Here is a 576,716-nt window from a genome sequence, read left to right as displayed (position 1 = left end):
GTGGGGTCAATATGGAGTTGAATCTCTAGCAAATGCTACTATGTATTTATCAGCATCACATATTTTGGGGGTATTTGTGTGGCCAGTCCATTTAGGTATGTATGTATGTAGGTATGTGTGTAGGTATGTATGGAGCAAATAAATCATAGGCAACCATGAAATTTATGGTTTGTTATGGTTTTCTAATGTCTGAGGAGATTTCTGGTCTAGTAAAATGCATATATATAAGTTCCCTTGCAACCCTGTAATGGTGTTTATTTCTTTTCCTAAGATTTCTTATATCAAATATTCTTCTTGAAATCATTCGCCACCAGTTGGTTTTAAAAAGTCAGGAAGATAATTTATGACACATGAGACTCAAAAGTCTCCATTTTTTTGTTGTTGCTATTCAATGGTTCCTAATTTCCTACAGAATAAATTTCTAACCTTTATCTGGGTATAAAGGGAATGCCTTTCAATACCCGGCATGAAACTCTTTCCACCTTGCATCCTGGAGCACCTCTTTCTTGCCTCCTCCTTAACTTCTTTGTCATCTTCCTGTTTCCTGGTGCCCATAATTCTAACTGAGTGATTTTTGGGGGGGAACATGTCATGCACTTTTATGCCTCTGAGAATTTCTTCATGATATTTGCATCAGATTTTACTTTAAATTTTTTTTTCTTTCCCTTGCCTGCTTGGAGAATTCATACTCATCCTTCAGGACCCAACACAAACAATACCTTTATAAAGTCGTTAAGTTAATTGTTCAATATTTCTTTGTTTGAATGTTTGCCTTATCAACTAGTGAGCTCTGCAAGGGTGAGATATAAACTTATTCACCAAGTTCCTTCCCAGCACTTATGCTTATTGTATTGGGGTGGAAAGAGGAAGAGGAAACAGACATCTGTCTTCTTATATGACTGCCTGCTATGGCATCACTTTTCCTATTTGTTATTACCACAGGTACAAACTGTTGCCTAAGGATACAGGGTGTGTGGCTGGTGGCCTCAACAGGCCCCACGGCTCAGGCACTCAGACCCAAGCTGGTCCCTCAGGTATGGTTAGCCCTTGAGATATTCTGCCTCATCTTCTTTCTGACCCCTGCTGGTGATCTCATCCTCAAGCTCTTTCCTCTGGGGCTGAGCTCTGCTTTGTATTGCATTGGTCCATGACCAGCCAGGAGGCTCAAGTGTCATCTACTCTTCATGGCCCAAATGTGTGCGATGAAGATTGGTACTCCATGTAGCTTCCTTCTTGGCTTATCTCCTCGGCCCTCTCTCCCCACTACAAATAAATAAATTCTGTTTATTCTCGTAATAACTTTAGGTGGTATATACTATTGCTATCTGATTTGGTTTGGGTGTGTCCCCATCCAAATCTCATCTTGAATTGTAGCTCCCATAATCCCCACATATTGTTGTGGGAGGGACCAGATGGGAGGGAATTGAATCATGTGGGCAGGATTTTTCCATGCTGCTCTCACGATACTGAATAAGTCTCATGAGATCTGATGGTTTTATAAAGGGCAGTTCTCCTGCACATGCTCTCCTGCCTGTTGCCATGTAAGACATGCCTTTTGCTCCTCCTTCACCTTCTGCCATGATTGTGAGGCCTCCCAGCCATATGGAACTGCGAGTCCATTAAACCTCTTTTTCTTTATAAATTACCCAGTTTTGAGCATTTCTGCATAGTAGTGTAAGAATGGACTAATACACTATCCCAGTTTTACAGATGAGGAAACTGAGATACAGAAGACATAAAATCAAAAGTGGCAGGATTAAAACCCAAGCAATCTGGCACCAGATTTAATGCTCTTAACCCAGTGTACCGTAAAGACTTTTATGTTAAATCTCATGCTTAAGTTAGCATATAAACTAATATTTGTTTACTGCCTACAGCATAACAGTTAGTTTATATTATATATGTACGTATTCCTTGAATCACTGAATCATTATAATGGTGGAGCCATGATACAAGTCCTAATTTTATGACTCTAAAGTAAATGATCTTTTTACTAAACACAACTGTTTTTGTAGTTCAGATGCCAAAAGTAGTTTTTGAAGATTTATTTTTAACAAAAGGGTAACTATTCTTCACTTTACAAAAGTATTCATAACAAAATTAGCTATAGAGAGGATGAGTAATTTTAGGTCCTGAACGATTTTGCTGTGCACTGATCTTTTGTCTTCCGTTTTATCAGCCCATATTACTAAATGCCTGACTTCAGAAAAAAAACGTAAACAAAAGACAGAGATTGGAAGCATCAGAATTTTATTCCAGTGACTCAATCCCCATTGTGTGAAGTAGACCAGAATGAATAAATTGAACTTACTCAGCACCTCAATTATTAAATGTATCCACAGAAATTCATTCTGTCAAGTTAACTGTGGAGGTTGTTGTTGCTATTGCAGGTATGAACATTTATCTTTTTGTGCTCTGTCATCATATCTGGTTTTTGCTTTCTAAACAGAACACCAAATTAACCCATTAAAGAAAATCACTGATTTTCTGATTCCCACAGAACATTTGATTTATGTAAAGCAGCATGTGTTTAATCATTTACTTTAATCATGTTTCTCACTCAACAAAAGTTATCAAAATAAAAAGGTGTAGCATTAAGTCACTGTAATTGTTTCTGATAGACTACAGTGTTAGTACCTAAATGAAGAGATGTTATTCTATGTTTTTGTTTTTTGTGTTTGTGAGGCCCTTCTTTTTTATTATTTTCTCTTAAATATGTATTAGGTTACAATGTTAGTAGACACTAAAATATTTCTTTTTGTTTTATGGCTGGATACTATTTTCTTCAGACTAAATGGTTTTCCTGGGAACTCTGACTCTGGCCACAAGATCAAGACTGACAAATTTCCTTTCTCTGTTTATGGAGGGAGACTTCACAACATTCACTGAAAGAGGAGCAAAGGACCTGGTTTTTGCCATGACTGGCTTTGGCCCCGTGAATGAATGTTTTTCTGGCATTGGAAAGCGGATAGCAAAGAGAGCAGAACCACAAATGGGCTATGAGGAAATGTGTTCAATGAAGAAAACAAAATCTCTGACAAGATCCAACATAGGACAACATCTCAGCATCTTCTGTGATTTGTGAACCCAAGTAAAGCACTTCTTAGAGTTATCTGGCACATTCGCAACTAATAGCTTTCTGTGAATAAATACTGTGGCAACCACGTTAACTGTACAAAAACAAATTGCTTATTTCTTATATCCATGCTGGAAGATTATCTGGCTGACCTTATCAGCTGTGATGTCAGGAATGTCAGCCAGTTATCCTGTGGTGCATTCAGCTGGGTCATTGTACCCCATCAGTGAGGCAATTGCAAAGTTCCATCTGGACAGAGGTAGAAAAAATTATATTCACTTTGAGTTTTGGATTTTTTTCTCTTAATTTTCAAAGATAAAGACAATTGCTTTTGGCTTTTAAGAGACACATCTGGTATGCCTTGGGCTGGATGCCAGATATTTCTGCTGTTGAGTTTTTATAACATTATATAGGCCTCAATATTTTAGAACTAGTATACATTTGATAAAAGTGACTTTTCTAAAGTTTTAGGGAGAATCTTTTGCTTAGGTGCAGCTGAGTATTTTTAGTTCAGTACTACAGATGGCATACCAAATTTAAGAGGAGTTGAGTGACTGCTTCAAGGTTGCACAGCTAGTTCTTGGTAGATCTGGAAAAGGACCAACATCTCTTGGCCCTTTGTCAGATATTCTTTCTTTGATTTCACACTGTTTTTAAAGATGCTTAATACATTTTAAATTAAAATGGTTATTTGAATCTGCTTAAACTAGACAATACTAATTGTCAAACATCCATTACCTGCTTTTTCTCTAGTAACAGATTGGTGCAAAAAGAATTGCGGTTTTTGCCATTACTTTTAATGGCATTAATTACTTTTAATGGCAAAAACCTTAGTTCCTTTTGCACCAGCCTAATAATAAAACCCCTAATTTTAACTTGGCACGTGGCCAACCAGAATAGAAACTACATGTTCCTGCTTTGCTTTCAGTAGCATTAGCTGAAGTAATCTTCAATGGGGATAGGAAAAATGAGGTGCACAACTGCCTGGTTGCACTCTTATAGGAAAGGCATAACCCTCCATTTCCCTTTTATCTTTTCCACTCACTAGAGTAGTGATCTGGTCATAATTCATTCTGGACCATGTTGACAGGGCAATATACTGGAGATTGTAGAGAAGAAGTCAGAAGGGACTTGGATCCCTGATACTATGGAACTGTCTTGCAGCCCTAGTTTGCTTATGTCTAGACTTTTATGCAAGAGAAAAAATAAACATTTCTTTGTTTTAACTACTGATACTTAGATCTTAGCTACAGCAACTGAACACACAATGCTATTTAATAATTTGCAAATGTTATACTGCCAGTTGATATTTTATAACTACCAAATTTAAGTGCAGTAAATGGGCATTATGCTTGTTTAAATGTCTGGCAATCTTGGAATTATACCATTACCATCATATGTTGCATGAGATGGTTTTCCATTCCATTTAGAGTCCGTACAATAACTCATACAATGTGTCACTACTGCTGTCTCTTCTCAGCGGGCTTCAACCATACTTATTTCTTTGCCGTTCCTAAACATTCCAGATATACTCAGTGTTCCTTCCTCAGGGTAAATGTTGTTTTGTTGGTGGTGTGGTTTGTTTTTTTTTTAATTCCTCTGCAGCAAATCTCTGCCTAGCATTCTGCATGTAGTATTGTGCTTCCACAATTTTAGAATTTTGCTCAGTTGTTATCTTTTCATTAAGTCCTTTCCTGATGACATCAATAAATTTCATTCTCCACTGCTTGGAACTTGTATATCCTTTGCATTTGTAGGTTTTCTCCATATTATTTATTTCCCTTTTATTCCTTCTCATTGAAATAAAAGCTCTGTGGGAGTGGAGATTTTGCCATTGCTGTGCTCTCACAACACTGTCTGCCAACGAAAAGTCACTACATAAATATCTATTGAATGGATGCATGGATCAACAATTGAGTGCTTTAATAGATGTGAGTGATGTTATGATCTATTAAGGGGGTTTATATTAAGCTGATAACTGACTTTATTTTCTGAAATATCCATAAAAGGAATATGTTGGCTCCTCTAGAGGTAAAACCTCTTCCAGTGAAGCTATAACTGATAAAAATTTCACACTGGTATGCACACCTCATTCATTCACAAACATAGTTGGATATCGCAACAGATTACTAATCTCTGATTTTGAATTAACTAGCAAAATCTAAAAATTTCAAGGGTTTTAGGAAACAGTTTTATAAAACATACTCTGCAATGTGTTTTACTATTTTATTTCTGATCTTTATTTTCCCAAAGTAAAAAATTCTGTGCTTTATTGGCCTTGGAAATATAAATAAATGAAGAATAGATAATCTTTTTTTGTAATGCCATTAACCAAATGCTAAACTAGTATGGTGGGAATGGACTTACTATACTATATTTCTTTTCTATAAATGTCACATTACTTTTATAAGTCAGATTATATTCAGCACAGAGTCTTGAGTTACGAGGTTAGACCAGAAATCTGCTATCAGGCATATTTAGGATCTGTTCCTCCATTTGAAAACTCTGAGCTTACATAGATCTGGGAAACCAGGGATAGGGCTCATTCTTAGCCCATGGGACTTGGAATCCATACCATTGCATCTCTGGCTACAACAGCAGCTCCATCATTGGTTCTCTGTTGGGTCTGCTGCTCTGCGTGGGCTGGTGCTATCCTTCATAGTCATGCTCTCTGCTGACACATGCCCAACATTATGACATTAAGTTTCCCATCAGCACTGATTGCCTTTTCCCCTACAAACCTTTGTTTTTACTCCTAGTGGAAACTTCCTAAATTCTATCCTCTTTCTTAAATGTAAGAAGTTACCTTTCTTCCAACATAATGCATAAACTCTGTGTGAGCCAGAAAGTGCTATTCACCCCAACTAATAGTGTTGAAAAACTAAAACTATTTCAGTTCTGATTAGGACAGATGTTTAAGGAGTTTAAGAAGACTTTTTTGTTTTGAGGCTGAGCCTTGCTCTGTCACCCAGGCTGGAGTGCAATGGCATGATCTCGGCTCACTGCAACCTCCGCCTCCTGGGTTCAAGCGATTCTCCTGCCTCAGCCTCCCAAGTAGCTGGGACTACAGGCACGTGCCACCATGCCTGGCTAATTTTTGTATTTTTAGCAGAGACGAGGTTTCACCATGTTAGCTAGGATGATCATGATCTGCCAGCCTCAGCCTCCCAAGGTGCTAGGATTACAGGCATGAGCCACCACACCCGGCCAAGAAGACTTTTAAGAAAACATTTTAGTCTAGGTAAAAATTGTGAAAGATCTTGAAATGGGCAAACAAGACTATTAGGCATTCTATCTAGTGCACCTTTCTCAGCACGTTTGCTTGTTGTTTTCTTGGAGAGCGATTGTCAGAAAATTGATAATAATGCATGTGATTTTTGCCCACAGAAATACAAATGAAATATGTTAGGTGGAATGCCATTGATTATTATATTGTCTTATATATAGTGATCAATTTTGTATCTATTTGAAAATTTATTTCAGAATTCCTGATTACTTATATGTGGAAACACTTTAAATTCTTTTCTGAGGGAGTTGTAACATCTTACTTGTTTCCTCATTTACTAGTGAGTTAAATATAATCTTTGACATGCATTAATTTTATATTTGTATGAGAACCATGGTTTTATCTCTTCTGGAAAATTCATCTTTTACATTAGAGACACCATGATGGACTCTACTTCTTATGAAGGGACTATAGAAAGCATGTATTTTAAATGCTTGCCTTCTACAAGCATTTCATCCTTTCTTAGTGTACCAGAGTACCTTAAAACAGAACAGAACAAAATAAACATTAACAACAAAGAAGGACATGAGTTAGTCCTATTTTTCTTTTTCATCCAGCATTATCAACTTTTTGTGTCAAAGTTATAAGCTTGAATAATGCTCATTTGAAAAGTTGAATTAAGATATCCTATAAATATATGATATTCATAAGAACAGAACCTCTTTATTTTGTTGAACCATTGCCACGTATTAAGAAAAGTTTAGAAATGATCAACATATTAATGGAAGAAAAAGACCAGCACAGTTGAATAAAACATTTTAAAATCTATAATTAAGATTATGTTAAAACAAAATGTGTGTATGGAACCAAAAAAGAGGTTGAAAGCCAAAGCCATCCTAAATAAAAGGAACAAATCAAGAGGCATCACATTACTTGATTTCAAATTATACTATAAGGCTGCAGTAACCAAAAATAGCATGGTACTGGTACAAAAACAAACACATAGACCAATGCTACAGAATGAAGAACCCAGAAGTAAAGCCACACACCTACAGCCATCAGATCTTCAACAAAGTTGACAAAAATAAGGAATATGGAAAGGACTCACTGTTTAGAAAATGGTGATGTGATAGCTGGGTTATCCTTATGGAGAATAATAAAACTGGACCCTTTCCTTACACCACTTACAGAATTAACTCAAGATGGGTTAAAGGTTTACATGTGAGACCTAACATTGTTAAACTACAGGAATCCTAGAAGAAAACCTGGGGAATACTCTTCTGGACGTCGATCTTGGGAAATAATTTATGATTAAATCCTCAAAAGCAATTGCAACAAAACCAAAAATTGACAGGTGCGACATATAAACTAAAGAGCTTCTGCACAACAAAAGAAACTATCAACAGACTAAACAGACAACTTACAGAATGGGAGAACATATTCATGAAGTATGCATCCAACAAAGGTCTAAGAACAAGAATCTATAAAGAAGTTAAAAAATTTAATAAGCAAAAACCAAATAACCCCATTACAAAGTGGGTAAAAGACGCAAACTTTTCAAAAGAAGACATACAAATGGTCAAAAAACATGAAAATACTCAGCATCACTAATCATTCAGAGAAATGCAAATCAAAACCACAATGAGATACCTTCCCACAGCAGTCAGAATGGCTATTATTAAAAAGTCAAAAATCACAGATGCTGGCAAAGCTGTGGAGGAAAGGGAACACTTATATGCTGTTGATAGGAATGTAAATTATTAGTTCAGACACCATGGAGGGCAGTTTGGAGTTTTCTCAAAGAATTTAAAACTGAACTACCTTAAACACAGCAATCCCATTACTAGATATATACCTAAAGGAAAATAAATCATTCTACACAAAAGACACATACACTCATATGTTCATCACAGCACTAATTACAATTACAAAGACAGAGAATCAACCTAGATGCCCATCAACGGTGGATTGGATAAAGAAAATGTGGTACATATGTAACATGGAATACTACCTAGCCATAAAAAGAACAAAATCATGTCCTTTGCAGCAACATAGATGCAGCTGAAGGCTGTCATCCTAAGCAAATTAATCCAAGAACAGAAAACCCTCAGTATCACACAATATACCTATGAAACAAAACTGCACATGTACCATGAATCTAAAATAAATTTGAAATTATAAAAATAAATAAGATAAAGCGAAATGTGTGAAATTTCTTTCAAGATCTGGACTAAATTTTTCTTTTGTATATAAAAGTTAATATATTGAGAATATTCTTTTTTAAAAGGAATATTCTTAAGTATATTATTGTAAATATGATTTCAAGAGATATACTCACACTTTTAGGAATAGAATGGTGATTGGCATCCTAGAGAAATCCCTATATATTGATATGCTTGCATGCAAAAACCTTGTTAATTAAATCGCACATTATCCTTACCTAATCATGTAATATGTTTCCAAAGCCAAGACAAAGCGCTGGTTTAACTCTAATAGAAATTAGGATTGACAAATTGATCTAGTTTTTGAGAGATATTATCCCAATCATTTATTTTCCAACTACCTTCCTGAAATTACTTTATGATAGAGAAGGTTTAAGGTGGTTTTTTTTCCACTGCTGTTATTTAAGAGGTCTGTTAGTGAGCAATAAAACTGATAACATTTTAAATATTTCACCTTTATTTGTTTTTTTTTTTTTCCTGATCCTCAGTTTGGAAATTCTCTGTTGATTACTAAAATAGATACAATTAAAATATTGAGAGGTTGCGAGAATAAAAACAAAAATATGTATAAATAAAAGTACTAATAATCCAGAGCTTACAAATTTATTTTATGATCAAAAGTTGGCCAAAGATAGGGTAGAAAACCGCGTTTAATGATTTCATTGAGAGGGAAAAAGGAGAGGGAAATCACACATTCAAAATAACTCTTGTAATAAGCAGCATGATTAAGAGAAGAATTTCCAAATTCATCAAATTATATTAAAATTTCAGTATCTATCCAGCATAACTATTTGACAGTTTCAGTAGTTTAAAAACTCAGAAGTTAATTAAAATTGGCTGAGATCTGAACATTGTCACATACTTTTAGAACTAGATAAACAAAGGGTAATACATTGGAAGAGCAGTAGGAGTAATTAACATGCTTGAGGACTTGATTTTGGGGAAAAATTAAAATGGAATAAATATAACTTAGCAAATCTTACAGGAAAACATCTTTTACTCAGGTATATGAATTTATATGACTGTACATTTTTAAAAGCCACCATATAAGTAAGAATTATTAATCTGTTAAGAAATATATATCTGTTGAGTAAAGGAGTAACAGTCAATTGGAATAAACTATTAGGAGATAGATTATACGGTGTATTTTCTGAAAAAAATAGTTTTTAAAAAGCTTTTGAAAACATTTATTAGCATTTGTGCTAATAAAGTTGAATGGTAATACAAATAAGTTAATATTGACCACCTGTTGAAGGTTTACTGAATACCTGACATCAAGCCAAGTAATTTTTCATGTTGCACCTCATTTAATCTTCACAATATCCCTAGAAATGGCACTGAATTTCTGTTTCCTTCAATTATGCTAATGTAAACATTCTGCCTTATACTGCAGCAGCTTGTCTGATCTGCTATTCTTTTATCCTTCATCTCTCTCTCCATGTGAGTATCTTGTATTGTATTACACTACTGGGTAGAAGACAATTCAGCCTAAGGATAAAACCACTGTTTTTCTTTAAAACATCGATTGCACTTTAATCATAATAACTTTTACTACTTTTTGAGTACATTCTATACACTAGCACTGTGGTAAGCCTTTTCCATACATGTTATTTAAGCCTCATGATAACTCGATGTGGTAGATATTATTACTACCCCCTCACACCCCCGGTTTTCTGACTGGAATGTATAGGCTCACACACATTATATAAATCAGGGATGTCCAGTCTTTTGGCTTCCTTAGGCTACATTGGAAGAGGAATTGTCTTGGGCCACACATAAAATACACTAACACTAACAATAGCTGATGATAAAAAAAAATCTCAAAAAATCTCATAATGTTTTTAAAAGATTTACAAATTTTTGTTGGGCTGCATTCAAAGCCATTCTGGGCCACATGTAGCCCACAGGCCTTGGGTTGGACAAGCTTGATATAAATCATCTAATACCACAAAGCCAGTGGGTGGCAGATCTGGGTTTATAATTCTCTTTGACTGCAAAACTTGTTCTCTTAGTTTTTATAGTACACTACCTTCCTGGAAATTGGTATTTCATGTTACTCCAATTTTACACACACACACACACACACACACACACACACACACACTTGAAGTAAAATTTACAGAGAATGCACAGACCTTAAGTGTACAATTCAACAACTTTTAATAAATATTTGTTTATTTATTTATTTATTATTTATTTATTTTGAGATGGAGTCCCCCCAGGCTGGAGTGCAGTGGTGAGATGTCAGCTCATTGCAACCTCCGCCTCCCGGGTTCAAGTGATTCTCCTGCCTCAGCCTCCTGAGTAGCTGGGATTACACGCACGCGCCACCATGCCTGGCTAATTTTTGTATTTTTAGTAGAGACGGGATTTCACCATGTTGACCAGGCTGGTCTCAAACTTCTGACCACAGGTGATTTGCCTGCCTCAGTCTCCCAAAGTGCTGGGATTACAGGTATGAGCCACCATGCCCGGCCTTAATAAATATTTATATGTGTGTAGTCACTACACAGGCTAGCTATAGAACATATAAATCACCTGAGAGTACTTGCTTATTCTCTTTCCAGTCAATCCCCGAATAGGCAGAGACTGTTCTAATTTTTATTACCTTGGAGTAATTTTCCTTCTCTTGAACTTCATGAAGTAAAATAATACTGTATATATTCTTTTATGACTGCCCTCTTTGACTCAAAATATGTTTTTAAGATTGATTCAAGTTGTGTGTATGAGTGGTGTATTTTTTCCATATTACATTGCATATATTTTAATTTTTATATAAGTATTTTCTGATTCTAATGCTATTGTAAATGAAATGTTTTTTAAATCTTATTCTCTATTTTTTGCTGCTACTATATAAAAATACAACTGAATTGTGTATATTGAGAATATATACTTCAAAATTTTAAAATTCACTTATTCTTGTTATGAGCTGAATTTTGTCACCCCCAAATTCATGTGTTGAGGTCCTAACACCCAGTACTTCAGAATGAGATTGTATTTGGAGACAAGGCCTTTAAATAGGTGATTAAGTTAAATTGAGGCCGTAAGGCTAGGCCCTAATCCAGTCTGATTAGTGGGCTTGTAAAATGTGAAAATTTAGGCCGGGCACGGTGGCTCGCGCCTGTAATCCCAACACTTTGGGAGGCCAAGGTGGGCAGATCACAAGGTCAGGAGTTCAAGACCAGCCTGGCCAACATGGTGAAACCCCGTCTCTACTAAAAATACAAAAATTAGCCAGGTGTGGTGGTGTGTGCCTGTAATCCCAGCTACTCGGGAGGTTCAGGCAGGAGAATTGCTTGCACCTGGAAGGTGGGGGTTGCAGTGAGCTGACATTATGCCACTGCTCTCTAGCCTGGGCAACAAGAGTGAAACTCCGTCTCAAAAAAAAAGAAAAAAAAGAAAATTTAGACACACAAATACCAGGGACTCAGAAGAAAGACTACCTAGAAGGTGGCCATCTGCAAGCTGAGGAGAGAGGGCTCAGGAGAAACCAAACCTGCTGTGAATTGATCTTGGACTTCTAGGCTCCAGAACGGTGAGGAAATAAGCTTCTGTTGCCAACCGCTTCTTTGTTATGGCAGCTCTAGCAAATTAATACAGTTCTTGTATTTCCTTAGCACTTTCTATATAAACACTTATGCCCCCAACAAATATAGAATCTTTTACTTTTTTTACTTTTTCCTTTATAATTTCCATGTCTTTTTTTTTTTTTACTGCATTTGTATTAGCTAGTTATGCCTTAATAATGATAAAAGTAGTAAAATAATAACCAATATTCCCTTGTTCCCAAACTTAGGAAGAAAGTGTGTCAATTTCACATTAACATTTTATATTATATTAATACTAGCTTGTAGGTTTCTCATGGATACCATTTATCAATAATGGATGCCCCCATTATTCCTAGGTTTCTGAGTTTGTTTTTGTTTTTTAAATTAAGCACAGATACTGAATTTTGTTAAATGTTTTATCTGAAACTGTAATAATTATTTAGTTTTCTTCTCTATATTTTGTTAAGTAGTAAATTACATAGATTTTCAAATATTAAACAAACCTGTATTTCCAGGATACACCTTGACACAATTTTTTATGTATTGCTAAATTTTATTTGCTAATAACGTATTAACGATTTTTGTTTCTATAATCATGAGAGATTTTTGGCTTTGATTTTCTTTTATAGGTAATAGTTCAGCCAGGTTTTGGCATAAAGATTACGTTAGCCTCAGAAAATAAGCTGAGAGGAGTTCTCTGTGTTTTCTGAAGGATTTCCTGTAAGATTGACATAATTTCTTTGTGAAATACTTGATAGAATTTTGCATTGAAATCATCTGTAGTGAGACTTCAAAGAAAAAAATCCATCTTCTTTGGATAGCTATACTGCTATTCACATTCTTAATTTCCATGTGTCAGTTTTGATAAGTTGTGTTTTTCTTCAGTTTTTTTCATCTCATCCGTGATGTTGAATTTTCTGTCATTTGATTATTCAATATATTTATTTATATCATTTTAATGGTTTTACTATCTGTAGTGGCATCTCCTTTGAATTCCTTACTTGTTAATTTTTCTCTCTCTTGATTTCTGGATGTCTAGTTATTTTTGTTTTCCATTTAATTAATTTCTATTTTTGTTTTCATTATTTCCTTTTGCCAACTTACTTTGCCTACAGTTAGTTCTTTTTCTAATTTTCTAAAGTGATAAGTAAATGTTTAGGCCTTTCTTATTTTCTAGTATAAGTTTTTTAAAGCTTTGAATTTCCTTCTGAGCACTTAATTTTATAAATTTTGATCTACTATATTTTATTATCAATTGTCATCAAATCAGAAATATGTTCTAAAGTCCTTTGTGTTTTCTTCTTAAATCTATGTAATTTCAAATAGACTGTCTTATTTATTTATATTTGAGACTTTAAAATATGTTACTAATTCTAAAAATTAACTTTGTTTTTGATTTACAATTCTGATGTGAATTAATTTTAAACATTTTGCAATTTAAGATTTATTTTATTGCGCATATATGGCATATTCCACTAAACATTTCATGTATACTTTAAAGATGATTTTTCTACCTTTGTTGGGTGAAATGTCCCATGAATGTTGATTAGGATGAGTAGTAGGATGAGATTGTTGTTGAAATATTCTATGAACTTATTAATAGTTGGTCCAGCATGTTCACCAATTACTAAGAAAGAAGTGTTAAAAACTTCAGCTATGATTGTGGATTCATCCACTTTTCCCTTTATTTCTATTGTTTTTTGCTTCTTGTGATTTGAAGCTTTGCTGTTATGTTTATACACATTTAGGATTGTTATATCTCCTTAATGAGTTTACTCTTTTATCATCATAAAAAGTTTCTGTTAGTTTCTGGCAATATTCCTCGTCCCCGCTTACTTTGTCTTATATTAGTAATATAACCACTTCGTTTTTCTTATATTAGTATTTACGTGGCATATCTTTTTCTTCTTTTTCTTTCAAGCCTATTCTTTATATTTAAAGTACCTTCCTTATGGAAAGCAAATTTTACTTTCCTTACCAACTTAAACAATCTCTTCCTTTTAATTGGAGTGTTTAGTAATTTACCTTTAGTCTAATTAATGACTCACTTTGAATTGTCTATCATTATGCTGTTTGTTTTCTACTTATCCCACCTATTGTTTTGTTTCTCTGTACTTTTTCCCGTCTTCTTAAAAATGAGTTTAATAGTCCAGTTTAATATTCCACTTTATTTTCTCCATTGACTTTTTAACTATATGACTTTGTGTTATTTTTAGAGGCTGCTGTAGGGATTAAATATGTGTTCCTAACTCAACATAGATTACTTAAAGTTAATTATTGTGCTACTTTACCCTTCTTTTTGCTATTGTTTTCATGTAATTTATATTTACATACATTATAAATTCCGTGATATAACGTTATACTTTTTTTTCTTTTTTGGTTTTCTTTTTTGAGACGGAGTCTCACTGTGCCGCCAGGTTGGAGTGCAGTGACGCTGCAACCTCCACCTCCCGGGTTCAAGAGATTCTCCTGCCTCAGCCTCCTGAGTAGCTGGGACTACAGGCGCGCACAACCACGCCCAGCTACTTTTTGTAATTTTGGTAGAGACGGGGTTTCACCATGTTAGCCAGGATGGTCTCAACCTCTTGACCTTGTGATCCACCCACCTCGGCCTCCCAAAGTGCTGGGATTACAGGCATGAGTCACTGCACGTGGCCACTTTTTTTTTCTTTAAACAGTGATATCTTTTAAATGAATTAAGAGAGAATTTTCATTTTTATATTTACTCACATATTTAGCATTATCAGTGCTGTTTCTGTAGACCCATATTTCATCTCATATATTTATCTTTAGCTGTTATACTTCTTTTTTATAATACAGATCTGAGGGTGACAAATTCTCTCAGTTACACTTACCTGAAAATGACTTTATTTTTCCCTAATTTTTGAATTATATTTTTGATGGAAAAGTAATTCTGGGTTGACATATTTTATAGAACTTAAGAGATGTTCTCTCATCTTTTGGCCTTCATTGTTTCTGGTAAGAAGCCAGATCCCATTCATATCTTTACTCTGTGTGTAATTTATTTTTTTATGTCTGGCCGTTTTCAAGATTTTGTCTTTATCTTTGGTTTTCAGCAGTATGACAATAATATGCTTAGGTGTGGGGTTTTTTTTATATTAATCCTGCTTAGTTTATGAATTTGCAAGTTGACATTGTCACAAAATGTGGGACATTTTTGGACTTTTCTTTGAATATGTTTTTACCCCCTTTTTCCCACTGTTTCTTTTAGGACTTTATATATTTTAGACTGGATATTGCTCCACAGGTCACTGAGAATCTAATCTTTATTATTCAATCCTTTATTTTTCAGTTCTTCAAAACAAATTATTTCTATTAATCATTCTTTGACCAGTTCTCCTTCCTCTCCAATCTGCTTTTATTCCCAGCACGGAAAATTTTGATATAGGTAATTTTTTATTCTAGAATTTTAATTTAGTTTTTAAAATATTTTCAATTAGTATGCTAAGATTTTCTAATTTTTATTCATTATAAGCATATATTTTTGTTTACTACATTGAGCCTATTTTTAATAGCTACTTTAAATTTCTTGTCTGGTAATTTCAACTCTTAGTCATATTTTGTCTATTTCTACTAAGTGCTTTCTGTGTATGTGTGTGTGCTTGTGATCATTGGTAACATTTTTCTACTTCTTTGATTATCTGCTAAATTTTTTCTGAAAATTCTGATTTATTGTAGAAACTACTAATTCTGTTATTTTCCTCTGAAGAGTGTTACCTTTATTCTGTCAGAGTCAAATTATTTGCTAATTACGTTAAACTCATGGAGTCTTGTTTTTGTGCTTTGTTAGGGCAGGTCTGTGGCAAACCTGAGGTACTTACTAGGGCCTTTTTAACCTGGAAAGATTTATACTCCAAATTTTTATGCAGTAGGAAACCTGTGTAATCTCTGCTCAATTCATATAGCCTTCCAACTGTTTTCTTCTAGAGTTCTTCAAGTCCTCCCTGTTTGCCATTGTGAAGCCTTGAGATTGATGTGAACGAGATCTGAGTCACATATAGTTACAACTTCTTATTCTCAGATTATAGATTAACTCGCTTTCTTATTTTCCTTGTTCTGTTCAATGACTAGAGAGAATTAAATGACATGAGAGACAAAAACCTCCTGCCTTTTAAATTAATTACCCTTGTTATAAATTAACTTCCCTTTGTTGTTCCTGCTTTGCTTAGACAATATGTTGGAAAACCTATGACTGTTATACCCTGTGTTAAAAAAATTGTGAAATGACCTCTTTCCCAAAAGAAACACTGCCTATCACCAATCAAAATGCTTCAACTATGTATTAAACTTAGATGAAACTCCCGTCTCTCCCTGTATAAATGAAACTTTAACTTCCCTCCTTGGGAATGCTGACTCTATTCCTCTGAAGTTTCTTTTGGAAACTGGAGTTTCCTGGTGGGCCATCCTTAAATTTTTCACTTGAGTAATATCTTCACATTAGATTCTGACTCTTTTGATTACTTTAGGCTGATACCACTCAGTAGTCAGCAAAGAATGTGAGAGGGTAGATGACAATTTTGGGCCTTCCATTGTGTGTCCCTTCTATGCAAGATTTCTCTCCTTGGTATCTCCCTATTATTGTAGCCTAGACTACTTAAACTTCGCAAGCCACAAAACAAAACAAAATAATGTAATGTAAAATAAAAACTACAATTTTTTATGTTCTATTTGCCAATCCTGTATGCACTTTGTAGTATCATTAGAAGGAGGCCATTTAAATGTTAGTTCTACCTTGTGTGTGTCCTTTTCTTCAAGGACCAAATCCCTTTCAGTTCTGCTTATTGTCGCTCTCAGTGTGTTCAACTTCTTTTTCTTTTTACATTTGTTCAGATATTGTAATTATCTTCAGGAGGGCTATTCTGCTAACAAGAAGCCACAGTAATACATTTAGACTAACTGCCTTAACACTTGTACTTTTCAATGATTTATGCTAGTATCTCATCTCGTTGGTTTTGCTTGTTTTGTTGTTTTCAATCTTTCCCTTTGCTCACCTACTCTAAAGCACAATCCTCAGGTCTACCGTGCTGCTAAGGATTGGTATCTTTAATTGCCTGACCATAGGGCCAACAACTTCACCTCTCATGTTTTTGCATTCAAGGTCTTGCTCACCACAGTGTATAAAAGACTAGAGGGAACACTGGCCAAGCATGGATGCTCTTGGCTTTCAGCATCTCGCTGAGGTTCTTCCTTCTGTTTTATTTCTCTTTCTCTCTTTACCTGTAACCCAAACCCCTGGGATTACTGAACTATTTTTTTTACTACAGTGTTTTTTTTTTCTTTTTTCAACTTTTATTTTAGAATCAAGGGTACATATGCAGGTTTATTACAAAGACATATTTATGATGCTGAGGTTTAGAATATGAATGAATCTGTCACCCCTAGAGCATAGTACCCGATTGATAGTTTTTTCCAACCCTTACCTCCTCTTTTCTCTCCTACCTCTTGTATTCCCCAGTGTCTATTGTTCCCATTGTATGGCCATGTGTACCTAATGTTTAGCTCCCACTTATAAGTGAGAATATGCAGTATTTAGTTTACTGTTTCTGTGTCAGTTTGCTTAGGATGATGGTTTCCAGCTGCATCTATATTGCTGCAAAGGACACAATTTTGTTCTTTCTATGACTGTGTAGTATTCCATCATGTATATGTACCACATTTTCTTCATCAATTCACTATTGATGGGCACTGTGTTTGAATCCATGTCTTTGCTATTGTGAATAGTGCTGTGAACATACTTGTACATGTGTCTTTTTGGTGGAACAATTTATTTTCCTTTGGGTATGTAACCAGTAATGGGATGGCCAGGAGGAATGGTAGTTCAACTCTTAGTTTTTTGAGAAATCTACAAACTGCTTTTTACAGTACTGAATTAATTTACATTCCCACCAACAGCGTATGAGGGTTCCCTTTTGTCTGCAGCCTTGCCAACATCTGTAATTTTTTGCCTTTTTCACAAAAGCCATCTTGACTGGTATGAGATGGTATCTCATTGTGGTTTTATTTTGTATTTCTCTGATGATTAGTGATGCAGAGCATTTTTTCATATGTTTGTTGGATGCTTCTATGTCTCTCTTGAGAAGTGTGTCTTCCTTTGCCAACTTTATCATATTTTGTAAAATTTTTTAATTTTAATTTTTGGGTACATAGTAGATGTATATATTTATGGGGTGCATGAGATATTTTGATACAGCCATGCAGTGCATAATAATCACATCATGTAAAATGGAGTCTGCATCTCCTCAAGTATTTATCCTTTGTGTTACAATCTAATTTTACTGTTTTAATTATTTTAAAATGTGCAATTAAATTATCATTGAGTATAGTCACTCTGTTGTGCTATCAAATACTAGTCTTATTCATTCTTTCTAAGTATTCTTTTTTTACCCATTAACTACCCTTATCTCACCGCATCCTCCCACTACGCTTCAATGGCATTGTTTTTGGCCTGTTGAATTGTTTAAGTTCCTTAAGGATTCTGGATATTAGTCCTTTGTTTTATGCATACTTTGTGAATATTTTCTCCCATTGTGTAGGTTGTCTGTTTACTCCGTTGGTAGTTTTTCTTTCTGTGCAGAAGCTCTTTAGTTTAATTACATCACACTTGTCAATTTTTGTTTGTGTTGCAATTGTTTTTGGGGACTTAGCCATAAATTATTTCCCAAGGCCAATGTCCAGAAGAGTATTTTCCGGGTTTTCTTCTAGGATTCTTATAGTTTGAGGTCTTACATTTAAGTCTGTAATCTATCTTGAATTAATTTATGTATATGGTGATAAGTAGAGGTCCAGTTTCATTCTTCTGCATACAAGTAGACAGTTATCCCGGCACCATTTATTGAATAGGGATTCCTTTCCTCATTGCTTATTTTTGTCAGCGTTGTAAAGATCAGATGGTTGTAAGCGTGCAGCCTTATTTCTGGGTTCTTTATTCTGTTTCTTTGGTCTATGTGTCTGTTTTTTGTACCAGCACCATGCTGTTTTGGTTAGTGTAGTGTTGGTACTACAGTGATTGTAAGTCCACGCACCAAAAAGGAAATTGTCCATCTAAGAATCAGAGTTACCTTTCTGTTTCTGTCTTTAAACATTCTTTTTTCAGTTGATGAGTAATGGACAAAATATTTATGGATAGTGTATAAAAGTCATGATTTGTATGATAAGCAGCTAAAATATTTTTGTTCCAATAAAAAAAGCAGACAAAATCTTTCAATATTTCTATTTTTCTGTCCTAATCATTCCAGAGAATGTTGGTTTGGGTTGAAATTGTTTTCAAAATTCATTTAACATGCAGCTTCATGTAAAAGCAAAAAAAAAAAAAAAAAAAAAGAAAAAAAAAGGGCTTTTTTAAAATCTTTATCAAAACAGAAAGTAAGAGAGCTAATCTAAGCACATAAAAAACAAAGTTTTAGTTTTATTGATCTTTTGTATTTTTTCTTCATTTCATTTTTATTTATTTCTGCTCTGATCATGAGTACTTTTTTCTTCTACTAATTTTGGTTTTGGTTTCTCTTGCTTTTCTAGTTCTTTATGATGTATCATTAGGTTGTTTATTTGAAATTTTTCTTCTCTTTTGATGTAGGCAGTTTTAGTTCTAAGCTTCCCTCTTAGGATGGGAACATAAATAACAGAAACGTATCCCATAGGTTTTGTTATGCTATGTTTCTGTTATTATTTGTTTCAAGACATTTTTAAATTTCTTCTTAATTTTTTCACTGATACACTGGTCATCCAGGAGCATATTGTTTAATTTCCATGTGTTTGCATACTTTCCAAAATTCCTCTTGTTATAGATTTATAGTTTTATTCCACTGTGGTCAGAGAAGATGCTTGATATTATTTCAAATTTTAAATGTTTTTTTGACTTGTTTTGTGACCTAACATATGATATATACTTGAGAATAATCCATGTGCTGAGGAGAAGAATGTGTATTCCACAGTCATTGGGTGAAATATTCTGTAAATATCTATTATGTCCATTTGTTCTATAGTGAAGAGTAAGTCTCATATTTCTTTGTTGATTTTCTGACTGGAGGATCTGTCCAATCCTGAATGTGTGGTGAAGTGTGTGGTCTCTAGTTATTATGTTTTGGAGTTTATCTCTCTCATTAGCTCTAATAATATTTACTTTATATATTTGGGTGCTTCAGTCTTGGGCGTATATATGTATTTACAATTGTCATATACTCTTGCTCAATTGATCCCTTTATCATTATATAGTGACTTTCTTTGTATCTTCTTATGGGTATTTTATTGAAATATATTTTGTCTGATGTAAATATAGTGACTCTTGCTCTTTTTTGGTTTCTGTTGGTATGGAATATCTTTTTTCCATTCCTTTATTTTCACTCTATGTGTGTCTTTATATATGAAGTGAGTTTCTTGTAGGCAACAAGTCACTGGGTCTTGTTTTTTTTTAGTCCATCAGCCACTCTATGTACTTTGGTTGGAGAGCTTAGTCCATTTACAGTGAATGTTATTACTGATAAGGACTTACTCCTGCCATTTTCTTGTTTTATATGGTTTTGAGGTCTCCATGAGGCTTAAAACACTATCTTATAAACCATTCTTTTTAGCAGATGATAATTTAACCCTTTGCATAAACAAGCAAACAAGCAAAAATAAAACCAATAAAAAAGTACACTTTAATGTCATTCTCCTGATTTTTAACCTTTTGTTGTTTCTATTTATATCTTATTGCACTATGTTTTGAAAAGTTATTGTAGTTATTAGTTTTAATTAGTTTATTGTTTAGTCATTCTACTTCAGATAAGAGTGGTTTACATGCCACAGTTAGAATGTCATAATATTCTGTGGTTTTCCTGTGTCCTTACTATTACCAGTGAGTTTTCTATCTTCAGATGATTTCTTATTGCTCATTAATTATCCTTTTCTTTCTGATTGAAGTACTCCCTTTAGCATTTTTTGTAGGACAGGTCTGGTGTTGATGAAGTCCTTCGGCTTTTTTTTGTCTAGAAAAGTCTTTGTTTCTCCTTAATGTTTGAAGGAAATTTTCACTGGATATACCATTCCAGGGTAAAAGTTTTTTTTTTTTTTCCTTCAGCAGTTTAAATATATCGTGCCACTTTCTCCTAGTCTGTAAGGTTTCCACTGAAAAGTCTACTGCCAGACATACTGGAGCTCCATTTTTTGTTATTTGTTTCTTTTCTCTTGCTGCTTTTAGGATCCTTTCTTTGTCCTTGACCTTTGGGGGTTTGCTTATTAAATGCCTTTATGTAGTCTTCCTTGGGTTAAATCTGCTTGGTGTTCTGTAACTTTCTTGTATTCAGATATTGATGTCTTTCTCTAGATTTGGGAAGTTCTCTGTTACTATCCCTTTGAATAAACTTTCTACCTCATCTTTTTCTCTACCTCATCTTTAAGGCCAATAACTCTTAGATTTGCCCTTTTGAGGCTATTTTCCAGGCCTTGTAGGTGTCCTTTATTCTTTTGTTTCCTCTGACTATGTATTTTCTAATAGCCTGTTTTCAAGCTCACTAGTTATTTCTTCTGCTTGATCAATTCTGCTATTAAAAGACTGATGTGTTTTTCATTATGTCAATTGCATTTTTCAACTCCAGAATTTCTGCTAAATTCTTTTTAATTATTTCAGTCTGTTAAATTTATTTGATAGAATTCTGAACTCCTTCTCTGTTATCTTGAATTACTTTGCATTTCCTCAAAACAGCTATTTTGAATTGTCTGTCTGAAAGGTCACATGTCTCTGTTTCTCCATGATTGGTCCATGGTGCCTTATTTAGTTCATTTAGTAAGGTCATGTTTTCTTGGATGGTGTTGACACTTACAGGTATTCACTGGTTTCTGGGCATTAAAGAGTTAGGCATTTACTGTAGTCTTCACAGTCCGGGCTTACTTGTACCCATCCTTCTTGGGAAGGCTTTCCAGGTATTTAAAAGGACTTGGGTGTTGTGATCTAAGCCATATCTGTATTAGGGGACACCCCAAGCCAATTAACACTGTGGTTCTTGCAGACTCATAGAGGTACTGCCTTGGTAGTTTTGGACAAGACACCAAAATTCTCTGCATTGCCACGCAGAGATTTTTGTTCTCTTCCCTTATTTTCTCCCAAACAAATGGAGTCTTGCTCTCTATGCTGATCCACCTGGACCACCACTACTGAGATGACACTGGGTCAGTCCTGAAGCCATTGCAGCACTGGGTCTTCCCCAAGGCCTACAGTAATCACAAACTTGCTACTGCCTATGTTTGCTCAAGGCCCTAAGGCTGTACAATTATCCAGTGGCAAAGGCAGATAGGCTTATGTCCTTCTGTTCAAGGCAGTAAGTTCTCCTAGATCCCAGCTGGATCTAGAGATGCTGTCCAGGAGCTAGGGACTGGAGTCAAAAACCTTAGAAATCTATCTGGTATTCTATTTTACTGTTGCTGAGCTTGCTCTCAAACTATGAGATCCAGTCCTTCCCACTCTTCCCTCCCCTTTTCATAGGCAGGGGAACCTCATCCCTTGGCTATTACTACCACAGGTGCATGGGGAGTATTGCCAGGCTTCCACCAGTGTTCACTTAAGGCCCATGGGCTCGTCAATCAGCTTGTGGTTAATGTTGCCAGGCCTGGGACTCACCCTTTAGAGTGATGGGCTCCCTTCTGGCCCAGTGCAGGTCCAGAAATGCCATCCCAGAGCCAAGACGTGGAATCAGGGACCCCAGGAGTCCACCTGGTTCTCTACTTCCCTGTGGTCAAGCTGCTAATTAAGGTACAAGATGAAGTCCCCTTACTTTTTTCTCTGCTTTTTTCAAGCACATGGAATCTCTTGTAATAGCCATCAGAACTAGGAATGTACTGAGTCTTAACTGAAACCATCACATGTTAGAGTCTCACCCAAGGCCCCCAGCCTACTACCTGGGTATTGCTGCTGGTTATTCAGGGTCCAGGATCTCCTTAGTTAGCAGGTGATAGATCCTGCGAGAACTAGGTCCTTCCCTTCAAGGTAGCAGGTTCCCTTTTTGTTCAGTGTGTCTAGAAAGATTGTCCAGGAGCTAAGATCAGGAATGGGGGCCTCATGACTTTGTCCAGTGCCTTAGCTTTCTGTTGGCTGAGCTGGTATCCAAAATGCAAGACAAAAGGCCCCTTTACTCTTCCTCTTCTCTCCTGAAGGGGTCAGAAGGGGTCTCTTTTGGAGCCATGAACTGTGCAGTCTGGGGTTGGGAGAGGGGTGGTGCAAGCACTCCCTTAGCTGCCCCAGCTTGTGTCTCAGTAGGCCATGTGCCTTCCAAGTTCACCGGCTCTCATCCCGACACAGCACCAGAACTCACCAAAAAGTTGCAGTTCTTGTGTCCTAGACTGCCCTTCATGTTTACTGATGGCCTCAGAGCACTCCAGCCAGTGGTGGCAACTTGCTAAAACTCAAGTTCTGACCGCTGGGATAGGTGATTCCCCTCCAGCTGGGGCTGTTCCAGATGCTCCCTCCATGGGCAAGCATCAACTACATATAGTTTGGTTCTGCTTTCCACTGTGACAAGGTAGTACTGAGTTCAATGCAGAGTCTCATAATCACTGTGTTCTCCCTCCCCAATTGCACAGATTCTCTGCACCATGCAGCCACTGCTGGGAGATAGGGGATGGGTGGCCTGAGCAATTCGAGACTGTTTTTCTTTCCATTTTCAGTGCCTCTTTTAGTAAGTTAAAACCAGGTGTTATGAGTGCTCAGTTAAATTTTGGTTCTTATGAAGGTGCTGTCTTTTGTGTAGATAGTTGTTGAATTCAGTGTTCCTATTGGTGGGGGGACAATTGGTGCAGCCTTCTATTCCACCATCTTGCTCCTCTCCCTCCATATATTCTTTTTAACATAATATGCTCATACTTTTTTTTTTCTTGTCACTCTATTTTTTATAGTCATCCTTTTAATGGATGCACTAAAAGTGAGCTTACCACAGTTGACTTGTTTATTAACCTTTAAAATATTTTCTAAATTTTTACTATTATATATTATGTCATCCATATAGCCTTCGGTTTCATTTTTCTTGTCTTTAAAAGTGAATGATAGCTATGTCACAAATTACAGTGAGGAGTAAATAAAACAATCTGTATTAAATCTTTAGTATTCTATCTGAAACAACTTTGACTAAAACAAAATGTCAGTTTCCTTTATCTTTTGAGACAAATCCATAGGACACAGATGCCTTGCTACAGATAAGTGGATACACATCGTTCACAAAATAAGAAAGCAGGAAATGGTGGATTTTGTAGTGCGTGGAGCAGGCCACACACTAAGAAACTGGAAAAGACTTGCTGTGAATATTAAATTGTAATTAACATAAAAACCATATGAATTTTGGCATTAGGTATTTGCTTGTTTGGGTTTGGGGAAGATAGACAGTTTGTTTTCTTTATGCCTTGACTCCGTTTCTGTACAAACAGTCTTTTTTCTGCTATAATCCCATGATAGAAGTTTCGACTTAGAAGTTAGCTGTGACTCTTTGCTCACAGATGAAATGCCCATGTTTTATAAACTCAAATTGTCATTTAAAGTAAATGTCGGAATTTACATACACCCCCTCCCTTGGAGATTTCAGAAGCAAAGTGACATATTAAAGAACCGGGGTTCAGGAATCAGGAGTTCAGTATCTGGTCTAGTGCTGTCACTAACATGTGCAGAATAAAGGCTAGTTACTGGGGGCTGTTTCCCTCATTTATAAATAAGTTTTAAAAATTATTTCATCTTTGAGATTCAATGACCAGAAATACATACAGGAAACAAACATTTTAAACATTTTATTTTAATTTAAATATCATCTAGCTGAGCAAATATTTACTTTTAAAAGAAAGTAGTATGGGGACTACTTCATAGACAGAACATCTCTCACACGGAGAGACTGATAGATTGAAATTTAAAACTGCAATTATTTTTACAAAGTGAGTGACAGTGAAAAATAAAATATTTTTATTGTATCTCCTAATGATCTAGATTCCTGTCTCCATGTTGTTGTAGCCCCATGGGCTCCAAAAAATATGCATTTATTCAGACATTTAAAAAAGAAAAGTTTGGGCCAGGTGCGGTGGCTCACGCCTGTAATCCCAGCACTTTGGGAGGCTGAGGAGGGTGGATCACGAGGTCAGGAGATCGAGATCATCCTGGCTAACACGGTGAAACCCTGTCTCTACTAAACATACAAAAAATTAGCCAGGTGTGGTGGCACCCACCTGTAGTCCCAGCTACTTGGGAGGCTGAGACAGGAGAATCGCTTGAACCAGGGAGGTGGAGGTTACAGTGAGCCGAGATTGCACCACTGCACTCCAGCCTGGGGACAGAGCAAGACTCCATCTCAAAAAAAAAAAAAAAGGGAAAAAAAGAAAAGTTTTACCGAGTCTAACTTGCAATTGAAAACTAAGAGTCTTGGCCGGGCATGGTGGCTCACTCCTGTAATCCCAGCACTTTGGGAGGCCGAGGTGGGTGGATCACAAGGTCAAGAGATCAAGACCATCCTGGCCAACATGGTGAAACCCCGTCTCTACTAAAAATACAACAATTAGCTGGGCGTGGTGGCACTTGCCTGTAGTCCCAGCTACTCAGGAGGCTGAGGCAGGAGAATCACTTGAACCAGGGAGGCGGAGGTTGCAGTGAGCTGAGATCGCGCCACTGCACTCCCGCCTGGCAACAGAGTGAGACTCCGTCTCAAAAAAAAAAAAAAAAAAACACTAAGAATCTTGACATATCATGTATCAATCATTTTAAGCCACTTCAGTGGGGGTACTTCTAACCAAATGACTCTATCAGTGATAAAAATATCATAGTTTATGCCAGATTAATTAGTGATAACAATATATGTAACTCTTTCAGACTTATATTCAACTAATCAATATAACAATAACAATAAGAGCTTGAATCTGAATTTTCTGAAAAAACTCATAATTACAACTCTGAAGACCCAGTTTTAAAACTCTCAGCAATAAAATGAGAATAAAGGTGCCTCTATTAGAGGGAATACAAGTAAATTTCACTGAAGTTTTCTCTAACACTAATGGAAGAACTAAGAGCTGGGAAGATAGAGCCAAATTCACTTAACTGAGAAAGCCTCAAGAGATAGGTGCACTTTCTTCATAGCTACATGAGTGGAAGACTAAATGGACTGTTCTATAGCAAATATCTGTGCTACGTAAAAGAAAACCTGTAGAAATTGAAAACCCAAGTGTTGAAGTCAAGAGCTATAAGTAAAGATTGGGATGTCCATTGTGTTTAAGTATATAGTGGGAAAGAACAAGCACATAAGAATGTAAGAAATGCTATGCTGGACTATTGTCTGTGAATTCCATAAGAAATGGAAGTTGACATACTCCATTACCTAGAAATAAAACACATTTTCAGATAAAACAGCCATTTTTCACAAGGTCACAAAAGCTCAGCCAGCAAGAAAGCCAAAGAGGAATGAAACAAATGGGCTTACATAGAACATTTTAGGCTGATTAGTTATTCATATCATTTTCAGTACATAGACTAGTTAGCAGGCAAAGATTGGACTAAATGATAAGGGACCTTAATGATAAGTGAAAAAAAAAGATGCAAGCAAAAAGAACATGTGCATCAATTCCATTACCCTTGCCTACATTAGAAAACGCAACTGGAATGCAAGCAGTGCTAGTCATGGTGGCCATTACTTGTTTAGGATACTCTTATAGCTGGTGTAGTAGCAAATGCTTCCTCCTACTCTGTTAAACATACATTTTGCCCATGTATGCTGGAGTCTGTAAGCTGGGGGTGTGATTAAAATCATGTTGTAAACACTCTATCAAAATTCAAACCCATCATTCTTTTTCATGTGTTGAATGAGAATCTTCATTCTTGTTTTCACATACATAATTGTTTTTCTATTAATTATACTCAATAAAGTCTTTACCGCATTTCTGGGAAATAGGAAAGAGATGTACAAACAGTAATTAAAACAAACTTAAGGGAATAAGAACATTATTCTAGCTATTAGTTGCCCCAGAAAAGGTTTGTCTAACAAGATTGTCAGGTATTTTGAAGGTAATAGTAATGCATTATAGCCGTGTAGTTATAATGGAGGACTGGTTCTCATCACTGCCTTATCAGCCATGTACACAGACTGTGGCTTTCACAGTTCTAGTAGGACATCCTTCTCCTGAGGATCCAAAGATCCAAGCCTTTGCAGGCGGGTGTGGATAAAAGGCCTTAAATCTACATCTGATGGCTAGATGCCTTAGAATGGTGACACACAATTCTCATCTCAGTGTTGACCCATGGTGTGCAGACATTGGTTTAGTTACCCGTGGATCCCTGCCCTGGTGATGCATCTATCCCGATTCTGCTTCTGTCTTTATGGTCAGGTCAGGTGCACCTCTGGAGTTGCCCCTACTTCCAGGAGTTCATGCTTTCATAGTCTCTTTCCTGCACCCAGCCCAGGTGATCTTATTCTCCAGAAATAACCAGAGCCCACTTGTTATTCTTGGAAAATTCAGCCTCTGATTGTTCTTGAGAGGTGAAGAAGAGGCTCACCAAGTTGGATGAATTGTGTTAGGTCCACATTTTCCAGACGTTTGAGAATTAAAACTTCATTTTGAAGACCAAGATAATTTCAAGAAACTGCAACATAAAAGCAGTCATACTGCTGACATTCATTGGCTTCTGAGAATTAGTACCTGTGTCTCTTGAATTTGTTTTTTGATCAGTCATTGCAATATCTACATACTTTGGGAAAATACTTGTTTACTGTAAGAAAGACAGTCTAACATCATAAATGAAGGCTTTGGAACTGTGCTGCCTGGATTTAAATATGGATATGACTCTGCCACTCATTAGTTGTGTGGCCTTTGGCAAGCTAACCAAGAATTTCATGCCTCAGTTTCTTTATCTGAAAAATGAACACAACAATGGTACTTACCTTGTAAGTTTGCACTAAGAATTAAGTAAATTATTATATATAAAGTGCTTAGAACAAAGTAAGTGCTTAGAAGTTACTTTCTCAGTATATGTGAGAAATTATTATTATATATGGGGCATATATTGGGTCTAAGAAAACAATATCCCAGAAAGAAGCCCTCAGCAGCAGCCTCAGAAGAAAAGTATTTCTCTGACCTTCTCCAGCCCACCTGTCTCTTAGTCCCATTCTCTCCTAAGGCTATCCATGGAAACTAGAATCCCTTTTCCTCAAGGCATGTCATAGAAACTAGAATCCCTTTTTCCCCAAACCAGCAATAAAACTTAAAAATATTACTCTTTCCTGGCTGGGCACAGTGGCTCATGCCTGTAATCCCAGCACTTTGGGAGGCTGAGGCAGGCGGATCACCTGAGGTCAGCAGTTCGAGATCAGCCTGGCGAACATGACAAAACCCCATCTCTACTAAAAATACAAAAATTAGCTGGGTGTCGTAGCAGTTGCCTGTAATCCCAGCTACTCGGGAGGCTGAGCCAGGAGAATCGCTTGAACCTGGGAGGTGGAGGTTGCAGTAAACTGAGATCATGCTGTTGCACTCCAGCCTGGGTGACAAGAATGAAACTCCGTCTCAAAAACAAAACAAAACAAAACAAAACAAAAAACACAAAAAATTACTCTTTTCTTCCACCTTTCTATGTAAAAACTGCCCATAAGGAAAATATCTGAGCTACCTTGTTTGACTGTAGGTCATAAGACCCCATTCCAGAGTGGGTCCTAACCCTAACCTTAACCCAGGAAAAACAATGGATGCTCAGAGAGGCCAAGAAGAATCTAGACAGACAGGCATTGCTGGTTTTCCCTACCCAGTCTATTAGCTTTACATCACAACCTTTTTGTCCAATCACATTTCTATACAGCTTTCCATGTTTTGTTGAACCTAAGCATAAAAATGGACAATTTCCCCTGTCTATTTGGGTTTTCATCCTGAAAGCTCCCATGAATACATGTTAAATAAATTTGTATGCCTTTTATCCAACTAATCTGCTTTTTACAACTTGATTTTCCAGTGAACCTTCAGAGAACCAAGGGGAACTTCCCTCCTTCACCCCTATGCATACATGCTGTTTATTGAGCCTACAAAGCTTGTGTATAGCACAGCCTCTCTAAGTTTTTAAGGACAAGCAGTTTTGAGATTCTATTAAATGACATAACAGATCTGGTGGCATATGGCCACCACCTCTAAGATATGTGCCAAACTGAGAGATCTGTTTGATCCCACGTGTTTAAGATGGAAGAATTAATAAATTGGCTCTTGTCATGTGTAAGAGACAGAATATTTTCAACGAAGACAATTAGGAGAAGGCAAACTATAATTTGAAGGATCATGAAAGATCAGTATTAATCTGTTGATCTGCATGTAGAAAATCCCCGGTGCCTTTAGCCAGGTTAATCACGTGTCCCTGGGCTTCATTTCCAACCATGAACAAATTACATCCTTGTCTCTTCTGTGGCTGACAGGCAATTTTAGTGATAAATAAAGTTGAAGGCTTTCAAAGTAAAGTTTGAATTACTTTGCATATATTTACACACATAAAGCAACATTTGGCAATTTAGGATTTGTCAGGATAAAAGACATTTAATAAATTTATCACCACCTAGTTGTTCCAGAGGCAAACACTAATTTTGATGCAATTAATCTAAGCATTCGAGGAGTGAATTAATGAATTTCTGAATAACTTACTATGGCTTGCTGCCACCTTTGCAAATCTTATATCCTTTCATGTTGACGTCCCTTTCTCTCATTTAATTTCTTGTACCTCTCCTAAATTTTGGGGACCCAAACAAATAGTTAAAGGGAGATGGAGAAAGGAATTTCTCACTTTCCTAAATGCAAATATACATGAAAAAGAAGAACAAAATGTTTTGATGGTGACATTTTTTAAATAATTTACCTGATCCCTAATATATGATAATAAATCACTTTCATGAATTGATCGAGAAAAAAGGTTGCCTCTTCTCCTCTACTTTTTTTTTTTATTATTATACTTTAAGTTCTGAGATCCATGTACAGAAAGTGAAAGTTTGTTACATAGATATACATGCGCCATGGTGGTTTGCTGCACCCATCAACCTGTCATCTACATTAGCTATTTCTCCTAATGCTCTCCCTCCCCTACCCCCCAGCCGCCTGACAGGCCCCCATGTGGGTTCCCGGGCAACATGGCTGAATAGGATCAGCTCTAGTCTGCAGCTCCCAGTGAGATCAATGTAGAAGGTGGGTGATTTCTGCATCTTCTCCTCTACTTTATAGACCAAATATACTTCAGAATATTCAATAGAAAGTATGGATAAAAACATTCTGGAATAACAGAGTTGTGAGGAGGGGACAGTAGTATAGCACAGCTGTCTTAACAGATTGAATTTGGCAATGTTCCTCTGCATAGCTTGCCAGTAAGTGAATAAATGTGGCTAGCTTTAAATAGAGATTGTTAGAAGAGGCTAAGTTATCAAAACAGGACAGTTTAGTCTGTTCTGGAAGACCAAGCAGGAGACTATCATTGAAGTATGTAGTGATAACCTTAGGCAAGTTTAGATTTTTATTTAACCAGCAATCTACCTTGAGGGCTCACCCTCTGTTGTTTGTAGACCCTCAGCTGGTTTGCAAAATGCAAGGTCAAACAGTAAGTCATTATTGGACTTGAAATGATGATTTGGGTAGTTTCAAGGGCCTACTAGTCCAGTGTGCCACGAGAAGAAGTTTTCTCCTTCAGTGATGGCATAGCTATATGGGAGGCTAGGACAAGCACAAAGCAAACAGATACCTCTCTGGCTTGGGTCTTTCCTGTCCCTGTAACACAGTCACTGTAGGCTAGCACCCAGCCTCTCAAGTGGTCAAGACAGGGAAAGCAGAGGTCAGGGACTGCTTATGAGGTGACAGAACCTACAGACTTTGACTCCTGAGATAACCAGTTTCTTCTTGTTAGCTTTTTTTTTTTTTTTGCTTTTTTTTTTTTGACTCAGTTTCACTCTGTTGCCCAGGCTGGGGTGCAGTGGTATGATTTGGCTCACTGCAACCTCCACCTCCCGGGTTCAAGTGATTCTCCTGCCTCAGTCTCCTGAGTAGCTGGGATTACAGGTGCATGCCACCATGGCCAGCTAATTTTTGTATTTTTAGTAGAGACGGGGTTTCACCATGTTGGCCAGGCTGGTCTCAAACTCCTGACCTCAAGTCATCTCTCTGCTTCGGCCTCCCAAAGTGCTGAGATTACAGTCCTGAGCCAGTGTGCCTGTTTTTTGTTTTGTTTTGTTTTGTTTGTTTTGTTTCTCATATGGAGATGGGGAGGGTGTTGGGAAGAGAAGGGCTGACATTCAAAATGGCCTTTAGCCAGTTACGTACTTGTCATTCCAAGAAGGGTATGAACTTCCTTCTGTTTTGTTTTTTTAACTTTTGTGTTAAGTTCAAAGGTACATACATGTGCAGGTTTATTATATAGGTAAATTGCATGTGAATTTGCTTCTTCTGACACTGTTGTCAATGCCTTTCAGCCAAAGGTCACCAGGAACACACCTGTCACTCAAGAGTTGGGTTTATTCGACTTACTGCAGCAGGGAGAACATGCGCTATGGGGAACCGTGGAGTGTCTCAGTAAGAGAGGACTCCTTGCAGAATTTTGGCTTCTGTTAGGTGCTTTGGGGAAGGATTCTAGGAAGCAGGGTTGGCTCTGGACGGGATGCCATTAGAAAGCAGGGGTAACTCTACGTGTGCATCTTAGCAATTCTTACCTAGAAAACTAAAAAGAATGAAGCAAGTCTGTTTGGTAAGAAGCAGCAGTTATTCACATTAGCCAGGATGAACAGATGTTTTATCATTTTTTTTAAGGTTGGAAATGTGTATGTTGTATCTGTCATCAGACAAAATAGTTCAGTGGTCTTGTTTTGCGAAGAAACAAGACCATCAGTGAAACAGAGTGGTCTTATCTCACGTTGGAGTTGTGTGAAATTGTTTATATTCAACATGAGAATACCGTGGCGTAGCCACAAGTGCTAGTCCAACTCCTTGTACATCAAAGCCCAGTGAATAGCACTGGCCAGCTCCTGGCTGTCACCAGCTATTGTTCTCTTTTTCTACTAAGCCCATCCTTCAGGAAATATGAAAATTCTGAGATTAGTTGTTGCCATTAAAATATTGGCTGGTTTCATTCTTGAGCATAAAAGATATTTGGGAGTTAAAATTTCATATAATTTAAGGGACTAGGATTGTGGAGAAACAACGTATTTTTCTAATAGAACTTTAACTCAGACCAAGAATTCATTTTCTCAGGCACAATTTTCCATTTCCTAGGAAGAGGCGCAGGACACACATATAAAACTGTTAAAGCTCTTAACCAATTTTGTGAGTATGTCTCTGTATAGCTATATAGATCTATGTGTCAATGATTAATGCAGGCATTGATTACCATTGCAATTAGGTGAGAATAATCAGTTACCCTGTACAATGGTCTCAAGTTTGAACATTTCTTTACTTAATTGACCTGAGACACTCTTTAGTTTAAGGAGATTTCTCTAAAAGTCACAGTTACCACATTGTAGAGGTAAGATAAGTTAGAATATGGGCTCTAGAAAAAGAAATAGGGCACCAAAATTTGAGAGTTCTAGTGTCTGAACTTTACCATTAAAACATTGTATGACCATGGACAAGTCACCTCACATCTTTACCTCATATTCTTTCTTTTTAAACAAAAAGCTTGACATAGAGCGATGGTTTAAAAATCTTTCAGGCTTAGAATTATTTATTTGAACAAAAATTTCCGGAGAGTATAAATGGACAAACAGAAGAAACTTAAGTAAAAATCTGGCAGCAGCTGGGGCATTAAGGATTTGAATAAAGCTCATGTGGCCTCATTCTTGTCTTCTGGGCGACTGTCAAACATTGAGGAATTTTTGTACTCAAAACAGTTGACAACCTCTGATTTGAATAATTTCTCTAAGGTCTCCCATATCACAAGCATTCTGTGAATCCATGATTCTCTCTGGGAATAGAAACATGGACTAGACTTTGAGAGGAATAATTTAGAGAGGGTTAATTGTGTCTTATGATTTCTGCTTATATCAACTGGCCGATCATCTGTTTATGCTGAGGTTAAAACAATAACAATAACTAGTGCAGTTGATTTTCCTAGTTGCTTTTAGAAACATAACCCAGAAAACAGGTTCTAATTCTAAAGTCTTATAAGAGAATGAAAAAGATGGGGTTAGACAGTATTTAATCCAAATCACATTATTAGTATCTTTTTGGTGAAAACAATGTCACGTTTTGTGACTATTGGTTTCTCCTAGCTTCATGGCAACTTGATGCACATGAGAATATAGCCCCTGCAGTATGGCATGTCCTTTCATTAGATTTTTAAAAACAATTTATTTTTGAATAATTATAGAATTACAGAGGAGTTGCAAAGATAATATATCCTTCACACCATTTTGTTTCTTCTCCTAATGTTAATATCTTACATAGCCATGGTAAAGTTTATCAAAACTAGGAAATTAACAGTGATACGTGCTAATTACTAAATTACAGACTTTACTTGGCTTTCGTAATTTATCCACTAATGTCCTTATTTTGTTCCAGGGTCCAGTCCAGGATCCAACATTGCATTTAGTCGCATATCTCCTGAGGCTCCTCTAATCTGTGACAGTTCCTCTGGCTTTCCTTGTCTTTCATTACCTTGACATTTTTAAGAGTACTGGACAATATTTTGTAGAATATTACTTGATTTAGATTTGTCTGATATATTCTTATGATTAGGTTGAAGTTATGAATTCTTAGCATGGCTATCACTTCTCAGCACATTATATCAGGGATACATGATATGGATATATGTTATTACTGGTGATGTTACTCTTGATCACTTGGTTAAATGCCATCTACCAATTTTATTTATCAATCTTTTGGAGGTCCCATGGTTTTTGGGAAATCCAGAGTTATGTTTCCACCACCAAAATAATGTACAGAATTATTCGGTCACTCCCAAATTTTTCTCATACTGCTCCTTTGTCCCCTGGCTTTTCCTTCCACTCTCTCTAGCAACCATTGAGCTGTCAGTCATCCTTTTCCAGAATGTCACTTACAAAGACTCGTATAATATGTAGATGTTTTGTCTGACTTATTTCACTTAAAAAGGCATTTTAGATTCATCTGTGTTATTGTATGAATCAGTTGTTTGTTCATTTTTTATTGTTCCATTTTTATTTATTAACAAATACAAGTAATAAATATAGATTTTGTCTTATAACTTTGAAGTAGAAGTCAGATGGAAGTGAAAACAAATGGAAAGAGTGGTTGGTATATATTGTCATGTACATATCTTTCCTTACGGCTATTGTTTGACATTTTTAATAATGCAAAAATTATTCTTGGAATAACTATCAACTGAGGACAGGCTGAACTTAATTTTATGGAGAATTTAAAATGTACCATATGCATTATCAAATAGAGTCTTTGTTGTACTTTTCTTATAGAAAGAAAGATGCTCAGTAATGTCTGTTAATAATTACCATATGCCAGCAAAAACTCTTGACTAAATGTAAAGTGTATATCTTGCCATTGCCTAAGGGAGGGGAGGCGTCAAACTCGGTATACCACCTACAGTCTCCTTGTTTAATTCATCAGAGTTGTTTAATTCACCAGAGTTCCCACTTCCTAGTTATTGAGCCTCATATAAGTGATGTTATTCCTATGAAGCAGTCTAAGAAAATGACCCATATTAATGTACAAAAGATGCAGCAGAGCTGAATATACCTTGCAATCAAATAGAGTTTAGGGGTTGGGCACAGTGGCGCACGCCTATAATCCCAGCACTTTGGGAGGATGAGGCAGGTGGATTGCCTAAGTCCAAGAGTTCAAGACCAACTTGGACAACATGGCAAAATCCCATCTCTACAAAAAATACAAAAATTAGCCAGGCATGGTGGGGCATGTCTGTAGTCCCAGCTACTCAGGCAGCTGAGGTGGGAGGATCACTTGAGTGCCGGATGCGGAGGTTGCTGTGAGCTGAGATGGCATCACTGTACTCCAGCCTGGGTGACAGAGGGAGACCCTGTCTCAAATAAATAAATAAATATGAGCTGAGATTGCATCACTTCACTCCAGCGTGGGTGACAGAGGGAGACCCTGTCTCGAATAAATAAATAAGTAAATGAATAAACTAAAATAGAATTTAGTAAATAATCAATGTTAAAATGAAATGATCATCTAAGCATAGAGTGAAATTGGAGAAAGCTTATGTTTTGTAAATACTATTTTTCTAAAAAGTCTTAGTAATTCTGTTTTTTTGTTACTTTTACTACTGATAATCTTAGGGGGCTGACAACACTTTCTTATAAGGTATAAGCTATGAAATATCTTATCAATAACCCCTGTATTAGTGTTCTATGATAATATGTGTTAACTTGATAGACGAGGGGCCATTACAGTCTATCACTGCAGTGATCCATACATTGAAGACTCCCTAAGTACATGTTGACACAATACTGCAGCAGTGATCCATGAATTAAATATGCTTCGGATCCGAGTCATTAAAAGTTTAATGGGAAAAATGTACCAATTCCACTGAAAAATACCAGTTTTGACTCTGTGATCAATTCTTCCATAAACACATTTTCAATGTCTCCCAGTAATGAATATTCTTTCTGAACCAACCCTGCTTATTGTTATATGACTTCCTCAACATTCAAAATCCCATTTTGTATTGACTATTTGAAACTCCTTGAGTGTCACAGCAGAGGTCTATAGAATAATTGCAAAATAGCATTCACACAAATGTAATTCTTTTGTGAATAATGGAAAGCACTGTTTTATCCTTTTTAAGGGCTGAGCATAAAAACTACTCAATAGACTTAAAATGAAAGAAAATTAAAATTTTATTTGGGTCATTATTCAGTCCATCCTTCATTATAAATACATTCATGAAGTTATCGTCATGGCAGAGAGAGCATGAGAAATGTGACAATGTTCCCTTGTACTTAGCATTTACTCTTTTTATTCCATCTCTTTTATTCTACATATATTAAATTTTTCTTAGTATATATTATGCAAGATCGTAATATAGTTTCCCAAATATTTACAATAGGGTTGTTTATGTATTAGACTGAAACATTCTTTACTCCACTGGACACATACTAGATCTTGCTTCTGAAGAGAAAGGATGTTAATTACAAGGACAGGAAACTGATGAAAAATAAAAAGAATGAAAGTTTAAGAAGGCTTAAAGGAATATTCTAAAAATAATTAAGGAAGATATTACTCTGAAACGGGATGTAAGTTGAGAGAATAGGTAGAAGAACAGGAGAGAGTAGAAGAGATTTAGACAAGACAAAAATGTTCTCAATGGTCTCACTTTAATCAGAAAACCAAGGATTGAGTTATTTTGCCATTACATGAATGTAGAAGTGGAGACCTGAAGAAAGAAGAAAATAAAAGCAAGTTAGATGGAGCTCCTCCTATTGTTAGGAGCTTTATAGTCTCTTCACACCAGAATGTCTCTTCTCCAGTGTTTCCCCAAGGCAGCTTGTCACCTAGTACTATCCCTCAGCTCTTTTTCATGCTGTAACTCTCTAATCCTTGAGTTCTTGAAAACAAAATAAAAAACAAACAAATGCTTTCTCCTACTTTTAATACTTAAAGTAATGATCATTGTATTTTTCCATTTGCCTTTGTATCTCTTTTTTTTTTTGACCTTGTAGCTTTTTCTGTCGCTTTTGGTCCTTCCTTTATCTTCACTTGGTCAGAAACATAATATTCAGAACATTCTGTGAGTGTTTGTTCAGGTGTGTGATGTGCCAGAGAACCGACTACACCTATATCAATTTGTGGATGCCACGGATGATTCTACTGTTGTAGCTGATGGGGCTGGTCTGCCTTGCTTCCCTCAGTGCTAAGCAGCATACAAAGCTGTAGTAGGAATCAAAACTGGAATGTGCATGTGTGATGGGTAGGACTAAGAGCAGATTCAGAGAGCAAAGGCATTGATACTGCTGGGTCCATGAGCTCAGAGATGTGCGTGCTGCTCTTAGCAGGGGCGTTACACTCCCACAGGTAAGGGTGAGAGACAAGGAGCCAGAAGCCTGGAACAAGGAAGGGAAAGAAGAGTGACAAGGCTAGTAAGAAGTGAAATAAATGCATTGAATCAATGAAAACCATCCCTTAACTACAGTTTTCCAGTGACTGTGCCATGTGCTTTTACATACATTATCACATTCATTTCTCACAACCTTGTGAGGTTTACATGAGTGTCTTGGGTATGAAATTGTCAATTTAGGTAGCTTTAGCAACTGAAGCTTCAAAATTCAGTGGTTACCTGAGACTAACTGTGAGCAGTGATGATTGAGAATGGGCCCAGGAAATTCTCAGCAATGATTAGAATAGGAGATATTCACTAGGGAAGAGGACAGGACAGATACAGAGAAATGTGGACTATACCACATGTGTTAAATACTGTACTATCATTAAATTATGTGCTTTAAATATTAAAATATAGCTTAAAAAAGACCAAGCTACCTCCTCCTATTGGTCTAAATACATAGTGAAACTAATATTGCTTTGTTTACCTAGATTGACTGCTGCTACTACTACTACTATTACTACTACTACTATCCAAGATGGCCTTAGGTTCCCCACAGCATGCCTAAACTTTGGACAGATTTCTTTCTGATTATAGGCCCCCACCTCCCTTTCCTTAGAACATTTACTTTAGAAAACTAATAATTGCAAATTCTTTGTCTGTCCCTTTGAGATATAAATCTTCTTCTAGCCTCTCGCCAATTGTCCAACCCAGGAATATCTTTTTCAAGGACCTGGGAGCCATCCCTTTGAAATGTCATCAATAATAGTGCCCTTCTCTCCCAGTCCTTGTGGGAGGGTAGGAGCCTAATTTTGATAAGTGCTAACTAGCAAATATATATGGCCTAATCACATTGACCAATCTACCCCGCTAAAGTTCTTCAGTAGTTTTCCACTGGCTCATCTCAGTACTTAAAATCCCTTCTGCCTTTTGATCAAGTTTGAGTTCAGTTTCTCTCCCTATTGCTGTAGTCTCAACTCCTATTGCAATAAACTTGCATAAAATCTTCCTTGTCTTTTTAACTTCATCGGGTATAATTTTGTTTTGACATTACTAACCATGGGTGAGTGTCCATTTGAAAAGCTAAGTATGCAGCATTCTTTATCAAAATATAAACTTCAGCAAAATAATTGGCCATTGATCTGTAATAATTTGAATGTAATACTCTCTAGAGATATAAGGATGGTTCAGATGACCCTTGAGGTCACTAAATATTGATGTTTGAAATTTAACCTCACATGTGGTAAAAGAAATACCATTTACTGTGGAAATAAGCACTGTTTTAGATAATTGTAAAATATATTTCAGGAAAAAAATGTGGGTAAATACCATCAGGTAAAGTTTAATACTGCACGCGTGCACACACACACACATGCACACACACACACACACACACACACACACACACACACACACGCACACCCCTTGATTTCCTCCTAAAGGAATTTTATATATGTTATAGGAATATAATACAATCGGGAAATACAGCTAAAGAAATAAATTGGTAACAAAATAAAAATAAGAATGCAAAAATACAATAGATCTGGTAGTTTATGGAAACCATACCACAGAGCCTACGGTATTACTAAACGGGCATCCCAACTTGGCCCTGAGTTTTCAAGTAACAAACCCAGAAAGAGAATAATGATCAGTTGTAAGATCTCCAGTATCTAGAACAAGAGAAAAGCAAACAAATAGGATAATTTGCTTTAGAGTAACCCAGAATATTTAAATCTGGAAGAAATTTAAACTAACTAATGTGGTTAGCATTAAACCATACTATCAGGTGAAGTTGAATAGCACACATACACACACATACACCCATATATACAAGGTGTAGTATAGTAGGCAAGCTATAAACTACAATCTAAACTAAATGCAGACATATATTTTGTAAGATTACTTCCTTATGTCTCAATATAAAGTTGATGGAAAAATTCCAAATTTCATTTTTGTAAAAACAATCATATAAAGGACATCTAGTTCCTAGCACATGGTTCTCTGAGAGTCTTGTCTAATCTGAAATTTAGCCTACCTAGAAAAGTAAATTAAATATAAATCTTTAAGGATAAGAATTTCAACAAGCTGAAGTTTTGATGACAATTGGGCTGTAAAGAGAGTAAGGTCATATTCTTGGGCAAATTTCCATGAGTTCTACATTTAAGACAATTATATATGAATCAAGATGAACAGAAACTGTATCTTAAATCATTACGACAACAAAGAAAAACTACTCGCTGTATCATAATGATTATACATGTTATTTTCAAAAACTTAGAAAATAAAACACAAAATAAAAATCATCCATGATTCCATCTCTAATGGAAGAACTGAAAATATAGAGATTAAAAGTATTGCTGATATTTTGGGTACGTGCTTAAAATATAAAATGCTCACACTGTTTTGAGAGACAGGACAGCATAGTTCTGAAGGGTTAGACTCCAAGAGTTAAAATGTTAAATTACTTTACCCCTTGTATGATCTTGGGTAAATTATCTCAACTTTTAAATCTACTTTTGTTCGTTTGTATTTGTATTGCTATTCACCTCCAAATTCACTCTTCAACATATGCTTTGTGATTATGGGCTTCCTGTAAGCATTTTTCCTTTAAAGTGAGCACATTGTTAAGCTTTCTCATTAAAGGGTACTGTGGGAGCACCGTAGGAACAAGAGGGTCTCCTGCAGGTGCTGATGGCTGAAATGTGGGTAGGGTGGTGTGGCTGGGATGACATCCAGTGGAGCTCTGCCACAACCACAGGCCCAGAGTGCATGGATCCACAGACACCTTGAAGTCTCAGTCTGGACTGATGATAACCTTTCCATGACCCTAAATAGAGAAACCAGTGCTCTAAAGACCTTCTGCTGGCACAGCTGCCCTGATTCCTTCTGCAGGTACCAGAGTGGTCCCTGAGGCCCAGAGGATCCCTTCTGGATGCTGATCCCTCTGCCAGACCAACATGTCTGGCCTGGGGCCTGGAAAATCCCCACCTCCTCTGCTTGCCCTGGTTACTGATGGCCTGTTCCCCACTTGCACTCTGGAAGGCTACATTGTACTGACCCAGTTGTGCAGATCAGCTTTAGTATGGAAAAAACAACTTTCCACTCTTTAGCAGGCTAAATTATAACTCCTCTAGCAAGATCTGAACCCCAGCTGTATTAGTCAGGGTTCTCTAGAGGGACAGAACTAATAGGATAAATGTATATAAAAAGGGGAGTTGATTAAGGAGTGAGTATTAACTCACACGATCACAAGGTCCCACAATAGGCCATCTGCAAGCTGAGGAGCAAGGAAACCAGTCCGAGTCTCAAAGCTGAAGAACTTGGAGTCCAGTGTTTGAGGGCAGGAAGCATCCAGCATGGGATAGATATGTAGGCTGGGAGGCTAAGCCAGTCTGATCTCTCCATGTTCTTCTGCCTGCTTTTATTCTGGGCGTGCTGGCAGCTGATTAGATTGTGCCCACCCAGATTAAGGGTGGGTCTGCCTTTCCCAGTGCACTGACTCAACTCTTAATCTCCTTTGGCAACACCTTCACTGACACATCCAGGATCAATACTTTGCATCCTTCCATCCAGTCAAGGTGACACTCAGTATGAACCATCACACCAGCCTTGGGAAGGAAGCCCCCTACCAAATTTGTCTTTCCTGTGGTACTTACTTTCCATCTTGGGGTACCATAGAGAGTTTTCTCAAATGTTGTAGTTATTCTTTTATCATAGTTTTATTATTCTTTATATTAAACTTCTGTAGTCTAACCCAATGTGTGGTGTCTATCTCCTGTTTGAATCTACACTAATACAGTCATTAGATGGTACAAATTAAAATCAGAGAGATACGACTACATATATATGCACTTGAATGTCTAAAGTTTTATGTATATGTGTATATAAAATCTCTCCATATATATGTACATATATATACATACTTGTACATATATGTATGTCCATATATATGTATATATATAGAGAGAAAGACAGAGAGAGAGGGAGAGCTGGATAATGTTAGTGAGGGTGTAGGGCACCTGGAAATCTGATTCATTGTTGTTGGGAGTATACAATATTTTCTTATAAAACTAAATATACACTTATTCTATGATTCATTGGTTTCATTCCAAGAGAAATCAAAAGATATATGCACAGAAAGGCTTATATAGGAATGTTATTTGGAACTGTATTCATAAAAATCCAAAGCTGAAAATGTTTATTAATACATTAATGAATAAACAGATTATGGTGTATTCATATGATGCGGTAGTATTTAGTGATAAAAATGAAAAAAAAAACGTGCAACAACATGGATGAATCTTAAAAAATACTGTGTGAAAGAAGCTTTAAGTAAAATGTTCATACTATATAATTACATTTTTATGATGTTATAGAGCAGGTAAACTAATCTTTGGTGGAAACAAATTTCAGAGTGGTTGTCTCTTGGAGGTCTAGGGGTAGGAACTAAGTGGGATGGGGCATGAGGAAACTTTCTTGGGTGAGGTAGTATTCAACCTCTTGATATGTTACATTAAGTACTAAGAGTGAATATTTTAAAAATGGGGGTTTAGGTTATACAGGTTATGCATGTGTCAAAATTAATTTAATGGCACAGTATAGCAGGTACATTTAACCTAAAAAATGTAAACTAATTATATAAAAGTGTTTAGGTAGGAAGCATACTGATGTCTGAAACTTATTTGGAAATTCATTAAAATATAGGTAAATTGATGCCTGTATAGAGGGATATAGGTGAATAGATCTATAATAAGACAAAAAAGGAAAAGTATTTATTTTGGATTCTTTACTGGTTGGGATACAGAAGTTTACTGAATCTTTTTTAAAGTTTACTGTGTTGTTTTTTTTTTTTTAATTTATGAAAGACTACTTGGAAGAAAAACTGCAGATCAAAACCAACTTAGTTTTTTTTTTAATCACTTAAAACCATTTAGACTATTCCCTGGTTTGCTATGATATTGAAGTTTCAGTTTTGTATGAATGTTGAGCGTCTGTTTTTAGCTCCTGCAGCCTCACTCATAATGCGGGTAGTTTTCCAGTGCTAAAGACTGAGGGAAACTGTCTGGCTTGAATTTCTATTATAGTGCTTGTCTTTTCTTGCATCTTATTATTGTCTATGTGCTGGCCTAGAGGGTCTTTGATGTGATGAAGGTGGTTGTGCTTTTTTGACGTTATGTATTTGTATCCTATAACCCTTAAGGACTTCACCTGACTTGAAACCATACCACACGGAACTAATGTATAGGTAGTTTTTACTGATTGGCTTTTCATTTCATACATGTGCATAATGATTTCTCAATGGTAGGATCCATCTTCTATTTATTTTGCATTCTCCACCCAAAGAACATTGTACAGTGCCATACACACAGGGGATACTTAAATGAAAATAATGTATATTATTTTGGTGTTTAAAACCTTTTGAACCATTTAGGTAAGGCTTAGAATTTAGCATTTGGCTCACTAGAACAAGGATTATATAGTTTCAGTCAACTACACAATCTTTAATTTTAAAAAATCTATATTGTAGAATGTTCCAAATATTTTTCACATAAGGTATTGATTTCATTTTATAGAGGAAAAAAAGTATCAACAGCAACTTAAGCCCACTGGATGGATTTAAGGTTCTCCTACATTCCCAACACGTCTATCATAAAGACGCCAATGAAAGGTTATAACCCAGATGGAAACAAGACTCCAAATGCCAGTAAACCAAAGACAACTTGAGATCAGGTGAGATTATGGGTCTTAATTAATCATGGGAAAAAGAAAAGCATATTCAGGTTTGTAGCCCCAAAGTAATGAAATTCCCTTTAAAACTATGTCTACTTTTAAAATTTTTAGGGGAAATGCTTAAAATAAAAAATGGCAGACATTATTATATAGAAATATAAGTTCTGAATCAACCTAAGACATACTTTCTACCTTCTATATAAACTATTCAGAACCAAATCTCTTATAAAAGGGATACCTTTTTATCAATAAATAAAAATGACAATTAAATATTATACATTTCTTTGGAAATCCATAGGCCATGGAGTTATTAGCTCAACTGTCACTGGAAGACCCTAAAAACATGCCTAAAGTACAAATCAAAAATACACCAGGACACTTACCAAGAGCTGCCATGTTATTATTGCAAGCAACAAGAACTTAGAAGGCCAAGATTAGCTATCTTCAGGAAGGTTTTCCAGAAGTAATCAGTTCTGTCCTCAGAGTTGTAGACATTATTGTTGCGATTTAGGAGGCTGGCTATAAGGCAACAGGAAATGATCAATGGAGAAGGTAATTGTTGAAAATGCTATAACGTGTCATGTGATGAAAATATGTTGAAAATTAATTCAAGAAATCTAGAAAATGGTGGTGGGAGCAGCTGGGAGAAATAAAAACTTCTCAATAGTTAATATTTTCCTAAATATATTTTCTAAGAGAGATAGCAGTCTATCTCTAGAAACTCAAAGGCACCCATATGTTTTTTACTCAGCTTGAATGCAATAAAACATTCATTGAGACTATAAACATACTGACCAGAAAAAATTAAAATTACTAATTTGATTTCTCAGATACCATAATACTGGTGGGGAGGTAACCTTGGTAGGAAATATAAACATTAAGGTCCACTTCTATGTTTTACTGCTAGTTTTAAATTAATCAAATTTTTAGCCCTAAACAGCATAAATGTGTACATTTTATGTCTATAACCTAAAATTTAGATGACCCTTGGATCAAAGCATACACATTTTCAGAGTTGTAGGATATTGCAACTGAGTTATATCTGGCATTTACACAATTATCCAATGTTTGTTATTTCTGAGCTTCTCAAACACATCAGTAACACAAGTATCTGTTTGTTATGTTTTTCAGCATCATATTTATTTCAATTCCAAGTCATTCAACAGAACATATGTCTGCACCTAAAACCTTTTATGAGTGTGTATAAAAATACACCATTATAGACCAATGTAACTTTAATTTTCTTGCCAAATAAATGTATCCTTACCAAATATTTCAAATATTTTCCATCATTGCAGAAACTCTGCAGTAAAATTTTTGTTAATGAGCATAACCGTAACTTTTAATTAAAAATACTAGTCAGTTGAGAGAGCATAATGGGGCATTCTTACCCCAAAGCCTTCTCCTGTAAAATATAACGGACAATAGAGTTTGTTAGTTTTCTGCTTTTATAAATTGTAGTAGTCTTGTGTGGCAATGGGAAGATGATGCTATCTGCTATCTATTAATATTTACACATCTGCTTATTTACTTTTAACACATCAATCATAAGCCAGGGGCTAGAGTTAAGTAGATTTTTATTTTCAGACTCTTGCTTGATCCATGACCTGTCTGCTGGTTAAGAGGCTGTAATGAAGGCTATTTAGCCCACATTGCTTCTGGAAATAGGTTTAGCACTCCATAAATCCTATGTTTTACTTTATTTACACCATTCACACATGCAACCTTTATCCTGTTCATCTACTTGGAGTCTAATTTAATTTACTGATGAATGTGCATTACTCACTCAACCATAAAGTGGACTTGATTCAACTATAACTATTGTAAGCTAATTGTTCTCTGTTGGATTTAAAGCTGATAATGATGTACAGTGACAGGTTTAACAAATTTTCAATTACCACATTCAATTACTTTGGGTGCATCCCACATATCAGTGAGCCAAACACTTAATTCATTTAAAGTTTTAATAAGGAATATGGGATGAGATGATTAATTAGGGAGACTCCCAGGACAGGTCTTGCACTTTTGATGTTATTAAACAACTCCCTCTATTTTGCTTTACATGTTGATTTTAGAATCTAGCCTGTCTTGTAGAAAATGTAATGCTTACTTGCCACATGTTCCTATCTGGAAAACAGATTATCCAGCATGCTGAGATTGCATTAATATATATGTCAGTAAATTAATATTTGTGGCTTAAGAATTATTAAATGTTATTTTGAAAGATCAGTGATAGTATGAAGGTCAGTTATTTATCGTATAACTGATTCATTTCTAAGTCTATATTTATTGATTATATCCATTACAAAGAACAAGGATCTAAAGAGGTTAATACGAAAATTGACTTATACTGTTTTACTCTTTGAGTTAGTGGAAGAGTTAGTAAAAGATAATTTTAAGGTATGCCCATAGATAAAGACAAGTTCATTTTGTTCCTATAAATGTAATTAAATATTTTGTGAATTTTTACACTTAAGATGGCAATTTGAGGCACTCTCGTTGTTTTTTGTTTGTTTGTTTGAAACAGTCTTGCTCTGTTGCCCAGGCTGGAGTGCAGTGGCGCAATCTTGGCTCCCTGCAACCTCTGCCTCCTAGGTTCAAGCGATTCTCCTGCCTCAGCCTCACCAGTAGCTGGGATCACAGGTGTGTGCAACCACGCCTGGATAGTTTTTGTATTTTTAGTATAGACGGGGTTTCACCATGTTAGCCAGGCTGATCTCAAACTCCTGACTTCAGGTGATCTGCCCGCCTCGGCCTCCCAAAGTGCTGAGATTACAGGCATGAGCCACCGTGCCCAGCCAGAACTCTGTAATATAATAACACATATTTTGACCAATAGAGGCTGCAGGCAATAGTGAAAAAAATAATTAGAGGCTGGAGTCCTGGAAATTTAGTCTTTCTCCTGTGGTTTTCTTAATGTGAACTTTATGCTACTCATATAACTTCTTTATGGTTTAATGTAACTCACTAGAAAAAGTGATAATAAGAGGCTAAAATTCATTCAGTTAGGATATACTATGCACTAGCCATTATTTAAATATTAGCTCATTTGATTATTTTGACAACCCTTATGGGGATAATTATCTTCATCATGGAGATAAAGAAACTCAGGATCAGGCTTTTTGAATACTCTGCTCAATACCACAAGTCCTCTATGTGACAAAGGTAGAATTCAAACTCAGATTTATTGAATTATTCAGCTTAGGATTTCCTCACTGTTACACCTTACAGCTCTATACTTCCTAAGTGTCCTGAGAGGGCAATTAACCTAATAGAGGTGTTGTAGTGGGAACTGGTTGAAAGGAAGAACAGATGGGAGCAATAATTGGCTTTCTTTCACTCTTCCTTATTTCCTGCATTTTTGTTTGCTCCTCTGAAGGAGTAGTTCTGAAGGAACTACTTTTTACTAACATAGAATGGTTTTTGCTAAATTTCCGTTAGTAATTATAGTAGTATTCTATTGCTGCTGTAACAAATTGCCACAAGATTAATGCCTAAAACAACCTACATTTAGTATCCTACAGTTTTGTAGGTTAGAAGTCTGATACAGGTCCTGTTTGGATAAAATAGAAGTGTCAGCAGGGTGGAGTTTTTCTCTGGAGCATCTAGAAGAACCTGTTTGGTTGCTTCTTCCAACTCCTAGAGGCTGCACACACTCCTTGGCTGATGGCCCCTTCCTCCAAATTCAAAGCCAGCAATGTCACATCCCTCCAAGTCTGCTTTCATCATCACATCTCTTTCTCTTACCACAGCCAGGGAAAGACTGTTTTTAAAGACTCATGTGATTAAGTTGATTGATAGCCACAATATAATCTGTGTGCCACCCACAGGATAATATCTCCATCTGAAAGTCCTTGACCCTAATTACATCTGCAAAATCCAATTTGCCATATAAGATAACATAGTCAGAGGTGTAAGCGATTAGTGTGTGGACATCTTTCAAGGAAGGATATTATTCGGCCAACCACAGTGATAAAGATGCATCAATAATTTCATCAGTATGAAGCTTCACAAAATAGGGCCAGACAGGGTGGCTGATGTCTGTAATTCCAGCACTTTGGGAGGCCGAGGTGGGTGGATCACCCGAGATCAGGAGTTCCAGACCAGTGTGGCCAACATGGTGAAATCCCATCTCTACTAAAAATACAAAAATTAGCCAGGCATGGTGGTGCATGCCTGTAATCCCAGCTACTTGGGAAGCTTGAGGCAGGAGAATCACTTGAACACGGGAGGCTGAGGTTGCAGTGAGCTGAAATTGTGCCACTGCACTCCAACCTGGGCTACATGAACAAAACTCTATCTCAAAAAAAAAAAAAAAAAAAGTTTTACAAAATAAAGAGGATACTAGATTTTGAGAAGGATTTTTTTTTCTCTTCTGATGATTTCCTAGTGTTTTTTATGCTACCCTCACCTCTTCCTGGCAAATATTGGGAAGAGTAATTATGACAATCCAAACCTGTTTACAATAGTGACCAACAGAATGATCTCTCATTTTTTTTTCCCTGGACAAGTTTCCTTAAGGAAACAAAGTCTAAGAGAAGAACCAGTGAAATAATATGCAATTAGAGTATTTAATTCAATGTACTGATCATGACTAAATCAATGGCATCAATTATAAGCACACTCAGTATCTGGAATCTCATCGGCATGTACACTTAATTAAGCTCTTTTATATTATACCATAAATCTTATTTTTGATCTCATATTTAAATGGTCTCACTTTTAATCTGATTCAGAAAGCCCCTGAAGACTTCTGAGTTTTTCCTCCAATAAGAGCCTGGTTTAACCAGGTTCTATCATTAAGGGTTAGTCAATTTGCCTGAGAGTTTCCCTCATTATAAATCACTGCCATGAAATGAAGAACCTACTACCAAGTTTACTAGGAGAGGTGAATGTGCAGCTCACTCTTAAAACTTTAGTTCTATTTGGTCAGATTCCATTTCATTTTGTAGAAGCAAAAATGTAAATTATTTTGTAGCTCTCCTGCCTCTTTCTCCTTATTTGCTCTGTTTTTCCTCAAGGACTTTTTAACCTGCATATACTTTCCTAAATTTCTTAACTTGACTCATTTAACTCCTATAATTTGATTCTCTTCATTCAGTTGAACAGATCTCATCCAATCAATTCTACTATACACCTATTCCTGAAGGAGTTTCTGAAATAATTGTTGTTTTTCTTGCCCTAAATTTTTTTTTGCCTACAATGAACTAATTGCCATACATATTATGGACTTATCAGAAATCGAAAGACTCCATTATGCAATAGTTTTGATAATTGTTTTTGAAAATTATCATCATGCCAAGCGTCAGGTTCCAGTCCAAGCTAAGGTCTGAGGGGAGTGAGTGGGTGAGTGGTGAGTAACTGTAAAAACACTTGAGGAATCGTAGGCAGTTTTGACATGGCTTATTCTCTCTCTGGGTGCAAGCCTGGGTGTGAGCCATAGGTACAGTGGCAGCAGGGTAATTATACCTTTTGCAGACAATAGTGGCTCTGAGCCGAGTATGAGCTTGCGTGAGTGGTTTCCTAATGTGCCTTACATGGAGTGATTACATAATATGTGGGGGTGGTGTGCCTGCGCTCCAAACCCACTGAGTCACACTTCACCAAAAGGCCACCTCAGTCTACTCCTGACTAAAGCGCAGCCATTTCCGTTACAAGTATATTCTGTCAAAATATTACTATAGTTTGCTCCCTTACTATACCTTAATCAAGCCATAAATTAACCATTATGTCATTTCTTTAATTTTGATTAAGGTAATCTTGTTAATCATGGAAAGGCTTTTTGTTTCTTTCAAAATCAAAGCTACCCATTACAAACATTCTTTCGCATTTTTTTCTTTTGTTTTGCAAATAGTGTATTTTTTGCAAGCAGTTTGTGTGTGTATGTATACATGAAAAATCTTATCATTTTGTAGGTAATAATCTCCCTTGGCAATCTAGGTGTGTTAATCATCATCTAGGAGTGCTAGTGATCATTATTTTTCTTAAATTTCTTCATAACTTTTCAGTTACAGTTTTCAGAGATGCTTCTGCAGCTTAGCTTATAACTATACCAGAAGCAATGTCTTTTAGGCCTGTATTTGGATATTTTATAACTTTGTGGTATTTGTATTTTCACTGCTGCTATTATTTTTCACCATGATGTAAACACCTGGAAAAAGCAACCTTGAATAAATTGTTTAGATGATGTGCTAAATCCTCAAGAAATTAAAATACTGTTTTCTCAATGGTATACTCAATGAGAGTTTAAAATGCAGGTGCTTGAAGAAATGTTAAGGTACAACTAATCATAATCTCAGACATTTATTTTATGTCATTTCATTTTGAGACAGGATCCTCACTCTGTCACCCAGGCTGGAGTACAGTGGTGTCATCTCAGCTCACTGCAGCCTCAACCTCCCAGGCTCAAATGACTCTTCCACTTCAGCCTCCTAAGTAGTTGGGAGTACAGGTGCACCTCACCACGCTCAGCTAACTTTGGTATTTTTTGAAGAGATGGGGTTTTGTCATGTTGCCCAACCTGGTCTTGAACTCCTGGGCTCAAGTGACCCACCTGCTTCTGCTTCCCACAGTGGTGGGATTACAAACACGGGCCACCTCACCTGGCTCAGACTCATTTTAAATAAACACTCCAGTTAATATTTAGTAATAATTATAAAATTATAATAAAATTATAGCTTTGGTAGACAGAATTCTAAGATGAGCCTCACAATTCATACTCCCTGATAGGAATCCCCTTCCATTGAGTGCAGGGGAGAACTCTGACTATAATGGAATATCACCATGATTAAGTTACCTTGAATGGCAAAGGTGAAGACATTTAGCAGATGTAAGTAAGGTCCCTAATCAGCTAGTTTAAATTGATCAAAAGATCCTGTGAGTATCTGACACAATGAGGTGAGCTCTTTTAAAAAATAATTTGGCTGGGCGCGGTGGCTGATGCCTGTAATCCCAGCACTTTGGGAGGCTGAGGTGGGTGGATCACGAGGTCAGGAGATCAAGACCATCCTGGCTAACATGATGAAGCCCCGTCTCTACTAAAAATACAAAAAATACAAAAAAATTAGCTGGGCATGGTGGCACATACCTGCAATCCCATCCAACTGGGAGGCTGAGGCAGGAGAATCGCTTGAACCTGAGAGGCAGAGGTTGCAGTGAGCAGAGATCGCACCACTGCACTCCAGCCTGGGTGACAGAACGAGACTCTGTCTCAAAAATAACAATAATAAACAATTTAGGGCCGGGCGTGGTGGCTCACACCTGTAATCTTAGTACTTTGGGAGGCCGAGGTGGGCAGATCACCTGAGGTCAGGAGTTCATGACCAGCCTGGCCAAGATGGCAAAACCCTGTCTCTACTAAAAATACAAAAATTGGCTGGGCATGGTGGCGGGCGTGTAATCCCAGCTACTTGGGAGGCTAAGGCAGGAGAATCACTTGAACCCTGGAGGCAGATGTTGCAATGAGCAGAGATCACACCACTGCACTCCAGCCTGGGTGACAAAGCTCCCCACCAAAAAAAAATAAAAGATAAAAACAATTTAGAAGTCAGAGATGGAAGAAGGTAGGTAGAAGAAAGCAGCGGTAGATGCACTCTTGCTGGCTTTGAAGAACAAACCTCCATGCCACAGAAGAGCCATTTGGCAGAGAATGGGGTAACACCTCCAGTTGCTAGGGACCTCGGTCTCCCAAGTGCAAGGGACTGAATTCTGCCAACAACTGGTAAACCAGGAAGAAACCCTGAGCCCCAGATGAGATTGCAGCCCCAGCTAATACCGTAATTTCCTCTGGGAAGACCCTGAGCAAAGGACCCAGCAATCCCAAGCCCAGGGTACTGACACATGGAACCTGTGGGATAATAACACTGTGTTGTTTTCAGCCACTAAATTTGTGGTGATTTGTTACATGCCAAGAGAAAACTAATACTTTAGCTAATATTTATTTAGCTCTTTCTAAATGCCATGCTCTGTGCTATGAGTGTTACACAGATAATTTTATTTAATACTCAAGCCACTCTATGAAGCAGGTTCTATTATTTTAAAAATTTTACAGGTGAGAAAATTAAGCCTTAGTGAGGTTAAAACACCTGATTGCAGGTCACAGAGCTGATTGATGAAGGAATTAGGATTTGAACTTGTGCTTTAATCACTTCACTAGACTATGTTCTTAATGCAAAACATTCCACCGAATAATGTAAGTCAATTTTGTTCTGATTGCCACCTGTTCAGATACTGTCTTTTTCTTGTGCATATCCAGGAAATGTGACAAAATACTAAAGAATAAACAGCCTTTGATGAAATCTATTTTTTCTAGTTGATTTCTCAAAAAGACCTTTATATGAATACTTCACCATTTATAGAAGAAAGTCTTCAGAAAAGAAATCCTTTTAAAAAAGTTATTTAATTGCTATTTTACCTAGAAGAACAATCTATTTCCATCTATCAGGTAGTAATGAAGTCATTATCTTGCACTCTTCTTTAATTAGCATCAATCCTGATTAGTCAGAATAAATTAGGCTCTTTGTCTTTTTCCATAGTTGTGATTCTTCTGGTACAGGAGCCATTCAATTATGTGTTATCACTTACAAAAGATGTCAGTATAATTAGCGTATTTCAAATTTTACTTTTAAGAATATTTCAATGTTAAAATACAAGGTTGTTTTGTTTATCCCCCTTAAAATGTGGGAAATAATCAAGTAACATTCTCTAGAATAATTTTTATATTAAAAATAAAATGCACAAGGTTAAATAAATCTTGGGGATTTTATTAGCCATTCCTCATCCTAATATTTAATGAAACCATTATGTAATGAACATAATGGTAAAAATATCTGAGGTACAATTAACTGTTACTACAAATTGAGGTGAGGAGTTCCACAGAAGGACACATAATTATTCTAAGTAGAATATAGAAGAGAATTTTGAAAATTCAAATTGACAGATTGGCATACTTATATGAAAACCAATCACCATCTTTTTTTTTTTTTTTTTTTTTTTTTTTTTTTTTTTTTTTGAGACAGAGTCTCGCTCTGTCACCCAGGCTGGAGTGCAGTGGCAAGATCTTGGCTCACTCCAACCTCTACCTCCCGGGTTCAGGCAATTTTCCCGCCTCAGCCCCCCAAGTAACTGAGATTACTTATATGCACCACCATGCCCAGCTAATTTTTGTATTTTTATAATAGTAGAGATGGGGTTTCACCATGTTGGCCAGGCTGGTCTTGAATTCCTGACCTCAAGTGATCCACCTGCTTTGGCCTCCCGAAGTGCTGGGATTACAGGTGTAAGCCACTGCGGCCGGCCCTAATCACCATCATTAAAACATTACTTTCCATTATTTTGTAGAGTTGTATACATGCATTGAGATAGCCTGTCTTTTGTTTACTTATGATAAAAGTGATCCCTTTCTAATATGATCTTTAAAAACTGAATGATGTAAATAAAACTTTAATTTTTTTTTGATGGGATGGGAGTAAGTAAACAGGTCCTTCATTACGTAAGTAATTGGCCCTGAAATGGAAATAATTATTGGCTGAAGTAGGTTAAGAACACGAAGCATTATGCCCCTCTAGCCCTATTGTTATTTCCTGGGTCAAGGCTGAATCTGCTAATATATCAGTTTGAACAAAAATGAGAAATTGTGCTGTATCTAACCTTGTTTGAAGAGAAAACTGTATTCTCTACGCATATCTAGGAAATCATTTTAAGATCAGAGATCCTGGGGCTGGAAGAATTTATAGACCTATAAGGCAGAAGTCAGGGTAAAAATAAAAGTTAGTTTGCTGCCTTGGGCAGCATTTACAAGTTACACTTCTGAGTATGGCTGCAGCTTTCTTCCTGCATGTTGCTTTTCCATTATCATCAGTTCAGCCTCTCTGCAGTGACTTTTTTACCCATAACCAACCACATTTCTTATTTTGGTAATAACTACAGAAATAGACCTGAAATTATTTTCCTCTAGGAATTCTAGGCTGAGCTATTTTCAGTGGCATTTATTTGGTATTTTTAAGGTTAACTGATCATGTTTGGAACATAAATGAAAACAGAATAGTATGCCTTTCTTGAGCTAGTAATGTCACAGATCATAGACTTTGCCCAGAAGAAACCATGTTCTTTATTTGCAACTAAAATGACCTTTATTGGGATTTTTTGCTCTGTTTCCAGTATTTGACACAGCCATCTGACAAAAAACTTACTGTTTGGGTATAGCAACGTTACAAAATATAAAGCAATTTTAAATGTAGAGTCTCTTTTGCTCTAATTTAATAGAGACAATTTAGAGATAAAATCAGGGAGGGGAAGAAAAGCATGGCTTTGTGTGTTTTGCATTCTTCTCTTAATTATTCTTCTATTAACATGGAAGAGAAAAAATCAAGACTATTGTAGAAATTTAAATAGCAAGAGTAAAACAGGCCACATAAAGACATTTGTTTTTTTAAAAAATAATTTCAACTTTTAGTTTAGATTCAGGGAATACATGTTGAGGTTTGTTACATGGGAATATTGCATGATGCTGAGGTTTGGGGTAGGAATGGTCCTATCATGCAGGTAGTAAGCATAATACCCAGTAGATAGTTTTTCAGCTCTTGCCGTTATCCCTCTCATCACTCTCTCCTTCCTCCAGTAGTTACAGTGTCTTATCGTTCCCATCTTTATGTCCATGTGTGCTCAATGTTCAGCTTCCACTTATAAGTGAGGACATGCAGTATTTGGTTTTCTGTTTCTATAAATTCACTTAGGATAATGGCCTCCAGCTCTATCTGTGTTGCTGGAAAGGACATAAATTTTTTCTTTTTTATGGCCGTGTAGTATTCCATGGTGTATATATACTACATTCTCTATCTAATCCACTGTTGATGGGCACCTGGGTTGATTCCACATTTTTGCTACTGTGAATAGCATTGTGATGAACATACAAGTGCATGTGTCTTTTTTGTAGAATGATTTATTTTCTTTTGGGTATATACCCTGTAATGAGATCACTGGGTGAAATGTTTGTTGAATTCTTAGTTCTTTGAGAAACCTCCAAATTGCTCTCCATAGTGGCTGAACTAATTTACATTACCACCAACAGTGTATAAGCATTCCTTTTTCTCTGTAACTTCGCCAGAATCTATTATTTTTGAATTTTTTAATTAGTCATTTTGACTGGTATGAGGTGGTATCTCATGTGGTTTTGATTTGCATTTCTCTGATGATTAGCAATGCTGAGCATTTTTCATATGTTTGTTGGCTGCTTGCAGACAAGTCTTGTAATTACAAAGTCTTGTAATACAGTATCAAGCTTGAATTGCTATTTTATCTTTGATAAGCAACTCAGTAATAATTTTTGGAATTTAGAAATTTAGTTATATTAAATGCAACCAAGATTTGTTGAATACATGCTTCTTTTTTGTGTACTAGGTGATGGCAGTTCAAATGGGCATATAAGAAGTTATATATGGCACACATATTTAAAGTTTTCAGAATAATTTTGGAACTAATCAGAGGAAACCCAAGAGAAAATTTCAGTTATTTAAGCAATATTTTCCAAACAACTAAGACTAGTTCCTGCAAGACTGTGCAATGCCTCTATGCCTAGCATGATGTCTAGCATGGCATTCAGTACATATTTGTTCATTTGAAACAAGCTTATTTAAAAGAGCATGGATCTTTTCTTCTCAATCTTTGTAACCCTAGCACCTAATACAACACCCGAGGCATCAACTAATAATGAATCCTGACTAAGTATTTATTTTGGAAGAAGTAAATCTGAACATGTCTTCTAAATTCTACTTTAATTTTGAGCATAATGTGTTATTTTTCAGTTTTATTTTGCATCTCTCTAAATTAACAAGGTGTGTTAAAAAATGTCCAGGTGGCAGGAATTAGAAAACGTGTTAATCTTAGAAGGAGAGACTGCTAATGGAGAAATCTTATGAGCTCATAAATCAATGCTTTATGAAAGTGTGTGAGCACCATGTGCACTGGAATAACTTGCATTGCTGTTTAAAGTGAAGATACTTTGGCCCACTCTGGGACTATTGAATTGGAATATATAAAGATAGGGCTCATGAACCAGTGGCTTTTCAAGGTGTGGTGTGCAGATAAGCAGCATTAACAATACCTAGGACCTTGCTGAAAATGCACAGTCTTAGGTCCTACTGCAGAGCTGCTGAATCAGAATCTGTATTTTAACAAGATCCCAGGGGATTTAAATGCACTTTAGAATTTGAAAATCATTGCATTGATGTTTCAGAGCTATCACTACCATCTTAAATTATAAATTGACTCACATATGCAAGGATCCATTTGTCAGTTTCTAGTATTACGACACACTTTCACTCTGCTATTTTCTGCTGAAATGGTGAAAGAGTACTTATTTTTCACACCTGCTCTCATAAGCATATTATGAGATTATACTACAACTGTCTTTCTCGCTAGACTGTGAGTTCCAAGTCAACAACAACAGAATCTTTTCATCTTTTTACCTCAAACATTTAATGTTTACAAAGAGTAAGTACTTAATTAGTGCTGAATGAATAACTGAAAACCACTCTTAGATTGGGGGAGACACACATGTCAAAATAGGGAGAAAAGTAAGAATATGTTTAACGAGTTAATAGCTGCAATTCTGATTTTTGCCTTGTTTCCTGTTGATGCATAAATTGACTATAATGGACAAGTAACAATGGTTTTTTGAGTGTATGATAAAATGGTCTAACCACATTACTAACCATCAACTTTTCCAGGTTCAGATATCACAAATTAGCTCTGACTCTATTTCCAGCCTCACAGAGATAACTTACCATTACATTTAGCTAGTTCTTGCTTTTCTGTGCCTCACAAATCATAATCCTCAGCCCCTTACTTCAATCGCCATAATTCTGTCTCAGTAACCATGAATATGTGAGGCAGAGCTCAAGGTGGTAAGCAGGCATAGGCTGGGGGAAGCATAGGATCAACAAAGCTCTGCTGTTTAGAGGCCTTCTCTCTTTAATTTTTTTTATAGACTCGAGACACTAGGAGTCCCCAGTGTCTATTATTTCCCTCTGTATGTTAATGTGTACCCACTGTTTAGCTGCAATTTATAAGTGAGAAGATGCAGTATTTGATTTTCTGTTCCTGCATTAATTTGCTTAGAATAATGGCCTCCAGCTCCTTTGTGTTGCTCCAAAAAAACATGATTTCATTCTTTTTTATGGCTATATACTATTCCATGATGTGTATATAAGACATTTTCTTTATTCAGTCATCTTTTCATGGACACTTATGTTGATTCCATGGCTCTGCTGTTGGGAATAGTGCTGCAATACACATATAAATGTAGATGTCTTTTTGACATAATGATTTCCTTTCCTTTGAGTAGATACCCAGTAGTGGGGATTGCTGGATTGAATGGTAGTTCTATTTTTAGTTATTTAAGAATCTCCATACTGTTTTCCATAGAGGTTGTGCTAATTTACATTCCCACCAACAGTGTGTAAGTATTCCCTTTTCTCCACATCCTTGATGATATGGTTTGGATGTTTGTCCCTTTCAAATCTCATGCTGAAATGTAATCCCCAATGATTGGAGGTGCAGCCTGGTGGAAGGTGTTTGGGTCATGGGGGTGGATCACACATGAATGGCTTGATGCTGTCCTCATGGTAGTGACTGAGTTCTCACTCTATGAATTCACTCAAAACCTGGCTGTATGAAAGAACCTGAACTTCTGCTTTTGCCTCTTGCTCCCTCTCTGGCCATGGGACTTGCTGGCTCCCCTTTGCTTTCTGCCGTGATTAGAAGCTTCCTGAGACCCTCACCAGAAGCAGATGCTGGCACCATGCTTCCTTTACAGCCTGCAGAACTGTGAGCCCAAATAACACTCTTTTCTCTATAAATTACTCAGCTTCACATATTCATTTATAGCAGTGCAAACAGACTGACACATTTGCCAACATCAGTTGTTTTGACTTTTTAATGGCACTCATTCTGATTGGTGTGAGACGGTATCTCATTTTCATTTTAATTTGTATTTCTCTGATTCATGATGTTGAGCAGTTTTTCAGATGCTTTTTGGCCACTTGTATGTGTTCTTTTTATTTCTAAATGTTTATACGTATATAGTAGATGAATATATTTATGGAGTACATGAGACATTTTGATACAGGCATACAATGTGTAATAATCACAACAGGGTTAATGGGGTATTCATCACCTCAAGCATTTATCATTACTTTGTGTTACACAATTATACTCTTTAGTTATTTTAAAATATACAATAAATTATTGACTGTAATCTTCATGGTGTTATCAAATACTCTTGTATTTATTCTATCTATATTTTTGTATGCATTTCTATTGTTCAATAGAAACAATAGCTTTTAGCTCCCACACATGAGTGAAAACATGCAAAGTTTGCCTTGATGTGTCTGGCTTATTTCACTTAAAGTCCTCCAGTTCCATACATGTTGTTGCAAATGACAGGATCTCATTCTTTCTTATGGGTGGATGATACTCCATTGTATATATGTACCATATTTTCTTTATCCATTCATCCGTTGAGGGACACAGGTTGCTTCCAAATCTTGGCTATTCTGAATAGTACTAAAATAAACATGGAAGTGTAGATATTTCTTTAACATACTTATTTTCTTTCATTAGGGTATATACCTAGCAGTGGGATCAATAGATCATATGATAGTTCTGTTTTTAGTTAACTGAGGAACAGCCATACTGTTCTTCATGAATGCTGTGCTAATTTACATTCCCACCAACAGTGTATAAGGGTTTCCTTTTCTCCACATCTTCACCAGCATTAGTTATTTCCTGTCTTGAATAAAAGTCCACTTAACTAGTGTGAGATGTCTCATTGCAGTTTTGATTTGCACTTCTCTGATGATCAATGATGAGTACCTTATCATTTACCTATTTGCCATTTGAATGTCTTCTTTTGAGAAATATCTATTCAGTTCTTGCCATTTTAAAGTCAGATTAGACGTTTCCTATAGAGTTATTTGAACTTCTTATATATTAGATTGACAGTTTGCAAATATTTTCTCCCATTCTGTGGGTTGTCTCTTTGCTGATTGTTTCCTTTTCTACGCAAGAAGCTTTTTAACTTGATGTGATCCCATTTGTCCATTTTTGCTTTGGTTGCATATGCTTGTGGGGTATTAATCAAGAAACCTTTGCCAAGATCAGTGTCTTGGAGAGTTTCCCCAATGTTTCATTTTAGTAATTTCATAGTTTGAGGTCTTAGATTTAAGTATTTAATCTATTTTTATTTGATTTTTGTATAGTTATTGTGTATGGTGAGAGATAGGAGTCTAGAGTCATTCTTCTGTATATAGGTATCCAGGTTTCCTTGCATCATTTGTTGAAGAGACTGTCCTTTCCCCAATGAATATTCTTGGCACCTTTGTTAAAAATGAGTTCACTGTAGATGTATGGACCTATTTCTGGGTTCTGTATTCTGTTTTATTGGTCTGTCTGTTTTTATGCCAGTGCCATGCTGTTTTGATTACTATAGCTCTGTAGTATACTTTGGAGTCACGTAATGTGATTCCTCCAGTTTTCTTCTTTTTGCCCAGGATGGTTTTGACTATTCTGGGTCTTTTGTGTTCCATATAAATTTTAGAATCCTTTTTTCTGTTTATGTGAAGAATGTTATCAGTATTTTGATAGTGATTACGTTTAATCTCCAGATTGCTTTGGATAGTGTGGGTATTTTAGTAATATTGATCCTACCAACCCATGAAAATGGAATATCTTTTCCTTTGTTGTGTCCTCTTACATTTCTTGCATCAGTGTTTTATAATTTTCATTGTAGAGATCTTTCACTTCTTTGATTGTCTTCCTAGGTATTTAATTTCATTCATAGTTGTTGTAAATGGGATTGCTTTCTTGACTTCTTTTTTAAATTGTTTGCTGTTGGCATATAGAAATGCTACTGATTTTTACATGTTGCTATTGTGGTATCCCACAACTTTACTTAATTTCTTTGTTAGTTCAAATAGTTTTTTTGGTGGAGTCTTTAGGTTTCTCCAAATATAAGATTATGTAATCTGCAAACAGGGATACCTTTACTACTTCCTTTCCAGTTTGGATGCCCTTTATTTTTTTCTCTCGTCTGATTACTCTAGCTAGGACTTCCAGTACTGTGTTGAATAACAGTGGTAAAAGTGGGCATCCTTGTCATGTTCCAAATCTTAGAGGAAAGGCTTTCAGTTTTTGCTGATTCAGTATGATACTAGCTATGAATCTTTTGTATATGGTTTTTATTGTGTTGAGGAATGTTCCTTCTATACAGTTTTTTTGAGAGTTTTTGTCAAGAAGGGATGCTAAATTGTATCAAATCCTTTTTCAGCATCAATTGAAATATTATATGGTTTTTGTCCTTCAATCTGTGATATGATATATCACATTGATTGATTTGTGTAGGTTGAACCATGCTTGCATCCCTGGGATGAATCCCAATAGGACGTGATGAATGATCTTTTTAATGTGTTATTGAATTTTGTTTGCTAGTATTTTGTCAAAATTTTTGCATTGATAACTATCAAAGATATTGGCCTATAGTTATATTTTTTGATATGTATTTGTCTGGTTTTGAAAATACCAGGGTAAAATACCAGGGTAATACTGCTTTCATAAATGAGTTTGGAAATATTTCCTACTCCTGTATTTTTCAGAATAGTTTGAGTAGTGTTGGTATTAGTTCTTTAACTGGTAAAATTTAGCAATGAAACCATTAGGTTCAAGGCTTTTCTTTGCTGGGAGACTTTTTAATTTTTGTTATGCCTTCAATCTTATTGCTTGTTATTGTTTTGTTCAGTTTTTGGATTTCTTTATATTTCAATCTTGGTAAGTTGTATGTGTCTTGGAATTTATTCATTTATTCTAGGTTTTCCAATTTATTGGCATATAGTTTCTCATAGTAGTCTCTAATACTTTGAACTACTGTGGTGTCAGTTGTAATGTCTCCTTTTTTTGTCTCTGATTTTATTTATCTGGTCCTTCTCTCTCTTTTTCTTAGTCTGGCTAAAGTTTAGTCAATGTTGTTTATCTTTTCAAAAAATGAACTTTTTTCATTTTTTGATCTTTTATATATTTTTTGCTTCAATTTCATTCATTTCTGTTCTGATCTTTATTATTTCTTTTCATATAATAATTCGGGGTTTATTTGCTCTTCATTTTTTAGTTCTTTAAGGTGCATTGGGAAGTTATTTGAAGTTTTTCTGCTTTTTCTATGTAGGCAGTTATTGCTATAAACTTTCCTCTTAGTAGTGCTTTTTCACTGTATCCCATAGGTTTTAGAATGTTGTGTTTCCATTATAATTTGTTTTCAGAAAATTTTAAATTTTCTTCTTAATTTATTTATTGACCCCTTATCATTTAGGAGCCCATGTTCAATTTTCATCCATTTGTATAGTTTGCAAATTTCATCTTGCTACTGATTTCTAGTTTTATTCCATTGTGGTTAGAGAAGATACTTGATCTAATTTAAATTCTTTTGAATTTTATAAGACTTGTTTTGTGGTCTAACATATGGTCTATCCTTGAGAATGATCCATGTGCTAAGGAGAAGAAAGTGTATTCTGCAATCATTGAGTGAAATGTTCTGTAAATATCTATTAGTTTCATTTGCTCTATAGTGCCTTTAATCTATTGACTACTAGGAAATAGACTATAACCAATAGTCTATAGTCTATTGACTCCTCTTTTTATAGTTTTTGTTTTGAAGTCTATTTTGTCTGATATAGGTATAGCTACTCCTGCTCTTTTTTGTTTTCTGTTTGCATGGAATATCTTCTTGAATCCTTTCGTTTTCAGTCTATGTGTGTCTTTATAGGTGAAGTGTGTTTCTTGTATATAACAGATCATTATTGTTGCTGTTTTTAATCCAGGTTCTCTATTAGTTTTGATTGGAGAGTTTAGTCCATTTACATTCAATGTTACTATGGATAAGCAATGACCTACTCCTGACGTTTTGTTTTTTGTTTTCTGGTGTTTTGTGGTCTTCTCTTCCTTTCTTCCTTTTTCTTGTCTTCCTTTTTATAATGGCGATTTTCTCTGGTGGTATGTTTTAATTCCTGGCTTTTTATTTTTTGTGTATCTGTTGTAGGATTTCTTATTTGGGGTTACCATGAGGTTTGCAAATAACATATTATAACCCATTACTTTAAACCAATGCCAACTTAACATTGGCTGCAAAAATGTATGTCTTCTTTGGAGAAATGTCTGCTCATGTCCTTTGCCTACTTTCTATTTGTGTTATTTGTTTTTTTCTTGTTGAGTTGTTTAAGTTTGTTGTAGACTCTGGATATTAGTCCTTTCTCAGATGTAAAATTTGCCAATATTTTCTCCCATTCTGTCAGTTGTCTGTTTATTGATTATTTTGCTGTTCGGAAAGCCTTTAGTTTAATCAAGTCTCATTTGTCCAGTTCTATTTTTGTTGCAGTTGCTTTTGAGATCTTAGTTATAAATTCTTTGCCTAGGCCAATGTCCTAAATAATTTTTTCTAGATTTTCTTTCCATAGTTTCAGATCTTACATTTAAATCTTTAATCCATCTTGAGTTAAATTTTTTTCTATGGTGAGAGATAGGAGTTCAGTTCTTTACATATGGTTACATATGGCTATCGAGTTTTCCCAGCACCATTTATTGAACAGGGTCACCTTTCCTGAATTTCAGCCTCCAGGCCATGTTCCAAATAACCACCATAAATCTGAGTTCGGGATAATTGACTTCTTTTATATTGTTTTGTGCCTACATCTATCAGTTAATCTTTCCAATGCTCTTGTTTACATTATATTACATATACCACCCCAGATAAATTGTGTATATTGAAATATCAAATACAGTCAATTCTCATTATTTGCAGTGCTCATGTTCTATAAAGTTACCACAAATGCTGAATTAGTGAGTGCTAAAGCATTAGTTCTAGGGGAAATCTAGGGTTAGGTTCCTGGGAGCTTATGTTCACATTTTCCTCAACCAATCAATACATAACCTTATTTTATGTGTCTTTCTGTTTAAAGATGCCTTACTTAATATATATTGTTGATTCATTAACATTGAATTCATAGCCAAGAGCACGAAAACTCACACCTGAACTAAGTTTATCTAGCACAGATACTTTTCTGTGAAGCACATTACAGCCTTGTGCTTAGTAACACTAGGCAGTACTTTGGCACTACACCTGAGAACCATTTTAAATAGCAAAACACCAATAAACAGCACAAAAATTCCAAAAGCATGGCATTAAATAGGCCCTCAAAAGGAAACTTGTTTAGACTATGAGACCTGAAATAAGAAGGGAGAGGTTGCCTTCAGCTGGGAATGTGCATGCCAGGTGCTCAAATTGCTGCTTTGCACATGTCCAGGAATGACCACATAAATGTTGTACTCATTTGGGGGTTACCAATACATTTTAGTAGTAGACAAAATATATGCAATCTGAAAATAATGAGGATTGACTCTACTGTTTTGAGTGTTCAGGCACTTTCCTGAGTGTTTAATAAAATATCTACACAGAGATAAACATTGAATTAATGAAATGATGTCCATCTTTTGCTTGGATAGAAAAGTCTTTAAAATAGGCCTATGATTGTCAAGTCAGTATTAGGTGTTAGAAGTTTGTATATATAAATATAAAGAATTTTGTAAAAACACAAAATTATCAGGCCGTCCTCCAAGTAAGTATAACTAAAGTTTGTTGGGTCCTAATTCAATTTGTGCAGGCACCATACTAAGAATTTTATGTATACTGTCTCCTTTATGCAGTCTCAGTATGGTAAATTAATATATTCAAGTGCATACCTCTATTAAGTGTCAAATTAGAATACAAAATTCCTGGCCTTTCTAAATTGTTATTCTTAATTAACAGGCATGGCTGTGTCCACAATTAAAAAAATGACTTTTAATAGCTTTTGTTAGTTTTTTTTTTTTTTTTTTTTTTGAGACAGGGTCTCACTCTGTCATGCAGGCTGGAGTGCAGTGGTGCAATCACAGCTCACTGCAGCCTCAACTTCCCAGGCTCAATGGATCCCCCCACCCCAACCTCCTGCCCCCACCCCATCGAGTAGCTGGGACTATAGGCACATACCACCACATCTGGCTAATTTTTGTATTTTTTGTAGAGACGGGGTTTTACCATGCTGCTGCACACTGGTCTTGAACTCCTGGGCTCTAGTGATCCACCTGCTCAGCTTCCCAAAGTAATGGGAATACAGGTATGCGCCATCATGCCCCACCCATTAATTTTTATATTATAACCTTTAATATTATTTTCCATAAGCATATTTTAAATTCTTCTTGTAATTTTGTGCATATTTGTTTTATATTTATTTTCAGTGTTGACTTTCTTTTGTTATCTGTATATAATTAGTATTTAAGATTAGGAGAAGATGATTTAATGGTAGTTATAAAAATAAGCTCTACTGTATAGACATAAACTCTAGTCCTTGTGTGGTTGGCAAGTATTTTCAATATCTGAAGATACTAGATTTAAAGCAATTTGGAGTTACAGGGCTTGTGACAGATTGTCTTTTCCAAAGACGAGCACAACATCTCTCATCTGCATTGAGCTGTTATAACTCTTCCATCAAGAGGTAAAGTTTACTTTGCCACCTACTTGAATCTGAGACAGCAGCCCCAGACTGCTTTGACCAATACAGTATGCAGAACTGATACTGCCAGTAACAGGCACAGCCCTTAACTGGCCTGGAAACTTGTACTTCCTCCCTGTTGGAAGCTAACCACCATTTAATAAGTGTGACTACTCCCACCCAAGCCCATGTGGAGAGGGCTTGGAGGCTGAGAGGCTGTGCTAGAAACAGAAAGCCCAGGGAAAACAAAAGTGCCAGACCTGCAAATGAAGAAGCCAAGTTGGAAGCCAATCTTTCAGCACCAGCTGACCCCAGTTAATAGCAGATGGATTAGAGATGAACCCCCCACCTGAGTACTTCCTGACTTCCTAACATATAAAAATGTGAGCCCAATAAAATAGTAGAGATTTTATGCCACGACATTTTGAGGTAGTTTTAAATGTAGTAATCAAGAATCAGAATAGGGTCAACAGAGCATATATACCTGCCCTGCTAAAAGGCTTTATTCTTTTAAAACATTTGACTGGACAATGAGAGCCCATTTTCCCAATGAATTTGCTGTAGGGTAACTGTAGGGTTTGCTACTCCTGCTCTGGAACAACAGGAAACTGAATTCACATCCCATATCTACCATTTACTTTGTGACTGGACAAGTTACTCAACATCTTGAAGCCTTACTTTCCTTTCCAATCAAATGGGGTTACAGTGAGAATTTAATGGTTTAATGAATAAAAAGCATTACCAGCTATCAATTTTAATCATTTTTTAATTATATTTTTAGATATAGTGATTTATTTTCTTGGCTAGAAAAAATGAAATTGTATTGCTTCTTGGTTTAAAATAATTGCTGACATTTTTACTATTATACTAACCTGTCAGTGACAATGAGAATATCAGCTAGAGAAAGAGAGGAGGTGTTTTTTCCTTTTGCTTGGTTTACAAAGTCATGTTATTCAATCACTGGTTTCTATATCTATTTTTCATTATATATTTATTTACTATAGAATGCATACCTGCTCAACATATCCTTAAATATAAGATGTTAACATATGTCTATATTTCCACATATGTACAAATGATGAATTTAATAACTTTTGCATGGTTGATAGCACATAAAGCTTAAATTACTTTTTGTGTCTTTTAACAATTGCTTAACTGTTAAAGATAATGAGGTTTATAATTGCAGTCATTGTCTTTCTCTAATTGTACTTTCACAAATTAGCCTTCAGACCAAATCTATTTGAAGCTACTCTTCTACTTTTACTCTTCCCAATTTAGTCTCTGAATCTCCCCTACCCCTCTCTCATTCTTTCTTCTTCGTTTCTTCCTCTCTCCACGTACACATATATGCGTATGCACATATATGTCTATGCGCATACATGCAAACACACACATATTTACGTTTGACTTCTCAGTATTTGGTCTTTGGGTTAGGAATCCTACTTACAGCAGTCCACTGAGATACTAAATTCCTTTTATTTCAGTTCCTTATGACCATTTGTCTGTCTAAGCTTTGATAAAATATGGCAGGGTTCAGGATTATTGGCAGTCTTTTCTTCAGTGAACCCTAAAACTGGAACTTCATAAAAGTTTCACATCAGGAGAAACATGTAGAGTAGATATGAGCAGAAATAAGATTAGCAACTGCTTTGAAAATCAGATTGTTCTTATTTCTCTGCTATATGTGGAGTTCTCTTACTTGTATGCCCAGGAAGTCTTAATTTCCTCTGGCATCTGCCAGCCTGTTTCACCACATCATGCTAATTCATCCCACTGAAAAAGTTATAAAACGCAGGAAGCTTAAATAAGCCCAGGAACTGCGTTCATCACTCTTTTTAAAAAATGAAACACAGAATATGTTTGCTTTATTTACAGTATTGGCTTCAGGCAAATCAAATTTATGTGAAATATTATTGCACCGAAAGGATGTAATGTGCATTTCTTGCATGATACTAAATTTATCTTTAGGAAACAAAGACAAGTGAAGCAGCAAACTTGCCGAACAATCTCTGCCACACCATATGCACTTCGTGAGTTAAAAAGTTATGTTTTTATCCTAATTATTTATACTATAAATTCTGGTATTGCATCTAAATTCTATTAATTTTCAAAAAGTTTCATTTCATTAATTAGCTTATGGTAGGACAAAGGGGTTTCACTGTATCTACAGATGAGACTTCATTCCTTGTCTAGACTGGCTGGTGAAAACCTGGCTCCATCCCAGCCTAGGGGCAGTGACCCAGGTATAAACTCTGGGTCCAGCATCCTAAGTATAAATCCTGCTCTGTCCCTCAATTATTGAGTAAGTTCAGGGTAAAATGAACAATGCCAAGCACAAAGAGGGCTATAAAGAGGTATAAGACATAATCCTTGCCCTCATGGACTTTCGGGCTAGATTTTTGATCAGTAGATCTTAAGAGCGTGAAATATAAGCTTGTACACCTCCCAGAGCATTACTCATGTGAGGTGGAATGGAACATGCTGAAGGACACATAATCCATGTTTTAAACTGAAGAGGACCCATATAGTTAGCTAAGCTTTTAGAAGAACAGGTTGAGCATCCCTAATCGGAAAATCTAAAATCAGAAATCCTCCAAAATCTGAAAGTATTTGAGCACCAACATGATAAAAATGGAAAATTCCACATGTGACCTTATGTAATGAGTTTCAGTCAAAATGCAGGCATACAACCCACAGTTTATTCAGCATTCCCAGGAGAAAAAAGACCCTCCCAGCCTGTTTTCCTATTCAATACCTCACCTATGTTGCTTCTCAGTAGCTGATCTTGGAACATTAATGATACCAAAGGGGAGTGTTTTAGGTGCAGATCAAGATAGCAACTAAAACTTATGATAATTAACTTAGGAACTTAAATCAGTGAGTGAATTTCCAGGGACAGTGAGAACACTAATTCTCTGTGATTTTAAAATGTCTCCATTTGTTATATTCTCTGATTTTTCTTCCCGTATTTTTATGAGCAAAGCTTATATCAACCCTATAAAAATGTTATACTAGTATAAGGAAGAGTAACAGAAAGGTACAGTCTGGAAAAGTGAACCCTGGTTCATTGACTGATAAGCCAGAGGAACTCAGGACCTAATAGGCTGCAGGAGAGCATCAAAATAGGACATCAACTAGATTGCCCCTGCCCCCTCAAAGGTATACAAGTGAGTACAAGGGCCACTTTATTTGGTTCAGCATTATAAGAATTAGAAGGGTGAGGTTCCATGAACCCCCGTTTGTTATGTAATGAAGATGATTAACTTTCTGGCTTGCTGAGTAAAATGGTACTCATAATAGAATCAAAACCTTTCCTGAAGGTAAGACATGCTATATTTATTGCTTCCTCCTTGTCTATAAGCCAGAACATTCTCTCACTATTGTAATACAAGCTAATAAGAGCCAAATAAATCTCTGATCCTTTGGCTCACTCTGCCATTAAACACAAGCCATTGTAAAGTCATGAAAATTACCTGAGAAGGATGTGGAAAAACTGTTTTTTTCAGAAAAGACCAACCACAGTGATTAAAGGGATGAAAAAGATGACCTGCTTGAAAACTCTAAAGAACCCAGTATTATTTGAAAGAAGAGGAAGCTGAATGGTAACTTAATAACTATCTTCAGATTTCAACAGGACTACTACTTCTGTTTTATCCATTTCTATAGAGTTTGAAACTACTAAGGAATTATTCTGAAATCTTTCTGTAACTAGCATATTTGACTCATTTTATACTAATTATTATAACTTTTTTCCATTTAAAAAGTCTGAACTTGTATTTGGCATTCTTCCATTTGAAAGAATAAGTATTAGGAAGAGATAATCAAATAGTATTACTCTCTTTTTCTTCTTCTTATATATGAAAAGATGGTATTGTTTTTCTTGGCATAAACAACCTTTGACTTGTTCTTGCCATTTATCAGACTCAAAAATCTGTGGATTGAAGTCTTCTGTTACTTAGCTCCAGCTATGCTGTGAGTTATTATTGCCAAGCCTTAATAATATTGACAAAAAAGGGGGAAATAAACATGTTAGAAGTTAAATTGCATTCCTTGTTACTTTATAAACTGAAATAACAAGACTTGGAGTCATTATCTTGTAGATTTCTGGATAAAATTAATATGTAGGGCCTTTAACTTGTTTTGAATCTCTTAATGAACATTTTCTATGTGAGAAGTATTGTTTAGTGCTAGGTTTTTGGGTAAAAGAGAAAAAAAGAGAAAGAGTAAGACAGGATATCAGAGCTCAAGATGCTTCTAATCTGGTGGTAAAGATAATTTAATGAATTAGAGGTCGGTAAGCAACACCTAATCATATACATGTGTAGTACCTCAAGGGAAACACAAATCCTGCTTGGGCAAGAACACTGAGATAGATGTCTAAACAGGATTTCTTGTTTTTAACTCTCAAGTTTCACAATAACATAGCTCAGTTCGTTTTAGTGCCCCCGTCTACTCTCAAACTCCATCCCCGACATATTTTCATCAGACTATTCTTTCTTTCTCTTTGTTGAGTTGGTTTTTGCTTTGTTGTTCTTATATCTGAGTTTCTCCTTACTTATAAATTTTTTTTACAACTTTTCACCTGCCAAAGCCTCAATTTTATCTCGTTTCTGCTAATTGCATTCTTTTATTTCCTGCTTTTATGAGCCACTCTCCTATAAAATTTCTCAATTTAAATTCCAGAGAAGGAACTTCTGATTATCCCCACTTAGCTTCATACCGTATTATGTCATAGGTCCCAAGCCAATGCTTGGGTCAGAAGCCAATATGCATTCAATTTAGACTTACTCATTATGGCTTCTCCTGCAACAGGAACTGTGGTCCTGGCAGTTTCCTCTGGAATGAGATAAGGCATAGCAAGTATCGTAATGTGCTGTTAAATTTTGAAGAAAGTATGGAATTTGAAAAATTGAAAAGAAAAAGATAAGGATTGAAGGAACATTTGGAGACAACCCAGATATGCTGATGAACACAGTGAGGATAGGGCTTGGAGAGATCTACTTTATCTAGGGAGAAAGCATGCTCAGTAGTGGAAACACTTCTGGTTAGGCAGGGTGAGAACAGGAACTAGCAGCTCTCTAAAGCAAGCCAAGACTTTAGACTGATTGTTCTTGAGTCCATAACTTAACAAACAATAGTTAAGGGAATTTAGTTGTCCTATGTGCCTATTAAATAACTGGATAGGGGTTTTAAAATCATTTTTTAAAAAAGCAATTAAAAATACCTTTCATTTTGATTAGTAAGGGAATTTTTTAAAGAGAAACTCAGGACATATTTGACTGTAGGAAGAGATTATACTCCTTTCACTTAGAAAAATACATAACACTGGAGGAGCTAGATGTGATAAACCAGGAAATAGAAAAAGTGCCATTGTAAGTATAGACAGATATCGGGGGAAATTCAGCCAGATATTGGGCAAAATTCACCCCCGATATTTCATGTAGGTTCTTTTCTATTTTCCCTAAGCATCAGCCGGTTTGAGAAATAAAGGGACAGAGTATAACAGAGAGAAATTTTAAAGCCAGGTGTCTGGGGGAGACATCACATGTTAGTAGGTTCCGTGATGCCCCACAAGCTGTAAAACCAGCAAGTTTTCATTAGGGATTTTCAAAAGAGGAGAGAGTGTACGAATAGGGTGTGGGTCACAGAGATCACGTACTTCACAAGGTAATAGAATATCACAAGGCAAATGGAGGCAGGGCGAGATCACAGGACCACAGGACCGGGGCGAAATTAAAATTGCTAAGGAACTTTCAGGCACCATTGTCATTGATAACATCTGTCAGGAGACAGGGTTTGAGAGCAACCGGTCTGACCAAAACTTATTAGGCGGGAATTTCCTCGTCCTAATAAGCCTGGGAGCGCTATGGGAGACTGGGGCTTATTTCATCCCTACAGCTCGACCATAGAAGATGGCCACACCCAAGGGGGCCATTTTAGAGGCCCACCCTCAGGGGCGCATTCTCTTTCTCAGGGATGTTCCTTGCTGATAAAAAGAATTCAGTAATATTTCTCCCATTTGTTTCTGAAAGGAGAAATATGGCTTTGTTCCACCCGGCTCACTGGCGGTCAGAATTTAAGGTTATCTCTCTTATTCCCTGAACATTGCTGTTATCCTGTTCTTTTTTCAAGGTGCCCAGATTTCATATTGTCCAAACACACATGCTCTACAATTTGTGCAGTTAACGCAATTATCACAGGGTCCTGAGGCGACATATATCCTCCTCAGCTGACAGGATTAAGAGATTAAAGTAAAGACAGCCATAGGAAATCATAAGGGTATTGATTGGGGAAGTGATAAGTGTCCATGAAATCTTCACAATTTATGTTTAGAGATTGCAGTAAAGACAGACATAAGAAATTATAAAAGTATTAATTTGGGGAACTAATAAATGTCCATGAAATCTTCACAATCCATGTTCTTCTGCCATGGCTTCAGCTGGTCCCTCCATTCGGGGTCCCTGACTTCCCGCAACAGACAGAGATATTTATATTTCAGCCTGACCCTAATCCTAACCCAAATTCTAATTCTAAAAGAGATCACATTTAAAATATATCTTTATTTTGGAAGAATTGCAAAGCTAAACTTTTCTAAAATCCTAGTCTTTAGCGAGACAATGTTATTTTGAGTTAAGTCAAAAATTTTGCACACACACATGCACACATGCATGCTGTGGCTGTCTTGTGGCTTTTCCTTGAAATGGGTATGTGATTATATTATTTTCCCCCTCCCTTTAGAAAGACATAACACATGTCATTGGTCATTATTTTGCCACATGGTGACCCTAGTTTAAAGTTTTGTTCTATGTTCATGTTAAAGGAGAAAAAATGATAAATGACAATGTAATCAAGAAATTGAATATAAACTTGCCGATTCGTCTAATTACAGAGTTTAGTGCTGTGGGTTCCAATTTGTCTCTTCCTAGACAGTTGCTTTGTATCCATGAATGAATGAATTCGTAGTATTGAAAACCTGCTCCCAGTGCTATGTAATTTATCAAATAATATGTGTGAGTATAAGATATAACTGCTGCCCACAAAAACTCATAATTTATTTGAGGACACAAAACTCATATACATAAAATAATTCATGAATGAGACATATTCACATGTTATATGCAGGCAGGTCCTGCTTTTACTGTGCTTGTGGAAATCCAATTTTAAAATATATTATTTTAAGATAAATTCTCACCTGGGAGTATGTTGTATTCTAACACTATTATCTTTGTCTTTTGGGGCATATTTGGCTTACATACAAGTCAAAGAATACTAGTTTAAAAAGTTGTTAAATTCAAATTTACCCAACATATATTATCTATTATATGTTATGCATTCTTTTTTATATGTTATCACAAACTACAATTTCAGCACTGTCCATGTTCTTCGTTTTTTAGATAAGAAATGGCTCGGAAAAGTTAGGTAATATGGCCAAATTTACACATCTACTAAGTGTCAATGCTGAGATGTGAAAGTCAGTTTTTCTCAGTCAAACTTTAAGAGTCTCCTTACTGTCTATGTGAATGTTTGTGTCCCCTCAAAATTTGTATGTTGAGACACAATCCCCAATGCAATGATGTTAAGAGGTGAGGTTAGGAGGTGATTAGATCAGGAGGGTGGAGCTCTCATGAGTGGGATTATTGCTGTTATAAAAGAGGCCTGAGGGAGCTTGTTCACCCCTTCTTCCATCTGAGGACACATAGAAGGTGCCATACATGAGGAACAGGCCCTCACCAGAGACTGAATCTGATGGGGCCTTGATCTTGGACTTCCCAGCTTCCAGAAGTGCGGGCAATAAATTTCTGTTTATAGATTATCCAGTCTTAGGAATTTTGTTGTGTCAGCCCAAACAAACTAAGATAAAAATCCTTTAACCTTCATCCAATGATTGTGTGGTAAGTTATTGAGGATTGATTAAAGCTCTTTACTAGGCATTGCCAATGCTTAAAGCTCTAAAATACAAAACAGAGAGACATGGATACTACTTATGCAGAGATCATAAATTCTATTGTTTATATGATTAGACTCTACGACTGTTCTACTTAAATGCTAATTGAGGAATGCAACACCAGGTAAGGAAAAGGTCTGAGAGGGTTTGGTTAGTATGGGTTAGCATCAGGAGGAAGATTTCATGGGGGAATTTGACTAATTTCTTAAAAGTTTAATAATAGCAACCATATAAATAAATATCTTTGCTTTTACTTCTTTCTTTCTCCCCTCCCTCTCCTTTTCTTCCTTTCTGTCTTCTATTTGCTGCATAACTACTATATGTCATAGAATATTTGATGACATTTTCAAGTGTAAATAGCTTTCATCTATATTATCTCATGTTATCCTTGTAACAATCTTTTAGGTTAAATACAGAAGTATTAGCTTCTCTTGCTGATGAGAAAATCTGTAAACATTGTTTTCCAAGTTTTTGCCCTACATACAAATATAGGACCTCAACCCCATATAACATAAGTTCCGTCAAGAGTTGCTAAAGTCCCTAAGCAGTATCTTGTATGTGTTTATAAACCAGTCTGGAGCTAGCTGATTTTCCAGGTTCTAGCAGGGTTTCTTCTGACCAGTACTTCGTTTGCCATGTCACATTTACTGGGTACTACCACTCAAGAATGCCTTTGCTGTCACTTCCACTGGTCTCATACCACTAGCACACTATGCCTTCAGTTTTTAGTCACATGCCAATTTCTTTTATTTTTAATTTTATTTATTTATTTATTTATTGTTTACTTTAAGTTTGGGGATACATGTGCTAAATGTCAAGTTTGTTACATAGGTATACATGTGCCATGGTGGTTTGCTGCACCTATCAACCTGTCATCTAAGTTGTCACATGCCAATTTCAAGATTTAAGATAGGAGTTCACCAGGAGCTTAGGTAAGAAAAAACACTAGTACTTGGCTTTGCCTCCTTTATTCTTAAGACTTCGTTATTCAGTCAAACTCCTGCTAGACTTCCTTTCCCTAGGAATGGTTTTTCCTGCTTGCCTTTTGCAAGCAGGTTCTTTGCTTTTTCTGAATCCTAGTGGTGGTAGATCAAGGTGGAACCTATGAGTAAGAGGTAGGTCAAGAACTAAACTTTTTGAATTCCAGAACCAAAAATACTGAATGAAAAAAAATTAATTAAGAGTTCTTTTTCATTCTAAAATAGGTTTTTTACAAGGCTAAACAGTGGGAACAATTTTGAGAAAGGCACAGAGATGTACAAAAGCTTAATTTATAAGAAACACTAGAGTTCCCATATGCTGTGAAAGGTTGCTGCTGAGTAAGGAAATGTGTAGATGTTTGAATGCCAGACAAAGAAATTTCCAAATCTCCTTTCAATTTCCTTTTAATAGCCCATTAAACTTTTCATGCCATGTTTTCATGCCATGGTTTGTTTGTTTATTTATTGAGAGTCTCACTCTGTCGGCCAGGCTGGAGGGCAGTGGCACTATCTTGGCTCACTGCAACCTCTGTCTCCCGGGCTCAAGTAATTCTCCTGCCTCAGCCTCCCAAGTAGCTGGATTACAGGCATGGGCCACCATGCCTAATTTTTGCATTTTTAGTAGAGACGGGGTTTCACCATGTTGGCCAGGCTGGTCTCGAACTCTTGACCTCAGGTAATCCGCCCGCTTTGGCCTCCCAAAGTATTGGGATTACAGGTGTAAGCCACTGCGCCTCGCTGCCATGGTTTATTTGTAGACCCTTATGATATACAGCTTATAATTTCTACTTATTTCCCATGATTTCAATCACTTCATGCTTATAAATACAAAGAGTTTTCTGTATTAAATTTTTAAGATGAATTTCATTGATTAATATTATTTAGGACATAGAAAAAAACACAACTTAAATTCAGTGTTTATAATAAAACAAGTTGGTTTATGCATAATGTATTCCTATCTTCTAGCAAGCATCTGCTGCACTAGGAACCCCAACACTGGCTTTTTCTGCAAAGAAAAAAAGTAACAAAAAGAAAATATTTACAGCTATTTTCAGATCCAAATTCAAAATTTTAGCTTGGACTAGGACTCAGTGGGACTTCATTAGAATTGCTGTAGAGAATTGGAAAACTGAAAAGAGTTTCTGCATTCCCTGTGCAGCAGCAGGTCTGCAGAATTCAGAATAATCCCCCTGGGAGGCATTAAGCAACAAGTCATGATTTCTCACTTTCCTGTTTCATTTGTTTGAGAGGGTAGTTTTCCTTTTGTGAGAGAGGGTAAAAATGAAGTTATTAGTTTTGGTTTTTGCTCTCCTGCAGTATCATGTCAAGCTTACTTACGTCTGAAGTTTTCAGCTGTTCCTCTATCTGGTGGATTAAAAAATGTGCCCTTTATAAATACGATTAGTATGGAGAATTGATACATTAACAGTTAGCTTTATAAATTGACAGATTTCTAAATTAACCTATGGTCCACAAATCAAGTTCTATCACTATTTCCTGCCACCAAAATCAGTGATGAAGCCTCTTCCACACTAAATGAAGAGTGGCGAGGGACAGAATTCCACTTGTCTTCCTTTTGCTGCACTAACTACACCAGGCAAAGCCTTCTTAAAACCCTGATTTTTCTAGATACATGTTTCTTAGATAAGTTACATGTTTCTTAGATAATCTGTAATATATTTGACTACTAATGTAGTAGTTTTTAAAAATATTGGTAGAACAACCTGATATTACTTTAAAAATAAAACAGAAAATAGTAGTGGCTAATGATTCCTTTTTTTTTCTTTCCAACATTTTTATGATTCCAAAAATTTTCTGTTGTTTTTATAGGATCAAAGATTTTTTTAGGTAAAAGTAGAAGATTTTTTGTGGTGTGAGATTTGAGGAGCATGCACCAGGTTCATCTTCTCAAGAACAGTGTCTTGCCCATCCCTGAGAACTGACACTCCCCACTTAGAGATGCATTTCCTTTGTGAATTAAGGAGGGCATGCTGAAGAACTGGAAGTAGCAACTTTATTCCCTCAAAGAGGGAAGAGGCTCTCCAGGGTGTCTCAATACCTTTATATTATTAGGTTTCACTTAATACCTTTATATTATTAGGTATCCACAGGTTATCCTGGCCTTCATTGTGCAGCATTGCATGAGACACTTTAGTTTCCATGCTTAGCTGTTAGCTGCTTCAGGCAGGGAACGAGGATGCTGTTGATGAAAGATGAAAGATATAAGGAAGGGAAATTAAATGGCCCCTAAATTACAAGAAGGGTGATAATATTACAGGCTAAGGTTAAGACTGTGTACCAAGACATTTAACGCAGTAGGTTAAGAAGGCAGAGTAATAAAGAGACAACCTTGGCAAGTGCCACCACAAACCCAGGAAGCCAGGACTCCTGCAGTGGGTCTCCATGTGGTGAAGAGTCCCACTCTTCTGTCTTCTGACTGTGCTCCTCTTCTAGGTAGGAGGATTTTCTGGGTCTAAGGGGATGTTTCCACCCAGAACCCTCCTTCTAAACTATGCCCCAGCAATCCCAGAAACCATCACTTCATGTCCAGTGCCTACATGAACCTCTTCCCCATATCCATCCTTCCAGTTATACCCATGCATGTTCCTCTAGATCCAAGCAGGATTTCCATTTGTACTCTTGCCCAGGCCTGGAAAATGTTAGGACAGCCTGACCATGCTTGTTCGTAATACACATTAATCTGGAACTGGTCCTGTGTAAGTCTGGAGGTTACCAGAGAATGAAGGAGAATGAAGTCTAATTAGTTCTTTGCTTATGTTCTTAGGGCTTAGGCTGTTTAGGCCTGGATTTGCTCAAGAAAATTCACACACATAAAGATCAATGATGTGTATATGGAGATCTGAAAAGCTGAGTTTTACAACTTTGGAATCAGGTTGTCTTGTTACATGGGTTTTAGGGGAGAAAAGTGGAAGGAGAACCATCCCTGCACATCAGAGCGCCAGTAATGAATAAATTATTAGTTAAAAGAGATAGCAGGGTTGAGAAGAGATTTGACATGGAAGGGCTATATTGGACATGCTTATAGTCAGAGAGAAGTGGTGAGTGACAAGGGAAGGGAAAATTTGCTTTAGTATATACTGACATTATTAAAACAAGTACTTTGAGTTTATTGAATAATGAACGTTCCTCTTTATATAGCAAATAATTTATCATTACTTTTTTTGGTAGCGTGTAGAGTTTTCCTATAATGTTTTACTATCCATATACTATTATATATTCTATATAATAAAGTTCAATTTACAGACTCCTCAGTGTAGGACTACTAATACTAATCCATCTAGTGTTGATGACTCATTGTTTTGATGAAGGCACCTGTACATCTGGAGAATATTATGGATGGAATTTTGTCTACCAAAATTCATATATTCGAGGGCTAACCCCTAATGTATTGGTATTTGAAGGTAACTACCTTTGTGAGGTAGTTAGGTTTAGATAAGCTCATGAGGGTGGGAGCCTCATGATGACATTATTACCCTTAGAAGAAGGAAGCTTGGTCTCTCCCTCACTCTCTCTGCCATGTGTGAACACAGAAGGAAGGCGACTATCTGCAAGTTAGGAAGAGGGACCTCACAAGAAACTGACCAGGCTGGCACCCTCATCTTTGACTTCCAGCCTCCAGAACCATGAGAATATAAACGTCTGTTGTTTAAGCCACCAAGTCCATGGTCTTTTGTTATAGCAGACTAAGACAAATATACAGACATAGAGTTGATAATTTGGGGCATAAGAATGAGTATATGCTGAAGCCCTGTAGGGCTTGTCCTGCAACTTATTTAAAATGGCCCTGGAAGTCACATTTTTTCTTTGACTACTAAAGGAAGCATATGTAACTCCACAGTGGAACACAGTAACATATTTGCTTTTCTGTAAAATTAATTTGAAAGTCTGTGGATCTAGCATTTTTCTTTCTGGTGATGCTTGGTCCCAAGAAAACCATATTCTCTCCTACTATGATCAGTGTTCTCTGACTGGACACCATTCAGAACACTAGTTCTAATTTATGTGCTAGTGACCCAGCAAGCCACAGACTTGCATATTCACTTGAGCACATTTATTTATCTTGTATGCAAGGTTAATGGAGAGCAAGGAAGTTAGTCCTTGCTATTTCAAGAACATGTACATGAACAACTTGGAAGTAGCTTATTTCAAATCGCACACATTGGTCTCAATCAAAATAACTGTTTACAGTTTATCAGATGTGGCATGAGATCCATTGCCAGTTGGTTGAGCAAAGTCCAGGCATAAACAATGGTAAAAATTGTGTCTTTTTTGATAAGATTAAAAACTATGATAAATGGTTGAATAAAAAATCAATGTGGGATAACTTTTATTATGATGGCTTGCATTCTTATCCATATGTTAAATCAGTGTTGTCATATTAAGAAGAGAAAAAATGATTTTAAAATAATTCTCAGCATGTGTAGTTGATTAGAAGTAGATTTCCATGACCGGGCGCTGTGGCTCACGCCTGTAATCCCAGCACTTTGGGAGGCTGAGGCGGGCGGATCACAAGATCAGGAAATCGAAACCATCCTGGCTAACACGGTGAAACCCCGTCTCTACTAAAAATACAAAAAATTAGCCAGGTGTGGTGGCGGGCGCCTGTAGTCCCAGCTACTCGGGAGGCTGAGACAGGAGAATGGCGTGAACCCAGGAGGCGGAGCTTGCAGTGAGCCTAGATCGCGCCCCTGCACTACAGCCTGGGGGACAGAGCAAGACTCTGTCTCAAGAAAAAAAAAGAAGTAGATTTCCATTTTTCAAACACTAGAGTGGGCTATGTGTTCTGAAATGGAATGGAAATATGGAGGAAATGATGTGATCAGAGTTCTTGATGCTCCACTCTTCTGGGGAAGGTGAGCTCAGGGAAGCCTAGTGTTAGGCAGTGAGCGTATGAGTAGGGAAGAGTCATGCTAGCTCACTAGTTCCGGTTCCTCTCGGGGAAAGCAGCTGCTATCATTCAGAGCTGCGTCTAGCCTTTGCCTGCATCGCAATATAGAAAAACTTCTTAAAATATATAGGGTCATAACTTTCAGTCAGAACGAAATAGTGTACCCATTTTTCCCTGTTCTTCCCTGTTAAGCACAACTATAAAGCAGAAGAAACACCTAACAATGCTGTTAGCTATTGATCATTGATCAGGAAGCCCTTGAAACTACTGCCCCAGTCTTTCAATAGGTTTTACCATCCAGCATTGACTATTTCAGACTTGACTGTATCTATTGCTTGGGACACATTTGTATTGACACTGAGTATAACAGCAGGTAAAATTTCAGAAAAATTTAAATAGGTCTCTTTTTTTCTTCCCTATCTTTCTGTCTTCTCTCTTTTTATTCATTCTCATTTCATGATGTCCAAGTTATATAACACTGATGCTACTGAGGAGAAAGCCTAAAGATTACTACTGTCTTTATTAGAATGGAGAGGATCCATTACCTTCATATGGTACCAGTCACCATACTTTTTTTTTTTTTTTGAGACAGAGTCTCGCTCTGTCTCCCAGGCTGGAGTGCAGTGGCGCTATCTCGGCTCACTGCAAGCTCCGCCTCCGGAGTTCACGCCATTCTCCTGCCTCAGCCTCCCAGTAGCTGGGACTACAGGCGCCCGCCACCACGCCCGGCTAATTTTTTGTATTTTTAGTAGAGACTGGGTTTCACCGTGTAAGCCAGGATGGTCTCGATTTCCTGACCTCGTGGTCCGCCCGCCTCAGCCTCCCAAAGTGCTGGGATTACAGGCTTGAGCCACCGCGCCAGGCCCACCATACATTTTTGAAGCACAATTAATCAGGCATTATAGATTTCTGTCATCAGACTAGCCCAAAGATGTAGATGTTGTCCTCCTATGAGCCCAAGGTAGTGTTGCTCTGTGGAGGTCTGTCAGTTCCTCTATGCCTCTCCTCCCTATAAAATGAACGGAGTCAGATTCATTTAAGTGGCCTTGTTAGGGTACCGGTTGGAAAATCTCATATATTCCTTAGGTGCTAGGCACATAGTAAGTGCTCAATCACTGTCAGCAATAATAATAGGTATCATTACAGTTAATGGAGGATCGCAATTCTTTTCTGTATGTCTGCAAAATTTTATGAGTGATACTAAATTCCTTTAAATGTGTTGAATGGCAAATATGGCTGTGCAGAGCTTGACAATTTACTTTCTCAGCAGAGATGTATCTTGATATTTTGGTTGTGCTTTCTATGATGGCCAATTGTATAAAGGACCAACTTTTCTGTAGATTCATGTCCTGACCTTTAATTGAGGTATCATTTTATTTATTTTTGTCTCCCATCTTAAGTGCCTTGTTCCAGAATAATGTCATTTTTAGGGTCAATCTGCTATGATGATAAATACCTAAGAATCTTATGGATGTCTCTCTGTGAGAAATCTCTCCTTCTTTGAATAATATAATAATAATAAATATCATTTTTATATCAAGGTCATCAAAATGTGACAAGAGAAAGATTATCCAATATTTCATAATTCAACTTGTGGTACGTTAAAATGATAGGAATCCAAAATAAATCTAATGGAATAAAACTTTGAAAAATTTATGTTTTTAAAGCAAGTCCTTGAATGCTGTTTTAATGCATCTTCATTAGATTGATAGGATCTAGACTTCTTTGCAAACAGACTTTATCACAGGCACATGCAATTCATCATTGCTGTTGTCCTCATTAATCTCTTTTCTTTTCTCTGAAATAATACTTCCTGCTTCAACTCATACATTTAGAAAACAATGAAGTGATATCTTCTCAAGTTGACCTATGTGTCTTAAATGTGTTTAAGGTATTTTAAAGTCTTTGTCACTTACCTGTCTTTTGAATGTGGGCAATATGAATACTTTTTTCTAACAGGATAGAATATATATTCTTAGCTGCTCTTCCTTTTGAAGGACTGTTTATTATTTGATTTAAAAAACAAAAGAAAGAGAAAAAATAAAGGAAAGAAAGTAACTGAAATATTCCATCAAAAGAGTAACATTCCAATGTTAGTCAAAAGAGTAGCTCAAAAGTTACTCAAAAGAGTAACATTGTTAAAATAAGGAAAGAAGAAAGTAGTGAGAGGAGGAAGAAAGGAAGAATGGGAGAAGGAGAAATAAAACTTCATTGAAATAGAGCATTAAAATACAATATTAATGGGAAAGAAAAGGAAAGTACCATTTTTTAAATATCCTGATGGAACAGGTGTGGAAGATTACCCAAGGATGAATCATTCATTAATTTTTTTTTATTGAGAGTCATATTAGCTCTTCGAAACTATTTTCAGTATGTTACATTTGAGGCTGAGAAGAAAAAATTATTTTCTTTCTAACTTTTGTTAATTTCTACAAGCACATAATAATTAACAAGGTCTTTATATTTATTTATAGGTGGTGAATAGTCAAATTATGTGAATGCTAATTTACATATGAAGATGATCCTTAATATAATTAAGAGAATATATCAAGATTTTTGAATTACGATTAGACATAGAAAGCTTTGTTACTTTCAGTTTTAAAAAATCTATTCCCAAAATAAATTTATGTTACTAATTTAGACAAAAGGGAAATGTGTTCAGTATACAAAAATTTCCCACAAATTGTAAAGAATAAGCTACTAAATGTAAAAATAAACACAAATTGGTAATTTAGAGAAAAATAATTGCAAATAAACTAGTCAAAACTCACAAATAGGCAACAGTGCTGTTGCCATTTTCACTCTTACGCAAAAATTATAGAAATTATTGTATCCATTGCTGGGGGATGTAGGAGAAGGTTTCCATTATATGTTATTTGTGAGACTATGAGTCAGCACAAAGTTTTTTGGGAAAAAATTTGGCTTTCTTTAATACATTAAATAAATTAATTTAAGTTATTTAAAATTTATACTGTCATATCCCCTCGTCCAACAATACCACTTTTGGGGCTCTAACCTAAAGAAATAAAAGAGGGATATATAAGGATATGAGAGATATATAAAGATATTTATTTAAGTAATTTCTTTTTGTAAGGATATGAGGGAGATGTATAAAGATATTTCTTTAAGTAATTTCTTTTTGAGACAGAGTCTGTCTTTGTCACCCAGGCTGGAGTGCAGTGGTGCAGTCATGGCTCACTGCAACCTCTGTTTCCAGGGCTTGAGTGATTTATCCTTCCTCACCCTCCCAAAGGGCTGGGATTACAGAGCTGAGCTACCCTGCCTGGCCAGTAATTTTTGATGTTAACAAATAAAGCTGAAAATGCCTGAATATCCATCAGGAAATAGTTCACTAATGAATATATTCTATACTGTCTCTGTTTCTCTCATCTCTCTCTACCTCTCTATCTGTACCTACATCTTTACCTCTATCACTATCTATATAATAACCAGAAAGGGAAGCCATGATATTTAAAAGCACAAAAACAAGTAGTGGTAACTATGTAATGGTATTACCCAATTTTTGTTGAAACCAAATCCGTATGCTTGTGCGAACATAGAGAATGATGTAGACATATACATCCCATGCTGTAAATATTACCTTCGGTAGAGTGGACTGAAGAAAAGTATAGGTGGTGGCTGCTAAGTTTTTTCCTCCCACATTGCTGTATTAACGAATTTGTTAAATCAAGTATGATTAACTTTCTAATTAATTAAAAAACTAACAAAGCTTAACAATTAAAGCCTTCTACATTCACATTTTCCTTTCTTTGGATTTATATTTGTACCTTAGTCTGCTGTGCAGATGCTGTCTAATAACTATGTAAGTCAGCATCCTGGAATAGATTCATCTTTAATTCTTTCAGTAAAAGACTGGCCACTTGGAAGTTCTTTTCTTTTGAAACTTTTGCAGTCTATGTGTTTCTGTAATAAATTCAGTCTGTGAGAGTGATTCTCAATATAGCATGAAAAGAACATATAGGAATTACCTGGGGAATTTCAGCTTACACATACATTTGATACTTAACCAACCTAACCCATATGCATGAATACTATGGTGAGCCACTGCTACTAATGTGAGTGTGTTTCATTTCTTAGTATGCTGATTTGGGAAAAGTTTGGGAGTCAGTGATCCATAAAATGCTTTTGCAGAGCACTCAAAGTCTGAGATGCTGAATTCTCTTCAGCAGAATAGCTTCATTCACTCCAAACATAAAATCATTAATTTGAAAGAAAAGAATAATTTAATTCTTATTGCTATCTTAAGGCTGAATATCATCACAGACGTTTAGATCGAAGAAAACTCTTCATTTTACAAAAGGGCAAACTGAAGTCAAGAGGATGAAGTGACTTGATCAATATCTTACAAGTTAATGGTTAGCTGGGGTCCATGATGTAACTCTAGTGGTTCCCAGGACTTCCTGGAGAGGTGAGAAAGATTGCTTTTACCTGAAGAGGATGCCCAATCCAAGCCTGAAGAAGAGCGCTGGAGGCATGCAGAGTGCTCTTTTGTAGTTGTATCTTTAATGTCCTCTTTTTTAACGGAGACTTTTAACATACTTTTGGAAGGGATATTCTTGCTAAACTGAGCTTTCTTCATTACCTTCCAACCTGATGTTACTGGAATTTATGAGCCACAGGCAGTGTGGCATAGACAGTATCACTGTTATCCAGCCAAGTATTCTGTCCTCAGGATGATCTGTACCATTTCCAGTATGTGAGCTCCTTCTCAAGAATCAGTAATCCACCTGGAAGCTGCTCGCTCCTCCTACCTGTGCCTTTTGAGCACATATCCTTGGGTCAGGACTTAAGTCCCAGGAGAAGTATATTCCAAATGCTATTCCCTGTGCTGTGGAGGGTTCTGTGAACTGGAATGATTTAGACTGCAGCAGGAAAGGGAGATAAAACTCTGAGACAGTCGGTGTTGACTCCAGTCTTGTATTCAGCTAAAGACATTCTTCACTGTGGAGACCAATGCATTTGAACTTGACTTTTGACTATCAGCTTTCCTGTATTAAACCTCATGGACATATAGAGATAGCAATTTTCAGTTTATTTTCGATAGCTTTTACCTGGCCAATGAGGTTGGGTTAGGTTAGTGGTTACTAACAGACAGCCAGAGAAGTGCCCCAGAGCTGTGGATAGCAGAGTGAACTTGCGGCCAAAGTGTTGGCTAGCAGAGTGTTGATGGAGCCAAAGGTCAGCCTCTAAACACAATCTCTTCTGGGATTGTGGGTCTGAGCCTGGTAGTGTGCCATTTGATGTCTGCTGTTGAATGAGATAGGGGCATGGTAAACAACAGGGAATTAGAGGTACAAAGTCAAGCAAGACCATATAGAAGGGCAGATACTAGAAATTTAAAAATAAGAGGATCAGAAGAAATCTTAGAATAGGGCAGAAGCCACTTTATGTATGTCTATGGTAACTGGGTGGAGGTATTTATTGCATACAAGGGAGTAGTGATGTTAGAAACACTAACAGAGTCCTTTCACCCTCATCATCTCATTCTGCTTCTCACAGTAACCTGTTAAGACAGGGAAGGAACTGAAGCTCAGAGAGGTTGGGTGACTTGTCTAAGGTTGCCCAGATAAACAGAAAACACAAAATTGAAAACCCAAGACTTCTGATTTTACACCAACTCCTCAGTCTGGAGTTTTTGTTTTGGTGATAAGCCCCTCTTTTCCACTGAAAGTTATCTTTGTTATTAATAAAAAATGCCTTAACTGTATCAATTTTTAAAATCTTTCTTTGTGAGGGGATTTTAGGAAACATACCTCAGTATGTGTCAGGCCTATCACCTTCCTGAGACTGGCTGGCTCTGCAATAAGTTAGAAAGTATGATTGTAAATATCTGTGAGCATTTTATAGCAGATATCACACTGCTTATATTCTGTACAGAATAACATATTTTAAAGAGTGCATGAAACAAATCAGTTTATTTCCACTAAAGATTATGCCTTCATATCTCTTTTCTTTATACTATCTTGACCAGTATTTTCCCATGTATATATCATAATGTCTCTGGCTTTTCAGTTTTTGTCTAAATATTCATTCAATCGTAGGTAAAATATTCAGTTTTAGGTCCAAATTTCCGGGACTCTGAGTGGACTTGAACCTTTAGATTCTCAGAGTTCTATCAATATAATGCCTTAAAGAACTGCAGGGAGTTCAAACTTTGTGTGAATTTACATAGGTGTTACTACATCCATTCCCTATGTCTGGTAATAATAGTTATGAATCGCTGCTAATATTTATTGAGCATTTTTACCTATATCAGACAACTATGCAAATGTTTTAATATTTTATCTCACTTAATCTTCACAACTATGCCATAGCGTATTTTTGTCCATTTTCATATAAATACACTGAGCCTCAGAGAACTGAGGTAACTCTCTCAGGGGAGACAGCAGTTGGCCAAACAGGATTTGAATCAGGTCTGCTAAACACTGGAACCCATGTGCCAGCATGCATGGTGAAAAGATAAGAAAAAAGGGAGGAAAAACAGAATATTTAATATTATAAAAACCTACATAACAACACAGAAAGGTACTTTAACATGGAGAGAGATTTTTTAAATGCAAGTCTCATTTTATTCCATTTTCAAGAACAGAATAAAGCAAAAGAACATATGCAGTGGTTCCTTACAATGTTATCCTGCAGTAAGCTTTAATGATTCCTCTTTGCATTAATGTGGACAACTAGTCTGGGCTCTCTGGCTCTGGAGATACAGTTTTATATTATTTTTTTTGTTTAAAGTGATTTTTATCCTTTAGGTGGATAAAAGTTTGGCTCTAGGTGAACCGAAGTGATTTGTAAAATAGCAAAGGGCTGTGCAACATGCCAAAACAGTAAGAGAATTGTCTATGCATGTAAGAAGCTGGTGGCTGTGGGTGAAAATAAAATAGTGGCTAGATCAGCTGTTGATGTGTGAACTTGTAAGGAAGACTATTAGGTCTGGGAATTCCAATTTATGCTTCCAGCTTTTCTTTGAATATTGAGGAAGGAAGTAAATGAATACATACTGAGAGTTTTCTGGGCCACATGTTATTCTAGATAATTTTGACAAAAGTTTCTAGTTTGCTGCACCCAGAAAACCTTTTGTGAATCACCTTACTATCCCCATTTTACCAAAGAGAAATGCAAAATTCTGTAGCTAAAATATGACAGAACCAGAAGTTCAATGTATGTCCTTCTGACTTCAAAATTTAAAATTATTAGCCATGTAAATTTCTGTGGATTCATAATCTGACTGTCTCTCAATTTATTTTCTGTTCACCCTTCTAGTTGCCATTCTGAGAATCTGAGCGACTTCAGATGAAAAGAAGTTTTATGAAACATTTCTACAAAATTTCTTGGCTAAGGTGTTATACATAGAAAACTACACATATGTCTATTGATTTTGTTTTTGAATTGATAAAACCCAAAGCAAAGCTCAATAATGGCTGTCTCCATGTTTTAAACTGCTAGCAAGACACTCAGACCCACAGAAAGCACAATATCAGTGTTAGTTAAATTGAACTAAACACAAAATCTCTACCTCATAACAACCAGTAGTCAATCTATTTGATATAAGAAAATATTTAAGAATCCCTATGTGATCTGAATTACAATTTTTACTTCCATTTTGAATTCCAGTTCATCTAACAGATTCCTTCCACTCTGAAGTTCCCTTAGTTCCACATTCCTCATGCTATTCCTTTGTTCAGAAATCTACAAAGGCTGTCTTTTGCCTGTCTCATATATAAACACTTTTTCTTAGCTTTCAAAGTCTTTAATAATCTAACCTACCATAACCAGCCAGCTTAAGAGTAGACACGCAGGGGGGAATATTTGAGTGTGAATAGAAGGAAAGAGAAACAATAGAATACTTTTGTGAAACGCAGGGGGGAATATTTGAGCATGAATAGAAGGAAAGAGAAACAGTAGAATACTTTTGTGAAAATTTTGTGGCTTTAAAATGCTTGGCGTGAGTCATGTGTAATTGTTTCTAACTCCCCGAGTGATACGTCTGTGCCTTGTTAGTCTGTAAGAAAAACATGAATTTTCTGACCAACTCTTACTTACTTTCTCTATCTCCCTTCATGTACTTAGTCACTCTGTGTGGACATCCTGGCTGATCTCCATTAGTGGAAATATTCATGTCTACCTCCAAATTGTTTTGTCCTTAGACATTTTTCTGACTCATGTCTCTGATATTCTTCAGTCAACACATTTGGACTACTTGGGCTATGAACAAGGATATGAAGAATGGAACTGCCATAAACTCAAGTACAATATAATTAACAAAAATGAAATGGAGAGATAACATTACAGTGAGGGTAAGGTGCTGTCTACTCAGGAAACATAAAGCCCAAATTTGATTCAGAATTTATATTAACTCCTAGAGTTTCTTTGAATTAAGAATGTCGGTTCTGAAACAAAATTATTGGGTCCAAGTGAGCATTTCCAAATATAGGTCAGAGAAATGATAGGTGAGACTGGAGACTGATTCTTCTTTCTGATACTTTGTTGTTGTTGTTACCAAATTACTATCGTTTAGTCAACAAGCCTACACTGGAAGTCCAAGGTACTTTCCATACAATTGCAATCTAGTATTCATATAGTAAAATTTTAGATGAAGGCAAATAAAGGAACACTACTGCATGAATCTACAGCTCCGTTGGTTGGCAGCATGAAGTTAAACTAGCAAAACAGCCTTTAATTCACTACCATCCTAACATGATGTTTTTTTCCATCCATTCTGGCTCTTTGTGCTGTGGATTATGGAGAGATATCATAGCCATGGCACGTGGGCTCCTCTCACTTCTTTTCTGATTACCTTTGAAGGTCTTAGTTGTGTGTGGAAGTCATCTATTAAGTCACCCAGGTTTGGTTAGCTTTAGGCTTTAGCATTTTTCCCCTACACCATTTGACCATTACTATGGTATCTCCAAGTCTCCAAGATTCAATAGAGATTTCCTTGTTGAAAATTGGTATTGTTGATCATTTATCTCCCAGAATTTCTGCTTTCACATAATTCTTGACTTTTTGTAAACTCTCCCGTGTCATTAAAAATATGTTTTTTTCTGAGTATTTTAGAATTTTAGTTAGGGGAGTCTTTCATAATTCCTAGACCACCCACCCTGCTGGACACAGAAGCCAGGTTCCCCTTATGCTTCAGTTCGTGAAGAATGATTATTTTGGACCAAAGTCTATCTAAGAACATTTCAAAAAAGTGATTAAGAACTGGCACCCTTAAAATTTAGGTGTTCTTAATGAACATTTAGGTGTTGGCTAGAACACCCAAATTTTAATAATGACTTCATAAAATGGCTCTTTTAACTTGAGAATTGTTCTCTTTAAGCTTTAGTTTCCTCATTTGTAAAATGGGAATAATAGTAACATTACCTGCTTCATATGATTATTGTAAAGACTAGATATGTATAATGAAAAATGTGAGTGGGAAATAAAGCGGGTTTAAAGATGGTGGTTGATATTATATTTTATTTATCTCCAACGGCAGCACCACTACCTTTTGCTCCTAATGCTAGAAACAGGCAGACTTCCTAAAGCAAAGGAGGCTTTGTTTTGCTGCTTCTTTCACCATGTATTGGAAATTACTTAAAAGGAACATTACTTAAAAGGAAACAAAAGTTAAAAAAAAAAAAAAGAAAAACAGCAGCTAACATTTACTGAATATTAGTTGTGCATCAAAATGCTAGTTATTTTACATTAAATATTGTTAAGTCCTCACAACATTTCTCTAAAGCATATTTTATCTTTCCCCATTATAGATAAAGAAACTGAGACTCAGGCAGGTTAAGTAATTTGTTCAGAGTAACACAGTTAGAAGTAAATAGAGACAATTTGACTTTTGAGGTTGTACTCCTAATTAATATGCTAGAACTGCAATGTCAAGGGTCAAAGTCAAGGGTCACATAAAGAATTTGTGTGAATACTCATATTAGAATGTTCTTACTCTTTGATATTCACTCCTCCTTCACCAATATTATGGCTGGCAGAATCCTACTGGTATTTGAAATTGCCTTGCCTCTCTGAAGTTTTTCCAAAGGCGAACAGAATTAAATATCTCCTGTTTGCTCTCATAGCACACTGCAAAAGCTTTATGGAAGCACACATCACTATGTTTACTTATTCCTCCCTTTTTCTCTATCCTATGACCTTCCTGAGTACAGAAAGTACTGTACTGTACTGAGTACAGAAAGTACACACCTACTTGATTATTATTATTGTTATTGCTGTTATTGTTATTATTTTGATCACTGGAGATGCACACAATACTTGCTGTTTCGGACTGGCTCAGTATCTGATTTTGAAATGGATGATCTATTTCAAAGTTATTTTTCACACAATTAAATACTTTACAAAAATCCAAGAACTTCTGACTTCTAATTCTTCACAATTGACTATGGATTTTTGAAATTTGTTTGCTTCTACGTATACCCAATTCTGCTGTATATTGGCAGCCTTTCAAGGTTTGGGAACAAAACCTTGTCTATTTGTGTTACACTGGTCCCCAGATCACCATAGGTTCCCAATAAATCTTCATTCTAATCAGCTTTTGAAAATGGGGCTTCAAGCTTTACTGCAGTCAGTTATGTAGATGGCTGTAACCAGGGCCTTCTCTTTAGGTACAACCACCTTTCCAGAATTGCTTTTCTTTCCTCAGCTCCATTTACAAGGCTGCAGCTTTCCAGAACCATATGTTGCAGCTGAATTGTGCTTTCCCCTAGTAGTAGGATATCAATTTTTTTTAACACCATGTTATTTACTAGTCCCTTGGTTATACAAGAGAACTAGGAATCTCACATGTTAGCAATTGTAGCTCCAGTAGCTAAAGATTTACTACAGGCAAGCACACGTTTACAACATGGTTTACAGATCTCATCTCTTAACTTCCTGCAGAAGTACATCTGGGCCTGAATCTTAAGCATGCTCCGGAGCTGGACAGTCATTACCGTGTGTGTGTTTTGGTCTGGATGAGTAGATAATACAAGAGAATGATACTTTTAAATTTAGCTATGTCTTTAATATTGTTATTGGTGTTACATGTCTGTGATCATTTCCCCACTGGCAAACTAAGCCTTCATTACAAAATCCAGTCATGCAATTTGCATGCTTTAGAGATAAGGTTAAGGCTCTGTCAGAGCACTTAACCACAGGTGTAAAAATGTTGTGATTAAAAAGAGACTGCACATTTAAGTAGGAGTAATTAGAAGTGAATTCTTAATTGCAGAGTTACACAAGCATTTATGCTTTGCTTTGCTATCCTAAGCCTTTGAAAGGTGCTATATAAATGCAAATTGCTTCTCACATCATTCATGCCATGTATTCATGACATTGAAAATGTGCACTTATACTGAACTAAGCTTAATAATAAAATACTAAATATGAAATATCTATTAAATAGAGCTATACTTCCATCATCCAATAAGCATATTTCTGTATTTTCCATTTTAAACATGTACCTATGCTGATGAGATGCAAGTTCTCTCTGATTAAGAGAATAAAGAAACTCTTCAGACTGATTCAACTATAAAACTATAAACAGTTTTTTAAAATATTATTATTGTAGCTTAATAGTGTTTCAATTAGACAGTTTCTGAATGTGAACCACCACTAGTTTTAGTACATTCATTGCCTGTTGGCAATTTAAAGAACACCTTCTTCCAACACTCACAGAGATTCTAACTTATGTATTTTCAGAATGTTCTGTTCCTATAGATATTTCAACCTTCATTTTGACCTCTCAACACAATCTCCACATAAAAAGTTTGGATTGTGAGCTGGGCGCAGTGGCTGACGCTTGTAATCCCAGCACTTTGGAAGGCTGAGGTGGGCAGATCACCTGAAGTCAGGAGTTTGAGACCAGCCTGGCCAACATGGTGAAACCTTGTCTCTGCTAAAAATACAAAAATTAGCTAGACATGGTGGTGCATGCCTGTAATCCCAGCTACTGGGGAAGCTGAGGCAGGAGAATCACTTGAGTCTAGGAGACAGAGGTTGCAGTGAGCCAGGATCGTGCCACTGAACTCCAGCCTAGGTGACAGAGTGAGACTCCAGCTCAAAAAAATAAAAAGAAGTTTGGGTTGTGGACTATGGAAAGTAATTTTTATGAAGACCAAGATTTAAAACTCATAGAAAATATTAGGGTCTAATCTTCATGTATTAGTCCATTTTCATACTGCTATAAAGAACTGCCTAAAATGGGGTAATTTTTAAAGGAAAGAGGTTTAATTGACTCACAGTTCCACATGGCTGGGAAGAACTCAGGAAACTTACAATCATGGCAGAAGGCAAAGGGGAAGCAGGTACTTTCTTCGCAAGGTAGCAGTAGAGAGTGTGTGTGAAGGAGGAATTGTCAAACACATATAAAACCATCAGATCTGGTGAGAACTCACTATCACAAGAACATCATGGGGGAAACCACATCCATGATTCAATCACTGACCACTGGGTCCCTTGCTCAATACGGGGAGATTACGGGAATTATAATTCAAGATAAGATTTGGGTGGGGACACAGCCAAACCATATCACCTCACAAATATATGCCAGAAAATGGCAAACATTATGTCCGCTTATGAACCCATGTTCTATGTATTTGTAAACAAAAAGAAATTATTTTAAGATGGTACTACTCGATCGTGTGTGTGTCATTACGTCATTTGACAAGCTGGTTAAAGTACGGATTCTGATTGAAGAGGCTTGAAGTGGAGCCCAAGATTTTGCATTTCTAATAATCTTTCTTGTGGTGCATAAGCTATTCCCTCCAGACCACACTTACAGTAGTAAGGTTTTAGGGCAGGGGTCTGCAAACGTTTTCTGTAAAGATCCAGATATTCTAAGCTTTGTGGGTCATAGGATTTCTGTCAGATCTAGTCAATTCTGTCATTGTAGCACAAAAACAGTCATAGTTAATACATAAATAAATAAGTATGACTGTATTCTGATCAAACTATGTTTACCAAAACAGGATGAAAGTGAATTTGGCTCCTGAGCTGTAATTTGCTAACACCTGCTTTAGGGAACTATGCATGTTCTTGTAATCAACTAATCTATACTCAAAACTTGTATCTCCTCAAAATTAATATGGCAGAGATTAAATTCTTGAATGATCAATGACTGTCAGCCTCTGGAATCTCTAAATATAAATTTATATAGGCCCAATTTACATTTATCGTACTTCCTTCCTTTTCTCCCTGGTGTCTTCATTTTCTTCCCTCTCCCTTGTTAATTTTTCAACATCAAATATTCCACATCCTCAAATGAAGCCACATAATTAATCAAGCAGGTAATGTTGGAAATCAAAGCTGAAATATATTATTAGATTATCCGTATCCAGTTCTTTACCCTTTCTGGGTCAAGATCAAGTTCCCCCTTCTGGACAGATGTTTTTATTTTTCCAATTATCTAGCATCAGTTCTAGAGTTCACTTGAAATCCAGAGGTGATATTTCATTTAATCGATCAGGTAGGTTCACGTTCTCTACACCAGACTGGGCAGTCACAGTACCGATGTGTAAAGTGCTTTTTACTTTATTTCTGCTTTTCAGGGAAAATAAAATTAAGGAATATGCCAAATTGTGTTTTGAATATTTAACATTGGTAACTCTTAGGAATGTTAATATCACCACACAATACTAGGCAATCACTATGGCATTTTTATTAATTTGACTACTAAACAGTCAGTAATTTTGAAAGAATTTATATATTTTTTTTCTTGAAATACAAGATATGTCAGGTAAAGTGTTAACACAAATAATGGGTTAAAACTGAATTAGATAAACTGTAGCCTCAGAGTCAAATACATCTCACCTGCTTTGTGTGTGTAGCCAGCAAGCTAAGTATGTTTCTTACTTTAAATTTTGGCAAAAAAATCAAAAGATGAATAATGTTTTGTGACATGAAAATAATATAAAATTGGAATTTCAGATTCCATAAATTTTTATGGAATTTTATTAGACTATAGCCACATTTATTCATTTTTGTGTCATCTGTATCATCTATGGCTACTTTGCCCTACAATGGCATAATTGATTAGTTACAACAGAGATTATTTGACTCTCAAAGCCTAAAATATTTACTATCCGTCTAGTGACAGAAAAAACATTAGCAAACTCTAGGCTAGAACATAAATGTCCCATGATTTATATCTATGGACTTTGCTAAAACTGGATCATGCCTAACATTGATTAATTAGTTAAAATAAAGCAGTTAAGAAGATTGAACTCCAAGGAAGTGGTATCTGGAGGAAATAATCAAAGAAATTGATTAGAATATCTGCATCTTGTCTAGTTCACAATATAACAACAATTTTTATAAAAATAAACACTTAATGCATGCTAACAGTGCTAAGTGCTTTGTGGGCCTTATGGTCCCTGTTACAACTAGTCAGCTGGAATCATTTCATGACCCTCATTGCCATTTGGAATAGACACTATTGTTATCTTCATTTTGGATACAAGTAGTTGAGACATAGGTTAAATAATCTGTCCAGTGTCATCTAACCCACACATAGCAAAGTCAAAATTTGAACAATTTGATCCTTGAGATCAAAGTTTTAACTATATAACTCATCAAGAGCTTGCAAGGATAGTATCAATTTTCTGATATTTTCAATGTGTAGATGATTAGGTAATCTGTATGTGGGGAACTATCCATTTGCTCATGATCTTTTGATCTTGATAGCAGCAGGAGGCAAACGCCTAGGCAGATGGGACAGGTGCCTGGTGAAATCCAGCCTTCAAACCAAAGAGAGCCTGAAGCCTGAAAACCAAGCTACAAGTCTTAGATAAATCCATGGACTTAAAGAGAGGGTTGAGAAACTGTCTTCACATTTGGCGTGCTTTCCTCTGATTGATCCTCACCTTTCACCTATTTTACATATACCTACTCTTCCCTAATTGTTTTTTTATTTTTTACTTTTATTTTATTTTATTTTATGAGACAGAGTCTCACTCTGTCACCCAGGCTGGAGTGCAGTGGCACGATCTCGGCTCACTGCAAGCTCTGCCTCCCAGGTTCACGCCATTCTCCTCCCTCAGCCTCTCAAGTAGCTGGGACTACAGGCACCCACCACCACGCCTGGCTAAATTTTTTTTGAATTTTTAGCAGAGATGGGGTTTTACTGTGTTAGCCAGGATATTCTTGATCTCCTGACTGTGTGATCCGCCCACCTCAGCCTCCCAAAGTGCTGGGGTTACAGGCGTGAGCCACCACACCAAGACCTTAATTGTTTTTTTAGACTGTCATGCCCACCTTTGAGTGGCTCTTTTGTTTTGAGCTTTTTTGCATACTCACAAACCAATCAGCATGCACTCCCCCATTCTAAGCCCATAAAAGCCCAGAACTCAGGCACACTTTGGGGACTGCCCCACCTTTGGACTGAAGCTACATGACTTTGGGTGGGGGCTGCCCTCTCTGGGTCCCCTCTCTGGTGAGAGCTGTCGCTCAATAAAACTCTGTCCTGCTCACCCTTCAGTTGTCAGCGTAACCTCATTCTTCTTAGACATGGGACAGGAACTTGGGACCTGCCGAATGCGGGTACAGAAAAGCTGTAATTCTGTGGCCCTCTGCCCTCTGCTGGCACCCACCCAGTGGCCAACCCACGTGACCCCAGTGGTGGGGCCAGGCCAGCCCCAGAGCCACAGCCTCGAGTGGGGCAATGGGACTGAAAAGACTGTTAACACACCCGTTTGTTAGGCTACGGGCAGTGGGACTAAAAGAGCTCTTAGCATGCTGTAATAACACTTTTGCGGCTGGCATACCTGTTCAATGCCACCATGTTCCTCTCATCCAGATGCCAGCACCCAAGGTGGAGGCAGGTTGCAGTACGCTTGGCCCAGCTGCAGGCTGAGCACGGATCCCACAGCGAGCGCGGGATCCAGGCCAAAGTGCAAGCTAGGAGCTCCCACCACTGGGCCGAGTGGGAGGGGTGCCTCCTGCAGTGATCCCAGGGCTGAGAGAGGCCCCGGGCAGGGGTGTGTCAGGCCATGGAGATCTCTGGCTGGCAAAGCAGCACCAAAAAATCCTGCATCAGTCTTCTGGCCTGAATGCCAATTTGTGACAGAATGGAACTCCTGTAGATTATTATTTCACTGAGGTTTACACCTCTTTTAAAATTAATTTTCATATTTCCCTCAGGATTTGATTTACTATGAAACAACACGAAGCCAGGTGGGTTGAAGTTTATTAGGAAAAAATGGAAGCTTGGGGAATCTGAGGAATATTTTCAAAGTACAGAAAACAGCAGTACTGTGAAAGTCTTTATAGAGCAGAAATGATTTAGGACGGGGCCTCCAAAAAGGGGAACTTTGCATAGCATAGAAGTTGTGACTTTTTCTTTACCTGGTGGTCTCATTACAATTCTTAAAGGCTGATAACCTTTACTTAAATACATTTTTTGCAATGACACATTTATGCATATATGCAGCAGGTGAGCAGAGGGCATAGTCAGGGCTTTCATTACTAAAATTAGATGCATCACCAGCTTTTTCCTCTACTAAAAATTTAGCTAGCACAGAGAACAATAGGTCATGTGCATAAAGCAATTAGTGATATCAACACCTGGACAATCACCGAAATTCAGGGGAGGATACCTTAGCATGGGAGATTTATTTACCCTGGACTTACTGTACTGTCTTAGGGTGAGTACATTCTCCTGGTAGTAAACATGGTCTCCATACAATCCCACTGGTGGAGTTAAAATCTACTGGGGTAGATGTGTGGTTAATTGTAGACTAAAAAGTTTCTTTGTTGTTGTTTTAAGTTAGGAAAATAATGAGAGTGCTTTGAATTCTCTGTGCATTTCTTTTTTCCCTTATTGCATCATAGACCTCCACTGCTGACCTTCAGGCTGGTCTATTTAAAGAAACCTTTGCCCCGATGATTTTGGAGGTGGTCTCTTGAGTGAGTAATTGGGCATTCAGTTGGAAGCTTTATTTGAGATTGGGCTAATAGGTTAATTCTGTATTCAGAAATGCATCTCATAGTGTAGACAACGATTTTTCTTAAAACAGCAAGTTGTCATGCCAATTCTCATTTTGCAAACATTTTGCTTTCTTCTGATGGCAGGCACTTTTGGTAAACAGATCATATTATTTAACTCTATCTGCTTCTGCATTCACAGCAGAAATACAGTTTCTCCTCTAAAAAGAAACTTAAATATTATATTTATAATTCATATGAAGGCTGTGGTAGCTAGCATGAAGTACTTATGGTTATATTCAGATGATAAAAATATCTAATGAATGTCTAGTTGAGAGCTAGCTCATTACCATTGGCCTTGAGTGCAACATCATTTAAATTCAAACAGTACTGCCCTCTGCTATGAAAAATTGCCCAAAGGGTGAAGAATTGTCTCCAGTGCTATTCATTGATGTACATTAAACCTTGGTGAAGAACAGATTTCCACTGACAGTTATGAAAGGGAAAACCAGAGTGCTTTTTGGAAAACTATTTATTTCAATGAATAATTTCCAAATAATTTCATTAGATAATTGAGGCTTTTCAAATACAAATTTACAGATAATTAGGACAGAAAGACGAATAGTGACATTTAGTAATGCCTTACCATGAAAACAGCCTTGGCTGCCTCTCTAAAAATGAACATATAATTATTAAAGCCTCTTCATCTTATTTTGTTATTTATTACAGGTCATGGTCTATTAAGTTTCCTGCAACCTGATGAAAATGTGAATTTTGACTTAGCAGTACTGTGAATAACAGAAATCTATTTATCTATCTGGTTTGGTTTTATTAACCTAAGGAAGACACACACACAAACACACACACACACACAACACACAGAGGCACACACACATATACACTCACCCTTTCCCCGCAATTTCCCTTAGCAGGGGAAAAACAATAAAACAAAAAAACCGAAGAAAGAAAGAAAGTGGAGAATACCGGGAAGGGAAAAAATAAAATAATTTCCCTGCCTCTATGTTTCTTTTTATGTTTGTTTGTTTGAATTTCGTAAATATTAATAAATATTTGTGTCAAATGATATCTGAGTTCTTTGGCAGGAAGCATACATTTCTTAGAGAATGTTAGAAAGTAGGATTTGAAGGTATAGGTTACGAAAACTATATTTTTCTCCTTTTTAAAATAATAAAAGAATGTTTTTGTTGCTGATTCAATTTGTAATTATGAACATTTATCATTACCTCATTTGTTTATCATAATTGTGCCTTCTCTTTAAAATGAAATAGTGACAGTAGTATTTACCCTGTTTACCTCATGGAATATTGATAGGATGAAATAAAAAAACTATTTAAATGCATCAGCATTATTTCAATTTGTTTGAAAACTACCCCAAAATATTTAAAATAAACCAAATATTTTAATTTTCTTGAATATCCAGAACTGCTTTTTTTAATTAATTGAAGGAGAAAGTAATACTAACCAAATTCTGTTCAGTTTAGTTAGGCAGTTTTTCCTGATCCTCTCTCAAAGAAAATAATGCAAGTGCAAGAAAACCGTTACCCACATTTAAGTTCAATTGAAGAAAAATAGGTAAATTTCCTTGATGTTAAGACTGTTGTTTAGCTATTGACATATTTGTCACCATGTCCCTGCATGCCTTTGAATTTCAGTACCATCCAAATAAACTAAATTTACTGTCTTCCTTCAATGTTTTGCCTTAATGCATTTGAAATATCTACTATTAGACCATTTTACTTAGATGATCCCTTATTTATTGCTACCCAGGTTTCTGATTTTCCTTCTCAGCTTGCTCCTTTTTTTTTCCTAATTAGATAATCACACTTCTCTTTCTTTATAAATTTTCATTTCCTGAAAAGCCAGACCATCCTTATACAATCACACCATCTTCTCCCCAGATAGCTCTAAAATAAAGCCTATTGCAGCCAAATCAGTATCTTGGATAAGCTCAGTTACTTCTTCCATTTGATAAAGCTGATTTTCCACTTTGAAATATAGTGCACTGCAAATAACCTGAAGTGAGAAATAAAATGATGTAAGGTAAAATGAGGTGACATAAATACAATGATCTACACACAAAATGTGGCTTTCTATTGTTGTAAGATTTCAGAAATCCTACAAAGATGATCAGACACTTTGGTTTAATTATTTCCTCTTATACCATTAAAGGCAAATTTGACGTTTGTATTTTCTAAACCACATTATTACTTGAACATTAGCAAGTTCACTTCCTTCCTTCCTTCCTTCCTTCCTTCCTTCCTTCCTTCCAGCCCTCTGTCCTTCTCTGGAATAAGAACTAACCTGAACAACAGTAACAACAATACAAACAGCTATGAAGATTATGTATAGCTGGAGGCTACAAGCAGGTAAGGTGTGAAGGGATATAAAAATTAAAATAACCTATTTATTATTTTTATTTTCAAAAATCAATTTATTTAGTGAGTTTGTGTTATTAAATGATGAAAAAAATTACAATGAAGGGCTAAGGGCTTTCTACTTAGCTTTAGTTTAATAGTTTCAGTTTTCATTTTCAAATGAAGTGTTAGTACTTCATTTAATCTATAACAACCATGGAATGTGGTATCATTAACATCAGTTGAAAAAGTAAACTAAGTTTAATTCATGGTAATTCATGAGACGAATTCATTGACCAGAGGAGGTCAAAGAGTCATGGTTCTTAAAATGAATGTTGTAGTCCTCTGCCTTTCGATAACCTTACTATGATCATTTTTATGTAAGAGGCAACTAAGCCGTAAGTGGGTAAAAAGCATAGATTTGCTCAATTTCTAACCTGTTTTTTTCATGATACATGCATCATCCTAAACTATTCCTCAAATTTATCATTTAATCTCTGCTTTAACAATTTAGTGAGCTGAGGAAATTATAATACCATTTAAAAATAGCATAATCATTAGAAATATCTTCTTTATGTTGACCTAAAATTAACTTCCCTCCTATCCCTGGTGATGCCACTCATATTGCCAAAACTAGATGGTGACCAAACCTGTCAGATTGTTTTTTAAAGATGCTGAGGAGCAGATTTCTCATGGGGAGCACCTTCTGATACATTTTAATACGTTTCTTACAGGTATGTACATATACAGTTAATCCTTGAACATGGGTTTGAAGTGCATGGGTTATACGCAGATTTTAAGAAATAAATGTATTAGAAAATATTTTGGAGATTTATGACAATTTACGAACACAGATGAACTGCATATCCTAGAAATATTGAAAAAATTTAGGAAAAATGCACTTCACAAATGCATAAAATATATGTAGGTACTAGCCTATTGTATCACTTACTACCATAAAAATATATACAAATCAATTATAGAAAGTTAATATTTATTAAAACTTATGCACACAAACACTTAAGGACCAAGTAGAGAGAAATGTAAGCAAATGTAAATATGCAATATTAAATCATAGCTGCATAAAATGAGCTGCCATACACAGTGTATTACTGTCATACTTTTGTAGCCATATACTGTTGCTATCTTGGTGAGCTCCAGTGTTGCAAATTGTATAGTCCATTTTCATACTGTTATGAAGAAATACCTGAGACTGGGTAATTTAGAAAGAAAAAGAGGTTTAGGCTGGGTGTGGTGGCTCATGCCTGTAATCTCAGCACTATGGGAGGCCGAGGCAGGTGGGTCACCTGAGGTCAGGAGTTCAAGACCAGCCTGGCCAACATGGTAAAACCCCATCTCTAGTAAAAATACAAAAAAATTAGCCAGGTGTCATGGTGGGCGCCTGTAACCCTAGCTGCTCGGGAGGCTGAGGCATGAGAATCACTTGCACCTGGGAGGTGGAGGTTGCTGGGAGCCGAGATCGTGCCACTGCACTCGAGCCTGGGCAGCAGAGTGAAACTCCGTCTCAAAAAAAAAAGAAAAAAAAAAAGAAAGAAAAGGAAAAGAGGTTTAATGGGCTCACAGTTCTGCATGGCTGGGGAGGTCTCACAATCATGGCGGAAGGTAAAAGAGAAGCAAAGGTATGTCTTAAGTGGCGGCAGGCAAGAGTGTGTGTGTAGGGGCATTGCTCTTTATAAAACCACCAGATCTAGTGAGACTTATTCACTATCATGAGAACAGCATAGGAAAAATCCATCTCCATTATTCAATTACCTCCCTCAAGGTCCTTCCCATGACACACATTATTTTGGGTGGGCACACAGCCAAACCATATCACAAATATTCACTTAAAATGCTGTGTGAAGCTAATCATCTGCATGTGAGAAGTTCATCTTTCCAGTAAATTGTGTATGGCTGTAAAAAGTGATCTCTTGTAGTTCTCCATTTTCATCATGTTTAGTGCAATGCTGTAAACCTTGAATAATACCATGGGATCCATACGTCTTGCTACTAGTGATGCTGGAAGTTCTCTGAAGAAGGAGACAAAAGTCATGACATTACAAGAAAAAGTCAAATTGCTTGATACATACTATGGATTGAGGTCTGCAGCTGTGTTTGGCTGCCATTTCAATATAAATAAATCCAGCTTAAGGACCATTATTTAAGAAAAGAAAATTTGTGAATCCATTGCTGCAGCTATGCTAGCAGGAGCAAAACCTTTGCACTTTTTGAAAAATAATTTTTTATCTTCTATTATAATTGCAGATTTCACGTAAGTACAAGATTGCGTAGAAAAAGCATACTGATAGATTCTGCTAGGATTTGAGAAAAACCTAACATTATATGACAACTTAAATGAAAAGAGAAGTGAAAAATCTAAAGCTGAATAATTTAATGGCAGCAAAGGAAGGTTTGATAATTTTAGAAAGAGATTTTGCTTTTAAAATGTCAAGGTAGCAGGAGAAGCAGCATCTGCTGATGAAGAGGCAGCAAGTGAGTTCCCAGATGCAATTAAGAATAACATGGAGAAGGAAGGATATTTTCCTGAAGAGGTTTTTAGTACAGATAAAACTATCCTAATCTGGAAAAAAAAATCTACAAAGTGCACTTATTAGTAAGAAAGAGATGTGAGCTCAAGAATTAAGGCAGGGAGGGATAGGCTAACTACTGTTTTGTGTAAATGCAGTTGGTTTTATGATAAGCCTGCCTTTATCTATAAAGCTGCTAGCCCATGAGGCTTAAAGGGAAAAGATAAACACTGGCTGCCAGGCTTTTTATTGTACAACAAGAAGGCCTGGACAACAAAGCCCTTTTTCTGGATTTGCTCTATCTGTGCTTCATCCCTGAATCCAGAAAGTACCTTGCCAATAAGGAACTGCCCTTTAAAGGTTTTTTTTTTTTGTACATTGGACAATGCCCCTGACCACCCAGAACCACATGAATTCAACAACATAGGCATTGAAGTGGTCTACTTGCCACCCAACACAATGTCTTTGATTCTGCCTCTAGATCAGAGGTTATAAGGACTTTCAAGGCTCATTAAACATGATATCCTATGGAAAGGATTGCCAGTTCTACAAAAGAGAACCTCAATAGAGAGAAAATCATGAAAGTTGGGAAGAATTATCCTATTGAAGATGCTGTCATTGTTATAGAAAAAGCCTGGAAAGCCATCAGGCCCAAAACAGCTTCCTGCTGGAGAAAACTGTGTCCAGATTTTGTGCATGACTTGACAGGATTTGCGTACAGCCAATCAAGGAAATCATGAAAAAGACTGTGGATATGGCAAAATAGTGAGCAGTGAAGGGGTTCAAGATACAGATGTTGGGGACATTCGAGAGCTAATAGAGACCACACCAGAGGAATTAGCAGAAGACAACTTGGTGGAGATGAGTACTTCAAAACCAGTGCTAGACAATGAGAAAAATGAAGAAGCAGCAATGCAAGAAAACTAACTGACATCAGACAACCTGGCAGAACAGTTCTGATTATTTAAGCCTGCTTTTGATTTTTTTATGACAGGGACCCTTCATGCACCCATGGGTGCAGAAAAAAGTAAATGGTGGAAGAATTGGTACTGTATAGAAACATTTTAAATGCAGAGAAATGAAAAACACAAAACATCAGAAATTATGACGTATTTCCGTAAAGTTACACCGAGTGTGCCTGCTCTTTTGCCTCCCTTCCACCTCCTCCACCTCTTCTGCCTTTGCCATCCCTCAGACAGCAAGACCAAACTCTACTCTTCCTCCTCCTCAGCCTGTTCAATGTGAAGACAACAAAGATGAAGACCTTTATAATGAACCACATCCACTTGATGAATAGTAAATGTAGTTTCTCTTCCTTATGGTTTTCTTTACAATGTTTTCTTTTCTCTAGCTTACCTTATTGTAGAATGTGCTATATAATACATATAAAATACAAAATATGTATTAATCAACAGTTTGTGTCATCTGTAAGGCTTTTGGGCAATAGTAGGCTATTAGTGGTGAAGTTTTTGTGGTGTGAAAGTTATATGTGAATTTTCACTTGCAGTGAGGTTTGGCACCCATACCTCCTATGTTGTTCACAGGTCAATTGTGTATCACAAGTAATACTAGTTAGAAGTATTCAAATGAAAGTATTGCTGCTTGTATTATCACTAAGATTTGGGTACTTATCACTGCCAATAACTTTCACTTCATTTATAATAGTAACATTGGAAAGGAGGCGCTCTCAAATACTTGACGTCCTTCTTCTTTGCTATTTTATCTATTAATTGTTTTTTAATTGTCTTTAAGCTTTCCCTCATTGATCCCTCTCAGAGGTATATCTCTATAACCTAATTGCCCAATATATTCCACATGTAGCTATGTAAATTTATATTCAAATTAATTAAAACTAAAGTTAAATTATAAATTCAGTTTCTCAGTCATACTGATTACACTTCAAGTCCTCCATGGCCACATGTGGCTAGTGACTACCATATGGGATAGTGAAGATTTAGAACAGTTTCATCATTGCAGAAAGTTCTATTGGACACCACTGTTTTAGAGTCTAGCACAGTTTTTGGAAAAATAAGTAAATATCCACTGAATTAGTTTATTAGAAAGCAGAAATCCCATTTATTTCGCCTTCATCAGGGAAAGTGGATTTTAAGATCCAATATAGGAATATGTGTACTTCCAGGGGTTTTGCAGCTGTTGTTTTTCTGTGTTTGCTTTTGTGAGAGGAGGCTTAATGGCATTCTTTCCCCCTATAATCTACTTTATAGACCAAAAATGCAGCTAAGAATGATCATATTCTAAGAACGAAATCTCACGATTCCTTAACATTGATAGATACTCGTGGCATGGTAGTAGTAGTGAGACCTCCAATAAATTATATTTCTCACTGAAGTATATTGAAATAACTCAGTAATAAAAGGATCTGAAGTTTCAATTTCATCATGACAACATTTTTGATGAAATGAAGGAAAAGCTTTGAATTAAGTATGCATATTTAAGATAATAGCAAAGTGGTTACAGAAAAAATAATTGTTATAGAAATATGTTTTTGATGAAATATTCTTTCTTTAACTCTCTCTCATTCTAGAAGTTTTTCATTAAATTCTCCAAAGCAAAAGATCCAATTTAAAGCCTGTCATTTCATCTCTGGTTCACAATGCCTTCCTTAGACATAATACAATTCTCTAATACAAAATATTGTGCACTGGTCATAGATGTCAAAATAATATAATTTATTGTTTTCTTGTCATTGATGAAATCCACTCAGACGTTTCTGTTCACTATATAGATCTGTTTTGGGGGGCAGTTACAATATTAACAAGGAGAAGAAAGTGCTAAAATTCTTTCAACATGGTGCTTGTAGTTTCAACTAAACTGAAAGCAACATCTTATTAAGCCACAGACTAAAGGGGACATAACTGAAGCATGACAAGCTAGAGAAAAGAAAACCACAACCATTAATCTTTCTCTCAGTGTTATTTTATCTAAGGGAATATCTAATCTAGCAGAAATGTTAAAGTCATAGACAATTGATAGAAAAGAGCTCTGAAGTCATGTAGCCAAAATTTGTCATTGGTTAGAAAAGCAAAATAAAGCCACCAGAGATATTCCTAAATCTCAGCAGCTCAAGTGTGAATGCTTCTTACTTATATGGATGCTAGAAAAAAGGTACTTTTGAAATGCTTTCTTGTATCAACAAATATTTATTGAGAATTTATTAGTGTTCCGCCATTGAGGAGTTTTATTCAAAGTGGAGACAGACATAGTTTCAAGGGACATTTAAGTTCAGATAATTATGTTGGTTCTCTCTGTCTCAGAGACACACTCTTTGGCATCTGCTTTTATCAAAGATAACAGGATTGTGGATGACTTAAAAGGGTGATTACTTCATCTTATTTAATTGACACTTTATAAAGTAACACTCATCAGACTTCAACAATAACACACAGTATTTCCTTCATAATTGCTTTAACCACTTGACAAAAATTAGATAATTAGCTCATTGTTATTGTTACTTTTCCATAGGAATCTGTTTAAGATGAAATTACAAAAATTTACCTGAGCAGTTTTTCCTTACTACCTTTGTGTTTACTCCAAAAGAAACTGAAGAAAAACAATCAGATGGAAAGGTGACTTTAGGAAAAATAGGTGAGGACAATGCTAACATTTTCTTAAGGGGCCTATTTGCAAAACTGGTTTGTATATTTCTACCGAATACGTATTGGAAAGAAATTATTCATGCAAAACCAAACCATTACCAACAGAGCAATCTGACAAAATCAGCTTATTCTTAGATATCTGCAAATTGTTTTCATTTTGAATTTTCTTTCAAACCAATCTAGGATAACTGGCTATTGCTAGCATGACCATGTAATGCAGGAAAAGGCGGAAGCAAGTTTTGACAAAGAAATGCATGCGGTGCTAATACATCCTCAACTTAAAAAATTCTATTCCTTTAATGTGTTGCACTTTCACAGCGCAATTTGAACTAATCTTTCCTCCACATTGTCTTTAATACCCTTTCATTCCTCTTTATTTATACTGTGGCTACACAGTGGAGCAATTTGTCACAAAAGACTACTTCTAATAACTTATTAACTCCCTTCTTTGACTCCAGAACTCTGACATAAAGACTTATTGCCTATATTTAAATTCCAGCTCAGAAATGGGCTACCTTGGGGATCTTTGGAAAAAATTTGAATCTATCTTAGCTTTATGTTCTCCCCTGTAAAAGGGGATAATTATAATATAAGTCTTTAAGGATATATAAAGATGAACCTATCCATGTTGGTCTTCTAGCACAGTGCCTATTATGCAGTAAGTGCTGATTAAATTTTAGGTATTAGTATTAGGCATCTCACAATCCCATATTACTTCTCATACCTAGATTAATTTTTATACAGCATTCTATGCATTAACACCTAAAATAAAAACCTTTTAAGATTTTACCTCTTCCCATAACATAAGGTACTTTTTCCTTAGACTTGTATTAGAAGTCCCTATGGGCTAGAATGTCCCTATAGTCTAAAATGACCTAGAGTCCAACAGTTTTCCATGGAAATATCATGGAAATTTTTTTCTCTTAAGGTCTATTTTAGCCAGATGGATCTGTTCAATGTTCCTAAACCGATCCCCTGTAATCCTCTATAATGTGCCTTATAGAGTCTACCTTCCTTTATTCACACAATTACCCACACCTAAATTTTTTTTTTTCTCTGCAAGTCTGAATCCCATTCATTTTCAAGGGTCGGTTCTAGACAAATTGTTCTATGAAACAATGACTACCCACCCCCTCTCCTTAAAATCTGTAGCGCTTCTGGCCGGGCACGGTGGCTCATGCCTGTAATCCCAGCACTTTGGGAGGCTGAGGCGGGTGAATCATGAGGTCAGGAGATCAAGACTATCCTGGCCAACATGGTGAAACCCCGTCTCTACTAAAAATACAAAAAAATTAGCCGCCGCCGCGGCGGGCGCCTGTAGTCCCAGCTACTCGGAAGGCTGAGGCAGGACAATTGCTTGAACCCGGGAGACAGAGGCTGGAGTGAGCCGAGATCGCAGCACTGCACTCCAGCCTCGGTGACAGAGTGAGACTCCGTCTCAAAAAAAAAAAAAAATAATCTATAGTGTTTCTATTGCCTTTCTCTTCATTTGTCATATGTCATTTATTATTGCTGTCTGGCTTTTTCTTTGTTGGTCATTAATCCCAAGATAGTTTGGAAGCTCCTAGAAATGATGGACCATATTTCTCTGTATACACGTACAACCTGGCACAATACTAGGTACAGAATCAGACTCAAATGTTGACCAACGTATTGTTCCTAATATACAATGATCCGTGTAGTGTGTACATTCCACTTAATCTTGGTGAAGTGATGAGTGAATTCTTCTGAAAGCAGTGCAGATATGTGTCAGAATAAAAAAGCAAGGGCACTAAATCATTCAAGAACTGATAATGAAAGCTCTGGAAAAAATGTTTTATGTTTTATTAAAGAGATAGTAATCTTTTTTATGAATACTGTTTTAGGTATTATTGCTGCAACTTTATTTGGAACCAGGCAGATGCTGATGATCTAAGATGATGATAATCTTCACGATAAATGCAATCATTATAAATGTTAGAAACTTGCTGAATATATGTACACATAGGAGAGAGATTTAAATGGTTCTTCCTTCTTTATGTTCTTCTGATAATAAATACGTATAAAACAACATACGCTAAAGTTAATATTTGATTATTGGAAGGGCATTTTGAAATAAAACCCACATTCTCAAAGAAGTTAGATAAGGGAGATCTCAAAGAATATTTTTAGATCTATCTGTTAAAGGAAAAAATATTGAAAAACCTTCTGGAAGATTATGGATTATTTATTTTTTCTTTCATTTTTTTAGAAGAGTCGAACACAGCTGTACTTTCTATATATTTGGGAAATTTCTATACGTTTGGGAAATTGGAGATCTAATAAATGTTGACTACTACACAGCGGCTAGCCTAGTGCTGTGTACTCTAGATCTTAAATTCTTCCAATTGACATACTATTTCATTTCTTTATATATGTATGCAAAAATAATTAATTATAGTGATGATAATTTTCAAACATCTGAAGTAAGTCTCCCTTCCCCACATTAGCCAGTAAAAGAGTGAAGGAGAAAACAGAATATGTTACTGAAATATATGTTTGTTCTACATCAGCAAAAATGGTTAGAAATTAGGAGGTATCTATCAGCTTTGTTCCAGACTTACTTCACGTTATCGTGTTAAAACCGTTGAAATTGAAAATAATTTTTCACATTTTCAAGAAATTTTTCCATTTCAATAGCTTTAAACATGAATCATTCAAATGTTTGGCTAATTACTGTCTGCATTGATGACATATATGTTATTTCATTTGGCATAAAATAATTTTCATTGCTTTACAAATACTGAAAATTCAAGAAATTACCACACCCATTATAGGTGTTTTTCTAACAATTAATTATCTTGATATAACTCAAGTTCTAATTTTATTTTCATTTTAAATTTTACAAAATAGTGATTGCTATTCTCATTAGGTTGTGCTCTTTAAAAATTTAATTTCAATGTTGGCTATCGACTATTTTCCCAAATCATTTTCCCTGTTTAGGGTTTGAGATTTTTGTTTTATAAAATATTATTTATCTTGTGTTCCATTGTTGATTAACTTTAAACTTTCAAAATATATAATATGGCCAGGTGCGGTGGCTCACGTCTGTAATCCTAGCACTTTGGGAGGCCGAGGCAGGCGGATCACCTGAGGTCAGGAGTCCGAGACCAGCCTGGCCAATGTGGTGAAACCCCATCTCCACTAAAAATACAAAAATTAGCTGGGCATGGTGGCGAGCATCTGTAATCCCAGCTACTTGGGAGGCTGAGGCAGGAGAATGGTGTGAACCCGGGAGGCAGAGCTTGCAGTGAGCCAAGATCACGCCATTGTACTCCAGCCTGGGTCACAGAGCGAGACTCCGTCTCAAAAAAAAAAAAGCGTCATATGGAGACTATATTAAAAATATATCATAATTAGCTAATATAGTGCCAACATAATGTTAAATTAACTAATTTAAATTATAAACAAATAAATGCTTAGACACAGAAATTTCCCAACTAAGAACTTATCCTACAGATGCAGTCACAGAGGTATGAAAAGATACATGATCAAAGGTATAGCCAAACAATATTGAGTATTGTTTCTAATATCAAAACTGGAAATACATCTAAGCGACTCATGAAACAAATTGAGAAACTAACATACATTAGACTATTGTGCAGTTACTTAGAAGAATGAGTCAGCATTATATGTACAAATAAAATATAGTAAGATTATATGTAAATAGTAAAATCAGGAAACATTGCAGAACAGGATATATTTTTTGATCTAGTGTGTTCATATATGTTTATATATATTTATATATAATGTATATATATTTATATATAATGTATATATATTTATATATAATTTATATATAATTATATATATTTATATATACAATTTATATATATTTATATATAATTTATTTATATATTTATAAATAATTTATATAATTTATATATTTATATAATTTATTTATATATTTATAAATAAATTATATAAATTATTTATATATTTATATTATTATATATTTATATATAATTTATTTATATATATCATTTATGTGTATTTATATATAATTTATATATATTTATATATAATTGATATATATTTATATATAAACACAACCATAAATTATATATATATATACATATATAAAAACTCATAGACTCTGTCTGAAAGGATCAGCCAAAATGATTAATAATAAATTTATCTTTTAGTTTATCCAAATCACTTTTGAGGATAGGAATTGGGCAGCCTAAGCTTGGGAGTGGGCTAGATTTTTATCTTTAATTTCTTCTATAACATTTTAATATTTTGTTATGATAATAAATTAATTTTATAAGTCAACAACACAACATGATTTAACACCTGTCACTTTTTATAGGTGTTGAGATGTCCGATAGATATGAAATAAGCATCTCCACCTCAATAAATAAAAAGACAGGAATTCGACTCTAGGATTTTTATCAGTTTGTAAGAATAAAAGATGAATGCATTAAGGATGTGAATTTGTTGTATTTACCACTTACAGAAAAATTATGGTCAGCACTTTTTGACATTTTCATAAGAGGACTGTAAAACTCCAATTTCATAAATTTAGAATGACATTTGAAAGTATATCTTTCTGTGTAATTGTGTGGCTTTGTTGTCCTACTGTCAGTTATGATTGACACTTAATAATTAGGTGTGGAGATATAAAAGATGCTGAATTTTTTTAAAGTAGCTTGGATACTGATGGAAATTGTCAATTCTCTTAGAATGCTTGAGCAGAACATCAAGATCACAAGGTTTTTCCAGTTTCTCTGAGTAAGAGAAGAGGTCTCTGTGTTACAAAGGCAATTTATTAAAAAGTAAGAATACCAAATCTATGTGAGTATACATTAAAACACATTCTGCCCAACACATTGGTTATGCTCCTAATGGTTAGCATTTAGAAGCAAAATCTCTTCATTTTAATAAAACCATATGACCCTATTCCATTTGTAAAAATTCCTTATTAATGCTGGATATATTACTTTATAATGTTAAAAGGTATCCATAGTATATAGCAAATAGGGTTTCATCAATCTAAAAAGACTGAAATCAGAATATAACCTTAAATGGAAATGTAGAAAATAACCAATTTCTTTTTTAAGGCACTTAAGCACATTAAGTTAATGATCTCAAAAATTCTAGAACATAAGCCAAGATATATTTGACATATCTGGGGGCAGTTCTGTGACATGATTATGTGGAGAATTCTATTGCTAGGTTCTATTTTTTCCATCCAAAAATATTTTTTTACCGCTTGAAATGGTGAAAAAAATCATTTTTGGGAGGAGCCATCTATAAAAAACTCTCCCACTGTATTATTATTTTAAGATCTTTGTTAACTTAATTTTCTTCAAATCTTTGGTCAAAGTTTTTCAAGAAAACCACCCTTTTGCTCATTCTCAATACCTTGCAATTTTTGTTGGCTTTCAAATGCCACAGAAAATATTTTGATTATTACTTGTGTGTTGTCGTGACAGCCTTATATTTATATATTTCAGGTTTTCTCATTTCTCATTTCCTTTATTACTGCATTAAGTAGATATGACCTCATATCACTATTTCATCTGATTTTAATATCTCCCCTAAGGTCTTCTAACATCCTGTCTAAATAATCAGTAGGAAAAATTTTTTTAGAAATTATCTAAGTGTTTAAAAATCAAATATTTTTAATAGCATTTGAAACATTTTTTATAACATGTAAAACTGATTATGGTGATATTTTTCTGTTAAGTTCAAATCAGGCCTTAGATACATGTTTTTGTTAATCATTATTTATTTGGAAATTGGAAAAGATAAATCACATTGCCTACGAGATACATTGCATACTTATTTCATATAAGAAAGTTAAAATTGGTGGAATTAGGGAAGGAGAAAGAAAAATGAATTAACAAATTATGTGTCTTTTACTGGGTACTGGTTTGGAAATAAGAATGGTATCTGAAAACAGAAGTAACATGAAATTTAATTCAATACTGCAAGAACATGATGTTAGTTTTTAAAACTTTTTTCCCCTTACTCCTTTATATCAAAATGACTGTTTATTAGTCTTCCTTCCACCATATTCCAAATTTGAAAATTAGGTTAATAAGCTTTAATGTGTGTTTTTAATGGAAAAATTTTTAAGATCTTATACTGTCCTGGAAAACATTTTACTTCTGTAGCAAACCAGAAGAATGAAATAATGACATATAGAATGCTATAATGGAAACAATGTTTATGAGGGTTGTTGAGAAGTTTAGATTATGATGTAGCTATGCAACCAGTTGGACATCATTTCAGACATGTCCCTATCCATTTCTGAGCCTTTATTTCATTTGCAAAAGGTGACTAAATTGAATGAGAAAGCCCCTTCCAGCCCTAAGATACTATGTCTCTAATACCAAGTTCCCTTTGGAGTCAATATGATGGTTAGTATATTGTCGCAGCAACTCATGTAGTTCTTATATGTAGTAAGACTCAACTTTATCTGTGGATTGATCATTGTTGATATTGATTATTGATTATTATGAGTGGGAGTTTTATTCATTAATCAACAAATATTTAATGAGTACCTACTAAAACTCTAGTCTCTGAGCTATGGGAAGTTGTTGAATGAAGAACATATGTTCATGTAACTTAGAATCATCTCACAATTATAATGAAGGATAAAACTTCACATATCACATTAAATTCAGAAAAATATATAGTAATAAGTTAGGTACAATATGTTTGAATTAAAACATATTACTACAATAAATCACTTTTTTTTCTTTTTGAGACGGAGTCTCGCTCTGTTGCCCAGGCTGGAGTGTAATGGCGCGATCTCGGCTCACTGCAACCTCTGCCTCCCAGGTTCAAGCAATTCTCCTGCCTCAGCTTCCTGAGTAGCTGGGATTGCAGGAGGCTGCCACCAAGCCTGGCTAATTTTTTGTATTTTTAGTAGAGATGGGGTTTCACCATGTTTGTCAGGCTGGTCTCGAACTTCTTACCTCATGATCCACCTGCCTCAGCCTCCCAAAGTGCTGGGATTACAGGCATGAGCCACAGTGCCAGGCCAATAAATCACTTTTATGTATTAAAACATTTCAATTTTCACAATAACACTGAGGCAGTTATAAAAGATGCACACACACAAACTGCTCTGCCCATTTAAAGTATGACGTAGGTGGTCTCAGAGAAGGAAAGATCTGCAGCGGAGCCAGACTGCAGTACAAACCTCTCTGCTTCTTGGGCCTTATACTGTTTTGGAGATCCTGTGGTAGGAAAACACATATGGAGCATTTGGTACATCTCAGTAGAAGAAACATAATGTAGTTTATTCTGGAGCAATGCTTTACAGAGAATTATATGCCTTTTGAACAGTTTCTCCTTTTTGTCACTGGACACTGGTAAAAATAGAGTAGTTCACTGTGGTTCATCAAATGACCATGTGGTCAGAGTTTTCCTCAGAAGCTAGATCCAGAATTAAGATAAGTAGGCCCATCAGGAATCTATTGTAATATGGAAGTAGAGTATCTGTCATAATGCATAAGCAATGCCAGAAAACATGATTTAAGCTTGTATCTTAAGCAGATGACTTAGATACCCCCTCTATCTCTCCCCGAACCACTCACTTCACCTCCACCCCCACCACCATGTCATTCGCTTTTGTATCAGAACCTCTTATTCTGCTTTCATTTATGGCCACATAGGAATTTGGAGGAGGAATAAAGCAAAGCTTTATTTACAAATATGTTGTCTTGTTAGTCAAGCCAAAAATAGACCATGATTATGCTACTGTCTCACTCAAGGGGTGGGGGAGGTGGGAGGGTGAGGCATCAAAAATCCAATGGTGAGGGAAAGTTGATGGGCAAGCTGCATTTGGTATACCTATTCATCCATTTTATGAGGAAAGAGAAGCAATCCAAAGCAAGAATACATAGAGATTCATGAGCAGGAATAAATGGCTTGGCTAGAAGGCCAGGGCCTGAAAGAAGAAAAAAATGGAAGATAGGGGACATTGTAATGGAATAGAGGCACACAGATGTACCTTGCATAGTGGACATAAAATGTCAGCATTTTTATATTGCATGCTAATGTCACCAAAAAGCTGTCATTATGAAAGAGGCATTAAACAGCTGAAGAGACAAAATGACCCAGCCAATTAATGTCAGCCAGCCTCTGTCATTGGCCACTCCAGTGCTTGCACAAAGGGCACAAAAAAGAAATAGCCATTTGAGAGGGATGGGAGCTCTGCGTGGAGTCAAGAATATGGGCTCAAACTCATCAAGACTTATCTATCTACTGCCACTACTGACCCTTCAACCTGTCAGCAACACAGACAAATAATCTATCCCTAATGCAGCAGCATCCTCAAGAAAACCAACCAGACATTTTGTGGTAAGTTGACTACATTTGACCCCCTTTACCCTCCAATGTCAACAATTCATTTTCCCAATAATTGGTATATTTTCTGGGTATAAGTTTGCCTTTTCTGACTGCAGGATGTCAACCTGCACCACTAACCAAGGGTTTACAAAGTGATTCACTGAAATAGGATCTCACTCAATATCACGTCAGATGAAGACACCTACTTTGCAGAAATAGAGTGTGGGAGTGGGCACATGACCATGCAATCCTTTGGCCACACTCCACACTATACCACCCGGAAGCTATCGGCATGATAGAGCAACAAAATGGACTGGTGAAGGTAAACTGAGGTGCTAGCTTGGAGATGATTCCTTACAAAGACGGGGCACCACTTTCCAGGATGCGATATACACATAACATCAAGAGTTGGCAAACTTTCTGTAAAGAGTGAGATAAAAATTATTTTAGGTTTTCAGGCCATATGATCTCTGTGGCAGCTACTCAACTCTGCAATTGTAGTGTGAAAACAGCTTTAAATAATATATAAATGAATGGTTATAACTGTGTTCCAGTAAAACTTTGTTTATATAAACAGGAAATAGGATGGATTTGGCCTATTTGCCATAGTTTGCCAATCTCAACATGAGTAGATAGATGGCCTTTACATAGTTTCCTGTCCCTAATAGGTGGAATACATGAGTTCGAGAATCGAGGGATTGAAGCAAGGGTAGCCATCTTTAATATCACTTCTATTTGTGTTTCTGTCTGCACACATTTTTTATCACTCCTAGTTGTGCTTTATGGAAATTTTGTGCTTTCTGTGTACACAATCCTGATTTGCAGATTTTTTAATTTTTTTAATTTTTTTTTTTTTTTTTTTTTGAGACAGAGGTTCACTCTATCACCAGGCTGGAGTGCAGTGATGCAATTTCGGCTCACTCCAACCTCCACCTCCTGGGTTTAAGCAATTCTCCTGTCTCAGCCTCCTTAGTAGCTGGGACTACAGGTACACGCCACCATGCCCAGCTAATTTTTGTATTTTTAGTAGAGATGGGGCTTCACCATGTTGGCCAGTATGGTCTCGGTCTCTTGACCTTGTGATCCACCCGCCTCGGCCTCCCAAAGTGCTGGGATTACAGGCGTGAGCCACCGCGCCTGGCTCTGTTTTGCAGATTTAAAACTCCTGATACCCAAAGGGAGAACACTTTTACCATGGACATAGCAAAAGTCCTATTGCATATAAACTGTGGTTTTCTCCTGGTCACCTTGAACTCCTTTGGATAAGGGACAAGCAGTAAACACAAAGAGTCACAATCCTGGCAGGAAATGGACTCTGATCATCAGGGGGAAGTAAGGCTGATGTCTTCCATTTATGAAACAGAATTCTGTGTTTGGCTCCCAAGCGATCCACTTGCATGGACAAGAACAGCAGCCACAGTCTTGGAGGCACATGGTGACCACAGACCGAAGACCAGCTGAGGTGCTAATTGAAGATTAGGAAAATCTAGAAAAATACACTGGTTTGATTTTTTTCTGCCTGGATAAAGAAGAGAGATGCTGAGGATTAATTACAGCCCTAAGATCAGCTACAGTTGCATGGGCTTAATTCATCCCATAAATCTTCTTCCTATAAGTCAAAGCCAGTTAAAATGAAAAAGCTCATCGTAACTATAACCCTTGTCATTCCAAGTCAGAACATATGTAAAGGAATAGAACTGAGCAGTACAATGGATGAAATATAGTGGATGCTGTTATGTATTGCCTGGCTTCTCCTTTAGAAATGAGGCATTATTTTCTATAGCTTCTGGGAGCAATACTATCTGACAGACTTCAGCTTTTGATTCTTTCTGTAAATTGCCTTGGGTTGGAAAGAGCTCTTTTGTCCAAGATCACATTTCCTTCTAACAAACAGCTTGCATCCAGTGACTGGTCAATGCAAGAACATAAAGGTCTGGCATCCTCAGTGCAGGCAAAACAAATTTGAAGGGGCCCTCCATGTTGGCTGTGGACTTTGTTAGATCTGCATGCAGCACAATTTTCTTCATTGTCCAATAACGCTTCTTTACCTTCCTGCCTTACTTCCCTTCCCTTCCATAGGTTTTGATCCCAGGAGTTCTCCCTAATAAATATCCTGCCTAATGATCTCCAATCTCCAATTTTACAACCATGTATTCCAAGGGAATCCTACCTGCAGTAGAAAAATTTAAGAATTAAAGTGGTTTAGCCAAACCACTTTATCCAACATCACCAAATATTATAGTTTATTAATGCCCACTAAGCCCCCAAAACCATTTGATTCAAATCTGAAAAAAGAAAGGACAAGAGTCACCTCTTGACTCTCAGAGACCTCCCCTCTTGAATCTACTGGTCAGACCTTTTCAATAGAGCTCTCTGGTGAACTACCTGTTAACAGTACTCTCCCAAGAGTGGTAGTTACCATTTCGTGCAAACAAAGCTCATATGTGGAACTGTTAAAGTGGAGAGCTCTTTTGGAGGCTGACTTACTTGATTACAACTCTACTGATGGCTCCTGGTTGTACTGAGTACACCAAGGTTTAAAAGTCCCTTCAAATGAAGAAACTGGATAAGGGATATATAGGATCTCTCTTATTATTTTTTTACAACTGTAAGTGAATCTACAATCATCTCAAAATAAAAAGTTTAATAAGAAAAGTTTACTAAAAGAGGCCTCTGTACCCACCCTGCAACAGGATAATGTACTACTACTTCTGTGATCGGTCTTCTGTGTCGAATGGTGAGTATCCATCATGCATTCAGATTGAAGGCTCCTGGGTTTATTCCATGGCTTTGATTGTCTTCCAGTTTTACCTTGAGGACAGTCAGAGACCTCTTCTGCAAGAGAACTAGCTCAGATAATCAATTGCTTTCTAGTCATGTTTCTAGAAATTCCGTATTTGCCCATAAAGTATTGGGGCATATTATGCCAGTAAGTAAGAGGTTCTAGAGGTGCTCATATTGACCCATTTTTAATTTCTGCTCAAACCAATGTTCTATTTAACAATTTGTATGAATGAGACGTGTTTTGAAAACATATGCTGCGTTTAAGGGTTGTGATATCTTAAGACATCATATAGAATTTTAGATTGAGTGACCTCTTGAAGTAGTGTTTTGGAAAATGGAAAAGATATTACTGAACAAAACGGAAAATTTATTAAAAAACAGCTTGTAAAGAATATACTCACAATCAAATAAAATAAGCTGCAAAATACGAAGTAGAAAAAAATTCTCGTCGATCCACATCAGGTTTAAGCCACCTCAATTCTGTAGTCTGTTTGTGCCACATGTAGCCTTGTGTTCAGGCAGGAAATAAGTAGGGTCATCGGCGTATCAGGGACGGTCTAGGCATAATGTAACTTAATGCTGACTTAGAGCCCATTGCAGGCACCTGAGCACAGTGGAGGGCTTTAAAGACTGGTAGTGCAGCCCACAGCCTCCGAAGAGCATTTCTTTGGAAGAATTGCAGTTTGCCCATGATATTTACTTAACATCCCTTTCAGGCTTAGTACTGAGGTTGATTGTTTGCATTTAAAATCTGGTTAAGCCACTGGAGCCATGGTTGCTAGGAAACCAGCACTTATTTGGAGACTGCTTTGCCATCTCCCTTCTAGTCACACCTCTAATTAGGAAGAGCCAACAGGTTGCAAAGTTTGTACTCACTCTTTTTCCTCTGAAAGATCACCAAGTCTAAAAATCACTCTTCCAGCGCATTCCATTTTTCTATAATAAAATCTGTTTGTGTAATACATTCCTTTGTGGTTTTTATTAAATTGTCTTCATTAAATAGGCCTTTACCTATCCCATTTCACTTATTTTCTAAATGATCTCAATGCGGACTTCCATTGTCAACAGAGCCGTTCCAGTCCCCAACCCCTGCTACCAGAGGAAAGTGTTCATTTATGAAAAAAACCAAAGGGTTAACATTTACAGTTGCTCGTATAAATAAGAGACCTATAAAGAAAGCTCATTAGTTAAATAAATCACAAGGATATTCTTTGTGCTGCTGTTCTCACACTGACAAAATTTTACATCACCGGGGCAAGTATTTACTATTTCCAGTCTGAGGCTTTACATACTTTCTTTGTTGCCATTTCTTCTTTTTACCTCCGGTCTAAAATAACATTATTTTCTCAAGTTGTTGGGCTGTGACACTACCAATTTCCTGAAATGGTGGGAACATGATCTTCCAATTCAATATACTTAAAAGGTTGGGCAGAGCTTAATAGCCTGAGAAAATAATATCAGAAAATTATGTGTTCCGTCACTTATACCAGTCATGCAGATTACAGAATCTCGGATTAGCATTTATCCAAGGCATAGAAGAAGGACATTATAAAAATATTTCATATATTTCACATCTCTTTTTTATTAACTTGCTGCCTTTTCAAGAAAAAATATGTGGAAATATGTTGTGAGGCCACTTCTGCATGTGCCGTGTGACAGGAGAGCCAGGCAGTTTGCTAGTGTTTCAGGTGATCAGAGCAGAGTTCATTTATCTAATTAGTATTTTTTGGCACCTAATAGGAGCTTTGTTAGTGGCAAAGGGTAAAAAGAAATAAGAATTAAGTTTTCTTTGCTAAAGGAATTTTTACTTCATTTAAAGGAGAATAAATATCTGCACACAGAAGCATGCAAAAACCTAAGAATATATTTATCGAAGGCAAGGACTGATTATTTGTACCCCAACGCTATTTAAGAAACTATGCAATCACAGTGCTCACCCTGGTCTGCCATATATTGTACAATCACAATCGAATATGATTGTTTGGTCAGTCACATGAATAATAACAATAAGCATTATCTCCCTCAAATATTCACCTTAAGAGCCTATATGCTATACGTGTCTTCCTATGATATCAACATCACTTAAAATATTTCTGAATACTTTCTTGAAAATGGCTTTCAAAGTCTGTCACTCACTTTTTGAATATGCTTTATCATATATAGAGACTTTGAAGTTGGATTTGGGCTTCAGAAACCATCAAATGTCATTTAAAAATGAGTCTGGTGCATATTATGGGTAATTTTTGAATATGGTTTTATTTCAAAACTGAGATGTGATTCTAAAGTAATGAGATGCTATAGAATTTTCTTCTATGTCCTGGAAAGCAATCTCTTCTATGAAAAAGAATAACAAAGATATTATTGGCAACATGGTTTCAATAAGTACGTGATCTCCAACGAGTGAACACTTTTATTCCTGTGTGTATCTGGCTTTTTCTGGCCAATTGTATTTCATCTCCTTATAAACTTAGTAAATTATAAAATGATAGTATCTTTTACTTTGTTTTGGCTATTAGGAAGCTCATAGTCAAATTCAAAACTTATATTTTTAAAAATCCCAGTACATTTTTGGGTAACTTTGCCTTGAGTCTGATTTTCTGTTTACCTTATTTTTCCCTTTCACCTGCCCTTATGATGTTTCTATCCTATTGCACTGTATATATTTCATGTACTATTTCAAATGTGTTAGGAAAAAGAACTGGGTATAAATACATGTACTCTTCTAAACTTCAATTTTTTCTTTATAGACACGTCATAATAATGAATAATTTATTCAGAGTTTTATATTTTTATTTTAAGCAAACAACAGAGAAGAAAGGATAATTGAGAGATTGTTCAGTGAAAGATCAGTGAAAAATGATCTTGTACATTTCATGAAATTTGACTTAATAGTAAATAGACTTTAAAATTTCTTTGCCCTTTATAACAGATTGACTTGAAATCTTACATAATATCAAACAACAGCAAACATTGGTTTGCTAGATTCTAGGGATTGGCAGTGAACAAACAAGAGATATTAGGTTGGTGCAAATGTAACTGCAGTTTTTCCAATTAAAAGTAATTGACACCTGAGGTCAGGAGTTCAAGACCAGCCTGGCCAACATGGCGAAACTATATATAGCTAGGCATGCTAGCAGGCGCCTGTAATCCCAGCTACCTGGGAGGCTGAGGTGGGAGAATTGCTTGAACCCAGGAGGCAGAGGCTGCAGTGAGCCGAGATTGAGCCACTGCACTCTAGCCTGGGTGACAGAGCAAAACTCCGTCTCAAAAAAAAAAAAAATAATTGAGAAATTACTGAATTTTCGGAAACATGAAAGTGTCCTGGAAGTCATGAGCACTATTCCATCTACTTTATGAGTGAGACGTGATTTTTCAATGTGAGAAAATATATAGCTACCTTGTCTCACACACACACCTGTAATTACATGTGCAGGCTATCGTCAGCCAATTTGGCATAAAGGGATAATTCTTAGCCTCTTTGAGTTTTAATCAATTATTGATTTCAACACTTGAATTAGTGAAGCGACTTGATGTTCATGGCAACGTGTAGTGATGATGCAGTATTTGCAAATGATGTATTTCTAGTAAGTTGCTTTGACACTCGGAAAACAGATCTAAATTTAAATCAATAGTCAAGATGCATTTTCATCTTACTTAAAAAAATAGTGTTATATGTTGGCATTATTAAACACTCAAATGCCCAAAACATGTTAAGTTCTGTGTGAAACGTTTTCAGCAACTAGCACAGCTACCCTGCCACCCTAGAACCTTAGGTATTAAGATAGCTGATTACAGATGATGGCATGAGAATAAATCCCTATTACTCTGTATGTTACCCATAGTGTTGAACATCACGGACTTTGGAGTCAGATAGATCTGGATTCATTATTTAACAAATTATAAATTTCTTTGTTGTCCAATTTATTTACAGTAAATGGGGATAATTACACTTACATTGTATGTTTGTTTTGAAAATTATGCATATTTAAATTGCTTAGCTCAGTAGACCAATAAATATTAACTAATAGTAAGTAATTATAACAGTAGAAGTAGTAATAAAAATAGTAGAGATAATATTAGAGTAATTACTCAAGAAACAATTGAGGATTACATATTACATATTAAAATGCAAATATTAAACAATATTTCTATATGCAAATCTATTAATCCTATAGTCCTATAAGGCATAATAAGGAGTTTGCCTTGTAGCTTCAGATTATGAGGCGTATGTGCACAGGGAAGTGAAATAGAACAGCAGTGGAGATGAGGGCTTGTGTTTTTTGGTGACTTTAATTCTACCACCATTTCTGAGATATAAACAAACTGCTTGAGACCACCCCAACTCGCTCCCTCCCCTGATAATGTCTCCACTTCCCTACCCTGATCTCCTTACTAGCTTAAAAAAAAAAAATTGGCTCTGGACAAGAAAATGTAATTTGAGAAACACAGAGGTAGATAATGTGGGAGTGGGAATGCTTACCCATATTTCTTTTACTTCTCTTTCTGGGCAAATAAGAGGATAAACATAATTTATTCTTGCATCTAATCTTGTCCATGCAGCCAATTTCTGACAGCCAAAGGCTGTCAGTAGAAGTGGTTTTTGTCACTTACAGGCCATAGCGTTGAATTGGTAGGATGAGGCCTCCAACAGTCTGTTCTTGTTTATTGATCAAGGAAGCTCAGTGTTGCAGATGATGCAGCTACAGGATGGTGAAGCTCCTAACTGCAAGTAGGGAGAGATTATGCTGGACATATAGCAGAATCTGTCTATACAATAATCATTGCTGTGGAAAACCACAAGATTATTTTTTGTTACCACACCTAGCATATTTTGATTAATACATGTGGGTAGAAAAGATTTTGATTCACTGTGTCTGTCTCTCTCTCTCTCCATCTCAGTTATTATTCTTAGTGTTTTTAAGTATTAATATGTCAATAAATACCAAGCTGATACAAAAGGAGCTTAGTTTTCTGCTTTACAAAGGTAAAGGGAGATAACTGCAAAAAATAAATTTATGAAAACTCTATATTCTTCTCCTTCCATTAAATTCAAGGTTCTCCATGCAGCATGCTTTTATGCTTTTATAACAGTAAATATAGAGTTATAATCTGTTTTCATAGACAATTTAGTGCTCTCCTATTAGGAAATGTCCATTTTGACATGAGTTTCTTCAACCAGCAGGAAAAGTCCTGAGGGACTTGAAATATAAGGTCTCCCAACTACCGCAAACTAGAAAATCAACAAATAAAAGAGAGATAGACATTCCCCACCTTTGAAAAAAGAGGTGATCTAGTTCATATTTCAAAAGTATTTTGTCTGATGCAAAATCTATCTGTGAGGCTTCCTGTCTCTTTTTGTTTCATGTCCAAGAAGTCTGAAAATAAACTCTGCAAGGAAACTTGAGAGAAGTCCACTTCAGTATATTTATAAAGACCCTGACCTACCCGAAGTCCTCTAATTATAAAAATTTGTGTAATTTTTTGAAGCTCGAAAAGGCAGAATACTAGAGGGTGGAAGAATTTACAAGAGATAAGAACCCAGATGCAATGATACATGACCAGTGTATGACATTGTTTTTGTACCATTTCACCATAAAGATGGCAGATAGGTCTGTTTCACAGATTTAGCAAATGTTAAATCAATATCATTTCCTCCAATTAGCTATCATTTTACTGCAACTAGACTAACGCATAAAACTAGGCTCTTACTCTTACTTAAGAGATTGTGCAGTAAGGAAGGCAGAGCAGGCAGAATTTTGAAATGTCACATATTGGAGATTTCCTTTCCTGTTATGTCTGTAAGAAGGCTGCAGTTTTTTTTTTTTTTTTTTTTTTTAAACCTAAGCTAATGTGAAAAATTTCTACCACATGACTTTATGTGTCAGTGGGTGGACCAATCCAATGAAGGCTCTGTCCTCTGGACCAATGCCTAGAGGTGCCACAATCCACATTAGCCTTAACCACAATTCCCAGCCCTCCTACAACTACCAGAGTCCTCCATGATCCTGACCCCCTGACACTCTCTGCGTTCTCTTCCAGTCATTGATCAGATCAACGATAGGGAATCTCTCATAGAGAGATCCAATGAAAACCCTTGTATTTCTAAATATTTCTAATACGTATGTGGCAGGGAAGCCTGCATAATGGGAAAATGAGGAAGAGGACAGGTTGTGCATAACTAAGAGCTATTTGCAATGATAAAACAACCGACGCTCGTGTGTGTGCATATACAAGTGTGCATGTGTGTCTGCTCTGTAATCCTGAGTTGTTGGTGATTTACCCATGAGATAGCTCATGTACCTAAAAATACAAGATATGAATGAGGGATGTCTAAATTAAAATAAACAAAATAAAAACACACCTAAAGTAATTACCTTTATATGAGGAAAAAATTGCTTAGCGTCCATATTATTTTTCATATAGCTGGAGTGTTGTTATCCCGAGAAGTGATGCTGAAAATGTAGATAAGCAAGGAAGCAAATAAAATCATATTTGTGCAGAGTAGGAGCATCAGGACTACAATCATTTGCCCAGAAGTTTCCCGGCTGTGAATATCTCCCAGTGCTTAATTTTCTCTCAATGGATCACAGATCTCATAGCAGCAAATTAGGCAAGAAGAGGATCTGAGATATGTCAGCCATTCCATGGTCTGTTAAAAGTCTTTGTGTTTTCCTTTTATTTCAATACTAGAGTGTTGCTGCTAGTTTCTTATCTACGGAATAACCCCAGAACCCCTAGTAATTGCTCAACAGGTATTTATCAAAAAAATTGTTTCAAGTTGTTCCCCCGTGTTCTTAGTGAATGACAGGTATTTGTGAACAACTGTTCAGGGGTACAGCCCAAGACTATGAAGACTGACATACGAAACTGATGCTAAGATACTAACACTGAGATATAAAAACTGAATCCATGATTTGCTATCATGACTAAAAAATCTCAGCCAACATGATGCCATCCAGGGGAAACACTCCGCTTTTTGCTGTTACCACTGCCAGATATGCCCAATGAGTTCCTGGCCCTGAGATCTCAAATGAGACTTCTTCGATATACCTCCTAATGTTCCCAAACCCTGATTTGAGTAAGACCCCTAACATGGAGTCGTATGTTCATATAAACTGGTATAATCACAGGAGATCAAAGGGTCCTATTTTGCAGCTGAATTTCAAAATGAGCTGGATAATTTTATGACCAGCAATAAAACTGGTAGTTATGAGAGCTAAAATATAAAAAGCTAATCAGGTCTCATGTTTCAGGACATAAACTTGTCACCGTGTACATTAACAAGATTTTTCCCCCTTAAATGGTAATGTAGTATGTTGCAGAGGATTTTCACTTTTTAGTCATCTGTGCCATATGCCTTTTTCCTGGGCAATTCAATTGAATATGCATTTATTAGGTGTCTAATGTGCACAAAGCACCATCATAGGCAAGATTTCCACTGGGTAAAGGCACTTGCAAAATAGAATCTGGCATAATGTAGTTGCAGGGGAAGATGTGTGTAACCAGAGCCTATGTCCATGGTTTTGGGGTATCAAGAGTCACAAAATTCCCAGGGGTTTGAGTTACAAAAAGGCATGTCATATTTCTTAGGACAACTATAAAAGAGATATTATGACTAACAGTTAGCTATTTTCTTTTTTTTTTTTGAGATGCAGTTTTGCTTTTCTTGACCAGGCTGGATGTGCAATGGCACGATCTTGGCTTACTGCAAACTTTGCAAACAAGAATCACTTGTTCAAGTGATTCTCCTGCCTCAGACTCCCTAGTAGCTGGGATTACAGGTGCCCACCGCCACACTAGTTTTTTGTATTTTTAGTAGAGAAGGGGTTTCACTATGTTGTTCAGGCTGGTCTCAAATGCTGTTTTCAAATATTAACACCCTTATCCAAGGTTGAGATGCGGGGCATCCATGCAACCCCTGGGGAGGGTTCTCAGTAACAATCCTAAATGTCAAGGAATTTCTAAGGGACCATTCTTCTAAGAGCAGAAGAATATTAGAAAAAGCCCAGTTTCCCTTAGCCTGGTATGAGTTTCTTATTTAGGGGAGCTTTAAACCTCAAAAAGCAAATGCATTTTGGGGGATTTTTTCAAAAATCTATAATCTCTTATAGACAAGTCCATCTCTGTGAAACCTTATATTTGGAGGAAAGTTTTTTTCCATTTCTGGCAGAGGAGCTGTGATTCTTGATGGGAGTTCATCAGACATACTAGAGAGCGGGGACAAAAGGGGATGCTAGGAGACTCAGGGCAGTGGGGAAGAGAAGAGAAATAACATATCTGCAAGGTCAAATTCGAGATGCTGAAGGGGAGCTTAGTGAGGAATATCATTGCAGGTGTCTGGTTTCAAGTTTTTCCTGCTACTTGGTGGGAGACAGGAAATTGTGGGCAATTCCATTTTCACTGTGGCGGCAAAGTCACAGGGAAGAAATCTTTGTAGACTGGGATATGAAACTAGGAAGCCTAGAGGAGTGGGATGGGGGTATTTATATAGCTAGTACAGCCTAGGTTTCTCCGATAAAGAAAAACTAATACATGGAGCAGAATAAAATAGGTGCTATATAATAGAGGAGCAAAGGATGTGGAATATCAGAAAAATAAGCAATGAAGCCTGAATGGAGGGGTAAGGGAAAGCTTTCAGAGAACATAATATTTTAACAGAAATTTAGATAATAAGTAGGAATTTTCCAGTATAAGTTGCTAGAATAAGCAACAAAAGAAAACAGGCTAGCTGTTCCTGTTGTTCAGCAAAGAGTTGATACTACAGTGAAATAGAACTATAGTTTCTTTGTTGAAAAAAATGAGACTGTAAATTTAATCTCAGGTTTGTAATTTCTTCAGTAGACAATGGTGAATCTTTAAAGAGAGGATGACGGTGACCTGAAGTATTCTTAAAGACATAATTTTGTAAGCACTGTGGAGGTTGGCATTGAGAGTGAAGAGACAAGAAACAGAATTCCCACTCCTGGAAAATTATTTCTGATCTCTGTGCTTAATTAGAGAAGGGGTTCAGCACCAGCTCTTGGTTTTGACATTCACTTATCCCAGGAAGCCTTCCTAATTCTCAGGTGTGGATTAGGACAAAATTATAATTATCAAGGTATTTGTCCCTATCTGCCTTGGACTATCCACTCCATTAAAACATTTAACATGTCTGCCTTATTCACCATTCTCTATTTTCTTTCTCATTCCTGGCCCTTGCTGGATATTTGGTCCGTATTTATTAGATAAATAAGTAAAGAGATGTGTGAATATTTTGAATAAATCAGTTGGAAAAAAAAGGCGTAAGAAAAATGCCTATAAGAATGAAAACACCAGAAACGTGGAAAATAGTATCCAAAGGATTGGAGATATGTAAGATGTGGAAAGGGAGGGATTAATTTAAAGATGCCTCCCATGTGTCTATCCTGGGTTTTGAGATAGGATAGTAGGATAGTGATGCTACCTGAATTATCCAGTTAGAGTTTGGTTACCTTTCATATAGTATCTCCTCCCTCTACAAACAGGGTTCTGGTTGAACTGTTTGAAGAGTCCTTATTTGTTACAGGAATGTGACCATAGTCTACCCATATAAATACCCTCCAGGCCAATTCCTGAGATGGGAAGGTATGAATAAGATCCTGGTGCCAACTGAACAGGGTCTGATACTCTTCTTGAAAGTGATTCCTTACTGATATGTTTTGGCTCTGTGTTGCCACCCAAATCTCATATTGAACTGTAATCCCCACATGTTGAGGGAGGTCCTGGTGGGAGGTGATTGGATCATAAGGGTTGTTTTCCCCATGCTGTTCTCATGATAGTGAGTGAGTTCTCATGAGATCTGATGGTTTTATAAGTGGCAGTTTCCCTGCGCTCTCTCCCTCTCCTGCTGCCTTGTGAAGAAGGTACCAGCTTCCCCTTTGCCTTCCACCATGATTGTACATTTCCTGAGGCCTTCCCACCCATGTGGAACTGTGAGTCAATTAAACCTCTTTTGTTTATAAATTACCCAGTCTCAGGTAGTGTGAAAATGGACTAATACGCTTACCATCAAGCAATTCTGATGGAAAATGCAGACAGAATTTGGGACATTTAGATTGGATTGTGTAGACAAGTGGCTGCCCAGAAAAAGTGTCAGTGGACCCTTTCCATGTATTCAAAAAACATACGTGAGAAAGATGGAATTTTTTATTGAATAATTTTCTAGGATAAAATGGTTCAGGTCTATGAAGTTTATAATATTAGCACTATAGTAATAAAATAAGCCACATAGATTTTCATTCCACAGAATGAGAGTGGCTATACTATACTCAGTTCAATATAATTAATTAGGTGCCTTGGCTGGAAGTTAAATCTTTCATATAAAGGTATCCATTTTAAAGCAGATGCATTAAATGAATCACTATATAATGAAATATGTGTTAATATGTTTATTATAATCAAAACCCATTGTTTCTAGAAAGAAGAAAAATAAAATTCTAAGTCTTGTTTTTTTAAAAAGTTAATTTTCATTGAAAAAACATCTGCTTAATTCAGTAGCCAAATATCAGAATCAAAAAAATAAAATTCTCAGAGCTGTGATTCAAAACTTGAAATAATTAAATTCTTAATTTAGAATGGAATTATAACTGATCATATTTTTCCACACATTTATCTAACAGAATTTTGTATTTGGATGATTTCATCTTGTGTATCCAACCACTTGGCAATTTAGCCATTGAATATGCACCTGCTTCTCAGATTGGCAAGGCAACAATTTACTGTGAAGAATCAGTTGTTTTGAATGGCTAATTGGTTACAGGTGCAATGAATTAACCATCTGCCTTAGAGATCGACTAAACTAAGAGGGAAGGAAAATCCCTTTCCTTTCTGTCACTTTGGGAGCTCATCAATACTAGATTCTAGTGAGATGTGATTCTGACTTGGAATTTGTCTATCCCCTGGTGGGTAGAGTGAGGTGAGCGAAAGGAGAAGAAATTTTGTTCAGTGGTTAATCAGAAGAATATTATAGAGTTATGATTAAGATGCTGGTTTATTAATTTTTAGCAATAATCTAGCTATTAAATTAGACAAACATTTCAAAGTAAAAAAAAAAATTGGAAGATATCTAAAAGAGCACAGAAACCCCACAGGTAGGTTTACACGAGCACATTTGATGTAGTCTTGGTTTAGGTTCAGGTTTTCTAGCATTTCTTTCCTGAATTAAATCTAATTTTTAAAATTTTCTGAAGAATTATGGCATTAATCTATTAATGTGTCACAATACTGAAAATCAAACCTCCTTTTTTCCTTTTAAAGGCTAGTCAAATAAAGCAGTGGGAGTGGAAAAGGATCAAAGAAATCTGTAACCGGTTATGATCAATTAGTTGTAAACACCACTGCACGAGGACCAGCCCAAAGCTGCTACTTAACCAAGTGACTTTCTGATTGCTCAACTGTGGTGAGTCAAAACATTCCTAAATGGGCAAAAGCCATTTTTTTTTTTTTCTGGATTGTTGCAATCTCCTGGCTCCAAGAGGCTAAAGTGAAGCTCTTGTTAACTAGGAGATGCAATCTGGATTGGATGACCAGGTGGAAAATGATGTTAGGTTAATTTAGTCTGAATACACTTCTTTGTCTTTAGGTCAACACTTCATTTTTCTCTCCCATATGTAACTGAACCTACATTTTATATGTTGTTTAGTTTATGAAGCCAAACTTTTAATGAACCTTAAATATTTAAGAGCTCCAGCTGACTTAACATGTTTTCATATTCTAAGCAATATATTCTCACCTGTAGTAAAAGTCACCTGTCTGATTCACAGACTCCTGTAATGTGTTCTGATTAGAGCTTTTTCTATAAGCGCCTCTGCCTGCACACATTTATCTTAAATAATTGGCAAAATGAAAATTATTTTTTCTCACGAAGTGGAGTGGAACCTGTCAAAGGGCAGGCACTCAGAAACACAATTTCCCATCCAGTTGGTATTGTGAAATACCCTGAAGTTCAGTTGAGTTAGTTAAATCAATATTTTTGCCCTGTTTAATTATTTTTTAGCAAAACACAATTATTTGTGCCTATGTGGTTGCCTTGTTAAAACCACATGAACTGATGCCATCATTGATAACAATAAACTAGCCAAGTTGGAAGGACTCCTCTCTGCGTCATTTTAGATATTGAAAATATGTGAGAATGAATAAATATTTGGGGCATAATTTCTTTCTTTTTTTTTTTTTTGAGACGGAGTCTTGCTCTATCGCCCAGGCTGAAGTGCAGTGGCACTATCTCAGCTCACTGCAACCTCCGCCTCCCGGGTTCAAGCAATTCTCTGCCTCAGCCTCCCTAGTAGCTGGGATTACAGGTGCCTGCCACCACGCCCAGCTAATTTTTGTATTTAGTAGTATTTTAGTATTCACTATCTTTGCCAGGCTGGTCTTGAACTCCTCCTGACCTCGTGATTTACCCGCCTCAGCCTCCCAAAATGCTGGGATTACAGGCTGGGGCATAATTTCTTAACGCCTAAAATGTACTTCATTTATTTTATGAAATATCCTACAATAAAAACAAAATTCTTTGTGAGAATCCTATTTTCAAGATTCCAGTTAAGGATTAGATTGTGGAGTTTTAAAAAATAATTTCCTACTAAATAGTTGGAATTTGACTACATGAAGTACAGTGTCATTCCAGTTTTCTGGACCTAGTTGAATTTTCATAAAATGTCTTTCAATAGAATGTCATTTCAATTTCTTATTCACATTTAGAAAACGAATTACACTTATGGATTTTAGATTCTCTTCGAATATATATAAAATTTTTTGCAATGAAAGTCTTTGTACAACAAAATATTTCTGATAAAAGCTCATTCATTTCAAACATCATTCAATAAAACAGTATTCCATCAGATCAAAACATTTAGGTCTAGCATTTCTTATGATCATTGTAAACAGTCATGGTTGCATAAATCTAAAATATTGCTTTAGAAATAATTTGAGGCCTTAATTCACACTACAGAAATAATGTTTTCTCACTTTAATATATACGTTTCTGTTTGTATCCCATCCCATGCAAAAGGTGCAGATAGCAACATTGTTTCCTACTTGTTCTTGAATGCATACAAATATTCATATTGATTTTCTCCAAACAAAATGGAGGTCCTTCATAGTTTATCTCCACTATATTCCCTCCTTTTGTTCCTCTTTTAGTGATGCTTATTCTTCAGTGTTAATTGTTGTTGATGAAAATCCTCGTGTTACAGAAGTAGTGTCTATAAAGATTACTAATGGTAGAGTTGAGAATTATATATTTTATATCAATATATATTTATTAAAAATATAAATATATAATTCATATTAAGTGAATTCATATAAATATACTAGAATATTTATATAAGTATATTGATATAAAATATACAATTCACATTAAATGAATTCACAGAAATATATATTCAATGTGAATTTTATATTTTACATCATATATATTTACATGACATCTAAGCTATCATCAGATTTGGAAGTTATTTTAGAAATCCTCATCCAGACTACAATTGTTTTAAATATTTTATAGCAGGAGGACTCCTTCAAACGGAAATGTAAGGTACAATAAAAAAATGCACCACTGCGCCAGTTGATGCTGGGATAAACTTCCCAAATTCATATTTTGTGGCTTCTCTTTTGTGTTCTGAGAAATCTTAACATTATGAGTAAAAGGGTACGGGAACTACTGTTCTTTTCCAAGGACATATTTTCCCTGCTAGGAGACTGAGGCATAGAGAAATTATTTGGCTTATATAAGGGGAGCCAGTGAGTTAGAATCAGAAGGAAAACTAAGCTCTCTTGAACTCTAATCTATTTTTTTCACTGTTAAAATATAAATTTAAACATCTGAATTATCCAAATGGCTTATCTGTATTGATTAAAATGCCCTGGATCACTTATTACTTCATTTGATCTAGCTTGTATAGATGAAGATGCTGTGTCAACCCCTTTCTACACGCCCACCTGTCTGAGCTCAGGATAACCTTAAATCCCAGTACCTAGGACTTTCAATCTCTTAGACAGTTGATTATGCCAAATGTTTAGCACAGAGCCACTAGTTGGCTCCAGGCTATTGATGATTTCATTAAATCTTTCCCAATCTATTTATTTACACAGTTTCCACTGAGAAAAATGCATTGAAATGAAACATCTCATTTCCAGTACTGTCCTGAGGCAAAAAGAGACAATGATACGTATCTCCAATTTAGACTGGATGAAACTAGCCACATTTCAAATAAAGAAGTCACATTGTAAGTGTAAAACGACGTTAACCTTAAAGGAGACATTTCCGCCCTGTATAACTATGCACAGCTTCAACTAATGGTATATGAACTGTGTCTACAAACCAAAGGACATTTTTCTAAAGAAACTTTAAATATAGAAAATTAACTCAAACCTTACCTTAGAGCTTCCTCCTCTATTGTCTTTTCCTGTAGTGGTAGTCTCTGTGGCACTTACAGGTGGTAAACAAATAAAAAAGTGTCTTATTGAATTAACTTGATTGCCATATTGATCAGTTTTATGTGTTTTTATTCTTAAGCATAACAATAAAAGAAAATGATTAAGCAATGTTTTGCTTAAAAAAAAAAGATTTCATGGCAGAGAAGCAATTGAGTCCAGTTAAGAGACAGTTAAGAACATTTTTCAGTTTGGAGCTTTTGTTTTGTGATGAGAACTTTGCCAGTTAGTCACAAATGAACTTGAGCACATTTTCTTGAGCGTGATGGCTGAACAGATGAGCCACACACACTTTATAGTGAGTTTTACTGCACTGAGTCTTTACCTACTATTCCTAGTAGTTACACATATTAAATTATTAATAACTGATCAACATTTTAAAAGAAGGTTTCAAAAGAAATGTAATTAGATTTTATAGTTGAGTTTTAGCTAATGTGTGATTCCACAAAAGTTCAGGTGCCGAGATTACATTTCAATTTATACTTGCCATCTGCTAGAATATTCCCCTCTGTCTACAGCATCCTGACCAGATCTCCAAATTTTGAAATCTGTTTTCATTATTCAAGACTCATTGTACATTTCAAATACCAGGTTGATTTCTTAGTCTCCATGTTCTCCATGTCTGCTTATGACTTTACAGAAAAAATGTTATTTACTATGCATATTAATATTGAGATTCTTTACTATGCTGTATCTTTTTTTTTTTTTTTTTTTTTTTGAGATGGAGTCTCACTATGTTGCCCAGGCTGGAGTGCAGTGGCGCCATCTCGGCTCACTGCAAGCTTCGCCTCCTGGGTTCATGCCATTCTCCTACCTCAGCCTCCTGAGTAGCTGGGATTCTAATCTCCGCCACCACGCCTGGCCAATTTTTTGTATTTTTAGTAGAGACAGGGTTTCACTTTGTTAGCCAGGATGGGAGCTCGTAATCCGCCCACCTCGGCCTCCCAAAGCTGGGATTACAGGCGTGAGCCACTGTGCCTGGCCTACTATGCTGTATTCTTATAGTTAACAGCATGCTCTTTGATAATATCTCATTGGAAATATTTATGCTCTGAAACATTATTTTTTGAATTGTTAAATATAAATCATTTATACAGCAATACTTTATGGGAGAAGCATATGCTGAATTTTAATGGTGTTTACTTTGCAATCCAAAATTGTGAATACATACATGTAAAACTATGAAATTGCTAATTAAATATTTCCATCTATCATAAGATGGGTATGTAAGACTGTGTCTCCTGTCTTTTTTTTCTATTTATGTATCCATATATCTAAAAATTATTTAACTATAAGGTAAATGATGTTATCAAATCCTTGCATAGTATCCATGTATACAGTACAAAGACTGAGGTTAGGGAGTATCTGTTCCAGTTACCAGATGGCTTCAGTAGGAATCAGAATGAGAATCAACCAGGAAGCAGCTTAATTCCACCATAGACTCAAGAATCAGATTTTCTAGGAATGAGTAATGACCTTTTGCATTTTGAATTAACTGTCCAGGTGACTCTGACAGTGATGTTGATCTAGAGAGATTTTCTACAAGAAAAGACATGTCCACATTTTTCCTCTTTGAAAATCATTTCTGGTTATGGATTTTTAACATAAACTTCTAAGGTTTGAATGAAGATAACTGAATTGACTTTGTTTCTCTCTGCTTGCTTACTTTTTGGGATAGGTCATTAATAACATTGGCAGCATTTCCTACAGAAGGACCATCTCACACCCCTCCAGTAAATGGCTTAATGCCAAGCTGTGTTTTTGCTATAAAGCATGTAAGATTTCAGTATAATGCTAGCCTTTGAGATGACTCATGTGACATTTTGATTTTTTGAATTTAGATTCCATATAAAAGTGCTGTATTTCAATATTTCTCTATTTTAATGTATATTTTTCTTAATTTTGTAAAATATACAGTATATCATAGAATTATAAGATAAAAATGGATTTAAGGGGTAAAAATCTTGCTTATTATACGTGCACTCTCAATATTAATAGCAGTTTACCTAAAATATGAAAATGTTAGAAATCTAGGAAATCAACCAAACAAACCTTGAGAATTTCTTCTGATTTTAAGAGACTATATGTATATATAATCCATATTCTTATGTGCCTTTTTTCCCTCTAGCATTTCTTTTCTCCTTTGTTGTGAGAAGAAAATAAAGAAAATGTTTCCCTTGAATGCTCTTCCTGATACAACTCATTTTTTTCCCCTGTACTTTGTATCATGAAACTCAGTGCCTTCCAGAATATTGGCTTCATAGCTAGTTCTTCCATAGGGAGATTCTGAATCTTCAAAATGTGTAGATGTGAGGAAAGGTCATTACCTTCATGATGTTCCCATCATATGGCTCACTATGGAAAATTTCAAGAATAATTTCCACTTCCTGATGTTACTCGCATGCTCTGTTGCTACAAAAGAACAGATAGCACTAAAGATATCTATCAAATGGCAACATTGATATTATTCGGTTAGTGCAAAAGTAATTGCAATTTTTGCCATTAAAAATCATGGTGAAAACCATGATTACTTTTGCACCACTGTAATACTAAAGACCAAAGTCTTCTTTAAATTAATGCCATCGCATAACGTAACAAATACAGAATCTAAATTCAGAACATTAGTTTTCCTATCCTTAATGTCAGTTAGGAATTGTGTGGATTTTAGTCTCAGTTTCTTTCTTACAGAGAAAAATTTTGGCTAAGAGTATAGACTCCATTAGCAGAATAAATTTAAATCCTGGGCTTGTCACTTGGTAGTTCTGTGACTTTGGAAACATAACTTTTTTGTTCCTCTCTTTCTCTGTGTATAAAATGAATTCCTCCCTCATAGAGATGTCATGAGAAATATAGTATTTAATATGAGTAAAAATTCTACAACAGTGCTTGATATAGTATGCATTAAAAAAGTTATCAGTATTCAGTTTATCCTAAAATGTAGAACTTTATAATTTACTCCTTGGCAAATGAATATAGCAAAGAAAATGGCCGGGGTAGCAGAGACAGCTTTGGCACCCAGACCCAAGCCTGGAAAAGTCTAGATACATAAGTCTGCCTGGCTGCCTGGCTGCTCTGTTGATGTATTGAAGAGAAGAAGTGCTTGCATTAATAAAAGTCTGCTTTCCCAAAGATTTTTAATGGCAATGGCCACATGAACATGCCCATCATGTGGTCTTAGAGGAACCTAGCCCAAAGACAGTGACTTAGTGGGAAGGTGGGCTCAACAGTTTGTCTGGAGTAGACTGCTCAAAAACAGAGTGGTGAGAGAATATTTACAAGACTAGTTGGAGGGTACATTGCCTGAATAAAGAAAAATGGACCTCATTTCAAGGCAGTTTAAAAAATAATCAATTTTGAATATTTTCTAAAGCTAGCCATAAATACCTGCCAAGCTGAAAGACAAGAGTCAGAGTACATTAATGATGGTCAAGTGTCACCTCTCCTGACCTTTACAACTCCTTCCTTCTCCTCTCTTCTTTTCTCACCCCCGGCCCCAAGCACCCAGCAGCAGCTTAATTAGTGGAGTGGCATCGTAGAAGAGAGAGTCAAGGAAACGGAGAAGCCACCCACATCCCTCTTGTGCCACAGAAGCATTTTCAAGGCTAAAGTAGGTCAGAACTGGAAGTTTTTCATCATACATAGAATGACATTTTAATGATTGAAATGGCACTTTTTGTTTTTTACAACTAAAGTGATTGGAGCACTTCACTTCCTTTTACAGCATAACCAAGAATTTTCAGTATCTGTTCACTTACTCTCTTTTTAGAGTTCTAGATCAGCCAAGCTTTTATTTTATTTTATTTTTTTAGGTGATGTCTTGCTCTGCTGCCAGGCTGGAGTGCAGTGGTGCGATCTCAGCTCACCTCAACCTCCACCTCCTGGGTTCAAGCAATTCTCCTGCCTCAGCCTCCCCAGTAGGTAGGTCTACAGGCACATGCCACCACGCCCAGCTAATTTTTGTATTTTTGGTAGAGACAGGGTTTCACCATGTTGGCCAGGATGGTCTTGATTTCTAGACCTTGTGATCCGCCCGCCTTGGCCTCCCAAAGTGCTGGGATTACAGGCATGCACCACTGTGCCTGGCCAGCAGCCAAGCTTTTACCCACATCATGCTACAAAATTGCTCTTACCAAGGTCACAAATGACTTCCAAACATTCACAGATCTGGTGGTCTCATCTTGGTATCTTATTTTATCCAAAGCCAGCATATGATACACCACATTCCTCCTTGAATTCTTTCTTCACTGGACTCTCAGAACACAATCTCTTTTGGTTTTCTTCCTACAGCATTAGCTATTTCTTCCTAATCTCTGTAGTTTTCCCAAATTCCTTATCTCTAAGTTCTGAAGTGCTTCAGGGTTTGAGTCTTACACTTGTCTTCTCTAACTGTACTCACTTCTTAAGAGTTTATCCAGTCCCAATACTTTAAATTTAATTTATAACTACTATTGACACCTAGACTCTCCTAGACCACTCCTCTGGACTCCACCTGGATGTTTATACTCTGTATTCAGCTTATTCACTTGGATGATCATTGCTTCTTAAACTTTACATGACCAGAACTGAACTCTTGATTGTGATCTACTCACTAAACCTGTTTCTTTCTTGGTCTTCTTCCATCTCAGACTATAGTAACAGCAATTCTTCAGGAGTTCAGGTCAGGATAGCCTAAAGGTCATTCTTGATGTTTTTCTCTGACATCTCACATCAAGTTTATTAGGAAATCATGCAGGCTTTACCTGCAAGTAATATCAAGAATCTATATCTCAGCATAGACCCCATTGATGTGCTCATCTAAGTCACAATTATTTCTCCCCTGCATTAATTTAAAAGACTCCTAATTGTCCTCTCCTTATTTAAATTCTTATCTCCTACTGTCTACTTTTCAACACAGTAGCCAGGATGATCCTTTTAAAATACATCATATCATGTCAGCCCTTTACTCAAAATCCTACAAATGCTTCCCTCTTCTTTCACAGTAATGTCCAAAATTTTTAACATAACCTTTAAAGCCCTCCATGATCCTGATGCTGTTTTGACATCATTTTTCTCCACTCAAGCAGCTCCAGCTTCCCTGACCTCCTCTGTAACACACCACACCTGTTCCAGGAGACTTGCACTTGCAGATCCCTCTGTCCTGAAAGTTTTTCACCCACTCACATATTCTCAGGGTTCCTCACTAACTCACTCCTTCAAGTCCCAGACATCACTTTTCAAAGACATCTTCCTAGACCAGTCCATTTAAAATAGATCTATATACGGCCGGGTGTGGTGGCTTATGCCTGTAATCCCAGCACTTTGGGATGCCGAGGCAGGTGGATCACGAGGTCAGGAGATCGAGACCATTCTGGCTAACACAGTGAAACCCTCTCTCCACTAAAAATACAAAAACTTAGCTGGGCATGATGGCGGGTGCCTGTAGTCCCAGCTACTTGGGAGGCTGAGGCAGGAGAATGGCGTGAACACAGGAGGCAGAAGTTGCAGTGAGCCGAGATGGCGCCACTGCACTCCAGCCTGGGCAACAGAGCAAGACTCCATCTCAAAAAAAAAAAAATAGATCTATATACAACTCATTTTTTATCTTCACTACTGTAGAGCACCTGTTACCACCTTACCTATTATAAAGCATTTTTGTTATTATTTGTTTGTACTTCATGCTTTGTTTCCTGATGTGTCACCTACACCTGGCAGATAAAAGGTGCTCAAGAGATATTAAAATGAATGAACTAATGAGAGTAATTGGAACAATCATGGGATCTGTCAGAGAGATCATCCAAGAGGAAAGGAAGAACAGGCTCCACAAAGTTAGTTTGAAAGGGCACTAAGTAGAAGTGGGAAAAAATAAAGTTCTGTCCTGCAATATTCTTTGTACTCTAGCTCTTTCAGCTTAATGGATACGTATATATTAAATAGCTATTTAAAATCAGAATATTGCAAATTGCAATTAGTTTGATAGTTAAGATGCATGTATTTGCCTTTACCTTTTTTCTTTTCTTTTCTTTTTTTTTGTTAGAGAGAGTCTCACTCTGTCGCCAGGCTGGAGTGCAGTGGTGCGATCTCGGCTCACTGCAACCTCTGCCTCATGGGTTCAAGTGATTCTCCTGCCTCAGCCTCCCTAGTAGCTGGGACTACAGGTGTGTGCCACCACGCCCAGCTAATTTTTGTATTTTTAGTAGAGATGAGGTTTCAGCACGTTGGTCAGGATGGTCTTAATCTCTTGATCTCCTGATCGCCCACCACAGCATCCCAAAGTGCTGGAATTACAAGTGTGAGCCACCACGCCCGGCCCAGCTTTTACTCTTAAATAGAATAAATATTGACTTTATCTGTACTATTTGTTCCTCTATTTGTACTCTCTGAATGTTTTGTGTTTTCCTTTATTAGTAGTTGGATATTATTGTAATTATATGTTGACATGTCTCCTGTGGCAGACTGCCACGGTTACTACTTGAGACTGTCACTACCACAGTTACTACTGTTACTACTTGAGACCGCCGTTACGAGACTGAAGGAAGAGAGACGAACGCAGAAATAAAACCTTAAGACAATAGAAACTTTTAAATAAAGGGTCCAGGGAAGGAGAAGAGGGCTCCCTGATTCTAGTGAGCAAAGGCAGCAGCCCTGAGCTTCTACATCCCTTCCTATTTATTGGGTAGAAAGAGCAGGGAACAGGAAGTAACGATTGGTCAGCTGCTTAATTGACCACAGGTTCATATTATTGCTAACAGGCTTCAGCTGTGCCTAATCACAAGAAACACTTGTGCCTGGTTTGTGACTGCCCTCAGCATCCCTTCTGGGCAGCAGACGCAGTTTGTCAACATTCTGCTTTTATGAGAACAGTTTGCTGTTTACTCATATAGCCTCCAGTGATATACTGAGTTGATCACGACCCTCACTCTTTTGGCCTGCAACAGTCTCCTCCAGGTTTGTTTGTGTTTTTTTGTTTTGTTTTTTTATCTTAAATAATCTCAGCACCTAACTCAGTACGTGACATATAATAGGTACTAAAAAATGTTTATCAAATTTGTTTTTAATATTTGATTCAGTAATTCCTTTATAATTATATTATAATATTTATAATACATAATAATTTATAATTATAATATATTTATAAATATATACACTACAGTGGTGTTCACAGGATATGTGGGCCAGGGATTTTATGTCCAAGCAAGTTGTTCTTCAAATGTAAAGTCTACAAATATAGAATTTCAATGCAAAATTCTGGGAATATTGTTTTCATAAGCTCTCTGTGAGAAAAGTTCTAGAGTGCCCTAGTGAATCAAGGATATTTTAGCAAAAACAAAACAAACAAAAACACACACACACACACACAAAACTAGTAGTAAGCATTGAATACATTTAATTGCAAATCTAAGCAAAAAAAAGTGAAGCTAAAAGATTAAAAAATGGAATGTAAGTTTTAAGTGCTCTGAGATGTAGAAATGATATAAATACTAATAGTAATTGAGGAAAAGGGAGAACATACATTCAAAGTAGAATAAACTCACTGATTACCTACCAGTAAGGATTGGGTTAAAGAATGTCACTTAAACAAAGTGGTGTAAGTTTTAGCACATTTAAGAGAACAAAGGTAATCATCCAGTAAGAAAGACAATTATATGACAAAGGAGATGAGAGAATGGAAGGAAAGAGGATTGGAGCTAACTGTATTGTTCTCCATAAGAAATAGCAAAGAGATGTCATCTAAAGCAAGAAAGTCTAAGGGTGTTGTATCCAAGTATAAGTATAAAGTTAACCACTAAAAAAATGCAAAACTTTCAAAATTTCAGTGGAACTGCAAAAGGAGACAAACAGGCCATACAGATACGCACACACATGCACACACACACATATATATACATATATGCATACAAACATGTATAAGTTATATATGTAACTTCACATATACATATTCACATAAATATATAGATATGCATAAATGTTATATTTTGCATGCTCTCTGTTATATAACAAAATCTGAAAGACTGCCATATATCTTTTTCAATAAATACAAGTGGACTTAACTATTAAAAGATTGTTAATGTGGGTTAAAAAGCAAAATCAACTTTCTGCTTTAGAAGTGATATCCCTAAAGCAAATAGTTTCAGAATGGTTAAACATAAATAGAAGATGATGGCCCAGGTATGTCAGGCAAATACAAACTAAATAAAATAATGGATAGTGATCTCAATCTCAATGTAGAGAGCAAATAAGAATACATATTTATATTTGTTTGTGTTTATACAAAGAAAGCCTGGGATTTTATAATAGAAACTAATAAAATAGTTTACCTTGGGGGATGGTAGTTGTGACGCTTAATTTTGTGTGTTTTACTAGTTATTTGGGTATCCCTTACGGATGCCCATGTAACTGATAAAACCTCATTTTGGGGTTTGTCTGTGAAATGTTTCCAATAAAGTTTAGCATTTGAATCAGTAGACTGAGTAAAGATGGCCTTCATCATTGTGAATGAGCATCACCCATAATCTGTTGAGAGCCCATGTAGAATAAAAAGGTAGAAGAAGGACAAATTTACTCTTCCTGCTTGAATCAAAACATCCATGTTCTTTTGCCCTTAGACACATTGGTTATTTTGGTTCTCAGGCAGTCAGACTCTGATGGAATTATACCACTTGCTTTCTTGGTTCTTCAGATTGCGGAACACAAATTGTTGGACTTCTCAACTTCCATAATCACACAAGCCAATTCTCATAACAAATCTCATACACACACACACACACACACACACACACACACACACACACATCTATGCTATTCTGTTTTACTAGAGAAATACAATATAATGGTGATGGGGAAACAATAAATGCTCCCTGATGTGAGAACAAGATTTCTTAGAAGTATACATTTTTGTGTAGTTTTTTTGTTTTGTTTTTTTTTTTGAGATCGAGTCTCGCTCTGTCACCAGGCTGGAGTGCAGTGGTGCGATATCGGCTCACTGCAACCTCCACAAGTGAGGTTCAAGCTATTCTCCTGCCTCAGCCTCCTGAGTAGCTGGGACTACAGGAATGCGCCACATGCCCAGCTATTTTTTTTTGTATTTTTAGTAGAGACGGGGTTTCACCATGTTAGCCAGGATGGTCTCAATCTCCTGACCTCGTGATCCACCCGCCTCAGCCCCCCAAGGCGCTGGGATTGCAGGCGTGGGCCACTGTGCCCAGCCATTTTTGTGTCGTTTTTAGTTTTGAAACATAAATATCATTTCAAAAAATAAAATGCACACAAAACAGTTGTAATCAACTCAGAAATTTCTTATTAAAGTGGCTCAAATTTTAGTCCATCATGTTAAAATCATGAAGATTAAGAAATATTGATTCTCGAAGTATATATCTTTAATAGTCTACGTTCTGTTAACATATTTGGGCAGCAACCTGGCCAAGACAGAGTAAGGAAACGTATAATAATGTGCTGTACGAATAGTAGTCAGTCTTTAAATTTTGCAAGGTACTTTCACATATATCCTCTCATTATGTTATATATTTATTTGTTTTTTTGAATAAATAAAAAATAATAAAGTAGACTTTCTTTCTTTTTAGTAAAAAAAAAAAATGGAGTCTTAGAAAAGTAAAGGAAGTTTCTTCCCAATGTGGAAGTGGCAGAGGAGATAGGAAATAGGAAAATACAATTCATTTTGGTTTCTAATTCAGGAATTTTTACCATAGTTTGCAGTTAATTTGAAAATATGAACCTTGGGTCACTCATTCTTATGATCAGGAATTCTACAATAAGTCATTTTCTTGAGAGAAAAGATTGTAGTATAGTTAACTGCAGTCCAGAATTAGGTTGAATAACACCCCAGTGTGCCTATGAGCAAATAATAATGAAAGAATAGGAGTTTCCATATGGGACGGGTTAGATTTGAACCAACAGTATGCACACGAGTCAGGTCAATAATAGGTTCACCAGCTGTAACAACCATCAGGCACTTAATCAAGTCTGAGTATTTTCCCTGCTGATTTTCTTCAGTTGTAAAAGACTTCCAGATGAAGTTCCAAATAAACCATGACTGGTGCATTTCCATTGCTAGCTTTCCCAGAAAGTATGTGGGGAAGATCATCACTTTAGTGACAGGAAATCATAAAATCATATAATTAAGATTTTTATACTCAATGCTTGTTCCTTTCCTTGAATGTACAAATGACTACTTTTATATTTTCAAGATATGTGTTAAAATCACTAGATACATTTTACAATTTTAGTTATTCATACTAAAATAATATACATATATCTTTTACTTAGGTTTTAATATTTTAACACGTTAAATTTCTCTTGTTTTTCTCTCCTTAAATACCTTATCAATCATTTTCATTTCTTCATCTAACCACTGGAGAAATAAAAAAAAAATCATTCAAGTTCTTTTGGCTGTTATTTAAATTAATGCCATTCATCCTTAATCAGTATTGGATATAATTATAGGAATTCAACAAGAACAAATACTATCAAGAGCTCAACAAAATCAATATACTCTCAGGAACTTGGACCTAAACACTGAATTTATTTGCAGCATACATCTATGGATAAACAAAATAAAGACTCTACCTTTACCTTTATGAAGCTTTCAATATTTTAGAAGGAAAAAAAGACAGAGTATGTTGTTGCTGGTGGAGGGTCTTGACTGCAAGTTGTCCAGGTTCTTGATGTTTTGAACAAAGAATTGGATAAAATATACAGCAAAGCAAGGAAAGAACGAAACAATCAAAGCAGAGATTTATTGAAAATGAAAGTACACTCTGAAGGGTGGGAGCTGGCAGGAGCAGCCACTCAAGGGCCCTGGTTACAGATCTTCTGGGATCCAAATACCCTCTAGAGGTTTTCCATTGGCCACTTGTTGTACACCCAATGCAAATGAAGTAATGGCCTGCAATCAGTCTGATTGGTTGCTTTCCACAACCAAATCAATTCAACCAGTCAATCCTTGCTTTTACTTGCTTTATATTAAGTCTTGTGTTAGATGGGGCATATGTTGTATCTACCTACATTCCATTAGTTAAAGGAAATCACATGAGCAAGCATAACACTGGGTGGGGAAGTACAGTTTGGCTACTCTAGTGTAATACGACAAAATCATGCACAAGGGATGTGTATGTATAGTTTTAAAACAGATAGTGAGTGAAGAATATAAACCAATTATTGCAACAAATTGGATACATATTTTATAGATAATACTGAATTAGATATGAGGAATGAGAGTGAGTCATATAAATGGTGATTCCACATTTTGGCATAAACAACTGAGTAGATGCAAGAGCAAATTACTGGTAGAAGGAGACTGCAGTAAAAGCAAGTTAGGGATGAGAAAAAGATGACTATTTCAGGTTTGGATATGTCAAAAAATAGACAAATGATACAGAACTAGGTAACTGAGTACTTAAGTTTTGAGAGAAAAATGATTAGGACTAGATTCATGGTTTTGGGGTGTCTCAATGACGTCTAAAAGGATGATATCACCTCAGAACACAATCCAGAGCAAGAAGAGAGCCAAGGCCTGAATTCCAAGAGACTGAAGCAGTAAGAGGCTGCAAAGAAGTTTCTGGAAAAGGCAACTGATAGGGTAAAGCCAGTGAAGTGAGAAAAAGAAGGAAAAAAAGGAGCCAAGGAAAAAGAGATTTTCAAGATGGAGGTAATAATTGGTAGTATTGAATTTTACTAAAATATCTGATGAGGACTGAAGAAGAGTGTATGTTGAGTTTAGCAACATAAAAGTTATTTCTGATTTCAGCAAAAGCATTTTCTTGTAACTGCTGGTGAAACTGGTGAAAGAAAAGCAAGATTGGTGTAGGTTGAAGAGTAAATTTTCTCCTGCAGTGTTCATTGGCTTAAGGAAGGTAGAAAGAAGAAAGATAATTGAAGGGTCATCCAGAGTTGGCATTTTACTCAGATCAGTGAAGTAGAAGAAAGTGGCAAGGAAATTGAAGTTATTTTCAAGGCCAATTTTATAATGATGAACTTTGTTATCCAAGCTAAATAAGGAAAGTTAAAAAATGAAAAGAATGATGGCCAATAAAACGTGCTAGAGTTATTGAATTGGAAGATGAACCATGGTAATGGTGATAATGGAGTAAGTGAGCTTGAAGGATAAGAAATGGTAATCAGAATACAGATTTTATGTGATTTGTGATTTCAGAGGTGGTAAAGATTCTAGTATTAACAGTAGATAGCTGAGATAGAGCAAAAAAATATTTTTGAAAGAGATGGGTCAAGAATCTCCCCTTCCCTTTTCCCTGTTGCTAGTTTTATGTGAATGAGGGAGAGCAGAATTGTAGAAATCTACAATAAGAAAAATGAAAATAAAAACTTGCACCCCATCCCTGCCCCCTTAGGTATGTGCCATGTGAGAGAGTAAATGCCTAATAAAGAGAGACTTCAGGGGAAGATATGTGCTCAGGAGGCAGGAACTCAAGCAGGAGGCTTAAAGGGTCAGGAAACGATTTCAGAGGACTCAGATTTTTGATCAGCTGAAAAGATGTATGGAGCAATATGAAAATACTTTGACAAACAAATGACCAGAGACACTTACAGATTCAGTTTTAACCAACTTAAACAGAGATGTAAGATATCATTGTTTTATTTATGTTTTCCACTTTTAAAATACATATTGTAAAAATAGCATATTTCAAGGTACGTAGAAAATAATAATCATGATTTTCATGTTATTAATACACTTTATTTTCACATGCATATTTCCTTCCTTATTAGATTTTTGTAATAAGTCAAATAATACAGAGATGTATAATGGGAAATTTAATAATCATTCCTTATGCCTCTTAATCCTAACACTTTATGATAACTAATGCTGACCATTTGAATATTATTCTATTATTTCTTTATGCCTATATATGTATGCTTATCTATATGGTTATTTATATTGTTGATGCTTTCTTTTCCATGTGAACTTGCTTTATTCGCTTCATTTCTCAAAACATCATTCTAAGTCTAAAATGTTGATCCATCTTTTTGTTTGTGATAGCTGCATAATGATAATGTAATTTGTGCAAAAAATAATTCAACCAGTACACTGCTGAAAAAGAAAGTGGTGAAAGTGGGCATCCTTGTCTAGTTCCAGATCTTAGAGAAAAAGCTTTTAACTTTTCCCCATTCAGTATAATGTTAGCTGTGGATTTGTCATATATGGCTTTTATTATGTTGAGGTGCATTTCTTGTACACGTAATTTGTTGAGGATTTTAATCATAAAGGGGTGTTAAATTATCAAATGTTTTTCCTATGTCTATTGAATTGATTATATGGTTTTTATCCTTGTTCTGTTAATATGATATAAAGTTTATTGATTTGCATATGTTAAACCATTCTTATAAGCCTGGGATTAATCTCATTTGGTCATGGTGGATTATCATTTTAATGTGCTGTTGAATTCAGTTTGCTAGTATTTTTCTGAGAATATTTCATCTATGTTCATCAGGGATATTAGTCTGTAGTTTTCTTTATTTGTTGTGTTCTTGTATGGTTTTGGTATCAGGATAGTGCTAGCCTCAAAGAATAAGTGTGGGATAATTCCATCCTCTTCACTTTTTTCAGAGTGGTTTGAGAAGAATTGGTATTAGTTTTTTAAATGTTTGATGTAATTCGGTATTGATGTAATCAAGTCCTGGGTTTTTTTTTTTTTTTTTTGAGGGGAATTTTTATTACTGATTCAATCTCATTACTCTTTGTTGGTCTGTTCAGGTTTTCTGTTTCTTTATGATTCAACTTTGATAGGTTGTATGTGTTCAGGAATATACCCATTTCTTGTAGGTTTTCAAATTTGTTAGCATATAGTTGTTCATAATCACCTCTAAAGATCCTTTATATTTGTGTGATATTAGTTGAAATATTTCCTTTTTCACCCTGATTTCATTTATTTGGGTCTCACCTTCTTTTCCTTAGTTTACCTAAATGTTGGTCAATTTTGTTTATCTTTTTAAAAAACCACCTCTTCATTTCATTGGTCTTCTAAATTATTTTTAGTCTCTATCTCATTTCTGTTACATTCTTCATTATTATTTTTTCTTCTGCTAATTTTGGGCTTAGTTGCTCATGTTTTATAGTTCCTGGAGATGCAACATTAAGTAGTATAATTAAGATCTATCTACTTTTTTGATGTAGATATCTATTACTATGAACTTCCCTCTTAAAACTACTTTTGCTCTATACCACAGGTTTTGGTATGTTGTGTTTCTGTTTTCATTTGTCTTGAGAAATTTTTTTTTTTTTTACTTCAAAAAAATACATTTTAATTTATTTCAGCTTAAATTTTATGTTTTTTTTTATTATACTTTAAGTTTTAGGGTACATGTGCACATTGTGCAGGTTAGTTACATATGTATACATGTGCCAAGCTGGTGCGCTGCACCCACTAACTCGTCATCTAGCATTAGGTATATCTCCCGATGCTATCCCTCCCCCCTCCCCCCACCCCACAACAGTCCCCAGAGTGTGATATTCCCTTTCCTGTGTCCACGTGATCTCATTGTTCAATTCCCACCTATGAGTGAGAATATGCAGTGTTTGGTTTTTTGTTCTTGCGATAGTTTACTGAGAATGATGATTTCCAATTTCATCCATGTCCCTACAAAGGACATGAACTCATCATTTTTTATGGCTGCATAGTATTCCATGGTGTATATGTGCCACATTTTCTTGATCCAGTCTATCATTGTTGGACATTTGGGTTGGTTCCAAGTCTTTGCTATTGTGAATAATGCCACAATAAACATACATGTGCATGTGTCTTTATAGCAGCATGATTTATAGTCCTTTGGGTATATACCCAGTAATGGGATGGCTGGGTCAAATGGTATTTCTAGTTCTAGATCCCTGAGGAATCGCCACACTGACTTCCACAATGGTTGAACTAGTCTACAGTCCCACCAACAGTGTAAAAGTCTTCCTATTTCTCCACATCCTCTCCAGCACCTGTTGTTTCCTGACTTTTTAATGATTGCCATTCTAACTGCTGTGAGATGGTATCTCATTGTGGTTTTGATTTGCATTTCTCTGATGGCCAGTGATGATGACCATTTTTTCATGTGTTTTTTTGGCTGCATAAATGTCTTCTTTTGAGAAGTGTCTGTTCATGTCCTTCGCCCACTTTTTGATGGGGTTGTTTGTTTTTTTCTTGTAAATTTGTTTGAGTTCATTGTAGATTCTGGATATGAGCCCTTTGTCAGATGAATAGGTTGCGAAAATTTTCTCCCATTTTGTAGGTTGCCTGTTCACTCTGATGGTAGTTTCTTTTGCTGTGCAGAAGCTCTTTAGTTTAATTAGATCCCATGTGTCAATTTTGTCTCTTGTTGCCATTGCTTTTGGTGTTTTAGACATGAAGTCCTTGCCCATGCCTATGTCCTGAATGGTAATGCCTAGGTTTTCTTCTAGGGTTTTTATGGTTTTAGGTCTAACATTTAAGTCTTTAATCCATCTTGAATTGATTTTTGTATAAGGTGTAAGGAAGGGATCCAGTTTCAGCTTTCTACATATGGCTAGCCAGTTTTCCCAGCACCATTTATTAAATAGGGAATCCTTTCCCCATTGCTTGTTTTTCTCAGGTTTGTCAAAGATCAGATAGTTGTAGATATGCGGCGTTATTTCTGAGGGCTCTGTTCTGTTCCATTGATCTATATCTCTGTTTTGGTACCAGTACCATGCTGTTTTGGTTACTGTAGCCTTGTAGTATAGTTTGAAGTCAGGTAGTGTGATGCCTCCAGCTTTGTTCTTTTGGCTTAGGATTGACTTGGCAATGCAGGCTCTTTTTTGGTTCCATATGAAGTTTAAAGTAGTTTTTTCCAACTGTGTGAAGAAAGTCATTGGTAGCTTGATGGGGATGGCATTGAATCTGTAAATTACCTTGGGCAGTATGGCCATTTTCATGATATTGATTCTTCCTACCCATGAGCATGGAATGTTCTTCCATTTGTTTGTATCCTCTTTTATTTCCTTGAGCAGTGGTTTGTAGTTCTCCTTGAAGAGGTCTTTCACATCCCTTGTAAGTTGGATTCCTAGGTATTTTATTCTCTTTGAAGCAATTGTGAATGGGAGTTCACTCATGATTTGGCTCTCTGTTTGTCTGTTGTTGGTGTATAAGAATGCTTGTGATTTTTGTACATTGATTTTGTATTCTGAGACTTTGCTGAAGTTGCTTATCAGCTTAAGGAGATTTTGGGTTGAGACAATGGGGTTTTCTAGATATACAATCATGTCGTCTGCAAACAGGGACAATTTGACTTCCTCTTTTCCTAATTGAATACCCTTTATTTCCTTCTCCTGCCTAATTGCCCTGGCCAGAACTTCCAACACTATGTTGAATAGGAGTGGTGAGAGAGGGCATCCCTCTCTTGTGCCAGTTTTCAAAGGGAATGCTTCCAGTTTTTGCCCATTCAGTATGATATTGGCTGTGGGTTTGTCATAGATAGCTCTTATTATTTTGAAATACGTCCCATCAATACCTAATTTATTGAGAGTTTTTAGCATGAAAGGTTGTTGAATTTTGTCAAAGGCTTTTTCTGCATCTATTGAGATAATCATGTGGTTTTTGTCTTTGGCTCTGTTTATATGTTGGATTACATTTATTGATTTGCGTATATTGAACCAGCCTTGCATCCCAGGGATGAAGCCCACTTAGTCATGGTGGATAAGCTTTTTGATGTGCTGCTGGATTCGTTTTGCCAGTATTTTATTGAGGATTTTTGCATCAATGTTCATCAAGGATATTGGTCTAAAATTCTCTTTTTTTGTTGTGTCTCTTCCTGGCTTTGGTATCAGAATGATGCTGGCCTCATAAAATGAGTTAGGGAGGATTCCCTCTTTTTCTATTGATTGGAATAATTTCAGAAGGAATGGTACCAGTTCCTCCTTGTACCTCTGGTAGAATTCGGCTGTGAATCCATCTGGTCCTGGACTCTTTTTGGTTGGTAAGCTATTGATTATTGCCACAATTTCAGCTCCTGTTATTGTTCTATTCAGAGATTCAACTTCTTCCTGGTTTAGTCTTGGGAGAGTGTATGTGTCCAGGAATTTATCCATTTCTTCTAGATTTTCTAGTTTATTTGCATAGAGGTGTTTGTAGTATTCTCTGATGGTAGTTTGTATTTCTGTGGGATCGGTGGTGATATCCCCTTTATCATTTTTTATTGCATCTATTTGATTCTTCTCTCTTTTTTTCTTTATTAGTCTTGCTAGCAGTCTATCAGTTTTGTTGATCCTTTCAAAAAACCTGCTCCTGGATTCATTAATTTTTTGAAGGGTTTTTTGTGTCTCTATTTCCTTCAGTTCTGCTCTGATTTTAGTTATTTCTTGCCTTCTGCTAGCTTTTGAATGTGTTTGCTCTTGCTTTTCTAGTTCTTTTAATTGTGATGTTAGAGTGTCAATTTTGGATCTTTCCTGCTTTCTCTTATGGGCATTTAGTGCTATAAATTTCCCTCTACACACTGCTTTGAATGCGTCCCAGAGATTCTGGTATGTTGTGTCTTTGTTCTCGTTGGTTTCAAAGAACATCTTTATTTCTGCCTTCATTTCATTATGTACCCAGTAGTCATTCAGGAGCAGGTTGTTCAGTTTCCATGTAGTTGAGCAGTTTTGAGTGAGATTCTTAATCCTGAGTTCTAGTTTGATTGCACTGTGGTCTGAGAGATAGTTTGTTATAATTTCTGTTCTTTTACATTTGCTGAGGAGAGCTTTACTTCCCAGTATGTGGTCAATTTTGGAATAGGTGTGGTGTGGTGCTGAAAAAAATGTATATTCTGTTGATTTGGGGTGGAGAGTTCTGTAGATGTCTATTAGATCCGCTTGGTGCAGAGCTGAGTTCAATTCCTGGGTATCCTTGTTAACTTTCTGTCTCGTTGATCTGTCTAATGTTGACAGTGGTGTGTTAAAGTCTCCCATTATTAATGTGTGGGAGTCTAAGTCTCTTTGTAGGTCACTCAGGACTTGCTTTATGAATCTGGGTGCTCCTGTATTGGGTGCATATATATTTAGGATAGTTAGCTCTTCTTGTTGAATTGATCCCTTTACCATTATGTAATGGCCTTCTTTGTCTCTTTTGATCTTTGTTGGTTTAAAGTCTGTTTTATCAGAGACTAGGATTGCAACCCCTGCCTTTTTTTTGTTTTCCATTGGCTTGGTAGATCTTCCTCCATTCTTTTATTTTGAGCCTATGTGTGTCTCTGCCCGTGAGATGGGTTTCCTGAATACAGCACACTGATGGGTCTTGACTCTTTATCCAATTTGCCAGTCTGTGTCTTTTAATTGGAGCATTTAGTCCATTTACATTTAAAGTTAATATTGTTATGTGTGAATTTGATCCTGTCATTATGATGTTAGCTGGTTATTTTGCTCATTAGTTGATGCAGTTTCTTCCTAGTCTCGATGGTCTTTACATTTTGGCATGATTTTGCAGCGGCTGGTACCGGTTGTTCCTTTCCATGTTTAGTGCTTCCTTCAGGAGCTCTTGTAAGGCAGGCCTGGTGGTGACAAAATCTCTCAGCATTTGCTTGTCTGTAAAGTATTTTATTTCTCCTTCACTTACGAAGCTTAGTTTGGCTGGATATGAAATTCTGTGTTGAAAATTCTTTTCTTTAAGAATGTTGAATATTGGCCCCCACTCTCTTCTGGCTTGTAGGGTTTCTGCCGAGAGATCCGCTGTTAGTCTGATGGGCTTCCCTTTGAGGGTAACCCGACCTTTCTCTCTGGCTGCCCTTAACATTTTTTCCTTCATTTCAACTTTGGTGAATCTGACAATTATGTGTCTTGGAGTTGCTCTTCTAGAGGAGTATCTTTGTGGTGTTCTCTGTATTTCCTGAATCTGAACGTTGGCCTGCCTTGCTAGATTGGGGAAGTTCTCCTGGATAATATCCTGCAGAGTGTTTTCCAACTTGGTTCCATTCTCCCCATCCCTTTCAGGTACACCAATCAGACGTAGATTTGGTCTTTTCACATAGTCCCATATTTCTTTGAGGCTTTGCTCATTTCTTTTTATTCTTTTTTCTCTAAACTTCCCTTCTCGCTTCATTTCATTCATTTCATCTTCCATCACTGCTACCCTTTCTTCCAGTTGATCACATCAGCTCCTGAGGCTTCTGCATTCTTCACGTAGTTCTCGAGCCTTGGTTTTCAGCTCCATCAGCTCCTTTAAGCACTTCTCTGTATTGGTTATTCTAGTTATACATTCTTCTAAATTTTTTTCAAAGTTTTCAACTTCTTTGCCTTTGGTTTGAATGTCCTCCCGTAGCTCAGAGTAATTTGATCGTCTGAAGCCTTCTTCTCTCAGCTCGTCAAAGTCATTCTCCATCCAGCTTTGTTCCGTTGCTGGTGAGGAACTGCATTCCTTTGGAGGAGGAGAGGCGCTCTGCTTTTTAGAGTTTCCAGTTTTTCTGTTCTGTTTTTTCCCCATCTTTGTGGTTTTATCTACTTTTGGTCTTTGATGATGGTGATGTACAGATGGGTTTTTGGTGTGGATGTCCTTTCTGTTTGTTAGTTTTCCTTCTAACAGACAGGACCCTCAGCTGCAGGTCTGTTGGAATACCCTGCCGTGTGAGGTGTCAGTGTGCCCCTGCTGGGGGGCGCCTCCCAGTTAGGCTGCCCGGGGGTCAGGGATCAGGGACCCACTTGAGGAGGCAGTCTGCCCATTCTCAGATCTCCAGCTGCGTGCTGGGAGAACCACTGCTCTCTTCAAAGCTGTCAGACAGGGACATTTAAGTCTGCAGAGGTTACTGCTGTCTTTTTGTTTGTCTGTGCCCTGCCCCCAGAGGTGGAGCCTACAGAGGCAGGCAGGCCTCCTTGAGCTGTGGTGGTCTCCACCCAGTTCAAGCTTCCTGGCTGCTTTGTTTACCTAATCAAGCCTGGGCAATGGCGGGCACCCCTCCCCCAGCCTCACTGCTGCCTTGCAGTCTGATCTCAGACTGCTGTGCTAGCAATCAGTGAGACTCCGTGGTCGTAGGACCCTCGGAGCCAGGTGCAGGATATAATCTCATGGTGCGCTGTTTTTTAAGCCCGTTGGAAAAGTGCAGTATTCGGGTGGGAGTGACCCGATTTTCCAGGTGCCGTCCGTCACCCCTTTCTTTGACTCAGAAAGGGAACTCCCTGACCCCTTGCGCTTCCCAAGTGAGGCAATGCCTCGCCCTGCTTCGGCTCGCACACGGTGCACGCACCCACTGACCTGCGCCCACTGTCTGGCACTCCCTAGTGAGATGAACCCAGTACCTCAGATGGAAATGCAGAAATCACCCATCTTCTGTGTCGCTCACGCTGGGAGCTGTAGACCGGAGCTGTTCCTATTTGGCCATCTTGGCTCCTCCCCCCGAGAAATTTTTTTAATTTTATTCATTGACCCATTGGTTTTTAAGGATCATATTGTTTAATTTTCATGTATTTGTATAGTTCTCAAAATTCCACCTATTAGTGATTTCTACTTTTATTCCGTCGTGGTAATAAAAAAAAACTTGCTATAATTTTGATTTTTTAAAAATTTTTTAATACTTATTTTGTAGCCTAACTAATGATCTATCCTACAGAATGTTCCATGTCCTGTTAAGAGTGTATATTCTGCAACCATTAGATGAAATGCCTTGTAAATATCTTTCAGGTCCATTTGATCTTGAACCTGGTTTAGTTCTGATGCTTCTTGGTTGATTTTCTTCCTAGGTGAAACAACCCTTATTGAAAGTGGGTTGTTCAGCTCCACTGCTATTATTGTATTGCAGTTGATCTCTCCCTTTAGGTCTTTTAATATTTCCTTTATATGTTTAGGTTGAGCTCTGATGTTAGGTGTATATATATTTCTACCTTAGTAAATATTCTTGCTGTGTTTACCCCTTTATCATCATATAATGACTTTCTTTGTCTCTTTTTGCAGTTTTTGCTAATGAAGTCTATTTTATCTGGTATAAGTATAGCCACTCCTGCCCCTTATTGATTTCCATTTGCATGGAATATATTTTTCCATCCCTTCACCTTCAGTCTATGTATGTCCCTACAGGTGAAGTGAGTCTCTTATAGGTAGCCGATAATTAAGTCATTTTTAAAATCCATTCAGTCACTCTGTCTTTTAATTGGATAATTTAATCCATTTACATTCAACATAACTATTAATAAGCAAGGACACATGTTGTCATTTTCTTATGTTTTTGCTCATTGTTTTGTAGATCATTTCTCCCTTTTTTCCTTAGTGTCTTCCTTTGTGGTTAGGTGATTTTCTCTAGTAGTATGTTTTGATTCTTTGGCAATCCATAGAGTCAATGCAATCCTTATCAAAATACCAGTGACACTCTTCACAGAAATAGAAAAAAAATCCTAAAATTTGTATGAAACCACAAAAGTCAATGAATAGCCAAAGCAATCTTGAACAAAAAGAATAAAACTGGAGGCATCCCACAACCTAACTTCAAAATGTATTACAAAGGTATAGAAATCAAGACAGCAAAGTACTGACATGAGAACAGACACTATACCAATGGACCAGAATAGAGAATTCAGAAATAATTTCATGCATTTACAGCCAACTTATTTTTTTTTACAAAATTGCCAAGAACACACATTGGAGAAAGGATGGTGTTTTCAGCTAGGAAACGGAATATCCACATGAAGAAGAGTTAAACTAGTCCCCTATCTCTTACCATATATAAAAATCAACTCAAAATGGAGTAAATACTTATGAGTAAGACCCCAAGCTATATAAATAAAAAGAAAACTTAGGGAAAATGCTTCAGGACATTGGTCTGAGCAAGAATTTTTTGGATAGAGCCTCAAAAGCACAGGCAACAAAAGCAAAATTAGGCAAATGGAATTGCATCAAACAAAAAAGCTCTGCACAGTGAAGGAAACTCCTAACAGACTGAAGAGACAACCTATAGAATGAGACAAAATGTTTGCAAACTATATAACTCACAAAGGTTAACATCCAGAATATATAAGAAACTCAATAGCAATAATAATAATAAGCAGAACGAAGTGGCAAAAGAAGACATTTCTCAAAAGAAGACATACAAATTGACAAAAGATAAATTAAAAAATGCCTCAGCATCACTAATCATAAGGAAAATTCTAATCAAAATCACTGAGATAGCATCTCACCCCAGTTAGAATGGCTAGTCTCAAAAAGACAAAAAATAATAAATGCTGGTAAAGATGTGGAGAAAGGAAAACTTGTGTACACTGTTGGTAGGAATATAAATTAGTATAGTCCTTAGGAACAACAGTGTGCCTGTTCCTCAAAAAATTGAAAATAGAACTAGCATATGATCCCACAATCCCACTAGTGGGTATATGCTGAAAAGAAATGAAATCAGCATGTCAAAGAAATGTTTGTACTTTCATGTTTATTGCAGCAATATTCGCAATAGCCAAGATATGGAATCAACACAGATGTCCCTCAGTGGATTAGAAAATGTATTTATAAACAATGGAATACTATTCAGCATTAAAAAGAGTAAAATTCTTTCATTTGCAGCAATAGAAATGATCCTAGAGGGTATTATGTTACATGAAGTGAGCCAAGCACAGAAGAACAAGTATTGCATGATCTAGCTCATATGTGGAATTTAAAAAAATTGATCTCATAGGACTATGGAGTAGATACTAGAGGTTAGGGAGAATAGAGAGATGGATGGGGAAAAACTGGTTAACAGATACAAAGCTACAGTTAGGTAGGAGAAATAAGTTCTGGTGCTCCAGTTCACAGTAGGGTGACTATAGTTAAAAATAATGCATTGCATATTTTTAAATAGCTAGAAGAGAGGATTTTGAATGCTCTCACTAAAAAAAATGATAAATGTGTGAGGTGATCGATATGCTAATTATCTTGATTTGATGAATACACAATATATGCCTGTATCAAAACATGACATTATATACCATAAATATTTACAATTTTTTGTTGTTGTTTGCCTATATTTTGAAACAGAGTTTTTCTATGTTTCCTGGGCTAGTCTGGAACTCCTGAGCTCAAGCAATCATCCTGCCTCAGCTTCCTGAGTATGTAGGAATATAGGAGTGTGCCACTGTGCCTGGCTGTACAATTATTATGGTTCAGTTAAAAACAACATAAAACCTAAAGAATAATTTACTATATCCTTAATGATGAATATATGTGTGTTTCAAGGAATAGCATTTTTATTTGTTATTATTTTTCTTTTGTTGGCCACTACAAACAATGCTTTCATAAATGTTTTGTACATAGGTTCTCATATATCAGAGCTTGTGGGCCTGCATGATATATTTCCAAAACTAAAATTACTACTCCAAAGAGAGTATTTTTTTTAAATTTTAATAGACATTGCTAGGTTACTGAATCTAAAATTTGAAGCAATTCACATTTCCCCTAAAATATATGAGTACTCACTTTTCTGTATTACTTCTGATATTGACTGTGATTGCTTTTGTTGTAAAAAGACAACAAATGTATACGTATATATATGTTTATCTTAAATATACATATGTATCTTAAATATATGTATACATATGTATATCTTAAATATATGTGAGATACATATGTATATCTTAAATATAAGTATCAGTAGATATAATGGGATTTACATTATAAATCCCAATATATGTATATATTATATATTATACATATATGTGTATATAATATATGCATGTGTATATCTTATATAAGTATCTATATATACATATATGTATAGCTTATGTAAGAATAAGATATAGATATCTTATACTTAATCTTATACATATCTTATACTTGATATGTACATTATATATGTATATATTATGTTTTGGTGACTGCATTGTTCTTTCATTCCACAATTATTTCCCATTTTCTTAGTGTACTAGGCATTAAGCATACGTTAACAGGCATGATAGAAATAATGCTAGCCTTCCTGGAGTCTAGTATTTCAGAAAGTTAGTTTATTATTAATTAAAACATTTATTATTACAAATAATATAAGAGGAAAGATATATTGTGCTAAGGAATATTGTCTACTAAGGTTTTCCAGAGGAAGTAATACTTAAGCAGAAACCTAATAGATGGGTAGGAATCAGCCGGAAGAGGGAGATATGGGATGAGTATATCCTTCCAAATAGTGGGTAAATCAAGTGATAAGGCCCAGAAGAATTAGAGAACCTGCCTAGCACATAGAATAAAAAGTATGGAAGAGTCCTAGAGTGGACAACATTTTGCCTTTTAAGCTAAGTTAAGAAGCAATAAGAAATAGTGATAAGAAAATACTGGAAAGACTTATTCAGGAGAAGGACATGATAAATTTGTCTTGTAGAAGTATCTTTTGGTTTGTACAATATGGAACTGATAAGCTAAAAGTGGAGGCAATTGAAGCAATTCAAGTGAGGGATGCTAGACCCTTGGGCAAAGATAATAAAAGAGGAGATGGAAAGAAACAATTGGAATTGGTAAAATGAAAGGATCTTTGTATTTAATTGATGAGTCCAGTGAAGTAGAGAGGAGGGATTTGAAGATAGCTCTCAGGTTTCTCATGTAGACAATTGAATGGATGCTGGTTGTGTTAACTAAGAAAGAATATACTCTGGCACCTAACCAGGAGTCATATTTCCAAAGAGGAATAAGTTTAATTTCAAACATGTTGAATTTGAATGCCTGCCAAATGCACTAGTAGAGCTGTCTGATTGTCAGCAAGGTAGATATGTCTGGAGCTCAGGAATGAGCCTTAACTTGGAAATAAAATGTTTTCCATCCTTTGGTTTGTTTCTGAATAATAAATTCTCTGAAAGGGTCAAATGGGCATTAACATTTTTATGGTTTTCGGGGTTCTTGGTATTCTTTACAATAATTTTTACAAAAACATGTTTTCATTTGCATTGCTACTAGTAATGCATGATGATAACATTTTCATCTCATAACTGTTATCAAATAAGGTTATTAATATATTTTCTCTTTGAATAAACTAATAAGTACAAATTTGTCTTAATTTTCACCTTTTCAGGTTGTGTAGTAAGCAAGATATATTTAACTAATTTTATTTCCTCTTGGATGAATTGGCTATCCTGTTTTTTGTCTTGTTGCCACTTGTGCTGGCACCTATGCATAATACATTGATAAAGTAATCATTTGTTGTGTACCTATCATCATGTATTAGGCAGTTACATAAGAGTTTGGAGCTCAGAATAAAAACAGTGTCTGAAATATTCTCTGCCTTCTGATCCAGAGAAACAGTAACTAGATGATTAAAATAATGTTCTTAGTGCCATGAGAAAGGTAAGTCCTGGTTGAAATAAAAGTATCTTGAGGGACACCTGATCCAGACTGGGCAGTGGATGGGACAGAGAAGGAAATCGCACTTGAGCTGAGAAGTAAGGGTAACTAACCTTACTTCTTACTTACTAACCCAGGAAAAGTTGGGTTAGGAGGAAGGTTTGTAGAAGTAATAGCTAGAAAACTGATAGAAGAATAAAGAGGCTCAGGTACAAAAAATTATGTCAGCAAGACCAAGGCATTGAGTGTGAAAGAATATAACAGTAAAAATAAATCTAGAAAGATGAGCAGAGGTCAGATTTAAGGCTAGCTATGTGGTAAATCTTTATTTCTTTAATATTTTACTTTATATGTCTATTTCAGAAACACTGTTCTATTTTACACAGAAGCCATACTCATGCCTTCTTTCCATAGAATGGAATTTGCTACAAAGTGTTACAATTTCTGCTCATTTTGACCCATATGAATGAAGACATTAATGAAATAAATAAATATTTCATTGCTTATAGTATACTCATGAGCAAAATCTTTGAAGCTGGCTTGCATTCTATTTATGCTCCAGACTTCCTTCAAATCTCAGTGCTCACCTCCCTAATATGTTCAGTGGTTTTTTTAATGTTTCAAGTTTAACTGTTTTCATGATTAATTGTATGACAGATTTTGATGGCTAATAGAAATTTTGAAATATGGAGTTAGTTATATAGGCTATTAAAGACTGTGAAATAATAATGTTTAGAAATTTAAAAATTAACTTAAATAGAAAATGAATGGATAGTTTCTGAATCTCATACTTTTATTCGTTCTTTTTTTATTTCAATAGTTTTGGGGACGCAGGTGGTTTTTGGGTATATTGATAAGTTCTTTAGTAGTGATTTCTGAGATTTTGGTGCACCTGTCACCTGAGCAGTGTACACTGTACTCAATATGTAGTCTTTTATCTTTCACTCCCCTCCCACCTTTCCCCTGGAGTCCACAAAGTTCCTAATATTATTCTTATGTCTTTGCAGCCTCATAACTTAGCTCCCACTTGTAACTGAAAACATACAATATTTGGTTTTCCATTCCTGAGTTACTTCATTTAGAATAATGGCCTCCAGCTCCTTCCAAGTTGCTGCAAAAGACACTATTTCATTCCTTTTATGGTTGAGTAGTATTCCATGGTGTGTGTGTGTATATATATAATGTGTATATATATATGTGTGTATATATATATACACACACACACCATTATATATATATACACACACACATATATATATACACACACACACCATTATATGTATGTGTGTATATATATATGCCATATATATATATACTATATATATATGGCATATATATACTATATATATATGCCATATATATACTATATATATATGCCATATATATACTATATATATATGCCATATATATATACTATATATATATGGCATATATATATGGCATATATATATATGCCACATTTTGTTTATCCACTTGTTGGTTGATGGGCATGTAGGTTGGTTCAGTATTTTTGCAGTTGTGAATTGTGCTTCTATGAAAATGTGTGTGCATTTGTCTTTTCATATAATGACTCATTTTCTTTTGGGTAGATACCTAGCAGTGGGATTGCTGGATCAAATGGTAGTTCTGCTTTTAGTTCTTTAAGGAATTTCCATACTGCTTGATGTGGTTTGGTTCAGTGTCCCTACCCAAATCTCATCTTGAATTGTAATCCCCACATGTCCAGGGAGGGACCTGGTAGGAGGTGATTAGATTATGGGGGCAGTTTCCCCCATGCTGTTCTCATGATAGTGAGAAAGTTCTCATGAGATCTGATGGCTTAAAAGTGTAGCGCTTCCTCTTTGCTCGATCTCTCTCTCCTGCTGCCTTATGAAGATGGTGCCTGCTTCCCCTTCACTTTCTGCCATAATTGTAAGTTTCCTGAGGCCTCCCCAGCCATGCAGAACTGTGAGTGAGTTAAACCTCTTTTGTTTGTAAATTACCCAGTCTCAGGTAGTATCTTTATAGTAGTGTGAGAACAGACTACTACACTGTTTTCCATAGTGGTTGAACTACTTCACATTCCTACCAGCAGTAAAAGTGTTCCCTTTTCACCATATCCATGCCAACATCTATTATTTTTTTACTTTTTAATTATTACCATTCTTGCAGGAGTAAAGTGGCATCGCATTGTGGTTTTAATTTGTATTTCTCTGATAATTAGTGATGTTGAGCATTTTTTCATACATTTGTTGGCTGTTTGTATATCATCTTTTGAGAATTGTCTATTTATGTCATCTGCCTGCTTTTTCATGGGATTATTTTTTTTTTCTGATTTATTTGAGTTCCTTGTAGATTCTGGATAATGGTGCTTTGTCAGAAGCATAGTTTTGAATATTTTCTCCCAATCTGTGGGTTGTTTGTTTACTCTGCTGATTATTTCTTTTGCTGTACAGAAGCTTTTTAGTTTAATTAGGTCCCATTTATTTATTTTTGTTTTTGTTAAATTTGCTTTTGGAGTCTTTGTCATGAATTCTTTCCTAAGCCAATGTCTAGAAGAGTTTTTCCAATGTTATCTTCCAGAGTTTTTATGATCTCAGGTTTTAGATTTAAATCTTGGATCCATCTTGAGGTAATTTTTATATAAGATGAGGGATGAAGATCCAGTTTCATTCTTCTGTGGCTTGCCAATTTTCCCAGCACCATTTATTGAACAGAGTGTCCTTTCCCCAATTTATGTTTTTGTTTGCTTTGTCAAAGATCGGTTGGCTGTAAGTATTTAGCTTTACTTCTGGGTTCTCTATTCTGCTCCATCAGTCTATGTGCCTATATTTATACCAGTACTGTGCTGTTTTGGTAACTATAGCCTTGCAGTATAATTTGAAGTCAGGTAATGTGGTGCCTCCAGATTTGTTCTTGTTTCTTAGTCTTGCTTTGGCTATGTGGGCTCTTTTTGGTTCCATATGAATTTTAGGATTTTTTTTCTAGTTCTGTGAAGAATTATGATGGTATTTTGATGGAAATTGCAATGAATCTGCAATTTTCGTTGGGAGTATGATCATTTTCACAATATTGTGAATCTCATACTTTTAAATATATTTTTATTTTCCTCTAGTAAGCAATGACCACTTGACTTTTAGATTGTGATTTCTCACCAGGTATTTTAGTTTGTAGATGCCAAATTAGTTATCAGTGAGCGAAAATAAAACAAAAGAAAATGATACCTAAAACCTCACAAAATCTGCTCTATGATTAACACAGAAGATTTAGTTATTGTTTTCTACGTAATTAGTACATTTGCTTAGAATCTGCTTAATTTTATTTAGACTCATCAAAAATATCAAAGTCATCTATTTTAACTGGAATATACACTTTGTAGAATTAAATAGAGCAATATAATACCTAAAATTTTGAGAGAATATTATGGTTTAGGACCTTTGATGATGACCTTGTATTGTCTTTTTAATTTGTAAAGCCAGGCACTTTAAATGAAAAAGCCTATTTCTACATATTGCAAATGTATATTTTGGGGAATACATTTGGCAACATTTGTTTACTTAATTATCCATATAAAATATATATTCAAATAGAAGTAAATTTTCCAGAAAACTCCCATTAGTTTATTTGTTATGCAGTCTTCACGTACAAATTTAAAAGTGTTTGCAAAGCTAACTTTTACCTCAGTTGCCTTTATTGGTGGATATCTAATACAATCCCATTCAAACTATACATAAAAAGAATTACTTTCACTATAAAAATAGAGGTTAAAATTTACAGAATATAGTTATCTTGGCAAATAAAGCAATGATTCCTAAACAAATAAACAAATATCAGAAAGCAGTGTAAAAACTATCTATACTTATGCCTACAAATAGTTCATGATACTACATCAGATGTGGAAAGATAGGACTTTGAAACCAATAGTATATACTGATAAATGGGCAAGTTGTATCTTTGTAATATTTAAAATCTATTAGAGATGGTTTAGCTTATTGAATCACTAGAATTTTCACTAGAATTGACGAACTGATGAATTCTAGAATTTAACTCATGAATGTGCTATCCAAAGTGTTCCTTGAACAAGTATTTCTGAGTTCCTTCCGTATGTTAAATACTCATAGATTCTGAAGGTTCAGTGGCAAATGTGGTTGACAAAAACATTTGCTCTTGACAGGAATATATTCTTTCAAGAGGATAAGACAGTAAGCAAATAAAGAAAAGAACACATACATAAACTTATTTCAAATTGAGATAAGCACCTTTTCATAAATAAAGTAGGGTGATAAGAAAAAAGCATTTTACATAGAATGATTTCTCTCAAAACTTAACATTTACAATGAATCTTAAAGATAAGCAAGAGCCAACCATGCCTATTATATATCATAGTGGAAAGGTCAAGTAAGCAGATAGAAGTATGAATCTGGTGTAGAGGATAAAAAAAAACAGAGACATTCATTTTAGAGTTATAGTATATTGTGCTGTTTAAATTCAGGAAAATATAACCACCCAGGAAGAAAATATTGCTAGAGAAGAGAACAACGTTCAAAACCAAACCCTAAAGCATTCCAGTATTTAGGATAAGGGGGAGGAAGGTTATCCAGTAAAAGACCAAATGACCACGAAGAAAGTTAAAAGCTTTAAAAGCCTAAGCAGGGGGAACTTCATCATCTCTGTTACTTTTAACAGAAGGTAAAATGAGAACAGAGAAGTTTCCATTGCATTGGCAATAAAGAAGTATTTACTGATCATTGGGGTAACATCAGTAGAGAAGTGAGGAGGAAAGCAAAGTTGTAGTAATTTAAAGAGTAAATGGGAGATATACTAGTAGTATATAGAAAACATTTTCAAAAAGGCCTTCTTATAGAGAGATAAACATGTGGAGTGATAGAGGAGGATGTAAGCTTAAGAAAAACTGCATTGGTGATCCAAAAATAGAGGGAATAAAGTTCTTAAGAAAATTAGAAGTCCGGGCGCGGTGGCTCACGCCTGTAATCCCAGCACTTTGTGAGGCCGAGGCGCGCAGATCACGTGGTCAGGAGATCAAGACCATCCTGGTTAACACGGTGAAACCCCGTCTCTACTAAAACTACACAAAAAAAAAAATTAGCCAGGCATGGTGGCGAGCGCCTGTAGTCCCAGCTACTCGGGAGGCTGAGGCAGGAGAATGGCATGAACCCGGGAGGCAGAGCTTGCAGTGAGCCGAGATCATGCCACTGCACTCCATCCAGCCGGGGAGACAGAGCGAGACTCCGTCTCAGAAAAAAAAAAAAAAGAAAAAGAAAATTAGAGGATGTAAGATCTAGTGTCCAAATAGGGAGTTAATTTTAAACAGAGTCATTTCTTAAACCAGAAGTAAAAAGAGTATATAAATTATATATATTTGGTCCTGAAAAATGAGGTGAAATTTGTCTGATTGGTTTTTCTCAGTAAACAGAAATTTAGGTCACAGGCTGAAAAAGAAACAGTTTTTTGGAGGTTTAATGTTACATTATTATTTTGAATAGTGAGAAAGTAAATTTAATGGTGAGATGTAGAATAATGGCTAGGTAGTGCTAGGTGCGCTCTTGAAATCTATGGTCAAGAAAAAAACATTTTTGAAATTATCGTTCTCTTTTTCTTTATTTTAACTTTATTTTAGGTTCAGAGTACATGTGCTGGTTTGTTATGTAGGTAAACTCGGTGGGTTTATTCTAGAAATCATTTTTTTATTCATGTACAAAGCCTAGTACCTGATAGTTATTTTTTCTGCTCCTCTCCCTCCTTCCCATCTTCAACCCTCAGGTATGCCGCAGTGTCTATTGTTCCCCTCTTTGTGTCTGTCTGTTCTCATTGTTAAGCTCTCACTTATAAGTGAGAATATGCATTATTTAGTTTTGTGTTCCTGCGTTAATTTGCTTAGGATGATGGCCTCCAAGACATATCCATGTTCCTGCAAAGGACATGATCTTGTTCCTTTTTATGGCTGCATAGTATTCCATGGTGTATATGTTCCACATTTTCTTTATCCAGTCTACCATTGATGAGCATTTAGGTTGATTCCATGTCTTTGCTACTGTGAATAGTGCTGCAGTGAACATGGGAACATGTGTCTTCATGACAGAATGGTTTATATTCCTTTGCATATATACTCAGTGATGGGATTGTTGGGTCAAAAACTAGTTCTGTTTTTAGCTCTTTGAGGAATCACCACATTGCTTTCACAATGGTTGAACTAATTTATACTTCCAACACATTGTATAAGTATTTCCTTTTCTCCTCAACCTTGCCAGCATCTATCATTTTTTTTTTTTACTTTTAGTAATAACCACTCTGACTGGTGAGATGGTATCTCATTATAATTTTGATGTGCATTTCTCTAATGATCAGTCATATTGAGCTTTTTTTCATATGTTTGTTGGCTGCATGTATGTCTTCTTTTGAAAAGTGTCTGTTCACGTCCGTCGCTCACTTTTTAATGGAGTCATTTGGTTTTTTTCTTGTAAACTTGTTTAAGTTCGTTATAGGTCCTGGATATTAGACCTTTGTCAGATGCATAGTTTGCAAATATTTGCAAATATTTTTTCCTATTCTGTCAGTTCTGTTCACTCTGTTGGTAATTTCTTTTGCTGTGTAGAAGCTCTTTAGGTTAATTAGATCCCAGTTGCCAGCTTTTGCTTTTCTTGCAATTCCTTTTGACATCTTCATCATGAAATCTTTCCCAGTTCCTGTGTCCAGAATTGTATAGCGTGGGTTGTCTTTGAGAGTTTTTAAAGTTTTGGGTTTCACATTTAAATCTTTAATCCATCTTGAGTTGATTTTTGTATATGGTGTAAGAAAGGGGTCCAGTTTCAATCTCCTACATACAGCTAGCCAGTTGTGCCAGCACCATTTATTGAATAGGGAATCCTTTCCCTGTTGCTTGTTTTGCCAGCTTTGTCAAAGATCAGATGGTTATACATATGTGGCCTTATTTCTGGGTTTTATTTTCTGTTCCATTGGTCTATGTGTTTTTCTGTACCAGTACCATGCTGTTTGTTTACTGTAACCCTATAGTATAGTTTGAAGTTGGATAGTGTGATGCCTCCTGCTTTATTTCTTTTGCTTAGAATTGCCTCGGCTATTTGGGCTCTTTTTTGTTTCCATATGAATTTTACAATAGTTTTTTCTAGTTCTGTGAAAAATGTCATTTGTAGTTTGATAGGAATAGCATTGAATCTGTAAATTGCTTTGGGCTGTATGGCCATTGTAGCAATATCAATTATTTCTATCCATAAGCATGGAATGTTTTTCTATTTGTTTGTGTCATCTCTGATTTCTTTGAGCAGCGTTTGTAATTCTCACTGTAGAGAACTTTCACTGGTTAGCTCTATTCCTAGGTATTTTATTCTTTTTGTGGCAATTGTGAATGGGATTGCATTCCAGATTTGGCTCTCGACTTGGTTGATATTGGTTTATAGGTATGATAATGATTTTTGTACATCGATTTTGTATTCTGAAACTTTGCTGAGGTTGTTTATCAGCTTAAGAAGCTTTTGTGCTGAGACTATAGAGTTTTCTACATAAAGAATTATGCCATCTCCAAACAGGGATACTTTGATTCCTCTCTTTTTACTTGGATGCCCTTTGATTTTTTCTCTTGCCTGATTGCCCTGGCCACGATTTCTAATACTGTGTTGAATAGGAGTGGAGAGAGAAGTCACCCTTGTCTTATTCCAGTTTTCAAGGGGAATGCTCTAGCTTTTGCCCATTCAGTATGATGTTGGCTGTGGGTTTGTCGTAGGTGGTTCTTATTTATTTTGAGGTATGTTCCCACAATACTGAGTGTTTTTTTTTTTAGAGTTTTTAACATGAAGGGATATTGAATTTTATCAAAAGCCTGTTCTGTATCTATGGAGATAATTATGTGGTTTTTATCTTTAGTTCTGTTTATGTGATGAATCACATTTATTGATTTGCATATGTTGAACCAAACCTACATCCCAGGAATAAAGCCTACTTGATCATAGTTAATTAGCTTTTTGATGTGCTGCTGGATTCAGTTTGCTAGTATTTTGTTGAGGATTTTTGCATCAATGTTGATCAAGGATATTGGCCTGAAGTTTTCTTTTCTGCTGTTTTGTCTCTGACATGTTTTGGTATTAGTATGATGCTGGCCTCATAGAATGAGTTAGGGAGGAGTCTCTCCTCCTCAGTTTTTTTGAATAGCTTCAGTAGAAATGGTACCAGCTATTCTTTGTACATCTGGTAGAATTCAGCTGTGAATCAGTCTGGTCCTGGGCTTTTTTTGGTTGGTAGTAGGCTATTTATTACTGATTCCATTTTAGAGCTCATTATTGGTCTGTTCAGGGATCCAATTTCCTCCTGGTTCAGTATGGGAGGATGTATTTGTACAGGAATTTATCCATTTCTTCTAGAATTTCTAGTTTCTGTGCATAGAGGTGTTCATAGTCTGTGATGGTTATTTGTATTTTTGTGGCGTCAGCGGTAATATCCCCTTTGTCATTTCTAATTGTGTTTATTTGGATCTTTTCTCTTTTCTTCTTTATTAGTCTAGCTAGTGGTCTTATTAATTTTTTTCAAAAAACAAGCTCCTGGCTTTGTTGATCTTTTGAATGGTTTCTCATGTCTCAATTTTCTTCAGTTCAGCTCTGATTTTGGTTATTTCTTGTCTTCTACTAGCTTTGGGGTTGGTTTGCTTTCGTTTCTCTAGTTCTTTTAGTTGTGAAGTTAGATTGTTAATTTGAGATCTTTCTAATTTTTTGATGTGGGGGTTTAGTTATATACATTTCTGCTTTAACACTGCTGTGATGGTTAATGTTAAATGTCAATTTGATCGGATTAAAGGACACAAAGTATTGTTTCTGGGTGTGTCTGTGAGGGTATTGCCAGAGGAGATTAACATTTGATTCAGACTGGGGGCAGTGGCTCATGCCCGTAATCCCAGCACTTTGGGAGGCCAAGGTAGGTAGATCACGAGGTCAGGTGATTGAGACCATCCTGCCTAAAAAGGCAAAACTCCGTCTCTACTAAAAATGTAAAAAATTAGCTGGGTGTGGTGGCATGCGCCTGTAGTCTCAGCTACTCAGGAGGCTGAGGCAGGAGAATCACTTGAATCCGGGAGGCGGAGGTTGCTGTGGGCCGAGATCGCGCCACTGCACTCCAGCCTAGGCTACAGAGTAAGACTCCATCTTAGGAAAAAAAAAAAAAAAGGCTGGACGTGGTGGCTCACGCCTGTAATCCCAGCACTTTGGGAGGCCAAGGCGGGCAGATCACGATGTCAGGAGATGGAGACCATCCTGGCGAACACGGTGAAACCCCGTCTCTACTAAAAATACAAAAAAAGCCAGGCGTGGTGGCGGGCACATGTAGTCCCAGCTACTGAGGAGGCTGAGGCAGGAGAATGGCGTGAACCCAGGAGGCGGAGCTTGCAGTGAGCCGAGTCTGTGCCACTGCACTCCAGCCTGGGCGACAGAACGAGACTCCGTCTCAAAAAAAAAAAAAAAAAAAAGACAGATGCAGTGACTTATGCCTGTAATGCCAGCACTTTGGGAGGTGAGGCCGAGGTGGGTGAATCACCAGGACAGGAGATTGAGACCATCCTGGCTAACATGGTGAAACCCCGTCTCTACTAAAAATAGAAAGAATTAGCCAGGCGTGGCGGCATGCGCCTGTGGTCCCAGCTACTTGGAGGCTGAGGCAGGAGAATGGTGTGAACCCAGGAGGCGGAGCTTGCAGTGAGCCCAGATGGCGCCACTGCACTCCAGCCTGGATGACATAGCCACACTGTGTCTTAAAAAAAAATTTGATTCCGTGGACTGGGAGAAGACCCAGCCTCAATGTGGGTGTGCACCATCTTACCTGCGGCCAGTGTAGCTTTAAAAAAAAAGCAGATGGAAGAAGGTGGAATAAGCTGGCATGCTGAGTCTTTGGGTTTCCATCTTTCTCCTGTGCTGAATGCTTCCTGCCCTCGAATATCAGACTCCAGGTTCTTCGGCTTTGGGACATTTGGACTTATACCAGTTGTTTACCAGGGGACCTTGGGCCTTTGGCCACAGACTGAAGGCTGCACCGTTGGCTTCCCTACTTTTGAGGCTTTGGGACTTGGATGGAACCATTACTGGGTTCCTTGCTCCTCAGCTTGCAGGTGGCCTATCGTGGGATTTACCTTGTGATCGTGTGAGTTAATTCTTAACAAACTCCCTTTCATATATACATATATCCTATTAGTTCTGTGCCTTTAGAGAACCCTAATACAACTGTCTTAGCTGTGTCCCAGAGATTCTAGTATGTTATAATTTATTCTCATTAGTTTCAAGTAACTCCTTGATTTCTGCCTTAATTTCCTTATATACTCAAAAGTCATTCAGGAGCAGGTTGTTTAATTTCCATGTAATCATATGATTTTGAGTGATTTTCTTAGTCTTGAATTCTATTTTTATTGTGCCGTGATTTGAGACAGTGGTTCATATGATTTTGGTTCTTTTGCATTTGCTAAGGATTGTTCGATTGGATGATTGATTTTAAAGTACGTGTCATATGGTGCTGAGAAGAATGTATATTGTGTTGTTTTCGGGTAGAGAGTTCTGTAGATGTCTATCAGGTACATTTGATCCAATGTTGAGTTCAGGTTCTGAATATCTTTGTTAATTTTCTTCCTCAATGATCTGTCTAATATTGTCAGTGTGGTGGTGTTGAAGTCTTCCACTATTATTGTGTGGGAGTCTAAGTCTCTTTGAAGGTCACTAAGAACGTGCTTTATGAATCGGGGTGCTCCTGTGTTGGGCACATGTATATTTAGCATAGTTAGATCTTCTGGTTGAACTGAACTCATTACCATTCCGTAATACCCTTCTTTGTCTTTTCTGATCTTTGTTGATTTAAAGTCTGTTTTGTCTGAAATTAGGCCAATCCTGCTTTTTTCTGTTTTCAATTTGCTTCATAGATTTTTTTCCATCTCTTCATTTTGAGTCCTTGGGTATCATTTCATGTGATGAGATGGGTCGCTCAAACCCAACATACTATTGGGTCTTGCTTCTTTATTCAGCTTGCCACTCTGTGCCTTTTAATTGAGGCATTTAGCCCGTTTACATTCAGGGTTAGTATTCATATGTATGGATTTGATCCAGTCATCATATCATTGGCTGGTTATTATGCTGACTTGGGACTTCGGGGTTTTTTTTTTTTTTTTTTTTTTTTGAGACAGAATCTCTCTCTGTCACCTAGGCTGGAGTGCAGTGGCGTGATCTCTGCTCACTGCAACCTCCGCCTCCCAGATTCAAGTGATTCTCCTGCCTCAGCCGCCCGAGTAGCTGGGACTACAGGTGCCCGCCACCACACCTGGCTAATTTTTTTGTATTTTTAGTAGAGACGGGGTTTCACAATGTTAGTCAGGATGGTCTTGATCTCTTGACCTCATGATCCGCCCCCCTCAACCTCCCAAAGTGCTGGGATTACAGGCGTGAGCCACTGCGCCCAGCTGGATTTTTTATCACTTTATAGTGTCACTGGTCTGTGTACTTAAGTGTGGTTTTGTAGTGCCTGGTAACAGTCTTTCCTTTCCATATTTATTGCTTCTTTCAGGAGCTCTTGTAAAATAAGTCTGGTGCTAACAAATTCCCTCAGCATTTGCTTGTCTGAAAAGTATCTTATTTCTTTTTTGCTTATGAAGCTTATTTTGGCCAGACATGAAATTCTGGGTTGGAATTTCTTTTCTTTAAGAATGTTGAATGTTAGTCCCCAATCTCTTCTGGCTTGTGTGGTTTCTGCTGAGAAGTGTGCTATTAGTCTGATGGGCTTCCTCTCATAGGTTACCTGTTCTTTCTCTCTAACTGTATGGTCAAAAACTTAACATGAATCCAGGTAGTAAGGTTGTTTTTTCTCCATTTGTATTTATGTATTGGAGTCCAGGCATAGATTAGATTGTATTTGGGGTTTAACTTGAGTTGTCATGTTTTGTCAAATATATTCAAAGGAGACAGAGGAAAAAGGGGATGAAGGCTATATTCAAAAGTGTGATTATCATTATGGACTCTGCTGGTATTAGAGTAAGGAATGAAGAAAGAGCATGGAGGGGGCAAGAGTTAGTGGGCACAATTGGGCCAGTAGTTTGTGGATATTGATGAAGTTGAATTTGGAAGACAAGTATTAAGGACTTGGAAAAACAGATGATACTAGTCAGTGAGAGTGGATATCTAATCAAAATTACAATGAAATTTTAAAAATTTAGTCAATTCTTTACAAAAGAACAGTGGTGTTCATCAAGCACCAGCCCAGAGATGCACATATAAGACAGTAAACAGCATGCAATCCTGTATAATTTGAATACTACCTTTAACTAAGAGGCTACCTGACTAACAGCAACAACAAAAAAACCTATATATCCAAATGAAGAAAATATCTGGTAAATTAATAAATTACATTTTTTTTGCTCTGTGATAATAATTTTCAAGCAAAATTTTATACACTAGAATCTTTCTTACAGCATAACTATAGAGTGACAAAGGAAAAATACATTTATAGAGCTCTAAATTCATAAGAATATTTCACTCAAAACTTTAAAATCATGTTTCATAGATTTATAATAGATATATCATGAGTCCCCAGACATGAATGAGTATAGAGCTTCCTATTACAAATATACAATTGTCATCATAAATGGCTCAATTTATTTACTTTGAAAACATTTGTCTAAATTTAAAGCTACTAAAATATTGATTTTGGCTATTTGTAAAAGGAGATGTCAGAAATAAATGAGTGAACATTTTCACCCACTATCTTGAGACTCCTGTCTGCTAGGTAATTGCGTTATCAACTCCTTTGCTACGCTATTGTGATTTTTATTGAATTCAGCCTGCATTTGTGAATACAGCAAAGCATGAGTCCGACATGCTCTAAAAACCTGAGACTAAATATATAATTATATTTTTATTATCTGGTACTTTTTTTTAGAAGAAAGTAATAACAGACTACCCAACTGAGGGAAGATCCAAATACTAAAGTCTGTCTTTCCCTGGACCAGTTACACAAGATATAGAAGAAAGTAGAGCTTACAAATTACAAATGATATAAAAATATTCAAATATAAGGCAAGAAACATTAACCATCATAAGGACTTTCATATTAACCACAATGGTAAAAACAGCTTATTCCTTATCTTGAAAAATATATATGTATATTTGTGTGTGTGTATGTACACACACACAAGTAATATTATGGATGAATGGTATGAAGGAAAATAGAACAATAGGTGTGGATGTGTGTTCCTATAACCTCTCGTATCAATTTCAGTGTTGTTTATCCTTAAAACAGAGTTGAAGAAACTAGGAATCTTAGAATTCTAGGTTCAATTGAGATAGAGTTTATCCTAGAAAGTACAATGAAATCAGAAGGAAGCAAGTTGAACATGTTTAGAAGAGAGTGGTTATAATATTGTACTTTGGTTTAAACCTTCCTTTTTTCTAATATTCACACTTAAAACTATAATTTTCCATCTCTTTACTGCTTTAGCTACATTTTGTGTAGTTCAATACGTTTCATTTTAATTGTATTTCATTCAAAATACTTTCTAATTTATGTTGTGATTTGTTCCTTGATTATTGGTTATTTAATAGTATGTGGATTAATTTGTAAATATTTAGAAGTTTTCCAGGTATCTTTTAGTTCTTGACTTCTGAGTTAATTCTCTTGCCATCACATAACATATTCTATAAGGTTTACTATTTTGAAATATATTAAGACATATAGTTCTGCACATGAACTATCTTGACAAATGTGCCATCAACATATGGAAAGAATGTGTATCCTGTGGTTGTTGGGTGTAATGGTCTCTAAATGTCAATTAGATAAAGACAGTTAATAGTGTTAATCAAATCTTCTTTATTCCTACTGATATTTTTGTATAGTATTTTATCAATTACTTGGAATGTTAAAATACCTCATTTATAGCATAGGTATGTTTATTTCTCCCTGTAGGGCTGTCAGTTTTTGTTGTAGGTATCTTAAAGCTCTGTGACTAGGTGCATATCCATTTAGGATTATTATGTCTTCTCGATGAGGTTGACCCTTTATTATTATAGTGTCTCTTTGTACCTGTGGTAATATTTATTCCCTGGCTTAAAATAGAAAATTACCTACAAATAAAATATATTGCAGCTTGCTTTCAGTTTGGGTCTATTTTGATTATTATTCTTTTCTTCCCTTAACTATCGGTCACATTTTCCTGTTTCTTTACATGTCTAGTAATATTCTATTATATATTGAGTATTGTGGATTATATGTTTTATAGACAGTGTGAATTCTATTATCTTTCTCCAAAGAATGTTAATTTTCGTCTGGTTGGCAGTTAAATTAAAGGTAGATCATGCTGAACATGTGGAAGATTGATTTTATTAGCATGATCTGTTTTGGGTTTGCTGTTAGCCTTGTTCTCTTGTTGTGTAAGTCAGCTGAAATATCTGCTCATCTTTCTCGGATTGCAGATGTTCTTTTTTGCTGGGTTGTTATAGTCTATCCTATTGTATAACAATTTAGAAGTTAGCCAAAGTTTGAGATTTCAGGGCTTGCCCCTCTGTTCTTACCTCCTGTATGGCATTTTTCCCTTCAATTTCCAGCTGCACTAGTAGCCCTTAAAGCTGTCCTCTAAGATTTCAAGCCAGTAAGACTTGGCTTTCTGCTTGCGTTTAAACTGCCCCATACCACACAGACAGACATGCCCCAGGGAACAAGTCACATAAACAGAGATGTTCTCCCGGTGTAATTTCTTTCTAGATTAAATTGCCTCCAATTCTAGCCTGCCTTTGGGCATTTACTAATGCCTTCACTTGGTTGGTGTTTTTTAAAAATGTTTGGTTCAATGTTTATAGTTGTTCTTACTGGGAGAATTAGTCTGATAGAAACCACTCCGCCATTATTGGAGTCAAAGCTAGTACCAAAATGGACTTTGACATAACACAAATTAGTGAATTTATTTTCATTCACTAAATGTTCACTTAAGATCCAAATGTTCTAGGAAATGTTCCAGGTATTAGAAAAGATAAATATGACTAATTACTTGCTTTAGTTTAGCAAGAGGGACAGATTCTTCAATATTGGAAGGGACAGACTCCCACAAAATGTCTTATGATTCTGCAAGAGATGTGCTAGGAGAGAAATACTTCCAAGTTCTGTACTAGCACAACTCAAGGAGCCAGGAACTCGACTTCCTCAAGTTTTCCCAGAGGATGTAATAATTGAATTGGATCTTAAAAGATGCGTCAGGAGTTCACTGTGTAAACACATGTAATGGTATGAAAGGTGTGAGGAAGAAAGTTTTAGGCAAACGTAGCATACAAAACCAAAAACAATGAAACTGGATGGCTTGTCTTGAAATTGCAGATGAAGATGAATAATAAAAAAAGTTTAGTTGTAAAGACGTGATGAGGCCACATGGTGAATAATGTGTAATATCAATGACAATAATGAAAAACTACTGCCACTAACTTGAGTATTGACTACACAAGTACTTAAGCTAAGAAGTGAGCATATTGTTACCCTATTGATTATAAACACAACCATATGCAGTAGGTAGTGCGTCCGGAATTGGTGGGTTCTTGGTCTCGCTGTTTTCAGGAACGAAGCTGCGGACCCTCACGGTGAGTGTTACAGTGCTGAAAGATGGCGCGTCCAGAGTTTGGCCCTTCGGATATTCAGATGTGTCTGGAGTTTATTCCTTCTGGTGGGTTTGTGGTCTCGTTGGCCTCAAGAGTAAAGCTGCAGACCTTCACAATGAGTGTTACAGCTCATAAAGGTGGTGCGTCCAGAGTTGTTCCTTTCTCCCAGTGGGTTCGTGGTCTTCTTGGCTTCAGGAGTGAAGCTGCAGAACTTTGCAGTTCATGTTACAGCTCTTAAAGGCGACAGGGACCCAAAGAGTGAGCAGCAGCAAGATTTATTGTGAAGAGGAAAAGAACAAAGCTTCCACAGCGTGTACACTACCCGGGCAGGTTACCCGTGCTGGCTCCCACAGCCTGCTTTTATTCCCTTATCTGGCCCCACTCACCTCCTGCTGATTGGTCCATTTTACAGAGAGCTGATTGGTCCATTTTACAGAGAGCTGATTGGTCCGTTTTGACAGGGTGCTGATTGGTACGTTTACAAACCTTGAGCTAGACACAGAGTGCTGACTGGTGCATATATAATCCTCCAGCTAGACATAAAAGTTTTCCAAGACCCCGCCTGACTCAGGAGCCCAGCTGGCTTCACCTGGTGGATCCTGTGCCAGGGCCGTGGGTGGAGCTGCTGCCAGTCCCACAGGGCATACCTGCACTCCTCAGCCCTTGGATGGTCCATGGGAGCGGGCGCGGGGGAGCAGGGGGTGGCACCCGTCAGAGAGGCTCAGGCCGCACGCAAGCCCACAGTGGCAGAGGGAAGGTTGTCCAGCATGGCGGGCTGCAGGTCCCGAGTCCTGCCCCGCGAGGCAGCAGCTGAGGCCCGGGGAGATTTCGAGCATGGTGAAGGTGGGCCGGCAGTGCTGGGGGACCCAGCGCACCCTCCGCAGCTGCTGGCCCGGGTGGTAAGCCCCTCACTGCCCAGGGCCAGCAGCACCAGCTGGCCACTCTGAATGCGGGGCACACCGAGCCTGCGCCCACCTGGAACTCGTGTTGGCCCGCGAGTGCTGCGTGCAGCGCCGGTTCCCGCCTGCACCTCTCCCTCCACATCTCCCGGCAAGCGGAGGGAGTCAGGTCCGGCCTCGGCCAGCCCAGAAAGGGGCTCCCGCAGTGCAGCCGCGGGCTGAAGGGCTCCTCAGGTGCGGCCAGAGTGGACACCGAGGCTGAGGAGGTGCCAAGAGTGAGCAAGGGCTGCCAGCACGCTCAGTAGTATTAGGACCCCATTTTTCAGATATAGATACTGAGGCTTAAACAGGTTGATTTGCACAAAGCTACCCAGTTGGTGAGTGTGGAGTTGTGATTCAAACATACTGTCTCTGATTTCAGATCTTACATGATTTACCATTCCTCTAAAGAGACTGAACATGATCTCATAAATACATAAAAAAGAATGATTTTAAAGAAGTTAGTGTCTTCAGATCTAAATTCTAGAAAATTTAGCTTTATGAAAGTATGGGAGATTGGCTGGGCGTGGTGGCTCACGCCTGTAATCCCAGCACTTTGGGAGGCTGAGGCAGGTGGATCACGAGGGCAAGAGATCGAGACCATCCTGGATAACACGGTGAAACCCTGTCTCTACTAAAAGTACAAAAAATTAACCAGGCGTGGTAGTGGGCACCTGTAGTCCCAGCTACTCTACTCGGGAGGCTGAGGCAGGAGAATGGCGTGAACCTGGGAGGCATAGCTTGCAGTGAGCCCAGAACGTGCCACTGCACTCCAGCCTGGGCGACAGAGTGAGACTGTCTCAAAAAAAAAAAAAAAAAAAAAAAAGTATGGGAGATTATAGAAAAAGAGATAATAGAAAAAATCACTAAATTCTACACATAACACATTCAAATTACCTAGCAGTTCATAGCTGTTCCATGGGTTCAAGATTTTCCCTGCTTAATGGTTAAGAGATAAATGAAGGAGTCAACACGGTGGAAGGAATTTTGGCTTTTTTTATATATGGAAAACTGAAAAATGATTGGAGTAATCATATTAAGTGACAATCTTAAGGCCTCACAACAACTCTATTATCAAGTTAGTAAATTCATATGTTCTTAAACGTAAAACAATCTTACGACAATTTAGAGGTTTATAACTTTGCCATTATCTCTCCCTTTCTCCCAGCACATTTTGTAAAGCACTATCTAATCTAAATTAGGGAACACTCTGGTTAACATAGATAACTAAAGATAACTTTTTATTCTTAGCTGGTTTCAGATTAGCGTTTGGTCTGATAACTGCTTCTTCCATTACCTTTCTCATCTTTAGTGATCACACATAAAGGATGCATCTAGAGGCAGGCTAAGTGCCAGTCACCACCACTGGAGGGATTTGTTGTAAAGCCTCCAATGACTCTATTTTCAGGCTGTATTGGCATAGACTCCCAGCATTTTACACAGTAGGAAGAAAATTTTACATGGCATAAAAAAGTCCAATGAAACATTTATGAAATGTTTTAAGTCATACACTTAGTTTCAGTCTGCTAGCAAGATGCATTGGGTCCCTGTTTCAGTTCATGTAAGTGTAAATGCATATGGCATTTTATGTCTTTGGCATTCTTTTATTTATTCAGTTCCATCTTTGAATCATTCTTTTTAGAATATTTTCTTGGGTAATTGGTGTTTGCACTTTCCACATTCTCAGAAGTAAAGTGGCTCAGATGACATAAAATGGATAAAATAATTGAGGTTAAGAAAAAACTACCTAGGTTTGCATTTGAGATTCATTACTTTCTAGCTGTATAGCTTGAACTAATTTCTTAACCTCACTTTAGTTTCTTCATGGAAACATCAGGGAAAATGACAGCACGGTCTTATAAGGTTTTTGCAAGGATTAATTAGATAATAAATGCAAAGAACTACCAACATAATAAATGTTCTAATATTATTGTTTCTAATGTTAATAATTTTCTTTAAAATTTACGAAGAGATACTAGGTTTATTATGAATTTATCACTGAGTCCTCCATTTGCCCTGATTTTGTTATTGAAAATTGTAGTTGCAGGTCTGTAAGATCCTGTAATTACATCATAAGATTTGTTCTATTTGTCTGAGATTTACTTTTCTCAACAAGAAAGTCACTTGTGAAACTTTTACTAATCTGAACTCCCAATTCATATAAAGAAATCATTTCAGATGCATTCTTGAATGAATTGAGGCAAGTAGCTAAGATAAATGTATTTTTCTGCCTTAAAAAGTAATTTAAATCTGCCTGTATTTGTTTCCTACGGAAACCACGACAAATTACCACAAAGTTGGTCATTTAAAACAACAGAAATTTATTTTCTCATAGTCCAGGAGGCCAGAAGTCTAAAATCAAGTTGTCACCAGGGTTGATATTTTTCTGGAGGCCCCAAGAAAGTCCATTTGATGCCTTTCTCCTAGCTTCTATGGTTGCTGAAAATCCTTGACATTCTTTTGCATGCAGATGCATCCCTCTAATACTTGTCTCCATCTTCATTCACATCATCCTTTCTCTGTGACCAATCTCCCTCTTCTTTCTTTCCTAAGGATCAGTCATTGGATTTAGGGCTCACTCCAAATTGAATATGATCCTGTTGTGATATCCTAAACTTAATTATATCTGCAAAGACACTATTTCTAAATAAAGTCATACTTGTAGTTACCAGGATTAGAACCTCGACATATACTGTTGGAATCACTATTTAGCCCACCACACTGCTAAATGCTGCACTTAGGAAATTGTTATAAAAATAGAGATGCTCTGACAGCACCATAATAATTGACTAGGCACTGAAGATACATGAATTGAATATAAATTTTATCACCAAGTACAATTAAGTGAAAGAAATTAAGCTTTATGTAAGAAAAGATTTGCTATTTAGTAGAGCATTTAATAGAACCCTCAATTATCTAGACTGAGGAATTATACAATAGGATAGGTGATGTTTTCCACTAAGGAGTCAAAATGGAAACATTCAAATGGAATTTGGAGATAACATTTATTTCAGCCTCATTCTTGGTCATATCATTGAAACTTTTGTAAGAGAAACAATAATGTGTACTGCGTTTTGGGTTATCTGAAATCAATTTTCTCACTTGTTTAATGAACAGAATGTGGATTTTGCAGTTCAACAGAACAGGGTTTGAATGCTATATAACCATTGGTTTAGCTGTATGGTCACAGGAAAGTAAATTAATATGTTTGTGTCTCAGTTTTCTTATCTATAAAGAAGGCATGATAATACCAACTTCCTAGAATTGCTACTAGAATAAAATGAGGAATTGTGTAAAAAGGGGCCTGACTCAGGGAAGTGGTGCGTAACATATTGTTCTCCTTTTTGAACTTGGTTATTCAAATGATGCCCAATCTTAACAGGCATAAAACAAAACAAAAGCAACTAACAAAAAATGGCATTTTTTTGTTAACATTTTTCCTATTATCTCTCCCCATGCAATTTGGAATAATAGTTTATGGATGGCTTCTCATTAATTTTCTAATTCTTGTTTGTGTTACATAAAGGATACAGCAACACACACACTTTTCACAAGTTTAGTCCCACCAAAGATCCAGTCACATACTAGATACTTATGGTGATCTTTCTTCTTTTTTTTTTTTTTGACGAAATCTCACTCTATTGCCCAGGCTGGAGTGCAGTGGCACGGTCTTGGCTCGCTGCAACCTTTGCCACCCGAGTCCAAGCAATTCTCCTGCCTCAGCCTCACAAGTAGCTGGGATTACAGGCACCTGCCACTGTGCCTGGCTAATTTTTGTATTTTTAGTAGAGATGAGGTTTCACTTACGGTGATCTTTCTTACTGTAAAAAGTAAAGTTCAGTAAAGATCCTGTGCTTATGGCAATCCACTTCTACTGAAGTTTTTTGGCTTTTTTTTATATATGGAAAACTGAAAAATGATTGGAGTAATCATATTAAGTGACAATCTTAAGGCCTCACAACAACTCTATTATCAAGTTAGTAAAAGCATTTATATATGCTCTTTTTCTATCTATACCGATGGTGCCTGGTGATAGCCCAAGTTCCCAGAAATGTGTGGAGACTGACTAGTTGTCAGAGAGGAATGACAAAGAGGCTTTTATTTTGGTAATTTGCAGAAACCCAGGGTGTGATCTTTAATCTTTTAGATATAAAATATTGATCTTATTGGTGATCCAGAAATCAAACTCAGGGATGAGGACTTACATGTTTTAACTCAAGAGACATGGAAATACAAGAACAAAAAGACTATTACTTCATGTTCTCACTCTATGTGGGGGCTAAAATAATTGAGCTCACAGAAGTAGAGAGTAGATTGGTGGTTTGTAGAGGCTAAGAAGGGTAGAGGGGAGAGAGAATAGGGATAGTTGACTAACAGATACAAGTTACAGCTAGACAGGAGTATTACAGTCTAGTGTTCTGTAGCTCTGTGTGGTGTCTATAGTCAACAATAATTCGTTGTATAATTTCAAATAGCTAAAAGAGAGGAATTTGGAATGTTCCCATTAAATAAATAAAAAATGTCTGGGGGGGTAGATATATATGTTAATTACCCTGATTTGATTATTATATATTATATGTGTATTGAAATATCCCATAAATATGTGCAATTGTAAAAAAGATTAATTTATTTAGAAAATGTGACATACAGTTTTATAAGAATTATGGCAATATTTATCAAGAAACTTAACCCTGTTGGTATCCATTGTTATAGGATCCTTATATACATAAGGAAACCCGAGACCCATACTTATGTATAATCATAACTCTTTATAATTATACATATGTTTCATTATGAATAGTCATGTTTATCAAATGTTTTTATAGCAAAAAAAGTTAAAAATACTAAATGTTCAAACATAAGAATAGAACAGCACTTTACAAACTGTGAGCCTCAATCCACACTGACTTATGGAAAAAATTTACTGGGTTGCAAAAAACATATTTTTCTAAATAATTTCAATTTATTAATGAGAGAATTGAAGCACAAAAAGACTAAAAAAAGTGACTAAGGTCACATAGCTAGCCAGGGGAAGTTGAATTTCTTGACTCAAAAATCCCATGTTCTTTACTAGAATTGGATGCTACCAGAAGCTGACCTGTTATTGGTTTAGCCATGCAATATGGTTCTCTGTAGGGGAAACTAGAGTGCATGTGTGTAGGAAGATGTGTTTGGAATGGATGAGAGAAGTTGGCTGTCATGTTAAAGAATGGCCAGGGTTGTCATCATTCTTGGTCTTAATATTTTTTAAGAGCTTTCTTTTTTTCTTTGGGATATCACAACTATAGTTAAATGAAGCAAATGTGGGCTGGATATTTTGAATTTTTCAGGTATTGGTCTTGAGAAATTGACATATCTCTAACATATAATCCAATTCGTTCATCCCATGAAGCTAGAACTTAAAAGTATCATATACTTAATTGTTTGTCCTAAAAAGATATTTTGGGCTGGGCACGGTGGCACATGCCTGTAATCCCAGCACTTTGGGAGGCTGAAGCAGGCAGATCACCTGAGGTCAGGAGTTCAAGACCAGCCTGGCCAACATGGTGAAACCTTGTCTCTATTAAAAACACAAAAATTATCTGGGTGTGGTGGCGGGTGCCTGTAATCCCAGCTACTCAGGAGGCTGAGGCAGGAGAATTGCTTGAACCCGGGAGGCAGAGGCTGTAGTGAGCCGAGATCATGCCGTTGCACTTCAGCCTGGGAAACAGAGCAAAACTCTATCTCAAAAAAAAAAAAAAATCTTAAACATATAGGAAAGTGTACAGGTAATATTACATTTTCATGAAACCACCACCAAGCTCTGATATTTATTACAATGTTAAAAACATTTACTTTAAACTTTTATCTCAGAAAAGTTATAATTCATGCAAAGGTCTGTATTAAGAGTTAATTTTGATTTCAATACAAAGAAAGCTTGTCTTCTGTGTTCTTTATAATCTTTCATTATGTGTATGTGTGTGAATGTGTGTGGGTGTTTATATAGGAAGAATGGTTTGCTTTGCAGATATACTCCTTTAGAGCTAAATCCCACCCTTTAAAGTTTCTTTTATATACATATAAATGTCTATTTTTGCTAATAAATGGTATGAAAAATACCAAAATTATCTAATCTCCCACATGTAGTCAGAATCTTAATAGAACAATAAAATTGTTGTAGCTGTTTCTAAGTGTTGAAAGAAAAACAGGAAGAACATACTTCATTAGGATGAAATTACAGATTTTTTCTAATTAAACTTAGGTAGGTAAAAGATGTTGATCAACCATACAATTTGATAACATTAAGAGCTTCAGTATCTTTTAGCTCAATGGATTTGTTGATTATCTTATAATAATAATTATTGCATTCCTAAAATAGCCTAGGCACCATTTGATACAGAAATAAATAAGACATAGATCTCCCATCATGAAACTTGCATTAAGAGAAACATTAAGGCGAAATAGAATATATCCCAGTATGTTGTATTTTTTAACCAAGTAAACAGATTGTATCATTTTGGGAATTCATTGCTATGCCAAATTAAAACTGCTTCAGGTTAAAGGTTTGGAGGATTGAGGGGATCATTTTAGATAAAATAGTCAGGAAGGCCTCCTTGAAGAGGTAATATTTAAGTAAAAACTTAAATTATTTGGTGTAACAAGCCATTGTACATCTGGGAATGAACATTCTGGAAAGAAGGGATTGCAGGTATAAAGGCCTGGGCAATTCAAAATCTCCTATACTTTCCTCGGTCTGCAAATTCACCTCATCTTCCGCAGACAACAGCTGCTCTTAATACAAAGAAGATGGAGATTAGTAAGCAGAAACTTCTCACCTTTCTACTTCTCCTCTATAAACTTTTCTGCATCCCCACCATCCTTTCAGCCTATACAGTTTTTCACGGACTGAATTGTGTCCCTACAAAATTCATATGTTGAAGTCACAACCCAGAGTACCTCAGAATAGGACCTCATTTGGAGATAAGGTCTTTCAAAAGATAAAGTAATATGAAGTCATATGGGTGGGCCCCCATTCAATATGACTAGTGTCTTCATAAGTGAGGAGATTAGGACACAGACATGCACAGAGGGAAGACCACATGAAGACAGAAGGAGAAGATAGCCACCAACAAGCCAATGATAGAGACCTCATAAGAAACCAACACTTCCAACACCTTGATATCAAACTCAGCCTCCAGAATTGAGAGAAGATAAATTTCTGTTGTTTAAACCACCCAGTCTGTGGTATTTGTTACAGTAGTCCCCGCAAACTAATACAGATGTTTCTCAACTGATGATAAGGTTATGTTCCAATGAACCTGTTTTAAATTGAAAATATTGTAAGTCAAAAATGCATTTAATACACCTAATCTACTGAACATCATAGCTTTGCCTAGCTTACCTTAAACATGCTCAGAACACTTATATTAGCCTACAATTTGGCAAAATCATAAAACACAAAGCTTATTTTATAATAAAGTGTTGAATACCTCGTGTAACTTACTAAATACTGTACTGGAAGTGAAAAACAGAATGGTTGTATGGATACTTGAAGTATGGCTTTTACTGAATGCATACAGTTTTTGCAGCACTGTAAAATTGAAAAATTATGAATTGAACCATTCAAAGTTCAGGACTGTCTATCTATACTTACACTAGAGGAATTTCTTCTCCCTGAACTAATTCCTATACTATTGCTCTTGATTCCATTTGTTCTTCCCTCTAGGTATAATCTTTCTCTTTTGTATTTTCTACTTTCTGTTTTCTATTTATTTTCTCTCTTCTAACTATACGTACATTCATGCATGCAGTATTCTCTCCTTATCCACGGGATATATTCTGCAAGGCCCCCAGTGGTTGCCTGAAATATCAGATAGTACTGAGCCAGATTGTATCAATTACAACACGTTTCTGTTCATGCCTTCTATCCCAAAATTTAAGGCCTTTTCCATCTTAACTAAGCACTTATCACTCACTGTGCCTGTAACTTTTACAGTTCAAATGAATTTCTTTTTCATTCTTGACAATTTCAAGAATATGAGATTTGTTTTTAACCATAGATCTTAGCAACTTCAGCAAACATTTTTTCCTTTCCTTATTTAGTCAAGAATTTTTACCTTTTCACTTAAAGGAATCACTTTTTGGCTACATTTGAGCATATCCAAATACTCAGCATGAATACTATTGTACTTTGTGCCATTATTAAATAAAATAAGGGTTTCTGGAACACAAGCACTGCAATAGTGTGACAGTTGATCTGATTCCCTAGACAACTCTTAAGTGACAAATGGACAGGAGTGTGTACAGCGTGAGTATACTGGCAAAGGGAGGATTCATGCCCCAAGGGAGCAGAATGGGATGGCAAGAGATTTCATCATGCTACTCAAAAACCACACACTTTAAAACTTACGAATCTTTACTCTGGAATTTTGCATTTAATATTTTCAGACTGAGGTTGACTGTGAGGTAACTGAAACCACAGAAAGCAAAACTGCCAACAAGGGGGGACAATGCTACGTGTGTGCAGATTATACATATACTCATAGTCTTGGCCATGTGAGAGAAAGAAACCACTATTACACATGCAAAAAACTCCCAACATATTCAGCTTCATACTTTCTTCTATTTTGTCCATTTTGATACTTTTGTTCAATTAATTGATTAAAATAGTGGTCTGTACTTCCTCATCTACTTCCTAATATTTCATTTGCATTTCAATCTAACTCAGTCTGGATTATGTCTTCCTCACTACAACATTGTCTTTGCCCTCTCCATTTTACCAATGAAGAAAGGAACTCTGAGAGGTTGTGTAACTTGCCCAGAGTCACATAGCTGCAAATAACCATGTCAAGTTTTAAACACATAAAAGTTTGTAGTTTTAAACCTAATAAAATTCCAAAGACTTTCCTCTTAAAACATAGTTTTAAAGCATGATAACGCTTATGCGTCAAGAAACCTTCAGCTCAAAGCCATCTGCAGGAAGCAATAGCAGTCATCATGGTACAAGGTGGGTCTAATTCAGGACTGAGAAACAGGAGCCAGCTTAAACTCTGGCCTGTAGTCCTCGTGAATATGGGAAAGTCCAATTCTGTGAATATGGAGAGTATTTGATGCCATCTTTATAATGTACCACTTGGCTAACTTGCCACTCACATTAGCTTTGAGATTAAAAAATGCTAGGGCATTAGAATATAAAGCTGGAAAGATTTAAGAATAAGAAATATTTTATCCAAAGGAAAAAAAAATGTCTGGATTGAAGGTCATGAAGAATTGTAAAATAAGTAGTGTTTTACAAGGCTTCCATGAAGGTAATCCTGTCATTTCAAATTAAATGAGAGGGAAAATGCTGTAAAGTTATTGTGAGAAATTATTGTATAAAGTTGGAACTAATTTTAAAAACAATAGATAACATTCATTGAATGCTCATGATGTACCAGGTTATGTGCTTGTGCATTACCTATGTTGTGTTTAGCCCTTATGACGAACCTATGAAGTAGATAACATGCCTAGGTGATTTTTATCTGTAAGTTCTATTTTAACAATAAATAAATCAAGGAACAGTACTTAAAAAGTCATTAGTACAAAGTACATTTAAAGTCAAAGTACATTTAAAAAGTCATTAGTAAATACTAAAATTAGTCAAGCATAACTATTCACAATAGCAAAAATAGAGTATCAAACTAGTGTTCATCAACAGGATCAGATAAAGAAAATGTGATATATATATAGGAAGTATCTCAAGAGATATATATATAGGAAAAATATATATCTTAAGATATATATATAGGAAGATATATATATATCTTAAGATATATATAGGAAGATATATATATATATCTTAAGATATATATATAGGAAGATATATATATATCTTAAGATATATATAGGAAGATATATATATATCTTAAGATATATATATAGGAAGATATATATATATCTTAAGATACATATATAGGAAGATATATATATATCTTAAGATATATATATAGGAAGATATATATATATCTTAAGATATATATATAGGAAGATATATATATATATCTTAAGATATATATATAGGAAGATATATATATATCTTAAGATATATATATAGGAAGATATATATATATCTATAGATAACATAGATAGATAGGTATAGGAATTCTATTCAGTCATGAAAAAGATGAAATTATATATTTTGCCACAACATGGATGGAACTGGAGACTGTTATCCTAAGTAAAATAACTCAAAACCAGAAGGTGAAATACCACATTCTCAAGTATAAGTTGGTGCTAAACAACAGGTACATGGGATCATACAGAGTGGAATAATAGACATTGGAGACTCCAAAAGGTGGGATGGTGAGAGGAAAATGAGGCTTGAGGAATTACCTACTGGGTACAATGTTCACTGTTCGAGTAATAGGTTCAAGTAACACTAAAGCCCAGACTTCATGACTATGTAATATAGGCATGTAAGAAATCTGTACTTTTAACTTCTACATGTATAAGAATTAAAACATTTTTAAAAATACAAAAATTGGCTAAAAATAAAAAGAGAAGTTATAAAAATATTTTTGTGGGATGTCAAATCTTCCATTGCTCATTGAAATTGTACTTTTCAGAAAAATTTACAGTGAGAGTTTATCAAATCAGAGTGAAAACTGATTTTTTATCTCATACATCAGATGTAATGATGTAATGTATTTTCCTTGTTTTGAGACTTAGAGGAAGTATGATTTTATTAAACTTTTTTGTTTCTAATTGAAGCTATTGAACCACTAATAAATGAGTGTCAGGCTATTTGGGGAGAGAGATAGTGTAATCATGTATACTATGCATCTGTATTATATATAAAAGTTAAGAGGGTAAGTACCTGAATTAAAACAACCAAAATTTTGAAATCCTTTATGAGAAACAAGCAATTTGACCCATTTAAGTAAAAAATAGAAACTTGTATTTTAGGTCACTGAAAGGAAAAATAGGTTTTATCAGACAATTTATAGTTTGCCATGGCAGTGACCAAGTAATTATATTAGGGTACAGAAGTAGACGTAATTTAACAGGAGTTCAGATGGGACTTTTGACAGTCTATCATAGAAAAAGTTAATGAACAAAATGCTAGACTTCAGTCTAAGTGCCAACTTAGCTACAAAACTGATTGTAGCCTAAAATATGTAGGATAGCAGTAAATTGTAGGAAATCCTCATGGAGAGGTGACAAATGGAGTCCTTCAGGACTGATTGCCAGGTGCATTACTTTTTTAACACACTGTATAACTTACGGTGTCTGAATTAGTTGATAACATTAAGGATCCAATTTTATCTTTTGGAGAAGAAATTGTTGGATAGAACAGTTCAGTTGCTCTGATTTTTTTTTAAATAGTGACTATTTAGATTAATTTTATGAAATTTCACATCTTTTAGGCTGGGCTGAGAGAGAGAGAAACTTTAAAGTTCATACCTATAAAACATATACTGATTCACTACTGCTGGCAATTGTGTATGAATATCTAATACATTCTTATTGGTTAATAAACATGTATTGAATACTATCTATGAGACCTTGTGTTATGAAAATAAATTTTAAAAATCTCTTAATTCTTCTCTCAACTATGGGAGGCATTTTAATGATAGAAAAATTTTAATACCTTTTTGTAAGGATGCACAAACTAAGGATTACAAGAGCTCAGAGGAGGGGAACCTATCTAGTCCAGAGTTCAGAGGAGTCTTCCTAATAGAAGTAATATTGGCCTAATCTTGATGTATACGTGAAAGGCATTAGAGAATAGAAGCAGTGAAACATGCGGAAGAGGTCACCGTATATGTAAAGGCATAGAGGTAAGGGAGAATATCACCCACTCAGAGTATTAAAAGTATATAATCGAGAATCTAGGGTGTGTAGTAAATTATTTGCAAAAATGCCCCAAGGGAGCAGAATGGGATGGCAAGAGATTTCATCATGCTACTCAAAAAGCACACACACTTTAAAACTGACGAATCTTTACTTCTGGAATTTTGCATTTACTATTTTCAGACTGAGGTTGACTGTGAGGTAACTGAAACCACGGAAAGCAAAACTGCCAACAAGAATGTAAGTATTCCCCACCCTAGATCCATGAAATTAATAATATGACTTTTTAGATGTTCCCATCAAGAGGTTGAGTCTATTTACCCCTTGAATCAAAAGTAATTTTTTAACTTACTCGGCCAACAGAATGTGGCAGAAGAAAGGTGCCGGTTCTGAACATAGACATAAAAGATCTTGATACTTCTCTTCACTCACCTGGAAACCTGCCCAGCCACTATGTGAACAAGCACGAGTTGAGCTACCCGACAATGAAAAACCATGTGGCGCAAAGGCCATTCCGGCTGAGGCCATCCCCAAACAACCTGCTACAAGCCAATCTGGCACCTGGTCATAGATGTATAAGTGAACCCAGTTGAGACCAGAAAAATTACCCATCTGAACCCATCCAAATCACCAAACTGAGCAATATAAATGATTGTTACATAAGTCACAAAGTTTGGGTTTATGTGTTATGCAGCAAAACAAACTGATACGGTAAAATATAGTGTTGAATGGAAGAGCAGGAAAAAGATTATGCTATGTCTTTTAGGCTTTATATTGAAGGCAATAAGGACTAATACTCCAAAATTTCAAGCTTTGGTTCTTTCTTTCAATATTGATAGTTTCAGAAAACTCTAAATGTATCCTGGAAGTATATTAAAATGCTACCATCTATAATAATATATTTACAGGTATCTGAAAGAAAAAACATTTAACTTATGTTTAATGGTCAAAATAGTTTTATATGTCTAATCTCCAGGATGGGTTCAGCTGTGTAGGAAAAATGTAATCCTAACTCATGTAAATACACCCAGGAAAGTGTATTCTGGGGAAGGAAGAATACTCCCCTTGAAATGGCATTCTGTAGTCATTCTTATAATTTATGAATGATATTGCAGCCAAGAATTCCTTCATCTGCCTTAGTTTTGTCAACCTATCTTTTTTTCTGCTTCTTTATTTTTATCTGCATGTTCCTAGTAATCTTATATTTAGTCAGAAAATTATAAGCTGTCATATAGAAGCTGTTTGGCTGAAGTATGATGATGTATGTCCTTTAAAGTGTATGCTGCAACTACTTTTGACTGAAGCATGTGACATAGTCACCAAGAATCTATGGGTATATAAGGTTGAACAGGTAACCCCCAATTTACAAAGCAAATATTCTGCCAGTCTTGCATTCTCACTCTTGGGGAAATGCTCTTCTTCTAATAGCATAATTGAATGTCGCATTGTTTGAAGGTAGAATCAAGGTGAGACTTGAGGAGAAGAAATGCTACTTTTTGTCTTTTGGGTTTTTTTTTCCCTCCAGGAATAGGGAGGACCACAAGACATTTGTCACATTCCACCATAGCCTACTTCCATATTTGAGAGGTATGTGGATGTCATGGTGGGTATGTAAGTATAAAGATGACATTGTGTCATATGCACATAAATAGTTATTGGTCTTGACCTTTGACATCAGTGTTTATGGTTAAATAATCAGCCTCTTTCCACTGGCCCTCTATCTCCTGCCCAGCGTGATAGATTTAAGATGGATCCAAGAGAAAATAAACCCCTGACTTCAAGGTACACATGGACAGGCAAGGCTAACTCACCTGAGGAAAAATTAGAGAACAGCACATTTCGAATGTTCTATTTTATTAAAAGTATAGTAAACTAAATTTAAACACAATGCTATCCAGTGTACCTGTTTTCGAATTTCAGCTTATTTCAGTTGACTGGTCAGTTATATTTCATACTTGTCCTCTTCTGTCTGCTGTAATTCCTTAGATGGCAATAATACTATTGTTGAGAAATTATTCCCCTTCAAAGATATTTTTCTTTACAAAAGGGGTGGCAGAAAACCATTAGAAGTCTGTTTTCCCCAGCAACCTTGTTTCATGTATAGATTCTGAATCTGTCTTCCATCTCCCCTCTGACAAAGAGCTGTACAAAGTTCATCAATGGCAAAGTCAATTGGGTTCTCGTTCTTTCTTAAAAATATCTCCTCTCCTCAGGGATTCCTCAAGTTCCTGTCAAGAGCCACCTAGGGCAGCAAGACATCTTTAGATGTTTTCTTTCTAAGGGCAGATAATGTGTATGTGACCAAAAGCTGGTGTTTACACAACAGGGGGCAGTGAGCAAAATTATCAAGTGGGTAAAATTAGTCTCAGTCTTCTTCACTTCCCCTTTCTGAAGCTTCATCCTTGCCCTCTGGGTGCCTGGCATGTGTTCCAGCTGTTCTGTCTCAGGGAAGGGTGCTCACCGAGGGGCCCATCCTGATCTGCCTGCTGTGCAAACACTTCCTGATCTTTCCCATTTCCTCTCCTCCCTTTCCAAGCTTGTCTCATAGTAAGCCCATTCTCTTTAGGTCTGTTTTCTATTAGAAAGTGAGAGATCAGCTTGTGTTAAGCTAGCAGCAAGTTTTCATGAGACCCGTTCCCTCTTTACCCACATATGACATAATACAATACACATCAACAGGGGCTCTTGGAGTACAGATATCTAACCTGAAAATAGGAGAACAATTTCAACCATGATGTGGGATAAATTGGTATCTTAAGCAGACAACAAACACTTTGGAAGGGTTCTCTTTGTTACAGTATAAATGTATTCTTTTCTTTTTCAGAGTTGTTGAGAATCAAGTACATTTGATTCTATTTAAAGAAAATGTGAAAATGCTGGAATCCCAGCTAATTGCCTCACCTCTTCTCTGTGCCTCTGCCATTGCCAGCAGTAAAACTTTGAACATATTTTCATTTAAACCTTTATCCTAGTGAAACAAAAACACATTATGTTTTTAAAAATCTATATTTTTGTGTGCTTTAAAGGAGAAAAAAATGTGTGTGTGTATGTGTGTGTGTATGAGTGTGTGCATGTATGAGTGTGGGTGAGTTTGTCTCTGTGTGTGTGTATGTTGCAGGACAGTTCTCTGGGTGGCCTTGGACTGACCCATTTCTCTCCCCTTTTTCATTTGCAGTTCTCAGGAAAAAATTGTAGCGTGTTTTGAGAATATAATATCCTGAGATAAGGAAGGGACTGGTTGGAACATGACAGGCTTTTTCTCTCTGCCCTAGAAATTTCAATACTTTTGCCCAGCATTTTATGTTGCCCCTGAGGTATATACCCTGGAGCAACCTGCCCTTCAGGGTCCCTCAGCTGTGGTGCAAGTGGGGCATGCACAGTGGAGACTCCATCTGCCCCAGGCAGCTTTCCTGAGCCTAAGAGAACTGACTCACAATGAGTCCTAGGCTTCTGCTGCCCTTTGCTGCCTATTTGTAAGTAATACATCTGCTTCCTGTAACTTCCTGTAACTTACATGCATAAGTGTTCTGTCTTACCAGCCTCAGACAAGTTGATAACCAGTGCATGGTGAATGGGCTTCACATATGTGTGTGTGTGTTATTGTGTTTACAAGTGGCTTATGTTAGCTTTCTATTATAGCATAACAAATGTGTCACACATTTGGGAGCTTGAAACAATATCCATTTAAAATTTCTGTAGGTCCAAAGTCCAGGCAGGGCTCAACTGGGTTCTTTGCTTAGCATCCCACAAGGTTGACATCAAGGTGTTGATCATGGCTGGGTTTTCATCTGAGGGTCAGAGTCCTCTTCTGAGGCCATTCAGGTTGTTGACATAATTCATTTCCCTTTGATTGTAGGACCAAGATCCCAGTTTTCGTGCTTACTATTGACAAGGGTTGCTCTGAGTTTCTAGAATCTGCCTGCTATTCCCTGCTATATGGCTTTCTCCACAACATTGCCATTTGCTCCTTTTAAGGCTAGCAACAGAATGTCTCTGTTGCTTTGAATTGCTGGCTTCTCCTTTGTCTTATTTCTTGATCCTCATTTAAAAGGGCCTATCTGAGTAGGTTAGGCCCACGCACACTCAAAGGAGTAAGATTACGTAGGATGTGTATACCAGTGATGGAAATTTGGGAAGCTTTCTTAAAATTCTGCTTACCACAGAGCTTTTCTTGGTTTCCTTCGAAATAGTCAGCAAGGGAAGGGGAAATTAAGTGGCTAGACGTAATAAGAAGAGAAAATAGGGATCTAGTCTGAGGATCTAGTAGCACTTTGCCTTTTTCTGAAGATAGGCACTGTCCGATAGAGCTGTCTGCAATGATGCAAATGTTCTCCATCTTCTTTATCCAAGACAGTAACCATTAGGTGCATGCAGCTATTGGGAATTACAAATATGACAAAAAAACTAAAAACATGATTTTTAAATTTTTACAGCCATATGACTCTAGTGGCTACCATGTTAGAGAACATAGCTAGAGAGCAATATATAACCTCCAGCCCTTCTTCACCTTCCTCAGGTACAGAATCACTTCCCTCATGCCGAAATAGTGTGTTTGGTATTTATATCCTGCCTTTATTCTCCACCTGTGCCTGGGGTTTCAGTTTAAATCCCAGTTACTATCTTTCTATCTATCTTTAACTTCTGCCTTGAACTTTCTGCCAAGTTCACAGTTTTAGATATTGACCCATTTTCTATATAAATTCATAATTGAAGAAAGTTCTAATATTACCTAGTCCAATACCTCAATCAAAGTAGAAATCCTTTCTTATCACTGCCTTTGTCACACACATGAACACCAAAATAGTTATTGTTATCCTTCCTGAATAGGTGCTGTCTATGCAAGGTACTGAAGTGAGTGCTTCACTTTATATTCAATCTTCACAGCAACTCATGTTGCATTATTATTCCTATTTCACAGATGAAGAAACTTAGTCTTGGACAAGTTAAATAATTTCCTCAAATCTCACAATTATTTAATGCTAAAATAGAAATCAAATTCAAGTTCTTTGTCCACAATCACCCTTGATTTTACCTTTGAAATTCTATTACCTTTTCTAACAAATGCTCTTACAAAGTTCATTCAAGCTGTTTCTAGTATTACTAGTGGCGGTAAGCCCATAACTTTGAAGGACAATGCCTTCTGTTTACTGGCAGCTTTCAGAACACTTTGATTTTTCCATGTTTTTTCAGTCGTTCTTCATGAAACAAGTAGCTAAGTCACCCACTTATCTGGGTTTTCTCCCTTAGATTTGGTCCAGGGTTTAAATGTTGTTCCATAAACCAGGGGCTATAAAAATGATCCATGCTTTTATCTTGAAATCAAATATTTCTCTCAATAATTTTTACTCTCATTGTTCTCAATTTACCTCTTCAGTTGTACTAAACAAATGCTCTTAGACTGTAGGGTAGAGATTAACAGCCAAGATTTGGTATTAGGGCAGATGTAAGTTTAATTATCAGCTGTACATCTTATGAGTTGTGTGACCTTCCATTTCTCCATGCCCCTTTCTTATCTATCAAATGAGATAAAAGTATCTACCTCAAAAAACTGTTTCAAGGAGGAAATAAAAGTTTAGTGAAGCACCTGGCAGAAAGTCCAGCACATAGCAAGCACTCAGTAACAGGCAGCAGCTAATCTTATTATAGTCTTATAACTGGGGACAGCTTTTCATGTTCCTACGCCACCCAGATTTTTCCACTTTTGACACAAAATAATTCTTTCAGTGGTTCCTCTGGCAACAAATGGTTAAATCACTGACTTCCTTGGGTTTTCTTCTCTGGATTTGATCCAGGTTTTAAGCATTGTTCCACAAATGGTGGGCTCTAAAAATGAATTGTTTTATGAGCTTTTATAAATACCAAAGATTCATACCTTTGTGCCGTGTTTGAAGCTAAATCAGATGAATAAGGTTGTCCCTGCAGTCAGAGCAGTGAGAACTGCATAGGTTTTCATAGGAAAACATTTAAAAGATGCTGTTAGTGATAGAGAAGTAAAAATGAGATTCTGACATAATGCAACAATGTCGCTTCTACTGGGGAGGATTTGAGTATACACAAGCTTCCAGATCCAGTGCAACATGAAAAATGTGAGGCCACTTCTTCAAAAAGCAAAAAAAAAAATGAAAGGTATTACAATGTAAAGTGTTTTTTCTGCTGCTGCAGTTTCTTTCTTGACTTTCCAGAGGTTATATTTGCTATTTAATGTTTTTCTAAATTAAGAAAAATTAGCCTTTTAAATTTTAGCGTAGCGTTTATTGTTTATATTTGTAGTGTACAATGAAAGTTTTAAATGCGAAAGTAAGAACATTTAACTCATATCCAGAATAGCCAAAATTACACAATTCATATTTAGTAGCTTATATCACATATTTATTTTGTTCTTACTGGAACAGTGGAAATACCGCACAAAACTGACTCCAATGTTTTTAGCTCCTTGAAGTGTGCAGTGTCTATTAACATGCTTTACCTTTGTCTTGCTGAGTAAGAAAGGACTGAAAAAAAGGATCAATGAGCTCCCTGTCTTTCCTTTTCCTTCTATGGCATTATTTTCAGCTTTGGTGTTTGGTTAGTACAGGAATATCATAAATAAGAGAAATATAACAGGGTTCCTTGATCATTTCTGTTTCTTAGAATGCCATCGCCTTTTTCCTGTATTTGAACCAAGCCCTGTTCAAAAGGAAAGCATGGAATCTCTGGGTTGTTAGCATAATTACTCCATTGAAGAAGTAGCTCACTTACTTGTACTTGCTTTTATGGTGGTTCCACTGGAATTAGGCACTCTCAGGACACCATGAACACTATATGCATATATGGCAGCGGGGCACAATGTGTACATATTGTGCTTATCTTCTTTGCTCCATTGTTCTATGTGACTTGGCTTACAAAATACAATTCAAAGGTAAGATTATTAAGAATTTTAAGACAGCAACAGGACAGCATTAAGTCAAGTGTGAGGAGTTTCTGCACATGAGGCCTGCGTGACAATGTAGGTTATACATCCATGAAGCCAGCATGCATTGAGACAGATAGAAAATGAATTTTGGTAAATTTAAATTTTGATTTAATTTAATACTTATTTTAAAAAGTCTGAATATGCTGTAAAGAATTTACATTTACTCTTTACTCAGATTTATGAATTAACATTGTTTTCATTTGTTGCATAATTCTCTCCCTCTCCTGGTCTGGTTGTATTTTTCCCTTGAATTATATGAGAGTAAATGTCAGATAATGCCACTTTACCCTAAGTAATTCATTGTCTCCTTTTTAAGAAAAATAACATTCTTTCATACTTGCTATGGTTTGAATGTTTTTGTCCCCCCCAAAACTCATTTTGAAACTTAATCCTGAATGCAACAGTATTGAAAGGTCAGACCTAATGGGAAGTTTTTAGATTGTGAGGACTTTGCCCTCACGAATAGATTAATGCTGCTATAATAAAAGGCTTTTGGGAGTGAATTCACTCTCTTTCACTCTTTTGCCATGTAAGGACACAACATTTATTTCTTCTTTTCTTTGTACCTTCCTTCATGTAAAGACACAGAAAGAAGACCCTCTGCAGACACAAGACGTCAGTGCTATGATTTTGGACTTCCCAGCCTCCAGAAACATGAGTCAATAAATTTATGTTCATTATAAATTACCCAATATTTGGTATTTTGTTATAGCAGCACAAAATGAGCTATAAAGGAAATTGGTACCAGGAGTGGGGCATTGCTGACAAATACCTGAAAATGTGAAAGCAGTTTTAGAAGTTGGTAATGGGTAGAAGCTGAAAGAATTTGAAGCACCAGGCTTTAAAAGTCCTAATTTCTGTGAACTGAACATTAAGGGCAATGCTAGTGAGAGATGAAAAGAAGATAAAAGCTGTTTATAGTCATGAACAGAATGTTAGTAGAAATACAGAAAGTAAAGGCCATACTGAGGAAGTCTCAGAGGGAAATGTGGAATAAGATACTGGAAACTGGAGGAAAGGCAATGGCATTTCTAAATTTGTTAGAACAAGTTTTTCACTTGTTCTAAAGTGGCAAAGAACTTGGCTGAATTGTATCCGTGCCCTAGGGCTTTATGGAAGGCAGAATTTAAGAGCTATGAACTAGGATATCTGCCAGAAGCAATCTGTAAGCTGCAAAGCATTGAGGGAGTTTTGTCTCTTCTCTTTACTATATATAGTAAAATGCAAGAAGAGAGAAATGACTTAAAATTTACAATCAAAAGAGTAGAAGAATGAAGAGATTTGGAAAATCCCCAACCTGGCCATGTAAGAATAAATGACCTGTTTAGGAGAAAAAAAAAAAAAAAAAACAGGGGTGTGGCCAAAGGACTGTTTGATAAGAAGACTAGTGTAGATAGAAGGAAGCCAGGAGCCATTCATCAAGGAAATGGGGAGTGACCCTGCAGGCATTTCAGAGTGGCAAGTCTCCACTCTGATTACAGGCCCAGAATGCCAGGGCCTTGAGGGCAGAGAGATTTTGAGGGAGAGATCCTTGGTGCCCATGGGACCTCAGTGCTCACTGTCCAAAGCCACCTTAGGCCTCTTCTTCCCTCATTTTGATGCTGCACTTCTCAGCCACCCCAGCTGTGTTTCAAGCAGGCCCAAGTGTGTCTCCAGCCACTACTTTAGAGGTATAAGCCATAAACCTTAGTGGCATTCATGTGATGCTAGTTTTATAATCATGCAGGATACATGGCAATTGGAGACATGATTTTCTCCATCTAGATTTAATGAATGCTGTAGAGATTGGCCACGGGGGCAGAGTCACCCCAGAGAGTCCCTGACAGGGCAATGTTTAATGAATCCATGTGAATGGAGCCACCTTCAAGACCCCAGAACTGCAGAGCCACAAGGGTGCAATACCAGCCTGGGAGAGCTGCAGGCATGAGTCCAACCTGTGACAGTTGCTGTGTGGGCTGAGCCCAGAAAAGTCACAGGGGCTGGAACCATGAGTAGGGTACTGGTAATAATTGCTGTATCATTCTAACAGTAGTAGAAAACAGTAGTTTTCAGGGATTATTGAGGCCTTAGGGCCCAACTCCTTTCCCAGTGTTTGGATGGTGGAACATGGCGACAAAGATTATTTTCATACCTTAGAATTCAGTGTTCTTCACTCTGTTGTGTTATGAACTTGCTTGGGACCTGTTACTACTTTCTTTTTGCCTATTTCTACCTTTTAAAATAAATGCATTTTGCATGTTAGAAGGAAATAAATTTGATGGGTCAGAGGCAGAATGCTTTGGGTTGAATTGGTCCTTTGGAATTCATATGTTGAAAATTTAATCCCCAATGAGACCGTATTGGGAGGTAGAATCTAATGAGAGGTGTTTAGGTCTTGAGGACTCTGCTTTTATGAATAGATGAATACCATTATAGAAAGGGCGCATAGAACTGGGTTCACTGTCTTGCACCCTTGCTGATCTTCCTTCTTCCTTGTGAGGATCAGCAAGAGTGCAAGAGAGTGAACCCAGTCCTGTGTGGGTTCACTCTCTTGCACTCAAGAAGGCCCTCACCAGATGCTTGTGACTTGATCTTGGACTTCCCAGGCTCTAGAACTGTGAGCCAATAAATTTCTGTTGATTATAAATTACCCAGTCTTAGGTATTCTGTTATAGCAGCACCAAATAGAGCAAGACAATAATCACAGTACAATTATTAAAATCAGAAAATTTTACACACATAAAATATTTGTCTTACTTGTAATCTATAATCAAATTTGTTAATTATCTCAATAATGTTCTTTACAGTTATTTCTTCCAAGTCCAAGATCCAATCCAGTCTAAGGCGTTGCATTCAGGTGTCATGTCTCTTTAGTCAATTTTTTTTTGAGATGGAGTCTCACTCCATGGATGAAGAGCAGTGGCGCAATCTCGGTCTACCACAACCTCTGCCACCTGGGTTCAAGCGATTCTCCTGCCTCAGCCTCTGGAGTAGCTGGGATTACAGGCACCGGCCACCACGCCTGGCTAATTTTTTGTAGTTTTTAGTAGAGACGGGGCTTCACCATCTGACCAGGCTGGTCTTGGACTCATGACTTCATGATCCGCCCCCACAGCCTCCCAAAGTGCTGGGATTACAGGCATGAGCCACCATGCCTGGCCTCTTTAGTCCACTTTAATCTGGAACACTTCTTTAATTCCCCTTTGTCTTCATGACCGTGATTTTTTTGAGTAGTACAGGACAATTCTTTGGCAGAATATTCCTCAATTGAGGTTTGTGTGATGTTTCTTCATACAACATAGGCCTGAGTTAGGCTCAGACGATGCCTTTTAGACAGGAATCTTATGGAACTGATGTTTCCTCCTTCTCAGAGCAGGTTATCAGGAGCCATACGAGGTCTTCTTGACCCATTATATTAACTTAATAAATGGTTAAGGTGGTGTATTCAAGGTTTCTTTACTAAAATGTTACCTTATTTCCCTTGTGATTAATAATTTTCAGAGAGATACCTGGAGACTACATAAATATTCTATTACTCAAAACCTTCACATGCTAGTTTTATATTTCATGATGATCCTTGCTTAGATCAAAAATTACTACAGGGTGATAATTTTTCTATAGACATCCTCCTTTCTACACTTATTAGTTGGCATTCTATTGTGAGCATGCCATTTTCTTTCAACACCATTTATTCATTCAGCATAAACTGGTGAATCCTTTTTGTTGTTGTCATTTTATAGATTATATGCTTTTATTATTTATTTTATTTTATTGCTTATTTTTCTTATATTTGGCCATTGGAATCCTCCAAGCAGACTCCCATATCCTTTGGACATGCCCTTATCATGTTTTGAATACTATATTACTTTCTTAAATAAGAAGATTATTCAAGCTTATTTTGCATTTTCTCTTACCTGGCCAGAGAGTCAACAATTTCTCCAAGCAACCCTAAATTATTTTAATAAATTGTGATATTAGGAACTAAGGTCTAGTTTTATTGCTTATTGCTACTGGGATGTCATAAAATGCAATATGAAGGCAATGTCAATGCAATGCAATATGAATGCAATGACATAGAATTGCTACTGGGATGTCAAAGAATCTCACTTGGTGAGATCTAATAATCTGAGAATCACACTTCTGTAGAACCTTATTGACTGCTTTTAGGGATTGTCCCACTTAGACATATAAGTTGACCACCTTGGCTACAGTAACCTCACACCAATCACTAGCATCACTGTGGTCAATGATTAAATTGCCTACTCTACTTCTGATTAGCTAAATGTCCCTTCCTTCCTTCCTTCCTTCTTTCCTTCCTTCCTTCCTTCCTTCCTTCCTTCCTTCCTTCCTTCCTTCCTTCCTTCTCTTTCTTCTCTATCTCTCTCAACACTGAGAATTATGAGATATATACATATCTATCTCCATCCTCAGTAAAAAACCTTTTCTTCAAGAAGGACATTCCTTACAACCGCATACTTACAAAACCAATAATTTCTTTTTCTATGGCCTATGGATTTTCTTTTCTATTTCTTTTTTTAAAAGCATTTCCAAGGCCGGGCGTGGTGGCTCTTGCCTATAATCCCAGCACTTTGGGAGGCCGAGGCAGGTGGATCATGAGGTCAGGAATTCAAGACCAGCCTGGTCAAGATGGTGAAACCTCGTTTCTACTAAAAATACAAAAAATTAGCCGGGCGTGGTGGCAGGCCCCAACTACTCGGGAGGCTGAGGCAGAGAATTGCTGGAACCTGGGAGGAGGAGGTTGCAGTGATCCGAGATCACGTCACTGCACTCCAGCCTGGGTGACAGAACGAGACTCTGTCTCAAAAAAATTAAAAAAAAAAAGTATTTCCAACTATCAAAAAGCTTTTTGACATATCTAAGCCTTTAAATTGAAGATTTTATGGTGACATTGTCACACACTTTAAAATTCTTTTTTCCCCAACAAATTGTTTTAACATGAATTAGAGAACTTTTAATTTTATTTTTGTATGTATTAATGTCTAGAAATATCTTCTTCGAACTTATCTTTCCTTCCTTCTGCCATAAATAAAATAAAATAGAATAAAATAAAAAGTTGCTATTGAGTTTTTCTGTGCTCACAAATATATTTTAAGTTTGCATTAGCATTTCTCACCAAACAACACCATTGTACTATTAGGAAAACACATTTCAATTCAAAAAGTGTTGAAATTAATCAACTTTTCTCTTTTGTGCAAAAAGAGGCAAAGGTCCTAGAAATAATGCAGGTGTAGTTGTAATATTATAGATTATTTTATGTTAGTAAAGATATTTCATTTTGTTCTGTATCTTTGTACCATAACAATGTTGATTGGAACTGAAATGTTGCAAGAACAATTGTATAATTAGAAGATAATCATTTACTCTGGCAATATCTTGAAAGTGAGAGTTTTAAAGAACAATTATAATTTCTATGTGTTTGATTGAAATGTGTTTATCCTGATTAACAATTTACAAACATTTCTTCCTGTAAACCTCTGAGATCTCAAAAACAGTTTAGCTTCCACAGGCTACTGTAGGTAATGTATATTTTTAGTTCTAAAATAATCAAAGTTTTAAAATGAACTTAATAACTTATTCCATTTATTTCCCCTGTGGCAGGAGAATTGCTTTTTAATAAAGCATTCCAATTTATCTATAGTTCTACAGATAAATGCTGAAAGTCAACATAATCAAATTGGAAGGTCAAAGTTTCAAATATGACAAGTTGAACAATCTTCATTTGTAAATTTAAGAAAAAATTTTCAAATAAATGTCATTAATATAGAAGAAAGAGGTCCACATTTGCTCTTTAGAAAAATATTTACAGAGTTCATAGTACCTAGTTGCCTGCTATGGAGAGCATCTGCATCACAGGATAATTTGATAATCCGATCTGCACAAAAGAAATTGACCTTTTTAGAGGGAAGTCGTGATGTAAAATGGGTTCTTCGAAAGAGAAGTTGAAATCAACTTGTGCTTTGCAGTGGTGACAGTATTTCCAGAATTTGAGTTCTTTACTTGATGATTTTAATGGAACCTATTTTAACTGAGGTACTCATAAGGCTAACTTATAATTTCACTAGGACTTATTATCTGTGAAGTGCTTTCACACCCACCAACAAAATATTATACGGTAACAAGTTGTTTTCCCATTTTAGACATTAAAAATGTAAGGTTAAAGACATTGCTTAAAACCTTAAAAACACTTACAAAAATAAGAAAATACATGCCCATTTTTAAATTTCTTTTTTTCTATTTATATTTTCTGGGCCTCAAATGCAGAACTTTATTTATCACATTCTCGTGCACTTTTACCAACAGAGTAAACTAGCTAACTCTTTCCCTAATCTCTCTTCATTAAATATTATGAATTGTTTTTAATTGATGCAGAGGCTAAATGACATATCTGCAGATCTCCAATATAAAGCTCTATCTGAACAGATGTGAGCCTGGGTTGATAACAAAAAGTAGGAGTTAGTTTATAAGTACAGTCCCCAATACCTGCGGTTTGCATTTAGCACTTTTAGTTACCTGTGGTCAAATTGTTCAAAAACATTAAATTAAAAGTTCCAGAAATAAAAATTCATAAGTTTTAAATTGCAAGCCATTCTGAATAGCTTGATGAAATCTTGCGCCATCTGGCTTGGTTCTACCCAGGATGTGGATCAGCCCTTTGTCCAGAGCATGCAAGTCACGTATGCGACACCCTGCCCCTTAGTCACTTAGTAGCTATCCTCGTTATCAGCTCACTTAGTAACTATGTTGGTTAACCTATCAATTGTTGCAGTATAGCAATGCTTGTGTTTAAGTAGGCCTTATTTTACTTAGTAATGGCTCCAAAGCTCAAGAGTAGCGATGCAGGAATATTGTTCTAATTGTTCCATTTTATTATTAGTTATTACTGTTAATCTCTTGCTGTACCTAATTTATAGATTGAACTTTATCATGGATATGTATGGATAGGGAAAAAATAGCATATATAGGGTTCAGTAGTGTCTGTAGTTTTAGGCACCCCTTTCCAAGGCTGTGAGTCTTGGAACATATTCCTTATGGATAAGGAGGGACCACTGCAACGCCTTTCATAAGCATGTTTTAGGAGCAGTAATGCAAGATTGGTGTCAAAGGAAATTCCCCCCCTTTTTAGCTTATTTCCATAATATACATCAGGGCATCGTGTATTTGTTTTTTTGCACATATGCATTTTGACTATTACATCTATGTTTTTGAATAGAAATTTGAGTTAGTTTCTTTTTTTCTCATCCCCAAATGCCCTGTGAATCAGGTCAGATGCCTGTTAATCAAATCACGCACAATATTTTATGTTACTCCCCACTGGCTATTGAGAAGTAACTTTAAAAATCTTCTTCCCAACATTGTTCTAATAGAACTAGGATTGCTAAATGTGACAAAATTATAGGATATTCTAAAATTGAGTTTCATCCTAGTTAAATTTGGACATCCTAGTTAAATTTGAATTTCAGATAGATGACAAATAATTATTCGTATTACTATGTCCCTAACATTGCATGGAACATAATTATTGTAAAATAATGATTCATTGTTGATCTGAAATTTAAGTTTACTGGAATGTCCTGTATTTTCTCTGGCAAGCCTCGTTAGAACCAATGAGAAATTAAAATGATTTTGTCATTGAGTCATGTGGTGAGCAACAACAAAAAGTAAGCAAAGACACTGAGACAGAAATAAATTGTTTCTAAATCTGATTTAAAATACTTTGAGTAAGGGAATTTTTTTTTCCCTACATAGCTGAAAGTTGGAATAAGAAGACAGGCCCACTCCAGGAGCAGTATGATCAACAATTCAATAATGGTCTGAAGGATCTGATTCTTTCTGTTTCTGGGTCCAGCCACCCTCAGGTTTCCTGTCCTGTATGCAGGTTGCTGCAGCAGTTCTTGGGTCACATCAAGAAGCAGCAGTGTCCAAAGGCAGAAAAGAAATCCCTTCTTTCAGTGTGTTTTTTTAAGAACTAGAAAACCTTTCCTAGAAGCCTTATGAAGACCCGTCTTAATGATTACACATCCCCTCCCTCCTCTCCCCCAAATCTGTCATATTCACGGGTAACTATCTAGATCATGACTGTCACCTAATCATGATACTCCTGCTAAGGTAGTTACGAGGTCAGTTCCTCATGAGGTACATGGAGGAAAAGCATATTTGAAACAATTAGGTTATATTAGAAAGGAAGAAGACTGTAAGAAGATAGACAACCAATATGTTCTCTTAGTTTCCTGTGGTATGCAAAATTCATACTCTCATTTACATAGGGGAACCCTCCAGCTTCCTAGAAAATTAATCTGACAACACATAGACCAGCCAGTCTTTTAAAGAAACTTCAAATATTTTCCATTCCGTTGGAGTATCTCCAGGAGGTCCTGACGAGGGAAGATGATACTAAAGAATTGAGCTTACTACTGAGTGACAGTTGTACAAAAAGGATACGGTTTTAGTGAAGGGGGGAGAAAAAGAGACTAAAACTCTCCTCCTGTTAGAAGTCTAAGAGATCTTTCAGGTTCCTCTAGAGTGGACCTGAGCTTATTTTTTCTGATCTTATTCCAAAGACAAACACAGAGCTACAAGGAATTCAGTGAATCTCAAGACCACCAGGAAAACAATGAGTTACCTCTAGGGAGGTTTTAGTTCTTGTTTACTGAGAATATGCACTTTGTGGTTTAAAAAGCAACGACAAAGAGATGTTATGTCATTAATAGTTACTCTTAATCATAATAAGACTGTAAATTAAAATATGACAGGGTAGACTGAGGACATTATGTACTTGTACAGTAGAAATTCCTAATTTATATCACCTGAATGACTGTATTTAGGATTTGGAATAATAGGGGTAACTTCAATGAGTTTGATATATGAATGAGTTGTTCTTGCATTTTTCTTTAGCTGTATGTTGAAATTCCTCACATTACAAGTGTGCAGGACTCCCAGAAAAAGAATGCTGTACAAAACATGGGCCGTGTTAGTGGCCCTGTGGTACTAATGCAAATAAGTGATTAAAAGCAATTGAACACATACTCATCTTCCATCCAGCACTGCACACATATGCACACTTTTGAGAATTCTTATCTGACTATCAAAACATTAGCCCTTATTGTTGAGAATACATCCACTTATGAACAGTGATAATAAAGTTTCTGGTTCTGATCCCTGATAATAAATTCCTACAGTTGCCATTAGGGGTAGGGGCCCTGTCTCTATCATCTCAGGTGAGAGTGAAATACTTTTCTGGGAAATAATAGAAAACAAGGAGCCTCATAGGTTACAAATAACAGCTGTAACCTTGGAAATTGTATCAAGTTATAAAAGTAGGGAACTGAGTGATAGGAATTGTTCAATGATAAGTAATAAGAAAATCACATTCTAGAAGAGTTTTAGAAAAGAGCACAACTCTCAGGCTATGTCATACACAATCCAAGGAAGATGCAATCAGCTTTGGCAAAGGGAGTACTGAAAAACCATGACAGATTGATCATAATGCTCTTGAAGACCTATTAACTCGATTTTTCTTCAAGTCAATATTAACAACAGATTATGTATATTGATTGTTTTAAGAAAGCTTTTCTTTCCAGTATGATCTATCAGGAATGCCTGTCAGTTACATTTCTTGGTAAAAATTAATAGATTTGCTTGGCTTTTATTGAACTCAGGTAGTATTGTAGCCATCAGGGACATAAACACTAAAAATATAGGAATACAAGCATAGAAATGTGAAATGGTAGTATATGGTCATGACTATTCTATAAGAATAATTCTTCCACTTATGGAGCTTATATTTTTATAAAAATTAAATGATTAGATATCAATAATCGCCCTAATGGAGTTTCCATTAGGGTGATTATTGATAGATAGATAGATTGATATTTAAGAAGACCTTTATAAATATTTATAAATATATGTATACTTATATATGACTATATTTGGGATTTGAAATTAGGGGCAACTACATATTAGTTCTTCTACATACAGTTCTTGTTAAATATATATAAAGTATCATCACCAAGGTGTTATTATAGACAGGCTAGAAGTATGTGGGGCTTTCTAAGAAGACTTTTTTTTTTGAGATGGAGTCTCGCTCTGTCTCCCAGGCTGGAGTGCAGTGGCGCAATCTTGGCTCACTGCAATCTCCACCTCCCGGGTTCATGCCATTCTCCTGCCTCAGCCTCCTGAGTAGTTGGGACTACAGGCACCCACCACCACGCCTGGCTAATTTTTTTGTATTTTTAGTAGAGACAGGGTTTCACCATGTTAGCCAGGATGGTCTCTATCTCCTGACCTCGTGATCCACCTGTCTTGGTCTTTCAAAGTGCTGGGATTACAGGCATGAACCACCGCACCCAGCCTAAGAAGCCTTTTTAAAAGATGTAAAATTTGAGATGGCTATGAGAGGGTGGGATGTTCAGTTAGAGAAGATAACAGAAGGAGAAATGTGAGAAGCATGAAGATATGAAATAAAGTGTACTGGACTGTAAGTAATACAATATGGCTGGGTATAAGGTATGGAGTTGTTGAGTAAAGATAAAAGGCTTTTCTATATTCTATTTGAATAGGAATGAGGGCCAGGCCCAGTGGCTCATGCCTGTAATCCCAGCATTTTGGGAGGCTGAGGCGGGAAGATCATTTGAGGTCAGGAGTTCAAGACCAGCCTGACCAACATGGTGAAACCCTGTCTTTACTAAAAATACAAAAAATTAGCCAGGCGTGGTGGGGCATGCTTGTAGTCCCAGCTACTTGGGAGGCTGAGGCAGGAGAATCACTTGAATCCAGGAGGCGGAGGTTGCAGTGAGCCAAGATCACACCACCGCATTCCAGCCTGGGTGACAGAACGAGACTGTCTCAAAAAAACAAAACAAAACAAAAAAAAAAAGGAAATGAGATCATAAACTAAGTCAACTAATGAATGGAAACTAGAAACTGAAATGAGATTTCAATGAACAACTCTTGGTGATAGGGTTTGGCCATGTGTCTCCACCCAAGTCTTATGTTGAATTGTAATCCCCAATGTTGGGAGAGGGACCTGTGGGGAGGTGATTGGATCATGGGAGCAGATTTCCGCCTTGCTTTTTTTGTGATAGTGAGTGAGATCTAGCAGTTTAAAAGTGTGTAGCACTTCCGTCTTCACTCTCCTGCTGGCCATGTGAAGATGTACTTGCTTCCCTTTCTGCCTTCCACCATGGTTGTAAGTTTCCTGAGGCCTCCCCAGCCATGCTTCCTGTACAGTTTGCAGATCTCTGAGCCAAATTAACCTCTTTTCTTTATAAATTACCCAGTCTCAGGTAGTTCTTTATAGCAATGTGAGAGTGGACTAATATACTTGGTCACCAAGTAAATATGAAAAGTGAGAAAAATGGTAGTTTTTTGGGTTATTTACTAAATATTTCCCATTTTCCTTCCAGGCAGATAGTTTTTTCCTTTTGGGTTATTTACTAAATATTTCCCATTTTCCTTCCAGACAGTTTTTGCACTGTCTCATCCTCCTGAAGTGAGGTGTGACACTTTGACTTTCTTCGGTTAATAAATATGAGTGGAAGTGACATATGCTTCTAGGTGTCCTTTTGTTAAGCAATTTGATATGGTCTCTTTCCTGTGGCTCTGGTAATCATGTGAATGTGTATTGAGATAGATAGTTGATTCCCAAACAACTATGATGAGCAGAGATCTCTGAAAAACCCACGTTGACCACATTGTATGACGAAGAAATCAAGTTTTGGTGTGTTAAGCCATTGATATCTGGCAATTGTTATTTGTCAAGGAACAAGTTACTCTGACCAATAAACATGCTGTCCAAAATTTCAAAATACAAAATTAATTTACCAATACCTGTTTGGCCTGGGTAAACTCACAAATTTTTATTTAAACCCCAATCTCATGCTTAGATTTAGAATTTGAACATATCATGACATCAACATATCAATTCTTGCAGGTTAGCTGTTTTTTAGGGTTTTATTAGATTATCTTCTTAGAAGATGAAAGCCATTTTTTCAGTTATAAAGCAAGATATATCAGTGACAGTCACTGGCAAGAGAATATTTGAATAACATGGTAATAATTAGTATATCAGACAGATCTTTAAGGGCCAATGGGATCATATCTGAAAATCACATCTTATTGGAGTCTGCAACACCAAACAAAGGAGATACATTTCTAGGAAAGGACAGGAAAATGCTCTATTCTGATTGGAAAATGATAGTCATTGAGGTATACACAGTCAGCAGAGAGTTGCATCTATGGAATGAAATTATATTTGTGTCTGGAGGGCAGGGGACAGTGAAAATAATGATAGCTTTTGAGGAGCATGTTTTGTAGTTAACTTGTTCCTACATGAATTGTCCCTTATTCATCTTGTTCCCTTCTTGTCCAGAGTTTTGTGGACCTCGTGGCGAATCTTTGAGAGCAGGGACTTTGTCTAGGGTTGGCAGACTGTAAACTCAGGCTTTTCAGAAAGTGGCTTCCCTAAGAGCAGTCTCCTCCCTGAACTCCAGGAAATCCCATAAGCTGGGGAAAGCTTCTGCAGGGTACCAATGGCCACATTTATCAGGACCAATTTTTGTTTATTAGTGTTACTATCACATTGAGTCTTCCTTGTTTGATTGCAGGCACACCCCCATTCTACACCCCCATTCTTTTAGAATATTATTGTTGAATTTTTTTAAATTAATTTGGAAAGAATAAGAGAAATTAATGGGAAAGAAAAGACAGTTTAGTTACTAGTTGAATTTAACCTCTGAGTAACCCTCTTGAGATTCAGCCATAGAGTAAGAAATAAATTTTTATTGTTTATACACATATAAATGTATATTTAAAAAATATATGTTTTATTAAGCAATGTTTATCTTTACTGAATATTATAACTCTAGTATCATACATACACACAGAGTCATAGGGATCTTCATTTCAGTTGTCTTATTGTTTTGGAGGAAAGAAGGGAAAGAAATGACAACCTACCTCTTGAGCAACCACTAAGTGCTCTTAAGTTAACTAAATCTGCTTGGCACTACTAATGTTCTGGAGCCACATGCTTACTTCTTCTAAAATAACCTTTTGCAGGGTAGTAGAACCTTCTGTCATTTGCTTATCTTAGGATGTGGAAACTCTGGCAAGATGACAGTTTTATTGTTGCTGTTATTGTTACTATCAACAGTAAAATAAAAAAAAAATTCTGTGCCCACAATAAGACTTAGTGCTACACAGTTAATGTAAAATGTTAAAAAGAAATTCCAGAGCCTTGAGATTTGTTAGACATGCCCAGTATGATATCTGGGTACCTTATTTCCCTATTATATCCCAGAAACCTTTTTAGCCTAAGACTTATATCCTAAGACTTGTTTATCAAACTTTGGGTCAAGAAACAATAACAACACATAACAATTTTTAGTGGGTCATGCTCACAGGTTTTTTAGGAAATATATAAGAACAGTATAGGATGCATTACACACTATAAGGTAATTACACAAGGACATTTTTGCTTAATTTTATATATACACACACAATCACAATGTAAAATGTGTTATTGTAGTAAAAATAATTAAGTAAAAAATAGTTTACATTTTAATGGTACTTCTTATATGCAACACATTGTTCTAAGTGGCTGTGTTAAGTCATTTAATTCTCACAACTTTTCAATGATTTTTCTCATTTTAGTCCCTGAAACACAGCAAAGTTGAGTGATGTACCTGACTTTACAGAACTATTCAAAGCTAAGCAGTTCGCTGCTTATGCTGCTGTCATAACCTATAAGCTATCTATACTATTCTCTAAGGACACTGAAAATACTGGCATAGAGGACCACAGACATAGAGCAGGAAGAAAAATTTCTGTGGAAAAAATGAACATGTAGAATGAATCATTTGGACAAGGACAGGGTATTCCAATGAGGTAAAACATGTAAAGAGAAAAGGGTGATGGAAAATGAAACAAATAGCAGATAGAAACTCCAGTGCAGACAGAATGGTTTATATTAAAAATGTAAATGAGGACTATTTATTTAATTCAGCTGTTAAAACTCTGTCCATTCTAGACAGTCATGTTGCATCCTCAAGCATTTACAAAGCACCTTTGAACACAACGATTCTTGCTGCCATCTGACTTGGAATTTAGATCCTGGAATTTACACTTCTCATCCTCCTTGTTAACACTTTCATAATTGCCTAAACTTCAGGTTAGAAAATATTTTCAGAAAATCACTCTACATTTGTCAGTTCAATTTCCCCTTCAACCTTTATTTACACCATTTAAAACAACTTCTCTATGCTTCATATATTTGCTCACGATTATTATCTTCTCTCTGGCCAAACTAAACAAATTTAAATGTTTTCATATGAGTTTATGAGTCATCCTCCTCCTGACATTTATTCATTCTTATTGCTGTCCTTGGAACACAACACCTCAAGGACTATTGCTTCCTCTGCAGCAGTCCAGGTGTGATTGGCTGTCACAGAATCTGCAGAGCCCCTTGAGACGCAGTCCCTGGGTGGGTGCTGGAGAGGGTGGGTGCCTATGTATGACTGGTAGGAAGCAGCAACATACCATGCTTCAGGTCTCTAGGAACCTCTAGGAAGAGGTATCACCTTTAAAAAGAGTCCATCTCCATCCTTTAGCTATATCCCTTGAGATCAAGAATTACCACCTTCTATATTCAGAGTGATTTTCAACAGATGGTTTTGCCTGTGGAATCCCTTGAAAATGTCTTATTTATTTTCCCTCCAGGACAAGAAGGATAACTTGTCTCCTCTTCTGTAGATTTTTAGAGATTGAATTAATTATCCTATTGGTAAAAACAGGTCACATTCACATCTACTTAGAGGCAAATTTAAAACACACACACATATATACACACACACATGCCCAGATATAAAGAGTAGATCTATATCAACTTTGTGGCATTACACTTTAAATATAGAAATGAACTTGCTGAAATTGTTTCTATTTTTTAAAAAATAATATTTCTATTCTCACTCCCTTCAAGAATATAATTGCATTTCATTGTACTTTTAGAGATAACTATGGAATAAATATCGCCTGAACTGAAAAATGCAGCATTTCTGTTTCCAAAGAATTTATGAGAAAAGCTGAAACTCTTTGGATACCAAGACATAATGAAAACAAACCACATTTCTTCTAACAAAAGACTCCAGCAGCTGCATGAGCAAGGCTACTGCAGCTGACTGTGATTTCCAAGAGGCTGTTTATTCCAGACACTAGGGGGCACTGGTGATTTGCTCAACTCCTCTCAGTTCTTGGGCTTTAAAAAATTCAGTGTGTTACCAGCAACTTGTCAACTTTCAATGGGCAGGAATGGAGTGGAAAATAACTATTCAAAAGTTCATATTTTCAGAGAGAGGTTAAAAATATTCTCTGCAGAACCCACCAGAAGAAAGAGGAGAAGTGACTCGTCTTTGTCCTGTCCTGGTTATCAGTCCTCATCCAGAAGTTGTAGTGGGTTCAAATTTCATAACTTGTTAAAACTAATGCCAGAAATGAAGTTTGTAAAACAGCAGATAGCTCATTCAAACCCTACATTTGAACACACTCTTTTCCTTTTCATGCTTATTTTTGCCGAAACCGGTGACAACATCGGTTTCTAACTATTGAAAAGACATTCTGATTCACAAGCACTGATTTAAATAGAGTATGTTCATTTGGACGTAATGAGGGGAGACAAACAGGATTAAACAAAACAAGGACAATGAGAATATAAGCTACCTTCATAAATCGAATTTAAAATAGTCGAGCAAAAACCCTGCTTATCTGTATAATCCATGTTCCAGTTGCTTTGAGGCAGGATGGAAGAATAACAAGCAAAGGTAAAAGCAACCAAAAAAAAAAATTTAAAGAGATACCAATATTTGATATGAAGCATTCAAGTAAAAGAAGCTATCCATTAAAAGCATTGACAACGAATCAGTTATGTGTGACCAAGATACTCAGAGCAATAATAACCAGAGGCTCTTGTACAATATGCTTGGTCCATAATTATTGTTTCCATTATTGGTGAGTTTTTTGTTTGTTTGTTTTTATTTTTGTTTTTGAGATGGAGTCTCACTCTTATCCAGGCTGGAGTGCAGTAGCATGATCTGGGCTCACTGCAATCTCTGCCTCCCGGGTTCAGTCGATTCTCTTGCCTCAGCCTCCCAAGTGGCTGGAATTACAGGCACACACCACCACACCCGGCAAATTTTTTTTTTTTTTTTTTTGTATTTTTAGTAGACTGTGTTTTGCCTTGTTGGCCAGGCTGATCTCGAACTCCTGACCTCAAGTGATCCACCTGCCTTGGACTCCCCAAGTGTTGAGGTTACAGGTGTGAGCCACCATGCCCAGCCTATTGGTGGTTTTAAAAAATCTATTCCATATTTCCTCAAAGCATATAGCTAAAGAATTTAGGGAGGGAAGCGTATGTCCCTTTCAGAATCTCCTCTTACTCAACTATGACAGTCATTACTATCTGCATGGAGACACGCTTGAGAAGGAGGCCATTGCATGTTCTCAAGATAACTAGGAAAGAATAGCCTAATAGTGGCCAAAGTCAGTTTCTTCCTGCTTCATGTGACTCTCTGAAAAACTAGGCCCATCGCAGCCCTAAAAGTCTGACTCCCACCTCTTTCTCTCATGTGTCACAGGTAAAAGTAAGTCATGTACAACACGACAGTCTTGTTGCATACAATACATTGTGTGCCTTGGAGGTACGTGATGCTAAAGTTTGTTACATAGGGTCACATTAGGAAGAGTATTTGTCCCGTATAATAACCAACTCAGTTCCAAGTCTAGGTTTAATCTCCTCCTGACTCAGGTGTCACCTTCTTGCTTTCAAATAAATTAGTTTCTTCTAATCCCAGTGAGCTTCTGTTGACCTGAAGACTTATTTCTTTTGCTAACTGGTTTCAGCTTCCCATCCAGATGACTAGATTGTTTGCTGACTTCAAGAGTCCTTTGGTGTCAGCTTGAGGAGATAATAGTTGTTTACCAAAAATGATCTTTAGAGTAGTTTAACTACCCAGAGGCTCTCACAGTTTGGAAGGAGGGTGGAGCAATTTACACTACATGATTTTATTAGCAGGAAAATTTGCCTTTCTTTTTCACTGCAAACAAGTTATTCTCTGAAGGGTAGCTTGATATAGAGTACAACATTATTAAAATGCATAGGAAATTAAATCTGAAATATATAATGGTTTTGTTTGTAGAACACTTCTTTTAAGTAGGTTTAGGTTTTAAAATGTACATGCACATACATGTCATTGAAACCTTGGAAAGAATGTTATTTAGGGTGCAAAGATCAAAGTAGATATGGAGGTAGTAAGATGATTATGTTTTCAATTTATAAGGTTTTACATTTCTTTTACAGAAAGTGTTTATTCTTGTATAAAATGAAAATCCTCATAACTGTTTTGCAAGTCTCTGCATATTCGTTACATTTTTATGCCAAAGACATATCTCTCTCTCTCTCTCTCTCTCTCTATATATATATATATACACACACACACACATATATAAATGTTTATGACAAGAGCCTATTTGTAATTTATTTTCTTTATAACAAATAAATTTTGAGCTATTTGTGTTTGTAAAATATCTTGAGCTTAATATGTCATAATAAAAAGCAGAATAGGACATATATATATGTCCTCTTCTTCCTATTAGAAGCTGACTTCTTCCTTAAAATTCTCTCTCCTAAAACAATAACTTTATTTTAACCGTATATGTTTTGTATCTGTGTATAGCTAGTATAGCTATTACATATATATATATATATATGCACACACATATGTTTTAAAGTTTACATTGTATAGTTTAAAGAACTTTCCTCTCCCTTTAAAGACTTCTTCACCGTTTTGCTTAAATGCAAAATTCTTTACAAAGAGGATTTTTTTTTTGGGGGGGGAATAACTAGGAATGGGGGTCAATTTGACTTTAAATTATTCTGTTTATTATGAGAGATGTTTAAGGCACATTAAGGACATGACTCCACCTTTGGTGAAGGTTGCTCCAGTGGAAAAAAAATTGACAGAAAGGTCCACATCCCTGAACAACTATTTGAAAGACTGCTATCCAGAAGAGCAACCCAACCCCATCTTGGACTGTAATGAGAGGTGGAAGTAAATGTTTGCCTTAAGTCACTGTAAGTTACTGCAATTTTAGGGTTGTTACAACACTAATTACTTTGAATATTTCATAGACTCTGTACAGAATTTATTAACACAGTTTTAAACAAAAACAATCCCAAGATGTAATCTATAGAAAAAGGGTTCCACGTCCAAGTAAGTCGAAAAAAAAACTAGGTACCGCCTATTTTTCTTAAAGAGTCAGAACGCACACTGCTAAATTTAGAGCTCTGAAAATTTCCATAGTAAAAAACCATGTTTAACTCAATACTTGTCAAATGTATATAATCACCCAAACAGATCATATGACTCATATTAAGCTGATACATAATGATATCATTTATATTGGTTGTTCAAAATATTGAAATTCTTTTATTCTGGTTGGTAAATAAACATTGACCAAACCCTTCAAATAGCCCTGCCTCCACTGGCCTAGCCCTACAGTAACTTAAGTGAATACTTTTAGTGAGCTGTTCTGGTACCCTCTGGTCAATGAGCTAGCCAAAGAACCTACCATACATGACTCCTGTGAAATGACCACCATCACTAGAAGTAATTCCTCTGTCTAGAGCAGACCTCAACTCTGAAAAGGGAAACAGGCAAATGATTAACGTCCTGTTGGCACCCTGAGGTTTGGTGTCCTCCTATAGGTAGTTATTTCCCCAGGGGATATCCTCACATGGTCTTTTGTTACATGTGGCCACTTGTTGAAAATTGTATCCTCCAAAATATTTCCTACTAGTGGTTAAATATTTTTAATTCCACTACATCACAGAACCATCAGCATTGAAATCAATTTCTGTTGCAAGGAAGACACTTTAAATCCTGACTGACTTCCTCGCAACCTGACTGACTTCCTTGCAACATATAGTCAAAAAAAAAAAACCAAAACTATTTACTTTCATTGTTCAGATGAATTTGAATTGTTTTGTATTAAGATCATCTTTATTGTGTGCGGAATTTTTAGTCTCTGACACAGGATTCATGAAAATTGATATTTAACAATTGAAATTGCAGAGATCTCACTCTGCAATTTCATACCACACTCCTCTTCCTCATTCATTCATTTATTCATTCATTCACATCATCAACAAAGATTCAATGAATGCTTACCACATGCATAAACTAGTTAGTGCCAAGGATGATAAAAAATATCAACCATAGTTTATGTCCTCAAAGTCAACATGTTCACGTACAATTGCCAGAGTCACACGGACTACTCGTTGCTCTGAGAATTACGGAATGTATGAGGCCCAAAACCACTTTTACAAAAGACATAAACTCTGATGACAATGTATTCCTCTTTTTTGTATATATAGCCATTATTTTAACCACTTCGATTCTTCTACTTATGAAGAATTGAATAACAGAAGACTTTATAAATTATTTTATCTACATCATTTAAAAAAGGTTGTCCATCTTCATACTTTCTCTAACAAAAACATATATATTTTGAAAGTATTCAATTAAATAAGTTATTTGCTTATTATGATGTGATAGACATTGTGATTTATTGTTGTATGGTAAGCACTCTTATAAAGGTACTTATGAAGGTACAACTGAACTTTGTTAGAAATTGGTGAATTGTTTAACAGTGGTAAATTATGCATTGCAATTGTTTGAAAGTGACAAATTAACCAAAGAGGTTAATAGTTTTCAAACAACTATTATAACATATAAAACGTTTCCAATAAGTACATTATTAAGGCTTAAAGTGAAAGGGACTATAATTTATAGAGGCATAGTGAGCCTTAAGCTAATCTTTAAAAAAGGTATATCTTCTCTCTTCTACCATGCAATACTATTTTTTTTTAAAGATAGAGACAGAGGAGTGATGTCAGCAAGATAACCAACTATGTTTGACTGGAGTGACTGGGGAAATATACTAAAGAGTGCCAGGGGAGTGGCAAAATTCCTGCGGAGCACAAAATCTCAGAATAAAACAATAGAAGGGGAGCAAGGTATCCTGCCTCTGACAAACTGTCTCTCCAACGAAATCAGTTTGGAGTCAGAGAGCCTTCTTACAAAGAAGGAATAAGCTGGAGATCCCCAATGGCTCTCACTGCTGCCATAAATGCCAGAAATTCTTGCTACAGGAGAGGCCCCAAATCCTAGTAGATTGTGAATCCAGCTTAGAGAGTAGCTGGGAGTACAGGTAGCTGCGTCATATCAGAGTAGAAGCCCACCTTGAACATCCCCATCCTCACAACCTAAGCTGCTATGGCATAGGACCATCTTGAAACCAAACCCACTGCTAGGATGTGCCCTGATCTGGGGACTAGTGGCAACTGACTCTCCATGTCCCTGAGACCCTGCTGTTATTCCACCATGTTCATGCAGGTGCCTGTAGCACCATGACCCCAGTTGCATGGAACTTAGGCAAGATGAAACAACTGAGACCAAAGTGTCGAAACCCATGCAGCACCCCACCCTTCCAGAGAACTGGCAGATCTGCACAGCAGGGAAGCTATTGAACAGCAGCTGGCCCACTGAACACACATGCACCAATGCTTGGCTAAACAGCTTGCACAGTGGCAGTCCTACCTCCCTGAGAAAACTGCCACACAGCCACCCAGCCTCACCTGACCCATGCACACCTATGCCCAGCCTGACAGCTGATTTGGCAGTGGCTCACCTTCTTGAGCATATAACTGTAGAGTTTCCTGGCTCCATTTTACCCATACCTACTCATGCCTGGCATGATAACTGTTCTAATGGCAGCCCAACCTCCCCAGGGAGACTACCACAGAACCATATGGCCCAGCCACACCTGGACTCTCATGCTCAGCTTGAAGTTCTGTCTGGAAGCAGTTCTGTCTTTCCAGAGAGACTGCTACAAAGCCTCCCAGGCAACTGTGTCCATGTGTGCAGCAATTCCTACCTCCCCAGAGAGCCCACTGGGCAGCCTATTGGCCCTTTGCCGCATCACATACCTAACCCACAACCAACCAGCACCCACATCCCCAGCAAACACACACCATTAGCTTCAAAAACTTCTGCATTTGAGGCAACTAAACGAACTGTAGAAATTAATGATGAAGATTACAGATGAAGAAACTGCACAAGGACCATGCTACTGAGTTTACTCAGAACCAAAGCCAATGCATCAAACCCAACTAATACCCTAAAACCCATCTATAGGAAAAAGTCTCTTCCTAAGAAAGGTACTCTGGATAACTTGAAAAAGTGACTGTTCCACTAAATGCACAGATATCAATGTTGGAACACAAGAAAGCAAGGAACGCAAAAAGCAAGGAAAGATGACAGCCCCAAAGAAACAATAAGTTTTCAGACACTGACCCCAAAGAAAAGAACATTTACAAAATGCCTGAAAAGAAATTCAAAATTATGATCTTAAGGAAACTCAGTGAGATGCAAGAGAACACAGACAAGCAAATAAAAAAAAATCAGGAAAACTATCCATAATCTGAATAAGAAATTCAATAAAGAAAGATATCATAAAAAAGAAACAAAAAGGATTATTAGAGCTGAAAAATTTAAACAATAAGATAAAAAATACAATTAAGAGCATTGACAACTGAGTAGATTAAGTAGAAATAAAGTTTTCTTAACTTGAACACAGGTCTTTTGAAATAATGTAGTCAGAGAAAAAAATCATCAAAAATAAAAAAAGAATAAAGAAAGCCTAAAAACATATGGAAAACCATTTAGAGAACAAATATTTGCATTATAGGAGTTTGAGAATAAGAAAAGAAGGGAAGTGGCATAGGAAAGTTATATAATGATATAATAACTGAAAACTTTCCAAGAATTAGGAGAGATACAACATCAAATTGAGGAAGCTCAAAAGTTCCAAAATAGATTTAACCCTAAAAGGTTCTCTTTGAGGCCCATTATGATTAAATTATAAAAAGTCAAAGACAAAGAGAATTATAAAAGCTGAAAGAGAAAATCCTCAGGTCACATACAAGAGAATCTTCATTAGACTATCAGCATATTTCTCAGAAGAAGCCTTGCAGGTTAGGAGAGAAGGAAATTGTATATTAAAAGTGCTCAGAGTAAAAAGAAACAAAAACAAAACAAAACAAAAACCCTGATAGTCAAGAATACTATATCCAGCAAAGCTATTCTTCAAAAAAAAAGGAGAAATAAGATTTTTACAGATAAGTGAAACCTGAAAGAATTCATCATTTCTGGAGCAGCCCTACAAGAAATGCTTAAGACAGTGCTCTAACTGAAAATGAAAGGACAATAATTACTACTATAAAAATATGTGAAAGTACAAAACTCACCAGTATAGGTAAATTCATAAATCAAACTCAGAATACCCCAGTGATGCACTGGTGTACTAATGCACTGGTAAATCTTTCAATACTCTAGTATAAAAGTTTAAAGTCAATACGATCAAAAACAATAACAGTTACAATGGGTAACTGTTGGAAATACAATAGATAAAGAAGTAAATTAAGGCAACAAAAATATAAATTGTGAGAGGGGAAGGAAAATGTCTACAGTATTTTTACACAACCAAAGTTAAGTTGCTATCAACTTAAAATAGTCTATTATAACTACAAGACTCGTTATATTAGCCCCATGGTAGCCACAACAAAATAAACTTACAGCAGATATATAAATGATACATAGAAATAAAACAATGAAAACCATAGAAAACTACCAAACCACAGAGGTAAACAACAAGAGAGGAAGAAAGAAACAAAAGATCTATAAAACAACCAGAAAGCTATTAACAAAATGGAAAGAATAAATTCTTACCTATCAATAATAATCTTGAATGAAAATAGATTAAATCCTCCATTTAAAAGATAGAGGCTGGATGAAAATAAAAATACTTAACTATATGTTGCTAATGAGAGACTCACCTCATTGTTAAAGACAAACATAAACTTAAAGTGAAGGAATGGAAAAAGATATTTCATGTAAGTTGAAATAAAAAGCAAGCAGAAGTAGCAATACTTATATCAGATACAATAGACTCTAAGTTAAAAACTGCAAAAAGAGACAAAGAAGGTCATTATATAATGATAAAGGGATTGATTCAGCAAGAGAATATAATAATTGTAAATACGTCTGCAGCAAATACTGGAGCACCCAGTTATACAAAGCAAATATTATTGGAATTAAAGGGAAAAATGGACTGCAATACAATAAAAGTGGAGGTCTTCACTACCACACTTTCAGCAATAGTTACATCATCTAGGCAGAAAAACAACAAAGAAGCATTGAATTTAAACTGCACCATAGACCAAATGGACCTAACAGATATTTACAGAACATTCCATCCAACAGCTGTGAAATACACATTCTTCTGAACTGCACACAGAACTTACTCAAGAGTAGATCCCATGTTATGCCACAAAAGAAGTCTTATAAAATTTATGAAGATAGGCCGGGCACGGTGGCTCACGCCTGTAATCCCAGCACTTTGGGAGGCCAAGGCAGGCAGATCACAAGGTCAGGAGATTCAGACCATCCTGGCTAACGCAGTGAAACCCCGCCTCTACTAAAAATACAAAAAAATTAGCCAGGCGTGGTGGTGGGCACCTGTAGTCCCAGCTACTAGGGAGGCTGAGGCAGGAGAATGGCATGAACCCGGGAGGAGGAGCTTGCAGTGAGCCGAGACTGTGCCATTGCACTCCAGCCTGGGTGACAGAGCAAGACTCCATCTCAAAAAAAAAAAAAAAAAATGAAGATAGAGGTTATATCAAGCATCTTTTCTGATCACAATAGTATAAAACTAGAAATCAACAACAGTATAACATGCAAAGTGTAAAAATACATAGAAATAAACAATATACTTCTAAAGAACCAATAGATCAATGAAAAAAAAGTTTTAATTTTTGTTTCTGAGTGTACATGTGCAGGTTTGTTACATGTGTAAATTGCATATTGCTGAGGTTTTTTGGTGTACGAATGATGCTGTCACCAAGGTAGTGAACACAGTAACTGATAAGTACCCTTCCAACCCACACTCTGCATTCCTACCATCCTTCCTAAAGCACTCCCCAATGTCTATTGTTTCTTTTTGGATGTCCATGTATATTCAGTGGTTAGCTCCTACTTATAGGTGAGAGCATGTGGTATTTGGTTTTCTATTCCCGTGTTACTTCACTTAGAATAAGTGTCTCCACCTACATCCTTGTTGCTGCAAAGGACATGAATTTATCCTTTTTCCATTATTGTGTAGTTTTCCATGTTGTATGTATCCACATATTCTTTATCCAGTTCATATAGACAAGCATGGTGGTTTATTCCATGTATTTGCTATTGTGAATATTTCTGTAGTGAACATAAAAGTACATATGTCTTTTTAGTAGAAATTTTTATTTTCCTTTGAGTATATACCCAATAGTGGGAGAGCTGGGTCAAATGGTAGCTCTGAACTTATCTGAGTTCTTTGCTAAATCTCCACACTGTTTTCCACAGTGGCTAACTAATTTAACATTCCCACCAGCAGTGTATAAGTGTTCCCTTTTCTCTGCAACCTTGCCAGCATCTGTCGTTTTTCGACTTTTTAATAATTGCCATTCTGACTGGTGTGAGATGGTTTCTTATTGTGGTTTTGCTTTGCATTTCTCTAATGATTAGTAATAATGAGCATATTGCTTGTTGACTGCACGTATGTCTTCTTTTGCAAAGTCTCTGTTAATGTCCTTTGTCTATTTTTTTTAAATGGGGCTACTTGTTTTTTGCTTATTGAAAAGTTCCATATAGATTCTGAGTATTAGACCTTGTTGGATGCATAGTTTGCAAATACTTTCTCGCATTCTGTAGGTTGTGTGTTTTCTCTATTGATAGTTTCTTTTGCTTTGAAGAAGCTCCTTGGCTTAATTAGGTCCCACTTGTTGATTTTTGTTGTTGTTGCAATTGCTTTTGAGAACTTAGTAATAAATTCTTTGCCACCATGTCTAGAATGGTATTTCCTAGATTTTCATCTAGGGTTTTTATCATTTGGGGTCTTACATTTAATCTTTAATACACCTAGATTTAATTTTTGTCTGTGTTTAAAGTAAGGAGTCCAGTTTCAATCTTCTACATATGGCTAGCCAGTTATTCCAGCACCATATATTGAATAGGAAGTCCTTCCTCTATTATTTATAATTGTTGACTTTATCAAAGATCAGGTGATTGTAGATATGTGGCTTTATTTCTGTGTTCCCTATTAAGTTTCATTGGTCTATGTGTCTGTTTCGATACCAGTAGCATTCTGTTTTGATTACTGTAGACTTGTAATATAGTTTGAAGTTAGATAAAAGCTAATTCAACACAATCAAGTAGGCTTTATTTCTCAGATGCAAGGTTGCTTTAATATATGCAAATTATTAAATGTAATTTACCACATAAACAGAATTAACAACAATACCCATGTAATCATCTCAACAGATTCAGAAAAGGCCTTTGATAAAATTCAACATTCCCTCATGTTAGAAATTCTCAACAAATTTGGCATCAAAGGAACATACCTCAAAATAATAAGAGCCATTTAAAACAAACCCACAGCCAACATCATACTGAATGGGCAAAATTTGGAAGCATTCCCTTTGAAAAGTAGAACAAGGCAAGGATGCTCACTCTCACCACTCCTATTCAACATAGTACTGAAAGCCCTAGCCGGAACAATCAGGCAAGAGAAAAAAATAAAATACATTCGAACAGAAAGCAAGGAAGTCAAACTATCTCTCTTTATAGACAATATGATTCTATAACTAGAAAACCCCATAGACTCTGCCAGAAGGCTTCTAGAACTGATAAACAACTTCAGTAAATTTTCAGGATACAAAATCAATGTACCCACATCAGTAGCATTTCTATACACAAATAATGTTCAAACTTAGAGCCAAATCAAGAATGCAATCCCACTTTCAATAGCCACAAAAAGAATAAAATACCTAGACATACAGCATACAATGAGATGAAAGACTCTACAACAAGAATTACAAAACACTACTGAAATAAATCAGAGATGACACAAATAAATGGAAAAACATCTCATGCTCATGAATAGGAAAAATCAATATTGTTAAAATGGCCATAGTGCCCAAAGCAATTTACACATTCAATGCTATTCCTATAAAACCACCAACATCATTTTTCACAGAATTAAAAAAAAAAAAGTCTAAAATTCACATGGAATCAAAAAGAAGCCTGAACTGCCAAAGCAATTCTAAGCAAAAAGAACAAAGCCAGAGGCATCACGATAAGGAAATTGAAAGGAAAATTTAAAAATTTCTTGAGACAAATAAGAATGGAAAAACATCATATCAAGACAGAGCAAGAGCATTTCTAAGAGCAAAATTTATAGCAATAAATGCCAACATCAATAAAAAAGAAAGATTTGTAATAAACAACCTAACATTGTACTCCAGGAAACTGGAAAAACAAAAACAAACTGAAACCAAAGTTGGTAGAAAGAAGGAAATAATAAAAATTAGAGCAAAAATAATTGAAATAGAGACTGAAACAATTCAAAAGACTAATAAAATGAAGAGTTTGTTTTTTGGAAAAAAAAATTGACAAAGTTTTAGGTAGAATAGTAAAAAACACTCTAAAACCAGAGATTAAAAAAGACACATTATGGACTGGTGCAGTGGCTCACACCTGTAATCCCAGCACTTTGGGAGGCCGAGGTGGGTGGATCACCTGAGGTCAGGAGTTGAGACCAGCCTGCCCAATATGGCAAAACCCCGTCTCTACTAAAAATACAAAAAATTAGCCAGGCGTGGTAGTGGGTGCCTGTAATTCCAGCTACTCGGGAGGCTGAGGCAGGAGAATCACTGGAACCCAGGAGGCGGAGGTTGCAGTGAGCTGAGATTTCACCACTGCACTCCAGCCTGGGCAACAAGAGTAAAATACAACTGATAAACACAGAGATATAAAGGCTTATAAGAGACTATTTTGAATAATGATATTGCAAACAAATTTGATAACCTAGAAGAAGTAGATAAATTCCTGAACACATAAACTACCAAGATTAAATAATGAGGAAATAGAAAATCTGAAAAGACTAAAAATGAGTGAGAATATGGAGTCAGTAATAAAAAGCCTTTCATTGAAGAAAAGTTGAGGATCTGAGAAGTACACTTCTGAATTCTATAGAACATTTAAGAAAGAATTAATATTGATTCTCCTCAAAGTATTTCAGAAAATTGAAGAGAAATATATTATTCCAAACTCATTTTATGAGGCCAGTATTATCCTGAGTCCAAAATCTGACAAAGACATGACAAAAAAGACTACTACAGGCTAAGATCTCTGCTAAATATAGATGCAAAAATTCTAAACAAGATATTGGCAAGCCAAATTCAATAGCCCATTAAAAAGATTATTCACTGTGATCAAGTGTGACTTATTCCAGGATGCAAGAATGATCTAACACATGAAAATCAATAAATGTGATACACCACATGAACAGAAAGAAAGACAAAAACAATATAATAATTTTGAGACACTGAAAATGCATTCAGCAACATCCAACATCCCTCTATAATAGAATCTCTTAACAAGTGGGCATAGAAAGTATGTTGCTCAAGACAATAAAAGCCGTATATGTCAAACTCAATAGTTAACCTCACACTGAGTGGATAAAAGCTGAATGCTTTCTCTCTAAGATGAAGAATAAGACAAGAATTCTCACTTTCAGCACTTCTGTTCAAAATAAGAATGGAAGTTCTAGCTAGAGCAATCAGGCAAGATAAAAGAAATAAAAGGCATACACACTGAAGGGGAGTACTTAAATTTGTTCCTGTTTTCAAAAACCTGATCCTAAAATTCATATGGAGCCACAAAAGATACCAAATAGAAAACAAACCTAAGCAAAAAGAACAAAGATGGAGGCATCATGCTTCCTGACTTGAAAATATACTATAAAGCTATAATAATGAAAACAGCATGGTACTGGCATAAAAACAGACACATAGACCATTAGAACAGAATAGAGAGCCCAGAAATAAATTCACACACCGACAGCCAACTGATTTGTGACAATGTTGCCAAGAAGACTTATTGGGGGAAAGACGAAAGAAGACAAGTATTGATGAGGATGTGGAGAAAAGGGAACTCTTACAAACTATTAGTGGGATTGTATACTAGGATAGCAATTCTAGAAAATAGTATGACAGTTCCTCAAAAAATTAAAAATAGAGCTACTCTATGATCCAGAAATCCCACTACTGAAAATAGATCCAAAGAATATAAAAATCAGTATGTTGAAGAGATTCCTATACTCCATGTTTATTGCAGCACTGTTTACAATAGCTATCTTGGAATCGACATGTATATGTAAATGGATGAATGGAAATAAATGTGGTATATATACACAGCAAAATGCTATTTAGTCATAAAAAATGAAATATTGTTATTTGTGACATGTACAGACTTGGAGGACATCATAATAAGCAAAATAAGCCAAACACAGATAGATGAATACCACACAATCTCATTCATATGAGGAATCTAAAAAATAAATAAATAATAAAGTTGATATTATAGAAGCAGAAAGTAGAATAGTGATTACCAGCAACTGGGGAGCAGGGTGGAAAGGGGGTAGGATGGGAAAAGGTTGGTCAAAGTTACTGTTAGATAAAGGGAATAAGTTCTGTGTTCTATTGCACTGTTGGTTGACTATAGTTAACAGTAGAATATTGTATATTACAAAATGACTAGAAGAGAGGCTTTTGAATGCTCTCACCACAAAGAAATGATAAATGGATGAGGTGATGGAGTACTTTGACTTGATTATTTATATATTGAATATATATTTATATCTTGAAACATTGTAATTTTACTCTATTAATATGTACAACATGCCAGTTAAAAAACAAAAAGATATTAAAAAGAGATGTGACAGAGAGGTATGGAACTATTTTAATATCAGGCAAAGTAAGAAATAGCAATATTGCTAGGGATAAAAAAGATAATCATAAAGGTTTCAATTCATCTAGAAGACAAAGCAATACTGAGTATCAGAGCTTCATAGTAATAAAGCAAAATATGTCCACTAGAAAATACTAACATATTTTAAGTTTAATTATGCAATCCTAAATAATATGAATCAAAGAAGCAGTCCCAATGGAAATTATAAATATTTTAAATTGAAGTAGAATTAAAATAGCATTTTAAGTTGAATGAAAATTAAAATAGTATTTGTGGGATACATTTAAAGTAGTATAGAATTAAATTCTTAGGTTCATTAAGAAAAGTATTAAGTAATGATTTAAGCTTTCATCTTATAAAATGAAAAAAGAAGAACAAATCAAACACCAAGGAAGCAGAAGGAAATTGATAGTAAAGATAGCACAAATCAATAAAATAAAAATCAGAAGAAAAGTGGAAATAATCCATAAAACTATAATCAAATACTTTGAAGAGATCAATAGCCAGGGAAATCAGAAGAAAAAAACAAAAAAATACTAATATCGGTAATAAAAAAGGGTACATCAAAATAAATACTACAGAAATTAAAATAAAAATAAAAGAGTATTCTGAAAATCCCTATGACCAAAAATTCACCAACTTAGCTAATTCCTGGAATGATACAAATTATGAAAGTTCTCTTAAGCAATAATCTTAATAAATCTAATGGTATTAAATCTGTAGTAAAAGCCACCCTCCGTCCCCCCACTCCCCACATACAAATCCATTGCTGAGGTAGCTTTAATAGTGAATTTTGTCAAACAGTTAAACAAGAAATAATACCAACTCTATACAAAGTCTTCCATATAATGCCAGCACCCTGCTGCCAAAATCAAAGACATCACAAGAAAACTAGACTATTATCTCTCATGAACACTGATGTAAAAATAATTAATGAAATATTAGCAAATCAAATTCAGCAATCTATAAGAGGGATAATACCCAAATAAAGTTCATTCCAGGAATGCAAGTCTGGTTCTACATTTAAAACAATTAATCAAAGTAATCAATAATAACACATTAAACAAGAAAAAAACACATAGTCGTTTCAATGGATGTTTAAAATCATTTGAAAAAATTCAGCATTGATTTATTATAATCACTCCCAGAAAGTTAATCATAGAATTTATATTTTCCCTCAACCTGATAAAGGCCAATTATGAAACACCTATACTTACCATTGTTCTTAATAGAGAAGGACTGCTTTTTTTACCTAAGATCTGGAACAAGGGAAAAAAGATATTACTTTTCTTAAAAAAGGGTGTAGGGACAAAAGCATATAGATTTACAAGAAAATCCTGACTAAATTTGCAGGTTACCTGATTTTCAAATAGCTAGTGGAACTAACAAATGAGTTTGGCAAAGTTGCAAGATATAATGTAAATATATGTAAGTCAAGCTTTGTATCTATGTACTAGCATTGAGTAATTAGAAAATAATTTTTAATTACAATTTATAATATCAATAAATATGAAGTAATTAGATTATGCAAAATATATGCAGTGTTAAAAACTACAATATATTGCTGACAGAAATTATAGAAGAGCTAAATAAATACAGAATCAAACCATTATTATGAATGAGAAAACTCTATATAGAACAGTAATTTCCACCAACAGTTGTGAAATAGGCCAAAAATGTAATAATTAGTACATTTTTCATTTGACAGCTCTTGAGCTTCTATCATGTGCCAGGCACTTTTTTAATGTTGGAGATAACAGTGATCAAAACAGAAAGATAGGACATCACATGAATAAATTATTTTGTACTGTGAAGAAACTGACATTATAAACAACATCAATAAGAAGGAAAATTCATTAAAGGCCAATAAATATTAAGAAAATGAAGAAAAAAGTTTGAGTGGGTGACTAGAATGTATGGAGTGTTGCATTTTTCTACAGGGTGATCGGGGAAAGCTTCAATTGAGAAGGTTACATTTGAAAAAAGGCCTAATAAGTGATGGGATGTGATCATATAAACATCTTAGAGAGGAGCATATTAGGCAGAAAAAATATAAAACTTAGGTTGGGAGAGACCTGAGGTGTTAGAGGAATAGGAACATGACCCTTATAATTGCAGCTAATAACAGATGCAGTTCAAGAGGTCACAGAGAACCACAGTATATGGCACCTTGTAAGCCACTGGAAGGCCTTGAGTTTCATTCTGAATGCTCTGGGAAGACTTTGGAGACTTTTAAACAAAGGAGTGTTATGATCTAACTTTCATTTTAAAAGGAAACTAGGGAGAACAATTAGGAGGTTTTTGTAATAATCCGGAAAAGAAATGATAATGCCTTGGATAAAGGTGGTAGGACTGGATGGAGTAGTAAGTGGTTAGGTTCTTAATAGATGATATGGTTTAGCTCTGTGTCCCTACCCAAATATCATCTCAAATTGTAATCTCCACATATCGGGGGAGGGACCTGGTGGGAGGTGGTTGAATCATGGGGGCAGACTTCCCCCTTGCTGCTCTCGTGATAGTGAGTTCTCATGAGATCTGGTTATTTTAAAAATGTGGACTTCCCCCTTTCACTCTCTGTCTCCTGCTGCTATGTAAGACTTGCCTTGCTTCTCATTTGCTTTCTGCCATGATTGTAAGTTTCCTGAGGCCCCCTCAGCCATGCAGAACTGTGAGTCAGTTAAACCTCTTTATAAATTACCCAGTCTGAGGCAGTTCTTTACAGAGGTATGAAAACAGAATAATACAGTAGACTTTGATTGTATGGACAACAAGATTTATAATCAAATGTAGGATATAAAACACAATGGGATATGAGAAGAAAATAAAGTAGAAAGCTTTTTACTGATAACACTAATACATTGGGAAATATTTTAAGAACACATGTTGAGAAGTTATACAAAGTTATACATGTAGCTCTGACTGATGAACTAAAGCAGACGTGGATAGTGAGGTACCTCCAAAGAATCTCTACTGAGATTCTCGATGTTTTTCCTTAATTCAGCATACAGAACAGATTGTTCATGAATATTATTTAATGATTTAGTTAACCAGTGATTTATTGCATGGATACATCAAGATTTTGACAAAGCCTTTTTCTCCCATATTTGAAAACGACTAACATATGGGATGGAATAAGGAGTAAGGTACCCAGAAACTGACATTATAGTTTTGTTTGCTTTTTTGTGTTATTTTAGTTGTTAAGTTTATTAACCATTTACCAGTAATAATTACATGTACACATGGTGGTATGGACTAGGCAGGCTGCTTGTGTATAATTTCTAGCCTGCTAATTGTGGTTCTGTCCTTTTCTTTCTCACTCAAAAAAAGCATATCAGGGCCAGGCACGGTGGTTCATGCCTGGAATCCCAGCACTTTGGGAGGCCAAGGTGGGTGAATCAAGAGGTCAGGAGTTCAAGACCAGCCTGGCAAGATGGTGAAACCCCATCTCTATTAAAAATACAAAGTTAGACGGGCATGGCAGCAGGCACCTGTAATCCCAGCTACTCGGGGGACTGAGGCAGAGAACTGCTTGAACCCAGGAGGCAGAAGTTGCAGTGAGTGAGATCGCACCACTGCACTCCAGCCTGGGAGACAGAGTGAGATTCTGTCTCAAAAAAAACAAAAACAAAAACAAACAACAACAACAACAACAAAATATCAGGATGCGAATAGTGGAAGTGACATTATTACAGAACTAATTTTGAATCCACTTTGATTTATGAAATTGAAATATTTTAAAAGCTTTAGGTCTTTAACCAAGACACCACATTCTCCTTAGTTTTACTTTGCCACCTTTTCTACTCCTTGGTTTCATTTGTGGATGTTTCTTACCCCAGACCATCACCTGCATCTCTTATTGTTGGTGTGCCTCAGAACTCCATCCTTGGACAGCTTATCTTATCTATCCACACTTAATGTTTTATTATTATCTCATTCTCATCTAGTGTCTTGGCTTTAAATACTGTTTATAGGTGAATGACGCCCAGATTTCTATCTCTAGCTAGACCTTTTCCCTGAACAGTAGATTTGAATGTTCAATTGGTGAACCGCTATCTCCAACTAGATGTCTAATAGTCATTTCAAACTTACCATGTCTAAAAGTGAGCTTCCAACCTTCCTTGTGCCACCGTACACATAGCATTGATGCAGGACAGGCAAGCCCCAAAATTGGAGCTTAGCTCAGGAGGGTTCTTGACTTTGCCCAGGAAAGAATTCAAGGGTGAGCTGGTGGTGTTAAACAGCAACTTTTATTGAAGTGGCGTGTACAGCAGCAGCAGAGGAATGCCTCCTTGTGGAGTTGGGCTATCCCATAGGCAGTGTGCCCAAAATAGCAGCTCAGAGGCAATTCTGCCATCATATTTATACCCATTTTTAATTATATGCAAATTAAGGGATGGTTTGTGCAGAAATTTTTAAGAAAAAGGTAATAACTTCTATGTAATTAGGTTGTTGCCATGGAAAGAGGCAGTAACTTGTGGGTGTTGTCATGGCAATGGTAAACTGACATGGCACACTGGTGGGTGTGTCTTATAGAAAGCTCCTTCTGCCCTGGCCCTATTTTAGCTAGTCCTCAATTTGGTTTGGTGCCCAAGCCCCACCTCCAGAGTTGAGTCCCACCTTCTACCTCACCATCTACCAAAGATGCTTCTTTGGTGATCTTTAACCTCTCAGTAAATGGGAGTACCATTCTCCCAATTGCTTTGGTTCAAATTTCTGGAATCATTTTTTATTCCTTAAGATTTTCAAACAGACGGGCAAACAATCTGCAGATTAGTGATTCCATAATGGAAACTCTGGCCCTGTGCATTTCATAACAAGTATTTTTCTATGGTAATTGGCTCAAAAAGCCAGTGTGAGTCCACATATTAATCCACAACTGAGGGGTAACTGTTGATAATGCAACCTCTGCAGTATCATTAGACTTGGGGTAAAACACAGGAGGCTGAGGCAGAGAATTTCTCGAACCCAGGAGGCAGAGGTTGCAGTGAGCTGAGATCTCACCAGTGCACTCCAGCCCAGGTGACAGAGCAAGACTCTGTCTCAAAACAAAGAAAGAAAGAAAAGCATGCCATGCAGGTTACTATCTATCTATTTAATCTACTTCTGAGACTGGCCCTATTTGAATCCTCCAAATGAAATGATGTTGACACCATACTCATACAGCCATACGTCTTGATTAACTTTACTAAAGCAAAGTATTTGTGTTTCATTGTAGGAAAATGATCTCACAAATAAATTCTGGCAGTCTATATACCTTAAAAACATAAAGCCTACTGAAATAGATTAGACACAAAATTATGTAATGTAGAAGAGGACTGAGAATTTATTGTGTACCTATTATGTTTCAGATGCTATAATTAGCACTTCCTAGTTTATAGTCTCATTTAAAAACTCCCGGAAATTATCTAACAGATAAGAAAGCTGATTTTAGCAAGTCAAATCACTTACATAAGTAATTTGGCATAAGGCCTACCCCAAAAATACTCAAATAAATTCTATTATTAATATGTATTTTCCCAGACTCACACTACCAGTGTGAGATGAAGCCTTACATCCAATATAGTCTTGTTAGATTGCAAAACCTCTTATTCCAATAGTCTATGATGCAATTGCTTCTTGAAATATGCACCTTATTAGCAATTATTTCCTTTCCTTTCAGTATTCTACTCACCAAGTAGACTCTCAATGACTACATAGTGAAGTCAAAGTAAAATATCTGCACGATAGCTCTTCAGTGTTAGTGTGACAAGGCCTGCAAACACTGCCAGTTTGAATGAAAATGTGCTGAGATCAGTAGTTTCTCTGGTAGTAATAGGATTCAATGTTCTTTAAGGGGATTTACTTGTTCTTCCTGCACTTTTAGTTATCTGAGACTCCTTGTAAATTCCAAGTGAGTACATAACACTTAAAAGTGGCATTTAACCCACTCAATTATTTCTACAATTTAGCCAAAACCTTAGAAAATAGTTGGTATTTTATGTGAGGTAGTTTGGGATCATTATTTGCTGTGTTGAAGTGATCTTGATGGAAATGCCCAAGGACCCTGCTTCATTAACTTTCTAGGGCTAATAATACAACATTCGTTCTTCAGAGAAAAATTAAATAAATAATGATAAACCCATCCTGGCTTTTCTGTTTGTCAACTCTCCAGGACACTGAATTGTACTGTCATCTATGAGGACTATTGCATGTGAAAGCCTATGGTACAAGGGTTTAAAAGGGGAGAGAGTGGGATCTTTGCTGTCAAAGAGATTGCAATTTATTGAGAAAGCGATTTAATTCAGTTACTACACAAATGCCACAGACATAGTCATCACTAATGTCATAATTCAGTCTTTGGAAATTTTGGACTTTTGAAGATTGTGGTATCCCAGTGCATTATATTGGAGGGAGGTACCAGATGCTATAGTTTCCCTGGGAAGAGGTGCACCTATACACTTGGAAAAGGCAGTCATGAATGAAAGGGAAACAAAGAATCTGGATGAGTCTGAAATATAACTTTTCTAAAAGATTTATCAGTTCTGTGTGCTTAGGTTTGGCAGACAGTCAAATGAAATGTGTTTCTCCCTTTCTATGTTTTACTTGCCTTTAGTTACCACTAACTTTGCTGAAACCTGCACAGTCTTAAGGGGAATTATGTTGAGAACAAAGGGGTGAGGCAATACGGCAAATGTGGTTTGGCTCACATTCATTCGCATTTGCAGAGCAAGCAGCAGCCTATCTCTGGGATGATCAAGAAGTAGTAGTTCTTGATATTTCAGAGCCAAAAGACAATCACTTTCAGAACTAAAGTGGAGGCGCACCTAGTAGCTGGGGACAAAGAGGCAACGTATTACCTAGAGGTTACAGGACACCCTAGCCACACAGAAATATCCAGCACCACCACCCTCTCTCTTTCCAACATATGTTTGAATGGCATTTCTCAAAATATGATCCCCAGAATTCTCATGTCATGATAACCTGAGGATTTTTATTTTTAATGAAGAGTACTGAACTGTAGCTTTGTCAAAGTCCTAATCTCTAGATTTGTCAAATCAGAATCTCTGGTAATGGGTATAGGAATATACACTCAAAATGAACCCTCAAATTGATTTTTATACCCACTAAAGTTTGAGAAATACCAAGTTAGGGGATAGTAGCCCTTGAAATGGAGAGAAGGGATTTCCCTTGGCAGTGTTGTTTTCATGTGTGCAGGTAGGATGATTGACAGGCCCTTCCTGGGTCAGGTTTTCACATGATCAACACAGTGATGTTTGCTTCCAGCTGCATTTTTTTTTTAATGGTCATCATGTCCCTCTGCTCCCCAGATTTAAATGTAATCACAGCAGGATGTCTTAATTTTAGTGCTCCAGTTCAATCGGTATACATTTCTGTTTTTCAGAAGCACATATGTAATTTTTTTTTTGACAGAGTTTCACTCTTGTTGCCCAGGCTGGAGGGCTATGGTGCAATCTCGGCTCACTGCAATCTCTGCCTCCCGGGTTCAAGCGATTCTCCTGCCTCAGCCTCCCAAGTAGCTGGGATTACAGGCATGCGCCACCACACTTGGCTAATTTTTTGTATTTAGTAGAGATGGGGTTTCACCATGTTGGTCAGGCTGGTCTTGAACTCCTGACCTCAGGCGATCCACATGCCTCAGCCTCCCAAAGTGTTGGGATTACAGGCGTGAGCCACCGCACCTGGCCATATATAATTTTTAAAACATAAATGCTTCGTAGTGTGTCTTAGTCACATCTTTTGCTCATGCTTACTACAATTTAATTAAATTTTTTTGCATATTCAAAAATATAAGTGCATGAGAGTTGGCTGTCTTTGAGTCTTCTAATAAGCTTGACTGAGTTGTTTGGTAACGAGCATTGCTCCAGGAATAGTTAACTGGTTATAGTCTGGGACTTTATTGATCCTATCCTGACATGATATCAAATGAGACTTAAAAGTAGTTCTGCTTAAGGAGCTAGAAGTGATGTCTGTGATGGCACTGAGTCAAATGACACTCTGTCATAACAACTTTATCTTCCGTTTTGGACTTCACAGGTACAAAACATTTTAGAAATTCAAGGGGACCTAACAGTACACATGGCACACAGACATATGGTCACCTGATTAATTAGAACCCATGATACGGAAGTCCTGGTCCAAACCCCTTTTCACTATGCAAGTTATTAATTTGATTTCAGTTTTCTTACCAATTAGAGCATTTGAGAACCATGTAGAATAGGTAGTAATCTAATTTTATTACATAAATTAGATTACAATGCCTGGGAAAACATGGTGCTAACGATATGAATTGCCAGGTAAAGGAAGATTTAAAAGCTTAATCTTCTACAATACTTGTCAAGACAAGAAATTGCAATAATTCTTGCGAAACAGTTAATAATTGCATATATATCTGAAGAATGTAGTCCTACGGATCTTGCCATTTTTAGATTAGATTTACTGATGCATGTAGACTTTTCATCAGAAAGTCTTATGAGTCGTGGATGGAATCTGCACGTGTTAAGTATGTCTCCCAGCAGTTGAATCTCAAATAGAGTAACTCAGGTTTATTTCACTATGTGGTCCCATTTTATACCACCGGAGATGAGAAGTGGGTTCAGACAATAAACCATTGAATCATTTTAACAAACACTGAGTACATACTATGTGTAAAATATGGTATCAAACATTTTGGTGAATTCAGTGATTAAAAATAAAAAAGACATTATCCTGTTGAGGAAACTAGCCTCTCGATCATTAATAGAATTTTTGTTCTAACTGCTGAAAATTCAACTAACACATGCACCAGCACTGTATTCCCTGAACAAATCTGAAGCCCCTTTTCCAGCTCATCAATGTTAGTATCTCATTTGCTTCCTTTAACAAAGAGTATTCCTCTACTTTAACAAACAAACATATATTTGTTCTCTTCAGAACTCTTAGTTTTTCTTTTCTTCTTCAAAAGTGTTTTTAAGTTCGGCCACTTTATATTTTAAAGTTTGTTTATTTTACAAGGGCCTCCCTTCCCTGTGGACCATAAAAGCAATTCTTGTCAAGGGTGAGCGGAGAGATAGAAGAATCTTCAGTTATACTTAAGTATAAAAAGAACCTATAAAATTGAGTTGAGGTCGTTGCTCAGCTTCTGGCAGGTTGTCACTCCTCCAGTTAAACTAAAAAAAACATGGTTTTAAAAAATTGTATAATAATCCTTAGTACTTACACCAGAGGAGTTTATAATCTACTTTGAGAAAAATGCACACATGTATAGTCAGACATGTATGTATGTGTCTATATGTATACATACATATATTTACAACTCTGGCCAAAGGCACAATATGGTAAATATAATAGAAGGATAATATGTTATGTGTATAAGAAAAAATGTTGTTTACTGGGGAGAATATAAATATTTTCTATTTTTAGTATAATATTTGGGGCAATAAAACTAGTTTCAAACTGTCAGAATTCAGTTCTGTTAATTATATTGATAGGGACTGGATCCAGCAAAGGCTGTGGATTATTTCACATATTAATTCTCTCTTTACCTTGGGTACCCAGTTCCTTTATGTTGCTGGTTCTTTTCACTTGCAAAATCTTTTCTTGTGCATCTGTTTTATGTCAGTCATTGTATTAGGTATTAGGGCAGCAGACAAGAAACTGAGGATAACTGTGTGGTGGTAAGGGCTTGGATGGAGGAACCCACAGGGCAACGTGGGAACAGGGGAATGACATCTAAAGAGAATTGGCTGCTTCAGACTAAATGGCAACAAGAGGGTTTAACTTTATTTGTGCCATGGACTTCTTTGGCAATTTCGTGAAGCTTATAGGTCTTTTCATAGGATATCTTTGGATGCATATAATGAAATACATGAATTTTCAAGGAAATCAAGAATAATAAAATACCGTTGTCAAAACATTTTTAAAAACAAATTTATGCTGCTTTATTAAAGCATTGCAAACAAGATCTAGCAACAGACATAACAACCAGTGTAGTTCTGAGGTGGTAATATGCGTAAATATTAGTAGCATTTTGAGATCTATGTAACAATTGAAAGATGATGTAAAAATACCTGTGGTATCTTTTTTTGGTGGCAAAGTTGCTGGTACTGCTGATGCAACAGTGGTTGATGTTGACATTTGTAATTGAAGAAATGTTAACTTTCAGGTAGATTTAGATGAAAATAAAGAAATAACTTTTTGCTTACCCAAGTTCACAGACTCTCTGAATTCTCTCTATGAAGTGATGCTTTGGGGAACCATGAGCTCCAGGCTGAAAACCCTGAATTAAGCTAAGTGTTATCTAAAAAAGTCAAACTCATTGGAATAGACAATAGAATGGTAGTCACCAGAGAACGTGGGGCTGGTAGGATGGGGAAAGGGGAGATGTTTTTCAAAAGGTACAAAATTATAGTTAGACAGGAGGAAGAAATTTGCAAGATCTATTGCACAGCTTGATGACTATAGTTAACAATACTGTATAATTTCAAATTTGCTAAAAGAGTAGAGTTTAAATGTTCTCACCACAAAAAATAAGTATGTGAGGTGATGTGTATGTTAATTAGCTTAACCACTACACAGTGTAAACATATATCAAAACATCCTATTGTACCCCATAAATATAATTATTATTTGTTGAAGTTTTTTTAAAGCTAAGTACAAGTACAATTTAGGTGGGGAAGGGAGCAAATGTATTCTGCACAGAGGCCTCAGATCTCTAATAGAGTGACTGAATTCCTGAAAATTCTAAAAGACCTTTCTCTCTCCTATGTTTTTTTTATATCTGAAAGTCTTTTTTTCCTTTCACTTAGAGGTTTGCTGTGTATTAGATGGAAGCAATATGCTTTGTTAACCATTTCATGTGTTATTAGAATTGATAAAAATATTTCTATTCTAAACTTTAATCCTTGTCATTATTTTTGAAATACAGTTTCTATTTGGAAATTTTGCCTGTAGCAAGTCTGAGGGTCAGGAATTCTGGTCAGATAAGCTGAAAAAAAAATTATGTGCTAATACATTCAACTTGGGTTATGTAATTCCATATTCTTAAATTTCTTTTTTTAATAAAAAAATTAACCTATGCTTCTTTGAAAACACTATTCATACATAATATATGAGTTGAAGCACAATATAAAATTCATTATATTGTCAAAAAAATTATTCTTTACATGCCCCCACTCCATTGGACAGCTAACCTTTGTTGGCCTATTTGTGTATGTTATTTCAGAGTATGCACACACACACGCATGCGCACACACGCACACACACACACATATACATACATACAAACATATAGTTTGTTTTGTATAAGATATATGATCATGGTATATAGTTTGCCAATCTAATCGACCAGTTGTACTGTTCATCACAGCCTAAATTAGATGTGTCTTAACATTTACCTCGTTTATCTTTATTTTTCAGAGTAAAGCACCCTGAAATTTTTGGTTGAATTCTGAATTGGGAAGATTCTTATATAACCATTGGTTGCCATCCTTAAAAGTTTTCATCAAGAAAAAACTGGGCCTGACACAAGGGAAAGGGCTTCTGAGGATAACATAGCTTTAGAGCATTTAGTGTGTGTTGGAGGGGAAGTGAGTGATAAAATAGTTTAGAAGATAAGTGGTTAAGTTTTAGGAAGATAAAATTAATGTGAAGGGAAAACAAGCTGCTGCTTCTCTGCTTCAGTCACTGCCCTGACACTTTGCAGAGCAAAGCATCAGAGGAGAAAGGAGAATAGACTGTCAGTGGCTTGGCAGGTTAGATTTTTATGTTTCATCAGCCGCAGCATATTATCTTCTCAAAGTCTTTGTGATTTCCTTTTTTTTTTTTTCTGATTCATGTTGCACTTGTTCTGCACCAGCGAAAAAAAGTAGCTAAAAAACAAATATAGGCATGCACACATATTCACTGTCCCCTACTTATATTTAGCTATTTAGCTATACCTCTGTTACCAAAGACCTTCAGTGAGCTGTGAAGGTTAGTAAACAGCCCTGACTAATTCATTACTACTCAACCTTTATTTCAAGTGAAGCTAAAAGGTTGTTTTAGGAAGAAAAGCTATTTTCAAGAACAGGTAGATAAACAAGTTAAAAAGGAGAATGAGAAATGTTTAAGGAGTAATATTAGGCTCTAATTACTTGGGAATTTAAATTACAAATCACATAGTAGGTGACACTGAACCCAACTGATCACCAGAAGTGTTGAAAACGTGGCTGTCAGTCAGAAAGCCACAAATACGGAGGCTCTGTTTTTGTAGATCCGGCTGACAGCTCTAGGCTTGGCAGCCTTGGGAGACTCATTTGTTGTTCTTGTCATGAAGTGATTATAACAAACACACGTTCTCAGGCAGATAGAGAATAACTATCTGTTGTGGGTAGGTATAGTGTCCGTTGTGGCTTTTTTCTAAAAATTGCTGTTGCGTTGGTTTGGATTTACCCAAAATTACGTGTTGTGAAAAAAAGGCTACAATTCTACTTTAACCAGTTATCTATCTAGTAGTTTAATATGTACGTTTCTGCTAAGGGGAAAAGAGAATAAATTAAAATATAGAGTGGAAATTATGAAATGAGTAAGGAAGAAAATTAGGTGAAATTCTAGATTCACTTTAGCATGGATGTCTTGTCCACAGTAATAATTGAACTTTGAACACTGCTAGATTTGGGAGGATTTATAAGAGATTGCTTAGTGCTATTTGTTTTAGTAATGCATTCCTTGATGTACACGTGCATTTACCATCCTTGTTGATTGACGCGCCTGATGGCTTTCATTCCACTGTGAGCTTCTTCAGGGAGGGGATAAAGGTCTTTAGCTGTTCCATCAGCATGACCTACACCATGGTTGGTATTTCTTCTTTTTTTAAAAAAGAAATGTGAAGAAAAGACAAGTTCCTAAAGGTAATGAATTTCCTCTGTGATTTCTACAGTCAAAGAGGCCAACATGGTCACGTTTGAGAAAAAAATCATTAACCATGCTTCGGATGTGTTAGGAAACCATGCGCTTGAAAAGAGGATGAGTGTGTTACCTTCTTAGCAGTAGGAATTAGAGCTTCCAAGTATACCTCTGATCACTGTGAAACAGTCCTTCAAAATTCCCTCAATTTTGGATTGGTAATATTTGCTAAAAGCAACCATGATCTTAATACATATAATCAATATGTTTTTAAATTAGAGATTCTATGCTATTTGTATTTTATGATTAGAAAGCAATGACCCTGTAATGCTATTAGATTCTCTCTTCTGATACAATATCTTGTGACCAATAATGTAGCTTAACTCTCTTTGCTTCTTTCTCTTGTAAGGACAAAGGTAATAACAACCATGGGTTCAAAAAATATATTATAAACAATTAAACATAAATAGAATAAAAATAATGAAACAGGCTACAGTGCTAGGCTTGAAGTTTTTCTTGCTGAATGTCCTTTAGCAATTTATATCATTTATGTTAACCTTACCAGCTTCATGTATAAAATGGGGATCTTACAAAATTATATTCTCATTATTCAAAAGATTGTTGTGGGATTCAAACAGTACAATATTTTTAAGCATGCAATAAACTGGAAATCATGAAATACATATTAGTTTAAAATGGTTTCTTGAATTACAGTAGTTCCTTTTGTAAGAGAGAGACTTTTTACAATGAATACATATTATATATGACGTCTAATTCCAGTAATACATGAAAACAATTGTGGGAAAGTTAAGGAGTTGTATTAACTCTTTCAGAACCAAAGTTTATTCACTCTAAGTGCCTAAGTTACTCCCGAGAATGATTCATGTAGAGGAATAATTCAAACTAACTGATCTTGGTGTCTATCCATAAAATGTAGCATGCTGGAAAATCCCATCTTTATCTTACTATGTGATTCAGAGTAAGAAAATTCTTAACTCAGGCATGGTTTGAATTACATAGAATATTGAAATGTAGTTTCTGAGGGCTTTAAAAATATGTACGTTAGTTTATAAAATGCCTTTGAAATACAGACTATTATATTTATTCAAAAGTCCAAGAATGGGACAGGAAAAAGCAAATGTGTTGAAGATGCTTCTGAGTGAGAGAGATATGTTAAAATGATGACAAGGGACTTTAAGCTGTACTGGAAAGAAAATGAAAATAATAAATAATAATAATGGCAAACACTACTATTACTAGCTCTTTAAAGCCTCATGTACAGGAGTGATAGTAGTCCTTTTCCAAATATATTGTAAGGTTTCCTTCATATTTTGTTGATCTGCATTTTGTGTCATTTTTTCTATAGATACGTTTTAAGTTTGTATTTACCTATATGTATGCATCTTTTTCTTTATGGTTCCTGGCCTTCATGTCATATGTAAAATGGCTTTTCCTATTCCAACACTGTTTAAAAAATTCACTAGTATGACTTTAAAGTACTTTGACACCTTACTTTGTAATTATGTACATTTCTGGTGCATCTGGAAATTGTATTAGCATAAGAAAAGAAGAAAAAGTATGTCCTATATACATATTCCCATACAACTAGTTACTTGACCCAATAGCATTTACTATTATAAATAATCCAGCTCCTCTGCCACCAATTTAAATGGTTGCTTTTGTCATAAAGTACATTCCCATATATATTTATATATTTCTTTCTAGACTCACTGCAATTTCCATTGATCTTCCAAGTCTTATTTCAGAACTAAATTGTTTGAATCATTATAACCATATGATGATATCCTCCATGACATGCAATCTCCACTTGACTTCTATAACATCAAAGACTCCTGATTCCTTCTCTGTTCTGGTTTCTGCTTTGCTGTTCCTGGTGTAAGTTCACTTACTCTGCCCGCCCCTGAAATCTGGGTGCTTCTCCAAATTCAGTCAATCGTTTTCTTTTCAGTCCCAATATTCTCAAGGTACACTCTTATCTAGTCTCAAAGCTTCAACACTGTCAAATATTACTGACAAGTCCAAAATGCTAATCTCTGGCTCAAAATTCTTTATTATGGGTTAGCCACATTCCCTAAGTGTCTACCCATATAGATGCCTGGAAGTCACTTCAAATTCAAAATGTCAAATATTCATTATCTCTGTTGTCTCATTCACCCTAAACTTTCTCTTCTTCCTGTGTCTTCTATGCCTTCTCACGACTTATCAAGAAGTAGGCCAGGCCAGTGTTGGCTCATGCCTATAATCCCAGCACTTTGGGAGGCCGAGGTGGGCAGATCACGAGGTCAGGAGTTCGAGACCAGCCTGGCCAACATGATGAAACCCCATCTCTACCAAAAATACAAAACTTAGCTGGATGTGGTGGTGGGCTCCTGTAATCCCAGCTACTCGGGAGGCCAAGGCAGGAGAATCGCTTGAACCCAGGAGATGGAGGTTGCAGTGGGCCAGGATTGTGCCACTGCACTCCAGCCTGGGCCACAGAGTGAGACTCTGTCTCAAGAAAGAAAACATAAAAAATAATAAATAAATAAATAAATAAATAAATAGAAATAGGCCAGGCCAGAAATCTGGGATTAACCCTCATCATTCTCTTGCCCTCACTGTGTTTTTAGTTAGTTAATAAGTTTGTTATGCCAATGTCAACTCTCCTATTGATGCCACATTTAAGGATGCCATCATCTTTCCCACAGGCCATGTCAGCTGCCTTCCTCTTTTTCAATAACTCCCCACATTATCCAACAGATCTCCCTGAAATGCAAATCTGATCATTTAATTTCATCTACATGAACTTTTTCCCGTCTCACAGTATTAAGATAATCCAACTTTAATATAGCATTTAGAAGCCCCTGCATGGCCTGGCCCTTGCATACCTCATCTCTTGCCACTGCTCCCCCTTCTACTAATATTCTGGAAATGCTGAGCTTCTTTATGTTCCTCAAATATGTCCTGTCTCTGCTGCCCACAAGTCTTTGTCTAAGCTTCTCCATCTGCTTGGAACACTTTTGCTTCTTTCTCCCTGGCCAACTGCTGCTCATCAATCTGACATCAGCTGAGGCTTGATTTCCTCCCAAAAATATTTCTCAAATTTTCCTATGGGGTCTTGGTACCAGTGTATGTTCTCCCATAACAACCTGTGCCGCTCCGTTTTAACACTGTTTTGGAAATGCCAGCCTGTGTCTTTCATATAAGGAATTAAATTGCAAAACATATCAAAACAATACATGTTGCCTGATATATTCACCACTGTATTCCTAGTACCCAGGAGAATGCCTGGGCATTCACAGTGTTCTCTGAATATTTATAGAAGAAAGGGACAAAAGAGTGAGAGAGGAATGTAATACATTATTTACATGATGTCTTTCTTTTTCTTTCACCCACATAATACACAAATGGGCAGTCATATACACATTCATAAAATTATCATATACAAATTTTGTACACAAAATATTGAAAGCAAATACTGTAAAATGTGAGTGACTTTTGTGGATATTGAGATTGTAGGCAGTTTTTATTTTTTTCTTTTAGTGTCTCTATACCATGTAAGACAAAAAAAATCAGAAAATCTATAACCAGAAAAGTTATTCAAATTAGACTCATAATACTCTTAATTGCAACTCTTAAAATACATTTTAGAATATAAATATTTTGGTTTTTGTGTTGTATTTATCTTCTAGGGTTTCTCTAATGTAGTACCACAAACTCGTGGCCTAATACAACAGAAATTTATTCTTTTACAGTTCTGGAGTCTACTCCAAAAGCAAGGCATCAGCAGACCTGCACTTCCCCTGAGACTCTGCATGGAATCCTGCCTTGCCCCTTACTGGCTTCTGATGGTGGCCATTGATCTTCGGCATTCCTTTGCTTTTGCAGCTGCAGCACTTCCTCTCTACCTCAGTTGTCACATGGTATTCTTCCTGTGAGTCTCTTTTTTCTTTTCTTATAAGGATATCAGTCCTATTGCATTAAGGATTATCCTACTCCAGAATGACCTTTTCTTAATTTAACTAATTACCTCTGAAAGGATCCAAGTTCCAAATAAGGTCACATTCTCAGGTAATAGAGGTTAGGACTTCAATATGTCTTTTGGTAGGAGACACAATTCAACTCATAGCCTATGTAAAAAGCACGCCTTTTTGTCTAACTCTTATATATGAAATGACAAATAATGAGCTCATCCAGACTGTACTTTTAAATGTCTCACAAAACAAACTGACCTATGACACAAATGTAATTATCCACCAATCTTTAAGATGTGAAGTAATATAGTCTTCCCATTGCTTTTTTTTTAATATTTTGCTACTGAGGAAATTATTTTTTTTGTTTTTCTATTTATTATATTTGTGTGAGTTAGGGATTGAGTTTGGCTGCAAGGAGGTGATTTGACTACAACAGCATTAGCATAAAAGGATATATGTTTCTTACATTATAAGCAAACATAGCATAGGCAATTACTAGTACTGGTTCAGCATCTCAAGCATGTCAGGGCTAAGGATTTGTGATTTTGGGGGCCTTTGACTCAGCATCTTATAATATATGCTCCACAGCCATAATTTTATTCTAAGCAGTTAAAAAAAGAAAGGCATTAAAAAAAAAAAAGTCAGTGGATCATGCCCCCTTTTTAAAAGTGTTTTCCTCAAGCCTCATTCCCAAGATAACCCATTAAGATAACCCAGAAAGGACCTGGGAGAGAAGACATACCATATCTCTTTCCTTCCCCCATCCAACCCATCAAGCACAGAATATTTTTTTTTAATTTCAATAGTTTTGGGGGTACAGGTGGTTTTAGATTACATGGATGAGTTGTTTAGTGGTGAATTCTGAGATTTTCGTGCACTGTCACTTGAGCAGTGTACTCTGGTAGTATTTTATCCCTTACCCACTTCTCATCCCCCAACCTCACGTTGCCAAAGTTCATTATATCACTGTGTATATGTCTGCATCCTCATAGCTTACCTCGCACTTCTAAGTTAGAACATATGGTATTTGGTTTTCCATTTCTGAGTTACTTCACTTAGAATATTGGTCACTAACTCCATCCAAATTGCTGCAAAAGACATGATTTTGCTCCTTTTATGTCTGAGTAGTATTCCACGGTGTGCATGTATGTGTGTGTGTGTACTTACATTTCTTCCCTGCTGTATAAACCTCTAATTTTAGTCAGTTGAGGAGATGGATTTAAGAATGATGTCTCATTTCCTTGGCTGAAGGAAACACACATACACACTACACATACACACACGTATGTATATATGTATAATTTTCTTTACCCATTTGATTGATGGGCATTTGGGCTGGTTCAATATTTTTGCAATTGTGAATTGTGCTGCTATAAACATGCATGTGCAAGGGTATTTTTCATATAATGACTTCTTTTCCTCTAGGAAGATACCCGGTAGTGGGATTGCTGGATCAAATAGTAGATCTACTTTTAGTTCTTTTAGGAATCTCCATACTGTTTTTTATCCTGGTTGTACTAGTTTACATTCCCACCAGCAGTGTAAAAGTGTTCCCTTTTCACCACATGCATGCCAACATCTATTTTTTTTTTATTTTTTAGTTATGGCCATCCTTGTAGGAGTAAGGTATCTCATGGTGGTTTTAGTTTTAAGCACAGAAATTTATGAACATTCACTTAATCTCAGTGGTGAAGGACTGTGTGATTGTTTGAGGGACATAATCATCTAATTAGGTCAAGTTAATTTTTCCAAATATAAATTAAATATACATCAGTAGCGTTGGCTATTGAAACAAAAACTTTAAGTGTAGCCTGCACAAATGGTTCTCAAACACTGATCTACTGTCTGACTCTAGGTTCTAACAATGTTTTTACAGTCATAGAAAAATAAGAATAATTAGAACCATCTGGAAAGTTTGTCACTAGGTTAAATTGATTGAACTTACAAAGCTGTCTCATTTTCAGACTGGGTCTTTTTTACCTTTTGGGGGTTATTAAAATATCATTTCTTATATAAAATGTTGGTAATAATGAATGACAACCCTTTTGTTTTACTGTGTGTGAATGTTCTTGCTCAGAAAGAAAAGAAAAAAATTCTGTTTAATCTTTCAAAAATGTTGTTTCATGAAATCCAGCAATATGAGAACCATAAACAATATTTCACCTTGGTATGTTTTTGGTACATATTTGGTATAAATGACTGTACGTATTTGTGTTTCGGTACTAATATTGTTACCTGAATGCCAGGAGCTTTGTCTAGGTCCTGCTGCTTGCAGCACAGGAAGTCAATCACTGAGCCAGGGAGGAGAGCTTTATACAGGTGTTGCAGACAAGGAAATGAGGTGTGATTCTTAAATCCATCTCTTCAACTGACTAAAACTAGAGATTTATACAGCAGGGAAGAAATGTAAGTACCTGTGGGAAAAGAGGCATTAGGGAGGGATAAGGAAGAGGAGTTGGTAAACAGGAATCACGATAGGTCTGGAATCTCATTGTCCTGATGTAGTGATCTGGTGAATTTCAGTTTCTTGATACTATCTAGGGGGCCTGAGGGTTGGTTTCCTGAGGAAAGAACTCAGGTAAGACAAATATAAATTTCAAGCTTTCAGACCAGTGGGGTTAATTTCTGTGTTTATCCAAAAAACCCAAAAACCCAACCCCCAACAAAAACAAAACAAAACAAAAAACAAAAACAGTAAACATCAGTTATATGGGACAGTTGGACCAGTTTCAATATTACCTTGTCTTTAGACCAAAAAAAAGTTTAAATACATAAAATTGGCTTTTTAAAATTCGCTTTTTATCCTGGCATCAGCTTGGATGCTTTCTAAATAGGATGACATTTAGAAAACGGGGATATGGTGAAGACTAAAATACAGAGGACAGACTGCAGATGCTCCTATACTTATGATGGGGCTATAGCCTGATAAACTTATCATAAGTTAAACATATCATAAGTTAAAAGTGTGTTTACTACCCTGATAAAGCCATCACGAAGTTGAAAAATCTTAAGTGGGACCATCATTAAGTCCAGATGTCTCTTGATTTACCATGGGGTTATGTCCAATATATCGAACATAAATTTGAAAAAATAAGTCAAACCATTACTAATCAAGAACCATCTGGATTTTGGCTAGATACACGACTAAGCACTTTATATATATTGGCATTTTTCCTTATTGGCTCTCATAGAAGTACATACACATGTTACTAACCCACAAATGAAAGATCTGATATTCATAGAGTTTGAGTGACTTGTCAAAGTCTCAAAGAGGGTAAAAGGAAAGTAAGGATTCAAAACAAGCTCAGTCTTCTTCAACAGGCTATGATTTGAATGTATTAGGAGAAAACATGCTACTCCTTTAACTCTATGAGTAAAGCTATGCCTTTATTCAATATAACATGATTTTGTTTTTTGAGCAAAACAATTCCTACGCCCATGTAAGTAATATTTTCCCCTGCAGAGGTGGTCTTCTGCAGAGACCAGTCTGTCCCACAATTTTTTTTTCTAAATGGCTTATGAATAATACAATAAATATATTACTAATATTTAGTGTTGTTATAGTTGACTTTTTAAGTGAAATATAAAATTATATTAGCTTTACTAAATTTTTTAGGACATGACCCAAAATTTAGATCCTCCAGAGCTCAAGCAGTCAAAATAACTGGAAGAACACAGATCTATGATGATGAAAGGGACGGATGCTGGATTTCATTTGGGGAGGAGCAACAGGAACAGTTGAGAAGTTGGCCTACTGGGGTCTTCATGACCACCCAAAGTGAGCAGTTACTACCAGCCCAAGCAGATCATTAACATGTAGGAACATAGGCCTATTTCCCCCAGAACTTTAGATTTTTAAGAGAAGCTTGTTATGTTGAATTTTATATGCAAGCTCCCCATTTTCAAAGGTTGAAAAAGACCTAAAATTTAAACACTTTACAGCTCAACAGTGGGTGGTGGGTACAAAAGTCTCGGGGGAAGGTCAGTCCAGGAGCTAACAGCTTGTAACATATGAGTCAGGTATTTTTTCACATGCATGTGTAATGAACATGATGTTGAACACAAAATGATTAACCAGTAACATCCTAAGCTATTGCTATAAAACAGATAAACTGCTTGGCAAGCATTAAATTTCAGTGTGACTGAAAACAAAGAGAGACTTTTTTTCCCAGAAGATTCTTAAGCTAGTCTCATTGAGGAAGCATACAGATAAAGCAGACAAGTTTCTTTATTAGAGAAACTGAGTTGTAATATAACTCTACCATTTTCAGACTTAAAAAGCACTTAATAAACATAATAAAATATCACTTTAGGGTGATTAGGGCCCTGGGGCACAAAAACGGCATTCAGAACCCGCTAGAATAGTGGGAGCAGTAGGAAGTACTCCACACAGAAGATGGCTCTGATTTGACAAACTGTCCTTAGGAAATTGATTAAGGCTCATAAACAGTTTCTTACTGAGGAATTACAGGAGGCAGCATCAGAATCCACTATAAGTGGTCAAAACTTCATTCTGTCTTTTTAGCACTTCCAAAGTACGAGAAAATGTTATAATTCCCCGTTGATAAGAGTGATAGACTGAGAAAGCCCTAACCTCAGAGAGCTTACATTCCCCAGCATACAAGGACATGAATGAATGAATGAATGAATGAATGAATAAAATGATCTAGATAGTGACAAATATTCTAAGGAAAATAAAAGAGGAAATCAGAGAGTACCAGAGCAAATGTCTGAGGATACACTGCAAATGGTGGTTGGGGGAAGCCTCAGGAAGCTGACTTCAATGTTGAGGAGTGGAGAGTTCTGACAAGAAATGCAATTGCAAATGGTTTAAAATGGGGATCATCTTAAAGAAATACCACTTGGTGTGGATCCCTTTACAGAATGTTGTTACAGTCTTCTGCAACGCATATTTTGTTCTTGTTTAAAGATGCTATGAAATAACAAACACCTACAGTGTTAGAATCATGATATAGTAGCTCAGAGAGGGCAGAAGCTGTTAAGTATCCTTTCACTCTCCCACAATACCTGCCAGGTCCTTGCAGTTAAAATGCTGTTAATTTCTCTGAATACACTTTTCCCATCTGTTAAGTCTCTACTCATTTTAAAAAGAATGATATAGGATGCAGTGTTTTTTGTTTCTCTCTCTTCCTCTCTCATATTTTCTTTAATGGAAATCCAATTAGGTAGAAATCAATTTATTCACAATAAAAATGGAATGTCTAAAAAAGGAGTAATAAAAACATATAGAATTGATTTATTGTGCTCAGTTTGAAGAAAAAAATCCCTCAGACTGGTTGAATTTAACAAAGTTAATTTAAGCAAGAAAAGTTTCAAGAACTGGGCACCACCTAAGACCCACGATGATTCAGAAATGCCCCCCACCTCCTATGTGTTAAGCTATATTTATAACCAGAAAACAGAAAATGAGAGACAGCGATTACCTGATTGGTACAGTCAGGCATTTGCCTTATTTGGGCATAATTTGGCAGCTTTCCTGGAACTCAGCTGCTTGATTAAGAAGGTGTATACTTCTAGGTTAAGTTGCAACTTGTTTACACATCAAGCACATCAAGCTAGGGTACAGTTCACTATGTACAGGGCCACTTTGGGCCAAAGTTAATTTAGTAAGTGCTTTTATCTAATAAACTCTTCATTGCTCTCCTTTTAATGGTGGAGAAACAGATTGTACAACAGGGTCCAGCTGTAGCGAACGTGTTTACAAGAAAACCCAGTAGCCTCAGAGGAGGCTGCACTTTGTAGGGAAGGAAGGGAACATCTGAGCATGGGAGAACTGTGAAGCTAAGGTTAGGTAGCCCTGCCATCTTCCCATGTCATCAAATTTAGCCCCATCTGAGAAAGATTCCTTAATACATACCACACAGTGATGGCTAATACTGTCAACTTGATTGTATTGAAGGATGCAAAGTATTGATCCTGGATGTGTCTGTGAGGGTGTTGCCAAAGGAGATTAACATTCGCATCAGTGGGCTGGGAAAGGCAGACCCACACTTAATCTGGGTGGGCACCATCTAAACAGCTGCCAGTGCAGCAGCTAGAATATAAAGCAGGCAGCAAAACTTGAAAAGACTAGACTGGCCTAGCCTCCCATCCTACATCTTTCTCCCATGCTGGATGCTTCCTGCCTTTGAACATCGGACTCCAAGTTCTTCAGTTTTGGGACTCAGACTGGCTCTCCTTACTCCTCAGCTTGCAGATAGCCTATTGTGGAACCTTGTGATTCTGTGAGTTAATACTTAATAAACTACTCTATATATATATAGGTGTATATATATGTGTGTGTATGTGTGTATATATATATATATATATATATATATATACATCCTATTAGTTCTGTTCCTCTAGAGAACCCTGACTAATACACACACTACACAGGTAAAATAGAAGAGTACCTTCCTTCCCAGCCCTAATAGTTCATGTTTTCTGGACAGACCCTAATACTCACCCAGAGTTGCATGAGGTTTCAAATGAGAATTTTGAGGCTGACCAGTTTTATACTGAGCCTTTATCCAACATTTCCCTGTCCAGTGTGGTTAACTATAATATATAACTGGAATTTTCTCTACCAATTTCTAAACCTCTTTGGAAACAGAATCCATGTCACCTTTGGATTCTCTACATAGGGATTTTTGGTTGTATTTCAGAAGATGGTATGTTTCAATCTGAACTAGTTCTAGGTAAAATTGTAAAGTACACAATTTAATTTCTCTAATCTCTTAGCCTCCTGGTTGTGGATAATTTCTTCTTTTTTTCTGGCTATTTTTAGATTCCCAGTGTCCTCGTATTTTCTCCTTCAACCCGACGTTTAAAAAAAGGGGGGTATCCCTGTAAAAAATCCTGATAAATTCATTTACACTAGATAAGAATGTACTGTTTCTTTAAAATGTTCCTCTCACTCTCTTCTAAGGAGATTTTGCATTATACCTAGTCCAAGAGGGATTCCAGTGGAAGGAAAACAATGCCTAGGAGACTTCAATCTATAGCTCCCAGGTGCTTGTGTATACATGAAAAGTAACATTTATAGATTTGTTTGTATAACACCGCTGTATTAGTTTATTTTATGTTGCTCTAACAGAATACCTGAGACTGGGTATTTTATAAAGAAAAGAAATGTATTGTAGCAACCAGCTAGGTGAATACAAATTCAATCTACACATCCCTACTATTTAAAGTTTTCCAATCTGAGAAAGCCTTGGGTGCCTTGAGTTATAGAAAATGTTTACATACACTCACCCCAGCACGCCTTTTCTCTTTCACCTTACTGCTCCTCAATAGCACTACCTCAGTCTATTCGTCCTTCCTTCCTTTTTTATCCCCTTCCCTCCTTCTTTCCTGCCTTCCTGTCTACCTTCCTGCCTGCCTTCTTTTCTTCCTTTTTGCCCCCTTTCTCCCTCCCTTCCCTTTTCCCTCCAGCCTTTATTGAGCATCTGCTGTTCTGGACACTGCACCAGCCTCTGAGAGTACTATATAGAACAAGGTGCAGATCCTGCCTTCAGCAGCTGCCAGGCTAAGAGTAAATGGTGAGAAGTAAGCACATAATAGGAAACTAAGAAAAGAATTTGTAACAGAAACACAAAGAGAACATTTTCCATGAGAAAGTAGATAACTCTGGAAGAAGCAGCAAGATTTTCTAAATAAGTTTCTATTAGAGACAGCTTTTGATAGATGGCTAGAAATTACTATTTGGAAAGTAAGGGGATAACATTTTGGATAACAGGAGAAGTGTTTGTAAACAAATATCAGCTGTAGTAAGAAGAGGAAAACATGTGGCCCGTGTGATCAGAGGTAGAGTGTACTAGATCAGGGTAGGAGGCGAAGCAGGAAAATTAAAATGAGGACATGTACTTAACCTTGTTATCCACAATAGCTGCACCCTCTCCAATATGTCAATTGCAAATAGCCCATTTTCTGAACACCACTGTCAGTCCTGAGATAGACCTGCATGGTCTCCTGGTTTTCTATATATTTCACTGGTTTGTCCTCCTTAGTCTCTTAGACATGTAAATGTTGAGATTCCCGAAGCTTAGTCCATCAACCCTCCTCCCCTGCCATTTTCTGTTCTCTATTGAGAGAAGCTCCTTTATGAAGTACCTAAGAGCAATCACACAAGAGCCAAACCTTAGTTTAGTTTCCAACCTTTTGCCTTATAAAATGAGTGTGCATCTCCCATGGTTTACTTGTTGGTAAAATAAAGATAGTGATAAGACCTATCAGAAAAGCTTGTTGGAGTCTTAAGTAGTCTAAGATATGTGTCCCAAAGAGACTCAAAAGAGAAGGCCTAACTGCTTATCCTTAAATAGACCTGCTCACAAGTTTGGCCCTGAGTTGGCATCTGGGAACTTGGATTTGGGGAGTATTTCCACACAACTAACTGATTAGAGTAGCTCACCATAACTATTTATGAAAACAATATGGTTTGTGTTGACCACCTCTTTTACTTCTGAAATTCTGGAATATTTGTGCGTACCAGACAGAGGCTGCCTGTGTGATTAGCCTCCAATAAAAACCCAGGGATCTGAGTCTCTAACTAGCTTACCTGGTTGGCAACACTTCCTGTGTTATCCCATCTAATTGCTGGGGGTTTAAGCATATTCTACATCACTCCACTGGGAAAGGATGCTGTGTCTGGTTTCCCTCAGAAAATGCCCCATGTGCCATTTCCCTTTGTTGATTTTGCTTTCCATACTTTTCCTGTAATGAATCATAGCCATGAAAGTGATTACGTACTGAGTTATTTCAGCCCTAGCAAATCATCAAACCCAGAGGTGGTCTTGGGACCTCCAAACATAACATGGAAAAAGCCTTTAGGTGAGTGTTAGGCATATCATAACCACAAAATAAAATTTGCTATTTTTATTATAGACCCTCTTTTTTTAAGATGAGGCTCTTCTGGCTTTAAGTATTACCTGCATTCTGATGATTATCAGATATGTTTCAGCAGTTGAACCCTTTTTTAGAACTACAAATTCATATGTCAAATTCCACATATAGGATCTGCATGTGAGTTTCTAATGGGCATCTCAAACTGAAGATGCACAAAAGAGAACTCTGGATTTCTGCTTCAAGGAAAAATCTCCACCACTGTCTGTCACAGAGCTGTTGAAATCACTACCATCACCCTGCTGTGTGGAGTCTCCAGTGTTTCCCCACTTTTGTTCACACTTCGTGTATAATCCATGAATAAACCTTATTTATCTCCAAAGATATGTCACAAACATTAAACACTGTTCATCGAATCACTATTACCTCTCTCCAACCTGTGGTAGGAGCACCCTATCTTCTTGCCTTTATTTTTACCTCCACCAGTCTATCTTTTACAGACTAGCCAGTATTGTCTCTTTAAATTAAAAGCAGAACATCTCTTCATTACTTTAATCCCCTTGGTGTTTCTCCATTTTAATTTAAATATGATCCAAACTTTATCCCATAACCTATAAGGACTATATGATTGACCCTTGCTCACCTCCCTGTGCATCTTTTGGCTTGCTAAAGTGTCCTTTCTCTTCCCCCAACATGACAAGCTGGCTTCCACTTAGCTCAAGACTGGGAGCGCTCTCTGCCTGGATCACATTGACTCCAGGTTTCTCATGGCTGCCCACTCTCATAAGTCAGGTCACTTTCAGACCACCTGACTTAAAGTAACCACTGCCCTCTTACTTTATAGCCAATGTTTTATTTCAATCAACTATCACGAACAAATTTTTGCTTTATTTATTTTCTATTTTTTATATTTTTTTCAAAGTTATTAAAATCAGTCTCCGACCTGCTTCCTCTTTCTTAGCGCTATTGTTCAGAAGCAATTATTTTGATTGAACAATTTTGGCTCTTCATTTTTTATTAGAATTAGCTTTTTAACTCTAAATAGTATAGATGTTTCTTCATTTATCAAATTTAGTCATATATGTTTACTTCTCACTTTGAAAGATAGAGCTATGGTTCCTCGCATCACTCTTAATTTACCCTCATCCTTTCCTCCCAAAGCTGATTATTGTGTAATATTACTCCTTCTACTGTTTAAAAATTGAACAATATATAACTTTTTCAATGCCTTTTCCCATCAACTTGACATAATATCTCTAGAGTTCTCTGATGTAAAAGGAAGATATTGATGTCTCTTTCCTTCTCTCCACGAACCACATCTAAATTTCTGTCATATGAAAACCCATTCTTTTAATTGGGTTATTTTTTACTGTTGAATTTTAGAATTTTAGAAATCATTTGTATATTTTAGATAAAAATCCTTTACCGATATGTATATTGCAAATATTTTTCTCTCAGTCTGTGGCTTCTCTTTTTATTCTCTTTCTCAGAACAAAAATTATTGATTCTTATGAAATCTAGCTTATCAATTTTTTCTTTCATGGATCATGCCTTCGGTGTATCTAAAAAGTCATCACCAAAAACTGAGTTACCTAGATTTTATCCTGTTATCTTTTAGAAGTTTTATAGTTTTGTATTTTACATTTAGGTCTGTGATTCATTTTGGTTTACACTTTTTTGGATGTTGTAAAGTCTGTATTTAGATTGATTTGTTTTCTTTTTGCATGTAGATGTCCAGTTATTACAGGATCATTTGTTGAAAAGATGATTTTTTCTACATTATATTGACTTTACTTTTTTGTAAAAGATCAGCTGGCTATATTTATGTGGGTCTATTGCTGGGCTCCCTAGTCTGTTTTATTGGTATATATACACCTTTTGTCAATATCGCAGTGTTCAATTTTCACAACTGATATGATTGATGTGTCATAACATCATATTGTACCCCATAAATATATACAACTATTATTTGTCAATTAAAAGTAAAATAAAATTTTAAAAGGTGCTTGGTAGAGTTTACCAGTGAACCCATCTGGGCCTGGTGATATGTATTTTGGAAGGTTATTAATCATTGATTTAATTTCTTTAATATATGTACCCATTCAGATTGCTTATTTCTTCTTATGTGAATCTTGGCAGATAGTGTCTTTCTAGGTATTGGTCAGTTTCATCAAGGCTATAAAATTCTTGGGCATAGAGTACTTTATATTGTACCTCGATTATCCTTTTCATGTCTATGGGATGTGTATTGATGTACCTCTTTTCATTTGTTTGTTTTTTTGTTTTACCATATTGCCTGGGCTGGCCTTGAACTCCTGGGCTCAAGTGATCCTCCTGCCTCCACCTCCCTAAGTGTTGGAATGACAGGCATAAGCCACTGTGCCTGGCCTCATTTCTGAGACCTATTGATTTGTTAATATTTTCAAAAAATCAGCTCTTGGTTTCATTAATTTTCTCTCTTGATTTCTTGCTTATAATTTCATTAATTTCTGTTCTAGTTTTTATAATTTATTTCCTTCTGCTTATGTTGCATTTAATTTGCACCCCTTTTTCTAGTTTCCTAAGGTGGAAGCTTAGATGACTGATTTCAGATCTTTCTTTTTTTCTAATATATACATTTAATAGTATAAATTTCCCTCTAAGCACTGCTCTCATTGTATCCCACAAATTTTTATGTTTGTTTTCATTTTTATTTAGTTAAAATATTTGTGAAATTCTTTTATAATTTCTTCTTTGAACGATGTGTTATTTAAAAGTACATTGTTTAATCTCTAAATATTTTGGGATTTTCCAGCTATCTTTCTGTTATTGATTTCTAGCTTACTTCCACTGTGGTCTGAGAGCAGATATTGTATAATCTATAGTCTTCAGAATTTACTAAGGTGTGTTTTGTGGTCTATCTTGGTAAAAGTTCCTCTGGCTTCTTTGAGAATTTGTTTGTATCTTTTATTTTCTATAGTTTGAAAATAATATGTCTAGATGTAGACTTTCTGCCATTTACCCTTCTTGGTATTTTGTGAACTTTCTGCATCTGCGGTTTGGTGCTTGACATTAATTTGAGGAAATGCTCATTCATTACTGTTGCAAATATTTCTTCAATTCCTTTCTCTCTTTCTTCTTCTTCTGCTAATCCCTTCATTCATATGTCACATCTTTTGTAGCTGTCCCACAATTCTTCAATATTCCATTTTTGTAAGTCCGTTTTCTCTTAGCTTTTCAGTTTTGTAGTTTTGTTTGAGATATTCTCAAGCTCAGAAAATCTTTCCTTTGTCTTGTTCAGTCTATTAACAAGCCTATAAAAGGCATTTTTGATCTCTAGTGTTTCCTTTTGGTTCTTTCTTAGAATTTTCGTCTCTCTGCTTAAATTGCTTATCTGTTTTTACATACGGTCTAGTTTAATCATTAGGACTCTTTGCATATTAATCATATTTGTTTTAAATTTCTAGTCCGGTAATTCCAACATTCCTGGCATATCTGAGTCTCATTGTGATGATTGCTGTGTCTCTTCAAACTGTGTTTTGGCCTTTTAGTATATCTTGTAATGTTTTCTTAAAAGCCAGCCATATGTACTGTGCCAAAGAGGCTGCTATAAACAATCTTTTAATAATGTAGAGGTAAGGTACGGGAAGAGGAAGTGTTCTACAGTCCTATGATTAACTATCTATCTTTTAGTGAGCTTGTGCCTCTGGACTAAACTTTATACATGCTTCCCAGTCTACTTCTCCCCACCCCTTGGGACAGGATGGCTAAAGTGGGCTGCAGCTGACTATTTCTCTTCCTCCCAGGTCAGTTTGGCTCTGATAAAGTTACAGCAGGTTAAACTCCAGTAAAATAGTTTTTCCTGAGGGTGGACTTTGTTAAGGGAACCGAATGGTCTGATTTATTTCAAAATAGTTCCCTTGCTTCTCCACCTGCCAGCAACACAAGGGGATTTTTCTCTAGTATTCACTGTGAGGACCTGGTAGAACACCAGGAGGCAACATTCACAAAAGTGTGGGGCTCTCCCTATGACTGTGTTCCCCCGGAGATTTTAACCCTCAGAGTCGGCCCCATCAAGCCTCCAGCAACTTGTCAATTACAGTTTAGGTTTCACTATCCTGACACTTGTTCCTGCTCACTGATTTCTGTTGCAGTAATTCGTGATCTCTGTGATTGCCTGTTGATCTCTCCAATTTTGGGTACAGCAATTTGCCCTGTGACCTCCCTTCTCATATAGATCTAAGAAGAGTTCTTGATTTTTCATTTTTTTAATCTTTTTACTTGTTAAGAAAAAGTGGTGACTTTCAAGCTTCTTAGATGCCAGTCCACCCCCAGCCCCAAAAAAGAAAGTCCATATTTTCTCTTATGTTACCAGGATTTATAAGTTTAATATTCTCTTCTGAAGCCATATTTCATTTTTCCGTGTGGACATATTTATATTTTAAAAGCAACTATGGTGGAATTAAGGAAAATGGTTTCAGCTTCTTTTTGTCCTTTCTCTTCTCTTTATGAAAACATGCTTCCTGTTTTTTATTTGATCGCTTATTCATACTAAAATGAAAATGACTGATTTAGTCTATTATAAGCATGAAGAACAAAGATATATTGCCTTAATTTCAGGCTCAAATCTTACTTTGGGACCACAATCACTTTTCCAACATTTTTGTATTTATGTTGTTTTAGAGTTAAGATTTTTTGAACTTTAGAAAATGTATACAGTAAACATATTCTATGTTACCTAACAATCCCAGCAGGGCTTGGGGCAGAGCCATGTAATCAAAAATATTTCTTCAATAAAGTATATAATCACACTAAGTGGCATAGATCAAGACTAGAAATCACTTCACATCACTGCAATCCAGATTTTCTTGCCCAGAAGGTACCCAATTTACCAAATTATTTTCAGTTTTCAGAATATTTTAAATGTTAGACCTGTAGATATAGGTTATGCAATAATATATGATAATTTCCAATTTGTAAGCATAACTTCCATTCAGTGTCTTGACTACTTGTTTTTACTCTTACATAGCATGAATCTGTATTTTCCACTTTCATATAATACCATTGTACACCCATTACCTTTGTGAAAGCTAGTTAATTGCATAATGAGTAATATTTATTTTTATGTATATCTACATTTTATTGTTTAAATTTACTTTTATTATGGTAACATCACAAAAATAAATTTATATGGTGGGTTAACTGAGTTGACTGAGAATTAGTAAATTTGTTGAAGTTCAAATTAGGTGCATTAAGTTTACATGTCTTTTTCACATTTATTATCTCCAGTTGAATTTGAATGGAAGAAAACCACTTTGGAATCATATACAATGCCACTGCTTCGTTACGTTTCTGGAAAATTATAGGCAGCATATTTTATGATTAAACACTCAGGATCTAGAGTCAGAAACTATTTAATTTCATTTCTGCTTCTTAGATAAACTTTGGGAAAAATAAATCCTTCAAGACTCAGTTCTTTTATTGGTTAAAAAAAAGAGAGATGATGATACTAATTACATGTTCTGGGTTACTGTAAGTTAAAATTGAGGCAAGGCTTATAAAGTGTTCAGCATAGTTTCTAACAGGGGCTACAATACATTTTAGTATTACTGTTAAAAACAGAATATCCTCTTAGGCTAGTTCATAAAAAAACAAGCAAACAGCATAGATATTTATGAAACCATCTGGGTATATTTATGTATAGAGTTGACTGCATTTGTTCCAAAACATTAGCATGTTTTTGATTTCTAAATCTTCTTAGTCAACTAAATCAAAACTTGGGTTTTAATGTGAATGAATATCATTATCCTAATATTCTAAACATATTCTAGTATTTTATGAGGTAGCATAATGAAAGAATGGGATAAATAGATCAGTTCACTTTTGTTGCATATACACCATCCCAAAAATTAGTGGCTCCAAAAAAAAAAAAGCTCTCATCAGTTTAGTGGAAAATGGAAAATCTCAAATATTTTTGTAAACTGAATTTTATAATATTTACACTTTCTTAATTATATAGACGAATACATCATAACAAAGACACTAGAGATTAATATTCAATATTCATTCTACATTATAATTATTTTTAAATTAAAACGCTTTCCTTTCTTACTTGGAATTGGAAAATTTCTAAATGACGGCGCAGCATAGCTAGGGATTGCCTGAGAGTAAAATTAAAATAGAGCAAATGGAAGTGTTCTTCTTTATTCACTTAGCTGCATCTCTGAGCCTAGTTTGTCTATGAATCATTTATCTTTGATATCAGCATATTGTCATTTCCTATATAAACAAGAAAACTCTCTCTTTGATATGAGATTAATGCTGCGTTGATATTCATAGGGGTAGATTCACTGGGGAAAGGGGTTTGCAAAGCTATTGAATAAATGCCTGGTATATTTTCTGGCGTAGATACACCAAATTTGATGCTGAAAATTGGTCTTGAGTAATGCTTGTGACTCTAGACTTAACATGTGTATTTAAGACTGTGTAAAGGCACAGAGAAAAATACATTGGTTGCATTTCCTATTCTACTGCAGTTTATCTCTCAGTTTTAGTAAGAAAGAGGGTTTGCAGTTTTAACCTTCTATGGACAAACTCCAGAAAATAATGCATACAGAAAGTGTTATATTTTCATCTCCTTTTGCCATGCACTTGTTCCTCACAATCATTCCTGCTGACCCTTTACCTGAGTTAACACTTCTCATGTATATCCTGTTTATTTTTTATTTTTTTAAAATCAGTCTCTCTCTCCTTCTTTCCCTCCTTCCCCCTTCCCTCCCTCCCTTCCTTCCTGCCTTCCTTTTTTTTGTTTTTTTTTGTTTGTTTGTTTTTTTGCTTGCTTTCTTCTATTTACTATTTTTGGAGGGATGATTACTTCTTAAATATTTATTGGATATTGTGCTTCATTAAAATATAACTACCTTGGGTACTATATTATAAGGCAGGGTTCTCTAGAGAAACAGAACATATATTAAAAAGCTTATATATATAAACTTTTAAAATATATGCTTATTTATATATAAAGAGAAAGAGAGAGAGAGAGAGAGCATGTGTGCACAAAATATACAGAGCTATTGCCCTAGTTAAAGTCCAATAGCCAGAAACTGCTGTAAAGACAAGAGCCAATTATTCAATTTGAAGGATGTCAGACAGGAGAACTTTCTCTCTAACTCAAAGGAGAGTCAGCCATTTTGTTTTATTCAGACCTTCACTGATTGAATATGGCCCATCCACATTATGGAGAGCTTTTCTCTCCATAATGTGTATTGATTTAAATGTTAATTTAAATTTAATGTTAATTGATTTAAATGTTAATTTTATCCAAAAACACCCTCACAAAAACACCCAGAATACTGTTTGACCAAATATTTCATCACCCCATGGCATACTCAAGTTGATATATAAAATTAATCATCAAAGATATCATTCATTTAAAGACCTTCCCCTGCCTTCTGGTTTTTTTTTTTGGCTTTTCTTTTGTTTTGTTTTGTTTTGAGACGGAGTCTTGCTCTGTTGCCCAGGCTGGAGTGCAATGGCGCGATCTTGGCTCACCGCAACCTCCACATCCTGGGTTCATGCGATTCTCTTGCCTCAACCTCCCAAGTAGCTGGGATTACAGACATGTGCCACCACACCCGGCTAATTTTGTATTTTTGGTAGAGATGGGGTTTCTCCATGTTGGTCAGGCTGGTCTCGAGCTCCACCTTAGGTGATCCGCCTACCTTGGCCTCCCAAAGTGCTGGGATTACAGGCATAAGCCACTGAGCCAGACTGATTAACAATTCCTTTGGGACCACTACAGGATGTGATGTAACTTAAAGGTTAAGAATTAAGGCTCTGGAGTAGGAGTTTCTCTCTCTCTCTCTGACACTTATTGGTAGTAACATGGGAAAATTATTTAACATAGCTATCTCTCCATTTTCTTGACTGTGTAATGGAGTAAAGCTGTGTGACCTCAGGCTTAAAATTAACTTTACTGAGGTTGTTTTATCAAGAAAATAATAATAATAAAACTATTGTCTGTGGTAGTTCTAAAATTTAATTATAATTATATATATAGAGAGAGATTCATAATTTTAACTCTCAAAATTAATTGAATTTATATTTTATTATTTGGTACAAAAATGTCTCATGTTGAGACCGTCCCCAAATAGCTCACAAGGGGATAGCTATAACGCCCTTACCTTGACACAAATTCAATCTGTAGCCCATTTTTGACTCCCATGTGTATTTTCTTTTAATACAAAATTATTTTCAATTTGGAATTTAAGAGAATTGTTTGAGCTTAAGTGTAATAATCTACAATGTATTCTATAGCATGTAATCTAAATTATTCCTAGGGTTTATTCTTCTGATTTGAAATCTCCCTACTATAACTTGCTCATTAGTTAGGTTAGGCTAGTGTTTTAGTCTAGGGCCAATCACAAGACAGATAAAAACTGCATAATAATTTGATGAGGGAAGGTTTAATATAGCAATTATTGAACTATAATAGGGGAGTAACATTAAAGATGTAAAGAGAAATCTGAAGGGCTTTGTACAGCTGGATGAGACTACATAAGAAAGGACAACTTAGAACTGCCCTACCACCACCACCTCCAGCAACTGGGATTCAGACCTCAATGGAAAAGGTACAGTTTTAATCTACTGACTTGTAGGAAAGTTCACCTACCAGTCAGAGTAGGTAAGCCAAGTTAACCTATAGGCCAGTGCTGGTTCAAAGTTGTAATGAAAGCAGGAAACAGCCTTAGGTGCAGTCGAATGGAGACTGGGTGGCAGGCAGGCATAAAGGAATCAAGTGTTAGGAGCCCAGTAGCTGGCAATGGCATGAGGCCTGCTGGTGTGTAAGGTTGGGAAGCCTGCAGGAAACAACTCTTCCAACACAGTCTTCCTGAAGTTGTGTTGTGCTGGGAGTGCTCAGAGAGATACTGGAATGGAGCTGGTGATAGTCACCAGGCCCCAACCTGGGCTGCTGCAAAGTTGCTGAGGGACAGTACATTCTGGGTGTGCAGCTGGGGTAGGATGACCCTGGATGTGAACACACACATTCTCTCTCTCTCTGTCTCTCTGTCTCTCTCTCTCTCTCTTCACTAGTGGAGCACTCCAGAAACAGGAAGAGCGGTCCCTTTCTCACGTAATATCTCTCTCCGCCCTCTATTGATGAAAAATAACATAATTCTCGCTGTTAAGAAGAAACGTTTAGAGTCTAAGTCATTATGTCAGAGCCAGCACCAGGGAGTAAATTTGGAGCTGAGAGGAGATAAATTGGTAATGGGCACAATCTTTTCCTCTGGTTACTCAGTTTCCATATGCATTCTCCTATACACACACACTTGAACTACTACAAAACAATACAACAATGCCAAACGATCCAACTAGACTACACTGTAGTAAGAAAGAAATACCTATCTTTTATTGGCTCATCAAAAATATTATTTATTTCTTCACGAAGAACAGGAGGTTCTGCAGCACAATTATCTTTCAAGAATTAAGAACTTAGGCTGTTTCCTTTTAGAACTTTGTGACCTATGTGTACTTGGTTTCTAATTGTGAAGAAAGAGGGAGGATAGAAAATGCTCATTCTTAACCGCTTCGGTAACAAGTGACACATCCTACATTCCTTCTTTTGATGTTCCATTGCAAAAGTTTATTGTGTGACCCCACCTAGAAGCTTTGTGGCTAGGAAAACATAAGGAGTATGTAGATACTTGATGAGCACCAGTGGTTTTTACCACAATTTATCAAGTACAGAAACATAAATTACTTTTGATGCCTCAGAACACACAATAAATTGATCAAGTGAAATAAAACTGAGAACCACGATCATATAGTATGCATAGTTCTGGTGTTTTCACAACATGCCAAATATGTTATTTAGCACAAGACAACAGTGCTGTTTCTGACTTCTACTTGGGGATTTTAGTTCCCTTGAGCTGTTATTTATTGCAAAACATTTCTCATGGGTGTGTCATTGAATGGAGGCTTAGTCACTTGTTTTCAAGAAAAAAGAAATAGGATTTGCCCTTCTCTGTTGAAATAATATGACAACAGAAAATGATTTGTAACTGGCAAAAACAAAAAATAATGAATTTAAAATTAGCTGTGTGTCAAAGCAATACATGTTTACTTCAAACTGTTTTTGAGTAAAAATATTTGCAAGCAGAGAGCTACTAATAAGAATGAAATTAGAACAAAATATTTTTTAAATGCCTGTATATTGTGACTTTGCTGTGCAGGTATCCCCAGAGTGCACCTCACTACTGACTTTGCCCTGCGGATTCATTAAGTCACACTTTATAAGCAGATGGCTGCTCAGTAGACTTATGCTTAGTTACAGAAGTACATGCTTTAACACTTCTGGATTATCCATTTTAATGTAGGATAGCATCTGAAAACATTTATCTAAGAAATATAAAAATCAATAAAATAAATGTATCTATAAAAATAACAAAAAATATAAACTAAAACTACATGCACTGCTTATAGGGATGGCAAAATAATGGGTGACTTTTTTTCCTCTTGCTTGCACTTTTATGTATTTTCAAAATGTTTTTTGTGTATTTTACAATAAACATTTTGTTTTATAATTGAAACAATAATAAATGCTTATGTCAATGTGTGCTTTATGTTTTATGAATGTATTAAACATTTGAAAAATCTGACCGATATTAGAAGAGTTATGCCCTGGTACTGATTGCATGGTACAAGGGATTTTACTGAAACCAATAATACTGTTTTGGATGATTTAAAAAAACAATTGCAAATTTACTAACGAATGTATTACATGAATACCTAATACCATTAAAGCATACATTCAGATTAATTTGGCCTGTATGTATGTGAATAGGGCAACGATTTTAAAATATTGTCTTATTTTATCATAAGCACTGAATTATTCTCTACTTATTTATGCCATTTTTATTTTTATTCTTCAGTGAAGTTTTATAATATTGTCTCAGATTTTTCCTTTACTAACTTTTGTATTTATTCCAAGAATCCTCATAGTATTTAGTGGTCATTATGAATGGAATGCTTTTTGAAAAGTATAATGTTTTCAAGTTAGTTGTTTCTGATATTAAAAAGTGCTATTCAGTTTTGAAGATTGGGTTTATATCATGCAAACCTGCTGAACTCTCTTTTCATTTTCCATATTTGTCTATAAATTCTCTTGAATTCTTTTTGAAGACACACATATTTGAGATATAATGATAATTTGGGTTCTTTCCTTCTGATCTTTATCTAACTCATCTTGTCTCATTGTGTTACCCAGCCCTTCTAGTAAAATGTTGAAGTAGTACTCATTATGTTTCTCTCGTCTCTTATTTTCATGGGAATACTTTTATAGTTTGATCTTTGACTATAGAACTTTTGTGGGGTCTTGGTCTGTATTTTTTACCGCATAAGGTATTTACATTCTATTCCTACTTTGCTAAGAGTTTTTATCACATCCAAATTTTATATTTGATTCTTTTTTGCATTTTTAATATGTTCATATGATTTCCCTATTTTAATCTCTGTAAACTCAATTTGGTTGTGCTATGTTCTTTTTGAAATATATGGCTGGATTTGGTTTACTAATTACTTATGACATTTTATTCCTAAGTGAAATTGGTCTAGAATCACCCAATCCCATAGTACTTTATCTAGCTTTGATGTAAAGCTTGTGCTAACATAAAAGAATTTTGAATCTTACAGGTTTTTTCTTTACTTAGGAATAGTTGCATCTGAGGTCATCCGTTCTTTCAGGATTTGGCAAACTCACTTTTAAAATGACCTGGAAATACAGTTTATTATGTATGTATATTTTTGAGTATATTTATAACAGCTATTTTCTAATCAAGAGATTGTCAAATTAGGGCCTAAAAGCCTAAAAACCAAATCTAGCCCTCTACAAGGTTTTGCTATAAAGTTTAGTGGGAAAAAGCCACACTCATTTTTTAAATATTGTCTATGGCTGTTTCCATACTACAGTAGCAAAGTTGAGTAGTTGGGGCAGAGACTATGGCCTGTAAGAGTAAAGTGTTTAGTATCTGGCTCTTTATAGGACAAAATTTTCAATCGTTGGTCTAATCAACTATTGAATGGAATTTGAAAATTATTTTGCTCTATAAAATTTTCTTATTAATTGGAATTTCAAAGACTTTGGCATAATGTTTATTTTATTATTTTATGATACAGAACGTGCAGGGTCTCTCTACTAATTCCTCATATTATCCTAAATATTTTTATAAACAATTTTGCTTATTCTTTCTTCCATGAATTACTTAGAAGTTTAGTTTGTTTATTTTATAATTCAGAAGCTTAGGAGATATTTAAAACCTGGCTGCCGGGCGTGGTGGCTCACGCCTTTAATCCCAGCACTTTGGGAGGCCGAGGCAGGCTGATCACGAGGTTAGGAGATCGAGACCATCCTGGCTAACACGGTGAAACTCCATCTCTACTAAAAATGCAAAAAATTAGCCAGGTGTAGTGGCGAGCGCCTGTAGTCCCAGCTACTTGGGAGGCTGAGGCAGGAGAATGGCGTGAACCTGGGAGGCAGAGCTTGCAGTGAGCCGAGATCTTGCCACTGCACTCCAGCCTGGGTGACAGAGCGATACTCAGTCTCAAAAACAAAAACAAACAAACAAAAAAACCTGGCAATTGAGCAAATTTCTTCCCATAAAAGATTAATTATTTGATATTTTCTGTCATTAAAATCAAAACTAATAGGTATAGTAAAAAAGACGGCATGGAACTGAACTAGAACAAATTAACTCTTCTGAATCCTAGTTTTATTCTATGTGTTGTAAGAATTACAACAGTTACCCAGTTGGCTGTTTTGACTATAATAGTGTTGTGTTTTACCTCTAACTTGGTTTAGGAGAAATCTCAAACTGACTCATTAAGTCTCACTCAAGTACAAATGTAGGAGCCTTCCTCAAGTCCAGAAACCAAAGACGTAAAGGTCTACTTTGATGGTGAAAAGTGGCAGTGAAATTAGGCAGGGATCTATCAGGCAAAGTATAGGAAAACAACTCTCTGAATAGCCAGCTGGTATGACATTGACTACCATCAAAGTGAAGTCCTCAGTGAAAGCCACTAGAAATGAAAATTTTTGTATTTCTTAGGTCCTGTTGGTGAGTGTGCTTATTCAGATGGAGCCTAGACAGTTTGTGAACACTGATTCTGCTCTTATGGAGCTTCTTGGTACTGGCACTGAATGGTGTGCCTTAAAGTGAAGGTAAGTGATCCCTGGATGGTGACTTTTCTCCTTTCCACAAGCTTCCTATAAGTCTGGTCTCGTCCTAATCCAGACCAATCTCCATTTTTCTCTTTATATCCCTTGCATCTTTTCTCATCTCCTCACCTCCTTTAGAGTCCCTCAATGGGCAGATTATCTCCTTCATCATTTTTACCTAATATAGTTATATTGCATAAGTTTTCACACGTCCTTGAGCCCTATGTTTGAAATCCAAAAGTCAAGAATCATCCTTTGTTTCTGTGATCTTGTGTGTCATCCTTTCTATGAGTAGCGAACATTCAAATGACTGGCTCAATGAGGAGGTGGCCAGAAGATAGAAAGGAATACTGTGAATAGAAACCTCACCAATTAAAATTTCAGAAGTATCTTACTCTGTGAGGATTAAAAGAGGCTATGAATAGACAGTGCTTACCACATACCAGGTCTCAATGTAACATCAATTTTCTACTCTAAAGGATAATGTTTTGCAGAGTTGGTACTAAGATCACAACTTTTGTTTACACCTTGCCTGATGCCTTTGACTTCACACTTTACATCCCCAATTCAACATCTGCTTATTTGTTACCTGCCTAAGTCACATTTTTAACTCAATTCCATTTGCCAGCTAATCTTCAATTTGTAAGCCAAAGAACATGAATGAACGCACTTATGCATGAGCAAGATGTGGTAAGGATAATGTAGACACTGATTAATTATTCTCACATTAAGTGGGAAATTTCTCTGAGTATACTGTCTGTGATTATACTAATCAGTAAGGCCACGTTTATTTGAGGAACTGCATTCAGTGGGGAAAACTTGATTCCAGAAAACAAATGGACTGTGTAGACAATAAATTTAGAATTAGAGATTTGGCAGCATAATTTTAAAATTATCACAAATATATAAACCAATAAGATATGGTTTCCATAGGGTGTACACTTATCAGTGTGAATAAATATACACTTTTCCTGTGATAATATTTATGACATGATCGTAGAAGCTGACTGTAATAGTCTTAGACATCTAAAGCATTTCCCCTATAGGAGGCAGTTATTCTGATTCTTAGGGTCTAGGGTTGCTAGTTACCTCAAACAAAAACAAAGGAAATGATACAATTTCACTGAACATCTGTAAAATGTCATGATAGCAGCAGTCTCTTTATAGGTTTGTTTTGAACAAATGAAAATTTGAGAACCTGGGTATATTAAGTGGCGCATTTATTTGAGGTATTTAGGCCATTTATATTTAGAGAAATTATTGATACGATTGCGTTTACATTTATCATCTTGTTTTTTGTTTTTTTTTAAATTTACTCTACTATGTTTTCTTCCCATTATTCTCTTTTTCTCCTTCTTTTTAATTATTCAGTATTTTTAGTAATTCCTTTCTTTGTAAGCTATTAGCTATAACTTTCTGTTTTGCTGTGTTAGTGGTTGGTTTGGGTTTGTATCACACACCTTTAAATTGTCATAGTCTACTTCACATGATATTATACCACTTCGCATATAGAATGAGAACCTTACAACAGTATACTTGTATGTCTCCCCTCCTAGGCTTTATTGTCATATATTTTACTTTTACACATTGTAAACTCTACAATATATTGTATTCTTGCTTTTAATAGTCAGTTATCTTTTTAAAGTGGTTTAAATAATAAAGACATTTTTTAAATATTTACTCAGTTATTTTTGGTACTCTTAATCCCTTTGTGTAGACCCAGATATACATTTATTATTTCCCTTCAATGTAAAGAATTTTATTTAATGTTTCTGAGCATGTTCATCTGCTTCTGATGAATACTTTCCATTTTTAATGTATGAAAATGTCCTTAGTTCTTCATTTTGAAAAGTATGTTTACTCAATGTAAGAATTCTAGGTTGACAGATTTTTGCTTTCAGTACTTTAAAAGTGTTATTTCACCTTCTTCTTGTTTATATTGTTTCTGATGGAAATCTACAGTTATTCTTATTTTTCCCTCTGGACATGATTCTTTTTCTGTAACTGCTTTTATGATTTTTCTCTTATAATTTGTTTTGTACAATTTGATTATGATGTGCCTTGGCATAATTTTCTTCTTGTTTCTTGTGTTTTGAGTTTATTAGCTATTTAGATATGTGGACATATACTTTTCCTCAAATTTGGAAAACATTTAGCTTTTCTTTAAATAATGTATCTGATCTCTCTCTCTCCCGTCCTCGTGGACTCCAACTGCAGGTGTTAGGCTGTTGCAGTTGTCTCACAGCCCACTGCTGTTCTGTTTATTTCTTTTAATTATTTTTTCTTCCTATGTTTCATTTTGGATAATTGCTCTTGCCTACATATTTTATTTCTGTAATCTTTTTTCCTGGAATGTCTAATCAGCCATTTATCTTAGTCAAAGTATTTTTCATCTCAGACATTTTCATTTTAATCTCTAAAATTTTGATTTGGGTTTTTTTGTATCTCACTTGTGTCTACTTAACTTTTTTAATGTGTGAAATATAGAATGAATACTTCTCTCAATATTTTTGTCTTTAATTCAGTTCTACTATTTCTATCAATTCTGGGTTATTTTAAACTTGGGTTATTTTAAATTCTGGTGTTTTTTCCATATTTTGGGTCACATTTTTCTGCTTTTTGCATGTGTGACAATTTTTAACTGGATGCCAATTATTATGAATTTTGCCTTCTTGGGTGCTAGATATTCTTGTATTTCTTTTTTCTTTCTTTTCTCGCTCTGTCGCCCAGGCTGGAATGCAGTAGCGTCATCTCGGCTCACTGCAAGCTCCGCCTCCCGGGTTCACGCCATTCTCCTGCCTCAGCCTCCCGAGGAGCTGGGACTACAGGTGCCTGCCACCACGCCCGGCTAATTTTTTGTGTTTTTAGTAGAGACGGGGTTTCACCGTGTTAGCCAGCATGGTCTCGATCTCCTGACCTCGTGATCCGCCCTCCTGGGCCTCCCAAAGTGCTGGGATTACAGATATTTTTGTATTTCTATAAATATGCCTCAGCTTTTTTTCTGGACTTCAGCTGAGTTACTTACAAAAAGTTTAACCTGCTTTGGTCTTGCTTTTAAGATTTGTTAGGCAAGACCAAGCACTCACAGGGGATCTTCTGCATGTTGCTGGAGTTTCTTTGTGCAGTTCCCTCATCTTCAGTAATCTACTTTTGAACTTTAGCCAACTTGGTGACTCCACACTTCTAGCTCAGTCTCTTCAACTCAGGCCGCATGCTGGGTCCTGCCTCAGTTTTCTTCCCTGCACTACAGCCTAGAAACTACATGCAGCAAGCTCAGCCAATAGTATGGCTTGACTCATTTGTTCACCATCTCTCAGGGATCACTGTCCTATGTTGCCTGATGATGTTCAATGCCTTGAAAAACGTATAGTTTATATGGCAATATAGGACAGTGATCCCTGAGAGATGGCAAACAAATGAGTCAAGCCATATTGTTTCATACATATTATATATGTGCATGTATGAATATATATAGGTATATATTTAAATTTTAGAAGTTGTTTCAGTGGAAGACTTATTCCATTTTGGTCAAAATAAGAATCTCATGTAAAATTTCTGATTTTTTAAAATAGAAATATTTTAGGTTGAAACTCAGTTGTCATATGTATTTGGAGAAATGCTATCAACTTGTATACATATCTTGTAGTAAAAGTTATCATAGCTAACTTTAGCATGAGGCTATAGGTAAAGAAATATTTATCAATTATCAAATATTAAATATTGAAGTAGGTTTATTAAATAATGTTAATGAAATGAGAAGGAAGAAAATAAAAATAACATTTGGAATATTTTTGGAGTCAGTAAGCATGACATTCTCATTCTCTTATGTTACATTTTAGCTACAATTATAAAATTTATACTTAGGTCTTCTTTGCATTTAGAAAAATATCCAATGCAATCTAGCCTAAAGAATGGAAGAATTAAAATTTTCATTTGGGCTATTATTTCAATTTGTTAAAACAACATTGATTAAACACTGTTTTTAATATTATTTTAATGCATAAAAACAAAAATAAAGAATAAGACTATATAAGTTGACATTGAGAAAATAAATATAACTGCTAGTTATTGCCTGATTATATTTCATTTATAAAAACAGAGGTTAAGTTAATATACATTTGAGGAACACAGTTGCTATTGACCATGGCATGTAGTCTCTGCAGGATCTGGGGACTAATCAAAGGAAGAATTGCCATCAGGTAAATAGTGAAGACATTCCAGTTGGAAGTAGATGTTAGTGAGCATGATACTTTATTTACACTACTACCACAGCCCCTGGAATGGTAGTCTGACCAAGAATATGGTGCTCAAAGTATCCTTATAATAAATTTTGCTGAATAAATATTTCTCAATTTACAAATGGACTAAACACACTGTAAGGTAAATGGATGTGCTTTGGTCAAGAATAGGTGGAGGCAGACATCCAGGCCTGCATGACTCAGCAAGTTAGGAGTGCAGGTGCACAACTCCTCTTGTTATATAACTTGTTTGTGTAAGCTCATACTTGTCTCGAAGCCACTATTTTTTGTAAAAGGTATAACTGCCCTCCTGACACTGTACATGCGGCACATGCCCTGAGAGAGAAAGAAATGTGCTGACCCTATAAAAGACAGCTTGCTTCTTGCAGATGGACAGGAGGGAGCCAGGAACTAGCAAGTGTGCCGGAGAGTGCAGCTGTATGTGTGGGAGTCATAGGGGCCTCAGAGCTTGCTGCTAAGAGTGGCTGCAACCAGAGCAGACAGCCAAGACAAAGGCAGATAGTGTAAGAGAGCTGCTGAATAAAACCACATTTCACCTGCCCATGGCCCCGCTTGAGTGTTATTTCATCTGTCCTCCACTCATCCACCCACTCCCCTCAGACCTTAGCATGGTCTGGAACCTGACACTTGGCATGACATACACAAAAACAGTTGATTTGTAAAGTTGTATTACAAATTTTAAAAAGTTTATTAAGCAAATAATTAAATTAATAATTTGTTCAATATTAACCTCAGAAAACTAACGAAATTACATATGTGTGTATATACACACATAGACACACACTTAATACATGGAGTCAATGGAAGTATTTTAAATATATATGTAGCTACCATTCATAATACTATTTATACAGGAAAGTACATTCTGATAAGTAACTTAGGACACCAGTATTTTATTCTTCATAAAATTATTAGAGTATTGAGGACCATTATAATTATTGGGAGTGGGGAAGATAATTACATGAGAGATAGCCACTTTTGGGGAATTACTCACTTATTACACAACCACATATTTTAAAGAAATATGTAGTTGCATACAAGAAAATTTCTCTGTTAGTTGCCTATTCTCAGAAAGTTCCAAATTGAAGAATAAAACAGAAGCACAACTCAGAGATGCCAGACAAGAAACATGCTCCTCTCCCTCGTACCCTTTATTTTCTTACGGGTATGTGTGCGTTGGGGGGAATCTTTGCTTACAGGTTGTTTTAATATGAAGACATGGATTGGGAAAGGATGTTTGATTAAATCACAAGAAAGAATGGTGACAATGATTATTATCACTGGCTTGGACATTTAAATGTGAATAGGTAGATATTTTGTTCTTTTTCCAAAGGTATTACATTATTTGAAACACCAAATAAAACCTAATATTTGTAGAGTTCATTACAGTTTTAAGTCACTTTCACATACGGTGTCTCATTTGATCTTTAAAACCCATTGCTTGAGAAATGGAAAAGTTGATTATCATATGCATTCTATTACTCATAAATAACATAAACTATATGCACTGAAAGTTCACTTAACTGCTAAGTGTTCAAAGTATCAGCCATATAAAATTGCAGCAATTTCAGTTTATTTTGTCATGGATACCCAATTGCTTAACATATTAAAAATCACTGAGCCTTAAAGGCCTATTTAACTTTTTAGAGCTTGTACGATATATTATTATCTGTAGTTTATTTATTATGCCTTATTTATTTAACAAAATGCATAGCAGTGAAGCCTTTTAAGGCCTCCTTCAAAATGAAAGAGTTCCACAAACTCCAGTATAAAATAAGATTATGGATTATAATGGCAATAATAGCTTCTGCTTCTTCCTCTCTACCTTAGTTACTAAAAACTTCCACTTTCAAGGCAGTTGAAGAATTGGTTTACTATTTTTTTTAATATATTTTTTCATACAGTGTTTCTTAGAATTCATTTGGTATTGCATTCTCTCGATTCCTTTACTTTTCCCCTTATTTTCTGTATGTTTGCATTCAATTTCAGTAGATATTATTTATCGTTATTCCAGTACTCTTTAAGGAGGATTTGTCACCTACATGCCTTTTTCCTGTCTATGACAAATAAAAACACCTCAATAAACCTGAGCTCATATCCTGACCTAACAGCTGAAAAATTAATGCCATGGTTCTGGCTATTTAATCGAATGTCTAGTTTATATACATAAATTCTGAATAAATAAAATGATACAAAGGGACAAGCTTAATGATATTAAATCTAAGACTTCTAATTAATGGACAAGTTACGGAGAAATGCTATGGTATGTAAGTTGCTCTCTTTTGTGTAAAAAGGTTATCCGGCCAGGCAAGCCTCTTAGACTAAGCATATTAAAGTCAACGAAGAGGAAAGCATAAGCATTTTAAAAATACAACTTAAAAAAATGGCCGGGGGGGATATTTTGTACTTCTGAGTGGTGCAGTGAAATGATTGGAAGATTCTGCAGTTTCCAGAGGCAAGAGGTAAAACTACCCCCGACCCCAGCCCAGTTAAATTCTACCCCAACCTGCCAAAGCAAGGTGTGTGGTAATTGCTCCACTGAGAACAGAGCAGGGATGAATCCGCTTCTGATGTGTTTTATTGCGATTTGCATTTTTCTGCATTGTAATTAACAGGCTTTAATAAAACATTGATTTACATGCTGTTACAAAGTGCATTATCTTTCAGGCTTTAAATTAAACGTTTCTGCAGCCTGTGTGTTGGTGGGAGTGGGGGTAGGGGTGGGGTATAGATTAGCTTGATTCTCTGCCCTAGGGAAAAAGTATTTTCTTCCCCATCTGGCCCCTCTAAATGCAAAGCCTTGGTTGAACTTTTGTGTGTGTGTGTGTGTGTGTGTATGTGTGTGTGTGTGTGTGTGTAGTTTGTCACTCTCTAATTTCTGTTAAATTTCATAAGACCTGACAAATTTGCATTTACCGAGCTGTTAGATAATGTTTAGCACTTTTCATTTTCAAAGTGCTTTATAAATATTAACTAATCAAAGCTGCCAGCACACCCATGAGGCAAGGAAGTGTTGGTTTGTTGTTCTTTTTATCTTTGTTTACCTTATGTGAAATTTGTGAGATTACTGAATCTCTCTGTCTCTCTGTGTGTGTAGATACACACACACACACATATGTGTAAATATATATACACATAAATTTAACACAGTGTTAGGTAGCTTTTTTTTTACTAATAGTAAGGATTGTTCCTTTTCTGGAATATGAACATGGAGGCCTGTGACTTGTTACTTACCAAGTATAGCCTTGAATGTATGAACTACTGTATTCTTTTCTCCCTTAGACTGTAACCTTCATTAGTTAGAATAAGGGCCATTGTTTATACTTATTTTTTTCTCTTGCATCATAGCTAACCTAATACTGTTTCCATTTATTCATTGACATATTTCAAAAACATTTAATGAGTGCTTCTCTATTCTAGGCATTGTATAAAGCACTGTGAAAACAGCTAATGAGTGCCTAAATTCTTCTCTTTGGGAATATACTTGCTGGGTTGAAGTAGAAATTGGATTGCATACTGAGAATGGTGTGAGAATATCAGGTAAAGGAACAATTTAGTGAATATGGATAGGGTTAAGAGAACTAACCAGCAGACCCAGGGTCTAGCAATAATGGGAAGATATCACTTACCTCAAAAACTAGAGGGATAAGAGCTAGAGCTATGAAATAGAATTTACCCAAGAGATGTGTTGTTAGAACAATGAAATCTTTCCCAGGACTGTGACCAAGTAGGAAAGGAGTGGAGAGAAGAAGTACTCCTAACTCTCCATTCTCCCCACCTTTTATATCCTGTCAAAGCAAACTATAAGCAAAAGATAAAGGGAGCCTGGGTGATTTGGCTCATAGAGGTCACAGGGCCCATTGTCAGGTGTGAAAGGGTTGTGAATTGTAGACGCTGACAGAATACCCAGCAAAAGAGTCTTACAAGGAAAGCATACATTTATAAATTTGTGTATATATGGAAAAAAACACAAATACATTTCTCTGTGTACACCAGAGGTGGAGAACATTATTCTGTCTGTAGGTATTAGTGAAGGCATTAAGGAGAATGTGAGCTTTGTTCAAGAGATCTATTATACCCATGATGACTATAATTAACAACAATGTATTATATACTGAAAAATTGCTAAGAGAGCAGATTTTAAGTGTTCTTATAACAAATAAATGAAAAGTATTTGAGGTAATTCATATGTTAATTAGCTTGATTTAGCCATTCCACAATATATACATATTTCAAAACTGTACACCATGAATATATACAATTTTAATTTGTCAATTAAAAAACAAACGCAAAGAGAATGTGAACTTTAACCTAAACCTTGGAAGTTGATATTTTGATTGAATTACTTGGATTGTGAAGTCTCGGCATTGTTTTACTGGTTTGGAAAGGGATAACAAGAGAACAACTGCCCTTTAACTTGAGATGTCAATTGACTACACTTTCAGATGTGTACATCACTGAAGATTGACAATGACCCACATAGGTTCTATTCTGACCATTTATTGAGCATTTTTCTTTTAAAGAAAACCATTAATAGTACAATTAAAATTAATCCCTTGGAATATTTTTTTAACCATTGCATTTTTTTCTTTTCCTTAAATATTCTAGCATAATTTGGATAAATTTAATTATGAAAGCGAGTGTATTGTAACAGCTTCCCCTGGAATATTATCTAAGATCCAACATCTAAAATTGGTGCTTCCCTATCCCATTTCCATTTAATTTAATTAGTAAAGCCCACTGGATAAATAATTGCTAGTTTTATTTATTCAACTAAGAAATTTCTGTAAAAAAATTGACTTCTCTATAGTTTTCAACCAAACATCACTTTGAAATCCATCCAGATCTTAATTATAGTACAAGTTCTTCTTGCCTACTGTGCAAATGAAGCTTATTTATGAAGGCAGGGGAATTGAAATAAAGAGTTTAATACACATGGAGTTAGCTAAATGGAAGGCCAGAGTTGTATTACTACTCAAATCAGCCTCCCTGAAAATTTGCAGGCTAGGGTTTCTCAAGTATAGGTAGTAGGCAGGCAGTGGGGTAGGGAATGGGTGCTACTGATTGGTTGGAGACAATATCATAGGGGTGTGGAAAATGGTGCTCCTGTACTGAGTCTGCTTCTGGATGGGGCCATCTGGTCATCAGAAATGCCTGAAAAGACATCTCAAAAGGACAATCTTAGATTTTACAATAATGATGTTATTTAGAGGGAAGTTGCAAATCTTGTGACCTCTGAAATAATGGCTGGTAATCATTTAACTATGAATTCAAGCACCTCACATCCTCCTAACCTGATGACATTTTGTTAATTTTACAGAGGCAGTTTAGATTTTGAGAAGAGCTATTATCATTTAAATAATAAATTGAATTTCTCCCAAAGTTAGTATGCACCACACCCAGGAACCACTGAAGGCAGTTTGGTGGTTAAAGACATGATAGAGTTGGTTAGGTCAGGTCTCTTTTACTGTCATAATTTTTTTCACTGTTTTTGAAAAACAATTGCAAAGGCAGTTTTAGTAGTCTCTTTTGGGGTTCATCATGCCTTATTCTTAAGGTGAGAGCTACAGAGATGGAAAAAGACTGACAGCTGTTCTAACTTCTTCCTGCTGACAGAGGCTGCAGTTGGGATAGGGGTTGTCTCCAAGGTAAGAAGAGTGAAACCACTTTGCAGCTGTCTACATGTATTCATGGGTGCCAGGTTGGTGGTTAACAGAAGACTACAAGATAATGAGTCCTAATATAAGGAATAAAATCCTAGTTTCAGAAGTCCTTGTAGAATTGTTCTGAAGCCCTTGTAATCCAGGTATATAACCCCAAGAACCAATCAGACATGGCGTCACTAGTAGAGAGAGATTTGGGGCACAGGTTCTGAGAAAGACAAATTGGAATAAAAAGGAAAGAGTAAATTTAAATGTACTGTGTCGTATCTTTTTAATTAGTTTTTAGTCCTGAGAATAAATCAGTTCAAACAGCCATGTCTCATTCTAGGTAGTGGCATTGCAGATGGGCTGGGCCTCTATATGTGATGAAGGCAAATTTTTAATAAGGGGCATTTCTATGGAAACAGAAGAAAACCAAAGCTTAATTTTGGGTGCAATCTATCCACATGTTAGAGGCAAAGCATCTCTAGTTACAGAGGAGGAGGGCAGTAGCAATAGACACATTTTTTCTTGCTTGTGTTACAAGGAATAAGCTTCATCTTGCAGGACCTCAGAAAAAAGGTAGTATCAGTTTCATTGAGTCTAAATCAGAAAAATGGAAGAAAAAGTTGAAAGCATTAGTTTGGGGACTTGTAGGCAAGAAAGATTCAGGATTCAGTTTGAATTGCAGAAAGTAATAAAGATGCAAAAATAATGGACAAGGCTAGAATCTAACAACAGATGTACTATAATTTTTTCTTCCGAAACATAATTTTTTCTCCGGTCCCCATTTTTCATAGAGACAAATCATAGTTAGACAAACTTATTTGCAAAATAAGTCTTAGTCTTATTATATTTCACCTGATTATTTGCATAAAGTGGAGCAAGAATAATTATTTGCCATATAAGCTCTTTGTAAATTGGCTTTGTTGGAACTTTTTTCATAAGCAATCTTAGATTAGACCTTTTAAAGCCTCGAGCCCACCCACAGATTTATCTGTGCTTGTAAGTCCTCTATGAATTGGGTAGATGACTCTCTTCTCAAGGTCCCAAGGTAACGTGGGGTTCATAGACCTGTCAGAAAGTGACATTCTTTACTTACCACAGGTACAGGGACTGCATAGACAACATATAATAGTAGTTTTCCAAAGGAGCATTTTGGTTGTTGTTCTTTTTTTTTTTTTTAACTTCTTTTTCTAGAGCCTTTAGATAAAACCAAGTGCTTTAATTGGCTCCGTAAGTCAACTTTGATTCATTAAAACTGTCTTTTTATATCTGAAAGTATGTCATTCTGGTCAAAATCTGGTAAAAACAACCAGTGTCTCCAATGGTGTCCTGTTACAAGAGAAAATAAATCCTTATTGAACTTATGCAAATAACTAGACTGCCATAAATTAAGTATACTTACAAATAGTTTTCAAATTCTGGAGAAAGCAGGTAGAAAAAAAGAAATATGCTCCAAATTTTGCTCATAGGCATATACTTTACCCAATTGTTAAAAGCAGTAAATAGATCAAAAGAAAAAGGGTTTCTAGACTCTGCAAAATAAAAGAATTAGGAATGTTTTAAACAAAATAATAATGAAAAGATTATTTGGCTCTTTTATTAGTTCAGTCTATATAATTAACTCCTGTTATGCCTGATATTGGGCTGCTCAATATCAGCTTTCCACGTCATGAACATATCAGCTTTCCACATCATGAACACATCAGCTTTCCATGAGTCCTAGAAGTTCCTTTTTTCTCCTCTATTTCAATGACAAAATTTCCTAAGTTATCAGAGATCTGCATTCAACAGATACCTACAGAGTCTTATGGCTTGATTATAAACCACCTTTTGAAAGTGATCAAAACAGGACAGTTATCTGTGGATGACAAAAGTCTTAAGGCAATGACAGTTAAAGCCATAATCAACAAGGAAATCTGGTCATCTCTGTGACACACAAAAATTTAACATAACAATCATAATTATTACTAACATATTCCTAACATATAGGAATCTTATACTATTTTGGAACAAATACTAACAACACATTTATATGATATAACCCAAAGAAAGTTAAACATCATTTTATATTTGATGATGTATCCTATATGGTTTTAATATTCCAAATAAACCAAATATGTCTCTTCTGGACTTCAGGGAACCTAATACTTAAATGACGAATGAGGTCAAAAAAGGACTGAATTTAGAATTTAATTTTGGAAATTTGTCATATATCAAAGGTTTAAAATACTTGATATCACAATACAGAATCCAAAGTCAATGTAAGTTAAATTATTAGCCAAAATGATACTTTAAAACTTTTCAAAGGTTTTTAAAGCAAAAACCTTTACTCATAGATAAAGGACAGACAGCTTTCCCAACAAGACCCAGTAAAGACAGCAGGAGGCCAACTGAATTTGTCTCATCTCTCTTCTCTCTCCCCTCTTTTTCTTGTGATTTATTCAAAAGGCAAACAAAAATCTTTCATTATCTTTTAATATTATATGAAAATATTGTTAAAAAGAGAAAGACAAATTTCACCTTTGCATTAACTCAATTCCTAATAAAACTTTGTAAACAAATATATCCAATCTTAATCAGTATCCAATCCAATCAATATGGCAATATTTCCATAAATCTTTTATAATACTTTACAATTTTCTGTTAAAGAGCAGATTAATGCTCTAAGAAAACCCTGTTACTGAGACCCATGAGCTCAGATTCTGGTCCTGCATCAGTGTGCTTTTATTTTGATGTTCAATTTATGGAAAAACTAAATAATATCTTTTTAATTTTATCCAACTTGTTCCACATAGAATTTTTTTAAACAACATTACTCTTTCCCAAGCCTTTTACAACTTGCTTAAACCTTCAGTTTTATCCTATATTTTTTAAATATTTGAAACAATCCTTAATTTCTCTAAATGAGACAAAATTATTTTTAAAAACAACATGTTCCTATACCTTTTTATTAATAACACATAACTCTTATTTTAAATGTAAGCAGTTTTAATTGTGTATCATGTGTGAAGCCTATGACACAGGACAGAACTGCAGATAGTGTCAGACTCTTTCCATCACTGGTAGGGAGCATGGCTACTCCACTGTCCCCAGGCATTACCTAGAATCTAATGGCTCCAAAGCAGCCAAGTTGAACAATTATTAAAAGTCATAGAGCAGTGTTCTAACCTTAGAGCATCTAGCAAAAAAATTATACCTGACCTGCCTCATTCAGACAAAAATGTGTAAATTTTGGAGACATTTTAGTTTTACCAAAAATCTTTAAAACTGTCTTTATTTTTCAAAGATTATTAGAGTGACATGAACAAAAAGGCATTTAGGTTTTTATTTTCCTGACAAAATATTTTATTTAAGCCCTTATTATTTTTAAGCCAATTAATTAGAGCTTTTTCATATATTTTGATAGTGAAACATCACACACATGACACATTCAAGTACACAAACCGATGCAGATTTGGTAGAGTGATAAGATTTGTTATTTGACTGTTTTTAAGTTTCTCTTTCTTATGTTAGACCATCAGTCTCTTGATTACCTGTTCCAGGCCCTAACAATTGTCAGGCATGCAGTTCCAAATTTGCGTCTTTAAAAGGATAATTCTGAAGTGAAGCAAAATAGAAAATTCATATTTTATTTACACCAAGGAAAAATGGTATGGGTAAAATTTCAGTCAAGATGGCCAGGAAAACCAGACAGTCTTACACATGGAGATTTCCTTAAAGATGTAAGTTTCTTGACTAGGTTATTGGCTTTAGGATGGAGTCTTTTCGGGAAAAGGGTCAGGAAAGCCCACAGTTTCTACGGCCTAATTATCAGGTATAGCTGGAAGGCAAAACAGATCTGCAAGATAAACATCTAATTTTTACAGCAAACCCTGGGGCCCCCCAAAAGGGAAATGCTATGGAAGAAGATAGTGCAATGCTTTCACAGTGTATCTTATTGAAAGGACATTTCCTCTAGGCTGCTGGGCAACCCAACAGCAATCAGGCCACTCTTTAATTAGCTCATACTCTATTCTTTTTTTTTGTTTTTTGTTTTGTTTTTTGTTTTTTTTTTGTTTGTTTGTTTTCCAAGTTCCTTTTTATTTAAATGAATCAGAACTGCAATCTGCACATGAAAAGACCTGGGGGGAATGCCTACATCTGGAATTTCATTACGTCAATGTTAAATTTTGTCCGACCAGTTCTTCATTGCTGATCACTTTTGATAATGACAGATCCAACATGAAACTCCTGAAGCAAATGAATATTTACCTTGTGCTTTCATGCAAATTTAGGGACCAAACTCAAAGGTTTCATCCATGCTGGACACCAGATCTAAGCTCATACTCTATTCTATACTTTCTCAGTATCCAAGAGCATGCTTTTCTTATTTAAACACTCAAAGAAAGGAATGTCATCCTGGAGTAATAAATAGCCACTGTAAGCAACTACCATCAGCCATTTTTAAAAGTATATTTCTTATCTAACTATTATACATCAAGGTTGATTTTTCTCATGATGCGAAGTAATTTCTTGTTCCCCTGTCTACAAAAGTCAAAAAGATTGGATACAAGAGCAAGGAAGAACATACAGGAGTAAATGGGAAACAGAATTCAGTTGTCTGAGAAGTTTTTACAAAAGAAAAGCAGGGGATTTAAAACAATATCTGTACACATATATCCCAAATATAAACATTAATTCAGTTAATTTTTAACTACTGAACTCTCAGAAGAAAATATTCTATTAGCAGACGTTAGCCAGGACAAACAGCTGGTATTTCTGGCTTTTGAATTTTTGACCACAAGTAACCTCCCACGTGAAACCAGTAAGCTCTAGCTAAGGTTATGACTTAACCATGGATGCATGAGGTGTCTTTAAAGAGATGGCAAGCAGTTTTTACAAGATCTAGAGTTGCCCCAGAGGTAGCTCAGAGAAAATAAAATTGAAGACAAGAAATCAGAAGCTATCTATGACAGGAAAAATAATCAATGGCAAAAGTCCTGCAAGTATTAAACCAGAAAGGATTCATTCCCTCAGCTAGGAATTGAACGCTTGTCACCATAGTGAAAGGACAAAGCCTTAGCTAGTGAGCCACAGCATGGGGCGGTCACCATTGCTATTCCCAGAAGGAATCTAAGGCAGTCGTTTTTGAGCTTGCAAAGGATTTTCACTGCTTAAGAGAATTCTTAAAGCTAGCCATGATATGAACTTGAAACTTCCCAACCTCCAGATAGTAGAGACCAAGAGCGTGTACTTCCATATGGTCAAGTTTTCAAAGACATAAAACAAGATGAGAGGTCACTTTGTTAAATTTTTCTTTTTCAGGGACCTACAGCAAAGTTTGTGTCTCACCAGTCTGTAAGCCAGCATGAACAGTAGGCTTATAGGGGTTCACAGAATGTGTTGTATCCTGTGGTACCCCTCTCTATAACAGAATAACAGAGACAAATTTATAGCACAAAATATACCGGATTTTCTACAGCCTAAGACTAGTCTCACAAATCATTTTCCTTATTAATTAAAACATTGCAGAGGAGACAAATGGTTAATTTTACCATTCATTCAAGCAGTTTGCATACAGAGAGGCCAGAAGCCCTGGCTGGTAAGAAATTCTTACCCCTTTTCTGGCTTGACAAGTTTCTGGGTTTGCTTTCTCTGTAGCTTCCGAAATAGCAGAGCAGCTTTTGATGCCCCTGCTTGCAGCACCATAGATGTGAGGGACAAGCCACATTACAAAAGAAATCTTATTTTCCCATTTTATGGAACCATCAGCAAAAACCTCTCAATTTTGCAAGATCCCACCCAAACAGCTGCATAGGGGAGCTAAACTAACATTTCTCATTCCAGCTGGAATAAAATGTACATGACAACACAGATACCAGTCATCCTGCTCAGCAACCAAGTATCAACCTGACAAGGCTCAAACTTTCCTTTGGCAGCCCCCTCACCTTTGATCCACTCAGAGTGGGGTGGGATGACCTCTGACCAGGCATTTCAATGGGTGGTCTTTGGACAAGATAGAAGAGTGAACTGTCACCCTGAGTTAGGCATGTCGTGCTTCCTTCAGGGCTCACAGAATGTGACCGACTAGACAAACTAGGAGAGCCTGCTAGACTTACAATAGCAGTTCCTTCAGGGAATCCTCTCTGTAAATAAAAGCACACACACAAAAGGTAAAGATGAACAAAAGGTCTTTTAAACCAAGATTCCAGACCAGATTCCAAACCAGAAAAGAGTATTTCTCCAAAAAGTCCCTTATTTTTGAGGCCGCAGAGACAGACAGTTCCTATGACAGGGCTACCTACAGTACCTCTAGAGAGGCCAACAGATAAAGAGAAGGAAGCAGGTGTTGGCAGCACCTGGAATACTCATCCAACCAGGTTAAAAGACATCTTCCAGGAACTGTTTCTCCATTGCAATTAGATCCATGCAGTATGGCTCAACAGTGCCCTACCAGTAGAGGCAGTACATAGTCCAAGAGAACTACGCAGCTGCTTGGGCTTGGCCTTTTTTTCCCCAAAGGTAACCATAGTTCAGTAGCCCCTCACTGGCAACAAGGGACTACTGAGCCATGGGCAGTAACCTGCAAGGTCTATCCTAAATAAGTCCCCAAATTTGAACCACCCAACAGATTCTTCTTGCTCGCTGCCCAGATGAAGCCGATTTATCAAGACAGGGGAATTGAAATAGAGAAAGGGTGTTTAGCAGCTCTACAATACATATAATACATGTATTAAGATGTATGACAACAACAAACCAAGTGGAGATGTAGTTTTATAAATTATTTCACCTTGCATTGCTTTTAGACATGAACATTTTCAGGTGTCACTTGGAGTATTATTGGAGAAAATCATATTTACAGTGTTTGTTTGAAAGGTATATTTGAAGAAAACTTTTGAAAGACTCAGAAAACTATTTTACTTTATGGCTCAGCAGGTGCTTCTAACCATATTTATGCTTAAGATTGCTAAATGAAAGAGGGAGCTACCTAGTCAGAGAAGTTAAATTATTAGATGTTATCTTTTTTATAGTAATATTTTTAATTGAGGTAAAAATAGCAATGCAAAGTGTACAAATTGTAAGAGTACAAAACAACGAGTTTTGGCAAATGCATAGATCTGTGTGACCGGAATTCATCAGCCCAGGTTTCAGCATGCCTCTTTCCAGTTAATCTCCACTGCCACTCACTGACCCAGAGGAAGACACTTCTCTGTTTTGTGTTTTTTTTAAATCACTACTGAGCAAAAAGTACCCTTTTTACTTTTTTGTCACCAAAGATTAGTTTTACCTGTTTAAAGATTTATTTAAACGGTATCAGCTTTCATTTTTTTATTATTATTATACCTTAAGTTCTGGAATACATGTGCAGAATGTGCAGGTTTGTTACATAGATATACATGTGCCATGGTGGTTTGCTGCACCCATCAACCCATCATATAGGTTTTAAGCCCCGCATGCTTTAGGTATTTGTCCTAATGCTCTCCCTCCCCTTGCCCCCAACCCCCTGACAGGCCACGGAGTGTAATGTTCCCTTCCCAGTGTCCGTGTATTCTCGTTGTTCAACTCCCACTCACGAGTGAAAACATATGGTGTTTGGTTTTCTGTTCCTATGTTAGTTTGCTGACAATGATGGTTTCCAGCTTCATCCATGTCCATGCAAAGGATATGAACTCGTTCTTTTTTTATCACTGCATAGTATTCCATGGTGTGTATGTGCCACATTTTTTTTAAATCCAGTCTATCATTGATGGGCATTTGGGTTGGTTCCAAGTCTTTGCTATTGTAAATAGTGCTGCAATAAACATATGTGTGCATGTGTCTTTATGGTAGAATGATTTGTATTCCTTTGGGTATATACCCAGTAATGGGATTGCTGGGTCAAATGGTATTTCTGAGATGGTATCTCATTGTGGTTTTGATTTGCATTTCTCTAATGACCAGTGATGATGAGCTTTTTTTCATATGTTTGTTGGTGACATAAATGTCTTCTTTTGAGAAGTGTCTGTTCATATCCTTCACCCAGTTTTTGATGGGGTTGTTTTTTAATTGTAAATTTGTTTAAGTTCCTCATAGATTCTGGATTATTAGCCCTTTGTCGGATGAATAGTTTGCAAAAATTTTCTCCCATTCTGTAGGTTGCCTGTTCACTCAGATGATAGTTTCTTTTGCTGTGCAGAAGCTCTTTAGTTTAATTAGGTGCCATTTGTCAATTCTGGCTTTTGTTGCCATTGCTTTTGGTGTTTTAGACATGAAGTCTTTGCCCATGCCTATGTCCTGAATGGTATTGCCTAAGTTTACTTCTAGGGTTTTTATTGTTTTAGGTTTTACATTTAAGTCTTTAATCTATCTTGAGTTAATTTTTGTATAAGGTATAAGGAAGGGGTCCAGTTTCAGTTTTCTGTATATGGCTAGCCAGTTTTCCTAGCACCATTTACTGAATAGGAGATTCTTTCCCCATTGCTTGTTTTTGTCAGGTTTCTCAAAGATCAGATAGTTGTAGATGTGTGGCATTATTTCTGAGGCCTCCATTCTGTTCCATTGGTCTATATATCTGTTTTAGTATCAGTACCATGCTGTTTTGGTTACTGTAGCCTTGTAGTATAGTTTGAAGGCAGGTAGCATGATGCCTCCAGCTTTGTTCTTTTTGCTTAGGATTGCCTTGGCTATATGGGCTCTTTTTTGGTTTCATATCACATTTAAGGTAGTTTTTCTAGTTCTGTGAAGAATGTCAGTGGTAGCATGATGGGAATAGCATTTAATCTATAAATTACTTTGGGGAGTATGGCCATTTTCATGATATTGATTCTTCCTATCCATAAGCATGGAATGTTTTTCCATTTGGTTTTGTCCTCTCTCATTTTCTTGAGAAGTCGTTTGTAGTTTGCCTTGAAGAGGTCCTTCACGTTCCTTGTAAGTTGTATTCCTAGGTATTTTACTTTCTTTGTAGCCATTGTGAATGGGAATTCACTCATGATTTGGCTCTATGTTTGTCTATTATTGTTGTATAAGAATGCTTGTGATTTTTGCACATTGATTTTTTATCCTGAGACTTTGCTGAAGTTGCTCATCAGCTTAAAGAGTTTTTGGGCTGAGACAATGGGGTATTCTAAATATACAATCATGTCATCTGCAAACAGAGACAATTTGACTTCCTCTCTTCCTATTTGAATAACCTTTATTTCTTTCTCTTGCCTGATTGCCCTGGCCAGAACTTCCAATATTATGTTGAATAGGAGTGGTGAGACAGGGCATCCTTGTCTTGTGCCAGTTTTCAAAGGGAATGCTTCCAGCTTTTGCCCATTTTGTATGATATTGGCTGTGGGTTTGTCATAAATAACTCTAGTTATTTTGAGATACGTTCCATCAATACCTAGCTTATTGAGAGTCTTTAACATGAAGAGATGTTGAATTTTATCAAAGGCCTTTTCTACATCTATTGAGATAATCATGTGGTTTTTGTCATTGGTTCTGTTTATGTGATTGATTATGTTTATTGATTTGCCTATGTTGAACCAGCCTTGCATCCCAGGGATGAAGGTGACTTCATCCTGGTGGGTAAGCTTTTTGATACGCTGCTGGGTTTGGTTTGCCAGTATTTTATTGAGGATTTTCACATCAATATTCATCGGGGATATTGGCCTGAAATTTTCTTTTTTTGTTGTGTCTCTGCCAGGTGTTTGTATTAGGGTGATGCTGGCCTCATAAAATGAGTTAGGAAGGAATCCCTCTTTATTTGTTGTTTGGAATAGTTTCAGAAGAAATGGAACCAGCTCCTCTTTGTACCTCTCATAGAATTCGGCTGTGAATCTGTCTGGTCCTGGGCTTTTTTTGGCCAGTAGGCTATTAATTACTGCCTCAATTTCAGAACTTGTTATTGGTCTATTCAGGGATCCAACTTCTTTCTGGTTTAGTCTTGAGGGGGGATGTATGCATCCAGGAATTCATCCATTTCTTCTAGATTTTCTAGTTTATTTGCATAGAGGTGTTTATAATATTCTTGGATGGTAGTTTGTATTTCTGTGGGATCAGTGGTGATATCTCCTTTATCCTTTTTTATTGTGTCTATTTGATTCTTCCCTCTTTTCTTCTTTATTAATCTGGCATCTGGCTAGTCATCTATCTATTTTGTTAATGCTTTAAAAAAAACAACTCTGGATTCATTGATTTTCTGAAGGATTTTTCATGTCTCTATCTCCTTCAGTTCTGCTCTGATACTAGTTATTTCTTGTCTTCTGCTAGCTTCTTGTTTCTCTAGTTCTTTTAACTGTGATGTTCAGGTGTTGATTTTAGGTCTTTCCAGCTTTCTGATATGGGCAGTTAGTGCTATAAATTTCCCTCTTAACACTGCTTTAGCTGTGTCCCACAGATTCTGGTACATAGTGTCTTTGTTCTCATTGGTTTCAAAGAATTTATTTATTTCTGCTTTAATTTTGTTATTTACCCAGTAGTCATTCAGGATCAGGTTGTTCAGTTTCCACATAGCTGTGCGGTTTGAGTGAATTACTTAATCCTGAGTTCTAATTTGATTACACTGTGGGCTGAGAATGTTTGTTATAATTTCTGTTATTTTGCATTTGCTGAGGAGTGTTTTACTTCCAATTTTGCGGTTGATTTTAGAATAAGTGCTATGTGGTACTAAGAAGAATGTATATTCTGTTGATTTTAGGTGGAGAGTTTTGTAGATATCTATTAGGTCTGCTTGGTCCAGAGCTGAGTTCAAGTCCTGAATATCCTTGTTAATTTTCTGTCTTGTTGATCTGTCTAATATTGACAGTGGGGTGTTAAAGTCTCCCACTATTATTGTGTGGGAGTCTAAGTCTTTTTGTCATTCTCTAAGAACTTGCTTTATGAATCTGGTTGCTATTGTATTGTGGGTATATATATTAAGGATAGTTAGCTTTTCTTGTTGCATTGATTCCTTTACCTTTATGAAATGCCCTTTCTTGTCTTTTTGATCTTTGTTGGTTTAAAGTCCGTTTTATCAGGAACTAGGATTGCAATCCCTGCTTTTTTTTTTTTTTTTTTTTTTTTTTTGCTTTCCATTTGCTTGGTAAATACTCCTCCATCCCTTTATTTTGAGCCTATCTGTGTCTTCGCACGTGAAATGGTTCTCCTGAATACAGGACATGGATGGGTCTTGATTCTTTATTCAGTTTGCCAGTCTGTGTCTTTTAATTGGGGCCCATTTATATTTAAGATTAATATTGTTATGTGTGAAGGTGATCCTGTCATCATGATGCTTGCTGGTTATTTTGCACATTAGTTGATGCAGTTTCTTCATAGTGTCATTGGTCTGTATATTTTGGTATGTTTTTGCAGTGGCTGATACTGGTTTTTCTTTTCCATATTTAGTGCTTCCTTCAGGAGCTTTGTAAGGCAGTCCTGGTGGTGACAAAATCCCTCAGCACTTGCTTGTCTGTAAAGAATTTTATTTCTCCTTTGCTTATGAAGCTTAGGGTGGCCTGATATGAAATTCTGCCTTGAAAAATTTTTCTTTAAGAATGTTGAATATTGGCCCCTACTCTCTTCTGGCTTGTAGGGTTTCTACAGAGAGATCCACTGTAAGTCTGATGGGCTTACCTTTATAGGTAACCTGGCCTTTCTCTCTGACTGCCCTTAACATTCTTTCCTTCATTTCAGCTTTGTTGGAGAATCTGATGATTATGTTTCTTGGGGTTGCTCTTCTCGAGGAGTATCTTAGTGGTGTTCTCTGTATTTCCTGAATTTGAATGTTGGCCTGCCTTGCTAGTTTGGGGATGTTCTCCTGAATAATATCCTGAAGTGTATTTTCCAACTTGGTTTTATTCTCCCCATCATTTTCAGGTACACCAATCAATCATAGGTTTGGTGTCCCATATTTCTTGGAGGCTTTGTTCATTCCTTTTCATTCTTTTTTCTTTAATCTTGCTTCATGCTTTATTTCATTAACTTGATTTTCAACCTCTGATATCCTTTCTTTCATTTGATTGATTTGGCTATTGACACTTGTGTATGCTTCATGAAGTTCTCGTGCTGTGTTTTTCAGCTCCATCAGTTCATTCATGTTCTTCTCTAAACTGGTTATTCTAGTTAGCAGTTCCTGTAACCTTTTATCAAGGTGCTTAGCTTCCTTGCATTGGGTTAGAACATGCTCCCCTAGCTCAGAGGAGTTTGTTATTACTTACCTCCTGAAGCCTACTTCTGTCAATCTGTCAAACTCATTCTCAGTCCAGTTTTGTGCCCTTGCTGGAGAGGAGTTACACTCATTTGGAGGAAAAGAGGCATTCTGGTTTTGGGAATTTTCAGCATTTTTGCACTTGTTTTTCCTCATCTTCGTGGATTTATCTACCTTTAGTCTTTGATGTTGGTGACCTTTGGTTGGGGTTTTTGTGTGGACTTTTTTTGGTTGATGTTGATGCTATTTCTTTCTGTTTGTTAGTTTTCCTTCTATCAGTCATGCCCCTTCTTCTGCACATCTGCTGGAGTTTGCTGGAGTTCCACTCCAGACCCTATTTGCCTGGGCATCACCAGTGGAGGCCGTAGAACAGCAATGATTGCTGCCTGCTCCTTCCTCTGGAAGCTTCATCCCAGATGGACACCCACCTGATGCCAGCTGGAGCTCTCCTGTATGAGGTGTCTGTCAACTCCTGCTGGGAGGTGTCTCCCAGTCAGGAGGCATAGGGGTCAGGGACCCACTTGAGGAGGCACTCTGTCCCTTAGCAGAGCTTGAGTGCTGTGCTGGGAGATCCGCTCCTCTCTTCAGAGCTGGCAGGCATAAATGTTTAAGTCTGCTGAAACTGTGCCCACAGCCACGCCTTCCCCAGGTGCTCTGTCCCAGGGAGATGGGAGTTTTATCTATAAGTCCCTGACTGGGGCTGCTTCCTTTCTTTTAGAGATGCCCTGCCCAGTGAGGAGGAATATAGAGGCAGTCTGGCCACAACCGCTTTGCTGCGGTGCAGTGAGTCACCAAGTCTGAACTTCCTGGCTTCCTCAACACTGTGAGGGGAAAACCACCTACTCAAGCTTCATTAATGGCAGACGCCCCTCCCCTCACCAAGCCCAAAAGTTCCGTGTTGACTTTAGACTGCTGTGCTGGCAGCAAGAATTTCAAGCCAGTGGTTCTTAGTTTGCTGGGCTCCATGCTTCGGAGTGGGACTCGCTGAGAGAGACCGCTTGGCTTCCTGGCTTCCGCCCCCTTTCCAAGGGAGTGATCAGTTCTGTCTTGTGGGGTTCCAGCACCACTGGGGTATGAAAAAAACTCCTGCATCTAACTCAGTGTCTGCCCAAACTGCTGCCAAGTTTTGTGCTTGAAACTCAGGGCCCTGGTGGTTTGTTTAGGTACATGAGGGAATCTCCTGGTCTGCAGGTTGTGAAAACAATGGGAAAAGCATAGCATCTGGGTCAGAAAGCACAGTCCCTCACAACTTCCCTTGGCTAGGGGAGGGAGGTCCCTGGCCCCTTGCACTTCCTGGGTGAGGCAATGCCCCACCCTGCTTCTGCTCACCCTCTGTGGGCTGCACCCACTGCCTAACCAGTCCCAATGAGATGAGAGCTGTTCCTATTTGGCCATCTTGCTTAACTCCCTAGAAGTTATCTTGATACATGTATCAAGATGTGGTACTCACTAAACAGGAGACCAGAGTTCAATTATTACTCAAATCAACCTCCCCTAAAATTCGGAAGCCAGGGTTCTTCAAGGATAGTTTGGCTGGCAGTGGGCTAGGGAATGAGTTGGTTGGGGATGCAATAATAGGGGTGTGTGAAACAGCCCTCTTGAGCTGAGTCTGAATCTGGGTGGGGACCACAAGAGTCACTAATCTGAGTGGGGCTATCTGGTCATCAGAAATGCAAAAGTCTGAAAAGACATCTCAAAAGGCCAAAAATAGGTTCTACAACAGCAATGTTGTTTGGAGGAGTATTTGGGGAAGTGGCAAATCTCGTGATCTCTGGAATAATAGTTGGTAATTGTTTATGAATTCAGATGCCTCTGAAACTCCTACTATGGTGGGCTTTCATTAATTTTACAGAGGCAATTTAGCTTTTTGAGAAGGGATATTATCATTTAAACAATAAACTAAACTTCTCCCAAAGCTAGTTTGGACCACGCCCAGGAATGACCAAGGGCTGTCTGGCAGTTAAAGGCAAGATGAAGTTGGTTACGTCAGATCTCTTTCACTGCCATAATTTTCTCACTGTCATAATTTTTGCAAAGGTGGTTTTAATCACAAACATCTGTTTTTCTCGACATAATTTAAAGGTTTTATTTTCTTTATTTTTCTTTAAAAGTGGAAAGAAGAATGAAATTGATTACTCAGATTTTCTCACTTATTATTGTTCTTTAGAACATTTACATAGTACATTAAAAACACCAATTCCCTTTAGTGCTTGTGCTATGGTGGATAAATACAAAGTGAAACAAATTCAGCAGATCTGTGCTCCAAGTGCTTCCTCTGTCATGCATATGAATTTGCCACTATGCCAAAGTGTTTCCAAGAGTTTTACTTCATATTGGAACTGGATTTTCTGCTGGGTAGCATGAAAATGTTTCCCAAACAGCCATTACAATTTAGATGACTGACCTGAATGCCTACTCTTTTCCCTCAATTCTGGCGACTTTTTATCTCAGTGCTTCATAGCATGAATTCTATGCAACATTTCCTGTGCAATCAACAACAACAACAAACCAAGAGGTGATTTAGTTTTATAAACTATTTCACCTTGCATTGCTTCTAGATTTGAACATTTTCAGGTGTCATTGGGAATATTATTGGAGGCAATCATATTTAAAAGTGTTTGAAGGTATATTCGGATGTATATTTTGAAAGACTCAGGCATCTATTTTACTTTATGGCTCTGCAGCTGTTTCTAACCATATCATGCTTAAGATTGTTAAACGTAAGAATGAGCTACCTAGTTAGAGAAGTTAAATCATTAGTTCCATCAGATTTACATAGTCCATAAACTTTGAAAAATGCAAATATTCAATATACAGTGTAACACTGTGAATTATCCCATCACCACTCAATAGATCATGCAATCTGAAGCAAAATTAAATATTTATTATAAAAAAATTGTTGTTAGTAAATTACACTAGCTAGGGAGTAATACATGTACCTGGTTATCATTCACAATTGTACTAGAGTACCATATAAGTAATAGACATCTCTTCTACACTCCCTTGACACTTTTCCCCATGGCTAGAGCGGCTGAGATGTAAGACACGAAGTCCCTAGGCTGCATCCAGCAGGGAGGCCCTCGGCTTAGTCCTTGAAACCATTTTTCCTTCCCAGGCCTCAGGGCCTGTGATGGGAGGGGCTGCTGCAAAGGTCTCTGACATGCCCTGGAGACATTTTCCCTATTGTCTTGGTGATTAACAGTTGGCTCCTAGTTACTTATGCGAATTTCTGCAGCTGTCTTGAATTTCTCCTCAGAAAATGGGATTTTCTTTTCTATTGCATCATCAGGCTGCAAATTTTCCAAACTTTTAAGCTCCGTTTTCCTTTTAAAACTGAATGCTTTTAACAACATCTTTGTCACCTCTTGAATGCTTTGCAACTTAGAAATTTCTTCCACCAGATATCCTAAGTCATCTCCCTCAAGTTCAAAGTTCCACAAATCTCTAGGGCAGAGACAAAATGCCACCAGTCTCTTTGCTAAAGTATGGCAAGGGTCACCTTTACTCCAGTTTCCAACAAGTTCCTTATCTCTATCTGAGACCATCTCAGCCTGGATTTCATTGTCCATATCATTATCAGCATTTTGGTCAAACCCATTCAACAAGTCTCTAGAAAGCTCCAAACTTTCCCACATTTTCCTATCTTCTTCTGAGCCCCCCAAAGTTTTCCAACCTTTGCCAGTTCCAAAGTTGCTTCCACAATTTCAGGTATCTTTACAGCAGCACCCCACTCTCAGTACCAATTTACTCTATTAGTCTGTCCTCATGCTGCTAATAAAGGCATACCCGAGACTGGGTAATTTGTAAAGAAAATAAGGTTTAATGGACTCTCAGTTCCACATGACTGGGGAGGCCTCACAATCATGGTGGAAGGTGAAAAGCACATCTTACATGGCAGCAACCAAGAGAGAATCACAACCAAGTGAAAGTGGAAACCCCTTATAAAAACATCAGATCACATGAGACTTATTCACTATGGCGAGAACAGTATGGGGGAAACTGCCCCTATGATTCAATTATCTCCCACTGGTTTCCTTCCACAACATGTAGGAATTATGGGATGAGATTTGGGTGGGGACACAGCCAAACCATATCAGGCTCTTTTTTGGTTCCACATGAATTTTTGGATTGATTTTTCTAATTCTGTAAAAAATTATGCTTATACCTTAATAGAGATTGCATTGACTCTGTATATTGCTTTGGGTAGTATTTAATGATATTAATTCTTCCAATTCATGAGCATGTGATGTTTTTCTATTTGTTTGTGTCATCTGCAAGGTCTTTCATCAGTGTTTTGTAGCTTTTCTTGTAGAGATTTTTACCTCCTTCCTTAAATTAATTCCTGACATTTTATTTTTTGTAGTTATTGTAAATGGGATTGCCTTATCACTCTCTTTCTCAGCTAGACCATTATCAGTTTATAACAATGCTACTGATTTTTGTACATTGATTTCATATCTTGCAACTTTACTGAATTTATCAAACAGTGCACCAGCATGGCACATGTATACATATGTAACTAACCTGCACAATGTGCACATGTACCCTAAAACTTAAAGTATAATAATAAAAGAAAAAAAAAGAATTTTTTGATGGAGTCTTTAGGTTTTTCTAAATATAAAATTACATAATCAGCAAAGAGGGAAATTCTGACTTCCTCTTTTTCAGTTTGGATGCTTTTTATTCCTTTCTCTTGCCTGATTGCTCTGGCTAGAGCTTTAGTACTATGTTGGATAGGGATGGTGAAAGTGGACACTCTTGTTCCAGTTCTTAGAGGAAAGGCTTTCAACTTTTCCCCGTTCAGTATGATGTTAACTGTAGATTTGTTTTACATGGCTTTTATTATTATTTTGGGGCATGTTCTTTCTATGCCTAATTTCTTGAGTGTTCTTATTATAAAGTCATGCTGAATTTTATTTAAAAGCATTTTCTGCATCTATTGAGATGATCATATGATTTTTATTCATTTTGTTTTTGTGATGTCTCATGTTTATTTATTTGCATATGTTGAATGATCTTTGCATTCCTGGTGTAAATCCCAATATGCTGGTTGATTCATTTTGCTAGCATCTTATTGTTTGAATTTACATTAGGATGACCAAAATAGTAGGTAAAAACTTCCCAATTCTAGCAAGAGATATAGACATCCAGACACAGGAGGCCTGGCAATCCTCAAATACAATGCAAAAAGGTCTTTGCCATGGCACATTATAATCAGACTGTCTAAAGTCAAAGTGAAAGAGCAAATTCAACAGAGCAAGAGGAAAATGTCTAGTCACTTATAAAAGAAACACCATTTGACTAAGATGGACATCTCAGCAGAAACCTTACAGACCCAAAGAGAAAGAGATGACATATTCTGACACAATCTGATCAAGCTGGTTAGGGGCATCAGTGTTCATTCATGATTCTGTATCCAGAACTTACTTGACAGAATGGGCTTGTTGGAACACTGAAAGTTGACAGCCCCTGCAGCCTAGAATGATAAAATCCACATACAAAGGAATTGATCATTCATTTTACAGAATGGTCTCTTTCTCTTCAGGATTGACTTTTTAAAAATAGTTATTTCTAGTCATGGGGAAAAGTAAAAGTTTCTCTAGACACATAATTCAATTTATCTATACCCAATCAAACTTGCCTTTCTTAATCTGACACTTAGTGACTTTTAATCTATTATAACTTGTACTTCTCGTTTCTTGCTCTTGTCTTTAATATATTAAGTCAAATAACAAAGGTTGAAAGTATTTTTATTGGTTTGGGTTTTCAGAATATTATATTTACTATTACTAAATGGTTTTTCCATTTTCGATTATTACTCAGAAACTCTGTTGGCTAGGTTTGTATTGAATGTAGTTACCAAAGGACCACTTAATACTGATGCATTTACCCTCAGATAATAAAGGTAGCCTCAAACCTGCAATCACTTTAGGTTCCCCTGAAGCTGGTTAATTGAACTGCTGTGTACTGTTTTGTCAAGATTTATCGCCTTGTATAAATCTACGTGTATTAGATCTGTAGCACATTGTTCTGAAAGAAAACTACCTGACTCTAGAAAAACCTGAAACAAGGCTCAGTTACTAAATAGAATGGAGAGACAGATTCATCTCAGTACTGGTTTCAGGGGAAAAGTATCATCCTGTGATTAGAAGGCTTCCAAGTTTCATTTCTGAATGGTGATTTTTGCTTGGGAGATCCATGGTTTGTTGAGACGTAGAGTCCCTAAGAAATATTTCTTTTCTTCATCTCATGGAGGATGATTATTTTAAGGAGAGTGAACATTACAATTGTAATACAAGGTTCGAATTTGAATTCTCAAAATTTAGGATGATCTTTTTTAAGGGTGATAGGTATTTTTTGTTTTTTATTTCTTAAAAAAAAAACAAACAAACGGGATACATGTGCAGAATGTGCATGTTTGTTACATAGGTATACATGTGCCATGGTGGTTTGCTGCACCTATTGACCCATCCTCTAAGTTCCCTCCCCTCACCCCCCAACCCCCAAAGGCCCTGGTGTGTGTTGTTCCCCTCTCTGTGTCCATGTGTCCTCGTGGTTGAACTCCCACTTATGAGTAAGAATGTGCAGTGTTTGGTTTTCTGTTCCTGTGTTAGTTTGCTGAGGATGATGGCTTCCAGCTTCATTCATGTCCCTGCAAAAGACATGATCTCATTCTGTTTTATGGCTTCCTAGTATTCCATCGTGTATATGTACCACATTCTCTTTATCCAGTCTATCATTGATGGGCATTTGGGTTGGTTCCGTGTCTTTGCTATTGTAAACAGTGCTGCAGTAAACATAGGTGTGCATGTGTCTTTATAGTAGAATGATTTATATTCCTTTGGGTATATACCCAGTAATAGGACTGCTGGGTCAAATGGTATTTCTGGTTCTAGATCCTTGAGGAATCACAATAATGTCTTCCACAGTGGTTGAACTACAGTCCCACTGACAGTGTAAAAGCATTCCTATTTCTCCACAACCTCACCAGCATCTATTTTTTCCTGACATTTTAATAATTGCTATTCTGACTGGCATGAGATGGTATCTCATTGTGGTTTCAATTTGCATTTCCCTGATGATCAGCCATGTTGAGCTTTTCTTCATATGTTTGTTGGCCACATAAATGTCTGCTTTTGGGAAGTGTTGGTTCATATCCTTTGCCCACTTTTTGATGGGGTTGTTTGGTTTTTCTTGTAAATATATTTCAGTTGCTTGTAAATTCTGGATATTGGACCTTTGTCAGATGGGTACATTCCAAATTTTTCCCCATTCTGTAGGTTGCCTGCTCACTCTGATGATAGTTTCTTTTGCTGTGAAGTTCTTTAGTTAAATTAGATCCCATTTGTTAATTTTGGTTTTTGTTTCAATTGCTTTTGGCATTTTTGTCATGAAGGCTTTGCCCATGCCTATGTCCTGAATGGTATTACCTAGGTTTTCTTCAAGGATTTTTATGGTTTTAGGTTTTACATTTAAGTCTTTAATCCATCTTGAGTTCATTTTTGTATAAGATGTAAAGAAGGAGTCAAGTTTCAGTTTTCTGCATATGGCTAGCAGTTTCCCTAGCACCGTTTACTGAATAGGAGATCCTTTCCCTATTGCTTGTTTTTGACATGTTTGTCAAAGACCAGATGGTTGTAGGTGTGTGGTATTATTTCTGACGTCTCTGTTCTGTTCCATTGATCTGTATGTCTGTTTTGGTACCAGTACCATGCTGTTTTGGTTACTGCAGCCTTGTAATATAGTTTGAAGTCAGGTAGCATGATGCCTCCAGCTTTGTTCTTTTTGCCTAGGATTGTCTTGGCTAAATGGGGTCTTCTTTGATTCCATATGAAATTTAAAGTAGTTTTTTCTAATTCTGTGATGAATGTCAATGGTAGTTTGATGAGAATAACATTGAATCTATAAATTACTTTGGGGAGTATGGCCATTTTCATGATATTGATTATTTCTGTCCATGAGGATCCTATGTTTTTCCATTTGCTTGTGTCCTCTCTTATTTCCTTGAGAAGTGGTTTGTAGTTCTCCTTGAAGAGGTCCTTCACATCCCTTGTTAGCTGAATTAGCTGAATTACTAGGTATTTTATTATCTTTGCAGTGATCATGAATGGTAGTTCATTCATGATGTGGCTCTTTGCTTGTCTATTGTTGGTGTAAAGGAATGCTTATAATTTTTGCACATTGTGTATTCTGAGACTTTGCTAAAGTTTCTTATCAGTTTCAGGAGCTATTGGGCTGAGATGATGGGGTTTTCCAAATATAAAAACATGTCATCTGCAAACAGAGACAGTGTGACTTCCTCTCTTCCTATTCGAATACCCTTTATTTCTTTCTCTTGCCTGATTGCCCTAGCCAGAACTTCCAATACTATGTTGAATAGGAGTGGTAAGAGAGGGCATCCTTGTCTTGTGCTGGTTTTCAAAGGGAATGCTTCCAGCTTTTGCCCATTCTATATGATATTGGCTGTGGGTTTGTCATAAATAGCTCTTATTATTTTGAGATATGTTCAATCAATACCTAGTTTATTGAGAGTTTTTTAACATGAAGGGATGTTGAATTTTATCAAAGGCCTTTTCTGCATCTATTGAGATAATCATGTGGTTTTTGTCATTGGTTCTGTTTATGTGATGGATTACGTTTTTTGATTTGCATATGTTGAACCAGCCCTGCATCCCAGGGATGAAGCTGACTTGATCGTGGTGGATAAGTTTTTTGATGTGGTGCTGGATTCCGTTTGCCAGTATTTTATTGCAGATTTTCACTTCAATGTTCATCAGGGATATTGGCCTGAATTTTTCTTTTCTTGTCATGTCTTTTTCCGGTTTTGGTATCAGGATGATGCTGGCTTCATAAAATGAGTTAAGGAGGAGTCCCTCCTTTTCAATTGTTTGGAATAGCTACAGAAGAAATGGTACCAGCTCCTCTTTGTATTTCTGGTAGAATTCAGCTGTGAATCCATCTGGTCCTGGGCTTTTTTTGGTTGGTAAGCTATTAATAACTGCCTTAATTTTAGAAATTGTTAATGTCTATTGAGGCATTCGACTTCTTCTTGGTTTAGTCTTGGGAGGGTGTATGTGTCCAGGAATTTATCCTTTTCTTCTAGGTTTTTAGTTTATTTGTATTAGAAGTGTTTATAGTATTCTCTGATGGTAGTTTGAATTTCTGTGGGATCATTGTTGACATCTCCTTTATCATTTTTTATTGTGTCTATTTGATTCTTTCCTCTTTTCTCCATTAGTCTAGCTAGTGGTCTATCTATTTTGTTAATTTTTTTCAAAAAACCTAGCTTCTGGATTGACTGATTATTTTGGGGGTTTTCATGTCTCTATTTCCTTCAATTATTTTCTCATTTATTTATTTCTTGTTTTCTGCTAGCTTTTGGGCTAGTTTGCTCTTGCGTCTCTATCTCTTTTAATTTTGATGTTAGTGTGTCTATTTGAGACCTTTCTACCTTCCTGATGTGGGCACTTAGTGCCATAAATTTCCCTCTTAGCACTCCTTTAGTTGTGTTCCAGAGATTCTGGTACATTGTCTGTTTGTTCTCATTGGTTTCAAGGAACCTCTTGATTTCTGCTTTAATTTCATTATTTACCTTGGAGTCATTCAGGAGCAGGTTGTTCAATTTCCATGTAATTTTGTGGTTCTAAGTGAGTTTCTTAATCTTGAGTTCTAATTTAATTGCACTGTGGTCTCAGAGACTGTTATGATTTCAGTTCTTTTGCATTTGCTGAGGAGTGTTTTACTTCCAATTATGTGGTAGATTTTAGAGTACGTGCCATGTGGCACTGAGAAGAATGTATATTCTTTTGATTTGAAGTAGAGAATTCTGTGAACATCTACTAGGTCTACTTGATCCAGAGCTGAGCTCAAGTCCTGAATATCCTTTTTAATGTTCTGTCTCATTGACCTGTCTAATACTGACAGTGGAGTGTTAAAGTCTCCCACTATTATTGTGTGGGAGTCTAAGTCCCTTTGTGGGTCTCTAAGAACTTTTTTTATGAGTCTGTGTGCTCCTTTATTGGGTGTATATATATTTAGAATAGTTAGCTTTTCTTGTTGAATTGTTCCCTTTACCATTATGTAATGCCTTCTTTGTCTTTTTTGATCTTTGTTGGTTTAAATTCTGTTTTGTTAGAGACTAGGATTGCAACCCCTGCTTTTTTTGCTTTCCATTTGCTTGGTAAATTTTCCTCTATCCCTTTATTTTGAGCCTATGTGTGTCTTTGCACGTGAGATGGATCTCCTGCATACAGCACACGGATGGGCCTTGACTGTTTATCCAATTTGCCAGGCTGTGTCTTTTAACTGGGGCATTTAACCCTTTTACATTTTGGCTGGTACCAGTTTTTCCTTTCCATATTTAGTGCTTCTTTCAGGAGCTCTTGCAGGGTAGGCCTGGTGGTAACAAAATTCCTCAGCATTTGTTTGTCTGGAAAGGATTTTATGTCTCCTTTGCTTCTGAGGCTTAGTTTGGCTGTATATGAAATTCTGGGTTGAAAATTCTTTTCTTTAAGAATGTTGAATATTGGCCCCCAATTTCTTCTGGCTTGTAGAGTTTCTGCTGAGAGGTCCACTGTCAGTCTGATGGGTTTCCCTTTATAGGTGAGCTGGCCTTTCTCTCTGGCTGCCCTTAACATTTTTTCCTTCATTTCGACCTTGGAGAATCAGATGATTATGTGTTTTGGTGTTGATCTTCTCATGGAATATCTTAGTGGTGTCCTCTGTATTTCCTGAATTTGCATGTTGTCCTGTCTTGCTAGGTTGGGGAAGTTCTCCTGGATAATATCCTGAAGTGTGATTTTCAGCTTATTTCCATTCTTCCCATATCCTTCTTGTACTCTGATCAATTGTACGTTAAGTCTTTTTATGAAGTTCCATATTTCTTGGAGGCTTTGTTTATTCCTTTTCATCCTTTTTTCTCTAGTCTTGTCTGCATGCTTTATTTCATCAAGGTAGTCTTCAAACTCTGATATCCTTTTTTCCACTTTGTCAATTTGGCTATTGATACTTGTGTATGCTTCATGAAGTTCTTGTGCTGTGTTTTTCAGCTCCATCAGGTTGTTTCTGTTCCTCTCTAAACTGGTTATTCTGGTTAGCAATTCCTCTAACATTTTATCAAGGTTCTTAGCTTCTTTGCATTGGGTTAAAACATGCTCTTTAGCTCAGTGTAGTTTTTTATTACCCATCATCTGAAGCCTACTTCTGTCAATTCATCCATCTGATCCTCTGTCCAGTTCTGTGCCATTGATAGAGAGACTTCCCAGTCATTTGGAGGAGAGGAGGCACTCTGGGTTTTCAGCATTTTTTCATTGATTCTTTCTCATCTCTGTGAGTTTGCCAAGTTTTAGTCTTTGATGTTGCTGACCCTTGGATAGGGTTTTTTTGGGGGCTTTTGTTGTTGTTGTTGTTAATGATGCTGTTGTTGTTGCTTTCTGCTTATTTGGGTTTTTTTTCAATGGCAGGTCCCTCTTCTGTAGGGCTGCTGCAGTTTTCTGGGGATTCACTTCAGGCCCTATTCATCTGATTTGCTCCTGTGCCTGGAGATGTCACTCAAGGAGGCTGCAGAATAGCAAAGATGGGTGCCTGCTCCTTCTCCTGGGACCTCTGACCTCGAGGGGCACCAACCTGATGCCAGTAGGATCGCTTCTGTATAAGATGTCTGACAACCCCTGTTGGAGGGTCTCACCCAATTGGATGGCATGGGAAATAGGACCCATTTAACAAAGCACTTTGTCCCTTGGTGGAGGGGATGTGCTTTGCTGGGGGGATCCCACTCATCTGGGCTACCCAGATTCCTCAGAACCACCAGGAGGAAAAGCTAAGTCTATTGATCTGCAGAGACTGTGGCCAATCCTTCTCCTAGGGGCTCAGGTCTAGGGAGATCTGGATTCTGTCCCTAAGCCTCTGGCTGGAGTTATTGGAGTTCCTGCAGGGAAGCCCCACCCAAGAAGGAAGGATGCGTCAGGGTCAGACCTGAAGAGGCACCCTGGCCACAGACTGCCACAGCCAGTGTATTGGGCTGTGGGAGACATGTCTTGGGACCAAACTATCCAGTCTCCCTGGCTCCAGCAGGGGAAAAGCGCAGCCTGAAGCTATAGAGATGTATGTCACCCTTCCTCAACCCAGAGAGCTTAGAGTGTTAGGCAGTTGTGAGCCCCAGTGCTGTTCCTACCCCTCCCCCAAGGATCTCAAATGGTGTAGACAGCAGGCAGCCACAGCTGTAGTGCTGGTCTACCCTCTCCACAGGTTCGGTAGGCTTAAGCAGATTTCAGCTGAGAGGCTGTCGAGAATCTGCACATTCTGGGGTTGGGATGCTAGGTCCCGTGGCATGGTTTCGTTAGTGGGATCTTCTGATCTGTGGGTTGCACAGTTCCGTGGAAAAAAGCATGGCATACCTGGCTGGGTAGCACGCTCACTCATTGCTTCCCTTGGCTGGTGGGAGGGGGCCCCCCTGCCCCATGTGGCTCTCAGGTAGGCTGCTGCACCACACTGTTCTTCATTTTCTTTGTGGGTTATGCCAGCCTCCTAATCCGTTCTGATGAGAGAACCTGGATACCTTGGTTTCTGGTGAAGTCTTCACACACCTATTGTGTTTTATTTGATAACAGCCTCTGAACGCTGCTGCTTCTAGTCAGCCATCTTGGCCCTGCCCCGGTATTTGCTTTTAGGTTATTATTTAACTAGTTCTAAGAAGTTAGTTCATATATTAGGTGTGTGTGCATGTGTGTATATAAACTTATTATATTACTTATTTATACAATTTATAAATAAATAAATCGTTATAAAATTATATGATGTATAATTTTACTAGTTATAACCAGATCTGAACTTAAATATTGGTTTAAAATAATACCTTAATAAATAATGTGAGATAAAAGAGAGTGTTTTTAGGCATGCTTTGTAGAAAACAAACTTTAAAAGAAAACCTGGCTTACAAATTGAATAGAATTTTTTTGGATAAGAAAAATAAAAAGGGGGGTAGAAGATGCTGAGCAGAAGAACAGGAGGCTACAGCCTAGGAAGGAAGGTAGAACATAAGAAATTCCCACTCAATGAAAGTTAGCCACTATTTTATGACTGCAAATGACTTCATGATTGGTTGTTATCAACACCACCAAATGGTGCATCTAATTGTGCTTTAGGAGTTCAGAGGAGAGAGATGCAATTTGAACATGAATAGACTGATAAGGTTTTATGAAGAAATTTCAGAGGCTCATATAGAGAAATTAGGTGGGAATTGACTAGGTGAAAAGGCAGGTGTAAATTAACCATGAAAGCAAGAAACAACAAAATGTGTGTAAAAGACACAGGACAGGAGCACTTGGTTGTGAAATTACAATGATAGCATAGAGTTTGTCTGTAAGGGTCTGACTTCCAGGTCAAGTAGTTTAGTGTTGATCCCACTGACTTTATAAGTCTTCAAAGACTTATTAGCAGGGGTCTAAAGTGAGTAAAGGGATGTTTTATAGTTATTTTATAGAATGAACAGGAATTAGTCATAGTTTTTTAATTTTATAGGATTGAGAGGAATTGTTCATAGTGTTTTCAAAAAGCTGGAAGCTCGTGCTTTCAAAAGAGTAGATATAATGTCACAGTAATATTCTAAGTACAGTATTTTGGGTGAGAGTTCATCTCTCCCTCTTTTAACTTCCTTAATTGTCCTAGGCTAAGCCAAGACCTGGGTATTTTAATGCTAGAGAAAAATATAAGAACGGTAAAGAATTTCCTAGGAATTTTATCCAAATTTCAGCATTCAAGGGGTTAGGGAGACGATATCTCTGTGTGTAGTTGCAGCACCATTAGGAATTTATGAGTTTTTGCAACTGCATCCAAAACTATCATAAAGAGAAAAGTACTTGAATTTTTATCTCTGCATGCAATTTTGTCAATTTCCAGTACAAACCCACTTTCCTGTTTTTAAATTAGTTCTTCTAGGACTGAATCACGAACTACATAAAGTCATTTCAGCAACTTATTGTCAGCTGTAGTCTGAGTTTTAGAGACTAGCTTTACCTGCCACATGAACTTTAGCTTTGCTGTTCACCATGTGTAGGGGATGGGGGTGGGGTGCACACACATTATTTTAAAGAGAAAGTGCGTAACCTTTGAGTGATTTTAGGTTGTGATAGATACAGAGAATTAGATGACTTATGTACTGAATCTTTGGTTTTGATGATGTCATAAAATAGTTGCCTTTGAGGACAAAGAGGGAAGTGGAGTTCTAAGGCAAGTTCGGGATGCTTGGAGGAAACTGTTTTCCTTGAAGAAGCCTCAATCTTTTAAAAGTTTGATCTGTTTTATTATGCTTCAAGTACCATTGACTTTTTTTTATCATTTTAATAAGGATCTTTTAGAATATTTTGTCGAGAAAGTTTTGACTTACCTTTCCAGACCAAAGTGTGATTTTTCTTTTGCTGGGAGCTCTCACATGTGTGATAATTGGTCATTATAACTGTCTCCACTACTACTCTGAAAGACCCTAGGGTAGGAGACAGAATTGTTTCCTACCAAACTGTTATAGCTCCAGCACCTCAAAGAGTAGGAGGCATACAGTAGGAACTTAATGACTATCAGTTGAATGGATGGATAAATCAATAAATCAGTGATGCTGTGTTGAGTACTTCTCATTTGCAAGTCATCATGTCAAATTGATGGGAAAACATGTAATTATTATTTTTGATACTTGCCTCTAAGGAATTTAATTTTAGTGTGAAAGCTAAAACTTCGACACAAAATGTAATTAAGCATATTTGATACTTTATGCTCTTTGCCCCCCTTTTCTCTTATTAGTTACCTAATTTTAATCTTTGCCTTCATTACTCTGCCTTTAAAGGACACAAATAACCACCTATTTGGCAAATGTATGGGTTTAAGTGTTCTTAATCTCCTTGACGTCTATGTAGCACTGAGCACTAGAGAATCCAGTCTTTCTTTTGAGCTTGTCTTTCCTTTTTGGTCCCAAAACACTACACTAGATTGGACCTCACCTTCCTCCCACTGCTGTGTACTCACACAGCCTTCACTATCTGCATTTGTCATTATTCCCACCCAACGCATTGTGTGCCCTCTCTTTTCTTCTTTTTCTATACTGTATATCTTTTGGAGTACTCTCCAGGCTAATATTTCCATTCATTATTTAACTTGTGTAGGTCAAAATACTTCTGTCACTAAGTACTCTGTACTTGAATACCATGGTTTTCTTTTCAAATTTGTTGTTTTTAAAACTAAATATCATGTTTCCCCTTATACCTTATTTTCCCTTTGAATTTTCCTTTTCTGTCATGGTACCAGCAGGTTCCTTGCCAACCAATCTTGAAACTTTGTACATCTCATTGTCTCCTCTTCCTCACAGTCTCTCTTTCACCTTTGCCACTTACAGTAGCGATATGTAGATTCCCTTATATTGATCCAGTAACTACCAAGGCAGTGGTTTCCCTGCATTCAGGTCTTCCTTCTTGAGTCTATGCTGGATTGAGCCTCATTAGCTGTGCATATTACTCTTTCTCAAAATCCTTTCAGGATAACTATTGCATGTAGTTCATCTTGCTTAGCTTGGAATTTGAGGCCTTGTACGATATGACTGGCAGAGCTCTTCAGTCATTTTACCACCAAGCAAACCCAACTAGTCAATATGCCTGATTTGGTACATTTGCTAGCACTATTCCCTTTTCTACATTACTGAATTAAAACTCAATAAATTTCTGAATTCTATTCCCATACAAAAGTCTAATTAAAGTGTTAGTGTTCCCCTAAAGCTTCCTGCATGGTAGTGTTTCCCAAAGTATGAGAAATACAATTTTAAATGTTACTCAGAAAAGCATTAAAATTTTTTAAAAATTACTAAAAATTCCCTTTTCTATTCCTTTCAAATCCTTCTAATTTTATCAAGAAGACCACAATTACAGAAAAATAGTTTAATTTGGAGAGAATTAAATTGCTCTTCTTTTAGCTAAGAAGAGGTGTTTTACCGAAGGATAAGCCACTGTAGTTTATCAGTTCTTGTACAGCATAAAAATTGTTACTGTAGAGATCCAGCTATGGATGCCACAGAGAAGCAAAGTTTGAGAGGCCACAGGTACAGCACCCCAGAGAGTGAGCTTGCCAATGTCAGGTATTGAGATGTTTTGGGAGAAGTTAGGCACCATGCTAGTGACCTTAGAATTCACGAGGCCACATGTTACTTAGTGGATGATAGCTATTTTTGAGATGCTTTCAAATATTATTATTTCACTCAGCCTCTTCCTTGAGTTTCAAAGAAGAAACTGGGATGCAGGGTAGGAATGTGCAAGGAAGTGAATCCGCTGTTAGCTTGATGGAGTTTGTTTTGTAGGTGACCTGCCCTTTCTCTGTAGCTAACTTTAAAATTCTTTCTTTCATTTTGACCTTAGAAAATCTGATGATGATGTGTGTTGGCAATGGTCTCCTGTAGAATCTTGCTAGGGTTCTCTGTATTTCCTGAATTTGACTGTTGACCTCTCTAGCAGGGTTGGGGAAGTTTTAATGGATATCCTGAAATATGCTTTCCAAGTTGTTTACTTTCTCCTCCTCCCTTTTATGGATGCCAGTGATTCATAGGTTTGGCCTTTTTACATAATCCCATACCTCATAGAGGTTTTGTTCATTCATCTTCATTCCTTTTTCTTTATTTTTGTCTGACTGTATTATTTCAGAGAACCAGTGAATTTATTTCTCAGCTTGGTCTATTTTGCTGTTAATCTTGTGATTACATGTGAAATTCTTGTATTGTGTTTTTCAGCTCTGTCAGATCTGTTAGCTTCCTTTTTATACCAGCTATTTCATTCTTCAGCTCCTTTATCATTTTATTATCATTCTTAGTTGCCTTGGATTAGGTTTTTCCATGCCGAATCTTGACGATCTTCATTACTATCCATATTCTGAATTCTGTTTCTGTCATTTTAGCCAGTGCAGCCTGGTTAAGATCTTTTACTGGAAAAACTAGTGCGATCATTTGGAGGACATAAAATACTCTGGCCATTTGAGTTACCAAAGTTCTTGCATTGGTTATTTCTCATCTCTGCATGTGGGTGTTCTTTTAACTGCAGTGTACATTGAGTATGGTCAATAGACTTCTTTTCTGGGTATTTTCACAGGAACAATGCTTTGTCAATGACCCCAAGGCAGGGTCATTATTCGAAGCTGAATTCTTGTCTTTGGTTTCACGATGGGGTATGTTAGTGAGGTATTTTTGGTGGTGAAGCTTTAGGGTGGATGCTTAAGTGTATTGGTCAGTTGTTAAACTCTTGCTCAGTTGTGTGGCTCCCCTAAGTTTCCTCACACTTGCAGCCATGTTCCTTCTCAATGCTTTGAAGGTGTGGGCTCCTCTCCCTCTTGAGTGCTGACTGTAGACCAAGACAGACTACTGGACTTTCCACTGCAGCTCTGGGGCAATCCCAGGGTTTACATTCCTTCCCCAACTTGGAGGCAGCAGAGGAAGGGACCTTTGTAGTGGTTGTGGCCAAGGGTCTTTTGCTTGTCTCCTGGGGGCTCCACCCCAGATTGCACGCAGGTCAGCAATCACTTAGTGCAATCAGCCCAGGATGGAGGGTCTGTGCTGTGGGCCCAAGCCAGGGGTTTCTTGTATGGTGATGAGCAGAGGAGAGACTGGGACCTGTGGAAGATGTACTGGCCTCCTCTCCTTGGGTCAACTGCAGCTTGTTGGAGATGTGGATAAGGCATTTAGGGTTTTTGCTCCTTCATTAGTCTGAGGGTATCAAGGGCAATTCCACTGCAGAGGCAGCGGCAGAGAGATTTTCAGTTGCCCATGGGGGCTCTGTCCAGGGAATTGCAGAGCTGTTACTAGCTCAATAGCCTCAGCAGGGCCTGGCTGATTGGCCCAGACCTGAAAGCCCTGCCTGGTGAGGAGATATTGGAATGGGCACCCACATAACAGTCTGGCCACTTCTCTTTAGGGCTGCTGCAGCATGCTGGGGTCTGTTTCACACCTAGTCACTTTCGATTTTCTGGTACCTGGAGGTATCAACAGAAGACTATAAAACAGCAAAGATGATGGCCTGCATCTCCCTCTGGGAGCTTCATCCCAGGGAGGTATGGACCTGTTACCAGCCTGAAATCACCTGTAGGAGGTGACTGGAGACCCTGGTTGAGAGGTCCTGCCAAGTGAGGAGGAATGGGATTGGGGACCCACTTAAAAAGCAGTCTGGCCACATTTTTATAGAGCAGCTGTGCTGTGCTGAGGGTCTGCTCTAGCCTCTAGTGGCCTTGGGCTCTCCAAAGCAGAATGGCTAAGTTGCCCAAACAGCAAAGATGTCAGTTTGCCCCCTCCTTGGGAGCACCATCCCAGTGAGGTTGGAAATCTCTTTTGTCTAGAAAACACCAGTCAGGGAAGCTGGAGACCCTGGCTGGGCCACCCAATGTGGAGAAATGGTATCAGGAACCCACTTTATAAAGCATTCTGGCCACGTTGTTGTAGAGCAGCTGTGCTGTGCTGGGGGTCCACTTCAGCCACTGATTGCCTTGGATTCTCCAGAACCTGAAGGACAAATCAGCTAAGTAGGCCAAACAGCAAAGATTGTGGCCTGCCCCTCCCCCTGGGAGCTTCTCCTGAGGGAGAGGTAAGGCTGCTACAGGTAGCTGACTAGAATTTTAAGCCAGTGGGTCTTATCCTGTGAGGTGTGGTGAAAGCAGGGCCTGCAGTTTGCCTCTGCTCAGCCCTCTGGACTCAGCCCCTTTCCTGGGGTGTGTATGGGGGTGTAACCTCCCACTTTGCCAGAGTTACAGCTGCTTTTGCCAGGAAGCTGTGAAAGCCGGAATATCTAAGGCTCCCAGGCCTTCACATGTGCCTGAATGACTGCTCTGCTGAGATCCACATAGCTCTATGTGTCAGTCTGAATGCCCTGGTGGAATGAGTTAAGGAGGAGATCTCCTGACCTGAGGGTTGCAAAGATCTATGGGAGAAGCATGGGTTCCTAGGGTCACACGTTCACTGTTTTCCTGGACCAGGGAGGTTCCCATGGCTCCATGTCTCTCCTGAATGCTTTTCTCCATTCTCCATGAGTCGAGTATTAGTCCCAATGCATGTACCTGGGTGTTTCAGTTGAACATGCTATATTTACTTGGCCTTTCTGTTCCTCTCCATGAGAATGGTGCACATTAGCTGCTTCTAGTCAGCCATCTTGGCCACCCACTACTCCTTCTTTTTAAAGGCTGAATAGTATTCCGTTGTGTATATATATATCACAGTTTCTTTTCTTTTTGTTATTTATTGACACTAGTCAAGTGCAGTACTGAGAAAGAGTAGAACAAGGACTTTGATCGGCAACTGACTATGAATCAGTTGAGATGAATCAGTACCTTCAGACAAACCTGTAATATATTTTCTTTCTTCATTCATCCGTTGATGGATTCAGGTTGATTTTCTCTTAGCTACTATGAATAATGCTACAATGAATATGGGCATGCAGATATCCATTCAACATACTGATTTCATTTCCTTTGCATATATATCCAGAAGTGGGATTGCTGGGTCATATGGTAGTTTTATTTTTAATTTCTTAAGAAACTTGCATGGTGTTTTACATAACATCTGTACTAATTTACATTACTGCCACAGTATGCAAAGCTTCCCTATTTTCCACATCCTTGCCAACATTATCTTTTGTGTTTTTGAAGATAGCCATTCTAATAGGTGTTAGGTGATATCTCATTGTGGTTTTATTTTGCATTTCCTCGATAATTAATGATGTTGAACATGTTTTCATGTACCTATTGATAATTTGTATGTCTTCTTTTGAGAAATACCTATTCAGTTTATTTGCCATTTTTAACTAAGTTATTTATTTTCTTGCTACTTTTGTTATTGCTATTATTCTTACATTTCAAAAAGACACCACTCATGTGAATGTATGAATGCAAACAATGTTTTCTGTTTTAAGAAACTGCAAACTAATAAAAATAGCAATGACTAATATTTATTGAGTAGTTGTTTTTTTCCAGGCATTATTCTAAGGTGTTTTCTTATATTACAAATGTTATCCTCTAAAGAACCCTACATGAAGATACTATTGTTTTTACTGTTTCACAGAGAGGAAATGTAAGACACAAGAAATTACACAATTTGTCCAATTTATCCCATGTAGTAAAGCTGTAGAGAGAGGTTTTGAACTAGCTATTCAAGCTTCCAATGTCTGTGTTCTTAAACCACAATGCAACTTCCCCTCAGAAGAGACACATCAATCTTTGATTTGATTATAACAAGTAAGATCTTTTGTGCTCACTATTGGTCGTCTGTCCCTTTCCTCTAGAGAAAATAATTTTACTCTGACATGAAGTAGCACTTTCTAAAAAACCTCCTGTGAGTAATTGCCATTTAGAATTGATTTTCATCTCTACAGACAACTTGAATAAAACTTTTCTTTCCATCAGTTCAGTTCTTAAAACTCAAGGAGTATCAGTCTATTGCCAGCTAACTCCAGGTTCAATAACAAATAGGAAAACACAGTCTCCACATGAATAACTTTTATAGTTTGTCCATTAGAAAGTGCGAGAGTGTGATGACCAAGCACGATTTGCATCTGCTTCCTCAGCAGACTGCCTGGTAGATGAACAACCCCCGGCAGTTCAAGTGAAATATTTAGTAACTAAGCAGGGAGTAGTATGAAAGCAAATTATATACACTGGAGAATTGCATGACAGGAAATGTTATGGTTGGGCTTGATATTAGAATGTATTACCCTCACAATCGCCTTTTCTATTCTCTAAAAAATCTTAAGTGGCACTTTTCTGAGGAACAGTGGTATGCTAATTTTATTATTGCAATAAACTATAATTTGACTTAAGGATTTTATAATAACCAGATATATTTTCAAAATCTATATATTTGAGATATAGATCTCACATATAACTAGGAAATATTAAAATAAATTTGCTCATAAATTTTATTTTTGCTATTTTAATCAAATTATATGAAGGACCAAAGTTGATATATTTCATCCATAATTCTAGTATTTACTAATTATTGATGTAGCACAGAGGTGGACAAACTATGGCCCAAAGGTCAAATCTGGTTCATGGCCTATTGTTATGTAACCCACCAGCTAAGAACGAATTTACATTTTTTAGGAGGTTATGAAAAGAACAGAAAAAGAATATCGTATGTGCCTCAAAATGCCTAAAATATTTAATATATGGCCTTTTACAGGAGTAGTGGTGAACCACTGATTTATCTTCCAAATTCTTCCATAACATACTTCCAGTTTTTTTTGTGTGTGTGTGCTACCCAGGCTGTAGTACAATGGCATGGTCTTGGCTCACTGCAACCTCTGCCCCCTGGGTTCAAGTGATTCTCCTGCCTCAGCCTGCCGAGTAGCTGGGACTACAGATGCATGCCACCACACCCGGCTAATTTTTGTACTTTAGTAGAGATGAGGTTTCACTATGTTGGCCAGGCTGGTCTCAAACTCCTGACCTCGTGACCCACCCACCTTGGCCTCCCAAAGTTCTGGGATTACAGGCGTGAGCCACCGTGCCCGGCTGCTTCCAGTTTTTCTTTTTCTATGTAATTATTTCATTTTGTTAAATACCCTACTTAAATTCTGGTATCAGGTAGTATTTTATCCTTTAATTTCCAACATGTGATTCTGGTGTTGTAATATAAGGTCAATCAATTAAATTCATTATATACTTTACTAAACTAGTGTTTGTTACACACTTTAGGAAACACACCTGAGAAACCATAGCCTGGGACCTTTATCTGCACCTGAATATCAAGCTTATGCCTGATATCATCCCAAGTTAGATTTGGGGAGGTTTCGCTGGATTACCTTAGTGTATTTTAACTGTGGGCGGGTTGTAACTCATTAAAGCTAGAGGGAAGATTGTGGTATCTAGAATTCAAAGATGGCCTGCCTATGGACCAGGCCTCCTAGTATGTATTCAAGTACACACTTGTATAGTTCCCTTTTTTATTGAATTTGGGTTTGCTTTTGGTAACTAATAGAATGCAACAGAAGTGACATCATGTTACTTTCAAGCTAAAAAGTCTTGTAGCATCTACCTTAATCTCTCATAATACTTGCTCTGATAATGCTTCCCCATAAAATCTAGGAAACATTTGGTAAGAATCTAAAGCTACATGGAAAAGACATATGTAGGCAAAGAGCCCTAGCTGAACTCTTACACAACAGCCAGCATGAATTACCAGTTATGTAATTGAGCTAGCTTGGGCATCTTGTTTTATAAGGCCTTCAGGTGATTTCAGCAATGGCTGCCATTTGTATGCAATCACTTGAAGAATACTAAGCAACAACCACCCAGCTGAGCGCAATAAGCTTATAGCACCATGAGGGATAATAATAAATTGTTTCAAACCATTATGTTTCCATGCAGCAATAGATAACCAGAATAGCATGTTGCAGACATTCTCTGAGCATTTTCTTACTTACAGGTTCATTTTGTACTTTATGCCCCACCCCTAGAATCAACCACCTCCTCAAAGAACCCTAGTTTTAATTAGTGGAGAATAATATTTAGAAACTAATATCTAGGTGCTGATAGATGATCTTATTGCTATAAGAGGTCTCTACTTTGAGGGCCTCTCAGGGGACAGAGCTAACATTATATATTATATATAATGTTATATATAACATATATATTTATATATCATTTATATATAACATATATATTTGTATATCATTTATATATAACATATATATTTATATATCATGTATATATAACATATATATTTATATATCATTTATATATAAATATATAACGTATATATTTATATATAACATATATATTTACATATCATTGATATGTAAATATATGACATATATTTACATATCATTGATATATACATATATGACATATATATTTACATATTGATATATACATATATGACATATATATTTACATATCATTTATATATACATATATGACATATATATTTACATATCATTTATATATACATATATGACATATATATCATTATATATACATATATAATATATATCATTTATATATACATATATAACATACATGTCATTTATATATACATATATGACATATATATTTACATATCATTTATATATACATATATGACATATATATCATTTATATATACATATATAACATATATATGTCATTTATATATACATATATAACATATATATGTCATTTATATATACATATATAACATATATATCATTTATATATACATATATAACATATATATGTCATTTATATATACATATATAACATATATATGTCATTTATATATACATATATAGCATATATATGTCATTTGTATATACATATATAACATATATGTCATTTATATATACATATATAACATATATATGTCATTTATATATACATATATAACATATATATGTCATTTATATATACATATATAACATATATGTCATTTATATATACATGTATAACATAGATATGTCATTTATATATACATATATAACATATATATCATTTATATATACATATATAACATATATATCATTTATATATACATGTATAACATATATATCATTTATATATACATATATAACATATATATCATTTATATATACATGTATAACATATATATCATTTATATATACATGTATAACATATATATCATTTATATATACATGTATAACATATATATTTATATATCATTTGTATATACATGTATAACATATATATTTATATATCATTTATATATACATGTATAACATATATATTTATATATCATTTATATATACATGTATAACATATATATTTATATATCATTTATATATACATATATAACATATATTTATCTATCATTTATATATACATATATAACATATATATCCTTTATATATAAATATATAACATATATATCATTTATATATACATATATAACATATATATTATATATCATTTATATATAACATATATATTTATATATCATTTATATATAAATATATAACATATATAATATCATTTATATAACATATATAGTTAATATATATCTTACATATATAATTTATATAAACACATTATATATTATATATAATTTATATAAACACATTATATATTATATATAATTTATATATATAATATCTATAAAGTTTTATATATAATAGATAATTTTTATATAATATATATAAAGTTTTGTATATATATATTTACACACACACCCAATATCGCCATGAGTTCACACCGAAAAGCTTAAGTTCTAAGCCAACCCCACGGAGATTATTGAAATCATTCCCTTTATCATGTTTATAACTCTCATTTCTGAAAACAAATGTACAATTTCATCTATCTCCCATCTTCACACACTCAGGTCTTACTTCCCCCAGTGTAGATGTCCCCCTTATCAACTCCATACCTTGCAAAGACACCAATGCTATACCCATCTATTATATGAACTCCCACCTTTACTCCCACCTTTTTCTGTCTGACTTTTGGACAGAATGAGAAAAGAAATGAAGGAAGGAAGAAGCAAAGAAAGGAAGGAAGAAAAGATTTTATTTTATTTTACTTTTTTTTAGAGTTGAGGTCTTGATCAACCCAGACTGGATTGCAGTGGCACGATCATGGCTCACTGCAGTCTTCAACTGCTGGGTTCAGACAATGCTCCTACCTAGGCCTTCCAAGTAGCTGGGACTACAGGCACATGCCCCCATGCCTGAATAAATGTTTTAAAAATATTTTTTAGAAATGAGGTCTTGCTCTGTCACCCAGGCTGGAGTTCAGTGGCGGGCTCATGACTCAATGCAGTCTTGAACTCTTGGCCTCAAATGATCTTCCTGCCTTGGCTTCCCAAGTCTCTGGGATTACCAGCATGAGCCATCATCCCTGGCCAGAAATATTTTTAATGATGTTTTGGGAGAGACAATTTGGCACATGTTGATTTATATTAGGATTGGAATATGAAGAAAACAGTGGAAGACTGGCCAAAAGGATATTGCAAAAATAAGGCAGAGGTAATGTGACAAAATGGAGAATAAACATTCTAAAGTGCTTGAGGGCTGAATCAGTACAGGGTTGATACAGAAGAATAAGTATGTTTCAAAGTTTAAGGCTTTAGAAATTGGGGTTGGGGTACAGAGCAAAGAAAATATTTTTATGTTAGTGTTCTTAGAGTGGAATAGTCATTAAACATATTGTTTCATAACTTTGCAGTTGATTTGTGAAGCAAATATGGAAATCAAATATCCATGTGGCTGTAGTCAATAAGAAGAATCAGTGGAATAACGTCTAATTGGATAATTCACTACAACCTCAAATACAGTATACTCAACCCTTAAATATAACACTGTGGCTTAGGGTTTGATAGGTAAAACCGAGTCCAAAGATAAATTGAACATTGGACATGTCACAGATAAATTCATCTAGTAAATAAAAGCAGAAAACTTGAGATTTTTTTTTTTTTTTAGCTTTCAAACAAATTGTACTGTCTTACAAAATACTGACACCTGTGTTAAGAAGTTCTCATAGGTTACATCATAGTAGATTTTTATCCTGATCTCAATCAATCATTGAAAAAGAGGTCAGATTTGGAAGAATTGAAAGTGATTTAGAATGAAAACTGATTGAGGCAAAAGTTTTTAATTCTTTTTAGGGAGCTGCGGTTTCTCTTTTTTTTCCTCTCAGTAAATTATAGGTAATAGTATGAACTTCACATCTAACGTCTACTCACATCTTCTTAAAAGCCATTGTTTTAACCCTAGCACTGTACTGACTTGGAAACTGATAATTAAAACTAGTAAGTACTGGTGAGCTGCACACACATTCCACAGCCTTATTGTTTACAGAATAGAAGCTGTTCTTTATCTTTTCCATCAACATCTTCCATATATAATCTGTTTCAATTTTTTAAAAACTTGTTAATCTGTTATGCAAAATATGGTCTTCAACATTCACTATTTTCACTAACCACAAACAAACAGCATTCTTTACTTCCAGAATTTAATAGGTAGGTATTTTCTTACTGAAAAGAAAAATCTACTATTTAATCTGCTCTATAATTTATTGACATTGTTACACCATTAAAAACATAAAACTAAACAAACCAAAATATATATTCAGCAGACTGGATACTCAAAAGTTATCAAAATTCTCCAAAGATACCCAATTATATAATTTTTAAAAACAAATACTATTACTATTGGGGAAGCAATGATATGTATTAGATTGTAATAAATCAGTGAAATATATTGTAATATTTATGGTATCTAAGAACAGAATGCATAATTATCAACTTTAATAGATAGAAAATAACATTCAAATATATGATGATAATAAAAATTGTTATAATAAGTGGTTAATCTAAAAGATAAGGGAAAAAAGGAAACATTAAATATGATAGGTCAAATAAAAGAAATAGTAAGAGGTATACATAAACCACATGTATCAGTAATTACATTAAAAGTAAATAAAATACTAAATGTCAAAGATTATCTAATTGAATCAAAAAGTAAAAGCAATAATATACTACTTAAAAGAAGTACACTTTAAGTATAGACTGTAGATAAAGCTATAGGGCTGAGCAAACCAAAGAAAGTAATAAGGTTGACTAAACCAAAGAGTAAACATAACTATATAAGTATTGGAAAAAGTAAACATTAAGATGAGAATTAAAGACATATGAAATATTTTCAAAAAGTTCATAGACAATGTGTATGATGAAAAAATTATGCATGGATTTCAATTCTTTTGTTGGCAGCAAAACAAACATACTAGCTTGTTATTGCATGTGAAGGATATAAGACATAAGTTTGAACAAAGCCCCTATCAGAGAAACATGATTTCTGCTAAAATTATTTGATACATTGCCAAACTGCTTTCCACAATGGCTGAACTAATATACTTTCCCACCAGCAGTGTGTTAAGTGTTCCCTTTTCTCTGCAACATCACTGGTATCTGTTATTTTTTGACTTTTTAATAATAGCCATTCTGGCTGGGTGTGGTGGCTCATGCCTGTAATCCCAGCACTTTGGGAGGCTGAGGCAGGATTGCTTGAACCCAGGAGTTTGAGACAAGCCTGGGTAAAACCCCTGCTTGAAGAGATGGCAAAACCCCGTGTCTAGAAAAAGATAAGAAAAAAATAGCCAGATATGGTGGAGCACATCTATGGTTCCAGTTACAAGGAAGGCTGAGGTGGGAGGATCCCTTGAACCCAGGAAATCAAGGCTGCAGTGAGCCACGATCACACCATTGCACTCCAGCCTGGGCAACAGAGTGAGACTCTGTCTCAAAAAATAATAATGGTAGCCATTCTAACTAGTGTGAGATAGTATCACATATAGTTGTAGTTTTGATTTGCTTTTCTCTAATGACTAGTGATGCTGAGCATTTTTTCATATTCTTGTTGGCCGCATTGTAGAAAGGGGACACTTACACACTATGCGTGGGAATGTAAATTGTTCAGTAGTTGTAGAAAGCAGTTTGGTGATTTCTCAAAAAACTTAAAACAGAATTGCTATTCAACCCAGCAATCCCATTATTAGGTATATATTCAAAGGAATCTAAATTATTGTATCATAATGACATACACATGTGTATGTTCATTGCAGCACTTTTTGCAATAGCAAAGACATGGAATCAACCTAAATGCCCATCAGTGGGAGACTGGATGAAGAAAATGTGGTACATATACACCATGGAATGTTATGCAACCATAAAAAAGAATAAGATCATGTCCCTTGCAGCAACATGAATGGAACCGGAGGCCATTATCCTAAGCAAATTAATGCAGACACAGAAAACCAAATACTGCACGTTCTCACTTATAAATGGAAGCTAAGCTTTGAGTACATGTGAACACAAAGAAGGGAACAACAGACACCAGGGCCTACTTGAGGGCAGAGGGTGGGAGGAGGATAAAGGTCAAAAAATTTCCTGTTGGGTGCTATGCTTATTACCTGGGTGACAAAATAATCTGTACACCAAACCCACAATTTACGAATATAACAAACCTGCACATGTACCCCTGAACCTAAAATAAAAGCTAAAAAAAATTAAAGCAAGAACAAATATCACATTTATGATGAAGCTTGACTGGAATAATACTTAAATTATTGATACTTTGTAAGAAGTTTTAGGGACAATGCCCCACCAACAGATCAGCAGTTTACAAATGGATAACTCATTTAAAGAGGGGATGAGATGATGTTAACAATGAAGCTTGCAGTGGCAGCCCATGCACATTAATATGTGAAAAAAAAATCTTGTTCATTTCCTAATTGAAGAGGACAAATGATTAACCATGGAAACAATAGCCAACACTATAGATATCTCAATTGGTTCAGCTTACAAAATTCTGACTAAAAAATGGAAGTTGAGCAAATTTTACCCTCAATGAGTACCAAAACCTTTGCCTCCAGAAGACCTGCAGGAAAGAGCAGAGCTTTCAATGGAAATTTTAAACAAGTAGGATCAAACTTCTAAAGCATTTCCTTGAAGAATTCTAACGGGAGAAGAAACATGGCTTTACCAGTATGATCCTGAAAACAAAGCACAATCAAAGCAATGGCTATCAAGGAATGAACGTGACCAGTCAAAGCAAAACTATACCAGTCAAGAACAAAGGTCATGACAGCAGTTCTGGGGGATGCTCAAGGAATTTGCTTGTTAACTTTCTCGAGGGCCAAAACAAAGGGAAACAAAACAAAACACACCACACACACACACACACACACACACACCCCAAAAACACCCAGGAAAACTTCACCAGAGGGTAATTCTTCACTAAAACAATGCTCCTGTTGATTCCTCTTATCAAAAGGGATCAATTTTGTGAGAGTTTTGATGGGAAATCATTAGGTATTCACCTTACTGTCTTGATTTGGCTCCTTCTGACTTATTTTTGTTTCCCAGACTTAAAAAAATTTTAAACAGGTATCCATCTTTCTTCAATTAATATGGTAAGAAAGACTGCATTTACATAGTTAAGTTCCCAGGACCCTCAGTTCTTTAGGGATAGACCAATTGGCTGGTATATCACTTACAAAAGTGTCTCAATATTAATGGAAGCTACGTTGAGAAATAAAGGTTGTTTTCATTTTTATATTTTAATTCAATTTTCTATGAACTTTTTGAAGTCCCCTTGTCATTTCACAATAATGTAGAAGTTAAAAAGGAAGACACCTTAAATCTAAATGTGAATAGCCTGTAATATAGCCCCAAAATATAGCAAAAAAAAAGCTGAAATATTTCAATAAAGGAATAGCTAAATCACAATCATAGTGGGAACATTTAATATGTTTATTTCACCAACTGTTAAAACAAGTAGAGAGAAAGTTAAATATATATTTGTAAGACCTGAATAATACAATTAACACATTTGACCTAATTAGCATATATAAAATATTTCAACACAATGAAAGAACATGTATTCTTTTCACGGGAATATATAACATTTTCTGATATTGACCTTATGTCATTTAACAAATTTCAAGGTATTGAAATTATTTAGAGACCATTCTTGGACATTATAAAATTAAACTAGAAATCAAGCTAAAGATAAATCCTCAACTGCTTGGAAATTAAGCAATATAATTTTATATTATTGATTTCATATATTATATGATTCTCTAGATATGTACATATAAGCTAAAGAGGAAATCAAAATGGTAACTAGATAATATTTAAACCTTAATATTAAAGAGAATATAACATATAAAAATTTGTGTGATTCAGCTGAAACATTGCTTAGAAGGAAACTTATAGTATTCTATGTATAAATTTTAAGAAGATAAAAATCTGAAACCAGTTATGTAAGCTTCTGTTTCAAGAATTAGCAAGTGAATATCCAATCCAATTCAGAAGTAGAATGAGGAAAATAATAAAGACTATTGCTAAAATTAATTTTATTTTTCTCTTTCTAGCTGTTTCTCTCTATCTCTCTCTCTCATACAATAGATAAATTAACAAAGACAAAACTTGATTTAGTAAAACTATTAATAAAATCAATAATTCCTTAGGAATAGTGATCAGGAAAAAAGAGAAAACACAAATTACTAATATCATGGGTGAAAAAAGAGACATTACTACAGATTCTATGAATATGGTAAAAAAGATAGTACATAAAATATCTTTATGCTAGTAAATTAGACAATTCTGTCAAAAAGGGCAAAATTTTAGGAAAAAATATACTTTGTGAATACTAAAACAAGAAAAGACAGAAAATATAAATATTCCCACACATATTAAATAAATTAAATACATTATTAAATTTATTTTCAGTATGAAAAGCTGAATGTCCAAGCTCAGATAGCTTCTCTGGTAAATTCTTTCAAAAATTGAAGGAAGAAACTTTATTAATCTTAGAAGAAATCTTTCCACAGAATAAAAAAAGGACAGAATAATTACTAATTTATTTTATTAGAGTCACAAAATAATCTATAAGAAAACTAATAGAATTTATAAGTGATTTCACTAAGATTGCTGGTGACAAAGTCAATATACAAAATTAATTTTGATTTTTATATATTGAAAAAATAAATAGAAAATATAATACTACTATAGTATTAAAAATTAAATATCTAGTAGTTAATTTAGCAAAAGATATTTAAGATGTCTACACAAAACAGTACCAAAAACTATGAGAGATATCACTGACTATATAAACAAATGGAGGAAAGTATTGTGTTTATAGATCATAAAGCTGAATGAACTAAAAATGTCAAGTTTTAAACATTAAAGATTCAACATAAGCTTTATCAAAATCCTAGAAGTACTTGTATACTGGTCAATGTTTAGATGTATTTAAACCTATCAAAATTAAAAGAATGTGTCAGTGACACAGGGATAGGCAAATAGACAAATGGAAGAGAATACAGAATCAAGAAAATAATAACTGTATAACCTGAATAACTATAATTAAATTTAAGAGACTTAGTAGAAATGTTAGACAACATGGATAAACAGAATTTTGGATGATAAATTAAAAACTATAAAAATGAGAAATTCCAGTAGATCTAGCAAATAGAAATACTAGAAAAACAAAGCACAATGTCAAGGGTAAAATGTTCTTTAATAGCAGACTAAACAGAACTGGAGACATAATCAGTACACTTAAAGATATGCCAATATAAATTGTTCAAAGTACAACAAAAGAAGAAGAAAGATTTAAAGAAAAGAATATTAGAACTGTGTGACAGTTGTATATATGGAATTAAAATTCCAAAAATAGAAGAGACAGATGATGGGGCAGAAGAAATATTTGAAGTGAAAAAAAGCAAGCATTTTTCAAAATCAATGAAACAGCAACAAACCACAAAAAGCCCAGAGGACACCAACCAGAATATAGAAAAACCAAAACAAAAGCATACTTAGATATAACATAGTCAAACTGGTAGAAAATCAATGCCCAGTAAGCAATCTTAAAGGCAGTATAAAAATAACAGTGTATTTGGAAAAACAAAAAATTACAAAAGACTTTTTTATCTGAAACAATGCAAAAGAGAGACAATGGAACAACTTCAAGATACTGAATGAAAAATAAAGCTGTCAACCCAGAATTCTATCCCCAATAAAAAATCTCTCTTAAATTTGAATGTAAAAAAAGACTTTTTCAGAGAAATAAAAGATAATATATTTGAAATAAAACTTCATTATGACATTACAAGAAATTCTTTCAAGCAGAAGGAATGTAGTATCAGATGGAAACCTGTATCCATGTAATAAAATTCACCAGAAATAGTAAAAATAATTTTCAATCTGAAATAAAGTTTTCTTATTTGTATTAATGTTAAAAGATAATTGACAATCTATTAAGAACATATGGTGTGGTTTATATCCCAAAAGTTGTGATAGAAAAAAAAATATAACTGCTGGAAGTTTCTGACACTGTACATAAAGGACTATAATATTATTTGAAATTTTACTGTAATAAGCTGAAGATGCATGTTGGAAGCCATCCTCAATCAATAAAAATAAAAGCCTGAAGAAAGGCTAAACTATTAACTATTAATACAGATGCTTACTTTAAAAATAAATGCTAGCAAACTAAATCCAAAGGTATATTTTTAAAGTGTTACTAGTGGCTGGGTGTGGTGGCTCACACCTGTAATCCCGGCACTGAGGTGGGAGGCTGAGGTGGGTGGATCATGAGGTCAGGAGTTCGAGACCAGACTGGCCAACATGGTGAAACCCTGTCTCTACTAAGAATACAAAAATCAGCTGGACATGGCAGTGGGTGCCTGTAATCCCAGCTATTTGGGAGGCTGAGGCAGGAGAATTGTTTGAACCAGGAGGTGGAGGTTGCAGTGAGTTGAGATTGCACCATTGCACTCCAGCCTGGGGGACAGGGCGAGACTCCATCTCAAAAAAAAAAAGTGTTACTAGTACAGTACATTTAAGAAATGAAATAATGTTTAATATTAGGAAATCTTTTAATATAAATTATCATAAGTGAAAAGCTTAGGTAGACAGAATATTTGATAATATTTAAAATCCAATTCCTAAATATTAGAACTCTATAAAACTGAAATGTAAACATGTTTTATTTTCATTGTAGAAATATTGAAAGCCTTCAGACCATTTAATTACAATACACTAGACTAGAAGCATTACATTTGAAACAAAAATAAGACAAGTGTAGCCATTATCACTGCCTTGATCTTACATAATTCTGGAAGTGTGAACCAATGAGGTTAAAAAAGTGAGTCAATTTATAATATATATATATATATGTATTATTATTTTTTTTATTTTTTTTTTTTGAGACGGAGTCTCGCTCTGTCGCCCACGCTGGAGTGCAGTGGCACGATCTCGGCTCACTGCAAGCTCCGCCTCCCGGGTTCACGCCATTCTCCTGCCTCAGCCTCCTGAGTAGCTGGACTGCAGGCGCCCGCCACCACGCCCGGCTAATTTTTTGTATTTTTAGTAGAGACGGGGTTTCACCGTGTTAGCCAGGATGGTCTTGATCTCCTGACCTCATGATCCGCCCGCCTTGGCCTCCCAAAGTGCTGGGATTATAGGCGTGAGCCTCCGCGCCCAGCCTATAATCAATATTTTTATATAATAAGATTATCTACCTGAACAAGATAAAAATATTACAAACTTTTTGAAAGAAAATGACAATTTCATTATGACAATTTTATTATGCATATGTAAACAATGGTAAATCAAAAAACCCTGAATCTTCAATATAAATAAAATTCCTATTTATAATGCCAACAAATATAGAAAATACAAGAAATTAAAATACATAACAATTATTTACTTTACTCAATTGCATAAAGTTACAATGACGGAATAATATCTTGATATGTGAAAACAAAAGGAGATCATTAAAACACAATAAGAAATAAGGAAAAAAAGGCAAGTATATATGAATAGATATACTAAAACTCGTTACTTTCATTTCAAATTAGGATGGACATACAAATGGCCAAACATTGGAAAAATGTAATATATACAATATGCAAAATGAATATACAACTCAAAAATGAATTTCAGAAAAATTAAAGTAGTCTGTGGTGAAATGAACACACAAAATAATGTATGAAGAAATTATGAGTGAATATTTATATAACATACAAGTCAGGGAAAACATTTCTAATTGTGGTATCAATAACAGAATCTTTTATGAGAAAATACGAGAATTGAACACATGTTTAAAACATGTTTACACCAAAATAAATAAGAAAGTAAGTACATAAATAAATAAACGAGTAACATGTAAAGAGGGGAGAATATGTTGCAATGTATTATTATATTTCATGATCCACAAAATGATCTTAAACAGCAATTTAAAATAGACAAGTACTCCAATACAATAGGAAACAACATGAACAGGCAATTCAAAATTGTAAAATAAATACCATTAGATATAAATATTTTTCCTCAATATGAATCAAATAACTATTTATTTAAAGCGTATTTTTAATTATTATTTTAAAAAACACCAATGAAGTAAAGTGTTAAATAATGGACATTTTTATATACAACTATTACATTGTAGTTTTATATAATTCTACACGGCATGATGGAACAATTTTCCAAAAGGCTTAAATGCATTCCTCTATACCTCAAAATTCCATTTCTAGGAATATTTTCCTCCTAGGGAAGTAATTGCATAGGTACAAAACATGTAAATATATAACAATATGACATTAACAAGTTTGTAAGTAAATAGAAAAATATATTTAAAATCTTCTTAGCTTTCTTTCATTTCATGGTCCTTCAAGAACCTAGAATAAGTACATCTTTTATATGTATTTTTGGAAATAGAAATTTATTAGGCATAAAATATATTTTCAGATAATTTGCTATTTGTATCCCAATTTTTATGTAAGTCTCCATTCTCCTATGCTTTCATATATATGTTTTGCCAATATATGTCTACAGTATGCGAGCACTGGAATGTGAAAGGCCCTTGGCATAATTTCAAGTGAAATATAACTTCATTTAATTGTGTTGATTCTTTATTGAATTGTTGTTCCTTTCAGCCTGAATGTCTCAGATTGATTTCAAACAAATGCAGCAACAAATCAAGGTGTTCTTCCTTGGGAAGTGATGGGTGTTTTGCCTACTGTCAATCTCTGGGTAAGTTCCATTAACATTTCTATCTCTTTGTATAGAGTTCTGAGTTTTGATTGTTTGTTTAGACATTATATCTGTGTCATTTACAGTTCTGATATGCTGAGTATTTTAGATATTTAATTTAATAGTGAAGATAGACTCTGAATTTAGGGATGCCAGCTTTACCACAATCACCACAATCAATAGACAGTAAGCACTATTATAAAAGCATCATCGTACATCAAAATCCTATCAGATAGTCTGATCTGCTGTAAAGGTTGTCTGAAGTTGCTGGTGTTATGCCTTTGGACAAGCTATTGACCTTCACTGTCTTATTGTAACATTATAATTTGATTGAAATAAATGGCTTTTGTAAATACTCTCAATTAAAAAATAGTGCAGTGTTTAGCACACAGACTTTGGATTAGCCAGATTTTTGTTGGTATCCGTGTTCCATTTTTTTAATGGTTGCATAACACTGGGCAAGTTAATTAACTGAAATTACTTTATCTCTGAAGTGAGAACAATGAGAGAGACTAACTTATAGGCTAAATACTGGGCTAAACATTTTACATGCATTTTTATTGAAATTAGCCCAGTGCCTGATGCCTGATTGAAGTGGTTATTGTTCAATGTTGAATTTCCAGCATCTGTTCCCCTTTTCTATATTTGAGAAATATCCTACTCTGTGATTCTTAGACCACCTCTCACCATAGAAGCCAGCTACCTGTTTTTCTAATCTCTGTCGCAGTTATGGATAGACGTGTATTAGATGCTGTTAATTACATCACTGGAACTAGTGGTTATAAATTAAATGTCTATGTCAGTTGTATTTGGTGAATGTTGTAGCAGAGGCAAAAGCTACACCTAATTTCCTGTGGCACTTAAGAAAGCTTTATCATGATTTTCAGTGGTGCTCCTGAATATCTTATCCTCAAGAATGTTATGATCCTTTTCTAGATTATTTATTTCTATTAAATAAAGTTATTTTCTACTTAAATTAGCCAGCTTATTTCTACTGCAGAAAACTAAGAACTTCACGTGAAACATTGGCACATAATACTAGTCTTCAAATGGTAGTTGTGGTTAATAGCTGCAGTAGAAACTGTTATTGTATTAAAATATAAATGACTAAATGTTGATAATTGCTGAAGCTGAAAGATGAAAATACAAAATTTTATTACATTATTTGCTCTTCTTTTAGGTATGTTTGAAGTTTCTATGATAGTTTAAAACATTTACATAAGTATATGCATTACAGATACATGTGCACACAGGTGAAAATTGATTCTTTACAGATGTTACATATACAGTTTATTTTTGAAACCAAGTGAAAAAGTTAATTGTAAGAACTGACAAATTCCAAAGATGAGGTTTTATTCTGCTTAAATTTAATTTGATATTGTGACTATCTACTGGCCTCACCTAGAGGTTGTAAGCATAAGTGATGTGAGAGGATAAGCAGAGATCTAAGTTTTCATTCTGTTTCAATATATTAACCAGCAATAAATGTTGTGCTTAAAATTTTGATCATGCAATTTCTCCAAAGAATAATATTTTACATTAAAATGTATGGTGAAGCAGTGTGTAAAATAAGCAAGTTATAAGTAACTTAAAAAAAGTTTTAGGAATGAATACTGCCAATAAAATTAGGCCTTAGTCAAATGATCTGCTTGAGGTATATTCCACAACAATTACTGTCTTTGGAATTCTGAAGTTACAATTTAATTATGGTAAAAATATTAAAATAACTAATGCCAAGGATGTGCTTCATTGTTGATATCAGACATATACATGCATCTGGAGATATTGCTAATGCAAATAAGATGTTTTCTTTAGCCCACTGAAAGGCATAGCAAGAAAAAATAATAGGGATATTTATGGTACAATTTGTCTGTTTAATCATGAGGTGGAAGAGAATAAATCTAAACCAGTAACTGAATAGGAAAACAATTTTGTACTGAATTGCAAAGTATTATCATATCTCATGAGCATATTGTTTAAAATGAAACTCTAAGTTATTTGTGAATAGGAGCATGGCCAGAAACTAAGGTCCGACATCACTGTGTAATTAATAGATGGAAATCAGTTGAATGGGAGTTACTCTTTTTGTAGTCAGAATGATACCCTAATATGGGCAGCAGAGTCAATGGAATCTGTATAAATATACAAATTCATCAAGAACTCTAAAATTATTAAAAGTACTTCAAATTTTATGATAATGAGTATCAGCCTTTATATACATACACATTTGTATATCCATTTGAATTTGATGCAAAATCATTTCTGGGACACTTAATATAAATTTGTGAATAGCATCTTCACAGAGAAATATTTTTTACTAAATATCCCACTAGTTTTGTCTCCTAAATGTAATTCAAATCCCTTCTCATCGCCACTGTTTATGTTCTGGTAATGGTGATTAACATTTTTTGCTGGGATTAACACAAATGCCACTTAGCCAGTTATCCTAATTATTGTCTATCCACCTTCAACTCATCTTCAGGTACCACAGTGTATTGATTGGTTCTAAGTAAACAATTTTTCATACTTTAGGTTATTTGAAATCAGAATACTTTTTACAATCACCATCAGCCGGGTGGCAGTCATAATGAGTTTATTTATTAGTGTCTATCTGAAAGTCAAGTGTCTCAGTATCATAACTTGCATGGGTGTTGGTGACATTAAAAAAAAAATCTCAGGAAAAATTGTGGAACAACATTCCTAAAAAGGAAGTCAAAAGTAAACTAGTTTTACATGACTGCAAACTTAGCTCTTGAGCACTAATGACTTTTAGTTCTTTCATCAATTCTTTAAGAAATGTATTATCAATATTCTTGATGGCATAGAGGAAGATTTGGTGTATAAAATTATAGACATTGACCATTCTAAGTTGAGAAATAACTCAATATTTAGATACTTATTAGGAGGAAGTTTTGAAAATAACTTAATCCATTTATTTTTATTATAATATTTTTTGTTTGGCCAATGTTGTGATCATACCTATAATCCCAGTGCTTTGGGAGGCTGAGGCAGGAGAATTGCTTGAAGCCAGGAATTTGAGACCATTCTAGGCAACATAGCGAGACCCCCATCTCTACAAAAAAGTTTTAAAAATTTAGCCAGGCGTGATGGTACACCTGTCCCAGCTACTGTGGAGCCTGGGGCAGGAAGATCACTTGAGCCCAGGAGTTTGAGGCTATAGTGAGCTACGATTATGCCACTGCACTCCAGCCTGGGCAACAGAGTGACATCCTGTCTCTAAAAATAAAAATTAAAAAAAATCCTTTTTAATGTATCCACAAACGTGATACTGATAAATGTGATACCAATTTATAATAAAAATCTGTTTACTTAATTTAAAAAATAAATAGCTCTTTTAGCAAATTTAATAATTGTTAGTAATCAGAAAGCATTGCTTTATATTTTAATTAGCAGTATTTTATTAGCGCATTTTAAAACCCTTGGCATCTTGGTTCGTTGATTATCCTGTGTCACCTATCTAATAAGTTTATCACCAATGAACAAAAATAGGTATCAATATCTCCCTGTTGCCTATGAAATAGAGTCACAATTCATTATCATGATGAGGGGCACTTTAGGTTGGGTTATCTAGAAGCAGAGACCAAGACAGAATTCTCGTGTAAGGGATTTGCTAATGTGATGCTTTCACATGAATTGTGGATATCTGGGAAGCAAAATAGGTGGAAGAAGAATCAAAGTAGGATGTGTGCTGAGTTGAAGTCTGTGTAACGTCTAAGTAAAGTTATGTGTTCAGCTGATACTATGGGGAGCTTGTCGTCATTCTGTACTGTATCAACATAGTTAAGTTGAAACTACATTTTCCAGAATCCTCTCCCCTTTATATCTCTCGGTTTATCATTGGCTACAAGTGATATCTGCATAAAATTTAGAAGGCAGAGGTAAGTAACAGCCATTCTACCCTGCAGGTCAGTGAAGGGCGCAAGATGCTGTTGCAGATAGCTCCCGTTATTGCTGATCTTGTGGCTCACAGGCCTAGTGGAGACAGCAGCTGGTTCCATGCTCTCATTTGATTTCTTCCTTCAGTTCCCTAAGTTCTGGATCAGATGAATGTGCAGAGACCTTCCTGGTGTTGGTCTCCAGCTTCATCGACAGATCAGTTACATTATCATGATTGGAGTCAGAGGGAGACAGACACAGGTTGCAGTTTGTGTTCCTTGGTTCCAGCCTGCCTTAGTGAGCTCCAGTTTGTTCTTTATGTCTAACTTCTTACTAACAGCCACTCTGGTGAGTTTTAACAACTTCAATCTACCACCAGATGCAGAGGCAACTGTCTTCCTTAGACTACTTCATGATCTTTCACAATTTCTTAGGTCTAATGCAAAATTACTTATTCCAGACAACTAAAAATGATCAGTTGTCTGATCAAATCCTGAAAAACACAGACCACTAGAACATGAATATCACTACAGAATCATTCACACAAGACCAAGGGGCCATGCATTCCTTTCTACCCCACATCAGTCACTGACAATGGGCCAGCCCCTAGGAGTAACCTCCAAAGCATCAATGAGAAAGGTGAGTCTTTTAGACCAGGGGACAGTTCTTCTGAGAAGAGTGTAGCAATTAGTTGTTGGAGGCCAACACTAACATTTGCTGGGGGATGCCAGTAAGGGGAAGGAGATCTGGGTAGGGAACTGGTAGCACCTGCTACTACAAGCCTTCACAAATTTATCCCTCTACGTAGTTTGTAGCCTAATTTTCTGATACTTCACATGGGCCGTAAACTTTGATTATCATCAGCCTTTTTTCTATTTTCCTAACAACACTCTTTATACTTCAAACCTAGACATATTTTCTTCTCATTCTGCATGGAAAATTGCTATGCAACCCACTAGATTATTCTCCAATGCTCCTTCTTTGGGGCTATCACATCACTGTGCATTCCTCTATTATAATAATTATTATGTTATTTGCATTACAGTTACATCTCTGATTTTTAGCTTATGTGTTTTGTAACTCCAAATTTCCTATTATTCAAAGTAGATAGGATTATCTCTGAAAGGTTAAATTGCCTTGTACCTTGTGTAATTGAAATTAGAAGACTAGCAGTATTGCATTTTTAAATACTTAATACTTACAATGTATGTATGCATTAAGAAGATTCTAATTCAGCTTTGCATGAATTACTATATTCTTATGGGGAAAGTTAGGGCAAATGGAGATTAGAGCATGTGGCCTAGAGCACCTGCCATTTTTTTTTATTTGGTCTTTTTTTTGTATGTGTGTTTTTTAATTACTCCTGCAAATGAAGAGTTCAATGAACAAATTGCTTGCATTTCTGTGTGTTTATAAAAGAATGCATGTGAGATTCATTTACTCTCTGAGGTTCTAGTTTGTAGAAACTAGTTCTGACAAGCAGTTCTAGTTTCACCACTATTTCCATGTAATGTATCATTAAAAGCTACTAAAAGGAAGATAAGTAGAAGAAAAGGTAGAAATATAATTAAAAACTAAAATTTTTGTGGTAGTTATAGTTTGTAATTTCTAGAAGTTATTATAGGATTTTAAGATCAAACCAGAATTACATGTGTAGAATTTAAAGAATCAGATATTGGAAGTAGATTCTAACTCAGTGGTTCACAGACAGGTGTTTGGAGTAAGGAAGCTTTATGTGGGTAATTCAAATGAGATAGTAGTTAATGGAAAATTGATCAAAGCACATATGATGTAGAACCAAAAGATTTTTTTCCTAGAGGATATTCTTGGGAATAAAAACATGCTAACTGAAGATATGAACAAGGAAATAACTGGTAAAATGACACAGGACAAGAAAAATCAGAAAGCTAAACAAAACATGCTGAAGATTAGTCCTCAAATTTTAAATTGTTCTCATTAGATATAAACAGTGCAATTATCCAAGCAATTAATGTTAGCTGCTGTAATAAATAACTCAGAATTATCAGTGCTTAACACAATAAAGGTTTATTTCTTGCTCTCCTTATGGACTAATCAGGCATTTGGCAGATGGCTTTCCATATACTTCAGGGATCATGGTTCCTTGCACCTTGTGTTGCCACTGCATCCTCTTCATTCAGTCAGTTAATAGAGCAAGGAATGAAAGAAAATGTATGACATCTTATGACTTTCTAGATTTTTCCCAGAAGTAGTCACTAGTGCTAAAACCTTCTAGAGGACTGGAAAATGTGGAGAAAATTGATTGCTGCTGTCGTTTGAATGTTTATGTCCCCTCCAAAATTCATGTTGAAACTTAATTCCCAATGCATCAGTGTTAAGGGGAGTATTCTTCGAGAGGCAATTAGGTCATGAGGGCTCTGCCCTCATGAATGGATTCCTGCCTTGTAAAAGGGCTAGAGGGAAATAGTTTGGCCCCTTTTTGCCCTTCTGTTTTTCCACCATGTGAGAATACAGGAAGAAGGCTCTCACCAGACATCGAAATACAGTCACCTTGATCTTGAACTTCGCAGCTTCCAGACCTGTAAGAAATACACTTCTATTGTTTATGCATTACCCAGTGTATGATATTTTGTTCTAGCAGCACAAATGCACTGAGACAATTGTTGTGTATGTAGCTGGTTTCTATCATAGGGTTGTGTTTATGAGCTGAGCTGGGGCTCTGTAGTCTGCTTGAGTTCAAATTATGACTCTACTGTTTATCAGCTCGGAAACCTAGAGCAAGTTAACTTTCCCTCAAAGTGTCAGTTTACCAATAAAATGAGGCAAACAATAGTATCTACCTTGTAAGATTGTAATTTGGGTTAAGTGAGCTAATATTAATTTTAAGTAGTGTTTTTGCTGTTGATATTTATATTCTGCTGAAGAAAAACAGAAAGGAATAATTTATAATTGCCATCATGTAGAAACATTCCATGCAAATACTACTGAAATGTATACGATCCTCCATATAAATGAGAAAAAGACTTTTAAAAATCCCACTGGGTAGTAGAAAAAAAAATGCATACAGCTCAAACTTAACCCTTACCTCTAAGTGAGAATGGGAAAATAAAAGAAGAAAACAAAAATAGATTCTGATTCTATACCTGTAATCACTTTCCTATTCTACCCCAGGAGCCTTTTAGATATTCATGCAAACATTATGTACAAGTATTTCTCTAGATTATGGTTTGTCGGACTCAGCATTATATGTAGACTAGAAAAAGAAAGACAGGATACAGCAATACAAAGGAAAACAGTCAAAACCAGTCAAAGCTAGAACTGAGACATCTGCTTTGGTTATAAGCATTCCAGGGACAAAGGGGCAAATGGAAAGATAAATTTATGACTGCAACAGAAAAATGGGAATTTGAATGGAAAAAACATATATGCATTGGTATAGCCAAGTGTTCTTTTCAATCAACCTAATCCTTCACTTTCAATCTTTTTACTTTTTTCCTATTTACAACTTATACTTCAGCCCAATTGGACTGCTAGACCATCATGAATAAGAGTCATGTTTTTCTAGTTTTATTCTTTTAGGCATGTTATTTCCTCTACCAGAATAATGTCATTTAACTTCATGTCTAATAACACTTACTAGAATGTTACCAATCTGTATCAATTATGGTAAGCTAGCTGCTGTCACATATAGATGTCCAAATGTATCATATTCAAACCCAAATTGATTGCTTGCTTATGTAACAGGATTCAGTAGGCAATCCATTGACTGACTGGCCCTCTTTCACGCAGGCATTCAGGACATTGAAGGGTCTATAATTTTCTAGCTTTCAAGTCACCCTATGGGGCTCTTTATTCCAATTAGGCAGTAGGGAAAACCACATTAAGAAGATATTCTAATAGTCCAGGCCAGAAAATAACACTTCCTACCCTTGTTGCCATCCAATTAATATAACTCAGTTATATGAACAAATCTAATTGCAAGGGAAGTTGGAAATGTAGTCTAGATATGTGCCCAGGAAGAAAATGAGGACAGATTTAGGTAAGCGGCTAGCAAACTCCACCACACTTACTTTCAAAGTCCATACCAAAGGATAGCCCATTTGTAAAAAGTTTCCTGATTCCCCTTTGTTCTACTAAATGTCTTTGTTAATAGATCTGTCAAATTACCTATCTCATTTGACTTGAAAAAAGTTCGGGAGTTTGGTTTTTTTCAACTGTTTGTCCTTCCCGTTGGGATGAGTGTAAGCTCTCAAAGGGCAAAAACTGAATGTTACTCATCTTTATGTCTTTCCTCCAGTGATTAATGTAATTAATTTACTTCAGAAACACAATTAATATTTTAATTTGAATTTTCTTGGTTTAATTGAAATAAATAAATTCTCAAAAAGTTAAACTTATTAAAATCACAGCTGGTTTCCAGCTTCATCCACATTCTCAGCAAACTATCGCAAGGACAAAAAACCAAACACCCCATGTTCTCACTCATTGGTGGGAATTGAACAATGAGAACACATGGACACAGGAAGGGGAACATCACACTCCGGGGACTGTTGTGGGGTGGGGTTAGGGGGGAGGGATAGCATTAGGAGATATACCTAATGTAAATAACGAGTTAATGGGTGCAGCACACCAACATGGCACATGTATACATATGTAACAAACCTGCATGTTGTGCACATGTACCCTAGAACTTAAAGTATAATAAAAAATATATATATAAAATAAAAAAATCACAGTTGGCAGTTTTATTTAGTAGCAGACTATTTTAAGGCTTAACATACACTTTAATAAAGTCATACTTCAGAAAACACATTTCAGGCATGAACAAGTGATGGCATATGTGTTACAGATGGAAAAGAACAAAAGATGACACTCCCACTTCCAACATACTGAAAATAATTCACTGAGTGTTCTTATAAATAATTGAACTTCTCTCTCAAAATGAGGATAAAACAGTTCACAAGAACAAAAAGACAGTTTTAGAATGAGTGGTAGATGCAATAGAATTTGTAAGGAAGGGAGTCATTACTGTGAGATTAAAGAAAAAGAAACAAATTTAAACAGTAGGATTATATCCCAATGTTATTTTCACATTTTTATTTACTTTAGGAAGGTAGATGAATTACAGAGCTCATCTTGATTCTGCTAAATATTTAAAGTAAAACTGTGGTAATAAAATTTCAAAAAAGATTCTTTAAAAAATATGAATGCCAGCATTGACCGCAGTTGCAGGTTAGTTAATGGGTCCCTTAATAATGCTGAGAAAACTAGCTCCTTCACAGTTCCGATTGAATTTCACCAAGACAGACACCATAACTGATGGCCACACAATACTCTTAAGAGATACATCAAAGAGTCTGTGAAGGAAATTTTGGTATCTATAACAAGGTTGTCAATCCATGGGAAAATATAATCAGATCAGATTATTATTTTTTGTTGTTGAAAGATGTGTGGGATGACTAATCAATTTTTATGGTATACCACAAAGGAAAGATCCATTTAATGACATTGTATACTCCTTAAAAATTAAAAGCAACCTACATAAAGCATTGGTCATGCTGATTCCATGTTTAAATCTTAATATCTGGACAAAATACAGGAGCATGAAATGAAACTACACTGTTAAAGTGCCCTGTTTCATTTCAAATCCAATCACCGTACTGGAGGACTTATTGGATTCTTTTACTGCACTAGAATTCAGTTGTATTTAATATCCCTTGAAATAATTACACTTTTGAAAGTTTCATGTTACAGTGTTTGGATGTAATAGAATTTGTTATTCATAGGATTTGATCTGTATTTCCTAAAAGTCTTAGGAGTAGAATTCTCACATATATTGTCAAGCTTATTGTTACCCGGATAAGGATATGTTGCAGTTCAGAATATATCCCTGAAATGTTAAGAACTTTGCCCACTAATTAAATTAGTTTATAAATAGTCTATCCAGATCCCACAATGGTAGCGTTATAAATGTTCTATCTTATTTGTGTGAATGCAAGTGCTAAAAAGTGTTTGCAATTTAGGGTTATTATCATTATTTCTAGCTATAATTGAGATATTTGGGTAGATTCTGTCTCCATGCATAAAATATGCATTTTACTTGCCAAAAGAATTTCAAATTTGCAAATTAATATAAGATCTAACAACATAATAATACTTTGAGATAACTGAGTTTTGTTTTGTTTTTTTTTAAGAAATAAAAATTTTCCCATCATACTGAGGCTATTTGGTCAGTGAATCAGTGGCATTCATTATTTCTGGGAAAAGGCTGACATAGACTGAGACAAGGCAAGTGAATATCTGGATATATTGTTTAAATATACAGATGCTTGACATAGGGGAGTATCTCTGTGGAAAATATCAGAATTTTGTAGACAAAGGGATTTTGGGCTCTATAATATTAAAAGGTTAGAGATGTCAGAGCAGAGAGATTATACCTGAACCATATCAGAAATAGAATGTGTGAATTAGGTAAGAGCTCATTTTCCTACCACGATAAAGGCATAACAAAAGGCATAATAAAAGGAAAGCATCTAGGACAGAATTGCAAAAGGTAGATGTGAGAGTAGGTTCACTCAGGCCTGAGACAGAGAGCCTTGTACCTCCCCAGCTTATAGCATGGAGAAATTAGACTGTCTTAGAGTAATCCTATATCCAGACTAAACCCTGACTGTGTTAACAATGGATAAGTGTGGAGCCAAAGAGAATGGGCCCAAAGGCAGATTCAGAGAGCCCTTGTATCCCATTGCTATGTGAGAGTGTCTATGAAAGTTCCCTAGGTTCAGTTAGTGAGTGCAGTATTCCCCGAGAATTACTGAGCAGAACAAAGAGATAGTGCTGCACAATAAGACACAGAGTTGGATACCAGAGGTCATGGGAATGTCATTGATATTACCAGAAGATGCTAGCATACGATGATGAAGACCAAATAGACTGAGTTAGTCTTGGTGGAAGCCAGTGCTGTTAAAAAAACAATGGTAAAAAAGAAGTTTCCATTGATGCGAGGGCAATAAATAAGCTATACTCTCCCCCACTCATGAATTTAAATCATTTCAGAGGAAAAAAAAAAAAAGAGAAGACTATTGAGAAAAATACATAATTGACTGAATAGTTATTTAAGTGTCTAACCTAAGAGCTAAAGGACTACCTAAAAAATTAGACATGATTAAATTTTAGATATTGAACCAGATGGAGGTTTCTAAAATAAGTTGAGTTCAATTCCCCAGAAAAAGGGTCACACCTAAGCATAACTGTTCTGTGTGGCTAAAATCTTATGCCTGCTATTCAACTATTATTATTTTTTAAATGATCATTTTAAATTACATTTGCCTAACAAAATGAAACACTAAATTAGAACTTTCACAAAGGCCATGTTTTATTCAAAGTACTAGTTATAAGCTTTGGAGGATCTAACTCCAACTGACGAATAATTAAAGAGGAAACGGGAGAAGGTAGAGTTGGGAACACACCTGTCTACCTAGAACCCCAAACTAGAAGTTTTCTTACCTTGGCACATCTTGCTGTAGATACATTTGCATTTTGAAATCCTCTGTTGCAAAACCCTAATCAGTAAAAATGTTTCAGATCAGCTCAACAGAAGAAAACCAACTCTGTGACAGGTAAATTGAGCACAAATTGACTTATGAAAAACACCTCTTGTCCTTATTCAGGTTTGCCCTGAATTACTGAATAAATATTTTCAATATCTTTGCTCCTGTATACTAATAGAAAAGTTATAAATCGCTTTTTAAAGATGCTGTAAGGAACATTTAATAAGCCATGCAAATAGATCTGATTATTAGTACTTTAAGAGCTAATTGGAAAACTAATCTATTTTCTCTTCTGTGATTAATTTTAGGTACAAATTAAGCTAAAGCATTTATAATGAGTAATCGGATATAAAATAGTCATATTTTATTTGTTGCCAATGTTATCACAGTTGGATATTATTTAGGGGAAGTAAAAAAAGTCACTGGATTATGATACTGGGGCACTGGGCGACCTGGGTTGCATTACTTATTTGGGCTTTCCTGTTTATGCAATGAGAGTTTAGACAATATTGTGAAAGTTTATTTTTATTTTGTCATATGTATCCTTTTATGTTCTCAAAGAAGTGATGTCTGTGCCTGAGTCTCTGAAGGATAAACTAGGAAGAATAGCAAGGATTCTGGAGAAGAGCAAATGAGATTTAAAAAAAAAAAAAAACAGATGCAAACGGGGAAGAAAGTTCATGGAGCATATCTGGTAACGCAAACAGTTCAGAATGTGTAAAATATTAAGTGATAACGCTAGGAAGAAAAAAATAGCCAGATTATACAGCCTCACGGGTGGTGTTTTCAAACATAGTCCAGACACTTGAGTTCAGGCCAGCCTGCACTTAAAAAGCGTTGCGGAGTTGGGCTAGTGAAATAACTTCCAGTGCCTTGGTTTACATATATGAAAAGGGGGGATATTTAGATTTGATGAATTTTGTAGTTTCTTCATTACTTTGTAATTCTTCCATTTAGATTTTTTGCCATATTTTAATCACTATATAGCTTTATCAATCAAAATAATTGCTCCCTATGCTATCTATCCATTTAATAGTTATTTTTATGTTTAGTAGAAATATACACAAAATATTAATCTTAAAAATAAGTGATAAAAACCGAATAAATGCTATTTCAAAAATTATATTTTTATTTTGTTTATTAAAATAACCAAAGAGGTCATTGTTTACATGATATAATTAAATATATATATATATCATTGTTTATATGATATACCATTAGTAGTGGAACATTTTTCTATAATTTTGAAAACTTAGGTTTAAAATTTTGCAATGCAGTAATATCTCCTTTACCTTCAAAGGACAAATTACATGCATTTTTTCATGGATTCCTACCCATAGCCACTTGCTGCAATTAAGGTCAGAAAAATGGAAATCCATATCTTTGGGAAAAAAAAGTATCCAAGTTCAACAGCCGTTCTATGGTTTTTCCTATTAGGTACCTTATGAAAGTTCATGAGCTGCACAATTATTTATTTATTTATTTATTTATTTATTTATTTATTTATTTAGAGACAGAGTCTCACTGTGTCGCCCAGTCTGGAGTGCAGTGGTGCGATCTCACCTCACTGCAAGTTCTGCCTCCCGGGTTCATGCCATTCTCCCGCCTCAGCGTCCCGAGTAGCTGGGACTACAGGCACCCGCCACCACGTCCGGCTAATTTTTGTATTTTTAGTAGAGGCAAGGTTTTGAGAGACAGGACTAGCTGAATTTCCTAGGCGGACTAAGAATCCCTAAGCCTAGCTGGGAAGGTGACCGCATCCACCTTTAAACACTGGGCTTGCAACTTAGCTCACACCCAACCAATCAGAGAGCTCACCAAAATGCTAATTAGGCAAAAACAGGAGGTAAAGAAATAGCCAATCATCTATTGCCTGAGAGGACAGGGGGAGGGACAAGGATCAGGATATAAACCCAGGCATTCCAGCCGGCAATGGCAACCCCCTTTGGGTCCCCTACCTTTGTATGGGAGCTCTGTTTTCACTCTATTTCATTCTACTAAATCTTGCAACTGCACTCTTCTGATCCGTGTTTGTTACGGCTGGAGCTGAGCTTTCGCTCGATATCCACCACTGCTGTTTTGCCACTGTCGCAGACCCGCCGCTGACTTCCATTCTTCCGGATCCAGCAGGGTGTCCGCTGTGCTCCTGATCCAGCAAGGCCCCCATTGCCGCTCCTGACCTGGCTAAAGGCTTGCCATTGTTCCTGCACAGCTAAGTGCCTGGGTTCATCCTAATCGAGCTGAACACTAGTCACTGGGTTCCACGGTTCTCTTACATGACCCACGACTTCTAATAGAGCTATAACACTCACTGCGTGGCCCAAGATTCCATTCCTTGGAATCCGTGAGGCCAAGAACCCCAGGTCAGAGAACAGGAAGCTTGCCACCATCTTGGAGGTGGCCCACCGCCATCTTGGAGGTGGCCCACCACCATCTTTGGAGCTTTGGGAGCAAGGACCCCAGGTAACAGTTTCACCGTATTAGCCGGGATGGTCTCGATCTCCTGACCTCGTGATCTGCCCGCCTCGGCCTCCCAAAGTGCTGGGATTACAGGCGTGAGCCACCGTGCCTGGCTGAGCTACACAATATTTTTTATGATCACACTAGATTGTATTAAAAACTTTTGTAAAGGTTTTACTGCTTAAAAATCTTCCTTTTATAAAATTAACCACTTTCATGGTTAACAGTTACTCACTTCCATGTTTGCCTCAGAATTTTGCATATATCATTTGTAATGAATAAACCAAGTAATGAGTGTCAGTTTGTGTATGAAGAGTAAGTTTAAAATGTATTTTTTAAATAAAAGAGTGAGTAGAAAAATGAGCTCTACAATTTTCTTCCTACATCCCAATGCATTATTTGTAGACACCCTCGTGTGTGTACAGTCAATCCACTTTGGAGCTCATTTTGTTCATCTAATTTAGAAAAAATAACCCAAAAAAACTACATAAACAGGGTCGTAAGTATTAATCACATTAGTATTATAACAAGTCCCCAAATTATTAAATGACTTACCTAACATTAGGAGCATAATGTTTATTTGAAAAGATTAAATTCTGAAAAAACTTTATAACAACCCCACCCCTCCCCCGTTTTTCTTTTCTTTTTTTTTGCTTTGGACAGTATTGAAATTCTTATTGTAAAACACAATTTGAACTTTTATCTTTTCAGCTATAGTTAATTAGCATAAGTTGCTTAGGGGATATTTTGGGAGAGGAAAAGAAACAGGAAAGGCCGCCTGCAGAGCACAATAATCAGAAGTACTCACATGGAGATTTTTAGCATTAATATTTTTACAAAGGAAAGACACATACTGTAGTGATTATTGATTGGCCCTGGGGGCAGGGAAGATGGGGGTGAGAAAGAGAACGAGGGTCTTGAGAGAATTCAAGTGTTTGAACAGCTGATTAAGGAGTAAAATTAAATAATCAAGTAAGAGAAATAAATTTGTGCAGATGGCTGTGAAAGGGAAACTATTGTCTTTGCTGCCATGGGTCATAAATTCACTCTTTTTCTCACAAAAGGGATAATTGATGCTTCAAACATTATGGATCAAAAGCACAGTAATGAATCCACAGCTAGCATTGGAATAATATTGTCCTTTTTAAAATGTCATTGAGATCATTCCTCATAGAATGGCTTTCAGGACTTGAAGAAAATCTATCCCAGTGGTAAAAAAAAAAAAGGATTTTTGCCAAAGGTCCCAGGGCAATCACTTCTTCCCTGTGGATTGATTTATTCTTTCCTTTTATATAATTTTTATTTTCCTTGAAACTTACAGTTTTTCAGAATATGAAAGAGTTAGAAAGAAAAGAGTATACTTTATGCTTTTAATGAGAAAAAGGAAGGCAGCACCAGAAACACTGGGACAGGAGCCATAAGAGGATGATGTGGTTTCAGTTTCCAGTCCTTCCTAATGTTTCTCCCAAAGCATCACTATTCCCTTCCTTGTACTCTCTTTACTCTCTTCCTTCTTCCTTTCCTTGCTCAGTGGGGTACCTTTTTTTTTTCTCTCTCTCATTAAAATCCTCATACTTCTTTCCAGGGGAATTTTATACTTGATGATGATGATGATGTGAAATTTAGTGATATGATCTCCCTGGGCACCAGGTTTTTCTTCTGTGAAATGAGAGGTAATAATCATCTTCTTTACTATATATGCTTTGGGAGGTAAAACCAGATAGGTGATCTCTTTCTATTCAAAGTAACATGATACTGCACACACAGAAGCAGTTCAGTAGACACATTTTCTGAGTGACAGAATGACAGCTGTACTTCTAAATGGCTATTATTTCTTGAGCTAATATATATGAAATAATTTTGTCAAACCGATATATAAATATATTTTTATAAATTAAGTTATGAAGGAATTTCATTGTTTCCATGTTTTATAAATCACATCAACATAAAGAAGATTCAAGACAAAATTGTGGAATAATCACTGGATCAGGAATAGCTCTTATTATGAACCAGGCACTGTACATACTATGTATTTTCACTAATTTATCCCTCACCACAATGCTTCTTGGCTCATTTTGTTCACATTGGACAACAAAATCTTAATTCCAGTTAGTTATTAGATATGTACAGTCCTTTTCAAACAACACACACACACACACACACACACACACACGTAATATCAAGACTGACTTTTTTAGTTATTTTTCTCAGTGCAAGACTATTCGGTGAAGTTGGCAAAGGAGTTTGTTGATATTAATGTTTAAATCCACAGTTGCAATAAGGATTATAATCAGCTCACTGTACATATGCAAAACTATGAGTTTCCACATCTTTTCCCAGAGCTTTTCCTCCAAAAAACTGATGGTGACTTGGTAGAACTAAGGGATATAGCCCAGTTTAGATTTATTTCTGTATGTTTTATATTGTTCTTGTCCTGTGTTAAGATGTCTAGGTCTAATTCCTTCTTGCTTCTGGATCTTCTATTTTTCTTTTTAAGAGTTACTTCTCTCTTCTTGTGTTTGGTTGCTTAATATGATGGCTTACAGCTCCATCCAGGTTGCTGCAAAGGGCATGATCTTATTCTTTTTTATGGCTGCTTGGTATTTCATGGTGTATATGTACCACATTTTCTTTATTCAGTCCACTGTTGGTAGCCACTTAGGTTGATTTCATGTCTACTGTTGTGAATAGTGCTGTTGGGAACATAGGCATGTATGTGTCTTTATGACAGAACGCATTATTTTCCTTTGGGTATATACGCCAGTGAGATTTCTGGGTTGAATGGTAGTCCTATTTTAAGTTCTTTGAAAAATCTCTAAACTGCTTTCTACAGTGGCTGAGCTAGTTTGCATTCCCACCAACAGTGTATAAGCGTTCCCTTTTATCTGCAGCCTTGTCAACATCTATTGTTGTTTTACTTTTTAATAATAGCCATTCTAATTGGTGTGAGGTGGTATCCCATAATAGTTTTGACTTGCATTTCTCTGATGAGTAGTGATGTTGAGCATTTTTTCATATGTTTGTTGGCCACTTCTATGTCTTCTTTTGAAAAGTTTCTGTTTATGTTCTTTGCCTGTTTTCTAACTGGACTGTTTGTTTTTTGCTTGTTGATTTGTTTAAATTCCTTATAGATTCTGGATATTAGACCTTTGTCTGATGAAATCTTGCATGTTCTCACTTATAAGTGGGAACTAAACTTTGAATACACGTGATTGTAAAGATGAAAACAATAGAGGCCAGGGATCACTAAATGGGGAAGGAAAGGAAGGGGACATGGGCTGAATGATCACCTGTTGGGTCCTATGCTTCTGGCCTGGGTGATGGGATCTTTGGAATCCCAAGCCTCAGTGTCACACAGTTTACCCACGTAACAAGCCAGCTAATAAACTTCTAATAAAATTTGAAATTTTTTTAAAGTATTAATTCTCAATTTTTTTTTTATAAATCTGGGGAAGTATCATAAAATTCACTCTGACCTGAGGCTTTTAAGTTCAAGGTTTCTTGTGAAATGGGAGAGGGAACAACAAAAATGCATTCAAGCATTTTTGTCAGTGAGTCTCTCTTCTTATCTGGATCCTGAACTCAAACTGACTTCCCCATGGAACAGACATCCAAGACAGCACATTCTGTGATGTACCATTAAATGGCACTCTGTCCTCAAGTCTTTGGGAACAGATCATCAATAGAATCATGACATTATGATCACTGAAAATCTGCTTCTGATGGCTGCCAATACTATATAATCCTATGCCCTGTGATTAAATTATTCTGAACTGGATCTTTCTAGAAATATGCTTCCCTTTTATCTATCTTTCCTACCACACTTGTTGACTTGCCATGTTTCCCCGTTATTCTGGTCTCAAGATGGTCTCTTAGATTGCTATTAGATTGTATGCATTTGGGGCATTATTAGTTTAGCATTTAATTATATTTCGTACCATATGTTTTGTCTATGATATCCTAAAATATATACTCGAGCAGTTTCATAAAGATAATTCCAGCCTAAAGACCGCTAGGTACCAAAGCTCTAAGAGTAGCAGTCACTTAGAAAACCCTTGGCCATACGTGTCTTTGTATCTCTGGCAAAATAAGTTTCCCTTGAAATATTATTATGAAGAAGTCATCTTCCAGGCTATAGGCCAGCTGTAATATTTCTGTTCTCTGGAATGCCCTAGTGTAATGTCATACAGGCCCAGCACATAACAGATAGGACTCTCAAGGGAAATGCCCTGAATAACTTTCAGTGCTACAGATTTCCATTATGGTCCACGTCAAACTGGCATTGTGTGCAAGAAAAGCAGAGACTTCATAGTTTCGGGGAGCAGCCTTGACCCAGAATACCTAATATCTGACAATGCCTTTACTGAAACAGTAACGTGAATTCAAGATATACTTTTTACGTTGAGTATGCCACAGTGTCTCTCTTTTTCCTTGCATATATAATGTCTACCAGTTATAAGAATGTCAATGACAAATGGCAATGAAAAAAGAGTGACTAAGCAATTGAGTGTATTAAATATTCATCTCCCAGAGCTCCCAAGCTAATGATTTAGTCTCAGGTCATTGTTGTTAGGTTGAGTCTCCCTCACAGTATATTTTTATCACCCAGATATGTTACTTCCTATTTGTCAAAATGAGTATAAGAAACTATCAATATGTTTTCAAGAATAATATCCTCATATTTTTTCTTTTAAAAAAATAAGTTCTAACTCTCCTCCCAAACTAGTATATTATTCACCCATCAATATATCCATCCTTCAACCCTTCAGTCACTTACTCATCCACTCATTTATTTAACAGAAGGTTTTTAGTGCCAAACTAATTGCCAAAAATTCTTCTGAGTACTGAGGATAGGGAGGTAAACAAGCCAGAGTCTCATTTCTGAGGGAAAGATCACACTCCCATGGCTTACTTAGATTTCTTAAAATCTAACAATTATAATAGGCAGGGGTATGACAGGGGTTCTTTCCCAAGAGTATTTCAGCACAGCATAAGAGCCCCCAATTGAATTAAAGTAGTCAGGGAGGTTTCCTAAGGAGATAACACTTGAATTACATTTTGAAGGATAAAATGAATAATTTAAGTGTACAAAGGGGAGTAACAGTGCTCTATGCATATGCAACATCCTACAATCATAAAATGAACATAATATATTCTATGGCTACATGTCAATGATGAGGTGGTGGTGAGAGGATGTATAGGCTACAGAAAACCAATCCTATGACATTTTAAGGAACTTCTGTTTTCAGTGATGGCAGCAAGATGGTTGACTAGAAGCTCCTAGTACTCTTTCCCCAACACAAGATGCAAAATAATAAATAAGCAACTATATTTCAACCAAAATATCCAAAGAAGAGCACCAGAGGAGAGCAAAGAAGCAACAGAAATCCTGTAGAACACAGAAGCCTAGTATGGCCACACAGAAAAGGGAAGGAAACGCTTTGATTATGCCACCGCATCCCCCTAGTTGGGATCACACTGGGACCAGAAGGGACTTTTCCTACAGACAAAAAGGTATGAAAGAGGACCCTAGTAGCCCCCATCACCACCACGGTCACCTGTAGTCTTTGCTACTGGAGATTGCTATAGTCCTTACAGGTACTGGGCTAGGTCCAGGTTAGGTAGCTCCCTGAAGTCCACACACTGAACTGCCCCCAGGGAAGGAGATAGTGTTGTGTCCTACTATGATCCCCGAGGCCTGTGCTGCTATTACTCTGCGCCATCTTGGAACTAGAACCACTGCTAGAGTGCATCCTGCTCTGAGGGTGGTAGCCATTGCATCCCATCATTCTTGAGGTTCAGTTACCACTGTACCATGACCACCTGGTAGCATGCCATCCTCAAGCAAATATTTTGCTCCCTATTTTCTACATCCAAGTTAGCACAGAGCTGCTCCATCTCCCACCCAATTCCAGTCACTGTCATGTTCTCACCTTAGGGCTGAGCTAAGTACCAGACGTGGAGTCTTGAAATACTGAAGCAGCAGTGCCCTGGCCCCAGAAAAGACCCAGCACCCTACCCCCTGAGGACGTCAGGTCTCCCTCAAACACTGGAGCCTTAATACCCGTTGGTGCCACAGTTGAGACAACACCATGACTCCTGGGGACCTCAGACCTCTGGCACATGTGAGCAGTTGTGCCACCCCATGCCACAGATGATGCAGCACCTTACCCCTCAGGGGCTACCAGCCTCTAACACACTAGAGAAATTGCATCTTTCAGCACCACATCTGACATGCCACCTCATCCCCAGGGATTCAGAGCCTTCACTGACTGGCGTAACTGTTCTTGCTGGGGCCAAACAGATAAAATACTTGTATCTCAGAGAATCAGAGCCCTAGCTAAGCTGTGCCATCCTGACTTTAAGGTCAGACTGCCACAGTACCCTGCTTACCCAGATCTGGACTAGCTCCCTGCAGTTCAAATTGCTGAGAAAATGTGTCTCTTCAAGGAGTGGTTATCACTGTGCTGCTCCTTGCCCCTCAGGGACCAAGTCAGTGTGACATCTTGCCATTTCTGTTTTTTTGCTGCCACTGCATCTATCCTCATAAGCCTGGATTACTGACATTCCCTAGGGTCCAGAGTCACCACTGCTGGTACCTCATCCTCTCATCCTTCAGAGCCCAAGCTGCCCCTGTGCCCTATTAGTTCTGGGTCCTGAATTGCAACTGTGTTGTGCTCCCCAGGGCTCAAGCTTTCTTGTCTGGAGCCATGCTGTTGGTGTACCTTGCCCTTCAGGGTCATAACCACAGCTAAACCCCAGATCCCTGGGTCCCAGCTACTGGAATCTGCGTCAGAGCAACAGACCCTAACTTAGTGGGAGAAAAGCATCCACTTATGCCTTGAATAATAAACTTGTACCTCAAGTTTCAAGTGCTACAGTAGTTTTACAAAGTTCCTGAGCCCAGGAACCCATCTCCAAATTCTTCCTGAGCCCTAGATGCCAGTGCCACTGTGGTTGCCTGTGAGCCATGTCAGACCCAATAGCAAAAGAGATCCCCCAAACTAAGACTCCCCACTGTGAAGAAATAAAAAAACAGGAAGATCCCTAGAGACCTTGCCCTAATCACCTAAGCAGCCAACACCACTGCCACAAACTCCCACAATATAAATTACTGAGGACACCAGCAGTCATTGCTAACATTGAACACAACTGAAAAAGAAGCACAAAGATTATACCACTGAGCTCACACAGAACAAGAACCATCACATCCAGCCCAAATGGCACCCTCAGATTCATATGCAGGTAAAAATCTTTCTTTACAGTAGCTACTTTGTAAAGTTTGGTACAGGCAGCTTCACCAACAGATGCACAGGCATCAACGCAAGGACACAAGAAACATCAAAAAGCAAGGAAACATCAAACAACAAAGAAATACAATAACTCTCCCGTAGCTGACCCCAAAGAAACAGAAATTTACAAATCACCTGGAAAGAAATTCAAAATAATGATTTTAAGGAAATTTGGAGAGACATAAGAGAATACAAACAGGATTTAATAAAATCTGAAAATCAATTTATGATCTGATTGAGAAAATCAACAAAAAGATATTTTTAAAAAGCAAAACATAAATCTTAGAGCTTAAGAATTATATCAATGAAATAAAAAATATAATTGAGAGCTTCAATAGCAGACTAGCTCAAGCAAAATAAAGAATCTTTAAACTGAATTAAGTCTTTTGAAGTGACTCACTAAACAGAAGAAAAAGAAAAAATATAATGAAAAAGAATGAAGACAGCCTACAAGATTTATGGAACACCTTTAAGTGAACAGATATTTGCATTATTGAAATTTTAGGAGAAGAGACAGAGAAAGGAACAGAAAGCTTACTTTATAAAATAATTGCTAAAAACTTCCCAAGTTTTTAGAGAGATATGGACATCTAGACCCATGGAGCTCAAAAGTTCCCATAAAGGTTCAATCTGAAAAAATTTTCCCTAAGACACATTATAATGAAGCTTTCAACAGTCAAATACAAAGATAATTTTAAAAGCAGAAAGAAAAAAGCATCAAGTCACATATAAGGAAATCTATATTAAAGTAAAAGTGAATTTCTCAGCAGAAATCTTGCAGGTCAGGAGAGAATAACATGATATATTCAAAGTGCTGAAGGAAAGTACCTGTCAGTCAAAAATGCTATACCCAGCAAAAAGCTGTCTTTCAAAAATGAAGGAGAAATAAAATCTCCAGACAAGCAAAAACTGAGGGAATTCATTACCACCACACACGTCTTATGAGAAATGATTAAGGGAGTTTTTTGAGCAGAAATAAAAGGATGTTAGTTACTACCACAAATGCATATAAAAATATAAAACTCACTGATAGAGTAAATACACAGTCAAATCCAGAATACTTCAATATCTGTTTTTTTGTTTTGTTTTTTTTTTTTTTTGAGATGGGGTCTCGCTCTGTCACCCAGGCTGGAGTGCAGTGGCACAATCTTGGCTCACTGCAAGCTCCACCTCCCAGGTTCATGCCATTCTCCTGCCTCAGCCTCCCAAGTAGCTGGGACTACAGGCCCCACCACCACACCTGGCTAATTTTTTGGTATTTTTAGTAGAGACGGGGTTTCACTGTGTTAGCCAGGATGGTCTCAATCTCCTGACCTCGTGATCCACCTGCCTCGGCCTCCCAAAGTGCTGGGATTACAGGTGTGAGCCACCACGCCCGGCCCAGAATACTCCAATATCTTAATGTTGGTTTCCAAATCATATACATATCTGGTATGAAGGCTAAAAGTCAAAACTTACAAAAATAATTAAAGCTACAATAAATTATTAAGGAATACACAATATAAAAGATGCAAATTGTGACATCAAATATATATCACGTGGGGAGAGTAAAAGTCTAGATTTTTGTATTTAATGGAAGTTAAGGTGTTATTAGCTTAAAATAGTATATAACTGTAAGAGGTTTTATGTAAACCTTCTGGTAATCACAAAACAAAAATGTACAGCAGACATAAAAACAATAAAGTAAAAGGTATCGAAGCTTAGCACTATGGAAATAATCAAATCACAAAGATAGACAACAAGAGAGGAAGAAAGGCACAATACTGGTATAACAAAACCAGAAACCTGTCAATAAGGATCTTGAAGGTAAATGGGTTAAATTTTTCAATGAAAAGACAGTGGCTGAATGCATTAAATTATAGGATCCAACTATAGGCTCCCTATAAGAGTCCACTTAAGCTTTAAGGACAGATATGGCTGCAAGTGAAAGAATGAAAGAAGATATTCCATGCAAATAATTACCAAAAAAGATCAGGAGTGGCTACACTTATAACTGATAAAACAGATTTCAAGTCAACAGATGTTGCAGAAGACAAAGAAGATCATTATTTAATAATAAAGGGATAACTCACCAAGAGAACACAACCATTGTAAATATATACGCACCCAATCTTCGAGCACCTAAATGCATAAAGCAAATACTAAAGGATATAAAGGAAGGAATAGATAGCAATATAATAATAGTAGGGAACTTCACTATTTCACTTTTATCAATGAATAGGTCAGTCAGAAAAAAATTAATAAGAAAATATTGAACTTGAATTACACTTTTGATCAAACGGACCTAACAGACATATATATAATGTTTTATTTAAGAGCAGCAGAATACACTTTTTTTTTTGGCACACGTGGAACATTCTCCAGGATAGACCATATGTTAGGCCATAAAACATGTCTTAAAAATGTTAAGAATATTGAAATCGTATTTAGTATCATTTCATACCAAAACGATATGAAACTGAAAATCAATAAAACAAAGAATCTTGGAAAACTCACAAACATGTGGAAATTGAACAACATGCTCCTGAACAACAAACGATCCAAGGGAGAAATCAGAAAGAAAATAAAGAAATATTATGAGACAAATGTAAATGAAAACACAACATACCAAAACCTATGGCTTAAAGCAAAAGCAATTCTAAGAAGGAATTTTATTGACCTATGTGCCAACATGAAAAAAGAATAAAGATCTCTAGTAAATAGTCTAACATTATGCCTGAAGGAACTAAAAAAACCACAAACTAAACCCAAATTTGGCAGCAGAAAAAAAATTAGAACAAAAATAAAGAACAAAACAAACCACAGAAGGAATTAATAAAGTGAAGACTTAGCTTTTTGAAAATAATAAAAAAAATTGACAAGCCCTTAGTCTAATCAAGAGAAAAAGAGAAGACTCAAATAAATAAAATCAAAAATAAAAGTGAGGAAATTGCAATGGATACTTCAGAAATAAAAAGGATCATATGGGATAATTATGAATAATTATATGCCACCAAATTGGATAACCTATAGAGATAAATTCCTAGAAAAATATAACCTACCAACATTGAGTCAGGAAGACATATAAAGACTAGATAGACCAATAACAAATAGATTGAAGAAGTAGTGAGAAAGTCTCCCAATAAAGAAAAGCCTAGGACCAGATGCCTTCACAGCTGAATTCTACCAAACATTAAAAAAATAATTAATACCAAAACTTCTTAAACTCTTTTGAAAAGAGAGCCAGAGGAAACACTTTCAAACACATTTTAGTAGGCCATCATCATCTTGACACCTATGCCAGAGACATCACAGGAAAAAACTAGAGACCAATTTCACAAATAAACATTGATTCAAAAATCTTCAGTAAATTGTTAACAAATAAACCCATCAACATGTCAAAAACATTATAGATGATGACCAAGTGAAATTATTTCTGGCATGCAAGGCTAGTGTAACATATACAAGTCAATCAATGTGATACATCACATTAACAGAATGAAAGAAAAAACACATGATCTTCGCAATTGATGTGGAAAAAGCATTTGACAAACTCCAACATTTTTTCTTGATAAAAGCTCTCAGCAGTTTAAATATAGAAAGAATGTTTCTCAATAAAATTAAAGTAATTTATTAACACAGCCCACATTATTATTAAGGGAGGAACAGTGAAACTTTTTCCACTATGATCCAGTACAAGGCAAGGATGTCACTCCTGCCACTTTTATTCAGAATAGTACTAGAAGTACTAGTAAGAATGATCAGACAAGAAAAAGAAATAAAGGCATCCAAATTTGAAAGGAAGACATAAAATTATCTTGCTTTGAATAATGGCATGATCCTATATGTAAAATTCCCTGAATACTACACAAAAAACTGTTAGAACAAATAAATGAATTCAGTAAAGTTGCAATACTCAAATCAACATATAAAATTAGTAGTATTTTTATACACAACAGCCTAACTGAAAAAGAAATCAAGAAAACAATTCCATTTATGATAACATAAAAAATACCTAGGAATGAATATAACCCAGAAAGTGAAAGGTTTATTAAAAAATAAACTATAAAACATTTATGAACAAAATTGAAGAAGACACAAATAAATGGAAAGATATTCCATGCTCATGAATATGCAGAATTTAATATTATTGAAAATCCATACTACCCAAGTGTATTTACAAATTTAATACACACAATCCCTACCCATATCCCAATAGCATGTTTCACAGAAATAGAAAAATCAATCCTAAAATTTATACAGAATGATAAAAGACCCTGGATAGCCAAAACCATTCTGAGAAAGAAAAATGAAGTTGATAGCACCACATATTCTGATTTAAAAATCTATTACAAAGTTATAGTAATCAAAAAAGTACGGTGCTAGCATAAAAACAGACATATAGAGCACTGGAACGGAATAGAGAGCCAAAAAATAAATCCACACATTGATGGTCAACTGCTTTTTGTAAAAGATGCCAAAAGCACACAATGGGGAAAGGATAGTCTCTTCAATAAATTGTATTGGGAAAACTAGATTTCAACATACAAAAGGATAAAATGGACTTTTACCTTACACCATACACAACAATAAACTCAAAATGGATAAAAGATATAAGGCCAGAAACTATAAAACTCCTGAAAGACAACATAGGGGAAAAACTCCTTGATATTGGCTTTGGCAATGGGTTTTTTGGATATCACTGCCAAAGCTCAGGCTAGAAAAGCAAAAGTAAATACATAAAAAAAAATTACATCAAACATAAAATCTTCTGCAAAAGCAAAGGAAATAATCTACAAATAAAATGGCAGCCTGCAGATTAAGAAAAAATATTTGCAAACTACAAAGCTGATAAGGGATTAATATTCAAAATTTATAAAGAGCTCCTACAACTCAAGAGTGGAAAACCAAATAACTCTACTAAAAAATGGGCAAAAAACCTAAATAGACATTTCTCCATAGCAGAAATATATAATAAAATGGCAAACAGGTATATGAAAAGGTACTCAACATTACTAATCCTCAGAAAAATGTAAATCAAATCCACTATGTGATACATTAAAATAATTATAAAAAAGTCAAAAGATAACAGATGTTGATGAGAGTGTGGAGAAAAGGGAGCTATTTTATGCTGTTGGTAAGAATGTAGACTGGTACAGTCATCATGAAAACAATGTGGAGGTTTCTAAATAAATTAAAAATAAAACTACCATATGACCCAGCAATCTTTCTTCTGTACATATACCCAGTGGAAATAAAATCACCACATCATAAAGATACCTGCACTTCCACGGTCACTGCAGCATTATTCACAATTGTCAAGATGTGGAAAAAATCTAAGTGTCAATGAATGAATAGATAAAGGAAAATGGTACATATATATAATGGAACATTACTCATCCCTAAAAAGAATGAGATAGTGCCCTTTGCCACAACATGAATGAGCCTGGAAAATATTATGCAAAGTGAAACAAGCCAGGCACAGAAGGAAAACTATTGCATGATTTTACTTATATATAAAATCTAAAACAACAAAAAGAAATTCAAATGTACAAAGAAAAAGACCAAACCAGTGATTACCAGGCGTGGGGCAGTGGGGAAAAGACATGGGGAAGTATAGGTCTGAGGATACAAAGTAGCAGATATGAAGGACCAATAAGTCTAGAGGTATAATGTACATTATGATTATGTGTAATAAGTTGTACTTCATATGAGATTCCGGCTAAATTAGTAGATTTTAGCTACTCTTGCCACACAAATTTTAAACGTGAGTAATTGGCCGGGCACAGTGGCTCATACCTGTAATCCCAGCACTGTGGGAGGCCAAGGCGAGTGGATCACTTGAGGTTAAGAGTTGGAGACCAGCCTGGCTAAGACCAGAAATCCCATCTCTACAAAAATACAAAAATTAGCCAGATGTGATGGCGGGTGCCTGTGATTCCAGCTACTTGGGAGTCTGAGGCAGGAGAATCTCTTGAACCTAGAAGGCAGTGGTTACAGTGAGCAGTGATTGTGCCACTGCACTCCAGCCTGGGCGACAGAGCAAGATTTTGTCTCAAAAAAAAAAAATTAATTAATTAATTAGTTAATTAAAAATGAGTAATTGTGAAACAATGGATAGGTGAATTTGCTTCAATGCAGTAACCTCTTTACAATATTTATGTATCCCATAAAATGATATATCTTAAACAAAACTTTTTAAAGAAACCTCTGTTTTATTCAGAAGGCAGTTTATCCATTGGAGCATTTTAAGCAGTAGGGTCGTAATCATAATCAAACTTATGGTTTTAATAAGTTCTGACCTGGGAAATTCATTAGAATAGTTGAGACAACAGACAGGAAAGTAAGTCAAGAAGACTTTGCTTTGATAACCTCTTTACCTAATTAGGTTCTCTCTTCATACTAATCTATTTGCTGTCTCCTAATCATAGCCTTGCCTCTTAACAGCCTGCCTGGAATTTTGAATAAATCCAATTAAAATATTCATTAAAGGCATAATATGTACATACCACTATGAAAAACTACAGAAGTGAAAGATAAATATGGACATTTTCTCCTCTCAAGAAGTTTTTAGTTAAATGGAAGTATTCAGGACTCAAATATGTTTAATATAGGCAAGATGGAAAAATAATGTTTACACGAATTTTGAAAAGATTGAGATAATATCTATTTGAGACAGGTGAAATTTATGAAAGGCTTCTGAAAGAAAACTATTAGAAGAAAATAAATAGAATTTCAATTGGTGGAACAAAAAGAGAGAGAAGAAATTTCTAATAAAGAGATATTATGCCAATTTCCTTGCATGTATCATGCAACATTTTTTTCTTCTTCAGGAAACATAAGGAAATAATGAATTGTGACACAGTTATTAAGAGCTTAACCAAGGTGGCTATGTCCTTCCCTGTAAGTTATCTGTACATTGTATAGTGAAAAAATTAATAAAATATGCTAAACTTCTCCCTTAACTTATTCAAGCAAACATTATTTTGTTCCTTCTCTGTCCCAGGTACTGTTCAAGTTCTTAGAGATATAATGGTGAAAAAGACAAGCAAAACGCATGTCCTGAATATCTTACATTCTAGCTTGGGAGGACATAATAAACATGTGTATATTTAAATATATAGTTATTTCTAGTAGTGTTAACCTCTGTAAAGGAAATAAAGCTGAGTAATAGGATCTGCTTGGGCAGATTGTTTAAATAAATAATCATGGGAGGACTCTGAAGAGTTTAATATAAAAATCTTATTTTTTTTTTTTTTTGAGATGGGGTTTCATTCTTGTCACCCAGGCTGGAGTGCAATGGCATGATCTCGGCTCACTGCAACCTCCACCTCCTGGTTTCAAGCAGTTCTACTGCCTCAGCCTCCCAAGTAGCTGGGATTACAGGCATGTGCCACCACACCCAGCTAATTTTTGTATTTTTAGTAGAGATGGGATTTTGCCATGTTTGCCAGGCTGGGCTGGAACTCCTGATCTCAGGTGATCTGCCCACTTCAGCCTCCCAAAGTGCTGAGATTACAGGCATGAGCCACCACACCTGGACTTTAAAATGTTTAATAAACAGAAAAGTGCATAAAAATTATGAATCAAGGCATCACTGCATCATTTTTTTTGGCATGTTCACTATGTAGATCAAGATATGGACCTGTACAGCACTTCAGAAAAATTTTTTGGCTCCTTTCCTCTCAATACTCTATTACTGAACTGCATATTCAATATTTGAAATAATACCTGAGTAACAATAAGAAATAAGAAATCAACCATAAAAATCAGTAAGCAGAGTGTTCTAGGCCAAGGCAACAGGAAATGCCAAGACTCTGGGGCAAGAAAAGGCTTCCTTATTTAAGGCACAACATTAATGTCAAAGTAGCTGTAATACATTGAAACAGAAAAATAATAGAAGATGAGGTCAGTTATGCAGCAGACAAACCATATAAGGCTCTATTAGTTACACAAAATAATCTAGATTTTTCTACTTCCAATGTGGAGCCCATTGAAAGGATACAGTCAGTGTGAGATATCATCAATTTTTTAAACCCTTATTCCAAGATAGTTCATTCAGAGAGTATGTGGAGGCTGGGCATGGTGGCTCATGCCTATTAATCTCAACATTTTGAGAGGCCAAAGCAGGTAGATTGCTTAGCCCAGGAGTTAAAGACCAACCTGGGCAACATAGCAAAGCCCCATCTCTACAAAAAAATACAAAAATTAAAAATTTTTGTATTTTAAACTTTTGTATTTTAAAAAAATACAAAAATAGACTTCAGGTGGTGCACACCTGAAGTCTTAGCTACTTGGGAGGCTGAAGTAGGAGGATTGCTGGAGCCCCAAAGAGGTTGCAGTGAGCTGTGATCACACCACAGCACTCTAGCCAGGGTGACAGAGTGAGACCCTGTCTCAAAGAAACAACAAAAAAAGAAAGTATGTGAAAACTGAATTATGATGTTAGGTATAGAAGCAGTGACACTAATAATGAGCTTGTACACAATAAAAATAAGTGATGGAGATGTGAATTATGGTAGTGGCAGTAGAGGTGGTAAGAATGTGTAGAGTTTATTAGATTCAATCAAAATAGAAGGAAATAAAGCAAAGTAATGGCAAAGATTAATTGAATGGGGTATCTTCAAAGCAGAAATAAATTGAGGGTGATCCATAGGCATATGAAACTAAACAGGTAATGGAAATACTCACTGAGATGGAGAATACTTTGGGAGGAATAATTTTGGTAAGAATTAAGAATGTATACAAAGACATGGTTCAGTTTTGGCCATTTGTGTTTGAGTTTTGGCCATTTGTGTTTGAGATGTCTTTTTACATGCCCAGTGAGCAAAATATATAAATCTGTGGTTAAAAGGAAAGGTTTAGATAGATTTCAATTAGATTTTAGAATTTTTGGATAGATTTGAATTAGATTTCTTGGAATTCAAACCATGAGACAGAATAAAATTACTCAAGGAGGGAGTACAGTTAGAGAAACAAAGAGCACTGAAATCCAAAGCTTGAGGCATGGGAGCATAAGAGTACACACTAGCAAGGGGGATTGAGAAGGAGTAGGCAGAGAGAGAAGAGAAAAATAAGAGAATGAGGTATAATAAAAACCAAGTGAAACAATCTCTTTCAGACTCAGTGTCACAGAGACTTTAATCAGGCAAAAGTTTGAGAATTGTCTATAGTATTTGGCAAGAAAAAGATATTTGGTATGCAAAGAGTTTCTATTTTAGTCTAAAATTTATCTATTGATTTAATTATTATTCAAAAAGAATTCATGCAGAATCCATGGACTCCTTTTCAAGGAGATATTTACAAACTTTAAGATCTCCTGGTGCTTGAACCATACTCAGTTGTCATCAAGGCCACATCCTCACTGAGAAAAACAAACAAAAATAATGCTAAGAAGTGTATATATGAGTATATCCTGAATAGTATATCTCTGATGACAGCTTTTTAGCATTGAATAAAGTCTATTACCCTCAGTCCAACAGTATTTCTGTCCTAATACCTTTTTATATACATGGTTCTAAATTTGGACAGAGAAACATCATTACAAATTCATTTTCCCAAAGCAGGTGTGTTAGGCTGTTCTTCCATTGCTATAAAGAAATACCTGAGACTGGCTAACTTATAAAGAATAGAGGTTTAATTGGCTCATGGTTCTGCAAGCTGTACAGGAAGCATGAGGCAGGCATCTGCTTGGCTTCTGGGGAGGCCTCAGGGAGATTTTATTCGTGGCAGAAGGCAAAGCAGGAGCAGGCATGTCATGTGGAAAAAACAGAAGCAAGAGAGAGAGTGGAGTGGGGAGATGCCACACTTTAAACAACCACATCTTGTGAGAAATTACTATTGTGAGGACAGCACCAAACCATGAGGGATCCTCCCCCATGACCCAAGTACCTTTCACCAGGTTCCACCTCCAATGCTAGGGATTACATTTCAACCTGAGATTTGTACAGGAACAAATAACAAACTATATCAGCAGGTCACCCCTTACTGTATCATAAATGGCTACTGTCATCCTTATATGGTACAGAAGCTGCATCTACATCATCATTTCACAAAATGTGGTTAGGATATATAGTTTAACAAATATTTAATGAAGACGGTGGTATGTCACAATAGATAAAAAATAAATATAGGGACAACAGGTATGCACAACATCTCTCCTTTTCAAAAGAGAATCTTTGCTGAAACCAAATACACACACACACACACACACACACACACACACACATAGTTGTGTTTTTCCCTCCCCTAAAACAAGAGTAGCTCCTCCCCTCCAAAGTAAATACTCTGTCACTTGAGAGGCAAAAAATCAGTCTGAGATGTCCATTTCTGACATAGTGGACTAGAATATGTGAACTAACCTCCTACCATGAACGAATAGAAAAACTGATCAAAAAATCTTGTAGACATATGCTTGAAGGCATCACAAAGGTAAGAAGACACTGAAAAATTATGAATACAATGACTTGGAAACAAAAAAAAAAGAAAAAAATACAGAAAGAGGAACCTGGTATTTGAAAATTGCCAAAAGGCAAGAGAGAGATTGAAAAGCTAAGCAGAGCTTTTGAAAATAGAGCAAGGCTTGGAATGACAAAACCAGAGTCCAGAGCCTGCCCAGGAATCAGTGCTGGTAAACACCCCACAACTAGGATTATACTCAGGGAGGAAGAGTGACTTGAAAATGGTCTAGCTTTCACAGGGTAATTAACTCCAACTTAAAGTTATCTTGCTTCTTATTATTAGATTAAGTTGATGGAAGGTTATTATTTCCCCTACATATACATGCCTTTGGAGGAAGGGAAGATATAATACTAGGCTTAACTGTATAGAATTTATATTACTAAGCCTAAAATGATCAAGCACATAGGAAAAAGCAAATTATCATTTTTAATTAAGTAAAATATTAATAATAAAATCAGATACACAAAGGATTTAGTTATACAATGCCTTTAAAATAATATCCTGAATGCTTTTCACAAAATGGAGTTACATAATGACTTTCATATAACTATCTTGAATATTTTCAAAGAAATATATATAATGGAAAGCTTTTGAAAATAAATAGTATTTTAAAATATGGAATTCTAGACACCGAAAAGAGAAACAGTAACAAAAATTAAGAATGTTTTACAATACATTACAGATATCTGAAAAATCATTAGTAAAATTAAATACAGGTCAGAATACTGGATAAAAAAAGAGGAAGAGAGGAGGGACGTGATACAAAATGGCTGAATAGAAGCCTCCTCCAAGTGTCCTCCCTGCAAGAACACCAAATTTAACAATGATCTATACAAAAAAGCACCTTCACAAAGCCAAATATCAGGTGAGTGATCACAGTGTCTGGTTTTAACTTGATATCACTGAAAGAGGTACTGGTGAGGTAGGAAAGACAGTCTTGAATTGTCAGTACCATCCCTCCCCCATGCCTCAGCAATGGCCGCATGACATGGAGAATCTGCGAACTTGGGGAATTGATAATGCAGTGACTGTGGGACATTGCATTGGAACTCAGTTCTTCCCTGCCACAGTGGAAAGCAGCCCTGAACAGAACTCACCCAACACCCACCGAGGGAGCATTTAGAGCAGCCTGAGCCGGACAAGAGTCATCTGTCCCACTGGTTGGAATTTGAATTCTAGCAAGCCTGGCTACTACAGACGAAAATGATCTGGGGCCCAAAAATAAAGTTGAAAAGCCATCTGGGTCACCAGGACTGCAATTTCTAGGCAAGTTCTAGTACTGTGCTGGGGTCAGAGGCAGTGGACTTGGGAGACATGTGACCTAGTGAGACACCAGCCAGGGCAGCCAAGGAAGTGTTTGTACCATCCCTCTCCAAACCCCAGGAGCACAGCTTGCAGCTCCAAAAGAGACTCCTTCTTTCTGCTTAAGGAGAGGAGAGGGAAGAGTAAAGAGGGCATTTTTAAGCAATTTGGATATCAATTCAGCCACAGTAGGATATGGTACTGGGCAGAGTCATGAGGCTTCCGTTTGAGGCCCTAGCTCCAAAATGACATTTCTAAATACACCCTGGGAAAGAAGAAAACCTGCTGCCTTAAAGGGAAGGGCAAAGTCCTGGCAGCATTTATCACCTGCTGAATAAAGAGCCCTTGGGTCCTGAACAATCAGCAGTAGTAGCCAGAGAGCACACACTGTAGGCCTTGGGTGAGATGGTGAGATGTGCTGGCTTAAGGTGAAACCCATCACATTCCCAGCTGCAGTGGCCACAGTGAGAAATTCCTTTTTGCTTGAGAAAAGCAGAGGGAAGAGTAAAGTGGACTTTGCCTTGCAGCTTTGTTATCAGCTTGGCCACAGTCAGGTAGAACACCAAGCAGGATCTTGGTGTCCCAATTCCAAGCCTTTGCTCTTGGATGGTATTTCTGGACCTGCTGTGAGTCAGAGGGGGGCCCACTTGCCTGAAGGGTGAGATCTGGGCCTGGCAGTATTCACCACAAGCTGATTAAGGAGCCCTTGGGCCTTAAGTGAAGATCAGCAGTAGCCTGGCAGTACTCCGCGTGGGCCTGTGGTGGTGGTGGACAAGAGCAGATAAGCTTCTGCCTGTGGAAAGGGGAGAGAATAGTGGGAAGGACTTCATCTGGTGGTTTGGGTACTAGCTCAGCCTCTATAGGATGGAGCACCAGGTGGGTTTGTAAGGTTTTTGACTCCAGTCCCTGGCCTCCACATGGCATCTTGGGACCCACCTAGGGGCCTAGGGAATTTGCCACTCAAAAGGGAAAGATATGAATGTGGCTATATCTGCAAAGAGAAAAGCTGGCTTCACCACATGCTGAATATAGAGCCCTAGGGCCTTGAGTGAGCATAGGCAGCAGCCAGGTAGTGGTTACTGCAAACCTTGGGTGAAACCCAATCCTGTGCTGGCTTCACGTATGACCCAGCGCTGTCCCAGCGGTGGTGGCCACAGGGGTGTTTGTGCCACCACATCCCCAGCTCTAGGCAGTGCAGCACAGAGAGCAACTGTTTGTGAGAAAGTAAGGGAAGAGAATGAGATTCTCTGCCTGGTAATCCAGAGGATTCTTCCAGATCTTATCAAGACCACCAAGGTGGTACCTCAACAAGTCTTCAAGAGCCACGACATTACTTGGCTTGTGTTTCCCGTAAGTCAGATATGGTTGGAATAGTTGGAAACTTAGATCACAGCACCAAAGTCCCTTCAAATACCTGCAAAGCCTTCCCAAGAGACGGGAACAAACCAGCCAAAATGACAAAGACTACAATAAATATCTAACTCTTCAATACCCAAACACTAAAAAATTTTCAAAAGCATCAAGACCATCTAGGAAAACATGGCCTCATCAAGCAAACTAAATAAGGTACCAGGAATCAATCCCAGAAAGACAGAGGTATGTGATTTTTCAGACAGAGAATTCAAAATAGCTGTTTTAAGGAAACTCAAAAACATTCAAAATAACACAGAGAAACAATTCAGAATCATATCACATAGATTTAATAAAGAGATTGAAATAATTGAAGACACTCGAGCAGAAATTCTGTGGTTGAAAAATGTAATTGACATACTGAAGAATGCATCAGAGTCTCTTAAGAGCAGTATTGATCAAACAGAAGAAAGAATTAGTGAGTTTGAAGACAGGCTATTTGAAAATATATAGTCGGAGGAGACAAAAGAAAAAAGCACAAATAGGAATGAAGCATGCCTGCAAGATACATTAAAAGGCTCAAAAGGGCAAATCTAACAATTAATGGCCTTAAAGAAGAAGTAGTGAGAGAGCTAGTGATGTAAGTTTATTCAAAGAGATAATCACAGAGAACTTCCCAAACCTAAAGGAAAATGTCAATATTCAGTTAAAAGAAGGTTATAGAACACCAAGCAGATTTAACTTAAAAACTACCTCAAGGCATTTAATAATCAAACTCCTAAGGGCAAGAATAATGAAGTAATTATAAATGCAGCAAGAGAAAAGAAACAAGTAACACACAATTGGGATCCAATACATCTGGCAGCAGCTGGAAATCAATCAATGCGATACATCATTATCAATGGTATGGAGAAAAAAATATGATTATTTCAACAGATGCTGAAAAGCATTTGATAAAATTCAACACCTTTTCATGATAAAAACCCTTAAAAAACTGGATATAGAAGAAACATACCTCAACACAGTGGAAGCTTTACAGGCCATGAGAGAGGGGCATGACATATTTAAAGTGCTGAAGGAAAAGAACATTTACTGAAGAATAATACATCTGGTGAAAATATCCTTCAAACATGAAGGAGAAATAAATATTTTTCCAGACAGATGAAATCTGAGGGATTTATCGGCTTGAAATAATGGGTTAGAAAACAGTATTTGCAAGCCTCATGGAAATCCTCAAATCAAAAAACATACAACAGATACACGAAAAATAAAAAATACAGAATTAAATCTTACCGCCAGAAAAAAATCACCTTCACTAAAAGGAAGACAAGAAGGAAGAAAATAACGAAGAGGAGACCACAAAACAATCAGAAAACAAATTAAAAATGTCAGGAGTAAGTCCTTAGTTATCAATAATAACACTGAATGTAAATGGACTAAATAAAGGGATGGAAGAGACATTCCACCCCAATAAAGCTAAAAAAAGAGAAGTAGCTATACATATATCAGATGAAATGATTCCAAGAAAAAAATACCATAAGAATAAAGGTCATTATATAATGATAAAGGGGGTCAATTCAGGAAGAAGATGTAACAATTATAAATATATATGCTCCCAACACTGGAACACCCAGATATATAAAGCAAATATTATTAAAGCTAAAAAGAGAGTTAGACCCCAATAGCTGGAGACTTCATTTCAGCATTGAACAGATGATCCTGACAGAAAATCGCAAAGAAATATCAGACTTAATCTGCACTATAGACCAAATGGACCTAATATATATTTAGAGAAAATTTCATCCAATGGCTAGAGAATACACATTCTTCTCCCCAGCACATCGATCTTTTTCAAGAACAGACCACATGTTGGGTCACAAACCAAGCTTAAAACATTTTTTGTAATTTAAATAATATCAAGAATCTTCTTTGACCACAATGGAATAAAAATTGAAATCAATGGAAAGAGGAACTGCAGAAACTGTAAAAACACATGGTAATTAAATAATGTGCTCCTGAATGACCAGAGTAAATGAAGAAATTAAGAATGGAATTGAAAGATTTCTTGAAACAAATGATAATGGAAATATGACATCCCAAAACTTGTCGGATATAGGGAAAGCAGTACTAGAAGGGAAGCTTTTAGCTATAAATGCCTACATCAAACAAGAAGAAAAACTTCAAATAAACAACCTAACAATGCATCTTAAAGAAATAGAAAATCAAGAGCAAACTAAACCCAAAATTAGTAGAAGAAAAGAAGTAATAAAGATCAGAACATAAATACATTGAAATGAAGAAAATAATACAAAAGATTTTGAAAAGACAAAATTGACAAACCTTTAGCTAAACTAACTAAAAAATAGAGAAGACTCAAAATCAGATATGAAAAGGAAACACTACAACCAATACCACTGAAATTCGAAGAATCATGAGTGGCTACTATGAGCAACAATATACCAATTAATTGACAAACTTAGAATAAGTGGATAAGTTCCTAGACACATACAACCTACCAAGATTGAACCAGGAATAAATTAAAAACTTGAATAGACCAATAATAAGTAATGCGATCAAAGCCATAATAAACAATCTCCCAGCAAAAACACTGGGACCTGATGACTTCACTGCTGAATTTTACCAAACATTTAAAGAGTCAATACCAATTCTACTCAAACTATTTTGAAAAATAGTGGAGGAGGGAAGACTTCCAAATTCATTATGTGAGGACAACATTACTCTGATACCAAAATTAGACAAAGACACATCAGAAACAGAAAACAATAGGCCAATATTCATGATGAACATTGTTGCAAAAATCCTCAACAAAATACCAAACAGAATACACTAATACTTTAAAAAGATCATTTATCATGACTAAGTGGGATTTGTCCTAGGGATGCAGGGATGGTTCAACACATGTAAATCAATCAATGTGATACATCATATCAACAACATGAAGGACAAAACCATACGATAATTTCAACTGATGCTAAAAAGTATTTGATAAAATTTAACACCCTTTTATGATTTAAAAAACCCTCAAAAAACTGGATCTAGAAGGATCACACCTCAATACCATAAAAGCCATATATGACAGACCCACAGCTAGTATCATACTGAATGAAGAAAAAAATGAAAGTTTTTTCTCTAAGCTCTGGAACACAACAAAAATGCCCACATTCACCACTAGTATTCAACACTGTACTAGAAGTCCTAGCTAGAGCAATCAGACAAGAGAAAAAAATAAAGGGCATCCAGATTAGAAAGGAAAAAGTCACATTATCCTTTTTTTGCAGATGATATAATTTTATTTTTGAACATACCTAAAAGACTATACCAAAAAACTAAAAGTAATAAACAAAGTCAGTAAAGTTTCAGAATACAAAATGAACATACAAAAATCAGTAGCATTTCTATATGCTAACAGCCAAGAATATGAAAAAACAATCAAAAAAGCAATCCCATTTACAATAGCTAGAAATAAAATATGTAGGAGTAAACTTAACCAAAGAAGTGAAAGGTTTGTATAATGAAAACTACAAAACATTAATGCAATAAATTAGTGAGGACACAAAAAAATGGATAGGTATTCCATGTTTACAGGTAGGAAGAATAAATATTGTTAAAATATCCATACTTTCCAAAGCAATCTACAGATATAATGCAATTTCTATCAAAATACCAATGACATTTTTTGTAGAAATTAAAAAAAATTACAATTTATATGGATCCACAAAATGCCCAGAATAGCAAAAGCTATCCTCAGCAAAAATAACAAAACTGGAGGAATCACATTACCTGACTTTAAAGTATACTGGATGGTTACAGTAATGAAAGCAGCACGGTACTGGCATGAAAACAAGCACATAGACCAATAGAACAGAAAACAGAGCCCAGAAAAAAATTCATACATCTACAGTGAACTCATTTTCAACTAAGATGCCAAGAGCGTACTTTGGGCGGGGGGGAATCTCTTTATTAAATAGTGCTGAAGAAACCGGATATCCATATGCAGAAGAATGAAACTAGACCCATATCTCTTACCATAGACAAAAATCAGGCTGGGCCTGGTGGCTCAGGCCTGTAATCCCAGCACTTTGGGAGGCCGAGGCAGGCAGATCATGGGGTCAGGAGATTGAGACCATCCTGACTAACATGGTGAAACCCCGTCTCTACTAAAAATACAAAAAATTAGCCAGGTGTGGTGGCGGGCACCTGCAGTCCCAGCTATTCAGGAGGCTGAGGCAGGAGAATGGGGTTAACCCGGGAGGCAGAGCTTGCAGTGAGCTGAGATCGCGCCACTGCACTCCAGCCTGGGGGACAGAGTGAGACTCTGTCTCAAAAAATAAATAAATAAATAAATAATAAAATAAAAATGGTTTAAAAACTTAAATCAAACACATCAAATATAAAACTACTAAAATAAACCACAGGGGAAACTCTTCAGGACATTGGACTGGGCAAAGGTTTTTTGAGTAATACCCAATAAGTATAGGCAACCAAAGCAAAAATGAACAAATGGGATCACATCAAGTTAAAAAGCTTCTGCATAGCAAAAGAAACAATCAGCATAGTGAAGAGACAACCCATAGAATGGGAGAAAATATTTGCAAACTACTCATCTGAGAAGGGATTAATAACCAGAGTATATAAGGAGATCAAACAACTCTAAAGGAAAAAAATCAAATAATCCAGTTAAAAAATGGGTGAAAGATCTGAATAGACATTTTTCAAAAGAAGACATAAAATGGCAAACAAGTATATGAAAAGATGCTCAACATCATTAATTATTCCAGAAATACAAATAAAAACTACAATGATATATCATCTTAATACAGCTAAAATGGCTCTTATCCAAAAGTCAGGCAATAACAAATGCTGACAAGGACATGGAAAAAAGGGAACCCTCAAACACTGTTGGTGGGAATATAAATTAGTACAACTATGGAGAGGAATTTAGACATTCCTTGAAAAACTAAAAATAGAGCTATCCTATGATGCAGTAATTCCACTGCTTGGTATATACCCAAAAGACTGGAAATCAAGTATACCAAAGAGATATTTGCACTCCCATGATTTCTTCAGCACTATCCACAATAGCCAAGATTTGGAAGCAACCTAAGTATCCATCAACAGATGAATAGATTTTTTAAATTGTGGTATATATACAGAGTGGAGTATTATTCAGCCATAAAAAGAATGAGATCCTGTCATTTACAGCAACATGGATGGTACTGGAGGTCATTATAAGTCAAATAAGCTAAGCACAGAAAGACAAATATTGCACATTCTCACATATTTGTGGAACCTAAAAATCAAAACAACTGAATTCATGAATATAGTGTAGAAGGATAGTTACCAGATGTCGGGGGAGGTGGGGATTTTTAATGGGTACAAAAAATAGCTAATTTCACGCATAATGACCTCCAGTTCCATCTATGTTGTTAAAAGTTAAATTCATGGAGATAGAGAGTATAATGGTTACTAGAGGCTGGGAAGAATGGTGGAGTGATGAGGAGGAAGTGGAGATGATTAATGGGTAAAAAACAATAGTTAAAAAGAGTAAACAGTATCTAGTATTTGCTAGCACAACAGGGTGACTATAGTCAATAATAATTTAATCGTGCATTTAAAAATAACTAAAAGAGTCTAATTAGATCGTTTCAACATAAAGGATAAATTATTTATTTATTTATTTATTTATTTATTTATTTTCGAGACAGAGTCTTGCTCTTGTTGCCCAGGCTGGAGTGCAGTGGCACAATCTTGGCTCACTGCAACCTCTGCCTCCTGGGTTCAAGTGATTCTCCTGCCTCAGCCTCCCGAATAGCTGGGATTACAGGTGCCTGCCACCACACCTGGCTAATTTTTGTATTTTTTAGTAGAGACCAGGTTTTGCCATGTTGGCCAGGCGGGCCTCGAACTCCTGACCTCATGATTCATCCACCTCAGCCTCCTAAACTGCTGGGATTACAGGCATGAGCCGCTGTGCCCAGCCACAAAGGATAAATGTTGAAAGTGATGGATGCCCTGTTTATCCTGATGTGATTAGTACACATTTTATGCCTTTATCAAAATATCTCATGTACCCCATAAATGTGTACACCTACCATGTACCCAGAAGTGTTAAAAATTTTTAAATGTACAGAGAATTAAAATAATGAAGAATGCACAAGACAGCATAAAAATCCTGAGGGACATACTGAGAAGTTTTATCATGTTTGTAATTGGAGTCTCAGAAAGAGAAGAAAGAATGGTATAGAAGCAATATGTGGAAAGATATGGCTTCAATTTCCAAATTATTGGAAAGTTATAAAAAAAAGTTGTAGAATAACTGTGAACCTCAAGAAGAATAATACATACAATGAAAATTTGACCCAATACATCAGAGTATAAAGCTAAGGATTTTAAAAAGTATAAAGAATTTTAAAAAGATAAACATCTTAGGCAGAGAAAAAGATAAAATAAAAAGAGAAACAGGCCGGGCGCGTGGCTCACGCCTGTAATCCCAGCATTTTGGGAGGCCAAAACGGGCAGATCATGAGGTCAAGAGATAGAGACCATCCTGGCCAACACGGTGAAACCCATCTCTACTAAAATTACAAAAAATTATCTGGGCGTGGTGGCGCGCGCCTGTAGTCCCAGCTACTCGGAAGGCTGAGGCAGGAGAATGGCTTGAACCCAGGAGGCAGAGGTTGCAGTGAGCCGAGATTGCGCCACTGCACTCCAGCCTGGGCAATAGAGTAAGACTGTGTCTCAAAAAAAAAAAAAAAAAAAAAAAAAGAGAGAGAGAGAGAGAAACAATTAGAGAACAGGCTTCTCAACAGAAGGAAAAAAAGAAAACTAAGAAGAGTAGAAGAGGATTGTATTAGTTGCATTAGTTATCTATTGGTGCATAATAAATTACTTTGAAATGAGTGGATTAAAACAACAAACATTTACTATTTCATCGATTCTATTGGTCAGTAATCTGGCAGTAATGTGTTTGGGTGGTTTTCCCTCAACATCTCTCAAAAGATTGCATTCAAGCTTTCCACTGCAGTTCAATTATCTTGAGGCCCAACTAGGGGAGGGTCCATTTCCCAATTCACTTATGTGACTATTGTCAGACCTCAGACAGTCTCCCAAGCTTAATATGGTGGCCAGCAGTCCTCATTTTTTCCTATATGGGCTTCCTTCCTGATAGGCTGCCTGAGTGTCATCATGATATGGAAGTTGGATTCCAGCTTTCCAGGGCCGCTTCACAGCATGACAGCCAGCTTCCCGGCTTCCCTTAAAGAGAGGGAATGAGAGTGAGAGAGTGCACCGAGATAGAAATCATAGTCTTTTAATAGCCTAGTCTCCAAAGTGACATCTCATTCCTTTTACTGTATTTCATTTGTCAGAACCAAGTCACTAGCTTTGCTTTGTGCTTTTTGATAGAGCAGTGTTCAAGTGAGTCATGCAGAATTAGAGTTCTAATTTATTGGTATAGAACAAATCACACCAAATTTAGTATTTTAAAAGAACCATTTTATTTTTATCATGACATAGAAATAATCTTAGGTGGGTGGTGCATGTCAGTTGGGGCTCGCTATGGTTTGAATATGTCCTCCAAGTTCATGTGTTGGAAATTTAATCCCCAGTGTAATAGTTTGGGGAGGTGGTGCCCTAATGGGAGGTATTTAGGTCATGGGGGCTCTGCTCTCATAAATGCATTAATGTTCTTATCATAGTAGGTTTATTATAAAAGAGAGTTTGGCCCCCTGTTGCCCTCCCTTGCATACTCTCTTGCCTTTATGACACCTTTTGCACATGTGATGTCTTCTGTAATAAATGTCCTCTTAATCTTGGAATTCCCAGCCTCCAGGACTGTGAACCACATAAACTTCTATTGTTCATAAATTATTCAGTTTCTGGTGTTCTATTATAGCAGCATGCAACAGACTAAAAAGACTGGAAGAACATCCACTTCCAAGATAGGTTCTTTATTCACATGATGGATACCTCAGTGGCTTTGAGCCGCTCTGTCTCTCTGTACATGATGTGCCATCCTGCAGGACCTCCATATATAGCTTGTATTTTGTACAGTGTGGTGGTCTCAGGATAGTCACATTTCTTACATGGTGTCTGGCTTCTCAGAGACAGAAAATGGAAACTGCCTAGCCATCCAAGGGCTATACCCATGACAAGGTCAGCACAAGGTCAGCATTACTTCCACTGCTTTCATTTTGTCATGGTAGTTGCATTGTCAACCCAGATTCCAGAAGGTGGAGAAATAAATGTCCTCTCTGAAGTAGAATTAGGAAGGTTACACTGCAGAAGAAGCACGTGGGTTTAGAGATACTATTGCTCTCATCTTTGGGACAATGCACTCTTTTACCATCAGCTCTCTGACCACAACAACCCACATCCCATACACTTGAAAATTATACTTATCCTCTTCCTGAAAATTTCATCCCATTATGGCTCTGTGGTCACATTTTACTGGCAAGATGCTGTATTTGACCTTGTTTTGAGTCTGTTACTTAAACTGAGAATCTTTTGTAATCTGAAGCTAATCCTGGCTCTTTCATGTATCCTCAAATTTCAGCTTAAAAAGTGACCAGTTCCTTCTTTATCTCATCTCTCTATAGCCATAGTTCATTATACACAACTAAAAGGAACCAGCTGGCTCTCTCAACATTCTGCCTTAATGTCTGCTAAACAAGATCCTCTAGTTGATAGGCTCATTTTTATTTTCTGTGCCCCCTATATTATTATTGCCGTGTAAAAAATTACCTTGAAATTTAGCATCTTAAGATAAAACAACACAAAAATTATTTTCTCACATAGTTTCTGAGAATCAAGAATCTGGAAGTGCCTTAGCTGGATGCTTCTGGCTCAAGACTCTTCATGAATCTGCAATCAAGATGTCAGTGGGGTTTGTGGCCAACTGTCAACACGCCTGAAGCTGGAGGATCAACAATCTAGGTGCTGAGTCATGTCACTATTGGCAGAACTCCTCAGTTCTGCATGGGCTGCTGGCAGAAGGTGTTGGTTTCACAGGGTAGTCAGGGAGTCCTCCCAGCATAATAGGCATCTTTTGACAGTCTACCAAAGAGAGGGCAAGTAAGAAGCTGCAGTTTCTTTTATAACCTACTCTTTGAAGTCATACATTTTTATTTCACTTTTTCATTAGCAGCAACTCACTAAATTCAGCCTACACTCAAGGAGGGAAATTAGGCTCCACTTCTTAAAAGGGGGAGTATCAAAGAATTTGTGGAAATATTCTAAAACCACCACATTTCCATTGCAGCTGTCAGCAATTTTTCTAAATTTTCTACCACAATATTACACAGTTTATCTTTTCTGCAGCCTCCAATAACACTTTTTCTGCATTCTTTTTCCACTCTCACAGTCTACTTGGGATCCTTTACTCCTCCACTCAACACAAGCTCCCAAATTCAAAGGCACATGCTTTGCATTTTTGTTAACAACAAAAAAAAAACCTGCCTCTGGTACCAAATTTTGGTTCTGGTATATATTCCTGAGTAACAAACCATTCCAAACTTTTAGCAGGTTAAATAGCAACAATTTATATGTATGTTCATTCTGTGGTTCAGGTATTTTGTCAGGGCATGGTGGGATGGCTTTTCCCTCTTCCTGCAAGTTTGGGCCTCAGCTGGAGTGGCTGAAATGACTGGAGATGATTGGCATGGCATCACTGGGGCCACTTCCAGCGCTTTAGTTCTAGAGGTCAACTTGGTTTTTCTATTCTCCTCTATGGGGTCTAATAGAGTTCAAAGAAATCAAGATAGCTTATTTTCTTGCATGTGATGCGTGGATTGAAATAGCTGAGTGGAGTCAAGCATCTCTTTTTGTCTAAGTGGCCTCTCTGAAGAGTGTAGGAGTCTCACAGTAGCTGGAATACTTTCATGGCACTGACTTCCAGAAGGAGCATTTTAAGAAACTCAAGTGAAAGTTGCAAGGCTTGACATGACCTAATCTCAAATGTCACTCAGCATCACTTCTGCTGTATTCTCTTGATTATACAAGGCCAATTCCAATCACTGTGGAAGGGGCCATAGAAGAAGGAAATTATGAAGAACCTTGATTCATTTGGGGACCATATTTGGAAATTAGCTCCCATGCAGTCCTCTACTAGCTATCTATGTGCTCACCGACTTCTAGAATACATTTTTTTATTCTCTACCCAAACTACTACTGTTTCTACTTCCTAAAACATAATTTTCATCTGAGTTAGTGGAGTAAATAAAGTTTATTACAATGAATTTTCAGATGTAACTAAATTGGAATGGATTTTATAATACATAATGACACCAAATAAACTAGACAATATCATCTCCATTTCCCCAAACCAATAAGTTTGGTTTTTAGCACCAAAGGAGCAATTTCATGGCATTGCTTGTTCATTTAAGATTTCATACACTGCTCCTTGTGCATTCTTATGTGATCTCAGTGTATAAATTTGTTCTCTAAGAATCAGTTATCACTGTTAATCATACAGTTTCTTTTCAATTACAAAAACGTGGGAGAAGGCATTATACTGAGTAGGTAGTCAATATGTTTGTTAGTGCTATTTATATAGAAAATTTTTAATATGCATATGTTTACTCAATAAGCATATGCTAAGAATCTATTTCATGCTGGGCTCTGCATAATATTTTTGTGGAAGTGTATGCCCCTGAAACAGCTGCATAATCCACTTCTCTTCCCTCCCCACCATCTTCCTTCCTGACTGCATGGCTTTAAGTACCACTCAGGCTAATTAAAGTTTCAAGAACATTGATAGCCATTTAAATCTAGTAGTTTTATATATAGCAATTTTCTCTGGCCTTTCTCTGAGACAGGTATAAGATTTTTAGATTTTCATGGCAGTAGAATGGAGCATATTCTAATTTCCTCCAAAGTAACAACAGCAGCATAAAAGAATAATCTAGTGTGCAATCTTTAGTAAATCTTTTGTTCTTCAATACTTTTCCTCCTTCACTCCCTCCTTACTTCTTCTTTTGCTCTCTTTTACTCCTTTTTTTTTAACAGTAAATAAAAGGCCAGGTGCGGTGGCTCACGCCTGTAATCCCAGCACTCTGGGAGGCCGAGGTGGGCGGATCACCTGAGGTCAGGAGTTCGAGACTAGCCTGACCAACATAGAGAAACCCCGTCTCTCCTAAAAATACAAAATTAGCCAGGTGTGGTGGTGCATGCCTGTAATCCCAGCTACTCAGGAGGCTGAGGCAGAAGAATCACTTGAACCTAACTCCATCTCAAAAAAAAAAAAAAAAGAAAGAAAGAAAGAAAGCAAAATAATACAGGGTTGCTGAAAATATCACTTTCTAATGAAATCCTCTCTGATCACATTTCTGAAACATCGTCTCTTAATGTCAGTCATATTGTTGTCTTTGTTTGCTTAAGTGCAATTAACACAATCTATAAGACTTGTTATTTGTTTTTTCTTCCTCCCTCTGGAAAACACTAAATCAAGGAGCATAGACACGTTATGTCTAGTATGCAGCTGAATCCTTGGTACCTGGCCTAAAGTTAACAATAATTTTTTTTTCTTTTGAGACAGGGTCTCAATCTGTCACCCAGGCTGGATTACAGTGGTGCAATTATAGCTCACTGTAGTCTCATCCCCCGAGGCTCAAGGGGTCCTCCCACCTCAGCCTTGCAGGCTGGGACTACATGCATGCACCACCATGCCTGGCTAATTCTTATTTTTTGTAGAGATGGGGTCCCACTGTGTTGCCCAGGCTGGTCTCAAACTCCTGAGCTCAAACAATCTTCCCTCCTTGGCCTCCCAAAGTGCTGGGATTACAGGAGTGAGCAACGCGACCTGGTCTAAACAAAGATTTGTTGCATAAATTAGTGAAATCAATTATTCCAAATGAACACAGAAACTAAGTAATGCGGTATCCATTGTTAGTCATTATGATTAGTTCCCCAATATATGCTTTCCCCTCTCTTGACAATGCCCCTATTTTCATTCAAGTTTCCACACTTCCCCTGCACAATATAAATGTTTTAGGGGAAATGAATTCTACTTCTAACTCTAAATGTGAGATATAAGCCAGGACAAAGGAAATCAGTAGGTGACATTCCTTAGGCTACAGTGAGAAAATAGTTTTTGATCCAGTTGAGCCAGGGAGAAGATCCAGAAAATGGTTTATTCACTATCAAGTAAGAAGAGCTACACATTTTTTTATGGCCTGAAACTTAACACAAATGTTGTAAGCATCCATCATTAAGAAAAAGAGTACACCAGTGACTTCCACCAATGGTCAAGTCTCAGGTCTTGACATATTTTGCCTCTCAATAGCAGCTGACACACTATGTGGTGGACACTACAATGCATTATCTAGAAGCTTTTTCAGAAATGAAAATTTTAGTATACCAACTGCCAGGATGCTGCAACAGACAGCCCTCAGCTGTCATCCCCTTCAGGTACTACCTCTGTTGAAGAGACTTTCACCCCAAGTCACACCTGCTTCCTGGGGCAGCCCAAATCCAATGACTGACAGAGGTGTGAGTATAAAGACTTGGTCCTTTCAACCAAATTTATAACAGTTCCAATGGGTTCTCTCATCCTCTGTACTCCCCTCAGGATCAGCTGAAGCCTTCACTGAGACTTACATGCAGTTTGGCTTCTCTCTGTGCCAAATTCTGTTTTGTTTTTCCAATAGGTGTTTATCACATACAATGACTCCTTAATAGACATCCCACATGCTAATGTCTAACTAATACACCAAGACATGTCACCTAGAACAAAGCCCAGTGCAAAACAGAAATGCAACTTCCTCTTCCCTGCCCCATACTGATTGTGTGTTTTTTAAGATTTAATAATCTTCCTTGAAGGTTAAAACCTTCAGAGGTCTGATAGGGATGATGTTCGACCAAGGCTGACTTGCAGGGTAGTTACTATGAGGAGATTAATATATTTTTTATTATATTTAATTATTAAGCTATTAATTATTAAGCAATTAAGCAATTACTTATATTTTTATTCAATCTTGGGGGTAAGTAGAGAATATTAGGAAGAATAGACACATGTGTACAAGTACTTATATAAAAAGTAATTATATTTTAGCCACGTGATGCTACTTAATTGTATTTGTCAATGTGACTAGTGTAAGCCCAGATAGCTGGTAAAACAGTATTTCTGGATGTGTCTGTAAAAGTTGTTACCAGAAGTGATTAGCATTTGAATTAGCAGACTGGGTAAAAAAGATCTTCCCTCACTGATGTGAGAAGGTATCATCTAATCTGTTTAGGACCTGAATAAAATAAAAAAAGAGGAGGAAGCTTGGCTTGAGCTGGAACATTGTCTTTTCCTGCCCTCAGACATCAGAGCTGCTGGTTCTCAGGCTTTAGATGATGCCTTTTGAGGACTTACCCCAGCCTGATATCATCAGCTCCTGTCTCTCTTCTTCCCCTGGTGCTCAGACATTTGGCTTGGGAGTGGGAGTTACACCATTGGCTCCCCTAGTTCCCAGATTTTTGGACTTGGACTAAATTATACCATGTGCTTTCCTGGTTCCCCAGCTTACAGATGGCATATTGTGGATCTTCTCAGCCTCCATAATTATATGAGCCAATTACCATAATAAATCTTCTCTTATATATCTCTCTATATGTCCTATTGGTTCTCTTTCTTTGGAGAACCTTGGCTAATGCAATCAGCATTTAAAATACACTTAAAAATATTTTTCAGAAGCACTACGTTCTTAGTATTTGTCCCAGAAAGCTGTAACTAATACTGCACTCTAATGTTACTTGGTGGTGCTAGAAGTTTCCAATCACGTTACAAGTATTCCTGAGAGTCCTTCTGACATTCAAAAGCTCTGATTGCCTTATACTTTTAGCCTCTGAAAAGTTAAGTTGCCCCCGTTCTAAAATTCCTAAATGTTACAATTTGAATCAGCATTCATTTCATTGTTCTGGTTCTTGATGAAAAATTAAAGTGCAGAAAAAGAAAAGACAGTGTGGATTTGTCAGATATATTTTGCAAAAGCCAGCAAAAATGTAAAACATTTGGCTAATCATCCATTGTTTTGTTCAATTAGTACTGATTTGAGTTGTACAAGATTTTGTAATTGAAACGTTTATTTTGAATGAAATCAGTGGCCAGTTTTGCATTTCTAGACAAAGAAGCATAGTGCAGTATAAAAAACAAGCAAACAAAGCACACTGGACAGTGTGCCAGGAGGCCAAATTCAAGCCCTGTCACTTCCTAGCAGCATGACCTTGCTAAATCATTTAACTTCTTTGAGGCTCATTATTTTCATCTGATATCCTGGAGCTAAATATGATAATGCATGTGAAAGTACTTTGAAAACTAAGACAAATTTCACACATTTAAGAACTCACCATCATTATTAATATTATAATAAAATGCATATGTCAGTCAGGGTACTAGTTTGTAGGCATCAAAATTATTAGGATAGATTTAAGCAGTAAAAAGTTAATTGTTGGAAGGATACTGGATAGGTCACAGAAGCCATTGGAAAGCTTGAGAATTTAGCTCAGGAATGACAGGACTTTAGATAGTCCAAGAAACCCAGCCAAGGCTATATTCCAGGAATAGTCTGGTGAACAGTCCACTCTTGGGACTACCAGTGTACAAACGCCCACCTGGGTCAGTAGCTCACAACTACCACTGGTCAGTGTCAAGGAAATGAATTCCAAACTTTACCTTTACATGACTAACTCAAATTTTAAAAGTTTTTGACTGTCTAAACTTTAATCATGGTTCTGCACCCTACTTGCTAGGGTCTAAAAAGGGGCCACTTATCACACTTTGGATTTCATAATAAAAATCAGGATCCACCAAATTTCCATTATACAGGAATAAGTTACATCAATACCATTTTCCCAATCAGGGTTGGATAATAAGTCATCTAGCGACAGGGAGGCTTCTTGTCAAGTTTTAACAGCCACCATTCTATATTAATTACCCCTGTAGAAGAATTACTTTGGCTAACAAATAGTGATAGGAACTATGCTGTGGCGGGTAGTCTGTATCTGTAATAATTGCTTCCATAGAAATGAACACCAAATAGCTGGCAAGTATAAGCTGGCAAGGATAAGGCACACACCCAAAAAAATATACAAAAGGAAAGAAAGATGTCTATATAATTATACAGAGTGCTGAACTACCAGTGAACAGAAAGAAAATGCTCAGTTCTAGTCAGACAATAGTAATTATTTCAAATGTACATTATACAAGTAATTGGCAAAAATGAGCTAAATCACTTATAAATTACATAAACAAAGGACTAATATTTCAATTTTCAGAAGAAAGTATATATTTTTGATATTTATGAAACACTGAAAACTGTTTATAGTCTTCAGTAATAAATTGAAAGCAAATATTTTATAGTGTTTCATTCTTCCTGCTGTCTGTGAGGCTTTTTCTTTTTTCTTTTTGAGACAGTGTCTCACTCTGTCACCCAAGCTGGAGTGCAGTGGTGTGATAATGGCTCACTGCAGCCTCTACCTCCTGGGCTCAAATGATCCTCCCACCTCAGCCCCCCAGCAGCTGGGACTGTAGGCACGTACCGCCATACCCAGCTAATTTTTGTATCTTTTTGTAGAGATAGGGTTTCACCACATCATCCGGGCTGGTCTCAAACTCCTAGGTTCAAGCAATCTGCCCACTTCGGCCTCCCATAGTGCTGGGATTACAGGCATGAGCCACTGTGCCTGGTAATATATGGAGCTTTTATACTAAATTTCAAATTTGTTGACTGATTTTATTGGATGACCACTGGAATTTTTCCTATGCCATGAATGGAGAAAAATTAGAACAATATTTTAGTTTTATAAGATGATGAAAATTATCCTTGAAATATTTAGACTGATTTTTAATATATTTTTATATATGACTTAATAACATATATGATATATAAATTATATTTTATATACATATATATAACTTATAACAACTTCCCAAGTCACAAAATTATTTCTTACTAAACAAAAATTGCTATTTTACTGTATGGAGGGTTTGAAGGCAGTATTGAGAAGGGGTACTAGATCTGAGGGAGAAGAGAGGCCCAGATTATTTTGAATTATCTTTTAAGAAAGCTCAATATGCATGTAGGAAGTTTTTACTGGGTGCAGCACACCTCTGCGTTGATTCACCATGAGGAAGCCTGTGAAGTGTTAGGAATAACTCTCTGCTAGATTTCCTATTTGTGATGAGAACTTAATATCATATGGACCAAAGGTTTCTTCCCACTGTGCATCCCTTTACAGAGATTCTGTAAATTTAAGATGTAGAATTGGCTCTAGAACCAATTTATAGGTCTGTTAATGTGACTTCTTGAGATGTATTGGTGACTAACCCTTCTTCTGTTTTGTAACAGACAAAGTTGGTGCCCCACCTACATCCCTTCAGCACTCCCTGGAGATCAGCTGCAGCTTCCCATGTACACTACTGTGAATCCCTTAAGCACCGTGTCTTTATGTCTAAGAGAGCAGTCTGACCCGTGAGTGGTACAGGGCAAACGTGCTGGAGAATTAATGTTCCCATAAGCAACTATCAACCAATGAGGGATTGAGGCTGGTAGATAAAATTCTGTAGCAGGCTTTGTAGGTCCTGGAATTCTGAGGTGTACTCTATATGGTCTCTCAGAGGGCACCTTTCCCCAGTTTTCCTACTTCCTCATTTTGCTGCCTCCTAAATAAACTTCTAAAACCCAAATTCTTGTCTTGGAATCTTTCTTTTTAAATGTCCACTGGATTTTATTATTTGTAAAGCCAAGAGTGTCACTATTCTGGAGACACAAAGTTAATCAAAGAACAAGTGTCTGCTAACTAGTTGCATTTATGGGGAACTAAAACAATCAGAGATTGTCTCTGTTTCCTTACCATCGGAACCATGATCTGCTCTGGTGTTTGCATCTTCTACTTTTATGGCTGGTATGATTTGAGACTCTCTCGTAGTATAAGTACAAAGGAACACATGACTGGAATTTATTTCTTAAGCTACAAAAAGGAATGGCTTATTGAGACTTTTTCTGATAGACTGCAATACTTGTTTCCTGCTAATCATCCTTTACACAGATTTCTTATTTATGACTATTTTTTAAATTGCTTGTGTAAATGAGACTTAAAATGTTGGAATTCTATGGTCTGCAAATCTTGCCTCTCACTTCAAAACCTTGAAGGCAGGATGGCTTACTTAAGAAACAACCTCAATATTTCAGGCAACAGATAATAGTAGTGAAATAAATGCATCTGAGAGACTACTGGATTAGAATAGATACAGCTGGGTGGATAGACATTCAATTCGCTGACCGGGAAATTGAAAGAGGAAGAATAGATAGAGAGAGGGATATAATATAACTGCATGTTCCCCAAGATCCACTGAAGAAAAGCACTGCAGAATTGAATGAATGCAGGAATTGAGAAACATGAAGAAGCTCTTGAAACTTTGCAGAAAGTGGTAGGAGTAGAAGATCTGTGAGCAGTGTATTAGCCTGTTTTCATGCTGCTAATAAAGACATAACTGAGACTGGGTAATCTATAAAGGAAAGAGGTTTAATTGACTCACAGTCCAACATGGCTGGGGAGGCCTCACAATCATGGTGGAAGGCAAAGGAAGAGCAAAGTCACATCTTACATGGCAGCAGGCAAGAGAGCTTGGGTAGGGGAACTCCCCTTTTTAAAACCATCAGCTCTCATGAGACATATGCATTATCACAAGAACAGCACAGGAAAGACCCACCCCCATGATTCAATTACCTCCCACTGAGTCACTCCCACCACACATGGGAATTATGGGAGCTACAGCTCAAGATGAGATTTGGGTGGGGACACAGTCAAACCATATTAAAGCAGTGATTCGGGGAAATAAAGAAACCAAGAGTTAGGACGAGGATGAATGAAGACTTATGAGGTAGCTGGGAGATGGGTGAGTGCTCAGAGGAGGAGTAAAAGGACAGAACATTTCCTGTGTTTTCACAAATTGGTGTCTCTCCCCATTTCATTTGTTTCTGTCATTACTTCTGTTTTTTGAATGACTATTTCTGATTCAACCTAGGATGCTCCTCTTCCGCTCCCAAGGGGGAGCCAAGAATTTTAATGTCTCTATTTGATTATATCAGTGTCACCTTACTCTGGATAATATATTTTTAATATTTTTATTTCTTCATCTCAAAGAATACTTTTCAACATTTCTGTTTTCTTTTTAATTTTTAAAAGGCATGGATTCTTTTCCTTTAACAGAAACATAATAGCATTATTTCATTTAAAAATAATAATTCTTTAATGTCATCAAATATCTGGCTAGTTCAACCTTTCCTTTTGCTTTTGTGACTCATCTATTCCTTATTTTGGCAATACATCAGCCCTGACTTTTTATTATTTACAGACTTGGTTTACTTCCTTCTGCCAAAGATAAAAGACAAAAATTGGGGTTTTCATAAAGGTTCTCTTACTCCTTTAGGGAGTTAAACAAAATACCAGTAACTAAAATCATCTGAAACAACCAGTTTCTATGATCTTAAAAATGTAAACATGTCATCAAAATCAAATGTCTCATATATATGTAGCCCAAAGGTATTAAACCTTAATATCTTAAGGTTTAAAGTATTAAAGTAAATGCCAGAGTGTCCCTGCTTTCTAAGAGAGGAAAGGGCATTGCAAGTTCATGACAGAATGAAAGACTTCAGAAATTTGAATATATTTCCCAGAGCCAGAGGGCTGAAAGTTGGTTATACAAGACTTGTACAAGCCTCCAGGTTATGAAAGATAAATATTTTAGAAGATAGAAACAGATATCTTCCCACCAAGAAAAGTGGCCAATGAAAAATAATATCTACTGTGTAGTAGTCACTGTATTAGGAACTCTTCATATGTGAAATAATTCTCACAGTAACCATGTAGAGGAGAGATTATCTAGACCACATTGCAGACTTGTAAAGCAAAATTTAAAGAAGTTATCTAATCTGTCCAAGATCACATAGTTACAAAATAAATATGTTTTCAGGCCTGTTAGACTCCAAAACCATGGTCTGTTCATGATAATAGCAGGTTGACTTCTCTGAGCGTAGTTAAGGTATGTTAGAATGTGCTATGTCTGCTTAAAGATGAGGAAAAACAAATTTGTATCACACCTATGTAAGCGTAGTGCTGAACTAAACTCCATGAAAAGGATCTGTCCTGTGAACCACAATGTCAAAGGAAGAGAAATGTGCAGTGTTAGAGCAGCTGTACCACTTGCTGAAATTTGATCATAGGTGACTTTCTTATGAATGTACATTTAATTAAAGTTTCCCTTTAAACTGACCCCCCTCCCATATCAGTCAGAGTTTAGTCAGGAAAATAGAGCCACCATAAGAGTTGCACAAATAATGTATTTTTATGACATTAACTAGATTAGTTACTTATAGTAATTAGACCTTACAATAATGCGCAACAAGCAGGGGAAGTGAAGGTCTGAGAGAGAGAGAAAGGATCTCATCACCCCATCGATGGACAGGTACAGGTATCCAGTCAGAGCTTAAAGGATAAGATTGCCAGATTTAGCAACTAAAAATACAGAACACCCCATTACATTTGAATTTCAGATAATAACACATCTTTTTAGTATAAACATCTTTAAGCAATATATGAGTATAATTTTTCTATTTGATTGTTTATCTAAAGTTTAAATTTCACTGATATCCTGCGTTTTATCTGACAATATGTAGTAGGAACATGTGAGAAATCAAATATATTCACCTCTGAAGTGAGACTGCCAAGGGGAATTTTGTAAAGAGTCTATAAAAATAGCTACAAGCTGCATAGCCAGAAGCAGCTACTGGGCTACACAGCTAAACGTCTGGGGTACCCCTGGGGCTGCCATTGGTCAACAGGATGGGCAGTCAGGAAGAGGAGCTGGGCAAGGAGCAAAGCTAGCAAGGACAGTCTGGGCACCTCTGTAATGGACAGACATCGTGTCTAACCACAGCTACCTTTGGTAACAATGACTACTCCTTCACAGCTGCCTTCTGAATTGTGCAGAACCTCTCTCAGCCACACAGGAAAAGAGATTCTGAGAAAGACAATTCCCAGTCTCAGTCAAATCAGTGTAACACAATGTAGTATATCTAGTCTTTTGCCCAAAACTCTCTCTTGCTCTACCTCTGTCTTCCCTTCTCCCTCCCTCTCTCTTTACTGAGTTAAAGTGTACGTAAAAATACGTGGATGGTAAGTGTAGTTATATGAGTTTTGACAAATTTATACACCTGTGTAAACACCATGAAATCAGGATACAGAACATTTCCGCCACTCTATAAAGTTTCCTTATGCCCCTTTCCAGTCAACCAGAGTTTCTCATAGGCAAACACTATTGATTTTTTTATTATAACTTAGTTTAGCCCCTTCTTGAGTTCTCTTTCAACAGAAACATACAGTATTTTTCTTGAGTATCTGGCGTCCTTCACACAACATAACATTCTACACACTAATGTTGCTGCATGCATCAATAGTTCATTTGTTTTTCATTGCTGAGTATTCTATCATATGAATATACACACTTTGAAAATTAAGTTTATTGAAAAGATAGCTTTTTACCGACACTGTGAATAGAAAAACCAGCATTATTGTCATATGTAAAATGTAAGCACCCAAAAAATACAACGAAATGTAATTTAATATTGTTAAATTGTACTTATATGCCAAATGTTGTGAAACTCCTCTTATTTTCTAACATTAATTAGAGTAGTATCAAATGCATTTAGGTGCTGACCTAAGTGACAAGTGATCTTAAGGGATCAAAAAAACTGTTGACAGGTAAAAGAAAGAGATAACAATTTAAATTAGTGGCTAATCTCATACACCCTAAAATTATCTTGCTCACAATCAGTAGTGACTGCCACCACTTCAGCTCTCACCACATGCTGAGGAACACTCACCAGAACATGATATTGGAGTCTTTAGAGGAGAAAACTCTTATTTGGAGGCTACCAGGAAAACATGGTTTCAAGACGATGTTCTCAGCAATTGGAGTTACTTATCACCTACCTAAAAAGCAGCTGGGCCAGGCGCGGTGGCTCACGCCTGTAATCTCAGCACTTTGGAAGTGTGAAGGGGGCAGATTGCCTGAGGTCAGCAGTTCGAGACCCACCTGGCTAACATGGTGAAACCCCGTCTCTACTAAAAATACAAAAAATAGCTGGGCATTTGTGGCGCATACCTGTAGTCCCAGCTATTTGGGATGCTGAGGCAGGAGAATCATTTGAGCCTGGGAGGCAGAGGTTGCAATGAGCTGAGATCATGCCACTGAACTCCAGCCAGGGTGACAGAGCTAGACTCTGTCTCAAAAAAAAAAAAAAAGCAACTGAAGCTGATAACGACCTAATCATGGCCTGAAGAGGACAATAGACCTTCTAACACTAAATAGAATTGTGTTTCATAAATTGGCTAAGGATCCAAAAAGACATTAATGAGCATGGGGTAGAAGTTTCCTTGCTTTTCCATAGATAGATAGATAGATCGATAAACATTGTATATGTAGATATATATGAAAATTAACAGAGCCTTTTTGTAGCTGTTTATAACTATAGAACTTACCTATATTTTTAAAATTTTAATAATTATGGATTTTTAAATAATTAAAATAATAAAGCTTAAAATATAACTGTAAGCATATTATAAAAGACCAATACACTGAGAAGGATATTTAAAAATATATTACTTACTAGTGAGCTGCAAGAATAGTGGTATGAATGCTTTATCTTCTAATTTTATATTGCACAAGAAAAGTAAGAACTAATGACAAATTTTTAGACCACATCATATTCTGTTTGTGTTAATATCAGAGTAACATTTTCAAAGGTAGGAAAACATAAACCATATTGTGAAATAATCTATAAAAGTCTCCAGCATGATGTCTGGTTCTTACAAGGGAGCCAATAAATATTAGTGTCTTTTCATCTATTAAAATCTCAGGAGTAGGAAGCCTTGTAGAGGATAGAAAATGGAATTGATGACTATCACTGATAAAATAGTTTCACCATTTAAAAAAGTGTAAGAAAGACTGATAGAAAAATACTATAACTTTTTTGAAGTTTAACCTAGGTTAGATCTACAATAATGAAAGGAGAAACTGGTTTCAGTGTGAAATAAACAGTGGCGGTGCTGCGAATGAAACTGAATTCACCTTTTAGGTAGGTTCTCTAGAGGAATCATTTTGTTCATGCCAGACTTACACAAAGAAAGTTTTTTCAACCATATTTTGCTATTTGGCATGACAGTTGTTTTCTATCTTTGTTTATAAAGCCAGCATATTTTGACTTGCATATGTAGCAGTGCCTAATAAATATCTGTGGGAGAAATGAAAGAAAATTAGGCAACATGGGAGGCTTAGTAGGTACAGACAGCTTTCTTTATATGAGGCCAGAATTATAGCATCAGGAGGAATTTGTGTTGTAAATTTCCCCTCAATATATCAGAGGGAAGAAATGCATGATGTTTTGAAGAGTCATTTTTTTACTACATAAGAGAAGCTCTTAGCAAAACCATATGCTCCATGGGTTGCCGTTCTTCTCTCTGCTGGAATCTCTCTTTACTTTTTGGTACCATTCCTTCTAGCTCCAATTCAGTGCCCTAGTCAGTGTAATCTAAACATGGCTTAGTCTGATATGGACTAAGCTGTCTACCAGAACAATCTACTCTTTTGCAGGCCCCCTTTCTCACTAGTCTGTATCCCCATAGCCTAGCAAAGTACCTGGTGCACCCTACTAATCTTTGCTAGGAATTGAACTGCTATGTGTCCCCCAAAAAACTTGCATTTCATTAGAGAACTTAAAAGATTTAAAATAATGCATCACTAACATAAAAAAATTATGTGTTTAGTAAGAGATTTTGATAAGATGATTTTCCCAATACCTTTCAAATAGTTTTCATGAAATTTTGCTACTTCCATTTATTGATGTCCTCAACTTACTATTTCTGCTTAAACTTTAAATTTCACTGCCTATTTGAAACCAATTGAACTAATCGATTGTACCCAGCCTGGTTCTGCTAACCTGTACTTGTGGTGTCTTCAGAATACCACATCTGTCAGTGCTCAGACCATCTTGGAGGTAGAGATAATTACATATTCCAAAGCATTTCCCATGGGGAAATACAGCCTGCCATAGAATGAAGAAAGGTAGCTTGCTGGAGAATGAGCCAGTTAGATTCAGCAGGATGGGTATACTTTGGGATAAATAAATCTTGATAAATTGGCTCCATCTGAAGTTCTCTTTCTCAAAGTATAAAAAAAATTTATGATTGCTTTTAAATAAATAAATGATTGGCAGACAGGGAGTAAGTAGCAATTTTGAATTACCCTTAAAGAATCATAACATTATTAATTCAGTATCTTACTGTATGTTCGTAAGCTACAAAGTGTGCATTTTTCCTCATGTGGCTTTTCAAAACTATTGTATTTATGTTTTACAACTGACATTTTACTTGCTGTTTTAATGATGTTTGTTAAAGCTTGATGCTCTTGGAAATGCATGGCTAACCACGGTGCATCACTATCATCTTTTCTGTTGCCAGTGGCTAAATAATAATAACAATTAAAAGTGGCTTAAGCAGAAAAAGAGTGGATTGATGGTTTCATGTAACTGAAAATTTTTGGAGTAGCTCAGGCATAAATACTCAGTGATGCCACCCAAGGTACCTTGTTTGCTTCTGTTTTGTTTCTTTGTTTTTTTTTCTCTCTTTCCTCTGTGTTGGCTTTATTCTCAGAAAGCGTCTCTTCTTGTGATCAGAGAATAGCTATACAGCACGTTCAGCCTCAGACTTTCTCAAACTCAAGGTCAGGGAGCAAGACATTTTTTTCTTGTAGCCCCTGTAATTTCCCCCTGGAACTAATCTGGGTCTTCAGCCCAAACCTGAACCAGTCACTTTATTTCTATCTAGACAGGTAGATTAGGAAGGTTGTCGGGTGGAAGAAAGAGGGCGAGAGAGAGAGAAACTGATTTCCCTGAAAACAAGAACTGTTCTTAATCATCATTCTTTAAAAAAAATTTATTCCTAGAGTTTGGTACAATGCTAGGCTCATAGTATCTATTCAGTACATATAAATTGAGTTAATGTTCAATTATTTACTGATTCAGTTCCCACATTATTTTCTCTTTACTATCTTACGTGATTATCTTCTGCCTCAGCCTCCCGAGTAGCTGGGACCACCACGCCCGGCTAATTTTGTTTTTGTATTTTTAGTAGAGACGGGGTTTCACCGTGTTAGCCAGGATAGTCTCGATCTCCTGACCTCGTGATCTGCCCGCCTTGGCCTCCCAAAGTGCTAGGATTACAGGCGTGAGCCACTGTGCCCGGCCTGACAATCTTAAAGTTTCTTCAGCTTTCACATGTCTTATTTAGCTCTACTTTCACTTAACTTTTCTTTGCATGCTATTCTCTTTGTATCATAGCTTCTTCTTTTCTCATAGATATTTGCTTTTTCTTAGAGTGGCTACAGTTTCTAGTATCATAAGAAGTTTTCTAATATGTTGTCTGAGAAGAAAGGGGTGAGGGGGAGGAACAACGGAACAGGAGAAGAATGTATTCAGGATTTATAACGGTTCTATATGTTCCATGTTTATTAGGGTCTTCAATCCTAAGAGCAAATATGTGAGAGCAATTATTATCCCCATTTTACAGTTGAGAAAACTGAGACACAGAATGATATGTTACTTGTCCAAGTTTTCAGTTAGGATTAGTTGAGCTATTCCAGGAAATCAATTATATTGGTAAGTTTGTTTATCTGTTTTGGAGACAAAGGCATAATATACCCTGTCTTTCGTGGTGCTGTTTTTCTTCAGAGATCCCATGTTGTTTATTAGTATATTTTGAATATTAATTTTTCCTCTAAAAAGGGGAAATATATTCAGACTTGTGTTTGCAAAGAAGACTTTGGGGGTTGGTATTTGAATATGGTTAAAAGCCCCTCTCAAATAGACAGCATGAGGACAGGTTAGTATATTTCCTCACTGAACTTTCAGTTATTTCATCTAGCAAGCCTCAAATTCTTTTATTTTATTTTATTTTTTTTGAGACAGAGTCTCACTTTGTCACCCAGGCTGGAGTGCAATGGTGCGATCTCAGCCCACTGCAACCTCCACCACCCTGGGTTCAAGGGATTCTCCTGCCTCAGCATCCTGAGTAGCTGGGATTACAGGCATGCATCAACTTGCTCAGCTAATTTTTTGTACTTTTAGTAGAGACGGGGTTTCACCATGTTGGCCAGGCTGGTCTTGAACTCCTGACCTCAAGCAACCCACCCACCTCTGCCTCCCAAAATGCTGGGATTACAGGTGCGAGCCACCATGCCTGGCCAAGCCTCATACTCTTAATGAGATTTTTTTCCCTGCTTATCCTTTTAGCTATTCTTCTGACATGCCATATTAGAGAGTATATGAAAAACTACAGTTATTTTCATTTACTACTTTCAAAAATTTCCCTTTTCTAGCCCAGTCTGTAGCACCGTATTTATTGGGACTCTGCCACCCAGGGTGCAACATTTCAGAGTTTCAATTTGTGTCATTTTATTGTCTGGAAGTTGCACAGCAGGAGGTGATCATGCAGTTTTGTGGTTGGAGTAGACCCTGGCTCTCTGAGCAAGAAGTTATACATTAATGAGAGGCTTGCTGTATATATATTCCCATATCCTTTCAGCTACAGGATGTCATTATGTTTCATGGGGCAAAACATAGAAGAAAAAACATTTGTCACCTTAATCTATTTATAGTTTCTCTCAACTTATATTTAGTAGAAATTATTCCCAGACAGCATTAATCCGATGTATGATAATATGTAAGTCTTGTGAATTTACCTCTTTTTCTTAATGTAATAGATAATTTTGTGAAAATTTATAAGGCTGTTTGCCAGAAACTGTTTTAAACCAGACTACTCATTCATTAGGTTCATTGATTTTCCTAAATGAGCTATCAGAGCATTATCTTATGTATTTCCCTTATTTACAAGTTATTGGTGAAGGAGAGGAAACTCATTTTTTTCCTTTGATCTCTAACATTATTATTTTACAAACTCAACAATATAAAAATAAAAAAGGAAGTTTTTTAATAGCAGCATCTAAGTACAAGTTAATGATGTTTTTATTTAAAATCAATGTCAATAACTGCTTAATTAAATTTGACATCTCTTTTTAAAGAGAACTGTTTGTTTACTTATTTAATGATTTACTTTGCTTTCAGAAATTGAGAAACACAAGGGCTTCAAACAATTTATTAACCTCATGAATTCAGCAAACTTAGGTACTAAAAGATAGTTGTAGAGTCTGGAAAGCTAAGGTCAAAATACTGGGGATAAATCCATGTTCCACCTTAATCTCTTGTCCTTCATATAAATCACTTCCTTTTGTTAAGCCTCAGGTTTCTCTTCTTTATAATGGGAATAATAACATTTACCCAAGAAAATTGCTGTGAGTATTGATAAATAATAATGTTTTGAAAAAACAAATTCTTTAGAAATACAGTAATTAACCTCTTTAGTAATAATTGTGTAAATGCTTGTTTTTTCCTGCAAATTATCTTGAATGGTATTGTTTGGCGATAGCTCAGATCCTCAAGAGTTAACAACTTTTCTAAGAGAAAAGTCCACCACTACATTTAAAGATGTCACTCCCCCCATCTGTATTTTTTGAACTTTCACATGCAGATTAAAAATAAAAATAGGTCGGCCAGACATGGTGGCTCATACCTGTAATCCCAGCACTTTGGGAGGCCGAGGTGGGCAGATCAGGAGGTCAAGAGATGGAGACCATCCTGACCAACATGGTGAAACCACCTCTCTACTAAAAATACAAAAATTAGCTGGGCATGGTGGCATGCACTTGTAGTCCCAACTACTAGGGAGGCCGAGTCAGGAGAATTACTTGAACCCGGGAAGCGGAGCTTGCAGTGAGCCGAGATTGCGCCACTGCACACCAGCCTGACGACAGAGTGAGACTCTATCTCAAAAAAAAAAAAAAATCAAAATATATAACTTAACATCTCTTTTCGTTTAAATAAAGCCAAGGTTTAAACCTGTTATTTTTGTCTTCCAATCAGAAAAATCTACTTTAATGACTAAATTACAAACTAAGTTGAACAGTTTCATCTCTTCTTTATCAAAGACAAAGCTGCACAATAAAGTTGTGTTCATTATTTCTTTGCTATTTGCTTTCTTCAAAAATTATGCTTTAAAAAATGTTAACATGCATAAATATAACTAACACTCTATTACATAAAATCTAAGATTTAAAATACTCTGGAGAATCCTCTTTATTTAATTCCCTCTTTCACACTAATGTCATATTCCATGTCAGCCAGGATGACTAGCTTGTCAATGTGCTTTATGCATTTGAGCTTCTGAATCAACCCACCTGTCATTTCTTATACCCAAGTGCCCTCCCCTCCTTTCTTAGCCTAATCATATCCATTCAGCTAAAGACACATCTGCTCCGTAAAGCTCTCTAAGCACAATGCCATCTGACTCCAGACAAAAAATAGTGCCATTGCCACCATCTTTCCCAAGACAATGTATTTAAATTTTACACTTAATATTTCACTCCAGTATGAATCAGTTATTTTACCTACTGACATGCATGCATAATCGATCAAATCACAACTATATTCTTTCAAGAAAACTATGAGTAAAATCGCTGATTTGTTATTATACTAAATCATCTTTTGCTTTGCTCCCTTTGAGTCTATAATTTCATCTGTGAAAAAGACACTTAGTAAATATTTACCTTTTCTTCCATTAACCCTCCCCACCTTTCATGAGTGAAAAGACAGTTTTCTTCCTCAGCCATTACAATAATTAAAAAAATATTGTTTTCCTTACATTTGCATAATTATGTTTAGATTTTACAAATGTCTGCTATGTGTATGTCTTCATCTCATGCCCATAAACTATGCTTTGGTGAGGATATTAGACCTCTTTTTAGAGATGAGGAAATTTAGGCTTAATTGGTCTCTGTGACCTGACTAAAATAACACAACTGCTAAGTGGTGGAACAAGGCATTTGGCCTAATTTGTTCTTCAATGTTTGGGAGATAGAATAGATTAATGGTGTCAGAGAACGTTCTAAAATTAGGATGCCTGCGATAGAATCCTGGCTCTCTCACTTACTGGCTGTATCACCTTGAACCGGTGGATTGCCTTTTTGTCTTCATCTGTAAAGAGATGATTCTAAAAGTACCCATCTCCTAGGATTGTTGTTTAGATTCAATCCATTAATATGTGTATGGCCCTTAAAGCTGGCCCTTATTAAGTACTCAGTAAATGCCAGCTGCTAATAATAAGAGAAAGGGAAAAATTAGTGAAACTGAAGGAATAAGTCTTTCACACTAATTTGGTTGAACAAGCCTCATTCAACACAATAATATATTCAGAAGATGACAAGGAAGAAAACACAAAATAGGGGAAATCAACCAGGCAACCAGAAAAGCAATTTTATAGGAGTAGGTTAATTAACAGTATCTACTTGATGCTCACCTACATGACACTGGGCACTAAAATTTATACTATGAATTGGGGCACAAGAGGTGCCAATAGAGCACCGTACTGTACTCCAAGACAGCATCGTTGCCCTGCTGAAATGGAGAAAGGCATGTAATGATCTGATGGCTTCTCTAAGCCTAAAATGGGAAAGTCCAGTTCAACTCCCTTTTAAATGCATTTCCTGAAATGTCCTCAAGCTCAGCTGAGACCTGCTAAGTTCAACAGTTTTTGTCTCTCTTTCCATAGAAAAAAAACTGTAACCAACATGACCTGTAAAATTTATTGATAATTGGTCTTTCTATGCTATTAAACAGCCAAAGACCTGATTCTTTTAAAGGACACAGACAGAGAAGCAGAATCTCAGATCATTCATAATATGGCAAAATTTTGGCTGTGCACTTAAATAAGAAATGCTTATTGTTTGTATAAAAATAATGTTCTTTAATCTGGAATCATTCACAATATCTAAAAAATTATGTGATAGACACAGTGCATATCATCATGGACTGAACTCATAAAATAAATACGAAGGATTGACTTACAATAAAAATCTTTCTCAAATTATTGAGAAAATATTTCTCCTTAGCCAACAAAATTTCTATACTGGCTTTATTTTCAAGAGCTCCTGTCATTTAAAAATAAAACTTAAAATTCTTTTGGTGTATTTAAATGTAATAGTTTTAAGTCACTATGTTTTAAGCAGACAATTCTGAATTTCTATTTTGGGGAAGACTGTCATCATCATACAGGGATAATGAATTTATTGAATTTATCTATATTTAGCAAGGTGTCTATCAATGGTAAGAATTAACAATCAAGCTATTAGGTATAAGCTGTAAGAACTATTATGCATTCATTTATTTTATTATACTTTCAAAATCCTATGCTTGTATCATTTTAGATAACCAGAAAATACATTTAGACTTTCTTAGTCAAGCTCACTGGTCACCTTATAAAGTTTTTGTACTTTTTTCTTTGGCTTTTCACAATACTTTGTAGGAAAGAAAAGATGGACAAGCTTTCATCTTCTGAGAAATATTTGTCAAATTTCTGTTAGTATATAATTTCAAAAAAGTGTCTATTCACTAGAATTTGGCATTTCTTTTTATCTACAGTAAAAAACGAATAAATGACCATTATTTCATTTTTGCTTTGATTCCCACCATGTTCAACACAAAATTGAATATTCAAATGTAATCATCATTTTATTCAAGCTGTTGGAAGAATTATCTCTCTTTTTTCTCCTCCACTTAATTTTACAAGCACAAAGGCCTGTGTGTCCTTGTATTAAGTAAGGGTTTGTTTCTAAAAGCAGTTGATTTATAAGTTACCTAAAATCATTTGTACAGTTGGCATGGTGAAAATTAAAATAAACAAATAAGTAAAGAGCAGTAAGGATAAATATAGTTCTGAGATCATACAGATTATAAACACCAAGAAAACAACAAAAATACACATATTTGTGACAAAAATAATTGGGAAAACTGAGTTGCTAAGTGAGAGATATTTAGAGATTGCAAATATAAATGAACCAACGACTTAACTTTCCTAAAATTGCAAATATAAGTGAACTAATGACTTCTTTCTCCCTTTCTCCTCCCTCCTTCTCTCTCTTCTTTCTTTCTCATTCTTTCTTTCTTTTTCTTTCTTCTTTCTTTCTTTACTTTCTTTTTCTCTTTCTTTTTCTTTCTTTCATCTTCTGTCTTCTTTTTTTCTCCTTCCTGTCCTTCCTTCCTTCTCTCCCTCCTTCCCTCCTTTCTCTTTCTCTTTCTTTCTTTCTCTCTTTCTTTCCTTCCTTCCTTCCTTTCTTTCTTCCTTTCTCTCTTCTTTCTTTTTCTTCTCTTTCCCATCCTTCCTTCCTTCTTTCCTCCCTCCCTCCTTCCTTTCTTTCTTTTTCTGTCTTTCTCTCTCTTTCCTTCCTCTTTCTTTTTTTCTTCTTTCTTTTTCTCCCTCTTTATCCCTCCCTCTCTTTCTTTTTCTGTCTTCTTTCTTTTTCTTCTCCCTCCCTTCCTTCCCTCCCTCCCTTCCTTCTTTCTTTCTTAACTTTTCTTTCTGTCTTTCTTTCTCTCTCTCCTTCCTTCCTTTCTCTTTCTTTCTTTCTTCTCCTTCCCATCCTTCCTTCCTTCCCTCCCTCCCTCCTTCCTTTCTTTCTTTCTCTCTTTCTTTTTCTTTATTTCTTGTCCTTCTCTCTTTCCTTCCTTTCTCTTTCTCTTTCTGTCTCTGTCTTCTTTTTCTTCTCCTTCCCTTCCTTCCTTCCTTCCCTCCCTCCCTCTTTTCTTTTCTTCTTTCTTTCTTTCTCTCCCTCTCTCTTTCCTTCCTTCCTTCCTTCCTTCCTTCCTTCCTTCCTTCCTTCCTTCTTTCCTTTCCTCCCTCCCTCCCTCCCTCTCTCTCCCCCTTTCTTTCTTTCTCTCTCTCTCTGTCTCTCTCTTTTCTTTCTTTATTGCTTTCACTATATGGCCCAGTCTGGAGAGCAGTGGCATGATCACAGCTCATTGCAGCCTCAACCTACCAAGGTTAAGCAACCATCTCAGCTCAACCTCCCGAGTAGCTGGGACTACAGGCGTGTGCTATCACACCCTGCTATTTTTAAAAAATTTTTTGTAGAGGCCAGCTGTGTTGGCTCACGCCTGTAATCCCAGCACTTTGGGAGGCAGAGGTGGGTGGATCATGAGGTGGAGATCAAGACCATCCTGGCCAACACGGGGAAACCCCATCTCTACTAAAAATACAAAAATTAGCTAAGCGTGGTGGCGCGTGCCTGTAGTCCCAGCTACTCGGGAGGCTGAGGCAGGATAATGGCGTGAACCCGGGAGGCGGAGGTTGCAGTGAGCTAAGATCACACCACTGCACTCCAGCCTGGGCAACAGAGGGAGACTCCACCTAAAACAAAACAAAACAAAACAAAACAAAACAAAACAAAAATTGTAGAAATGGGGTCTCACTGTGTTGCCTACACTGGTCTTAAACTCCCAGCCTTAAGTGATACTCCACCTCTACCTCACAAAGTACTGGGATTACAGGCCTGAGCCACTGTATCTGCCCTAACTTTTCTGAAATAGTAGTCATTGCCATGGAAATTTATAAAAATAGTTGTAATGAAATTATTGTTTTTTGCTTTATCCAAACATATATTTGAAGATTTTCAACATTTCCTGAGTGATTTTTTCTCCCCCATCCTATAGCCAATACTCACCATAAACAAAGAGTCAGTGACTAGCTGAAACAAGGTCTTTGTCTCAAAGATAGCTCTCAGAAAAGTGAAAAGCCAAACTTTTTACTAGATGGATCCATTAATATATGATGCCTTATGATGGCCCATGTTATCATAGCTTTAAAACCAGTATCAATTAATTTAGAGAATCCAAAATAAATGCTGCTGTGTTTTAGGGAGCCAAAGAATAGCTATAGCCAACTTTTATGACTTTATTCTTTCTACTCATAGATTAAAGTCACATTGTATTCAACTTCAGAATAATAAATTACACAAATGAAAAGATGTGATTTATAATATACTTTTAATGTATATGTAGTATACCTTTATCAATCATCTAAATAAACCATATTATTAAAGAACTGTTTGAATGCAAACAAAGCATTTTCCTATTCTGGTTTTTTATACCACAAAAAGTTTGTAAAATACCTCAACCATAAATACAGGCATAATATAGTACAACAGAGAGACTTTAAATATTGATTGTTTGGTATTTGGAGGTATTTGCTTCATAATAATTCAATAATGACATACTAAAAACTCAGAAACAAAGGAAAGAGAACTCTAATGAATTTAAGAATAAATTGTACCAATCAGTGAAGCTCTTTGTAAGCTCTGCAGTTTTTTGTTTTGTTTTGTTTTGTTTTGTTTTGTTTTTGAGATGGAGTCTCGCTCTGTCGCCAGGCTGGAGTGCAGTGGCGCGATCTCAGCTCACTGCAACCTCCGCCTCACAAGTTCGAGCAATTCTCCTGCCTCCAGCCTCCGGAGTAGCTGGGACTACAGGCACGTGCCACAACGCGCAGCTAATTTTTTGTAATTTTGGTAGAGACAGGGTTTCCCCATGTTGGCCAGGATGGTCTCAATCTCTTGACCTCGTGATCTGCCCGCCTCGGCCTCCCAAATTGCTGGGATTACAGGCTTGAGCCACTGCATCCGGCCAGCTCTGCAGTTTTTAATACGCTATGTCATTTAGCACAAGGAAGAGTAAACTATGACTTGTGGGCCAAATATGACCTACCTTCTGATATTGTAAATAAAGTTTTATTAGAACATAGATGTGCCAGTTTGTTGATGTTTCTATCCATGGCTGCTTTCTCACTACAACAGCAGAATCGGATAGCTGTGACAGACACAGAAGGCCCTCAGAGCCTAAACTAGTTAATACCTTTCCCTTTACAGAAAATGTTTTCTGACTCCTGATTTAGAGGATGTTGGGAATGGAGGCTTTATTTCTTGCAATGACAACTGCTTTGGGAATTTTTTTTCTTGACGGGCGCGGTGGTTCACACCTGCAATCCCAGCACTTTGGGAGGCCGAGGCGGGCAGATCACGAGGTCAGGAGATCGAGACCGTCCTGGCTAACACGGTGAAACCCTGTCTCTACTAAAAACACAAACACAAAATCAGCCGAGCGTGATGGCAGGCGCCTGTAGTCCCAGCTACTTGGGAGGTTGAGGCAGGAGAATGGCGTGAACCCGGGAGTCGGAGCTTGCTGTGAGCCAAGATCGCGCCACTGCACTCTAGCCTGGGCGACAGAGCGAGACTCTGTCAAAAAAAAAAAAAAAGTCCTTAAATACCAATAATAGAGGAATTCAGTCATTGCCCTTCTATTTAGCAAACATCTTTTAAATGAGAAGACAAACTATTTCAGCTCCATATAATAGGATGGTTTCTTGCCAGTTTTTATCATATACCCGACACTACACAAGTAAGATTATGTGGATTAATTCTCACAGCAATGCTTACAGACGGATAATATTTTGTAGAATTATTGTATTGATGGCTCCAAATAATGGGCTCTTATCAGTCCTCTCCATGCTGTAACTTTGCAGTCTCCATTCACTTTGACTTTGGGCTAGTCTTATGAATTGCTTTGGCAAAGTAACATTGTGCCTATTCTGAGCCTAGGTCTCATGCTTTTTGAGCCCTGCCACTGTCAGGAGGACAAACCCAGGCTAGTCTGAGAGACCATGTGCATCAGAACTGAATAACTCAACCAAAGCTATTCTATAACTGCTAGTTCTCAACTAATCTACCAGATGAGTATATTTGTCTGAATAAGCCAATTTGAGGTTAGTCAAGTCCAGCCTAAAACATCAGACCAACCCAGACCACCCACAGAGGTGAAAAATAGTAAATGATGATTGTTTTACACTGTCGCACTTTTGGGTGGTTTGTTAAACACCAAAAGCTAACTAATACAATATTGTTTTATATTTCATTTTACAGGTAACTAAACTGAGGCAGCATTAGGTTAACTAATTTCATTGAGAATGCATAGCTAGTAAGTCAATTAGTAACTAATCATATTAATATAATAAATTAATATAAATAAAATATTAATAAAAGTGTATAAGAATAAACTTATTATAACTAATAAGACAAGATTAGTAACTAGAAATCAAACCATTACATTTAGGGTAAGTCCAATAGAAAAGCATCTTGACCTACAATGCAGTTTCTTTGTAATTTGTGATTGCTTTCTGGAATAGCTCAGAGAAAAAGAGGAATTCTGTCTGATTAAAAAACCTCAGTTGGGACAGGCTAAGGACCAAAACACAAGGGCCAAGATTCTGAGAGCTCCAAGCAGTCTACGCTATCTCAAAACTCCCTCCAATTTCGATTTTGTAACCAGAAGTAGAAAAATAGAAAAAGGCAGAAGGGTAGTTTATGATGTTTCCCTTTTGATGGATTACCTGCTATCTGGTACAGCGACTGAGAGAGACCACAAGGTTACAGGGAACATAAACTGAAGCAGAACACCAGCATTTCCAGAATTCTACACAGGTTCTGTAGCTTTGATACATGACTGCCCTGCCCAAGGCCGTCAATTCTCTGTGCGGCACCATGCCGAGTGGAATATGCAATTTGTATGATTATAGTTATCGTGATTGCATCAAGCTGAACCACATTTTCAGCTCTGTGAACTAGAGGGAGGAGAGGCACCAGAGGGACTTGGATTCAGACTAACAAAGAAACGGGAAGGGCAGACGGGAGAGATGTGGACATTTCTTTTACTCCCTTTTCTGCTTGTTACCTTTTGTTCAACCCTGGAATGCATATCTGGGTTCTAATTAGACAGATTCTGATTCAATGGCAAGTAGGGCCAAAGTGTCTGCATTTTTATAAGCACCCCTCGGTAATCTTTAGGAAAATTTTTAGATGGTACAAAACTGGATACATTATAGTTGGTTCCTTATGAGATTTAAGTACCCCATAAGCATCTCTCTTTTCTCTGATAAGCCTGATGTACTGCTGTTGGTTAAGCCTTTGGATTTTGTTAGATGATTGAATGTAAACTCCTTGAGTGACAGGACTTTGGTTCCTCTGCCCCTAGAAGAGTGCTTAGCATGAAGTAGGCATCAATCAATAAATACAAGTTTAATGCATGAGGTTATGCATACTCCGAGTCGACTTTATCACTGAACATTAGATTCTATTGGACATCAGCTTCTCTTGGTGGCATCTATTTTGGGAGTTGGAGGCAAAGCATATTCTGTAATGTAGTGATAAGTGCATAAAGAATGCTAAAATCTTAACCTAAAGCTTCTCATTCATTTGCTCTATGGTCCTGGACAATAACTTTTAAAAATGTAGTATAGATATATTTCAAGGTGTGTATCTCCTAGAGCTAAATAAAACCTGTGCTCCTCTCCTGAGACCACAACTCCTGTTGACAGCTGCTTTATTGGCATATCTTCCCCTTTGACCAGGGTCAAATTTTCTCTTTGGGCATGAGCTCTAGATAGATCAAAAGAATCTGTGCTCTGTGAATTTCCGAAATTTCCTGTTCTATAAGAAGAATAACAACTGGTAAGATGGAGGTTGCAATTACATTTTGGAAAACAAATAAAAGTCTCTGAATTGATAAAAATCAAAGAACATTCCAAACAGTTCAACTTTTGACTTGTGCTGATTCAGTTTAAGCACTCTATCCTTGGTATGAGAATATTCTTTCCTGAGCCACTGACTCTAGCATGTCTTAGCTTTTAAATTTTTATATATAATATTTAGGGAGCCACATCGAGGACTATATAGGGAGTATATAAATGTATCTATATATCTATATTTATACCTATCTTTCTGTCTGTACATATATACATATAAACCCACACATACACAGACACCATAATGAAGATGTCAACAAAGTCTGTGACTTTGAGACTATGTCACTTGAAAACATTTATTATAAAAAATCTCCAAAAATTCAAATGAAATAAACCTCTGAAAGCATAATAACGTTAGGTAACTTGATAATATATCATTTGCATTTATTTTTCCGGACCATTGAACAGAAACTAGTTCATTTCAAAGATTAAATTTTCTTAATTAGATAGATGAAGTCAAAGGTCAAAATGTAGTTAGAGTATTGACATTATTAATATGCTAGATATTTGTACTATGAGCTTAAAGAAACATTCTCTACTTGGGAGGCTGAGGTAGGGAGACCCCTGAGGCTGAGAATTCAAGACCAGCCTGGGCAATATAGCCAGACCCCCCTTCTGAAAAAAAGTTTTTTTTCAATAAGCCAGGCATGGTGCCACATGCCTGTAGTTCCAACAGAAAGATCACTTGAGCCCTGGAGTTTGAGGCTGCAGTGAGCTATGATCATGCCATAGTACTCCAGCCTGGGAAACAGTATGAGACTGCCTCTAAACTTTTTTTTTAATTTTCTTTAATTTTTTTTAATTAATTAATTTTTTAATTATTATTATACTTTAAGTTTTAGGGTACATGTGCACAATGTGCAGGTTAGTTACATATGTATACATGTGCCATGCTGGTGTGCTGCACCCACTAACTCGTCATCTAGCATCCAAAGAATCACAGCATAGTCAATTACATCAAAATTGAAAGCTTTGTCCCCAGTGCCCAGAAGTGGTATAATGTAAATTTTAATTTGTTTCTTTTGTTAATATATCAAATTGCAAGTGATTCATAGAAAACATTTTGAAGGAAGAGAGTAGGGTCTTGAGCTTTCTTAAAAAGTGAATTTTAGTTGACTCTAACATAGAGGCATCTTGGAGGGTAAATACTATTTTGCCCCAGTTATAATTGTGTTTGAATGAAATGCTGGAGAAAGCGTAGTGACATTATTCTTTCATTAGTTTTGTTTTTGCTTTTCGATATTTTGTTTATTTTGCTAAATACTAGTTCCTAGAAAAGTACAAAAGTCGGTAATGGTTCTAATATTAGGAGACTTCAGTCTGCTCTTAGCTGAGATTATCTGAGACATATGTGCTTCTCTGTGCATGATCAAGACTAAGGAGTTATTTAATCCCTATCAAGTATCAGACACTGCTCTAGGTTCTGGGACATAGCAACAAGCAAAAGGAAGTTCCAAATGTCATGGAACTCACATTGTAATTGGCAATGATAGACAATAAATGGTTATGCAGTATTTCCAATGATGACAAATGCTGTGGGAAAAAAAAAAAGCTAGGAAAAAATGGTTAAGGGATGGAGAGTGATGCAAAGGGTGCCATTTTATAAAGATTAGGTAGGAGCAACACGCAAATAAGGGACATTCTAACAAAGACTTGATTGGAGAGTGTGAGCCAAGTAAATGTCTCCAGGAAGAGCTTCACAAGCAGAAGCTATGTAGGTGCAGAGGCAGTGAATGGAAGCATACTTGGTTTCACCACCAAAAAGTCAGGGCTGATGGAGTGAACTTTGAGAAGGAAAGAATGGTGAGGTATAAATTCAATCAAGTTAGCCAGAGGTCATATAATATGGGTTCCACACAATCATAGTATTCTGAGTGAGATGAAAAGTTGTTCGAGGTTTTTGAGCTTAAATGACATAGTCTGTTTCATTTCAATAGAATCATTCTGGCTACTATGTGGACAAAAACTGTAGCAGGTAAAGAACAGGAGCCAAGAAGCCAGTATGGAGCCAAAGAGCAGGCCAAGTGAGGGATGATGACTCACTCACTGGCTAGCTGAGTGGTTCTTGGGTATGTAGAAATCTTCATTTCTTCTGAATGTTTTGACTTAGAAGCTTCCATCTGTGACATAAATGGATAATGACTCACTCACTGGCTAGCTCATTAGTTCTTGGGTATGTAGAAATCTTCATTTCTTTTGAATGTTTTGACTTGCAAGCTTCCATCTGTGACATAAACGAAAGTCTCATTTGATTACCATCCAAAGCAACTATGAGCAAAGCTACCATCTCTGGCTTGAAGTTATCTCCAAGTTATTGTCTATGATGAAGAACAGCATTACCAGAATGACAAAAAGCAAATTTTTGATTTTATTTTCATCTTTTAGCCTTATTGAATAGATGTTTATAGGAAAGAGTATTAGTATTTAAAAGATTTATATTAATGTCTATTATACCTACTTAGGTCCGTGATTGAATTTTATTCTTATCTTGTAGAGAAAAGAGAGTAAAGGATCTTAGATGACGGACTTGGAATTGTTGAATCTTTTCCCTGCAGAAGGCAGTGTTTCTTGTATGTGAGGGTCAGGTGTGTCCTGGAAACAAATGCAAAAAGAAGACTTAACCTTCAAGAAAATTCATGTCTAATTTTGGATCTCTCAGAGCAGCATTAAAAAAAAATGAAAACAAAGAGTGGAAAAAGGGAGATTAGATAGTAGAATAGATTGTTGCATCCTGGATTTTCATTCTTTTCTTTTATCTCTGCAGCCTTGAGGATTTATTGGCACCCATTTCATTTGTCTTTCTCTGGATTTAACATTGAGGTGATGAGATGGAATATTACCTGTATGCTTCGGAACATCTATGAGTGACATGTAATAGTTGCCTGGGAAACTAGAGATGAAATTCTACAGGTCTTTGAAATGCTTTACATTTGAGAATGAAGCTCAGCTGAAGTTTGAACAGCATACTGACAGTGAGCGTTGATCCCACATTTATCTGTTAAGATATTTGAGCTTCAGATAACAGAAAAACCCCCACTCAAAGTGGCTTAACAAATAAAAAAAGTTATTATCCAATATAACTGGAAGTCCAGAGGCAGAGTGGGCTCCTGGTGTGTTGTAATGAGAGGCCCAATGTAATGAAGGACTCAGGTCCTCTGCTTTCCTCAGAATTAGCTACCTCCTAAGCCTGGTTGTCCAGTGGTTTCAGGATGGCTGTCAGTGACCATCACAGTGGCATTAATTCCTATTTGCTACTGGCAGAAAAGGAAAGGGGAAATTTCTCCTTCAAACATAGAAAATATTTCTTCTCTTCAATCTGATTGGGAAACTTAATTCACATGTCCACGTCCAGACTAGGGGATGTCATTTGCTGACTGGCTTAAAACTAATCAAAATTCTTCTTGAGAGCTAGATATACTGTGAATCTCTGGATTAATGGGCCTCTCTTGGGAGGAAGAAAGAGGAAAATGGGCGTTAGGTGTCGTCTATATCATACAATGGAGAGGCATGGGTTAACAGCAAACTGTACACTGGGAAAAATGTGAAAAAAAAAATGAAATCTTCCTCCAAGTTTCATTATGCTATTCCTTGCCCTCAAATCGTGGACATGTGCTTTCTCCATTAAGGATAAAAATGGGAAAGAAAGGGAAGAAATTCTGGTGATTCCAAGTTTTGGTTTTTTTTCACAGTATTTTGAGGCTCTCCATTAAGGCACTTAGAAATAGTAATTTTAGGCCGGGCGCGGTGGCTCACGCCTGTAATCCCAGCACTTTGGGAGGCCGAGGCGGGCGGATCACGAGGTCAGGAGATCGAGACCATCCCGGCTAAAACGGTGAAACCCCGTCTCTACTAAAAATACAAAAAATTAGCCGGGCGTGGTGGCGGGCGCCTGTAGTCCCAGCTACTTGGGAGGCTGAGGCAGGAGAATGGCGTGAACCCGGGAGGCGGAGCTTGCAGTGAGCCGAGATCCCGCCACTGCACTCCAGCCTGGGCGACAGAGCAAGACTCCGTCTCAAAAAAAAAAAAAAAAAAAAAAAAAGAAATAGTAATTTTAAAACAAAAGTGATTCTATTGCCTTTGCTGAGCATCCAGAAGTTAAGATCAATGAATACTTGTGATGTTGTAACAGTAATTTTTTCAATGCAGTTTCCTGTATTCTAAATTTCTTATTTAAAGGACTTAAAATGAATTATTTCCAGCATCTATATTAACTATACCTATACATATAAATATTATAAGCAATTAAACCGGTCTTTTGAGACTTTTTAATTTCTTTCCAAAACCATAAAAAATTTTCTTTGTTAAAGATAATTTTAGCAGATGAAGGCCTGACACAGCAACAGTAGATCTATTTAATAAGCTCTTGCTCTCTTGCCATCTATATATGAAAAATGTATTCATTTTCTATTAATGCACCATAAATTACCACAGAATTGGTGGCTTAAAACAATGTTAATTTATTGTCTTACAGTTTCTTTGTCTGAGCATGGTATAATTGGGTTTTCTCTTCAGGGTTTCACAGGGCTGCAATCAAGACTGCAGCCAAGTGTCAGTCACACTGTCATTCTGCTCTGAGGCTGTGTCTTCCTCCAAGCTCATTAATGTCATTGGCAGAATTCAGTTTCTTGTAGTTGTGGGACACTCCCTATTTTTTTTACTAAATGCTGGCCAGAGACCACGCTTGGCTCCTAGAGGTCACCCTGAGCTCCTCAGTTGTGTTTGTTTACTTCCAGGACAGCAGCAGCCACTCTTTCTGATTTTGAATCTCTGACATTTTATGTCTCTGACCTCTTGACTCAGATCTAAGAGCTCCTATGATTAGATCAGGCTCATTGGATAATCTTCTTATCTTAAAGTCAATTGAATTGGGATCGTAATTTGATGTGAAAAATCCATTCATAGTAGTATCTAGAATTTAATAACTGGGTAAAATGTGTGTATATCAGGAGGTTCCAACATATGAGAGCTGAGCTGACAATGAAGACATTCCATCTTTCAGGAAAGAGATTCAAATACCTTTAGCTCAGCTCTCATAATTTGGAAGCTAAATAACTCAAAAGGACCATATGTGTCTCCTCCTGCCTGCCCCCACTTTCTTCCCCTTGTCCTCTTCTCTCTTCTGTTGTCCTCTCCTCTCCTCTCCTCTCCTTTCTATCTCACTGAACATAAATCACTTAATTTCCTCCCCTACAGAAAAAACAAAATATGAACAAATAGCTGGAGGACAGGATGAGGAGGAAGAGTAAGATAATTAAAAAAAAAAAAAGTAATTCTAAAGAAAATGAGGAAGAATGAAATTGAGGAGTAGGTGTAGGAGGAAACACAAACAAACAATCAAACAAACAAACAGAAGCATGCAGCCAGGAGAGAGAAGAGAATTTGAGATAAAATTAGAAAAAGAGAAAGCATCATAGGAGAATCAACGAATGTGAAAAGCAAGGTAGAGAGGGCAAAGTTGAAAATAACAAAATGATGGCACTTGTGGCCATGGATTTGTAGTTGCTTTGAACAAAGCACTCTGCTTCTTTTTCCTAAATACTTTCCCAATGTGAGAAAGGCTGATGGCAGCGCATATTTGTGTATATATCTTGATCTTGTTAACAGTATTTCTCAACACTCACGTTGTTATGGTTGAGCTTCTGCTTTGAAGAGCCAGGCAAAGCAGATAATATTACACTTAATAAAAACATATGAAAGCCAAAAACATAACCACAAACAAAAGAAATCAAAAATAACCCAAGGAAGTCTTACAGTCTCTTAGCAACAAATTATTTGGACCAGGAAGTAGGAATGTATGTAGCTCAGTGTGGTTTTTTCTCTGTTTTCTTTTTCAGTATACCAACAAGAATGAAAATAACTTAACAGCAATTTTATAAATTCACATCCCCCAGAGCACCACAGAGTAAAGAAATACTGCATATGGGTAACAACTGGTTCTTAGTTACTAAATCTGAAAGATCAAATACAGTTAATTACATAAGGTAAGTTAAACTCAGATGTTTGGTAATACATATATATGGAGAGAGAGATGTGCGTGTGTGTATAAAATACACGAGTATATATGTGTGTAAAATGCAGTCAGTCCAGATGTATTCCAAATAACTATCCTTTAAGCCTGCCATCTGCATCTTGTTTTTTTTTTTTAGACGGAGTCTCACTCTATCGCCAGGCTGGAGTGCAGTGGCACGATCTTGGCTCACTGCAACCTCTGCCTCCCGAGTTCAAGTAATTCTCCTGCCTTAACCTCCCGAGTAGCTGGGACTGCAGGTGCATGCCACCATGCCCAGCTAATTTTTGTATTTTTATTAGAGATGGGTTTTCACCATGTTGGCCAGGACAGTCTCAATCTCTTGATCATCTGCATCTCTTTTAAGATAAATTATGAACTATTGCAGATATATTTTCATTTTAAGAAGGAGTAGATATATCCCAAATATAAGAGTGCATTTTGGCTTCTGAATTTTTGATATTCCTGAGCTTTTTAGGTTATTTGCTCCATAAAGGGAGGGTCTGAGCAGAGATTGAGAGTTCCTTGAAACCAGGTGTCAGTAGCAGACAAGAGGAGAATACATGCCTGGCTGCTCTTAATGTCCTCTTATAAGGGAACATGCTCCTAATGTCTTTTATAAATTAATATAAAGAATAACCTTTATCTTCAACAAGACACTGTCAACCACGAGGTGCTTCTGTTGACTCATTTTTATTGTCTTGTGGGAGTTTCTGAGAACACTGCAAGGAAACAAAAAGAATTGAGATGAAACACCTCTTTCCGTCTGCCAAAAAGCTTTAGGATATAGCAGAGGGATGATTCAGAATCCAACTTTCTTATTAATCTGATGCCTATTCTAATTAGAGGAATACTTGTTTGCACATTTATAAGACATCTCACATAAGAATGACGGGGAGTTTCTCTGAGAGTAATGGCAGAGATTTATTTGCGGGAGTGTGGGTAACAGCTGCCAAATACAATGGTAATGTCAAGATTAGTATAACATGAAAGACAGCCCCCAGTATTGACTTCCCCAGGCTGTGCGTCTACTTTTCCCTCTAGATTCTAGATCTGACTCCTTGCACACGAATTACCAGGCATGATTTTTCTCATCAAGTATTTTTTTTTTTTTTTTCAAAAATGCGGTGCTCCATTCAGCATGTCATTCAGTCTTAAGTGTTTGTAATAAAATTACCAGAAAGCAGAGATGCTTTGCAGCCACACATGTGGCTTTTGAAATAAAATTCAAAAAAGCCACCAATTTGTCAAATAGATAGGGGAAAATGCATCATATCATTTTGCAAATTATGACTACAAATATATTGAAGACAGTCTTGTCAAGCTGATGTGTTCCCTCTGTTACTTGAACTTTATCTTGGTTGAGGCTCAACTCTAATGAAGACAGGCATGGATGATTCTGGTTTGAAAAGGTCACAGTTGTACCAAAGTCTATATAAATAACTTTGTCCTATTATGTCTCTACCACACAGCTTCTCTTGAGTTTTTCTGGGGGAATATACCAGGAGACCATAATCAAGGTACCAGTTTATTGATGGCTGTCCTTAACAAATACAACTCTTCAAGAAAATAAAGTAATTTAATGCATAATAATGTTGAATGCGTAAGTAGGATCAAAATTAGCTATTTCTAAATTGTTTAAAAATCAGAATTTCATTTCAGAGTAAAAATTATTATAAAGATAAAGTAACAGTAATGCCATCACTATGGATCCTTAATCTACAGTTTGTGAATGTAAATTACTTGATCATGTTTCCAGACTAATTTTTGTAAAGAAAGGTTTTATGGGTGACATCTACATTTGTTACCATATCTTCATTTGACAAGGCAAGCTGGTAAATTCATAGGTATGGATTAAACTGATTCTTTCATTACATCTGGAATGCAAGAGTAAATAAATAATTTATTAAATTAATTGAGTTCTTTTATTCAGATGTTTCCAAGGTGATTATCGTGATACCTAAGTAATCAGACTCAATCTAAATAAATTAATTCAATAAAATATTGAATTGTGCCTTAATGGAATAATTTTATGAATACCATCAAGAATGAGTAGAAAATCTTCCAGAAATTTTAAAGAGCATCAGCAGGGGAAATGTGATCAATACAGGATGGCTGACTAGAATTTAGCAAGTAAAGGAAATTATTTTACCGGTTAGTTGAGGAGTGGTGATATTGCTCCCTAGTTTACTGAGAAATTCAAGGCTTTACAAATAAAAATACTCATCTTCCATCTTTTTTATTTCCAAAATCACTCCATAGCTTTTATCTCTCTTTTCCCTTTTACTATTTCTCAGAAAGAAATATTCTTTTTATGGAGGAATTATATTTATTGAAAAAAAAAATCAGTGTATAAGTGGACCTGCACAGTTCAAACCCAGGCCATTCAAGGGTCAACCATAATTCTCTCATTTAAAGTGCATTATTCAATGCTTTTCAGTATATTCACAAAATTGTGCAACCACCACCACAGTCAATTTTAGCACATTTTCACCTCCCCGCAAAATATTCTATACCCATTTAGTAGTCATTCTCCATTCCCCCCTCTCGCAGCCCCTGGCAGCCACTAATCTACTTTCTGTATCTATGGATTTATCTATTCTGCACAAGAAATATTTTAACCACTGTCAATCCTTCTGCTTATGCTCCAATCCTATGTAATGTTCTATATTCTCTAGGGCTTTGATTTATCAAGTAAGTTCTTTAAATTCCTCCAGCCTTACACATCTACTCAGATGTCATGTCCACAGATGAATAATTTTCCATAGTATTTCTCTTTCCCTTCTTCCCTGATTATAGCTAACATTATCTCTGCTACATTGCCTTACTTAATGTGACAATTTTCTGATGGGATTTCTTCATTCTCTATCTTTTATAAAGATTAGTAATAACCTCTACTTGCTTACCACTGCTTAACCTCTAAATCCCATGGGAAATGGTGACTTCTTCTGCCAAGAAAACTTTATGCATTACATGATCTCTAATCCCATTGAACAAAAATTCTTAACCCTACATTTATTTACCATTATCATCAAAGTCACCAATATCATGTCAGAAACCACAACTTCTATACTATATTTTACCAACTTTATAGATATGTACTCATTTAATTGTCAACAATTCAATGAAATAAGCATTTTATTTCCCACTGGTAAATGATGGAATGGCAACTCAAAGTTAGTTGCTCAGGGCCATCCTAACAGCCAAAAAAATGCAGCTTTCACAGTGGGTAGTGTAATGCATGATGTCTCCAGCTACTAGACTCTAAAATCCATCACCATGTGTGCACCAAGGTCACAATTTCCATGACTGCTCTTTGCCAATGACAGAGTGCAGCTGGGATACTAATGCAGGATCATCCTGGGAGATACAAGACTCCTCAGATGAATGACTTCGGCTCAAGGGCACCCTGTCAAGTTTGTTGAAACTTACTGGAGCTACACGGCTGTCTAAAACCTTCTTTCCCTCCTTCTCTTTCTCCTTCACAGGGGTTAGACTTACATTACGGTCTGACAACTTTCTCAACCTTCTCTGGCTCCCTCCCACTTTTTCTCATAGGCGTTTTCCCCAATCAATCTCTTGCACTTCCAATTACATCTTGTTATGTGCTTCTCAGAGGACTCAGACTAACATAGTCACACCACTACTTAAGAGGCTGGGCTAAAATTTGTACTGTAGACTATTTATTTCCAAAGCTGGTATACTCGACTACTAATGAGAATACGGTCGTCATCCACATTCCCAAGCTTTTCATCCAGCTTTACTCTACCTCACTCTATCCAAACTAGGCCACTCTCCATTTCCACTCCACTACCTTCCATTTTTCAGTGCCTTCTAATCTCCCTCTCAACATTTGAGTCACTCATGGAGGCTAAAATAAAATACTGCCTACCTTTTGAGCTATTTTTTAAACCGTTTGACCCAACTTGAACTCTTCCTTAACTGAATCTCTATTGGCGCTTCTTAGTTAAAGAAAGATTTTATAATATTGTGTTAAGTGTTGTCAACATATGTAAGTTAGTTACATTCTCATTTCTGCTATTGACTTCCTGTGTGACCTTAATAGTGGGACATTTTCATGGTTCACTGTGTTCAATCTCAGGGTTAGCAGATATAAATAGAACAATTTCCAAGTTAGAGAAATAATCTTCATAGTGTTGAAGTCTTATGAGACTTGAAATTATATAAATAGTTGTGTACTTTAGCATTTGTATCAAGATAATGGCTTTTATTCATCAGAATTTCTATAGCATCAATGAAATAACTTGCCAGATATTACTGTGAATTATGATTCCTAAGAATGTTTCTTTCTTTTCAGTGATATTTCGCTCTCTCCCCTCACCCTTCTCTTTCCCTATCCCTCTTTCTTCCTCACTCCCTCACTTCTTTTCTTCCTTCTCTTTCTCTTTCTCTATTTATGTCTCTTTCTTGGAAAAAGAAGAAATAATATAAAATGATTTGTTTCTATATTTAGTTAATAAGGGTATGGAGGATATAAGATTTCCTTGAAAGATAGTTAAAACTATAAGTTGATTCATCTAAAAGTTATTTAGAGTCTAGCATTAAGGATCTATAGCTGCTAACATCACACAAAAGAGAAATGATTAGACTTTACGTGTCTCTTGAAAAAGCATTCTGTCTTTGAAGTAATCTTGTCAAAAATAAATAAATAAAATGAAAGAGAAACTTGATTTTGAGGAAGGCTTTAGATCCAAATGCTAATTTTATGGAAATACAGATGACTGATGAACATGTCAAATGACACTACAGGGATGCAATCAGCAGTTAGGTTTTTTTTTTTTTTTCTCCTCTAACATTTAAATTGCAAGTGAGAAAACAAATTTACAGGGGATCCTTACAGAATAAAGACTTAAACATCTTATCAACCAATTGCGATGTAACCTTATTTGATCTTGATTCAAATAAGCAGCAAGAAAAATAAAATATATGAGATAATTGGGAATTTTAATACTAAGTAAATATTCAGTGACATTAAGGAGCTATTGTACATTTTTAAATAATCACTGTCATTGAGGTTATGTTTTGATATTGTTTAGGGCTACATACTAATATATTTTTTGGTCATGGACTCTGGGTACATGGTAGTTTATTGTGCTATTCTATTTTCTTTGTATGAATGTCCATAATAAACTGCCTGGAGCAATTAATATAAGATAAAGGGAAAGGCAGTGGCTGAGACGATAAGCCACAGAGACTAACCTCCTCTTATGCTGACTCCCTCAGACAGAATGTTTGATTCTGAAATGTGCCCTGTCAGTTCCCATAGCAGTGATGACATCTCACGTCCCAGAGAATAGTCATAAGTGCTAAAGCACAAGTGTTGGTTGATCAGACATAATGTATTATTAACTAAAAGTAAGGATTAGGATAGGCAAGAGATGTAGGCTACAGCTGTTTTTTTGCTCATTGTTTTAATACATCTTATTTCTTGATGGAAAATCAAAATTACTGTCAGAAAGTATTTTCATGAACGAAGAGCCAAAATAAAGATACTGGATGATTTTCTGAAATACTCTTATCAACAGTACGTGCCCACCTTAAAGATAAGGATAAACCTGCTGAGCAGACCAGGACACCTCCAAGCAGCCCATTCTGATAAATAAGGCCAGGATTATATTGAACAATATTTGCTGTTTGTCTTGTCTCTTGTGTTCCAGGCTCAAGGCAGACTATTTTTGTTATAAAATTGTCATGTGTTCAGATTCACAGGGCATAGCTTGCTCATCAGTGCATCTGCAACAGCATAATTCCTAACACATAATAGGTCTTTAATAAATATTTGTTGAACAAATGAACAAATAAACAAATTCACATTGATTTTACCTGATATTACATTAATTACATTTTAACTTAGTATCTTTCTGAGGAATTTTGGAATTTTAAATAGTGGGCCATTAACTAAATGCAGTAGTTAATTTCATTAGTTTTATATTAATGATCATTAACTTTCATGTCAAGGGGTGTAATTTCTGATTATATCTCCACACTCTGGGCTTGTATCCTATAAGGAGCGTACAGAATCACATAGTATAGAGGAAAGAGTTTGGATTAAATTCCAGCTCCAGGTAATCTTTACCATGGTGACCTATTTGCTCTTCCCCAACAGTGACAAGCTCTCTTTGTCTTCCGGGTCTTTGCTCATTCTGTTTCTTCTGGCCTAAATGTTCTTTTTCATTTTTGTTTTTTTGGCTGACCCTTACTTTTTCTTGAAGACTCAGCTCAAAGTATGCTTCCTCCAGGAACCCTTCCTTAAGCATCCATGGACTCAGTGACATAATGTTCCTCCCCTATACCAAAAGACACTCCCTGCCTAAGCATGCTACCCTAGAACATACTGAGCTACAGCACACTTATTCATTTGTGTCCACGCTAGCCCTGGTTGCTACTCCTACTCCATCTCATTCCAGAACACACACACACACACACACACACACACACACACACACGCACTCACTCACACACACTCCATAAAATATCTGAAAGTAGGGACTGTTTCTCTATTCTTTGTATCCTCAGTGCCTAAAATAGTGGCTGGTACACAACGGACTCTCAGTAAATATTCACAGTTGCAGACGAGGCTTGAAATTAAGTAATCAAATGAAGTCGTCATGAAACTTAATTCCCTATTTAAGTGGAAACATTGTCTCTCTTGTGAGATCAAACAAACATATACAATTGACCTTTAAAAGATGTGGGGATTGGGGCACTGACCCCCTGTGCGTTCAAAAATTTGCATAAAACTTTTAACTGCCCCCAAACTTAACTAGTAATAGCCTTTTATTGACCTGAAGCTTTACCAATAACATAAACAGTTAACACATATTTTGTATATCTATTATATATTGTATTATAACAATAAAGTAAGCTAGAGAAAAGAAAATGTTAAGAAAACCATAAGGAAGAGAAAATACATTTACAATGCTGTACTGTATTTATCCCTGGTGTAATTTTACACCATCTGTATACAAGACGAATTGTCAGTTTGATATGGTGGGCAACCACAGCTGCAGACCTCGATATAGCGTACATACCAAGGAATCCAACTTTTTCTTCTAATGTCATGACTTTTCTCTGCTTCTCGGGAGCGCTTTCAGCATCACCAGTGGCATTTCATACTGGTCCCATGGTGTTAATCCAGGTTTCTGGTATTGCACTAAACACGATGAAAAACAGGAGAGAACGGAGAGGGATCATGTTTTACCACAATATGCAATTTATGGGAGAGATGAAGCGCTCAGGTGGAGATGACTAGTGTCACGTGGTGTTTTAAGTGGATACTCACAACGCTGGAACTCACAGCAATAACAACAAGAGGTGACTACAAAATTATTACAGTAGTACACTATGGACTACAGTTAATTTTATGCAGTTATGATCTAATCTGCGTCTTTATGTTTGTTTACATTTCTGCCAACTGTGAATGGCACTATGTCCAGTCTGTGTTTGTGTGCATAGGTTTTGAGAAATTTTAACTTTTTACAAGAGATTTGTGTATATTTTATAATAGTAAATTATAAAATACACTAGTATCTACATATGTCTTATGCATTCATGACATACCTTTTTCTTAGTTTTTTCTGATATTTCTAGGCTAATTCACCTAGGAATTTCTTCAAATTGTCACAAATCACCAAAATTTTTTCCAATATATTTACTGAACAAAATCCTCATACACTGAACCTATGCAGTCCAAACCTATGTTGTTCAAGGGTCAACTGTATTTCAAAACACTGTTACTCCTATTGGTAATAAAAGGAGCGTCACCTTCACAACTAGTTTGACATCACATTGGCCTGGTATGATTTAAGGAGCATCAAGAGAATCCGGGCCTTCTGCCTGGAACTAACGTCCTGGCTGTGACACAATGTTTGAAATAAGTATAATTATTCACTCCTACGGTTTAGGTAATAAATGTTGCTGTTACAAAAATTTAGCTTGTAGAAGAAACCTATTAGATAATATCCCAGGAAGCATGACATTTCAGGAATGAATATAGGTCAGATAAATTTGGAGAGAGACGATGAATACCAGATACACAGAGAATGGTACCTTAGTAGTTAAAGAGTATCATCAGGACACACAGTTAATGAGGAATTCCTGAAATGTTGAAGGTACTGAAAATCAGCTCATCGATCTCGCCTAGTACCAGCACCGAATAGAACACACTTGCCTATGCTGCTGTCTAGAGATGCATAACAGGTCATTGGCAAATTTCCCCAAATTCAATCATGTACCGCTTTCCTGATTTTACTGTATCTGAGTATCACCTTGACTATTGTTTAATACTTACATTTAAATTAATTCACTTTTAAAAATTAAATGTCTATTATAATCTCAGTCTCAAAAATCATATCTGTAAAATCATGAGCTAAATATGCTATATTTTTGAATACACATTAAGATAAAAAAAACCACTGAAATAGTTAAATTTATCCCAAGTTGGGAAACACTTGTTTAGGACTCAAGAAATTCTTCTCCAAAATTAGATTGATTGAGTTTTAATTACTGAATATAAAATTTACTTGCAGTATATCCTTGGACAAATTATTTAAACGATCTCTGCTTCAATTATTTATCAGAAAAACAGGGCCAATAATAGTGCCTATATTTTAGAGTTCTGAGAATTAAATACAAGAATACCTATAAAGAATTTAGCACACTGTGTCTCGAGAATATAGCAGATATTCAGTAAAGGTTAATTCTTAAACGTATCTTAATCATCAATAATGATATCTCTCAAATGTTATATAGCCTTTTTCTCAAGGAACTTCAAATATATTGTTTTCATTGACATTACTTAATTTATACTTGAGACCTTGTAGCACTAGATGGTGTTATCTCCATTTTATTCAGCTGCAGTTTACTGATAACATAAACCAGCTAACCTATGGATTCCCACTATATCCTTATTAGAATGCTTCTCTGTTTAGGTTTTTCTATGTAATTGAGGTTGAGTTGCATCATTGTATAACCAAACATTTAAAGAATTGTTGTATAAATGTGTTAAACTATCCAAAGGAATAAAATAAATCATTAGAGTGATATACATTTAGAAAAGTTATTTTACAGAAAATCTGATCTTCATGGAGGCTATTAAACATAGATACATCAAAATAGATACATATGCATTTATGCATAGAAATGTGAGCTTTGGGGAAAAAAAGCATCTTGGGAAGAAAGAGAGTTCTCTTTCTGTGAATGTTCCTACAAGCCCAAAGGAAGATGATAGTTTAGATAAGCAATATGGACAAGACTTGCATAGCACTAAGAAAGAGGTATTACGCCAAATTACAGGGGAAATCAAGGATGCTGGGGACAGAAAGGGATTAAAAAATTACTCTAGCTTTTTTTAAAAAAGATTCCTTTTTGAAATTTTAAATCTTTAGTTTTATTTGTATTCGTTTCCGTTATTACTATCAGAAAAAAAAAATTAAGGCATGATCTGAGGTTAGAGTTGAATGAGTAAGAGCTACTATTCTAAAACTTAAAACTCTCCTAAGTCATAAAATTTTAATATCAGTGGCCCCAAATTTTAAATTTTCATTATTTATTTAGTCTAGTCTATTGAAGTTAGTCGCAACAGTAACATCTCTGGCCCTGTTGCTTGTACTTCACAGCTTCACTTAGCATTCCAGTTCTGATACATGTGGTTTGTGCTACTTTTCACCTATATATAAAATGAGCTAGCCTGTCATTTTAACTGTTTATCCCTAAGGGTGCTTTTGTTACTCAGTAAATACTACATAAAGATGAGGTTGAAGGTTTTCAAACATCTATCTATAGAAATAGCATAGGTTGGCTATTTGGATAAATGTGAAAGCTGAATTTTTATATTCTCTTTGAGTTTCTCTTAAGATGAAAAGGAAAATCTAGTTAAGCAGTTTTTCCACTCAGCCCTTGTCCTTTCTCATCTTTTTCTTACCTCTTATATCTTACCTGTTTTGACTTTAGTTTCTTCCCCCCTCACCTTGTTCTTTTTTGGATGTCCTGTGTTTGCATATGTTCCACACTGAATTCTTTACTATGATAGAAAATAAATTCTTTTAAAATTACCAGTTGTTCCAATAAAATTTTTTTACATTTCTTTATATGTAAACATCATGCAGTTTGTGGGGAAAATCTAATACAGGAAACTGGATGGAGTAAGTGTACTGAATAAGAACAAATAAAATATTAGGGTTCTTTAGTTTAGAAATACAAAGTTTAAACGACTTTCATTGTTTTCATTGATACTGATTGAGTGCCTTGTATATTTCAGATCCTCTATAGACTGTTGATGTATAGCCATGAGAAAAAAAAAAGAAAAATTTTTGCTCTCAATGAGCTTGCATTTAAGCATCTATAAAAGGTATGATAATATTTCTAGTCAGTTAGGTTTCAAGGGCTTGAAGCATATGTAATTGGGGAGGTGATTGTTTAAGGAAAAAAGGACACAAAATCATAAATGCAAAGCTGGATCTATAATTGAATGATTATTTAGAATTAGAAAAATCTCACAAAATTGCAAATGCGAAGAGATATGCTTGGTGGTGGACACACAGGCACCATCACACATTGTGATGAAGGGGAACATCTGAAATGTTTCTATAGCATTTAAGAGAGCCTTGGAAATGACTGAAGTGAGCCACCAGGTCCAAAGCAGGTTCAGATAGTGGATATGGTGCAACCTTGGACACCTAGGACAGCAACAATGGGTGCAAACATATGATGATAGGAACCAAGTGGGATGTTACCCTCAGAAGAGGCTGGTTGTGGATATAAGATGATTCTGAGTCCATATTCCTCTTGATGGCAGGATCATATGTAAACACTTCCAGAGAGCTTATCCTAGGAAAGTGCCAACTTAATAGAATAGTTGCCCAAATGATATTAAGTGATAAACTTGATATGACAGGGTTTACCTAAATTGGAAAGATTGATGTTGTAACTCTGGAAATGTCAGCTTTAGAGAAATAAAACATAGCTCTGCTCACCTACTTTGTGTAACGTTGTCACCCTGGAGACAGGATTATAGTAAATCTAATGAAGTTGAAATTTCACAGCCTCTCACTTGCTCAGGCTCCTTCCAAGGTTCTAAGAGGAGCTTTAGCAATGCTCATATGCTTTTTAAAAGAATTTGCAAAAGTAAGATATTTAACCACAAGTGATTCAGAAAACTGCCTCCGTTCACTCTGACTTTCATTACAGTACATTTCTCCTCTTGTCAGATAATTCAACTATGGGACAATTCAGTTAAGTGGAAATTGCCTTGTATACATATTTAGCTGGGGTTTAATGAGATACATATATATGTGGTTCACAGTCTCTTCCATGAAGAGTTAAGTTGTTGCTAGTCTCCAATGATGCCAAAATCAATTTCAGTGCTTTGATTTGAAGCACCTGAAAGTATTAATTTTAAGATATGTTTCTCTTCCATGAATTAAAAATATTTATGAGGCAACCCAATGGAATTTTTTTCCTTCTGTGTATTAAACTGCTTTCCCCAGGAGGCAATGGATGACACTGGAGCAATTAGCGTGATGTCTTAGGACTAAAAATGTGTCAAGAGAGGGGCAGAGCAAAATGGCCAAATGGAAGGCTCCACTGATCATGCCCCTGCAGAAACACCAAATTTAACAACTATTTACACAAAAGCACCTTTATAAGAACCAAAAACCAGGTGAAACTTCATAGTACCCGGTTTTAACTATCATTGAAAGCGACATGGAAGAGGGTAGGAAAGATGGTCTTGAATTGCTGATGCCACTGCTCCCCTATCCCCTGGCAGCAGCCGTGTGGCACAGAGAGAAAGTCTGTGTGGTTAAGAGCAGGCGGGAGAGCGCAGCGATTGTGACTTTGCCTTGAACTAAGTGCTGCCCTGTCACAACAGAAATCAAAACTGGGCTGAACTCAGCTGATGTCTGCCCACAGAGGGGGCATTAAGACCAGCCCTATCCAGAAGGAAACTGCCCACCACAGCAGTAGGAATTTGAGTTCTAGCAAGCCTTTCCACTGCAGGGTAAATGGCTGTGGGGCACTAAATAAACTTGAAAGGCAGTCTAGGCCACAAGGACTGCAACTCCTAGGCAAATCCTAGTGCCAAGCTGGACTCAGAGCCAGTGGACCTGGGGAGCATGTGACCTACTTAGTCACTAGCTGGAGTGGCTAACAGAGAGCTTGCACCACCCCTCCCACAAACACAGGTAGCACAGCTAGCACTTCCAAAAGAGATCCTTTCCTTTCATATGAGGAAAGGAGAGGGAAGAGTAAAGAGGACTTTGTCTTGCATCTTGGATACCAGCTCAGCCACAGTAGGATAGGGCACTAGGCAGAGACATGAGACCCCCATTCCATGTTCTAGCTCTGGATGACATTTCTAGACATACTCTGGGCCAGAAAGAAACCTGCTGCCTTTAAGGGGAGGACCCAGTCATGGCAGGATTCATTACCTGCTGACAAAAGTGCCTTTGAGCCTTGAATAAAGAGCAATAATAATCAGGTGTATGGCATGGGACTTGGGTGAGACTCTGAGATGTACTGGCTTCAGGTGAGATCCAGCACATTCCCAGCTGTGGGAACTAGCATGAGAGACTCTTCATTCAGCTTGAGAGAAAAAAGTAAAGACTTTGTCTTGCACTTTAGATACCAGCTCAGATGCAGAGGGGAGGGGAACGGGGGAGAGGTGTGGGTAAAACACCAAGGAAGATCTTGGGGTTATGGAATCCTTGGTTCTTAGACAGGATTTCTTGACCTGCCCTGGACCAAAGGAGAGCCCACTATCCTGCCCACTTTCATCTCTGTTATTCAAAATAGTACTGTAAGTTCTCGCTAGAGCAATCAGGCAAGAATGGTAAATAGAGGGCATTCGAATTGGAAACAAAGAAGTCAAAATATCCTTGTTTGGACATAATATAATCTTATATTCTGAAAAGCCTAAAGATTCCACCAAAAGCTATTAGAACTGATACAAAAATTCAGGAAAGTTTCAGGATATAAAATCAACATAGAAAAATCAATAGCCAATAATGAACAGCATGAAGAAGAAATCAAGAAATGCCATTTACAATAGCTACAAATAAAATAAAATACCTAGGAATTACCATAAACAAGGAAGTAAAAGATCTCTACAATTAAAGCTATAGAAAACACTGATGCAAGAAATTGAAGAAGACATAAAAATGGAAAGATATTCCATGTTTATGAATTGGAAAACTCAATGTTGTTAAAATATCCATACTACCCAAAGGAATCTACAAATTTATTGCAATCCCTATCAAAATATTCATGACCTTCTTCACAGACACATAAAAACTATTATACAATTTATATGGAACCACAAAAGACTCAGAATAGCCAAAGATATCCTAAGCAAAAGAACAAAACTGGAGCAATTACATCAAATGACTTCAAATTATACTCCAGAGCTATCAAAACAAGAACAGCATGGTACCGGCATAAAAACAGACACAAAGACCAACAGAACAGAATGCAGAACCCAGAAATAAATCCATACATCCACAGTGAACTCATTTTTGACAAGGGTGCCAAGAACATACATTGGGGAAAGAGCAGTTTCTTCAATAAATGGTGCTAGGATATCTGAATATTCATATGCAGAAGAATAAAACTGGATCTCTACCTCTCACCATACACAAAAGTTAACTCAAGATGGATTAAAGACTTAAATATAATACCTTAAACTATGAAACTGCTAAAAGAAAACATTGGGGAAACTCTCCAGGTCATTGGTCTTGACAAAGATTTCTTGATTGACACCCCATAAGCATAGGCAACCAAAGCAAAAATGGAAAAATGGGATCACATCAAGTTAAAAAGCTTCTTGCATAGAAAAGGAATCAATCAAAAAAGAGACAACTCACAGAATGGGAGAAAACATTTGCAAACTATTCATCTGACAAAGAATCAATAACCAGAATATATAAAAGCTCAAACCACTCTGTAGAAAAATTATGTAATAATCTGATTCTAAAATTATCTAAATTAGACATTTCTCTAAAGAAGACATACAAGTGGCAAACAGGTATATGAAAAGATGCTCGACACCATTGATCATCAGAGAAATGCAAATAAAAACCACATTGAGATATGATCTCATTCTAGTTAAAATGGCTTTTATTCAAAAGCTAGTCAATAACAAATGCTGGTGAGGATGTGGAGAAAAAGAGAAGCCTCATACACTGTTGGTGGAAATGTAAATTAGTACAGCCACTATGGAGAACAGTTTCAAGATTCCTCAAAAAAACTCTATGATCCAGCAATCCCATTCCTAGGTATACACCCAAAAGAACAGAGAGCAGTATATCAAAGAGATATCCACACTCCCATGTTTATTGCAACATTATTCATAAAAGCCAAGATTTGGAAGCAACCTAAGTGTCTATCAACAGATAAATGGGTAAAGAAAATATAGTACATATACACAATGGAGTACTATTCAGCCATGAAAAAGAATGAGATCCTGTTATTTGCAACAACGTGGATGGAACTGGAGGCCATTCTATTAAGTAAAATAAGCTAGGCAGAGAAAGACAAACTTCACATGTTCTCACTTATTTGTGAGAGCTAAAAATTAAAACAACTGAACTCATGGAGATAGAGAGTAGAATGATGGTTACCAGATGCTGGAAAGGGTAGTGGAGGGGTGCAATGGTGGGAAAGTGGGGACGGTTAATGAATACAAAATTATAGTTAGAAAGACTAAATAAGACTTAGCATTTACCAGTATGACAGGGTGACTATAGTCAAAAATAATTTAATTGTGCATTTGAACATAACTGAAAGAATAATTGGATTGTTTTTAACACAAAGGATCAATGCTTGACGTGATAAATACTTGATACCTTATTTACCCTGATGTGATTATTACACATTACATGCCTATATTACATAACCCATAAATATATATGCCTACTATGTACTTACAAAAATTAAAAATTAAAAAATTAAAAAGTGTGTATATGAAAGTATCTCTATTTAAATGTTCCAATTATTATTATCCTGCTATGACTAAAAGTGACAAAGATGAGTAACTTTATCAAAGATCAATATATTGAACATTGCAACAGAAAATACCTTTAAAAATATCGGAACAAAGAGAAACAGTTGTGATACATTTTAAAAGTATAAGTTGAAATACTACTTTAAATAGATAACTCTGAAAAGTCTTTTTTTAGTAGAAATTAAAGTAGTTTTGTTCTGATGATAAAAGTACTTCATATTAATTTTTTAAATACTATATGATATGTTAAAAAAAACTAATCATGATACTACCACCCAAAGACAATGCTAATATTTAAACTATTATCCAAAACTTGAAGAATTGCTTGCTTATTCCCAGAGCTAATATTGGCAGAAAATAAAAATAAATGAACATTTTCTCACAAGAGTTAATAAATTAAAACAATGAATCTATAAATGGAAGATGGAATATATTTCACCATATGTACTAGTCCATTCTCATGCGCCAATGAAAAAATACCCAAGACTGTGTAATTTATAAAGAAAAGACATTTCATTGACTCACAGTTCTGCATGGCTGGGGAGGCCTCAGGAAACTTACATTCATGGCAGAAAAGACCTCTTCGCGGGGTGGCAGGAGAGAGAATTAATGCAGAGCGAAGGGGGAAGGCCCTTATAAAACCGTCAGATCTCCTGAGAATGAACTCACTATCACAAGAACAGCATGGGGGAAAATGCCCCCATGATTCAATTATCTTCTCCTGGTCCCACCCTTGACACATGGGGATTATTACAATTCAAGATGAGATTTAGGTGGGGACACAGAGCCAAGCCATATCACCATAGGAATAACAATGTTGACTTCCTGTTACACATTCCTTAGACTTCTGTGGACAATGTCGTCTTGAGTTGACCCATGGATAGCATAAAACAGTTAAGCAGCAAACCTCACCTGAGTATGATCAAAGAGATTGATTAAAGCTATCAGAGAGATGAATTGTGCATGGAAATGGGGGATTTTTGTTTCACTACTTTAGGTGTAAGTTGCCCTAAACTCCAGAGTAGTCTATAAAACTCTTCTACTGTGTCGGGAAAAGATAAAATAAGAAAGAGAAATTGGGGCAGTACAATGAAACAGGAAAGGAAAAATTCTAGAAAATCTCTGTCCACTATCTTAGGCACTTTGGAAAGTATATTTTGTAGAACAAATATTTTCATGTTTCAGCATTACACAAATCTCTAGAGAAATAGCAAATTAGTAAAGATAATAAATTGAGTTTTAGCGGTAGAGTTGATGACAACTCTGAACTTAAAGTCTGACTTTTGAACAGTTGCAAAAAGCATTATTGAAAAAATATTTTTCATACATTTGTATAAAAGCTTAGAAGCACAAATTTGCCTGTTCCACAGTGTACTCCAACATAACACATGGGATAGCAAACCAAGTCTTGCCATGATAACAGTGAAAAAGTCTCAGCAAAGCAGTGCAGTTATAGCTCCTTCAGCTTTAACCAGTTATGTATGTTAATACTTCCTTCTGTAAAACTAAAATCAGTACCACACACTATGAGACATTTATAGGACAAGCAAGGTATAATAAATGCATAATATTATAGACAAAGTAAACATGAGAGAAAGTCAGGGAGGAACAAGTAGGTGTGACCTGAGGCTTTTGTGGAAAACATATGAGTGAGTGTTATTTGAAAAGGACCTGTGGGTTGGACAACGTTAATAACTAGGAAGAGTTTAAGAGGACTTTTCAAAACTGAAACAGCAAAAATTAAATTGTACCAATGAGCACATTGCTTAGAGTGGATGGTGAGAAAACAGACCTTGGGCAAACAAAAGATACATGATGACAGATAAGGGGGAAAAGTGGGTAGAAGGTAAGTCAAATAATTTTGCATATTATAAAAAGTATCAGTATTGGGAGTAATGGGGTCAGAGTATATTCTTAGACCTGATTCTAACCTCTGGTTGATTTGAGACAAATCTCTTGTCTGCATCTCATTTCCTTTCTCTGTAAAATGAGGTTATACATGGCTATTCTCTTTTAAAATGTGCTTTAAATAAAAAATAACTAAAATGTATTAAATGCTTACTCTGTGAGCAGAGCCCTGCTTTGTAAGCATCCATTTGATACTTGCAACTTTATGAGATAGACTATGTCATTATTCCCATTTTAGAGATACAAAATTGATGATCAAAAACATTATTCAAACATTTTATAACTAGCTGACTGGGAAAAATGTGATGACAGGAGAACATTTTAAGGTAAATGAGTCAGGCAACCATGAATAGGAAATAGTGCCTAGTGAGGGGGATTTCAAGTGGAAGCAAATCACTTAAGAACACAGTCTGAAAATCAACATATCTATTGATGAGGGTGCCCCCAGTTTTTCTCTGTATAGTGGGAACATAAAAGAATGAAGCAGCCTAAGAGACATTTCAATGAGTTTTATTAAAAATGGTTGTATAGGAATATTTAAAATAAGAATTTGATTTTGGAGACCAGTAAGGCACAGTTGAATTTTATAGTTAACTCCAACATTTACTATCTGGATCCTGAACAAGATGCCTTGAACCTTAGTTCACCTATAAAATAAGAGTCATGATACCTACAATGCCGGGTAGTTTGAAGAGTGAAATTAAAGACTATACAGAATGCCAGTATTGTCTCTGGCATATCTTAATTGATAGCTGTTACCATCATGCTGATGGTGGGTTTGGAATTTTCATCAAAGCACCTTATAAGCTGAGGTAAGAATGATATCCTTTATTAGGTATAGTATTAAAAATAAATCTTAACTGAGCACATACTATAAGGAGTCCATTACTATTAGAAAATGCAAAGTAGTATGTGATGCCGACCCCTTATATTAATATTTTACAGTCCACCAGGAACACTAAGAAAAGTGTATAAAGAGAAAACAAAAATTCAAATCAGCATATGATAAATGCAATAAGAGAAGTATGGGTACATTGAGAGCAGAGAAATGAAAGACCTAATTTTTGGTTACGAGCTGAGGAGCATAAAAGCCATGATCTGGCTTTTGGAAAATGGGTAAAATTTCAAAATACAAAGATGAGATCTTACCAGGCATAGGGACTGGAGGGAACAAGGGAACATTAATGAGGTAATGACAATACTCTGGTTGAAGTGGAAAGTACATACAGCAAGAATAATAAAAGTAAAGTTATACATAGTTAGCCAATGGTTTTGAATGATAGGCCAGCATTCTTATCCTTCAAGAAGCAGGGAAAGAGGCACCTTTAAGAAACAAAACAAAACAGAATGACATAAAAAGTTGGTGACATAGGAAGATTAATATAGAGTAAAAATAAATTGGAAGTATGGCAGTGGGGCAGGCTAGTGCAATAACTGATGAAGTCAAGATAAAAAATATAACTTCTTTAGCCATAAGCTTTCATACAAAGATCCTTTATTGGGGAAAATTTATCCCTCATAATGTGTTCCCTTTAAATACTGATCTGTTTTTCTCCTTTAAGACCCAGAGTGCAGGAGGGATAACTGATATCAAAATTCCAAGGAAAGGATGAAAAAAGTAGGAAGAAAACCCCAAGAGTCAGGTGGGAAGATAGGTGCATATTGATTTGTGTTAATAGTATTTAAGAATTGTTTTTGGGCCGGGTGCAGTGGCTCACGCCTGTAATCCCAACACTTTGGGAGGCCGAGGCAGGCGGATCACCAGAGGTCACGAAGTTTGAAACCAGCCTGGCCAACATGGTGAAACCCCATCTCTACTAAAAATAAGTACAAAATTAGCTGGGCATGGTGGTGGGCACCTGTAATCCCAGCTACTCAGGAGGCTGAGGCAGGAGAATTGCCTGAACCCCGGAGGAGGAGGTTGTGGTGAGCCAAGATTGTGCCACTGCACTCCAGCCTGGGCAACAAGAGCGAGACTCCGTCTAAAAAAAAAAAAAAAAAAAAAAAAGAAAGAAAAAAAGGAATTGTTTTTGGAAGCTATTAAGCCCGGGAATGTCCTGTATTGGTCTGAAACCACATTATCATAATTAGAGGAGAGAAAGAAGGAAAATAGGGGCATTATAACATAGCTGTTCTCAGAAATCCTGGGCTCAAGTTACATCTTACATTAGTTCTATAATACCAGGCACGCTGCATAACCTCTGTATGCCTCAATGTTCTTATCTATAAAATGGTTACTTCATAAGGATATTGTGGCAACCAAATGACAACATGCATGAATCAACTAAAAAAAAATCTACCACACAGTAAATAGTGAATGATACCTAGCTTCTGTTGTCCTCTGTATCAATTATTTTTAGGTAGAATCCTTTGCAATATTTCAAATATGTGTTAATGAACACTTAGACCAGAATACTTAGCAGTGGAACTAAGAAAGTAGAGAAATAAAAGCATATTTTTGTAAAAAAAACAAAAAAATGATGGGGAGATTAACAAGATATTGTGGAATAAATGAAATAAAAAATAATAGCCTTTGATCTCATAGAAGTAAGAAGACCATAATGCTGGTTTTGAAATCTACCAATCCTAAAATCATATATTAATATAATAAAAACCTGTGATTGAGATAAGTATTTGGGACTTGAGCCAAAGATAGGGAGTCACCGTAAAAAGTCATTGTGGGATGCAAAAGGGCCAGTTTATTGTGGAAAAACAAATAGAGATAACTCCAGAGGGTAGAAGAGATACTTGAGCAACACACAGTGTAGAGAATATACTAAGAAAAAGAAAAAGAAGATGGAGCCAGAATATGCAATAGAAACCAAAAATATGTTGTTTCAAAAATCAAGTAGAAAAATAAGATCTCCACGTTGAGGGGTTTAACACTGTTCGTTGCTCCAAGTTCAGCAAAAATGGGAATTGAAGTAAAAACAAATAATGTGAATTGGAAATTACAAGCTAAGGATGTCCCTTAAATATACAATATTGTTAGAGGCACGTGAAAGGAAGTTAATATAGAGTAATATGTGCCAATGGACAACAAGGAAATGAATTTCCAGTCATCTTTGCAAAAGCAAAGTGGGTAGAATCTAGATTTGATAGTGATTCTTAAGACACCTTGTATAATATTCTGGCAAAAAATAATGAAAAATAATTAGGCCAGTATGTTGTTGATTGGATATCATGAATTGGTAGTGGTCAAGATCCACATGATTCTCCATTTTGCATGCTTGGCTGATATGGTTTGGCTGCGTCCCCACCCAAATTTCATCCTGAATTCACACATGTTGTGGAAGGGACCCAGTGAGAGGTAATAGAATCATGGGGGCAAATCTTTCCCGTGCTGTCCTTGGGAGAGTGGATAAGTCTCACAAGATCTGATGGTTTTAAAATGAGGAGTTCCGCTGCACAAGCTCTCTCTCTATGCCTGCTGCCATTCATGTTTGCCTTCTGCCATGATTGTGAGGCTTCCCTAGCCACGTGGAACTGTAAGTCCATTAAATGCTTTTTCCTGTACAAATTACCCAGTCTTGAGTGTGCCTTTATCAGCAGCGTGAAAACAGACTAATGCACTGGCCAATACAAGACAGCCAATTCAAGGTTCAGAGTGGTGCCCTCTGAGTTCAAAAGAGTGAGAGTCTTAGAGGAATAGCAAATACGGCATAGAAATAGCTGCTCACAGAGGAAGGTTAGCACCCAAATAATTTCTCTAACTGGTCTTAACTTCCTTTTTTCGAAATAGAACCAAGCAGTGTCTTGGCAGCACACATTATAATGGTGGATACCTAATATTTTATAAGCAACTTGGTTGTTTCTTAAGTTGGCTTTAAGCCTGAAAATAATATGCATTTGGATTCTAAAGAGGGGCCAATAAGAGAAGAACTATAACAATTAAATCGAGGTGTAACCCTCTGCTAACCCTTTTAGCTGTCTCAGCCTGACAGTCTGAATTTAGCAGGGGACCTGCTTGGTCTGCTCCACCCTCCTGGCAAGTCAGCCATCTGGCCAGTTGCACCTGTCTCCAACAGCCCTACCAGTCCCATGAGCCCTATGTTGGTTTAAATGAAGTAGGAGCTAATGGGACTTGAATCACATCTGGAATGGAATGGAAATGTGTGAAAAGGAGGGCTAAGCAAAGCCAATTAGCTAACCCAGAATGGATAAACTAAGCAGAGTAATAGGAAAGAATGGCAGAACAAGGTTAAACAAAATAGCAACCAAGATGATGAATGTACTTTGAAAAAAGAGGCAGACAAGTTTATGGTCTTGGGGGAAAAAACAGAACTCCATCTGCCTATTCAAGAGCCTCCAGCTTCTCATTCATATTAAAGATAATTGTGAACTATGCTCTAGCACATTGCTGAAACAAATTGCTTCAGGGAACAGGCTTCCACTCTCCTAACCTCCACTTGATGACTTTCAGTACATAATGAGCGCTGCGCTGCTGTCAAAGGAGCAGAATCTGTGCCTAGAAGAAGTTAAAGTGAAAGAAGAGAAAAGCGTCCAAAATAGCATATCATTCCTCCCTGCCGAAGCAATGATGATTTTTAAAGTAGAAATTGCCGAAATCGTCTAGATGTAAATTTTATTTCACTTTGCACATTATTTTGCACCGTCACAACCTCTTAGCCATTACTGTGGTTTCAGCCATTGCTTACTGCCCCTCTTCCTATTTGCACAAGTTCACACCAGCAAAATATATAGCACATGATTAAAATTGATTTTGTTTTCTATACTGAAATACTAAGGAATATGCAGCATAGTTATATATACAGCACGCACACTGTTATGATAGTTTGTGAAGTTTCACAACCTTGTAATGGCTCTGAGTGTAAAACAATAATAATAATAATAAATAATTATAAATATATAAATAATAAATAATTAATCTCAGATGCCAAAAATACTAAGACTGAGTCCTTTTGGAATCATTTGGTCCAAGAGGTAATCAGTAAACAAATAACATATTGAAATTATTTTACATGTGTATGCATGTGTGTATATTCAGTTATCTGTTTATCAATTTTTCATCAGGACTAACAAGTCAACAAAAAAATCTACATGTCTTAAGTGTGGATTATTTTTGTTAATCAGGATGTCTCTGAGCTACACATTTTAGAAAAAAATAAGAAGCAACTATATTCTGTGATCTCATAGTTATATAAAAAGTTCACGTGCCCCTACATTTACTAAGTTTTGGTTCTTCATGCAAGTCCAGAGAGAGACAGAGTAAATACATTCTTTTAAAGAGCTTAGTTGTGGCAAAATCTAAAAATTTTCTGCATTTTCAAGCAAATTTTCTTTCTCCAAATATTTTAACTCATATAACCATTTTAACTCATATTATAACTCATATAATCATTTGGGCACTTAGCAAAAGTAATAATTTTGGTAGAAGGGAAAAGTTTTAAAATCTGAAAAGAATGATTATCGGTGGATATGTGTTGTGTGTGTGTTTGTGTGTGTGTGTATGTGTGTGTGTTTAATTCCAGATAATGTAGATACTGTCACGAATTTGGTGATTATATTTCCATCTTCACATTATATTTCTGTACTTCAAGTCTTCGACTCGAAAGGTTTTATTTGAACATCATGGCAACATATAATAAAACAGGGAAATTAACATAAAGTCACACAGTGGTTTCCTTGGGAGCAGTTTGAGATATACAGGTTTTGTTTTGTTTTTGTCCTTCATATGAACTCCTGAGATATCTTTAGTCCATCAGAAAGAAAAAGAAAACTATTTAAATTTGTGAGAACTACTATCAGAAAGAAAAGCAAATGATTTGACTGCAGAAATATTTCATCTAGAGATTATCATTTCTTTATCTTATCTGGTCCCTCACACACACAAACATGTGCATAAAATTTCTATATTGACATTACTTTTCCTCTTTTAAATTGGCCTGATGTATTTCTTTTATCAGTGACTTATAAAAGAAAGCTTTGATTTAGAAATTATTGTAGGCACTTAAAAATTCATTTATTTATTGTAAAGTTCTCAAATAATCTTCCTTTATCTGGGATATTCTGCATAAGTAAATAAAGTGAGACCAACAGGGCTAAATGCCAAGAGAAACCAGTCATTAGACAAGCCCAGAGAAGTTGCCAAACCTTCTACACTATTAGACAGAAGTGAAGAGAAAGGCTGAAATGGTAATGCAAACACTGAATTCTAATTTCATGCTTTTTTCAAGACTCAAAGATTTTATTGTCATTAGGGAGAATTTAGGATAAACTGCATAATAAAATACTTGTTTGGAAGTCAAAAGGCTTAAATTCAGGTCTGAGAGAACTTAAGGTGGATTTGTAGATTAATCAGTGTACTTAATCTAATCTATATGAATTTTCTTTGTAAACTCACTCATTTTCTACATTTTACTTCTCTGTATTTGTGGACTAAAAACCCTCTCCTTTTAGCTATTATAGGACATGAATTCAGTGATATTAATGAAAGAATTTGTGGAATTTGAACTTCATAAAGAAATGTTATGATTATAGTCATCTTCACATTTTAAGAAGTTCTTGCAGATACTAATAGGGCCTCACAATAGAAGCAAAAAAAGAATTTGAAAATTGTGACAAAGTACTGGTTGATTTTAAAGCAAATTAAGGAGTTGTTTTGGACAAAAGCTATGCATCTATCAGAAGAATACATTACTCCAAGCATGGGATTGACTTGAAGATAGTGTATTAAATTTAAATATTAATCGAAGTGGTGCCAATCCTTCTTTTGACTATAGGGAATTCAGGGTGAAGTGAATAAGAAAGGTGATTATACTGAATAGTGTTGCATAGAAAACATCATGGCTTCCATATCTCTTGATAATTGGATATCTCTTTCCTTCTCATTCTCCAAGGAGATAGAGATTTCGAACATGACTCTTCCTCTGTCATTCTACCAATAAGAATAATAAAAATAACAATAATAACACAATATAGTTGAGCCACTAGCAGACGTGGATGAATCACAAAGGTTAACAGAGAGCCGTAACATTATGGAAACACGGCCAACAATTTTCAAAGTATGCTAGGTGATAACGAAACCTATGATTCGAAAAACTTCAATCATTCTAAAAGCTTAGTAACACGGACCTAAAAGTTAAGAAGCTGCCATCCTAACATAAATGATGTGGGACAAGGCAATAGTCTGAAAGAACTGTTTTCTTACATATACTTGTTATGGGTTATTGTCAGTTGTTTAGACCAGAGGAACAGAAGACTGAGATTAAAATCCTGTGTACTAACTGTCACTTCATGTTATATAGGTGCTTCTCAATCTCTCTCAACAAGAACTGCATTATCTCTGAAGATCTTACTTTAAAAGCCTCCTCTTTCTGTTACTAAACATATCTCATCTAGGAAAAACAATGTAACTAGTTTCAAAGATGTAGTTTCCAATGTAGTAAAAACCAAGTAAAGAGTACTCCTTTCCAAATTTTATTTTAAAGTTATTTTCATTAGATATGGAATATTACAAAACAGTAAAGTAAAGAAAGACTGCTCTAAAGTGAAGATACAAAACATCATAGTCAAGACTATTATAATGGAACATATTTTAGAAGCCAAAGCTTCAAAGCCATTGGACGGTGCTAGTTTTCACCTTTGGCATACCTTGGCAAACACAAAGATGCCAAGTCCAGAAATATGACTCTTCTCACCCAAATTTGCCACTAGGCAATTCCTTAGTAATGCTTTTTAGCCAGAGATTTTACTGATGCCATAGGATGAAAAGTATGAATACCAATAAGCCCATCATTGATAATACCATCAAGTCATATTGCTTTCAACTACTGGGGACAATTTCTTCATTAAATCCCAATTCTTCTTCTGGACTAAGTCTTTTTCATAACCAATGAACCAGTAAATAAAGCCTCACATTGTTTAGAAAACTATGCTTGTCATGGAGCCTGCATTTGTCAGACTATACCCCCAGAGAATCCCATTGATCAGGCCTTGTCAGCTTGCATTACTCAGGCTCAATAATACCGCCTCACAGGCTTCAGCTCTGCATCCCGCCTGGAGCTCCCTGATAGACTGTTCCTTCTTGCACAGATTCCTAAAGGGCCCTTTGAGAAATGCTTTATTGAGGACTCTGGTGAAGAAAACAGCACCTTAATGAAAGACATGTACGAGAGCATAATTAACTACTATCCAGCGCATTGCTGTTGCCATCAGTAATTTTAACCGTTTGTCACTTATGAGGATGACAAGGAAGCTTTTTTTAACTGAAAACATAGGTGGTAGGAGAAACTATTAAAGTAAAATTAAAGGATGGAGTTTGTTTCAAAAGCAGTTTTAATAGAAAGGTGTTTCTATCTTCTTTACTTAAACAAGCCCCAATCCTTGATCTCTCAGTTGGTTTAGTTAGATTAAGGAAAACAGCCTCAGGAGAACAGATAGCAAAGATGGAACAAGGCCAGAGATTGTCAGGAAAACCATTTAGCACAAGAAGTAAATGTTTGTTTTAATTGTGACAAATGTTGTTAGCAGAGGATCAAGATGTGGTATATTTAAGCTCTTTGTCATTGCAAAAATCCTAAACACAGAACTAGAGTGAAGGATCACTTAAGTCATGGGAATGCATCCTGGAATTAAAACCGACAGAAATGAAAAGCAGAGATTGATGACAAATAAGCTCTCTTACAAGGTTCTCCCTGTTCTTTTCCAAAGTTCCTAACTCTGGCTTCTTTGAGAGAATTAAAATAAATGAAAAGATGAAAAGAGTGCTTATTTATACCTGCTTTAAAATGCAAAGCACACGTACACACACACTCCTCATTCAGCCTTATTCTACTATTATATGCAGCTGCTGCTCTGCTTCTAATTGCCTTTGCAGAGCAACAAAAGAAGTAAATGACTTTGTTTTAGTTAAGTTGCAAATCAGATTCCTCCCAGCTATGGTGGCATCTGTGGGCTTAGGACCCCTTTAGAATGACAGTGTCCAATTACTGACAAACATTGCTCTTCTCCCAAAGGAAAACAGAAGTCAGGGGATCTGTGAGGCAGCACATGGCCAACAATTTGGGGGTTTGGTTACCTTTTGACATCACAATATTTATTTAGTGCTAATAGTGGTAAAATATGTTCCTACTCAGATGGAATTATAAATGTACAGGTTTTAAAAAGCCAGTGCAAATGCTACATGAAAGGGATGTGTCCAGTTAAGTTCCTTAAACAAATTTATAGTTATTTGGAAAGCCCTATTGTCAAGATGTTCTTTGATATTTATGGAAGAATCACACATTTTACCCTGATTTTCAGGATCTCATCTTTTCCCCACTAAATACACAGCTCACTGAATGTTTATGCCAGTCCATAATTGCATATTAAAAATTCTGAAATCCAAGAGCTTCAAAATCTTTAAATTTATTTTAGTGTATTTTGATGGTAAAATCTGACTAACTTGAACTTAATTAAGCATTGAAACATCACCTTAACTTATAAAAGACATGCATATTCTTCATTTATCTGCTTAGTATTAATATTTATATTTTGTATTCCATTATCTTTAGTTATAGGGCAGTATCCTAGGCTTAGAAGGGGTATTATGTAATATACACTATATTCCCTGTATTGCCTTTGTCAGATTGGAAGACTACTTAAAGCTGAAGTATCTGTCTCCAAGGAATTTATTTGACTGTGAAACTGTACTCTCATTCTACCACCTGATCCTGATTTTTCTTATAATTATGTTGTTTAGCTTGGAAGTTTCAAGATAGCAACTTATCTTGTTGTTTTTTTTTTCTGTAAAAAACACAGACCACTTCTGCTTCATTATTTCTTTTCCATTCTTTCTTGAGGCTCCCCGACCTAGAGAAGCCTCAGGCTAACCCTAAAAGTATTAAATAAAGACAATTCTAAAATCTTAACTATAAACAATCTAAAATAAGTAAGTTATAATAAGCTTAATTTTACTTAAAATGTACTTATTCATGTACATTTATCTCTAAAAAGTTATTTTAGATTGAATCATTTGACTCACAATAATATTTGAAAAACATGTAACATTTGAATTATCATTAAAATAATAAAGCAGATAGTTACGTGTTATATCCCCTCCATATGTATCAAAAGTTTCTGTCCAGATTTAACAGATAAGAAATAGCTTGGAAGTTATGAGGAGATACTAATTGAGAGTAAATAGGGTTTAGGAAACTTAAAGTTTGACCCTTCTAAAATTATAAAGAATATTCTTTTATATGAAACTTTCCATTGTGGTTTTTAGGAGTGTTGAATCATAGATTCCTAGTATTAGTAGCCTTTTTTAAAATCTACTTTTCATGAGAAGTAGCCTCTGGACAACATCCTGACAAGTGATCATCCAGTATCTCCATCATGGGATAAACTGTGTCCCAAAATTTGTATGTTGAAGTCCTAATGCCTCTCCCCATTTTGGAGTTCAGGCACAACAGACTAGCATTAACATTAAAATAGAGATCCTAAGACTGACAGAACAGATTCTGTAGCAATAAGATACGAACTCCAACGTGACTCTGATATAACATCAAATGACAGATAACAAGCCCTAAAAGGAAATAAAAATATTTTACCCCAAGATATATTTCTTTGACATGTTGTGAAATAGCAGGGCAAAGCTGTCTCTTATAGGGACATTTTTCATTCTGTAGAGAATCTCCTTCCCTTACTAGGTCTTTCCTAAAGTATAACAACTTCCCTAGCAGACATTCGCATCTATTCTCTATGAAGCCTGCTACCAGGAGGCTTCATCTACATGACAAGAACCTTGGCTTGCACAGTCCCCACCACCACCACCCTTACTGTAACTCAAGCTGATTTCACCTTTTCAGGAAAAGTTCAATGTTTTCAACAAATTACCAGTCAGGAAACCTTGAAATCCACTTGGAAGCACACTCCTTCCCCTGCTCCACCCTTTGCCTTTTTGGGCCAAACCGATGTATAGCTTACATGTATTAATTTATGTCTTTGCTTGTAACTTACATATCCCTAAAATGTATATAATCAAGCTGTAACCCAACCACCTCAAACACTTGTTCTTAGGACCACCTGAGGTTCATAGGTCATCATCTTTCTATTAGCCCGTTCTCACACTGCTATGAAGAAATACCCGAGACTGGGCAATTTATAAAGAAAAGAGGTTTAATTGACTCACAGTTCCTCATGGCTTGGGAGGCTTCAGGAAACTTAAAATCATGACAGAAAGCACCTCTTCACAGGGTGGCAGGAGAGAGAAATGAATACAAACAGGGAAATATCCTCTTATAAAACCATCTTGTGAGAACTCACTCACTATCATGGGAACAGCATGGGGCAGCAGCCCCCATGATCTGATCAGCTCCCATGAGGTCCCACCTCCAACATGTAGGGATTACAATTCAGATTACAATTCAAGATGAGATTTAGCTGGGGACACAGAGCCAGTCCACATCAATTTTTAACCTTTGCAAAATAAACTTCTAAATTGGTCGAGATCTGTCTCAGATACTGTTTGGTATATACTTCACAGGCATACTTAGATTATTATTAAATTGAATAACTGGGGACTATAGCCTAGCCAAGTTTGCACCTAAAGTTGACCATCATGACCATGTAATATAACAGAATCATGGGGTAATATTAAGACACAAAGCTCATAAGGGCCATCTATGAATAATGCCTACCATACCACTGAAATTCCTAAAGCCACAGAGGAAATAAACCACTTTACAGAAACCCTCTCATACGTCAGAACACTTTAGATTTCCTAGAGTACAAAGAATCCCACTAAGGATTAGCTCACATTAAAAAATTATATAATAAAAGAGGAAACTACCCACTATGAAGGAAAGTTTGTGAAAGCAACAGAGAGGGAGACTAGCACCCAAGAATTGGAAATAATAATTTATAAACTAAATGATAATATTAATACCCAAGTGGTAAATGATTAAGAAGATTTAAAAAATAGAAATCACAATGGAAACACTAAGGGTATAAAAGAAGGGTAGGTAGTTTTAAGTTAGGAACAAAGTCAACATTAAGAAATACAGCCCCTGAAATTATAAGTAATTACAAAGACAGTAAGTACATTTTATAGACTGTTAGATGGTAAATTCCGTTAAGACAATAAGCCAGGAAAAGATGAACTTGAAAAAAAAATCATACAAAATGTAACTCAGAAGTTAAGTTAGAGGTGACCTGAAAAGAAGTTTTGAGTCAAAATGATAGATTCAGTAACATATGTCTAATACAGTTCCGTAATAAAGTCAAAGAGTGAGAGGCAATATTCAACAAAATAAAGGCCCAGATTTTTTTGAGTTTAAGAAATATAGATCATTAATCACATAGAAATCTTTAAAATAATTCAAAAAAATTACAGGATACTGCAATGGCCTGAATAGTTGCATCTCCTAAAATTTATACATTGAAACATAATCCCTAATATAATAGTATTAGAAGCTGAGGTCTTTCAAAGGTGATTAAGTCATGCGGGCTTTGCTTTCATGAATGAGATTAGTACCTTCACAAAAGAGACTCCAGAGAGCTGTCTAGCCCCTTCACCCTGTGAAGATGCAGCAAGAAGGAACCACCTATGAGGAATGTGCCCTTGCCAAACACTATGTCTGCCAGCAGCTTGATCCTGGACTTCCCAGCCTCTGGAACAGTGAGAAATAAATTTCTGTTGTTTATAAGCTACCCAGTCTATGGTGATTTGTGATAGCAGCCTGAGAAGACTAAGACAGCTATATACAAAAATAATAATTTGGCTAAAAGTAAAAGTTTCCAGAGAAGGATAAAATAATATCTGGTGCCAAGGTAAACTTTGAACTCCACTCATTTCTGTGGACTCAATCAAGAAGTTAAATGATGCTTTTAGTCAAAGACTCTGAGAGTTTACTATTTAATAAATAGACTTTATTAGCAAGGAACCTGTCATAAAAACACAGTAGGATGCAAGAAGAAATGAGCAAAGAAACTGATGAAGACGTTTATAAATTTAAACAAGCACTGACTGGCACTCGTACTACTTATACTGCCACTAACACTATTAATAATACTAATAATAACCAATTGGGAAGAGGTAATGATTACTAACAAGCTGAAACTAAAATCTTAAAAAATAAATATTAGGAAATATGGGAAGATAGAGCAGTACACAAAATTTCAAATTAATTGTATCAACAGGAATACATCATATCATGTTGAATGAAAAAATGTTGAAGTAATGTAAAGTAATGTTGAATAAGGAAAGCAAGATGCAGAAGAATACGCCTGGTATTATACCATGCCTTTTTATTTTAAAATACAAAAACTATACAAAATATTGCTTTGAATGTGTACATACATGATACAATTATTTTTAATGGTTGGGAAGGTACATGCCAACCTTAGGGCACTCAGTTTGTTTGAAAAGGGTGCGAAAGAAATGAAAACAGGGAAGGGGTACAAAAGTGTCTTCAGCTGTTAGCAGTAGTATTTTATGTCCTAAAAAATTAAAATAATTAAAATGTGTAAAACAAACATTGCAAAATACTAACAATTTTTAAATATTGTTCTCTGTTATGCTATATTGTATAATATCTTGTGTATTTGAAAGAATTATTTCTTAAAAATAAAGAAAAATACATTGAGCATCAATAAATAAGATGAATTGGAAGTGCTCCAAGAAGTAAAATCAGGAGACAGTTACAATTCTATTGCAGTAATCCATGCAAGATGATCTATGACATGTCCCCAAAAAGGGAAAACAAATGAGACTTTTCAAATGTAGAATCAGTATGACTTGATAATTTTGTATGAGTAGCAGACAAGAAGGTCAAATAAAGAATGAGTCTGAGTTTGTAATCCTGGGAAATTAAGTGAATGTTAGTGCTTTCAACTTACTGAGAAACAGAAAGCTGTAAAGTCTTGATGGAATTGTCCAAAAAGTATCTGGAAATATGAATCTGGGGTGCAGACAGTTTGGAGTCAAATGAATGAATGGATGGATGGATAAATGAATGGATGGATGGACTGATAAATACTTGTATACCTATTCATCCATTCTCCCTTTATTCTTTCCAGTCTTCTTTCTTTAGTTTCTAATAAATCAAATGGCATAACTTGTTGCCTTTAAAATTTTATTTGCTTCATTTTATATTACTTTAAATTATTTAATATGTTTTATTTTTCTTTTGAATTTAATTCTTTTCCTTACACACTCTGCTTGCATTTCTTCCTGAAGCTTTTAAAACATAAACAAGGAATCATGAAAGGAGCTATAGATGATTATAAAGAGCAGAAATATGGACCTTATAATCAGAAAAGAAACCTATGCCCACAAATAACTGAACATTTCATAATTTAACTCAATCAACTTTCCTTCAAGCTAGAATTTTCATTTGAAGTTATTACTTTTCCCTCTCTGCTGTCTCCAATTATAGCAAACTTTCACCAGTTGGTAATTCAAAGAAATATTCTCTAACAAGGAATCTTTGCTTACCATATGAGCGTTCTCTAGATTATAGTCTGCTGATAGAAATTGATATAAACTGTTGGAGAGTAGATCGCCTTTGAAATAGTTAATTTGAAAATTCATTAAAAATAATTTTGAAATGCTCACACTATAGCTTTAAAGATCTTTAAAAATCAAAACTCTTTTCTTTGCATGTAATTTTATTAATTTGCCTCCTCTTTAGAATGGCATTTCTCTAATCTTTGACTATTTGATGTCCTTGAACCCAAGTCTTTGAGTACTTTTAATTCCTCTTTGATGTCTTTTCCAATTCCTCAGGAAGAACTCCACCAAAGTTTTCCACATGCTGAATAGTGAACAGTAAATAACCACACACTTCTGGAAATGAACTTGATACTTGTCATCACTAACTGTCTCTATTAGTTCTTAAAGTAGGAATTGTGGTTAGTAAAATTCCTCTGTAGCAACAGTGGGATGTTTAAAAGATGCTAGTCACAGAACTACAAACTTTCTGAGCTAGAAATATAGTTAAGATTTTTACTTTATAATAATACAGTTTTTTTCAAATAAAGAAAGAAGTCGATAGAATCAAATATATTTTTTTCTGAAAGGAATTGATGAAGAGACATTAATGGAGAAACGACCAATAATAATATATTAGGATAAAAAGTCATTCTACCTAGAACTTAGGCAAAGCTGCTGAACACAAACATGTGAATTGTTTCACATTGCAATCTTTCATTCATTCAAAGCAATGACAGAGCACTAACCTCATGTTAGGACCTATACCAGACCCAATACTTTGATGGCAGAAAATTCTTCCCAGCAAAGTTGCAGCAGATGGCAAAATATGTCGAGTAGACCCATCTTTTCTGCTCCCTCAAGTTTCGTTTATTCAAACACTGTCTTGCAGGATTATAGTTAAATTACACTTGTGAAAAATTATCTCATTCTTTTCATTGAATAATTTATTAATATTAAAAATTCCTCACCATCAGTCAGCCAGAAGCAATTGCCCCTCCCCATGGTGGGGGGGTGGAGAGTGTCCCAGAAATGTAGGGACCATTGCTGTTTCAGTCCACTTTACACTGACTTCCAGGATGTGTCCCAATAGCTCCTCTATACCAACCTCTGTTGCTTCTTTTATTTAGGCTACCAGGGAGTTTCAAGGAGGATGACTGAGAACGGTAGTGGAGACCTTGAACATTTAAGTCAAAGGCAGCATTCCTATTCTAGTGTCACAGTGTCATATTTCTCTTGAGGGCCCAGTAGTAGCATTAAGGGTTTAGGCCTTCCCTTGTTCCAGCATTAGCTTTCAAGTCTCACTATATTACCACCACAACACATTCCACTATCAAATCTCAAGTGGATTCTTCTTTAAGTATTCAAATATGTTAGATTTGTCTCAGAATATTTATCATAATTTATAACTATATATTCCCATAGCTATTTAATTAATGTCTTTCTGTTCATAAACTATAAGCTCCATGAGGTGAGGGAGCATGTCTGTTTTCTCACCACTATATTTTCAGAGTTATCAAATAGCTGGAAGAAAATACATTCTATTTAGAATCTGCGGAATAAACTATGATGATTGAAATATTGCAGGCTATTAAGTAGATGGAAAGCTTAACAAAGATGTAATATCATATTTATCTTTCAGCCTCTTACTGTCTCTAGCCTAGCATCTTGCATAAAATAGGCACTCAATATATTTTAAATTGAAACGAAGAGAAAAAAAGCCATGATTAAGCCAGCTACTTGAGAATTTTTTCAGGATTTCCTCTGTGTGACAGGGTTATGGTCACCAGAAGCTCTGGAATCACATCATGGTTTAAAGGCAAAGAAAAAGCTTTCCTTAGTGTTCATATAAAATGCCAGATAATCACTCCAATTTGTGTAACTTGGGTCGTATGACTTTCTCTGAAGCAAATTCTGTGGTCAGGAGGATGAAGTGTTGGGATTGGTTGGTTAAATCCCCACTATGATTGGTAACACAAAGAAAATCAAATGGAGTGAGAAATAGTTGATTCCTATGGAAGCTGGGTTGTTGTTACCCAAAGAAAACAGAATGTGAAATATTCACCATCACTGCCATCATCAACAACAACCAGCACTCACTGCAGTGTGTATGGGTATACAGTAAGTTGAAAAGCTGAGAGTGTGGTGAGAAGGTGAAACATTTCCATTAACTATTTGTAATCTGAAAGGCTATACTTAATTAGCAAGCAAATTACTTCTAAATTTATTAAGGAGACAACATTTTTTATGCAAAATTAGTCTCAGGCAAACTTCACTGTTAATGTTTAAAACAAAAACTAAACATAACTGCTGTTTGGGCTGAAGGTTGTGACTCTTTTATTATGAGTGGTGATAAGAAACTTGCTTCTGCTTTGACTTCAAAACTTTTTTTTTTTTTTTTTTACTTTAGAGTCTTAAGAAATATTGAGTTTCCCTAAAAACATTCCCTAAAAACTTAAACAAAACTATTGTGGATTTTTAAAAGCCACTTTAAATAAAAGTGCTGACTTTTTTCTTTTCTAAATAGAAACCTTATGTTATGCATGGTGATGAATGTAGGTTTACAGTAATTCCTTTTAGTAGGACTACCCAGGGAATCAGATTAAAAAAAAAAAAAAAAAGGTTACTCTTTTGCAAAAACTAAATAGAAGACCAAGCATCAAAGTTTGGAATTATGTTTGAAATGATTTTTAAATGGATTGAATATTGGTTTAATTAAGGTTCTCCCTCTGTGAACATGAAGTTCCTCATATTTTTCCTATTCGCTTCACCTCTTCACCTAAAGAAAATTTAGCTTTTTAATCCTAAGAAATAGAGATTTGCTAATCTTTCCAATTGCTGTTGCATTTCTCACTGCACATAAAAGCTTTTGCTGCAAAGTGAAATATACTTTCTTCTCTGTTTTAATTCATTCAATTCCCTTCTCAAAACTTTATTATTTGTGGCTGGGTGCAGTGGCTCATGCCTGTAATCCCAGCACTTTGGGAGGCCGAGGTGGGTGGGTCACGAGGTCAGGAGTTCAAGACCAGCCTGGCCAGCATGGTGAAATCCCATCTCCACTAAAAATACAAAAATTAGCTGGGCATGGTAGTGCGTACCTGTAGTCCCAGCTACTCAGAAGGCTGAGGCAGGAGAATCACTTGAACCCGGGAGATGGAGGTTGCAGTGAGCCAAGATCGTGCCACTGCACTCCAGCCTGGGCAACAGAGTGAGACTCCATCTCAAAAAAAAAAAAAAAAAAAGGAAAAAAGAAAACAAACAAAAAACTTTATTTATTTGTTTACCTAACTTATCCATAGCTCCTTTAGATGGCTGTTAACGTTGCACTTTTTCAATTTTTAGTTTTAGAACTGCCATTCTACCTAATATTTATCCCCAATTTTCCCATAACCCTGGCCACTCTGGACATTCCATTATGCCTCAGTTTCCGGAGAGATGTGTCTCCAGGTGACCTGAATATGTTCCTTTTCTCTTCTGCTGATTACTGACAACTGACAACCTTCCCCAGAAAAAACTCGGTGTCTGTCTTCCTCTTTTCATTTCCTTTCAAATTCCACCTGGCATCAAATTCACATCTAATCACTTTTAGCTCAGTGTCTTCTTTCGACACTCTAATTAATTCTCTTCTTGACCCAGAGTTAACATTGTTCAAAGAATGTCTCCAAGTGGTTAGGCTATAGTGTCAAATTCTGATATAAAAAGAAATGTATTTATAGAATAATTTTTATTCTAAGACTTTGTCATTTCTACTGGATTTCTGAAGCAAACAACTAGAGAATGATTTTTTGACTACAGCCCCAGTTATACTGATGAACTACTAATTATTTGAGTGATTTTGGACATGTTCTCTCTCTTTCATTATAAAATGAAAGTAGTAAATCAACTAATCTATAAGTTCTCTTGAAGTCCCAAAAGTCAAGGTATTAGGGTAATTAACACTAAGTATCATAGCAAATAACCTCAAGATTTTAATAGCTTTACACAATAAAAGTTTATTTCTTGCTCACATCCCAGCACAGTCCCAGTCAGGTAGCTTTCCTGGTTGAAGCTATTCTAAGCAAAAACCCGGGAATCCAGGATCCAGGATTATTTACCTGATTTGTTGGTAAAGTTAGTTCATGTTTCTTCTGCCTGAATGTGTAATATTTCATAGCTCGTTATCATCTCTACCAGTCAGTGAGAGGCGATATTTTCAGTGGTTTTAATTAAGACATTAAGACAATAACATAGCAATTATTGCCTGAAATAAGATTTGGGTCTTATATCTGTACAGACGAAAATTTTCAATGCATAACCAGTAAGCATTGTTAAAAGCACCTAATAGTGAACCATTGCAAGTTCATATTTCCAAGATAATTATTTCTAAAAGCCAAAACTCTCCATATTAAATTGTATGAGGTTCATCCAATAACTCAACGCTCTGTGCTGTTTCCTCATTTATTAAATATTCAGGTTATTTCTTTGGTCTCTTTATCTAAAATTGTTGCTTTATATTATTTAGGAAGGGATCCTCATATTTTATAAGTATCTCCCTAATTATAGCCAAAGATGTTTTCCTCCTAAAAATAAATATATACCTGTATAACAGGTTGAACAGTGTCCTCCCAAAACTTATGTCCATCCAGAATCTCAGAATGTGACCTTATTTGGTAATAGGGTCTTTACAGATGTAATTAAATCAAGATGAGGTCATATTAGATTAGGATGGAACTTAAATCCAGTGAATGGTATTCTTATATGAGGAGAGGACACACAGAAAAACAGAGAGGAGTCCATGTGAAGATGAACGCAGAGATTGGAGTGAAGCAGCTGCAAGCTAATGAACCCCAGTAATTGTCAGGAGCCACCAAAAGCTAAGAATAGGGAGGGAAAATTTTTCTCTGGGTATTCAGAGAGACCATGGCACTGCCGACACCTTGACTTCAGATTTCTAGTCTCCAGAACAATGAGAGAATAAATTTCTGTGTAAGTCACCAGTTTGTGGCACTTTTTATGGAAGTCTTAGAAAATGAATACAATCACTTTTAATTATGTTTTAACTGTTATAATTACTTTTTCAACTTGACCATCCTCACTAGAACTGTAAGTTCTCCAAGTAACACCTTGTTCTGTAATGTATCCTTGGTACATGACCCAGAATCTGGCAAACAGGAGACAATTACTGCTCATTGAATTAAACAAATGAATAAATAATTCATACTATTCTGGTCCCATTATGCTGTGGATAACTAAAGTTTTTCAATAAAACAAGGAAAAGTCCTATTAAGATCCTCAATCAGCAGTTGTCAGATATCATCCTTACTAAGTTTTGCAGTCTTCTTTATACATAAGATAGGAATAAGAGTTTTTTGACCATCATAGTTTTTTAAAATACAGATGCTTGTATCACTCTTTTAGTGTACTCCTCTCTTGCTATGTCTGCAGCGGGTTAAGTGCATGTGGAAATTCTACAGGAGACTATGAAAAGGCATCTTGGAAGTGAGATTTCAGGAACAACATGGACAGTGGCAGCAAGAAGCAACCCATGCCCATGTTTATTCTGAGTTTTTCAAAGTCTTGCTTTGTCTCTGATGGCGAAACTTAGTCCATCGCACCATTTGTTTCAACCCAGTACAAACTGCCATGTAATTCTGAAGAAGAAATTAGCCAGTCTGAAGGTTCTATAACTGCATCATTACTACTGCAGCTACAGAAAACACTCTTAAATAAAGTCCTGCTGCTATATAGTATGAGACTAGTAAAGAGTGAGGTTCATGTCCAGGCTGACGTGCAGGTGCGATCTCGGCTCACTGCTACCTCTGCCTCTTGAGTTCAAACAATTCTCGTGCCTCAGCCTCCCGAGTAGCTGGAATTACAGGCAAGTGCCACCATGCCCAGCTAATTTTTTTGTATTTTAAGTACAGACAGGGTTTTGCCATGTTGCCCAGGCTAGTCTCGAGCTCCTCAGCTCAGGCAATCTGCCTGCCTTGGGCTCCCAAAATGCTAGGATTGCAAGCATGTAGCCTCCTCAAGTAAGAGACCTTTATCAGACAGGTAGTTAAGAAAGTAGCAATTCCAAGCATAAATTAGTAGTCTACATCACACTTTCTTGTATGTAGCAAAGATTTGTAGAAACAATTATAATTAATTATAATTTACCACATTGTGTTTTTTGTATTGCTATTATACAAAATCTTGAATAATACTTGAATGCAATTTTCAGTCTTCTCTCAAGATTTCTCAAAAGGCCAATTAACTGTCAGCATTCTGTGACCTTGAGAGCTAAGAGTTTATCTCATCTCAGAATGTGAAATATATTTTCTACGTGTTACTAATGCTGTGCAGTGATCTTGGTTGTGCCTCTTCTTTCATTACATGAAAATTTACAATCACATTAGGAAGGGTAAATTGAAGTCACATCATAATCATCAACAAATGAAGAATATGATAGAATTAGTCTCACAAGAGGTGAAAAACTTAACTTTCAAAAATTTAATGTATGCTGATCAAGGCAGTTTTTCTAATTCTAATAACCAAAGACATAGAAAGAAACTCCTCCTCCCATAAAGGAAGACTGTGCCTGTTTTATAAAACATGGAGTTGAACTCAGGGCAACTACAGTATCCAAAGATACTTGTTAACTTTAAAAAGGCACTGAAAATAAATCCACTTTAAGTTATGACCAAAATTATATAGTAAATAGTTAAAAGGAGGATGGGGCAGTGCCTAAATGAAACATTATTGTACAAATAAATTAAAAACTATGAGGTTCAATTTTATTTCATAAACTATACCATAAAATTTTGCTTGTAACATAAAATGTGTAGTATTTCTTAGAGTGGAAACTGTACTGTAAGATATTGATTTTTCCCTTCCTGAAAAAGGAAATGTTGGGGGGAGGGGGTTAGTTTTTCTTAATTCCTTGCTATTCATGCTACAAGATTCATACAGTACATTTATATTATTATTATTTTTTTAAATTCCTGTTTTATTAAGATTGTTACTGAGACACCAGGGGTTTTGCTCACCACACAGAAAGCCAATCACTGAGACAATGAGTATTTCCGGGGAAGGAGGCTTTATGTGGATGCTACAGTCAAGGAGAATGGAAGATTAATCTCAAATCCATCTCTTCAAGTGACTAAACTTAAGGGTTTATAGAGCATGGAAGAAATGTAATTACATGTGGAAAAACAGAAATTAGGGAAGTGTACAAAAGAGGAGTTAGTCAATGGGTAGCAGGTGGTCTGTTAGGCAATCACGATGAATGGGGGGTCTTGCGTCTTATTGGCCAGATGCAGTGATCTGGTAAGTTTCAGTTCCTTGATACTGTCAGGAAACCTGACGGTTGGTTTCCTGAGAAAGGAACTTAGATAAGACACATGTAATTTTTTCAAGCTCTAAGACAAGGAAGGTAAATTTCTAGTTCCATTCAAGGAAAATCATAAATATAAGTTCTATGGGGAAATCAGGCCAATTTCAAGGTGAACTGTCAAATAAAAATTGTATATAATTAAAGTGTACAACATGGTGAATGCACAGCCAGTGAAGGAAAAGCAATAATATGTGATGGTTAATTTCAGGTGTCCACAGTGCCCAGATGTGTGGTCAAACATTATCCTGGATGTTTCTGTGTTTTTAGGTGAGATTAATATTTACTCAGTGAACTTTGAGTAAAGCATTGGGTGCTTCATTATGTGGAGGAGTCTCATCCAATCAGTTGAAGGTGACTGAATGGAACTATAGATCGACCTCACATAAATGAGAGGGAATTCTGCAACAGATCATCTTTGCCTTTGAACTGCAGCATGGACTCCCCTCTGGGTCTCCTGCCTGCCAGCCCACCCTGCAGAGTGCATTTGCCAGCCTCCACAATCAGGTGAGCCAATTCTTTAAAACAAATCTATTTCTATAGACACACATTCTATTGGTTCTGTTTATTTGCAGAACTCTGATTACTGCACAGTATAGATAAATAATTGAATAACTTAGGTAAAATATTATAGGTGCTATCATAGGAGTTTATTCAACAAACTGCTGAATATACTACATAAACAGAAAGAGAAAGAAAAGTCTTATGTTCCAGTCAATAGATAACAAAAAAAATGACTAAATTCAATAATTCAGAATAAAAATTCTGAGCAACTAAGAATAGAAGAAAATGGTATCCACAAAAAAACCTACTGTTAAGACCACATTTAATGGTGAAATATTGAACTCATTAACACTGAGAATATTTTCTCTGACAACTCATTGTCCATATTGCTGTAGAGGTTCAATCCAATGCAATGAGGCAGAAAAATATATATAAGCCATAAATGTAGGAAAGTGTCAAAATTATATATCTCTCAGAGAACATGATGATCTACATATATAAAAGAATCTACCAAGAAACTACATAAGTAATGAGTAGTATTTAAACATCACAGAATAAAATATCAAAATATAAAAATCAATAGTATTATTATAAGCTATTAATAAACTACAGATTTTTAAAAATGCATGTATTATATTATAGCATCAAACAACATTCCTAGAAGTAAATTTAACTAATTATGTATAAGACCTTTATACGGAAAATTACAAAACCTTTCTGAGCCAATTTTAGATAACCAAAATAAATGGAGAGAGGTATCATGTTCATAGAGAAGTAGCAAGTCTGAAGAATCAATATTATTATGATGTTAGTTTTTCCTTGATTTATTGAGGATAATGTGGGTAATGTAACTGGCTCAAAGTCACTTAGCTATAAGTGGTAAAAACTTTGTTCAATCCCAAAATTCTTCCTTTTTCCCTTTACACAAGGTAATTTATCCTGTGCATTAACAAGAGGAAGTCTAGAGCCATGGAAACCAAGTCAGGAAACTTCTCTCTTATTATTAGGTCCACTGCAAATCTAGTTGAGACTGCAAATCGAGGTAAATTAATCCCTTGTGTTTTCGTTAAGAGGAAAAAACTCTCAGCAAAAGTGAATCGAGATTGCATCTTCCTTGAGAAATGGAGAATAAATCCATATAGATAAATTATTTCGAGGAATCACCGGAAGGCAGCTTCCTCTTTTGTTCATTTTAGTACTGCAGTTGGCAAACTTCAGTGTGCATCAGCATCACCTGGAGGGCTGTGGTTAAACACCCATTGTTGGGCCCACCCTCAGAGTTCCTGATTCCAGAAATCTGGGTTAGGGGCCTGAGGCTTTGCATATCTAACAATTTGCCTGGTAATGATAAAGTTGCTGGTTCTACCACCACTCTTTGACACTGTCTTAAAATCGATAGAGCGAGAGCTCTTTAATTGTTCAAATGTAAATGCAGTAAGGCTTGGCTGATCTAATATTAATCTTTAACTAAAACCTCTATTCACTTTGCTTAGTATGTCAGGTTTTATTCATTAATCAAAAAGTCCTACTGCAAACCAAATAGAATAGAGCTTGAGTTACATCACAGCAGAGTTTAAGTTATCCATCTGGTGGTTTACTAGCCTCAAGGCTAGCACATACAACATTTATGTATTTTGGTCTTTCAGATTATATAATCATTAATTCAGTGGATGTGTGTTTTTCTTTTTATTATCTTAATTTAATTAATTAACTAATTTGTTTTTTACAGATAGGGTTTTTGTCACTCAGGCTAGAGCGCAGTGGTGGGATCATGGCTCACTGTAGCCTTAACCTCCTGGGTTCCAGCCATACTCTTCTCTTACCCTCCTGAGTAGCTAGGTGACAGGCACTCGCTACCATGCCTGGCTATTTTTCCGAGAAGGGGTTGTGCTATGTGGCCCAGGTTGGTCTCAAACTCCTGGCCTCAAGCAACTTTCCTGTGTCAGCCTTCCAAAGTGCTGAGATTATCGATGTGAGCCACCACACCCGGCCTTTTTCTTATCTTTAAGACAGCATTTTATATAAGATGCCACATTGTTGCATCATATCTGATCAAATTTAAGGAATAGAAGACAGAAACTTTATACAGATAATGTTGGTGTTTGTTTATTTTAGTATGTGATGAAGCTCACTTTAAGAGCTTACCCTGAGTAGCTGGGCGTGGTGGCTCACGCCTGTAATCTCAGCACTTTAGGAAGCCGAGGTGGGCGGATCACGAGGTCAGGAGATTGAGACCATCCTGGCTAACACGGTGAAACCCCGTCACTACTAAAAACACAAAAAATTAGCCAGGTGTGGTGGCACATGCCTGTAGTCCTGGCTACTCGGGGAGGCTGAGGCAGGAGAATGGCTTGAACACAGGAGGCAGAGCTTGCAGTGAGCCGAAATGGCACCACTGCACTCCAGCCTGGGCAACAGAGCAAAACTCTGTCAAAAAACAAACAAACAAAAACAAAACAAAACAAAAAAAAAACACCTTACCCTGAGTTGCTAATTTAGAGAAAGTGCTGTGAGCCGGGAAAGCATTCATAGAAGAGAGTAAATGTTTTAAACCATTGGACATATCATAAGACAGTTACCAGTAAATGTCTTTTAATATGTCATTACTTTTATGGCATTTTGCTTACTTCATAATTCGGCACTCACCATATTGCACTTCACCACTTCATCTCTCCCTACAAGCAACCACAAATTGTTCTCAGAAAATGCTGAATGGAAAAAATAAATGAGTTCAGATAATTAATTGCAATAATAATGAGAGCAGTGACAGTGTATGTGTTTACTACAGGCCAGGTGCTTTGTTCAATGTACCTCATAAGCAGTATCCCATTTATTTCACAAAACTCCTATAAAGCAGAGTTTCTCAACATCAGCACTATTGATACTTTAGGCTGAATAATTCTTTGTTGTGGGAACTGTCCTATGCATTGTAGGATGTCTAGCAGGATCCCTAACTTCTAGCCCCTAGGTGTGAGTAGCCTCCTCCTGGTAGTAACAACCACCATTGGTCCTGGTTCAGAACCACTAATATAAAGTGTATAGTACTTCATAGATGTGGTATTGGAAATTTACTTTGTCCAAGCTTTTACAACTCATTATATCAGAGCAAGGATTCAAATGCAGGCCCTCAAATTTGTTCCTTCTTGGTATGTTTACTAATAATGGGAGCCATGAATTTCTGTAGCCCAGAATAGGACAAACAGAGACAAATAGACAAATCATTTGAGAAAATATAGGTTTGGATCTTGTTTTTTGTTTTTTTGTTTTTGTTTTTGTTTTTTTTTTTAAAGCTATGGACCAAATTCTAGTTCCTACTTAGAGCAACTTTGGGTGCAAAATTAAGCTGTGATTAATTCCTTATAAGTCAGTCTTTTAAAATGAGTTTTGCCATATTTAAGCTTTAAATTGTAGGGTCTATGTTTTGTCTCAGTTTTTATTACACAAATCATAGGTCCTTGAGTATAACTTAGCATCTGTTCTATTGTTGTGCAAATGGAAACTTTTGGCTGTGACTCAAAACAGCTACTGTACAAAGCAGGATTCTAATTGGCATGGCTGTCTGGGTACAATGTGTCTGGTCACCAACTAACTTGCACTAGATTTATGTTATGGATTTTTATTTGCTTTGTTGCTCTAAGTAGGAACTAGAATTTGGTCCATAGCTTTAAAAAAAACAAAAACACAAAAATAAAATCTGAGGTCCAAACCTATATTTTCTCAAATGATTTGTACAACAAATAATACATGCATAAACTTCAAGTGAAATTGGGATGTATTGTGTATTTTAGGTCACCCATATGCCTATAGATAGATGATTAGATAAATAGATAGACAGACAGATAGAAATCTGCTGTGTAAATCGTGGAGCCTGCAGCACTTCTAAGAGTCAATCAGAAGCTCATGTTCTGGTTCTGAATGACAAGAGTTGGTGATTGCATCAGCTCCTTTGGGAAAAAGGACGATTTACTAATAAGGCAGTTGATAGTAGACAGACATGGGTTATATAGAGTCATTGACTCTAGAACAGGTTGAAGAGATATGAGGTTATAAACTATCTACATTAAGGTAATTATAGGTAGGAGAAAGGAAAGACCCATACTTTATATTTAGACTACGATACAGAGGCTAATGATATGCTGTTTTAACACAACACACACACACAATCACATGTTTAACTTATTGCTGTAGATCCCATAAAATGGAACCCATAAACTTTGTTGGAATTGAGTAACTGCAATAAAATGTACCCATATATAGTGTATCTTTTATATGCTTAAGAAAATATTTTCAAAGGCTTAGGACCTACATGAACAAAACTATAAAATCTCATTGAAGGATATAAAACAAATTCCTCAACATATGGAAAGACAGATTAGGTTTCTAGATGGGAAATGATGTAATAAAAATTATTAATGTTTTAAAATTAACATACCGATTTTATATTATTCAATTATAATATGAATCCCAACTATGAATTTTCAGAATTAAAAAAATTATCTTAACTCTTTGTATGCCAGTGTAGATTTCATAGACTGCCTACATACATATGATAAATAGTAAAAGTGGACAAAGCTATAGAAATATAAAATGCTAAGTATCTTATATAATTCTATAAAGTACTAATATCCAGTCATTCTTTTAACAGCATGACATAGATAAATAAATCCTTAGAAGAAAGACAGAATCTAGAAATCAATTCAGTATTATAATAGCAGATTTTATACTTGACAAAGTTGTCTTTCATTTCACTGAGAAAGGATGGATGGTTAACAAATAGCCCTGGCACGGTCAGCTATTTATTCATGTTTTGCATTATGTACAAAAAAAAAGCAGTTTCAGATGTATTAAAGTCATATTTGTAAAAAGTAAAACTAACATTTTTTTGCAGAAATCTAGGAGATTATATGCACATCTAGGGGCAAGTGTGACCTTCTTAACTAAGACTGAAAACCCAGAAACTATAAGAGATAAGGCATATAAATCTGTAGCAAAAGATAACACAGACAAAATCAAAAGACATAAAATAGGCTTTGAAAAAAATACATGCAATGGAGAATACAGACAGAAGATTGTTTCTATAATACACATAGGACACTGAAAATTTGTCAAGATGAGAATAGAAGCTCGACAGAAAAAAAGGCTAAAGAAGCAATTCACAGAGACTAGATGCTCAAACTGACAGCTAGTCACATAAATGCACTTTAAAGTAACAAAGAGATATCACATTACACTGCTGAGGCTGGCAACAGTTTAAAATGGTGATGACTTGACTGGAAAGTATAAAATCTAAAGTATTATAGACATTTTGGAATGCAATGTCCATTAAAATTAAAATGCATCTATTCTGTGACACAGAAAACCTTCTTCTTGTTAGTCCAAGCATAAAATAAAGCACAAATAAGTAGGAAAAAAAAGTACAGGATATGCATCTATCACAGTTTAATTCACTCTAGCCAAATAATGAATATGAAGCAAAAGGCCCTTCAATAGAGAAATGGTTAAAAATATGGTAAACTTATATCACAAACTACTCTTCAGCCATTAAAAAATGAAGTAAAACTATATCAGTGAACAATTGATTTAGTGTGATTTTTATGATTTATTGTTTAGTGAGAACAGAAATATATAGAATAGTGAGTATTAGGCAATCTCTTTTGGATAAAATAACAATGTAACAAAGGAGGAAATTTAGAAAAATGGAAACAAGGAGACATGTTAAAGTAAAAAAATGTTTTTAAATACAATAAAAATGCATGTATGCTTCATTCACACTTACAATTTATATAGTATATAAAATCTGGATTAAAGTCAAAATGCATTGAAATTGTTTGGGATTACTCTAATTTGAAACTTAGGTTTTTTAAGACTTTAAGCAGAAGCTGTTTTTTAACATTTCAAAAATATATGTATAATACATATTTTCTATAAAAAATAAAAATAAAAATTGCAGGTAAGAAAAAAAAATACCCCAGTCTTCCTGTTTGAGATTCTGTCAATTGGCTGTTTTCCTCCCATTCCCTAGAGCTCTGTTCACTGGCTTTCGTCTCCTTTCCTCAACACAGTTTAGTCACCACCTCCGAGGAACTGTGTCCCGCATTGGCATTCCTTTGGCAGCTTCCACTTCTCTGTCCCCTTGAGCAAAGTACGTACCAGACATAGCCCAGCCTTAAACTAGAACACTTGAAAAAAAAAAAAAAAAAAAAACAGCACCTGACCCTGGGGAATTCCAGAAATTCAAAAATTCAAAAACCTGGCCTTTAACAATATATCCTCAGTGAGTGCTCTACTCAATATTGCAAAAGACATGAAATCATACACAACGTATATCTTTCCCAAAAGAAGCTTAAGATTTTATGGAGAAGCTAGACCTTATGTGTATTAAAATGAAATAGTCGTATTTCTGTCCTTGAATCCATATAATAATTCTTGAATTAATTGTAGGTTGAAGAGTTCAGGAGAAAGTTTATTCAAAAGAGCCCATAAAGCCAGGTAGAGGGAAATCTGAAAATCTGAAAAGGAAGTGCACTGAGGACTGAGTGTCTCTCGTGTTTGTATCTTTTCTAGTGTTCAGGCCTGTCTCAGTCCTATATAATTCAATAGGAAAGAAGGGCCAAGTCTGAGCTGGTAAAGTAATAAAAATTGATATTTCTGTTTAAAAGCCACGAATTGATACACAACTTAGGCTTCATGGCTAGAGGCATACTTTACCTTTAGCTAATTAAAAGGAGACTCCAGCTTATAGAGGAAGCCAATATACTGCCTCCAAATAGCCAGTTCTTGATCTGGATATGTTTCTAAAATAATCAACGCATTTAGGTCTTTCTCACAAAAAATATTTTCCCCACTACTTTGGGCAGGAGACAGGCATGGGGTTGGGGAAGGAGGATGAAACAGAAGCTGAAGTTCCTTCCAGATGCCCAGGTCAATCCATGGATGGTAGAGAGGCCTAATGAGGGCAGGGGCCTTGGAGACCCATCTGGGAAGTATAAGCCACACTTGCAAAGAGACGTTATTTGATGTGCAACTGACAGGGTAAAAAAGCTTAAAGGAACAAGAGTAAGTGCACAGACACTTGCAGTGCTCAGACAAACCTTGCAGTGCTCTGGGCTTCTGTCCTGGCCCCTGAGTAACATTAATTAATTGTCACTGTCTATGACACTATAGTAACTTTGGAGTGGAGGAGATTGCTTCTAAAAGCATAGTCTACTGCTAAATTGTTTTTTAAGTCAAAGAGATATAAATAAGCTTGTTTGTTGTTTTGTTGTTTGCTTGCTTGTTTATTCTTTGTTACTCTTCCAAGGTTTTTCTCAGGGGAAGCCGAGCTCCAGACTATTCATTTGTCCTGAGGCAGCCACTTGAAACACAATCATTTTGTATTTCTACGATGTTTTGACCTTTTATCCAAGTCAGCCCTATAGAATGGGCCAGGAGGTTGCTGCCACTGAATAAGCCACTGTGATTTTTAGCGTCAAGAATTTTGCTGTTAACTATGGCAGAAAAATAGACAGAGGACAATAAAAATAACTAACATAGACTAATTGCAAAGAATCTTAATATGTTCTTACAGTCATCATTCTTTTATTACAGTTCCTGACTTCCTCATATAATGATAATTGAAAATCCCCTTGAACTTGGAGTCTTTGCTTAGTTCCTGAATCCGAAGTACAACACACTCCTCTCATCTTCCTAATCCTCATCCCACCCCAACCACTAGGCTAAATGGATGTGTAGTTCCTTTCCTTCACATAGGCTCTGTTTCCTAGTAAGTAGGTTCAAGTCCAATCTCAGCACAACAGATATAGAAAGCATCATTTCCTTTTCCTTCCAGGTCACCCCTGTGCCACCCACAGTCAATTTGCCATAAATAAGATATTGGCATTTCTGTAGACTTCCAGTCAATGTTTCACCTGTCACCATACTTCTAAATAGAGTTTTGTGTTTATAGTTGATAATAAATACTTTTAATTTAATCAATAAAGGAAGGTTAAATGCTATATAGGGTGTACTCAAGAGGAAGTGACACAGTATTACAGAATTGAAAACCTTGGAAGACCAGATCAATGAGCATGAAATAATTAAAAACAGTAAACTTATTCATTCCTTTATTTATTCATCTAGTTTGAGACTATAAATTGTACAGTGTATAATTACAGTTCTGAAAATATCTAAGAAAAAGTACTATAGGTATTGAAAAGAAACCAGTATGAGTAACAGCTCAGATAGTAAGAGACATAAGGCATTTCATAGGCGCTGACAGGTTAGTACTAAATCAGGAGATATTTTGTTAATGATACATACCAAGCAGTCAACTAAAATGTGGACGGGTCAGAAAAGAATTAATCCTAAGAAATTTGGAGATTAGCATCTCAGATTTCTCCTTGAAGTAACCTCATTATAATTTACTAAGGTGCTCTGCTGAGTCCATAGCTTTATCGTAGGATTCTCACTTACGTACGCAGACATAATGACTTATTTTGACTACATTGGACCTTACAGCCTGCATTTCTATAGCATAAGAAAATAAGTCCTCTAACAAAATAGGGGCATTTCCTCAATAACAGCCCCAGAATTAGGGTGAATGGGTTCCTTAATTTGGAGGTGATTTGATGGAGTATTAGTTATTTTTCTACATAAGAAAGATGTACTATGACAGGGTAGGCTCTGTTGTCTTAGTGAAGGCTGAGTAGGATTATTTGAACATAATATCCTTTTTTTTTGAGATGGAGTCTTGCTCTGTCACCCAGGCTGGAGTGCAGTGGCGCGATCTCACCTCACTGAAACCTCTGCCTCCCGGGTTCAAGCAATTCTCCTGCTTCAGCCTCCCGAGTAGCTGGGAGTACAGGCACACGCCACCATGCCCAGCTAATTTTTTTTTTTTTTTCAATTAGAGACGGGGTTTCACCATATTGACCAGGCTGGTCTCGAACTCCTGACTCCGTGATCTGCCCACCTTGGCCTTCCAAAGTGTTGGGATTACAGGCATGAGCCACAGCGCCCAGTGGAACCTAATGTTCTTAATAATGTTCAGCAGAGATAGAAAGTAATGAGTTGAAGAATTAGCTAAAACCTGTCTATGGTGGTTTTAGATATGTCCACACATTCTTTGACTCTCTTCCCATTGAGAGGTAGGACCTATATGCACCCCATTTATACATCTGACAGGACATGTCTCTGTTTAAACTCAAAAAGTATGGCAGAATTTATGCCATGTAATTTTCACAGCTAGGTTAAAAAAAAGGACACACAGCTTCCATCTGTTTTTCTTGGAACATTCCCTGTTGGAACTCTGAGCTGTCATGTAAGAAATGCCACTACCCCAAAGCTGCTATGCTGTGAGCAATGGAAACCCAGGCCACATGAAGATGCCACGTTTAGGTACATTAAACAACAGCCCCCCACTAGGACTCCAGCCCATAACTGATTTCAACCACTGTGAAATTGTCTCCAGGCAATTCCAGCTCCCACCTCGTGAGTCATCTCCAGCCATGGAGTCCTCCTCGTTGATGCCGCAGACAACACAGACCACAGGCGAGGCATTCTTGCTGTCCCAAAGATGACCAAATTCCTGACCCAAAGATGCTGTAAACAAACAAACAAAAAATGTTTGTTCTGAACCCTAAAATTTTGGAGTAGTCTGTTAAGCAGAAGTAATAACTAGAGCAACCCTCTCTTCCTATCACCTTTTTTTTTTTTCCCATTGATGGCTAGTGAAGATAAAGACTTTGGTGGAAACATGACTTTTGGGAAATTATTTTGAGTGGAGGTGGTTAGAGGTAATGATCTTAGGAAGAAAATGAAGAGAAAGTTGGAAGTCCATGTTTTTGTCCTTTAGCACTATGTACTCTTGCCTTTTAGACTTCTCTTCACATTACTATCAGAGCAACTACTTTTCTCTGTATTATCTCTTTCCTTCTGCCTCTTGTCTTTGTCTCTCTGCTTGTCTCTTTCTTTCTCTGTCTGCTTCTGTCTTTCAAATGCATCATCCACTTTGCACCCCTAGTCACACCATTGCTGTGGTTCACTTTACATTTTCATTTTGTTAAGCTATTTCAGTGGAGTCTCTATGTCATAAAGTAACAAGTAACAGAGGTTTTTTTCTACTCAGTGAAAATCAAAAGCAAAGGAAATGCATCTACTTGACAGACCTGGAGCAGTTAATATCTATCTACTCATAAGGTGTCCACTGCTACAGAAGAAAAAGAAAAAAAAGTTCTTGCTTTCTGTCTAATTGTGGCATCCAGGATTAAATAGGAGTAAAGAGGGATTACTAAAAGCAAGGGGTGGGGAATGATTTTTATAATAAGAAATAAACTTGTGAGCAGTAAAGAGCCCTTTTATTCCAAAAAAAAAAAAGGAATCTAAAGTTTGTGCTTGCATTTTGAAAAAGCAAATGGCAATCGGGTGGCACGAGTCGATGGCAGGAGCATGCAGTGGTACTGACCCCAGAGGCAGGGACACCTTATCCATTAAGTACCCTGGACAGGTTGCCCAGGATTCACAATACTTTTAGGAGCCCATAAAATGTTTTACATTTCTTCAAAATCAGAAGGAAAAAAAGTGAACTTTTATAATAGATGAAAGAAAATATTAAAAAATATTTTAATTACTATCTTTGTATACCAACTGTATCAAAAATAAAATCTTATTGTTTAATGAAGTAAGGGGTTCATGATACTTAGGGTCCGTAAAAGTCATAATGCAGCCTGCTGAGAAAGCCATGTGGGAAAGGACATGGAGGAAATAGGACTGCCCACGCCCTGCTATTATAACGGTAGCTTCAGTGCCCACCTGAAGCAGCAGGTTTTGCATGTCTACAGCTTAGGCCCTTTGAATGGAGTTTCTGCACAGCACTTGTGATCTTTTATGCATCCAATTAGTACAATTTCATAGTATACATGCTTTATTACCGTACTCCTTCATATCTATCTGAGCTAGAATAGAGTCAGGAGTTTGGAAGGAGGAAACATACAAATATACGATTGTTCCTGAGTTTCGGTTATTCCTCAGCAACAGTGTGTGCCTGAGCATTTACCAGACTCATGGGGGAATGAGAAGCTCCCACTGCCGGTGGAAGGAATACTCTTCGGTGATCTTTGTTAAAGACAGTAGCTCTTAACATTCTTTCCATGTCTTCTCAAAGCAGGGACCTCATTTGGTCACATTTTAAAATAGGATATTCAAGGAGCAGTTTGAATACTTTATCAGTTCTTCTCAGGTGCTCATTACCAAGAGGAAACCAGTGAGAATTGCACAATTAAAAATAAACTTTTAAAATCAGTATAATTTGAAGATGATAAATGTGAATATTGGTCATGCCTGTGGAAATATAAACTCAAACAGGGCAAACATAACAGTCTATCACATTATGCATCGTTGCTAAAAAAAAAAAAAAAGCAACAACAACAAACAACCTTTCAAAAAAATCACCTAAGGAGCCTGTCCTACCAAAGCAACTAGAAGAATAAGGTCTCACTGATAAGGCATAGTGGGGAATAGAGAAGGAAGGCTGTTCAGAAGGTCCATCTTGTTCACCTGTACTTTCTCCAGGACTCAGCATAGTGCCTGGTACATACTAGGTACTCAATAAATATTTGTTGAATAAGGAATGAAGCAATGCATAAATATAGGGCTCATTCTAGTATACTTATGTCTAATTCTGCCTTTTTCCTGGTTCTGCCCAGCAGCACACTAGCTTCCTAAAGAGGAGCACCTAAGAAGATCCCTGAGTCTCTTTTACTCATTCCTGCTTCCTCCCTGTAACGTTACCGCCTTGTTACTGACTCTCCCTTTTCTTTTTCTTCTGATCACCACTTACCTCCTGCTCTGATGCTTCCAATGTCTTATTCTGATTGCTCTGCTTCCTGGTTTCAGTTCTCCCATCCTGACTTGATATGCTCATAGATCTAGTTGGAATTATTTATTTTTGACTGATGATTCTTGGTTCATTCTCTCTTGCTGTCCTGCTTCTTAGGCAACCTTCGATCCAACAGAACAATGGGATGCAATCAACTGCTGCCTCTCCCCAAACTTCATAAAGAGCTGAGGGCTTAAATAGGTGTTTTCTACTAGGTTTCTTACCCTCCTCAATATACTATCTAGAGAAGCTTCTTTCAAAAGGCTATAGTATGATTTATTTGACTCTCAGTTACTGACCCTTCACTTATAATTGCAATTCATATTCAAAGCAGACACACAATTCTGATACATATCTTAGTAATATTTTAAGTGTTTGCTTAAATATTTCTGTTTCCTAGGTCATTTTAAAATCCATTCCTAACCTTCCAAAGTGCACACGTGCACATACACACACACACACACACACACACACACACACACAAAATCAAGTAAATGAATCTGGGGATTAAAAGATCTAATGAAATCCCAGTTATTTTTACTTACCTGTACACATTCTGGTTACACATATTTTTCTCTACTCTTGAAAACTAAAATAAAAAGCCAGAGTGAAATCGATGGGGTTGATTCTTGGGAGACTTCTTGATTTAGTAAGATTCTTATCATTTTTAGCTGATCACAAAGAAAAAGAGCCAAACTTAGTGGTGGGTGTTTATAATATTGAATCAGACTGCCAGCTTAACATTTGAAAAAACCAAGATGACCTAAAAAAAAAAAAAAAACCAGTACTAATGCCCAACTCCTCTGGACCAATCAAAAGAAAGTCATTTAGGGCAGGGTCAAGCAGAGGATTTATAAACACATCCATGATGACTCTAATGATGTGTAGCTAGAATTAAGATCTATTTATTTAGAATATGCAGTTGCTCTATTATTTTGTTCTCTTTACTCAGGGAAAGATGGATTTAAGTTATTTTTATATGATATTGAAAGAATAAAACAAAAGTATGCAAAGCAAGAAAATACTTCAGTAAGACCAAGTGAATGAGGCAAAATATTTTTGTTTTAAAACTCTATAGACTGTCATCAAAAATCAACAGGTCTAGGTTAGAACACACTTTCAGATCCATAAAATTTGCAGCAAACTGCCACAGCTGGAAAATAAGCAGAGGGTTTCTTTTGGCAACAACCTATTCCAAACTGTCAACTGCATTCTACATGTGCTATTTTCTGAGGATAATTCTGTTTTTATTATTTGCTTGTTAATGTTAATTACTTTTGAACTTTAGAATTACTCACAGTACATTTTGGGATGCAATGAATACATTACTGTCTTAGGGTATCAACATTTCTTCCAACTTCTCCTTCATTATTACAAAGCTGAAAAGGGCTATAAAACAGACTCTGCTAAATGACTTACTTTTTATTCATCGAAATGTTCTTTTTGATGAACATGAAAAAATTAATCAAAAAATTTAGTAAAGTCATGGGGGATTCCAAACCCTACATATAGAATTCCAAGTCCTTATAAATAGGCCAGTGACATTTTCTGAGTATCCACAGATGCTTAGCACTGTAACAGGAACTTAAAGTATATAGTTGAGATTAGACCTGACTCATGTGCTGAGAATTTTATAATCTTTAAAAGAGATGAGATAGGTCAGTATTCAATTAATATGAATACATACAAAGAATTATTCTGACAGGGAGTGATAAGGAGAGGATTGCACAGATCAAAGAATGAGCCATAGTTAATTGAGGGAAATTTCCCTTGAGAGGTTTTCTGCAATGGACTCTGAACTTCAATTTAAAGAGAGGGCTATGGTTTGGAGGACAGGAATGTTGAGACTGTTCCTTGTATATGTGGTGAATTAAATGAAAACTTTAAGAAGTGAATAAAATGGAATGAAATGGCAAAAAAAAAAAGAAAAGTTCTTAGCTGTTTCAGATGACTGTGAAAAGAAACCCGATTACATCTTGCTCAGCAATTTTTCTTTAAAATACAAAATTTGCTGACGGTGTTCTGCATGAAAAGCTTACATGAACATGGATGGATGGGAAAACATGTCTTTCCAAAGATAAAAACGCCTTTTTCCCCTATTTTAAAAGATAGGTAGCCTTTAAATATGAAATATTCTTATTATGTCTCCCTTATAATAAATATTGTTATTCCTTGTCGGAGCATTCTAAAACTGGCTCCCCAGGGTAGATATATTGATCCACGCCAAAATTCCACGTGCTTTTCTGTATCTTTCAGTCCCTTCAAAGATAAATAGGACCATTTGACCAATTTTTGGCAAGCAGACCGTGAGTTGAGTTGATATATGTACATTTCTAGCCAAGGTATACGAGAGTCAGTGTGCTCCCGCCAGCTCATTCTTCCCCAGCTCATCACCTGGAAGTGGTTACAGGCAAAAGATGCAAACAGAATAAATCTCTGGGTCACCATCTGGATAGGAGAGGCTCTGAAAAGTCATCCCATCCATGGTATACCTAATTAGGTTACGCTACTGATACTTGAGTTTGTGTGTTACCATAATTATCATAGTATAGCTTACACTAATCTCACTAATGTACTCTCTAAGCATTTTATGTGAATAATTTCCTTTTCAGGGAGATCAGTTTTGGGAAAGTAGTAGCAACATGAGAGGTGGGAAGAGCAAAGTATTGTTAGAGTTAAAGACCCATGTGCCAACACATATCCTTTCTTCCCTCAAATAAATGTCTACACCTTGTCGAACTGCCTTCCTTTTTACACAGCTTAGCTAGAATGAGGCAAGACCCTTCTTCTGAGTTTCTGAAGGTTTTATTTATCCATAATAATGTGCTTTGGCAACAGAATCAACTTGTCTCACTTGCTTATTAGCTGAGTTGCTCTAAGTCTTCCATTCATTTGTATTAATCTTCTAATAAAAAGACTAAGATCATGTCTATTTTCTGAAATTCAGCTATGAGTTATCTCTAGCCAGAGAACTCAACTATACACCCTTACATGTGTTAAAATGTTTGTGAGCAAAATGAGATTTTCACCAGGAGTGAGAGGGGGAATACACTTTTCACAGGGGCTAAGAAGATCCTAATGTAATTGAAACAAACAAATTATTCTTAGGTGACATCGATTTTATTTATCCGCTCCCATTTCAATCTTTTCTTGTTTTTGCATCGTAAGTCCACATTTAAAAAGTGAATCCAGTGTTGTCATTGTGATCGAAATGGCTCAGCTCCAGGTTCTAAGAGCTTCCTGTTCAGTACATAGTAGTCAACAACCTTGTTTGCATTAATGGCATTTTTTTTTAATTTGGAAGAAAGCAAGGCCCTTCTTAACTTTCATCCCTTGTTTTAATGTTAGCAATGTTAGATGCAAAATAAGGCCAGGCAAAACGTCACCATGGTTGTTCTCAGAAAAGCAAACCAACTTCGGACTGCATTAAAAGAGTTTCTGCCTGTTTAGTAAATGTGCCACATTTGGTGACTATTTTTCTTTTTTTGCAATATTTCAACTTGTATTGTCAAAAGTGCTTTGGAAAAAAAATATAATATTTGTAATAAGAGGCATTGTTTGAAAGATTATTTGTATGTGTAACATGGTCCATACTTGTCTGTGTGTGACATTCTTCTAAAAATATTGAATACATATCAAACTTTGTAAACCAAAACAAATGTAAGGTGGACTGGTGAAAAATGATAAAATTATTCCAATTTTAATAGATTCTAGCATAATCAAGTTTTCCTAAACTAGCCACATTTGTGCTTTTGTACAATTTTCAAATACCATATAAGAATTCGATATAGAATGAATTTTATCAGTATACTTTATGGTTTGGGCCATAACTGAGTATGTATGTATAAATTCCTACTATCTGGAATACAGTCAAAAACTAGAAAATAAGCAAAGTATAAAATGATGTACATGTGTTTTCACAGATTATCTGGTTTCTCAGATATAGCAGATGAAATGAATTAAAATAGGCAAGAGGACAAGGTTATAGGACTGTGGAACCAGCAAATATATGATGCTGAGGTTAGACCCAAATTCAAATCTCAGCTTTACTACTTACTAACTGGCTGAATATAGTGAAGTCACTTAATCTCCATGATGTTCAATTTTCTACTTTATAAAGTGAAAATAATCACATTATCTTGCACAATGTTGTGGAAATTAAATCCAACAATATGCAAATCATGTCATATATAACATCAAACTCATATTGCACTCCAAAACTGGTAGGGTCAGCTTTTACATATTTATTCTACACATGTTTAATAAGAACCTACTATATACCAAAAACTGTGCTGGTTCACAAATGAATGAGAGATAATTCTAGTGTAAATTCTAGTACAGGATCATTGCGTAGACAGATAAGTGCTCACTGATATCCACTTCTTCTCTACTTCTTGGAACACTGGATGATCGTATTGCCTGGCCCCCTTAAAGCATTACCTAGCCAATCTTGACTTCTATAGGTATATAGTCCAATGACAACAAGAAGGAACAGTAGAAAAAAGAAGAAAATTAAGCAAATTAAAAAACAAACGAAGCCAAAAAACAACTGCGCAAGGTGGCTCACGCCTGTAATCCCAGCACTTTGGGAGGTCGAGGCGGGCGGATCACGAGGTCAGGAGATCAAGACCATCCTGGCTAACACGGCGAAACCCCATCTCTACTAAAAAAATTAGCTGGGTGTGGTGGCAGGCGCCTGTAGTCCCAGCTACTCGGGAGGCTGAGGCAGGAGAATGGCGTGAACCCGGGAAGCGGAGCTTGCAGTGAGCCGAGATCGCCCCACTGCACTCCAGCCTGGGCAACAGAGAGAGACTCCGCCTCAAAAAAAAAAAAAAAAAAAGAAAAGAAAAAAAGAAGAAGAAGTCAAAATATGGTGTCATTTAATGAAGGGAAAAATATATGGATGTGCCTCAGCAACCATGAAACTACAGTGTATTTCGTGATCACCATAATGACCTTCTTGAGTCACCAAGCATGATTAAGAACTACCATAAAGATATTAATCAATTTTAAACTAATATTAAGTTAATAAATGAATAAATGAAGTGAATGATTAATAAAGTATTAACCATTTTTAGTATTTGTTAGAATATAAAGGATTAATTTTCAGTTATATGTAATATTTTCTTGATAACAGCACATATTTATCGATTTACAACATGGTGGATGACTGTATTGTAGGTAAGACTTAGCTCAGGGATAGATAATATAGGAAAAAGAAAGGTAATAGAGACATTATTAAATATTTAAGTACTTTTAACAAAATTTGCTTTTCAGCATGACAGGTACCAAAGAGTTTTTACATCTTCCTAACATACCTACCCACCTCAATTCACATGCTATCTGGCAAGTTAACAAAAGATTAAAAAGGCTCCATGTTATTTTTCCCCTTATTCAGCAACCTAGATTCCTTTTAATCAATAAGGATAATGTCGCTAAGCCTTGAAAAGGTGTAAACTTAGACTTATCTATCTAGCAGAGGAGGCACTGTACATCTCCAGGCAGTCACAAACATAGCTTTATCCTTCTTTTTGGGAAAATGTGTCTTGTCTAAGTTTATACTGTCATTTCTCTCCTACCAGCTAATGATATCTTAAGTTAGAACATCATGCCAAGAGAAGTATGTTTTCAACCAAGAAAGCAAAATCAACATGATCCTAAATGAACTGCTTCTGCATGTCAACAGTCTTGATATACCTGAGAGAGTGAGATACAGAGTATGTTGTTAAACTTTTTATAATTACAAATATTGCTTGTATTTCTTTTGAAATTTGCCACACGCTGATATTAAAAATAATAGATAGAAAATCAAGAGAGAAACTTGTAGCTTTAATTTATTTTGTTGTTTGGATAATTAAGATTGTAGGATAGACAGACTAATAATTCTCTACTTTTAAAGGAAAAGTATTTCTCTTTGAGTCTCCTTCACTTTGTAAACCATGGTTGAAACAAGTTCAGAGATTGAAAGGGGTATTTCTTCAAATATTCACTGAGGAAAAAAACTATGTGAGATCCTCTTCCACTCACTCAAGTTCCCCAAGGACTACTTATATGGCAAGTTTTCCTAGGAAGAATCTCACTCCACCATTAGCTTTTGTAGATATAAACACTTCACGGAAATTTCTGAATGAAAAAGAACATTGCATCACAGTAAGATTAATCATAATGATATGTCCTTAATTTCAAGCATAACGTGATGTATTATGAGAAAACAGTATGATTTGAAGTTACAGTAGGTTGTTTATTATATATTCTATTTTTAAGGCAAGCAATAATTCTTGTGTTCAAGGTAAAAGAGCAAAATTAAACCATGATTTCAAGAATATCAGTGTCCCCAAACAGACTTCTTAGTCTTTCTCTGCACTGGAAAAGTATGTATATAATCATTTAACTGGGTCTATTATAACAATATGTCTACATCTTCATGGTATACACTACATCTATACCATAGCTCGATTATATCTGCTCAAGCAGTGTCCTTATTTTATCTTTCAAGACTATGTCAAACTTCTATTCAAATAAATAAATGTTGCCATTAAGGTCTTTTAATTATATGGCTACTTCTGAGCCGTTAAGAAATAATCGGCCGGGCGCGGTGGCTCACGCCTGAAATCCCAGCACTTTGGGAGGCCGAGGCAGGCGGAACACAAGATCAGGAGATCGAGCCCATCCTGGCTAACACGGTGAAACCCCGTCTCCACTAAAAGTACAAAAAATTAGCCAGGTGTGGTGGCGGGCGTCTGTAGTCCCAGCTACTTGGGAGGCTGAGGCAGGAGAATGGCGTGAACCCGGGATGCGGAGCTTGCAGTGAGCTGAGATCGCGCCACTGCACTCCAGCCTGGGCGACAGAGCGAGCCTCCGTCTCAAAAAAAGAAAAATAATCTAAAAATATTGGATTGAGAATTTCGAGTAGAAAACCAATAAAGAAATTATCAGGCTACTTGTCTTATCTTTTGAACTCAGGCTATATTATTGAAATGTATGAGAAAAAAAATTAAGACAGTAAAGCACACACATACACACACATATAAACACACACACACACACACACACACACACACACACACCCCAAACTGGAATAGCTACAAGATCCATGTTTTCTTTTTTGTTTTCTCTTATTCCCAATTGCATTTAAATTAAAGGAAAATTATTCTGTTTCTGCTTTCATCCTCTCCTACCTATCCCACTTGGGAGATATCAGAAGTTACTAGATTAATTGCTACATTAGTAATGCTGTGCTGCACATGTCCTTGGGTAGTCAGTTCTCTAGGGATAAAAGGCACTTACTGCCTTGCATTTTCAACTCATGTCTCTTAATGCTTTTATTCCCATTCTTTGGCTGCAGCAAATATTGCATGGAGTTTTCACATCAGTTGATTCTGTGATACTGTTGGATTTGTTGCTTTATGAACATTTTTCTGTATTCTGGCACTGAGCAGAATTCCTAGCATATATCAGATGCTCAATGTATACTTGTTAGGAAAAAAAAAACAGAAATAAATGGATAAAAGAGTATTTAGTTACCTTATAAAGTATGGAGTTAAGCATTGAAACAAATATATAACTTCTCTTTTATGTATACTGTACACAGCAGAATGTTTCCTCATCTAAGAGCCCATTGTAGTAAAGAATGAGGCAATACTAGGAACTAAGTGCCAGGCATGGGGCATTCCTGTAATCCCAATACTTTGAGAGGCAAGGTGAGAGGATCGTTTGAGCCCAGGAGTTTGAGACCAGCCTGGGCAACAGAGAGAGACCCTGTTTCTACAAAATAAAAATAATAATAAAAAAAAATTCAAGCATGGTGGTGTGTGCCTGTCACTTAGTTACTCAGCTATTCAAGAGGCTGAGGATCAGATTGATTGCTTGAGTCCAGGAAGTTGAGGCTGCAGTAAGCCAGGATCACACCACTGCACTCCAGCCTGGGGACAAAGCGAGATCCTGTCAAAAAAAAAAAAAAAAGAAACTAAATGGTGCCTGTCACCAGCATCTTCCATATTCCCCTTAGACTTTGTCCCAGTTTGTCTCCAGAACTACCAATGTCTTCATGATTCAGATCACTTCCTGAGAAGAGTAAGAATATAAGAATATACCTAAGTTGAATATTGTAGGTAAATGAAATCACAATAAAGCAAAACTTTAGATTTTTTAAAATGGAACATTCATGTCATTAATACCAAAAAGTGATAAAGACAACCAAAGGGAAGAGAAAGAAAATGAAAGCAGAAAGGAAGAAAAGAAGGAAGGAAGGAAGGAGAGAGAAAGTCAACCAAAGGGAAGAAAAAGAAAAAGAAAGAAGAAAGAAGAAAAAGACAGAAAGAAGAAAGAAAGGAAGGAAGGAAAGAGAGACAGAGAAAGAAAGCCAAAGGGAAGAGAAAGAAAAAGAAGGAAGAAAGGAAGACAGAAAAAGAACAAAAGAAAGAAAGGAAGAAAGAGGAAGAAGGACGAAGGAAAGAAGAAAGAAAGAAAGAGAAAGGAAGGAAGGGAGAGAAGAAAGACAAGAAAGAGAAAGGAAGGAAGGGAGAGAAGAAAGACAAGAAAGAAAGAGAAAGAAAGACAGGAAGAGAGAGAAAGAGAGAAGAAAGAAAGAAAGAAAAGAGAAAGAGAAAATGAAAGAGAGAAAGAAAGAAAGAAAATGAAAGAAAGAAAGAAAGGAAAGAAAAGAAAAAGAAAGAAAGGAAGGAAGGAGAGAGAGGGAGGAAAAAAGGAAGGAAGAAGGGAAGGAAAGGAAAGCAAGGAATAAAATTTTAAAAATGTTCAAACCTATTTATAAATATGAATCCAAACTTTCCAACTGAAAATCAGCAAACAGAAACTAGAAGCAAAGTAAAGAATAATACACTATGAAGGCCAAGTGTATATACACTTTTCAATATTAAAATTTATGAATATTATCCAAAATATTATTGGAATCAGGAAAAGTAACCCTCTCTATGATAATGAAGTTATTTGATGAAATTTGACATCATTTTTTTTTTATTTAAAACATTAGAAACCAATGCTATGGTTTGACTTTTTGAAAACACTGAAACACTCATGTTGAATGTCCTTCCAAATTTCATGTTAATCCCCATGGTGTTACTGGTAAGAGGTGGGGCCTTTTGTAAAATGATTTAGTCGTAAGAGCACTGCCCTGGTGAATGGGCTAATGCTCATATAAAAGCAGCTTCAGAGAGCTTCCAGGTCCATTTACTCCTCCTGCATTGTGAGAAAACATGATTCATTCCTTTTTGCCCTTTTGCCATATGAGGACTAAGCAACAGGGTACCATCTACAGAGCAGAGAATGGGCCCTCACCACACATGAAATCTGCCAGCATCTTGATTTTCAATTTCTCAGCTTACTGAACTAAAAAATAAATTTGTATTATTTATAAAATGCCTAGTCTAAGATATTTTTATAGCAGAAAGAATGGACTAAGATGCTTTCCAAATATGATCAGTAACAAAGCAGCATGGCTTTTGTCACTACTACCATTTATGTTTGTTTCCTAAATGCTAGTGAAGGAAATTAAGCAAAAGGGAAAAAAGTCGTTATGAAAATAGAAATGTGGAAATAAAATTATTTTAGATGATTGTTTACTTGAAACAAAAATAATCAACTAAACAATTGTTACTAATGGTAAAAAAAATTAATATGACTAAAAAAAGCTATTCAGGATCAAATAGGTGTCATATATATTGTAACAAGCACTTACATCATATGTTGGAGGAAAAGATCCTTACGCTATAGCAACAAGAAAGAAAAAATATCTGTGAACAAACAAGACAAAGTACATAGGATCTATGAAGGAAATACTAAAATAAAAGTGAAAGATATGTAGAATGTTTGAACAAATAGAAATTTACATCATATAGGATAGGAAACTTAAATAACATAGAATATTAATTAATATGTTCTGAGTTAATTTATGTGTTGCATGAGGCTCTAATACAAATAAAAACAAAATGCTTTTAAAGCTACATAAGTTGATTGTATAGTTTACTTAATACACAAGCAAGAAGAGTTAATTAAATTATGAAAAAAGAAAACTAAAGCATGCTATAAAGCTATTAGAATTAAAGCAGCACAATTCTTGGTATACAAATAAATTGGTGGAGTAAAATCAAAAATACAAAAAGATATTTTATTATATATAAGACTTTAGTAGATGGTAAATGTGGCACTGAATTCAATATTTGTTTTCAGAAAAACTAGATAGACACCTAGAAAACAATTACATAAAATAAGTTTTAGGGGGCCAGGCCCAGTGGCTCATACGTGTAATCCCAGCACTTTGGGAGGCCAAGGTAGGCAGATCACTTGAGGTCAAGAGTTTGAGAGCAGCTTACCCAACATGGTGAAACCTCATCTATACTAAAAATACAAAAATTAGTCAGGTGGTGTTGGGTGCCTGTAATCCCAGCTACTTGGGAGGCTGAAGCCGAAGGATCATTTAACCTGGGAGGCAGAAGGTGCAGTGAGTAGAGATCGTGCCACTGTGCTCCAGCATGGGTGACAAAGTGAGACTCCATAATAAATAAATAAATAAATAAATAATAGATAAATTAAAAATTTAGGCTGATTAGATACAGTCAGGATGATATCTGCCACCAGAAGACAGGGACATTGGGAAGACTGCAGCACTCTGAGCAGATTTTCAGAGGGAAGTTACTGAGAGTGGACAGAAGAGGGACACAGATGCTGAGCTGAAGGAGGAGGAAGCTGGAAACCCTGTACAGGGCTACCATGCACCAGGACTTCTTCCTGGCCCTCAGTAAGTCCTCAAGAAGGGGTGAGTTGAACAGGTGAGGAGTGGCCTGCTTTTGCCATGGAATCCTGGCAGCAGGAGACAACACAACCCCCACAGACTTGAGCTGACAGGAAAAGCTACTTAGAGAGGTGGTAGGGTCAGGACAGCAGCCTGCATGGATCATAGACGGTTTGGTGCAGGAATGTCTGCAGTGGAGCACAGCCACAGATGCCCACCCCCAAGGCTCACCATACTCCCATAGGAGACTTTAACCTTAGGGACTGCCAGGCCTGAACAGAAGAGGGCAGTCTGTGAGATGGAGCCAGTCTGATCTGAGTGCCCCCCTGTCTGCTAGCCTCCCCCAGGGCTCCAGCCCAGCAATACCTGCTTGCAGTGAAGCCTTGGGTGCTTTATGGGGCCCACATCGTAAACTCCTTTACTTTCAGACCATGCCTGCCCATTGGAGAGCTCCAGCAGAGTGGCCCCTGCCAAAACGCACAAGGCTACCTATGCCCTCATCTCACCACAGCTTCACCCATGTTGCTTTGTTGGCACAAACTCACCCATGGCCATCATTACTACTTTGCCAGGGTACTACATTACTAATTTGCCAGTGTATTAGTCTGTTTTTATGTGCCAATAAAGACATACCCAAGACTGGGCAATTTACAAAAGAAAGAGGTTTATTGGACTTACAGTTTCACATGGCTGGGGAGGCCTCAAAATCATGGCAGAAAGTGAAAGGCACATCTCACATGGTGGCAGACAAGAGAAGAGAGCTCGTGCAAGGAAACTCCCGTTTTTAAAACCATCAGATCTCATGAGACTTATTCACTATCATGAGAAGAGCATGGGAAAGACCTGCCCTCATAATTCAATTACCTCCCACCAGGTCCCTCCCACAACACATGGGAATTCAAGATGAGATTTGGGTGGGGACACAGCCAAACCATATCATTCCATCCCTGGCTCCTCCCAAATCTTATTTCCTTACATTTTAAAACCAATTATGTCTCCCCGACAGTCCCCCAAAATCTTAACTCATTTCAGCATTAACTTAAAAGTCCAAAGTCCAAAAGTCTCATCCAAGACAAGACAAGTCCCTTCCACATATAAGCCTGTAAAATCAACAGAAAATTAGTTACTTCCTAGATACAATGGGGGTACAGGCATTGGGTGAACCCAGCCATTCCAAATGGGAGAAATTGGCCAAAACAAAGAGGCTACATTTTAAAACTCCGAAATTATTTACGTTATGTCTCACATCCAGTTTACACTGATGCAAAAGGTAGGCTCCCATGGCCTTGGGCAGCTCCACCCCTGTGGCTTTGCAAGGTACAACCCCCTTCCTGGCTGCTTTCACTAGCTGGCATTGAGTGTTTGTGACATTTCCAGGCACACAGTGCAAGCTGTCAGTGGATTTACCATTCTGGGGTCTGGAAGACGATGGCCCTCTTCTCAGAGCTCCACTAGGTGGTGCCCCAGTAGGGACTCTGTGTGGCAACTCTGACGCCACATTTCCCTTCCGCACTGTCCTAGCAGAGGTTCTCCATTGTAGGGAGACCCCTGGAAACTATTGCTATGGAATAAAAGATGAAATGCTCCTGATTATTGTAAATACAAAATTGCATGCAGGATTGTGTAAAGACAATGCCAGGTTGAACTGCCAGAATGAGCCAACAGCGTGTGATGTGCTTCCCCCTGCAGAGAGCCTCTGAACGGATGTGCAGTCAGGGAGGTTTCACATCACCAAGATTCCTATCCCAGAAAAGCAGATGTTCATAGCTCTGGGAATGGAATGCGACCCTTGTGGAAAGCCTATAAATGGACACATGAGGGGTGCCTGTTCATATGGATAAGATAGGGCTATAAACACCCTCATCTTGCCACAGCTCTTCTAGGCCTCTTTAGGGTTAAGGCATACTTCCTTCTTAGAATTTCTGGTCTAACCAGTTGTCTAGCTTCACATCCTATTTCTATGGATTGTTTGTAACCAGCTTTTATTGCAACTGTTACTGCTGATTAATATCTTGCTAATCATAGGTTATGGAAAGACTGTGTTTCTGTTTTAAGGCTCTGTTAGAAATTACTGATGCACATGCTATATTGTAAATTCTTATCTCTGAATACTGTACTTCTGCATACAGATGTTATGTTAAAGAATTGCTTCATCCCCATGTGACCATATCACCTCATAATCAAATAACCCTAAGTCCCTCACTAACCTACCCCTGCCCTCACTAAACTTAATAATAAATGCTGGTATATCCAGTGCATTGGCGGCATCGCGGGACCAGAATGTGGTGACCCCCCTGGACCCAGCTTTCACTATCTTGTGTGTGTCTATTATTTCTCGACCTGCCGATCTGCCTGGGAACAAAGAAAGAGCCCCGTTGCATTGCAGGCTGCTGGCCAGATCCCGCAATACTCCATGAGGGCCCCTCCCCTGTAGCAGACTTCTACTACCTGGACATCCAGGCATTTCCATACATCCTCTGAAACCTAGGTGGAGGGTCCCAAACCTCAATTCCTGACTTCTGTACACCTGGAAGCTCAACATCACATGGAAGCTGTCAAGGCTTGGGGCTTGCACCCTCTGAAGCCATGGCCCAAGCTGTGCCTTGGCCCATTTTAGTCACAATTGGAGAGGACACAGGACACCAAGTCCCTATACTGCACACAGCAGAGGGACCCTGAACCTGGCTCACAAAACCATATTTCCTCATAGATCTCCAGGCCTGTGATAGGAGGGGCTGCCGCAAAGGTCTCTGACATGCCCTGGAGATATTTCCCCCATTGTCTTGGTGATTAACATTCAGCTTCTAGTTCCTTCTGCAAAGGTAGAATGATGGATATGGTCCAATATAATCAACCTGCCACCAGGTAGCTGGCTGATCACCCCAAGGAATGGTGCCATATCGAAGGCGCAGTGTTGGTCTCTGCTGCTGGCAATTTAGACACTCAGCAGTGGCTGTAGCCAATGCCATCCTTGGTGAGTGGAAGTCCATGTTGCTGAGCCCATGCATAACCTCCATCACTGCTACCATGGCCACTTTGTTCAAGGGCCCACTGGGTGACGACAGGGGTGGCTGGGAAAAGAGGCTGAGTGGTGTCCACAGAATGGCTCATCCTATCCACTTGATTATTAAAATTGTCCTCTGCTGACGTCACCCATTGGTGAGCATGCACATGGGATACAAATATCTTCACAGTTTTTGAGCACTCAGAGAGGTCTATCCACATACTTTTTCCCCAAATTTCCTTGTCATGAATTTTCCAGTCATGCTTCTTCCAAGTCCCTGACCATCCAGCCAAACCATTGGCTACAGCCCATGAATTAGTACATAATCGCACATCTGGCCATTTCTCCTTCCATGCAAAGTGTACAACTAGGTGCACTGCTAGAGTTTCTGCCAACTGGGAAGATTTCCCTTTTCCACTGTCCTTCAGGAATGATCTAGAAAGGGGCTATAGCACTGTAGTTGTCCACTTTCAGGTGGTGTCTGCATATTGTGCAGAACCATTTGTGAACCAGGACCTAGTCTTCTATTCCTCTGTCCAATGATCATAGGGAACTTCCTATGAGGCCATCAGTGCAGGTTGGGGTGGAGAAGGCAGGGTGGCAGGAGTGGAGACCATGGGCATTTGAGCCACTTCCTCATGCACTTACTTGTGCCTTCAGGACCTGCTCGAGCCCCATCACATATATACTACTTCCATCTGATGATGGAATACTGCTGTGCATGACCCCCTTTATGGCTAGATGGGTAAGAAAACACCCAGTTCATGATAGGGAGTTCAGGTCACATGGTGACTTGATGACCTATAGTCAAAAGTTCGGTTTCCACCAAAGGCCAGTAAAAGGCCAAGCGTTGTCTCTCAAAAGGAGAGTAGTTATCTGCAGAAGACGGCAGGGCTTTGCTCTAAAATCCTAGAGGCCTCGGCTGTGATTCACCTATGGAGGCCTGAGAGAGGCTCCAAACAGCATCTCTATCTGCTACTGACACCTTAAGCACCATTGGATCTGATGGGTCATATGGCCCAAGTGGCAGAGCAGCTTGCACAGCAGTCTGGACATGTTGCAGAGCCTTCTCCTGTTGTGAACCCCACTCAAAACTGGCAGCCTTTCAGGTCACTCAATAAATAAGCAAGAGTAACACATCCAAATGAGGAACGTCTTGCCTCCAAAATCTAGACAGGCCCACTAGGCATTGTGCCTCTTTCTTGGTTGCAGGAAGGGCCAAAAGCAACAACTAATCCTTCACCTTAGAAGGAATATCTCAACAGGCCCCACACCACTGGACCCCTAGGAATTTTACTGAGGTAGAAGTTCCCTGAATTTTAGTTGGATTTACTTCCCCTCCTCTGGCACACAAATGTCTCACCAGTAAGTCCAGTGTGTTTGCTACCTCTTGCTCACTGGATCCAATCAGCATAATGTCATCAATGTAATGGACAAGTGTGATATCTTGTGGAAACAAAAAGCTATTGAGGTCTCTTTGAATAAGATTATGACACAAAGTTGGAGAGTTGATATACACCTGAGGTAGGACAGTAAAGATATGTTGCTGGAACACGTGGAAATTCAAGATGAGATTTGGGTGGGGACACAGCCAAACCATATCAACCAGCAAGAGTGTGGACCTTGTTCCTCTTCCACACCAGTATGAATGCGTGCATTCACACCCTACCATGTCACTGCTGCCAGCATGAGCACACCCTGCTACTCAACCATCAGCCACACCACCATTGCCTGTGCAAACATGTACATGGATGCCAGGAGCCCTGCCTCCCCTACTCCACCATTGCCATCAGTGCAAACACGTGCATAGAAGCCAGAAGCTCTGTGCCCACCAGTGCCCCACCCCCACACTGGCATGACTCATACAGGAATGCCATAGCCCCACTCACACCAGTACCTTACCACAGCCAATATATGTGCACCCCGCTGTGTTGTCACTGCTGCTGACACAGGCAAACAAGCATGGACCCTGCTACCACTGCCCTAATGAAGTGCTTTCGTGGGCAGCAACCAGTGTAGTGCTGTGGCCAGTAATCTGGGAAGACATCAGCACCTCCAATACAGAAGGTTCCTAACCTCAAGGAGCCAGAGAACAAAGCCAGGGGCCCAATACCAGCCCCTCAGAGTTAGAACATGTGGTCCAAGTGTTCTGAGCTAAGCCTTGGCCCCCCAAAATCTTCCAGAAATAAAGCCAGTTGACTGAATCCACCCTGTGCCAAGGACATCAAAGAAGATTAAAAAAAAAAAAAATCCGAAGGACAGCAATTTCAAAGACTAAAGGAACATCAGCCCACTGATGAGAAAGAACTGGCACAAGCACTCTGGCAAGTCAAAAAGTCAGAGTGTCTTTTTAACTCCAAATGATCACACTGGTTACCCAGCAATGGTTCTTAACCAGAATGAAATGGTTGAAATGACAGAAATAGAATTCAGAATATGGATGGGAATGAAGATTATCAGGATTCAGGAGAAAGTTGAAACCCAATCCAAGGATTCAAAGCAATACAAAAAACAATACAGGAGATGAAAAATGAAATGGCCATTTTAAGAAAGAACCAAACTGACCTACAAAAGCTGAAAAACTCCCTTCAAAAATTTCGGAATACAATCTCAAGTATTCACAGCAGAAGCGGTCAAAAAATAACTAAGTCAAATAACTAAGTCAAATAAAAACAATCAAAAAACACTAAAGCAGAATAAACAAAAGCTCTGAGACATACGGGATTATGTAAAGAGACCAAACCTACAACTCACTGGTGTCCCTGAAAGAGAGGAAGACAAAGCAAGTCAATTGGAAAACATACTTCAGGATATTATCAACGAAAATTTCCCCACCCTCACCAGAGAGGAAACCATTCAAACTCAGGAAATGCAGGGAACCTCTACAAGATACTATACTAGATGACCATCCACAAGACACATAGAGATCAGATTCTCCAAGGTCAAAATGAAAGAAAAAATGTTAAAGGCAGCTAGAGAGAAGGGGCAGGTCACCTATAAAAGGAAACCCCATCAGGTTAACAGAAGACCTCTCAACAGAAACTTTTAAGCCAGAAGTGATTGGATGCCTATATTCAGCATTACTAAAGACAATAAATTCCAACCAAGAATTTCATCTCTAGCCAAACTAAGTTTCCTAAGCAAAGGAAAAATAAGATTCTTTTCAGAAAAGCAAATACTAAGGGAATTTGTAATCACCTCCTACAAGAGGTGCTGAAGGGAGTGTTGAATATGAAAAGAAAAGATCATTACTGGGCAGCATAAAACACACATAAATAAATAGAATATTGACACTATAGGGCAATCACACAAACAAGTCTGCATAGTAACCAGCCAACAACACGATGACAGAATCATATCCACACATATCAGTATTAACCTTGAATGTACACAGGCTAAATGCCTCAATTGAAAGGCACAGAGTGGCATGTTGAATAAGGAGGCAAGACCCAACAGCACGCTGTCTGCAAGAAACTTATCTTATGTGCAATGACAACCATAGGCTTAAAGTAAAGGGATGGAAAAAAATCTGCCCAGCAAATGATAAACAGAAAAACGCAGAAGTTGCTAATCTAATTTCAGACAAAACAGACTTTTAACCAATGGAAATCAAAAAAGACAAATAAGGGCATTATGTAATGGTAAATACTTCAATTCAACAAGAAGACCTAACTATCCTAAAAATATATGCACACAACACAATAGCATCCAGATACACAAAGCAAGTTCTTAGAGACCTACAAAAGGACTTAGATAATCACACAATAACAATAGGATACTTCAACACTCAACTGACTGTATTACACGTATCACAGAGGCAGAAAACTAACAAAAATATTTGGCACCTGAGCTCAACAGTGGACCAAACAGACCTAATAGACATCTACAGAACTTTCCACCCCAAAACAACAGAATATATATTTACCTCATCTGCATATGGCACGTACTCTAAAACCAACCACACAATGAGCCATAAAGCAATCCTTAGAAAATTAAAAAAACTGAAATCATACTAAACACACTCTCAGACCACAGCACGATAAGATAGAAATCAATTTCTACTTTTGAAACTATGAAAATGGCTCAAAACCATACAATTTCATAGAAATTAAACAATGTGCTCCTGAATGACTTTTGGGTAAAAAATAGGCAGAAATCAAGAAATTCTTTGAAACTAATGTGAACAAAGACACAACATACCAAAATCTCTTGGACACAGCTAAATCACTATTAAGAGGAAAGTTTATAATGCTAAACGCCTACATCAAAAAATTAGAAACTTCTAAAATTAACAACCTAACTATCACACCTAGAGAAACTAGAAAAAAAACAAGCAAACCAACCTCAAAGCCAGCAGAAGACATGAAATAATTAAATCAGAGTTGAAATACAGAAAATTGAGATGCATAAAAGATCAACAAAACTAAAAATATATTTCTTGAAAGAACAAATTAGATAGCTAGACCTGTATCTAGACTAACAAAGAAAAAAGAGGAAATATCCAAATTAACACAATCAGAAATGACAAAGGGGATGTTACCATTGACTTCACAGAAATACAAAAACCCTCAGAGACTACTACAAATACTTCTATGTACACAAGCTAGAAAACCTAGAAGAAATGGGTAAATTCCTGAAAGCATACAATCTTCTAAGAATGAAAGAGAAATTGAGTCCTTCAACAGACTAATGAAAAGTCCCCAAATTGAATTATTAATAAAAAGCCTCCCAACCAGAAAAAGCCAGGACCAGACAAATATAGAGCCAAATTCTACCAGATGCATAAAGAAGAGCTGGTACCATTCCCATTGAAATTACTCCAAAAAATTGAGGTGGAGGGACTCTTTATTAACCTATTCTGTGAGGGCAGCATTATTCTGATTTTAAAACCTGGCCAAGACAAAACAACGGCAAAAAACTTCAGGACAATATCCTTAATGAACATAGATGCAAAAATCTTCAATGAAGTACTAGAAAATCAAATGCACCAGCTCATCAAAAAGCTAATTCACGATGATCAAGTATGCTTTATCCTTGGCTAAAAGGTTGGTTCAATACATGCAAATCAATAAATGTGATTCATCACATAAACAGAACTAAAAACAAAACCACATGGTCATGTCAATAGGTGCAGCAAAGGCTTTTGATAAAATTCAACATCGCTTCATGTTAAAACCCTTGTATTATTCTGTTTTGTTTTGTTTTGTTTTGTTTGTTTGTTTGTTTTTTGCACTGTTATAAAGAAATACCTGAAACTGAGTGATTTATAAAGAAAAGAAGTTTAATTGGCTCACGGTTCCATGGACAGTACCAGAAACATGGCTGGGAGGCCTTAGGAAACTTACAATCGTGCTGGAAGGTGAAGGCGAAACAGGCACATCTTACGTGGTCAGAGCAGAAGAAATAGAGAGAGAAGGAAGATGCTATACATTTTTATACAACTAAATCTTGTGAGAACTCTATCATGAGAAAAGCACCAAAGGAGGAAATATACCCCTATGATTCAATCACCTCCCACCCGGTCCCACCTCCAACACTGGGGATTACAATTCAATATGAGATTTAGGTGAGGATACAAATCCAAATCTTACCAATGCTCAAAAAACTAGGCATTGAAAGAACATACTTCAAAATAACTGCTCATCTATAACAAACCCATCGTCAACATCATACTGAATGGGCAAAAGTTAGAATTATTCCCCCAGAAAAGCAGCACAAAACAAGGATGCCTCTCTCACCACTCCTATTCAATATATTATTGGAAGTCCAAGCCAGAGTACCCAGGCAAGAGAAAGAAATAAAAAGCATCAAATAGGATGAGAGGAAGTCAAACTATCTTTGTAGATGATTGGATTCCATACCAAGAAAACCCCTTAGTCTCTGCCCAAACATACCTTGATCTGAAAAACAACTTCAGCAAAGTTTAAGGGTGAAAAATTATTGTACAAAAATGAGTAACATTTCTACCCCAATAACATCCAAGCTGAGAGCCAAATCAAGCAATCCCATTCAAAATAGCCACAAGAATAAAACACCTAGAAGTATAACCAACCAGAAGGGTGACACATCTCTACAATAAGATTTAAAAAGCACTATTCAAATAAATTAGAGATGACACAAATGAAAAAAAAATTCATGTTCATGAATAGGAAGAATCAATATCATTAAAATTTCCATACTGCCCAAAGCAATTTAGAGATTCAGTGCTATTCCTATCAAACTACCAATGATATTCTTCAAAAATTTAGAGAAAACTATTTTAAAATTCACATAGACCGAAAAGAGAGATTCAAAAGCCAAGTCAATCCTAAGCAATTAGAGCAAAGCTGGAGGCAGTCACATTACTCGACTTCAAACTTTGCTACATGGCTACAGTAACCAAAACAGCATGGTATTGGTACAAAAATAAATACATAGACCAATAGAACAGAATACAGAACCTAGAAATAATCCTGCACACATGCAACCATCTGCTCTTTGACAAAGTCAACAAAAACAAGCAATGAGGACAAAGGACTCCCTATTCAATAAATGGTGCTGGGATAACTGGCTAACCATATGCAGGAGATCGAAAATGGACCCCTAGATTAAAGACTTAAATGTAAAACCCAAAACTATAAAAATCCTTGAAGTCAACCTAGGAAATACCATTCTGTGCATAAGACCTGGCAGAGATTTTATGACCACGACACAATAAGCAATTGCAACAAAACCAAAAATTGACAAATTGGACCCAATTAAACTAAAATTCTTCTGCACAGCAAAAGAAACTATCAACAGAGTAAACAGACAATCTCCAAATGGGAGAAAATATTTGCAAATTATTTATCTGACAAAGGTCTTATATCCAGAATCCATAAGGAATTTAAACAAAGCAATAAGCAAAAAACAAACAGCACCATTAAAAAATGGGCAAAGGTCATGAATAGGTATTTCTCAAAAGAAGACAAACACGCGGCCAACAAGCATATGAAAAAATGCTCAACATAACTGATCATTAGAGAAATGCAAATCAAAACCATAATGAGATACCATCTTACATCAGTCAGAATGGTTATTATTAAAAAGACAAAAAATAATGATTCTAGCAAGGGTGCAGAGGTGAGAATGTAAATTAGTTAAGCAACTGTGGCAAACAGTTCGATGATTTCTCAAATACTTTAAAATAAAACTACCGTTTGACCCAGCAATCCCATTATTGGGTATATCCCCTACGGAATATAAATCATTCCACCATAAAGACACATGCACACATATGTGCATCAATCACAGTACTATTCACGATAGCAAAAACATGGAATCAACCTAGATTCTCATCAATATGTAGACTGAATAAAGAAAATGTGGTACATATGTACCATGGAATACTATGCAATCATTAAAAAAAAACCATAAAAGGGATCCTGTCCTTTGCAGCAACATAGATGGAGCTGGAGGCCATTATCCTGAGTGAACTAACACAGGAACAGAAAACCAAATACTGCATGTTTTCACTTATAAATGTGAGCTAAATATTGACTAGACATGGACACAAAGAAGGGAATAACACACACCAGGGCCTACTTGAGGGTGAAGAATGGGAGGAAGGTAAGAATCAAAAAATTACCTGTTGGGGACTATACTTATGTATTAATTTGTTCTCACGCTGCTAATAAAGACATACCCAGGACTGGGTAAATTATAAAGGAAAGAGGTTTAATTGACTCACAGTTCCACATGGCTGAGGAGGACTCACAATCATGGCAGAAAATGAAGGGAAAGCAAGACAGGTCTTACCTGGCAGCAGGCAAGAGAGACCTTGTGCAGGGGAACTCCCATTTAAAAAACCATCAGATCTCGTGGGACATATTCACTACCACTAGAACAGTATGAGGGAAACCACCCCCATGATTCAATTATCTCCACCAGGCCCTGCCCTTGACACGTGGGGATTATTACAATTCAAGGTGAGATTTGAGTGGGGGATACAGCCAAACCATATCAGCTTATTACCTGGGTGAGGTGATAATCTGTACAACAAACCCCCATGACATACAATTTACCTATATAACAAACCTGCACATATATCACTGAACCTAAAATAAAGGTTAAAGAAAAAGAAGTCCACAAAAAAATTTCATTAAAACGAATATAAAATGGTCAAACAAAATTTAACTGAGGTGGGCAGATCATGAGGTCAGGAGATTGAGACCATCCTGGCTAACACGGTGAAACCCCGTCTCTACTAAAAATACAAAAAATTAGCCGGGCATGGTGGCGGGCGCCTGTAGTCCCAGCTACTCGGGAGGCTGAGGCAGGAGAATGGCGTGAACCCGGGAGGCGGAGCTTGCAGTGAGCCGAGACCACACCACTGCACTCCAGCCTGGGCAACAGAGCGAGACTCCGTTTCAAAAAAAAAAGAAAAAAAGTGAAATGTAAATGGTGTAAAATAAAGTGAAATAACTATATATTTGAAAACATGGTTGTAAGAAAACAAATTAGACATTCAAGTATTGAAACATCAATAGGCCAGGTTATGTGCCTTAAGTCTGTAATTCCAGCACTTTGGGAAGCCAAGGCAGGAGATCACTTGAGGTCAGGAGTTTGAGATTAGCCTGGCCAACATAGCAAAAACCAGTCTCTACTAAAAATAAAAAAAATTAGCAGGGCGCAGTGGCGCATGCCTGCAATCCCAGCTACTGGGGTGGCTGAGGCAGGAGAATCACTTGAACCCGGGAGGCAGAGGTTGCAGTAAGCCAAGACTGAGATTATGCCACTGCGCTCCAGCCTGGGCAACAGAGCGAGACTCCATCTCAAAACAAAAACAAATATTAAAACATCCAATTAATAGAGTAAATCTTAGAAGATTTTATATTAAATAAAACTTGCCTTAGTGTGAAACCAAATCTGAAAATTATTTTAAAATAATAAATTCAATTACATACTTCAACTACGTTTTCTACAAAGAAAACCCGAAATTAAAATCAGAGATAATAAAAAACAAGGAAAACTATTTGTGGTTTATGTCATTAAAGAAATAGTTAAATTACTTAGGAAAACCCCTTCAATAAGTAAAAGTATACAAACAACTCAGAAACATAAGCAATGGATGACTAGAGTTCATAGAAAAAAAAAGGGATCATTTCTAAACACAGGAAAATATTATTAATCCCAATCATTAAAAAAAGCAAACTAGAAGCTACATTGAGATACCATATTTTGCCTATGAGATAAGAGAAAAAAGATTTAGCAACACTGTTTTACTGAGCACTTGAGGAAAGAGTCCCTCTTATATTACTGGTGTGAGTGTAATTTTTATAACTCTATGGAAACAAACTTAACACAGTAAAAATTTAATGTGTATACTCTGCCCCCAAAATTCCACTTTGAGAAATGCATACTTCTGATAAACTCATGAATAAGAAAATGAAAGATATCAAGGTAAGTTCATTGAAGCATAATTTTAATGACAAAAGAAGAGCAATAATCTAAATGTCTTTTAATAGGGAATTGGTTAAATAAATAAAGGTGACATTTTTATTGGAAGTCTATGTTGTCTTTAAAAATAGCTGACAGAGAACTACATGTACTCACGGGGGTGATCTCAAAAATGTATTGTTTAGCATCTTCTTTGAAAAGCCAAGTTTAAGACAAGAAATTGTGTGTGTACATGTGTATTCATGCACAAACATAGATATATTTATTTATATACATACATATAGATGCATGGATATATGTATAAATACAATACTTATATCTATAAACTATCCTCTGAACTTTGGGGAAACTGGATAACTAATGGATTCAGGCCTGGACCTAACTGGATGGCTTAAGTCATCTCAAGTCATATCTCCAGCCAATGTTTCCAAGCTTGGATGCTGTTTACATTGTTCAACACCTTCCTGGTTATTTAGCTAACGGAAAAGAGAAGGATGGCTGAGGAACGAATGGCAGGAATGTAAAGATTAGTCCACAATTTCAGTTTGGAATGACTAATACCACAACTTCACTGCGCTCAACAACCCTTGTGTTGACACATGAGTTTGGATCCATTGTGTTTAGTAAAACAGCATGTGCCCAAACTGTAAGTGCTTACTTAGTGAGGAAGGCAAAAGAGTGGCCAATGGTTCTTAAAAATAAAAAATAAGTCGAGAGGAAGGATTTTAGAAAGTACAGGTAAATCTATAAATGCCCAGAATATGAAGCTTAGTAGTATTTAGTCCACACAGGAAGAAACTCAAGTCTTTTCTTGATTTACAAACAACAAAATGAATTCAGAATCTGGTGACAGATATAAAAAGCCTCAACTTAAAAGAAATTTAACAAGTTAAAGTAGTAATCACTGTGGGACAGGAAACATAGTATTTATCTTTGTTGCTTATCTGATGAAAATGCCACAGTCACTTTTGGCTATGACTTGGCTAATAGATCTGAATATTTAAGTGGCTTGTGAGCTTTCTCAAAGTCAAAATCGACATTTCTCTTTTTTTCTAGTTTAACATCTTGTCCTTAAGTCCTTAAGCTGAGCTTCTACTCCATAGCCATGTTCGAAGGTGCTCTGGGCAAGGAGCTGGCCCTTCCAGACCTTTTAATAGAAGGCCTTGACTGGAAGAAGACTGGCAGCAATTCAGCATTTCCACCTTTTATTTTCTGAGGGAGTGTAGATAAGGGAGCTATCAGCCTGGGCAGTAGGCTGCAGCAGCAGATCTGATTGAAGCAGAGATTTCAGTAAATTAAGAATTTGTTATCACTTAGAACAGGCTGTCCTCCTTTCAAGGAATGTGGGCAATGGCACAAGTTGATTGAAAGGCCTTCTTGTTCCAATAATACTGAATATTTATATTTCTGAGCTGAAAAGACAACCTAAAGATAAGACATGAAGAGTCTTGCATTAGATCCAGCTACATGCCAAGTGGGCAGAGTAAATGATCATCTATCTCTGTAGTAGTATAGGCTCTATACTACAGTGATGTCAAGAGCTTGAGAACGCCCCAGGCCCCCCACAGGCCAGCAAATACCTAAAAATGCGCTTTTAGGGATCTTTTTCCAGTAAATAAAAGCTGTGAAGTATAGATTCCCTTCCCCACAATTGGAATAGTCTTTAAATTATTCACAGACAATTTCTTATTAGAGTATATTTCAGATTTTTCCTGAGAATAGACTTTTAAAAGTTTAGGGCTCTTTTAAAAATATTTGTGATTGTTCTTGTTACCCATCAAAGCCCTTATCATACATCACTGTAAAGTGCATGTTTACCTATTTGTTTATCATATTAGACTATCAGCTCTGCAAAGGCATGGACCTTGTTTGTCTTCGAAACAGGTTTATCTCAGGGCCTAGCACATTGCCTGGCACTTAATAAAATCTCAGTATTTCTTGTGTAGAACTGAATTTCATTAGACTGAATTGTGTAAGAGGTTGTTTCTTGGAGATAATTTTTTTCTTCCTTTAGTGAAGGAAAAAAACAGAGCATCATTAGGAAAGACAAGCTTCATCTACTGAAAATCATTAAAAGCTTGACTGACTTTGACCTTACTTAATGATCCATCTAGTTTTCAAATAAGGTAATAGATTCAGTGACTTTTCCAAAGCCACACCAATACTAACTGGCAGAACAAGAATGAGGAGCCAAATCTTCAGACCGATAGTCAGACATTTATTCCACACAGTTGATCCTTCTATTTTAAGGTATTGCAGTTGGAAGAATGTGGAAGCACTGCGGAAGCACTTGTCAGGGAGGGTATTCAGTATCAGACACTGGCACACACCCAGTGTGATCAACATAGGCTTGTTCATCATCTACTTTTATGAAAGTTTTACCAACAAATGCTTTCTAAACTGTAGCAGTCCTTCGTCACTTGAACAATGGTTCTATTGGCTGAAAAGAAGGTTGCTGGGTTTTCCTATCTGAGAACTGGTGTCTGAAACAGTAAGAAACCTTTCTTGGGGAGTATTCTTAGAGGATTATGACATCTCTGAAACTGTTTAGGTGGCAGGTCTCTTATTTCCTGACTTTCTTCTCTAGCTTTCTGTCTCCTTGGTGTTGTTGAAATCGACCTGGCATGGTGGGTAGACATCTGTTAATAATCTCATTAACATGGGTCAATTTTGCTTAATTTACTACCTTTAACTTAACAGAAATGTACTTATTAGTGGCATACCCTCTTCTCTATAAAGAAGAATGTTGAATTCATAAATAAATAAATTGGCAGGACAGCTTCTGCAAAGTTTTAAATTCTAGTAAGCAAGCAATGTGCTATCAACCATAGCAAATTGTCATTACTGAATGACGGATAAGAACGGCTCAAAAATATAAACTAGGTTTTAAAAATCCTGTTTGTTAAAAGCAAACATCTCTGCAAATCAAAAGGTAAAACTGTACATATGCCTTGCTAAAGTTGTTTCTCACAGGAGTGCAGGTTAACAATTCTGATTCTGCTACACACATATACTGGAAGTAAACATTTAAGTAAATGGATAGCAGATGGTAGAAGCTGCATTTCTTACTGTAGAAGTGACAGTTTACAGATGGGCAGCAGCAGGAGGCTAAAATAATCCACTAGGAGTGAATTAGAGTTGGAGATATCAGTATGAACTCATGTTTAGCTTAATATAGATACATATGGCTACATATAGAAAAGTTTGTAGATATGTGTATATACATGGTTTAGGATACTCACATACATTTCCTTGTTCTGTAAGCTGAGAGTGCCTAAATAAAACAACTCCCCAGTAGGAGCAAGTACACCTAGCACCTGGTTCTTAATTTCTATAATAATACCATTATCCAATAAAAACAAAAAACAAAAACACAAGACCCCTTAGAGAAATGTCTGAAATGACTGATTCTAGGACTGGGAGATGAAATATACAGATAATCCTGGAAGATTCTGTGGTACAAGAAGGAGGTGTTTAAACAGCAACAACAACACACACACACACACACAAAACAACTACAATAAACCCCATAAAACAACCTATATTGATGGGAGTGTGGCAAAGGGGCACAAACATCAATTGAAGGAGTTTACAATGGCCAAAACTGGAACTATTTGAGCAACAAAATGCATGAAATAGCATTGAATTCTAAACTCAAATATAAAATAAGTGATCTATATTAATTCATTATCTATATTGATATAAATATATGATTGAATGGTGAAGAGAAAAATCTCCCATTCAGAAGAATTCAAAATAAATTATGTAGATGCTGCACTCTAAAAGAGGGACATTATAACTTCCCACTATACAGAATGGCTTTGTTACAAAGATTGCCATGAGGAAGGAGGAAAATGAGGAACTTTATGGTGAAGAAACACTAGAAACACTACCTTAGCCAGGTTATCAAAGTCAAGATCATGTTGATAGCATAAACCCTTGATATGTGATGAAAATGGCACTTTATCTCTGTGATCTTTGTTCTAAAAACATATAACCCATCCATCAGACAAATTTCCATAAAGGAACATCCTGCAAAATTCCTGACCCGTACTCCTGAAAACCATCAACAATAGCAAAATCAAGGAAAGTAAAGAACTCTTCAGCCAATAGGAACCTAAAGAAATATGGAGATTAAATGTAGTGCTTAATTCAGGCCATCCAGAATAAGATCCTGGAAGAGCAAAAGGACGTTAGGTAACAACTAAGAAAATCGAATGAAGTATAGATTTAGTTAATAATCATGTACTCATATTGGTTCATTAATTGTAACTAATGTACCATACCAATGCAAGATGTTAATAATATAGAAAACTGGGTGTGTAATAAGTGGAAGTATATGGGAACACTATTGTCTCAATGTTTCTGTAAATTTAAAACTATTCTTTAAAAAGTTTATTTTAAAAAGCAAATATAGCCTTTGTTTCCATTTAATGTGAGCATGTTTTTTGCTGGCATTTATTCTTTGTTTCTCAAGTCTTCTCATTTTGTTTATTAATTAAGATTTAACCTATTGTTGTTGCCTTCAAGTATTTAAAAGTCTATCACGTGAAAGGGGAAGTAAACATTTTCTGCTTTAGAGGGCAGCACCAGGACCATATAAAAACCAACAACAAGGGAGATACCAGCTCCCTAATATGGAAGCCTTTTCTAACTCCAACAATGGAAAAGGTTGACTCATAGAGTAGTTGAACTTTCTGTGCATTCGGGCAGAGACTGACTGACACCATCCATCAAGTATGCTTTAATGGAGATTTTTTTTCACTGGGTGGCCAGTTGGAGTGGAAAACCTCAAGGATTCTTCCAACTCTTTTCTAAATATCTGTGGACAAGTTGCCCAATTCTCTGTGTAGTTAAAGTTCAGACAATTTATTCCAGTGTGAATCCGTACTCACAGCCAAGACTTTCAGCAGAGAATGTCTGTCTATTGACCACAATTCTAAGTTTAGCTGATTGCCCAAAACCTACCAGCTGCACTAGTCATCCAGTAAAAGGAAAAGTAAATTAACCTACTAAGCTATGCCTTTTTGAGCCATGCCATTTGATAGGTGGTATGTTCCCTCCTTGAAGTCTTAAGGAGTCATATGATCCGATTCAGGGCTTTAGCAATGTTATGTTTATCTTACGACACACTTCTAGAGCCTTGCAAATCTAATGCCACAATCCCACAGCTTGGCTCAACCACTCCATAGTTAGGATGGCAGTGATTACTGGTGAAGTGAGAGACTGCAAATCAGAGTGATTGAGGTTAGACGGTGGGTGCATGTGTGGAAAGAAAGTTTTATATTTCAATCTCATTTTATGAGCCTGGCTTTCCCTGTTAAAGATAGAAGCTGGGAAAATCTACTGGTGCAAGGGTAAAGCAATACCTTTTTGGTGTCACAGTTTCCTTTACAAAGGGAACTCATACATATGGGCCTCTTCCCAGACAAAATAATAAAATCTCTTGGTTTTTCCCACACCACCCTCCCTGTCATAAAAGGGAACATGAAAATGTTTTCTTGATCAACCGGTGTTTATCGAATGTTTTTGGTTCACAACACACCTAGAATATTATTGTCTTTCTGCATACACACTGGAGTGAACAGAAAAGGTGCTGGAAAACAAGAACTTTGCTGATTTTTAGCTAACCTGACTGCAACCTATTACAGATGAAAGACTAATATCTCAGCCTGTGTGGCAGGAAGATCATTTCTTTAATAAACCAAAATTATTATTTTTATTATAAAAATATTTATATTCAGCTCATGAGCTTGAACCTTATAAAATGGCCATTTATAGTCAGTTAACGGTAACTTCTTATGGTTCATCATAATAGAAAATATGAATTTCTAGAAAAGTATGAAGAAAAAAGTAAAAAAAAAGTCTCATCTCTATAGCTAAGGGATCAGATATTTTACATTTTGCTGTATGGTACGTCAATACTTTGAGTTTCCCCTACTCTTACATACATACATGTACTTTACATTATTTAAATCATGTCACAATGCATAATTTTTGTGACCTGTTTCTTTCCATTAATATTTAATAAGTACCATTTCCCATGTCATTCATTATTCTATAGTATGATTCTCAGTGACTCTGTCATATCCAGTCACATGGATAAGCAAATTAATTTAATTTAAGCAACTTTCTATGATCAAATATATGCCAATATTTAAACTTATGCTGCTATAAGCATACTTATAAGGGAAACTTTTACATACATCTCCGATTATGCTTAAGGTATTTCTGGATCAAAGTACGTGCACATGTTCAGACTTTTTTTTTTTTTTTTTTTTTTTTTTTTTTGAGGCTAGATCTCACTCTGTTACCTGGGCTGGAATGCAGTGGTGCGATTAAAGCTTACTGCAGCCTCAACTGGACAGGCTCAAGTGATCCTCTTGCCTCAGCCTCCTGAGTAGCTGGGACCACAGGCACATACCACCATGCCTGGGTAATTTTTTTTTTTTTTATTCTTAGAGACAAGGTCTTGCTATATTGTCCAGGCTGGTATTTAGATCATTCAGATTATTCACACATTGCCAAATCACCTTCCAGAAGGCTGAATCCACCAAGAGATGTAATCATGCATCCTTCTCACCAGCATTCTGTATTATCATTGTTTTAAATCTCTACTAATCATTTGTTTCTTATCTGGATTTCTCAGGGGAGTTTCATGGTCACTAAAGTCCTGTTATGTTTGGCATTTATGGTGACCTTTCCACTGGAATTTTAGGGATTAAAACACCTCAGCAGCCTGCTTAGTGCTATGCCCTTCCTTTCAGAAATTCCAGTCCATTGCAGACATAGATTGTGGTAGCTGCAAGTAGACAGTGACCTGCGTCTTTATTCTAAAAGGAGTTCTGTGTTTGAAATTATACTTCTTCAGCCCCTAATTAAACTTCACATCTAATAATGAAGTCGGGCAGAGGACCTACCAAGTGAGTGATAGTCCACTCATTATTAGAGGCAAATTCACTACCTCTTGTCAGCTGCTACCATGTTAGATAGAACCTTACTAAGTTAGAACAGATGCTTGGAAGTCCATGGCGTCTAGTGGAAAGGGGAGTAGTTAAAATTAGACAAGGATATAGCTTGTTGAATGTTGAGGAAATAAGCAGTTCTTAAAGAAGAAGAAGAAAAACCTACCTACCTAAAACATCTGAGGTTTTTTCCACTCCAGTGGCCAGTACTTGGCTAATGTGTAAAGAACATTAAAACAGTCTTCAATTCAACAAGAGGATACATTTTAAAAAAATTATTAAACCTATCCAATTATTTTTAAAAAGGCTGATTTGTGAAATAATGATTCTTCCAGAGTGCTCAGGCAAACTGATCACCCCCCTTTGAAACAATCACATGATACATACTTATGTTATTCACACTAATTATAGAAATTTAGAATTATTTTTACCAATTTGCCTCTACTACTAGCCCATGAGTTTTATTGCTAACTAATATTCATTAATATTATATAGGGAATGGATCATATGATTTCAGGGCTTCTCAGTTAGCCTCTTAATGCCTCAAATACTCTTACACGATTAGAAATGGATTTTTTATTTAAAATTGTAATACCTCTGGATAGCAACAGATTAAGTCTCATTAATAATTCAAAGTGAATGAATTATAAAATTTTCTTCTGGGAGAGGAGGATGACATGAAGTGGAGAAACTGAGTGCCTTTGGGCAAAGTATGACGAAAGAAAAAAGTGGAGGCATAGAGTCCTGAAGACAAAATTTGCTGACTACATATGTTGTTGTTCTTTTAATTTTTATTATTGTTGTTTTATTAAGGGTCACTTTTAGACGCAATTGATGTTCTGTATGATTTAAAGCTGCTCTTTATTTTTAAAAATCCTAGCTTAGGGCCATGATATTGTGGGGGAAATTAAGTTTTCTTAATTTTCCTACAGTCAATATGATATAAAGGTCATTCATTAAGCTCTGCCCAACTCTTTCACTTGTAAAAAGATCAAATAAAACTGTTTTATTAAAATAGCGGCAGTAAAAGCAAGGAGGAAGAAGGGATGGAACACAGGGTGTGGTTGGGATCCAAATGTTCCTGGCATTGCTGGAGTGAACTACTTTGACACCAAGTATTTAGGCTTACCAGTTGATCTAAATACAGTCTCATTCTCTCCCTCACTTGAGACTAAATATCATTCATTCTTTCAATCATTCACTTAATGAATATATGGTGGGTACCGAATCTATGTGCCAAGTCCTGCAGTGGGCTCTCAGGTTACAGCAGTCAACCAATTAGATAAAAACTCTCTGGCTTCATGTAATTTACATTAGAGTTAGATGTCCCTTGGAAAAATAGGATTAAACCCCAGATGGGTATAACTGTGGCAACAAAGGAAGAGGTTTTCAGTTTAATCCTAAAACAATCTGAATTTAATGAATCTAGTAAAATCTTAACTAGCAAAGCAAATGCCAGTCTATCCCAGAATTATTCTTCAATGTGGAGATATGTGAGAGAAATATATTCCTATTAAAGCCCTCTCTCAAAAAAAAGGCTCCAGTATTTAAGTGGAAAATGCGAACTGTCACCAAATTTAGCCGAAATTAGCATCTTGTCGTCTGAAAATTTTTCAGCCAAGGAAACCGCATAATCCAAATGCAACCATTTTTTCTTGTACTCTTTCCTAAAAATCTAACATTCATGCTGCCAATGTTTATGCTGCCAACGTCGTCAATATACTTTGCTGTAAGGGATTAAAGGCTGGATACAAATAATTTTCAATGAACAACTCTAATTAGCCACTAGAGTTGGCATATTTCCTGCAATCTGAAATTAGATCACAGAGTTGGGTTTTCATGAAAAAGCACTATTAACTCTCTAGACTTCCAATTCCTATTTGCTGGGGGAAATTACAGTTTTGAACTTTAACTGCTACTATCTGAAGAAGTCTGTAGTCAGCAGTAATAAAAAGATATGTGGAATCGGACTTTCAGTTTGCTGCTTTTCCACTGGTGGGACTTTCCGAAATAAACCCAGAAAAGCAATATCCCTGGGAGATATTTCAGCAGATTTTTTAATAATAAAAGAAGAAAAACTATTTTAAAATGTTAAAAACACAAAACTTTAAAATTATTTATATAATCCTCTGTAACAACAACAAATTTTTTTATCTAACACTATCCACCGATAGATGCATGGATATTTCTTAGACCCAGTTTTGAATCCTTTCCACTAGAGGTTTTTCTCTCGGTGTGCCCCTATTGTTCAGTCTGGGAAATAGTGCACATGCCTCTATTAGGTAAGTGCTTGGGAAGGGCTGCTAAATAACATCTAATGCCATTTCGCAGCAGCCCGAGGCTGCGTCTTTTCACAGCTGTGCCATTTCAAGGCAGCATGTGCGCTTCATCACTGACTCTTGCATTATAAATAAGACCTGAGGTGGATGCTCCTGTTTTAGACTCCTGTCTGCTGTCATCAGCTGCTGTAGGGCCGATCTGCTGATAGTTAACACACCAGATGTCTGGTACAGCCATGTACACTTCTGGAGCTTCATTTGGATAAGATTAATCATTCTCCTTCACTGATTTCAATGGAACAATAAAAAAGATGGAACAAAGGGATTGAGGCATAGAAAATCAGGGCAAGAATTTTAAAAGAGAGAGTATATTATATTTCACTAAAGTAATAACTGTTCTTAACTATTGGAATAATTTGTATTTTACTAAAAAGTCTTCTGTCACACATACTTTCAATAATCTATAAATAACTTTTCACCTTAGAAGGTATTTGATATAAATCTTTCCAGAGTGAACAGGATAACTTCAAAAGTATACACACCAAGATTGGTGTCTGGCCATTGATGGCTGACTTTTTAAATTAAGATAAAGAAAATGATATAGTTTTTGCAATTTACTTTCCAAAAAATTATCTTTAAATTATAAAACCTAAAGTGCAATACAAATTCACTGTACAAATCCTGAAGGTTTGAAGTTTTAATTATTTAAAAAATCATTAATTATAACAGTGATAAAACAATTGACTGTGTTTACTTTCACATTTTTTGTGTGTATCAGATTTTTAAAAACGTTTAGTAATTATTTGAATATAAATGGTGCTTTTTCCTATGCATTTATAACTTTTCTCTGAATATTTGGGTATTTAAAAAAATATATTTTTCTAAGGCAGAAAGTTGACAAGTTTTATTGCTATTAAACAGAGGAGAAAATTGAGGTACCAAAAAAAGAGAATCTAATCCTTTTTTATAACTTAGTAATATAGACATATTAGTTCTATTTATTTTCTAAATAAAAATATTAATGAACAGGTACAAGTTGAGTATCTTAAAGTCGTCAGCACAGGTTAAAATGTAGAACTGAGTTTCAAACCTAGAATTTATCCTGTTTTTTTTCTGAGCATGAGAAGACAATTTTGTCATTAAAAATTAAATTTAAAGAAGATATAAAGAGAATATAAAAAGCTTTAAGTTGAATTTAATATATGTGTGTATACATATATATATATATACACACACACATATATATATGGAAGACTTCCTAACAGATATCTTAATAGTGTTTAAGAAAATTAAATAAGTTATGTTATAACCAGGTTGGATTGTGTTCTTCAGCAAAACAGAACCAGTTGTGTATGTGTGTGTGTGTATATATGCACACTTACATATATTTATACAAAGATATTTGTTTCAGGAAATTGGCTTATGCACTTGTGAGGGCTGGCAAGTCCAAAACTTGTATGGCAGGCCAGTAGGCTGGAAATTCTCAGGCAAGAGCTGACGTTGCAGTCTTGAGGCAGAATTTCTTCCACTTTAAGGAAACCTCAGTCTTACTCTAAAGGCCTTCTAACTGATTGAACGAGTCATACCCACATTATTAAGGGTCATCATTACTCAAAGTCAACCGCATCTACAAAATACGTGGTCACAGCAACATCTAGAATAGTGTTTGATTAAATAACAATAGCCCAGTTGACACACAAAACTATCGCAAAGGACAGGAAATGCCTCTTCTGCATGTTCATATGAACATTGTACTCCCACAGCATACTGGCACACTTGGTGAAGAAACTAAATATTATTTGAATGACTTTAGTTCATCAACCTACTTGGACAGTAAATCTTTCATTTTAGAAAAATTGTTCACTATTGGCCTGGTGTGGTGGCTCATGCCTATAATCCCAGCACTTTGGGAGCCTGAGGCAGGTGGATCACCTGAGGTCAGGGGTTTGAAACCAGCCTGGCCAATGTGGCGAAACCCCGTCTCTACTAAAAATACAAAATTAGCCAGGCGTGGTGGCGCACGCCTGTAATCCCAGCTACTTGGGAGACTGAGGCAGGAGAATCACTTGAACCTGGGAGGTGGAGGTTGCAGTGAGCCGAGATCGTGCCATTGCACTCCAGCCTGGGCAACAAGAGCAAAACTCCGTCTCAAAAAAAAAAAAGAAAGAAAAATTACTCGCTATTATAATGCCACTCCTTTTCACTTAAGCACACAACTCACACTTTCATGGGAATAAATATATTCTGTGAAAATCAGAAAGATAAAATTGGGCTTCTCATTTGAAGAGAGGAAACCTCCCTCCAAATGGTCAGGTCATGCCCTCACCCTGTGGCATAGCTTAGTGATCAGAACTGGAGTTTCTAGGTTTGTATCCCACTTCCGGCATTTCCTTGCTGTGTGATCTCAGTATCTTTATCTGTGAAATGGGGACACTGATATTCAGAGCTTGTGGTGAAGAGTGCCTGTCTCACAGCAAGAGCTATGGAATTGTTAGATAATACTATTTCTGGAGGAGGAGGGAACAGCTGGAAATTCTTCAGCTTGTCCTCTCCATGCCACTGAAATAAAGCCATGTATTGCAACTTATGTTTCTGAGCCTGGTAAACAAAGTTCGCAGTACTCAAATTTGGCTCTGTGGGCTAATGTCAGTCAGGAAACCACTGGTTACAGATCTTAGTGAGATAAGTACATAATGCCACAGCAATTTGATATTGCTGAGATATTTTTATTGTATTGTATGAAAGTGGCATCCCGCAATGGGTTAGATAAACAAAACAAAATAGACAAACAAAACGATTGGTTCTTCACCACGTCGCAAATAGTTTGGGGAGAACTCATCTCGGAAACCCCTGTTGGTAAAAATTTATCTCCAGGTAAAAATTTAAATGTTAATTTCATCAAAATTCAGTATGTTATCTCCTCCAGAAAAACAATAGTTGGGGTTCCTGCCATTGGTTTGTAGTGTGCATACACGTGCTTGGTAATTGTCTGTTTGGGTATTTGTCTACCTAACTGGAGTATGAGACTCTGACATGCAGAGTTCCTTCTTGTCTGGGCTCCCAGGGACTGGGATGGTGATTGGCACACTTCTATCTGGTGTTTGATAACTATGTTTCCAATGAATGAAAGCACAGATAAGTGACAGGAAGAAAACTAGTCAAGGATGGGAAAATAAGCTTGTTATTTTTCTGATCTATAATAGGATGAGTGAGAAAACCTAGCAATATTAATAGAGTAATAGAAAATATTTAGATTATATTGTCCCTTTTAGATGTTGTGTATGCTGTAAAACATACACTGCCTTTGACTCTGAGTATAAATTTTTAGTAACAGTTTTGAATGACTGAGCCATGACGTAAGTGCAGGTTGGAGAAAGAGAAGAGATCTGCTTCAGGAGAAATTCACACTTTACAAATTAAATGATTGGAAAGATGCCATTTGTTTAATGAGGAAGAGTTGTTGCTTCCAGTAGCATTTGTTGACACTCATTAAACATAAGAACAAGAGAGAACCACCAGGCGCGGTGTTCACGCCTGTAATCCCAGCACTTTGGGAGGCTGAGGCGGGCGGATCACAAGGTCAGGAGATCGAGACCATCCTGGCTAGCACGGTGAAACCCCATCTCCACTGAAAATACAAAAAAAAATAGCCAGGCTTGGTGGCGGGCGCCTGTAGCCCCAGCTACTCGGGAGGCTGAGGCAGGAGACTGGCGTGAACCCAGGAGGCGGAGGTTGCAGTGAGCCGAGATCACGCCACTGCACTCCAGCCTGGGCAACAGAATGAGACTCTGTCAAAAAAAGAAAAAAAAAAAAAAAAAGAACAAGAGAGTTTATGGAAACCATAATTGTATCAGCGTGATAATTATGAGAATGTATTTGGGTCATTTGTCCCAAAACTAAAAGGACAAGGAACATCATACTAGATTTCTGCATGAGGCTTTGAGCTGGCATCAATGACTCAATAATGCTTTGTTAGGATGAGTTTCTTTCAAAGAAGCATGATGTTTTCTTCTGGCATGTAAGGTGACATTTCTTTTCCTGACTTCTTGAGAAAAAAATTTTTCCCATAATTGGCTAGGTTTCTGGCCATCAGTCACGAGTCCCTGATGCCATTTCACATCATTTTCATGGTGCTGTGCTAACACATCATATTGACTCATCATGAAACACAGACCTAGGAACTAAAAAAAAAAGCCAATAATTATTGATCTTTCAGGATGAGTAATTTGTATTAATACTGGAAAGATCAAAAGAAGTGTGTTCACCTAAAACTTACTTGGACTCTTAAGGAACAGTCAAGAATTCTTTGTGGTTTCTGGAGTAGAAATAATATTATTTACCAGGAGACATAAGAAAACTTAAAGCAAATAAAAAAATCCCTACTTTTTATCTTCCTAATATGACAGCAAATTGCCACCTATGTCTACATAGCATTAAAAGAACTCATATATACTGGGGTCTATTGTTTCTCTGGCATGATGTCATGAAATACTAAACGCCATCACGATTGACAAGTTATGTGATTTGTGGCAAATTATTTACAATCTCTGAGCCTCTATTTTCTCATCTCAAATAGGAACCATAATACATAACCTGTAGCATTATTGTGACTTTTAAATGTCACTTGAATGTAAAGTGACTAGCATTGGTTCTAGCATTTAGTTCCCCAACAAGTGCTGATTTACATTCTTTGTACTCTCCTACTGATCCTCCTTTGAAGTAAGTTCAGTTTCCTTTCAGATTTCTAGTTGTCTACTTGTCCACATGTTTGTAGCTCAGTAGTTGCAGTGAATTCAAATAAACATGGCAGAACATATTTTAAGTTTGATATAGTCTTTTTCTCCATCAGGTCATCTGGGTCTTTTTTTGAGGCTGTTGAAAGATGATATTGTTCATTCCTTGAATCCACTATTCAAGGATTGCCAAGCCAATATCAATAATTCAACTTCCTGTCCACTCCCAGTTGACATACCTTAACTTAATCCCACTTTAAAAAAAATCAAAATTTTTGTTTGTTTTCTTTTCCAAATGCATTCTTAAAAATGTGAACATAAAGCTTGCTCTTTCAATTTTAATTTTCTTCCAACCACAAGAAAAAGAAAAGGTGATGTCTATAAGAAATACTAAGTCTAAAAATGGTGTGTTTAGGAAATTACTGTCTAGATCTCCCTACTTAATTTCCATATATATAATTTCACAACACATTTATTGGTTTGATTTTCATCTATCTTGTTCTCTTATTTCCTAAAGGGCATGAGCTGATTTGGCCAGTTTTATGTGGCTATAGAGAGTTGAAAAAGTATCCTAAGTTCATGTAAATTATTTTCATTCCATTAAAAATGAACAGGAATATTCTAGAGTTTCTTTTATATATACTAGAAGAAACATTTCATGGTGGATAGAATTAGAGTTTTGCCACAAGGCTAAGTCATTTATACATGGAGGTGATAGCAGCGATGGGAAGATATGAACCACCTACACATTTTGCTTTGCAGAAAACAAGCCTGCAGTGTTCTAAATGTTTATGTCCCTACAAAATTTATATATTAATATCCTAATCCTCAATGGATCGTTTTAAAAGATGGGTCATTTGGGAGATAATTAGGTTATGAGGGCAGAGAATTTATGAGAGGGATTAATATCCTTATTAAAAAAAAATAAAGGTCCCAAAGAGGCCATCCCTCCTTTTATGCCATGTGAAATTACAATGAAAAGACAGTCATCTGTGAACCAGGAAGTCGGTTCTCACCAGATACTCAATATACTAGCACCTTGATCTTAGACTTCCCATCCTCCAGAACGATGAAAAATAAATTTTTGTTATTTATAAGCTACTCAATTTATGGCATTTTGTTATAGCAGCCTGAACAGACTAAGACAAAACATTTTCCATATGAGCTAGGAGGACAGTTATGTAGAACCTTGGGAACAGAAAGTTTTAAGACGTACACATACACACGCACACACACACACACACACACACACACACACACGCTCAATTTCCCTCGAATCAAGCTCCAAACAGCTGAAGCACTCTGAAAGTCCTTAAAATTGTATGAAAATGGTAATACCTTAAACAGTAATAATTATTTCCTCCCAGCACATTGGATGTATCTGAATATTTACAATCAACATTTTTAAAGAATGTGCCTTTCCATGTGACTATGCACAGGGTCCTCCCTGCAGATATTTAGGAGATAACATGTAATAGATATCCACAAACCCCATCTGACAGACGAGTTTCATTGTGAAAAGTCATCATACATCATCCTCTCAGATATGTTGTTTTCTAGTCTTTTTCATTTAAACATACTGTTTTTTTTTTAATCGAATTTAGAGACCTTTAGACTGGGGTGGCTCTGGCACTTCAAATTCTTTGGTGAACAAATCAAAGCCCAATGTAAACAGTAAATGGAAACTAGGGTAACTCTACCAATCAGAAATCACTAACTGTGGGAATAAGCAAGCAAAGAAGGAGAGAATGGAGATGCTGGAAAAAAATGGGGAGCAGAAGGTAAGGAAACCAATTTAGGAAGAGAGTAACTTTAGATAAAGGACTAAACACCACTTTCCATGGACAGAAATAAATCTCGAAGGGATGGAAAATAATGCAGGCAAGATAGTGAATTGTTGGCCAGGAAGCTGAGGGAGCAAGCGAATGAGGGTGTTCTTTTCTCTGAAAACAGAGGCTATCATTGACTGAAAGCGAGGTGGAGAATTAGATTTGAGACTTGTACCCTGTCATATTGGAAAACCAGATCCATTTTACATGAAGTTATACAATGTATTTGTGTTATAATATATTTTCAAATACAGCACCTGAAATAAGAACCCCAACCCCCAAAGAAAAGGAAAGAAAGAAAGAAAAGAAATTACTAACTAACTTCTAACTAGGAACTTTCCATTCTAACCAAAGTTGTTTTGTTTGTCGTGCTTCTGCAAACCCTTCAGAAAAGTTTCCCCTTTTGCCCCTCCTGGCAGAGTGCTAACCACTTGTGGTCTGAAGCTGCCTTGATTCATGAGTCACTGAATGCTTTAATAAATTCTTTAAAAGATAAATGTAATAAAGCTTTTCTTTTATCAATACCTTTCACCTGAGACCTTTCCTCAACCAGTTCCAAAATTCCCGAAGTAAACACATCCTGAGAACAGCTAGTATTTACCTTGAGCACAAATGATCTTACAGTCCAGGAATGCAGAATGGATTGACTAGCACAAATCAGATGATGGCATAAGTCATTTTCTTGATATACAGGTGGAGGTCTACTTAGTGACCAGAAGAATTAGTAAAACATGAGCAGTAGTTTCTATAATCCTTAGGGCACACTGCATCTGTCAATGAAATAATGTCTTTTAGAGCAGTTGCCTCATGACTACACTTCACATGTGGTACACTTGAGTCACAGGCCTTGTGGGAGGCGAAGAACAGGTGAGACAGGCAAGGGCTCAATGTCTAACATGCTGAGACAAATAGATTGAGACCTCAGAAGGGAGAAGATAGTTTCTTTCAAAACTCTTGAAATATTTAATATCCTGGAGTGAAATAAATCCTAATTTAGAATTCTGTTTTCTTTTAAAAATTTTTTATACGACCTGTGGCCTCTTTTGTATTTTTCTTTTTGTCATTGCTAGCTAATAGATATGACACTTCTATTTTAATTTTTTGATGTTTTCTTTAAACATGTCAGATAAGTAATAATCCTGCATCATTATCTCTTATTCTGAAATATAAGTAGCTTTCAAAGTTGTCAACTTATAGTGGGATTAAATGGAGGAAAAATAGAAGATTTTGATGCTAAAGAATATAGATTGGTGAAAGCAAACAATTAATCATCTAATAATTACTGAGCATGGTGGGACAATTATACTTTTTGCTGCCTCAAGGAGTTTATAATCCTTTGAGGAAGACAAGTCATAAATTAAAATTTAATAATCTGTAGCAAGGATCAGTAAACTTTTTTTTTTTTTTGGTAAAAGTATTTAGCTTTGCAGACCCAAAGGAAAAGTAGAAGACATTATATACCTAGTTACTTATAAAGAGAGAACACTCTTGCCTTGCCCTATCCCGTTTGCCTGGGATAGACTGTGAATGGCGGTGGGCCAGCTTGAACTGCTGCAGTCAGCTGGAGATATTCTTCAAACCAGGAGAAACTATCCTGAGGTGGAGGGGCCTGTTTGGGGGTGGAGTGGCAGCTACCTTGGTCAGATTTAGTCTCTGTCCCAGTCATACCCAGATCCTTGTATGCCTTCTTTTCCCAGAAAGCCCAGTCATTTCAACTTAGGCAGGTGGCTAGAGGCGTGGTGACTCATGGAGTTGATGATTTCCTGACCGAGATTCCACTACTTGGTGCCTGGCAGTTGCCAATTGCTGATTTCCCCCAATAGATGGTGACCTTGAATAGCAGTGAATCTCAGGTGCAGGGTAGAGAAGCAAGCATGGGAGCAGAGTTGGGGACAGAGAGATTCCTAGGCTTACTCTCTGTGGTTCATAGTGCTAGCTTGCTCAAGATGGGTGCCAGTAGGCCATAGTGATTTATAGAATCCTTGTCATGTACCAAGCACCCAGCTAGATATTCAAGTACAAGGATGAAACAATCACAGTTTTATTACATTTATCTCACAATAAAGGGTTTAAAGAATACTATAAAAATGTTGTGATAGATAACTTTTGCTAGTGTTAATTACCATAATAACTCGGAATTGTGATCAGAAAGAAATTCATTAAGAGGATATACATTGAGCCCAGTGTTAAATGATAAAATTGATGAAATAGTGAGAAGAGAAACTACCTCAGATAGAGGAAGTAAAATTGTTAAAGAATAATTTTTTCAAAAGTCAAATCATGACTTATAAAATATAAAATAGATATGCATCAAAGATCTTACATAACTAATTTTTATCTTTTTCATTATTTAGGAAATCCATAAGATGTAAAAAGCAATTTTTAAAAAGTAAAAAATAGTGCCTATATGAGCATGAAAGAATGCTGAAATAAATTTGCTATCACATACAAAAGTGGTGTCTTCAGCAGTCTAGAAATGAATTTCATCTCCACCACACAAAATTCATTTGCATTTCTCTTAACAGGAGCTATCTGCATCACCATCATCTCTCTACAAATTATCTCCACAATGTTGCAAAATAGTTAAATAAAATGAAAGGCACTTATTCTTACAGAATCCCGTAACCCCAGAAGTGTCCTTGAGATAATGCTCAACATTCCACTGTAAAGGTAACCAGTTATCATTTCTCAATTCCAAAATCCTTTATCAGACAATATGAACAAAAGTAAAAAGAAAATACAATGTATTTGGTTCAGAGATATCTAAGATGCTCAGTTCTTCGTCATCTAAATTTCTTAAAATTGCTACCTGTAATAGACTATTTTACACAGTAAACCTGAAAGTGTTAAAACTACATCCTGACATTATAATTTCTAGCATCTCAGTAGATATGTAAGGAAACTATTGAGGAATTCAAATTGGTGTAGAGTGGGAGCTTTTCAACATTCTGTAAACTCCATAATGCACAGTCACCCTCTCAACTCTATTGCATAGGGGTAGTCCTGCTCAATGCTTTAGCTCAAATAAATATGTGCAAAGTGAAGAAACAAAACAAAACAAAACAAAACAAAAACAAACCAACATTAACAGCTTGGCAACCAAGGAAATGTCTATCACAAAGCCCATTCACTTTACTCCAAAGAGATAAATAAGGGCCAACATGTAATAAATTAAGAAAGCCAGATTCCTTCGTTATATACCAGATCTTCCCTATGTTAACATTAGACTATGTCAGCATTAGACTAAAAACAAAAAAATGCACTAACAGCAAGAAAGCAAAGGAGTAGATAGAAAAAAAAAAAAAAAAAGAACTGCCAATTCGAACCCTTAAAAGTAATGGGACCAATTTGATGTAATAGTTCTAGTGTTATTAGGGCTGTCTAGGGTTACTTGAGTAATAACGTAGCACCCTGTTAAAACATAGCACAAAAAAATGGTATTCATGGCAGTGGTTTTGCATCATGAGTAAAGACTCAAACCATGTCCAGAACATTTTCATTTGTGAAGACAATTAAATACATTATATATATTTGGAATAATTCTGCTAAAATTTATTTATTATGGTTTTAAAATCTGAGTGCTCAGACACAGTGTCAGATTATTTTAAAAGGTAGAAAGTTGAAGTTTTTTATAATTAGGAGGAATAGAAGTATGGGTAGAGGCAGTGATTATAGGGCAGAATAGAATGATAGTAATTAGATAAAATACTGGTCAACTAAGAAAACCTTTGCAAGTTCTAAAATACTCTACTAAGAAGTAAGATGAATGGTAAATTTCTAGTGTTCAAATTATTAAGAATAGTTCCAAGGAAGAGAGAAATCTAATCCACTGCAAAATTGTAACATTCAACTTTCACATTGGATGATAATAACAGCTAAAATTTATTGTGTTGCATGGTGCAATATATGTCATTGTATTAAATGATCCTTACTATATATGATTAGTACTTCATTTAATACTCAAAATAATCATATGTGAAAGGCATTATTATTATCTCCATTTCACAGATGAGAAAAAAGAAGCTTACAAAGAGATTAAGATTACCAACTACTCCATGGCAGAGGCAATTTGAACTTAGATTGTGTGAGTCTAATACATGGTCTTTTAAGCATTCTGCTGTTTTATTTTCCATTTAATTTCCAAAATAGCTATTTGGAATAATACTTTAGTCAGGGTTCTCCAGAGAAACAGAACCAGCAGGAGGTAGGTAGGTAGGTAGGTAGATAGATAGATACATAGTTACATAGATAGATAGACAGACAATTATAGGAATTGGTTCAAGCAATTATGGAGGCCAAGAAGTTCCACAATCTGCTGTCTGCAACCTGAGAACTAGAAAAGCCAGTGGTATAACTCAGTTCAAATAGTAGGGCCTGAGAACAGTGGGGACCAGGGCATGAGGCCTAATAGTGTAAACCCAGATAGAGAATGAAGGCCTGAGAACCAGGAACAGCAAAGACCAAAGAAAAGATAAAAGTGCCAGCTCAGATTGAACAAATTATTCTTTCCTCCAGCTTCTTGTTCTATTCAGGGCCTCAACAGACTGGATGGTTCCTACCTCCATTGGTGAGAGCGATCTTTACTCAGTCTACCTATTCAAATACTAGTGTTTTCTGTAAACACCATCAGAGACACACCCAGAAACTATATTTTACCAGCTATCTGGGTTTTCCTTAGCTCAATCAAGTTAATACATAAAATTAATCAACACAGGGTAAGTAGTATTTAAATTATATAATTTTATATATAATGAAACAGGGGCATATAAAAGCAAAGCAGCTAGACCAGGCATGCACTGCTAATATGTGACAGGGTGAATCCGTAGGTGTTCTTTCCACTAGGACAGGGCACAGCGGGCCCTGAACATCATGCAAATGTTCTACTCAAACTCCTCCTAAATGAGACTCCTCACCCCTCAACCGAGGAGGAGCTGTGGACAGCTTGTGGCAAACTGGAAAATGCAAATACTGCTTAAAAGACATTCAAATGCAGTTAAAAAAAAAAAAAAGCCAAACATGTACTGTCTTAACAAAGCATTGTTTCCTGGGCTTATTCTGTGTAAGTCTGCTGATTTGTGACTCTGGGAGTGGAGGGTAAGGGACCATTTGTGAGAGAATTCAAGAGACCGATAGAAGCTGACTCACAGAGCATAGCCTGGTTGCTCTAAAGGCAGGCAATTGGAATAAATATTTACTAATTCCCCAGGCTCTGTTATCTGGAACTGTCTCGAATTCTAAAGAACATTTTGGGTCCAATCTCCATTAAAAAGATATAGCCTAGTTTTTCAGATTCTTGAAATTATGTGTGTATATGTGTGTATATAATATATAGATAGATAGATAGATAAAATATATATATACACACATATATTCCATAATAAACTCTCATTACATCAGGTGGCATGCAGACTCATTCTCTGCAACCAAATGAGCCTAACAAAATGATAACACTATAATTTGCCTTGAATTTTCCACGTGTTTTTCCAACTTTTTAGTTCCAAATTGTGCTTTGGCTACACTGTGCTACACTCTGGTGATAAATGAAACATGAAAGTTGCTCATGCAGAAGTAAAAAAATAAAAGTAGAGTCATGGTTGCTTTTCCTTCTAACTAATATGAATAAGATCTTCATTGAAAAAACCCATTTTAAATTACCAAATTGATTCAATTTATTAAACTGCTGTTTTAGAGAATTTCTGAATTACCAACATTTTATAGTGCTTTGTATTCTTTGAATACTGGTAATGATGATGGTACAATACTTTCAAAAAGTAGAATTCTCTATAGTGTGCCCCTTTTTAGAGATACTTTTAAAGATTACACATCAGTGTGTCACTCTAAAGGTAAAGATAAATCCTAGAATTAAAATGGATATAAGAGAAAATTATTAATTTTTTTAGCCTGGCTCTGACTGGGAAATTAAAATACCTGCAGTGGTGATTCTGTTTTTAAAATAATAATTATTATTAATAATTAATAATAATAATAATAATAATAATTTCCAAGTCTGGAAATCTAAGAAGCCAGGTTGGGTTCTGAGAGATTCCAACACCAGAGACTGGCTGTAGGCAAGGGCTCAATGTCATGAATAAACTATAATAAGGTCCAGAAAGAACATGACTTTTGACATAGAATCTTCATCTTTAGCCTCAAGATCACAGTGTTCCCAGGAGATTTTTTGGGTTAGTAGTATAACTATTCAATATTTTTCCTCAATTAATCTCTGAGGTTCTTATCTATTCTTTGGGAGGAATACCTTCTGAGGCTTCTAGTCATTGTCATTATCATAACTACCAAATTTTTCGAAGACTTTGAGAACTTAGATAGTCCATACCACATCAATCTCTTTCCAATTTTCTGTGGCACTGGAGATTGCTATTGAAGATTAGGTTTCCACTTCAGGGCCAGACTAGGGTGAGGCAAGTGAGCTGCCTAGGGCACAAAATACTCGCAGGCTCTGCTCTCAGCTTAATGCAAGTGCTGGCTCAGCATTAGACCTTGTAATTTTAATTTTTTTATTTTACTCTTTGATCTTAATCATTTTATTTATATTTTATAATTTTCAAAATTTTTCTGCTTTTAAAGAGAATGAACTGTTTTTAGAGCAGCTTTACATTCACAGAAAAATTGAGTGAAAACTACAGAATTCCCAAACACCCCCTGTTCCACACAGAGACAATTTCTCCTACTATCAGTATCCCTCAACAGAAGGCTACAATTTTTCCAATGGGTAAATCTACATTGACACATCATTTATCACTTACAGTCCATAGTTTACATCAGTGTTCACTCTTGATGTTTATTCAATGGATTTTGGCATATGTGTAATGACATATCCATCATTATATTACCATACAGAGTAGTTTCACTGACCTAAAAATTTTCTGTACCTACCAATTCATACCTCCTTCTTTCCTAACTCTTGGCAACCACTGATCTTTTTACTATCTCCACAGTTTTGTCTTTCTCACAATATCATACAGCCGGAATCATACACTATGTAGCCTTTTCAAATTGGCTTCTTTCACTGAGTAATGTGTATTTAAGTTTCCTCTGTCTTTTCATAGCATGATAACTAATTTTTGTGCCAAATAATATTGCATTGTCTGAGTGTACCACAGTTTATTTATCCATTCACTTACTGAGAGATGTCTGTGTTGCTTCCAAGTTTTGGCCATTATGGATAAAGCTGCTATGAATATCCATATAGAGGTTTTTATGTGAACCTAAGTTTTCAACTCCTTTGGGTAACTATCAAGGAGCATGATTGCTTGATCAAATGGTTCATATGGTAAGATTATGTTTAGTTTTCTAAGAAACTGCCAAACTGCCTTCCAAAGTAGCTGAACTATTTTACATTCCCACCAGTAATAAATGAGAGTTTTTGTTATTTCCTGTCTTAGTCAGTGTGGGCTGTTATAATAGAATACCATAGACCGGGTGACTTAAACAAAAGTCATTTATTTCTTACAGTTCTGGAAGCTGGAAGTCTGAGATCGATGTGACAGCATGATCAGGTTCTCGTTGCAAACCCTCTTCTTTGTTTACAGACAGCTGTCTTCTTTTTATATCCTTACATGGTAAAGAGAGAAAGAGAAAGCAAGCTCCCTTGTGTTTCTTTTAAGGGCATTAATCCCATCATCAGGGCACCATGCTCATCAGCTAATTATCTCCCAAAGTCCTCATTTCCCAATACAATCAGTTCAGAGATTAGGATTACAACATAAGAATTTGGGAAGGAACACAACATTCAGTCCATAGCAAGCCACGTCTTGCCAGCATTTGGTGTCAGTGTTTAGAATTTTGGCCTTCCTAATAGGTATGTAGTGGTATCTCAATTGTTCTAATTTGCAGTTCCCTAATGATATATGATGTTGGGCATCTTTTCACATGCTGCTTCCCCATTTTTATGTCTTCTTTGATGAGGTGTTTTAGTTTTAGTTCAGGTTGAGCAGTGATTTAATGCAGGTCTTTTGCTCATTTTTAATTGGATTTTTTTATTATTGAGTTTGAGGGGTTCTGTGTATATTTTGATCACCCTCTCTTATCAAATATGCCTTTTACAAATATTTTCTCCCAGTCTGTGGCTTCTTTTCTCATTTGGTTAATGGTATCTTCACAGAGAAGTTTGTAATTTTAACAAAATCTATCATATTAATAATTTCTTCCATGAATTGTGTCTTTGGTACTGTATCTAAAAAGTCATTGCCATACCCAAGGTTATCTAGATTTTCTATTTTAATATCTTCTAGGAAACATACAGTTTTTCATTTGATTTGCTTTTTTAAAAGATCATCTAGGCTCTATGTAAAGTACAGATATTTAAAAAGCAAAAATGGAAGAAAGGTGACCAGCAAGAGGCTATTGCATTAGTGTGCAACAGGAATGACAACTTTCACAAGAAAAGTGAAAGCAGAAATAGAGAAAAGTAGATGAACTCAAACTCTCAGTCTGTCTTGGAGGTGTAATATTGACAGATACTTTACTGGGGAGGTGAGGAGGGAATGTAAAATCCAGAATAACTCCTAGCTGGTTCCCATCTGGCAGGCTGTTTCAGAGTCAATGGCCACTTAATTCTTAGGAAACTTTGAATTGTGTCAGTCAATCAGCACCTTAATAGGAGCATTGCTGCTCCTTCTAGGAACAAAAAGGGGCTTAAATATGAAGACCTGAAAGGAGGCCAATTTATTTTGAAAGCTTCAAGAATATAAATGATTACCTGCAAGACCAGTTAACTGTGTACACCACACAGAGGATATTTCTAGTACCCAATATAACTCGTAAGTTTTAGGAGCAATGTAATATATTTCACCAGGAATAAAGTTGGTTTTCTCAAACTCATGTGTTGCCACAAGTCAAATGCTTATCTATAAAATATGGTAGTTGTACTCTCTTTTTGGATGTATGGGAACAGATGTATTTTACCTTGGATACTTTGCCTTGGGTGTGTTAAAGTTTTTCCTGTAGAGTTTTGTAAAATTGGGAACCTAATTGACATAGTTTTATTTCAATACAGATCGTTGTACCTTCACATAGAAGTACTTACATTATAGATTATTATTGAAAACATCTAAACCTGAGTATTAAAATTAAAACAGTAAAACTGATAATAACTATTAATATGCAAAAACAAACATTTCTTAGTCTCCTTGATTTTAATAGAGAATTCACCAAAATGTGAATATTCTGGTTTTTTGTTTTTCCTTTTACCCAATAGTAATTTTTTTGGTGAATTTTTTTTCCTTTGGTTTGGTTTTAGTTCGGGTATGTGTGGTAGACAGAATGATGGCCCCCAAAGATATCCATGATGTCCATGTTCTAATCCCCAGAGCCTGTAAAGATGTGACCTAGCATGACAAAAGGAACTTTGCAGATGTAACTAAATTGAGGATCTAGAGATGGAGAGAGTACGCTCTATTATTTGGGTGGGACCAATGTAATTACGAAGGTTCTTATAAAAGGGAGAAGATAATGTGACAACCAAAGCAGAATCAGTGATTTGAAGATGCTACACTTCTGGCTTTGATAGAGGAGAAAAGAGCCATAAATCAAGGAATGCAAGCAGCCTCTAGAAGTTGGAAAAAGTGAGAAAACAGATTATCTCCTGGAGCCTCCAGAAAGAATGCAGCACTGTGATTACCTTGATTTTAGACCACTAAGACCCATTATCACCTTCTGACCTCAAACCTGTAAGATACTAAAATTGTGTTGTTTTAAGCCCCCAGATTTGTGATGATTTGTTATAGTTGCAATAGGAAACTAATGCAACATGCTATTCTAAAAATAGGACTTTCCTTGACAGCTTATGAAAATAGAATATTGATATTGTTAGTCTCATTTCGAGCTAGATGGATTATCAATCCTCAATTTTTTAATGTCTCACAAAAGCATGTTGGTTCTCCATTTAATGAAGAAAGGAAAAGAATAATGCTTATAATTTTTATGTGAAATTTCAACTGGGTATACAATGATACTATTTACACAATAAGAAAGATGAACATTAGAGTTACTGTGGCTCAGTAAATCAAGACTTCCTTTCTTTGCAATATTAAGCTTGAGATATGTATTACATCAGTACTACAAAACTGACCCATAAAAGCAAGGAAAGGCCAAGACGGAGGGTTTCCATGCTTAAATGCCTCATAACAAAAACTGTCACAAAGGATTCAGCACAAAACCCACAGTCTTGCACAAAGGTCAACACAAGCTTATACAAACAATCCTTCTCTGAGGACATCTGCCCAGCAACTGCCTGTCCAAAACTAGGCTGGTGTCACTAAAGACAATTATCTCAAAACAATTGTATAATTCTCTTTAAAAACCTTTGTCTTCTTTTACCTTCCTGACTACACACAAAGTATACAATGGCATAAGTATTCCCATTCCAATTCCCGATTTCTGAATAAATATCATTTCTTTCAGACATCCTCTCTATGTTTGTTATTTAGGTTAACAAAATGGTGTCAGAAGTGGGATCTTATGTAAGGTCACTTTCAGAAGGAATTGACAATTCTTGGAAACAGTGTACAGTACTCACTGGAGCCCTTTGAACTCTGTTTCCACAGCTTGCCTTTCTGCCCTGGGGAATCTTCTGTCAGGCTGAGCCTTCCATTTTTTAGTTGACGCTCTTCCTTTATCCAGAATCTAATTTGGATAAGGCTGCCTTAATAAAGAATCTGACATCCCTCCTGGGGTGATAAAGGACTTCTTGCCTTTTCTGGCAAGTCCATTCTTGTATAAAGTCAAGTGTCCTCATTTGAGAACCCTGGTTTCAACAGAAATTATGTTATGTCTTTGAGGCATGTCTTTTCTGTCAAATTCACTTTTAATTCTGTGTGTCTAATTTAATATTTTGTTTGATCTGCATGCCTAGCTTAAAAATTTTTGTGAAAAGTCTTATCTTGGTGTCATCTTGGTATACATGTCTGTAAAGGAGTCAGCTCTTTTCTCTTGCTTATTTCTAAAAATCTCTCAAGAGCAAAAATAAACTTTCTGAACAGTGGATACAGGATGAGTAATTAAAAGCCGCTAGGGCAGTCACCACAATCAGCAACAGCAGTCAAAACTCCTGATATGCTCTGATAAGATTTATAGCATTTTCTTTGCTCTCAGGAGGTTAAGAAGAAATGGAATGAGATTCTCAAACATTAAGACATACCAGGTTATTTGAGACCTCAGCTGGCTACATATTATGAATATTCTCATTCATATTTTTTAATTAATTTATTTATTTTTTCCATAGTTATTGTGGTACAGGTGGCATTTGGTTACATGAGTAAGTTCTTTAGTGATTTGTGAGATTTTGGTACACCCATCACCTGAGCAGTACACACTGTACCATATTAGTAGTCTTTTATCCCTCGCCCCTCCCACTCTTCCCCCCAAGTCCCCAAAGTCCACTGTATCATTCTTATTCATTTGCATCCTCATAGCTTAGCTCCCACATATCAGTGAGAACATACGATGTTTGGTTTTCAATTCCTGAGTTACTTCATTTAGAATAATAGTCTCCAAACTCATCCAGGTCACTGCAAATGCTGTTAATTCATTCCATCATATATATATATATATTCTCATATATATATATATATATTCTCATATATATATATATATTCTCATATATATATATATTCTCATATATATATATATTCTCATATATATATATATACTCATATATATATATATTCTCATATATATATATATTCTCATATATATATATATTCTCATATATATATATATGATGTGATATATATATATAAATATATATATATCACAGTTTAATTATCCACTTATTGATTGATGGGCATTTGGGTTGGTTCCATGATTTTGCTATTGTGAATTGGGCCACTATGAACATGCGTGTGCAAGTATCTTTTTCAAATAATGACTTCTTTTTTTCTGGGTAGATACCCAGTAGTGGAATTACTGATCAAATGGTAGTTCTACTTTTAGCTCTTTAAGGAAATATTGCTTTCCGTATTTCCATATTTCCACATTGTTTTCCATAGTGTCTGTACTAATTTACATTCCCAACAGCAGTGTAGAAGTGTTCCCTGTTCACTGCATCCACACCAGCATCTACAGTACAGTATTTTTATTTTTTGATTCTGGCCATTCTTGCAGGAATAAGGTGGTATCATATTGTGGTTTTGATTTGCATTTCCCTGATCATTAGTGATGTTGAGCATATTTTTCATATGTTTGTTGGTTATTTGTACATCTTCTTTTGAGAATTGCCTTTTCATGTCCTTAGCCCACTTTTTGATGGGACTGTTTATTTTTTTCTTACTGATTTGTTTGAGTTCTCTGTAGATTCTGGATATTAGTCCATTGTCAGGTACATAGATTGTGAAGATTTTCTCCCTCTCTGTGGGTTGTCTGCTTAGTCTGCTGACTGTTCCTTTTGCCATGCAAAAGCTCTTTAGTTTAATTAAGTACCAGCTATTTTTGTTTTTATTGCATTTGCTTTTAGGTTCTTGGTCATGAAATCCTTGCCTAAGCCAATGTGTAGAAGGGTTTTTACAATGTTATCTTCTAGAATTTTTATAGTTTCAGGTCTTAGGTTTAAGTCCTTAATCCATCTTGAATTGATTTTTGTGTAAGGTGATAGATGAGGATCCAGTTTCATTCTCCTACATGTACCTAGCCAATTATCCCAGCACCATTTGTTGAAAAGGGTGTCCTTTCCCCACTTTATGTTTTTGTTTGCTTTGTCAAAGGTCAGTTGGCTATTTGATTTTATTATTTGATTTTATTTCTGGGTTTTCTATTCTGTTTCATTGGTCTATACCAGTACCATGTTGTTTTGGTGACTATGGCCTTATAGTATAGTTTGAAATCAAGTAGTGTGATGCCTCCAGATATGTTCTTTTGGCCTACTCTTGCTTTGGCTATGTGGGCTCTTTTTTGGTTCCATATGAATTTTAGAATTGTTTTTTCTAATTCTGTGAAGAATGATGGAAGTATTTTGTTGGAGATTGTGTTGAATTTGTAGATTGCTTTTGGCATTATGGTCATTTTCACCCTATTGCTTCTAACTCATCCATGAGCATGAGATGTGTTTCCATTTCTTTGTGTCATCTATGAATTCTTTCAGCAGTGTTTTGTAGTTTTCCTTGTAGAGGTCTTTCGACTCCTTTGTTAGGTATGTTCCTAAGTATTTTATTTATTTATTTATTTATTTATTTATTTATTTATTTATTTATTTTGCAGCTATTGTAAAAGGGATTGAGTTCTTGATTTGATTCTCCACTTGGTAACTGTTGGTGTATAGAAGAGCTACTGATTTATGTACATTAATCTTGTATATGGAAACTTTGCTGAATTCTTTTATCAGTTCTAGGAGCTTTCTAGAGAGGTACTTAGGGTTTTCAAGGTAAACAATCATATCGTCAGCAAGCAGTGACAGTTTGACTTCCTCCTTACTGATTTGGATGCCTTTTACTTATTTCTCTTGTCTGGTTGCTCTGGCTAGGACTTCTCGTACTATGGTGAAGAGGAGTGGTGATAGTGGGCATCCTTGTCTTGTTCCGGTTCTCAGAAAGAAGGCTTTCAACTTTTCCCCATTCAGTATTATCTTGGCTGTGAGTTTGTCATAGATGGCTTTTATGACATTAAGGTATGTCCCTTGAATGCCGATTTTGCTGGGAGTTTTAATCGTAAAGGGATGCTGGATTTTGTTGAATGGTTTTTCTGCATCTATTGAGATGATCATGTCATTTTTGTTTTTAATTCTGTTTATGTGGTGTGTCACATTTATTGACTTGCTTATGTTAAACCATTCCTGGATCCCTGCATCCGTGGTATGAAACCCACTTGATCATGGTGGATTATCTTTTTGACATGTTGTTGGATTTGGTTAGGTAGTATTTTGTTAAGGACTTTAGCATCAATGTTCATCAAGGATATCAGTCTGTAGTTTTATTTTTTTGTTATGTTCTTTCCTCGTTTTGATATTAGGGTGATGCTGGCTTCATAAAATGAATTGGGGAGGGTTGCTTCTTTCTTTATCATGTGGAAGAGTGTCAAAAAGACTGGTACCAATTCTTCTTTGAATGTCTGGTAGAATTCTGCTATGAATCCATCTGTGGTCTTAAACTTTCTTATGTTCGTAATTTTTTAACTACCATTTCAATCTCGCTGCTTGTTATTGGTCTGTTCAGGATATCTAATCTTCCTGACATAAGCTAGGAGGGTTGCAGTTTTCTGGGAATTTATGCATCTCTTCTAGGTTTTCTAGTATATGTGCATAAAGGTGTTCATAGTAACTGTGAATGATCTTTTGTATTTCAGTGGTGTCAGTTGTAATATTTCCTGTTTTGTTTCTTAGTGAGATTATTTGGATTTTCTCTCTTCTTTTCTTGGTTAATCTTCCTAACGGTCTATCAATTTTATTTATCTTTTCAAATAACCAGCTTTTTGTTTCATTTCTCTTTTGTATTACTTTCTGTTTATTTGTTTCTACTTCATTTAGTTCTGCTCTGATCTTGGTAATTTCCTTTCTTCCGTTGGGTTTGCGTTTGGTTTGTTCTTGTTTATCTAGTTCCTTGAGATGTGACCTTAGGATGTCAGTTTGTGCACTTTCAGACTTTTTGATACAGGTGCGCAGGGCTATGAACTTTCCTCTTTGCACCACCTTTGTTGTATCCCAGAGGTCTTCATAGGTTGTGTCATTATTGTCATTCTGTTGGAATGATTACTAAATTTCCATCCTGATTTTGTTTTTGACCCATTGCTCATTCAGGAACAGGTTATTTAATTTCCATGTTTTTGCATGCTTTTGAAGGTTTCTTTTGGAGTTGATTTCCAGTTTTATTCCACTATGGTCTGAGAGAGTGCTTGTTATAATTTCAATTTTCTTAAATTTATTGAGGCTCGTTTTATGGCCTATCATATGGTCTATCTTGGAGAAAGTTCCATGCGCTGTTGAATAGAATGTGTGTTCTGTGGTTATTGGATGAAATGCTCTGTATATATCTGTTAAGGCTATTTGTTCCAAGGTATAGTTTAAATCCATTGTTTCTTTGTTGACTTTCTATCTTGATGGCCTGTCTTGTGCTGTCAGTGGAGTATTGAAGTCCCCCGCTATTATTGTGTTGCTGTCTATGTCATTTCTTAGGTCTATTAGCAATTGTTTTATAAATTTGGGAGCTCCAGTGTTAGGTGCACATATGTTTAGGATTGTGATATTTTCCTGTTGGACAATGCCTTTTACTGTTATATAATGTGCCTCTTTGTCTCTTTTAACTGCTGTTGCTTTAAAATTTGTTTTGTCTGATATAAGAACAGCTACCCCTGCTTGCTTTTGGTGTCTATTTGCATGAAATGCCCTTTTCCATCCCTTTATCTTAAGTTTATGTGAGTCCTTATGTGTTAGGTGAGTGTCCTGAGAGCAGCAGATGGTCGGTGAGTTCTTATCCATTCTGCAGTTCTATATCTTTTAAATGGAGCATTTTAACCATTTATATTCAATAGTATTGAAGTGTGAGGTATTGTTGCATTCATCATACTTTTTGTTGTCTGCGTCTTTTTTGTTTGTTTATTTTTTGTTTTTGCTTTTGAACATGTATTTTAATTTTATAGGTCCTATGTGATTTATACTTTAAAGAGGTTTTGTTTTGATGTGTTTCCAGGATTTGTTTAAAGATTTAGAGCTCCTTTTAGCAGTTCTTGTAGTGGTGCTTGGTAATGGCAAATTCTCACCATTTGTTTGTCTAAAAATGACTGTATCTTTCCTTCATATATGATGCTAAGTTTCACTGGATACAAAATTCCTGGCTGATAATTGTTTTGTTTATGGAGGCTAAAGATGGGGATCCAATCCCCTTTAGCCTGTAGGGTTTCAGCTGAGAAATCTGCTATTAATCTGATAGGTTTTATTTTATAGGTTACCTGGTTCTTCGGTCTCACAGCTCTTAAGATTATTTCCTTCATCTTAACTTTGGATAACCTGATGACAATGTGCCTAGACGACGATCTTTTTGTGATGAATTTCCCAGGTGTTCTTTGTGCTTCTTGTATTTTGACGTCTGGGTCTCTAGCAAGGCTGTAGAAATTTTCCTCAATTGTTCCCCTGAATATGTTTTCCAAGCTTTTAGAATTCTCTCCTTCCTAGGAGCACCAATTTTTTTTTTTTTTTTTTTTTTGAGACAGAGTCTTGCTTTGTCACCCAGGCTGGTGTGCAGTGGCTCAATCTCGGCTCACTGCAAGCTCTGCCTTTCAGGTTCACGCCATTCTCCTGTCTCAGCCTCCCGAGTAGCTGGGACTACAGGCACCCACCACCATGCCCAGCTAATTTTTTTTGTATTTTTTTAGTAGAGACAGGGTTTCACCGTGTTAGCCAGGATGGTCTCGATCTCCTGACCTCCTGATCCACCCACCTTGGCCTCCCAAAGTGCTGCAATTATTCTTAAGTTTGATCATTTAACACAATCCCAGACTTCTTGGGGACTTTGTTCATATTTTCTTATTCTTTTTCTTTGTCTTTGTTGGATTGGGTTAATTCAAAAACGTTGTCTTCAAGCTCTGAATTTCTTTCTTCTACTTGTTCAATTCTATCACTGAGACTTTGCAGAGCATTTCACATTTCTAAAAGTGTGTCCAAAGTTTCCTGAATTTTTGACTGTTTTTTCTTTAAGCTATCTATTTCCTTGAATATTTCTCCCTTCACTTCTTGGATCATTTTTTGGATTTCCTTGCATTGGGCTTTGCCTTTCTCTGGTCCCTCCCTGTTTAGCTTAATAACTAACCTCCTGAATTCTTTTTCAGGTAAATCAGGGATTTCTTCTTGGTTTGGATCCATTGCTGGTAAACTAGTTTGGGGTGAAGTTGAAGAGCCTTGTTTTGTCATATTACCAGGGTTGGTTTTCTGGTCCCTTCTCATTTGGGTAGGCTCTGTCAGACAGAAGGTCTACAGCTGAAGGCTGTTGTTCAGATTCTCTTGTCTCATGGGGTGTTTGCTTGATGTAGTACCCCTCCCCTTTTCCTATGGATGTGGTTTCCTGTAAGTCAAACTGCAGTGATTGTTGTCTCTCTTCTGGGTCTAGCCACCCAGTGAGTCTACCTGGCTCCAGGCTGGAACTGGGGGTTGTCTGCACAGAGTCCTGTGATGTGAACTGCGTATGGGTCTCTCAGCCAGGGATACCAGTGCCTGTTCCAGTGAAGGTGGCAGGGGGGTGCAATGGACTTTGTGAAGGTTCTCAGCTTTGGTGTTTTAATGCTCTATTTTTGTGCTGGTTGACCTCCTCCTAGGAGGCAATTTCCAGAAAGCATCAGCTACAGTAGTATAGAGAGGCACTAGCAGCAGGCATGGCCCTAGAACTCCCAAGATTATATGTCCTTTGTCTTCCACTACCAGGGTGGATAGGGAAGGACCACCAAGTGGAGGTGGGACTAGACGTGTTTGAGCTCAGACTCTCCTTGGGCAGGTCTTGCTACAGCTGCTGCGGGGAATGGGGGTGAAATTCTCAGTCACTGGAGCTGTGTACCTAATAGGATTATGGCTGTGTCTGCTGATTCATGCAGGTTGTCTTGGAAGTGGGGGAAAGGTAGCTGTCACAGACCTCACTCAGCTGTCACCCAAAACGAAGGGCTGTTCTCACTCCAACCGTGCTCTCCCCAACAGCTCTGAATCTGTTTCCAGATGGAGGGCGTGATGAGACTGAAAATTTGCCCTGGGTTACCCACCTCCCAGCTTAGAGAGAAAAGGGCTTGGTCCTTCCGCTGCCTGTGGATTCTGCACACCAGATTTTACGCCTTCCCCTGAGTTCTGGCTAGGAGGCTTCTTGCCCTGTTCAAATTGTTACAAAATTCAGCTAGACATTTCCTTCTCCTTGTGGAGTTATACCCTCTGACTCTCTGATCACCCACCTGATGGATTCCTGTGGTGCCAGGCAGGAATGGCCTGCTAGGGGCTGCAGTGAGCTCCCAGAGCCTTTCTGCTGCTTCCTCTACCCCTGTATTTCACTTGGCTCACTAAATTGGCTCAACTCCAGGTAAGGTCAGAAACTTCCCCCACAAACAGACCTTCAGCTTCTCCAGTGGAGGTGTGTGTGCAGGAGAGGGGAGTCTCCCTTTTCTACTTCTGCAGTTGGGGCACTCACAGTATTTAGGGTGTCTCCCAGTCCTGCAGGAGCAGTTTGCTTCCTTCAGAGGGTCTGTAGGTCCTCCTGGAATTGCTGGTTTGTTCTTGCAGTCAATCTGGAGCTAAAAATCACAATGCGAGCTTCCGCAAGCTGCTCTGTCGGGTGCTGCAATCTAGTCATGGCTCCTGTTGGCCATCTGATTCTCTTCCTCATGCACATGAGAAAGAGATTTTAACTGATAAGAAAATTATGTCAAGGAAAATTGAGAGCTCAAATTGTCATTATTTGAACTCTCTTAAAAAAAGCCCTGCAACTATAGAGTTAACATGTAAAGCTTTCTAAGTTTTCTGTTTAGCTATCTCTGTTTTTATACCTATTTTGAACCAGCTGACTCTTCTGCAGGTGTTGAGAAAACTCACTGCTTATGGCGTTCCAGCCAAGATTTTCTTTTAAATTCTTAAAGGGCTTTGAAATTAATTGCTTTGCAGTTTACAACAGCTCCATGGCAACCAACAACCTAAATACTTTTTGGAAATGTAAATTTAGGTTTGCCTGACTAATAAATGCTTAGGGTGATGGAACAGTTAATTAAAGGTTTAATAGTCTATAAGAAAAAGACCTAGGTAAAGTTTTATAAAAGCTAGGTTCTCAGATCAAAATCTTGAACTCAATGCTGTAATATAAGATATCTCTGATGGGCATAAAAATTGCTTTGTCTTCTATGCAAGGGCCAGAAAAAGCAAGAAACAAAACAAAACAGCAAAAACACAAACGGCTAATTTTTTTTCATCCACATTGACTAGTCAAATAAACCAGAGCAGCAAACAAAAGGTAGGTTCATTACTAATTCAAGGCCATTTGAAGAATTCATTTTTATTATACAATTCATTCACTTCTAGCTAAAATGGAAACATTAAAAATTTAACCATAAACTCATTTGAAACTAGAAAAAGGAAAAAATATGCTAAAAAAAATTAAACCAAACTACTTTATCCAAAATGTTGGTCAACAGTCTTCATTAGATCACCTATGAGGCAAGTAAGATTTAGCCCTGTTAACAGGTCCCATTTTGTCAGAAGTACAATTTGAATCCAGCTGTCTTTTGTAAACCAGTGAGTCTGCATTACTCTCTCAAGACTAAACATATATTAACTTATATGTTGTGTCTACATGATAAAATCTGACATAGTCAGCCAGAGGTCTCTTAAGGAATTTTATTCAGACTGGCTTAAATGAACAGGAATATAAAATATATGGTAATTAACCTAAATGCCTTTTAGTTTAAGTGATCTAAGTAATAATAAAGATCTGAATCACCAATAAATAAAATTGAAATTAAAAAAATACAAAAGATCAACAAAACAAAAAGTTGATTTTTCAATTAGTTAAACAAAATTGACAAACCTTTAGCCAGACTAACTAGGAAAAAAAGGGAGAAGACCCAAATAAAATCAGAGATAAAGAAGGAGACATTACAACTAAACCACAGAAGTTCAAAGATCATTAGAGAATACAGTGAGTAACTATATGCCAATAAACTGGAAAAATAGAAGAAATGGATAAATTCCCAGACACATACAGCCTACCAAGTTGGATCCATGAAGAAATTCAAAACCAGAATAGACAAATAACAAATAATATGATCAAAGCCATAATAAAAATATACCAGCAAAGAAAAATACAGAACCCAATGACTTCGCTGCTGAATTTCACTAATTTATAAAGAAAACTAGTACAATCCTACTCAAACTGTTCCAAAAAATAAAGGAAGAAGAAATACTTCCAAACCCATTCTACAAGGTCAGTATAATTACCCTGAGACATTAGCTGGGGTGGCTAATAGAATGCTTGCAACACCCCTCCCACAAACACAGGTAGCACAGCTAGCAGTTCCAAAAGAGACCCCTTCCTTTCCTATGAGGAGAGGAGAGGGAAGAGTAAAGAGGACTTTGTCTTGCATCTTGGATACCAGTTCAGTCACAATAGGATAGGGCACTGAGCAGAGAGATGAGCCCCCCATTCCATGACCTAGGTCTGAATGACATTTCTAGACACACTTTGGGTCAGAAAGAAACCTGCTGCCTTTAAGGGAAAGACCCAGTCATGGCAGGATTCATTACCTGCTGACAAAAGTGCCTTTGAGCCTTGAAGAAAGAGCAAGAATAGCCAGGTGTATGGCATGGGACTTGGGTGAGACTCTGAGATGTACTGGCTTCAAGTGAGACCCAGCACATTCCCAGCTATGGGAGCTAGAATGATAAAGTCCTCATTCAGCTAGAGAGGAAAAAGCAAAGACTTTGTCTTGCACTTTAGATACTAGCTCAGATGCAGGAGGTCAGGGAGCAGGAGAAGGGTGAAGGTAAAGCACCAGGCAAAATCTTGGGTTTATGGATTCCTTGGTTCTTGGACAGCATTTCTTGACCTGCCCTGGGCCAGAGGAGAGTCTGCTATCCTGCCCACTTTCATTGCTGTTATTCAATATAGTACTGTAAGTTCTAGCTGGAGCAATCAGGCAATAGAAGAAAATAAAGGGCATTCAAATTGGAAAGAAAGAAGTCAAAATATCCTTGTTTGGACATAATATAATCTTATATTTGGAAAAGCTTAAAGATTCCACCAAAAACTATTAGAACTGATACAAAAAATCAAGAATGTTGCAGGATATAAAATCAACAAACAAAATTCAGTAGCATTTTTATATGCCAATAATGAACAATATGAAGAAGAAATCAAGAAAAATGCCATTGACATTAACCACAAATAAAATACCTAGGAATAAACTTAACCAAAGAAGTGAAAGAGCAATGAAAATGATAAAATATTGATGCAATAAATTGAAGAGGATACAAAAAAATTGAAATATATTCCACGTTCATCGATAAGAAGAATCAGTATTGTTAAAGTATCCATACTACCCAAAGCAATCTACATATTCAATGCAATCCCTATCAAAGTACCCATAACATCCTTCATAAAAATTTTAAAAAATTCAACAATTTATGTGGAACCGCAGAAGGCCAAGAATAGCCAAAGTAATCCTAAGCAAAAAGAACGAAACTGGAGGAATCACATTACCTGACTTCAAAGTATACTACAGAGCTATAGTAACCAAAGAAAATGGTACTGGCATAAAAACAGAAACATAGAACAACGGATCAAAATAGAGAACCCAGAAATAAAATTATACATCTACAGTGAACTCATTTTTGACATAGGTGCCAAGAACATACATCAGGGAGAGAACAGTCTCTTCAATAAATAGTGTTGGAAAAACTGGATATTCATATGCAGAAGAAAGAAAGAACTCTATCTCTCACCGTATGCAAAAATCAAATCAAAATGGCTTAAAGACTTAAATTTAAGGTCTTAAATTACAAAACTACTAAAATAAAACATTGGGGAAGCTCTGCAGAATGTTGGACTGGGCAAAGATTTTTTCAGTAATACCTTCGAAGCACAGGCAACCAAAGTAAAAATAAACTAATGGAAACACATTAAGTTAAAAAGCTTGTGCACAGCAAAGAAAATATTCAATAAACTGAAGAGACAACCTACGTAATGGGAGAGAATATTTCCAAACTATCCATCTGACAAGGGATTAATAACCAGAATATAAAAGGAACTCAAAAAACTCTATAGGGAAACTATTATGATCCAATTAAAAAAATGAATAGACATTTCTCAAAAGAAGACATACAGGTGGTAAATAGGCATATTAAAAATGCTCAACATCATTGATCATCAGAGAAATGCAAATCAAAACTACAATGAGCTATCATCTTACCACAGTTAAAATGGCTTTTATCCAAAAGACAGGTAATTACAAATGTTGGTGAGAATGTGGACAAAGGGGAACTCTCGTTCACTGCTGGTGGGAATGTAAATTAATACAGACACTATAGAGAATAGCATGGAGATTTTTCAGAAACCTAAAAATAGAACTACCACATGATTCAAGAATCCCACTGCTAGATGTATACCCAAAAGAAAAGAAATCAGTGTAGCAAAGAGATATCTGTGTTCCCATGTTTATTGCAGCATGATTCAAACTTGCCCAGATTTAGAAGCAACCTAAGTGTCTATCAACAAACAAATGGATTAAAAAAATGTGGTGGCCGGGCGCGGTGGCTCACGCCTGTAATCCCAGCACTTTGGGAGGCCAAGGCGGGTGGATCACAAGGTCGGGAGATCGAGACCATCCTGGCTAACACAGTGAAACCCCACCTCTACTAAAAATACAAAAAATTAGCCAGGTGTGGTGGCGGGCGCCTGTGGTCCCAGCTGCTCCGGAGGCTGAGGCAGGAGAATAGCGGGAACCCGGGAGGCGGAGCTTGCAGTGAGCCGAGATCCCGCCACTGCACTACAGCCTGGGCGAGAGTGTGAGACTCTATCTCAAAAAAAAAAAAAAAAAAGTGGTACATATACACAATAGAATACTGTCTGATCATAAAAAGGAATAAGATACTGTCATTTTCAATAACATGGATGGAACTGGAGGACATTATGTTTAGCGAAATAAGCCACACAGAAAGAAAAACTTCACATATTCTCACCTGTTTTGGGGAGCTAAATATTAAAATAATTGAACTCATGGAGATAGATGGTAGAATGATGGTTATCAAAGGCTAGGAAGGGTAGATGGGGGTGAAAGTGCAGCTGTTTAATGAGTATAAAAATATAATTAGAATGAATAAGCTCTAGTATTTGATAGCATAACAGATTGATTACAGTCAGAAATAATTTATTGTACATTTAAAAATAACTACAGAGTATAATTCAATTTCAATTGTTTGTAACACAAGGAAATGGTAAGTGCTTGAGGTGATGGACACCATGTTTTTCCTGATGCGATTATTATCATTGTTTGCCTGTATCAAAAGATCTCATGTAGCCCATAAATGTATATACCTACCATGCAGCCATAACAATTTAAAATAAAAAATATAATTAATTAATTAGTTAAGTCTTTATGACCTATAAATAACTTCAGGTTTTTTTCATTTAGACCCATTAGGAACCTCAAAAGTTGTATGTCTTACTTTGTAGATATATTAAATAATTAGGTTTATTTGGTAAATTGTATAGAAATCATTGTCAAATGATAAGTGATGTTAGATCTTTCAATTACATTTATGCATATGTTATTAATGTGAATGTTCCAAAATTATTTAGAAGTCTTAGAAATCTGTCATCACTCGTAGTTCTGGATATTATGTTGTATACCACAAAAATAACTAAATTCCCTTGTAAATTTCTTATTATAATGAACCTCCATCAGATTTTTAACTATGACTTAGTTCTAAGTCTCTGTCATCCACAGTTACTGTTTAGAATTCTTCTATGAAAGTATCTGCAATCGGATTCATGGAAAGGCTGTAACTAAAATACTCTTAAGAACAGGTTTCTAATTACTTTAAATGGGCTAAATCAAAAATTTCCAAAATTTTAATCAACAAACGGATGGGTTCATGAAAATCCTAATCAAGATCAAGCAAAAATAAAATTATTTACCTTAGGCCGGGCGCGGTCGCTCATGCCTGTAATCCCAGCACTTTGGGAGGCCAAGGCAGGTGGATCACAAGGTCAGCAGTTCGAGACCAGCCTGGCCAACATGGTGCAACCGCGCCTCTACTAAAAATACAAAAATTAGCCAGGTGTGGTGGCTGGCACCTGTAATCCCAGCTACTCGGGAGGCTGAGGCAGGAGAATTGTTTGAACCCGGGAGGCAGAATTTGCAGTGAGCTGAGACCATGCCATTGCACTCCAGCCTGGGTGACAGAGCAAGACTCTGTCTCAAAAAGAAAAAAAAAATTATTTACATTACATTAAATAACTGATGACCCAGTGCTTTGGGAGGTTAAGTAGGAGGATAACTTGAGGCCAGGAGTTTTATACCAACATGGGCAACATAGCAAGACCCCATCTCTACAAAAAACAAAAAAATTTAGTGAGGTGTGGTGTATACCTCTGGTCCTACCTGCTCAAGAGGCTGAGGTGGGAGGAACCCTGGAGCCCAGGAGTTCAAAGCTGCTGCAGTAAGCTATGACTGTGCTACTGCACTCCAGACTAGGCAACAAAGTGAGACCCTGTCTCAAAAATAGCTGATGATAATGTTTTTATGTCTTTTATTTGAAAGAGTGTTGGTTCCTTTCTTAATTTTTTTTTGTTTTCCAGGTTTAAGGAAACTTTTTCTCTTAAGCTATCTATAGTTTACAGCAATTTAATAAAGTATGTTTTTGTGAACAAAGTTGAGGACAGTTGCACTTTCTATCTACTTCTTTCAAAATTCACAAATAATTCATGAATATTATTGTGGCATTATGGTTATTTACATAAGTTCAAATAAAAAAATGCTCTCTCTTTACAACAAGACACAATTTAAACCATTAGTTATATTACCAAGGCTCTTACTGAAATATCATATTTGAGAATATGCATAGAATACTTGGTTTTAACAATTCCCAGATTTACAGTGAATGAGTAAAAATTGTCACTTCCTGGCAGGCCCAGGAACCTTAAGAATGTAGGTAAAATCTAAAGTCGGCCTTGATCCGGCTTCATAGCCTTAAGAGGTGATATGGTTTGGCTCTGTGTCCCCACTCAGATCTCATCTCAAATTGTAATCCCCATGTGTAGAGGGAGGGACCTGGTGGAAGGTGACTGGATCGTGGGGGTGCTTTCCCCATGCTGTTCTCATAATAGTGAGTTCTCATGAGATCTGATGGTTTGAAAGTTTCACAGTTCCCACCTTCTCGCTCTCTCTCCTGCCTCCTGCCACCATGTGAAATGTGCCTTGCTTCCCCTTTGCCTTCTGCCATGATTGTAATTTTCCTGAGGCCTCCCCAGCCATGCAGAACTGTGAGTCAATTTAACCTCCTTTCTTTATAAAATCATCCAGTCTCAAGTATTCTTTATAGCAGTGTAAAAATGGACTGATGCAATAGTATTTTTTAATGAGATAGCTATGTAGACAAATCACTATTCTTGCAAACAAAATTTGATAAAACTAATTTTACAAACAAATCTATCTTAATCTAATTTTCTTCTCTATATTTTTCATTTAGATCATATACCTAAAAGTATGCCAAAAAAAAAAAAAAAAAGAAAACTAAATTTATCTACTCAGAGAAAAAAATACCTTGGGACATTTTCTTGAGGAAAACAAGTTAGAGTGAAGGTGGTGAGAAAATGGGATAATAGAATCAGTGAGCTTCAGCTGCTGCCCAGGAATCCTGTGTCATGCAAAGTGGTGGATAAATAGATGAATACTGGTAAGATACTGAGATGCTGATCTCCCCTACTTTCTCCTTTCTCTTTTGCATCCAGACTTCCCCTTGCTTATAATTGAAGGTGACAATGAGATTCAGGTACAAGTAGTAAAACTGCAGCCAGTTGAGGAGGAAGTTGAGAGGAGGAGATATTTTCCGGCATTTTGACAGATTACCTTAACAAAAGGGTTATATTAACCAAATGTCATTGGCCAAAAAGCAGGTAGACTATTCAACATATGTATCATATTTGCAAAATAAGGAAGAGATAGTAAAAGCTGTGTATTCTTAAACACTAGTTTCTTATGATTTCTTTAAAATGAGTAAATCAAATTTTTTGTTGTTAATACATTTGGATTGTACACTCATCAAGTAAATTTCTCATATTCCCAAATCACTGACAAGTTATTAGAAGATATAGACAAGGATAGCAACAGGTCTCCAAACCAAATATGTAAAATTCAACAATATGTTTGACAGTTCAGCCATTTGGAATAAAACAAATTATGCTTTGGTTATAATGTGCAATAACAGGGGGTATGAAGAGACCTGCCTCTTTATGTGTTAATTATCCTGAAATTTCACCACTGGAAATATAACTATTTATTTTAGTATTATTTGTTTTTAAAAATGAAATGAAATGGTTATGTTTGTCTATTTATTTAATTTAATAATAATTTTTGAAATATAATAAGGTAAACTCCCCTTCTGTATTATTCAGAATTGTATTAACTATTTTGGATATCTACTTTTCAGTATGAATTCGAACATAGTTTGTCATATTTTGTGAAGGAACAATCTAGTTGTGATACTGATTGTAAGCATATTGACCTTGTAGATTAATTATGAGAGTATTGACATTGTTTTCCATATCAATCTTTCCATTTACTTGCTCTGTTTATTAAGGTGTTTTTCTATTAATTTTATTGACCCTTGGTAATTTTATCCTTTTCAAAATATGGACACTTTGAGTTTACATCATCAAATGAAATATTCAATTACAACCAGATGTTTCTGACTAATACAAACTGAGATAGTTATTTAATACATTCTTCATTTGATTCTCATTTTTTAAAAAGTTTTCCTATCACATATGCACGTTTACTTTTCTGCTAGAAATTTCTTGTTCAAATGAGATTTTTGGAATTGAAAGACTTTAATGATGGGAATATCATTTATCAGACCTAGTCAATTCCTAGATACTCCAGGTAAACACTTACATGCTTTATTGAAAGAAAAGGTGCAGGGGATCATATTGTATCTATTCTTTTGAAACTTGCCTTTTCCCCTTAGCAATACACTATGAACCATTTTATTTTTTAACACTCGTTACATATTTGACATCATTTTAAAGGTTGCATAATATTCCATTATGAGTCCCTTGATTCTTGAAAGATTTTTGATCTTCAAAATTCCTGTATTCAAATACAAAAGCCTGCAGGAGCAAAAAAGTCTTAAATCATTATCAGTATAAATTTTATCTTAGTTGTAATTAAGTTATCAGATTTTTTATAACTGTGAAGCTGGCTAGGAATAATTCTTGGAGAATGCTACTTAAGGTAGGTGCCTAGGCAAAGGCAGAGCAGGAATAGGGGACAGGCAAGGAGGTTAGAGAAGGGAGCCAAACAACAACAGAATCCACTTCGCTATTTCAACAAGGAGCAACTTCACTTAGAGAGAGCATAGGTAGGAGCATGGAGCTGACCTAGAAATGAAGCACTGCAGCTAAGTGATGTTACAGCAAAGTACACAGTCACCCCTGTTTCTGAATCTCTATTCAATAATTTGTTTTTTTATTTTATTTTATTATTATTATACTTTAAGTTTTAGGGTACATGTGCACAACGTGCAGGTTTGTTACATATGTATACATGTGCCATGTTAGTGTGCTGCACCCATTAACTCGTCATTTAGCATGAGGTATATCTCCTAATGCTATCCCTCCCCCCTCCCCCCACCCCACAACAGTCCCTGGTGTGTGATGTTCCCCTTCCTGTGTCCGTGTGCTCTTATTGTTCATTTCCCACCTATGAGTGAGAACATGTGGTGTTTGGTTTTCTGTCCTTGTGATAGTTTGCTGAGAATGAGGGTTTCCAGCTTCATCTACGTCCCTACAAAGGGCGTGAACTTATCATTTTTTATGGCTGCATAGTATTCCATGGTGTATATGTGCCACATTTTCTTAATCCAGTCTATCATTGTTGGACATTTGGGCTGGCTCCAAGTCTTTGCTATTGTGAATAGTGCCGCAATAAACATACGTGTGCATGTGTCTTTATAGCAGCATGATTTATAATCCTTTGGGTATATACCCAGTAATGGGATGACTGGGTCAAACGGTATTATTTCTAGTTAGAAGCTGTTGAGTGTCTGAAGTGTTCTGAAACTCTTCTCCAGTTCTCAGCTTAACAATGTGAGGTGGCTTCCAGAGATACACAGATTTATCCAACTCATTCCCCTTCTCCTTGCATTCTTATCTATGTGCCTTATATGTCTGGGGAAAGAAAAGTAGGAGGATGTGAACAGAGTCACAGAAGACATTGCAAAGGTCATGGTTGCTAACCTTTATTGAGCATTAATATGTGCACTTTATATGTATTAACTCACATAATTCATACACCACTTACAACAGTGCCATGAAGTAGATGCAATAGTTATTGTATGCCATTTTATAATTAAGTTCTTAAACACAAAGCTGTCAAATATTTTATTCGAAAGCACATGCTCTCAAGTGGCAGAGCCAAGTTGCCATCTAATTTATTGCCAAGTTACCAATTAATTTATTCAACAAATAGTTGCATGTCACCTATGTTATAGGTGTTATACTAGGCACTAAGCTTAGAGTGGTGAACAACTCAAAGTTCCTGCTTTCATGGATCAAAAATTATGGTGGTAGAGGTCGTCAATAAACAAATAAAACTATAAATATGTCATCTAAAGTTAAGTCGTGCTAGGTACCAAGAAGAAAATAAAGCGTGGTGTCTCAAAAAGTAAAGAAAGAAAATGCTTGAAGATGTAGACTTCAAATGCTATCAAATGCTGTGGTGTCTTATAGAGAGGGTAAAATTTAGCTTCCAAAGGAACACTGTGAAAAAGTGCACAAGTGTGAGAGACTATGTCTGTTTCAAGCCATTAAAACTATGTGGGGAATATTCCTGAGGAAGAATTTGGTGAGGAATGAGACTGGATGGTAGCCAGGGCCAGATCAAGGTGGCCTACAGATGCTGGCTACACATTTAGGGTTTACTCTTAAAGCCAGTGAAGAAACACTGAGTATTTTTAATGAAATGATTAACAGGAAAAGAATTGCATTTTAGAAACAGCCTTTTAAGGGCCAAGAGGAGACTTGATTAGAGAGCCCTGGAGATAGAACCAGTGATGACAAGTTATAGTAATCAGGGCCAGAAATAGTGAAGGTCCAAATCAATTCAGGGGCAGTGAAAACAGAGAAGAGAAAAATCTGAGTGCTATTTAAGGGTAAGAATAATAGGAGTTGGCAAATGATGTGATGTGGGTGATGAGGCAAAGAAGGAGCAAGAATGTCTTCCGGGTTTTGAAAACTACATAGATAGCAAAGCCATTCACTGAGAGAGGCCGCAGCATCAACAGGAGATAATACTCAATTTCAAGGACGTGGAATTTGGAGTCATGTATAGGGTATTTGTATGAATGTGTCTAGTATAAGTATGAATTATGGAGATTTGAGCTAAGGAAAGAGATAAAGATATTGGAAATTTAAATGATATAGAAGTATATTATCAGCTAAATGTTGGTACCATCCCTAGCCAAAATTTATATGTTGAAGCCCTGGCCCCCATTGTAATAGTATTTGGAGGTGGAACCTTTGGGAGGTAATGAGGTTTAGATGAGGTCCTGAGGGTGGGGCCTTATGATAGGATTAATGCCCTTATAAGAAGAGACACCACAGAGCTTGCTCTGTCTGTGTTCTTAAGGACACAAGAAGTCAACAGTCTGCAAGCCAGGAAGAGTCCTCACCAGAACCCAACCCTGCTGATTTCTTGATCTTGGACTGCCCAGCCTCTGTAACTGTGAAAAGTAAATATCTGTTGTTTAAGCCACTCAATCTATGGTATTGTGTTATGGAAGCTGGAGCTGACCAATAATGGGTAGTTAAAACCGGGGAAGTGAATGACATCATCTAACAAAATTGTGTTAAGTAAAAAGACTTGCACAAGAAAGCACAGTGAGGAACAACATTAAAAAGAAGAGAAGGCTTAAAAGTCCGTGAATAAAAACCAAGTAAGAATGATCAGAGACACAATAACAAAGATTTGGAGACAGGTTCCTAGGAATCACTCCCTGTCACCCAAACATAATATGCTTTGCATGGTATCACATTCCCAAAACTGTAGCATTGTCATGATTTAATATCTAGAAGCCATAGAAAAAATAAGGTCTAAAATTTGATAAAACAAAAACATGACAATTTAGGAAATTAGCTTTGTTAAATGTAAAATATGTTTAATTTGATCTTTGATGTTATAAGCATTCAAAATTTTACATCAGGGTAAACCAAAAATAGTGAAATTCTATGAGTGCATTCACTTGGAGACATTTATCTCTAATTTCTCATATTGTATCCCATCCTACATTATTTGTTTTGCTTGATGCCTCTGCAGAGTGGAAGGTGAAAAGTCAGTAGCAAACTATTTTGGAAACTAGAGAAAAAAGCACTTCAGAAAGAAAATACAATCAATATTTTCAAATGCCGTAAAAAGTTTTATGGAAAGTATTGAAAAGTAGCCATTAGATGTAATACTGAAAGGGCATTAGTAGCCTTATAAAGAGCTGTTTCAGTAATGTTCTGGGGGGAAGACATAATCTGTAGAGCAATGAAATTAAAATAGATTCAGTAATAACTTAGTTGTGAAATACTGTAGACACTGATACAGAGAATGTAGACAAAAATATCCAAGTATCAACCAAAAAGAGTGAAAAGAAGCAATAGATAGAGAAAGATGAAGGAATAAAAATGTTTTTTTCATCTTTTTTTTAATATTAGAGTAACTAGTATATATTTATATGCTGAAAGGAAACGAAGAAAAAAGTGCTGAGGGCTGAAGCTGGCAGGCCCTGCCAGGTGAGGAACAGTGAAGATAGGGCCACAGTCTGTCTACTCCAAAAGAAACTATCAGCAGAGTAAACAGCCTACAGAATGGCAGAAAATATCTTCAAACTATACATCTAATGAAGGTCTAATGTCCTGAATCTATAAAAAAACTTAAGCAATTCAACAAGCAAAACACAACCCCATTAAAAGGTAGGCAAAGGATATGAACAGATGCTTCTCAAAAGATGACATACCTGCAGCCAACAAACATGAAAAATGCTCAGCATTACTAATCATCAAATAAATGCAAATCAAAACCACAATGAGGTACCATCTCACACCAGAGTTGTTATTATTAAAAAGTCAAAAAATAACAGATGCTGGTGAGGCTACATTGAAAAAGAGATCCTTATACACTCTTGGCAGAAATGGAAATTAATTCAGTCACTTTGGCAGGCAGTTTGGAGATTTCTCAAAGAACTCAAAACACAACTACCATTTGGCCTAGCAATCCCATTACTGGGTATATACCCAAAGGAAAATAAATCTTTCTACCCAAAAAGTACATGCATTTGTATGCTCATTGCAGAATTATCCACAGTAGCAAATACATGGAATCAACTAGATGTCCATCAATGGTGGATTGGATTAAGAAAGTATGGTACATATATACCATGCAATTCTATACAGCCACTTAAAAAGAATGAAATTGTGTTATTTTCAGCAACATGTATGCAGCTAGAGGCCTTTATCCAAAGCAAATTAACACGGGACCAGAAAACCAAACACCGCATGTTCTCACTTATAAATGAGAGCTAAGTATTGGGTACACATGGACATAAATATAAGAAAAATAGATAATGGAGACTACTAGAGTGGGGAGAAAGGGAGGGGAGCAATGGCTGAAAAACTGTCGGGTACTGTTTTACTACCTGGTTGACAGAATTAACTGTACCCCAAACCTCAGTATCATGCAATATACCCAGGTAACAAACCTGCAAATGTACCATTTGAATTTAAAACAAAAGTTGAAATTATTTAAAAAACAGAAAAAAAAACCACTAGTGAAAGGAACAGCATGAGAAAGAGGATATTTATCTGAGAGACGGCTTAGCAGATAGGGTGTTAGAACTCATTGAGAAAGTAAAGGGTTAAAACTTTGGTTGCTAGAGGGTCAGGATATATTGAATGCTGAGGAAATAATTCATGAATTTTTTCCAGGACCAGATATAGGCCCAGAATTTTAACGGATATTTTCTCACCTAATTGTTTTTATTTTCCTCCATGCAGAAAAAGGATAGGTGAAGACTTAGTTTAACAATGAGTAAGGGCATGTGTGGAATAGGGTTATTGCGAAGGTTGAAAAAGCTGTCTGGGTGCATGAGTGATGGAGCTAACTAGAGCCACTGTGGCAAGCAGAATTCCAGATATAGCTTCCTTATGATCTCTTTGCTCTGGTTATAAAATCAAATATGAATCTTGGTACTACCGTGAAGGGATTTTGCAGATATAATTAAAGTCCAAGTCAGTTAACCTTAAGATATGGAGATTATTTGAATGGGCCTGGTTTAATGAGATGAGCCTTTGAAAACTAGAGAGTTTTCTGAGCTGGTGGCAGAAGAGGAAGTCACAGATATCTGAAAGCATGAGAAAGTTTCAGCATGTCATTACTGACTGTGCAGATGAAAGGGGCCACATGAAGAGAAATGCAGGTGATCTCTAAAAGCTGAGTCACTTCAAGCAAATAGCCAGCAAGAAAGTGAGGTTTCAGTCCTATAACTGCCACCAGCAGGCTTCTTCGAACAATTTGAATAAACTTGGAAGCATTTTTTTTTCTCAAAGCCTTTAGTTCAGAAACCAGGTTGGGCTTTATGAGACTCTAAGCAGAGAACTCAACCAAGCCAGCCTGAACTTCTAATGACCAGAACTATGAGATAATACGTGGGTACTGTTTTTAGTGATTAAGTTTGTAGTAATTCATTACAAAGTTTGTAGTAATTCACTACACAACAATAAATAACTAACGCAGCCATATTATGGTGTTTCTAAGATGAAGTTGAGGTCCATAGATCTATATTTATCTCAGAAAAATGGTTTTATCTGGGATCCTTCATCCGCAAATCAGTAACAGTGGGGAGCTGGATTGATTCAGACTTTAAGAAGTGGAATAAGTGGAAAGAAAGCAGGACAAGGTGAAGAGGTCAAGAAACACTACAATGATGGAGTTTGATTTGATGCCGGCTAGAGAAAGAATACGAGTTAAAAGTGAAATGGTATAGAGTAAAGGAGAATGACATTTTAAAGGACTTTTGCTCCATAAATCAGTCTATGTTCAGAGCAGGATAATGAGAGTGAGAATTCTGGGAAAAAGAAAAAACAGAGTGCTTACTACTCTTCAAGAGTTCAGAAATGAAACAATTTTTTGTGTGGCTATAGATTTAAAAAGCTGGTGAAGAGTAGAGGGGAGGTGGCCTGGGCTTATGAAGTTAAAACATCACAAGGCTTACATGCTGTAAGACAAGGATCCTAAAGTCTCCTGGTGGTTAGGGAAGAAGACAATGGTACAAGTGATGAAGTGGTGAAGAATATTTCCAGCTTCAGGAAAGAAGGTGGCATAGCCTAATGACATGACTTTAAAAGAAAAAAATTTATTGGAAAAGTGAAAGAGTAGTGATTTATACATGGTATAGGAAGCTGGAAAGGTGGTGTTTCTAACTTTGGGCTTTTAGATGAATGAGACAGAGAAGAAGGAGTAGCCTCTACTCAAGAGTATTACCGGAAAAGAATGTCGTCCTCAAAAGAGACTTGGGTTTCATTTAACACAAGAAATGAAGGAAAGTATTCTATGAAGCGTCTGAGGGTATTATAGAAAAAAGGCTTCAGAAGGCTAGAAGAAAATAAAATGTAAAATTAAATGGTATTCAAAATGCTTTTCCTTTTATAAGCAAATTTATGTAAATTCTCATTTCAAAGGAAAGAAGGATGGAAAGTAGGAGAGAGAGAGAGAAGGAAGAAAAGAAAGAAAGAAAATATCCAAACTTTTGACTTGGAATTAGTAATAATCCAAATGGAAAATAATTTTGCAGTAGATCCCTTCAGATATAGACAAAGACAAACTTGCCGTGGTAGTTTTAAAATATGTCCATAAATTATTTGATACTCCTTTCTTGAAAAGGTAGAAACTCAGTCTCACTCCACTTGGGCATGAGCTACACTTAATGACTTGTTCCTAAGAAATAATCTATGGCAGACATAATGATGCATGACTTCTAAGACTATGTCATAATAGAAGGCATTGTGGCTTCTTTTATTGTTTTTGCTTTTCTGGAAGAAGCAAGGCGCATCTTACATGGCAGCAGGAGAGAAAAGAGGGAGGAGGGACCTACCAAACACTTTTCTCTTGTTCTGGAAGAACACTTCTTGTTTGTTTTCACTTGTTTTGGAAGAAGACGGCTGCCATGTCATGAGGACACTCAAGAAACCCTGTGAAGAGGTTTCTGTGTTGAGAAACTGAGGCCTCCAACCAGCAGCCATGTGAGCAAGCCATCTTTTAATCCAATCCTCTAGCCCAAATTAAGTTCCCAGATGGGTGCAGTCATAGCCAACAGCTTGAATCCAACACCAGGAGAGAAACAAAGGTACAAACACCCAGCTAAACTGCTTTCAAATTCTTAACACAAAAATTTAAGCATGGCTATAGATATCAAAAACAGCTTGAGATAATTACATTTGTTCTAATCTTTAAGTTTGGGGTTGTTACAAAGCAATAGATAACTAATACAGTTGAAAAAGGTACATGGTGATACTTTCTGGTGTCCAAAGTCAGTGCACCCTTGGGAGGAAAAAAAATCCACAGGCCAATTAGTCTGTGTATCCAACAAAATCATTAAGAAGGTTATTCCTCATCAAATCTCATCTTTGAATGATGACTTCTAAAGCTCTCCACTCACCACAATCTGCCGATCAAATCTGTATCACTGGCACACTATACAGAACTCCACTGCTAAATTTATCTTCTCATTAGGTCAGTCTTGTAAATGTGCTTATAAATTTATAATGGCTCATTGTAGCCTCTTGCACTGAGTTTCAACATTTCTTTCTGATTGAAAGCCTCTCAATTTCTAATGCCCTCTCAACCCATCTTGGCCTGTTTAGATTTATTTTCTATTATTTCTAATACTAATCCTATAAACCAACACAGGTCACCAGATTGACATATCAAGGCTTTTGTCAATTCTATCCCACCCATATCTCCTGTTCTAGCTCATTCAACCAACCCCACTAACATCTATGACTGAGCTATTCCTCAAGGCTCACCTCAAGTTCCTGCTTCTTCAGAAGACTTTTCCAACAACATCTATCCAGAAAAATCTCTCAAGTCAAATTTCTATTTCATTTAGTAATGGTGTATTATAAAACAATAATAACACATAATTGGATACTGTCCTGCCTCTAGTGGTTTGTACTGTACCACTTGACATTTAACTATGTCAGTCAGTGCAATGATGCACTGGCATATACTGTATTGCTTTGTTCACACATTGTTTCACAGGTGTCTGTTCCCTAATTATATTATAAATTCTTTTACTGAGAGTGATAAAACACACTTTTCTTCTCTATATTTTCCACATCATCTCAGTTAGGTATATATAAGTCAAGCAATTGCTATGCTGTTACTCTATATTGGGTATTTCAGAGACTATTATTTTTCTCTTCTGTGCCAAGGAACAGAACTAAACATTTTTCGAACTCCTTGCATTTAGATGGGGCTCTGTAACTCACTTCTGGCCAGTAGAAGCAATATATGCCACTTCCAGATATGGTTTATGAAAATCTCACACACAAAACTTTTTACTCTGTCTTCTATTTTTGCAGCAATCTGAAAGGTCATTTAAAGGTGATACGGCATCAAGAACTGCATCTCTGAGTCACCACTTAGAGGAAACACACCCTGCAATGTCACCCAAGCATCTGCCTTCCCAGTAATATCTGCACTGGATTAATCTGTGGGCAAGAAGGGAACTTTTATTCTGTAAAGCTCCTGAGATTTTGATGTTATTTGTTACAGCTGTTAGCATCAGTTATTTCATTCAGAGATGGAACATGAAAATAAATAAGGCCCTACACTTGAGGAACTCAAAGTGTAGTTAGGTAATTGGGTTTAAAGAAAAAAAATATGTTTTCAGGTTTCCTGTTTCTAAACTCTAATTTACCATTTTAGTAACCTGAGTAATTCTCAAAATAGAAAAAAACCACAATCAATGATTTTTGTATATTTGTTTTATGGCAAATGTGGTCCTACATATCAATCAGAACTACACATGTATCCCAAAAATTGATACAAGTAGTCATTAAGCTTTATTAAAATTTATCAGTAGAAATATTTGTTTTTATTTGGTAAATGTGACTTGATTTCACCATAAAAAATCAAATAGTCTTTTCATGTTTATTAATATTCATATAAATGCCTATCTGTGTAAATGTGCTCTTGCCTTGCTATAAAAAAAATACATGAGACTGGGAAATTTATAAAAAGAGGTTGAATTGGCTCACAGTTCTGCAGGCTGTACTAGCATGGTTCTAACATCTGCTTCTGGTGAGGGCCTCAGGAGGCTTACAGTCATGGTGGAAGGGAAGGGAAGCCAGCATATCACATGGTGAAGGGAACAAGAGAGAGAAGGGAGAGGTCCCAGACTTTTAAACAACCAGATCTAAGTGAGTGAGAACTCAGTTATTACCAAGGGAATGGTGCTTAGTTATTCATGAGGAATCTACCTCCCTGATCCAATCACCTCCCACCAGACCTCACCTCCAATATTGGGAATCATATTGCAACATGAGATTTGGAGGGGACACACATCCAAACCACGCTATCCGTGTATACATAGTATGTTGTGAAAATAAAGTAAATGATACTGCGGAACACAGATTTTCATGGTGATTTTCCTATTCTGTTAACTGTCTATTTATATTAAATGATTATGTAGAAAATGATTTGGCTTGTAAAAATATTAAGTATTGTATTAGTCCATTTTCACACTACTATAAATAACTGCCTGAAACGGGGTAATTTATGAAGGAAAGAGGTTTAATTGACTCATAGTTCTGCATGTCTGGGGAGGCCTCAGGAAACTTACAATGGTGGTGGGAGGTGAAGGGGAAGCAAGGCGCATCTGACATGGCAGCAGGAGAGAAAGAGAGGGAGGAGGGACCTACCAAACACTTTTAAACCATCAGTTTTCATGAGAAGTCACTCTCTATCATGAGAATAGCATAGGGGAAACCCACCCCCATGATCCAATCACCTCCACCAGGTCCATCACTCAACATGTAGGGATTACAATTTGAGATGAGATACAGGTGGGGACACAGAGCCAGACCATACTAAGTATTGTTAGTGTGAAGCAGTGTTCTGAAGTCAAACTTTTTGGGGTATATTTTATATGCTTTCATTTTTTGAAAACTTAAAATCAATTTGAAATGGGTCCTCTTATTCATGTCAGCTTAATGGTGATGAGGGCAGAGCCCACAAATTAAATTTGTCCTTGGTCAGTAGGAAGAAAGTGAAACAGGGGTGTTTGAGATGCAGTACACACCTGCTGTATGCTAGCATACAGTTGTCATGGGTCTTTCACTGGGGAAAAAAAAGACCAATATTTTTATTGTAACCTTGAATTATCATCACCTGTGGTATTGGTGGCTTATCTACCTGTAAGAACACTTATTAATTTTAGGTAGAAATAATTATTATATTTATTAAGAGTCAGGAAAGCATAATTTTACACTCTTCTGTCAGAGAAAGCTAACATATTCTTTAAAAGGTGATCTTCAATTGTGCAACACATTTAATCTTTGTGTCACGATGATATTTCCATGTCATAGATTTAGTTTTGACAGTGCAATTTAATAATCTATAAGAATGTATCAGATTTTGTGTAAATTGTAGGCTATATGATCAATGTAAGCAATTTAAAATAATGTTTTACTGTGATCCTGGTTTTAATTGCTATGTTTTTCTTTTGACTCAATTCTCATTCTTTTGGCTTTTCAATCTCTTTTCTGAAAGACCTACTATCTTTTATAGTCTAGTGTCTCATTTTCATGTTCTAACATTCGTTGATGTGTTCTATAGTCTTCTAATTGTAAAAGTACTATATATGTGTGTATGTGTGTGTTTATGTACATACACACATATGTGGTGCTTTTCATTTTTGTAATTTTATTTGTCCTAAATATCCTTATATTTCATAAATATTTAGTGTGTCCTCTATTTGCTGGTCAATATGCCAGGTAATTGGATATCCAAGATGAACAATACTGACTTTCTTTGATTCCACAGAACGTACCATCTAGAGGAAGAATAGTCACTAAAAAATTACATTAATAAATATAACTGAGCTTTATGATGCTATGATTATATCTCAAGGAGGCATTTTATTTGACCTAGCTAGCGAAATCAGAGAAGAGCTTTCCTGAGGATAAGTGTAAGTTATCTGAAGAACGGGCAAGAGCATTTTGGAAAACTGTAGCAACAAGTATAAAATCCTGTGGCAGGGCTGAGGAAGGTACCCTGGAGTTTCTGAAAGAAAGAAACTGAGATAAGAACAGAGAGTAGAGTAAATTTCAATATGAGTTGATATCAGAGCTGTCAGCTGGGGTCAGGCCAGGCAGGATACTACAGACCATGTCAAGAAACTTAGTCTCTATCCTTAGAGCAATAGTAAGCCATTGAATAGTTTCAAGAGTGGGGTGGTATAGTCAAGATTCCATTAGGAAGAAAATATATCTGGGGAGGTAGGGGAGGGAGCAAATACAAAGGTACCATCTCCCTGTCCAAATTACTAGTCATCCCTTTCTGCAGCAGGCTATAATCACCTCACCGATATGAATAAAAATCTTTACTTGACTCTGGCCTCTATTATCATCCAAGCATCTCATAAATGAAAACCTAACTGGGTATCAGGCTCCCAGCTGGTATCCGTGTAATAGGAAGTGGGTAGGGAGCAGCACGTCCCAGTGAATTGAAGAATGGTAAGTTCCCTCAAGAGGGCTATGGATCATTGACTGAAAGTTAATGTTAAGCTGCCCTCATGCCTGGAAGCAGGTGCATTAGCAAGGCCTCATTCCTGAGCTTTCTCTGGTTGTTTCAAACCCTGCTGAGCTGATGAAAATGAAGTCCTTAATTTCAACTATGGTCATTAACCGCCTGCTTTGTGTTTCTACAAATCATTAACATGTCATTTGTGTTCACTTTAAAGATAGGCTTTGTGTTCAGGGAGCTGGGGCTTCAGGGCAATGGAGATCAAGGATTGAAGGGGAAAACGCATGACAAATCGCAAGGACAAGGCTGTGCTGGTCACCTGGTACAAAAATATTTATGATCTCCATCTGAATAATGCAGATGGCACTGGGATTACCTCTTGAATTGTGAAGAGGAGAAGCAACAACATTTACTAGGAGGAAGCATAGTTGTAATAGCTGAAAGTCACCACTATATCCCGTAGCCATGGCATAGCGCAGCCCCAGTAATGAGGAAAAACAGCAACAAAAATGTCTGGGAGATCTCTAGCTTCATGTTTTACTTGAGTGCAAAATGCAAGTTTAGGGTAAAATAATCAAATCAGTTCAATTCATCAAGCATTGATCAGGCACTGTACTAATCAATCTCATTCCTGCCCAAATGATCTTTTCAACTATATGTGCCTCATTGCTTTTCAATTACTGTAATCAAATGACTACAATCAATGCTCCTTCATATTGCACCCTTTGCCCAATCTGTTCCCTTTGTACTTTCCTAACCTTTCTTCCAGCCTTATAGTTCAAGTTCCTGGCTAAGTTCTACCTCCAAAAAGACTCCTCAGTAGGTGATTACCCAAGGAGAATAGCTTCTCCCTTGAACTCACCAATCGGTGTTTAGCAGTTGTTCATGTACTTGTTGCAATACTTTTATTATTACTTCATTCCTGTATATTATTTAGCAGGAAATCTCAATTCCCTAACTCAATGTAAACTCCTTTATGTCAGAGACTTAATGGAATAATATATTAAATGTGGTTTAATGAACAGTGTTTAAGCTATTGGAGTCAAATGCGAATCAAAGCAAGCATTTTGCTCCATTGGTTCCAGGGAAAATTTCATAAGAAAGTCTTTAAATGTTAATTTTTATCTTATTTTTCTTGAGTAATATATTTTGACATTAAATTTAGTTTCCTAAAATAATGTTGCTAGAAGATTAAATCTGCTATGCCTGTATTCTGGCATTTGTGCAATTTAGGTATGCTCCTAGTTTATATACAGCTTCATATATTTTTAAAATTTCAGAATATTTGTGTTTCTTAATTTTAATAATTATACAAGAAGAAAGTGGAAAAATGATCTTTGGTAGACAGATAAAAGATCTTGCATATGATCCTGTTAATTGGGCTTTAATGCTTGAGTACAGACTTTTGAAAATAATTTGTTAATTGTGTATCATATAAACATCTAAAATGAATAGGCATAATTGCATATGCACAAGAGGATGAGAAAGGAATAAAAAAGAGAAAAAAGAAAGATGTGGGATGGTATCTTAATAGTTATTAATACTTTGAACAATTTTTATCTTGACCATGTATGTGATTTTTCATATAACACGTAAAATAAGCTCTATCTTATAGTCTTTCATATGAAGAGTTTATTATTATAAATATTATTTAATTTCACTTTAAAAATGTAATGAACAACAAAACAAGCATCATTCATTCTTGATTTAGCAATGAAGACTTTTCCTTAGGCATGAAGTAAAATCCTAGTCATAATGTTTTTCCTCCACTGCAAAAAAAAAAAGCTCTTGTGTGCACTTTTATATCAGAAAATACATTCGATGAATAATCAACCTCATTTTTTAAATATATTTATTTTTCTCCAGTATGCTAAAAATAGTTTTAAAGCTTAAAACCATAAAAAATCACATCTATTTCTTATTGGGAAAAAGGCTTTTGCATTATTGCATTTTTACACAATTGTCATCATTCAAAACTACTTTTCCTCCTAGTGAACAACACTTGTCTTTATCCATGTGTTGGTCACTGGCAGAGCTGACATTTTATATGTTGGCTGATTTCCCATATGCAGTGCCTTCTTGTATTGTCCTTCTTTGACTGTTTAATAATCCACTGTATATTTTATTTGTGACCATACTAACAGCAGGTCTTTGTAGTGCATTGTGATATAAAAAAATGCATGGAAAGCAACATAAAATGACTCTGTAAAAGCTATTTTCACCCATGAAATTTAAGTCACTTAATATAATAATAATCGTGTTAGACTGAAATAAGGAAAATGTTAAAATATAAGCTTTCTTTCTTTTTTTATATTAAAAATGTATGTTATACATAAAACACACATTTAAAACTACATAACTCTGAAGACAGGAATTGAAGCAATTTGACTATTTTTTTAAGGATTAGAGTTAAGATCGAGGGATAAACATAATTAAGATTAAAGATTATGCCTCAGAATACTAATATATCAGATTGTTCTCAGTGCCTTCCAATGTTTTATCAGTTTGGTAATACACATTAGAAGAGTGAATATTCAGCGGCCTGTTAACTACTCTCTTTGCAAAGTTGACATTGGATATGAGAGTTTACTTTGCAGGAAAGTCTTGTTTTAAAATTAGCATCCTGTAAAGTGAAAGCTGATCTGCATTATGCATGAGTAGATCAAGGTGGTACTCTTCCATAATCTTTAACTTTCGGGGCACAAAATAATATTTCTTAGCCTTAGTTTGCTTTTATGTAAAATGAGAGTCTATATTATTCTAGTTTCTTAAATCATAGGTCTTTCCTTTGAGTCTATGATTGATTTTACTTAGATTCAGTGATATGTACCATCTGTGATTACATATTTGCCAAAATTTTCTATCAACGTGTGGCAGATTTCTTGAATATTTATATTGGGCTATTTTTGCTGAATCCTAGGATATCTGCAAAAAACAGATCTGGGGTATCTCAAAAAAAATGTCAACTCTCTAGGACTTTGGGATTAAGCCCTCCAAAAACTCAACCCAGATAGCAGAACGCTTTCACCCTCTTTATGCTTACCACACCCAGAACCAAAGTTCCAGAGGGCTTGGAACTTTGACGCAAGTCCTCTATTAAACATTTTTTTTTGGCATGTTTGGGGAGTGGGAAAGAAAGAACAAATGAATTTTAGAATGAATATACTCATGGATGCATATCTAATATTTGATATACTTTTATTTAAAAAATACAAATAATCATCTTTGATTTTCTAATATGAAAAAAACGACAGAAGAATTTCAAATCTCTAGATCTCAACCTTTTCATCTGTAAAACATTGAATTAGATGTGTTGAAAAGATACACTAAAATCCCTTCCAGCTTTAATGCTTTTCATTGACTGGAACACAAATTCTTCTAAGCCTTTTAAAGATTAATGGCTATTGGACCTAGCTTCCACAGAGTATGCATTACATAGCATAGAAGAAGAAATACAAATTTTGAGGAAGGAATTGAGGTATAATGGTAATACAGGTTTCAACAACCACAGCAACATGCATTTGTCTGGCACTTCTAAGTTTGAAAGTGTTTTTTATATATGATTGCTTCTTCAGTCATCCCCTAAACTATATAGGTAATTCCCTAAATGATATAGTTATTGCAGATAAAATTTTCCTTATTTTGCAGAACAGGGGATTGAAATTCAAGGAGTCTAAATGACTCAGAAAATAAAACATGTTAGAATCAATATACTCACTTGATTTCTGCAGTAGTCTGAGACACGTAAGTTTCAGAAAACAAACAAACAAACAAACAAAAAACAACAAAAAAAACACAAACACCTGAATAGCTTGTTAACGTTTGCAGTTCTAGGCTCTATCTCCAAATAATCTCATTTAATAAGACTAAGCCCAATATTCTATCTTCAACTAACCTCTCATGGTTATGAATAATACTCCCCTACATCTTCTGTGTATGCCAGATACTATTTTCATTTATTTTTCTCTCAGCTTTGAAAAATAGGCTACATTTCATCTTCTGGCATCTTATGTATGAAAATACTGTTTCTGAAAGACAGCTTATCAGAGACATCATATTGTCACCTTTTGTTATAATTATTTTTCAGGTTTTTTGCTATTAGAATACCAAACAAATTGTTTTTCACCTAGTTGTCACCTCATAGAAATGTACTGTAACATCTTACTGCATGGCAAAAAAATTCTTAGCTTGGCATTCAAGACAGTTCATCAGTGCTTACTCTGTTTCTGTAATAGGCCTCTCTGATATAAATATTTCTATTTCAATGTTCCTCCTCTCCATGTTGGCTATAGCATGATGTCACACTTGCTCCAACTGAGATTATGCACAAAAGGATTTTAATATAAGAGTTACCAAATGAATCACAGAATGAGATAAGCCTCATTGGGTTGTCCAAAGCCATTAAAATTGTCTGAACTGACCCAGAAGACATCGTATTTCACCTTAACCATTGGTCTTGACCCTTCACGGAAAAGGACTTGGGCATTGTGAGTGAGCAGATTCTTCTGTTCTTCATCAGTATTCAGAAGAAGGAATGCTTATAATTTACAAATTTATTTATTTATTATTTTTATTATTATTATTTTTGAGGCAGAGTCTCACTCTCTCACCCAGGCTGGAGTGCAGTGGCCTGATCTCGGCTCACTGCAACCTCTGCCTCCTGGTTCAAGCAATTCTCCTGCCTCAGCCTCCCAAGTAGCTGGGCCTACAGGCACGCACCGCAATGCTCAGCTAATTTTGGTATTTTTTAGTAGAGACAGAGTTTTACCATTTTGGCCAGGCTGGTCTCGAATTCCTGACCTCGGGTCCTGCCTTGGCCTCCCAAAGTGCTGGGATCACAGACATGAGCCACCATACCCGGCCTGAAATGCTTATAATTTTAGAATAATTAAAATCACCAAAGGAGCTAGTCTTCCTTTTGAGCTTAGGTTGTAAGGTGGCTGATAGTCCCATTCATTCAACACAAATTAAACTTTCCAGGTTGTAGAGGATAAGTGAAAGAAAGGACAATCAAAACAGAAAGCAAATATGCACATGGACATACATGTATACATGTATGCATATATGCAGCAAGGAGGCTCTACATATGTGTGTGTGTGTATATATATACACACATACAAATATATACAGGTATATATGATGTGTTTATATGATAAAATTCCATTCACAAATGCTTTTATGTTACTAATGTTTCTATTATTTACACATAAACATTTTAGAACAGAGTTGAATATACAAAGTAATGGATACCGTACTCTATTGGAAATTAAGTATACTTTCAAGGATAATTTTATTTGATTTCTAGCACATACATTGTTAGAAATTAACCCCAGCCAAAATATGGAACACTACTGTATGCTGAGTATCCCTGCTTCATGTCTTTCTCCCCACCAGTTTCTCCTAGATATGCTGATTTGAAATAAAATAAAATGGTGAAGTTCTCTTTCCTATGCTATTGCCTCAAAAAAGATTTGAAAAGGAAAGTAAAAATGATTTAAAGGTTGTACCATTTTTATTTCTCACTACAGCCCTGAGAGCTAGAGGAAGTTATGATGTAAGTGGAAGGGGCAAGACCACACACATGCATGGCACCATCCCAGGAAGGTTTTGAGACCCAGTGGGGAGTGTCTTCACTATGCACCTAAGGAAGCTGGAGACCAGGCCCCAAGGTCTCAAAACACTCAGAGTGTCTGGGCACACCTGTATGGCAGTGGAAGTAAAGCTGGTAGATATTAACATTAATTGACTGATGAGAAGACTCAGAACATAAACACCTCAGATGAACTAGCAAGAAGGGCAGACTAGAGAGGCCTTCTCAATCGTGCTTTGTGAAAACCTGAGACCTACAGCTGCCAGTGGTGGAGATGAGCAGAAGATGCAGTAATGACTAATATTAAATTTCCCACTGATCCAGCAAGATTAAGTCATGGGATCCATTTAAGTTGACTACACAAACAAAAATGAAGAATGTGATGGTTCTTTCTCATCAGAGTTTCACATGAAAGTTAAGATTCACTTGTTTTTCACATTGAGCTCTTTATGCTTTCTGCCTTTAATTCAAGGTCTATTTTACATTTCTATTATTATCTATTTGTGATCAAGAATAAAAGCAAGTTGAGGCTTTGTAACATTCAAAATGATCACAGCAACCAAAATGTTCAACTGAAGAATATACCACTGAGTGAATGAGTTGTAATCATGCTTATCTGATCTTGAATAATGATTGTATGTACTCATTCAATATGCACTAGAAGGCTAATTGATTAATTAAAAAACTATTTCAATAGAGATTCTATATATTTTTAATTGTAGAAATTAAAATTACAGTCATTTCCAAGAACTCCTGAACTTTCCAGTCTATGATGCTGAATTCTCAATTTTAGGGTCCATGTCCCTTAATGTGGCATTGGAACTTTGGCTTTTATTGTTCCTTGGGCTTTTATTTTTCCTTTACACTTTTTTTATATGTATTTCCTTTCTCTGCAACAAATGTGCTAATACCTTCAGGGAAAATATAATATCCTCTACTACTGAGCCCTTCACAACATCTCACCCTATAACATTTGTTAAATATTTTATAACTTAATCTTTGGACTCTTCCTATGTTTGAAATGAAAACCTCTAAAATTAACAGAGATAATTAACATATTACTTTATCTTTTTGGAAAGGCTATTTCATGTCAGTAGAACAATTTCTAAAATTAAGATAAATTAAGGTAGAGGAGAATTTATTTGTCTGAACTGAAACTTTTTACTCTTTATGCTCTGTCTTTCCCAGATATTAAGCAACAGGAAAGTTACTGACTACTAAATATTTATTGTATTTATTCACCAATCTTGTTGTTCTCTAAAAGGTTATCATCACTTAATGAAAAAGTTACCCTCATTTTTAAAAGCTATGTTGTGGAAGTGTTCTAACAATTATGTATTCTCCTTCATTTTCCCCACTGTACACTTGCCCAGATGTTCATTTTTTTTCTAATTCTCCAGGAAATCTATCTGTAAATCATAACTCACAGAAAAAAAACTATGCCTTCCTATAGTTTCAAGTAACAAAAATAGCTATTGGTGTAGAATGTAAGCTAGATCCTTTTGATGTGTTGACTTCCTAACCAGGCTATGCACACTAGTACAAATTTAAGTGGTAGCAAGTTTTATTTTGTGTTACTTTCTCATTGCCAGTAATGGACATGTTGGATGCTTGACCTGACTTTGATACATACAGAGAACACTGACAGAAAGCTTATTATATGGTGCTACTCTCTTGGCTTTGATGTTCTGTAAACCACACGCATGATTGCTTTTCAGGGAAAAATTCAAGCTCCCAGCACTTTGGACGTAGTGAACTCTCTGTGAGACTCAGATTTTAGTTCTAAATCATGACATGTATAAGGCGTATATAACAACCGAAGATTATTTCCAGATGCTGAAGATGTAGGCTATGTTTATAACTCATATTTACCAGTACATTTTGAAAATTGATGTTCCTAGGATTTCAGTGAGAGTGTGTCATTGCTCTGCCTTGGTTCCTCTCTCTCTCTCTTTCAGTTTCTTTCAATATATAGACAGAAATAGTTCCATTGGTAAATACCATAAACCCATTCTGATGTCATCCCCTTCAGAACCTGCAGTTCCCAGGGTATAGTAGAATTACTGTTGGGTCAAAGACAGTACAAGTTAATTCTTTTAAAAAGGAAGTATAAGCAATAAGATAATGTTCTTAATAATTCATTTTAAAATCAGCAGTCTGGAATGAAAAATGAATTGTTTTCTATAGAAACAATGCTAAGCATAATATTAAGACCTTTAATTTAGTCTTCAAAAGTCAGCTTCAATCATGTATAGTGCACCAATAATAAGTTTATATAACGCATTTATTGTACGAAAATACATCTTTGTTTTAGTCTGTTTTATCCTGCTGTAACAGAATACCTGAGACTGGATAATTTATACAAAATAGGAATTTATTTTCTACAGTTCTGGAGGCTGGAGAGTCCAAAGTCAAGGGGCATGCATCTAGCAGAGGGCCTTCTTGTGGCATCACTCCATTGTGGAAGGTGAAAGGACAAGAGAGCCAATGCAGAGAGAAGAGGGTTGAACTCACCCTTTATGAGGATGCCACTCTGGTAATAAGGAACCCACTCTTGCAATAATGGCCTTAACTCATTCAGGAGGACAGAACTTCTTAAAGGTCCTACCTTTCAGCAGGGGTGCATTAAGGATTAAGTTTCCAACATTGGGAACACATTCAAACCATAGCATTTTGCTCCTGGCCCTCCAAATTTATATCCCTCCTATATACAGCATATCTTCGTTCCACGCCAGTAGCCTCTAAAGTCCTTTTTATTAAACTTTTATTTTAGGTTACAAATACATGTGTAGGTTTGTTATACAGGTAAATGCATGTCACAGGGGTTTGTTGTACAGATGATTTTTCACCCCGGTACTAAGTCTAGTACTCAATATCTATTTTTTCTGATCGTCTCCCGCCTTCTACCATCTAGCCAAAGGTAGGCCCTGGTGTCTGTTGTTGCCCTCTTTGTGTCCACGTTCTCATTATTTAGTTCCTACTTATTAGTGAGAACATACGGTATTTGGTTTTCTGTTCCCCCATGAGTTTGCTGAAAATAATAGCCTCCAGCTCCATCCATATTCCTGCAAAAGACATGATCTTCTTTTCATGACTGCATAGTATGGCTCCATGGTATATATGCACCACATTTTCTTTATCCAGTATATCATTGGTGGGCATTTATGTTGATTCCATGTCTTTGCTATTATGAATAGTGCTGCAATGAACATATGCATGCATGTGTCTTTATGGTAGAACAATTTATATTCTTTTTGATATATACCCAGTAGTGAGATTGCTGGGTTGAATGGTAGTTATGTTTTTAGCTCTTTGAGGAATTGCCACACTGCTTTCCACGATGGTTGAACTAATTCATACTCCCACTAACAGTGTACAAGCATTCTCTTTTCTCTGTAACCTTACCAGCATCTGTTATATTTTGTCTTTTTAATGATAGCCAACCTGACTGGTGTGAGATGGTGTCTCATTGTGGTTTTGATTTGCATTTCTCTAACAATCAGCAATACTGAGCTTTTTTCATATGTTTGCTGGCTACATGTATGTCTTCTTTTGAAAAGTGTCTGTTCATGCCCTTTGCCCACTTTTTAATGGGTTTGTTTGCTTTTTCTTGCAAATTTAAGTTCCTATTAGATGCTGGATATTACACCTTTGTCAGATGCATAGTTTGTGAATATTTTCCCCCATTCTGTAGGTTGTCTGTCTACTCTATTGATAGTTTCTTCTGGTGTGCAGAAGCTCTTTAGTTTAATTAGGTCCCATTTGTCAATTTTTGCTTTTGTTTCAATTGCTTTTGGCATCTTCATCATGAAGTATTTGCCCATTCCTATGTCCAGAATGGTATCACCTAAGCTGCCTTCTAGGGTTTTTATAGCTTTGGATTTTACAGTTAATTCTGTAATCCACCTTGAGTTTATTTTGTATAATGTGTAAGAAAGGGTTCCAGTTTTAATTTTCTGCATATGTCTAGCCAGTTATCCCAGCACCATTTATTGAATCCGGAGTTTTTTCCCCATTGCTTGATTTTGTCAGCTTTGTCAAAGATCAGATGGTTATAGGTGTATGGCCCTGTGTCTGGACTCTCTATTCTGTTCCATTTGTCTATATGTTTTTCTTACTGTAATCTTGTAGTATAGTTTGAAGTCAGGTAGCATGATGCTTCCTACTTTGTTCTTACAGCTTAAGATTGCCTTGACTATTCAGGCTCTTTTTTGGTTCCATATGAATGTTAAAATATTTTTTCCTGGTTCTGTGAAGAATTTCGTTGGTAGTTTAATAGGAATAACATTGAATCTATAAATTGTTTTGGGTAGTATGGCTATTTTAATAATATTGATTCTTCCTATTCATGAGCATAGAATGTTTTTCCATTTGTTCGTGTCACCTCTGATTTCTTTGAGCAGTGTCTTGTAATTATCATTGTAGAGAGATCTTTCACCTCCTTTGTTAGCTGTATTGCTAGGTATTTGATTCTTTTTGTGGTAATTGTGTATGGGATTGTGTTCCTGATTTGGCTGTCCACTTGGCTGTAATCGGTTTATTGGAATGCTAGTGATTTTTGTACATTGATTTTGGATCCCAAAACTTTGCTGAAGTTGTTTACCAGCTAAAAGAGCTTTTAGGCAAAGATTATGGGGTTTTCTAGATATAGAATCATGTCATCTGCAAACAGGGATAGTTTGACTTCATTTCTGACTATTCGGATGCCCTTTATTTCTTTCTCTTGCCTGAGTGCTCTGGCCAGGACTTCTAATACTATGTTGAATAGGAGTGGTGACATCCTTGTCTTTGCCAGTTTTCAAGGAGAATGCTTCCAGATTTTCCCCTTCCATTATGATGTTGGCTGCTGGTTTGTCATAAATGGCTCTTATTATCTTGAGGTATATTCCTTCAATACCTAGTTTATTGAGAGTTTTTAACATGTTGAAAGACTTTTGTGCACTTATTGAGAAAATAATGTGTTTTTTGTCTTTAGTACTATTTATGTGATAAATCACATTTATTGATTTGCTTATGTTGAACCAACCCTGCATCCTGGGGATGAAGCCTACTTAATTGTGGTGAATTATCTTTTTGATGTGTGGCTGGATTCAGTTTGCAAGTGTTTTGTTGAGGATTTTTGGATCAATGTTCATCAAGGATGTTGGCCTGAAGTTTTCTTTTTTTGTTGTGTCTCTGACAGATTTTGGTATCAGGATGATGCTGGTCTCATAGAATGAGTTAAGAAGGGGTCTCTTCTCTTCAATTTTTTGGAAAAGTTTCAGTAGGAATGGTACCAGCTCTTCTTTATACATCTGGCAGAATTCAGCTGTGAATCCATCTGGTCCTGGGCTTTTGTGGGTTGGTAAGCTATTTATTACTGATTCAATTTTAGCACTCTTTATTGGTCTGTTCAGGGATTCAATTTTTTCCTGGTTCAGTCTTGGGAGGGTGCATGTGTCTAGAAATTTACCCATTTCTTCTAGATTTTCTAGTTTGTTTGCATAGAGGTATTCATAGTGTTCTCTGATTGTTATTTGTATTTCTGTGGGGTCAGTGGTAATATCCCCTTTGTTGACTTTAATTGTGTTTACTTGGATCTTCTCTCTTCTTATTTATTAGTCTAGCTAGCAGTCTATCTATCTTATTTTTATTTCTATTTTTTAAAACAAAACAGCTTCTGGCTTCATTGATCTTTTGAATGCTTTTCCGTGTCTCATTCTCCTTCATTTTAGCTCTGATATTATTTTTTGACTTCTACTAGTTTTGGGATTGGTTTGCAGCAGACTCATGAGGCTCAGTTCAGACAGGCCCTGTCTCATGGGCAAGACTACCCTGCAAAGTTCAGGTCTGACAGTTACCCTAAGGCTAATGCCTCCCACGCGAGCAAGTAGAGCCTAGGGGGATGGGTGTCCCTGGCTGTGCTCCATTACAGATGCTTCTGCAGCAAACCCTCTGGGTTCCACACTGGCTAGCACTCTACCCCTACCACTTCTCTAAGCAGATCTCCCTGCCAACTCAGGTGTCTGTAGTGGCTAAGGGGTCTCCTCTTGCCAGGATTCCAGAGGCCGATGGTGAGAGTGGGTTGATCCTTGACTGTTCATCTCATCCTTTCCCCAGGAGCCACTGCGGGCCAGGAATGGGTCCCAGTGTGTGGTAGCCCCATGCAGGGTTCCCAGCTTCCTATCCCTTCAGCCCAACATGTATGTCTTCTCTCTTCTATCTTCTCTCAATATCTTCCCTCTGAAGAACTGCTAGAAGTGTGCCAGTCTTCCCAATGTCCTGGTCCCTCAGTGGCAAATATTCCTCCTGGCTGCCTCTAGTCAGCTGTCTTGCCTCCTTCCTCCAAAGTCTCAACTTTCTGTAGCACTAACACAAAAATCCAAAGTCCAGAGTCTCTTCTGAATCAGATATGGGGAAGGAGATTCAAGGCACAATTCATCTGAAAGCAAATTATTCTCAACCTATGAACCTGTGAAATTAATAAGTTATCTACTTTCAAAATTCGGTGATGGGATAGGCATAATATAGACATTCCCATTCTAAAATGGAGAAATAGGCCAGAAGAAAGATGTAACTATTCTCGAGTAAGTTCAAAACCCAACAAGGTGAATAACATTAAATTTAAATCTCTACAATAATTTTTATTGACTTTATTTCCTGCATCCTGGACAAACTGGAGTGGGTGTTGGACCCCCAAAACTTAAGCAGCCTCACTGTTATAATTTTGCTGGGCTCAGCCCACCAAGCAGCTCTCATGGGTTGGACTCTCATATCTGTAGCTTTCCCAGGCTGCAGGTAGGGTGTTCCTGATTCCTCAGTTTTTAATGGGCATTGCCCTAGTAGTGTGGGGCTCTCTGTGGTGGTTCTATACCCACGGTCCTCTGTGTATTGCTCTAGTGGAAACTATCTGTGGCAACTACTCCCCTGTGACAAGTTTTTGCCTGAAGCTTGAAGCTGTCTCCTACATTCTTTAAAATCCAGGTGGAGAAAGCCATGCTAACACTGCTCTTGCACTCCATGAGCCTACAGAGTTAGCGCCACATGGAAGTCCCCAAGGTTTACCACTTTTACCCTTTAGAGCAGTGGCTAGAGTTGTACCAGAGCTGGCTTAAGCCCTAGCTGGAGTGGCTGAGGAGCACTACCCTGGAGTTTGGGAAGCAGACAGTTGATAGTGAATGGTAAAGTCTTCAGCCTTTCTGGAAACCTTTCCCTCAACATTCTAACTTGCCTTGAAGATCTCTGAAATGACTTTAGGGACATTCTCTCATTGTCTTGATGAATAGAACCTACACTGATCTCTTTAATAAAGAGATGCTTGGCCACACATTTAGTATTCTCTTGAATATGCGGTTTTTTTTTCTTTACATGGCCAAAGCGAGTTTTCCAAATCTTCTCATTCTACTTGCATTTTAATTATAAATTTCATCTTTAAATCATTTCTCTCTTCTCTCATTTCACTATAAGCAGCCAAAAGAACCTATGCAGCACCTTGAATGCTTTGCTGCTTAGATGTTTCTTCTGCCAGAGATCCTTGTTTACAGCTCATAAGTTTTGCCTTTCATAATGCTGTAGGGCATGAACACAATTCAGCCAAGCATTTTACAACCGTATAACAGGAATGGTATTCACTCCAGTGTTCAGTACATTATTCTTCAGTTCCACATGAAACCTCATTACAATAGCCTTTACTGCCCACATTTCTACCAACATTCCAATCTTGATCACTTAAGTAATCTCTAAGAATTCCCATGCTTTCCCTACGTTTTTTCTCTTCTTCTGACCCATCATCAGAATCACCGTTAACTCTATATTCATGGCAATCAAGGCTTTTTCTAGCCTGATCCTCCAAATTCATCCAGCCTCTACCCATTACCCAGCTCCAGAGCCACTTCCACATTTTAAGGTATTTATTATAGATATTGCTCATAGCCCACTTCTTGCTACCAGCTTTCTGCTGCAGTCCATTTTATGTTGCTATAAGAGAATACATCACACTGGGTGATTTTTAAAGAACATAGATTCATTTTTCACACTTCTGGAGGCTGGGAAGTCCAAGGCTGAAGGAACTGCATCTTGTGAGGTCCTTCTTGCTGTGGCTTCCAATGGTGGAAGGCAGAAGAGCAAGAGAACATACATGAGAGATGGGAAGGAAGTGAAGGGGGCTGAACCCACTCTTATTAAAAACTCATTCCGGTCATAAGAAACCCACTCCCAAAAGAATAGCATTAATCAATTCATGAGGGCAAAGCTATCATAACTTAATCATCTCTTAAAGATATCATCTGTCAACATTGTCATATTGAGGATTAAGCTTTCAACACATAAATTTTGGAGGACATATTCAAACCATACCAGTTTTCTTTCAGAGGAAAGTGAAGAAGAGAAATAATATACATATTTCTTTGAGTGCCAGGCTGACTTCAGAGCAAATCTTAAAATAGCCCAAGATTGATTTTCTACAATCGTCTCTCACCTAGATTGTAGGTACCTAGCATACATGACATGACTCCCCAATCTTATTTAAGTAACAAAACACTGAATCAGTCCCAAAATTTTTTAATGATGAATTCATATTTGCCTTCAGAATTCTCAACATAATGATACTGATAATGCTTTCATTTGGCAGACTATTAAACTGAATCTCAGAAAGGAGTAATATGACCAAACAGTAGTAATGTTTGTATTGAAAATACATCACAAGGAATAAGAAAATGTGAACCAAGTAGAAGATCACCAAACATCAATGATGATATTGAATAAACAGATCCAAGTGGGTTAACCCTTTGGGGGTAGACCACTAGTCTTATATATGAGAGAGAACACTCTGTGATTCATTAGTTGTTCTCTTCAAGGAATAGTTAAATCCATCAGTAACAGCAATATTACCTAGTTTTTTAATATTCTCTCTAGAATTATGGGCTATATACAAGAGAAATAGTTCATTTAAATTAGTATGGCTAAAAATATAATGAATCAATATGATGTTATCATCTAAATAGTAAGGTTTTCTTGCTATAAAGCATGTGAAATGTCTAGCATGGAGCCCAACAGAGAATATATGTTCAATATATGTTTGTTGCTTTTTACACTTGCCTTTCATTCAAAGAATCTAATTCAAGATATGATATTTTTTCTGTAGAGCTTGAATAAGAAAATATTGCATAGGATGTTTCTGAAATCTTTCTGTCCAAGAAAAATTTTATGGCGGTTAAAAGTAATAATAAAATACATGTGCATTTATTAAGTATCCATTTATAAAAGAGATGGGCTTCCTGACCATCTGGTGTCTACAGCAGCAGCCAAACCGTACTGAAGTTACTTGAGAGGGTCACAGAGAGTTCAGGTATTCAGAGAGTCAACATTCAAGCCATATGCACAGGGTTGGTTATTTTCAGCCAAGTCTTTATAGAAGATCTTAGCTTATAGCTGCAGATAAGAAGGAACTTTATTTTAAGAAGATTAAGGTTAGAGTTATTTGTTCATGATGATTGTCAGGATAGCAAAAACTGTCTCCCAGAGCCTGGTAGATAAATCAGGAAACTTAGATCAAAAGAGCTTACAGCCAGACTGGCAACTTCAGAGACTGCCAGTATAAATCCAATGATTGTTGGGGAAAAATTAAATGGTTCAAAATATTGGGAGGACCCATTTGAAATGGCAGTCAGCTTAGCACTGGTTACTAATAAGCAGATATTAATACATGACAACTCTATTCTGTGAATAGATGCAAATTTCATTACTCTGCCATGACGAGCCTTAAATGATGTAGGCAATCTCCTTGGGACCCTTCCAGTATCCAAAAGTGACACCAACAGATCTGGATCAAGCTAACAGAAGACTCTGGAAACATATGCGCACTCCAGGGATGGGGGCAGGGTATTTAGGACCCAGGCTGCCTCTTCTAAATCCAAGAGTTCTTCTCTCCACAGGAGGAAGAAGGTTTTTTCAGTCATTGATTTATTGATTCATGCATTTCATATAAATACTTTTTGGGTACTTGCTTTGTGACAGGCATGGTTCTTTGTACTGTGGAAACTAATAAGTAATACAAGTATATTATTTGCCCTTATGACTGTAATAATAACTGTGATAACTGATGTGAAGGGAAAACACAATGAACCCTGGTTTCATAACTGTTCAAAAGTTTTCAGTCCCAGATGAAGAGCCTTACTTAAAATACTCAAGGTTCATGTTATTTATCATGAATCAGAAAATTTAGAATGTTAGATTTAAAGATGTTAGAGCTCATCTAACCAAACAGAATTTTGTCAATCTTAGGCTAAAGAATTTAAATAAATAGTCAACAACTTTTCTTTTAATTTTAGTTGGTATTTTTATTTCATTGATATTTTATTTCATTGGTATTTTATTTCATTGATAGAATAAGTTTGGCAATTATAATACACAACTCTAGGAAGCAAATATTTCAAATGTTGGCAATCAGCTTCTACACATTTTTAAACCATGTAACATAGATTCATGCATGCATATTTGTATGCAATATTCAAGCAAATAACTATACAGAAAACTTTACCTCAAAATCTCTGTAAGGTATTGAATATGTGAGTTAAAATTAAATCAACAAAATTGTATAATTTTCTGTGGTTATTGAAACATTTTGAAAACTATTAAGATCTATGTATATTGTTCAAATGTTATGAATACTCAGTTGTTCTATTTAAAATATACTATTAGGATAACTCGTAAATAGATATGTCTTTGAATAAGTTTGCTCAATTAGAGTGAAAAGAAAAGAGAGAGGGAGATCAAAGCATGAAAAACTTTGAAAATATTTTGCCATGCTATTTATTTAGTTAATTAGTTATTTTAAAATCTAATTGGAAATTCATTGACTCAGTATTGAGCAAATGTTTATGAAGTGCTAAGTGTTCCAAGATTTAAGAACTTTTTTTATTAACTTTATTTTAAAATTATTTTTAATTAATATATAATAATTGTGTATATGTATGGGGTACATAGTTTTGATACATATAACTTATAATTATCAGATCAGGGTAATTAGTATATCCATCATCTCAAACATATATTGTTTCTTTGTGCTGAGGACATTTAATATACTTTAAGCAATTTGAAACTGTAGCCTATATTACTGTTAACTGTAGTCATTCTAGATTACTGTAGAACACTAGACCTTCCACGAGATCAATTTTTTTTAGCTTTCACGTATGAGTGAGAACATGTGGTGTTCAACTTTGTTTCTTGCTTATTTTACTTAACATAATGTCCTTCAGTGCCATCCATGTTGCCATGAATGACAGGACTTTGTTCTTTTTTTTATTTGCCAGGCTATTTATAAATGTATCATCATTGTTAGTGTTAACCTATTGTTGGCAAACATTCTTGTCAAATTAAGTAAAACCAATAAATATAATTAGAAAATTCTTTTTGGCTAGTGTTATTTTATCCCTAATCTGATAATGTTTTAATCTTTGCCTAAATGATTCAAAACCTTTGCATTTAATGAAGATATATTAGGTTCCAAATATTGATGGTTGATTTGTCTGAATGAGGAACTATAAATATATGTGAATATCTCTGGGAACAGCAAGTTGATTGGAGAAAGCAAGACAACCTATTGAAACTAGTGTCAGGGGGTAGCTCACCTCTTTTTCCAAATTGCTTAAGGCTCATCTATTCAGTTTCCAAGCAGGGAATGCTTTCTGAAACTACTGTATGCTTTAAAACAAACAAACAACAAACTAAAAGATCTGCTCAAAGGGAGAAAAATTGATATTTTTCTTTCTTTAAGTCTTTAGTAACCTTAGGTTCTATTATGTTTTTATTTTTGTTTTGTTTTTAGAATTAATCATAGAGAGAAATTTGAGTTGAAATATCTAACAGATACATATTGAAATTAAGGTAATTATACTTTATTTTTCCTAAGATAGTGCACATACATATAAACATATTGGAAATATTAAATAGCCCTAGCTCTGCTCTGAACTCCTCTATAGCCTTTTCAAGAAAACCAATTCTATCAGGTCAACCTGATGGATGACCTCCCCCATGATTGTCTTCCTCCCTCTATTCTCCACCTAGAGAACATAAACAGGGAGCTTCACATGATCCTTCCCAGTTACAGTAATTTTGCATAGGGGAAGATTACTGGCTTCCAAACAAAGCAGTCTCCTTTAACCTGTTTAAGGATTTATCTAGTGATGTCACAAATATTTGTCAAAGTTCTTGATCTCCTGACCATCCTGGCATTTATTGTAAAGTCCTCCCAACTTCTACAGAATACAACAGGCTATGACATATATGTTCCTAATTTCTGGCTAGGCCCTTAATTACTGGATCCTCCTGTCCTTTGCAATTGCTCCAATGTTGCCTAAATTTCCTGCCACTGCCGTTGCTGTTGTTTACGTAATTATGCCCTCAATTTACCTCTCAGTTCTACATTTATTGTCTTTTCCTCAGTAACTAATTTGGCTAGTCTCTTAGAGCCATATGTCTTTGTTTTGGCAGGAAGACCACTGATGGATTTGAGCAGTAACAGACCAGCTTCCGCTGCTTCTTGCTAGGGTGTTTTGTGATGGTTGTTCTTCCACTCCTGCTCCCATCCATTTTTGCAACCCTCTCCTCACCCCCACCAGCATACTGCTATACCTTTAGCATTATCCAGGCCCTCATGACTTCTGGATTCTGACTAGAGTTGACCAATAGGAGGCACTCATAAGAGATTGGTAAATGTCCTCAAAAGTTCAATAAGCGAGAGGTTGAAAAATGTCTTTCTCTGATTCCTCTGCCTCAGCTCTTTGGTTCTGCCTGAAACTACAACCCTTTAACACTGGAATTCCTCTTAGGATGCTGACCTCCCATGGCTCTGACTCTCAGTAGGTCCTGGTAAATTATTTTCTTCACATTTCCTCCTTGAGTGATAATAGTTTCCTTTTGTTTTGTTAGTTCCTGGGTACTTCATATCTCTTTTTGTTTCCCTTAATCCTGCCCAGACCTCTGTAAACTGTCATTTTATTAAATTATCTTCAAGGGTACCTTCTGTTTCCTGTTGACATTTTGACTAAAAGTAGTCCACAAGGCCCTTATTGCCATAAACTTCTTTATTATTTTCACAAAACAAATACATTAGCTTCTAGTACTTAGAATAGAAAGCAAACACTAATGTACTAATAGAACATGCTCATCAAAAATGAAAGATAATTGTCTATATTTCAGAGATTAAAAACCTGATGACATTTCTATGAAAGTGGCAATAAAAGGAGGAATCAAAATGGAGAAGTACAAAGACAGTAAGCTGAAAACAATCCCTTCTGTATTCTATGGCTCCCTGAGCATCATTTATTTTTCTATTATAGGAGTGACAAATGGTATTGAAACGTGTTGGCTTTCATGGCCCTTCCCACCACTAGATGGTGAGTTTCTAAACCACAGAAACCATATCTTATCCTTCATCTTATTCTTTGGGTGTAAAATACAATTCAACTCATAATTAGTCTAATAAATGTGTATTGTGTGAGTGAATGAATGAGCAATAGTGATTAAGAACCTTAAAAGGATATGAAAATGCATGTTCAAAGCAGCATGCTTCAGGATAACCAAAAAGTGGAAACAGCCCGACTGTTCATCAACAGATGAATAGACAAACAAATTGTGGTATACGCTTGCAATAGAAGAGTATTCAACCATAAAAAGTAATAAAATACTCATACAGGCTACAACATAGATGAACTTCAAAAACATTACGCTAAGTGAAAAAAAAAATGCCAGACACAAAGGTCAACATATTATATGACTCTATTTATCAGAAACATCCAGAATATGTAAATGTATAGAGATGGAACAGAAATCAGTGGTTGCCAAGGACTGAAGGAAGGAAAGCCTAGGGGAACTTCCTAAAGGGCATGGGGTTTCCGTTTTGGGTAACACGAATATTTTGGCTTTAAGTAAGGCTTATGGAACATTGTGAATGTACTAAATGCCACTGCATTGTTCACTTTAAAATGGTTAATTTTATATTATGTGAATTTCATTTCAATTAAGGAGAAAATAAACTAAGAAAGAATTTTTATTATGAGTAGAATCTGGAGTCTCTTCCTGCCCATGAAAAAAAATGAAAGGCAATGCTTGCTTCAACCCTGACTCTCTGGAGCACCTGTGGGCTCCCTATGAATACAGAGACCATAGTCCGACAATCCTTTAATGCTAACACTACTGTATGTATCTGTGTTCCCCTTCCTTTATTCTATCTACTAAGGAATCTTAGTTTTTGACTTGCAAATTCTGAAATGTCACTAAAGTTGATTTCCTAATATATCTTTCTTCTATTTGTATTCAATGAATCTTCAGAGTACAATGGATGTGCTCACTTTTCCCTTTTAAGGTCCACTGTAAATCTAGTCCTTCCTGAGTAGTTATTATTTGGCTTGCTAAGAGCAGACCCATAACTGCTTGTGGAAAATTTATTATGGAGATTGCCTGCCAAACCTAGACCTTTTGACAAAACCATGCAAATGTTCATGCTTCAAAACAAGCCACATCCTTTATGTTTCTGATTATTTAAGAATAAACAGGAATCCTTTACTACTTTATAGAAAAATGAGGTTAAAAAATCTTATATGCATTATTCCACAGGAGCTTTCTGTAACTTGATTAAAGCATTCATAAAAAGGCAATGTCTATAATTTTCTTTTTTTAACTGTTTATTCTTTTGTTAGATTTTTCCTTTTTATAAATTAAGACTCATTGGTAAGCATTGTGCTTTTTTTCTCATCTTGGGCCCTCAACTTTCTTGAGTGAAAATCGTTGTCTTCTTTGACATAACCATACAAGAGAAGATGATATAGTTTGGCTGTGTCCCCACCCAAATCTCACCTTGAATTGTAATAATCCCCATGTGTCAAGGGCAGGACAAGATAGAGGAAATTAAATTATGGGGGTGGTTTTCCCCATGCGGTTCTCAGAAGATAGTAGTGGCGAGTGGTAGTGGGCGAGTTCTCAGAAGATCTGATGGTTTCATAACTGTCTGACATTGCGTTGTTGGCACTCATTCTCTTTCCTTTTGCCCTGTGAAGAGGTGCCTTCAGCCATGATTGTAATTTCCCTAGGCCTCGCCAGCCATGTGGAACTATGAGTCAATTAAACCTCTTTTGTTTATAACTTATCCAGTCTCAGGTATTTCTTCATAGCTACATGAGAATGGACTATTACAGAAGGTATAGTTTACTCAGCGCTTTTAACCGTCTTCTATTTGCAAAGTCCTTGCCATTTTGGGGACCAAAATGAATAAGTCTTGCTTGTACCCTCAAGAAACTCACAGATTAGTAAAAGAAGCAGACAAGTAAATGAATGTACATTATGGTGGGCTCTATGTAGAGGCTCCAATAGAGGCAAGAACAGGATACTGCACAAATGTCTAACTATGGCGGCCTAGAGAGAGGAAAGTGGTTACGAAGTTTATGAATAGGAGAAAGAAAGGCGGTTACAAGACAGAAAAAGGTGGTTACAAAGTTTATGGCTAGGAGAGAAAGTAAAAAATGTTTCAAAATGGTGATGATGTTTAATTGACCCCTGAATTCTGAATAGTTTTGGGGGAACATAAGAAGGAAAAAAAGAATTCTAAACTTAAGGAACAGCATGCACAGAAATGCAATGGCGTGACAGAGCATGTCATGTTCTAGGAGCTGGACATAGTTCTGTTATATTAAAGCATAAAGTGACTGGAAGAGTGGTAAATAATAAAGCAGAAAGAAACGATGAAAGATTGGTCAAAAAGTTCAGATACCATAACAAAGAGTTTGGATCATGTAACTAGGCAAAGGAGAGCCAGCAGATGATTTTAAGCCTGGAAGTAAATGATTAGTTTTGTTTAGAAAAGAAATAGTCTCACAGAAAAGTGAAGAACAGATGAAGGGAAATGAATGCAGGCCTTTTGACAAACAAGGAGGCTTTTACAATGGTGCAGGTGAGTCATGATGAAGGCTGAACCTAAGGCAGTAGTTGTGGGAACAGATAAGAGAAAATCAAATAATGAATATACAGATATTGACAAATGATAACTGATTGGAAATGAAAAACAAGTCTGGACCAGCAACTTGAGAGTAGAGAACTGTGAGCTATTGAAGAGACTATGCCTAGAAATGAAAAAAAAAAAAAGCCAGGGAAAAAAACCCCAAAATCTAAGCATGTAGTCCAACCTAGATATCATTCCGAAAGGGCACAACAGAGAGGATGAATCCAGGTACAAGGATGCTGTGTCAATGGTGTGGGGTCCAGAATGGAGGCACAATTCAGAGAGCTCCCCTGAGCCACTGAAGTATTACCTCTGGCTCTTCTTAAGCCTAGTTAACAGGTGGAGACAGAGACAGAATTTGCTCCCAAAGATCTTATGCAGTAGGTTTGGGATTTTTTTTCTAATGAAATAATGGTAAAGTAACAAAAGAACAGAATTAGAAAAGAAGACAATGAAATATAAAATACTAGAGAATATTTACATATAAGTGACTATTATTTTGCATCCTCTTGAGAAGCAGATAGCAATTTGGGATTCAACATACAAGACATTTGTTAAGGGAAATGCCTTTGGAAGAGAAAGGGGGAAAGCAGGATTGAGCAGAAAGAGTTTCAGACTAGAGCTCTGTTTTAAGAAACTTTGGCCAAATGGATAGGGATTCCCTGACACAAAGCATCTTGCTAGAAGAATGGGTTGCATTCAGCACAAGATCGGGGGTTAGGGTGAGGGTATGAGGGAGGCTGTCAGCTAACTATACACCTCACAGCGCGAAATATGAACGGCCACAATGACATACTAGGGAATCAAAGATTTGTAGTGCAAGTACTTAGATCTTTTCCAAACATCCATCTGTAAAGGTATACCTTACTATTGTTTTTTATAAAGATTTTCTATACATAAGGCTCTCTTAAGAACTGAAATGCATAAACTGTTTTAACTGTAAGCACAAACTCGGTAGTAATAAAAGTGAACCATCCGCTATTTTTTTAAGTGAGAAATATGAGGGGAGATCCAAAAGAAAGTGACACATTTGAAAATTTAGGGAGAAAAAGAGTTTTGTGGAGAAAGACGTATTCATCTAATATGGGATTTGAAATTCTGAAGTGTATTTGATAAGTAATTTTTTTTACCCTTTGAACACACAGTATGTCAGATGATATTGCTAATTCACAATATATATTTTTACTTCGGTGACATCATCTATTTTTATTTTATTCTGTTGCTAGTAAAAAACCTGACTAGTAAATTTTGTTATATGTTATTCTAAATAGAAATAAAACAATTTTATCTTCTTCACACCAGATGTCCAAGTCACAGAGCACTCATTTATAAGGGCTATGTTGCCAAAAATAATTTTGGAGAGAGCTTTCTGTATCCCTCTCCTTTAAATTCATAGTGTATTAGCATATTACCATATGTAGGTAGTCATGAAATTGTGGCCAGTCAGATTTCCTTTTAAGAGAAACTGCGACAACAAAGGCAGTAGACAGACTCCAGCTACTGCAACTTCAGATCCATTAAGGCCTTGATACCAAAGCCCACACATCCTCCAGGGCTATGCTCAGCCTGTGATTGGACACAGCAAGAGTACTAGAGCCAGACTATTACCCGCCATGCAGGACTCCTCTGACTGACAGCTTTGTTCCAGGGTCTCCGCATTGTCTGGACGACACTTTCTCTGAAGCTCTTCTACCCAATCCTCCTTCCTTCCATCTCACCTTTCATGGGTGTCGTAACTCCACCATGATAGAAAGGCTCTTCCTGCATTTTCCTGCTACCATCCCCTTTAGACTTCATGGGGTTTTTTTTTTTTAAATACGAAAATTATCTCTTGTACATCTAATCCCATCTTGACATCTGCTTCTTAAAAGCCTTGTGCTAACAGAGTATTTTAAAATATTTGAGTCTGGCAAGTACCTATAGTTAAGAAAATCTGTCCTTATAGTTAAGTAAAATTAAGTATTGCTATTAAGTACTATGTAAGTAGCAATAGTTATTTACTTAATAGTAATAATTTTACTTAACTATAAGGAGTGAATCCTTCAGTCCTGAAATTTAAATTTGTCCTTATAGTTAATGGTAATAATTAATTTTACTTAACTTAGTGAAATGTAAATTTTCCTGACTACAGAACAGTTTTCTTACAGTACAATTGACATATCATAGAACTAGTAGAACGTATTAAGTTTATTATTCTAATTTACTTAACCCCCTCTTAAGCTCAATTTTCTGGACTATAATCAATGTCTGTTTCCTGGCTTATGTCTTCTTTATCTCTTAATAGAGCTCTCCAATTAAATTTTAGACATCCTCTACACCCTGCTGTTTACTGCACTTAGTGATAATAGAATTATGAAGTAATTTCTAGGTGCTAGAAAAACTCAAATTCAATTTAACTGATTCCTGTTATCTAAGAATAGTATACCTTATTGCCATAAAATAGATACTACTTTTACAGTTCAGTCTTTCAGGGGTTTTTTGGACACAGTAAGTGTGCAATCTCTAAAAGTCTTACAAATTTGCTTTGGCCAAATTGAACACATTGTGTTTCTATACATAGATACTGTCCTCAAGCTATGCACTAGTTGCAAGTTTTCATTTTTATATTGGATGTATTGATCTGTCTTGGACCAGCATGCCGACTGGATATAACCAAATATTGAATTCCTAAAAGCATATATGTGAGTTATTCACTTATTCAACAGCAAGACGTTAAGCAAATAAAACATGACTGTAATATCACCCAGTATTGTTTGGACAATATCTGTTGATCCTATCTATTTCATAGCAACTGACATGGAAGGTATTTGCACTGGACACTCAGATGCGCCATGCAGATTTCTCTTCAAGACTCAAGGATTCATTCCTTCGTTGCTCGGAGTGCAGTCAGCGAACAGCTCCCAGCCACCAGTCTGATTTACAATTGTCTTGGCTAAAGAGTCACCTGAGGTCATGTCCCCTTCATTGGGTAGCCCATTTCTAATGACTGACTAACAAAGGGGTATAAATTCCTGGCTCCCTCACCCAACTTGTGATATTCACAAGTGTTATTCTAAATTTAAAACTCTGTGAGATTGACTAAGGTTTTGAGACTGCATGCAGCCTAATTACTCCCTCAGTCTGAGACTACTTCCTTCCCTTCCCTCGTCTTCCTCTTTCCTTCCCTTTCTTCCTCTTCTCTCCCTTCCCTTATGACTCTGAATGCACTTGCTAATAAAACAGCATGCTAATTTTCATCTCGGCCTGGTTGCAAGGGTCTCTCCAACCCCTATCCTATAAGAGTTGACCCTTGACGTGGTTAAAGAAAACAGACATAATGGTGGAATTTTGAAGCTGAATTATGTACCACCCTACTAACAGTGAGGATCCCATCAGTATAGTAGGTGAAGCTCAGATAGTACTTGGCATAGGTAGCCAAGATAGCCATATGATTATTCAAGTTTTCATCAGGGGTAAACTGAGATGGTAAACCAGTGGACACAAATTCACTAGCTTGTGTAATATGTCAAGCATTTGATTAAATACAGGATAAATGATAACCATAAAGATTGTCAAATTGGATGCCCCTTGCCAAGCTTAATTAACCTTTGGAAAATACAACAAAGGACTGAATGTGTGAAAGCTACAATTCTTTCTTTGTAGCATATAAAGAAGCTGTTATCTCCCATAAGTGGTGGGTAGAGAAAGCTGAGGATGAGACCCAAAACTTAAACATAAAAATAGCAGAACTCCCAAACTGTCAAACTTGTGAGCTAGGCTGGCCTGCGGTAATGGTTGTAAAAGAAGGGAACTTGAAGGCCGGGCTCAGTGGCTCACACCTGTAAGCCCAGCACTTTGGGAGGCCCAGGCAGGCAGATCACGAGGTCAGGAGATCGAGACCATCCTGGCTAACACGGTGAAACCCTGTCTCTACTAAAAACACAAAAAATTAGCCGAGCATGATGGCAGGCCCTTGTAGTCCCAGCTACTCAGGAGGCTGAGGCAGGAGAATGGTGTGAACCTGGGAGGTGGAGTAAGCTGAGATCTTGCCACTGCACTTCATCCTGGGCTACAGATCCAGACTCCATCTGAAAAAAAAAAAAAAAAAAAGAGAGGTCGGAACTTGATACACAGGATGGATTTATCTAGGCTACTGAACCCGAAAATCTGGTAAACCACATATTCCCTTGAAAGACAACAAAACACCCCTCCAGCCCCCACAGAATCTTCCTCAAGTCTCTGCCCCCAGGCCAATATAAATAGGCTGCTATCTGTCAGTTTGACTGGATTACTGAGTGCCCAGATATTTGGCTAAACATTATTTCTGGGTGAGTCTGTGCAGGTGTTTTGGATGAGATTAGTATTTGAGTAGGTAGACTGAGTAAAGCAGATTGCTCTCCCCAGTGTGATGGCATCATCCAATACACTGAGGGTCTGAATAGAACAAAAAGATGGAGGAAGAGAGAATTTGCTCTCTCTGTGCCTGATTGCTTGTGCTGGGACATTGGTCTTCTCCTACCCTCAGATTGGAACTGATGAATCAGTACTCCTGGCTCTCAGGCCTTTGGACTCAGACTGGAATTACACCATTGGTTCACCGGTTCTCGGGTCTTTGGACCTGGACATAAAGTGATGCTCTTTCTTTTCCTGGTCCTCAGACCTTAGGACTTGGGCTGGAACTACACCATTGGCTACTGGCATTTGTGGATTTCCAGCTTGCAGACAGCAGATTGTGGGACTTCTCAGCCATCATAATTATATTAATCAATTCCTTATAATATATCTCCATTGGTTCTGTTTCTCTGGAGGATCCTGACAAATAAAGTCTGATTTTGGAGGAAAGAAACCACAACTCCCATTGAGCTACAGGACTTAGCCTACGTACACCAACAGGAGCTGGGAAAGCATGCAAAGTGCTGGATTCCGTCCTCATGGAGCTTACATTCTTAATGGAGGAAGGCAGAAATGGAAAGTGGACATAAAAAATACATAAATTATATAGCAAGCCAGATGATAATTAGTATTATGGAACAAAGAACAGAAGAGGCAAGTGAATTGAAAAAGCAACAGAAGGGATTTCAATTTAAAACAAGGTAGTCAATTTCATTGAGGTGAAATTTAAACTGGGACTCCAAGGACCTGAAAGCATTAGCACTACATGAATATCTGGGTGGAGACACTCCTGTTATGTGGAAAAGACATCGCAAAACCACTAAGATGAGAGAATGCTGGCATGTTAGAGAAAAGTCAGGAAGACTGGGAAGGAATGGCCAATGAGACAGAAGAAAAGGCACTATCTTTAAAATACTCTATCACAAGCAATATTATTTCTACTCATTTGTACTGTTTCACAGTTTTCATGTTCTTAGTTGTTTAATAATCAGAAGAAGAATCACTAAATCCATAATGCAGGTAGGGAAATATTATTTATATTAATTTGTATATAATAAAGTGTGAAATTTATTTCCAACTTGACCTCATTAAGAAATCAATGAGGAATCCCTTAAATAGACATGGTAAAAGAAATTTTGTGTATAGTATGGTATGACCTACAACAACTTTATACTTGAAATATCAGGTTCAGCTGATCCTGTCTCATGCATTTCATGTTACTATTAATATTGTACTTTTAATAAATTAATGGCCATATTTTTCTAACCATCTCTAGTGCAGTCACAAAAATTTTTCACTCTGTGATTACTAATTTTTCACCCCATTAATAAATTTTACATTAAGCACAGGCCCTGTACAAATGATATTTAAACAGTTTGCTTCCACTCAGTGACTTCTCGAATCTTTTCCTTCCTGCATTGATCTATCTATCTCATTCTCTTCTTCAGTATGTGTTCTGCCTCACTGTGGCTAGTTCAATAACTTAATATTAAAATTGAAGAGAGTCTCAGTCCTCAAACTCAGTCGTGCAAGAAATATTCTAAAAATACTTTATTTGCATTTAGTATATTCAAATTCAACTTTCGGCTTCCATCTCATTGAACTTAGAGGGCATTTAATTTCAGTCCTAAAAGAGATCTTTCTCTCCCTGGTGGCTTGAGATTTACATGTTCTACCTTTTTCCCTTCTGCTGTCTTCCTTCTCTCCTCCTCCATCCCCGAAAATAGATCAGAATGTGAATTCCAATTTTCATCTACTAATACTGACATTGTTATGCTAATTGTCCAATTTCATAGGGATTTCTTCCAGTCCAACTTCTCTTTGGACATGGATCTTTGCTGAGGTAGGAATTCCTCTGCATGAACACATGAGCTAGGATTCTCTAGAGAAAGAAAAACTGTCGAGTATATTTAGAAAGAGATTTATTTAAAAATTCATTAAAAAGAGATTCAGAAAGAGATTTATTACAAAGGATTGGCCCACATGAGGTTGAAAAGTCCCATGATCTTCTGTCTGCAAGCTGGAGGTCCAGGAAAACCAGTAACATAGTTCAATCTAAGCCTGAAAGTCCAAGAACCAGGAGCACCATGTCCAAGGGCAGAAGATGGATGTCTCAGCTCAAGTAGACAGCATACTAGCCCTTCTTCCTCTGCCTTTTTGTTCTATTTGAGTCTTCAACTGTGTAGGTGATGCGACCAAAATTGATGAGGGCAATCTTCATGACTCACTTTATCAATGCAAATGCTAGTCTTCCTGATATTCCTTCACAAACACACTCAGAAATAATGTGTAACCAGCTCTCTGTGCATCTCAAAACAATCAAGTTGGTATATAAAATTAACCATCACAATGAGGTACCTGTATGCATTTCACAGAGCAATTTTCTCAGAGATCTTGTTACCTTCCTGGGACGTTGCCACAGAATACTATAAACCAAAATTCCCAAATAATTCAACTGTTTTCCAATGTACAGGAATCTCCTTATCCTCTGGCACTCACTTCCCCCATTCTCCAATTTATTCTTTCTCTCCTCCTCAGTTCATGTAGGCTTTCACTTTTAAAAAACATAGAAAGTGTCTACCTTTTTTCAAGCAGTTTCTGCTTAATGTCTGTAAACAGTATCTGAGTAAAGAGACAAAATAGGTTCTAGTTTGCTTCTTTAAATGAGATATGGAAAAATAAAATAAAATACAGCATAAAACAACATTTCGAAAAGTATCCTGCCACAACTGATGTTTTGTTTCATTGAAATATTGACTTTTATATTGAATCAAACTGAAAATAAATTCACTCTCTTCAGAAAAAAACAAACAATATTGTACCATCCTAACTAACAATACTAAATCTCTTCTGTCCTGAGGATTTTTACTGCATAAGTCTTTTCGTACTTGATTTTCTACCTGACAGGAGAGATAGGGTTTGCTGGAATTATCCTTTATTCAGTCTTTGCACTACTTAATGGAAAATATTCCTCCAAAACAGGCCCATCTCTACTCTTCTTAAGAGTTCTTCCTAACCATGTATTTCCTTAATTAATAAAAATCCAAGAAATGTGAGCCTGCTTGACTGCTTTATGTATTTAAGTATTTATTTCTTTATTTTAATTTCCATAATTGCTAAATAATATATAAATATGCCACAGTAGATAAAAAACCTTTCAAGATCTACATCATAATCAACATGCTTTCTCATTAATTTAACAAGAATATTCTTTTTATCCTCTTTTCCATATTGTCAGTTTTATTATTGACTGCAATAAAATAGAACTTACATTGAGCTACTGATGATTATTAGTTGAGCATAGTTTTTCATCAAAAAATTATAAATGTGATGTCAGTCATATTTGTGTAGCAAAAATTTAACTGAATATACATAAAATAACACAGTTTGCTTCTTACTTTCCTAACCAGTTCTTAACTTCATTCTAGAAAGAAAATATAATTTCTAAATATATTTGACCCAATAAAACTACACTGGTTTTCAGGACGACATGGTATTTAAGAAGTAAAAATATTTATAACATTAAAAATAAATAAGCATTCAAATAAGTTACTTTATTATTAGGGAATCTTTTGGTATGTGATAATTAGGTTTCTTTATAAACGAAAGTAAACCAACAGGGTTGTATCTAAAAATATAGTATTTCAATTCAGTTATCTAATAGACTTGAATAGACTTTTGAATATATGTTACTTAAGCAATTTAAGGATCTAAACATACACCTATACTTTCTTTGCAACTTAATTCTCATATACTGATTCTCCGTAATTAAATAATCTGATTCATGACTGATTTTCTACATTGAAAAATAAGTGAACAAATAAAATCACCATCTGGATTTTTTTTAATGTGTCTTAAGTACATTGCATTTAAAAATTTTATTTAAAAAATGGGTTGCTCTATATTCATGTAATTTGATGCAAGAAGTAGCCAGAAAAAAATGTATAGGTGAAGAGAAAAAGTGTTTAAAAGCACGCATACATAAAAATCTACAGATGATGTGAACAACTTGATGAATTTTCACATGATGAATGCACCAGTATAACAAAAAACTAGATTAAGCTGCAGGACTTTTCTATTACCAGTGTCCTAGAACTCCCCTGTGTACTCTCTCCCAGAGCCTCCTTGGGAGCATTTCTTTAAAGAATCCTCATCTCAAGGTCTGCTTCTGGGAAATCCAACTTAAGACAGTGAGGATTAAGTTGGATTTTTTCTTTTACTTTACTTTTCCATTCCCCAATACCTCCAAAAGCCATCTTTGAGAGAAGAGGAGGAAGTCAAAGAGGTTAAGCTTTACCCTAAATAATTGTAATCAGAAGTTGTTTTTTGAATATACTAAATGATTAAACTGAAAAGAGATGACTAGAACTGGAAAATATTAAAAGAACAATGGGCACGTGTACATTGTCACAGCTATCCAAGGTGTAGAGGGACTATCAGAAAAGTCAAAGCATGTATAGAGAAATAAAGCCACTACGAATTTCCTGCATATCTGATGCTATCTGAGCTCATCAGATAACCCCTCCAGAGACACTCTATAATAGAGTGTGGAGTTCAGTGACTGGCACATAGCCATGCCCATTGAAGGGCAGTTATTCAATGCTGCCTAGGACTGTGAACCCCATGGAAGTAATTTAACTTCTATTGGCCTTTGAGTCTCCAACTATATAAATAAAGGGAGAAAATGCTGAAAAAAACGCTGAATTGCTGTAGTTTTCATATCAATAGCAACCTAATTGTAACTGGTTCCAAGAATTTCCACTTTCACATCAGAAAAGGCAAATGGTTATTCTTATTAATAACCAGCACAACATAGGTTCGGCCCTAGAGAGCTGTGATAAAGTCCCTGTGACTGGCTTCCGGAAGGCAGAGAAAGGGCTCAAGTTCCCCTGTGGTCATCAGCTGCCTAGGACTGCCAGGGTAATCTGTGAGGAGGTAAATCAGTCCCTTGCTGGAAGAGTGTGCCCAGATGTCCCTTTAATCATAAGCTAAATTTCCTATCCTTTGAAAAAGATCTGCATATGGTCAGCTGTAGACTAATAGTTGGAGAGGGCTGCTTTAAAAATCTGATCATCTAAGATGCTGCAGTGAAAAGGGTTAGGTAAAAAGAGACTAGAGCTAATGAATCATGCTAGTGAGATTGTTCTACAGTCCAGTATTCAATCTCAACATTGTCAAAAATTATGGGATGGTAAAACCCACCTCAACAGAAATAAGTTCAAAGCTCCTTTGCTTAATATTCAAGATCATTCATGATCTGGCTTGTCATTCTCCTCCAAAGGCATTTCCCACCAATTCTGTTGGCTATTGGGTCACAAAATATTAGTCTGCTATTCCCTCAAGAGAACTCCTGTAATTTTCACCTGCTATTCTTTATTATGAACTTTTTATCTACTTCATATTCCAAAATTCCCATGTTTTCTTTTAAGAGTCAGACTCAATAATCAAGTGGATTGGATCATGAGCTTTTTAAAAATGGAGCTATAAAAGACAGTTTGTGTAATAAGTGGGGAATTTGATTATGGCCTGAATATTAGATGAAGTAGGGAAGTATTGCTGATGATATTATGGTTATGTGAGAGAAGTTCTTACTTTTAGTAACTGCACATGAATTAAGAGAGAATGGTTGATGTCTGTAACTTATGGGTCAGAAAAAAGTACAGAGGGAAGATAAAGCAAATATAGAATGTTAAAAATTGTTGACTCTAAATGGTAACTACTCAGGTGTTCATCGAATTAATTTTTTTCAACTTTATGTTTTAAAATTTTTGTAATGAAAATTTGGGGTGGGCTAAACAAAGTAAGTCCCTCATATTATACTAAACCAAATATAAGTAATACGTTGACTTCTTTAGATTTACCTCAAATGTCATCACCTCAGTGAAGCCTGTCTTGAACTCTGCATTTGGAGGACCACATCTTACCCAAGCCCTAGTACCTGTTGCAGTGTAGGGCATTTTTGTTGACATATATGCAACAGAATAATTTGTCAACATTTTTTTTTTGTTTGAGTCTCACTATTTTTTCCTCTCTCACTGCCTAGAGATAAGCAGGACTTAGGGCATTTTCGTCCAAAATGCCAAACTTTGGGAAAGTGCCTTGTTGAACTGTACAGTCATATAAGTGTATTCAGTCAAATTACTGGTACAGAAAATAACTTCTGTTAGAGTTTGGAATACCCCAATACTGGAAACTTGGGTAATGACAGATGGTTTTATGAAAAAAGTGGTAAACAAGAAGAGTATTGAGAAGTGACATACAATTTGGATTGGGAGAAGGTATTCCTGGTAGCGTAAATGGTTTGGATACCGTGGAAGACAGAATGGCCAAAGTCTGTATGAAAACAAATATAATTTATTTATTCATTCAGCAACTATATACTGTTACTCATTTATTCATTCATTGGTACTCATTTATTCATTCAGCAACTATATATTGGTATATATTGAATAAAGCAATGTGCTAGGGACTGAAAATATAATGGTAAGCAAAATAAACATTGCCTGATGTTCCAGATTAGAGGTTGGCAAACTTCAGAGCTGTGGGCCAAATATAGCCTACTACTTATTTTTACAAATAAAGTTTTGATAAAACACAACCACACTCATTCATTTACATTTTGTGTATGGCTGCTTTTGGACTACAACAAGGTTGAGTAGTTGCAACAGAGTCTAAAGTACTGACTTCTTATCTTTTGAAGAAAAAAAAATGCTGACCCTTGCCCTAGAGCACACAACATTAAGAGGAGACAGATATTAGTTAAATAACTACAACTAAATTAAAAATGAAGCTTTGATAAGGGCCAGGAATGTGAAATATGTGGCACCATGGAAGCACATAATAAAGACATTTGACTTAATAGGAGCAATAACAGAAGATTCTTTAAATAATTTAAAATTAAGGTCAAAGCTAAAGGGAGCAGGAACTGATCCAATGAAACACAAAAAGAACAGTGCAAGCAGAGAGAATATCACATGCAGAGACCGTGCAGGAATACAGTAACTTTGAAGGAAGGAAAAAACTGCACTGCGGCTGTAGTTCAAAGGGTGAGGGAAACATGGTACAAGATGAGACTGAAGAGGAAGGAAAAGGCCAAACTACACAGGATTTAAAAGGCCAGGTTGGGAGATTGTCTTTAAACTTAGAGTAAAGGGAATCCCCTTATGTGTTTTAAACTGATGAACGATACGATCTGTTACACTCTGAAAACGTCACCCAAAGTTCATGTGGAGAAAAGATAGGAATGCTGCAATAGCATATATATATAGACTAGTTATGCAACTTTGTTAGCTCTCTATGTGTCAATTCAGCCAGCCTGGAACTATATTTCTCATGTGGTTCTCGGCAGCATTGGCCACAAAAGATATTTTCCATGAGAAGACAGAAGTGCAGAAGCAGCCATATGTTTTAAGTTCTGAAGAGCAATAGCAGTATGGCAACTCATACTCATTGTGATTGATCTATCAGTTCACCTTATTGGCATGGGGCAGCACCAAGACCCACAGTGTCTTTGACTCCCATAAGATTTCCTCCTTTTGTTTCTCTTCTTCAGTAATTTCAAAATTTATTTTAGATTCAGGGGGTATGTGTGCAGGTTCATTACATGAGTATATTGTGTGATGCTGAGGTTTGGAGTATGGATGATTCCATTACCCAGGTAATGAGCATAGTACCCAATAGGTAGTTTTTCAACCCTTGCAGGCTTCATCTCGCCCCTCTCTAGTAGTCTCCAGTGCCTAATATTGTTTCCATCTTTATGACCATGTGTACCCAAGGCTTAGCTCCCACTTACAAGTGAGAACATGCAGTGTTTGGTTTACTGTTCCTGCTAATTCACTTAAGATAATGGCCTCCAACTTCATCCGTGTTGCTGCAAAAGACATGATTTCATTTTTTTATGGCTGTGCAGTATTCCATGATATATATGTACCACATTTTCTTCAATCCCCCATTGATGGACATCTAGATTTAGTCCATGTCTTTATGATTGTGAAGAGTGCTGTGATGAACATATGAGAGCATGTGTCTCTTTGGTACAATGATTTATTTTCCTTTGGGTATTTACCCAGTAACAGCATTCCTAGGTCAAATGGTAGTTCTGTTTTTAGTTCTTTAAGAAATCTTCAGACTGCTTTCCACAGTGGCTGAACTAATTTACGTTCCTGCCAACAGTGTATAAACATTCCCTTTTCCCTGCAGCCTCATCAGCATCTGTTATTTTTTGACTTTTTAGTAATAGCCATGATGACTGGTGTGAGATTGTATCTCAGTTGTGGTTTTGATCTGCATTTCTCTGATGATTAGGGATGTTGAGAATTTTTTCATGTTTGTTGATCATGTATATGTCATCTTTTAAGAAGTGTCTGTTTATGCTCTTTGCTCACCTTTTAATGGAATGATTTTTGCTTTTTGAATTGTTTAAGTTCCTTGTAGATTCTGAATATTAGACCTTTGACAGATGCATAGTTTGCAAATACTTCATTGCATTCTGTGGGTTGTCTGTTTACTCTGTTGGAAGTGTCTTTTGCTGTGCAGAAACTCTTCAGTTTAATTAGGTCCTGCTTGTCAATTTTTGGTTTGGTTGCAATTGTTTTTGAGGACATAGTCATCAATTATTTGACAAGGCCAATATCAGAAGGGTATTTCCTAGGTTTTTAGTATAATTATTATCATTTGAGATCTTAAATTTAAATCTTCAATCCATCCTGAGTTAATTAATGTGTATGGTGAAAAGTGGAATCCAGTTTTATTCTGCATATGACTAGCCTGCTATCCCAGTGCCATTTATTGAATAAGAGGACTTTTCCCCATTGTTAATTTTTGTTGCCTTTGTAGAAGATAAGATTACTGTAGCTGTGCAGCTTTATTTCTGAATTTTCTATTCTGTTGCATCAGTCTGTCTGTTTTTGAACCAGTATCATGCTGTTTTGGTTACTATAGCCTTACAGCACAGTTTGAAGTCAGGTAATGTGATACCTCGGCTTTACCTTTTGCTTTGGATTGCTTTGGGAATTTGGGGTCTTTTCTGGTTCCATGTGAATTTTAGAATAGTTATTTTCCAATTCTGTGAAAAACGACATTGGTAGTTTGATAGGAATAGTGTTGAATCTGTAGATTGCTCTGAGCAATATGGCCATTTTAATAATATTAATTCTTCCAATCCATGGAATGTTTTTCCATTTGTATTATCTATGATTTCTTTCAATGATGTTTTGTAGATTTCCTTGTAGAGATCTTTCACCTACTTGGTTAGACGTATTCCTAGATACTTTATTTTTTATTGCTTTCTCTGAACCCAATCCTAAGCCAACCAGTTTAAGGTTTGGGAAATTAACTCTTTCTAGTTTGGAGGATGCATCTGAGGGGAGTGCCTCATAGTACAGAGACACAACTACCTATTAGTGAAGAGAAATCCAAGGAGAAGAAAGGAAAAAAGAAGGCATGTTTTAAAGGAGTCCCAGAGGTTCTGGATGCATGTGAAAGGGGTACAGACTGAAGATGAATGGCTACCCATCTAGAAAGAGGGAAACAGGCATCCCTGGCTCCCTTCTCTTCCTAGCAGATACCTGAGGCACATGAGGGAGAGAGGAAAAAGTCCTCTTTCTGTCTTCTGTTCTTGCATTCCCAAGTTCCGGCGACCTTGGCAGGTGCCACCGTAAGTAGCAAAGCAGCTTGCACCCATGAAGCAGGGGGCCTAGAGAACAGGAATTATCCGCTCTCACCTATGTCTCTTTCCCACCTACTGTCAATAGCCTTGGAGTTCCCTAGACCTCATTTATGCCATGGATATTAACGTGGCCTTTATCCATGAAACAGGAAGCTTGGGGTTGGCTTAATCGAAAGGAATCAGCCACACTTACCTGCACCGTGCCTTTCAACTTCCATTATCGTCTGCCTCTGTATCCCTCAGATCCAGTTTTCCCTCCTAGGGCTTTGACTCGAAGCTTGGAATTGAGTCTGGTACAAAAATGTGTCTCAGGGGGCATTGCATGGACTCCTTAACATAAGCCAAATGCTAACGTGAAACTGTGGAATTGAGTTTTCTCTCCAAGGGAAAGAAGAGGAAGTCTTGGGATGCACTCAGATAACTGGTGGCTATAGTTATGCTTGCTAAGATTTGGGTGCATGGTGCTTGGCCTTGGTTAGTTCCCTTGGTCTTAGTTTTCCAAAGGGAAACCTCTGAGTGATGGGCACCCTATTTATTCCAATCACCTGGTAGGATTTGCAGGGTAATTGTTCTCAGAACTAGAATATTGATCCACATTTCTACATTACCCATCCCTCTTGTTCTTTCTGAACTGAAGCCAGGAATTGCTGGTTGGTTCACAGGAGCAAGCAGGGCAAGTCTAAAATGTAGGCAAAACCTTAAAAACAACGACTGAGTTTAGAATTTAATGACAAATGTATAAGTTTTGAAACATGATTACTTTCTTTCTCCAGTCCTCATTTTTAAAAAAAATCATCATAGGACTAAATGGAAAGTACAACAAGAATAATTATGTCTACATAGGCCTTTCGGATTGGCTTTGATGACAGTTTATTCCACAAGGAATTTCAGATAAGACCGTTGAAAGCCGAGCCCAGCCATGGGTTTGCATCCTCAAATACCTGTGAGTTGGGTAATCCTTTCATCTTAAAGTCCCAAAATAAACTTGGGGCTCTTGGACCTGTTAGAAAGTGACATTCTTTACTGACCACCAGTCAGGAACCCTGTATAGGGACTGTGTAGGCAAGGGTATGAGGCCAGTTTTCCCACTGGGCTTTTATTGGCTCTGCAAGTCGGGATTGACTCCTTAAAGGGAAGCATACCCTTCCAGTCAAAGCCTTGGTAAAATAACCACTTTGTCCAATTGTGTTCTGTTGGAAAAGAAAACTGGATTCTTTTTTCTTTTTCAATTATACTTTAAGTTTTAGGGTACATGTGCACAACGTGCAGGTTAGTTACATATGTATACATGTGCCATGTTGGTGTGCTGAACCCAGTAACTCGTCATTTAACATTAGGTATATCTCCAAATGCTATCCCTCCCCCATCTACCCACCCCACAACAAGCCCCGGTGTGTGATGTTCCCCTTCCTGTGTCCATGTGTTCTCATTGTTCAATTCCTACCTATGAGTGAGAACATGTGGTGTTTGGTTTTTTTGTCCTTGTGATAGTTTGCTGAGAATGATGGTTTCCAGCTTCATCCATGTCCCTATAGAGGACATGAATTCATCATCATTTTTTATGGCCGCATAGTATTCCATGGTGTATATGTGCCATATTTTCTTAATCCAGTCTATCATTGTTGGACATTTGGGTTGGTTCCAAGTCTTTGCTATTGTGAATAGTGCTGCAATAAACATACATGTGCATGTGTCTTTATAGCAGCATGATTTATAATCCTTTGGGTATATACCCAGTAATGGGATGGCTGGGTCAAATGGTATTTCTAGTTCTAGATCCCTGAGGAATCACCACACTGACTTCCACAATGGTTGAACTAGTTTACAGTCCCACCAGTAGTGCAAAAGTGTTCCTATTTCTCCACATCCTCTCCAGCACCTGTTGTTTCCTGACTTTTTAATGATCGCCATTCTAACGAAAACTGGATTCTTATTGCACTAATGCAAACAACTATATTGCCATAAGAATACTCATCGTTTCCAAATTCTAGAGGAACCAGGCAGAGAGAAACAAACATGCTCCAAATCTTGATTACAGGAGTGTATACCTTACTTAATTATTAAAGGCTGTAAATAGTTCAAAAGTTTCATTGACTCTGAAAAAGAAGGATCAGCAATATTCCAAGCAAAAGTCAAAAAGGTTGCTTCAGCTTCCTGAGTTCAGTCTATTTAATTAACTGTTGTTTTTCTTGATATTCGTAAACATTTCAGCTCTTCACAAGTCCTGCTCATTTTCCTTTATTAAAATGTTACAGTATCCAAAGTTATCGGAAGTCTGTATTTGAGAGCACCTGTTAAAATCTTATAGCCAATTATAAACCATCTTTTGAAAAGGATTAAAACAAGACAATAATTATCTGTGAATAGCAAAATGTCCAGGGTAGTCACAGTCAAAAACACAATTGACAACAAAGTTTGGTTATCTCCGTGGTTTACGATAACTTAACAACCTTAATTATGATTGATAGCATACACTTATACATTAAAATTTTAGAAATCCCATACAATTTTGGGACATATGTTAGCATTATTCACAAAAATATAACCTAAAGAAGATTGAGCATAATTTTGGCAATCCCATGTACCTAAACTTGTGAAATAATCCTGCTTACCTCTCTTTTCCGGACACTTCAGTGGCTCTCCGAAGTATTTGAAAAGCCAGGTGCCAGGGAAGACAATTTTGAAACTGAAGTTTGATTTGGGGAATGCTGTTAAATGTTCAAGATTTAAAACACTTGATATTACGAAATAGAAATCCAGATTACCATAAATTATTTATTTTGCCAAAATGATGACTCAGAAATTTTAAAGAAGCAAAAGCCTTTGATAACCCTTTACAAATTTTGCCAAAGAGAAGATTAGTACCTTAGAAAAACCTTGTTATGCTTTTATTTTGAAGCTCAATTTATATTGAGAAAAAACATGTAATACTTTTTTTAATTTAGTCAATATGCTCACACTGAGAACCTCTTCTGCAAGATTAATTTCCAAAATTTTTCCACCACTTCTTTGAAACTTCAGCTTTTTCCTAATTTAACTCAATATAATCCTTTAACCCTAGGCCAAAGTTTACATTTCCATGTCTTCTTATAACCTTTTACAAAACACATACACACACACACACACACACACACACACACACACGATTTTACTGTTCTTATACACCTTGCATGTAAATCTGTTTTCAGTAGTCTCAATTACATGTTATAATGGTAACTCCTAGCAATTGTTAACTTTAAGGTAAAACTTGGTACATTAGCTTTAATTATGTGCTAACTACAGTCAAGGTTTGCCTTCTTAGTTAAGGGCATGGTTAGTTCCATATATCCCCAGGCCTTACCAATTGTGAAGCAGGCAAGACAGACAGTTCTCAAAACCCAAAAAGCAGTTCGTAACCTCAAAACACTTAGCAAACCTTGCATCCGGCCTGCATTTTACCAATAGTCCTTGGGGCTGTTTTTATTTCTCAAAGATTACAGTCACAGAACTGGAAGGTACCATAGCTTTTATTTCTTAAAATTATTAGATCCAGGCACTTGTCTTTCTTTACGCCAAAGTAATTAGAGCTCTTCTTTTTTTTTTTTTTTTGAGACAGTCTTTCTCTGTTGCTGAGGCTGAAGTGCAGTGGCGTGATCTCAGCTCACTGCAACCTCTGCCTCCCGGGTTCAAGCAATTCTCCTGCCTCAGCCTCCAGAGTAGATGGGATTACAGGTGCACGCCACCATGCCCAGCTAATTTTTTGTATTTTTAGTAGAGACGGGGTTTCACCATGCTGGCCAGGGAGCTCTTTTTACAGACATCATACGTAGAGCACACACAGACAAGCAGAAGAAAAGTCAGTCGCTGGATGGGGCCCTTTAAGAGATAGGGCCACATGCAGATATCAAACCAGAAAGAACCATTCCCTAAGGCAGGGTTGCTAAACAAAACCAAAAAAACTTTAAAGGTTAATTTGTTGATGGGGTAGAGTAGGGGAAAGAAAAGAAACAGTTTAAAAATATCTGGGGAAGAACCTCTTATTCTTAGGCAAGTGGTTCCTCCGCTGGGGAGAAAAGTTTAATTACTGTCCCGTGGAGTTGAAACCGTTTGGCTGGGGAAGGGGAAAGCTGCTGCAGCATGGCTGGGAACCAGCCTGCTGGCTGTGTGGGACCCTTGGGCACCGCGTCCCAGCCCCAGCATGGAGGTGGGAGGGGCTGAGAGCTGTTGCTCCTTGGTTCTTCCTGAGAAAGGAAGGAAAAGGCCATGAAAAGGCCCCCAACCCCCAGGAGTGGAGAGGGATGGGGGTTCAAACCCCAGAAGCGACAAGGAGTGGGGGTGCAGTTTCTTGTAAGTTCAGACGTCTGAGGTTGAAAAGGCTTAGAAATCACAGTGAGAGGTTTTGAGTTCCCATTTCACTCACCACTTCTGGAGCCCCTCATTTGCGGCAAAAACGTTGCATAACTTTTCCTTAGTTCAGGTAAAAATGTGGGGGCTCTTGTCTGTCCAACAGCCATGAAAATTTAGGCTCACAGACAGTTTAAAGGGTGAGTAAAGCAGGGTTTTATTGGGTGAAAAGGGCCGGGGGGCGGGTGGGGAAAGGACACGGATCCTCCACACGGCCAGAGTACCCTGCTAGAGCACTTCCCACCTGGCTATTTGAATCTCAGGTTCCGCACAGGAAGAGGAGGGGCTGGGCTCCTCCGCATTGCAAAGGGTGCAAACTTTCTGAGGTTCCAGTCCAGTGGGCAGGCTGGTTAGAGTTCCTCTAGGGGCCCCCTCCCACCTGGCTGTCTCACTTACAACTTCCCTGTTCTGTATGATGTTGTCTATGAGTTTGTCATACATGACTTGTATTATTTTGAGGTATGTTCTTCTGATGCCTAGTTTCTTGAGGGTCTTTATTATGACAGGATGTTGAATTTTACTGGAAGCTTTTTCTGTGTCTATTGAAATGATCATATGGTTTTAGTTTTTAATCCTGTTTATGTGGTGAATAACATTCATTGATTTTTATATGTTGAACCAACCTTTCATCCCAGGATTAAAGGCTACTTGATTGTGCTGAATTAACTTTGTGATGTGCTGCTTGATTTGGTTTACAAGTATTTTGTAGAGGATTTTTGCATCTATGTTCATCAAGAATATTTGCTTGTAGGTTTCTTTTGTTGTTATTGTGTCTTTGCCACCTTTTGGTATCAGTATGATGCTGACTTTGTAGAATGATAGGGAGGAATACCTCCTCCTCGATTTTTTGAAATAGTTTCAGTAGAGCTGGTACCAACTCTTTGTATATCTTGTAGAATTTGGAGGAAATCCATCTGGTCCAAGGTTTTTTCTTTTCCTTTTTCTTTCCTTCTTTCTTTCTTTTTTTTTTTTTTTTTAGTTGGTATGTTTTTTAAATTACTGATTCAATTTTGGAACTCAATACTGGTCTGTTTAAATTTCTTCCTAATTCAAACTTGAGAAGTTGTGTGTTTTCAGGAATTTATCAATTTCCTCTAGATTGTCTAGCTTCTCTGCATAGAGATGTTTATAATAGTATCTGAGTATCCTTTATATTTCTGTAGGATCAGTTGTAATGTGACCTGTGCCTTTTCTGATTGTGCTTATTTGGATTTTCTCTCTTTCTTTGTTAATATAATTAACATTCTATCAATCTTGTCTATCCTTCCAAACAACTAACTTTTTGGTTTCATTGATTCTTCGTATGAATTTTTGGTCTAAATTCCATTTAGTTCTGCTCTCATTTTGGTTATTTATTTTCTTCTGCTAAGTTTGGTTTTTATTAGTTCTTGTTTTTACTAGTTCTACGTGTGATGTTAGATTGTTATTTTGAGATCTTTTTAATTTGTTGATGTAGACATTTAGCAATATAAAATTTCCTCTTAACACTGCTTTTGCTGCATCCCAGAGATTTTAGTATGTTATATCTCTGTTTTTATTTATTTCAAAGACTGTTTTGATTTCAGCCTTAATTTCATTTTTTACCTGAAAGCCATTTAGGATCAAGTTACTTAATTTCTGTCATTGTGTGATTTTCAGAGATCTTCTTGGTAATGATTTCTATTTTTATTCACCTTTGGTCTCAGAGTATGGTTGATGTAATTTTGAATTTTTAAAAACTTAACTGAGACTTGTTTTATGGTCAAGCATGTGGTTGATCTTTGAGTTTGTTTCATGTGCAGATGAGAATAATATATATTCTGTGTTTGATGAGTGGAGGTGTTTGTTAGGTCCAACTGGTTAAGTGTCAAATTTAACTCCAAAATTTGTTTGTTAATTTTCTGCCTTGAGGACCTGTCTAATGCTGTCAGTGGTGTGTTGAAGTCCCCCATTATTATTGGGTAGCTTTCCACATCTTTTCATATGTATAGAAATACTTGTTACATGACTGTGGTGCCCCAAAGTTGGGTGCATATATATTTAAGGTAGTTAAGTCTTTCTGTTGAATTGAACCCTTTATCATTATATAATGACCTATTTTGTCCTTTTTTACTGTTACTGGTTTAAAGTATATTTTATCTGATATAAGAATAGTAATCCCTGCTCATTTTTGTTTATCGTTTGAGTGATAAATTTTTCTCTAACCCTTTTCTTTGAGCCTGTGGATGTTGTTACATGTGATATGGATCTCTTGAAGATAGGAGATGTATGGGTCTTGTGTTTTTATCCAACTTGCCACTTGGTGCCTTTTAAGTGGGGTGTTTAGGCTGTTTTCATTAAAGGCTAATATTGATACATGAGGTTTTATTTCTATCATGAAGTTGTTACCTGATTGCTTTGTAATTTAGTTTCTATTGTGTAGTTGCTTCATAGCTATGTATTTAAGTGTGTTTGGAGGGTAGCTGGTATTGTTCTTTATTTCCATGTTTAGAACTCCCTTAAGAATCTCTTATAAGGTGGGTCTAGTAGTAACAAATTCCCTTAGTGCTTTCTTGTCCAGAAAAGATTTTTTTTTCTTCTTCAATTATGAAGCTTAGGTTAGCAGAATATAAAAATCTTGGCTGGAATTTCTTTTCTTTAGGAATGCTGAATGTAGTCCCAAATCTCTCCTGGCTTGTAAGGTTTTTGCTGAAAAGTGTACTGTTAGCCTTGCAGGGCTCCCTTTGCATGTGATATGACCCTTTTCTCTAGCTGTCTTTAAGATTTTTGTCTTAGCGTTGACCTTTGACAGTTTAGTTTAGTGGCCCTATGCCTTGGTGATGTTCCTTTTGTATAGTGTCTCACAGATGTTCTCTAGATTTCTTATATCTGGATATCTACCTCTCTAGCAAGATGAGAGAAATTTTCTTGAATTATTACCTTAAATACATGTAACAGGTTGTTTAGTTTTTTTTCTCCTTCTCTCTCAGAAATGCCAACAATTTATAGGTTTAGTCACTTTACATAATCCCATATTTATAGAAGACTGTTTATTTTTTAATTCATTTTAAAATTTTTGTCTGAGTAGGTTAGTTCAAAGACTGCTCTTTGAGCTCTGAAATTCCTTCTTTTGCTTGTTCTCATCTATTAATAAATCATTTAGTTTTACGTTCACATTCCTTAAGTGAGTTCTTTAATTCCAGAACCTCTGATTGATTTCTTTTTAATACGTTTATTTCTTTTTTCATTTCCTGGATTGCTTTAGATGTTCCTTTGTGTTGCTTTTCAAACTTGTCTTGGATCTTGTTGAGCCACCTTGCAATCCATGCTTTTAATTTATTTATTTTTTTAACTTTTAGGCTCAGAAGTACATATTCAGGTTTGTTGTACAGGTAAGTTGCATGTCATGGGGGTTTGGTGTACAGATTATTTTGTCACCCAGGTAATAAGCATAGTGTCTGATAGTTTTTTAGTCTTCACCCTCCTCACACCCTTTACCCTCAGGTAGGCCTCAGTGTCTGTTGTTCCCTTCTTTGTGTCCACAGGTACTCAATGTTTAGCTCCCACTTAGAAGTGAAAACATGCAGTATTTGGTTTTCTGTTTCTGTGTTAGTTCACTTAGGATAGTGACCTCCAGTTCCAACCACGTTGCTGCAAAGGACATTATTTTATTCTTTTTTATGGCTGCATAGCAGTCCATGGTATATATGTACCACATTTTCTTTATCTAGTCTATTGTTGATGGACATTTAGGTTGAGTCCATATGTTTGCTACTGTGAATAGTACAGTGATGACCATACATGTGCATTCTATCTTTATGATAGAATGATTTATATTCCTTTGGGTATGTACTCATTAATGAGATTGCTGAGTTGAATAGTAATTCTGTTTTAAGTTCTTTGAGGAATTGCCACACTGCTTTCCACAATTGCTAAGACTAATTTACATTCCCACCAGTAGGTATACGCATTCCCTTTCTTTACCCCTTTTCATTTCTGAGTTTCCACTTTGGTCGGGGACCATTGCTGGAGAGCTAGTTATATTCTTTAGTGCTGTCACTGCATTCAGATTTTTTTATGGTGCCATAATTCTTATACTGGTTCCTTCACATCTAGACACACTGGATTTTTTTTTTTTTTTTTTTGAGATGGAGTCTCACTGTGTCACCCAGGCTAGAGAGCAGTGGTGCTATCATGGCTCATTGCAACATCCACCTCCTGGGTTCAAGTGATTCTCCTGCCTCAGCCTCCTTAGTAGCTGGGATTACAGGCACCCACCATCACACCCAGTTAATTTTTGTATTTTTAATAGAGGTGGGGTTTCACCATGTTGGCCAGGCTGGTCTTGAACTCTTGACCTCAAGTGATTCACCTGCCTTGGCCTCCTAAACTGCTGGGATTACAAGCGCAAGCCACCACACCCGGCTGCATTTCTTATTTCTATAATTATTTTCATGTTGATAGAATCCATGTTTCTTTCTTTCTTTCTCTCTTTCTTTCTTTCTTTTTTCTTTCTTTCTTTCTTCTTTCTTTCCTATTTCTTTTCTTACATTATTAGGGTATTTTGGGGTTTTTTCCCTCTTCCTTAGGCAGTGTTACTATGGAATGTTGGGTAAGGTCTTTTAGCCCTATTAACTTTTGTTGGTAGGTTTTACATTGGGCCATGTGGTTTGACCCACAAGCCAGTAGATGGCACTTACAGGTAAGAGCTGGCTGCAGCCAATGCAACTGGTTATGTACTTGACCCTTGTTCACTAGGAGAAGCTCTTGTTGCCTCAGGCAATGAGCTAATACATGGAGTACACAATGGTTTGATCTCCCCACTCAGCTCTAGTGTGGGACAGGATGGGTGGAGCTGGACCGGTTAGGCCCAACTACAGGTCCCCAGTGACAAGCATCAGCACCAGCACCAAAGAAGAATGCAGTGGGCAGCCACCATGTGCCCAGAGGTGAGTCTAAAAATGGAATTGGAAAACCTTCCTACCCCCAAGTTCTCAGCATGGGGAATGGGGGTAGCCTAAACTCCTAATCCAGGAGAGTGGATACTCCAGGTGCACGGAGATCTGCCTGGGCATGAAGTGGAGAAGGTCCCACTGCACCACAGTCTCTTCACAGCAAGGGAATGGTGGCTCAGGCTATTAATCCAAACAAGCAGGTGCTCCAGATGTTTGGGGATCTGCCTGGTGATTGGGCAGAGAGGGCCCTGCTTCACCATGGTCTCTGCACAGGAGGACTGGGATGACTTAGGCTACTAGTTCAGGAGAGTGAGTGCTCCAAAAGCTTGGACATCTGCCTAGGCATGAAGCAGAGAGGGCCTCCTCTGCACCCAGATCTCTGCACAGGAAGGGCGTGACAACTGAGGTTGCCAATCCAGGTGAGCAGGTGCTCAGAATACCTGGAGATTTGCCAGGACATGCAGTGAGCATTTAAAGAGTTTAAATTTTAAAAGTTTTTAGAAAAAAAATCCACATAGAATACAACCAAGAGACACAAAGAAATGTTCAGTTATTGGACATTTTTTCTATTATTTTTTTCAGTATTTCTCATTATTATTTTTTGTTGTTGTGTATAGCATCTCTTTACTTTATAAAAGTGATCTTCAGCTTACAGACAAATGGTGGGCCATTCATGTAATATCAACATACCTATACATGACATCTACTACCAAAGACTGATAGTGGTTTTGGGGGTACAATTTGAATTAAGCAAGGCCTCTGATAAAAATAATAGTAAATGTTTATTATTTTAAAGCCGATTAATTTCAATAAGAAAAAACAAAAGTCCAGACATGGTGGTTAATTCCTATAATCCCAGCACTTTGAGAGGGTAAGGCAAGAGGATCACTTGAAGTCAAGAGTTAGAGACCAGACTAGACAACAAAGCAAGACCATGTCTCTAAAAAAACAAAACAAAACAAAAAAATTAGTTGAGTGTGTTGGTGTGTGCCAGCTATTCAGGGGGCTGAGGCAAGAGAATTACTTGAGCTCAGGAGTTCAAGCCTGCAGTGGGCTATGATGGCGCCACTGCACTCCAGCTTGGGTAACAGTGCAAGACCCTGACTCTAAAAGATAGAGAGAGAGATAAAGATAGACAGAAAGATAAAGATAGAGAGAGAGAGAGAGAACATACATTTACTTGTTGGAAGTCATTTTATTTTATCAAGTATCTATACATGTAACTTGATGTCTTTCAACCAAAGTAGACAGGACAGCAATTGTACTGGGCATAAATTCAAGTACACCAGATTTTCCAACAGAATGCAGTCAGCTATTTATTCACTTTTATCTTGTCTATGTGGAGCACTCTGTGTGATATCTGTATTTCTTACTGATCTCAGCAATTTTTTCTGAGGCAAGGATAAAAATATATTCTTTATATGTTCAAAACATCTAGCACAGAGATTTGCACACTGCAGGCCCTTAGTAAATGTGTACTGAGTGAGTAAAGGGCAGAGTTGACTTTCTAAGTTTCTCCAGCTTAGTAGTAGTAGAAGTAGTAACAGCAGTTGCAGTAGCAGCAGTAGCAGTGGCAGTAGTAGTAGTAGTAATAGTAGTAGTAGTATATTTAAGATCTGGGAAAGGAAGTGGGGAGGGAGAGAAATCAGCCTACCTACATCACCCAGAGTCCTATATAATAAAATGCAGAAAATTAGACCTCTAATGAGAGCTTTTGTTCAGGGATAATGTTATAAATGATAGATACAGATATGTCAACTATCTGTATGATAGATATGTTCGACTATTTGTCGATGTTCACAAAAAAGTTTTTTATGTGAATGTGAACCCTTGTAAATTTGAGGGATTCCTAAGTCTGCAAAATCTATCCTGAAGTTTTATTTTTAGTAAATAATGATGTGCAATAAAACAGAAGATATCTATACACATGCCAGCTGTGATTTTTTTATTGTGCTTGGTTTGGTACATATTATAATAAAGAACAGTATATGTGTGTGAAGATAAAGTGATATATGTAACTGGATAAATTAGAACAAGGGAAATACTTTAAAGACAAGGGCGGGAAATGATGGTGGTTTCGTAAGTATGTAAACATAGAAGTCAAGTCTTATGCAAATATTTTAAAGTGTATTGGATCATTAGTCATGGTGAGCCAATAACATATGACATAACAGATGTGCTTCCAGTAGATGCTAGAAAAAAATCTGTAACTTTGTAGAACCACATCCTCCATAGTTATTGGTTAATTATATCCATGCCTATTGATGGAAATCACAGACTCCCACCCAGAGTTTCAATTATGGTAATTGGTTCAATTTATAGACAAGGTGAATTCACTGTATGTGTGTGTACCCTCAACACTCACAAGGATATGTACATATTATTTATTAATTTGAGATCAAACCTCTATATGTTATATTAGAAATTTATCAAATTTGTAGTGAATTTTGAAAATATAAAATTACCTTTGTATTAATTTTTAAAATTTTTTTTCTGGGCTTTGCCTTTCCTTTTCTTTTTGTTCTTCTAAAATACTTTTAAATTATTCTCAGAATCTTTGTATTATAAGGTTTAGCAAGAAGGATGAGAGTCAGGCATAGAAACCTGAATAATATTACCATTCATATTTGTAAATATACCTACCAAACTCTAACAATAATCCTGTATACAGCAACCATGTGTTTTAAAAAATTGAAAATAATTATTATCTTATCTTGATTTTTGATTTGATATACCAGTCATATGTATATAATACTCTAACCACTTATACTTCATTTTTACATGTTGCCTTTTTTAAGGTGTGAAGTTAACAATGCCGGTACATTTTACATCATAGGCACACAAAAATCTCCTTGATCTGGAATTGAAGTAAGTTGAGATGGAAATGATTGAACAGGCTGCTAATGATTAGAGAATGTGCTCACTGCCTCAAGTGTTTCATAACTGTCTCTTTTGGCATCTGCACCAAAGGCGATGTCATTTGAAACAGCTTTATAGAAATGCCACTTCCCTCCACAAACCTTTACTAGTCAGTTTCATGTCATTATATATTCAAAAAAGACTTGTTATGAAAAACAGTCTGAGGCCATATGAGTACTAGTCATGGTTAGAGTGTTTTACTAAGTCATCTTTTTATAATTCCAACTTTAGCTAAAATCTAGCTGTAACTTTAGGATGGCAATAGCGTTATCTGCAACAAAAGATATGTTTGTCTTTTATGAGAAGCAAATTTTATACTCACCATGATACTTTGTATCATTAACTTATGGAAAGTTCATGGATAACTTCATAATCTTTATGTGTATCTATTACACATATAGATATATGAGAAAGAATTGGAGAGATAGTAAGTTAAAAATGTTATGTCAGCATATTGATACCCTTTGGACTGCTGCAGAGTCAAACTTTTAATGTGAAGAATTTAATATAATGATTAACTGTTGCTAGAAGCGTTAAATGCCAGAGAGTCTCACAGGATCTACAAAGGCGAGAGGTCCAGAAGATAAATGTGGTCTCAATGAACTAGAATAACTATTACAAGCACCAATAACTATAGGAAATAGTTCTAAAGGTAGGAAGAGTGTATGGTACCTAATATATTTTATTTTAAGGGACCCTAATATTCTCACCTCTACAAAAAGCAGCTTTTCTATCATGCTTAAAGTCTAATATTTGATTTACCACTTTAAGTTAAGGTAGTGATATGAAGTCAACTGTAATGTATAAAACAAATCAAATTGAGGATAGTAGTGCAAAAGCCCATCGTACTTGAACTTATTTGTAGATGGTTCGCTCCAACTCCTGCTTTCATCCCAACTGCCCAATGGATATCTTTGCTAAGCCATAGGGTTAGAGAACTGCATGTGATATTGTTTCCAAACGACTATGTAATTATATCTATGTGTTTGATATCAAGAGTTATGGTCTTTACTACCCTACTACCGATGTGATAGCTATACTGAGAAATCTTTTGGAAATGGGAAACAATAAAGAAACGTTTGATGAATACTCAGAGAGATATGAAGAGTGAAAAAAGGCCAAAATTTGAACATAAGGACATCTGTTTAACATGAGGCTTTGACTGAAGACTAGAATGTCTGGGGAACAGCTTGTTACATGTGCTTACTGAGCAGGACAGAAATGCTGCCATTCCCTCCAGGATCAGTCCCTTCTATAAGGCACAATATATCCTGCATTTTTATGAAGTAAAAGAAAGAAACAACAATTAACATTTATCAAGTGCTTACTATGTGCCTAAAATTGTACCAGGTGCTTTACTTAAATTATCTCATTTAGAGTTTGTGACAATAGGGATGCTGCTTCTGTCTCCTTTTTGGAGACAATAAAATTAAGAATGAAATAAGAGATTCTATTTAGGGTTTCCTTAAAAAATTTAGATCCATTCTTCATGACTTGGAGATCCAAGACAATTGTTTTGCTTCTAATAATTCTTATTAGTATTTTCAGCTACTATAGGGACATATTTGTTGATATGCTTCTGATTTATTTCTATTTAATCTTAGAGAATTTTAAAGAAAAGCATCTTTTGTTGTTAATTTTTTTTTTTTTTTTTTTTTTTTTGCTTTTTCTCTCTTCATCTTAGGAGAAAACTGGATTTAAACACCAATAGATTGATTTTTGGTTAAATCTTCTAGTCTGTGAGTTTGAATTATATTGTTAGCAAAATCTCACACCTCTTTTTTCCAAGTACTTCCCCAAACCTAAAGTAACGAAAGATAACCAAAAATCTGTCTAAATATAAGAATGCATCTTTGTAGTTTGGTCCAAAGATACAACATATTTTATCTTGATTCATTTTGAAATAAAATGCCCAAGTTTCTAGACTCAATTTACTTACTTAGTTGTGGCCAGGTTACTTAACTCCTTTGAGCATTAGTTTTATCAAGTGGCTTAATTTCTGATAATAGTCCTTATTTTTCTGAAGAAATGGGGCTTGATTTAAAAATGTCTTTTAAAATGTCTTAGGCTGGGCACGGTGGCTCACACTTGTAATCCCAGCACTTTGGGAGGTCGAGGCGGGTAGATCACCTGAGGTCAGGAGTTTCAGACCAGCCTGGTCAACACGGTGAAACCCCGTCTCTACTTAAAAATACAAAAATTAGCCGGGTGTGGTGGCGGGCACCTGTAATCCCAGCTACTCAGGAGGCCGAGGCAGGAGAATCACTTGAACCCGGGAGGCTGAGGTTGCAGTGAGCTGAGATTGTGCCACTGCACTCCAGCCTGGGGAACAGAGGTGACTTTGTCTCAATAAAATAAAAATAAAAATAAAAATAAATACAATGTCTTAAAGTTACTTTCAGCATTAAAAGCTATAATTTTATAATTTCACAGAGCTAACATTAAAAAATGGACATAAGCCGATTCTAGTAAAAGTTGATTTTAAAACATTACTCTCACCTTATTACTCTCCCATATTCTCTTGCACTGTTCTTTTGGTACTTTTAATCATCTGTGCTATGAAGGAAAAGATACACGAAGTCTGGAATCCAGATTTGAGCTCTTACACTCATTTAGGGTGAAGCATGGAGACGTAATATCAATGAATGTAGACTTCCATAACTATAAAACATGAATAATAATGCCTACTTCCCAGGAGAGTTTGAAAGTAAAGTGAAGTGAGCACGAGATATTACTTTATAAACTGTAAACTGCAGAGTAAATATAAGGTCTTATTACCCCACTTGAAATTATAACTTGACCTATCAACATTTAATTTCCACTTCCCCTGGTATGGGTAATATTAAAATGCAGATTGTCTCTCACCAGGAGCAGCTTGGGGGCAGGAGATTATTTTGAGGTGAGCTCACTTATCCAGGAATTGCATAGGCATTGTCCCTGTGCAGTGGCCATGAGAAGATCACTCAAAGCCATAGAAACATACTATTCTTCAAGTTTCTTTAAAATTCATCAAGTTTAAACTTGGTGATTGTGAAACTGATGTTCTCAAGCCTGCTTGCTCCTTGCATTGAATACTAGAAAATTAAATGCATAGCCACTCTTCCTTAGGACAAAGTTATCTTATCTATATACAGTTTTAAAGTGTGGGGATCCAGTACTCATCCACTGATCTTTGCTGCTAAGAACCCAGAGTAAGCTGGCTCTGAAGAGGACAGTACCTTAAATACTTTTATAATTATGTTTTGCATTCTTCCCCCAATCCGACTCCTATAACTAGATACAGAAACTACTCAGTCCTTCAATTATGAGTACTATATAAGTAAATTAAAGGAATCAACATGCATTCTAGAAAAAAGTACAAACAAAAAGCAGTAAAGGAGAAAAGGAATAAAGAAAAAGTGAAATAATGCAAATACCAGAAATCTGTTTTTTCACAGTAGATGAAAATCATGGTCAAATGGCTGGCTATATGTTATCCTATATGAATCAAGAACAAAATAAAAATATAGATGACAAACTATGGAATTTGGGATTATATACTTACAGAACTTTGGGTATTATTCAATCTAGTCTTAATATTTTTAACTTGAGTTTCAGTAGGTGGATCTTGGGGGATGGGATGAAAAGAAGAAATTAAGACCGTCTTCAAAACAAGAAAAAAAGAAGCAGCACAAGGAGAAAAGACACTGTTGGGGAAAAATTAATATGAGAAATGGATGTAAAAATGAGAAGAGTTAATCAAAAAGTCTAAAAAGAGCTCTAAAGAAAACAAATGAAGTAGAAGACAAGCAAAAAAAGAGTCAATATATGAAAAATCTACATTTTCATATAAAATTTTAGTAGATTTTAGATTTTAGTGTGCTAAAGAAGCAAACTAATAAGAGAAATAAATGGTAAAGGTTTACACCTCAAAAAAATTTACCCCAAATTGAAGAAGCTTAAGCAACATAGTTTTAAAAAGCTACATTACAGCCCAGATAAAACTCACAAGAAATAGCAACACAAAGACATATCACAAGAAAATTACAATACTTGAAAGATCAGTAAAGTATTTGAGTAGCAGCCAGACCAAAAATCAAATGCCTTATAACAGGGGAAAAAAATCGTTTTGCTTGTGGCTTCTCCACAGAAACCTTCAACTCATATAAATGCTGTGGAATGAAACCTACAAAATGTTCAAGGAAAGAGTGACCTAAGAATTTTATATTCAGCCTATCCCTCATTATATATACAGGCAACACATAAATATTTTTGAACATGCAGAACTCCAGTATATTTTTCCCATAAACTCTCTTTAGTATCCTACTAGAAGACAAGTATCAGCCAACCAAGAGAAAATTGAATAAATTATAATAAAATAACTGGTGGTGAGTATTGATCATATTTAGCTTGGGACTAAGATTTGAAATATGCAAAAACTAAAGCCTGCAACATAATAAACAATGTTATATGCACTGATAATATAACTAATAAAAATAGTATAACGGAATGTGGCAGGGAAAAAGGATGGGGAATGGAGGTAAACTAAATTGCTGATTTTCTCAGTTTTAAGAGTGGGAGGAGTAATCAGACCTATTATTTAGAAATAAAAATAAATTAGCAGACATACAGGTATGTTTAAGTATGCAAAGATAAGCAAACATTAAGAAAAATAATGCATTGACTGAAACTAAGTGGTGGAGGAAAGAGTAGGGAAAAGAGAAAAGGGAGAAATATGCTAATGTTGTTATTGTTCACAGAAGGAAATTAATAGATACAGTCCCAAGAAAGAGGAGATTAAAGGTATCCTTAAAAAATAAACACTCTAACAAAAACTCAAATCATCTTCTTTATCAGAAATGCACCGTGAATGTATAACATGCACGCACACCTATGCATGAACATGTATATGAAGCCAAGCAAACAGACCACAAAAGATTTTTATAGACATAATAGAACTAAGGTCAAACATGTCTACCATATCAATAACAGCAGATAAACTAAGCTGTTAATTAAAATAATTACTTTCAAATTTGATCTCAAAGTAAAATCCAACTTTATATATTATGCAAGAAACTCCAAATAAACTGACTCAATGTCCACATACAAAAGAGAGACATAATTTTATCAGCCAAAAAAGAAGCAGGAGTTAAGATTTGAATTTCCAACAAGGTTGAATTTAGGCAAAAAGGTGTTATGTGAAAAATACTAATAAGGGTACTTTGTAATGCTAAAGAATGCAAACCACAGTAGAGTTATACACCAAATAACACAAAAAACGTTCAGTCACACAAGAAAATAATCAAATATTGAAAATACAAAATGAAATTTTAATGAAAATATCAAATGCTGATGGGAACATTTAAAATAAAAGCTTTTTACTTCCTGAATAAATTAGAAACTGTATCTATTGCATTCATCAGCACTTTTTTGGTTGCAAGAAACAAAAATTCTGTTTAAGCAAAGTTTACGCTAAAAGCAGCATTCTTTAGAAGATACACGTAACTGTGGCTGGGCTGCACTGAAAACAAGAACCAAAACTGATATGCTGCAAGCAGCAACTTGGTCTCATTGCTGTTTGTCTTCCTTTTCTGCTGAGCACATTCTTCCATGAAGTGGGGAGCCTTGCTGGCAGCTACCTAAGGACCTCACATTTCCACTACCAGAGAGGAACTGAATTGCTGTCTTTGATACACTTTAAAAATCCTAAAGAAGGGTACTCAATAGCCCAGCTTTACTCCAGTGCCCTCCATCCCGGGTCAGTCTGCTATGGCCAGTGGAGACTGTGGCCTCTTTGGTGTAGATTTCCAACCTAAAACAATCACTATGAACAGAGGAGTGAGGAGAATTAAAAGGTGTCTCTCTCAATTTGTCTATTTGATTCCAGTAATTAGAACAGGCAGACAACTTCCTAAAAAACGTAAATATAATTCTGGGCAGAATAAACAACAGGTATATTATGAATCTTTAAAATGTTTATATCTGACAATATTTTTCAGAACTGAACATTGAAAATAATTTAAATGTTTAACACAAGTAGTATATCCATTCAATGTCAGTGACTCAAATTGCTTATAAAGAGTCCATCATTACAGGAAAAGTATTATGATACAAAGTTGGTGAAAAATAGTAATATAATTTTTTAAATTACTAAATTTGAGGCATCCAAAAATACTAGAAGATGCATTAAAATCAGTGGTTTATTTTATATGCTTTTTTCTTTTCCTATACTAAATATGTAATACTTTTATGACAGAATGAAGAAGACTCTTTTTTATATAAAAAAGAATTTTTACCTTTGCCAATTCTTCCTTCCCTCATGTATTTGGGAGAAACCTGGTTGAGGTCATGATTATATCATAAGCAAAGTTTTTCTCGTAAGAGTAATCTAAGAGTCATATTATCATAGTAACTATCAAAGATATGAAGATAAAAGGATATCCTCTCTGTATTCATATTTCTATGATATTTTTTATGTAGGACCACGATGTTATGATAATAATTGCAAAGAACTTTATCGAAGGATCCAAAGGGTAAGAGGGGATGGAGAAGGGCACACATGATCAGAGAGGTGTGAAGATGGATGTAGATTCCTTAAATCCTAAAAGAAAAGGGTCTTCACTACTCTAAGTAGCTTAAATAAGTAAGAAATAGAAATTGTGATATGATTGGAAAATTGAGATTTAAGTGCAGCACGGATAGAGTGCAAGTGCTGTGAATTTAAACACTTTTCCTAGTGTGAAATCTTGTTAAGTGATTCCCTGCTGTGACCTGTACCTTTCGTGCTGCTTATTTAATGAGGAAGTCTTAGAAGAGTGTGTGACATCTTTCTAAGATGAATGGCTTAATGCAAAAGCATCCTTTCTGGGTATTTAGTGTGTCTATTGTAGAATGATTGCTAATTCTTGGGCCAATTTCTGGAATCAGCAGGCATATCATTTTGCAGCTAGCAGTCTGCAGTTTATTCCTACCCTTTTTTTGTTTTTTAACCTCTGTCACAGCCTTGACTTGGCACTGCCAGGGAAACAGGCAGGTACACAAGAGATCTCAGCCCCCAGGACAGTGATAACTTGGAGGAAACACACAAGGCTGGCTTGTTGAGAAAAGATGTAGAGCAAGAGTTTTAGAAACTATTCTAATTTATTCTAACTAGAACCACAGTAATGTAAGCAAAATAATTAAAACAAACAAAAAATAGTACTCAAATAGAAGAGAATGATAGAGCAATGTCTGACCCAGAGGGGCAGCTAAGAAATATTCCAGTAACTCTTTCCCATATTTTCTGTTGGTAAATATATGTACCTAAACACAGTATTTACCTGTCTATCCATCCCCACATATTTGCCCACATATAATTATGTCTGTATGTAGGTTTGTGTGTGTACTCATGTTGTGTGTTTATGTATGAAAGTCCTTCATAGTGAGAAAATTGTTTTCCATGTGCAAGGTTTAATATTTTATATGAAAGGAACTTTTTTTTTACTTCCTTAATCCAAAATACCTAGGCAAACACCAACAACTAGAAATGAGCCTTCTAACTCCTAATTCTCTGTGTTTATATAACAATAAAAATTAGTCTTCTATCTGTCTCTTTGATGAATGCCTTTGGCCTTAGCCAGCAGGCAAGAATCAATTCCTATTTCTGTAGGTATTTATTTAAAGATTTGATTAGAATCAATTAAAAAAGCATAGAAGGCACCTTTTTATCCACTTTACTCACCCACTATTCACCTCCCCACTGTAAAAATCTATGTTCATTTTTCTTAAAAAAACCTACATATTATCTCTCTTGAGAATTCAAGCCTCCATATTTTTCACTTATCTCATTTTACTAAGATATATGCAACCACTATACTTAAACGAAATGCTTTACAGGATTATGAGCTATTGGCACATTCAATTTAAGGAACAGAGGAACATAAAATACAGGGTTATATCTATGCTCAAGGTCACCTATATTTATTTTGGTATTTTACTTGTTGTTTCCTGATATTATGCAGGTCACACATACATATGCACGCACACGTATCAGATTTTGCCACCATGAAATAGACAAATTTTACAGAAAAGTTAAAAAAAATTATAGGCAATTAGGCATCATAGCTTTACTGGTCTAAGTTGTCCTGAAGAGAATAGTCTCATGGCCTCAGGATCTATAAGTCAGAATAAGTCCTTCTTGGGATTCTAGGAGTCCTGAAGATTCCAGAGATGTGGATGAGGATGGAAAGCTGAGAGTTTCCATCTTTTCTTATTTCCCCTTTTATTTGTTTTAAAGTTTAATCTCCTAATAAATTTCAGGTAACTAGATGCTAGATGACATATATTTTATTTAACCTTTGTAATAGCCATAAAGTTCAGCATTACTATTCCCGTTTTCTCAGCTGTAGCAATCAAGATAAAGTAAAAAGCTCAAAGTCATAGGGTCAACTGTGGCCAGAGCATATCTGAGTTCCATGGCCCTTCAATTTTAGAGATTTAAATTTGGATTAAAAAAAATGCACAGGTGATAAACTCACGTAACCTTTTAAGGTGATTGCTTGCCTTCCATTTGCTTATCCTTTTCTGCATTTTAGAAACGTATTTCAGTTATCTATTAGTCAATTTGTTAATCAAAATCAATGATGTTGAGCAAAATCAGGCATCATTCTTGATTTCAAAATATTTAGAATTAAGATGTGGAGATAAAATATAATTACTTAAAAGTTGAATAATGATATAATAATAATTCAAAACATTTTAAAAGTCAAAGTTATTGAGTTTGTCATTAATTAGCAAATTAATGATACAGGCAGTCAAGGTCATAGGAATTTCACTTCAAAAGATAGAGTCAAGATTTAGTATTTCCACTATCTTTATGCAAATTCAATTAATGCATTCATTTGATGTTTTTGCTCACCTACTATGTATCAGGAGTATAATAGGTGGTTTGGAGGTAACTATTAATATAAGACAGGCCCGGTCTACAAAGAATTTACAATCTATGAGTTTCTCTCTGTGATTTTACAATACAACATGAGAAGTTCTACAATTGCAGTATGTCAATCTAGTCATGGGAAATTCTGACAACAAAATAGCTATCAATTTTTGTGCATTTATCCAGATTCAATCACCAGCTAAACACATTTCCATGTAGCACATAGATTGCCTTTAGCTGAATATTTCTGCATTATCATATTTCAATGTCTTGACTCCTGCTACGTACTAAGCAAGGAATTTTTCTCCTTCCATCTCTAATAATGAAAATCCTACATGTCTTAAGACAAACAATGTCAACCATCTCATAGTAATGTAAACTGTTACAATCTTTCTGGAAAGGTGTTGGTCAACATACTATTCAAAGGCCTAAAGAATGTTTATAAATTTTGACCCACTTTTAGAAATTGTAAGGAAATAAAGAAACGTGTACAAATATATAAATCGTAATAATATACAAGACAGTGAAAAATTGAAAAAACTTAAATACAATGTGAAAATAAATCATCTTACTTTCTAGTACCATTGTCAATGCACTTACTTTTTAGTTAAGTTAAATTCTATTTTAAGCCACAGGGGAGGAAAGGAAGACAGAAATAATTTAAATAGTGATGCTCATGCAGCCCAACTCATAGCCTTCTACTATGGACTGAACATCTGAGTCCCCGCCAAAAGTCATACTTTGAAACCCTAATCCCCAATATGATGGCATATCAAGGTGGGACCTTTGGGAGGTAATTAGGTCATGAGGGTGGAGCCTTCATGTTGGGATTAGCATGCTTATACAAAGAAACAGGAGATTGCTTGCTTGCTTCCTCTCTCTCTTCCTCTTTCTTTCTGCAGTTCTGCCCCATGCCACTCCCCACCACCATGAGAAAACCAAGAGGACAGGCCTCACTAGGAAAAAAAAAATTAGCCAGTACCTTGACCTTGGACTTCCCAGCCACCAGAACTGTAAGAAATAAATTTCTTTTGTTTGTAAGCCACCCAATCTATGGTATCTTGTTATAGCAGTGCAAACTGAGACACTGTCTCTATATATTGGTTTTTGTCCCAGAGAAAATGTAATTTGGGAAAGAATTTTCTCTCATTTGGTAATCTTTGCCTAAGTCATGGGGTGGGATCTTCTTACTCAATGAATGTGGCTTTATGGAGCATTATATATTTAACCATTGAACTCATCTGGTATTCATTCAAAGAAACAGTAATCAGGAATACATTTGACTTTAGGTAATTTTTGTCTTACTTTCTATTTATTTATTTGGAGACAGGGTCTCACTCTATCACCCAGGCTGAATTGAAGTGGAGTCATCATAGCTCACTGTAACCTCAAACTCCTGGGCTCAAACAATCCTTTCACTTTGGCTTCCCAACACACTTAGTAGCATAAGCCACCATGTCCCGACTGTCTTACTTTTTAAGTTGTTGCCTTTACAAATGGTACAACTCCACAGAATACTAACATGATGAAATAGTATTCAGGCATTAAAATAGTATATATGTAGAAAAAAAACTCATAAAAATATATCAAGGTTTATATATTATAGGGTAAGAAAAGAATTTTCCATACATGAGATTAAGGCAAAAAGCCACAAGAGGAAATATTTGACTACATAAAAATAAAATGACATTGTTCACCAAATTATAATAAAACTTAAAAGTATGCAACTAATTGTGAAATATATATATATATATAGTTAAATGGTTATTGCTCCTGAAAAAAGAGCTTTGACAAGTTAATAAGAAAAATCATGTACTCTGTTTAAAAAAACATGTAAATGATAAGAATAGCCATTCACAAAACACACTCATCTACACAAATGATTAGGAAACAGTGAAAATGTAATTATTATAATATTACTAATAATTATTTTTAATGAGAAAAGTAAAAATTGTCTATTTTTAAATGATATATTACACAATATTAGTGAGGGTATGTCACAAGTATCACATGCGAGCTTGCTGATAGAGGTCAACCTCTCAAGGACTAGCAAAAGTTTAAAATGTTCATAGGCATTCACTCAATAATTTCATTACTATGATGATTTGTGCTCAGGAAATAGCATGGATATGCACCAAAGTTTGGCTTTTTTTTTTTATTCTTTTTACCCTGTTGTTCTAATACCAAAAAATTGAGGAGTGGAGGGGAAATTCTAATCTCCAAGAATAGCAGCTTCCTTGTGTAAATGATGTATCCAAAAGATGGATGAATATATGAAGTTTAAAATTCCGTTTGAAAATAATGTTTAATCTTATTAACATATTGTTAAATGAGAAAAGATTTTCATGAAATAATTTCTTACTTTAGTTATTTAATGAGTCTCTGCTATGTTCGTGACACTCTCCTAGCTGCTGGGGATATACAAGTTAAAGAAAATGAACAAACAAATTTCCTATGTTCATAAAGTTTACATTTCTTACAGGAGAAGACAGGCAATAAATGGTTGCCAGATGCATGACTAGAGACGAGATACACAGATGGATAGATGAATAGATAGAGCGAGTG

The 576,716-nt window shown here is 36.3% G+C and overlaps 4 long non-coding RNA genes across 4 annotated transcripts in view, besides 5 other annotated features; all 4 read left to right on the top strand.

Annotated features, from left to right (window-relative positions):
* LOC101929534 (uncharacterized) overlaps positions 1-4,809 on the top strand; it is a 14,076-nt gene extending 9,267 nt beyond the window's left edge. The window contains exons 1-3 of the long non-coding RNA XR_001740472.2: positions 1-1,034; positions 2,180-2,390; positions 2,790-4,809. The exon at positions 1-1,034 is cut by the window's left edge and continues 9,267 nt beyond it. This is a non-coding gene — a long non-coding RNA (uncharacterized LOC101929534). The remainder of the gene's footprint in view (positions 1,035-2,179; positions 2,391-2,789) is intronic.
* Positions 47,706-48,905: an enhancer, noted in NCBI's record as "P300/CBP strongly-dependent group 1 enhancer chr3:106483746-106484945 (GRCh37/hg19 assembly coordinates)". NCBI's record gives its function as "activates an origin of replication core promoter dependent on BRD2, BRD4, P300/CBP, MED14 and CDK7 cofactors, with strong dependence on P300/CBP, by STARR-seq in HCT116 cells {active_cell/tissue: HCT116}" and the evidence as "EXISTENCE:reporter gene assay evidence [ECO:0000049][PMID:35650434]".
* Positions 63,070-128,241, top strand: LOC105374029 (uncharacterized). The gene is made up of 4 exons (XR_001740467.2): positions 63,070-66,968; positions 96,418-97,235; positions 125,030-125,171; positions 127,862-128,241. It is a non-coding gene; the product is annotated as an uncharacterized LOC105374029 (long non-coding RNA).
* Positions 128,242-181,292: 53,051 nt separating this feature from the next.
* LOC101929485 (uncharacterized) lies at positions 181,293-435,689 on the top strand. The gene is made up of 16 exons (XR_007095992.1): positions 181,293-181,987; positions 183,273-183,334; positions 255,018-255,099; positions 256,413-256,525; positions 312,991-313,087; positions 384,866-384,997; positions 385,693-385,900; positions 388,763-388,909; positions 390,408-390,538; positions 396,042-396,270; positions 399,215-399,304; positions 407,425-407,505; positions 427,918-428,154; positions 429,081-429,193; positions 434,214-434,293; positions 435,452-435,689. It is a non-coding gene; the product is annotated as an uncharacterized LOC101929485 (long non-coding RNA).
* Positions 496,012-497,211: an enhancer, noted in NCBI's record as "BRD4-independent group 4 enhancer chr3:106035440-106036639 (GRCh37/hg19 assembly coordinates)". NCBI's record gives its function as "activates an origin of replication core promoter dependent on BRD2, P300/CBP, MED14 and CDK7 cofactors, and independent of BRD4, by STARR-seq in HCT116 cells {active_cell/tissue: HCT116}" and the evidence as "EXISTENCE:reporter gene assay evidence [ECO:0000049][PMID:35650434]".
* LOC107986112 (uncharacterized) lies at positions 509,533-514,920 on the top strand. The gene is made up of 3 exons (XR_001740840.1): positions 509,533-509,614; positions 512,739-513,042; positions 514,280-514,920. It is a non-coding gene; the product is annotated as an uncharacterized LOC107986112 (long non-coding RNA).
* Positions 517,312-517,929: an enhancer, noted in NCBI's record as "OCT4-NANOG hESC enhancer chr3:106014722-106015339 (GRCh37/hg19 assembly coordinates)". NCBI's record gives its function as "activates a minimal SCP1, AML or CMV promoter by ChIP-STARR-seq in naive H9 embryonic stem cells {active_cell/tissue: H9 hESC(naive)}" and the evidence as "EXISTENCE:reporter gene assay evidence [ECO:0000049][PMID:30033119]".
* Positions 556,745-557,104: an enhancer, noted in NCBI's record as "active region_20201". NCBI's record gives its function as "activates an Ori minimal core promoter by ATAC-STARR-seq in GM12878 lymphoblastoid cells {active_cell/tissue: GM12878}" and the evidence as "EXISTENCE:reporter gene assay evidence [ECO:0000049][PMID:35858748]".
* Positions 562,078-562,137: a silencer, noted in NCBI's record as "silent region_14584". NCBI's record gives its function as "represses an Ori minimal core promoter by ATAC-STARR-seq in GM12878 lymphoblastoid cells {active_cell/tissue: GM12878}" and the evidence as "EXISTENCE:reporter gene assay evidence [ECO:0000049][PMID:35858748]".

Source organism: Homo sapiens, chromosome 3, assembly GCF_000001405.40.
Source record: "Homo sapiens chromosome 3, GRCh38.p14 Primary Assembly".
NCBI classification, from domain to species: Eukaryota; Metazoa; Chordata; class Mammalia; order Primates; family Hominidae; genus Homo; species Homo sapiens.
This window is presented reverse-complemented; position numbering and strand designations above follow the sequence as displayed.